The sequence below is a fragment of the Diabrotica undecimpunctata genome, chromosome 2 (genome assembly GCF_040954645.1).
Source record: "Diabrotica undecimpunctata isolate CICGRU chromosome 2, icDiaUnde3, whole genome shotgun sequence".
NCBI lineage: Eukaryota > Metazoa > Arthropoda > Insecta > Coleoptera > Chrysomelidae > Diabrotica > Diabrotica undecimpunctata.
Genome location: NC_092804.1, coordinates 88281765 through 88858480, shown reverse-complemented (window position 1 = coordinate 88858480; position 576716 = coordinate 88281765). Strand labels below are relative to the sequence as shown.

General features: G+C 32.5%; 2 protein-coding genes across 5 annotated transcripts; one reads left to right on the top strand and one right to left on the bottom strand.

Annotated features, from left to right (window-relative positions):
* Positions 1-105697: 105697 nt before the first annotated feature.
* LOC140434722 (ketimine reductase mu-crystallin) lies at positions 105698-475180 on the bottom strand. 4 transcript variants are annotated; one of them, XM_072523191.1, is made up of 7 exons: positions 475029-475133; positions 462941-463057; positions 397146-397462; positions 343566-343739; positions 304716-304914; positions 105890-106096; positions 105698-105815 (listed from the first exon to the last, which is right to left on the bottom strand). In XM_072523191.1, the coding sequence occupies exons 3-7, from the start codon at positions 397452-397454 to the stop codon at positions 105742-105744; spliced, it is 963 nt and encodes a 320-aa protein (XP_072379292.1). In that variant the 5' UTR covers positions 397455-397462; positions 462941-463057; positions 475029-475133; the 3' UTR covers positions 105698-105741. The 4 variants fall into 4 exon arrangements, with proteins under 4 accessions (XP_072379292.1, XP_072379290.1, XP_072379291.1 ...); XM_072523189.1 differs by lacking the exon at positions 462941-463057 and having other exon boundaries at positions 475029-475180; XM_072523190.1 differs by lacking the exon at positions 462941-463057 and having other exon boundaries at positions 475025-475178.
* On the top strand, positions 417901-420332 carry LOC140433773 (zinc finger MYM-type protein 1-like). Its single transcript, XM_072521750.1, has 2 exons — positions 417901-418075; positions 418126-420332. The coding sequence occupies exons 1-2, from the start codon at positions 417901-417903 to the stop codon at positions 420330-420332; spliced, it is 2382 nt and encodes a 793-aa protein (XP_072377851.1).
* Positions 475181-576716: the final 101536 nt, after the last annotated feature.

Genomic DNA, 576716 nt, shown 5'->3' with positions numbered 1-576716 from the left:
GATAGAAATAATCATAATTGGGAATATTAAGTGGGGTTATAATATTATATTGTTTGAAATGTGTATTTTATTAAATTAGAGTGTTAGTTACTAATTTGAATGTTTATTCTGATCTGAAAAGCCTAAATGTAAACAAAATTATTAATAGAAAAGAATGGAATTCTCTGGATCTCCGGAGATGGCCATGTTTGCGAAATGGTTTGTTCCAGAAAATTCAGACATGTATTAAATAGAACTAAATAGAACATGATATCTTACGAGATGGTTCTGGAATATCCGAAAGATATAAATACCCGTGATTTGGATTTAAGATGGCAGTTTTTAGAAGTTTTTAGTCAGAAGTCAAGCAGTTTATTATAAAAGTTAGTAGAAGATAGACACAATTAATTAGTGAAGTCAATTGTTCACAGTTTTAGTAAGTCAGTCAAGCAGTTTAATAAGAAATATGAAAGTTAGTTGGAGATAGTCCAATTGTTTAATATAGTGAGTTAAATGAAGATTAAAAATTATGCATATATTTAATGCACATTTATAATTATACACAAATAATTATTGAAGATTATAAAAGTATATTAGAAGAATATTGGATGGACATTGGAAGGAATTAAAATTATATTATGATTGGAGATTAGTATAAATCAACTTATAATAATTGGATATTGGTATATTGAAAAGAAGAATAAATATAAATGGTGTTTGCTTGGTGGTGTATAAATGCTGGTGAAGAAAAATATATCTTAAATTGGTAGAAGCTGATAATTGGAAAAAGAAATTTCACAAAAACAAGGATAACCGAAGTACGAAGACATTCAGTGGTGATTAGAATATATATAGTGGAAAACAGTTCATTTAGGCATTCAGTGAAAGAAAGGTACAAAATTTTGTTAATATAATTTAGTTAGTGTTATAACAATTTCAATTTGAAGATAGTTTGTTTAAATTTTACATTGTCTATAGAATTTAATTAGTTTTATAAGAATATTAATTTAAAGATAGTTTATTTTAAATTTACATTGGCTAGGTTAGATATATATGTGTGTTTCATAATAGTTATAATAAAGATAATTAAAAAAGTACTTACAAGCTAATTCTTTGAGAACCGCGATAAAAACCCTATATATTATATTATTAAAAATACTCATTGCTCATCATTCAAACAAACAACACATCATAACAATATATATATATATATATATATATATATATTATATATATATATATATATATTATATATATATATATATATATTATATATATACACATCCCGCTATCCGTTAGAACTCTTTTCACGTTGCAGTAATTTAGCATCACCAAGAATTGCTGTATTTCTATTTATAAATTGTGTATGTTCGTTTAGGCACCTTTGTAGGCTTGGCACTGTTGTCGGTTTTTTAATATTCCGATTTTTTTTATATATTTAATTTTACATCAACCTACGTTTTAACATCGAGCGATAAAATCACTGTATTTGGCATCATTTTAGAGCCAGTAGATGTTGCCGGTATTAATCATTAATAATATTTTAGATACCTAAATATCGATCGGTTGTTTGGGTCAAGTTCGAATAACGATATTGAAAACTACCTGCTCACAAGTTGCAGTCTCACCAGGTTTTTTTCTCGTTTAGATGTTATATTTATTTAACCTAGATATTTTTGCCCAGAGAATCGTGTAGGGAATATTTTACATAAATTTTAATTTACAACCTGTTTAGTCGAAGCTATCGATGAATAGTTTGAGATAAATATTTATGGTTTTATGGGATTAAGGCCTTTATTATTGGTTGTTATTGTGATAATGTTTGAAATTTTGATTTCCATTCGGAAATCGTTCTCACAACAACATTTTTTCTGTACAAAATGTGTATACACATGTTTACATAATTAGTACAATAAACAAAGCTATTGTAAAATAATAGTGGAAATCAAACGTTAAATATTAGTTAATAAAAATGTAATTTTCATCTCAATAACGACCAATTATTGTGGCTTAATCACATAAAAAAATACTAATTGACTTTGACCATGCCATAAGAAAGTAGTTCACGGAACCTCGCTAAATAATTTAAAAAAATCTTATACAGAAATTTAAATTCTAAATAGAATGAGGGTAGCTGACGAAAAATTAGTAATGACGTACAGTTGATTTTGCTTTGGTTTTTAAACAATCTTAAAAGGCAAAAAAAATAATTTTAGCTTATAAAACGTTTTAGTAACCATTCTAAAGAAAAAATAATTCAAATAATAGTTGTAGACCATAAAAGTTTTTTATGTATATAAATACCAAATTAAATACATCAATAATTGATATAATTCCAAAAAAACCGTAAACACTATGATATTATGTTTGTAGTAATTTATAAATACATGGTTAATAACTTTGTTTTTGCCTAACGACAAGCAATATGGCAATTGATGATTTATTAAAGTGTGCTAAATATCAAGCAGATCAAAAAATATTTTACTATTATTCATTTGTTTATGAGAGAAAGCGATTATTAAACAACTGTAACTTGTCCAAACAGTATGACATCTACAAGTATTTGTAACTTTCACATCGATTCTTTTCGCTTTTAGTTTAAGGTATTTAAAAAACTTTAACATATTATTAAATTTTATTAAAAACCAGTTTTAATAGGGGACTTTTTAGTTTTAAGACCCACTTCACTTTTTTTCAGCTACTTGACAAGTGAGGATTATCTATTCGCTTATTTCTTAATATGGGCTATGAGCAATTATCTAGTCAAAGTCAACACTATATAGAAGTTACCCATACTTTTTTAGTAGTCATTCAGACGTTCATCTTAAATGTCCCCATATGGAACATAAGTCCGAGAAAAGTCTTAAATTCTGTTTGTGTTGTTTCTTTCAAACGCAATCCTCGATTTTTTTGAACGACTTTGTGCAAATATTTCGTCAGAGTCAATCAGAGTCACTTCCACCATTCATTTAATCTACATCGTCCTCGCCAGATGCTTCTAACAATGATTGTAATTCAGCAGTGGTCAATCTACGTTTATATTCACATTTAGCTTTTTTAGATGTTGAAGGCATATTATTTACATCCATCTTTTTATAAATACTTATAAATATTTATAACATACGGTCTTATGGGAACAAGAGTTGCAGTAAAAGATTTTTCTAAATATAGAATGTAAACCATATTTCCAATATATTTGTGAAAAAGAACCAGTTTATAATATTCCGGACGACGTAATAAAACCTTATTTTAGACTATTGGTCGATGAATTGAAATCATTGTTCAAGAAACGAATTATTCATGTGCAGATGTTTTACTATAAAAACATGTAAAACCAAAATCTCGATTAAAAAAATTGCAACCAGTTACTCACGATGAAACTTAACCCCATTATTGATTTTACAAGTAATAAAATGGGTCGACAAAAGACCAGTTTTAATCCTTACAACATTTAAACATAATAGTTATATCTTGGTTTAATCAGATGAAAAGAAAAATTATACACAAGTACTAAAACCACAAACTATTCTCGATTATAACTTGGTGAAAAAGAGTGTTGATTTTAGTGATTAAGTGGCTTCTTACCAAAGCCCAATACGCAAAATTCTGAAGTGGTACCGGAAAGTGGCAGTGGAATTAATATTTAATACCGCATTTAATACTGCAGTAGTAAATGCTTAGTTGCTAAATAATAGAAAACGTAAAAAAGCGACAACCTATCCTTGAGTTCAGACTGGAGTTCGCGAAGGCATTTGCAAATAAAGAAATGTTGTAACCCTCACGAACAGTTACACCCAAAAATACCATCTCAGACAAAGCGATGTAGATAATACAAAGAGAAGAAAGTGTACAAGATGTAACAAAATTTTAAGAAGAAGCATGACTAGTAGAAAGGACGATAGAAAAGTTAAAAAAGTTAAAACATACTCTGAAGAATGTGATGGCAAAACTGGAATATGTCTAGTGTGCTTCAATGGAGCACATTAAAAAACAATTTTACTTATACAGGAACTATTATTAAGTAAAAACGTATTATACCTGAAGTGGCCTTATAGTATTGGAAGTCGTAAGTTGATAGTTTTAGTAGAACATTTTAATTGTTAATTACCTCCGTAAAAGTGAGTTATAGTATTTATAAAAAGATGGATGTAAATAATATGCCTTCGACATCTAAAAAAGCTAAATGTGAATATAAACGTAGATTGACCACTGCTGAATTACAATCATTGTTAGAAGCATCTGGCGAGGACGATGTAGATTAAATGAATGGTGGAAGTGACTCTGATTGACTCTGACGAAATATTTGCACAAAGTCGTTCAGAAAAATCGAGGATTGCGTTTTGGAAAGAAACAACACAAACAGAATTTAAGACTTTTCTCGGACTTATGTTCCATATGGGGACAATTAAGATGAACCGTCTGAATGACTACTAAAAAAGTATGGGTAACTTCTATAATAGTGTTGACTTGACTAGATAATTGCTCATAGCCCATATTAAGAAATAAGCGAATAGATAATCCTCACTTGTCAAAGAAGCTGAAAAAACGTGAAGTGGTCTAAAAACTAAAAAGTCCCCTATTAAAACTGGTTTTTAATAAAAAATTTAATAATATGTTAAAGTTTTTTTAATATACCCTAAAACTAAAAGCGAAAAGAATCGATTGCAAGTTACAAAATACTTGTAGAGTCATACTGTTTGGACAAGTACAGTTGTTTAAATAATCGCTTTCTCTCATAAACAAATTGAATAAATTGTAAAATATTTTTTGATCTGCTTGATATTTAGCACACTTTAATAACTCATCAATTGCCATAATTGCTTGTCGTTAGGCCAAAAACAAAGTTATTAACATTATTTATAAATTACTACAAACATAATATCATAGAGTTTACGGTTTTTTGGAATTATATCAATTATTTATGTATTTAAATTTGGTATTTCTCTACATAAAAAACTTTTTATGGTCTACAACTATTATTTGAATTATTTTTTCTTTAGAATGTATACAAAACGTTTTATAAGCAAAAAATTATTTTTTTTGCCTTTTAAGATTGTTTAAAAAACCAAAGCAAAATCAACTGTACGTCATTACGAATTTTTCGTCAGCTACCCCTCATACTATTTAGAATTTAAATTTCTGTATAAGATTTTTTTAAATTATTTAGCGAGGTTCCTTTAGCGAGGTTCCGTGAACTACTTTCTTATGGCATGGTCAAAGTCAAATATTATTTTTTTATGTGATTAAGCCACAATTATTGGTCGTTATTGAGATGAAAATTACATTTTTAATTAACTAATATTTAACGTTTTGATTTCCACTATTATTTTACAATAGCTTTGTTTATTGTACTAATTATGTAAACATGTGTATACACATTTTGTACAGAAAAACGTTGTTTGAGAACGATTTCCGGAATGGAAATCAAAATTTCAAACATTATCACAATCACAACCAATAATAAAGGCCTTAATCCCATAAAACCATAATATTTATCTCAAACTATTCATCGATAGCTTCGACTAAACAGGTTGTAAATTAAAATTTATGTAAAATATTCCCCTACACGATTCTCTGGGCAAAAATATCTAGGTCAAATAAATATAACATCTAAACGAAGAAAAAAACCTGTTGAGACTGCAACTTGTGAGCAGGTAGTTTCAATGTCGTTATTCGAACTTGACCCAAACAACCGATCGATATTTAGGTATCTAAAATATTATTTTAAGGATTAATACCGGCAACATCTACTGGCTCTAAAATGATGCCAAATACAGTGATTTTACCGCTCGATGTTAAAACGTAGGTTTGATGTAAAAATTAAATATATAAAAAAAATCGGAATATTAAAAAACCGACAACAGTGCCAAGCCTAAAAAGGTGCCTAAACGAACATACACAATTTATAAATAGAAAATGATAGCAATTCTTGGTGATGCTAAATTACTGCAACGTGAAAAGAGTTCTAAAGGATAGCGGGATGTATATATATATATATATATATATATATATATATATATATATATTAATAAGATCCCCAAATTTTAGATAAAATTAAAATTAGAAAGACCATTAAAAAATTCGAGAACACCCTGTATATAGAAATAGTTTAGTTGTACATGAGTGGTTTCCGAATAAGTGAATAAGTGATTTGGACAGTTTTCTCCAATAAAAAAGACAATACGGTTTGGACATAAGCAGTTAGATTTCGTACACAACTATTTGAAGTTTGCGGTTATAATAGATTAGAAAGTAATAAGTAAGGATTATTGGTTAATGAGTTTTCTCCTTTATAAAAGTTAAAAAAAGAAGTCAAGGTCGTTTGAAGGAAAGTATTTTAACGTCAGGTAATTTTTGGAAAAACAAAAAAATTTTCATGGACTAAGAATCCGATGATGCGTTGGATGACAGGAGAACTGTCAAAATAACTGTCAAACTAGAACGCGAATTGACAGATGCTCCTAAAAAATTTATTAATTTTTGGTGGTTTTCTGATATTATAGAAACGATATTCTAATTTAGAATTTATAAGAAGTAGTGTTTAGTGTTTTGTGTGGAAAATTAAGCAGCCATTGTGGTAAGCAGAGACGAATGCCAGTAGAAATAGAGGCAGTACTGTGTAAGTACACACAGATATATTTTCGTTGTGTCTGAGAGGAAGCAGTTTGTTTATCTTCGAGTTTGGAGTTTGTGGTAAAGACATCACGACATTTTCACATACTGTTTGTCTTTTTCTTTTATTATCAAAAGAAACAGTAGGCGGAATAGCAAGCAGGGAAATTGATAGGATACGGGAAGTAAATTGCGATCTGGTCAGGGCACAATCCAAGCAAAGGAACCAATAATTCTTTATAAAATTTTTATGTTAAGAGATATGATTTAGAAATATGTGTAGTTAAATTTTATTGATTATTAAGGGATGTGTGATTTGATGGATGATTGATTATATTTTTTTTTATTCTATTTATAGTGTATGGTGTAAGATTTATCCTCAACGGAATTTTCAATTAATTGGATATATTTTAAAATAAAGAATAATTGTTATAATATCAGAATTGATTGTCTAGTATTTCTTTTTTTCTTTTTGTTGATCTTTCTTAAATGGAACTAGCAGAAGATACTTTGAAGCCACGTTTTAATTAAAAAAAAAAATATATATAAAAATTATTTTCAGCCCTGAGATATTTTTTTTGCTTTTGATTTGTTTGATAAAGATAAATTTATTACATTTCATTCTATATAAGTAGATTTACAATTATAAGCAAATCACAACAATTGGCCCCCAGAACGTGAGGGCTGATAAAAAAGTGTTACTAGTTACATTTGGAAAGAGATACAATTTGAAAAATAAAAACAACAGGTAGTTATAGTTTTTTTGGTCAAGTGAATAATAATTTGGTACATTTTTTTATGACATTTAAAATTTTTATCTAAATTACATTTTCTAACAATTTATTTAATTTTTTTTTGATTGACGTTTGATAACATTTGAAAATTTTTGACAAATATTTATATTTGGGTGAACGGAGGATTTGCCGTATTTGCAACAAATCGAGGAAATTTAAAGTTGGCATTTGGCGGGGACAATATTTCAAGAGATAAACAAATGGCTGCAACGAGAAGCAAAAGTAAAGAAAACAAAAAACAAGAAGAACATTTAGAACAAGAAGACATTTTCGAAACAACAATTATGGAGAGAGAGAGTCAGGAATTATCAGGATTAGAGAAAATATTACAACTGATGCAAATACAATCACAAAAAATGGATAGAAATCAACAAGAAACCTCAAAGAAAATAGAGGAATCACAACAACAAATGAAACAAACAATGGAAGAAACAAAACAAACAATAAATAAAAATCAACAGGAAACAAAACAAGCCATAGAGGAGAACAACAAAAAATGGAGGAACGCATAGAAAAATATAAAAAGGAAATAAAAGGATGTTTGACAATGATGAAGAACGAGATGGGACGGCAAGAAATGAGAATTAAAGATCAAATGAAAGAACAAGAAACAAAAATTCAAAATACAATGAAGGAGATAAAGAACGATCATAAAAAGGAGCTAGAGAAATTGGAAATCAAATTTGAAAATGCGTTACAAGAAGACAAGCGAGAAATAGAAGAAAAAGTTAAGCAGAACGAAAGACAAATTGCGGAATTCAAGACGCAACAAAATTTTGGAGAAAGAAGGGAAATGCTTATCCATAGTACAGATGATGTGAAAATAAGGTTTGGCGGGGACGTAAAAAAATTACACCCAGTAATTTTCATAAATAATTTAAAGAAGAAAGTGCGGTACATCGGTAACTTCGAAACAGCCAAAGAAACGATAAGGAACCATCTTAAAGATGAGGCGAGTTTATGGTTTGACAGTAAAGAAGAGGAATTTACCAATTGGGAAAACTTTGAGAAAAGATTTTTGAACTATTTCTGGGGCAAAATACAGCAATTGGAGATCAACAAAGAACTGCAGAACGGAAAATATAATGAAAAGTTGGGAGTATCAGAAAAAGTCTATGCTTTACAGATCTACAACAACGCCAAACATTTAGAGTACAATTATTCTTCGGAACAATTGGTAGAATTGATTGCCAGACAGTTTGAGGAAACATTAGAAGACCACATTACTTTGCAAAATTACAAAGACATTGATAGTCTTTGTCAATTTTTACAAATAAGAGAATCACATTTACGAGACAGAAAAACTAGAAGACCACAAGAAATACAGGAAAACAGAGATAGGAGACAAAATTATCGTCAAGACCGACCTAAAAGAGAATTTATTCCGAGAAGAGAATACGAAAATAGAGAAAACAGGAGAGAGAGATACGAATCCAGGAACCAGCAAGGAAACCGAGACAGATACAGAGAAAACCACAATAGAAATACATACACAGACTATAAAGAAAATAACAATTACAGGAGGACAAATGAACAAGGATATAGGGACAACAGATACGACTCCGAAAGGCCAGGAGGAGTGAGAAGAAAGGTAAATAACACACAAATAGAAGAATACGGGGAAGAGAGACAATGCGAGGACAGAAGAAGTACAGAAAGACAACAGGAGGATTTTCGCGAAGGCGCTCACTAAAAACAAAGAAAAACACCGGAATTTATTTGTCACCCAAAGGAATTTATAAAACTCGCAAGACATAAGGACAAAGAAAATGGATCAAATTTAAAATATATAAACGGGTTTATAAATGAGACACCCATAAAAATTTTGATAGATTCGGGTTCTGAAATTTCCCTGGTAAATAGAAAGTTGATAGAAGAAGTTAATTTGACAAATTTAATTTATAAAATACCTAGGGTAAATTTAGTGGGCGCGAATAAACGAACGTTAGCAACGATAAATGAAGGGATACGAATTAGGATACGATTGGGAAAGAAATTTTTTTCACTACAATGTGTGATAATGCCAAATATGTCGCATGATATGATAGTAGGAGTAGACGAATTATCGGAAAAGCATATAGTGTTGGATTTTAATAATAAAACCATGAAAATCGAGAATGAACTGATAGAATTGGAAGAAAAATTGGATAAGGACAAGGACAATGAAACAAAGAATATAGATGAAACGGATGAAAAAAGAATAGTAGAAATGAATTTGGCAACGAAACAAGGACAACGAAACATAAGAAGATGCAAGCAGAGAAGTATAAAAGAAGTTAATGCCTGGCATTCCTTAAAAGAGACGAGTCCAGAAGAAGAAGAAAAGGAAAAGATACAAGAATTTAAAGAATGGCATTCCTCATATGAGACGAGCCCAGAAAAGGAAAGGATAGAAGAAATTAAAGAATGGATTTCCTCAAAAGAGAAAAGTTTAGAAGAAGAAAAAGAGAAGAGAAAGGAAGAAAAGGAAAGAAAGTTAAAAGAAGACAGTCATACATGGGATGTATGGAATCCAGGGAGCATAAACGAAAAGCGAGATGATAAGTTAGAAACAACTGTATTTGAAGAAGAAGTGTATGCAAACGAGGACACCGAATACGCGGTAAATATATGTAAACAAGATAAGGAGAACGAAGGAGAACTAATTTGCGGAGAAGGACAAGAAAAGGAGATGCGTTTGATGTTAAAAAACTACGAAAATTTAATAAACGAAGAAAATAGAGTGGCCAGAAATTACGAGCATACATTTGAGGTAAAAAATTTGGGAAGTTTTCGTTCAAAAACATACCCCATCCCGTATAAATATCGACAAGACGTGAAAAGAGAAATCGAGAAAATGTTGAAAGATCAGATTATAGAGAGATGTGATTCACCCTATGTCAATCCAATAGTGATAGTGAAGAAAAGCAGTGGAGATTTAAGGCTATGTTTAGATGCGAGAAACATTAACCAGCATACAATATCCCAATATGAATCACCATTAAATATTGAGGCTATTTTTGGAAGAATAACTGGGTCACATATTTTTTCCAAAATTGATTTAAAACATAGTTTTTGGTTGATTCCATTAGCAGAAAAATGCCGAAATTATACAGCTTTTTCAATTGATGGGATAGTATATCGTTTCAAGGTAGTTCCTTTTGGATTGCAAAGTGCATGCGCAGCACTGGTGAGAGCTCTGCACACCATTCTCAACCGTCATGAAGATTTTATTGTCCACTATATAGACGATTTATTGATTTTTTTCTCCGGATACGCAAAGTCATTTGAAACACGTTAAATTGGTGCTGGAAAAATTGGATCAGGCTGGTTTGAAACTAAACATAGAAAAATGCCAATTTTTCCAAAAGGAAGTAGTGTATTTGGGGTTTAAACTGGACACGAGCGGAATTACTTTAGCGGAAGACCGAGTAAATTTAATAAATGATTATCCAAGACCGAAAAATTTGAAAACTTTGAGAGGTTTTCTCGGAATGGTGAATTACTTTAAAAAACTAATCCCAGATATAAGCGAGAAACAAATACCGCTAATTAAATTACTAAAAAAAGGAGTTAGATGGAATTGGAAGGAAGAACAAGAAAAAGCTTTCTTAAGATTAAAAGAAGAGTTCTCAAAAGAAATCAAGGTGTATCATCCTATTTACCACCAACCATTTATTCTGAGAACCGATGCTTCAATTCAAAAATTTGCTGGGGTTTTATCACAAATACAGAATGAACAGGAAGTTCCTATATGTTTTATTTCTCGAGTAACGAAAACGCATGAAAGAAAATATAGCGTTACTGAACTCGAATTCGCGAGTGTATTATTTTGTGTTGAGAAGCTACGATTCTACCTATTAGGAGCGAAATTTACAATCGAGACGGATCATGCCGCTTTAGTCCACATCATGAAGAATCGATTAGTAAATAACAGAATACATCGAGGAATTTTGTTACTACAAGAGTACGATTTTTAATTCAAGTACATCAGAGGAAAGGACAATATCATAGCCGATGCTTTAACCCGGGATGAAGAAACAGGAAAAAACGATACGATTGAATTGCATGTAGGTTTAAACCGATTGGCACAAGAAGACGGTATTTTCTCGCTTAATGAAATAACAAGGAATCAAGAAGGTTTGGAGGAAAAGGATAAAAGAAGAGCAGAAAGAAAAGACGATATTTTCTTTAAAAGAATTGAAGGAAAAGAATTATATTTGGTGACACCAACACTGGCCGAGAAACTGATGGAAAACCTACATGTAAATAACGGACATATTGGAGCCCGGAAAGTATGATTAGTTTTCCGTGAAAATTATATTTGTCGACAAGATTATTGTATAGCTAAGAAGATGACCCAAAAGTGCAGTAAATGTCAAAGATATAAAAGTAAGAATTACAAAAATGAAAATGTCGCCAAAAACATCGTATCCCGAAACAAATTGGACATCGTAGCAATCGATATGTTGAGTGATTTAATCATAACAAATCAACGAAATAAAAACATCCTGGTAATGGTAGATGTATTTTCAAAATATGTGAAATTGTATAGTTGTCGCACGACAAAAGGAGTCGAAATATTGAGAAAAATTGACGATTTCATAGATTCCGTAGGAACGCCAAGGAGGATTGTATTGGACAACGCGACGTATTTTGGAAACGATCGTTTAAAAGGACAGCTGAGGGAAAGAGGAATAGAGACAAATTTTGTCAGCATTCGTCACCCTCAGAGCAATCCGTCGGAAAGATTTATCCAAGAGGTAACAAAATTTCTTCGTATTGCTACAGATGGACAACATAATCGATGGGACAGAAAAATAACAGAAATAGAAAAATATTTAAATACGATCCCGAGCACGGTGACAAAAGAAACCCCGGAATATGTCATGAAAGGAATAATGCCAGAGAGGCCGTGGGAAGATACAAACATCCGAGAATATCAACAAGTTTTGGAATTGGTGCGAAGAAGACTGCAAAGAAGTAATGAGAAATACGTCCAAAGACAGGACCGTAACAGAAAAAGAAGGCCTGTCACTTTTCAGGTTGGCGAAAAGGTGCTGGTGAGAGCTCTCAGAGTATCCAACATCACCAACAATGTTTGTGCTAAGCTAATGCCGGTGTTTGAGGGTCCATATATCGTAAATAATGAAAACGGTGTAAATAGTTATGTCCTGAGACATATGGATTCTGAAAGAATCAGAGGAATTTTCAATATTCACGATGTATACAAATATCATGAATAGAAAACGAAAAGGTTTTTCTTTTAAGTAGAAATAAAATTTTTGATTTAAGGAATTTGGGTAATCTCATTAGTTTGAAATTAAGTGTTGACGCGAGAAAATTTGTTGCATATGCGGAAAATTTTCATCTTTTCACCAGGCGGGGAGTTAATAAGATCCCCAAATTTTAGATAAAATTAAAATTAGAAAGACCATTAAAAAATTCGAGAACACCCTGTATATAGAAATAGTTTAGTTGTACATGAGTGGTTTCCGAATAAGTGAATAAGTGATTTGGACAGTTTTCTCCAATAAAAAAGACAACACGGTTTGGACATAAGCAGTTAGATTTCGTACACAACTATTTGAAATTTGCGGTTATAATAGATTAGAAAGTAATAAGTAAGGATTATTGGTTAATGAGTTTTCTCCTTTATAAAAGTTAAAAAAAGAATTCAAGGTCGTTTGAAGGAAAGTATTTTAACGTCAGGTAATTTTTGGAAAAACAAAAAAATTTTCATGGACTAAGAATCCGATGATGCGTTGGATGACAGGAGAACTGTCAAAATAACTGTCAAACTAGAACGCGAATTGAGAGATGCTCTTAAAAAATTTATTAATTTTTGGTGGTTTTCTGATATTATAGAAAAGATATTCTAATTTAGAATTTATAAGAAGTAGTGTTTAGTGTTTTGTGTGGAAAATTAAGCAGCCATTGTGGTAAGCAGAGACGAATGCCAGTAGAAATAGAGGCAGTACTGTGTTAGTACACACAGATATATTTTCGTTGTGTCTGAGAGGAAGCAGTTTGTTTATCTTCGAGTTTGGAGTTTGTGGTAAAGACATCACGACATTTTCACATACTGTTTGTCTTTTTCTTTTATTATCAAAAGAAACAGTAGGCGGAATAGCAAGCAGGGAAATTGATAGGATCCGGAAAGTAAATTGCGATCTGGTCAGGGCACAATCCAAGCAAAGGAACCAATAATTCTTTATAAAATTTTTATGTTAAGAGATATTTGATTTAGAAATATGTGTAGTTAAATTTTATTGATTATTAAGGGATGTGTGATTTGATGGATGATTGATTATATTTTTTTTTATTCTATTTATAGTGTATGGTGTAAGATTTATCCTCAACGGAATTTTCAATTAATTGGATATATTTTAAAATAACGAATAATTGTTATAATATCAGAATTGATTGTCTAGTATTTCTTTTTTCTTTTTGTTGATCTTTCTTAAATGGAACTAGCAGAAGATACTTTGAAGCCACGTTTTAATTAAAAAAAAAATATATATAAAAATTATTTTCAGCCCTGAGATATTTTTTTTGCTTTTGATTTGTTTGATAAAGATAAATTTATTACATTTCATTCTATATAAGTAGATTTACAATTATAAGCAAATCACAACAATATATATATATATATATATATATATATATATATATATATATATATATATATATATATATATATTGTGACGATTGGGGTTTATAAAAAATTAATTTGTAAGTTATATACTAGATAATTTTAGATATAACAAGTATTTGGTTATTTTAAGAAGTTAAATACTAGAGAATTTAATAAAATATATTTATGTGAGGGCATTTTTAATAAATTAGCATATAATAATTGTAAAAAGTTGTATTTTAATATTGTAAATATATATAAGTGAGCCATGTGCATAGGCAACCAAAAATACTCTCGAAGTGATTGACAGATAGAAATTAATCATAATTGGGAATATTAAGTGGGGTTATAATATTATATTGTTTGAAATGTGTATTTTATTAAATTAGAGTGTTAGTTACTAATTTGAATGTTTATTCTGATCTGAAAAGCCTAAATGTAAACAAAATTATTAATAGAAAAGAATGGAATTCTCTGGATCTCCCGAGATGGCCATGTTTGCGAAATGGTTTGTTCCAGAAAATTCAGACATGTATTAAATAGAACTAAATAGAACATGATATCTTACGAGATGGTTCTGGAATATCCGAAAGATATAAATACCCGTGATTTGGATTCAAGATGGCAGTTTTTAGAAGTTTTTAGTCAGAAGTCAAGCAGTTTATTATAAAAGTTAGTAGAAGATAGACACAATTAATTAGTGAAGTCAATTGTTCACAGTTTTAGTAAGTCAGTCAAGCAGTTTAATAAGAAATATGAAAGTTAGTTGGAGATAGTCCAATTGTTTAATATAGTGAGTTAAATGAAGATTAAAAATTATGCATATATTTAATGCACATTTATAATTATACACAAATAATTATTGAAGATTATAAAAGTATATTAGAAGAATATTGGATGGACATTGGAAGGAATTAAAATTATATTATGATTGGAGATTAGTATAAATCAACTTATAATAATTGGATATTGGTATATTGAAAAGAAGAATAAATATAAATGGTGTTTGCTTGGTGGTGTATAAATGCTGGTGAAGAAAAATATATCTTAAATTGGTAGAAGCTGATAATTGGAAAAAGAAATTTCACAAAAACAAGGATAACCGAAGTACGAAGACATTCAGTGGTGATTAGAATATATATAGTGGAAAACAGTTCATTTAGACATTCAGTGAAAGAAAGGTACAAAATTTTGTTAATATAATTTAGTTAGTGTTATAACAATTTCAATTTGAAGATAGTTTGTTTAAATTTTACATTGTCTATAGAATTTAATTAGTTTTATAAGAATATTAATTTAAAGATAGTTTATTTTAAATTTACATTGGCTAGGTTAGATATATATGTGTGTTTCATAATAGTTATAATAAAGATAATTTAAAAAAGTACTTACAAGCTAATTCTTTGAGAACCGCGATAAAAACCCTATATATTATATTATTAAAAATACTCATTGCTCATCATTCAAACAAACAACACATCATAACAATTTGGCACCCAACGCGGTGGCTCTCTATTTAAAAGAATTAGTTTGGGAAGATAAGTGCTCTCATATAATTAAATTAATTATCAGTAAAAAAAAAATTATAGATTTTATTTTTAATTATATTTGAACAAGTAAAGTCTCAAAATGTCTCAAGGAAAGAAAGGTACAAGAAGCAAAAAGAATGAAGAAGATGTGGAAGTAGAAACACAACCTATACAAGAGGAGAGTTTAGTTCAAGTTCCACAAGATACTGCAGAAATGAATCCAGAAAGAGAGGAAAATGTCAATATGGCAGCTTTGATGTCATTAATGATGCAGATGAACAAGACAATGGAAGAGAATATGAAAAAAAATAGAACACAAAATGGAACAGAATTCACAAGAAGTCAAAGAAGACATGAAAAAAATGGAACAGAAATTGGAAGAGAATTATAGAAAATTAGAAAAGAAAATAGAAGATAATAATAATAAAATTGTAAAACAAATGGAAAAACAAATGGATAAAAAACTTGAAGCTGCAGAGTAAAAAGTTGCAAATGAAATAAAAAGTATACGGAATGACTACAAGAAAAGGATAGACAATGAGAGGACAGAAGTAAAGAGGATTATTCAAGATAATAAAATAGATATAGAACAGAAAATAGAGTTACAGAAATGTAACTTAGAAGTAAAAATTAACGAAGACAGGAGAAACACAGAAGAAAAATTAGACGATATACAACAAAATATCCAAATAAATAGTAATCAAATAAGAAATGTGGAACAGAGAATAGATGATATTTCACAAATGAGAGACATAGGGAGACCTTACTTAAATTTAACAAATGAGACTGGGATTAAATTCTCTGGTAATATAAAAAATTTGCATCCTAGAGTATACATAAATAGTTTAAAACATAAATTAAGATTTGTGAATAATATTAATGATATTAAAGATTATATTAGAGTGACATTAAATGACAATGCAGCAACTTGGTTTGCTAGTATTGAGAATGATTTAGATAACTTTCAAACATTTGAAAATAAATTTTTAAATTATTATTGGGGTGAATTAGAGCAAGCAAAGTTTAGAGAAATTCTATATTTTGGAAAGTATAATCACAATTTAAAATCAAATATGGTAGATTATGCATTAAAACTGATAACAGTTGCAAAATATTTAGAACCACCACTTAGAGAGGATGAAACAGTCTTAAATGTATCTAGACATTTTGATGCTGATATTGTCCAAACAGTAACTGTACAAAATATTCAAACAATAGATAGTTTTATTAATTTTATTCAAAGAATACAAAGAGGCAATATGACAAGTAATAATAACAACAGAAAAAACAATAATAACTTTCAATATAATAAAAATGATAATCAACAATACAGACAATCATATAATAATTATAGATATGGTAATAATTTACAAAATTTTAATAATAATAACAGTAATTATAATAGACGACATTTTAATAACAGTACTAATAATAATAGACAAGATTTTAATAATCGAAGAAATACAGAGCGACCTAACTATAACAGACAGGTAAATTGTGTACAAAGGAATAGGAGCAGCGAAGACAGGGAACGAAATAGTACAAGGCAAGAAAATGTGAGTAGAAGTCATAGTAGGGAAAGACATAGGACATCAGATCCAAGTGGTCAGATACAATCTGACAATTCTAATAATCAAAATTTTGTGCAGTAAACTTTCTGAATTACAAGTTAGGCCATTGCTATTATGAAAAACCTTCTGAATTTATTTCTTTAGATGAAGAGAAAATTATTGAATCTATTAATTTAATTTATATAAATGCTTTGGCCAAAAATAAAATGATTAAAATTATGATAGATACTGGTTCAGAAAGTACATTAGTCTCGGAGAATTTTATTTTTAATACATTAAAACTATCAGATATAATAAAGATTCCAAAAATTAAAATTATTGGTGCAAATAATAAGAAGTTGGGTGAAATTGATAAACTAGCCAATTTTAAAATTAATATTCTTAATAAAGAAATTAATATGCAAGGATTTATTGTCAAGGATTTATGTGTTGATATATTAATGGGAAATGATGAATTTTAAAAGAAGAAAGTAAAGATAGATTTTGAAGAAAGAATGGTAACTTTGGAAGGGCAAATAATTAAATTTATGCAGAAAGATGAGGTAGAAGAAGGAATAAGAGTTGATAGGATATTATTAAAAGAAAATAATGATGTTTATGAAGAAGAAATGTATTTTGATGATAGGGAAATGTCCCAAAAGAATGTAAAGAATAATTATTGTAGTGAATATTTAAGGAATGGAAATTTTAAGCAGATGGATGCCTACGAGGCGGAGTGCGTAAAATTGGAAGCAAGGAATAATGAGTACATATTGAAGAATAATGTGATTTGTAAAGAAGAAGATATGATGAAAGTTTTAAATTGCCCTGAAGAATATAAATCAATAGTCATTTCCATATTGCAGCAACACAAGGGACTTGTCAATAAAGAAAATAGAATTGCACAATTATATCCATAGTATAAAAGTTAAAGAAGAAAAAGATTTTAAAACAAAATCATACCCAATACCATATAAATACAGAGAAGAAGTAAACAAAACAATTAATAATATGTTAGAAGATGGGATCATTGAGAAGGCAGACACACGTTTTATTAACCCCGTAGTAGTAGTACGAAAAAGATCAGGTGAAATCAGGTTATGTTTGGATGCAAGGAATATTAACAAGATTACTGAAAAGCAATTTGAAGCACCAATGAGTATAGATGGAATATTAGGAAGAATTACAGGAATGTCATTTTTCACTAAAATCGATTTACAGCATAGTTTCTGGTTAATACCTCTAGAAAGAAAAAGTAGACAGTATACAGGATTTCAGATAGATGGAGTAGTATATCAATTCAAAGTAGTACCATTTGGACTTCAATCATCTTGCAGTGCTCTATGTAGATGTCTTCATGATATTTTGGATCAATATGAACATTTTGTAATTCACTACATTGATGATATATTAATTTTTTCTAAAACGGCTGAAGATCATGAGAAACACCTAAAAATTATAATAAATAGATTAGACAAAGTTGGACTAAAAATAAATCAAGAAAAATGTACATTTTTTCAAAAAGAAGTCATATATCTAGGTTATAAACTTAACACTAAGGGAATCGAAATGGATCCAGAACGGACACAAGTCATTCAGGAATATAAAACACCACACAATTTAAAAACTTTAAGAGGATTCATTGGAATAATTAATTATTATAAAAGGATGATACCAGATCTAAGTATAAAAGAAATTCCATTACTTGAACTACTGAGAAAAGGTGTAAAATGGAGATGGGATCAGAGAAGAGAACTAGCATTCCAAGAGATTAAAAACATTTTTCTGTCAAATTTGAAAATATACTATCCTGACTACACACAGCCATTCATATTAAGAACAGATGCATCAATAGAGAGATTATCAGGGGTATTATTACAAATACATGATGGGGTCGAATACCCAATACAATTCATTTCAAGAATTACAAAGCCACATGAAAAGGGTTACTCAGTTTCAGAATTAGAACTAGCAAGTATAATACACTGTGTCACAAAATTAAGATTTTATTTGTTGGGTAATGAATTTACAATAGAAACAGATCACCAAGCTTTAACGTCTATATTAAATAACAAATATGGAAACAGTAGAATACATCGGTGGAGTCTAATACTTAGTGAATACTGCTTTGAAATCAAATACATTTCTGGAAAATCCAATATAGTGGCAGATGCTTTATCAAGGTTAGAAAATACATCACAAAAAGGGCAGCGAACAATAAAAATTGGATTAAATCAATTAGTAGAAAGTACAGGATTATATTCTAAAGAAGAAATTATAAGAGATCAGATCAATTTGAGTGAAAAACAAAAAGTCCTTAGGAAAGATGGGGTATATTATAAAATAATAAATGGCATAGAAGTATATGTAATAACTAGAACTTTAGCAAAAAAAAATATTGAAAAATTTACATAACAATTATATGCATATTGGTTCAAGAAAGCTATGGATGCTATTTAGGGACAATTATTTTGCAAAGAATGACATAAGTATAGCAAAAGAAATTACTACCCAATGCCCAATATGTCAACTAAACAAAGAAAAGAATTTCAAAAACCAGAACACATATAAATCTAATGTTGTATATGAAAAACTAAATACAGTTTCCATGGATTTTATTTCAAATTTAGTTCTCAGTCCAACAGGAAAAAAGCATATACTAGTGATAGTTGATTTATATACAAAATTTATTAAACTATATCCCTGCTCTAGAACAAATGTTAAAACATTAAAATTATATATTAATCAATTTTTCGAAGAAATAGGACCATTTAGAAATTGCATAATAGATAATGCTACATATTTTAACAACCAAAAATTTCGGACATTTTGTGAGAAAAAGGGAATCAACATTCATTTTACAAGTATCAGACATCCTCAGGCAAATCCTGCAGAAAGATATATTAAAGAAGTTATAAAATATTTAAGGATACTGTGCCAAAATCAACACGAAACTTGGCAGCAACATATACCACAAGTAGAGTATTTTTTAATTAATACACATAATTTGAATACAGAGGAAGTACCAGAATATTTAATGTTTGGCCATATAGGAAACAGAAAGTGGATTAGTGAATATAATCAGGATATGTTAGAACAAGTAATGCAGAAAGTGAATAACCGAATTAGGAGGAAAGCTGAAAAATATATCAGAAGACAAAATCGAAATATAAAAAAACCAATCACATTTCAAAAAGGAGACCTAGTGTTAATTCGTTCACTTAGAAAAAGTAATGTTAAAGAAAACCGTTGTAAGAAATTACAACCAATGTTTGAAGGTCCATATACAATCGAAAATCAGAATGGACTAAATAGTTATGTGTTAATAGATGCAGAGAACAGACTAAGAGGCATATTTCATATCAACGACATTTTTCAATATCATGAAGAGATTGAATAATGATTTCTATACCTTTATCACAAATATAATAACACTAATAACTTACTGATATATCCATTTTATTCAATAGACTTGATTTGTTAAATGGTAGATGGTAGATTTCATTATTTTGAATCAATTTGACATCATACTTGTTGAATTTTGTATATATGGAAATTAATTTGTACCCTAAAAATCATAATTTGGGGTTAGACACAAAATTGATACTATAATTGCTATAAAAATGTCTTTCTAATATAATAAAGTGAAAAAAAAAAAAACTTACCAATTTATATTGATGAAAGTTATTTTGAATGGAAATAATTCCTAGATTTTGTCTATAAACAAACAGAACACCATATCGATTATATTTTTAATTAAGGTTATATTTTATTCTCTGATATCGCATCCATTGCTTCATTTGACATGACAGTTTGACCATAGAATAGCCGAACTGTGATCCGTTGTTCTCTGTTTTGACATAGACAGCGAACAGGGATGTATTTAACACATTTTAAATAAAAAAAATTTTGATTTATTAAATTTAATAAGGTATGAGAAAATTAATATTTAAAAAAATAATAAGTAAATTATTTATTTTAAATATTATTTTTGGGGTATTGTGACGATTGGGGTTTATAAAAAATTAATTTGTAAGTTATATACTAGATAATTTTAGATATAACAAGTATTTGGTTATTTTAAGAAGTTAAATACTAGAGAATTTAATAAAATATATTTATGTGAGGGCATTTTTAATAAATTAGCATATAATAATTGTAAAAAGTTGTATTTTAATATTGTAAATATATATAAGTGAGCCATGTGCATAGGCAACCAAAAATACTCTCGAAGTGATTGACAGATAGAAATAATCATAATTGGGAATATTAAGTGGGGTTATAATATTATATTGTTTGAAATGTGTATTTTATTAAATTAGAGTGTTAGTTACTAATTTGAATGTTTATTCTGATCTGAAAAGCCTAAATGTAAACAAAATTATTAATAGAAAAGAATGGAATTCTCTGGATCTCCGGAGATGGCCATGTTTGCGAAATGGTTTGTTCCAGAAAATTCAGACATGTATTAAATAGAACTAAATAGAACATGATATCTTACGAGATGGTTCTGGAATATCCGAAAGATATAAATACCCGTGATTTGGATTTAAGATGGCAGTTTTTAGAAGTTTTTAGTCAGAAGTCAAGCAGTTTATTATAAAAGTTAGTAGAAGATAGACACAATTAATTAGTGAAGTCAATTGTTCACAGTTTTAGTAAGTCAGTCAAGCAGTTTAATAAGAAATATGAAAGTTAGTTGGAGATAGTCCAATTGTTTAATATAGTGAGTTAAATGAAGATTAAAAATTATGCATATATTTAATGCACATTTATAATTATACACAAATAATTATTGAAGATTATAAAAGTATATTAGAAGAATATTGGATGGACATTGGAAGGAATTAAAATTATATTATGATTGGAGATTAGTATAAATCAACTTATAATAATTGGATATTGGTATATTGAAAAGAAGAATAAATATAAATGGTGTTTGCTTGGTGGTGTATAAATGCTGGTGAAGAAAAATATATCTTAAATTGGTAGAAGCTGATAATTGGAAAAAGAAATTTCACAAAAACAAGGATAACCGAAGTACGAAGACATTCAGTGGTGATTAGAATATATATAGTGGAAAACAGTTCATTTAGGCATTCAGTGAAAGAAAGGTACAAAATTTTGTTAATATAATTTAGTTAGTGTTATAACAATTTCAATTTGAAGATAGTTTGTTTAAATTTTACATTGTCTATAGAATTTAATTAGTTTTATAAGAATATTAATTTAAAGATAGTTTATTTTAAATTTACATTGGCTAGGTTAGATATATATGTGTGTTTCATAATAGTTATAATAAAGATAATTTAAAAAAGTACTTACAAGCTAATTCTTTGAGAACCGCGATAAAAACCCTATATATTATATTATTAAAAATACTCATTGCTCATCATTCAAACAAACAACACATCATAACAATATATATATATATATATATATATATATATATATATATATATATATATATATATATATATATATATACACATCCCGCTATCCGTTAGAACTCTTTTCACGTTGCAGTAATTTAGCATCACCAAGAATTGCTGTCATTTTCTATTTATAAATTGTGTATGTTCGTTTAGGGCACCTTTGTAGGCTTGGCACTGTTGTCGGTTTTTTAATATTCCGATTTTTTTTATATATTTAATTTTTACATCAAACCTACGTTTTAACATCGAGCGATAAAATCACTGTATTTGGCATCATTTTAGAGCCAGTAGATGTTGCCGGTATTAATCATTAAAATAATATTTTAGATACCTAAATATCGATCGGTTGTTTGGGTCAAGTTCGAATAACGATATTGAAACTACCTGCTCACAAGTTGCAGTCTCAACAGGTTTTTTTCTTCGTTTAGATGTTATATTTATTTAACCTAGATATTTTTGCCCAGAGAATCGTGTAGGGGAATATTTTACATAAATTTTAATTTACAACCTGTTTAGTCGAAGCTATCGATGAATAGTTTGAGATAAATATTATGGTTTTATGGGATTAAGGCCTTTATTATTGGTTGTTATTGTGATAATGTTTGAAATTTTGATTTCCATTCCGGAAATCGTTCTCAAACAACATTTTTCTGTACAAAATGTGTATACACATGTTTACATAATTAGTACAATAAACAAAGCTATTGTAAAATAATAGTGGAAATCAAAACGTTAAATATTAGTTAATTAAAAATGTAATTTTCATCTCAATAACGACCAATTATTGTGGCTTAATCACATAAAAAAATAATATTTGACTTTGACCATGCCATAAGAAAGTAGTTCACGGAACCTCGCTAAATAATTTAAAAAAATCTTATACAGAAATTTAAATTCTAAATAGTATGAGGGGTAGCTGACGAAAAATTCGTAATGACGTACAGTTGATTTTGCTTTGGTTTTTTAAACAATCTTAAAAGGCAAAAAAAATAATTTTTTGCTTATAAAACGTTTTGTATACATTCTAAAGAAAAAATAATTCAAATAATAGTTGTAGACCATAAAAAGTTTTTTATGTAGAGAAATACCAAATTTAAATACATAAATAATTGATATAATTCCAAAAAACCGTAAACTCTATGATATTATGTTTGTAGTAATTTATAAATAATGTTAATAACTTTGTTTTTGGCCTAACGACAAGCAATTATGGCAATTGATGAGTTATTAAAGTGTGCTAAATATCAAGCAGATCAAAAAATATTTTACAATTTATTCAATTTGTTTATGAGAGAAAGCGATTATTTAAACAACTGTACTTGTCCAAACAGTATGACTCTACAAGTATTTTGTAACTTGCAATCGATTCTTTTCGCTTTTAGTTTTAGGGTATATTAAAAAAACTTTAACATATTATTAAATTTTTTATTAAAAACCAGTTTTAATAGGGGACTTTTTAGTTTTTAGACCACTTCACGTTTTTTCAGCTTCTTTGACAAGTGAGGATTATCTATTCGCTTATTTCTTAATATGGGCTATGAGCAATTATCTAGTCAAGTCAACACTATTATAGAAGTTACCCATACTTTTTTAGTAGTCATTCAGACGGTTCATCTTAATTGTCCCCATATGGAACATAAGTCCGAGAAAAGTCTTAAATTCTGTTTGTGTTGTTTCTTTCCAAAACGCAATCCTCGATTTTTTTGAACGACTTTGTGCAAATATTTCGTCAGAGTCAATCAGAGTCACTTCCACCATTCATTTAATCTACATCGTCCTCGCCAGATGCTTCTAACAATGATTGTAATTCAGCAGTGGTCAATCTACGTTTATATTCACATTTAGCTTTTTTAGATGTTGAAGGCATATTATTTACATCCATCTTTTTATAAATACTATAACTCACTTTTACGGAGGTAATTAACAATTAAAATGTTCTACTAAAACTATCAACTTACGACTTCCAATACTATAAGGCCACTTGAGGTATAATACGTTTTTACTCAATAATAGTTCCTGTATAAGTAAAATTGTTTTTTAATGTGCTCCATTGAAGCACACTAGACATATTCCAGTTTTGCCATCACATTCTTCAGAGTATGTTTTAACTTTTTTAACTTTTCTATCGTCCTTTCTACTAGTCATGCTTCTTCTTAAAATTTTGTTACATCTTGTACACTTTCTTCTCTTTGTATTATCTACATCGCTTTGTCTGAGATGGTATTTTTGGGTGTAACTGTTCGTGAGGGTTACAACATTTCTTTATTTGCAAATGCCTTCGCGAACTCCAGTCTGAACTCAAGGATAGGTTGTCGCTTTTTTACGTTTTCTATTATTTAGCAACTAAGCATTTACTACTGCAGTATTAAATGCGGTATTAAATATTAATTCCACTGCCACTTTCCGGTACCACTTCAGAATTTTGCGTATTGGGCTTTGGTAAGAAGCCACTTAATCACTAAAATCAACACTCTTTTTCACCAAGTTATAATCGAGAATAGTTTGTGGTTTTAGTACTTGTGTATAATTTTTCTTTTCATCTGATTAAACCAAGATATAACTATTATGTTTAAATGTTGTAAGGATTAAAACTGGTCTTTTGTCGACCCATTTTATTACTTGTAAAATCAATAATGGGGTTAAGTTTCATCGTGAGTAACTGGTTGCAATTTTTTTAATCGAGATTTTGGTTTTACATGTTTTTATAGTAAAACATCTGCACATGAATAATTCGTTTCTTGAACAATGATTTCAATTCATCGACCAATAGTCTAAAATAAGGTTTTATTACGTCGTCCGGAATATTATAAACTGGTTCTTTTTCACAAATATATTGGAAATATGGTTTACATTCTATATTTAGAAAAATCTTTTACTGCAACTCTTGTTCCCATAAGACCGTATGTTATAAATAAATATATTCCTATAAGAATTATCTTGAAAGATGAAAAAAATACAATAAAAAAGTGCAATATTAAGTGTTATTTAAAAAATAATAAGTCATTCACGGGCGTACAGTTAAAAACAAAAGTTTTCAGTGTTCTATTGCTTGATTATTATTATCTGGTATTCTGAAAATGTTGACATTTTTTCCTGGTCTGATCTCCCTCAACTAACGTCATCTTTCTTAATTGGTGGGTTGTATTGATCAGGTCTCTTTAAGTGTTTTGTTGCTATCCATAGTGAATGATCTTCTTTAGACAATGTACTAATGTAGTGTTCAAATGTGGCATTGCGTACATCATGTAGCGCTCATCTTAATTGTCTGATTATCTACCTCTTGCTCTTTATTTTTCGACTATTAGTTGTATAATATAATTCGGAGTGTTATTTGTCTTTTCTTGATTTGGAATTGTTAATCGTGTAGCTCCATATGAAATAGTAGGAGATGAAAACGGCAGCATATTCATCCATAAAAAAAAGAAAACGCGATAAAGATATCTGAAACAACTGTTTTATGTTATAAGAGATGAAATAGTCCGAAATTACCAAAACAGGTGAACAGGGCACTATAAAGAGGAAGTAAAATTAGCTATGAAACAGTTTGAATGAGAAAAAGAAGTAAGCTTAGACCAAATACCAGCAGGAATTATTCAACTGAAAGAAAAAATTAAATCGATAACAATATTCACTCCATTTACAGAAAAGGCGGTGACCCGCAATTATTTTAAGAACTTCTTTAATAGCCTCCAGTCAACAATTTCCTAACCATGTTTAAAAAACGTACGGAATGCACTGTATATACTAACCCAAGTCGTCAACATACTTGTTGTTGCAGTTATGTATTACGATCAACTTAAAGGTTATGCACGACTCCCCTTGTATAGGTACACAGGCAAGCACATGCGGGAGAAAAAAGATTTGTCATACCGTTACATTATGTCAAATTTTAACGTTGAATATTTTATGGTCCCCTTTGGGTTATAAAACGAATGATCGACTTTTTCTCGCACAGATCCCTGCTATGTAACTTTACAAAGCGAGTTTGCTGGGTATTAAAGAACCGTCTATGGCATCATATAATTTTACGCTAATATTTCACGTTCTGCGACGCATTCCACGTTTGACACATTGTCTTTTTTAGTTTTCTGTCATTCTATTTGTTAAATCCTATCTCATTCTCGTCACAGCGTCAAGGAGCAGTAAATGTGTGTACTGAACGGGAGGCATATGTCTAACAGTGAACGTTGGAGATTTTTCGAGTTTATCATATCTTCTTCTTTGAGTGCTTCTGCTATCGGAGATTGGATATCATTAGGGCGATTCTAATTTTATTTACTGCTGTTCTGAATAATTCGTTAGTGGTACAGCCAAACCACTCTCTTAAATTTCTCATCCAGGACATTCTTCTACGGCCTGGATTTCTGCGTCCTTGGATTTTTTCATGCATTATATTTTGTAGGAATGTGTACTTTTGTCCTCTCATCAGACTATTCAAGTTTTCTCTTTTTTATATTCAGTATAACTTCTGGATCGTTATTTATTCTGCGTATTACCTCTTCATTTGTAATTTTATCCACCCAACTTATTTTTAGTATACGGCGGTAGCACCACATCTCAAAGCTTTCAAGATTTTTAACATTCTTCTGTTTAAGAGTTAATGCCTCAACAACCGTAAAGCAAAGTACTGAATACATACTAAGTAGTTAACTAAAAGTGGACGTATGCAAAGAGATGTATGACGTAATCGTATGGTATTCGCTAATAATCCTGTCACGTAATATGCCACACACTTCTGTGCGTTAATTCGTTTACGCAACTAAGCCTCTTTTGACATAACATATATAGGAGCAAAGATATATACCTATAGTCCTTTTAGTGTTGATGTATTTGATTTGTACGTCGTAGTATTCTATTAGTTAAATGGTACCATTTGAGGTACTTTACGTCACGATTGGACTAATAGGATCGAAGATACATAACTAAGGCCCTTTTGCCAAGCTACTCTATTTAATTTTTATATCTCATTGTATTATATTAGTTAAATTCTATCATTTAAGGTACGAAACGTCATGATTGGACTAATAGGACCGCAGATACATAACTAAGGCCCTTTTGACAAGCTGATGTATTTTATTTTTCTATCTTATTGTATTCGATTGGTTAAATCCTATCATTTGAGGTACTGTACGTCACGATTGGGCCACTAAAAACAAAGATACGTAACTAAGGCCCTTTTGACGTGATGCTGTATTTGATTTCTATGTCATTGTATTCTATTGGTTAAGTGCTATCATTTGAGGTATCGTACGTCACGATTGGACTAATAGGACCGAAGATATATAACTAAGGCCATTTTGACATGCTACTCCATTAAGTTTTTATACCTCATTGTATTTTATTTGTCAAATCCTTTCATTTGAGGTACTGCACGTCATGATTGGACTAATAGAACTAAAGATACACAACTAAGGCTCTTTTGACATTGTTCTGCATTTGATTTTTCTATCCCATTGTATTATTTATGTTAAATCCTATCATTAGAGGTACTATACGTCACGATTGGACTAATAGGACCGAAGATACGTGGCTACGGCCCTTTGGACATGTTGCTGTATTTAATTTTTTTATTTCATTGTTTTTAATTGGTTAAATCCTGTCATTTGAGATACTGTACGTCACGATTGGACTTATAGAAACGAAGATATATAATTAAGGCCTTTTTGACATGCTGCTATATTTGATTTTTCTGTCTTATTGTATTTTATTGGTTAAATCCTATCATTTGAGGTGCTGTACGTCGCGACTGGACGAATTGGAGCGAAGATACAATAGGTAGTTGCAATATATCATAACCCGTTACTTTTAACCAAACATGATGCCAGAATGATTTGTAGATGAAAAAAATATATATATATATTCTTAAATTTACTATTTCGTCGTGGGTAATATTATATTCAACAACGATGCCAAATTTCTGATGCTAAAATGATTGATAATGAAAGTGGGATATACATTTTCATGTATATAATGGCAGCGAGTAAACGGTAAAACCCTGAACTAAATATATATAATATTTTCACTGTACCATCATTTTATACTCAAACATTTTCTGGAATAAACTTATATAACTCAGTAAGGGATAAAAAGAGAAAGCGGATATTTTAAAATACCAACACGGTATCAAGACTCTAATCAATGAGATGGTTAAAATTCTTGTAACAAGTACGGGAAAACAGTTATTAAGGTCTTGTAAAGTAGCGTCGATATACAGATGCTACTTTGCAAGACGATGCTAAATTGATGGTAAAAGCATAATGTATCGATGCGAAAATGATAGTAGGATGTATATATATATATATATATATATATATATATATATATATATATATATATATATATATATATATATATATATATATATATATATATATATATATATATATATTATATATATATATATACATTTCATTCTATATAAGTAGATTTACAATTATTATAAGCAAATCACAACAATATATATATATATATATATATATATATATATATATATATATATATATATATATATATATATATATATATATATATATATATATATATCTTATATCACAATAGTTTGTGCAGTACATTTTATTATCCCTTTTGTGTATGGTATGGTTTTCAGGCCAAAAGGTATATCTACCTAGGCCAAATCCTGACACTTGACAAAGAGAACCAAAGTGCGGAAATTACTAGAAGAGCAAGACTAGCATGGGCAGGATTTGGAAAACTTAGTTGGATGCTTAAGAACCGCAAAATACCCCAATACTTGAGGAGCAAAGTGTTCAACCAATGCATCCTTCCTATCATAACATATGGAATGCAAACCTAAACCCTAACCAAGGCAAACATGAATAAACTAGCCACAACAGAAAGAACAATGGAAAGAGCAATGTTAGGTATACGACTGTCAGATAAAAAGAGGAGCGACTGGGTAAGATCAAAAACAAAAGTCGAGAACATAGCAACAAAAATTGCCAAACTTAAATGGAGCTTCGCGGGCCAGACTGCTAGACAAAAAGTCCAACGTTGGAATACTACAATACAACATTGGAGACCTTACGAAAGTAAACGACCAAGAGAAAGACAACAGATGAGATGGGTTGATGATATTAAAAGAATAGCTGGAATAAATTGGAAATATGTTGCTTAGGATAGAGACCGATGGAAGGAGTTGGGAGAGGCCTATGTCCAAACGTGGACGACACAAGGCTAAGAAGAAGAAGAAGATGCTTTTTAGCAAGTTGGTACTTGCTCTTACTTCTAAATTGACAGATCAGCTGTTTAACTGCCTGTACTGAACTTTCTTCTTCATTTTGCAAATATATATATATGAAAACTAATAAAACTCTGGTATACCGTTGATTAAAATATTGGATACCCTATACTATTGAATCAACGGAAATACTAAGATCACACGGGGAGAATATTATCAAGAATCGAGTAGTAGAGACGGCAAGAGAAGGTTACCCAATAGGAAGACGATCAGTAGGAAGACCACGAAAACCATGGAACGGCAACTTACTGGAGGCACATTGAAAAACAGACAGAGTCATGTCTATATAAAAAGAAGAAGAAGAAGAAAAAGATACACAGGGTAAACATTAAAATAGCTGCAAGAAAGAGAAAATGAATCAGTCATATTAATGTAGAATAGCAGAGGACAGAGTATTTGTCATAGCCTTGGATAAGTGCCCAATTGAAAAAAGAACACAGGTCGTTCAAAAAAGACGGAACTCTAGAAAGGAAATAGAATAGATTTAAAAAAATAAAAGCATAAACATGTCTTTTTCTGAAAATACGCGAATAGAACCTTGAATTAAAATGTAACCTTTGATATCTGTGATAAACCCATAACCTGAACAATGGCGTCGAAGTATAAAGTTGAAATTTTTTACACTTATTTTAACTGTTTATTTTTTTATTATTTATATATGAGTTGCGAACCATATTACAAACTTATTTATTTTCCACAAAGAGGCTCTTTAATACCTTAAATTATAACTATACAAATCTGATTCGAAATATCGTCAAAAAGTAATACACGGCATGTAAAATTTAAATTTTGAATAAAAAGTAAAACATTAGGCATTACTTATGGGGTTCAAAGTACGAGCCTTTACAAAAAGTTGAGTACTAAGAAGACCACCACAATCGGGCATATCCAGGGTAGTGATTAATTAATTAATCGGCTAATTCTTCAGTCATCCCTTTAATATGATTTTTGTCAAATTGGTCCTTTAATTTAAATTGCTAGTTGAAGCTAAATATTGCCAGCTTCAATAGGGTCGGTTAGTTTTTCTTCTACTTTTACTTTTATTGTGTTGTTTTGGTATATATTTTCGATTGTTTTGATTATTAAAAGAAATTGACATTAATTTGATAGTTTCCATTTTATTAGTACTGATGGTATATAACTAGCATCTGTTGGTACTATATATCAATTTGAACATGTGGAAGTGAGAGCACTCTCTTGTTAGTAATTTCAGTGTAAATTATGACGAAACGAGAAATAACCCATAATATTCTCCCCGTGTGATCTTAGTATTTCCGTTGATTCAATAGTATAGGGTATCCAATATTTTAATCAACGGTATGCCAGAGTTTTATTAGTTTTCATATATATATACATATTTGCAAAATGAAGAAGAAAGTTGAGTACAGGCAGTTAAACAGCTGATCGGTCAATTTAGAAGTAAGAGCAAGTACCAACTTGCTGAAAAGCATCTTCTTCTTCTTAGCCTTGTGTCGTCCACGTTTGGACATAGGCCTCTCCCAACTCCTTCCATCGGTCTCTATCCTGAGCAACATATTTCCAATTTGTTCCGGCTATTCTTTTAATATCATCAACCCATCTCATCTGTGGTCTTCCTCTTGGTCGTTTACTTTCCCAAGGTCTCCAATGTTGTATTGTAGTATTCCAACGTTGGTCTTTTTGTCTAGCAGTCTGGCCCGCGAAGCTCCATTTAAGTTTGGCAATTTAAATCCAGAAGTGTAATTCGAATCTCTAAAATCAGGATATATAAAATAGTGATCAAACCAGTGCTAATGTGTGGATACATGACGAGAACGTATTAATTAGACCAGGATTGCTGGAAAAGCCATCAGAGGTATTTTCCGACTTACAGAGGTCCGAGTACTAACCAATACCGAACAGAACTAATTCCAAGGTCAAACACATATATAAAGATCGTACAAGAAACTCAACGTCGTACAAGAAACTAAATCTCAATGCTAAAGTTGCGCTGGCTTTATCCAAAGACTCTATAATAACTGCATTGCCAAGTTAAATTGGGAGGATGCCCCAAGAGAAAAAATGCCCTTAGGACTTCCACAAATGAAGGGGGAGGTAACATACGGTCAGATTTAAGAATAACGGGACTATCTATCGACCCATCATATTTATCAACACCTGCTATCCTACCTACAATCAATACTTATCTGTTGTGGACTATCAAATCAATTACATGTAATCAAACGAACTAGGCTTTAATAATTATCCTAGGGAAGGCACTTCAGAAATATTGACATAAATTTTATAAACGGAATTTACGTGGCTTTATTTTCAATAGGAATGAGGAGAAAAAAAAACAAGAAAAGGCAATAGAATCTTGTTGCGTTCTGACTATACGATGACGATGATCTTTATATAAGGTATAGGGAGAAAGAGAGAATAATGTTTATGTTCAATTTAGAATCGCTGATTTTCTCCCTTTTGAATTGGGTATGTATATGTATTACCATAGAAAATAAAAGCAAGAAAACTACAATTATGAAACGAAAAGAGTACGAAATGAAAAGATTATATAAATTCCTTATATTTACACAGACTGCTTTACAAAAGGCGAACGAATGAGCATAAAAACACAGCTGTTTTAAAAACTTAATATTATTAGACGAATTTAGGATTAATTTCACTCAAAATATGATATGCTAAAATATGATACAACAGGAAAAAAGGCAATGACTTTTACAGCTGATAGCATATGAATATTGTCTCGTACTGTTATATAGCAGTTTGTTGTCACATTTTAACCTGTTTATTTCCTTATTATCCATATATGAGTTGTAAACCGATATTACAAGCTCATTTACTTTTCACAAAGAGACTATATATTAAGTACAGTTATTACTAAACAAATCTGACTCGAAATATCGTCTAAAAGTAACAGTATGTAAAATTTAAATTTTTATTGAAAAGTAAAAGATTAGTCATTTTATGAAGTTCATCGTGGAAGCCTTCACGAAATTTAAAGTAACAATAAGACCACCGCAATCGAGCGTACTCTGGGTAATGAATAATTGTTAAATCGGTTAATTCTTCAATCACCCGTTCAATATGATTTTTGTCAAATCGGTCCTTTTTAGGACCAACTATTCTAATTATTTCTATAAATATTAAGGACATATCTACAGATAAAGACACTCTATTGTACTTAAGCTTATCAGACATATGCGCTTAACACAAATGTGACGTATTTCTACTGTAGGAAGCAAATAGAGGGCTAAACCTAGGGTATTTGGTATTAAGCTGATCGCTGAAAATAACGAAATAAACATAATAAATGCCGGCAAAGAAAAACATAAAATGAGAGAGAACAAACAAGTCAGCTGAGGAAACCTTTCAACGATGTTGAGTTTGGATCCACTATCCATGTATACTATGAACAATATTACGGCTCCTGACTGAGGATCTAAGCACAAAACTAATTATAAAATTTGGACAAAAAAATACAACAATGGCTAATATACAAAGTGTGTAGACAAGCAAAGCAAAGACAAAGTTGTGGCCTTGCTTAAATCTGACAAAAACCCCAACGACCACAAAAGCTATCGGCCAATATATCTATTTATTTTTTCAGCTATACAAAATACTTCTGCATATGATTCTTAATATAAACCGATATTAGAAGAAAAACTTAAATTTAAAGATAAAAGTGGCTATATATGACAGGATAGATCATGTTCGTTACACACACTAAATCTTGCCCAACACAACGAAGACGGATATGAAAAATATCAGACATGAGGAGTGGCATTTATCAATTTTAATTTTGCTTACGACACCTTAAATTAAAGCACATTTCTCCAAAATCTATGTGATATCTCCTTAGGTAATAAACTCACTTGTATTATCCGCGTATGCCTACACAACAGAAGATTTTCCGTACCACTCAATGATAAGAATAGAAGATGAAGATGGAGAACGTAGTAGAACGATCTCCTTTGGGGTACCGTAATGGCACCTACACTGTATAACATTTACACAACCCATACCAGTAAATACTAGGACTTTTATTATGTAGACGATACATCTATTGTTGCACAACCAAAAAATTTTGTTGCTGAAGTGGAGAAAAATCTAAATCATATCTTATACACAATAAAAATAGATTATAAATTAATTTTAAGCCAAGCCCTGGAAAAAGTCAGGCGGGCTCCTTCAATGTCCCTAACAGAGACGCTTTCACAAATTTGCACATATACCTGAACCAATAGTGTCATGAAATCCTTAAACACACTTTGTAATTCACAGAACTTTGTTTAAAACTAAATGGCAAACTAGAACCAGAAATGGGAAGCACATCCTTCCACTCTTAAAACGTAGACGCTTGAACTTTATGCTTCTGCTGCCGAATATACCTTGCTTGTATGGGTGACATCAATACATACTTAACACGTAGATTTAGCTATAAATTAGTCAGCCAAATTCAGCGGATATTAAGACTCACATCCATACATAAGCTCTACAATATCGTAGTTATCAATCCACCTAATATCCGAAGATAAGTAGCTAGAGAACAAAAGAAACAAAGTCTAGATTCGTAACATCCACTCCACGAATAACAACCCATTTTATGACTAGAATCGAGGAAAAACTAGCTAGACCAACACATCTGCAAGACATACAAAAAAAATAAGCTGCTTCTCGCCATCTGAACCCTCGAAAGGAACTTCCTTATGGTATATCTTCCTTAAATCTGCAATGAGGACTCTTGCCTGCAATCGCGCTTTTCTGAATTGACAAGGTTTATTTATTTGAACTGAACATGTAAAGTACAGTCAGTAAGCTATTACTTATATTGATCATTGCAAATCTGACACTAACTACACTTATATTGACTACATATTACCCATAAATAGGAGATTAAACATTCAGAAATATGTAATATGGGTGAAGTGGTATAATTGTTGTTAGATAAATTAAGCATTCTTTCTTTCTTTTTTTTGTGCACTACTATCCATTTTTACACAAAAATATTTATTTTAGCACTTAAATATTTATTATGAGATAACCTTCTATCCAGAATTATATGTAGTACACAGATAAAACAAGAAATAAAATAATAAAAAATCTGTATAAAAGATATCATAAAACAATGGATAAAATAAAAGAAGTTCTTATCTATCGAATTCTTAAATAAAACTTATGAAGACATACTCACGTTAACAAAATACATTAGGAAATTTCCGCATGTGAAAAAAATCCAATTTGGTAACAAAATCCTTTTGTATCTATAAAGCTATTTTTAGAAAAGCACGTACCTACCAAAAACAGGTAGTTAATAGTATTCATATCTGTTACACAATGTAATGCGTTTGAATGATAACAAAAATAAGGAGTCCATATAAACCGTTCAGACTATACGCGAGAAGTATACAGCTTAATGGCAGAGTTGCCGAACTATCAGAGCTTACTTAAACCGATATACCTATGGTTCCAATATACAATGAAAAAGATCTGAACGACCCCTATAAGATATACACGTGAACTAAGCAATATACATTCATGATACAGGGGTACTTAAGGGCTCCACAAAATTTTTAAAAATTATGAAACTATACATGTTGACGAATCGACAGAGCCAATATTATGGAATGGTCAAGTGAGCTCCGTATATCGGTGTCGACTTGACCACGGAGCTCACTTGAACCTGAATTTTAACATGGGCGGAGTCCACTTTATGCCGTAGATATATATATATATATATATATATATATATATATATATATATATATATATATATATATATATATATATATATATATACACCTACTATCATTTTCGCATCGATACATTATGCTTTTACCATCACTTTAGCATCGTCTTGCAAATTAGCATCTGTATATCGACGCTACTTTACAAGACCTTATAACTTTTTTCCAGTACTTGTTACAAAAATTTTAACCATCTCATTGATTATAGTGTTGATACCGTGTTGATATTTTAAAATATCCGCTTTCTCTTTTTATCCCTTACTGAGTTATACAAGTTTATTCCAGAAAATGTTTGAGTATAAAATGATGGTACAGTGAAAATATTATATATATTTAGTTCAGGGTTTTATCGTTTACTCGCTGCCATTATATACATGAAAATGTATATCCCACTTTCATTATCAATCATTTTAGCATCAGAAATTTGGCATCGCTGTTGAATATAATATTACCCACAACAAAATAGTAAATTTAAGAATATATATATATTTTTTTAATCCACAAATCATTCTGGCATCATGTTTGGTTAAAAGTAACGGGTTATGATATATTGCAATTACCTATTGTATCTTCGCTCCAATTGGTCCAGTCGCGACGTACAGCCCATCAAATGATAGGATTTAACCAATAAAATACAATAAGACAGAAAAATCAAATATAGCAGCATGTCAAAAAGGCCTTAATTATATATCTTCGTTTCTATAAGTCCAATCGTAACGTACAGTATCTCAAATGACAGGATTTAACGAATTGAAAAAAAAAATAAATACAGCCATGTCAAAAGGGCCGTAGTCACGTATCTTCGGTCCTATTAGTCCAATCGTGACGTATAGTACCTCTTATGATAGGATTTAATATAAAGAATACAATGGGATAGAAAAATCAAATGCAGAACAATGTCAAAAGGGCCTTAGTTGTGCATCTTTAGTTCTATTAGTCCAATCATGACGTGCAGTACCTCAAATGAAAGTATTTAACAAATAAAATACAATGAAGTATAAAAATTAAATGGAGTAGCATGTCAAAATGGCCTTAGTTATGTATCTTCGGTACTATTAGTCCAATCGTGACGTACGATACCTCAAATGATAGAATTTAACTAATAGAATATAATGAGATAGAAATCAAATACAGCAAAATGTTAAAAGGGCCTTAGTTACGTATCTTCGTTTTTAGTAGCCCAATCGTGACGTACAGTACCTCAAATGATAGGATTTAACCAATCGAATACAATAAGATAGAAAAATAAAATACATCAGCTTGTCAAAAGAGCCTTAGTTATGTATCTGCGGTCCCATTAGTCCAATCGTGACGTTTCGTACCTCAAATGATAGAATTAAACGAATAGAATACAATGAGATACAAAAATTAAATAGAGTAGCCTGGCAAAAGGACCTTAGTTATGTATCTTCGATCCTATTAGTCCAATTGTGACGTACAGTACCTCAAATGGTAACATTTAACCAATAGAATACTACGACGTAGAAATCAAATACATCAATCAAGTCAAAAGAACCTTAGGTATATATCTTTGCTCCTATATATGTTATGTCAAAAGAGCCTTAGTTGCGTATCTCCGGTGCTATAGGTCTAATCATCACATATGGATGAATTCCTAAAATGATAGGATTTAACGGAGATAATAATATAGAGTGTAAACCATATTTCCAATGCTTTATGAAATAGAACCAGTTTATAATATTCCGGACGACGTAATAACACCTTATTTTAGAATATTGGTCAATGAATTGAAATCATTGTTCAAGAAACGAATTATTCATGTGCAGATGTTTTACTATAAAAACATGTAAAACCAAAATCTCGATAAAAAAAGTTGCAACCAGTTACTCTCGATGAAACTTAACCCCATTATTGATTTTACGAGTGATAAAATGGGTTGACAAAAGACCAGTTTTAATCCTTGCAACATTTAAACATAATAGTTGTATCTTGGTTTAATTAAATGAAGAGAAAAATTATGCACAAGTACTAAAACCACAAACTATTCTCGATTATAACTTGGTGAAAAAGAGTGTTGATTTTAGTGATCAAGTGGCTTCTTACCAAAGCCTGCAAAATGCTGAAGTGGTACCGGAAAGTGGCAATGGAATTAATATTTAATACCGCAGTAGTCAATGCTTAGTTGGTAAATAATAAAAAACGTAAAAAAAAGCGACAACCTATCCTTGAGTTCAGACTGGAGTTCGCGAAGGCATTTACAAATAAAGAAATGTTGTAACCCTCACGACCAGATACACCTAAAAATACCATTTAAGGCAAAGCGATGTAGATAATACAAAGAGAAGAAAGTGTACAAAATGTTACAAAATGTTAAGAAGAAACCTGACTAGTAGAAAGGCCGATAGAAAAGTTAAAAAAATTAAAACATACTCTGAAGAATGTGATTGCAAAACTGAAATATATCTAGTGTGCTTCAATGAAGCACATTAAAAAACAATTTTACTTATACAGGAACTATTATTGAGTAAAAACGTATTGTGCCTCAAGTGGCCTTATAGTATTGGAAGTCGTAAATTGATAGTTTCCAGTAGAACGTTTTTATAGTTAATTACCTCCGTAAAAGTGAGTTATAGTATTTATAAAGAAATGGATGTAAATAATATGCCTTCGACATCTAAACAAGCTAGATGTGAAGATAAACGTAGATTGACCACTGCTGAATTACAATCATTGTTAGAAGCATCTGGCGAGGACGATGTAGATTAAATGAATTGTGGAAGTGACTCTGACGAAATACTTGCACAAAGTCGTTCAGAAAAATCGAGGATTGCGTTTTGGAAAGAGACAACACAAACAGAATTTAAGACTCTTCTCGGGCTTATGTTCCATATGGGAACAATTAAGATGAACCGTCTGCATGACTACTGAAAAAGTCTGGGTAACTTCTATAATAGTGTTGACTTGACTACACAATTGTTTATAGCCCATATGAAGAAATAACCGAATCCTCACTTGTCAAAGAAACTAAAAAAACGTTAAGTGGTCTAAAAACTAAAAAGTAAAAAAATTTAATAATATGTTAAAAGTTTTTTTAATATACCCTAAAACTGAAAGCACAAAGAATCGATTGCAAGTTACAAAATACTTGTAGAGTCATACGAGTTTGGACAAGTACAGTTGTTTAAATAATCGCTTTCTGTGATAAACAAATTGAATAAATTGTAAAATATTTTTTGATCTGCTTGATATTTAGCATACTTTAATAACTCATCAATTGCCATGATTTCAAGTAGCTATATTACCTGTCGTTAGTCAAAAAACAAAGTTATTAACATTTGTAAATTACTATAAACATAATATCTTAGAGTTTATGGTTTTTTGGAATTATCTCAATTATTTATGTATTTAAATTTGGTATTTCTCTACATAGAAAACTTTTTATGGTCTACAACTTTTATTTAAATTATTTTTCTTTAGAATGTATACAAAACGTTTTATAAGCAAAAATTTTTTTGCCATATATGATTGTTTAAAAAAACAAAGCAAAATCAACTGTACGTCTTTACGAATTTTTCGTCGGCTACCCCTCATACTATTTAGAATTTAAATTTCTGTATAAGATTTTTTTAAACTAGTTAGCGAGGTTCGTGAACTACTTTCTTATGGCATGGTCAAAGTCAAATATTATTTTTTTATGTGATTAAGCCACAATTATTAGTCGATATTGAGATGAAAATTACATTTTTAATTAACTAATATTTAACGATACGATTTCCAATATTTAACCTTGTTTATTGTACAAATTATGTAAAAATGTGTATACACATTTTGTACAAAAAACGTTTTTTGAGAACGATTTCCTGAATGGAAATCAGAATGTTAAACAATAAATAATTAAAAATGTGATTCTAATCCCAATCACAACCAATATTTTTGACCTAATCCCATAAAAACCTAATATTTATCTTAAACTATTCACTGATAGCTTCTATTAAACAGCTTGGAAATTCAAATATGTAAAATATTCCCCTACACAACTCTCTGGGAAAAAATATCTAAATTGAATAACAACTGAACATTGATATAAAAAAACTTGTTGGTTGACCCCAGCCGGCCGGCAGGTAGTTTCAATGTCTTCATTTGAACTTGACCCAAAGCGATCGATATTTTTATGTTTTCAAATATTATTTAAGTATTAACACTGGCAACATCTATTGGCTTTAAAATGATACCAAATACAGTAATTTTACCTCCCAATGTTAAAATGATGGTTTGATGTAAAAAATTTAATTTATAAAAAAATCGGGTTATTGAAAAATCGACAACGGTGCCAAGCCTACAAAGGTGCACGAAACGAACATACACGACTTATAAATAGAAAATTATAGCATTTCTTGGTGATGCTAAATTACTGCAACGTGAAAAGAGCTTAAAACGATAGCGGGATGTATATACATATATGTATATATATATATATATATATATATATATATATATATATATATATATATATAGTAAACTCTTAAATATTGGGGAAATCTGCAGATTTCCCCAATATTTAAGAGTTTACTATTTAACTAATCTGCAAAGATTAAATTTCTTTTCTATATATATATATATATATATATATATATATATATATATATATATATATATATATATATATATATATATATATATGTATATATATATATATATATTATATACATATATATTTATATATATATATATATATATATATATATATATATATATATATATATATATATATATATATATATATATATATATATCTACGGCATAAAGTGAACTCCGCCCATGTTAAAATTCATTTTCAAAAGAGCTCCGTGGTCAAGTGGACACCGATATACGGAGCTCACTTGACTATTCCATAATATTGACTCTGTCGATTCGTTAACATGTATAGTTTCATAATTTTGAAAAATTTTGTGGAGCTCATAAGTAGCCCTGTATCATGAATGTATATCGCTTAGTTCACGTGTATATAGTATAGGGGTCGTTCAGATCTTTTTCACTGTATATTGGAACCATTAGTATATCCGGTCTAAGTAAGCTCCGATAGTTTGGCAACTAGGCGATTAAGCCGTATATTTCCAGCTTATGTTCTAAACGGTTCATACGGACTCTTTATTTTTGTTATCATTCATACGCATTACAGTATGTAATAGATATGTATACTATCAAATACCTGTTTTTGGTAGGTACGTGCTTTTCTAAAAATAGGTTTATGGATACAAAAGGATTTCATTACCAAATTGGATGTATTTTTTCATATGCGGAAATTTTCTAATGTATTTTGTTAACGTCAGTATGTCTTTATACGTTTCGTTTAAGAATCCGATTAATAAGAACTTTTATTTTATCCATTGTTTTACGATATCTTGTATACAGCTTCTTTATTATTTTATTTCTGGTTTTGTCTGTTTACTATATATAATTCTAGATAGTTTACCTTAGAATAAATATTTAAGTGCTAAGATAGATATTTTTGTGTAAAAATTGGTAGTAATGCGCAAAAAAGGGAAGAATGCTTAATTTATCTAACAAGAATATACCACTTCACCAATATTACATACTTCTGAATGTTTTATTTTCTATTTAGGGGTAAGATGTAATCAATATAAGTGGAGTTAGTGTCATTTGCAATGATTTTTAAAAGCAATATCTTACTGACTGTACTTTATATGTTCAGTTCAAATAATTAAACCTTGTCACTTCAGAAAAGAGAGATTTGAAGGGTAAAGTCATCTAAGAAGGTCTGATGAATCTTGTACCACCCCACATTCACACAGGTTAACCGGTGTTTGCAGGCAAGAGCCGTCCTGGAAGATTTTAGGAAGATAGCTACCATAAGGAAATTCCTCTCGAGGGTTCAGATGGCGAGGAGCAACTTATTCTTTTGCGGATGTTGCGAATCTAGACTTGGTTTCTTCCGTTCTCTAGCTACTTATCTTTGGATATTAGGTGGATTGATAGCTACGATATTCTAGAGCTTATGTATGGATGTAAGTCTTAATATCCGCTGAAATTGGCTGACTAATTTATAGCAAAATCTACGTATTAAGTATGTGTTGCTGTCATCCATACTGGCAAGGTATATTCGGCAGCAAAAGCGTAGAGTGCAAGCGTCTACGTGTACGTCTACGTTTTAAGGGTTGAAGGATGTGCTTCCCATTTTTAGCTGAAAAGTTTGCGAAGAATATTATTTTTCTGGTTTTCTGGTCTTGGTAGTTTGCCATTTAGTTTTAAACAAAGTTCTGTGAATGACAAGGTGTGATACAAATTATCTTCAAGCTATTTATAGCAAGTCCAGAGTTTAAGTATTTCATGACACTATTGGATGTTCAGATTTGTGAAAGCGTCTCTGTTAGGGACATTGAAGGAGCACACCTGACTCTTTCCGCGGTTTGGCTTAAAATTGATTCATAGTCTATTTTTATTGTACTTTGATAAAATAAAGGCAGGTATCAAGCACAGTTTTATTAATTAAATCTTGCCCAAGTACTTTAGCTCCCTAGAGCATCTTCAGAGGCATCTAAAATAAGCCAAGAAACGTTTTTTTTAATGAAGAAGTTGATTAACCTTGATAAAAACTCGAAGTTAATGGATGATAAAAGTTTTTTGTGATTAAGACTTACTTTGTCAATTTTGGGGTATCCAAAAATAATTGCAGAATGTCATAAACACAAAATTAAACATAAAGTTGAACATAACACTACACTAGACAACAAACAGTTTAAAATTATTTAAAGATACATTCTGGTCGACAACAGAAGAGAGAATGGCTCCCGGTATTAACGGAAATGTTAAGGTGACATGTGACATATGACAGCTTGGATGAGCAGTCACAATCATGTAGATCTGATCTAGGCATTTCAAAATTCTATGTAACTACGCATTGACCAAAGGTCCAACTGACACTACTACAGGAAATTAACTGATGAAATATGACATATAGAATATTTTAACTAGATTAATCTAGTTAATTTTCTATAGTAGTGTCAGTTGGACCTTTGGCCAATGCTTAGTTACATAGAATTTTAAAATGTGCAGATTACATTTACATCTGTGCCTGCCCATCCAAGGTGTCATATGTCACATGTCACCTTAACATTTCCGTTAATACCGGGAGCCATTCTCTCTTCTGTTGTCGACCAGAATGTATCTTTAAATAATTTTAAACTGTTTGTCCTTGTCTAGTGTAGTGTTATGTTCAACTTTATGTTCAATTTTATGTTTATGACATTCTGCAATTATTGTTGGATAGCCCAAAATTGACGAAGTAAGTCTAAAACGTTAATCACAAAAAACTTTTATTATCCAATAACTTCGAGTCTTTATCGAGGTTAATCAATTTCTTTCTTAAAAAAAAACGTTTCTTGGCTTATTTCAGATACCTCTGAAGATGCTCTAGGGAGCAAAGGTACTTGGGCAAGATTTAATTAATAAAACTGTGCTCGATATCTGCCTTTATTTTATCAAAGTTCATTTATTCGAGCATTCAACCTTGCATCTATTTTTTTATTGTGTTTAAGATATGACTTAGATTTTTTTCCACTTCAGCAACAAAAGTTTTTGGTTGTGCAACAGGAGATGTATCGTCTACGTAATAAAAGTCCTAGTATTTACTGGTATGGGTTGTGTAAATGTTCTATTATCGGTAAAATTATATTAAGGATTATGTGCAGAAGTATTTTATATAGCTGACAAAATAAATATATTGACCGATAGCTTTTGTGGTCGTTGGAGTTTTTGCCAGGTTTAAGCAAGGTAACAACTTTGTTTTTGTTTTGCTTGTCTGCAGACTTTGGATATCAGCAACTGTTGTGTTTTTGGTACAAATTTTATAATAAGCTTTGTGCTTAGATCCTCAATTAGGAACCATAATATTGTTCATTATATACGTAGATAGTGGATCCAAGCTCAACATAGTTGAAAGGTTCCCTCAGCTGACTGGTTTTGTCTTCTCTCATTTAAGTTTTTCTTTACTTTCTTTGCCGGCAGAGGTAGCACTTTTACATTTATTATGTGATTTTCAGGGATCAGCTTAATACCAAATACCCTAAGTTTGGTCCTCTATATGTTTCCTGCACTAGAAATACGTCACATTTGTACTAAGCGCACATGTCTGATAAAGTTAAGTAAAGTAAAGTGTCTTTATCTCTAGATATCCCCTTAATATTTATAGACATAATTAGAATAGTTGGTCCTAAAAAGGACCGATTTGACAAAAATCATATTGAACGGGTGATTAGCCGATTAATTAATTATTCATTACCCAGTGTACGTCCGATTGCGGTGGTCTTATTAGTACTTAAATTTTCGTAAAAGCTTCTCTTTTGCACCCCATAAGAAATGGCTAATCTTTAACTTTTTATTAAAAATTTAAATTTTACATACTGTTACTTTTCGACGATATTTCGAATCAGATATGTATAGTAATCACCGTACTTAATATAGTCTCTTTGTGAAAAGTAAGTGAGTTTAACATATCGGTGACAACTCATATATGGATAATAAGGACATAAACGGGTAAAATAAGTGTACAAAATTTCAAATGAATATATCGGCGCTATTGTTCAGGAGATGGGTTTATCCCAGAGATCAAAGGTTACATGTATATTAAAGGTTTTGTTTACGTATTTTCATTACTAAAACAGTATATTTAAAATAAAAGCCTTAAGGTATTTTTAGATTCTATGGAAATTAGAATTAAGGGAAATCAGCAAATTAAAAAATACAGCCATAATTCTGAATGACCAACTTGAGACAAACAGTTGTCCCCTCTTCAACTTATTCAGTTACAGGCTATAACATGTAAACGCATACCTGTTTTATTGTCAGATAAAATAAATTTCCATCAAGTAACGGTCGAATCCATCACTTACTTAAAGAGTAGGAAAAGACATGCTTATGCTTTAGAGTACGGGTAATTTATTACAAAGTACCCTTTGATTTTGGCAATTAGTTTCTCACTTTCTCAGCGATGGGTCTCTCTTTCCTCATCAATAATGTTCTCGCTCGATACTGCTCGATACATCTTATTCTACGATATTTAGATTTCACTATATGCTCTACATTTCTTGGCAATACTTCTGATGGCTTTTCTAGTAATACTGATCTTATTATTACCTTAGTTTTACTTACATTGTTTTGTCAGCGTTCTCGTCATATATGCAGTTAATAGCATTGGTTTAAGCACTATTGTATATATCCTGATTTTAGGGATTCGTATTAGACTTCTGGATTTAAAAGTGTTATGATGGTTATATATACATCAGTTAGTTACCTGAATATTCCATCGTATTTCCTATGTGACAACGTTATCTACGATACCCAAAATGCTGCAATCTTTCAAAATTATATGGGTTTATTGTTACGTTATGCTCTACTCTACATCCTTTCTTTTGTATGTTAAAGAAAATTTATTTGGTTTTCTGATTACTGACTATTAGACCGTTTTTTTGCTGCTTGTAGCATTATTCTATAGCATTCTAATATTTAATCTATGGATTAAACCGGATAGCAAATAGATATTCTTCACATTCTCAGAGAAATTATTCTAACATACAAACTCCTATTAAATTTCCAAAACCTTCCTTGAATATTATATTCACTTATGAGGGGAAGAAGCAATATCAGTACTATAATAAGGCGTAAAGTCCTGGACTGGCTAATCGTTGGATAATAGGAAGCATGAGTGTAGCAGTTTTAATGTTTTCCTGACTGTTACCTGGGATCGGGGAGCAGAGATATCAGTACCAAGTTAATGCATATAGGAATTGTTGCTTGAACTTTATTATTATTAAATAGCACTATATTTCCTAGTAAAATCGTCATGACTTTATAGTAAGACAAATTTTCGAACGTTGGTTATGGAAACGTTAAGGACATACCACCGAGTTCCCTATGTCGATATCCCGCAAAATCTTTGTAATAATGATAACCGAACCAAAAAAACGGAGATTAAAATAGGCGCAAAAAACTGTGTTATAAAACAGTCGAATAAATACTGATTCTCGATTTAAATATTCAAAAAATTAATGAACAGCTTACTAAAATAGAAATAACGCATATTTAAGATGCAATCCATTAATGGACCAAGGTACAAAGCACTCCTAGCATATTCTAATGATATTGATCTAATAAGAAACTCTCTCTCCCGTCCGCAAACGACATCTTTAACAAAGCGAAGAGAGTACGAAAATTGTTTCACTTAAAATCAACAAAATGAAAACCAAATACAAGCGAATCAAGAGAAGAGAGCAATTCAATACATCTAGATAAAATAATAAAGTCAACCACTACAATTTCAAAAGTATGGAATACTTTAAATATCTTAGATCAATAATCACGGTTAATAATAATGTCACTAAAGAAACACGGAGCATAATTCTTCTAAAAATTTTTAACCTCATTATTATATCACTACAAATCCGTATAGAATAAGAACATATACTGAATAAAGAAAGCTCTTATAACGATATTGTTCAGGAAAATAAATTGCTTAAGGTAGATCGGACACATGAATAGACGCCAAGATGTCAAACTTGTAAAACTGGTATGGAAGAAACTTAGCACAGAAGAATGCCACTCGGGTGTCTCAGTATACAATGGAGAGAAAACATCCAATCATATCTTAGAAAATTAACATTTCATTGAAGATTCGTGGAAAATCGATCAACTTGGAAAAAAGTTGTAGTTAGCGAAGACCCACCCAGTGTTGTAGCGCTACGTAATGATGACAATAAAGAAAAAAGAGAAACAGTGACAAAAAGCAACAAAAATGGACTAATGGAGCACAGCTACTTCAAAATCTTGATAAGAAATACAATAGATGATTGATGGATTCGAGAAACTTGAGACTTGAGAAAGGCACTCTGCCGAAACAGCTGTAGCGATAAGATACAATTAATTTGGTGTAAGTTTTGAAAACAAAGTTTTTAGTATTTTGTTGTTAAATAAAATGGAATTAACATACGACATTATATACGCTATAATAACTAGACATCTTGTATGATACGGACATATAAGGAGAAAGTTTCATGAAACAATAAACTACCCAATATTCGTTATGAGTGAAATCGATATGAATAAAGAAAATGAGGAAAACTATGGCAAAAGGTAAAAAAGTAGTGATAAAAAAATAAGAGAGGTACCTTGTGGACAACATGTGCTTAATTAGGAACGAATTGAGATAAATAATCGGAAGACGACAAAGAATATTTTAAATTGATAAATCTATAGAATTTTTAACAATGCATATTTATAGGTCATTTTCAGAGCCAACGTGCTAATTGTATGTAAAATGAAACCTTTTAAGGTTTTTAATGTTTGTTTGAAAGATGAAACCGTATGACACATAACCGTGAAATTGATATACCAACCTATAAATCTCTTTTAAAAGAATACTGACACCTACACATTATCACAATACTACATATCATAATACTATGAAGTTTGTTATTTTAATCTAAGAGATAGGCTTTATAATTTACAAGAGATTTAATTTAATGTATTTAAAATTTTACAGGATCCGGTATCGTAATAAGAAACAAAATTTCACTACAAGGCATGGGAGCGTATTAAATTTGACTTTAGATATTCTTTTAGATTTTTTAGATATAATATTTCTTCAACACTGAAGTTAATCCAATCTCTGATATTTCTCTGCCAGATTTTGTCTTTCTTCTCAAGACTTTTCTTCCCTCTACTCTTCCTTGCATGATGACGCGTAGAAGAGAGTATTTATCGTTTCGAACTATGTGGCCCAGATACGATGTCCAGATAGACAATTCGTCTTAACGCTTCTTCGTTTGAGACTTTTATAGTCCAAGGAATTTTAAGAATACGCATATATAGCCACATTTCGAATGCCTTTAATTTTTTAACAGATTTGGCTTTCAGGGTCCAAGCTTCTACCCCATATAGCAGTTGCGACCATACATAACATTCGACGAATTTAATCTTATAACCATACTCAATTTCTTATTTGTAAACATTTACTTTTATCTGTTTAGTTTAGTCCTATCTTTTTGCTTTATTTGTTAATGATTTCTATAAGAATTTGTAAATCGTTTATATTTTCTGTCATAATTGGGGTTTAGTCTGCAAATTGTATGTTATTAATGATGCTCACTCCATGCCTTACTTCTTTCCCATAGTGTCTCCTAAAATATTAGTTGAGAGTACACATTAAATAATTGTGGTGACAACACATATCTCTGGCTGACTCCTTTTTGAATTTCTGCTTGATTTGTTGCTCACTATCTTTCACCCGCATGACCGCTGTTTGATTTTAGTAGATTTTTTATTAAATTAATATCTTGGTATCTAGGTGTATGTGTTTTAATGCATGTATGGGCTTACCAGGTTGAACTATGTCAAATACTTTTGAAAATCTATATTAGATATGAATACGTTTTCATTATAATCTCTGCATTTTTTTAATAGTACCACCATTGCGCATAATTCGTCTTTTGTTCCCAATCCACCTCTAAATCCAAACTATGTGTTGTCCAATTGTTCTTTACATTTTTTATTGACAGACGATTTAATTTTGTTATTAATCGGATGACATCTATAACTTTTATTAAATTTTGATAATCGTTACAAATCAAGTCTTTTAGTGACATATTATTCTTTTAATTTTTTACTATTCTTTAAAACACATCAAATTGATCATCCTTTTTACTTTCGTATACGATCATACTTATCCAAATTAAATTTTCAATTTCCAAAAACTTATGATACCTCCTCAATCCACAACCCTGCGCCATGGACAATATCTATTCAGGCTATCGACATCAGTCTAATAAACCTAAGAAAATCAGAGATATCATCAACCGTTATTAAACAAAAGTTTAATACACTATTAAACAGATATGGCAATACCTACAACGTATACACCGATGCGTTAAAAAATGAAGACAGAGTTGGGGCAACAATCTATTCGGAAGACACCTCAGTTAGTTTCAAATTGTCGTCAATTACAACCATCTTTTCGGCTGAATTATTCGCAATTCTAAAAGCACTATCGTTAATACAAAACAAAAACCAAGAAAGATATATAATAATCACAGATTCTCTAAATTCATTATTCTCACTGACTCAATTGTACTGTGACAACCCCCTTCTACTTCTTATTAAAAAAGAACTTCAAAACATTTTAAATAAGAACATCCAAGTTCGTTTTTTATGGGTGCCTTCTCATGTCAGAATTGAAGGTAACGAAGTTGTAGATAAACTAGCTAAAAACGCACCAACTAACCTGATGTCCGAAGAAAGTAACATATTGGTACAAAACGATTTAAAACCATACTTAAAACAAAAAATAATTCAAAAATGGCAACAAACTTGGAACAACACTCCCTAAAGGCTATACGAAGTCAACAAACATCCACATCTTTGGAAACCAAAAATAAAAGACAGAAGAGAGCATGTGATACTTACCCGTCTTCGTATCTTCCATACACGACTTACTCATGACTATTTACTACAGCGCAAAAATAAACCAGTTTGTGAAGTGTGCAACAGTGCTCTAACGGTAAAACATTTTTTAATACAGTGTCCTAAATATAACAGTGAACGACTCAAATATAGCATACCCAACTGCCCTAGACGAAAATACAGATACCCAAAGAATAATTTCTTATCTTAAAGACTGTCAACTTCTTCATAAGATTTAAAACATACATTGTAATACACATACATATTATTATTATTAATTGTAAACTAATGTATATACACTATTTGTATCAACTGTAACATTAATCTAAATATGCTAGTGCCTCTGTGTGGTAGATGCGTTAAAAAAAAAGGTATTTATATTAGATTATAGATTATATTAGATTTATATTGGATTAGATATTCAGTTTTGTGAAAGCGCCTGTCTTAGACAAATTGAAGGAGCGCTCCTAAGATTTTTCGGGGTTTGGCTTAAAATTAATTTGTAGTTTATTTTTATTATATTTAAGGCATCATTTAGATTTTTATTCACTTCAGCAACAAAAGTTTTGGTTGTGCAATGTATTGTCTACATGAAAGTCCTAGTATCTACTGGTACCGGTTAATCAGTTGTGTAAATGTAATAGAGTGTAGGTGCCATTACGCTACCCCAAGCGAGACCATTCATCTGCGTTCTTCATCTTACCATTGAATGATACGAAAAATCTTCTGTTCTGTAGATATACATATCTCCGGTTTTGGAGAAATGTCCTCTAATTTAATATGTGGTAAGTGGCATTTAGATTGACAAATACCACCCCTGATACCCGATATCTTTCGTACCCGTTGTTGCTTTTTGCAAAAACGGGTACGGTATTACGTACGTTAATAAGTATTACGAATAAAAATAAATAAGCAAGAAGAATATAAGTGAACTATATTTAAACCAAGTGACAGAAAAAAGAATATTATATATACATTTACTTCTAAATTAAAAATTAAATTTTGATATGCCTGACAACGAAAGATACAAAAACACAATTATTTAAAGTTGAAAATAATAGCTTGTACAAGCGACAAAGCATTTAAAACTATAAGACTGAACATATTATATGTAATTGTAATAGATAGTTACCGAGAATCAAGTTACCCTAAGGTACCGAAATATTTCTTCTTTTAGTATCTGTCATAAGTGTATCCATGTGTTTATGTGTATCTAAAATATAGTATATATTATATTGAATTCCCTACATTTAAAAATCGAAATATTGAAATTAGACAGTGAAAAATTGGAATTTTAAGAATGATTTATAAATTGTTATAATTTAAATTTTACTACTTCATGAAACAAATATTTTATACGTCATAAACTATAGCAATCGAAAGATCGGAACTTACATTTATATAATAAATATTTCAGTGCCAACGCATTTAAAAAAAATACTAATAAATAAAAATGAACTCTTGCCTTTTCCAAGTTTATAATAGACACTACTTAAGTTTAAAAATAATTAAAGCAAGTAATATAAATTACCACCGTAAAATATTTAACTACATTAACCAAGTATTTGTGAAATTTCTCGATGACTAAATTGATTGATATTTAAATAAATTTGAAGTTCCAAAACGTACCTGCTGTAAAATTTGAAAGTCTACGACTAATCAAATTATTGGCAACATCGCAAGAGTTTAGTTGTGTACGCGAAAGAATATATACGGATCCCAAAAGTGTTTTAACCTATTACAGAGTTCACTTAATCCTACGAGTTGCTCGGAGTCTACATAAAGCGCTATGCAGATAATAATATACACGGTGTATATTCTACTGAAGTTAGTATAATACCGTTTTAGAACGGAGCGTACACTAACCGCTAGATGTATATATATATATATATATATATATATATATATATATATATATATATATATATATATATATATATATATATATATATATATATATATATAGATCTAGCGGTTAATGTGGGCTCCGTACTAAAACGGTATTATACGAACTCTAGGAGAATATACACCGAGTATATTATTATCTAAGTAGCGCTTTATGTAGACTCCTACCAACGCATAGGATTAAGTAGGCTCCGTAATACGTTAAAACATTTTTGAGATCCGTATACACCTCTTTGGGTATAAAACTAAGCTCCTGCAATGTTGCCAATAATTTTATTAGTCGAACCATAGCGGGTGCTATGGTTCCAATGGGGTAAAGTACAACCTACATATTTGTTGCCAAAATACTTTGGTGCTGTCTCGATTACCGTTTACTGGTATATGAATTTTGTTACGAATTTATCTTGTGTGCTGAACTTTATTAAATCTTTTACCGCGAATTGAAAAGCATGTTTTAACCTTTATTTGTAACATTTATCGTTATTTGTCTTATATGTATACAAAATCGTCCTAATATTTGCGTTATACATTGATATTTATGTGGCAATTAGCTGTAAAGCCATTAGTCCTTCCTGTCGTATCATATTTTCTTGATTTTTTTTTTTTGTAGACAAGCGGTTTAGTTTGTGTAATATAATATCCCCAATTCGTTTCATAATATTTAGTTTTCAAAACAGTTGTTCGCTAATTCGTTCACCTTTTTTAAAGCACTTTGGGTTATGACTATTGGATTTTACTATTTAAATAGAGTTTGGAATGGAATCTTCCTGTTTGAAATCAATGTACATTTGAAAATAAGTCGACAGTTTTCCTTGAAGTCTTACTTGACTTGTAGATTATTCCTTGTTAAATTAATTAGTTTATCAGATAAGCCTAGTTCTGCCATGGTATTTCATAGTTTTATTCCTATGATTATATCAGTGTTTGTTTAAAATTTATAAATAACTAGTTTAATGTTAGTTTTTGTATTCCCAACATTTCTCATTAACTGTCTAATAGTGAATAATTGATCAACGATTTATTAAGTTTTTCTAATTCCACACTAATATTATCGCTATAGTTTATGCAGTACATTTTATTACATATTCCTTTTGTGTATGGGTATGCTTTTCAGCAAGTTGGTACTTGCTCTTACTTCTAAATTGACGGATCAGCCGTTTAACTGCCTGTACTGAACTTTCTTCTTCATTTTGCAAATATATATAAAAATTAATAAAAACCACTCTGACATACCGCTGATTGAAATGTTGGATACCCTGGCCTATACTATTTAATCAACGAAAATACTAACATCACACGGGGAAAATATTATGGGTTATTTCTGGTTTCGTCATAATTTACACTGAAATTACTAACAAGAGAGTGCTCTCACTTCCACATGTTGAAATTGATATATAGTACCAACAGATGCTAGTCATATTATACCATCAGTACTAATAAAATAGAAACTATCAGATTAATGTCAATTTCATTTAATCAAACGTACTAACCTTAGACATGGTCATTTAAGGAAACACACCTCAAAGATATTGACAATAAATTAAAAATATCTTAAGCGTGATAAAAGTACCAGAGCAGCAAAGCTCACAGCATGAGGATATTGCCTCGTACTCTTATATTATAGCAATTTGTTTTCACAATTTTACAGTTTTTTGAAAAATGAACTCCGATTCGAATATTAAAACGTCAAACAAAATGTAAAAACCTATTCATATTTTGAGATATAAAATCTTCAATTTAGATATTAAACATTCTTAATAAATGTATAATCTAATATTTAAGCCTGTTTATATTTTACAGACTTGGAAAACACTGAACAGACAAATATTTATTCTTTAATGTACTAGGTTCTAAAAGAAGTGTACTCAAAACGAATAAATATTATCTACCAAGTGTTTTATTCCAGTTTCATATGAAAGCACCAGATATTAGATATTATAAATTTCATAGGTACAAATTTGAAATAAAAACCAAATGATAGAGCATATAGTGAAATATAAATATCTTAGAATAGCTGTGTCGAGCGAGGATAAGATTATTGATGAGAAAAAAAAGACCTATCGCTGAGGAAGTGAGAAAGTAATTAGCAAACGCAAAGAGCACTTTAAATACATTAAATGAAATATGCATTATAATCTATTATGATACACATATATTCGTACCGCAGAAACAAGACAATTAATAAACACGTTAAGAGAATCTTAATAATAACCAAAAGTTAACTTTTAATACACAGAAGAAATAATGATAAACAGAAGATATATAAATTAAAAAACTTTATCCAATTATTGTACGCAATAGAGATACCTCTAGAAAAACTCAAAACGATCGAAAATATATACCAAAACAACACAATAAAAGTAAAAGTAGACGAAGAACTAACCGACCCTATTGAAACTGACAATGGGATAAGACAGGGATATTCCCTGAGTCCTTTGTTGTTCAACCTGATTATGGATGAAATAATAAAAAAGTAAGAACTAAAAAAGGATACCAAATGGAAAAAAATAAATTAAAATAATCTGCAATACTACTCTTTCAAAGTGAAGATGATTTACAACGTATCCTGCACCAATTTCGTATAAAATTTAACATGTTAATTTCCCCAAAAGAGACAAAATGCATGGTTACAACAGCAAATTTACTTAAGACGTTAATTGGAGCTGGAAGGTCAGATAATAGAACAAGTGATGGAGTTTAAATATCTAGTGATGGAGTTTAAATATCATCACATTATCTAGCTACGGAAAGCTCGAAACGGAAGTGGAAGATCCAGTGAATAGAGCAAACAGAGCCCCAGGCTGCCTAAATGAAACAATACGAAGAAATAAAAATATCGGGAAAGAAACGAAGGGCAGAATTTATAAAACAGTCATCAGACCAATAATGACATAGGCGGCAGAAACAAGACCTGACACAGAGAGGACAAAAAGGGTGTTAGAAACAGCAGAGATGAAAACACTTAGAAAAATTTATGGTAAGACACTATGGGACAGAGCTAGAAGTACAGATATACGACGTAGATGCAAGGTGGAGAACATAAAGAACTGGTTAAGAAATAGAAGAGTAGAATGGAACAATCATATAAGCCGAATGACAACAAATAGAGTAGTAAAGACGGCAAGGGACGGTTAACCCATAGGAAAATGATCAGTAGGAAGACCACGAAAACGATGGAACGGCAACTTACTGGAGGCCTCCTTGAAAAACAACCAGAGTCATGTCTATATAAAAAGAAGAAGAAGAAGAAGATACACAGGATAATCATTAAAATAGCTGCACGAAAGATCAAATAAATCAGTCATATTAATGTAGAATAGCAGAGGACAGAGTATTTGTCATAGCTTTGGACAAGTGACCAATTGAAAAAAAAAACACAGGTCGTTAAAAAAAGATGGAACTCTAAAAAGAAAATAGAATAGATTTAAAAAAAAAATAAAAGCATAAACATGTCTTTTCCTACTTTTTTAATATTGAAAATACGTAAATGGAACATTGAATTAAAATGTTACCTTTGATATCTGTGATAAACCTATCACCTGAACAGTGGCGCCGATGTATGTAGTTGAAATTGTTTACACTTATTTTAACTGTTTATTTTTTTATTATCTATAGATGAGTTGCGACCGATATAATAAACTTATTTATTTTCCACAAAGAGGCCCTTTAATACCTAAAATTATTACTATACAAATCTGATTCGAAATATCGTCAAAAAGTAATACACAGCATGTAAAATTTAAATTTTTAATAAAAAGTAAAAGATTAGGCATTACTTCTGTCATTCAAAGAACGAGCCTTTACGAAGATTGAAGTACTAATAAGGCCACCGCAATTGGGCATACCCCGGGTAATGATTAACTAATTATTCGGCTAATTCTTCAGTCACCCCTTTAATATGATTTTGTCAAATTGGTCCTTTTAAGGACCACTATTCTAATAACATATGTCTATAACTGTTAAGGGTATTTCTAAAGATCAAGAAACTTTACTTTACTTAAACTTATCAGACATATGAGCTAAACACGAATCTGACTTATTTCTAGTGCAGGAAACACATATAGGGCCTAACCTAGGGTATTTGGTATACAGCTGATCGTTAAAACCACATTATAGATATAGACATGCTATTTCTGTCGAAAAAGAAGCGAAGAATAACTCTAAGAAAAGAGTTATTCTTATATTGTAGAGTAAGAAAGGACAAAACTAGTCAGCTGAGAGAACCTTTTAACGATGTTGAGCTGGAATCCACCATCTACATATTTAATGAAAAATAATACAACTACCGACATTGAGGATCTGAGCACAAAGCTTATTACGAAATCTGGACCAAAAACACTACAATGGCTTATCCGGATGATGAACAACTGTATTCAAATTATGGAGATACCCAAAGTCTAGAGACAAGCCAAAGTACTTAACTTGCATAAACATGGCAAAAACTCCAACGACCACAAAAACTATCGGCCAATATCTTTATTTTGTCAGCTATTCAAAATACTTTTGCACAAGATCGTTAATATGATATCACCGATATTAGAAGAAAAACTTAAATTAAAAGGCAAAAGTGGCTATAGATATGGAAGATTATGTACATCACAAATACTAAATCAAAGACCAGTACGAAAAATGTCGGGTATCAGGGGTGGTATTTTTTACTCTAAATGCCGCTTACGACACCTTAAATTACAGAATATTTCTCCAAAAACTATATGATATCCCCTTACATAACAAACTCACTTATATTGTCTCCGTATACCTACACAAGAGAATATTTTTTGTATCACACAATGGTAAGAATAACAGTTGAAGAACAGTCTCGCTTGGGGTAGCATAATGGCATCTACACTGTATAACATTTACACAAACGAACGATCCATACTGGTAGATACTAGGACTTCTATTAAATAGACGATACACGTATTATATATAAAAATAAACCATGAATTAATTTTCAGCCAAAACCCCTGAAAAACTCGTTTGTGCTCCTTCAATTTCCCTAACATAGTAGCTTTCACAAAACTAAACATCCAATAATGTCATGAATTTGTTCAACGGTAGACTTCCTATAAATTCCTTGAAAATAGTTTGTATCGCACGGGGTCAGTCACAGATCATTGTTTAAAACTAAAAGGTAAATTAATGACCAGAAATAATATACTTCCCAAGTTTGTCAGGTTAAAATGATGCGCACGTCCTTCCGCCCTTAAAACATAGACGCTTGCACTATATGCTTCTGCTGCCGAATATACCTTGTTAGACAAATTAACCATTCTTTCTTTATGTGCACACTACTACCTATTTTAACACAAAAATATCCACTGAAGCACTTAACCATATTTATTTTGAGATAACCTTCTATCGAGATATCATATTTAGTACACAAATAAGACCAGAACTAAAATAATAAAAAAACTTTATACAAGATATTGCAGAAGATTGGATAAAATAAAAGTAGTTTTTATTAATCGGATGCTTACATAAAACGTACAAAAACATACTCACGTAAACAAAATATATTACAAAATTTCTGTAATTAAAAAAAAAACATCGAGTTCAGCATTGAACTAATAAAATTATATTAAATAAAAAAAACAATATTATTTTTAAAAATGCAGAAAAAATAAAATTTTCTATGCAAGCGAACATTCCATTAAATAATAAGCCCAAATCCTTTTGTATCTATATACCTGTTTTTTAAAGAACCAGTTACCTTTTAGTTATGAGACAAACACCAGTAGGAAGAAGGTCAAAGGGAAGACCCAAACTTAAATACATGGAACAAGTGGAGCAAGATCTTAAAACGCTTAAGATTACCAACTGGAAAAACAAAGCAAGGAACAGAACAGAATGGCGGAAAATCCTAGAACAAGCCAGGACCCAGAAAGGGTTGTCGAGCTACTGATGATGATGATGAGTTACCTTTTAGTACGTAGTTATACCAGGTAATACGATATCCTTTGTTACACAGTGTAATGCGTACGACATTATACTGTCTGCAAACAGTAGATAAAAATAAGGAGCCCATATACACCGTTCAGGGTATATGTTGAAAATATACGGTATAATCGCACAGTTGCCAAACTCTCAGAGCTTACTTAAACCGATAAACGTATGGTTAAAATATACAATGAAGAATATCTGAACGACCCCTATAATATATACACGTGAACTAAACGATATACATTTATGATACAGGGGTATTTACGGGCTCCAAAAATTTTTTACAAATTATTAAACCCTACATGTTGATGGATTGACAGAACTAATATTATGGAATGGTCAAGTGAGCTCCGTATATCGGTATCCACTTGACCACGGAGCTCAATTGAACCTGAATTTTAACATGGGCAGAGACCACTTTATGCCGTAGTTATATATATATATATATATATATATATATATATATATATATATATATATATATATATATATATATTTATATATATATATATATATATATATATATATATATATATATATATATATATATATATTGTTATGATGTTTTATTTGTGAATGATGAGCAATGAGTATTTTTAATAATAATAATATATATATATATATATATATATATATATATATATATATATATATATATATATATATATATATATATATATATATAGGGTTTTTATCGCGGTTCTCAAAGAATTAGTTTGTAAGCACTTTTTGGAATTATCTTTATTGTATCTATTATGAAACACACATATCTAACATAACCAACACAAAATTTAAACTTCTAAATTATTAATTCTTATGAAACTAATTAAATTATATAGACAATGTAAAATTTAAACAAACTATCTTTAAAATTGAAATAATTATGACACTAACTAAATTATATTAACAAAATTTTGTACCTTTCAGTCACTGAATGCCTAAATGAACTGTTTTCCACTATATAGATTTTAATCACCACTCAATGTCTTCGTTCTCAGCCTCGGTTATTCTTGTTTTTGTGAAATTCCTTTTTCCTATTATCATCTTCCACCAATTTAAAATATTTTTCTTCTTGATAGCATTTATATTTATTCTTCTTTTCAATATACCAATATCCAATCACCAAATATATTATATAATTTTAATTTTCAATTAATACTTCTTCCATTATTTAATCACCATTTATACATAACATAATTTTTATTCTTCAATAATATTTTCTTTATACTGTTTCCTAATCTTCATTTAACTCACTATATTGAACATCTGTACCTTCTGACTGACTATCTTGAAACTTACTGAACAACTAACTGTAACTAACTTTCTTACTAACTCTAACTAACTTTCTTACTAACTGGACTCGCATCTTGAATCCAAATCACCGAGTATTTATACCCTTTCAATGTTCCAGAACCATCTGGCAAGAAATCATATTCGATTTGCTCTATTTCCTACATATCTGAATTTTCTGGAATAGTCCATTTCGCAAACAGGCCATCTTCTGTGATCTAGAGAATTCTTTACTTTTCTATCGAGAATTTTATCGACATTTAGGCTTTTCAGATCAGAATAAAAACTTAAATCAGTAACTATATGCAATCTAAACATTTTAAACTAACACATAATCCTATTTTACATTCTCAATTATTATTTTTCTGTCTGTCACTTAAATGTATAGTTGGTTGCCTATGCACATGGCTCACTTAAATATATTTACAATATTATAATTATTAAAATAAAACTTTTTACACTTATTATATGCTAATTTCTTAAGAATACTCTCATATAAATAATTTTTATAAAATTCTCTAGTATATAACTTATTAAAATAACCAAATACTTTTAATATCTAATATTATCTAGTATATAACTTATAAATTATTTTCTTTAAACACCATCTTTCTTTCTCCTATGTCAATATCATTTCAATACCCCAAAATTAATTTTAAAATAAATAATTCATTTATTATTTTTTTAAATATTAATTTTCTTATTCACATACCTTAGTAAATATAATAAATTAAATAATTCAATTTTTTTAATTAAAATGTGTTCTATTAAATACATCCCTGTTGTCTGTCTATGTCAAACTGTAATGTCAAATAGAGCAATGGAGGCATAATGGAGGCTATATCAGAAAATAAAAATATAACCTAATCGTCTATTATTGTGGTCTGTTTATTTATATCTAGGTAAATATCTCCGTTCAAAAATCTTTCATTAATATGAATGGTAAGTTTTACACTTTTCATTCTATTTTTAGAAAAACAATTACAGAATCAATTTTGTATCCCTCAAATTATGATTTTTAGGGCACAAACAATTTCCATTTGGATGATGTCCAATTGATTCACAACAATGAAATCTACCATCTATCTATGAAATGGATCTATCAGTAAGCTGTTAGTGTTGTTATTATTAGTGTTAAAAGTATAGAAAACATTATTCATTCTCTTCATAATATTTAAAAATGTCATTGATATGAAACATGCCTCTTAGTCTATTCTCTGCATCTATCAACACATAACTATTTAGTCCATTCTGATTTTCAATTCTGTATGGACCTTCAAACATTGGTTGTAATTTCTTACAACGGTTTTCTCCAGCATTACTCTTTCTAAGTGAACGAATTAACACTTGGTCTCCTTTTTGAAATGTGATTGGTTTTTTTATTTTTTGATTTTGTCTTCTGATATATTTTTCAGCTTTCCTCCTAATTCGGTTATTTACTTTCTGCATTATTTGTTCTAACATATCCTGATTATATTCACTAATCCATTTTCTGTTTCCTATATGGCCAAACATTAAATATTCTGGTACTTCCTCTGTATTTGTTTCATGTTAATCTTGACATACTATCCTTAAATATTTTATAACTTCTTTAATATATCTTTCTGCAGGATTTGCCTGAGGATGTCTGATACTTGTAAAATGAATTTTGATTCCCTTTTTCTCACAAAATGCCCGAAATTTTTGGTTGTTAAAATATGTAGCATTATCTATTATGCAATTTCTAAATGGTCCTATTTCTTCGAAAAATTGATTAATATATAATTTCAATGTTTTAACATTTTTTCTTGAGCAGGAAAATAGTTTAATAAATTTTGTATATAAATCAACTATCACTAGTATATGCTTTTTTCCTGTTGGACTTGGAACTAAATTTGAGATGAAATCCATGGGAACTGTATTTAGTTTTTCATATACAACATTAGATTTATATGTGTTCTGGTTTTTGAAATTCTTTTCTTTATTTATTTGACATATTTGGCATTGGGTAGTAATTTCTTTTGCTATACTTATGTCATTCTTTGCAAAATAATTGTCTCTAAATAGCATCCATAGGTTTCTTGAACCAATATGCATGTAATTGTTATGTAAATTTTTCAATATTTTCCTTGCCAAAGTTCTACTTATTACATATACTTCTATGCCATTTATTATTTTATAATAAACCCCATCTTTCCTAAGGACTTTTTGTTTTTCACTCAAATTGATCTGATCTCTTACAATTTCTTGTTTAGAATATAATCCAGTACTTTCTACTAACTGATTTAATCCAATTTTTATTGTTCGCTGCCCTTTTTGTGATGTATTTTCTAACCTTGATAAAGCATCTGCCACTATATTGGATTTTCCAGAAATGTATTTGATTTCAAAGCAGTATTCACTAAGTATTAGACTCCACCGATGTATTCTACTGTTTCCATATTTGTTATTTAATATAGATGTTAAAGCTTGGTTATCTGTTTCTATAGTAAATTCATTACCCAACAAATAAAATCTTAATTTTGTGACACAGTGTATGATACTTGCTAGTTCTAATTCTGAAACTGAGTAACCCTTTTCATGTGGCTTTGTAATTCTTGAAATGAATTGTATTGGGTATTCGACCCCATCATGTATTTGTAATAATACCCCTGAAAATCTCTCTATTGATGCATCTGTTCTTAATATGAATGGCTTTGTGTAGTCAGGGTGATATATTTTTAAATTTGACAGAAAAATGTTTTTGATTTCTTGGAATGCTAGTTCTCTTCTCTGATCCCATCTCCATCTTACACCTTTCCTCAGCAGTTCAAGTAATGGAATTTCTTTTGTACTTAGATCTGTTATCATCCTTTTATAATAATTAATTATTCCAATGAATCCTCTTAAAGTTCTTAAATTGTGTGGTGTTTTATATTCCTGAATGACCTGTGTCCGTTCTTGTTCCATTTCGATTCCATTGAAAAAATGTACATTTTTCTTGATTTATTTTTAGTCCAACTTTGTCTAATCTGTTGATTATAATTTTTGGGTGTTTCTCATGATCTTCAGCCGTTTTAGAAAAAATTAATATCCCATCAATGTAGTGAATTACAAAATGTTCATATTGATCCAAAATATCATGAAGACATCTACATAGAGCACTGCAAAATGATTGAAGTCCAAATGGTACTACTTTGAATTGATATACTACTCCATCTATCTGAAATCCCGTATATTGTCTACTTTTTCTTTCTAGAGGTATTAACCAAAAACTATGCTGTAAATCGATTTTAGTGAAAAATGACATTCCTGTAATTCTTCCTAGTATTCCATCTATACTCATTGGTGCTTCAAATTGCTTTTCAGTAATCTTGTTAATATTGCTTGCATCCAAACATAACCTGATTTCACCTGATCTTTTACGTACTACTACTATAGGGTTTATAAAACGTGTATCTGCCTTCTCAATGATTCCATCTTCTAACATATTAATAATCGTTCTGTTTACTTCTTCTCTGTATTTATATGGTATTGGGTATGATTTTGTTTTAAAATCTTTTTCTTCTTTAACTTTTATACTATGGATATAATTTTGTGCAATTCTATTTTCTTTATTGACAAGTCCCTTGTGTTGCTGCAATATGGAAACGACTATTGATTTATATTTTTCAGGGAAATAACTTTCATCACATCTTCTTTACAAATAAAATTATTCTTCATTATGTACTCATTATTCCTTGCTTCCAATTTTACGCACTCCACCTCGTAGGCATCCATCTGCTTAAAATTTCCATTCCTTAAATATTCACTACAATTATTCTTTACATTCTTTTGAGACATATCCCTATCATCAAAATACATTTCTTCTTCATAAACATCATTACTTTCTTTTAACAATATCCTATCAACTCTTATACATTCTTCCACCTCATCTTTCTGCATAAATTTAATTATTTGCCCTTCCAAAGTTACTATTTTTTCTTCAAAATCTATCTTTACTTTGTTCTTTTCCAATTCATCATTTCCCATTAATATATCAACACATAAATCCTTGACAACAAATCCTTGCATATTAATTTCTTTATTAAGAATATTAATTTTAAAATTGGCTAGTTTATTAATTTCACCTAACTTCTTATTATTTGCACCAACAATTTTAATTTTTGGAATCTTTATTATATCTGATAGTTTTAGTGTAGTAAAAATAAAATTCTCCGAGACTAAAGTACTTTCTGAACCAGTATCTATCATAATTTTAATCATTTTATTTTTGGCCAAAGCATTTATATAAATTAAATTAATAGATTCAATAATTTTATCTTCATCTAAAGAAATAAATTCAGAAGGTTTTTCATAATAGCAATGGCCCAACTTGTAATTCAGAATGTTTACTGAACAAAATTTTGATTGTTAGAATTGTCAGATTTTGTCTGACCACTTGTATCTAATGTCCTATTTCTTTCATTACTATAACTTCTCATATTTTCTTGCCTTGTACTAATTCGTTCACTATCTTCACAGCTTCTATTCTTTCGTACATAATTAACCTGTCTGTTGTAATTAGGTCGTTCTGTATTTCTTCTATTGGTAAAATCTTGTCTATTATTATTAGTATTATTATTAAAATTTTGTCTATTATAACTAGTATTGTTATTAGGATTCTGTCTATTTTGATTATTGTTATTATTGTTAAAATTTTGTAAATTATCACCATATCTAGTATTATTGTATGATTGTCTATATTGTTGATAATTATTCTTATTATATTGAAAGTTATAATTGTTTTTTCTGTTATTATTATTTATCCTAATATCATTGTTATCATTATTACTTGCCATATTACCTCTTTGTATTCTTTGAATAAAATTAATTAAACTCTCTATTATTTGAATATTTTGTACAGTTACTGTTTGCACAACATCAGCATCAAAATGTCTAGATACATTTAAGACTGTTTCATCCTCTCTAAGTGGTGGTTCTAAATATTTTGCAACTGTTATCAGTTTTAATGCATAATCTACCATATTTGATCTTAAATTGTGATTATACTTTTCAAAATATAGAATTTCTCTAAATTTGGCTTGCACTAATTCACCCCAATAATAATTTAAAAATTCATTTTCAAATGTTTGAAAATTATCTAAATCATTTTCAATACTAGCAAACCAAGTTGCTGCATTGTCATTTAATGTCATTCTAATATAATCTTTAATATCATTAATATTATTCACTAATCTTAATTTATGTTTTAAACTATTTATGTATACTCTAGGATGCATATTTTTTATATGACCAGAGAATTTAATCCCAGTCTCATTTGTTAAATTTAAGTAAGGTCTCCCTATGTCTCTCATTTGTGAAATATCATCTATTCTCTGTTCCACATTTCTAATTTGATTACTATTTATTTGGATATTTTGTTGTATATCGTCTAATTTTTCTTCTGTGTTTCTCCTGTCTTCGTTAATTTTTACTTCTAAGTTACATTTCTGCAACTCTATTTTCTGTTCTATATCTATCTTATTATCTTGGATAATCCTATTTACTTCTGTCCTCTCATTTTCTATCCTTTTTTTGTAGTCATGCCGTATATTTTTTTTGCTACTGTTACGATAAATATCCTGGCCTAAAAATAACTGTAAAATATATGATGACTGATTCTAATATGTTTTAGATTATACGAGACCTTTCGACCATAAACCCCAAGTAATAAAAAACTGGTTCCATTCGAATCTTCCGGAATTAGGCCTGTCCATTCGAGGCGAAACCAGGTCAATTGAGGTCAACATCCATGCAGTTCTAGAGCAGCTGTTTTCGTATAAATATGAGGGAACTTTTATTTTGAAAGCAGTTAATAAAGAAGATTCGCGCTCGCGATATTGTTGTTACGCTCGCCTAAATAAATTATGTGTATTATTCGTTTAAATAAATTGATATAAATTATTGTGCCTTTTAATGAATTAAGATAAGAACAAGACATTATAAATTAAATAGACATTGAAATAAAATCACAACAAATGGTGTCAGAACTGGGATCGAACATAAATTAGACTTATAATAATAATACAAGTGAATATTTATAAATTGTGAAAATGACGACGATTTATGAGCTGACAGTGACTAATTTAAGAAGACATCTCGAAGACAGAGAATTAGCTTCTAGCGGAAAAAAGGCTGAGTTAGTCCAACGACTAAAGAACGCTTTGCTAGAAGAAGGACTAGATCCAGAGACTTATATATTTGAAGATGCTGTCCTCTTGTCGATTTCGAAAGTTTCTGGTGATGTAGCCAAAGTTTCTGGTGACATCGCATCATTAGAGAACAAAGTTTCTGGTGACATCGCATCATTAGAGAACAAAGTTTCTGGTGACATCGCATCATTGGAGAACAAAGTTTCTAACGAGATTTCTTCTTTGGAAAGCAAAGTTTCTGCTAACATCTCTTTGGAAATCTCTAAAGTCACTTCTGAGATGTCTGCCCTCGACGATAGAATGTCGTCGTTAAAAAACCAAGTTGCTGCCGATATGTTGGCCTTCGAAGAAAAGATATGGAAAGAGATGGAAAAGAAGCTGGAGGAAACAGGGACAGCAGAGAGAGGAAACAATCCGATTACAGTGGAGATAAAAGAAGACGAGACGAAATGTAAGTTGGAGACACGGCCGAAATTTGAAGGAAATGGAGGTTCTATTCATGTTAAAGTTCCAACTTTCGACGGAAAATCATCATGGAACAACTACATGAAACAGTTCGAATCAGCCGCAAGAGCGAATGGATGGTCTGAAAAAGAAAAGGCTGTAAATCTGACTATAGCTCTTCGAGGAGATGCCTTAGATGTGCTTCAGACCATAGCCGTAGAGGAGACCGATGATTTCGAACAACTGAAGAAGAGGTTAAATATGCGATATGGCCACGAACATTTGGAACATGTATATCAGTCGCAGCTTAAAAATCGTAGACAGAAGAAAGATGAGGCTCTTCAAGAATATGAGGTAGATATTGCCAGATTAGTACGATATGCTTATCCAACAGCTCCCGAAGACATGATGGAAAAATTGGTTGTTCAAACGTTTATTGATGGTCTTCGTGATCATGAAATGCAGAGAACACTACGATTAGCTCGTCACAAGACGCTGGTTGATGTTTTATCCGCCGCCCTCGAATACGAGTCAGCTACGCAGGCCTCTGGCGGTTACAGTAAAGTTAGGACTGTAAAAGAGGAAGGAGATGAAGATAAACTTGACCAGCTCTTTAATTTGATGAAAAGCATGACATGCAAGAAAAAGAAGACCATAAAATCAAGAAACTCACCATCAGGAAAACCAGAACGAGTCAACCTTGGGGGGGCAGCTTCGACCCGGAACTCTTCCAAAGACCCTCTTATACTAATAGCTTCTTTGAAATGTCGTGAAGATAGTGTATATGTAGATGGAGACATAAATGGTAAAAAGCATACGTTGTTGGTGGATACCGGAGCGACCAGAACCATTATACGCCCAACAGTTATAAACAGCCGAAAGAAACTGTTACCAACGAGGTTGCGACTTCGGACCGCTACAGGTGAAAATGCCAACATTCATGGAGAAAACCAGGTACAATTGGGAATTGGGGCAGAAAAGTTTGTCCATACTGTTATAGTTGCTGACATCGAAGAGGATGTTATATTAGGAATGGACGTAATGAATATGCATGGATTCCAATTGGATTTTAAGAATAAGGTAATCAAAGTTGGCAACGAGGAGGTATTTCTCCATCCACATAATGACAACACTGTGCAAGCAGCCATTAAAGAAGATACAGTCGTGCCTGCGAGAAGCGAAACGATCATAGTAGCGCGGCTACAGGGAATTGTGGACGAAGGGAGACCTGTTATGATGGAGCCTTGGAACCACGACGATGAGGTTAGCCGTGGAATCATAATTGGAAAGGAATTGGTGACTTCGGCTAAAGAAATTCCTGTGAGACTTATCAATGTTAACGACTACCCAGTGACCATAAAAAAAGAGACAAAAGTAGGAACTTGTGTACCTGTGACATCCATAATCCGTCAGGCGACAACATCTGATAATTCCAACGACAAATTCGACCAAATGGTTGCAGTTGCAGGACAGTCTCTAAATCAGATGGAGAAAAGGAAATTAAGGGAATTTCTTCGGCAGTATCGTGATATTTTCGTACCGAAAGGAGGAAAGACGGGAAGAACTACCGTTGTTAAGCATAAAATTGATACTGGTAATGCTAAGCCAATTCGTCAAACAGCTCGACGATTACCACAGGCGAAGAGAGAGGAAGCTGAAACGATTGTTCAGGAAATGAAGAAAGACGGGGTGATAGAACCCTCTACGAGCCCATGGGTCTCTCCGGTGGTCCTGGTTAAGAAGAAAGACGGAACGACGAGGTTCTGTGTGGATTACCGTTTGCTGAACAACGTTACCAAGAAAGATAGTTATCCTCTGCCTCGGATCGATGACACATTGGATACATTGGCTGGAAGTAAATTGTTTTCTACTTTGGATTTAAAGTCTGGATACTGGCAGGTAGAAATGGACCCAGTAGATAAAGAAAAGACAGCCTTCACCACAGGATCTGGATTGTGGCAATTCAACGTTATGCCATTTGGACTCTGTAATGCTCCTGCGACATTTGAGAGGCTTATGGAAAATGTGTTGAGAGGGTTATCTTGGAAAACATGCCTGGTTTATTTGGATGACATAATCGTCTTGGGAGAGACATTCGCAGATCATTTGAGGAATTTAGAAAACGTTTTTAATCGACTTAAAGCTGCTCAATTGATGCTAAACCCCAAGAAGTGCCAGCTATTTCAAGGTAGAGTCAATTATCTGGGTCATATAGTCAGTAAAGAAGGAGTGGCCGTGGATAAGGGAAAAATCGATTCCATTAAGGAATGGCCAAAACCAACTGACAAACATCAAGTGAGAAATTTTCTTGGACTATGTACTTACTACCGGAGGTTTATTAAGAAGTTTGCAGATATCGCTAAGCCATTAATGCGACTTACAGAGGAAGCAAGAGAATACCGCTGGGATATAGACTGCCAAAATGCCTTTGAAACGTTGAAAAAGCATTTAATAACAGCACCAATTTTAGGGTATCCACTGCCAGAAGGAGAGTTCATCTTAGATACGGATGCAAGTAATGTGGGAATTGGAGGAGTGCTGTCTCAGATTCAAGGAGGACAGGAACGAGTTCTCGGATATTTTAGTAAAGTTCTCTCAAAACCTGAACGGAATTATTGCGTCACGAGAAGAGAACTTCTGGCAGTAGTGAAATCAGTAGAGCACTTCTATCAATACCTCTATGGCAGAAAGTTTCTAATCCGAACCGACCATGCCGCCCTTAAGTGGTTAATGCAGTTTAAGAATCCAGAGGGTCAGATAGCCAGGTGGATCGAACGACTCCAAGAATACGATTTTAAGATTGAGCACCGAGCCGAAGTTAGCCATAGAAACGCTGATTCTTTGTCCAGAAGGCCATGCCCAGCAGAGTGTTCCCACTGCAACAAAACGGAATCCAAGGAAGCAGCAGTGCTAAGAACGACGATTGTCAACGACGACTGGACGCCTACTAAGATAAGGGAAGAACAAGAGAGAGATCCAGTTATACAGAAAATCCGAAAATGGAAAGAGGAAAACCGTCGACCACCTTGGCAGGAAATATCAAACCTATGCTCAGTAGTTAAGACGTATTGGGCCCAGTGGGACTCATTTATCATCGAAGATGGCTTGCTCAAACGAGTCCTGGAAAATGATGACGGTTCGGAGAAGAGAAGACAGTTGGTGATCCCAAAGAGCAGAATAGCCGAAGTACTTCGTCAGTTACACGACAGTCCATCGGGAGGGCATTTTGGTGTAAGGAAAACCCTTCAGCGAATTCGGGAACGGTTTTATTGGATGAACAGTTCCGACGACGTAAAAGACTGGTGTAAGAAATGTACTATTTGTGCTACGAGTAACGGGCCTCACCGAAAAAGGAGAGCTCCTATGAGACAATATAATGTTGGAAGCCCGTTTGAAAGAATAGCTTTGGACATTGCAGGGCCATTTCCAGAAAGTGAAAATGGGGGCAAGTACATGTTGGTAGTAATGGATTACTTCACTAAGTGGGTCGAGATTTACGCACTTCCAGACCAGAAGGCCGCCACCGTTGCAGATAAGTTGATCCAAGAATATATCAGCCGATTTGGAGTGCCTTTGGAGATCCATAGTGACCAAGGCAGGAACTTCGAAAGTGATCTATTCCAAGGAATATGTGATAGACTAGGCATGAAGAAAACAAGAACTACCGCGTATCATCCGCAATCGGATGGTATGGTAGAACGAATGAATAGGACAGTTGGCAAGTATTTGACAAAGATGGTGTCCGATCATCAGCGAGACTGGGACCAATACCTTCCGTTCTTCACAATGGCCTACAGATCTGCTGTTAACGAATCAACAGGCCAGACACCAGCCAAAGTCCTATTCGGACGCGAAATGCGACTACCTTGTGATCTCGAGTTTGGATGTCGACCTGGAGAAGATGTAGCAGGTGAAGATTATGTGATCGAATTACGAAGAAGAATGGACGATGTACATGAGTTAGTCCGTTCCCAACTTCAGATCGCTAGCGACCGAATGAAGAAACGGTACGATACACAAGCCGAAAAGGGTTGCTTTAAGAAGAACGACAAGGTCTGGCTCTATAATCCCAAGAAGCGAAAAGGTTGTTCTCCCAAATTGCAGCAGTTTTGGGAAGGCCCATACCTAATTATGGAGAAGATCAACGATGTCATCTACCGAATAAGCAAGATTCCGAGGGGAAAGCCGATGATAGTACACCATAACCGGTTGGCGTCTTTCGAAGGTGACCACGACGTAGATGAAGAAGTGGAAGTAAACCAAGTCCACGATGTGTCTGACCTCACGTTTGAGGAATTCATGGGTGCCTATGGAGGTACCGGTAAAGCGAGACATGGTGTTACCACTGAAGAAAAGCAAGATCTACTCGCGCTCCCCGATGACTACTCGCTGGCCCTTACCATCCCGGCCAGTATCAAAGACGCACCAGGGTTGGCATCCGTCTTTCGAAGGAAGTTTGGTCGAGTTGCAGAACTTCAATGCCAAGTGCCAGCTCCCGGTAAAACCTTGAAACTCCAAGATGCATCACGTTACCTTTTCTACCTGGTAACAAAAGACACTGCCCGTGACCAACCTACCTACCGAGATGTATGGGAAGCCTTACTACAATTGAGAGAGCACGTACTAGAGTCCGACGTGCAAAAGTTAGCCATGCCAAAGTTGGAGTGCCGCTAATTAGATTGGAGGGTTATCCGAAATATGGTGGAGGAGATCTTTAAAGACACCGAAGTCCAGGTGTTAGTCTGTTGCAATCCGCATAGTTACTGGTGCGGAGAGAAAACCGTCCCTTGTCATTTTTATACAACTGGAAGTTGTAAAAGAGGGTCCAGTTGCCGATACCAGCATACCGTTCCAGTTCTAGTCCCGACAAGGTTCCAGGAGGAACCATCTTTTAAGAGGGGGGCAATGTTACGATAAATATCCTGGCCTAAAAATAACTGTAAAATATATGATGACTGATTCTAATATGTTTTAGATTATACGAGACCTTTCGACCATAAACCCCAAGTAATAAAAAACTGGTTCCATTCGAATCTTCCGGAATTAGGCCTGTCCATTCGAGGCGAAACCAGGTCAATTGAGGTCAACATCCATGCAGTTCTAGAGCAGCTGTTTTCGTATAAATATGAGGGAACTTTTATTTTGAAAGCAGTTAATAAAGAAGATTCGCGCTCGCGATATTGTTGTTACGCTCGCCTAAATAAATTATGTGTATTATCGTTTAAATAAATTGATATAAATTATTGTGCCTTTTAATGAATTAAGATAAGAACAAGACATTATAAATTAAATAGACATTGAAATAAAATCACAACACTACTTTTTTCTCTGCAGCTTCAAGTTTTTTATCCATTTGTTTTTCTATTTGTTTTACAATTTTATTATTATTATCTTCTATTTTCTTTTCCAATTTTCTATAATTCTCTTCCAATTTCTGTTCCATTTTTTTCATGTCTTCTTTGACTTCTTTTGAATTCTCTTCCATTTTTTTCATATTCTCTTCCATTTTCTGTTCCATTTGTTTCATGTCTTCTTTGACTTCTTTTGAAATCTCTTCCATTTTTTTCGAATTCTCTTCCATTTTTTTCGTATTCTCTTCCATTGTCTTGTTCATCTGCATCATTAATGATATCAAAGTTACATCATATTGACATTTTCCTCTCTTTCTGGATTCATTTCTGCAGTATCTTGTGGAGCTTGAACTAAAATCTCCTCTTGTACAGGTTGTGTTTCTACTTCAACATCTTCTTCATTCTTTTTACTTCTTGTACCTTTCTTTCCTTGAGACATTTTGAGACTTTACTTGTTCAAATATAATTAAAAATAAAATCTATAATTTTTTCTTTCTAATGATAATTAATTTAATTATATGAGAGCACTTATCTTTCCAAACTAATTCTTTTAAATAGAGAGAAACCGCGGTGGGCGCCAAATTGTTATGATGTATTATTTGTGAATGATGAGCAATGAGTATTTTTAATAATAATATATATATATATATATATATATATATATATATATATATATATATATATATATATATATATATATATATATATATATATATATATATATATATATATATATCTACGGCATAAAGTGGACTCCGCCCATGTTAAAATTCAGGTTCAAGTGAGCTCCGTGGTCAAGTCGACACCGATATACGGAGCTCACTTGACCATTCCATAATATTGGCTCTGTCGATTCGTCAACATGTATAGTTTCATAATTTTTAAAAATTTTGTGGAGCCCTTAAGTACCCCTGTATCATGAATGTATATTGCTTAGTTCACGTGTATATCTTATAGGGGTCGTTCAGATCTTTTTCATTGTATATTGGAACCATAGGTATATCGGTTTAAGTAAGCTCTGATAGTTCGGCAACTCTGCCATTAAGCTGTATACTTCTCGCGTATAGTCTGAACGGTTTATATGGACTCCTTATTTTTGTTATCATTCAAACGCATTACATTGTGTAACAGATATGAATACTATTAACTACCTGTTTTTGGTAGGTACGTGCTTTTCTAAAAATAGCTTTATAGATACAAAAGGATTTTGTTACCAAATTGGATTTTTTTCACATGCGGAAATTTCCTAATGTATTTTGTTAACGTGAGTATGTCTTCATAAGTTTTATTTAAGAATTCGATAGATAAGAACTTCTTTTATTTTATCCATTGTTTTATGATATCTTTTATACAGATTTTTTATTATTTTATTTCTTGTTTTATCTGTGTACTACAGATAGTAGTGCACAAAAAAAAGAAGAATGCTTAATTTATCTAACAACAATTATACCACTTCACCCATATTACATATTTACACCCATATTACATACTGAATGTTTTATCTCATATTTAGGGGTAATATGTAGTCAATATAAGTGTAGTTAGTGTCAAATTTGCAATGATCAATATAAGTAATAGCTTACTGACTGTACTTTACATTTTAGTTCAAATAAATAAACCTTGTCCCTTCAGAAAAGAGCGATTGGAATGGCAAAGTCAACTAAGAAAGTGTAATGAATCTTGTATCACCCCAGATTCACACAGGTTAACCGGTGTTTGAAGGCAAGAGTCCTCATTGCAGATTTAAGGAAGATAACTACCATAAGGAAGTTCCTTTCGAGAGTTCAGATGGCGAGAAGCAGCTTATTTTTTTTTGTATGTCTTGCAGATATGTTGGTCTAGCTAGTTATTCCTCGATTCTAGTCATAAAATGGGTTGTTATTCGTGGAGTGGATGTTACGAATCTAGACTTTGTTTCTTTTGTTCTCTAGCTACTTATCTTCGGATATTATGTGGATTGATAACTACGATATTGTAGAGCTTATGTATGGATGTGAGTCTTAATATCCGCTGAATTTGGCTGACTAATTTATAGCTAAATCTACGTGTTAAGTATGTATTGATATCACCCATACAAGCAAGGTATATTCGGCAGCAGAAGCATAGAGTTCAAGCGTCTACGTTTTAAGAGTGGAAGGATGTGCTTCCCATTTTTAGCTGACAAGTTCGCGAAGAATATTATTTTTCTGGTTCTAGTTTTCCATTTAGTTTTAAACAAAGTTCTGTGAATTACAAAGTGTGTTTAAGGATTTCATGACACTATTGGTTCAGGTATATGTTCAAATTTGTGAAAGCGTCTCTGTTAGGGACATTGAAGGAGCCCGCCTGACTTTTTCCAGGGTTTGGCTTAAAATTAATTTATAATCTATTTTTATTGTGTTTAAGATATGATATTTAGATTTTTCTCCACTTCAGCAACAAAATTTTTTGGTTGTGCAACAATAGATGTATCGTCTACAAAATAAAAGTCCTAGTATTTACTGGTATGGGTTGTGTAAATATTATACAGTGTAGGTGCCATTACGGTACCCCAAAGGAGACCGTTCTACTACGTTCTCTATCTTCATCTTCTATTCTTATCATTGAGTGATACGGAAAATCTTCTGTTGTGTAGGCATACGCGGATAATACAAGTGAGTTTATTACCTAAGGGGATATCACATAGATTTTGGAGAAATGTGCTTTAATTTAAGGTGTCGTAAGCAGAATTTAGATTGACAAATACCACTCCTCATGTCTGATATTTTTCATATGCGTCTTTGCTGTGTTGGGCAAGATTTAGTATGTGTAACGAACATGATCTATCCTGTCATATATAGCCACTTTTATCTTTCAATTGAAGTTTTTCTTCTAATATCGGTTTATATTAGGATCATATGCAGAAGTATTTTGTATAGCTGAAAAAATAAATAGATATATTGGCCGATAGCTTTTGTGGTCGTTGGGGTTTTTGTCAGGTTTAAGCAAGGCCACAACTTTGTCTTTGCTTTGCTTGTCTACACACTTTGTATATTAGCCATTGTTGTATTTTTTTGTCCAAATTTTATAATTAGTTTTGTGCTTAGATCCTCAGTCAGGAGCCGTAATATTGTTCATAATATACGTGGATAGTGGATCCAAATTCAACATCGTTGAAAGGTTTCCTCAGCTGACTTGTTTGTCCTCTCTCATTTTATGTTTTTCTTTGCCGGCATTTATTATGTTTATTTCGTTATTTTCAGCGATCAGCTTAATACCAAATACCCTAGGTTTAGCCCTCTATTTGCTTCCTGCAGTAGAAATACGTCACATTTGTGTTAAGCACATATGTCTCATAAGCTTAAGTAAAGTAGAGTGTCTTTATCTGTAGATATGTCCTTAATATTTATAGACATAATTAGAATAGTTGGTCCTAAAAAGGACCGAATTGATAAAAATCATATTGAACGGGTGATTGAAGAATTAACCGATTTAACAATTATTCATTACCCAGAGTACGCTCGATTGCGGTGGTCTTATTGTTACTTCAAATTTTGTGAAGGCTTCCACGATGAACTTCATAAAATGACTAATCTTTTACTTTTCAATAAAAATTTAAATTTTACATACTGTTTCTTTTAGACGATATTTCGAGTCAGATTTGTTTAGTAATAACTGTACTTAATATATAGTATCTTTGTGAAATGAGCTTGTAATATCGGTTTACAACACATATATGGATAATAAGAAAATAAACAGGTTAAAATGTGACAACAAACTGCTATATAACAGTACGAGACAATATTCATAAGCTATCAGCTGTAAAAGTCATTGCCTTTTTTCCTGTCGTATCATATTTTAGCATATCATATTTAGAGTGAAATTGATCCTAAATTCGTCTAATAATATTAAGTTTTTAAAACAGCTGTGTTTTTATGCTCATTCGTTCACCTTTTGTAAAGCAGTCTGTGTAAATATAAGGGATTTATATATTTTCATTTCGTACTCTTTTCGTTTCATAATTATAGTTTTCTTGCATTTATTTTCTATGGTAATACATATACATACCCAATTCAAAAGGGTAAAAATCAGCGAGTTCTAAATTGAACATAAACATTATTCTCTCTTTCTCCCTATACCTTATATAAAGATCATCGTCATCGTATAGTCCGAACGCAACAAGATTCTATTGCCTTTTCTTGTTTTTTTTTCTCCTCATTCCTATTGAAAATAAAGCCACGTAAATTTCGTTTATAAAAGTTATGTCAATATTTCTGAAGTGCCTTTCCTAGGATAATTATTTAAGCCTAGTTCGTTTGATTACATGCAATTGATTTGATAGTCCACAACAGATAAGTATTGATTGTAGGAAGGATAGCAGGTGTTGATAAATATGATGGGTCGATAGATAGTCCCGTTATTCCTAAATCTAACCGTATGTTACCTCCCCCTTCATTTGTGGAAGTTCTAAGGGCATTTTTTCTCTTGGGGCATCCTCCCAATTTAACTTGGCAATGCAGTAATTATAGAGTCTTTGGATAAAGCCAGCGCAACTTTAGCATTGAGATTTAGTTTCTTTTACGACGTTGCTATCTTTATATATGTGTTTGACCTTGTAAGTCGGAAAATACCTCTGCTGGCTTTTCCAGCAATCCTGGTCTAAGTAATACGTTCTCGTCACGTATCCACACATTAGCACTGGTTTGATCACTATTTTATATAAAATATCCTGATTTTAGAGATTCGAATTACACTTCTGGATTTAAATTGCCAAACTTAAATGGAGCTTCGCGGGGTCAGACTGCTAGACAAAAAGACCAACGTTGGAATACTACAATACAACATTGGAGACCTTACGAAAGTAAACGACCAAGAGGAAGACCACAGATGAGATGGGTTGATGATATTAAAAGAATAGCTGGAACAAATTGGAAATATGTTGCTCAGGATAGAGACCGATGGAAGGAGTTAAGAGAGGCCTATGTCCAAACGTGAACGACACAAGGCTAAGAAGAAGAAGAAGATGCTTTTTAGCAAGTTGGTACTTGCTCTTATTTCTAAATTGACAGATCAGCTGTTTAACTGCCTGTACTGAACTTTCTTCTTTATTTTGCAAATATATATATGAAAACTAATAAAACTCTGGCATGCCGTTGATTAAAATATTGGATACCCTATACTATTGAATCAACGGAAATACTAAGATCACACTCCAAATTGTTATATAGTACCAACAGATGCTAGTTATATACCATCAGTAATAATAAAATGGAAACTATCAAATTAATGTCAATTTCTTTGAATAATCAAAACAATCGAAAATATATCCAAAACAACACAATAAAAGTAAAAGTAGAAGAAGAACTAACCGACCCTATTGAAGCTGGCAATATTTAGCTTCAACTAGCAATTTAAATTAAAGGACCAATTTGACAAAAATCATATTAAAGGGGTGACTGAAGAATTAGCCGATTAATTAATTAATCATTACCCTGGATATGCCCGATTGTGGTGGTCTTCTTAGTACTTAAATTTTCGTAAAGGCTCGTTCTTTCAACCCCATAAGTAATGCCTAATGTTTTACTTTTTATTCAAAATTTAAATTTTACATGCCGTGTATTACTTTTTGACGATATTTCGAATTAGATTTGTATAGTAATAATTTAAGGTATTAAAGAGCCTCTTTGTGGAAAATAAATAAGTTTGTGATATGGTTCGCAACTCATAGGTATATAGATAATAAAAAAATAAACAGTTAAAATAAGTGTAAAAAATTTCAACTTTATACTTCGACGCCATTGTTCAGGTTATGGGTTTATCACAGATATCAAAGGTTACATTTTAATTCAAGGTTCTATTTGCGTATTTTCAATATTAAAAGAGTAGGAAAAGACATGTTTATGCTTTTATTATTTTTTTAAATCTATTCTATTTCCTTTCTAGAGTTCCGTCTTTTTTGAACGACCTGTGTTCTTTTTTCAATTGGGCACTTGTCCAAGGCTATGACAAATACTCTCTCCTCTGCTATTCTACATTAATATGACTGATTCATTATTTTCTCTAAACACTCTGTCCTCTGCTATTCTACAATAATATGACTGATTCATTTTCTCTTTCTTGCAGCTATTTTAATGTTTATCCTGTGTATCTTTTTCTTCTTCTTCTTCTTCTTTTTATATAGACATGACTCTGTCTGTTTTTCAATGTGCCTCCAGTAAGTTGCCGTTCCATGGTTTTCGTGGTCTTCCTACTGATCGTCTTCCTATTGGGTAACCTTTTCTTGCCGTCTCTAATACTCTATTTGTTGTCATTCGACTTATATGATCGTTTCATTCTACTCTTCTATTTCTTAACCAGTTCTTGATGTTCTCCACCTTGCATCTACGTCGTATATCTGTACTTCTAGCTCTGTCCCATGGTGTCTTACCATCAATTTTTCTAAGTGTTTTATCTCTGCTGCTTCTATGTGTTCTATGACCTGTGTCAGGTCTTGTTTCTGCTGCGTATGTCATTATTGGTCTGATAACTGTTTTGTAAATTCTGCCTTTGGTTTCTTTCCCGATATTTTTATTTCTTCATATTTTTCATTTAGGCAGCCCGCGTCTCTGTTTGCTCTATTCAGTGGATCTTCCACATCAGTTTCGAGCTTTCCGTAGCTAGATAATATGATACCTAGATATTTAAACTCCATCACTTGTTCTATTAGCTGACTTTTCAGCTCCAATTAAGATCTTAGTAAACTTGCTGTTATAACCATGCATGTTGTCTCTTTTGGAGAAATTAACATGTTAAATTTTCTGGCGATTATATGAAATTGGTGTAGCATACGTTGTAAATCATCTTCACTTTGAAAGAATAGTATTGCGTCGTCTGCATAGCAGATTATTTTAATTTGTTTTTCTCCCATTTGGTATCCTCTTTTATTTCTTACTTTTTTATTATTTCATCCATAATTTGGTTGAACAATAGCGGACTCAGGGAATCTCCCTGTCTTATCTCATTGCCAGCTTCAATAGGGTCGGTTAGTTCTTCTTCTTCTTTTACTTTTATTGTGTTGTTTTGGTATATATTTTCGATTGTTTTGATTATTCAATAAAATTGACATTAATTTGATAGTTTCTATTTTATTAGTACTGATGGTATATAACTAGCATATGTTGGTACTATATATCAATTTGAACATGTGGAAGTGAGAGCACTCTCTTGTTAGTAATTTCAGTATAAATTATTACGAAACCAGAAATAACCCATAATATTCTCCCCGTGTGATCTTAGTATTTCCGTTGATTCAATAGTATAGGATATCCAATATTTTAATCAACGGTAAGCCAGAGTTTTATTAGTTTTCATATATATATTTGCAAAATGAAGAAGAAAGTTCAGTACAGGCAGTTAAACAGCTGCTCTGTCAATTTAGAAGTAAGAGCAAGTACCAACTTGCTGAAAAGCATCTTCTTCTACTTAGCCTTGTGTCGTCCACGTTTGGACATAGGCCTCTCCCAACTCCTTCCATCGGTCTCTATCCTGAGCAACATATTTCCAATTTGTTCCGGCTATTCTTTTAATATCATCAACCCATCTCATCTGTGGTCTTCCTCTTGGTCGTTTACTTTCGTAAGGTCTCCAATGCTGTAGATAGACTGTCAGATAAAAAGAGGAGCAGTCGCTCCTCTTTTTATCTGACAGTCGTATACCTAACATTGCTCTTTCCATTGTTCTTTCTGTTGTGGCTAGTTTATTCATGTTTGCCTTGGTTAGGGTCTAGGTTTGCATTCCATATGTCATGATAGGAAGGATGTATTGGTTGAGCACTTTGCTCCTCAAGTATTGGGGTATTTTGCGGTTCTTAAGCATCCAACTAAGTTTTCCAAATCCTGCCCATGCTAGTCTTGCTCTTCTAGTAATTTCCGCACTTTGGTTCTCTTTGTCAAGTCTCAGGATTTGGCCTAGGTAGATTTACCTTTTGGCCTGAAAAGCATACCAAACACAAAAGGGATAATAAAATGTACTGCACAAACTATTGCGATATAAGATATATATATATATATATATATATATAAGCTATATATCTGTTAATTATTAGGATATACAGTATTTTTTCTAATACACCTGGAACGATTGAGTGAATAGGTGAACTATCAAATAGGAGGCTATTAGTGTAGAATTAGAAAAACTAATAAATCGTTGATCAATTATTTACTATTAGGCAGTTAATGAGAATTGTTGGGAATACAAAAAAAACATTAAACTAGTTATTTATAGATTTTAAACAAACACATGATATAATCATAAGAATAAAACTATGAAATACCATTGCAGAACTAGGCTTACCTAAGAAACTAATTAATTTAACAAGGAGTAATCTCCAAGTAAAGACTTCAAGGAAAACTGTCGACTTATTTTCAAATGTACTGCAAAGTGCTTTAAAAAATTTAAACGAATTAGCGTAACATCTGTTTTGAAAACTAAATATTATGAGACGAATTGGGGATATTATATTACACAAACTAAACCGCTTGCCTACAAAAAATATCAGGAAAATATGATACGACGAAAACGACTAATGACTTTACAGCTAATTGCCACATAAGTATCAATGTAACTATAGCTCACAAAATGGGTTCAATTACATTACAATTTTTAAACTTTTCGTGATAAAATGAAGTGATTGATTGTTGTTTTGAAAAGGTAAGTTGTTTTTTATTTTTGTATTCCTATCATCTGATATTGTAATATCAACAACATTTTTCATAATATATTCTGAAATGCGCTTTCTATTACTGATAACCCACAAAAGTTTTTTTAACTTCTCGTTAATATAATTATGTAGGAATTTAGATTTTTATCTTGTTCTTACTATAGTGCTAAAGCACAAATGAATTTATAGTCTACCGTATTTTTTCCTAGTGGTTATAGTTTTTAATTGTAGTATAGCTTATGTGTTTATAATAACTAGCACATAGAAAATAATAAAATTTTGTAGCCTGTGCTTTATGTTTATTATCCTTTATTGTATTGGAACATCTAGAAGTATAGTAATACATTTTAATTGTTGAACAAAAGAGAAAATAAAATCACTTTTTGTGGTGTGCCACTTAACCATACACAAAATCGTACACAAATAGTCAAATGGTAGTAAAAGTTTCCGATATAGGCCGCCAGACGGCAAAGGCATCGCCGTGCTCGATGTCTATACTATGAAATGTTTTTCATATAGTCTTCGGATCAGATTTTTTCAAAACATTAAATTACTCCTTTTTGTCTTTCTTTATTTAGGCTAACCGCTACTGTTTTTTTCTTCAGCGTTTCTTCTTAATCTACATTAATGTTATATTTACAATTCTTTCTGGAACGAGCTATAATTTTTCTCAAATAACCATTTTGTGTGGTTTAGTCGCCTTACGGTTTAGCGTGCTTTGGCTCTTTAAAGTCCCTTTTAATATTAATATCGTTTGAGAAATTTTTCCCAGATGACTAAATAAATTTCTTTAACATACAAGAGAGAGGACGTAGAGTAGGGCATAACGTAACTTAGATGTTGAATGAAAACTGCAAATTGCTGCTTAGATTGATAAATACCACTCCTCATACCTAATATCTTTTGTACCCATCTTTGCTGTGTTGGGCAAGATTTAGTATTGGTGACGTACATGATCTTTCCTGTCTATAGCAACTTTTGTCTTTTAATTTGAGTTTTTCTTCTGTTTTACCTCTTGAGCAGTATTTTGTAAAGCTGACAAAATAAATATATTGACCGATAGCTTTTGTGGTAGTTGGAGTTTTTGCCAGGTTTAAGCAAGGCAACAACTTTGTCTTTGCTTTGTTTGTCTGAAGACTTTGGATATCAGTAACTGTTGTATTTTTGGTCCAAATTTTATAATAAGCTTTGTGCTCAGATCTTCAGTCAGTGCCGTACTATTCTTCATTATATACGTAGATAGTGGATCCAAGCTCAACATCGTTAAACGGTTCCTTCAGCTGACTGGTTTTGTCCTCTCTCATTTTAAGTTTTTCTTTGCTTCTTTGCCGGCAGAGATAGCACTTTTACATTTATTATGTGATTTTCAGCGATCAGCTTAATACCAAATACACTATTTTTTGCCCTCTATGTATTTTCTGCACTAGAAATACGTCACATTTGTGCTAAGCGCATATGTCTGATAAGGTTAAGTAAAGTAAAGTGTCTTTATCTCTAGATATGCCCTTAATATTTATAGACATTATTAGAATAATTGATCCTAAAAAGGACCGATTTGACAAAAATCATATTGACCGGGTGATTCTGATTAGCCGATTAATTAATTATTCATTACCCAGGGTACAACTGATTACGGTGGTCTTATTTGTACTCAAATTTTCGTAAAGGCTTTTCTTTTGAACCCCATAAGAAATGGCTAATTAACTTTTTATTAAAAATAGTTTTACACACTGTTACTTTTAGACGATATTTCGAATCAGATTTGTATAGTAATAAGTATAGTTAATATGGAGTCTCTTTGTGAAAAGTAAATGAGTTTGTAATATCGGTCACAACTCATATGAATGATAAGGACATAAACGGTTAAAATAAGTGCACAGAATTTTAACTAAATATATCGGCGCCATTGTTTAGGAGATGGATTTATCCCAGAGATTAAAGGTTAAATGTATATTCCAGGTTCTATCTACGTATTTTCATTACTTAAAAAGTATATTTAAAATAAAGGCCTTAAGATATATTTAGATTCTATGGAAATTAGAATCTATGGAAATTAGCAAATTAAAAAATACATACATAATTATTCTGAATGACAAAATTGAGACAAACAGTTGCCCCAAGTATTGTTTATATTGTAAAGGTTATCGTCATAGTATAGTCAGAACGCAACAAGGTTCTATTGGATTTTCTGCTTTTTGTCTCCTCATTCCTATTGAAAACTTAGCCACGTAAATAACGTTTTAAAAATATATATCAATATTTCTGTAGTGCCTTTCCTAAGATAACTTTTTTTAAGCCTACTTCGTTTGACTACATGTAATGGATTTGATAGTTTCCAACAGATAAGTATTGATTGTAGCTTGGATAGCAGTTGGTTGTACAGGCATGTGTTGATAAATATGATGGGGCGGTAGGTAGTCCCATTATTCCTAAATCTGACCATATGTTACCTCCCCTGTTGATTCGTGGACGTCCTAAGGGCATTTTTTCTCTCGGGGCATTCTCCCAGTTTAACTTGGCAATGCAGTTATTAGAAAGCCTTTGGATGTAGCCAGCGTAACTTTGGCGTTGAGATTTAGTCTCTTGTATGACGTTGCTATCTTTATATATCTGTTAGACCTTGGCATTAGTTCCGGTTCGGTATTGGTTAGTATTCGGACCTTTGTAAGTTGGAAAATAGATCTGATGGCTTTTCTATTAATCCTGATCTAATTAATACCTAAGTTTTACTTACATTGTTTTGTCAGCGTTCTCGTCACATTTTCAGTAAATAGCATTGGTTTAATCACTGTTTTATATATTCTGATTTTAGGGATTTGTATTAGACTTCTTTGTATTAGAGCTTACATCAACAAAGAATTAGATTCAGACTAAGACTAAATGGCAAGGGCAGCGTTCTTAAAATTCAAGCAATTGTTCTGTGACAAAAATCTTAATACTGCGCTGAGACTGAGGTTTGTTGAATGTTACGTCTGGTCTCAACTATTGTACGGAGTAGAAATATGGACAGTAAAAGCGCAAATAGTTAGGAAGCTTCAAGCCTTTGAATTTTAGATATACCTGGAACACATACTAAGGAATATAAAGTCTTCTGCAGGCCATCATGCAGGGTAGAGTCGATGGCAAAAAGGGAATAGGTAGAAAGAGGAAGTCATGGCTGCGAAATATTCGTGACTGGACAAACATGACTGTAGACGAATTATTCCACGTTGCAAAAGACAGAGATACTTTTAGAAATGTGGTCGCCAACCTCCGTTAATGGGGACGGCATAGGAAGAAAAATAATTATACGCTAAACAAAAAAAACAGAGATGAAGATAGGCGCCAAGAAACTCTGTGTTATAAAACAGTTGAATAAAATACAGATTCTCGATTCAAATATTCAAAAATTTAATGAACAGCTTACTAAAATAGAAATAACGTCTATTTAAAATGCAATTCATTAATGGCTCAAGGTACAAAGCAGTCCTAGCATCTGCTAATGATATTGATCTTATAAGAAACTCTCTCCGCAAACGACATCTTTAACAAAGTGAAGAGAGCACGAAAAATGTTTTACTTAAAATCAACAAAATAAAAACCAAATACAAGCGAATCAACAGAAGAAAGCAATTCAATACAGAGCATAATTCACTTAAGACCTATTTTAATACATGAATGCGAATCATGGACAATGACTAAAACAAATAAGGAAGAACTCAGAATATTTGAAAGAAAAATAATAAGAAAACTTTTTTAACCTCATTATCATATTGCTACAAATCCGTATAGAATAAGAACACATACTAAATAAAGAAAGCTCTTATAAATATATTGTTTAGGAAAATAAATCGCTTAAGGTAGATCAGACACATGCATAGACGCCAAGATGTCAAACTTGGTTAAAAAACGTAAACTAATTTTTGAAACCAAATTCAGTATTTTGCTTTAATCTGTGCCTTCTAATAATTGCAAGTAAAAACAGACGTTGATAAAACTGTTTGTTATTAGAGACATGGGGAATCTAAAAATTGCATTCCACAACATATCTCCTCAACTAAGCAAAAATCCTTAACGAATTGGTTTCTAGTACTCGTACAGAGTATATCGGAATACAAGGAAAAAGACAGTTAAGCAAGAAGAAAAGTGCAAGCATTTACGTTTTAAGGGTGAAAGGATGTGCGCCCCATTTTTAGCTGACAAGCTTGCGGAGCATACTATTTCTGGTCCTTAGTTTGCCTTTTAGTTTTAAACAAGATTCTGTGATTGACAACGTGCGATATAAACTATCTACAAGGTATTTATAGGAAATTCAGAGTTCAAGGATTTCATCACACTATTGGATGTTCAGTTTTGTGAAAGCGCCTGTGTTGGGAAAATTGAAGGAGCGTTCCTAAGATTTTCGGGGTTTGGCTTAAAATTAAATCGTAGTTCATTTTTATTATATTTAAGGCATCTACTAGATTTTTTTCCACTCCAGCAACAAAAGTTTTTGGTTGTGCAATGTATGGTCTACATGAAAATCCTAGTATCTACTGGTATCTGTTGATCATTTGTGTAAATGTAATACAGTGTAGGTGCCATTACGCTACCCCAAGCGAGACCGTTTGTCTGCGTTCTCCATATTACCATTGAATGATACGAAAAATCTTCTGTTCTGTAGATATACGCGGATAAAACGATGTTTACAGTTTGTCATACAGTTTTTGGAGAAATATCCTCTAATTTAATGTGTCGTAGGCGGCATTTAGATTGACAAATACCACCCCTGATACCTGATATCTTTCGTACCCGTTGTTGCTTTTTGCAACAACGGGTACGTTATTACGTACGTTATAAGTATTACGAATAAAAATAAATAAGCAAGAAGAATATAAGTGAACCATATTTAAAATAAGTGACAGAAAAAAGAATATTATATATACATTTACTTCTAAATTAAAAATAAAATACTCGTATGCCTGATAACGAAAGATACAAAATTTACAAGCGACAAAGTATTTTTTAAAACAACCGAACATTCTGTCACTCCAGTGAATAAGTGGTTAAGTCAATTTTGCATAGTTTTCAGGAGATGAGTTACAAGTTTTGACAACATGTCATAAATCGATTTTATACGATAGAATGCTAAAACATTTACAAAAAAATTAGATAGAATACAAATGTATTATTGGTCTCATTCTGTAACTACTAAGTGATTAGGATACTGAGATATGAGACTTAACCATTTATTCACCGTCGACTTACCCAGTTATTCACATCAATATATTAATAAAAATAAGCCAATCTGTGTATTTTATTTCTTGGTTTAATGACTTAAAACATAAAAAAAGGATATCTCTTTATTTTAAATTTAACAAAAACAGTTTAACAGTTTAAAAAACATTTATTATGAATTATTTGGTGTATCTTCGTCAGGATCCAATTCTTCCAGGTCAGGATCATTGGCGACATCGTTTTTCGTTTTCAGGTTTTGTTAAAATGAATGGAATGAAGGATCTATTAAAGGCAATAAAGACAATAAGTCTTTTTTCTTTTCTGCTGCTATCGGTACTGATTCGTTGTTAATATTGGGTAAACTAAATAATATAGTTGGACGTCCTCTACGAGCAAAATTTATTGTTTTGAAATGATCTTCTTCTTTTAATGAGCACTTAAATGAAATTTGGCCGCCGCTTTGAGCATATTGAAGCCATTGGACAGGTTTCCACAGAAACCGTTCGCCATCATTATCAATTTTTTTAATAATGTAAGGGCCATGTTTCTTCACAAGCGAATTAAAATCGAAGAAATTCTCTTTCAACATCATAACAATTTCAAAAGGATTTTTTTGTTTAGCAATTCTGATTAACTGTGCCCAGTCGTTAAGATGATTTATTTTTAAATTAGTTTTTTTCTTGGCCCTTTCAATAACGGAGTAGTCAGTATCACACTCCATATGGGTATGACCACTAACCAAAAATTTGTGGTTGATCTTCAGGTTTGCCTTTTGATTCACAAAATTAAGAAACATTAATGCAACGACGTTATTTTTATTTTGGCCGCCACACGTATCGGAATAAAATGTTACTTCTGTTTTTTCAGAAGACAAGTGTATTAAAAAATGATTAAGGCATGAGGCGATTTCATTAGCTCCCCTGCCAGATATGGTTTCATCCCACAAGTAGCAAGTTGCTTTGTCTGTTACCATGTCATGCACCGTGAGGTTAAAGCTCCACAGCTGCCTCTTGTAGAAAGAAACTGAGGTTGTAAGGTAAGGGGTAGGCAGGCACTGTTGCAAGTCAAATGCATAAACTCCTTTGGATTGATTTTCTTTAGCAATTGCCTTGTCTCGACTTTTCTGCTCATAAGCAAATTGAGCCATGTTATGATGTTCGTCTCTTTCGGCTATTAATTGGGTTTTATATTCTCCTGAGGATAATTTAATTTGTACATTAAAATTGTCACATTTGTGACATGTATCTTGCTTTGGTTTTTTTAAAGCTAAACCTAAATCACGAAAGATTTTAGTGTAAATAGTTAGGCAAACAGAAGATGCTCGTCCTTCCTTATACAAATCAAACATTTTTGAAATAGTCAAATTGGATGGTAAAAATTTCTTATTAGTTCGATTTCGACAATAGTGGCTCTCGTAATTGGGGAATGACAAAATATGGGACTTGACATCCTGCAAATCTTTTAAGCTGCATTTACTTTGAGGCGAGGCTAAACCTCGTTGGTCTTTTTGTATTATACCACTTGCAGAATTGGTCTTTTTTTCTATTACTAATTGGACAAAACCTTTTGTTTCGCCCAATATTTTTTGATAACAATCTCGGCATACTTTTACTTTTTGTTTATCAATTATTAAATGGTACGAGCAACTGCATGACCTGTCTTTTTGGATTAATATTATTTTTTTAGTCTTTTTATCATTTATTTCTATTAAAGAACCAACGTAACTGGCCCTCTTGTTTCTACTTCCTAAATTCCAATAGTTTTCGAAGCAAATTTTTTTATCATTTTCTGTTATCCTGTCATTGCATTTCATTCTACATGATTTTAAAGTACCCATTGTTCGTTCAGAAATTATTTTTCCTTTTTCGGTTATATATGATTTTCCTAAATTTCTCAATTTTTTGCATTCGGCTCTCTGACGTCTGGATCTCCCTCTTTTAATATCTTTTTTATTATTATTAGTTCTTACCTCAACAACTTCAGTGTTACATGAATTACTTCCATTGTTGTCTTCTTGGCACATATTTGTTTTTTTCGTCCGCTTAGTGTTGGAGTTTCGTTCATCTGACGAGCTTGAATATCCAGGCTGTGGTAAATAAATCGGATCAGCAATGCTATCATCTGAACTGAAATCTTCCAGCACGTCAACTGCAACGATATTACTAGCTGATGATGTATTTGCGACATCCACATCTGAAACAAAGAACTGTTCTAGAAAGGTTTTGCACAAATCTAAGTAAGTACCTTACCTTTCATTAAATCGCTATCATTATTGTCCTTTAGTTTGTTTGAATCAAAAGCAGGCAGCACAATCTTTTTTGACAAAGCTTTTTCTTTTAATTCTCTCAAAAATATTGACCGGGAATGCATATTTTAAACAGAATGCAGAAATAGTACGAAGAAATAATGTTATTATAGTAAATTCATTTAACAGAAAAGTAGCGGTCAACAAATGCATGCACATAACACGCGAAACCCGATGTTTATATAATTGTACAGAGTTGTATTAAGATTCTAGCAGCCTATACCATCTGAATTTGAAATGAATTAATTTATAATTTTTAAGATTACTGTTAAAATAATAGTAATCAATGATTAATCTTTCAAAGAAGTATACTTAAATAATATTTTTGTAAACTGTCATTCACACATCATTAGTTAATTGTGGTATTAATCAAAAGGCAAAAAATGAGACAGTTGTTTTTATACATTTTACGCTTTAAGACCAATATTTGGAAATAAGTAATAATATTATCATTAATGATATAGAAAGAGACCTCTTCTTGTGTAAAAGTTTGGGAAAATACTTATGCATAATTATAGGGTAGATAGACTTATACATTTAACATTACATTAACATTAATAAATAAAATTTATTAAGTCGACGTTTCGATATCGATTTAACATTTATTTGTGTCAGCAGAAACGAATGTATATTTAGAAGAATTGTGACATCACTATTTTTGACTTTGATGCCGGTTATGTCGAAGATGGTTCGAAATATCAAAATGCCGCTTTCAGATTTTGATTTAGGAGAAAAAACTATATATGAATCCATCGATAGATCGTCCCCAAAGTATTGCATAGGCGACAACGCACAAACGAACATACTTTGCGGATGTAAAACGAAACTTTTTCTTTGAAAATGATGAAAAAAACTTTTTACTATTACATATAAGTAATAACGAATTACGAAAAATAAGTACTGGAAAAGTACATAGGTACAATGAGTAAAATGGGTTACAGTTTTTCATTTTTAAAATATTCCATTTTGTTTATGTAATTTCGAATTATTTCGTATCTTTTATTTATCATTGCTACTCATTTCCACATCAAAAGCTAGATCCACTTTCAACCGGATGGGGGCCTTCTTCAAGAGCCACAACCTCTCTCTTGGTATAAAAGTAAGAATGCTGCGATGCTACGTCTTCTCTGTTCTTTTTATGGTGTTGAATCGTGGACCTTGAACGAAGATATGTGCAGAAAATTGGAAGCATTTGAGATGTGGCTATATCGGAGAATGCTTAAAATCCCGTGGACTTACCGAGTCACCAATGAGGAGGTCCTCAGAAGAATGAAGAAGAACCAAGAGGTACTGACCACCATCAAATCTCGAAAGTTACAGTACTTTGGACACATTATGCGAAATGAATCCAGATATACCCTTCTACAAGCCATCCTGCTAGGAAAAATATTTGGACAACGGGTTCCAGGAAGAAGAACGTCCTGGTTGAAGAACCTTAGAACCTGGTTCAACTTAACATCTATGCAGCTTTTCCGCGCTGTGGGAGATAAGGTGAAGATTGCCATGATGATCGCCAACATTCGTCACCGATAGGCACATCAAGAAGAAGAGAACTAACTCATTTCCACACCACCATAGAGGTAGAGTGATAATGGTGCGTTTTTTTTATGTGGTTTCCCCGGTAGGCCTAATCCACAAATACTTAATCTTAGTACAAAATATTATTCTGAGAAACTTGATGTACTATCATCGTCAGGGTTTATTATAATTGAATCTACTCTGGCTTCTACTAAATTATCTAACTCCCACATTTTTGGTTCCACCTTTTGGGTAACATGCTGTACACAATTTTTCCATTTTTGCGGAGTTATGGTGGATAGAGCTTCATCAAATAAATTTTTCATGTCGGCAAACTTAAAGGTTGTATTTTTAGCTGCTACATAATTTTTTATATCTGCCCATATCAGTTCTATGGGATTCAACTCACAGTGATATGGTGGCAATCTTAAAACAATTTTATTTTGACTTTTCGCCATTTCGTCGATGATGTATTTATCATACTGTTTTTTATGTTGATTCACAAGTGCTAAAAGTTACTTGAGAAGTGAGTCGTACATATATAATGATCAACATATCACCTTACTACAATGATAGTGTCAAAAGGAAAAGATGAAGACAGACAGTACCCTGGATGTAAGCGGAAAACTTCTTATTGGCGATATCTATATTATTGTTTTTTAACAAAACAAACTCTTTGCTGGGCCTGAGGATGAGGCCTCGTGTGAGGCCCTATTGTAAGCCTCGAAACCGATCGCTTCTGTAAAACTTTGAAAGTAAATATTAGATTGTGAGTATTGACCTTTTTAATATATTTGTTCAATTATGGACTCACACTTGCAACCCTTTTATCATCATAATAATTATTGTAATAGAGTCAGAATAATATTAAATTTACTTACTTCAGTTGAGAGAAAACAGCAAACACCTTAAAAATGTTCACAGTTCTAAGTTTATTTAAATAACACTATAATTATAAACCAACACTATAAATATACCAACACACATATATAGAGCTATTAAAAGTACAAATTATATTTATATAATTCAACAGACATAAATATGATTCGTAAGGATTACTGAATCCATATCTGTTAAAACTGCAAATTATGCGTCTTTGTTTAGAGGTGTAGATTGTCGTTACTTGTTAGTTTCTACTTGTTACTTTTGATACGTTTTTGTACATAATCAGTTACAGTATAAGTGATTTTGTAACAAGTAGATACCTCTTCAGCATCTCTAGATACTTGGAATGAATATATCACGCGTCCCTAGTTTGTATATTCTACTTTTCTGTTAGGCGAATATAGTATAGTCACAGAGTAAAAATAAAATGAATGTAAATTTTTAATTTATCCTCGATAATAATATCGTTATATGCGCGTGTACTTCCCCGAATAGTGTTAATTAATAATTCAATAAATGTACATACAACGCTATCTAACGACTAGTGTATAACTACGTTGTAGCTCATCCAAAGGTATCTGCTTTGGATCGTAAATTAGCCAGAAAATGTCGTGATGTAATAACTTATATTATAGTTAACCAGTTGTGCACACTGGTCCAAAAAAGGTCAACTCGACTTAACCTGTTAAGCACAGAAAACGATTATTGGTCATAACTGGGCAGGTTAATTTAACCATTTATTTCCTACGACATTATTTTATATGTTATTAGGTAAGTCGAGTTAATCTAAATAGTACATAAATTTTAAAGATGGCCAAAAATACACATACGTATAACTTTGGCTAGAGTCAGCTTACAACTTAACTACTTGTTCACAACATCGGAGTTCACATTCTTTCCTCATTTGTGCACTTAACCCATTTTGGCAAAAATTCGACTTAACCACTTATTCACTGGAGTGACAGAATATATAATAATTGTAATAGATATGTTGGCTATAATCAAATTACCATAAAGTCACCGAAATATTTTATCTGAGTAATGACTCACTACTGATTGCTACGTTACGTTATACGATACATTTATAGTTAAAAGCGAAATTAGGTGTTATGCCTCCTTATTATTTTAGTATCTGTTACAAGTTACATACTAAAGTATTATGGTAAGATATTGAATTCCCTACATTTAAAAATTGAAATATTGAAATTAGACAGTAAAAAATTATAATTTTAAGATTGATTTACAAATTATTATAATTTAAATTTTACTACTTTATGAAACAAATATTGTACATCATAAAACGTAGCAATCGAAACATTGGAACGTACATTTATATAATAAATTTTTCAGTGTCAATGCATTAAAAAAATACTAATACATAAAAATTGCCTTTTCCAAGCTTATAACAGACACTAACTTAAGTTTAAAAATAATTAAAGCAAGTAATATAAATTACCACCATAAAATATTTAACTACATTAACCAAGTATTTGTGAAATTTCGGGATGACTAAATTGATTGATATTTAAATAAATTTCAAGTTCCAAAACGTACCTGCTGTAAAATTTAAAAATCTACGACTAATCAAATTATTGGCAACATCGGAGGAGTTTAGTTGTGTACGGGGAAGAATACATACGGATCTCAAAAGTGTTTTACCCTATTACGGAGTTCATTTAATCCTACGTGATGGTCGGAGTCTACATAAAGCGCTACCCAGATAATAATATACACGGTGTATATTCTCCTGGAGTTAGTATAATACCGTTTTAGTACGGGGCCCACATTAACCGCTAGATCTATATATATATATATACATATATATATATATCTACGGCATAAAGTGAACTCCGCCCATGTTAAAATTCAGGTTCAAAAGAGCTCCGTGGTCAAGTGGACACCGATATACGGAGCTCACTTGACTATTCCATAATATTGACTCTGTCGATTCGTTAACATGTATAGTTTCATAATTTTTAAAAATTTTGTGGAGCTCATAAGTAGCCCTGTATCATGAATGTATATCGCTTAGTTCACGTGTATATATTATAGGGGTCGTTCAGATCTTTTTCACTGTATATTGGAACCATAAGTATATCGGTCTAAGTAAGCTCCGATAGTTTGGCAACTAGGCGATTAAGCCGTATATTTCCAGCGTATGTTCTAAACGGTTCATACGGACTCTTTATTTTTGTTATCATTCATACGCATTACAGTATGTAATAGATATGTATACTATCAAATACCTGTTTTTGGTAGGTACGTGCTTTTCTAAAAACAGCTTTATGGATACAAAAGGATTTCATTTCCAAATTGGATGTATTTTTTCAAATGCGGAAATTTCCTAATGTATTTTGTTAACGTCAGTATGTCTTTATACGTTTAGTTTAAGAATCCGATTAATAAGAACTTCTTTTATTTCATATACTGTTTTACGATATCTTGTTTCTTTATTATTATATTTCTGGTTTTGTCTGTGTACTATATATAATTCTAGATAGTTTATCTTAGAATAGCTATTTAAGTGCTAAATAGATATTTTTGTTTAAAAATTGGTAGTAATGCGCAAAAAAGGGAAGAATGCTTAATTTATCTAACAAGAATATACCACTTCACCAATATTACATACTTCTGAATGTTTTATCTTCTATTTAGGGGTAATATGTAATGAATATAAGTGGAGTTAGTGTCAAATTTGCAATGATTTTTAATAGCAATAGCTTACTGACTGTACTTTATATGTTCAGTTCAAATAATTAAACCTTGTCACTTCAGAAAAGAGCGATTTGAAGGGCAAAGTCATCTAAGAAGTCATCTACTATTATTTGGTGTTTCCATTACAACTGAACGAACATCTTCACTGAGCCAACGAAGGGGATTTGTTCACTGAGTTTTACTTACATTGTTTTGTCAGCGTTCTCTTCATATATGCAGTCAATAGCATTAGTTTAAGCACTATTGTATATATCCTGATTTTGGGGATTCGTATTAAACTTTTGGATTTAAAAGTGTTATGAGGGTTATATATACATCAGTTAGTTACCTGAATATTCCATTTTATTTCTTATGTGACAACGTTATCTACGATACCCAAAATGCTGCAATCTTTCAAAATTATATGGGTTTATTGTTACGTTATGCTCTACTCTACATCCTTTCTTTTGTATGTTAAAGAACATTTATTTGGTTTTCTAATTACTGACTATTAGACCTTTTTTTTGCTGCTTGTAGCATTATTCTATAGCATTCTAATATTTAATCTATGGATTAAACCGGATAGCAAATAGATATTCTTCACTTTCTCAGAGAAATGAGAAATAATATTCTAACATACAAACTCCCATTAAATTTCCAAAACCTTCCTTGAATATTATATTCACTTATGAGGGGAAGAAGCAATATCAGTACTATAATAAGGCGTAAAGTGCTGAACTGGCTAATCGTTGGATTATAGGAAGCATAAGTGTAGCAGTTTTAATGTTTTCCTGACTGCTACCTGGGATCGGAGAGCAGAGATATCAGTACCAAGTTAATGCATATAGGAATTGTTACTTACATCACTTATGAGGGGAAGAAGCAATATCAGTACTATAATAAGGCGTAAAGTCCTGAACTGGCTAATCGTTGGATTATAGGAAGCATAAGTGTAGCAGTTTTAATGTTTTCCTGACTGCTACCTGGGATCGGAGAGCAGAGATATCAGTACCAAGTTAATGCATATAGGAATTGTTGCTTGAACTTTATTATTATTAAATAGCACTATATTTTCTAGTAAAATCGTCACGACTTTACAGTAAGAAAAATTTTTGAACGTTGGTTATGTAAACGTTAATGACATACCACCGAGTTCCCTATGTCGATATCCCGCAAAATCTTTGTAATAATGATAACCGAACCAAAAAACAGAGATTAAAATAGGCGCCAAGAAACTGTGTTATAAAACAGTCGAATAAATACTGATTCTCGATTTAAATATTCAAAAAATTAATGAACAGCTTACTAAAATAGAAATAACGCATATCTAAGATGCAATCCATTAATGGATCAAGGTACAAAGCACTCCTAGCATACGCTAATGATATTGATCTCATAAGAAACTCTCTCCCGTCCGCAAACGATATCTTTAACAAAGCGAAGAGAGTACGAAAATTGTTTTACTTAAAATTAACAAAATGAAAACCAAATGCAAGCGGATCAAGAGAAGAGAGCAATTCAATACATCTAGATAAAATAATAAAGTCAACAACTACAATTTCGAAAGTATGGAATACTTTAAATATCTTAGATCAATAATCACCGTTAATAATATTGTCATTAAAGAAATACAGAGCATAATCCTTCTAAAATGTTTTAACCTCATTATTATATCACTACAAATCCGTATAAAATAAGAACATACTGAATAAAGAAAGCTCTTATAACGATATTGTTCAGGAAAATAAATTGCTTAAGGTAGATCGGACACATGCATAGACGCCAAGATGTCAAACTTGTAAAACTGATATGGAAGAAACTTAGCACAGAAGAATGCCACTTGGGTGTCTCAGTATACAATGGAGAGAAAACATCCAATCATATCTTAGAAAATTAACATTTCATTGAAGATTCGTGGAAAATCGATCAACTTGGAAAAAAGTTGTAGTTAGCGAAGACCCACCCAGTGTTGTAGCGCTACGTAATGATGACAATAAAGAAAAAAGAGCAACAGTGACAAAAAGCAACAAAAATGGACTAATGGAGCACAGCTGCTTCAAAATCTTGATAAGAAATACAAAAGATGATTGATGGATTCGAGAAACTTGAGACTTGAGAAAGGCACTCTGCCGAAACAGCTGTAGTGATAAGATACAATTAATTTGGTATAAGTTTTGAAAACAAAGTTTTTAGTATTTTGTTGTTAAATAAAATGGAATTAACATACGACATTATATACGCTATAATAACTAGATAACTTGTATGATACGGACATATAATAAGAAAGTTTCATGAAACAATAAAATACCCAATATTCGTTATGAGTGAAATCGATATGAATAAAGAAAATGAGGAAAACTATGGCAAAAGGTAAAAAAAAGTAGTGATAAAAAATGAGAGAGGTACCTTGTGGACAACATGTGCTTAATTAGGAACGAATTGAGATAAATAATCGGAAGACAACAAAGAACATTTTAAATTGATAAATCTATACTATTTTTAACAATGCACATTTATAGGTCATTTTCAGAGCCAACGTGTTAATTGTATGTAAAACGAAACTTTTTAAGGTTTTTAATGTTTGTTTGAAAGATGAAACCGTATGACACATAACCGTGAAATTGATATACCAACCTATAAATCTCTTTTAAAAGAATACTGACACCTACACATTATCACAATACTACATATCATAATACTATGAAGTTTGTTATTTTAATCTAAGGGATAGGCTTTATATTTTACGAGAGATTTAATTTAATGTATTTAAAATTTTACAGGATCCGGTATCGTAATAAGAAACAAAATTTCACTACAAGGCGTGGAAGCGTGTTAAATTTGACTTTAGATATTCTTTTAAGAATAATTTTAAGAATACTCCAGATTTGGCTTTCAGGGTTCCAGCTTCTACCCCATATAGCAGTTGCGACCATACATATCATTCGACGATCTCAATCTAATAACCCTACTCAATTTCTTATTTGTAAACATTGACTATTATCTGTTTAGTTTAGTCCTATCTTTTTGCTTTATCTGTTAATGATTTCTATAAGAATTTGTAAATCGTCAATATTTTCTGTCATAATTGGGGTTTAGTCTGCAAATTTTATGTTATTAATGATGCTCACTCCATTCCTTACTTCTTTCCCATAGTGTCTACTAAAATATTAGTTGAGAGTACACATTAAATAATTGTGGTGACAACACACACCTCTGGCTGACTCCTTTTTGAATTTCTGCTTGATTTGTCTCACTATCTTTCACCCGCATGACCGCTGTTTGATTTTAGTAGATTTTTTATTAAATTAATATCTTGGTATCTAGGTGTATGTGTTTTAATGCATGTATGGGCTTACCAGGTTGAACTATGTCAAACACTTTTGAAAATCTATATTAGATATGAATACGTTTTCATTATAATCTCTGCATTTTTGTAATAGTACCACCATTGCGCACAATTCATCTTTTGTTCCCAATCCACCTCTAAATCCAAACTATGTGTTGTCCAATTGTTCTTCACATTTTTTATTGACAGACGATTTAATTTTGTTATTAATCGGATGACATCTATAACTTTTATTAAATTTTGATAATCGTTACAAATCAAGTCTTTTAGTGACATATTATTCTTTTAATTTTTACTTCTCATTTAATGTCTATATTTTGTTAGTTATTTTTAGAGTAAATATATGATGACTAAAAACGAATTGATCCAGAGTAGTGAATCGATGCCAAGAGCCGCTATTCTATGAAACCGCCGGTCTTCACGACGCCATCTTGTGGCGCTAGTTCCGTGACGCTCACCTCAGCATTTTACTGTAGAGAGAAAAAAGTAATACAATGTCAGTATAGAAGCTTCGCTTCAAAAATATGCCATAAGCAAAGATATAAAAGTATTCTTGTCATTATATTATATTGCATACTGTATTATTAACAACATTTTTCATAATACATTCTGATATACGCTTTCTATCTGTAACGAACAGAAGTTTTTATTAACTTTTCGGTAATATAATTATGTAGGTATTTAGATTTTTAACTTCTTACCATAATACTATAGTACAAAAGTAGTTATACTCTACTGTATTTTTTTCATGGGGGTTCTATTTTTTACCTGTGTGATGGATTCTTATATTTCAGTTCGTACGATTTGCGTTAATTAATTTAATTATATTTCTGGAGTTACAAGGTTATACTCAGTTTCTGTTGTTTCGTTTATTTATCTGAGATATGTTATTCATTCTTCTCTAGGGATGTACTTAATCTCAATCAATTCTTTGATTTGGTTTTTGCCCTCTTTCACATCTGTTTCAAACCCTCCGGCAAACTTTTAGGTCTTCATTTTATCATCATCATCATCATCATCTTGGTGCTACAGCCCTTAGATGGCCTCGACCTTCTCAAGCTTTCTACGCCATTCTATTCTGTCCCTCGCTTGCATTTTCCAGTTGCCGACTCCGATCTGTCCATCCACCTCAGCTTTGGTCTACCCCGTCTTTTCATTCCCAGGTCTTCATTTTATATAAGCATTTTTTTTCTTAACATTTTACTTTTACCTCTTTTAATAAAGTGTGTTTATTTTTCTTTCTTAAAAAGCCTCTTTTATTTTTGTTTTTATGTTGGTATTATAATTTTTCAAATTAATTCGACATTATTCCCACTTGATTCTTTTGTTTCAGTTATTGCTCTAGCCTAATTTGACATTTTTTCCCTTCAAATCATCAAATTTTCATGGTTTGTTTATATTTTGTTATAGTAAAATTCATATTTTCCACTAAGCCTAACATATGCAGCAGCAGTGTCATCAAACCGAAATAATCCAGTTGTGCATAACGTTTTTGCTGATCGATTTACAAATAAATTTTAACAAACACATCAAATTGATCATCCTTTTTACTTTCGTATACGATCATACTTATCCAAATTAAATTTTCAATTTCCAAAAACTTATGATACCTCCTCAATCCATAACTCTGCGTAATGGACAATATCTATTCAGGCTATCGACATCAGTCTAACAAACCTAAGAAAATCAGAGATATCATCAACCGTCATTAAACAAAAGTTTCATACACTATTAAACATATATGGCAATACCTACAACGTATACACCGATGCGTTAAAAAATGAAGACAGAGTTGGGGCAGCAACTTATTCGGAAGACACCTCAGTTAGTTTCAAATTGTGGTCAATTACAACCATCTTTTCGGCTGAATTATTCGCAATTCTAAAAGCACTATCGTTAATACAAAACAAAAACCAAGAAAGATGTATAATAATCACAGATTCTCTAAATTCATTATCCTCACTGACTCAATTGTACTGTGACAACCCACTTCTACTTCTTATTAAAAAAGAACTTAAAAACATTTCAAATAAGAACATCCAAGTTCATTTTTTATGGGTGCCTTCTCATGTCAGAATTGAAGGTAACGAAGTTGTAGATAAACTAGCTAAAAACGCACCAACTAACCTGATGTCCGAAGAATGTAAGATATTGGTACAAAACGATTTAAAACCATACTTAAAACAAAAAATAATTCAAAAATGGCAACAAACTTGGAACAACACTCCATAAAGGCTATACGAAGTCAACAAACATTCACATCTTTGGAAACCAAAAATAAAAGACAGAAGAGAGCATGTGATACTTACCCGTCTTCGTATCTTCCATACACGACTTACTCATGACTATTTACTACAGCGCAAAAATAAACCAGTTTGTGAAGTGTGCAACCGTGTTCTAACGGTAAAACATTTTTTATACAGTGTCCAAAATATAACAGTGAACGACTCAAATATAGCATACCCAACTGCCCTAGACGAAAATACAGATACCCAAAGAATAATTTCTTATCTTAAAGACTGTCAACTTCTTCATAAGATTTAAAACATACATTGTAATACACATACATATTATTATTATTAATTGTAAACTAATGTATATACACTATTTGTATCAACTGTAACATTAATCTAAATACGCTAATGCCCCTGCGTGGTAGATGCGTTAAAAAAAAAGGTATTTATATTAGATTATAGATTATATTAGATTTATATTGGATTAGATATTCAGTTTTGTGAAAGCGCCTGTCTTGGAAAAATTGAAGAAGCGCTCCTAAGATTTTTCGGGGTTTGGCTTAAAATTAATTCGTAGTTTATTTTTATTATATTTAAGGCATCATTTAGATTTTTATTCACTTCAGCAACAAAAGTTTTGGTTGTGCAATGTATCGTCTACATGAAAGTAATACAGTGTAGGTGCCATTACGCTACCTTAAGCGAGACCATTCATCTGCGTTCTTCATCTTACCATTGAATGATACGAAAAATCTTCTGTTCTGTAGATATACATATCTCCGGTTTTGGAGAAATGTCCTCTAATTTAATATGTCGTAAGTGGCATTTAGATTGACAAATACCACCCCTGATACCCGATATCTTTCGTACCCGTTGTTGCTTTTTGCAAAAACTGGTACGTTATTACGTACGTTAATAAGTATTACGAATACAAATAAATAAGCAGAATATAAATGATCTATATTTAAACCAAGTGAGAGAAAAAAGAATATTATGTATAAATTTACTTCTAAATTAAAAATTAAATTTTGATATGACTGACAACGAAAGATACAAAAACACAACTAGTTAAAGTTGAAAATAATCCTAGCTTGTACAAGCAACAAAACAAAGCATTTAAAACAATAAGACCGAACATATTATATGTAATTGTAATAGACATGTTGCCGAGAATCAAGTTAACCTAAGGTACCGAAATATTTCTTCTTTTAGTATCTGCCATAAGTGTATCCATGTGTTTATGTGTATCTAAAATATAGTATATAGGATATTGAATTCCCTACATTTAAAAATCGAAATATTGAAATTAGACAGTAAAAAATTGGAATTTTAAGAATGATTTATAAATTATTATAATTTAAATTTTACTACTTCATGAAACAAATATTTTATACGTCATAAACTGTAGCAATCGAAACATCGGAACGTACGTTTATATAATAAATATTTCAGTGCCAACGCATTTAAAAAAAATACTTATAAATAAAAATGAACTCTTGCCTTTTCCAAGTTTATAATATACACTACTTAAGTTTAAAAATAATTTAAGCAAGTAATATAAATTACCACCATAAAATATTTAACTACATTAACCAAGTATTTGTGAAATTTCTCGATGAGTAAATTGATTGATATTAGAATAAATTTGAAGTTCCAAAACGTACCTGCTGTAAAATTTGAAAGTCTACGACTAATCAAATTATTGGCAACATCGCAAGAGTTTAGTTGTGTACGAGAAAAAATATATACGGATCCCAAAAGTGTTTTAACCTATTACAGAGTTCTTAATCCTACGTGTTGCTCGGAGTCTACATAAAGCGCTACGCAGATAATAATATACACGGTGTATATTCTACTGGAGTTAGTATATTACCGTTTTAGAACGGAGCTTACATTAACCGCTAGATGCATATATATATATATATATATATATATATATATATATATTTGTTTACATTATATATAATATAAACAAATACCTTTATTAGTAATTATTTCGGAGTTTTCTTCCACCATACTAATTTTTTACTTATACGATTTTAATTATATAAACAAGATGTTTGTATATAAACAAACCTCTAACTCTAACCTAAATTTTTAACGCTTTTGCCGTTCAGTTGGGTTTAGTTGTATCTCTTTCTAACCAAAACCTCCAATTTATCAAGCGATGTGCCTCTCTCTAAAACAACACGTCTAAAGGTGTTGAGTAGAAGCGAGGCCACAGCTACAAATAGGTTAAGTTGATACAAAAAGACAACTGACACCTTAAAATGGAAGACACAGTACGACACGTGTCGTCTTTTGACGACTATTGAACCCGCGTGGGATCGGATCCCATCCTCGTCGCCAAATTAGTGTGATGTGGAGGAAGAATATAAATGATTAAACATAGTTTTATAGCTTTATACAACTTGTATTTTTAACTAACAGGGAAATAATAATATAATAATAATGATTAAGAAAGAAAGAGTCCCACCAGAGCTCAATCTGAGTGAATTTTCCCCTTAGAGGGAGTGTGAGCCATATGGCTAAATCTGGATAATAATAATAATAATAATGGGTCTAACCTGTGGGAGTTTTTTGTCAGTTCTTCTATCAGATGCGGCCCCCTGCGAATGGAGGATGGTCTCTGGGTATTCTTAGAACCGATACCCAGAGTGTGGCAGGGATACCTGCCGTGGAACAAAAACTGACACCTGGCAGTAGGTATAAAATGTATACCCATGAAAATGGAGTTAAATAGTTTGTGTTTAAGGTCGCTGCCTGGGAATCGCCAGGGCACGTCTGGAGCCGGCGCTGGACGTGACAACATGCGGGACGTTGGTGGCAGGGTGCTGAGGAGGCGGGCCCCTGTCATACAATCAGCTACAGCCCAACAACAACAAGAACGACCACAAGCGAGCCAAACAATACCAAGAGCTCCACTCGCTGAAGGTGCTGCGCTGGAACATCAGCCGGCGCTCACCCAAGCGGGACGACCGAGGCAGCGTATGAAATGGACTGCGTCCATAAATGAATATATTTTGCGCTTCTATTACCAGGTGACAAACCTCGGTCAAGAAACGATCGGGTATCGAAAAAATCTTTATGCCGAATTTTGCAGGGAGTACCCAGATATTCAAGTATCTGAACAACGAGTTGCTGATCAATACCGTGTAATTATAAGAAACAATCATCTCAGAGAGTAGACGCAAAACCATCAGAAGCGAAGAAGCGAAGTTGAACGGGAGATTAATCATCAAGAGGTAAATGTGAATCAAGTCCCTAATGAAATACATGAGCAGATTCCTGAGCTTGTCATACAAGAAACTCAACCTGATAATACACTACAGGACAACAACGAGTTACGCGATACTCTGGTAAGCGAAATGGCACGTGCTGTACAAGAGTTTAATGGAACAAATCCACTTAGCAGACCACCGCTAGCAATAAGAAACTTTTCTAAAAAACTAGGTGCTCTGTTACAAATTATGAATACCGAAGTCCTACCCAATTACGTCGTAGAAGCCCATACGCTGGAATATTTGCACATGCTTATTTACTGTGCTGCCACAGCAACAGCTAGTGTAATGGGAATTAAGATCAGAACACGACGGGGTGCCAATGCCGGAAGGACAGATAACAGAGTTGCACCCTGGGAGAAACGACTTCTAAACAAGATTGAATTATTGCGTAGGGACATTGGTCAAATGACAGAATATATACGAGGAACAACAAGTAGAAAACCCATTAAAAAATCTGATCAATTAATGCTAAGTACTGCAAGACACTCGCAATATGATCCAGAAAACAACAGCCAAACAGTGCCTGGATACATTAAAACAAAAACTCTCCATTTATTCAGGACGACTAAGGAGGTACAAAGTTAGTAACAGCCGGAAATGTGACAATGCGCTTTTTGAGCATGCCGAGAAGGCGTTCTATCGGAAACTCAATTCCACTACCGAAAGTGCCAATAAATCATACCCAAACCAAGAAGAAATTCAGGAGTTTTGGGGAAATCAACTTTCCACACCAGCTGCTCTTAACACCAATGCTGGATGGATAGAAGATACGACGCACAGCTGTCAATATTACCGTACAACTATCTACGAACCCTTCACCACAGAAGAAGTCTCTAATATCATCAAAGAGCTTCATAACTGGAAATCTCCTTCCAGAGTTCAAAAGAGTTCCAGAGTTCAAAACTTCTGGCTTAAGAAGTTCTGGAGTGCTCATGAGTGCTTATCAATACTAATTAATCGTGTTCTTTCTAATCCGCAGGAAATACCATCATTCCTAACTCAGGGAACAACTTATTTAATACCGAAGGATCAAAATAATACCCAAGATCCAGCCAAGTACCGGCCAATTACGTGTCTTCCAACTCTGTATAAATTGGTCACATCCTGTGTAGCCCAGCGTATCTACCAACACTGCGCTCTAAACAATATCATAGAACCTCAACAGAAATGATGCGCTAAGGGTTCCATGGGTTGCAAAGAACAACTTATCGACTCAGTCATTTCTAACCAGGCTTACACCAAAAAAAGGAATCTATTCACTGTCTTTATTGACTATAAAAAAGCCTTTGACTGAGTGCCGCATGAATGGCTAGTAGATATATTAAGAATATATAAAGTCGATGATAATATAGTGACCTTTTTAAGACATATAATGACAGATTGAAAGACTAAAATTCACCTCCAAATACCTGGTGAAAGCAATATCGAAACGGAAAATATCGCAATTAACCGCGGCCTATTCCAAGGAGACTCGCTGAGTCCATTGTGGTTCTATCTAGCGATGAACCCACTATACCAGCTACTCCACTGTCCAGGTTTTAGCATTAAAAACAACAATACTGTAGTGGCGAAGCTTAATCATCTGTTGTATATGGATGATTTGAAACTAATGGCTTCTACTCGAAATCACTTAGATCAAATGCTAAAAACTGTAGAAACTTTTTTAAATGATATCAGTATGCACTTTGAGTTAGACAAATGTCGTGTACTAAATATAGTCAAGGGTAAGGTTTAGCCCGGAGGATTCGATATGCAAAATGGCCAAAACATCGAGGCTATGGGCGAAAATGGCATGTATAAATATCTAGGAGTAAAGCAAGCGCGGAAAATTGACCATAAACAAATGAAAATCGAATTAACATCAGAGTTCATACGAAGAGTAAAACAGCTACTCCGCTCACATCTTAATAGTAAAAATTTGTTTAAGGCATTAAACACCTACGCATTTTCCGCACTTAGCTACTCATTTGGGATTACTTAGTGGACTAAAACGGATATAGAAACTCTTCAACGAAAAGTACGAACACACCTCACAAAGGCACCAAAACATCATCCTCGAAGTGCAGCAGAAAGAACGACATTACCGCGGTATTTAGGAGGACAAGGACTTATTGATATAAGCGAGCAATTAGAAAAACAGATTACTAATTTACGAACTTATTTTCAGGTGCAGCTGCAGACATCTACTCTTCATCGCGCGATTTGTGCAGTAGACGACACAATACCAAACCCAAGAAACTATCCAACATCTTACCGGGGGCTGCCAGTCATTTGCTGCAACTGAATATAAGGAACGGCATGACTCAGTAGGGAGGATTCTCCATCAAGAGATAGGTTTTAAACTGGGACTGTTACAAACAAACCATCTCCCATATTATCAATACGTTCCTGAGAGTATGCTTCAGGATGACAACTACAAGCTATACTGGGATCGCACTCTGCTCACAGACCAAACTGTAGCACATAATAGACCAGATCTCGTTCTAGTTAATAAACTAACAAGACAAACAACGCTAATCGATGTGGCGATACCTAACAACAATTATCTACTTGTTAAATACAACGAAAAGATCGCCAAGTACGGAGATCTGGAAATACAAATAAGGAGACAATGTAGAATGGAAAGTACCCAGACGATACCTATTATTCTTTCTCCCACTGGAGTCATTCCGAAGAACCTCCTAGAAAACATAAAAAGCTGGGTCTAAATGAACATCTATATAAGATCATGCAGAAAGCTGTACTACTTTCGACGTCCAGATGCGTGCGAAAATTTTTGGGATATACACCGACGTACCAAGTCACCTAGGACTAGATAACATGGAAAGAGTCCCACCAGAGCTCAATCCTTTTGATACCGTAGGTATCTAGGATGAGTGAATTTTCCCCTTAGAGGGAGTGTGAGCCGTATGGCTAAGTCTGGGATAATATTAATAATATTCCCAAAAACCTTCTAGAGAACATAAAACAGCTGGGTCTTAATGAACATCACTATAAGGTCATGCAGAAAGCCGTACTCCTCGCTACGTCCAGATGTGTACGAAAATTTTTGGGATATACTCAACATACCAAGTCACCTCGACACGGAACGAGTCCCACCAGAGCTCAATCCTTTTGATACTGTAGGTATCTGGGATGATTGAATTTTCCCCTTAGAGGGAGTGAGCCGTAAGGCTAAATCTGGAATGATTAAATATAGTTTTATAGCTTTATACAACTTGTATTTTTAACTAACAGAGAAATAATAATAAACCTTTCTACATTCACAATTGACATTCCATGTGTTCCTTGACTTTCGTCTTCTTTTCTATATACCTATTATAATAAACTACAAACATGTCGCAGGGTTTACTTGCAAGATTTTTGTGTAAAGATTAAAGAAACTTTAAAAAATTGAAGTATAATGTAATCTTCTTTTTCCCTAATTCTTAAACCTTCTGTTCAAAATTGTTCAAAATTCTGTTTCTTGAAGAATCTTAAAACTGGGTAGGTACCTAAGATCCAGTTGGTTCAACGAAGAAAACTATTGAATTTGGAAGAAAGGATATTTTTCTTCTGATCAAATTCTTGACTTTTCTTGAACAACTGCTAGAACCGTTAAACTTAATACATAAGTTTCTTTGATTCAAGTAAACACCCTATTGAAATATTGTAGTTGTATATGTAATTATCAAATCTCAATTCTAGTAGATAAAATACTAGATAGTGATGTTAAAACCGCTAAAGTAATATTTAATGGTTATTTTAATAGACAAGGCGAAAAGCTCGGATTGGTTCAGAATAATATTTCAATGAGATTTTTGTTACATAATCACTTTCATGGGATACCCCAAAATACGGTTCAATAGGTTGCCCAGGCGAAAAGTTGTTCAAAACATTTTTTTTAACAAATTGTAACAATAAACTTTTTCGGCCCGGAATTTTTTTTTAATTTTTTAGATCCATCTAAATAAAATAAATCTCTTACTGTTTTTCTGTAATCTTGATGATTTTCGGGTTATAAATAATTTAGTAACATAACGAAAATACAAGTAAAAAAATTATTTTTAAATTCACCAAGAACCTAAATTTAAGCTAAAACCTTGTTCTATGATTTTCCGATAAGTATTTTGACCCCATATTATTATAAAACATTCTTTTTAATCGTTAATAAAACGCATATGACAGGATGGATGCTGGGGCTATGCCGTATACAAGAAAGAGAGAAACAAGATCTAGGGCACCCATTTTTGCCGGTTTAAATTTTTATTGTACAAATAAGCGCCCGCCCTGCCATATGCGCTTTATATTAAATTAAAAAACAATTATTTGATAGTTATTTATGCATTAAGGGTGCTATTACGCCCAAAGCGTAACATAATCTAGCCAGAGGGCTTCTGGTCCGAGAGATGGATGTACATACAAGGTTTTATTTTTCACTTGACATAATATAAAAATAAAACCATTTTACTTTTTATTTTAGTGCACCTACAAAAAATATATACCTATTTTGTGTGTAAAGATACATATATTTTGTGTGTATTTATGCATTTGGTGCATAAAGAACTGTTAAACTATTTTTTTAATCGATAATGAAGCGCGTATGGCATGTGCGGTCATGTAGAATGTGGATTTAAACCAGCAAAAATGTGTGCCCTAGATCTTGTTTCTCTCCCTTAGCGCACGCCGCAGCCCGAGCGCCCGTCCTGTCATAAACATATAATGTTTTATAATAAAATAGACCCAAAATACTTATCGAAAAATGATAGAACAAGGTTTGAACTTGAATTTAGATCCTTGATGAACTCAAAAATAATATTTTTTACATGTTTTTGAGCCTTGAAAATCTTAATATTGCCTTTTTCTCAGTTTTAAATTATTTATAACTCGAAAATTATCAAGTTTACATAAACACTACACAAGACCTATTTTATTTAGAATGATCCAAAAATTAAAAAAACATTATCAGGTCCGAAAAAATTGATTGTTACAATTTACCAAAAAAAAATTGTTAAAAATTTGAACAACTTTTCGCCTGGGTGACCTCTTGAACCGTATTATTGCTTATTTCATGAAAGTGATTATGCAAAAAACATCTCATGTGAACATTTTTCCGAACGAACCCAAGCTTTTCGCATTGTCTATAAATATATGGAAGCTAATAAAAATCTAAATTAAACAAAAAAAAAGTAAGAAAATCCATAGTATAACTATTTTAAATAAATTTTTATATTAAGTGAAATTAAAAATTTTTCTTCAAATCGAAGATGTTTCCGTGATCCGCCTATTAAAGTTGTCACTTTTGTTGCTACACCCATTTTTTCCAACAACAATAATTATAACCACTAATTACCTTAGTACGTGATTTCGTAGGGTAGGTAAGAACATATCTATAGGCTAATAACGAAAATATTATCCTAAACTATAAATAATATTCTAACCTTAGTCTAATTTAACATAATATTCTAATTTTTAAATTGACGAATTTGTACGTTTTATCTGAGTGTTTTGATTTAATTCATATAAATTGAATATTGAGGTAGGTGCAAAAACTTGCCTCACTAAGTTTACAAAAAAATTAATACAAATAGGTACCCATAACATTTATTCATAAATCATACAAAGACTTATTTCAAAAGCTTTTCTGTTTTTTAATGTATAAATCATAAACTAAGCGACTCATTGCGCAATCTTCGATGGCCATACCTAAAACACCAACCTTTTGAATTATAAATATCTCTATAAAACAAAAAAATTATAATTCAGAAATAAAAGTTTACCTAAGCTTTGAAACACTGTTATGCGATTTATATCTTCAGTGGTTATTTGATTCATAATAACTTTTCCAACTTCGCCTTTAAATTCAATCAGTTTAGCCAATCCAGATAGTTCACTATTTACACCCTCCCAGTGGTCAATGTAGACGTCAGCATGATAATATAATTTCTCTTCTAACTCACTGTGATGTGTTCTTCCTAGGCCAACAGCTAAAACAAAATTGATGATTTCGTTAATATTGTGACTCCTTTGTGTAAATTACTAAGATTACGATAAGTCAGATTTTTGTCATTTATTTACAAGTGAGTGATAAGTGTAATAAAAATTAAAAAAGGCAATTCCGCTTGAGAAGGGGGGGGACAAAGTGGACGATTTTTAAAATATTAATAACATTTTAGTGCAAGATATTAATAACAGTAGCAGAGAGGACGAACGCCAGTCTGTCCAGACGGCGATAGGTATCATTCCAAAGAAAAACTCAAAACATTAATATCGATAAGTCATTTTTGTATTCTGATAATATTTATGTATTTATTGAAAAAGTAAACGACGCAAATATAGGCCGTTTGCATCCCATGGCAGCGGGACCTACTTTACAGTGTAAATGGCTGTTGTGACTTATAGTCTTGTGGCGTTCTTTTTAGAGGCTCTCGCCATGTATATAATTCCTAATGTATAAAATATTAATACAATATAGGTATATATTCGTATAAATAAAATCATATAAACGTAGATTAGACATGCCGGTTCTGTGCGGGATAGGAAAATCAATGAGTGCGAGAGAGAACGTGTGACGTAGGTGACGTTACAGTTTACGATCATGCAAATTATTTTTATATTTAACTTTATTTTTAACTACATATTATCCACTATCTATAAGACGATTTTAATCCAAATGTGGGATTTGATCCGTCGTCTCATAGCTTTAAACGTATAATGGCTCCACGAGCGACAAATTGTCGCTAGTAGTAGCAGTAAAATTACGGCGGCAGTAAAGCAGTAAAATCATTTCTCCATGAGCGACAGTTTACAGCGCACATATCGCCTCGTTTTGGTCTTGTAGTGGCTCCATGAGCGTTAATATGAAGCAACTACAATCAGTGGTATCTTGTCCGTTTATATAATGTCCGTGTATATAGCAGATAAAATAAATAAATAAATAAGTAAAATAAATTGACACCGATAATACAATAATATAGTATGGATAATCTATTATTTCAACAAAAAGTTGCTTTAATATTGGCATTGTGCTGTCGACGTAGGGTTAAAAAACAACGGAAATGGTGGATTCACCCTGTTCTAGTGACTAGACAGACAGATGGAAAATTATTTCTTTTACACAACAAATTAAAAGAATATCCTGACAAGTTTTTTTAATATTACAGGATGTCAGTGTCTTCTTTTAATTTTTTATTATGTGAAATAGAAGATGTCATACGAAAACAGGATACATCAATGCGTGATAGCCTAAGCCCAGAAGAAAAATTAGCAATTACCTACCTTAAAGTAAGATTTCAAATTATATATTTTATAATCCTATACATGTATCTACCTAAAAATAAAAAAGACAAAATATTTAACTTTCATTAGAATAAAAAGGAGCCGCCACCACTTCTTATCAAGTAGATCGACGGCTCTCATATGTCGATTATATTCATTTATCATATTGGGTTGATGTAATGAATCTTCCTTGTCCAATATCTAACTTGCTTTTTTATGTTACAATAATTTAAAAAATTCTAATGCGACATAAAATCTGCTTTGTTGCATTCTTTTATTTATGAATCACGCCAAACTATCGAAAACGAAACATTATACCGGGTGGATAAAATCAACGTATAGCAAAAAAAAGTATTTCATTATTCAAAAATACATCTATTTACTAGTAAAATTTAATTATATACAGATACAAGTTTAGATATTAGAGTTTTTAATTGTTGTAAGATATTTTCGTTTGGACAGGGCACTCCAAATAGATTCGTGCTAAATTCTCCAGCCATAACAACTTTTCTTGTAAATTCATTAAATTTATAGTAAGTATTTTGACGGAAAAAGTAAATATGGCCATTAATTCATCGAAGTGCTAGAGAAATATCTTCAGGTATTCCAGGACATATGTCTTTTATCTGTCCTCTCTGTAACTTGCTAGTAAAATCATTAGAAAATTCTATATATGACATATTATTATAAAATGTATAGGAACGTCCAGCATTTGATTGAAAAATAGCATTGATGTGAGCCTTATTGGGTATATTCAGTGGAAAATTATCAATAGAATACTAGGGAATGATGCTGAGAAATATTTGTTTGGAGATACAACTGTAACCAAATCACCATTTGTTGTTTGAAAAATGTGTTGTAAAGTGTATTGACGTAATTCTGTAGGAATATAATCAGCAAGAAGTTCAGGTTGAGATGGAATAATCATTTCTTTCAAGTCTAGTTTCCATATAAACTTATCATGAGCAATATATAATCGGTAATTTGAAAATTCTGGAGCAGTGGCTAGAAACATAAAATCGGGAACAATGTCACACAAATTTTTGAGGATCGGCTGCTTTCGAGTTGTAGGTCTTGACGTTGTTGAGCTAGCTGTTGTTGGTGTATGCCTTGGTCCGATCGGTTGCTTACGCGTTGTAGGTCTTGTAGTTGCTGGTGTTGTAAGCCTTGGGATTGTGGCATATTTATTTTATTTTTAGCCCCATATAGAAATTGTACTGCATTTATATCATCATCATGTAGAACCGTAATCTTATTCTGATAGACATTATACTATACATCATAGCATTTGGAGTATCACTATGACCAATGCCGAGAGCATGTCCAATTTCATGAGCCAATACCGTAAGAAAACTGGTACGGCCTTCGGGTATATTAGAATCATTTCCAAAATGCCAGGACTGGTCGATATCTAAATGGATTTCTTTACATGTACCGGTGGGATCAGGAAAATATGAATGTCCTAAAATACCATGCCCTACTTTACTCGGACACTTATCATTACCCATACAATTTGATCTAAAATACTGAGTTTTTCTAGCCATAGCTATGGTAATATCAGGAGGATCTAGAGTAGGATTTGTAACCATTGTCAATGTTAAGTCTAAAACATTTTGCCACATCTGAAAAGCCATTTCTGCATCTTTTTGTGCATCAACCGTTGTTTTTGAGGAAATAACTATCGCAGGTGATGTTTCTGCCATAGAGAACTTACTCTTAATTCGTTATCACTGTGTTGACAACGCGGACGGTGCATAAATTCTATTGTTGCATTATTAAGCAATCTATCTACTGGCAAATTATACCTTTCTTGGAAGGTAATTAACAAAGTAGAGAAATCTGTAGTATTATCGATAGTAGATGTATATTGTACCCCCAAAATGAGGAGGAGAGACACCTGGCAGTCTAGACAACATCCGGTTTGATATCCAGTGTGCAAAATATAAGGAGGTTAATGAACTGTACATCTGCTTGACAATATCCGGTTTAAAAATAACTCAAGGTTAATGACCAATATCTAAAAATAGCTGAAAGTCAGTGACCTGACCATCTGGTGTGTCTAGACAATATCCGGTCTAAAAATAACTCAAGGTTAATTACCAATATCTAAAAATAGCTGAAGGTCAGTGACCTGACCATCTGGTGTGTCTAGACAATATCCGGTCTAAAAATAACTCAAGGTTAATGACCAATATCTTAAAATAAATGGAGGTCAGCGACCTGGGCATCTGGTGTGTCTAGACAATATCCGATCTAAAAATAACTCAAGGGTAATGACCAATATCTAAAAATAGCTGAAGGTCAGTGACCTAGCCATCTTGCGTGTCTAGACAGTATCCTGTCTAAAAATAACTCAAGGTTAATGACCAATATCTAAAAATAGCTGAAGGTCAGCGACCTGGGCATCTGGTGTGTCTAGACAATATCCGGTCTAAAAATAGCATTCGATTACCATCGTCTAAAATAACATGGAGGGGTTAATATTCACATAACATATTTAAGGCAAATTGGTGGGGGCTCCTCAGTAGTTAGTATGTGCAATAAATCGTTTTCGCGCTCGGATAACTTGTCGCGACATATGAAAACATGTAAATACAGAAATGTGAATGGTCATAATGACCATAATGGGGATTATTATATTCCCAAAAAAAGATTAAGACCGCTTAATTTGGAAGTAATAGATGGCACTGTTTCAAAATTGACACATGCGTTTAAAAACAGAATTGCATCTTATCGTTTTAATAGTGATAAGAAACTGGATTATTATAGATTTTTAGAAGATGTTAAACCCAAACTTTTAAGCATCTTGAGTGAATATCTACATCAGCACAATACGATTAAAGTAAATTTTGAAATATTTGCTATTTATCTAAAACCTGACACCAATCTATCAGATATCAAGTCCATGAACACACGCAATAAAATTATATCTATCAGCACTGAACTGGATGAAGCATTTGCTGATTTTAAGGAAGCACTGATGACACAAGCCTCAGAATTTCAAGAGAAAGATTCAAATTGGGTATTACAGGAAATAATGTTTTTAGATGTTAACATCAACAAATTTAGTAGTATTTCTGCATCAACGTATATTCGTCTCCCAACACCTTTAGCAAGAAAACACGCTATTTTAAATATAGAAAACAAAGATAATAAGTGTTTTGCGTGGAGTGTTATTGCAGCTGTTTTTCCTGCCTCTGGTAACCCAACCAAACCAGAATCGTATCCACCATACGATACTTTGTTGAATTTTGAAGGTATTGACTTTCCGATGAAACTAAAAGACATTAAAAAGTTTGAGACTCTTAATAATATTTCAGTAAATGTTTATGGGCTAGAATCTAATTTTGTAACTAATAAACGGCAATATTAAATAGTTGGGCCACTGTATTTTACAAGTAATCGCCATGCCACTCATGTGAACCTTTTGCTTATCACAAATGATACACAAAGTCATTATTGTCTGATTTTAGACATGTCGAGACTTGTAAGAAGTCAAAAAACAAAAAACCATCGCAAACGATACTTATGTGATGGATGTCTACAATTCTTTGTTAGCGAAGAAAACCTAAATAATCACCAAAAGAGCGACTGTTCACATATTTACACAAAACTTCCCACAACACAACCTAAAATTAATAAGCTTGGTGAAATAGGACCAGAAAATATACTGAAATTTATCAATTTTCAAAAAATGTTACCAGTGCCATTTGTTATATATGCGGACTTTGAAAGTTTGCTAAAGCCCATAGACTGCACCGAACCTTTTAGTGGAAATTCATATTTTGTTAAAACAGCTGAACACCAAGCATATTCATTTGCATTTTATCTTAAATGCAGCTATGACGATTCACTCTCAAGACTAATAAATTATGAAGGAAAGGATGCCCCAAAGGTGTTTATCCAGAAATTGGATGATTTAGTACATGAACTATATAACAATCACCTTAAACATATTAAACCAATGTCACCGTTAACAAAAGAAGAAATTAAAGAACATGAAAGCGCTACCGAGTGTTACTTGTGTGGGAAGCCATTTAATCCTTTTAATCATAAGGTAAGAGATCATCATCATTTAACTTCAAAATATCTTGGACCCGCTCATAATTCATGTAATATAAATTACAAACTCTCAAATACAATACCTGTGTTTTTTCACAATATGAGTAATTATGATTGTCATCTTTTTGTTAAAGAGCTTTCAACAACTGGTGAACAAGTGTCAGTAATTGCACAGACCAAAGAAAAATATATCACAATTTCTAAAAAAATACTCGTAGAAGAGTCGAAAAGGGGTCCACATAAATACATAACTCTGAGATTTGTTGATTCATTTAGATTTTTGGCAAAATCTCTGGATATTCTGAGCACAACTTTAGACTCGGAGCAGTGTAAAGAAATTAAAAAGTATTTCCCAGATACTAAACACTTTGAACTTGTGAGACACAAGGGTGTGTTTCCTTATTCATATATGGATGGATTTGACAGACTTAAAGAAAAAACACTACCACCTAAAGAAAATTTCTACAATAATCTAACTAACAAACACATTTCTGATGAAGATTATGCGAGAGCAATTGATGTATGGAACACACTTGATTGTAAATCTATGAGTGACTATGCTATGTTGTACCTAATATCAGATGTCTTATTATTGGCTGATGTCTTTCAAAATTTTAGGAAAGTATGTCACAAAGAATACAATTTGGATCCTTGTCACTACATAACTGCTCCTGCATTAAGTTGGGATGCTATGTTAAGATACACCAAAATTGAACTAGAGCTTCTTACCGATGTCGACATGGTACACTTTTTAAAGAAAGGAGTAAGAGGAGGAGTGGCACAATGTAGCAAAAGAGAAGCCGTGGCAAATAATCGATATCTACCCAATTATGATCCACAACAACCCGAGTCTTACATCATATATCTAGATGCTGCAAATTTATATGGTGCGGCCATGTGTCAATATCTTCCATATGGAAATTTTAAATGGGTAACAGATGCTGAAAATTTTAACTGTTTTTCGGTGGAGGATGATGCGAATAAAGGCTATATGTTGATATATATGCGGACGATATGCCATTCTGCCCCGAAAGCATGGTACCACCAGGAAGCAAATATCCTAAACTTATACCAAATCTCAACAATAAAACTAAATACATTATCCATTATCGCAATCTTAAACAGTATCTTAAGTATGGTCTGGTACTAAAAAGGATTCATCGTATACTAGAGTTTTCGCAATCACCATGGCTAAAAAAATATATTGACCTAAATACATCACTTAGAAACAAAGCCAAAAACGAGTTTGAGCGGGATCTCTTTAAATTGCTGAATAATGCGATATTCGGGAAACTTTGGAGAATGTTGAAAAAAGGAAGGATATCCGCCTCTGTACTCGCTGGGAAACAAAAACAAATTCGTTGGGACACTTATCTCGAAACCAGAATTCAAGTCTTGTTCTGTGTTTAATGAAAATTTGGTTGCGGTTCATTTGGGTAAAACCAAAATAGTTTACGATAAGCCTCTCTATGTTGGATTTACAATTTTAGATTTATCAAAAACAGTGATATATGATTTTTATTATGGATATATAAAAAAGAAGTATGGGGAAACTGCAAACTTGTTATACACAGACACAGACTCCCTGATTATGGAAATATATACCTCTAATTTCTATAAGGACATGAAAAGAAATATAGAACATTTCGACACCTCCAACTATCCAACTGATAATATTCACGGGATACCGAAAACACCTTCAATACTAGGAAAAATGAAAGATGAATTTGCATCTACACCCATTAAAAGTTTTTATGGTACAGGTGCTAAAGCTTATTGCATAGAAGCAAATAAAATAATACAAAAAGCAAAAGGCATTTCAAAACACGTAACCAAAACACAGTTGCAAATGAGTGATTATGTACTATTAGTAAAAAAAGATGGTGTAATCTTTAGAAAAATGTATGTATTTGTTTCTAATTTACATACCATATATACGGAACTTAGAAATAAAGTGGCACTATCTTCGAAGGATGACAAACGCTATGTAATAAACGGTGACGTAAAAACTCTTGCGTGGGGGCATTTTTTAATTAAATCACATAATGGTACTATAGATGATCTTATTATTTTTGGGAATGAGCTGCTACACACCCCGGAATTAGCCGATTTAGAAAAGATCCCCCTTGAAGAATTTTTTCAGGTTGATTCTTTTCAATATGATTCATACTTGTAAATTGTGTAAAATAATTGTATATTTATTTGTAATAATAAAACGCATCTATATAAACAAATTTTTTTATTTAAAACCTTAAACAATTCTATTAATACCGTAATTATTGAAAAAGTCGAACATAAAGCTATATAATAAAATATTGGAGATATGACTGTGTCCTTCTTAGGTCTTTCATTATAAAGTTCCAACCATTTGGAGTCACTGCTTCTACCACTCATATGTCTAAAACGCAATTTATATTTAGTGCTGTTTAATGGTATTTCAGCTTGTAAAGTTGGTAAAAAATCGTTTCCTGGATATGATTTCATTCTTGACCATGTCTGAGGCCATGTTTCATTTAGTGTGCCATTACTCTCAAAGCATACAAAAACTTCCCTGACATTGATGGGTTGTTGGATTAAAAGCAGATTTCTTACAATTGCTTGTAAAACAATAAAGTCTAATAATATCATCTTAATAATCTCTATACAGATTTTGAGCATCTATTTATAGTAAATCTAACAAAGGGAGTGGGGAGTCCCATTTATGTGGTGGGGATTCCATTAATCCATCACGATAACCTACTCTTCGATGAGATAATCCCATAGGTTTAGTCTCACTACAAAATTTACAAAATTCAAACACCAATTTCCACCCTTTAAATATTAAGTTTATTGGAATAAGTCTAGTTCCAGACATTTTACGACAAATAAGACAAATAAGACAAGTTTTTTAGTTTGAGTGGAGGACTTTCAGCTAATAAAGTTTACTAGACCTGACGCGGAACAGTCTAGTGTTACTATACCGTTAGGAATGGGGGGGAGTGCATCTCAACACATCTGCATCCGGTGTCAATGAGAGTAGAGAGAATATAAGAGTACTGAAAGCTCATTATTGTAAACAGTATGCACTCAAGAAGGTTACGTGAACGAGTTGAGCAGTTTTATACAGATATAAAAAGAATAAAACGCGATATTTTATTTTACAAAAAATCAAGGAATGTTAAAGAGTTACAGAAAAGTATTAACCAATTAAAAAGTGAATATCAAAATAAACTTTGTATGTTTAAAAACTTTTCACGACTTAGTATAAGTGATGTGCTTGCGTAGTGGAAGAGTTTATTCACCGGAAGAAGAAAATAGACTATTTTTTGTTTCTAAAGTCGAGGAGCAAAAGTGGATAGACTTGGTGTTTAAAAACATTAACCGTTTTAACAATAATGGAATGTTGTCAGAAAAGAATTGTAATGAATCAACACCCACAAAAACCGTTGTACATGTTTACAAAAACAGAGTTGGAAAACTTTACCATACCGTACATTAGAAAATATGTGTCACCATATGAAATTCTTCGGTCCTGGGATAAATTACCCGTCGAAGTGGTTCAGGATTTTAAAGTACAGATTAGAATTCCGTGTTTTATACACTTCAATCGCCCCGAATGGAGAACAGAGCTAGAAGGATTCGCCCCTGCTCAATCCAGTTGTCGTTTAAGTTGTCGTTTATGTAGGTTTGCATTGGAAAATTTAGATAACAACTATATTGTTTGAATGTAGTAATTATTAATAAAGTATTATTTTTTAATAAGGTATTTTTATTGCTTAAATAAAACATTATGTAAGAAAAAAAAATTTTATTGCATAATAAAATTATTGTATAAGTAAAATACATTAGATAAAGCACATACACTATTATTATTTAAATGGTATGGACATTTTGGCTCCATTATCTCCAAGGCTGGTTGTTCATCAAACTCTATAACTGGTACTAAACTATACTTTCTTATATATTGAGCCTTTTCTCTTCCTTTGACATAAACGATATCGACATTACTTGTCAAGTATCGAATAATATCATGAACTTGATGTACCGGGGTAAATCCGTTATTCCAGTTAAGACCATGGTGATTATTCATTAACCAAACAGCTTGTTTATGAAACTCTGGATTCGGCAACCTCAATGGATATGGAGGTTTGAGAAAATAATGACTAATTTTTTCGCCATCATAAGTCGCCAACTCTTTCACGATAAATTTATTTTTCTCGGTGTTAAAACCTTGTACATCTATTATTAAGCACATGTTAAAGTCTGTCTTTGTATGGTATCTAACTTGCATTTATAAAACAATTTCAGTCATGCGCATGTGAGAGGTTCACATATAATGCTATAGCGGCCACCCATCTTCATACATAATGTACTTCTGACCTCATACGGAAAAGTCTCTCATTAGATGTAATTAAATCTTAATACCTATCTCATTATAAAAATATATTAAAAAGCCAACCTGTCCATCTAATAATATCAATATTTTTTATAATTGTTTTACTATTTTAGTTAAGGGATTATATGTAAATTCTTTCTCGTGTAATATCAGACAATAAGCGGAGATATTAGAGGTTGTTGGCTCATCTGTCTCAAATTCTATACGTAACACCACAGATCCTGATTGAATTACTTCTTTTTGTCGAGAGCAGTCAATATGTACCAGTGGTGCAATCATTTTAAAGTCATAAGGATTAAATATTGGTTGATTCAGCACCATATGATAATAACTTTCTTGGAAATTGCCAAACATTTCATAAAGTTTCGCAAATCTATTTGTTTTAAAATCTAATTGTAGATCATTATAGGGATATCTTTCAGAATTTAAAAATACTTTAATATTTTTTAAAGTGCAATGATCAAATTTACTCATATCTTTTGTTAATTTCGATTTTCTGTTATTTTGGAAAGCAACAATGATGTGACGAGGTGTTTCTATTTTCGTACTAGTGCGCACAGACCACGTATGGCGGGTAGAGTTGTTTAGAGCAGGATATTCAATCATTTGCCAAGAGCGAAATTTGATAGGTAATTCTTGATTTGTATGTGAAATCTTGTTAAGTCGTATCTGTTCTCGTATACTCGGTGTTATATGTGGAACCTCCCAATATAATTTACTAATATCAATTTTTGGTCGTTCGCTTTCATCTATGCTGACTACAGCATTAATATCATCATTTGATCTAATTAGTATTAATTCTTGTTTCATGTTCATAATAATTTTCCTGAAATCTTCAAAGAATCCTGATAGGAGTCTTAAAGGTATGCACACGTTAAAGTTTCCATTTGAATCCACCAACACACTGTTTTTGGGAACTTCATTATTGGTTTCCATTCTACTCATTTTTGGAAACCAACCAGCGTTTTCTAATTGCAAGCTTTGGTTTTCGTTAAGACTAAGATAGTTTTTAATACTGGATACTAATCCTACATCACGTACTGAGTCAACTACTACCCCATTTAGTTCGTAGCGTAGTTCGCGAAACATGAAAGCTATACTAATATTAATAAATTTTAATTTTTTTGGTATGTTATTATCATGCGTGAGTAAACGTCCTTCGATATAAAGATAACTATTTCCGGGGTATGTAAATGCATCTAGATCTTGAATAGGAATACGTATTTCATCGTTATAACCCAACTGTCCAGGAATGTATGGTTGATATGTGTGAAACTGATATTCTTCAATGGTGTTGTCATTAAAAGGTTGACCAGTAACATGAAGAATTTCCCTTATACCAGGACTTTAAATCCTAACGATTGTAAGAAGCGACGATTAGATGATGTTATTATTTTAGAAGGTAATCTCCTTATATATGTTTTTGGTATGTGAGAAAAAACTAGAACCATTATATACGTTTTCTAAGATGTAGATTAACCGTAACTTCTTCTCCTCCAAAGTCAATTAGTTTACCTGCACATTACCTGTAGTTAACACCACATTCGTTTTTATGAATATTTTTAGGTAACGTATCTCTCATGAATACACCTCTAAAATATGGTAATGTTTTACCATACTTTATTATATTTTTATTTGTTAAAGCGTGATGACGAAGGTTTAGTTTTTTGAGTAAGGTTTTAAATATAATCCATACCCTTTATACGGTCTTAAATACAATCCTTTGCCTTTCTGTTTCATGGCAAGATTATGGCGTTTTTGTTCTTCAAGACTCATTCGATTAGCTTTTGCATCTCCAATAGCGTTGTAAATTCCCGCCCCCATCCCCCCAACAGTCCCAAGCGCGCTTAATAAAGGTAAAAGTAGTGGTAAAAATCCTCCTTTTTTAGGTGTTTTAATCACTCGTTTTTTTTTATTTGTCTTTTTACGAAGGGAACCGCCTTTTTTGCGTTTAAGGCCCATTCCCAATTTACGTTTTCCTTTCATAGCTGTTGTAACAAACCAAGCGGCTGCTTTTTTTCCAAATGGGGTCTCTTTCGATTTTACAATATCCCAATCTTTGTTTTCTAAAATCTTATCCGCTTCGTGTCTGGTTAATAAATCAGTATTTTTAGAGTATTTAATATCGTGCTGTTTACAAGCTTCGTCTAGTTTATTGATTCCCTTATCCCCTTGCTTTAATCTTTGTTGTAAACGAGTTCCTGGTCCGCAATATGAATATCCTGGAAGATGTAGCTCTAGAGGAAGTTTGTTAATGAGTGAGTTTAATAACCCACAGCCTTTTCTTTTAGTAGTTTGTTTTATTTTCATACTCTGCCTCTTATATATATATATATATATATATATATATATATATATATATATATATATAGGTGTTAGGGCTATATATACCCGAAATTTTTAACTCATTTTTCACAATGAAAATTGAACCACAAAAACTCTCTCTTCCCATTACAAACCACGATGATATTACCAAAGAACTTCAAGTAAAACATAGTTATCTTTTTAATGGAGTCAAAAGGGTTTTAATTGTTGGACCAAGTGGTTGCGGCAAGACTAACGCACTATTGTCTTTAATTGAACATCCAAATGGTCTTAGATTTGAAAATATTTATTTATATTCCAAATCGTTGTATCAACCAAAGTATACGTACTTACGAAGCTTAATTGAACCTATAAAGGAAATTGGCTATGAAGAATATAATGACTCATCCAATGTACCACCTCCAGATGATATTAAAGAGAATTCGGTAGTTATTTTTGATGATATTCCATCCCGTGATCAACAAATTATACAGAATTATTATTGTTACGGAAGACACAAACACTTAGATTGCTTTTATTAATGTCAAACATATAGTGCAATTTCAAAACAATTAATTAGAGATAATTCTAATTTACTCGTAGTTTTTCAACAGGACTTTACAAATTTAAAACATATCTTTGATGACCACGTAAACATTGATATGACTTTCCCACAGTTTAAAGATTTATGCTCATTTTGCTGGAAAGACAGATATGGATTTATAGTCATTGATAAAGACTCTTCCAAATCAATGGGTCGATATCGCTGTGGGTTCGATAAGTATATAAGGCTGTAAAAACGGGGTTTAGAATACACAATGGATCCCAAAGTTACGCGAAAACTGCTTTTATCACGACAAGCTTTAAAGAAAAAGTATCGTAGTTTAAAACATGACATAGTTCAGTCTCAGTCTGCTTTAGAAAAAAATTATAAACCAATTACTCAACCACTTAATGAACTTTTGCATAAACTAGAAACCGCTCCATCTATTAAACAAGAACCAGAGTATTCGTTTCAAAAGCCATTGAAATTAGGCTCACCAAAAAGGTATAAAATGCGAAAATCTAATTATCGTTTAGCCTTTTCTTCCCCAAATACAAGTATACTCCCTGAGGGGTCAAAAACACCTACTAATTTTGGAGATGAATCTATTATTCCAACGGAAGAAGTATTCACACCACAACCAGAAGAAACTTTTGAGTCAGAAGAACAAACGAATACCACGGATGATAATATTAATCGATATTTTGAGGATACGCTTAGAGAATTTAATCAGATGATCACTAATCCAGATATAATGAATCAATTTTATGAGAATTATACTTCACCATTGCCAAAGAAATATATTAAAGCTAACATCGAAGACACAAAAGGTGATTTCGATCATGACTTAGGGGTTTATCATGACTTGGAAACTGAAAAATTTTCTATTGGAAATTCCTTAATTGATTTTGATGGAGCTGATTTAATTATTAATAATATAAGATAGAAGGGAACGCCAGGTCTTTATGAGTTACTATTTAAAGTAAACCCCCAATCGTTTAAAAAAACAGATGTTAATGAGTATATTGATATTTTACGTAGAACAAATGCAATTTATAGAAACCACAACCCAGAATTGCCTATAAAAAGTATTCCATCAAAAATAAAGGATAAATATAATTTTATTATTAAACCAGCTTTGGAAACGAGACCCCAACCATTTAGAAGTCGTTTAAGTTCACTCCCCGGAAATTTAGCAAAAGGCACTGTTACCCGAAACTTAGCTAAAAATTTAAAAACAAAGGGTGGTGCGCTTTTCAAAAAATATAGTGCCAAGCAATTAGAGTATAAATACTTCGATGATTTTAATGAGCTCATAGATAGATTGAGACTGCTAGTAGCTTCAAAAGCTGCGGGTAACGACGGACACGTGAATGAAATTATATCTATAATTGAAGAACTTCGAGAAGGTGGTATAATACAGTAATGCCTATAAATAGATTTGGAAGTCATTTTTTAAACAATTTTCAAACTCCTGATTCATCTTCCCATCCATTATATTTTGTGTGTGATCCTTCTTCTTTTTATAGTAAATGTGTATTAACTTTCAAAGGAACAAAAGCAACAAATCTGAACAAAGAATATTATATATTGGATAGTGGTTTATTTTCATATCAATTTACACTAAGTGGTACTATTGACAATGTGCAAATTAATGTTTCAAGTGGAGAAGTAATGATAACCTCGAAATCAGTAAATACAGAGTATAAATATGAGCAGCTACCAGGAGTAAAGATTTTTCAAGGTGATATAATTTCTTTTAAATTAGATAAAGATTCGAATTTTGTGGTATATATGACCCTTCGTTGTCCTTTAGAAAAATATGTCAAACATTAAATCACAAGTCGTACATGAACTGCATAAACCGGCAAAAAAAAATTTTAGACGGAGACATGTAATCATCAAAGGATTAAACGATCTGATTCAAGCAGATTTAGCTATAATGATTCCTTATGCCAAAGTTAATAATGGATACCAATATATTCTCATTGTAATTATTGCGTTTAGTAAATTTGTGTGGGCCGAACCTGTTAAAAGAAAAACAGGGACTGAAATTACTAAAGCCATGAAAAAAATTTTAAATCAAATGAAGAAGCCACCAAAAAACCTTCAAACAGATTTGGGTAAAGAGTTTTACAATTCTCAGTTTCATGAACTTATGAAGTCACATGGTATTAAACACTACAGCACATTCTCGAATTTAAAAGCCTCCTTTGCTGAGAGAGTAATCAGAACAATAAAATCGATGTTGTGGAGGCAGTTCAGCTTGCAGGGGACTCACAAATGGGTGAATAATCTTTCTGATATAGTAAAAAATACAATAATACCAAACATTCGACTACAGGTGCCATTCCTAGCAAAGTTAATGAAAAGAATGCCAAGAATATAACTGCATATAATTACCTTAAAATCATTGACCCCAGGAAACATAAATTTAAAGTTGGTGATCACGTCCGAATTTCGAGATATAGAAATTTGTTTACTAAGGGTTATTTGCCCAACTGGACAAATGAGATTTTTAAAATAAGAAAAGTCAAGCAGATAAATCCAGTGACTTACTTATTAGAAGATTCACGCAAAGAAGAAATTCAAGGAGCGTTTTACAGCGAAGAATTAAGGAAAACCCAGTACCCTGATGTCTACTTGGTGGAGAAGGTATTGAAAAAAAAAGGGCAATAAGGTGTTTGTGAAATGGTTAGGGATGGATTTTACACATAATTCATGGATTAATAAAAAATATGTATTATAGTATTAAAATAAAAACTGTTTTTTACAAAAAAATGTTTTATTTTTTTTTATATAATAGGCTAAATAATTAAACATGCACACAGTTTTGTTTACATCTAAATATTGGTTTATATTTTACATTCTTTTTTACTTATGTAAATACTCAATAACAAAAAGACAAAATGCATCAAACTGAGAAGCACATTTAGATATAAATTTGTATTTCTTGTTAGTTGACTCTTTTTGGTTTTTATGTCTTTACTAATCTGATACTTAGGAAATTTGTTTTCGATTTTCACGTCTGGTGTTGATTTATAATTTTTCTGGCACTTGGAAAATTTGGAGTAAATTGTTTGTGCAAAACTACAGTTTGGACTGAATTTGATGTGTTCTTTATAAACATCATCAGTAAATAACCAATTATAAATTTCTACATGACACCAAAAGCACCTTACAATATCTTCTTTTTGTAGATAATAAAATCCATATACTGCTAACTCAACCGAAGGAACCAATCCCCTCCAGTTTTTAAATGTGGATAACCTTCAATAAAAATTATTCAGTTTCTGACTTATCTTCTAGACACATAGTGACTATTAGTTTTTAAAAGATATTCTGCTACATATAACTTAAATAATTTATTTCTGTAGTGGAAGGGGAAAGTGTGGTAAATTAATATATTCAATTTTTTACATGTATTTATTTCTATGGCTTACGTCTAATACAGGATTAATAATTTTAGCAAGTTCTTTTATCCTTCGTTGAAATCTTACTCTGTCAGCAGCCACAAACTCCCAGTACCTCGCTCTGCACGAACAAGTTGCTTCAATGTAGTGAATACAAACATTTTCATTAAATTTGATCATTAAGTAGCTCTGGATATCTATGAATTAACTCTAGCGCCATACCATAAGTTGCTCTATGTATATTCTTTATTGGTTCCATTATTTTCAGCCCAGTTTCAATTGCATTATTTGAATAAATTCCCGTCTTTAGTATTTTAAAGGAACTGATAAAGTTTTCCTTTTTCAAAATTTCCAAATGGTAGTTAATTATTGGAAGTGTTATCCACAGCGATGCAATGGAGTTTGCACCCAAAATTATCTGTGACTCGCCATTGGTAACTTTCACAACTGACATGTGGGGTAGTTGCATGAACTCTAGTTGTATTTTACCATCGTGAATCAATTGTTGGGGATTCCCTGCCATAAAACTGTCAATTGCACATTTATGTGATAAAAAGTTCAACCACTCAGGTTCACTAAATAAAACCCGATCTTGTTTGTTACCACTGATAACAACTACCGGTTCAAAATTTAATTCATGTGCTAGACAAACAGAAACAAATTTTGAGTTCGATGGGTTCAGGTAAAACCGGCGTTCACCCAAAAATACGTTTCGAAATGTAGCACTCATTTTGAAATTATGATCCATGTGTGCAAGTCTCGGGTTCTTATACACGTTTTTCTACCCTCCCTACTCTGTCCACTATTACCACACTGCCAGATGTTCCTCCTCATTTTGCACACAATATATCATATATTCCCCCCACCCTATTACTAAATGTTATCTGGACTAACAGGTCATTGACCTCCTCCTCATTTTATAACGTATATATCAAACCGGATGTTCACTACCAGATGTCTAGGTCTTTAACCTTGAGTTATTTTTGGACCAAATATTGTCTAGACACACCAGATGCTCAGGTCGCTGACCTTCAGCTATTTTTAGATATTGTTCATTAACCTTGAGTTATTTTTAGACAGGATACTGTCTAGACTAACGGATATCCAGTTAATTGACCCTTGAGCTATTTTTAGATGTAAAGAGCAGATGGCACTAACCCCCCTCTTTATACTACTTGAAAATATATAAACTGGTGCATTTATAATCTTTGTGATAATATCAAAATGGTGCTAGAAAATGAAAACCAAGAAATGGTTGAAGCAGACGTAAATCTTTTGGATCCCATAGCGCCATATGAAGCTGAAGATAGTGACAATGTCTCCACTGATGGAAGTTTTGTTTTTTCGGTATCTACTGAGAATTTATCAGACATGGAAGACAGTGAAGTTTTAGATACGGATTCCGCGGAGGTAGAGAACAAACTGAACAATGTGAACAACGTGCGATTTCTGTCATATGAAACCGGTTACCCAGTATGTAAAACAGAATATTATTATGTGATTGACAACACAAGTCTTTGTCCTTCTTGTTTTTTTGAGACTGTAAGCGGAGTGCCATCATATGTCCCCACAGAACATTCAAGTGGAAAGGTCAGTGATTTGAGTGCACATATTTGTATGTGTTGCAATAAAAACTTGTATATTTACTGTTTATCCAAATATTGTATTGTTTGTAATAATATAAATCTACAACAATAAAAAGGTTTTAATTTCATTCCCTTTTAATTAATAAAAAAAATAATAACCCCCTTGTATTGAACAAATTTTAAACAAATAAGTTATACATTTTCGAATTTGTTATTTTTTTCCCTATTGATTGATATGCAACATTGTATTGTTTTAATGCAAGTTTTATGGATGGGGTTAACTACCCCCGGTAAAAATTATTACTTAAAATTTTTTTTTCAAGTTTTAACTAGACCTGTACTTGTACAATCATCATTTTGGCTTTACAACCCTGTGTGGGTCCTAGCCTCCCCAAGAATTTTTCTCCAGTCGTCCCTATCCATCGCCTTCCTCCGCCAAGCACGTATTTCCATATTTCTCATATCTTGGTCTATGTTATCTAGGAATCTTGTTCTGGGTCTTCCTCTTCTTCTTTGACCAATAGGTCTATCAAGGAGCGTTTTTCTAGCTGGGTCGGTTTGCTCCATCCGCATTACATGGCCTACCCACCTCAGACGTCCTATCTTTATGTGTGTTACGATATCTGGTTCCTGGTATATCCTATAGAGTTCGAAGTTGTATCGTCTTCTCCAGACACCATTTTCATTTACCGCTCCATAGATGCGCCCTAGTATTTTTCTTTCGAAACATCCTAACATGTTTTCATTGCTTTTTGTTAAAGTCCAGGTTTCTGAACCATATGTTAGGACTGGGCGTATTATTGTTTTGTAGAGTTTTACTTTTGTATTTCTTGATATAACTGTAGATTTAAAAAGGAGATTAAGCCCAAAATAGCATCTATTAGCCGTGCAAATTCTGCGGTTTATCTCTGCGGTAGTGTCATTTTCAGTATTGACGAGCGTTCCCAGGTATACAAATTCGTTAACTGCTTCGATGACGTCATTTTCTATAACAAGTGGCCGTAGTGTTTGTGGTTGCGTACCTATTTTCATGTATTTTGTTTTGTTGGTGTTTATTATTAAACCCATTTTTGTAGCCGCTTCCTTTAATGCTACTTTAATGTACTTGTACAATACGATTTCAAAATATCTTCTCTTAGTTTTCATAAATAAAGTGTAAAATAATTTATTTAGGAGCAAATAAAAAAAACAAATTAACCCCCTTGTATTAAATTTTAAACAAAAACGTTACACATTTTCGAATTTGTTATTTTTTTCCCTATTGATTGATATGCAACATTGTATTGTTTTGATGCAAGTTTTATGGATGGGGTTAACTACCCCCGGTAAAAATTATTACTTAAAATTTTTTTTTCAAGTTTTAACTAGACTTGTACTTGTACAATACGATTTCAAAATATCTTCTCTTAGTTTTCATAAATAAAGTGTAAAATAATTTATTTAGGTGCAAATAAAAAAACGAATTAACCCCCTTGTATTAAATTTTAAACAAAAACGTTACACTCTTTGATTTTGTTATTTTTTTTGCCTATTAATTGATGTGCAACATTGTATTGTTTTGACAAAAGTTTTATGGATAGGGGTGAACTACCCTGTTAAAAATTATTACTTAAAATTTTTTTTCCAAGTTTTAACTAGACCTATACTTGTACCTTATGATTTCAAAATATCTTCTCTTAACTTTCATCAATACAATGAGAAATAATTTTTAAATCAATTATTAATTTAGCTAAAAAAATTTTAGCCCGTTTATGGTGTTAAAATTCTATTTTTAATTTCATGTGTCTTTACCAAGCAGCACAGCATCGTTCATCAAATCTATTTTTAAATGCAGTCTTTGTTTGAATATCGGTTAAAAGACATAATTTTCGCGTCTGGCAAAGTTTAGTGATTGTTTAGTGTACTTATATAAATAATTTAATTTGTGTTTTTGTGTGTAATCGATTAACTATTGGAATATATATATATATGTAATTCTTAGGTAAGAGTTTTAGATATCATTAGAGTTTTATTAGGTCATTATTTGCAAAATTGTTTCCTATAAAATACAAAATAAAGTTAACAAAAATGTTGGCTTTATTTTGTAATTTGTCTGCTAGAAAACAAAGAAAAGAAGTCTGTTGAAAAAAAAACAAAAAAATATGTTTAAAATGTTATTTTATTAAAATTAGTTCATACAAGTTCTGTCTATATTTCAAAATAAAAGTAAAATTTTCATTTTAGAATATGTTTCTTTAACTAAATAAACCAATAAGCAGAATGTTATTAATTTACATAGTTAAACAAACAATTTACAATCAAATATAAAAATAAAACTGTATATTGTTCTTATCACTGCAATCCACACTATTCCTCCATAGGTTTACAAGTTAAGATCGATGTCAGAATTTGATTACATATGCCAATGTTTTTATTTACTCTGCCCAAACTTTTTTGCACTTTATCGCGTTTTTCTTGTAATCACTAATCTTCTTAAGTTGCACTTTGACTCTGGTTTTCTTCTAAATAACGAGCATTTTCAGTTACAAATGTTTGAATTAGTCTCTCATACTCTTCATCTATAGTTTTAGCGGTTTTCTCAGTATTATCATAATTTGTGGTAATATTTAGGTCGTCTTCTGTTTTTTCAGCTTGGAGTTGTTGTTCTTCCATGCTTTCAATAAAATCGTCACTTTGAATAAGATTTGACACATTACCTATTTGTTTTTCTTCTTCTGACGATACAGTATCGTATTTTGGGTCGATTATTCGGGTGGATGAAACCATAACTTGCTGCTCAAATTGCTTATAGTCCATGGGTCGGTGAAAACTAAAATCTCCTTCGGTAAAACTGGAATTTAGGTTAATCCCGTTAAATTTTCCCCGATTGTCACTGGTTAACTTCACTTCGGTACATTTTTTTCCACTTGGGGACTTTTTAAAATGTGAAATAATTTTTGCACTTGATTTCGAACATTCAGGTACTGAAAATTTTACTTTCACTTTTACACTTGACAGAACTTGTACGAACTAATTTTAATGAAACTAATAGCCACACTATTTCTCCATCGGTTTACAGGTTAAGATCGATGTCAAAATTTGATTACATACGCCAATGTTTTTATTTACTCTGTCCAAACTTTTTTGCGCAATGTCGCGTTTTTTCTCGTAATCACTAATTTTCTTAAGTAGCAATTGTCGTTGACTCTGATTTTCTTCCAAATAACGAGTATTTTCAGTTACAAATGTTTGTATTAGTCTCTCATACTCTTCATCTATAGTTTTAGCGGTTTTCTCAATATTATCATAATTTGTGGTAACATTTAGGTTGTCTTCTGTTTTTTCAGCTTGGAGTTGTTGTTCTTCCATACTTCCAATAAAATCCTCACTTTGAATAAGATTTGACACATTACCTATTTGTTTTTTTTGTTCTTCTTCTTGGTCTTCTTCATCTTTTGACGATACAGTATCGTATTTTGGGTCGATTATTGGGGTGGATGAAACCATAACTTGCTGCTCAAATTGCTTATATTCCATGGGTCGGTGACAATTTAGGTTAATCCCGTTAAATTTTCCCCGATTGTCACTGGTTAACTTCACTTCGGTAAATTTTTTTCCACTTGGGGACATTTTAAAATGGGAAATAATTTTTGCACTTGATTTCGAACATTCAGGTACTGGAAATTTGACTTTCATTTTGAAATATAGACAGAACTTGTACGAACTAATTTTAATAAAACTAATAGTTAACTGAGAAAGAGTGGAGATAATCAGTCCTATAAATCTTTAAAATCCCACCCGTTTCTTAGTACAACCCCGGGGGGGAACCAACCAATGGGATAGCTACACCACGCCCATATTGCGTTTCTCTTGGTTTGTAAGCTTTGTACCCCTCCATTGAAATAAAGCTTTGTTTTAAGAAACTGTGGGAATTGAATCCATATCTGTTTTTTGCAAAAACATTATCCATATGTCTTTTCTTCTCACAGTCTATGCGTTTTATGTTTCTGCATAGTCTCTTAATTTTTTACAAAAAATACCACCAACTGTGTTTGTTATTTTCTCACAGTATGTGTGGGGTTCAGTTAAAATTTTTAATTATGTCCCACGTCTTTTATGTTTTACGACAACTGTTTTCTAGCAATTTGCATCCAAGAAATGAATTCCCACACTATTCAATATCATGTGTTACTCTTTTTGTTTTATCTCATTTGTTATTAAGGAAAAACAGTTTTGCCTAGTTTCAGTATTTTTGACAATTATTTGAAAATATGTATTAATGGACACTTTATAAATATCTGAGTCATAGAGATTATTTTTTAAGCATACCCAAATAATTGAAAAATGCATGCAAGCGATTATAATAAAAATGTAGCTAAAAAATTGTATTGAATAATTTTTCAATAAGTTTGATTTAAAAGACAGAAACAACGTATGCGAACGTTGACCTTATTATACATGGTTATTTTAAACAATTTTGTCCTAAAAAATATTAATACATAAATTGATTGCTTAAAAGGTTTATTAAATCAAAATATATCTTAGGACGCCCCTGTCCCGTGCTTGCTATATCTGCATACATTCACCATGAATTTTTTATGCTCCGTAATAACAAGCCGTGGTTACGCCAAATGTCACTCAACATATGACTGGATATTGCATTTCATTTGCCGGCAATGTTTGTCTAAAAACAAACTTTTTAAGCAACATAAGGAGCTCTCTATACACTGGGAACGGGTAGATAGTTTTTGCATTTCCGTCTGAGTATGAGAATAATTATTTTTTCATATTTGGCGGGAATAACTACTTTATACAATTAACATGCCTTGTGACAATCCAGCTCACTAGAAAAGGAGTTTATTTAAAATTATTGTTTAGTAATCAATGTTTATCGATAATGTAGTTTGTAATTTATTTTTTATACTTAATTGTACAAATTAAAATAATTTTTTTGCGGCTATTTAATGTCCAATTCAGCCATCCAGAATAAAAGTTCATTTAAAATTATTGTTTAATAATCAATATCCTGCTGGTCATTTTTTGCACACGGGATATATATCAAACCGGATGTTCACTGCCAGGTGTCTAGGTCATAGATCTCCTCATTTTTTGCAGATATAAAACCGGATGTTGTCCAGACTGCCAGGTGTCTCTCCTCCTCATTTTGGAGGTACAATATACATCTACTATCGATATTTTGTTCATACTTTTTTAGGTATACAATAGCGTCTTTTTTAGAGAAATCGTTACAAAACACGCTTGTGAACGTTAGCATAAAAACTAATACGTCTATTCCCTTCAACATCTTCGTTGAGAATGATTTTAAAGAATATTAAGTAGCATGTATATTATCCTCTACTAATTATTTTATTATTTCTACTTTCTTTTTATAAATATTGTTGTTAAAAATTCAAGTACGGGATACAAATTATGTATACAAATATTATTACTAAAGAAAATATGTTTAATGTAGTTTGCTATCGAGTGATATCACCCGGAAACAGCAGTGCATACCTTTTAACATTTTATATATTTTCCGTGCGAGTATCATGCACTTATTTCCAGCGGCAATGACTAATAAACGCTGTAGATGTGTTTACTGAGAAAATTATAACACTATTTCGTGTGGGCGTCTCATGCATGCAAGCATGCTATTACGTCACAACGGCAATGACTATTTAACTAGCAGACGCACATGATAATTTTAGTTTAGTACTGATACTGTAGTACTGATAGATTAACGGAAAATAAGCTAGACAAACATGTCAATTTACTTTTAATTTAAAATAAATATTATCCGCGCTTAAATGATTATGATACTCCACCAGTTGATGATGACTGTAACGAAGAGATTAAATACCACTATTGTTGGATTAAAAATCTTTCGCGTCTGGTTAGTAGTCAATTAAATAATAATAATCACAAAAAATTTATTTGCGATAGATGTATGAATTATGTTCACAAGCAAAATAAATTAGTTGAGCATGAAAAATTGTGTTCTAAATTAAATAAATATAAAATTAACTTTCCTAAATATGATAATGTAAGCAAACTACTCCCTATGTCGTTTATGCAGATTTTGAATGTCAGTTGAAATATTTTAATGAAAATTGTGTTAATAAAACTTTAAAATATCAAAAACACGTTCCGTATAGCGCAGGTAACTATGTAAAATGTTCTTATGATGACAGTATTTCTTATTTCGATAGCTATCGAGGTGAAGATTGTATGGATTGGTTTGCGGAGCGTATGATGAACGTTTCAAAATTTGTTAATTCGAAAATAAAGAGAAAGTGCCTATGACTGAAAAACCAGATACATGTAAGGCAACATCATGTCATATTTGTAGTAAGTTTTTTAATGAAGGACATAATTGTTAGAGACCTAACTTTAGAAAGTTGTTTGTAGTGCCTATTATATTTCATAACCTCTCTGGATATGACTCACATTTTATGATTTCAAATTTATGAAAAAAAAAGGTCACTTGAGTGTACATCCCATCAACAAAGATAAATATATCTTCGTTACGCTGCATTCAGATGAAAATAACATTAAATTACGATTTATAGACTCTTTTCGATTTATGGGGACTTCTCTTGATGAATTAGCTTCAATTTGAGTAGATTCATAAAAGAAAATTTTACGGAAAATTTACAGCTTTGTCCTCAATTGAAAAATTTTACAATAAATTAAACGATGAAAATACAAGTGATGAGAAGTATGCTCATGCGCAATCAATTTGGCAGAATTTTAATATTAAAACTTTGGGGGAATATTCTGATATTTATTTAAAAACAGATATTCTGCTTCTTGCGGACGTTTTCGAACAATTTCAAAGAAAATGTTTTTTGACATACGAACTAGATCCTGCGTGGTACTATACTATGCCCGGATATACATGGGACTGTATGCTCAAGTATACCGGGTGTAGATTAGAACTACTAAAGGATCCAGACATGGTGATGTTTTACGAAAACGCCATAAGAGGTGGAATTTTGGTGTGTAGCAACCGGTGTACAGAAGCCAACAATAAATATATGTCTGAATACGATCCTAAAAAACCATCCAAGTACCTTATGTACCTAAATGTTAACAATTTGTGTGGTTTTGCCATGAAGCAACTTTTACCCTACAGCGGGTTCAAACGGGTTGATTATTTCACATCGTTTGATGTAACATCAATAGCCGATGACTCTGACGTAGGGTATATTCTTCAAGTTGATCTATCATATCCAGGATAAACACAAAGATTTTCCGTTTGCCGCCGAACGCAGTGTACCGCCCGGCAGATTAAAATTGCCGAAATTAATGACAACAATTACTAATAAAAAAGAATACACTGTTCACTATAAAAATTTAAAGCAAATGCTAACTAGGATTAAAATTAACGAAAATTCATAAAATTTTTTAATTTAAACAGGTAGCCTGGTTGAAGCCATATATCGAGCTAAAATCTTTTTAAGTTAATGAATAATGCTGTGTTTGCGAAGACGATGGAAAATATAAAAAAACACTGTATTTGCAGAATCGTGAAATCTTGGGGAGGTCACTATGGTGCCGCAAACTTGATTTCTTGTATTCGGTTCCCTAGTCGTACAATTTTGGAAGAAAATCTTATAGTTATCGAATTAAAAAAGCTTGAAATAACGCTTAGTAAACCTCTGTTTCTAGGCCAAGCAATTTTAGATTTATCGAAAACTATTATGTATGATTTTCATTACACTTATATGCTGCCGAAAATGGGAACAGATAAGTGTAAGCTAATGTACATGGATACCGACAGCTTTGTCTATGAATTATACTGTGATGATGCGTATGAAGAAGTGATAAAAGCTGCCTAAACATACCCGATTTGATGATTCCGATGTAGATACTAAAATTGATATTTTTAAAAATAATTATTCACTTTGTGCAAAAAACAACTTTACAACAAACAAATTAAAATATTAAAAGGAAAAATTGTTCATTACTATCCTTGTTTATGTAAATAATAATAATTGTGTACTAACATTTATATCGTTATGTTTTTTTTCCGTGGAATTTATGGCTTTGGCGAGAACCAATTAGCCAGACTATGTTAGATTGACCTATCGTTATGTTAAATTTTTAACTAACATTTAATTATAATTTTTCCCAAAACATGTATGTAATTAGATTTAATAATATATATATATATATATATATATATATATATATATAGTAAACTCTTAAATATTGGGGAAATCTGCAAGAAATACTCTAATGTGTATCAATTGTTTCGCCGAACGTTTTCGCCAAAGAGAATTAATTTGGCTTCTTCAGGGCTGAAAGAGAATAAATTATAATTAGCTACCATATATTATCTATTAAAACATTATTGATCTTACCGTAACTTAGAATTGTAGAGTTAGAATATTAAAAAACTTTGCTAGTAACATAGTGGTGTTTTTTGTTACTATGTGCAAAAAAAAGTTTTTTATAAGAATTGAAATGTATGGTAGCTTCGAACTTGACACGTAAAGGCTTACCCAAGGTTAATCGAAAAACCCAATGCAACTACATTTAAAAGGAGGTAATTCTTTGAAATGTCGGCAATAACTAAATTTTGATTTTAAATAGTTAAAAGTGAGGTTCTGTTTAAGCCAGAACGCAAGCGCTGACAACTTCAATTATAATGAAGTTGTCAGCGCTTGCGTTCTGGCTTAAACAGAACCTCACTTTTAACTATTTAAAATCAAAATTTAGTTATTGCCGACATTTCAAAGAATTACCTCCTTTTAAATGTAGTTGCATTGGGTTTTTCGATTAACCTTGGGTAAGCCTTTACGTGTCAAGTTCGAAGCTACCATACATTTCAATTCTTATAAAAAACTTTTTTTTGCACATAGTAACAAAAAACACCACTATGTTACTAGCAAAGTTTTTTAATATTCTAACTCTACAATTCTAAGTTACGGTAAGATCAATAATGTTTTAATAGATAATATATGGTAGCTAATTATAATTTATTCTCTTTCAGCCCTGAAGAAGCCAAATTAATTCTCTTTGGCGAAAACGTTCGGCGAAACAATTGATACACATTAGAGTATTTCTTGCAGATTTCCCCAATATTTAAGAGTTTACTATATATATATATATATATATATATATATATATATATATATATATATATATATATGTATATATATATATATATATATATATATATATATATATATGTATATATATATATATATATATATATATATATATAATAAACTCTCCTGTTTTAATTTATTTCCTTAGCATTAAGATACATGCAAAAAAAAGTTATAAGAAAAAAATGTTTTATTTCTTTGCAATAAAATTAAAAAAGCGAAGTTGGTTGAATGGTCCAAGACATTGCAATGTGAGAGATTCGAACCAATGGTCTATAGCTTATTTTCAAAATTTCAAAACAATGTTACAAAGCCCTAGATCACTCGACTAACTTAGCTTTGAAACGTTGTTCTAAAAATAACGATGATATCATTAATCGCGACTTGTTTTTAACACATTGTGATATGCATATTGATAATAAAAGAAACTTAATTTTTCAAATATTTTATTCAAAAATACTGTTATTTAAGTCACTAATTACATCTTTATTCACAGTCGCGTTCTAGTTCACCTACAAATCGGACGTGTCTATCGACAAAGCGAATCGAAATTAAACGGTATTCGTTTAAAAATTGTGTTTTATAATTGTTCAAATTTGGTGTAAAAATAAAATTAGATAGTGAGTTAAGAAAAATAAAATGGACCAGTTAGTCAGAGGGAAACCCCCAGACGACCCAGCACCCCCAGATATACGTCAAAAAAATATAGTTTTTGGTGAATGTGTAAGTATGGATATCTTCCCAGGTGCAGAGTTGACACCTCAAATGATATACAAACAACAACAATGAGCATCGATAACGCATCGAAAGAAAGAGAGGTGTTTTTGTACGCAAGTACTGATTTAGGCCCGTATCATATTTATGTTGAGAATAATTCGGTCGAATTTAAAGGTAAATTAAATGCACTTAAAATGGGAGATATAATTCTTTCTAACTTTCCGAAGATATACAATAATATTATTAGTATCGATTTTATAGGTCGAAATAGGATTAGAATCAAGTTAAAGGATTATAAATCAGCAAATTTTCGAATAAATAATAAAAACGAAAACATTTTTGTTAAAAATAACTTTGTATTGTATATCAAAAAATTCATTCTTCATAGACAAGGTATTATTAGAGATATAGAAAAAGGTTTTTCGGAGGCGTACATAAAAGATAAAATAAGACAATTTGATCAACATTGCACTTTTGAAGTATCTAATGTCAAAAGAATAAAACGTAAAGTAGAAAAAATTACGGATGAAGGTAAAATAGTAGAATATGTACCCACAAAGTCTTGCATTGTTATTTTCAAATCAAAAATCCTACCAAATTATATTTGTATTAATAAAGTTATCAAGGAAGTAGAGACGTATAACTAGAAAGTATTATTATGTTATAACTGCCTCCGTTTTGGTCACCTGGGAGGTCAGTGTCGAAGTAAACCAAGATGCAGAAAATATCAGGACTCCCATACTACACAGAATTGTAATAATTCAGATTACATACCACGCTGCTTTAACTGTCAAAGAAATCATCTTACTACTAATTTGTCTGCTTGTCCAGAATTTAAAAGACAAAAAATTGTAAAGAAAACCATGAGCTCTTGCAATATTAATGTCTTTGATGCAAATAAATAGGTCCCAAGAAGTACGTACACAAACATAGTCGCTCATAATACCTCTGTCATGGAACGTGGTCAAATATACTCGACAAATTATTCCCAACGGCTTCAATCTAGACCTACCCCTTCTAGTACAATACAGTATCATTCCTCTCAACATCAGTACTCACAGTCCCACAATGTACAACATAAATCCTATAATAACAATTTTACTAATTATATGTTTTCTTCTCCTACAACTTCAAACCCAAACAAAAGGCACAGACCAACCAGCCCTGATCCCATTGAAATTTCAAGAAAAGAAATACTTACACAACCAAACACCTCTTTTGTCTCAGTGGGAATTTTTAATAGTCAACATTATTTAAAAAACTCAGTTGGAGTAAAATTACAATCGGAGGAATTAAATGCAACAATACGTTTAGTTTTAGAAGTAGTTCTTAATATTATAAGTAATATAAAACAAACAAACAATTTCGATGTATCAAAATCTGAAATAGTGGAATTAATTAGTAAACACGTAAACCATACCTTGTCTTCAAATTCGCAGACACAAACGCAAATATAAATTTGCTGCAATGGAACTGTTGTTCAGCAGTAGCTAATAAAGTAAATCTAGAATATTTGCTGTATAAAAAAAATGGGTGTGGCAGTCCAGTGGGACTGCCGGTGGAAGTTACACTTCTATACACGCATTCGCCGTTACAAATTTATTTGTGAGTCAATCTGCACAATCATTACATATTATGTAATTCTATAGGTAAAGCATAGCAGAAAGAGAAACAGAATTAATAACAACTTACTAACAATAAAGGATTGAATCAATATTTTGATGAAAATGTATATTTTTATTTTCATATATGTATGAAAGGAGTTGAATGCAAAAATTTTTTTACACATACTCTGCAGTAAAATTCATTGTTTATTTTGTTATTAATATAATAATACAATACAAATTAAACTGCAATATTCATAAGTATTTAAAAATGACAATAATATACATAAAAAAAATACACTACAATACAGTGCAACATAATTCCATATAATAATACAATACAAATTACAATCGGTACAATCAATAATTACAAATTAAAATGCAATATCCATAAGTATTTAAAAATGACAATAATGTAATAATATTAATAAAAAAGTCCTCCCCGACTAGGAATCGAACCCCGGTCTCCCGCGTGACAGGCGGGGATACTGACTACTATACTACCGAGGACATAACAAAAATGTATTTCAAAATTGACAGTTCTGGATCATACAGTGATTTATTGAGATTATTATTCTGAAATACAAAAGACTAATATAATTATGAACATTTAATAAATAATGCAAAACATATCACATAAATAATAACATTAATAAATATTTTATTACATGTATAATATTATATGTATATATATCTTTATATAATATATATAATATTAAATTATAAAAGGAACATTTTTATATTCGAGAGAGGAAGAGAGAGAAAATATATCCTCTGTCTCTCTCTTACTCATTATCTTACATATGTAATGATTTCACAGATTCACTCCCATGCAAATTTCCAACGTGGAGCGCGCGTATAGAAGTATAACTTCAATAATATTTCCATAGCATTGCTCTCAGAAACGTGGTTTAAATCAAAATACTATTATAATTTTAAAGGTTACAATTGCTTTAGATCAGATCGGGCAGACGAATATGGTGAAACTGCCATTTTATTAAAATCAAACTTAAGATACGTAGAAATAAATCTTAAAAATAGATATCCTTTCACTCATAACTGTATTTCAGTTAAAATTTTCCGAGGTAAAAATCCCATCAATATTGAGTCAGTTTACATTGAACCAAAGAACAAGACATCTGAAAGTCAATGGTTGGAATTCTTTAAAGACGTACCTAAACCGTTTATTATTGGTGGGGATTTTAATTCCCACAGTATCGCATGGGGCTGTAAAATTAAAGACAGCTATGGTAAAAAACTTTTAGAATGTATTGATCATTGTAATTTGATATGTCTGAATGATGGATCGCCCACGTTAGCAACTAGTAAGAGTCCATCCGCTATTGACTTAACCTTTTGTACACAAGATATTTCAAAATTTTTTACTTGAAGAATCCTACAAGACCCTCATGGATCCAATCATCTTCCGATTATCATTAACATGGAAACAGATCATATAACTTCATTTCCAACTCAAAACTGTTACAAGATCTGGAATCTTAACAAGGTCGATTGGAAATTATACACATCTGTACTAAAAGCTGAAAATTATCCTGGAAACTATCAAACTCTAATAGCAAACATTAATAAAGCAGCCAATTTAGCAATACCAAAGTTTTTATCTAACGGAATACATAAGAGACGAATTTCGAACCAATGGTGGTGTTAAAGTTGCAAAACCGCCGCTGATAACCGAAAAATTGCATATGGAAAATATAAACAAGATCCTACAAGAAATAATTTAGTTTAATTTAAGAGACTTGATGCTGTCGCAAAAAAACTCTTCAAACAAAAGAATAAACAGAATTGGGTAGAATACTGCGAAAGTCTAAATTCAAAAACACAAATCAGTGAAGTATGGAAGAAAGTAAACGTTTTTAAAAACCGCAAACTGTCCAACAAGATTCCAATAGATCCAGAATCCAACTGGCTAGATGAGTTTCATAAGAAAATATCCCCACAGTGGGTAATAGTGGGTACCTTCACAACATTTTCCAGAATACAGCGAAACAGTGTCAAGAGATTCGGCTTAGAAGAACCATTTAAAATGTGGGAGTTAGAGCTCTTTAGCTCATTAGCTCTTAAAGTACGCCTAACAAAATGTTACGTATACAGTGTACTATACTATGGAGTGAAATCATGGGCGTTAAATCTAGACACAATGAGACGACTTAACGCCTTTGAAATGTGGACCTATAGAAGAATTATGAGGGTTTCCTGGGTAGATAGAGTTACGAACAATGAAGTACTGAGAAGAATAGGTAAAGAGAAGGAAGTTGAACTTACAATTAAAGAAATAAAGCTACAGTATCTCGGACATGTGATGCGGGGCGAGAAGTATGGCATCCTGCGACTCATAATGCAAGGAAAGATAGATGGCAGAAGAAGCATCGAAAGAAGACGAATTTCATGGCTCAAGAACCTGAGAGCATGGTTTGGATGCAGCTCAAAACAACTTTTTAGAGCTACTGCCTCAAAAATTAAAATAGCTATGATGATTGCCAACCTCCGTAGCGGAGATGGTACCTGAAGAAGAAGAAGAATAAAGGACTATCTATCGGAAAGAAGCGTATGCATTATCAAGTAGAATAAGATGAGAATGACTGCTGGAGTACCCCAAGAGTCGGTCCTAGGAATCATCTTATGGAATATCTTATACAATGGGGTACTAGAAGTAAATAGAACATAAGGAGTAAGGGCAATAGCAAACGCAGACGAGCTAGCCCTACTTATCGAAGACGACATGAATTGGGGCGTTATAAGTAAAATAAATAAAGCTATGACAAAAAACCGCGAAATGGATAGAGGAAAACGATTTAAAATTAGCAATAGAAAAGATTAAAAGCTATGGAAAAAACCGCGCAATGAATAGAGGAAAACGATTTAAAATTAGCTATAGAAAAGTATAAAATAATTATCTGGAGGGGACCGGGAACCTTAAAGACGTAAACTTTCAGAGGATCTGATCTAATACCGCAGAAAAAGGCAAAATATCTATTAATAATATTCGACGACAAAATGACATTCGGCCAGCATATATAAAAAGCAAGAGAGGACTTCTGCCTTGAAAGAGATCATATATATATATATATATATATATATATATATATATATATATATATATATATATATATATATATATATATATATATATATATAAATACTTTTGAATGTCAAGATTAAACTCTCCTAAAATTAAAATTACTTCAAATGTAGACAAACAATAAAATAAAAGAAACGTTAGAAGAATGATATTTCTTTGATGAATTATTAGTTAGTTGTTATTAAGGTGAATGTTAGCTATTTTGAATATTTATAAATTTTGTTCAATACATTACAATATAATGTTACTTAACTTTTCACTGTCTGTTTTATAATTTAAAGTGTTTTTATTTTTGTTTATGTCATACATCTCAAGCAATAATCTACTTTTGTAGTTGTCAGTCTGTGCCAAATAAATATTCCAAATAGCTAACACTCACCTTAATAACAAGTTGTTTTTATGTGTACATTTGAAGTAATTTTAATTTTTTTATCGTATTGCTATAGGGAACGTGCTTGGGAGAGTTTAATCTTGACATTCAAAAGTTTACATACTTCAAAGTTAGTTCTATTTGTGAAATCTTTTAATTTCTGTGAGGGTTTTTTTAAATCTATTTGTACATCATTTGTTTGTAATGTTCTAATTGTTTTACAGTTTACTCCTGATGAAGCTATAAAATAAATGGCGAAATATTGAGTCTTAGAAAAAACAAAGATTCTTATTATAGACCACTATACCTGATATTTCCTACAAATTTATAAATTATTTTTTGGTCGATATAATCACTTTTAATATATATATATATATATATATATATATATATATATATATATATATATATATATATATATATATCAATCAGAAGTCCTTATAAAAAACGAGAGTTGGACGTCCGAGTCCCTGTATATTAAAATTATGTTTCACTTTTCTATCAAAATGACGACCGTTCGTTCTACTAACAACTCCTAGTTCTACTAGTACGGCCTATTGATATACATTTAGTTTAGTTGTACGATTATCGGAAGTCCTTAGTGAATATTTGTTTACATTCTCAGACCAATCTGAACTCCAACAGTGTTGTCGAGTATTGTATTACGATCTGAGAGTACCTATTTATCTCCGGTTTAAGTTCTTTTTGAACAAGATAAAAATTTTACAATTATTGATTAATTGATTGAGTTCGTTGTAAAGTCTAAAAGAGTATTTATACAGACATCTAAATTTAAAAGGGTTACTTTTTATCTAAATAAATTTTTATAATTCATACTTGACATTTATGTGATCATATTTTTTTACCATTAAATATAAAAACCTTTTTATTACTACAATTGAGTCTTAATAATCCGACATGGGACCGAAGAAATAAAGGATTGCCGGAAATGTCTGGAATACGAAAATTTTTGACAATTTTCCAATTTTTGGCATTGTTTTGCTAGCAGTAGGCCACAAGACATTTAGGTACAGTGTTATATGAAAAATCTGTTAGGTTTATGTGGAAATGAAACGTGCATTTTTGTTAACAAAAATAAACAAAAAAATATATATACTATATTTCTATATGTTATGCTTTTGCGTTTTTACGTAAACAGTCTGTCATTGCTTGTTCTTGGATCTACGGGAAATGTCGGACTATCGAGCATGTCGGATTATAGAACGTCGAACTATAGAGGGCTAACTAGTATTTCCTGTATAAGATGTGAAAAATTTGGTTTTCTATAATCTTAAAAAAATTTAAAATCAAAGCACTGATGCCAGAAGAAAAAAATACAACTGTAGATTATGGAAGAAAAATTGTTCAAAGAGATATTAAGAAATTATAGGTACTACATTAAACGATAAAGAACAAAACAAAAGCATAAAAAAATGGAAACGTCTTAAAAATGAAATACTGACAGAGGTAGAGGAAAGTTGTGGTAAAATGAAGGTGAGAAATAATAATGTGAAAAAATTATATGGCGGACAGAGAAAGTAAGTATAAAAGTAAGAAACAAACACAAATGAAAAAATTGCTAAAACCCTGAATATTATGAAGTACCTATACAAAAAAAGCGAAACTAACTGAAAATAGCAATAAAAAACAAAACAAAAATCATGGGAGACTTTTAGTCTGAATATGTAGAGAATATTAAAAATTAATCTCTAGCTTAAACAAATAAAACAGAAAGGAAATATACGATGATAAACGTAAAAGAAAAAATTGGAAAAATAATAAGAGAAAAATAGAAAATAGTAGAACGATGGATAAAGTATTTCGACGAGCATACTAACATACACAGACACACCAGAATAAGAGGAGGAAGAAATTACAAAATAAGAAAAAATCATGGTACTCATAAAAGAATATTAAACAGAAGACTCAATAAAAAGAGTAAAATATCAAATTATCAGGTACCTAAAGATAACATCACTGCGGATGTGATAAAATACGCAGGAAGAAAAGGACATTTAGAAATTTTAGAATAGCTGAATTAATCTATGAAATAATGAAAAAGACAAAAGTACCAACAGGTAGGAAACAGCCATAATACCACCAATATTCTACTACTGCCCTGTTAAGTGTTCTAGCTGTAAGATAGGCAATGTGGATTCAAACAGAATCAAAGCACAGAAGACCTCATATACTCTATCAGAGAAGCGAGTGAGAAACTAGTTATCAAGAATAACGACAAACACATACGTTTCGTAGATCTGGAGAATGCATTTGACAGAATACGAAGAGAAGACATATGAAAAGAGGAGTAGACAAAAATTCAGCAAAAGTATTAAAATATATGTATTGTACAAAATTAATGCCAATATCGTAAAAACCTAAGGAATTTATTATAAGGCAAGAAGTCAAGCAGGGCTGTGTATTATTCTACTATTTTCACTAGTATTGAATGAGGAAATAAAAAATTGAATATCTAGACGAAAACAAACACAACTGACTGAACTAATGATTGCAGATGACATGGCATTATTGGCAAACATCAAGGAATATGAAAAGTGACACTACAAAACCAAAAACTCTGATTATTGCTAGTACGAAAAAAGCAAATAAAATAAGATTGGATGAGAAACAAATATCTGGGATCAATCATAGACGAAAACGCTTAATTGGATAGAGAAATAAATGAAAAAATGAGAAAGACTGGAAACAAATGCATGGGAAAGATAAGAAAGAAAGATCAAGAGTAAGAGGGATAGACGGAATCAGAAAAGAAGCTGCAACGAATGGAATGGCATGGGAGAAATTTGGAAATTTAATACACGATAGGAAACAATGGAGGCAAGGAAATAGATCTCAACTCCAGCCATCGTACATCAAACGTAAAAAGGCTTAGGATTAAGTAAGTATAAAACATAGTTTAGACCTTGGCAACAATACTACACTAGCCACTAGGTGACAGTTGAACAGTTTCTATTTTTTTTCAACATTAACCTAAATCTTTTTTCAATTTTGTCATTTAAAAAAGCTAACATGCATCTCGGCCCATATCTTCTTATAAATATTTGTTTTATTACATTTCACATTCATGATAAAAACTCTCTCTTTGCTGCCTTAATACATTAATAACTGTTTTCTTTTTTTATTTGTATTAAATATTAAAGTTCGCAGAAAAAAGACAAATTGCAAAAATAAACAATTTATTTATAAACATATGGTGCATTAAAAACTTAAATTTTTTCTCAAGTACTTACATATAGTCTAAATACATAATGCTTTATTTTATTTTTGAGAGTAAGTGTTGTGTATAAACAATTTAATTTTTAGCCAATTCTTATTGCTAAGTAGCTGTTAATGTTTTTCTTTGAGTTGTTCCACTTCTATCCTTTTGGGTGGTCTTTTTTTCTTTATATGATCCTTAAAAAATAAAAGGACAACCTGTTTTTGTTCCTCCGTCCATTTAATTAAAACTCTTTTTTGTTTTTGTTGCTTCGATTTATGTTCGCCTTCTTTAGGTACGTCAGCAGAAACTACCATTTCCATATTATCTTCGCGATCTTCTACATTTTCTGCTGCTAGGAGATCGTCCTTTAAATCTATCTTGATTTCATTTAAACTTTTACCTTTGTGCTCTGCTGCTAAACCTTGCTCCATTAATAAAAAAAGTTTTGTACTCTTTGAGGTTTGATAAACGTCATCAGGTAGTCTATAAGAACCCCTATGTGTTCCGGGAGTGTGTCCCATGAAACTTGACAATTGTTCTACATATTGATCAGTCATAGAAAAAATTTGTGACAATGTAGCCAAATGTTTTCTTAGTCTGATTGCCGATAGTGCATTACTATTTTTAGCTCCACACTCACTAGCAAATTGTTTTAAAACTTTATAGCCCACTATTGGTTCGATTGTTCCTGGATTACCAAACAGATAACAATTTTTAGAACCTACGAAATTATCACGAAACTTAAGCAATGTTTCTATTTGTTCTTGCACATCACAACTAAACAGTACTGGTACACCTTTACCCTTTAAAGTCAAATAGAATAAATTCATTATTTCGTAAACCGGCGACTTTAAGGAAAAATCCCGAACCAAGTAGATTTTTATTTTTAAATTATGATTTTTTGGCATATTTATCATACTAGTGACGTCATCCATCCAGGTGTGATGACGTAATTGATTCTCTATTAAGTAATATAAACATTGACATAATTATTTATACAGGGTGTCAAAAAAAAATTAATTAAATTAATCTACACAAAAAGAAGGGTGTATGTAATTTGTCTAATTCAAAATACATTTTACTGCTATTATAAAACAGAAAAAAAATGTTTATTTCAAAAATAAACATTGCTTTTCGCATAAATTAAATGTTCAAACTTCCAAGAGACAGGTGAGTGGCAGCTTGAACATTGAATTTAAGCGAAAAGCAATGTTTACTTCTCAAATATTAATTTTTTTCCGTTTTCTGATAGTAGTAAAACGTATTTGAATTAAATAAATTACGTACATTCTTCTTTTTATAGGGGATAGTGGTTTATTACAGAACCAGTTACTTTTTTTCAAGTTTCTGTCATTGGTTGAAGTACAGTGATACTGTAAATATTTATTTTATTAGAACTTACAAAACATCTGAAACATTACAACTTACATATTCAGCTGGAAATAACCTTCCGATCATATTGTATCTCAATAACTAAAAAATATTATACCTAACAGCATATTTGCAATAAACCAGTCACTTACCTTGTTGCCAGTTTTTTGGACGGCCGATTGTCGATGAAATGGGGAGAAGTATATTATGTTAACATAATGATATGTATATTTTAAAATGATAGTGGCGCAAGATATTTTATTGAACTAATAGTATACGTATAATACCATGAAAATTTCATTTTGGCGTCAATATCAGAGCCACCTAAAATTTATTTAACATGTTTGTGTATGTCAGGAAAGTCGAATTTTCTATGGATTACAATCGGACGTCCGTATACGGACGTCCGATTGTTGCTGGACGTCGAGTTGTCGGTATATTGGTAATGTATGGACTTCCAATTGTTAGACGGATGTATATATATATATATATATATATATATATATATATATATATATATATATATATATATATATATATATATTATATATATATTATATATGTATATATATATATATATATATATATATATATATATATATATATATATATTATATATATATATATATATATATATATATATATATATATTATATATATATATATAATAAAATATATATATATATATATAAAATATATATATATATATATATATATATATATATATATATTTTATATATATATATATATAATCTACGGCATAAAGTGGACTCCGCCCATGTTAAAATTAAGGTTCCAGTGAGCTCCGTGGTCAAGTGGACACCGATATACGAAGCTCACTTGACCATTCCCTAATATTGGCTCTGTCGATTCGTTAACATGCATAGTTTCATAACTTTTAAAAATTTTGTAGAGCCCATAAGTACCCCTGTGTCATGAATGTATATCGCTTAGTTCACGTGTATATATTATAGGGGTCGTTCAGATCTTTTTCACTGTATATTGGAACCATAAGTATATCGGTTTAAGTAAGCTCTGATAGTTTGGCAACTATGCGATTAAGCCGTATATTTTCAGCGTATATTCTAAACGGTTTATACGGACTCCTTTTTTTGTTATCATTCTGTTTTCGGTAGGTACGTGCTTTTCTAAAAATAGCTTTATAGATACAAAAGGATTTCATTACCAAGTTGGATGTTTTTTTCATATGCGTACATTTCCTAATGCATTGTGTTAATCTTAGTATGTCTTTATACGTTTTATTTAAGAATCCGATTAATATGAACTTGTTTTATTTCTTCCATCTATTGTTTAACGATATCTTGTAGCTTCTTTCTTATTTTATTTCTGGTTTTATTTGTGTACTACATATAATTCTGGATAGGTTATCTTAAAATAAATATTTAAATGCTAAAATAGATATTTTTGTGTAAAAATGGGTTGTAGTCCGCAAAAAAGGGAAGAATGCCTAATTTATCTAGCAAGAATATACCACTTTACCAATATTACATAGTTCTGAATGCTGAGGTAATTTAGGGGTAATATGTAATCAATATAAGTGAAGTTAGTGTCAAATTGGCAATGATCTTTATAAGCAATAGCTTACTGACTGTACTTTACATGTTTAGTTAAAAGGTCAGTCATACAGTTCAAGTGTTCATTTTGGAATATTCAACATCCCCATTAGAATAGTGAAGAGCATGAACGTTTTTCTCCAAGTACGCAGGAGTCTTCTTATCTTGATTACTCAATGTAGCAAACGGTTGTGGAGACGTAAATATATAATGACATCGTTTATGTCCAATTGCAATGATAAGCTCTTTAGGCACAAATCACCCATCTACGGTGAATCCCTGAATGTCTACGAACGCTATTCTCATGATGACTGCTTGTCTGCTACTAACTCTTCATTCAACTTATTTAATCTTTTTAAATTATATTTTTGACAACTTCAGTTAGAGGGAACTATTCGAGTAGACTGTCGTGAACAATTAAACAGTACGCTCGAGTGCCTGCTGGAAAACCTTCATCTGCTTCGATTTCCAACTTAACATCAACAGTTCCTGATCTAAATGAAGTATTATCCTGTTTGGAGAAGTCGAACGTAAACAAAGCATATTTGTTAAAAGCCTGATAATCCAATATGGGATGTTTTGTTGACAAATGGGCATAACTAGGAAATAATTCGGTATAGTTATAGTGAGCTATAGCATAGTCATTTTTATTAAAATCTAATTGCATTCTCTCGTAAGGCCAATATTCCCCATTAATAACCACTCGTATGCTTGACATTCTAATGTGATCGAGTAACGTTGAATTAGCGTGAATGTCATCGCGTTTGGAAGTGTGAAAAGCTACAATGACATAGCGTGGACGTTCAATAGCTGAAGTTGTTTTTACACTCCATATCTCACGTCGAGATCCTGCCGTAAGTGAAGGCAGTTCATTAAGCTCCCATTTACGGAAAGGTATAATTATCGGCCTATTATTCTTAATTGGAGTCATTAATTCAATTTTCACATCATCATTGGGAAAGACATGCTTGACCTTGAGTTCCATGCTAGTAACAGTTAGAGATACTGTTGTTGTTGTTGTTGTGGTATTAGGTTCTTTCACTAAAATACAGTCTCTATCATTACGTGCTCGAACAAATCAAAACACTTGACGGCCATAGGTTAGTTTATTGTAATCGTTGAAAATGCTGAAAATATGTTTTATCGGAATCAGTAAACTAAAGCTGTCCCCAGATAAATGTGGATTATTCGGATAGTTCCATCCTGCAGTACTGAGAAACTTGGAATCCTCAGGAGTATAACATAACAAACTGCGAATAGTGCTAACTACGCCTGGACCTCGAACTATTTCCATGTAGTGTGAACTTGGGATATATGTACATTTATCAAAGAAGAAGGCTCCAACATTCGGTGCAAGAGAAACAGTTCCATTACCCATTTTCTTTATACTTTTCTTAATTTCCAAAAGTGTTTCGTGTATTGCAAAAAATGCATCTGATTGATTTATTATAAACTCGACAACGTCGCTATTATTAAATGGCTTGATGTATGGTGTATATGTCCAAAATTCTTCTTTTCTAATAGTATTGTCTAACAGAGGTTTTTATAAAATGTCAAAAATAGGTGGTTGAAGTTCCTGAACCTGTCGTCGAATGTATTGACGTTTTGACATCCTTCAACTTTAATCCAATGGAAACAAGAAAAGCTTTATTGACAGCAGATACGTCAAGTCGCTTGTAGGATTTGCGTGAGACTAATGGATATTGATGTGTAGAGTTTTGTTTTATAATTAAACCCATCTATATAGTTTCCTTAAAATTCAAATGCAGCGTACTTTCCTCCCCTCTAAAGTTGACGGGTCTTAATTCTTGATCGACTACACTAACGGCAATTTTGGTAATTTCACGTATGCTGTTGCTTACTGGTATGTATATAGGATTATGGGGACGTTCGCTTATAGAAAAACCAGGATAACACTTATCGGAAAATATAGAATGGTGTGCGCAGATCTGTACTCGTAGAAGGCTCCTTCGGTAATGTTGCATTCAAAAAGTAGACTCGATACTTTTTTAATGTTGACAGGTTGATCTGAAGAATGTATTTTTCCTGGCGTCAACACTCTATTTGAGGAGAATCCCAGTAATTTTCCAAGACTATCGTCTTTATCGAAAGTAATGGTGTGATCCTGACAGAAAATTTCACATTTAAGCGTATTGTTGTTCGGTCTTAAAGTAAACTCCCGAACCGAATTGTATTTACGCATTAATTCATTTCGAATGTACGCTTCGATATCAGTAATTTCATAGCATTTAGATGGAATTTCAATATTACGCAGCTTTGTACGATCATTTTGCTAATAGAAAAAAAACTTTTCACCATCGATGTTTGGAATTGAATTAAATGTATGAAATCCCAACACTGCTACATAATACTGTCGAAACGGATCAAGCACAAGAGGCACTTGAGGAGTAAACGAAAACTCGTTTGTAGTACTCGTCAGGGTCAACAATCGAGACATGACTGATATATGGTAAAAGATGTAGTAAGTTTAATAACAAAATATGTTAAAAATTTCTTTATTTTTCTTATACTGCTACATGTTTTTTTTTGTTTTATTTTTCTCATAATATGACACTTCACAAAATACACATTTACTTTCCATATACATGCCACAAACATCACTCCAATTATGTTTATCCTAATTTTTATTGCAAGGTAAATACTCTTCTAGTGGGTGACGAATATCTTGAGATAGTTCATACAAAACACCGCTCGTTATATTTTCCACATACAAAATGTGAATGGACGTCTCAAGATATTCTAAGATGGTTGCATTGTAGAGAAACTTTAAGCACAAATGTCCACAGTTTATTTGGTTATAACTTTGATATTGATCGTTATTGTAGAAAATTCTTCCGCCGTTCAAATATGATACTAGTTCTCGCGGTGACGCGGTAAATTATCTCTCATAAACACACCACGAAAATTTGGAATTTTAAGTAGTTTAGCAAATTTAATCAAGTCCACATTAGTCAATGGTCTATTAGGTAGCTTCAGCGGTAGGTTTTTTGACTTCTTTAAATATAATCCAAAGCCACTTTTAGCATTTTTTCGAAGGTATAATCCTTTGCCTAGATGTTCCATAGCTTTATTGTGACGTTTATCCTCTTCTAGTTTCTTTTGAGCATTCTTTAAATCAATTACAGTCTTAGCGATTGCGCTCGCGCCTCCCGTCAAACTACCAAGAGCTGATAAACCAGCAAAGATGGGGATTAAAGGTAAAATACCACCAGATTTTGGTTCGAATGAAATGATTCGTGGATCTCGTACATTCTTTTTTCCACCTACATTCTTAACGGCTTTTCTAGCCACTGCAAGTGCAACTAAGGCTGATTTACGTAGATTTGGTGACTGAAGAGTACGTTTCAACGTTTTAATAATTGGTTGTTGTACATGTCGCTTAAATGAACCACCACCTTTACCACGTTTCATACCCATACCCAGTTTTCGTTTAGCTTTCATTGTTGTAGTAGTAAACCAGACAGTAGCTTTTTCACCCAAAGATGCGCCTTTTGCTTTAACTCGTTCCCACGCTTTGTTTTTCAACACCCAATCTGTTTTATGTCGATCTTTCAATGAATTACTTTGGGAATATGCGATATCGTGATCTCTCGCAGCTCGATCTAATGGATTTATCCCAGGATCTCCACGAACTAGACGTTTCTCTAATTTTGTTCCAGGTCCTAGATATTGGTAACCAGGAGCATGTAATTCAAACGGTAGACTATTGATCAGAGAATTCAAAACTCCTTCACCTTGAACGACCAACATTGAAATGAATTGTTTTTTACAAAAAATTCCTTTATATAACCAAGTGTATAAAATACATCTCAATCACAAGATGAATGCTGTTCAACAAGACAAGATACTAGCAGTGTAAAACTTGGATTTTGTCGATAACGTGACAAGAAGCAGTAAACATGGTGCATTGCTACCACATTCTTTTCGTGCTATCATAATATGTGGTCCAAGTGGATATGGAAAAACTAATGTTATGTTGGCATTACTTTTTGACTTGAATGGCGCTAAATTCAAAAATATTTACGTTTATTTAAAGTCGTTGTTTCAACCTAAGTATCAATTGTTGAAGGAAGTGTTGGAGTCTGTGAAAAAAGTAGGCTATTTTCCATTTAAAGACAATGATGATGTAATAAGTCCCAATAAAGCTAAACCAAATTCTATTTTCATTTTTGATGACGTGTCAACGGATCCACAACAAACAATACGTGAATATTACTGTATGGGCAGACATAAAGATATCGATGGTGCATACCTATGTCAATCATACAGTCGAGCAGGTAAACAACTTTTGCGTGATAATGCTAACCTTATTGTATTGTTTAAACAGGACGAGCTCAATTTAAAACACGTCTTTGACGATCACGTCTCACCTGGCATAACATTTGACCAATTTAAACAATTTTGTTCCGAATGTTGGAAAGACAAATACGGTACATTCGTCATTGTTAAGGATTTCGATATTTCTAACGGACGATATATCAGACAAAGAGGTAACTGCACGCAAGCGTAAAGATGCCGAATTAGCTCGGATCATTCGCAATGAGTATTTGGCGCTAAAGTTAGGTAGAACAGAACAAGATGAGTCACTAAATAAACTATTTAAGCCGATAGCTAAACCTCTAAAAGATATTGCGCAATATTCAAAAACGTTGCATCATGATATTAATAATAAGCTTAGACACGTCAAAAAGGAAGAAGAGGTAAAAAAAGAAGATAACGATGATGATGTATTTCCTGCTGCAGTATCAACCAGTCAAGTTAAAGAACATGAAATGTTTGATCCTAATAATGTTTCGAAAGAAGTTATTGATGAATATATTGAGCAATATCCTTCAATGAGCCATAAATATATAAAAGAGTTTTGGATGAAAGATAATAAAATCGATAAAAACTATGGACCTATTTACAATGATGAATTTGGTTGGATATTAGGTAAACGGCTAATAAACTTTAACATAAACAAAGGTAGTATACAAGTCATAAATGATGGTAGTGGGGAAGGAGGATGGGTGCCGGGAACTCCAGGACTATACCAACTAATTTTCTATGATAACCCTGAAGATTAAAATGATAAAGATTTAAAGCACTATAAAAGTTTATTAAAAATAGTACACAAGTTCATCTGGATTCCAAAGGTCGTCTTAAAGGTGCAACTGGGAAAAAATATCATCATATTATCAAACCGCTATTTAAACCTACCGATGCAACAACGAAGAAATCACCACCGAAAACTCAATCTACTGCATTAAAGAGACAACCTTTTGAAGGTCTTGTTTGTTTAGCAAAAGCGACTCGTTCATCATCGTGAACAACGTCTTCTCGTTATCTTCGCCATCCAGCTCCAAAGGGTCAGGGCTCGTCGATGATTCTCATTTGATCTACAATGATAATTCTATTAAATATTTGGGATGATCCAAACGAACTATACGACAGACTCAAATTGTTGATTGCTTCACAAGAAGCAGGAAACACATCCCACAATAACGAAATTATTGCCATTATCAACGTATTACGTGAAGCAGATATTATAATTAATGTTAGGTTAGATTATTGGGACATCATTTCCAATATGAGTGTTGACAAGTTTGGTCGTCATCATTATCGTTCTAATGAACAAGTTGTTAAAAAGCTACGTGATGGTTTAAAGCAATCCATTTTGGATTTACAAAACCAGATACATGCAGTCAATAAGGATATTAAACGAGATCCTCCTGTAGCATATATTCATCTTTACAATAAGAAATACATAGATGACCACATTGTTAATGTCAAAACTTTTGTAAGAAAAGAGTTTAATTTGATACGCAAAGAATATAATGCAAAAGATGCTCAACTTGAACAAAAAATCTCAAACTCAATTAGTAAAATTGAAAGCAGTTTTAATAAATCGATTTAATGAGATAGCTGATGAAAATAAATTGGTTGGTTTAAAAATATCTGATTTTTAAAAGACATACATGCTTTTAAAAATGATCTCGATATATTTAAACATGAAATGAAGAAGAGTATTAGCGATGCTGCCTACCAAACTACACAAAATATGATGAAAGCGCTGGAAATAGAAAAAAATATTAAAACAATGGATCTTAATTCGCATGATTTAGACAATTGTCTTAAGGTAATAGAAGAATACATCGAAAATAATAAAATCATATAAAAACTAGGAAACAATGACTTAAAGCGTTAGAAGATAAAAAGGTTTTAAAGAGTGAAGATGTCCGATGTAAAAAAGATGAAACGTAAAAAACATAATAAATTACGAAGCTAGTTACAGTTAAATATTCAAACAATAAATGACAATAGGATTCATGATATTGAGCAATGGCAGAAAAGTATTCGAGATGAATCAGATATGAGATCTTTATTAGATGGTAGAGTATCAGATCTGTCAAAGACTTTGTTCGAGCTGGATGAACGTTTATCTGCAGCAGTAAAAGAAATACAAGACTCGCTTGCTATATTAATACATATTTATACCCTTTAGTCCAAAGAGTTAAAGCGTTAGAAGGTAGACATGGTGTATTCCAAAAAGAAGATACAACTAGTTATCGAGCTTCATTAGCAAGTACGAAAAAATTATCTGGGACGACGTACATCATTAAAGGCTTAGACGATTTATGGCAGATGGACTTGGCTGAAATGCTTTCCTATGCCAATCAAAATAAACAAGACAAGCTGATTCTCGTTGTAATTGATTGTTTTTCAAAGTTTGTGTGGACTCGACTATTAAAGACGAAAAACGGAAAGGAAATTACTCGAACATTTTCGGATATTCTCGCTCACACTCAACAATGTCAGAAAAATTTACAAACAGACCAAGGCACGGAATTTTTCAATTCCAAGTTTTAAAATCTCATGAAAAAACATAGTTTTAATCACTATAATACCTTTAGTGTTAAAAAAGCAGCTATATGTGAACGGGTTATTCGTACATTGAAGGCAAAACTTTACAAGTATTTCAGTCTTAAATTACAAAAAAATACAACAACACGAAACACAGCAAAATTCGACTTAAACCTGTTGACGTTACGAAATCTAACGAAAAAGCAATTTAACGAAAATATTACACTAACTTGAAAATTGCTGGCCCAAGAAAATTGAAAGTTGGCAATGTGGTTCGCATTAGTAAAAATAAACACGTCTTCGATAAGGGATACAAGCCAAATTGGACAACAGAACTGTTTAAAATTACTGAAATTAAAATAACAAATCCTGTATCATACTTGATTGAAGATTTGACTGGAGCTCCTATCGGAGGAGCATTCTACGAAGAAGAGTTAGAGAAAACGGAAAATCCAAACATTTACTTGGTTGAAAAAGTACTTAGACGAAAACGCAACATGTACGTTAAATGGTTAGGATTTAAAAGCAAACATAACAGTTGGATTAATAGTTCAGACGTAGTTTAAGGATCTGCTTTTACATACGCAGCATAGACATACACTAAATGAGTGGGGAATGGTGGACTAAAAAGTATAAATTGCAAAAAGCCTGCAAGCTCACTCTCAGTTGTTCCTGTGATTTCATCAATATGAGTTCTTAAGATAATGGTTTTAGTTCATCAAGTGATATGGTAGTGATTGATGATTCATCAGAAAACGATTATGATGCGGAATTAGATAGGGTTCTAACCACATTTGGAGTTGCTGCCAAAAATGAACCATACTATTTATTAGAAGCTGCATTTTCAGTTGGATGTTTTAACGTGAAAGTTGGTCTGTCTCCAGCCCGATATTTCTCACCAGCCATTATTTTGTGTCAGCCTAATAAGAATGTAAGAATGAGTTTAAACACGTTCGAGTGGAATGATATAATCGAAGTTTTTAAGCAGAAGATTAGTGATTTCTTTAACAGCACCTCTCAAGATGATTACAATCCTAACGAGTTTGAGTGTGGAGACTATTGTAAAATTAAAGAAATAGTGTATGATGTAACCAAATTTATCGTTTTTGAAAAACATGGCGTAGAATACTATCTAGATGAAAGTGATGTCAACCAAATCCTAGATGTAAACAGCAATCTGGTGTCTCATCGTGTACCGTTATTGAATAACCTAATTTTTCATGAATATTGTAGAAATGTCATCGATTTGATAAAATCAAACTTTTGTAGCAGAAGTAGTTTATATGGACCACTTGAAGCTTTAACTGCGTTTTGTAGCATTTTCACAGATATTTTGTTAAGTCAGGCTTTAAGAGAATACTTACATTATTATAAAATTAAAGTTGTAAATGATTTTATGCAATAATAAATATTATTATATATCAAAATGTCTTTTATTTCTACTGATACGTTTTTCGACCGCTTTTTAACATGCTAAAAGGAAAACTCTTTACGTTAAAATTTGCACTCAAATACAGATAGCAGTGGGGGAGGTTATAAATTAAAAGTTTGTCATGACTACGTCTTTATTTCATAAAAAACGTACTTCCATGAATAGTGTTGAAGTAAAAGCTAAAAGTGAAATGATGTAAATAATACGTTGTATCATTTTGTAAATTTAAGAGTTTTAGTTGGAATAAGTTCAGTTCGATTATTTGAGCCTGGGGTTAAATTATGTTGTCAGAATAATGAAATATCGTTTGGTATATGTGATTGGTTACAATTGATGGATGAACTTAATCGTAAATACAATCTGTTCTTCCAAATGCCTCTACAATGTTATTGTGAAGATGAACCTCCAGAGTGTTGTGAATTTTTAACCGTTGAACCTCAAGCTACAGATCAACTAAAGTGGTTATTTGTTAAGAAATTGGGTGTTGCTTTACAGTTATTTGAAGATGTTAAGAATCTTATTGAAGAAAACCAGAAGTGAGTTTTACCGCGCATTCGGTTTCTCGAAGGAATTGAATTTTCGGATTACTATTATAATGCACTAAAAATAGCGACTTCATTCAAAAACGGTTTAAAGCCAACAGCCATTTTATATTCATTTTGTGAGGCTTCTTGCAATACTAGTATTTTAAGTTAACATTGAGAGAATATTTGTATTATTTTAATAAAGATGTATTTTTTTTTATTTTAGTTTGATGGCTTTGACCGAGCCAATTAGCCAGACAAATTTAAAGACAAACAATTTTTACAATCAGAGGAATAAACATACAATTATCCGTACAATTTTTGTATAAATATATATATATATATATATATATATATATATATATATATATATATATATGTATATATATATATATATATATATATATGTATATAAATATATATATATATATAAATATATATATATATATATATATATATATATATATATATATATATATATATATATATATATATGTATATAAATAAATATACTAATTAAAAAAAATATAAAAAAAAATTAAAGAATTAAAAAATAAAAAGGAAGATGTAAACCTTCGAAATTTTGAATCGGGTTTTGTCTTAGCGCAGGAAAATAAAAATTTAATTTATTAAAATGTGTACGTTAAATTGTACGGATGATTGTATGTTTATTCCTCTGATTGTAAAAGAATTCCTCTGATTGTAAAAATTGTTTGTCTTTAAATTTGTCTGGCTAATTGGCTCGGGCAAGGCCATCAAACTAAAATAAAAAAAATACATCTTTATTAAAATAATACAAATATTCTCTTAATGCTAAACTTAAAATACTAGTATTGCAAGAAGCCTCACAAAATGAATATAAAATGGCTGTTGGCTTTAAGCCGTTTTTGAATGAAGTCGCAATTTTTCGTGCATTATAATATTAATCCGAAAATTCAAGTCCTTCGAGAAACCGAATGCGCGGTAAAACTAACTTCTGGTTTTCTTCAATAAGATTCTTAACATCTTCAAATAACTGTAAATTAACGCCCAATTTCCTAACGTATAATCACTTTAGTTGATCTGTAGCTTGAGGTTCAACGGTTAAAAATTCACAACACTCTGGAGGTTCATCTTCACAATAACATTGTAGAGGCATTTGGAAGAACAGATTGTATTTACGATTAAGTTCATCCATGAATTGTAACCAATCACATATACCAAACGATATTTCATTATTCTGACAACATAATTTAACCCCAAGCTCAAATAATCGAAATGAACTTATTCCAACTAAAACTCTTAAATTTACAAAATGATACAACGTATTAATTAACATCATTTCACTTTTGGCTTTTACTTCAACACTGTTCATGGTAGTACGTTTTTCACGAACTAAAGACGTGGTCATGACAAACTTTTAATTTATATATTCTAACCTGCCCCACTGCTACCTGTATTTGAGTGAAAATTTTAACGTAAATAGTTTTCCTTTTAGTATGTTAAAAAGCGATCGAAAAACGTATCAGTAAAAATAAAAGACATTTTGATATATAATAATATTTATTATTGCATAAAATCATTTACAACTTTAATTTTATAATAATGTAAGTATTCTCTTAAAGCCTGACTTAACAAAATGTCTGTGAAAATGCTACAAAACGCAGTTAAAGCTTCAAGTGGTCCATATAAACTACTTCTGCTACAAAAGTTTGATTTTATCAAATCGATGTCCAGATTGCTGTTTACATCTAGGATTTGGTTGACATCACTTTCATCTAGATAGTATTCTACGCCATGTTTTTCAAAAACGATAAGTTTGGTTACATCATACACTATTTTTTTAATTTTACAATAGTCTCCACACTGAAACTCGTTAGGATTGTAATTATCTTGAGATGTGCTGTTAAAGAAATCACTAATCTTCTGCTTAAAATCTTCGATTATATCATTCCACTCGAACGTGTTTAAACTTATTTTTACATTCTTATTAGGCTGACACAAAATAATGGTTGGTGAGAAATATCGGGCTGGAGACAGACCAACTTTCACGTTAAAACATCCAACTAGAAATGCAGCTTCTAATAAATAGTATGGTTCATTTTTGGCAGCAACTTCAAATTTGGTTAGAACCCTATCTAATTCCGCATCATAATCATTTTCTGATGAATCATCAATCACTACCATATCACTTGATGAACTAAAACCATTATCTTAAGAACTCATATTGATGAAATGACAGAAACAACTGAGAGTGAGCTTGCAGGATTTTGCAATTTATAGTTTTAGTCGACCATTCCCCACTCATTTAGTGTATGTCTATGCTGCGTATGTAAAAGCAGATCCTCAAACTACGTCTGAACTATTAATCCAACTGTTATGTTTGCTATCAATTCCTAACCATTTAACGTACATCTTGTTGCGTTTTAGTCTAAGTACTTTTTCAACCAAGTAAATGTTTGGATTTTCCGTTTTCTGTAACTCTTCTTCGTAGAATGCTCCTCCGATAGGAGCTCCAGTCATATATTCAATCAAGTATGATACAGGATTTGTTATTTTAATTTCAGTAATTTTAAACAGTTCTGTTGTCTAATTCGGCTTGTATTCCTTATCGAAGACGTGTTTATTTTTACTAATGCGAACCACATCGCCAACTTTCAATTTTTTTGGGCCAGCAATTTTCAAGTTAGTGTAATATTTTCGTAAAATTTCTTTTTCGTTAGATTTAGTAACGTCAACAGGTTTAAGTCGAATTTTGCTGTGTTTCGTGTTCTTGTATTTTTTTGTAATTTAAGACAAGATACCGATCCATTTGTATGTACCATTAAAACTAAAATACTTGTAAAGTTTTGCCTTCAATGTACCAATAACCCGTTCACATATAGCTGCTTTTTTAACACTAAAGGTATTATAGTGATTAATACTATGTTTTTTCGTGAGATTTTAAAACTTGGAATTAAAAAATTCCATGCCTTGGTCTGTTTGTACATTTTTCGGGCATCGTTGAGTGTGTGCGAGAATATCCGAAAATGTTCGAGTAATTTCCTCTCCGGTTTTCGTCTTTAATAGTCGAGTCCACACAAACTTTGAAAAACAATCAATTACAACGAGAATCAGCTTGTATTGTTTATTTTGATTGGCATACGACCGCATTTCAGCCAAGTCCATCTGCCATAAATCGTCTAAGCCTTTAATGATTGTACATCGTCTCAGATAATTTTTTCGTGCTTGCTAATGAAGCTCGATAACTAGTTGTATCTTCTTTTTGGAATACACCATGTCTACCTTCTAACGCTTTAACTCTTTGGACTATAGGGTGTAAATATGTGTTAAATATAGCAAGTGAGTCTTGTATTTCTTTTACTGCTGCAGATAAACGTTCATTCAGCTCGAACAAAGTCTTTGACAGATCTGATACTCTACCATCTAATAAAGATCTCATATCTGATTCATCTCGAATACTTTTCTGCCATTGCTCAATATCATGAATTCTATTGTCATTTATTGTTTGCATAATTAACTGTAACTCGCTTCGTAATTTATTATGTTTTTTAAGTTTCATTTTTTTTTACATCGGACATCTTCACTCTTTAAAACCTTTTTATCTTCTAACGCTTTAAGTCATTGTTTCCTAGTTTTTATATGATTTTATTATTTTCGATGTATTCTTCTCTTACCTTAAGACGATTGTCTAAATCATGCGAATTAAGATCTATTGTTTTATTCTTTTTTTCTATTTCTAGCGCTTTCATCATATTTTGTGAAGTTTGGTAGGCAACATCGCTAATACTCTTCTTCATTTCATGTTTAAATATATCTAGATCATTTTTAAAAGCATGTATGTCTTTCGATAAATCAGATATTTTCAAACCAACCAATTTATTTTTATCAGCTATCTCATTAAATTGATTTATTAAAACTGCTTTCAATTTTACTAATTGAGTTTGAGATTTTTTGTTCAAATTGAGCATCTTTTACATTATATTCTTTGCGTATCAAATTAAACTCTTTTCTTACAAAAGTTTTGACATTAACAATGTGGTCATCTATGTATTTCTTATTGGAAAGATGTATACCTGCTACAGGAGGATCTCGTTTAATATCCTTATTGACTGCATGTATCTGGTTTTGTAAATCCAAAATGGATTGCTTTAAACCATCACGTAGCTTTTTAACAACTTGTTCATTAGAACGATAATGATGACGACCAAACTTGTCAACACTCATATTGAAAATGATGTCCCAATAATCTAACCTAACATTAATATATAATATCTGCTTCACGTAATACTTTGATAATGGCAATAATTTCGTTATTGTGGGATGTGTTTCCTGCTTCTTGGGAAGCAATCAACAATTTGAGTCTGTCGCATAGTTCGTTTGGATCATCTCAAATATTCAATAGGATTATCATTGTAAATCAAATGAGAATCATTGACGAGCCCTAACCCTTTGGAGCTGGATGGTGAAGATAACGAGGAGAGGTTGTTGACGATGATGAACGAGTCGTTTTTGCTAAACGAACAAGACCTTCGAAAGGTTGTCTCTTTAATGCAGTAGATTGAGTTTTCGGTGGTGATTTCTTCGTTGTTGCATCGGTAGGTTTAAATAGCGGTTTGATAATATGATGATATTTTTTCTCAATTGCACCTTTAAGACGCCCTTTGGAATCCAGATGAACTTCTGTACTGTTTAATAAACTTTTATAGTGCTTTAAATCTTTATCATTATAATCTTCAGGGTTATCAGAGAAAATTAGTTGGTATAGTCCTGGAGTTCCCGGCACCCATCCTCCTTCCCCACTACCATCATTAATGACTTGTATACTACCTTTGTTTATGTTAAAGTTTATTAGCCCCTTACCTAACATCCAACTAATTTCATCATTGTAAATAGGTCCATAGTTTTTATCAATTTTATTATCTTTCATCCAAAACTCTTTTATATGCTTATGGCTCATTGAAAGATATTGTTCAACATATTCGTCAATAACCTCTTTCGAAACATTATTAGGATTAAACATTTCATGTTCTTTAACTTGACTGGTTGATATTGCAGCAGGAAATACATCGTCATCGTTATTTTCTTGTTTTACCTCTTCTTCCGTTTTGATCTCTTCCTTTTTAACGTGTCTAAGCTTATTATTAATATCATGATGCAACGTTTTTGCACGATGCGTGCAGTTACCTTTTTGTCTGGCATATTGTTATACAATGCGTATGTTTCGATCATACCTACAATTTTATAAATTTGTCGAATCCTTTACGATATCGTCCGTTAGAAATATCGAAATCCTTAACAATGACGAATGTACCGTATTTTTCTTTCCAACATTCGGAACAAAATTGTTTAAATTGGTCAAATGTTATGCCAGGTGAGACGTGATCGTTAAAGACGTGTTTTAAATTGAGCTCATCCTGTTTAAACAATACAATAAGGTTAGCATTATCACGCAAAAGTTGTTTACCTGCTCGACTGTATGATTGACATAGGTATGCTCAATCGATATCTTTATGTCTGCCCATACAGTAATATTCACGTATTGTTTGTTGTGGATCCGTTGACACGTCATCAAAAAGGAAAATAGAATTTGGTTTAGCTTTACTGGGACTTATTACATCATCATTGTCTTTAAATGGAAAATAGCCTACTTCTTTCACAGACTCCAACACTTCCTTTAAAGATTGATACTTAGGTTGAAACAACGACTTTGAATAAACGTAAACATCTTTGAATTTAGCGCCATTCAAGTCAAACAGTAATGCCAACATAACATTAGTTTTTCCATATCCACTTGGACCAAATATTATGATAGCACGAAAAGAATGTGGTAGCAATGCACCATGTTTACTGCTTCTTGTCACGTTATCGACAAAATCCAAGTTTTCCACTGCTAGTGTCTTGTTTTGTTGAATAGCATTCATCTTGTGATTGAGATGTATTTTATACACTTGATTATATAAAGGAATTTTTTGTAAGAAACAATTGATTTCAATGTTGGTCGATCAAGGTGAAGGAGTTTTGAATTCTCTAGGACCTGGGACAAAATTACAGAAACGTCTAGTTCGTGGAGATGCTGGGATAAATCCATTAGATCGAGCTGCGAGATATCACGATATTGCATATTCCCAAAGTAATTCATTGAAAGATTGACATAAAGCAGATTCATCATCAGTTGGCGCTACAGCCCTTCGTGAGCCTTGGACTGCTTTAAAACATTCTTCCATCCTTCCCTATCGAGTGTCTGTCTTCTCCAGCCCCTCACTCCAATCTTCGTTAGATCTTCCTGTACATCGTCCAGATATCTGAGTTTAGGTCGCCCCCTTCTTCTTCTTCCGACCGGCCTGTTTAGCATAGTTATTTTAGTGGGATCACTCTCATCCATCCGCATAACGTAGCCCACCCACCTTAGGCGGTTTATTTTGATGGTCTTCACAATATCTGCATCACCAAAAAGTCTATAGAGTTCAAAGTTATATCGCCTTCTCCACAGACCCTGTTCGTTTACTCCGCCATATATGTTCCTTAATACTTTTTTTTTAAAGACTCGCAGTAACTCTTCATCTCGGGTCGTCATTGCCCATGTTTCCGATCCGTATGTGAGCACTGGGCGTATTATTGTTTTATAAAGTTTGCACTTTGTTGCTATTGAGATACTTCTCGCTCTTAGTTGAGGACCCAGGCCAAAATAACAGCGGTTAGCCACGCATATTCTTTTTTTTATCTCGTTGGATGTGTTATTTTTGTAGTCTATCAGTGATCCTAAGTAGCAGAATTCTTCCACCATTTCTATCGTTTCGTGTTGCACCTCTAAGTTATTTTGTTGAATTCTTGATATGGCCGGCATATATTTAGTTTTCTGGATGTTAATCAGAAGTCCGATGTTTTCTGCGGCATTTTTGATACATGTGAGAGCCCCCACTGCTTTATTTTGGATTCTTCCAATTATCATCAGCATCAGCGTATGCCATTATTTGTATACTACGGGTATATATCGTACCTTTTAAGTTTATTCCCGAATCTCTCATAACTTTTTCTAACGCTAGGTTGAACAGCGTGCATGATAGCGCATCTCCCTGGCGCAGTCCTCTGTTGGTTTTATATGTTTTTGAAACATCCCCTTGTACGCGCACTTTACATTCGACTTTCATCATTATCATTTTAATTAATTCTACCAATCCTTTTGGTATTCCTAATTCGATCATCGCCGAATATAATTGGGACCTGTCAATAGTATCGTACGCTGCCTTAAGATGTACGCTCCGTACGAAGATGTAATGGCAGTCTATGTCGTACTGCGTCTAATCTCTGTGCGGTAATATTTGTAAGTTTTTGTAGTATCTCCAACCCCTTTGTAAACGGAGTTTGTAAATGGACACATGTAAGTTTTTTTATTCTGTATTTGGCAACTATTTATTTAGTATATTTTTGGTGCATATATAGTATATATCTGTATTTTTGTAACTGTTTGTTAGAGACACAAATAAATGTTTAATTTATTGCTCCAACCATTTTGTTTATTTTAGTTTAGAAAAATCTCCTAACCTTTTTTGTGTGTTTACTTTTTAGGACGGAAGAGCCCTTTTCTTCTTTTCTCCAGCAAGTTTAGGATCCTTCAAAGCGGCGCCCTTATTCTAAATTGCTAGAAGCCTTTCCTTGTTGTTTTAATTGTCCAGTTGTCCAGGAGATTTACGTAAGTAACCCCTTTGTTTCATATTTTGGTAGCTACCCCAATCTGACACCCTTTTCGTTCACTTATCCACGACCCCAGCTCTCCAGCAACCCTCTGAGTGCCGTTCGCATATGTAACGATTGTTTTGCTTGTCCTATCTTCGCCCCCATAGTTTCTGTCCCCAATTTTCTACCCCTATGTTCGTACCCTGAGGTAGGCAAAATATATTCGTTACAAAGTATAGAAAACATTATTCAATCTCTTCATGATATTTGAACATATTATTGATATGAAATATGCCTCTAGGTTTTTTATCTGTATCTATCAACACATAACTATTTAGTCCATTCTGATTTTCGATTCTGTATGGACCTTCAAACATTGGTTGTAATTTCTTACAACGGTTTTCTCTAACATTACTCTTTCTAAGTGAACGAATTAACACTTTGTCTCCTTTTTGAAATGTGATTGGTCTTTTTATTTTTCGATTTTGTCTTCTGATATATTTTTCAGCTTTCCTCCTAATTCGGTTATTCACTTTCTGCATTACTTGTTCTAACATATCCTGATTATATTCACTAATCCATTTTCTGTTTCCTATATGGCCAAACATTAAATATTCTGGTACTTTCTCTGTATTTAAATTATGTGTATTATTTAAAAATATTCTACTTGTGGTATATGTTGCTGCCATGTCTCATGTTGATCCTGACATACTATCCTTAAATATTTTATAACTTCTTTAATATATCTTTCTGCAGGATTTGCCTGAGGCTGTCTGATACTTGTAAAATAAATGTTGATTCCCCTTTTCTCACAAAATGTCCGAAATTTTTGGTTGTTAAAATATGTAGCGTTATCTATTATGCAATTGCTAAATGGTCCTATTTCTTCGAAAAATTGATTAATATATAATTTCAATGTTTAAACATTTGTTCTGGAGCAGGGATATAGTTTAATAAATTTTGTATATAAATCAACTATCACTAGTACTTCAAAGTAGTCACTTTTTTCCTGTTGGACTGGGAACTAAATTTGAAATGAAATCCATGGAAACTGTATTTAGTTTTTCATATACAACATTAGATTTATATGTGTTCTGGTTTTTGAAATTCTTTTCTTTATTTATTTGACATATTTGGCATTGGGTAGTAATTTCTTTTGCTATACTTATGTCATTCTTTGCAAAATAATTGTCCCTAAATAGCATCCATAGTTTTCTTGAACCAATATGCATGTAATTGTTATGTAAATTTTTCAATATTTTCCTTGCCAAAGTTCTACTTATTACATATACTTCTATGCCATTTATTATTTTATCTTTCCTAAGGACTTTTTGTTTTTCACTCAAATTGATCTGATCTCTTATAATTTCTTGTTTAGAATATAATCCAGTGCTTTCTACTAACTGATTTAATCCAATTTTTATTGTTCGCTGCCCTTTGTGTGATGTATTTTCTAACCTTGACAAAACATCTGCCACTATGTTGGATTTTCCAGAAATGTATTTGATTTCAAAGCAGTATTCACTCAGTATTAGACTCCACCGATGTACTCTACTGTTTGCATATTTGTTATTTAATATAGATGTTAAAGCTTGGTGATCTGTTTCTATAGTAAATTCATTACCCAACAAATAAAATCTTAATTTTGTGACACAGTGTATGATACTTGCTAGTTCTAATTCTGAAACTGAGTAACCCTTTTCATGTGGCTTTGTAATTCTTGAAATGAATTGTATTGGGTATTCGACCCCATCATGTATTTGTAATAATACCCCTGAAAATCTCTTCATTGATGCATCATAGGTTCATAATATAAATGGCTTTGTGTAGTCAGGGTGGTATATTTTTAAATTTGACAGAAAAATGTTTTTGATTTCTTGGAATGCTAGTTCTCTTCTCTGATCCCATCTCCATTTTACACCTTTCCCCAGCAGTTCAAGTAGTGGAATTTCTTTTATACTTAGATCTGGTATCATCCTTTTATAATAATTAATTATTCGAATGAATCCTCTTAAAGTTCTTAAATTGTGTGGTGTTTTATATTCCTGAATGACTTGTGTCCGTTCTGGATCCATTTCGATTCCCCTAGTGTTAAGTTTTTAACCTAGATGTATTACTTCTTTTTAAAAAAAATGTACATTTTTCTTGATTTATTTTTAGTCCAACTTTGTCTAATCTGTTGATTATAATTTTTAGGTGTTTCTCATGGTCTTCAGCCGTTTTAGAAAAAATTAATTTATCATCAATGTAGTGAATTACAAAATGTTCATATTGATCCAAAATATCATGAAGACATCTACATAGAGCACTGCAAGATGATTGAAGTCCAAATGGTACTACTTTGAATTGATATACTACTCCACCTATCTACAATCCCGTATACTGTCTACTTTTTCTTTCTAGAGGTATTAACCAGAAACTATGCTGTAAATCGATTTTAGTGAAAAATGACATTCCTGTAATTCTTCCTAGTATTCCATCTATACTCATTGGTGCTTCAAATTGCTTTTCAGTAATCTTGTTAATAGTCCTTGCATCCAAACATAACCTGAATTCACCTGATCTTTTACGTACTACTACTATAGGGTTTATAAAACGTGTATCTGCCTTTTCAATGATTCCATCTTCTAACATATCCTTAATCGTTCTGTTTACTTCTTCTCTCTATTTATATGGTATTGGGTATGATTTTGTTTTAAAATCTTTTTCTTCTTTAACTTTTATACTATGGATATAATTTTGTGCAATTCTATTTTCTTTATTGACAAGTCCCTTGTGTTGCTGCAATATGGAAACGACTATTGATTTATATTCTTCAGGGCAATTTAAAACTTTTATCACATCTTCTTCTTTACAAATAAAATTATTCTTCATTATGTACTCATTATTCCTTTCTTCCAATTTTACGCACTCCACCTCGTAGGCATCCATCTGCTTAAAATTTCCATTCCCCAAATATTCACTACAATTATTCTTTACGTTCTTTTGGTACATTTCCCTATCATCAAAATTCATTTCTTCTTCATATACATCATTACTTTCTTTTAATAATATCTGATCGACACTTATTCCTTCTTCCAGCTCATCTTTCTGCATAAATTTAATTATTTGCCCTTCCAAAGTTAATATATTTTTTTTCAAAATCTATCTTTACTTTCTTCTTTTCCAATTCGTCATTTCCCATTAATATATCAACACATAAATCCTTGACAACAAATCCTTGCATATTAATTTCTTTATTAAGAATATTAATTTTAAAATTGGCTAGTTTATTAATTTCACACAACTTCTTATTATTTGCACCAACAATTTTAATTTTTGGAATCTTTATTAGATCTGATAGTTTTAATGTATTAAAAATAAAATTCTCCGAGACTAAAGTACTTTCTGAACCAGTATCTATCATAATTTTAATCATTTTATTTTTGGCCATAGCATTTATATAAATTAAATTAATAGATTCAATAATTTTATCTTCATCTAAAGAAATAAATTCAGAAGGTTTTTCATAATGGCAATGGCCCAACTTGTAATTCAGAAAGTTTACTGAACAAAATTTTGATTGTTAGAATTGTCAGATTGTGTCTGACCACTTATATCTAATGTCCTATGTCTTTCTCTACTATGACTTCTCATATTTTCTTGCCCTGTACTATTTCGTTCACTATCTTCACAGCTTCTATTCCTTCGTACATAATTTACCTGTCTGTTGTAGTTAGGTCGTTCTGTATTTCTTCTATTGTTAAAATCTTGTCTATTATTATTAGTATTGTTATTAAAATGTTGTCTATTATAACTAGTATTGTTATTAAAATTCTGTCTATTTTGATTATTGTTATTATTATTAAAATTTTGTAAATTATTACCATATCTAATATTATTGTATGATTGTCTATATTGTTGATAATTATTCTTATTATATTGTAAGTTATTATTGTTTTTTCTGTTATTATTATTATTCATCTTAATATCATTGTTATTATTATTACTTGTCATATTACCTATTTGTATTCTTTGAATAAAGTTAATAAAACTCTCTATTGTTTGAATATTTTGTACAGTTACTGTTTGCACAACATCAGCATCAAAATGTCTAGATACATTTAAGACTGTTTCATCCTCTCTAAGTGGCGGTTCTAAATATTTTGCAACCGTTATCAGTTTTAATGCATAATCTACCATATTTGATCTTAAATTGTGATTATACTTTCCAAAATATAGGACTTCCCTAAATTTAGCTTGCTCTAATTCACCCCAATAATAATTTAAAAATTTATTTTCAAATGTTTGAAAATTATCTAAATTATTTTCAATACTGGCAAACCAAGTTGCCGCATTGTCACTTAATGTCATTCTAATATAATCTTTAATATCATTAATATTATTCACTAATCTTAATTTATGTTTTAAACTATTTATGTATACTCTAGGATGTAGATTTTTTATATTACCAGAGAATTTAATCCCAGTCTCATTTGTTAAATTTAAGTAAGGTCTCCCTATGTCTCTCATTTGTGAAATATCATCTATTCTCTGTTTCACATTTCTTATTTGATTATTATTTATTTGGATATTTTGTTGCATATCGTCTAATTTTTCTTCTGTGTTTCTCCTGTCTTCGTTAATTTTTACTTCTAAGTTACATTTTTGCAACTCTATTTTCTGTTCTATATCTATCTTATTATCTTGAATAATCCTATTTACTTCTGTCCTCTCATTTTCTATCCTTTTCTTGTAGTCATGCCGTATATTTTTATTTCATTTGCTACTTTTTTCTCTGCAGCTTCAAGTTTTTTATCCATTTGTTTTTCTATTTGTTTTACAATTTTATTATTATTATCTTCTATTTTCTTTTCTAATTTTCTATAATTCTCCTCCAATTTCTTTTCCATTTTTTTCATGTCTTTTTTGACTTCTTTTGAATTCTCTTCCATTTTTTTCTTATTCTCTTCCATTTTTTTCGCATTCTCTTCCATTTTCTGTTCCATTTTTTTATGTCTTTTTTGACTTCTTTTGAATTCTCTTCCAATTCTGTTCCATTTTTTTCATGTTTTTTTTATTTCTTTTGAATTCTCTTCCATTGTCTTGTTCATCTGCATCATTAATGACATCAAAGCTGCCATATTGACATTTTCCTCTCTTTCTGGATTCATTTCTGCAGTATCTTGTGGAACTTGAACTAAACTCTCCTCTTGTATAGGTTGTGTTTCTACTTCCACATCTTCTTCATTCTTTTTGCTTCTTGTACCTTTCTTTTCTTGAGACATTTTGAGAGTTTCCTTGTTCAAATATAATTAAAAATAAAATCTGTAATTTTTTCTTTCTAATGAAAATTAATTTAATTATATGAGAGCACTTATCTTCCCAAACTAATTCTTTTAACTAGAGAGCCCCGCGGTGGGCGCCAAATTATGATTATGTTTTGTTTGTGAATGATGTTTTATGAGCAATGAGTGTTTTTTAATAATATATATATATATATATATATATATATATATATATATATATATATATATATATATATATATATATATATATATATATATATATATAATATAGGGTTTTTATCGCGGTTCTCAAAGAATTAGTTTGTAAGCACTTTTGAAATTATCTTTATTATATCAATTATGAAACACACATATATATCTAATATAGACAATGTAAATTTAACACAAACTATCTTTAAATTGAAATTTTTATAAAAATAATTAAATTATATAGACAATGTAAATTTTAAACAAACTATCTTTAAAATTGAAATTCTTATGACACTAATTAAATTATATTAACAAATTTAGTACCTTCTGTCTCTGAATGCCTAAATGAAACTGTTCTCCAAAATAAAGATTTTAATCACCACTCAAGGTCTTCGTTCTCAGCCTCGGTTATCTTTCTTTTGTAAACTTGCCTTGCCAAATACTCCACAATGTTTTAATTATCAGCTTCCACCATTTTAGAATATTTTTCTTCTTAATAGTATTTAAAAATGAGTAAAATATTGTTCTTTCCTCTTTTATATTTATTCTTCTTTCTAATAATCTTTTTTTTTTCTTCCAATCACCAATCACCATATATATATTAACTCCAATCCAACATACATTAACTCCAATAAATATATCTCCAATTACAATATACATAACATAATTTTTAATCTTCAATAATATTCTCTTTGTTCTGTTTCTTAATCTTCATTGAACTATATTGAACATCTGGACCTTCTGACTGACTATCTTGAAAATCTGACTAACTGACTGACTTTCTGTCCTTACTATCTTAAAATTACTGAAAAACTGACTTCACTATATTGAAAATATGACCGACTGACCTTATACTGACTTTACTATCTTGAAAATCTCCCCAACTGACCATCTTGAATCCAAATCACATCATATTTATATCATTTTTTTTGTTCACGAATGTTCCCGAAAAAATATATGTTCGAATATTTCCATTTCACAGACATAACCATGTTCGCGAAAACTCGAGTGCGAACAAAGGTTAAATTCTGTCTATTGACGTCTTTCTAGATAATTCTTTTTATGCTATCTAGAAGATTACTATTCTAACTAAAATTCTATCTAGAATTTTATGGAAATTTAGGCTTTTCAGATCAGAATACAAATTTATATATAAATTACACATTTTAAATTATTAAATGACACTATTTTAAATCCATAGTCAAATATACTTTAGTGTATACTTGGTTGCCTACAAAGATGGTGCACACAAATATATTTACAATATCATAATTATAAAAATAAACAAATACATTGCAACTTAAATACTTTTTAAACTTATTATAATGTTAAATCCTTAAGAATGCCCTCACATAAATATTTTTTATAACTAATATTATCTAGTATATAACTTATAAATTATTTTTTAAACACTATCTTTGTTTCTCCTATATTTAATATCATCTCAATATACATATATATATATATATATATATATATATATATATATATATATATATATATATATATATATATTAAAAGTGATTATTGCGACCAAAACATAATTTATAAATCTGTAGGAAATATCAGATATCGTTAAATAATAGATGGATGAAATAAAACAAGTTCATATTAATCGGATTCTTAAATAAAACGTATACATACTACTACTGTAGTTACATTGGGTTTTTCGATTAACCTTGGGTAAACCTTTGCGTGTTAAGTTCAAAGCTACCATACATTTCAAACCTTAAAAAAACTTTTTTTGCACATAGTAACAAAAAACACCACTATGTTACTAGCAAAGTTTTTTAATATTCTAACTCTACAATTCTAAGTTACGGCAAGATCAATAATGTTTTAATAGATAATATATGGTAGCTAATTATAATTTATTCTTTTTCAGCCCTGAAGAAGCCAAATTAATTCTCTTTGGCGAAAACGTTCGGCGAAACAATTGATACTCATTAGAGTCTTTCTTGCAGATTTCCCCAATATTTAAGAGTTTACTATATATATATATATATATATATATATATATATATATATATATATATATATATATATATATATATATATATGATCTTCTTCAAGGCCGAAGTCCTCTCTTGCTTTTTATGTATGCTGGTCGAATGTCATTTTGTAGTCGAATATTATTCCTAGATATTTTGCCTTTTTCTGCGGTATTAGATCAGATCCTCTGAAAGTTTACGTCTTTAAGGTTCCACGGTCCCCTCCAGATAATTATTTTATACTTTTCTATAGCTAATTTTAAATCGTTTTCCTCTTTTCATTTCGCGGTTTTTTCCATAGCTTTTAATCTTTTCTATTGCTAATTTTAAATCGTTTTCCTCTATCCATTTCGCGGTTTTTTTGTCAAAGCTTTATTTACTTTACTTATGACGCCCCAATTCATGTCGTCTTCGATAAGTAGGGCTAGCTCGTCTGCGTTTGCTATTGCCCTTACTCCTTATGTTCTATTTACTTCTAGTACCCCATTGTATAAGATATTCCATAAGATGAGTCCTAGGACCGACTCTTGGGGTACTCCAGCAGTCATTTTCATCTTATTCTACTTGATAATGCATACTCTTCTTTCCGATAGATAGTCCTTTATTCTTCTTCTTCTTCAGGTACCATCTCCGCTACGGAGGTTGGCAATCATCATAGCTATTTTAATTTTTGAGGCAGTAGCTCTAAAAAGTTGTTTTGAGCTGCATCTAAACCATGCTCTCAGGTTCTTGAGCCATGAAATTCGTCTTCTTTCCATGCTTCTTCTGCCATCTATCTTTCCTTGCATTATGAGTCGCAGGATGCCATACTTCTCGCCCCGCATCACATGTCCGAGATACTGTAGCTTTATTTCTTTAATTGTAAGTTCAACTTCCTTCTCTTTACCTATTCTTCTCAGTACTTCATTGTTCGTAACTCTATCTACCCAGGAAACCCTCATAATTCTTCTATAGGTCCAAATTTCAAAGGTCGTCTCATTGTGTCTAGATTCAACGTCCATGATTTCACTCCATAGTATAGTACACTGTATACGTAACATTTTGTTAGGTGTACTTTAAGAGCTAATGTTAAATTTTTGCTACATAGGACCTTTTTCATTTTTATAAAATTAGAACGTGCTTTTTAGATTCTGACTTTGATTTTTGCAGTGTAGTCATTATTTTCTGTTACAAGTGTTCCTAGGTAAGTGTACTTTTTTACTCTTTCGATCTTCTGGCCTTCTACTGTCAAGATTTCGTTAGTATTATGGTTGTTTTTACAAATTTTCTTTCTAGTCTTTTATTATGTCCTTTAATTATAAAGTCCTTTATTATGTTGACCTAATCCGAGGGCCCCAGTTCGGCAATCCTGTTGATAATAAAGCCCCAGTTAGTCGAATTAAAGGCATTTTTAATGTCTGTTTGACCTTTTTTAAATGTATAGAGTTGTATAGAGTTCTCTTACTTGCAATACGTCTTCTAGTCTCGTCTTAACAAGATTTTCGTAAAATTATTAAGGCAATCTAGGAGGCACACTGGCCTGTAAGAAGATGCTGAATCGGGGGGTTTCCTAGGCTTGAGAAGCAAGACCAGACTGGCTTCCTTTAGTTTTCTGTGTGTTATTAAAAAGATTTGGTGGAAGGTTGAGGTGTATTTTCGGTACTTAGTCAATTAAACTCATAATAGACGTATTATGAGTAAATTTACTACATTGTTTTAGTTATAATGTTTATACTTTCGACTATTCACCGGACGTATATAATAAACAATAACAACTATTTCTCGCGTGATTCATATTCACCTAGTTTAAGATTAACTCAATACCGATTCCTCAATCAATAATAATTATATATCGAATATATATACTTAATTATAGAAAACAAGACATGGCTCTTCAATGTCAGTGTAGTAGGTTCGTTGTACCTTTATGTAATAAACATTCATAATAAACACAATATGCAAAACTTTCATTATTAATGTTATATTGTAAGCCTTTTTGCGTTTAATACTTAATGGTTAAAACCTTAGTACACCTACCCTTTTTAGAAGAAAAATTTTAATTTTTCGACGATTGGGAGAGGCGTCTCCTTCCCCTTTACAGAAAAAATTAATCTTGCTTACATACTATCATTGTGTCCTTGTCCCTTCCCTTCGTGGGTTATAATAAGGCTGAAAGTTTTGTATATGGTCTTTATTATGAATGTTTATTACTTGAAGGTACAACGAACGGAGCTAACCCAAAGCAACCTACTACACTGACATTAAAGAGCCATCCTTTGTTTACTATAATTAAGTATTATATTCGAGACAAAATTATTATTGAGGAATCGTTATTGTGTTAATCATAAACTAGGTAAAGGTGAACCACGCGAGCAATAGTTGTTATTGTTTATTATATCTGTCCGGTGAATAGTCGAAAGTATAAACATTATAACTAAACCAATGTAGTAAATTCAAATACATCTACTATGAATTTAATTGACTAAGTATCGAAAACTCACCTTAACCTACCACCAAGCCTATTTAATACCACATAGCGACCCTCCAACTTAGGCTGATCTTCTGATCCGGAGAAGAAAAAATGAAGATAGTTATAACAAACTGGAAGTGGAGATGGCAAAAATGAACAATGGACAATCTCGGATGTATGGGAAGAAAAGACTGGCAAAATGACTTAGGGCTATTACTATGTAAGTAAAAATTTAATTTATTTTTATGAAAACCTCCTTTCGAATTGTTTTATTGAATATTTAATTTTTATCTTAATTACTATTTTAATGGGAATAAGCCACAATTGAAGGGTAAAATAAGTTTATTCACGTTTTAATTTCGACTTCGGAAATCATTCTCAAAATACAAATAATAATTAATTAAATAAATTTTGTTTTTTGTTACTTGGTAACAAATTCTTCTAATAATTTATTTTTATCTGATCCATTTATTTATATTGACCATTCAGACATACATTATACATTTTAAAGTATGCGACTTTAAAATGATATTGCCAATATTGCTGAGTTGCGTTCCTGGGAAGACTTTATTGTAAGATAATTCATTCGATTACATAAAATCAACTTAAACTTGAGAATATCCGTCAGAAAAAAATCATAACATGTAATTCGTCTTTAAAAAGACAACCAGATGCTATGATGACAGTAAAATTTTCCTGTTAGTGATTCCATAGTAAATTATGAGAAAACCCAGGAAAAAAGCCTCATAATACTATCCCAACATGATAAGTATTTGGTCTTTAGTTATTTGGTCTATTTAGTTTACTTTCAATAAACACCAAATTCTGATTTTATATGTATGTTATTTAAGAAACATAAATGATGTATCCTCAATATGTTACTGACTTAATAATACTGGTATCTTCTTTTTATTAACTTCCTCTTTTAATATGGTTAACCAGATCCTACTGCATTCTGCCGAGGAATTTGCGACAGAATTGGTCTCATTTAGCAAAATTAGAGCTGCTTCTTTGATTTTTCTCTTTTTACCATCTGTTTCTTTTAGAACTATAATTGAAATATTTCATTGAACCCTATGTTTATTGCCCCAATGCTTATTTACATATTTGAGATCCGTCAAATGTTCTATTTTTAATATAAGAATTATGTTCACTTATTCTAACATTTAATGGCCTTGATGTTTTACCTAAATAAAACTGATCGCATTTACAAGGTGTTATATAAATACAATTCTTTTTTTTTCTTGTTTATTGTTAGGTTTAGTTTTAGATAAAATAGATCTCAATGTGTTTGTTGTTTTGAATATTGTTGATATGTTGAATTTATTTTCTATCCTAAGTTTTTCTGATAATCCTTTTATGTATGGTATTGTTATTTTTCTCGTATTATTCCTTGTATATGTTTTAGGAAACGATAAGTAACGAAACGAAATGAAACGAATAGTATATGGATAATAAAATTAAGCGCATTGAAGAAAATTAAAAGAAAAATGAAATAAAATTTTTTTATAAAGAAGTAAAATACATTAAAACTGGGTACCAGGGAAGAACGATGAATGTAAAAGATAAGCAAGGAAACCTGATAGTGGATGAAGACCAAATATGTGAAAGGTGGAAAGAATATTTCGAAGAGATACTAAATGACGAAGTGACTACTGAAGAAAATTGTTATGGTCCTAGACCTCAAATACTAATAGAAGAAATACCAAAGCCCACAAGAGAAGAAATTGAAGAAATAAAAGATATGAAAAACCAAAAAAGTCCCGGGGAGAGCGGCATTGTGGCAGATAACATAAAATATGGAGGAGAGGTCTTAATAAACAAACTTGGTGAGCTAATACTAGAAGTATGGGATGCCGAAGAAATGCCTCAAGAATGGAATAAGTCAATTATAATTCCTATACACAAAAAGGGAGATAGAACTGAATGCGCAAACTATAGAGAAATGTCCTTATTAGAAGTAATGTCTAAAGTACTCGCCATACTAATTAAAACACGATTAGAAATATATATAGAGAAGAATCTAGGAGAATACCAGGGAGGATTTCGGAAAGGAAGATCAACAACCGATCAAATTTTTATGCTAAAGCAAATCCTGATCAATTGCTATGAATACAACATTTCAGCACAAGTACTTTTCATTGATTACAAAGCTGCCTACGATACAATAGACAGAAACAAGTTAATAGAAACACTAAAAGAATTCCAAGTGCCAGAAAAAATAATAAGATTGGTAAAAATGACAATTAGACAAACCATTTGTGCTGTGAGATGCAACGGTACAGTCTCAGAAGAATTCGAAGTGAAATTCGTAAGGATTAGTGGGATAAATAGGTCCGGAACTATTTTATACAAGGAGCACCAATGCTTAGCATACACTGATGATGTGGTTCTCATTGCAAGAAATGGAAAAGAACTATCAAATATAACAAAAAGACTGATTCGGGAAAGCTCTAAAATGGGACTGAAAGTTAATATTAATAAATCGAAGTACATGGAGATCTCGAGCAAAAAAGGAATAAGCACCAGGGGATCCTTTAAATTGGAGGTGGAGAATGGATCAGTTGTAGAATTCGAGAAGGTGGATGAATATATGTACTTAGGTACTCTTATTGATCAGACATGTAAGGAAGAAACTGAAATCAACCTGAGACTGACCAAGAGCAACAGGTGTGCTAGAGCCATGAGCAAAATAATTAAGGCCAAAGATATATCTCGTAATACAAAAATAAGAGTATACAAAACTATAATTAGACCCACAATGCTATACGCTGCCGAAACATGGACTATGAACAAAACCATACAGAACACATTGGAAGCATAGAAAAAAAAGATACTTCGCAGAATATTTGGTGGAAAAGTAGTAGAGGGAGAATGGAGAAGACGAACTAATGCAGAAGTGTATCATTTGTATGCTAACCTTACAATAACAAAAGTGGTGAAAAAACGTAGACTAGAATGGCTCGGACATCTAGAAAGAATGTAAGGTAATAGACTAGTCAAGAATATTGCTTGGAGAGTACCTGAGGGCAAAAAAAAGAGAGGAAGACCAAGAAAGAAATGGAGAGATGTAGTGATGGAAGATGTCAGAGAGATGGGAATCAGAGATTGGAAGCTGTTAGCTAAGAATAGTAAACGATGGAAATTATCCATTCAGCAATGGGCCTAAAAGGCCTGTTAACGCTGTACATACATACATATGTTGTAGGATCTTGTTCTAAGTTGTTCTGTACTATTATAAAACAGATGTTAACAAATGTTTTTCCTGCAAGAACGAATTTTTGTTAGAACAAGCAATTTTAGCTCTATCGTATAAGGATTTAATGATTTTTTTTAATATTGATATTGTGTCTGAGTCTCATACCCAGTAACGCTATTAGAGATTAAAACATCCAGGGAAGGTAGTGTGTCATTATATTCATTTTCCTGTGAGTTTTAAAATTTTTTTAGAAATAATATTGGTTTCACAATAATCTTCGATAAATATATCGGCTTATAATGGAGATAAACTAGAGCCCATTGCTAGACCAAAATTTTGTTTATAGAATTTATTATATAGTTGAAAATATGTGTTATCAGTACATGTTATCAATAACTCCATTATAGCTAATATATTTAGTTTTGTTTTAGTTGCCAAAGTATTATCACTCTCTAATTTTGTCTTGACTGTATTCAAAGTCTTATCTAATGGCACATTTGTAAATAAACTATTTATGTCAAAACTTACTAAAATACCATTTGAATCAAATTCGATATTTGATAATTTATTTAAAAAATGTGTATTTTTATAAATGTGTCATTTTTATTTGCAAATGGTTGTATAATATTTAATAAAAATTTTGAAAGTTCACTATAAGCAGAATTCATGGTACTACAAATAGGTCTAAGTGGTATATTCGTTATATGAACTTTCAGTAATCCATAAAAATGAGGGGTCTTGCTGATTTATAAACTTTACGTTGGCGTTGGCGCTGGCGCTGACGTTCCCGATACAACATGGTCAAATGGGAAACTTGTAGTCTATTTTAATGTCTATTTATAAACATCGTTCGCCGTTGGCGTTGGCGTTCGGTTCCGTTCAAGATGAACCAACTTTATCTTTTGCCGTTGGCCGTTGTAGCACAGAATACACCAACCCTTCTGTGGTTGTAGTCACGATCACAGAACATAAAAAAAATGTATCTTTGTCATCGCAGCCAACAGCGATACCGAAAAAGTGACAAGGTTTGTCAAACAATTCAAACTATTTTCAAACTATTAATCAAACAAATTTGTTTTTAGTTCGTCCCAAACCCTTCTTTCAGTGCGTCATAGTTGATCGAATTCTCTCTAACACATTAAGCTAGAAGTGATAGAAAAAAACGTGAGTCTGTGATTATTATACATAGAACTTAGAAAATTATTTATCGTAAGCTAGTTCTACTTACGGATGTATAATTGGTTGGAGATTAGAATACGCTAAATAGATATCCAATCAATGATGCGCATAAATATAATTTGATGCAGATTGTCTCGATCGTGACAGTACTTTCACAATGTCAACTGATAAAATGATAATTGTCATTCCAGGTTAGTATTTTCAGACATTTTACAGTGAAAATTTAATTTTGTATTTATTTATTGTATAATAAAAATATTTTCAATATGCCGTGATATATCGAGAAAGAACAAAGACTAATATTAAAATTAATAAATTATTTTTAAATTAGAAAAAGACAGGTTACGATCCTGTAACTGTCAAATTTAACTAAAATGTCATGCAGTAATTTTCGACATTCTTAAAATCCTATATGACGTCAAAATTAGTGACGCACTGAAAGAAGGGTTTGGGACAGACTGTATGTTTGTATTTCTACATGTTTATAAAGTGAAATAGTTTAGATAATTTAATTTATATTCCCTATAGAAATTCCATCAGAGCGATAGTGTACATTTATTTTTGGTTTTACCATTTGCAGTAATTATTCAAATACTGGAACCTGCATCCTGGTATATTTAAAACTGCTATGTATTCCAGTTTTTTATATTTGTATAATAATTAAAATTACCTCTTGTCTTTATGTTTTGGTTAATGGGTCTCCGTTTGTATTGACGTTGTCTTTTATTTCGAAGGCTCAGTGCTGCTCGAATACAAAGTATCGTGTATAAGTGCCACTGCACCTAACAAAGGCCGAGCATTTTCATTTTCCATTGTATTAATTTTTAAGCAAAAATTAATAATACCAAATCAAAAATGTAAGGTTAGAAATGATCTTTAACGCCAACGCCAACCGAAAGTTTATAAATGCAGTATATGATAGCCAGCGCCAAGGTCAACGGCGAACGCCAGCGCCAACGCCAACGTAAAGTTTATAAATCAGCCTTTACTGTAATGATGTGTAATTAATCTTCATTGATAATTTGTTAAACAATCTTTAAACTTAATAAAGTTCTATATACTCTGTTTTCCAAAGGCTTTGTTGGATCCCTTGTTAATTTTGTATAAGGTCTGTTTGTTATTGGTTAATTAATTTTATTTTCATATTGAATTTTATCTATTATCACAGTTGCATTCCCTTTGTCTGCTGGTAGGATGATTATGGAGTTGTCATTTTTACAAATTCTTATGGCCTTTAGTTCCTCTTTGCTTATTTTTTGTTCAATTTTAATAGACTCTTCCAATTCAAGCTTACATATTACTCTGTATTCTTCTTTTTCGTGGGTTGGAAAAAAATTCAGATATTTTCTCCATTGAGCTAATTGTCTAATTTTGGAATAGATGGATGAGTAACAGAAAAGTTTAGACCCTTTGATAGTAATCACTCTCCGTTGCATTTAAATGTCTATTTGATAGATTGACAACTGTCGCTAATATTTCATTATTTCTATTAAGGTTATTTAAAGCTTACACCACTAAAACTTATATGACACGCCTACTCACACGGATGAAGAAATTGAAAAATTTTATGACGACCTAGAAACAGCGTTACATGCCACACTAGCATATTACACAATAATTACACAGCTTCTTGGGAAGCAATCAACAATTTGAGTCTGCCGCATAGTTCATTTGGATCATCTAAATATACATACTCAATAAATTTCATTGTTGTAGTTTAAATGAGAAGCATCAACGAGCTCTAATCCTTTGGACGTAGATGTCGAAGATAATGATTTTTGAGGAGGAGGTGTTGTTAACGATAATGAATGAGTCATTTTTACTAAACGAGCAAGACCTTTGAAAGGAGTTCGGTCATGACAGGCATACTAGTTAGTGCGAATTTGTCAGCTCCAAACAAAAACAGTTATTTGGATAGTAGTTATTAAATAAAATTTTTTTATTTTCTCAATATTATAAGTGCATAAGAGTGCGTTCTCTTCCATCCTGTCAGTACTCTTTAAAACTATATAAAACGTTTTACATTAATTTATTGCATTTATAATAAGTCGGCTTGATATAAAAACTCTAAACAAGTTTATTCGTTATCTATAGTGACATGATAAAATTGTCTGTTCTAAAACAGGTCCGTATTTCAGGTCTAAATTAATTTTAAATTATAAAGAAAAGATGTTAAATACAACTGACGGGACTTCTGACTACAGAAGCTTCCAAAAGGAAAACAATGCTAAAACTTATTCTTTTGCTGTGATTACACAACAATTCCTTACCAAAGATCAAGCTATTGTATTCCCAGCCATTAAAAACCTAAAACTTCAAGATTACCTGAATCCACTAGGAATGTTGATCGAGCCCAAAAATATTCTATTTTCCTCACGGCTTTCTAACAACAGAGTGTGTATGTATCTTGCAAACAAAAACTTTGTTTAACATTTTATGAATACCTTATTATGGAGGGTCTAGAGACATTAATAACCAATAAGTCCGCAAACTAGTCACTTCAGCAGAAAGACTAATTTTATCAAACGTTTGTCCCACCATTCCGCATGATTTACTAACTCAAGAAATTAAAAAATTGGGCCTTAAAACCATGTCCCCCATGACAAATTTCTTAAGATAAGTGGCGGTTTGCCGGAATTCAGCCACGTTTATAGTTTTAGACGACAAATTTTTATCACACACCACAATTTTTATCATGATATCACCAACTACAGGATTTTTTTGTCACAAGATTACTTGGTATGTTTTTTATGTAAAAGGCAAGGCCATACTGCAGCAAATTGCAAAACAACCCAAGAATCAGTTTCTGAAAATTATAACCAAAACCCCCACTCTCAAACATCTTCGCAATCCACATCTCCCCAAGTATTTCCAACTAATCCCTCAAAAACTCCAACTGCACAACCAAACATCAATATAGATACAACCCAGTCTACACAAAATAGCTCAAAACGCAGTTTGAAAGAAATAGTCATACCTCCTCCAGCACAAGACGCTGATTCAGAAAATACAAGTCTAGACCCGTTTGTTAAACCAATGATGCTCCATCCAAAAAAACCAAAAAAAAAAGTAAGAAAAAGACGTTAACTCCAAAGAAGTAGCCAAGAAAAAGACAGTGGATGAGTAGCTACCTTTGTTAAAAAGTCAATTGAAACCACAGTAATTTCTCTCCCAACTAATCTAGAAGCAATTTGCATTAAACTCAACTCAAGTCCAAAAATAATTTAAAAATATCTCCTCTAAGTCCTTAGATTGACTTTAGAGTCACATTTAGAAACTTATTTAAAGACAAATTTGAATAGCTTAATAAATACTATATATTAATAAACATAGAGATTAATAGATAGAAAATAAGTAGATTAAGATTGATATATTTATATATTGACTATTGAAAATTTACTATACTGATTTGACTATTGACTATATATATTGAACATTTTTAAAATATGGCAGTTCCACAATTTGACGTTAAAAATTTATGCATTCTTCCACATTTTGACGGAAATCCAAATGAATTACATGAATTTATTAAAGTTTCTACAATACTTCTAAACCACTATTATGACAGACTTAATGAAGCTAATATACAAAACAAATTTTTGCTTCATGGTATTATCAGTAAATTAACAGGTAGAGCCAAGGAAGTTATATCTGTATATGGATGCGAAAGTTGGGATGAAATAAAAAACGCATTAATCCAAAATTTTGGAGACCAGAGAGACGAAAATTCGCTTACAAGAGATCTAGTAAATTTAAGACAAGGCTCAACAGAATCTATTATGCATTTTTATGAAAAGATCATGGGACTTTTAAACTGGATTAATAATTACCTAGAATTACATACCATAAATGCCGATATTAAAACGAGCAAACAAGAATTTTTCCGTCAACAAGCTCTTACAACATTCTTAGCAGGCCTACGAGAACCAATGGGCTCTGTTATCAGAGCAATGAGACCAGGAAATTTAGCCACGGCAATAAAATACGCACAGGAAGAAAATAATGTTCGATAAGTTCAAAAAAATCAAATAAGTCAACCTCCAACATCAGGAAAAAGCGAAAATTATCAAGAACGCCGACCTCAGACATAACAGATGCCTGTACCTATCCAGAAACCATTGTATCAACAGCCAAATTTTGCACCTCCGCGATGGCAGCAATCAATGAGACAATTCTATCCGCAGAATCAGTTTCAGCAACCACATCGGCAATAAAACTTCAATCAATTTAGACAAAATTCAAACCCTCCAGCATTCAGGACCCAGAACCAGTCAAATGTATGGGCACCCAAACCCGCACAGTCAAAACAGTCTAGACTGTTCTTTACGACTTTTAATCGATACAGGATCCACAAAGTTATTTCTTAATCCAGAAATAGCTTCTTCATATTTTCCAAGTTACATAAAATATGAACCCTTTGTCGTCACATCAATTTTTCAAAACTATTCCCAAAAATATTGTGCCGAAATTCCTTCATTTTCAGAATTTAATTCTGACAGCAAAATGAAATTTTACTTCTTTAAGTTTCTCAAAACTTTCGATGGTCTTATTGGCCTCGACAATCTAAAACTCTTCGAAGCCCAATTAAACTTCCCTAAATCGCTTTTAGTTACAAAAGATTCTACAATCCCCATTAAATATTACGAAACAAATAAAACTCAATTTTATTCCATTCATTTGAAAGCAAATTCTATTAGCCAAGTGAAAATTCCTGTCAAAGAAGAAAAAGGAACCATTTGGGTCGTGGCAAAGAAACCAGATTCATCCAGTAAAATAAAGTGGAGGATAGTAGTAGATTATAGAAAGGCCAACGAGAAGACAATTGACGGCCGATACAGAATTCCTCACATTAGCGATATTTTGGACAAATTGGAAAGATGTCAATATTTTACGACCCTCGACTTAGCAAGTGGATTTCACCAAATCGAGATGACTGAAGAAGACATTCTCAAAACAGCATTTAATGTGGAAAATAGACACTATTAATATTTAAGAATGCCATTTGGACTTAAGAATGCTTCGTCCACGTTCCAACGTAGGATGGACAACGCATTGAAGGGACTTCAAGAAAAAATATGCCTCATCTATATGGACGACGTAATAGTATATTCAACATCATTACAGAAACACATAGTAAATCTCACAAAAGTATTTCAACGACTAAGAGAAGCCCGACTAAAAATCCAAGTCGACAAATGCGAATTCTTAAAGAAGCAAGTTAATTTTCTAGGACACGTAGACACACAAGAAGGCATAAAACCGAATCCAGCGAAAATTGAAGCAATAGAAAAATATCCAATACCGAAAACAGCAAAAGAAATAAGAGGATTTCTTGGACTACTGGGATATTACAGGAAGTTTATTCGAGACTTCGCAAAAATCACAAAACGTCTAACAAATTGCTTGAAAAAAGATGCAAAGATCGAACATACACCCGAATTGGTAGAATGCTTTGAAACGTGCAGGAAATTATTAATGAATGAGCCATTATTGCAATATCCAGATTTTTCCGAACCGTTTAACCTCACAACAGATGAAAGCAACTTCGCTATCGGTGCAGTACTTTCCCAAGGACCAGTTGGCAGTGATAAACCAATTGCCTTTGCTTCCAGGACACTAAATGAAACCGAAACCAAGTACTCCACAATAGAAAAGGAAATGTTAGCAATGGTGTGGGCAACTAAGTATTTTCGACCTTGCCTATTTGGAAGAAAATTTAAAATACTTTCAGACCACCGTCTTTTGCAAAATCTATTCTCCCTTAAGGAACCCAACTCCAAACTAGTACGTTGGAGATTAAAATTAGAAGAATTTGACTACGAAGTAATTTACAAAAAAGGCAAAGCTAATACAAATGCGGACGCACTGTCTCGAATCGAAATACACACAAAGGAAACTAAGGACATCGATTCACAAATTAAAGAAGTCTTTGATGATTTAGTAAACATGGAAGACGATGGATGGTCAACGACTAGTAATCCAGATGCAGATCGAATAATCGACGAGATTGTAGAAGAAAAAGCAACAGATTTAATTCCAGAAAACATCCCAGAAGATACTGTTGAAAACGAAGATCAAAACATCCCAGAAGACACTGTCGAAAACAAAGATCAAAACATGGACGAAGACGGAAATGAAACAATACATACAGCACGACCTCCAGTAATTATACAAACCTTTCCGAATAGACGTTATCATATCCAGCTGTCGAAAGATCAGTTAAAAGCTGATACCATAAAAATTTTTAAGGAACACCTCAACCCGAAAAAGAAGTATGCAATTTTATTTGAAGCAGAAGAAGAAATTTTTGCAGAAATTTGCGAAAGTATCAGGAAAACTTTTAAACACAACGCATATGACTTAGTAAAGTGTAATCTTTTATTGGAAGATGTTAACCTAGAAGAACAACAAAAAGAAATTATAAAAAACTATCATGAAGGAAAAACGAACCATAGACGAATAGCTGAAACAGAAAGTCAAATAAGGAAACGATTTTACTGGCCTAATATGAAAAAGGACATAGAAAATATTATAAACTTTTGCGATATATGTCAAGAAAATAAATACGACAGACTTCCTCCCAAACCAAAATTTATGGTTACACCAACTCCCACTAAACCACTGGAAATAGTTCACATTGATTTATTCCAGGCTGATGGACAGAAGTTTCTAACCATAATAGACGCATTTTAGAAGTATGAACAAGCCTACCCAATAAATGGAGGAAATGCAATCAATGTACTCAACGCCCTATTGATTTTTATAACACATCATAGACTCCCAACAATAATAGTAGCCGATAATGGTACGGAATTTAAAAATGGAGTAATACAAGAATTTGTAGACTCTCATAAAATCTCAATCCACTATACAACACCAGAGAATCCGCAATCCAACGGGATGATTGAGAGATTTCATTCTACGTTAATCGAACATCTTCGAATCCTAAGAAACACCAAAGCAAAGCTCTCGATAAAAGAACAAATGCTATGCGCTATAATTGGGTACAATAATTCCATACATTCAGCAACGAAGTTAAGACCCATTGACATATTAAACGGACATATTGACGCAAAGGATCCCTGTGACGTTGACATACAGAAAGTAATACTGAACAATTACATCCAAAATCATATAGAGAGGTAACAAAGGAATTATACAAGGAAGTAAACCTGCAAATATAAGAGAATAAAAATAAAGTCATCGAAAATAGAAATAAATCGAGACAAGACCCTATTACGTATAAACCAGGCACAAAAATCTATACACGAAAAACAGTTACCAGAAATAAATTACTTCCGCGATATTCCGCAAAACATATAAAAAGAAATAACGAAGTGACTGTAAACACATCAAAAACTACAGTTCAGAAGAAAAACATAAAACACCAACCTAAATCAAAAAGTAATTCTGAACCTTCCCCACAGGATCACCCTGACGATGGGAGAGGAAGTGAAGATCAAGGACCTGAAAGACAACCAAGGAATAATTTCCCTCAACCTGGGACAAACAAAGATTCATACTAGTACACACGATTTTATATACTTTTTCAAACTACTACCAATAAAGGAAGAATTGGACAGAATTGAAACCCAGTACGTTGCAGTGACCACAGCAATTCAAAATGGACTTAGCCATCCGTATTTTAGCAGTTTACAAAATTTCGACCAAGCTCTTAGATATCAATTTAAATCAGCTCAAGAAAAATTCTCAACAATTTACCCCTATAGCAGAACAGGAAAAGGGCTAATTAATGAAATAGAAAGCATTATCAAAGCAATTTCTGGAAATCTAGATCAAGATGACGCAGAAAAATACAACAATGCTATAGAAACCTTACAGACAAATCAGGAAAATCTTATAAATCATCTTAATCGTCACATTAGCTTAAACAAGAGGATTATAGAAGAGTTCAACGAAACTATTACATTACTAACACAAAACCAAGAAATAATAGCAGAAGAAGTAAATAATATCAGCACGAATCTCAATACATTCATTTTTGACTTTAATCATTATTTGCAAGCTAGGAATGTTCTAGACCAATTAAATTTGACCCTTTAAATTATACTTCAGTTACTTAATGACCTAGCAGAAGCCATTACCTTTTCTCGTGTAAACACTCTCCATAACAGTGTGATCAAGGAAGACGAAATAAAATGGATCATCAATAAAATGCTAGAACACCATAAGGCAGACCAGCTTGTGTACATCGAAGACGAAGACATCCTAAAGTACTACGACATCATCAAAGTAGATGCCTATTATTTAAACCGTACTATTATATTTATCCTTCATTTTCCTGTCCTACATCCTGATTCCTTTACTTATTATCATTTATTTCCTATACCTACTGCAAATTCTACTACAATCATTCCTCCTGAACCATATCTCCTCATAAACGAAAAATCCTTTCAATATTTGGAAGAACCATGTGCCCGAATCGACACAAGATATCTTTGCCAAGAGGAAAGAATACTAGAAGCAACGAAAACTGATGACTGTATAAAACAAATCCCGCAGTTGAGCACCCAAGAAGCTTCTTGCCAATACACCCCCGTCCAAACTCGAGATGTCATCATACAAAGATTATATCAGATGCCCACTATATAGGAATATTCCCCGAATCAACCAAAATTACAACACGATGTTCTACAACAAAAATTTTGGGCCTAAAAGGAACTTATCTCATCATTCTGCCTCTATATATGTTACAGGTATACAACAAATAACAAAAAACCTAACTCTAGCGACGAAACTTCAGAAGAGGCCAACTCAACAGTTCTGTTCGTCCCTCACAAAAAGTTTCTCTTTTAGTTTAATACTTTATGGCATTCAAACACAACAGTTTCAATTCAACAAAAATGGTTTATACTAATTAGGAATACGCTGATATACATTTAGTTTATTGCAAAATGAGGTGTAACGCTCGAGCAGTAACGTAGATACGCTAAAATTTTCCCGATTAAAAGAAACAAGTTGAGGAAAATTCAGAAACAAGCGTTCGAAGACTATCCGCCATGTATCCCACAATTTTAAAATATTCCGCAGGAAATACCTTACACAACGAAAATTTATATCCTTTTCATTTTACAAAGGTACACGCACTGCTACAGGGAAATTTTACTGCTCGTGAAGAAGTCGCTATATCGTTACAAAATCGGAAAAATCAAAATAAAAATTTTTTTCACATACCTTTTGTTTTACAACGAAGCTACATTCACAAAAAAAAATTTTAATTAATATAATGGACATTATTATTCATACGTTGGTATCGTATGCCTCTAAATATTCGGCAAAGCCTATGGTTTCTGCATGACATCTGTCCGGCCAACGTCCAGGACTGTACGAGACTTTCTTGATAATAACTATGAAGACCACTCTATTGGAAGAGGCGGTCCAATTGAATTGTATTTGAATCCTTACGATTAATGTATTTGAGGATATATAAAAGCATTTGTTTATTCCGTTTCGATATAAAATCATGCATAACTCTAGCTTAGGATACAAGATGCTTGTAAAGATTTTAGAAATAACTTTGGAATTTTTGCAAAAACTCGGCGTTCTCTGAGCAAAATGGAAAATTTATATAGAGACTAATAGTCATCACATTGAATATTTTTTGTTACTATCTACCTTTGATACTTATGCTTTTGTGTTACTTGTAGTTTCGTTCCATCGAAATAAATACGTTGTTTTTAAAAACCTTTAAATAAAATTTTGTTTCAAATTGATTGTTTGCTTCTTTTCCCAAGATCTTTTACTAATTGTGTGTTCCATTTTTTGAAAAAAAGGTAATTTATAAAATTACTTAAGGTACCTTTTAATTTAACTTATGACGAAAAAACGAAAAATTTTCAAATCCTTTTCTAGAAAACGGTGTATCCTACAGACTCAAAAAGTAAGAGTAGGTACCTTTTAGTACTAGAATACCCGAAAATTTAATAATCTAGTATCGCTGCTATGTAGTAATAATAAATGGTAGATGTCTCAAATAAACATATATTTCAAAAGAACGTTTGAATAATAGAGGTTATGTCCTAAAATACATAATGTCTGCTCTGTCTTTGGAGCTATCGGTAGTTCTTGCCCTGATTTATTTTGTATAATAACCGGATTTGGTGCAACTACATCTAAAGGTTGAGACACATTCTCATTTTGCACAATTATATCTAAGGGTTATAGAGACTACTGTGAAAACAGCAAGGTACATTTGCTGTGATTGGTGGGTGGGCGTGTCTTAATTTAAAATTTGGCGGGTTTAATGTTTATTGAACTGAAAATGGGGTATTGGTAGGAAGAGGATAATATTCGTATTTTAGGATTAAGCAGACTTATTACAGTTTTATTTGAAATGTCTTTAATTTTCCTACATTGAAAATAACAAGGTACATTTGCTGTGATTGGTCGTTATCGACATATGATTTGTGAGGTTGTGTGTCTTATATTGGCGGTTTTATTTAACACCAAGCGCACATAAAATTTTTTTTGTTCTGTTTGGCGCTGGTTTTATTCCAACTCCAAGCTTACATAAATAATTTCAATTTAAAACTTTTTCATTTAAATTGTTTTAAGAATCTGTTCGTTAGAACACCATATTTAATTATCCAAGTCTTTGTTTTAGCAAGAAATTATGGATTCCTGTACTCCATCTACTTCAACAAGCTCTGAAATTCTCTCAGGGGCCTGCCACCTTTGCAGCAAAACATTTAAAAATGTAAAATTGCGAAATCGTCATATCAAAAGAATGTAGTTCATAACAATAACATATGTCATAACAATAGTTTGTCCGATATGTGAGCAAGAAACTCATTGTGAAAGTCATAAGAAGTTACGAAAACATCTCAAGGACCACCACCAGGTGAGTATTGAACTAATAACTTTAGAATTTTCTAGTAAACAAGAATATGAGACATGGAAAGATATGCAGAAAATTGAGACAAGTTATGCAATGAGTAGAGTGGTTAAGGGAAATGATTATAAGATATTATACTATGAGTGTAACAGAAGTAATATCAACGGTAATACTTTGTTACTTGTAATAATTAAAGCTTATACTTGTCTATCTTTAGGATATAAGCCCAACCATAAAATTAGGACAGAGAAATCTGGTGGATCAATTAAAATTAAAGGAATGTGCCCTTCCAGGCTGCTCTGTACACAGAGAGATCAGGGACAAGTTTCTGTCAGTTATTGGAAAACACATGCTGGACATAAAGAAGAATTAAGAACCATGCATCTCTCAAAAGCGCAAGAAAAAACGATTGTAGAGAAGTTAATGTCTGGGGTGTCACCCAGCAGAATTTTTGATGATTCAAGAAAATTGGAAACATCAAAACTAGAAAGAATTGCCCTATTAACAAGTCAAGATATCACAAATTTATCCAGAAAGTATAATATACACAAAAAACGGGATCAAAATGATAAGGTAGCAACAGCCTTAAAGGTTCAGGAATGGAACGCTAACAACAAGAATTATGATTTTTTATTCTAAATTATCTCTAAACTATAAATTTTAAATAGACTATAATTTTGGTGGTTTATTTTTATTAGGAGAACAACATGAAGTACTCAAAAAAGAAGATTTTGTCTTAGGATTTATGAATTCTGTAATGGAAGATAAATTACGAAAATTCTCTAGCATAATTTGTATGGATGGAACACATGGAACTAATAAGAAAGGGATGGACTTAACAATAGTTCTCATTAAAGATGACAAAAATGCGGGTTTTCCAGTTGCATTCTTATTATCAAACAGATTGGACCAACAGTTTCAAGAAGTTTTTTTAGGTATGTATTATATGAGTACCTAGTGACAATTTATGACTGGTAAGAATAATTTTCAAAACACTTTAGGTGCCCTCAAGAATAAGATGCAGACCGAGATTCAGACAGACCATTTCATGAGTGACGATGATCCTAAATATTATAATGCATGGGTGAAGATAATGGGAAATCGACCAAGGAGGCTGTTATGCACATGGCACGTTGTAAGAAGTTGGAACATTCAAGGGAAGAGGAAAATACAGGATCCAAATTTGAAAAAAGAAATGAAAAATGAAATGAAGAGAATTATTACCGAAACTAATGAAGCTCGATTTATAGACTTATGCAATATATATTCACGAAAATTACAAGAAGCAAATGAGCTTGATTTTTTAAATTATCTGACAGGTAAATAAATATATGAAATCATACATTTTAAGTCACCCTTCAGTATATTTTTTTGTAGGTATTACTTTCAGAATAAAGAGAGGATCAAAATGTGGGCCCATTGCTACAGAAGAAATTTAGGAATCAACACCAATATGGCGATCGAATCATTCAACAACTTATTAAAAACGAACCATCTAAGAAGAAATGCTGCAGTGAGAATTGAAAAATTATTGGACACAATCGAAGACTTGGTGGATATCAAAATGTGGAAGAGAATTATAGACATGGAAAGACCAAATGCTAACAACTATCAAGACAAGGTTATAGCGAAAGCGCACAAAATAGCAGAAATGATGAAAGAAAAAGTGGAAGTTAAGAAGAATGTGAAGGTGTATGGGCAATTTCAGGTAAAATCCTTTAGAGATCCTAATAAATTATATAATGTAAGTATAAGACAACTGTGTGAAAATAAGTGTAAGACATTGTTTTGTAGAGTGTGTAAAATTTGTATTCATCGATACCAGTGTGATTGTGCTGAATATGTAGTGATGAATACCCTGTGTAAGCATGTGCACTTGGTAAGAATGTATGAGGAGCGTGTGGGTACTAACTCTGTTTTAGACGATGCTGCAAGGTGTTTGGGAGAAAATTCAATTATCAAATCAAGTCATGAGGAGGAAATTAATGAATTTATCACACAGAAGCTGGAACAGAAAAATGTGATCCAGGAAAACACCATCCAACAACGTCTTAAAGACATACAACACTTGAAAAATGTCATGGACAGCTTAGTTGACTTAGATGATAAAAGTTATACACAATTAAAAGAAAAAATTATGAGAGATGTTGAAGAAGCAAAGCGTAAGGCAAAGGAACAATTTCAGGAAGCCTCTAAGGATATTACAAAGAAGCGAAAAATGGAAAAGCAGCAATATTTTCCTTCCAATAAAAAAAAGAAACTGATTAAAAATTAAATTTGTAAAATTCTTGTAGCTCACATATATTTTTTGTTTTTGTATCTGTATTGAATTTTTATTACAGCTTTATAGGCTTATTTACAAGAAAGGTAATTTAACATTATATGTTTACTTGGTTAGTGATAATAAAATTTCATAAAATATATGTATGCATGCTTAAGTTAGGTCTGAATTTTAAATCATGTTAAGTAATTATGTTATTTGTAGACTTTTATATTAGAGTTGTATTTTGAAATCGGGATGTACTGGGTCCTAGGCGGGGTTTAGAGGGGTTTTACCTTCGCCATTGCACCAATAAGGCCCCCCCTCAAAGAATAAATTTTAAACATAGCTATTTAGTGTTTTATTTGATTTTCAATATTTATTTCCAGTAAACATTTGCTTAATTTTGTTCAAAAAATTTTTCACCTCATGGTGAAATCTAACACAATTTAGTTCAACTTTCTAGAAAGAAAAGTAGATAAAAGTCAATTTGGATATATATAACGCAAGTTTTCGACAATAGCAATTTTTATTATAAAACAGCCAATGGAAAAATTTAAAGTAAAAAGGAAAGACTACATAATTTTTATTAAACTTGAGATGGCATATGCCTACAAAAAAAATCAAAACAATGATACCTACATATTTAATAAAAAAAACAGCACTAGGATATCATACAGCTTATTCCTAAAATATCTAGTACTAATATCCAAGTTACTATCAAAGGTGTGGGATGTGCATACTGGGATAACAATAATAAAAACAGTAAAATGTTTAACTCAATTCCATCATGAGTATATACACAGCTGAATTAATAGCGATAGTGGAAGCACTAAAATATTTATCTAATATAAATCATTCAAAGTTTATAATTTATAGTGACAACAAAACCGCTTTAAGTAAAATTAGTGCCATAATCCTAAATCAAAAGTAAATTATGTTGAATTATATATAATAAATAAAATTAAAGAACTTCAGCAACAAGGCAAAACTGTTAAGTTGGCATGAATTAAAAGCCAGTGTGGAATAACTGGAATGGAGATAGGGGGTACAGTGAAACAAGGGGCACAGTGAAACGTTTCAAATTTCGCGGGATTTAATCATCGAAATTGTAAACAACTTAGTGTGGCAACACTGACCTGTGTATAATGTTAGCTGATGTAAGAAATTCGTTTAGTTCAGTTGTTTAGTGATTTACAGTGGATGCTGTTGGATTTTGGGTGAGTAAAGTAAATATTTGAACGAATAATTTATTATCTGCAACTTTATTGTTTTTTAAAACTTAAATTCCTTTCTTGGGTATATAAAAGGAATAGGTATAAGGAATAAATCGCCATATTATTCTTGTTATTAAGTCTGATGGTTGTCGAATGGAAATGCACGTTAACACTGGATTTGTTTAGGGGCTGAGTGAAACAAATTTTATGGGGCACACTGAAACATGTTTCACTGTACCCCAATAAAATTTTCGATACTAAAAAATACATAAATAATTTAATAGCAACACGAATACCATTCATATGAAGCAAATTATTTTGTTTTGTAGAAAAAAAATGAGAAACCGTGTACGAAAAACTAATATTGGACAGTTCTCCGAGGAACAACTGGAGAGAGCTGTTAAACTTATTCTCGAAGAGGGAATTAGCTTAAGAACAGCAGCAGACGAATGTAATGTTAATTTTGTCACATTATTTAGGTGAGTTATAATTTATATTATAAATAGATATAATTACCTTAAATATGTTTTTCTTATGCAGGTATGTTAAAAAGAAAAAAGCTGCTAACGATGAAGGATCAAATGTGAAAATTCGTTTTACTCCTAAGTATAATTCCCGTTTGATATTTACTGCCGAACAAGAAACACTTTTATCAGAGTATTTATTGATCTGTTCCAAAATGTGCTATGGAAAATCAACACGTGATATACGTGAGTTGGCATACGAAATGGCCATGATAAATAATATAAATGTACCTCAAAGCTGGCATGCTAAATCAGCTGCTGGTTTGGACTGGTTGAGAGGTTTTTTAAAAAGAAATACAACCTTGTCGAAGATACAACCTGAAAAGTGTTCTATTTCTCGCTGTACATCATTTAATTGCCATACCGTTAATACTTTCTACGATAATCTTAAAGTAGCCTTACAACGTTCAACCCATTTCGCAGATGGTTCAAGAATATGGAATTTGGATGAAACTGCCACATCTACAGTAGTAAATAAATCTGTCAAAGTAATTGCAGAAAGGGAAGTAGAGGGGTATCCACTGTAGCGGCTAGGGAAAAAGGTACATTGGTGACAACCTGTTGTTATATAAGCGCATCTGGGAATACAATACCACCGGCTCTCGTTTTTCCCCGTGTAAAATTTAAAGATCATATGTTAATAAACGGCCCACCAGGATCTTTAGGATTGGCAACTAAAAGTGGGTGGATGACTACTGATATTTTCCCTCAGGTCATTAAGCATTTTATTAAATATACATTGTCTTCAAAGGAAAACCCAACGTTGCAATCCAAACGATGGTTATCCAAATAATGGATAACCATCACAGCCATATATGCATTGAAGTTAGAAATATAGCTAAAGAAAATGGTATAACAATAGTCACACTTCCACCCCATTGCAGTGGAAAATTGCAACCACTTGATGTTTCATGTTATGCTCCATTCAAAACATATTATGCTGCTGCCGTAGATTCTTGGCAAAAACAAAATCCAGAAAAGGTGTTCTCAATATATAACATTGCTGGTTGTGTAAATGAAGCACATCAAAAAGCCATGACTCCAACAACAATTATCAATGGCTTTAGGAAAACTGGAATTTTCCTTATAACCGCGATTTATTCACTGAAGCCGACTATATGGCCAGTTTTGTAACTGACAGACCAAATCCTGAACATTCAGACGAACTTAATCTAATCGATCCCCCAACACTCGCTGGTCCATCATCAAAATCAAATGAAGAGCCTTCACTAAATAAATCTCAAGATGTTTTGAAAAATACAAGTGAAATGAAAATAATTGATAATAAAACTTTTAGAAGTCCTGCGGAATTCAAAGGGTATCCAAAAGCCGGCCCTAGAAAAGCGATTGGGAAAAAAAGGAAATCGGGAAGAAGCATGATCGCAACGGATACTCCTGAAAAAAATCTAATTGAGGACGCGGCACGTAAAGATGCTGCCACAAATTCTAAAATCAACATTCCTAAAAAAAAAGAAGCAACAAAAAAATTATTTGTCCAAGAGTGTAGCGATGAAGAAGATCCACTTATAGAATGGTCTGATACTTCCTCAAGTGGAGGATCATTTGGCCCTGACGATGTAGAACAGGATAATGCTGTAGAATTATCTTTTACTCCAGTAGAGTTGCTAAAAGTAAATGAATTTGTATTGGTTGAATTTACAGATAAGAAAAAGTTTTATTATATTGGCCGAGTCACTAAAGAAAAAAATGACGAAAACGAAGTAGAAATTTCATTTTTAAGAAAAAGTGCTAAAGTGGCTAGAGCTTTTTCCTACCCCCAATGTCTTCAAACATTGCATACGTTAATATTAATGATGTTAAATTAATATTGCCTAATCCAGAAAACAAACAAGGTACCAAAAGAACACAGAGTTTTTTAATTTTGAAATATCATTCTCAAATTTAGATGTACGTTAATATATAGGTAGATATACCTATGAACCTTACTTGTAATCATATTTCATATTAAAGATTTTTAGTTTTAAGACTCATTTCACTTTGTTATTAGAAAATTCCTAATGTTTCACTGTGCCCGTTGCTTTGTTTCACACTACCCCATGAATGGGACACAGTGAAACAAAATACATGATTTTAAAAAATAATTATCAAAAATCAGGTTTTTACTTTTTTTTAGATTTCAAACCAGTAATATATGTTCAATACATGCAAATATACAATTCTACCAAAAAAATATTATAAATTGTACTACATAAGTTTTTAGTCTAAAAATAGTATTTTTCGTTTCAATGTGCCCCGCCTTACCCTAGTAGATGAATTGGCAAAAAACGCTGTGACACAAGGAGTATTAAATCATTATCTTTGTACGTCTAGAGATATAGAATAAGACACATTCAAAGAGCTTAAGAAAGAATGGAAAGAAAGATATATTGATGAGAATATAAATACAGGAAACCATTACAGAGCAATCAGAAACCATATTACGGATAAATCTTGGTTTGCTAAAATGGAGTGTACAAAGGACAAGACAATGACAAGAACTATATGCAGAATGAGATTTAACCACTGTCTTACACCATCATATATGTTTAAAATGAAGCTAGATGAAAGTCCACAACGTACTTGTGATCAGATGGGTAACCTATAACATAACATTTTGTACTGTTCTCTTATTTTATTTTCAATAAGGTTAATAATTTTTTAAATTCGCTGTATTCTTTGACTGATGTCCACCATCCCATTAATTTAAGTTATTTATTAACATTAGAAAACAATGAGTTTTTATATAGATTATTGTATAAACATGTTTTAGATATTATACTCAATTTGTAATTTGTTAGAAAAAAAAAATATAAAAAATAAAAAAAATATATATAAGAAACAAATAAAAAAAAGGAACTTGGACAGTCCACAGTAAAGTAGCTATTGAATTAACTAGATAGCTGCAAAACAGTTTACTGCGGAACTCTGAGGACCTCATCACTTATTTTATATATAAATAACTAAAAGCACCTAATAGAAAAAAAAAGACTATATATTAGAGCTCAATACTAGTAATAGATTTAGGATAAGATTGTATAGGAAACAATGACTAATTAAAAAATGAGTACAAATTGTAAGATTGGATTGGCGAATTGATTTAGTGTCCGCAGTCATTTAAACACAAACAAACAATACCCAACTTACATTTTAATAAACATGAAATCTGCCAAATTTTAAATTAATATACATCTACCGATAAATCACAGCAAATGTACCTTGTTATTTTCAATGTAGGGAAATTAAAGACATTTCAAATAAAACTGTAATAAGTCTGCTTAATCCTAAAATACGAATATTATCCTCTTCCTACCAATACCCCATTTTCAGTTCAATAAACATTAAACCCGCCAAATTTTAAATTAAGACACGCCCACCCACCAATCACAGCAAATGTACCTTGCTGTTTTCACAGTAGTCTGGGACTACTGGGTCTGGGTCTTACATTTTCCTGAATTTAACCTAAATCCGGCCGTCTAATCTACATAAGACTTCCTCCAGATTTTTTAAATGTTATATATATATATATATATATATATATATATATATATATATATATATATATATATAGTACATATATATATATATATATATATATATATATATATATATATATATATATATATATATATATATTATAAGTATATATTCTTTACAAAGCACGTGGTGTTCGTGTGTATTAAGGTATAAAAATTTTTTTTTACCTTAATACACACGAACACCACGTGCTTTGTATTCAACAGGTATACTAGCCACTCCTGGACATCTCCACTTAATGGTTTGTTCCAGTTTCACTTTTAATTATATATTCTTTAATATTTGGTTCCAATGTCTTTTTCAAACAATGTTTTAATCTACTAACTTACAAAAATAAATGCTATCCCCTAAAATCTCATCAATCTCACATTCCATCCAACCTTTTTTATTTAGGTTGCTATAATCTCTAGACCAGACTCTCTCCCCTACTTCAAAATGTGCATCTCTTTTTCCTTTATAATTCTGTTTTTGCTTATTTGCTTTTTCATTAACTTGCACACCATTTGGTGCTAATAAATCTAAACATGTTCTTATCTTTGACTTAAAAATAACATTTGAGGCAACCCTGTACCGAATTTCTGTAAGAGAAAAGATATCGACACAATAATGTATTTATTGAAACCTTTTTATTTTTTTCATCTAAATGTGGTTTCTTTAAACCAGATTTAACATATTTTACCGCATTTTTCACAAATCCATTCTATGCTGGGTAAAAAGGTGGTGAAGTCAAAAATTTTACACCATCATTAGTTAAAAAAGTACCAACATTTTCAGAAGTAAACTGACTTCCATTGTACGTTTCAACAATTCGCGGAAAACCAAATCGGGAAAAACATTCTCTAAAACGATTTATACTAGCTTCTTATACTACTTCTGTATTAGTAGAACACATTATGAAATCTTCAGGCCACTTTGAAAAAGTATCAATAATTATAAATATCATTCTCCTCTTAATAGGTCCAATAAAATCAGCATGAATTCTTTCATGAAAATAAGTCCATAAATGAGTTTTGATTAATTTAGCTTTGGTGGGCTCTGGTTTTAGATGTCCACAAACTTTACAACCATTTACTCTTTATTCTATATCAGAATCTAGATGAGGCCACTAGAAGTATGAACGTGCATTTGATTTCACTTTAATTATCTCTTCATAATTGCTATGAGGTTCCTCGAAAAATTGTTATCTGAGGCTAGTGGGAATGACTGCTCGATAACCCCACACAATAATACCCTTTTCTATTGAGAGTTCATTCTTTCTAACTTAGAAACGCTTTATGACCTAAGTAAGAAAATACTATCTTTAAAAAACTTACATTTTCCTGAATTTAACCTAAATCCGGCCGTCTAATATACATAAGACTTCCTCCAGATTTTTTAAATGTTCATCAAAATTCTTACCATATCATCTAAAAAATTTACGGTACCTGCACAACCAAACTTTTTCTGCAATAGCTTGAAATATTAAACAAGCAGGTTTTGTATGTGACGATAATATATTTTATCGTCTAGAGTACGCCTATGTGTTAAACAAAACATGTTTTTGTTCCGTCTCGAATAATATAAAAGTCGAAACTGAAAGACAGCTAACCATTCTGACGCGTTGAGTTGAGAATATCTGACCTTGGGGACAGGTGAGTTGAACGTGTCCCAAATCCTTCCGAACCCAGTCGATCTGGCGCGTTGAGCGAGATGGACAATCCTTCCTCTGGCTGCGTCAATCTGGTGCGTTGAACGATATTGGCGTATTCTTTCTATCTGGTGCGTTGAACTAGATAGACATCCTTATCCCTGTCCAAGTACTCGTTCTGCGTTGAGGTACGAGTACGACCTCAATTCCTCGATCGCCGTATCTTAGTTTACCATGTCGAATATCGTCACACCCATCTATCGACATAAATAAACAGTACGTCTTTGTATTCAAACGTTGTATTCAGTAGACACTTAACGATAATTACTTTTTCATTTGTATATGTAAATTCGAAATAAATGCCTATACGAACGAATCCTGTTTTCGCTGGCTGAATTATACTATCCGACCTCACATGTACCATAAGGTAAACGATTTACCTTAAAAAATTCAATTTAGTAAATTTCTGACCACACTGTAAAGCAATAAAGATATCATCTATTCTGGATAAGGGATAAAATCTATACTTGTTTACTGTTATTTTATAATTGCCACAATTACGAATATTGTCATTTCCTTTCATAACGGGTACTAACGGTGTTCCCCAATTTGAATTTGAAATTTTTTCTATAACCTTTTCAGCTTCTAATTTGTAATTACTATTTAAATGGGAATAAGCCACAATTAAAGGTTAAACTACGTTTATTGACGTTTCAATTTCCACTTCGGAATCGTTCTCAAAATACAAACATTAGTATTCTAATTTGTGAAGCTCATTTTTTACCTTCTCACGAAAAGCAAACGGAACTGGGTGAGGTTTGTGGAAAATAGGCTTAATATTTTCATCAATTTCTAAACAGACTTTTTCATCTTTATAGGAACCCAACTCTTTTTTAAAAACATTAGAAAATTTTGATCACAAATCAGATAACTTATTATGACAAATTGTTATATTATCTATTGTTACAATAAATAATGACTAATCTAACCTGTGAACATCTTTTTCTAACAAGTATTTTTTAGCAGGTAATACCCAAACGGGTCCCCTCTTATACCTGCGATTGGAACTCTCCAGAGAGGGGTCGAATAAATTCGTTGGCGACCGAAGATCAAAGAAGCTTCGAGATAAACAAAATGAGGTATAAAACCGGTCTTCTTTGCCGTTCAAGACAGTTCAAGGGTCAGCACAGGTTAACATCCATCCGCTTCGAAGGGATTCCAGAACTAAGGGCTGTTTGATATAAATAGCGGAATTTTCCTTGTGTGAGTTAGTCTGAATAATGTATCTAGTTTTGAAATGTAATGCGCGTATTGTCGGGATAAATAAATTGTAATAAATGTAAATAAATTAAATAATTATGGTGTGAAATAAATTAGTATAATATTGTACAAATAAAGACTTTAATAAACTTAGTGTTAGAATATTTTATAATAAATAAAGTTAATAAATTAGACTAATAAACTCAGTTCAAATGGTGTCAGAAGTGGAACTTTTAAATAAATAGTGAAAATGTCTACGATTTATGAGCTCACAGTTACGAATTTAAGAAGACATCTCGAGGACAGAGAATTAGCTTGTACCGAAAAAAGGGCTTAGTCCAACGACTAAACAACGCTTTGGAGGAAGAGGGTTTGGATCCAGAAGCATATATTTGAAGTCAAACATGCTGCTGTCATCTCGTCTATTTCGAAAGTTTCTTCTGATGTGGCCAAAGTTTCTGGTGATGTGGCCAAAATTTCTGGTGACATCGCATCATTAGGGAACAAAGTTTCTGACGATATTTCGAAAGTTTCTTCTGATGTAGCCAAAGTTTCTGGTGATGTGGCCAAAATTTCTGGTGACATCGCTTCTTTAGAAGACAAAGTTTCTAACGAGATTTCTTTTCTGGAAAGCAAAGTTTCTGCTAATATTTCTTTGCAGATCTCTAAAGTCACTTCTGAGACGTCTGCCCTCGACGATAGAATATCGTCGTTAAAAAACCAAGTTGCTTCCGATATGTTGGCCTTCGAAGAAAATATATGGAAAGAGATGGAAAGGAAGATGGAGGAAACAGGGACAGCAGAGAGAGGAAACAATCCAATTGCAGTAGAGACAAAAGAAGACGAGACGAAATAAGTAAGTTGGACACACGGCCGAAATTTGAAGAAAGTGGAGGTTCTGTTCATGTTAAAGTCCCAACTTTCGACGAAAAATCGTCATGGAACAACTACTCGCAGCTTAAAAATCGAAGACAAAAGAGAGATGAGGCTCTTCAAGAATATGAGGTAGATATTGCCAGATTAGTACGATATGCTATCCAACAGCTCCCTAAGACATGATGGAAAATTTGGCTTCTGTGACATCCATAATCCGTCAAACGACAACATCTGATAATTCCAACGACAAATTTGACCGAATGGACTCTGTAATGCTCCTGCGATATTTGAGAGGCTAATGGAAAATATGTTGAGAGGATTATCTTGGAAAACATGCCTGGTTTATCTAGATGACATAATCGTCTTGGGGGAGACACTTGAAGACCATCTGAAGAATTTAGAAAACGTTTTTAATCGACTTAAAGCTACCCAATTGATGTTGAACCCCAAGAAGTGCCAGCTATTTCAAGGTAAAGTCAATTATCTGGGTCATATAATCAGTAAAGAAGGAGTGGCCGTGGATAAAGGAAAAATCGATTCCATTAAGGAATGGCCAGAACCAACTGACAAACATTAAGTGAGAAGTTTTCTTGGACTATGTACTTACTAGCGGAGGTTTATTAAGAAGTTTTCAGATATCGCTAAGCCATTAACGCGACTTACAGAGGACGCAAGAGACTACCGCTGGGATACAGACTGCCAAAATGCCTTTGAGACCTTAAAAAACCGTTTAATCACAGCACCAATTTTAGGGTATCCACTGCCAGAAGAAGAGTTCATCTCAGATACATATGCAAGTAATGTGGGAATTGGAGGAGTGCTGTCTCAGATTCAAGGGAGGAGAGAAAAGAGAAGAGAACTTCTAGCAGTAGTGAAATCAGTAGAGCATTTCTATTAATACCTCTATGGAAGGAAGTTTTTAATCCGAACCGACCATCCCGCCCTTAAGTGGTTGATGGAGTTTAAAAATCCTGGGGGTCAGATAGCCAAATGGATCGAACGACTCCAAGAATACGATTTCAAGATTGAGCACCGGGCCGGAGTTAGCCACAGAAACGCTGATTCTCTTTCCAGAAGGCCATGCCCAGCAGAGTGTTCCCACTGCAACAAAACCAACAAAACGTAATCCAAGGAAGCAACAGTGCTAAGAACAACTATGGTCAACGACGATTGGACGCCTACAAAGATAAGGGAAGAAAAAGAAAGAGATCCAGTTATACAAAAAATTCGAAAATGGAAAGAGGAAAACCGTCGACCACCTTGGCAAGAAATATCAAACCTATGCTTAGTAGTTAAGACGTATTGGGCCCAATGGGACTCATTTATCATGGAAGATAGCTTCCTTAAACAAGTAATGAAAAATGATGACGGTTCAGAGAAGAGAAGACAGTTGGTGATCCCAAAGAGCAGAATAGCTGAAGTACTTCGTCAGTTACACGACAGTCCATTAGGAGGCCATTTCGGTGTAAAGAAAACCCTCCGAGAATTCGGGAACGGTTTTATTGGATGAACAGTTACGACGTTATTATATGCTAATTTCTTAAAATGCCCTCACATAAATATATTTTTATAAAAATTCTCTAGTATATAACTTATTTAAAATAATCAAATACTTTTTTATATCTAATATTATGTGGTAGATAACTTATAAATTATTTTCTATAAACCCCAATCGTATCAATACCCCAAAATAATATTTAAAATAAATCATTTACTTATTATTTCTTTAAATATTAATTTTCTCATACCTTATTAAATTTAATAAATCAATTTTTTTTTATTTAAAATGTGTTAAATACATCCCTGTTCGCTGTCTATGTCAAACTGTCATGTCAAATGGAAGTTTGTGTGTTGTGTGTTTACATTTTACAATGGATGTTAGGATACAAATCTAGGAATTATTTCCATTCAAAAGGCTTTCATCCATATACATTGGTAAGTTTTACACTTTTTATAAAGACATTTACACAATCAATTCTGTATCTAACCCCAAATTATGATTTTTAGGGTACCAAACAATTTTCATATGTACAAAATTCAACAAGTATGATGTCAAATTTATTCACAACAATGAAATCTACCATCTATTTAACAAATCAAGTCTATTGAATAAAATGGATATATCAGTGAATTGTTAGTGTTTTTATATTTGTGTTAAAGGTATAGAAAACATTATTCATTCTCTTCATGATATTGAAAAATGTCGTTGATATGAAACATGCCTCTTAGTCTGTTCTCTGCATCTATTAACACATAACTATTTAGTCCATTCTGATTTTCAATTGTATATGGACCTTCAAACATTGGTTGTAATTTCTTACAACGGTTTTCTTTAACATTACTTTTTCTAAGTGAACGAATTAACACTAGGTCTCCTTTTTGAAATGTGATTGGATTTTTTATATTTCGATTTTGTCTTCTGATATATTTTTCAGCTTTCCTCCTAATTCGGTTATTCACTTTCTGCATTACTTGTTCTAACATATCCTGATTATATTCACTAATCCACTTTCTGTTTCCTATATGGCCAAACATTAAATATTCTGGTACTTCCTCTGTATTCAAATTATGTGTATTATTTAAAAAATATTCTACTTGTGGTATATGTTGCTGCCAAGTTTCATGTTGATTTTGACACAGTATCCTTAAATATTTTATAACTTCTTTAATATATCTTTCTGCAGGATTTGCCTGAGGATGTCTGATACTTGTAAAATGAATGTTGATTCCCTTTTCCTCACAAAATGCCCGAAATTTTTGGTTGTTAAAATATGTAGCATTATCTATTATGCAATTTCTAAATGGTCCTATTTCTTCGAAAAATTGATTAATATATAATTTTAATGTTTTAACATTTGTTCTGGAGCAGGGGTATAGTTTAATAAATTTTGTATATAAATCAACTATCACTAGTATATGCTTTTTTCCTGTTGGACTGAGAACTAAATTTGAAATAAAATCCATGGAAACTGTATTTAGTTTTTCATATACAACATTAGATTTATATGTGTTCTGGTTTTTGAAATTCTTTTCTTTGTTTAGTTGACATATTGGGCATTGGGTAGTAATTTCTTTTGCTATACTTATGTCATTCTTTGCAAAATAATTGTCCCTAAATAGCATCCATAGCTTTCTTGAACCAATATGCATATAATTGTTATGTAAATTTTTCAATATTTTCTTTGCTAAAGTTCTAGTTATTACATATACTTCTATGCCATTTATTATTTTATAATAAACTCCGTCTTTCTTAAGGACTTTTTGTTTTTCACTCAAATTGATCTGATCTCTTATAATTTCTTCTTTAGAATATAATCCATTACTTTCTACTAATTGATTTAATCCAATTTTTATTGTTCGCTGCCCTTTTTGTGATGTATTTTCTAACCTTGATAAAGCATCTGCCACTATATTGGATTTTCCAGAAATGTATTTGATTTCAAATGAGTATTCACTCAATATTAGACTCCACCGATGTATTCTACTGTTTCCATATTTGTTATTTAATATAGATGTTAAAGCTTGATGATCTGTTTCTATTGTAAATTCATTACCCAACAAATAAAATCTTAATTTTGTGACACAGTGTATTATACTTGCTAGTTCTAATTCTGAAACTGAGTAACCCTTTTCATGTGGCTTTGTAATTCTTGAAATGAATTGTATTGGGTATTCGACCCCATCATGTATTTGTAATAATACCAATGATAATCTCTCTATTGATGCATCTGTTCTTAATATGAATGGCTGTGTGTAGTCAGGATAGTATATTTTCAAATTTGACAGAAAAATGTTTTTAATCTCTTGGAATGCTAGTTCTCTTCTCTGATCCCATCTCCATTTTACACCTTTTCTCAGTAGTTCAAGTAATGGAATTTCTTTTTTACTTAGATCTGGTATCATCCTTTTATAATAATTAATTATTCCAATGAATCCTCTTAAAGTTCTTAAATTGTGTGGTGTTTTATATTCCTGAATGACCTGTGTCCGTTCTGGATCCATTTCGATTCCCTTAGTATTAAGTTTATAACCTAGATAAATTACTTCTTTTTAAAAAAATGTACATTTTTCTTGATTTATTTTTAGTCCAACTTTGTCTAATTTGTTTATTATAATTTTTAGGTGTTTCTCATGATCTTCAGCTGTTTTAGAAAAAAATAATATATCATCAATGTAGTGAATTACAAAATGTTCATATTGATCCAAAATATCATGAAGACATCTACATAGAGCACTGCAAGATGATTGAAGTCCAAATGGTACTACTTTGAATTGATATACTACTCCATCTATCTGAAATCCTGTATACTGTCTACTTTTTCTTTCTAGAGGTATTAACCAAAAGCTATGCTGTAAATCAATTTTAGTGAAAAATGACATTCCTGTAATTCTTCCTAGTATTCCATCTATACTCATTGGTGCTTCAAATTGCTTTTCAGTGATCTTGTTAATATTCCTTGCATCCAAACATAACCTGATTTCACCTGATCTTTTACGCACTACTACTATAGGGTTGATAAAACGTGTATCTGCCTTCTCAATGATTCTATCTTCTAACATATTATTAATTGTTTTATTTACTTCTTCTCTGTATTTATATGGTATTGGGTATGATTTTGTTTTAAAATCTTTTTCTTCTTTAACTTTTATACTATGGATATAATTTTGTGCAATTCTATTTTCTTTATTGACAAGTCCCTTGTGTTGCTGCAATATGGAAACGACTATTGATTTATATTCTTCAGGGCAATTAACTTTTATCACATCTTCTTCTTTACAAATAAAATTATTCTTCATTATGTACTCATTATTCCTTTCTTCCAATTTTACGCACTCCACCTCGTAGGCATCCATCTGCTTAAAATTTCCATTCCTTAAATATTCACTACAATAATTATTCTTTACATTCTTTTGGGACATTTCCCTATCATCAAAATACATTTCTTCTTCATAAACATCATTATTTTCTTTTAATAATATCCTATCAACTCTTATTCCTTCTTCCACCTCATCTTTCTGCATAAATTTAATTATTTGCCCTTCCAAAGTTACCATTTTTTCTTCAAAATCTATCTTTACTTTCTTCTTTTCTAATTCATCATTTCCCATTAATATATCAACACATAAATCCTTGACAATAAATCCTTGCGTATTAATTTCTTTATTAAGAATATTAATTTTAAAATTGGCTAGTTTATCAATTTCACCCAACTTCTTATTATTTGCACCAACAATTTTAATTTTTGGAATCTTTATTATATCTGATAGTTTTAATGTATTAAAAATAAAATTCTCCGAGACTAACGTACTTTCTGAACCAGTATCTATCATAATTTTAATCATTTTATTTTTGGCCAAAGCATTTATATAAATTAAATTAATAGAGTCAATAATTTTGTCTTCATCTAGAGAAATAAATTCAGAAGGTTTTTCATAATAGCAATGGCCTAACTTGTAATTCAGAAAGTTTACTGCACAAAATTTTGATTATTAGAATTGTCAGATTGTATCTGACCACTTGGATCTGATGTCCTATGTCTTTCCCTACTATGACTTCTACTCACATTTTCTTGCCTTGTACTATTTCGTTCCCTGTCTTCGCAGCTCCTATTCCCTTGTACACAATTTACCTGTCTGTTATAGTTAGGTCGCTCTGTATTTCTTCGATTATTAAAATCTTGTCTATTATTATTAGTACTGTTATTAAAATGTTGTCTATTATAATTACTGTTATTATTATTAAAATTTTGTAAATTATTACCATATCTATAATTATTATATGATTGTCTATATTGTTGATTATCATTTTTATTATATTGAAAGTTATTATTGTTTTTTCTGTTGTTATTATTACTTGTCATATTGCCTCTTTGTATTCTTTGAATAAAATTAATAAAACTATCTATTGTTTGAATATTTTGTACAGTTACGGTTTGCACAACATCAGCATCAAAATGTCTAGATACATTTAAGACTGTTTCATCCTCTCTAAGCGGTGGTTCTACATATTTTGCAACTGTTATCAGTTTCAATGCATAATCTACCATATTTGATTTTAAATTTTGATTATACTTTCCAAAATATAGAATTTCTCTAAACTTAGCTTACTCTAGTTCACCCCAATAATAATTTAAAAATTTATTTTCAAATGTTTGAAAATTATCTAAATCATTTTCAATACTAGCAAACCAAGTTGCTGCATTGTCATTTAATGTCACTCTAATATAATCTTTAATATCATTAATATTATTCACGAATCTTAATTTATGTTTTAAACTATTTATGTATACTCTAGGATGCAAATTTTTTATATTGCCAGTGAATTTAATCCCAGTCTCATTTGTTACATTTAAGTAAGGTCTCCCTATGTCTCTCATTTGTGAAATATCATCTATTCTCTGTTCCACATTTCTTATTTGATTACTATTTATTTGGATATTTTGTTGTATATCGTCTAATTTTTCTTCTGCGTTTCTCCTGTCTTTGTTAATTTTTACTTCTAAGTTACATTTCTGCAACTCTATTTTCTGTTCTATATCTATCTTATTATCTTGAATAATCCTCTTTACTTCTGTCCTCTCATTGTCTATCCTTTTCTTGTAGTCATTCCGTATACTTTTTATTTCATTTGCTACTTTTTTCTCTGCAGCTTCAAGTTTTTTATCCATTTGTTTTTCCATTTGTTTTACAATTTTATTATTATTATCTTCTATTTTCTTTTCTAATTTTCTATAATTCTCTTCCAATTTCTGTTCCATTTTTTTCATGTCTTCTTTGACTTCTTGTGAATTCTGTTCCATTTTTTGTTCTATTTTTTTCATGTCTTCTTTGACTTCTTTTGAATTCGCTTCCAATTTTTTTATGTCTTCTTTGATTTCTTTTGAATTCTCTTCCATTGTCTTGTTCATCTGCATCATTAATGACATCAAAGCTGCCATATTGACATTTTCCTCTCTTTCTGGATTCATTTCTGCAGTATCTTGTGGAACTTGAACTAAACTCTCCTCTTGTATAGGTTGTGTTTCTACTTCCACATCTTCTTCGTTCTTTTTGCTTCTTGTACCTTTCTTTCCTTGAGACATTTTGAGACTTTACTTGTTCAAATAAAATTTAAAGTAAAATAGGGTTTTTATCGCGGTTCTCAAAGAATTAGTTTGTAAGTACTTTTTTAAATTATCTTTATTATAACTATTATGAAACACACATATATATCTAACCTAGCCAATGTAAATTTAAAATAAACTATCTTTAAATTGATACTCTTATAAAACTAATTAAATTCTATAGACAATGTAAAATTTAAACAAACTATCTTCAAAATTGAAATTGTTATGACATTAACTAAATTATATTAACAAAATTTTGTACCTTTCTTTCACTGAATGCCTAAATGAACTGTTTTCCACTATATAGATTCTAATCACCACTGAATGTCTTCGTACTTGGTTATCCTTGTTTTTGTGAAATTACTTTTTCCAATTATCAGCTTCTACCAATTTAAGATATATTTTTCTTCACCAGCATTTATAAACCACCAAGCAAACCAGCAAACAGCATTTATATTTATTCTTCTTTTCAATATACCAATATCCAATTATTATAAGTTGATTTATACTAATCTCCAATCATAATATAATTTTAATTTCTTCCAATATCCAACTAATATTCTTCTAACATACTTTTTTAATCTTCAATAATTATTTGTGTATAACTATAAATGTGCATAATTTTTAATCTTCATTTAACTCACTATATTAAACAATTGGACTATTTGTAACTGATTCACTGACTGTCTTGAAAATTCTGAACAATTTACTTCACTAACTAAATGAGTCTATCTTCTACTAACTTTCATAATAAACTGGCCATCTTGAATCCAAATCACGGGTATTTATATCTGTTCGGATGTTCCAGAACCATCTGGTAAGAAATCATGTTCTATTTAGTTCTATTTCTTCTATATGGATGTTCTCGAAAAAATATCTGTTCGATCCACCGAAATAATCATTATTCCAGAATGTTCCAACATAAACAAAGATCAAATTCTGCATTCTGGAGAATTCGTTAATGTTCTATTGATAATTTTGTTGATATTTAGGCTTTTCAGATCAGAATAAACATTTAAATCATTAAATATATATAAATTAAACATTTTAAACTAACATTATTATTATAACCCCACTTTAATTCCTAAAATGTCACTTGGAGAGTATGTATAGTGTGTTGCCTAGTCACATGGCTCACTTAAATATATCTACAAAATCATAACTACTAAAATACAACTTTTTACAATTATTATATGCTAATTTCTTAAAATGCCCTCACATAAATATATTTTTATAAAAATTCTCTAGTATATAACTTATTTAAAATAATCAAATACTTTTTTATATCTAATATTATGTAGTATATAACTTATAAATTATTTTCTATAAACCCCAATCGTATCAATATATATATATATATATATATATATATATATATATATATATATATATCTACGGCATAAAGTAAACTCCGCCCATGTTAAAATTAAGGTTCAAGTGAGCTCCGCGGTGAAGTGGGCACCGATATACGGAGCTCACTTGACCATTCCATAATATTAGCTGTGTCGATTCGTTAACATGTATAGTTTCATAATTTTTAAAAATTTTGTAGAGTCCATAGGTACCCCTGTATCATAAATGTATATCGCTTAGTTCACTTGTATATATTATAGGGGTCGTTCAGATCTTTTTCACTGTATATTGGAACCATAAGTTTATCGGTTTAAGTAAGCTCTGATAGTTTGGCAACTATGCGATTAAGCCGTGTATTTTCAGCGTATATTCTAAACGGTTCATACGGACTCCTTAGTCCTTATTTTTGTTATCTTTCATACACATTACAGTATGTAATAGATATGTCTACTACCAAATACCTGTTTTTGGTAGGTACGTGCTTTTCTAAAAATAGCTTTATAGATACAAAAGGATTTCGTTACCAAGTTGGATGTTTTTTTCATATGCGAAAATTTCCTAATGCATTTTGTTAACGTCAGTATGTCTTTATACGTTTTATTTAAAAATCCGATTAATATGAACTTGATTTATTTCATCCATCTATTGTTTTACGATATCTTGTAGCTTCTTTATTATTTTATTTCTGGTTTTGTTTGTATACTACATATAATTCTGGATAGGTTATCTTAAAATAAATATTTAAGTGCTAAAATAGATATTTTTGTGTAAAAATGGATAGTAGTCCGCAAAAAATGAAAGAATGCTTAATTTATCTAGCAAGAATATATCACTTTACCAATATTACATACTTCTGAATGGTAAGGTAGTTTAGGGGTAATATCTAATCAATATAAGTGGAGTTAGTGTCCAATTTGCAATGATTTTTATAAGCAATAGCTTACTGACTGAACTCTACATGTTCAGTTTAAATAATTAAACATTGTCCCTTCAAAAAAGAGCAATTTAAATGGCAAAGTCAACTAAGAAGGGTGAAGAATCTTTTACCACCACACATTCACACAAGTTAACCGGTGTTTGCAGGCAACAGTCCTCCCGAGGGTTCAGATGGCGAGGACTAGCTTTTTTTTTGGTATATCTTACACACGTGTTGATCTGGCAAGTTTTTTCTCGATTTTAGTCATAAAATGGGCTTGTATTCGTGGAGTACATGTTGCGAATCTAGATTTTGTTTCTTTCGTTCCTTAGCTACTTATCTTCGAATATTAGGTGTCTTGGTAGCTACGATATTGTAGAGCTTATGTATGGATGTGAGTCTTAATATCCGCTGAATTTGGATGACTAATTTATAGCTAAATTTACGAGTTAAGTATATGTTGGTGTCATTCATACTGGCAAGGTATATTCGGCAGCAGAAGCATAGAATGCAAGCGTTTACGTTTTAAGGGTGGAAGGATGTGCTTCTCATTTTTAGCTGACAAGTTTGCGGAGAATAATACTTCTGGTCCTCAGTGTGCCTTTTAGTTTTGATTAAAGTTCTGTGAATGACTAAGTGTAATACAAACTATCTTCAAGATATTTATAGCAAGTCCAGAGTATAAGGATTTTATGACACTATTGGATGTTCAAATTTGTGAAAACGTCTGTGTTGGGGACATTAAAGTAGCACACCTGAGTTTTTCCGGGGGTTGGCTTAAAAATGATTTATAATCTATTTTTATTGTGTTTAAAGCATGATTTAGATTTTTCTCCACTTCAGCAACAAAAGTTTTTGGTTGTGCAATAATAGATGTGTCGTATACATAATAAAAGTCCTAGTATTTACTGGTATGGGTTGATGGTTTGTGTACATTTTATACAGTGTAGGTGCCATTACGCTACCCCAAAGGAGACCGTTCTTCTGCGTCCTCCATCTGCTATTCTTACCATTGAGAAATACCAAAAATCTTCTGTTGTGTAGGCATACGCTAGTAAAACAAGTAAGTTTATTACCTAAGGAGATATCATATAAATTTTGAAAAAATGCCCTCTTATTTAAGGTGTCGTAAGCTGCAAATTGCTGCTTAGATTGACAAATACCACTCCTCATCCTCATAACTGATATCTTTCGTACCCATCTTTGATGTGTTGGGCAAGATTTAGTATTTGTGATGTACATGATCTTCCCTGTCTGTGGCAACTTTTGTCTTTTAATTTGAGTTTTTCTTCTGTTTTACCTCTTGAGGAGTATTTTGTAAAGCAAAATAAATATATTGACCAATAGCTTTTGTGGTCGTTGGAGTTTTTGCCAGGTTTAAGCAAGGCAACAACTTTGTCTTTGCTTTGTTTGTATGCAGACTTTGGATATCAGTAACTGTTGTATTTTTGGTCCAAATTTTATAATAAGCTTTGTGCTCAGATCTTCAGTCAGTGCCGTACTATTCTTTATTATATACGTAGATAGTGGATCCAAGCTCAACATCGTTAAAAGGTTCCTTCAGCTGACTGGTTTTGTCCTCTCTCATTTTAAGTTTTTCTTTGCTTCTTTGCCGGCAGAGATAGCACTTTCACATTTATTATGTGATTTTCAGCGATCAGCTTAATACCAAATACACTATTTTTTGCCCCCTATGTATTTTCTGCACTAAAAATACGTCACATTTGTGCTAAGCGCATATGTCTGATAAGGTTAAGTAAAGTAAAGTGTCTTTATCTCTAGATATGCCCTTAATATTTATAGACATATTTAGACTAATTAATCCTAAAAAGGACCGATTTGACAAAAATCATATTGAACGGGTGATTTTGATTAGCCGATTAATTAATTATTTATTACCCAGGGTACAACTGATTACGGTGGTCTTATTTGTACTCAAATTTTTGTAAAGGCTTCTCTTTTGAACCCCACAAGAAATGGCTAATTAACTTTTCATTAAAAATAATTTTACATACTCGACGATGTTTCGAATCAGATTTGTATAGTAATAACTATAGTTAATATGGAGTCTCTTTGTGAAAAGTAAATGAGTTTGTAATATCGGTTACAACTCATATATGGATGATAAGGACATAAACGGTTAAAATAAGTGCACAGAATTTTAACTAAATATATCGGCGCCATTGTTCAGGAGATGTATTTATCCCAGAGATTAAAGGTATCATGTATATTCCAGATTCTATTTACGTATTTGCATTACTAAAAAAGTATATTTAAAATAAAGGCCTTAAGATATCTTTAGATTCTATGGAAATTAGAATCTATGGAAATTAGCAAATTAAAAAATACAGACATAATTCTGAATGACCAAATTGAGACAAACAGTTGTCTCAAGTATTGTTTATATTGTAAAGGTCATCGTCATGGTATATCAGAACGCAACAAGGTTCTATTGGCTTTTCTGCTTTTTGTCTCCTCATTCCTATTGAAAACTTAGCCACGTAAATAACGTTTTAAAAATATATGTCAATATTTCTGAAGTGCCTTTCCTAAGATAACTTTTATTAAGCCTAGTTCGTTTGACTACATGTAATGGATTTGATAGTTCCCAACAGATAAGTATTGATTGATTGATTGTAGGTTGGATAGCAGTTGGTTGTACAGGCATGTGTTGATAAATATGATGGGTCGGTAGGTAGTCCCATTATTCCTAAATCTGACCATATGTTACCTCCCCTGTTGATTCGTGGACGTCCTAAGGGCATTTTTTCTCTCGGGGAATTCTCCCAGTTTAACTTGGCAATGCAGTTATTAAAAAGCCTTTGGATATCGCCAGCGTAACTTTGGCGTTGAGATTTAGTCTCTTGTATGACGTTGCTATCTTTATATATCTGTTAGACCTTGGCATTAGTTCCGGTTCGGTATTGGTTAGTATTCGGACCTTTGTAAGTTGGAAAATAATTCTGATAACTTTTCTAGTAATCCTGACCTAATTAATACCTAAGTTTGACTTACATTGTTTTGTCATCGTTCTCGTCACATTTTCAGTCAATAGCAGTGGTTTAATCACTTTTTTATATATCCTAATTTTAGGGATTTGTATTAGACTTCTGGATTTAAAGTGTTATGTGGGTTATATTTAGATTAGTTAGCTACCTGAATATTCCATTTTATTTCTTATGTGACACCGTTATCTACGATACCTAAAACGCTGCAATCTTTCAAAATTATATGGGTTTATTGTTACGTTATGCCCTACTCTACGTCCTCTCTCTTGTATGTTAAAGAAAATTAATTTAGTTTTCTCATTACTTACTATCAGACCGTTTTTTACTGCTAATAGCATTATTTTATAACATTCTAATATTTAATCTATGGATTAAATCCGGATAGTAAATAGATATTTTTCACTTTCTCGGAGAAATAATATTCTGCTACATTCTGCAACATACAAAATGCTATTAAATTGCTAAAACCTTTCTTGCATATTATATTTACTTATGAGGGACAGCAGCAATATCAGTACCATAATAAGGCGTATAGTCCTGGACTGGCTAATCGTTGGATAATTGAAAGCATGAGTGTAGCAGTTTTAATGTTTTCGGGACTGCTACCTGGTATCGGGGAGCAGAGATATCAGTACCAAGTTATTGCATATAGGAATTGTTAATTGAACTTTATTATTATTAAACAGCACTATATTTCCTAGTAAAATCCTCATGACTTTACAGTTAGACAAATTTTCGAACGTTTGTTATGGAAACATCATATACATACCACCGGATTCCCTAGATCGACATTCAGCAAAATCATTTTAATAATGATACGGGAGTAAAAATATAAATATTTGGGAGCTTATATCAACAAAGGATTAGATTAAGACTAAGAAATCAGGGTACGAATAGAAATGGCAAGGGCAGCGTTCTGAAAATTCAAGCAATTGTTCTGTGACAAAAATCAGAATACTGCGCTGAGACTGAGGTTTGTTGAATGTTACGTCTGGTCTCAACTATTGTACAGAGTAGAAATATGGAGGGTAAAAGCGCAAATAGTTAGGAAGCTTTAAGCCTTTGAATTTTGGATATACCGGAGAATGTTGAGAATTCCATGGACTGCCAGGGTCACCAATGAGGAAGTGCTGAGAAGGATGGGTCGAGACAAAAAATTGTTGAGAACAATAAAAGTACGCAGGACTGCATACCTGGGACACATACTAAGGAATATAAAGTCTTCTGCAGGCCATCATGCAGGGTAGAGTCGATGGCAAAAAGGGAATAGGTAGAAAGAGGAAGTCATGGCCGCGAAATACTCGTGACTGGACAAACATGACTGTAGACGAATTATTTCACGTTGCAAAAGACAGAGATACTTTTAGAAATGTGGTCGCCAACCTCCGTTAATGGGGACGGCATAGGAAGAAGAAGAATAATACGCTAAACAAAAAAAAATGAAGATAGGCGCCAAGAAACTCTGTGTTATAAAACAGTTGAATAAAAGACAGATTCTCGATTCAAATATTTAAAAATTTAATGAACAGCATACTAAAATAAAAATAACGTCTATTTAAAATGCAATTGATTAATGGCTCAAGGTACAAAGCAGTCCTAGCATCTGCTAATGATATTGATCTTATAAGAAACTCTCTCCCGTCCGCAAACGACATCTTTAACAAAGTGAAGAGAGCACGAAAAATGTTTCACTTAAAATCAACAAAATAAAAACCAAATACAAGCGAATCAACAGAAGAAAGCAATTATATACATCTAGATAAAATATTAAAGTCAACAACTAGAATTTCGAAAGTATGGAACACTTTAAATATCTTAGATTAATAATCACGGTTAATAATAATGTCACTAAAGAAATACAAAGCATAATTCACTTCAGACCTATTTTAAAACATGAATGTTTTTTAAAACAATAAGACCGAACATATTACATTATGTAATAATTGTAATAGATATGTTGGCTAGAATCAAATTACCATAAAGTCACCGAAATATTTTATCTGAGTAATGACTCACTACTGATTGCTACGTTACGTTATACGATACATTTATAGTTAAAGGCGAAATTATTAGGTGTTATGCCATGTATAATATATGTGTATCTATAAAGTATTATAGTAAGATATTGAATTTCCTACATTTAAAAATCGAAATATTTAAATTAGACAGTAAAAAATTATAATTTTAAGATTGATTTATAAATTATTATAATTTAAATTTTACTACTTTGTGAAACAAATATTGTACATCATTTATATATTAAATTTTTCAGTGTCAATGCATTAAAAAAATACTAATAAATAAAAATGGACACTTGCATTTTCCAAGCTTATAACAGACACTAACTTAAGTTTAAAAATAATTAAAGCAAGTAATATAAATTACCAACATAAAATATTTAACTACATTAACCAAGTATTTGTGAAATTTCGGGATGACTAAATTGATTGATATTTAAATAAATATCAAGTTCCAAAACGTACCTGCTGTAAAATTTAAAAATCTACGACTAATCATTGGCAACATCGGAGGAGTTTAGTTGTATACGCAAAGAAATGTATACGGATCCCAAAAGTGTTTCAACCTATTACGGAGTCCACTTAATCCGACGTGCTGGTCGGAGTCCACATACAGCGCTACCCAAATAATAATATACACGGTGTATATTCGTGTATATTAGTACGGGGCCCACATTAACCGCTAGATCTATATATATATATATATATATATATATATATATATATATATATATATATATATATATATATATATATATTGTGATGATGTTTTGTTTGTGAATTATGTTTTAATGAGCAATGAGTGTTTTTTAATAATATATATATATATATATACTGAAAAAGCGATAAACGCATGTCATCAACGCTGATCAAGTAGAATACAAAACTCAAATATTTGGGTGTGCAGCGGAAGATAGGACAAAGAAGTACTCTTTTTAGTAAACCAAGCTTTCGCAAATCTTTATTTGCATCATCGGGGTGCTACAATAAACAAAATTAGTACAAAATACAGAAAAAGAATTATTTTGCATCTTACACTAATTGAGGTTAGTTGTCGTGATGTTTATTAAATGAAATGAGCAACTCATTTGACCCCTACAAATGATGGCGAAAACTATCCAAAATTGTTTTTTAAAAAACGTTCTTTAACAAATACATATTTAAAACACTTTAAAACACATATACATGAACACTTATAAATCTCTGTTATACTCAACACACCCCAAACTACAGGTGCTATGAAAGTTAGCTCTGATTCTAACTCACTGACTAACAATATTCCTAATATACCTTTGGTATCACTTCCATTTATTAAGGACGTCTCTCCCAAATTGACCAGAATTTTTGCTCAATACCTATCAAATGTAAAAATTGCTTATAAAAGCGCTCTAGTTGTGGGATCTTTGTACAAATCATTGAAAGATAAAGTACCAAACTTAGATAAAAGTGATGTTGTCTACAAACTTAATTGTTTGGGCTGTGAAGGTTCTTATATAGGTCACACCTCCCAAAAAGTTTCTAGCCGCTTGACTCCTCACAAGAGTGACATTAGGTTACACCTTGATAGATGTTCTCTAGCCACACATGCTAACACAACAGGGCACTCTTTCGATTTTCCAAATGTAAAAATCCTATCCACGGAGAGCAATTATTTAAAAAGATTGTTTCTCGAGATGGCTTTCATTTTTCAAGAAAAAGAAACGATTAACAAAAAGACAGATACCAATAATTTAAGCAACTTATATTCATTATTGTTAACTTTGGATAAACACGAATCTACTAATACAGACAATTCATCATCAACAATATAAGTTTCATTATATATGAGATATACAATACCCCTCCTACTTCTTCTAAAATAAGTCTTTTTACCTTTTCTGTTTCAAGAAGTTCAGCATCTATCAGGTATACTATTACCTTTACATTGTTATCATTAAGATCTAACGTTCTATCGTTTTAAGTTGGCAGGAACGAATTCACAACCAATTCTTTTGTTTCTGATAAGAATGTTTATAACCTAAATTTTATATTATGACATGTTCTGTAATTATTTTAACATAATTTTATTAAGTGTTCATGTATATGTGTTTTAAAGTGTTTTAAATATGTATTTGTTAAAGAACGTTTTTTAGAAAACAATTTTGGATAGTTTTCGCCATCATTTGTAGGGGTCAAATGAGTTGCTCATTTCATTTAATAAACATCACGACAACTAACCTCAATTAGAGTTTTGTATATATATATATATATATATATATATATATATATATATATATATATATATATATATATATATATATATACATATAGGGTTTTTATCGCGGTTCTCAAAGAATTAGTTTCTAAGCACTTTCTGAAATTATCTTTATTATATCTATTATGAAACACACATATATATCTAACATAGACAATGTAAAAAAACAAACTATCTTTAAATTGAAATTCTTATGAAACTAATTAAATTATATAGACAATGTAAATTTAAAACAAACTATCTTTAAATTGAAATTCGTATGACACTAATTAAATTATATTAACAAAATTTTGTACCTTTCTGTCACTGAATGCCTAAATGAAACTGTTCTCCAAAAGATTTTAATCACCACTCAATGTCTTCGTTGTCAATCTCGATTATCCTTCTTTTGTAAACTTGCCTTGCCAAATACTCCACAATGTTTTAATTATCAGCTTCCACCATTTTAGAATATTTTTCTTCTTAATATTATTTAAAAATAAGTAAAATATTGTGCTTTCCTCTTTTCTATTTATTCTTCTTTCTAATAATCTTTTTTTTTTCTTCCAATCACCAATCACCATATATTAACTCCAATCCAACATACATTAACTCCAATAAATATATCTCCAATCACAATATACATAACATAATTTTTAATGTTCAATAATATTCTTTTTATTCTGTTTCTTAATCTTCATCTAATATACTGAATCACTGATAACTGTGAACTTACTATTTACTATCTTACTATATTGAACATCTCACCAACTGACTGACTATATTGAAAATCTGACTAACTGACCTTATACTGACTTTACTATCTTGAAAATCTCCCCAACTGACCATTTTGACACACACACACACGCAGTGATCAACCCTGCCCCTAGGAACATGTGTATACCAATGTAAGAATGGGATCCACATGTCCGAAGTTCAAACCGGTCACACCTCGCTAGTCGAAGTGGTACCTATCTGACCCCCAGGCTTTTCCACCACCCCTCCTCATCGTGTGACTTACGTGAGGAGGCTTATGATCTGAAATTTACTTAAGATGCCCTGGGTAATAGGACATCCTCGGTTTTTAGTGAATGTGGTTATGCCACCTAACTGTAGGGGTAGCCACATCTAGGCTTTTCTCCCTATTTACTTTACTGACTCAATTGATTTTACTCTAGCTTTACGTCGGGACTTGAGTCCCTAAAAAAAGAAAAAAGAGCGTGTGTTCCGACCATAGAGCCATCAGCCTGAGCTGATGTCTCTATGTCCGGAAAAGAGTGTGTGCTCGGTCACTCAGCCGCCGATTTGGCAAAATAAATTTTGTTCTCCTCGCCGGCTGAGCCCCCGAGAGGGGTCCGGCCACCAAGCCCATGCATGCCGCACATGACCTCAGTGCACGGATTTCGCGAGTAGATCTTTCATTTCGATCTGCCTTAAGGGCCTAGTCCGCGGAGCGGTATATAGAAGGCCTGGCGGGCCCCTTCTATATTTGCTATATAAGGTAAATTTACGTTAAACGGTTTAATGAAAAGTATGAATGTATCAATATGAATTTACGTTATTTAATCAGAAAACACTTTTTTTTGTGGACTTCCTTGTGGCGTCGGGACTATTAAATGCCTGGGCAACAATTCTTTCCTTTTTTCCTTAATCCTATTTGTGTGCGTGTATTGGGGTGTGCATTCCCAAGTGTATAATGCTCTCACACACCCCGGTGTATATTGGACTTATAATTACCTAAAAACCTAAAAACCTAAAAAAGAAAAGCGTACCCTCTCGCCAGAGTTTTTTTTTGGTGTGTTTTCTGATTGACTGCATTTCTTTGTTCGTTCTTCTTGCAACCATCTCATTCTTTATTTATTCGTTCGGGTTCTCCCTATATCGAGCTATCTGTTGTTTTGGTCTTCTGTGTACCGTCCTTGTGTTTTCATTGTAGTTAGTCAGCTCTCTTAACATTCTGCTGGGGTGGTTTCTTAGTCCGTTAAAAATTTCATATGCTCTCTCGTCTAGCGTGCGTAGGATTCTTGTTTGTCCTGAGTCTCTATATACATATCTCAAGGGTACGTACCTTGGTATCTTAAGGGCATCTCTGACTATTTGATTTTGAGTAGTCTGTATCTTTTTCCTGTTTGTTTTACAGGTGTGTCCCCACGCAGCGGATGCATATGTTAGGACTGGCAGGATAATACTATTCGCAACCCTGATTTTGGTTTTAAATCGTAGTTTACTTTTCCTTCCAATAAGTGTTGAGAGCTGACTTTTCAACGCTTTGGCTTTGCGTATTTGCTGATTGATGTGCTCAGTGAACGTTAGCTTCTTATCTAGATGTACCCCTAGATATTTAGCCTGGTTGGTCCAGTCTACTGGGGTGTTTTCGATTGTAATTTCGCGATTTGGTACACTTCTTCTGTGACTAAACATTACAGCCTGTGTTTTATCTGGATTTAGGGCTATTTTCCATTTTATGCACCATCTTTGGAATCTGTTTAGTGCTCTTTGCAGATGATTAGCTGCATGATCCGGGTTTCTCCAGCTAACAGCTATTGCTGTGTCGTCAGCGTAAAGACTCAACAGAGAGCCTGGCTCTTTTGGCGTGTCGGCCGTATAGATGGTGTACAGGTACGGCGACAGCACCGCTCCCTGAGGCACACCCGCCTCCAGGGTCCCGACTTCGGATAGGGTTGCCCCTATTCGAACTCTGAACCTTCTGTTGGCAAGATATGACGCAAGGAGGCATGTCATCGCCTCACTGTAACCAAATTCATTCATTTTATAGATGAGTCCATGGTGCCAGACTCTGTCGAAGGCTTTGCTGACGTCCAGAAAAGCTGTAGCTGTGTACATTTTTTCATTAAATCCTTTGGTGATGAATTCTGTAAGTCGTAGTACCTGTAATTCACAGGAGTGTTCGCTTCTGAACCCGAATTGAGCCTCTGGTATGGTTCCTAGCATTTGTGATTCTTCATTGAGTCTTTTTAGTATAACTCTTTCCGCTATCTTGCTTATAGATGATAATAAGCTGATAGGTCTGTAATTTTGCGGAAATGTGCCGTTTTTACCAGGTTTTGCAATCATTATTACGTGTGCCTCTTTCCACCTATCTGGGAAATATCGTAGTTTTAGCATGTTGTTTATTATGTTAGTGATATAAACAATAGCTTTTGTTGGTAGATTTTTCAGCGCCCTATTTGTGATGTTGTCGGGTCCTGGGGCTTTTTTGGCAATTGTCATTTTTATAAGTTCCTTTATTTCTTCGGGAGATGTATGTGTAATACCTATTCTGCCCTTTTTCCTTCTAAGTCTTCTCGCTGTTCTTTCTACCTCTTCTTCAAAGTCTATGTCATCGTCGGGGTCTTCGTTGTTTCTACACGTCCTTTCTAGTTCGTCCTTCATGACTTCGGCTTTGTCGATTTCCTTTGTCGATTTAGCTCATCGATATAGGAGTCCCAGCTGTCATTTCTATGATTTTTAAGTTGTTTTTTCACTTCCCTGTCTAGCTCATTTGCAATCCTTTTGTCTTCTACCATTCTTGTGCGGTAGGCTCTTCTTCTTTTCCGGTTTTTCTCTTTGATTAGGTTTTGAAGTTCTATACTTATATCCCTGAATCTTCCTTTTTGTCTTGTGATTGTTTCGGTTTTGGAGCTGGCATCGATAGCATTGTTTATTGCTTGTTCTAGTTTTATTACACTGTCTTCTAGATCTGTAATATTATTAATTGTTGGGATGTTACCCATGTTCTCGCTCACAATTCTTCTAAAGTTTGGCCAACTTGTTTTCTTTCTGTTGTGGGGCTGCAAATAGTTCAATTCTGTTGCGCCCAGGGTCAGGACGATTAGGTTATGTGTCGCATCGCCTTCATTTAGAGAGTGTATCTCGTATTGTTGACCCACGTTGTGTAGGATTGCAATGTCGAGATACGTAGGGAGTTCTCCGTGGAAACATCTCGTCGGTTCTGTTGGTCCGATGACATATGTGTTCGGTCTGTTCTCGAGATGGTTGCAGAGATATCTTCCGTTTCGGTTGGTCGTCCTGTCAAACCAATTGGGAGATCTAGCATTTAGGTCTCCAATAATTATTGTTGGCTCTTCTGAGTTCAGTATTAGGCTCAAATCTTCGTTGAAAATCGGATCATGTGGTCTAACGTAAGCTGACACTATTTTTAGTGTTTCGTTGTTGGCCTTAAGTCAAATAATTGTGGCTTCCATTGTCACCAGTCCGTCTGGTGTTGGGATGTGCTCGTGTTCGAGTCCCCTTTTGACTAATATAGCTGTTCCTCCTGACACTGCTCTATGATCCGTTCTATAGATATCGTAGCCTGGAAATTTTGTTTTTTTCCTTTCCACTAGTTTGGTTTCTTGAAGGGCTACGATATCGAGCTCTAATCTGTTTATTATTTCATCCAGAAGGTTGATCTTTTTGAATATTCCGCCGGAATTCCATGACCCAATGCGTAGATCTTCGTTTTGGTTTGCTAACATTTTCGGACGGCTTCTCCAAATGCAGTCATCATTTTTGTTGCTTTGTCCATCATGGACATCATTTCCATCATTTTGTTATTATACTCTGTATGGAAGTTTGCAATGAGGGTAGCTGCGCCCTGTACCGACACTTCTTGTGGTTGTGCTGGAGATTCTGAGGTGGTTTCAGCGGATTTTTTCGCTGCCTGTGCGTAGCTGACTCCTTTGTTGATTGAAGCGCTGTTTATGGGTCTTCCTACCGGTCTTGTTGGGGCAGGTGTTTTCTTTTTGGGGGCCTTAGAGCATCCTCTATAATTTGCTGTGTGCGCTTCACCACAGTTTGCACATTTGGGGTCGGTTTCCCGGCTTTTCTCACAGTCGTTACTGATGTGGTTTTCTCCGCATTTTACACATCTGGATCCGCAATGGCAAGCCTTTGAGCTGTGATAGAACCCTTGACAGTTATAACACTGTAGGGTGTCTTTTGTGATTTTGAATTCATCCTCCATATAGATGCGCATGTAGCATATATCAGATATTTTTTTAATTTTTGCAACGTCTTCCTCTTTGAGGGTGACGATGAAATGTGGCAGTACTTTTTTATCAGCTTTTTTGGAGATCATATTGATCACCCTTGTTGCTTCTATTCCTTTATTGTATAGTTCGTCTTTAATTGCTACTGTGCTAGTAGTAGCAGATAGCCCTTTTATAATGACTCTTTTTAGTTTATCGCTATCTATGGGATATGCGATGAATTCTACTTTTGGACTGTGTTCTTCTAGGATGTGTACCATTCCTAGGTAATCTTTTCCGGTTTTTGTGTTAATAACGATCGATCTGCCTGATCGTGCAAACTTATTGACTGATATTATGCCTTGGTTGGCTGCTCTCTGCAGGATTTTTTGGTGTTCTCCTACAGTTTTTAGGATTATCGCCGGTGGTTTCGGCTCTTTTACTATAGGCTCCTCGCTTGTTTGCGGTGAGTCTTTTGGTACTTCGTTTTCTTTTTCAACTTGGCTATTTTTGCTCAAGTTATTTTGGGCAGTTTTCTTTTTCTGGCTTCTTTCATGAGCCTCTTTCGCAGCCTTGTTAAATTCGATTTCTTTCCGCTGATTTATTATCTGCGTCTGCTTTTCGGCGACGCTTATTTTTGTTTTCACACTACTGTCTGATTTCTCAGTAGTGGTGCATGTCTTTTTTCCTTTTTTGTTTTGGACTTGTGTCCAACCTGCAGGTTCTTTGGTTGTTATGATTCTTTCCGGCTCTTTAGGCTTGCCTTTGCTACCGGATGGCTTTACGGGGGGAGGTGAACCGATTCCTATTTCCACTAGCTTTACCACGTCATTATCGAGGGAGGCCTTCCACGGGTCGATTTCCATTATTGACTCTTCTTTCTCCTTGGCTGCTGTTAATGCCATTATATGTTGTACAAGTTTTTGTATCTCCTTGTCCTTTTCTTTGTTTTCGTTTTTCAGCTCAGTCATCTGAGCGAGAAGGTCTTGGATTTGTTTATTTGCCTTTTCCTCGCGCATACGGCTTTCTTCTTTAAGGGATTTGATCTGTTCCGTCAGTACATTGACCGACCTTAAAAGCTCATTGGCCTTTTCCCTTTCCGCCATTTCTCTGGCCTTTTTCTTTACTTCTTCGTCTTCCGAAGAGTCTTCTTTGGGCCTTAGCCTTTTCATTTTCTTGCCGATTTCGGGCTCGGCTTCATTTTTGGAGACGTTGTCCACGGCGGGTTGTGTCTCTACTACAGTTGGGGGTGGGGCTTCGCGCGATTCTGCAGCTGGACTCGGCTCTTCGTCGATGGCGTCCATCGTATTGATATCGTCATCGGTGTCGATTTCGCTTTTTTCTTCCTCCGACTTGGGCAGATAGGAGTCATCGTCAGATATTACGATTTCTATGTCGTCGATCGCGGGATTAGTCAATTTAATAAATTTATTATATAGCTCGATCGAGCTGTCAACAGAGGGGTTTGATGATTCGGCTAAATCATTCCTTTCTTCTTCTTGTGTTGCCACCTGCGTGACAACACTTTCTGGGGGGGGGGGGGGGGAATATCACTCATATTGCCGTAAGGCAGTGAACAAATAGTTCATAAGATATAAGAAAATTCTACTTAGACGACTCTGTTTTTTTTCCACCGACTGACCGCTGTCAGTACGGCTTACTGGGTGCCGTCCCAGGTACCTCGCGGTAGTTCACTCCCTGTATTCACAGTGAGGGATCCTCTTCCTGTTTCTCACACCTCAGGAGCAGGGGCCGTTTCTGTCCGACCTTGTCAAATGTCAAGGCCTTACAGTGTCATCCCTGACGACACACTGAGGTGATCCCGAATTCTTCGCAAACGCGAAGCTATTATAGCCTCCGCGAGGAGCCTATAAAAACAGCTCCTCGACGGTTTAACTAGTAACAACCTCGCATCCGTTTTTCGCTAATATGTAGGATAAGTGCCTATGCCACACTCGGTGTCTTACCCACCGGGAGCTGAAAAGCTCCGTTGACAATAGGTCCGTCGCCCCCACCTAAGCACGCTTCTCTCTCACGTCCGTACTGTTCGTCTGCTCGAGTCGAACTTATTATTGACCATTTTGAATCCAAATCACTTCATATTTATATCATTTTTTCTGTTCACGAATGTTCCCGAAAATATGTATGTTCGAATATTTCCATTTCACAGACATAACCATGTTCGCGAAGACTCTAGTGCGAACAAAGGTTAAATTCTGTCTATTGACCTCTTTCTAGATAATTCTTTTTATGCTATCTAGAAAACTGCTATTATAACTAAAATTCTATCGAGAATTTTATGGAAATTTAGGCTTTTCAGATCAGAATACAAATTTATATATAAATTACACATTTTAAATTATTAAATGACACTATTTTAAATCCATAGTCAAATATACTTTAGTGTATACTTGGTTGCCTACAAAGATGGTGCACACTAATATAATTACAATATCACAATTTTTATGAATCGGAGGTAAGTACGCAAGATTATTTTAAATTCGTCAGAAAATGTTGTGGTCAATGAATTTTACCCACAAATATCTCCTAGCAAGGTATTTTGTAAATTGTCAATAGGCTTAATACACATACATAAAGCAGTCCATAGTAGCAAGCAACATACGTCTATTGACTTTCCAAAATAAAATAATTTTTTATATCCTTCCCTCTGTTGACAGGAGGTGTATGTGGCATACGACCTTTGACTACAGTTACTTTACCTGATGATAGGGTCGTGTTAGAAATGCGACCATTATTAACCAGCAAACATCTTTAGAATTTGATCATTGCCACGTACTTTTACAGTTTACCAGGTAGTCTTGTATTGTCTTTCGTTGTTAAACAGTTACTTACTATAAGTTATTCATTTTGAAATATTTCTGTTAATGTGTAGGAAGTGATAAAAGTAAAGAAAATAATGAGTTGCTTACGTGGAAAACGAATGGTTGCAGCAGTTTTAAATCAAGAAAACCCCGAAGGTAAGCAATTATACATAATTAATACTACATTTATGTGCAAAATACACTTAAGTAGGAGCCAAGAAGGCCCAAGTATTATTCCATAAATTCATTTTAGTTTTGCATAGTTCAATATTATAACTATGTTCCAATTAGTTACTTGGGACGATTAAATTGAATTTTCTGAGCTTTATAATGTTATTCTAAGCCCAAACTTAAAGGTATTTTAATTTACTTTATTTACAACAAATATTTTATATTTATGATCATTAAAGTCATGCTCTGTATTGTATGGAGTATTTTCTAATTATATTATTTTATTTATTATTTCTATTTATAGTCGCCGACAAAACAATTGCACAACCCGGGTATTCCTGACGAATTAAATGACCTAACGGAATATGCTGATATTATTCATAATGTCTATCGAAGCTCACACTCTCAAGGTACTTATAATATTATTTTGCTTGTTATAGAAACTTTTCCTATTGCTAATATTATAAATCTTGCATTTTACAGCTGTCTTTGAGAACATTACAGAAAACTTATATTCAGCGTCCGAGACTGATATCCAAAAGCATGATGAATCTAATGCTCAATATACCGAACCTAATAATATTGTTATAACACTCACAGATTCTAAAGGTGTGTCTCTTATTTTTACCTATAACAACTTGTTAATCTTTTAAACCACAGCCCGATTACTTTAATCTTGTTAAATAATATGTAATGTAACTTGTTACAGGCGATGATGGGAGCATTAATTCCGATTTACCAACAGAAAATTTGAGTAGGAAGCGCCAGCGATATCCGGAGAAGTGGAAACGAAATCCTCAAAAAAAGTTAAGGATGGCAGGCAGTGAGTACGAAACCAGAGCCGGAGCAAAGGTTCGTGCTAAAACCGTGCAAGAAGTTGACTGCAAATGTCACTACAAGTGCACTACTAATATTAACAGGAAAATAAGGGAACAATTGTTGGCCGACTACCTAACTTTGGAAACTGAAAGAGCTAGATAGTCGTTTATTGGTAAACAAGTGACAAGTGTTCCTGTAAAAAGAAGGTACATGGGTGATAGTAATCGACGCAAACGAACCGTAGAATATTCTATTAGTATTAATGGAACAAACCATAGAGTCTGTAAAAATTTTTTTTGGGAACATACGATATTTCTGAAAAAAAAGTTCGAACTTCAGTGGAAAAGTTGGCTCCTACAGGTGTTACAAAAATAGACCATAGAGGTAAAAAAGAACCCCCCAACAAAAAAAGCGATGAAGTGAGAAACTTAATTAGGGATCACATCAAATCTCTACCCGTTGTTGCTTCTCACTATTGTCGGAGCAGTAGTAAGAGAATGTACTTGCCATCTGGGCTGAGTGAAACTCGACTCTACTTAGATTATGTAGAATACTGTAGGGAGCGTAATGTAGTTCCAGAAAAAGCTAGTTTCTATAAATCTATTTTCACAAATGAATTTAATTATGGCTTCCATGTTCCCAAAAAAGATCAGTGCGATTTTTGTACTCAATACAAAAATAAGTCGACAGAAGAAAAAAAAACAGATGAAGAAAAATACAACTTGCACCTAATACGTAAAGAAGAGGCCAGAGAGCACAAGCAAAATGACAAAGCCAAAGCTAAGTTAGATTCAACATTTGAACATATGGATCTGGAAAAAATACTGTTAGCACCAAGTTTACAAGTAGGACAACTATATTATTTAAAAAAACTAAAGACCTACAATTTTACATTGTATAGTTTGGCTGTTGGGGAGGCTACTAATTATATGTGGCATGAAGGTTGTGGTTCAAAGGGTGCATCAGAAATCGCCACCTGCATATGGAACTTCTTGATGTCGTTGGGAGAAAAAAATGAAATAACTTCTATTCTGACACTGCATCAGGTCAGAATCGCAATTCTGTTATATCTGCAATGTTTTTGCGTGCTGTGGAACATATGCCCATTAATATCATTAATCAGAAATTTATGGAATCAGGGCACTCCGAGATGGAGTGTGATTCTGTACACTCTGCTATAGAAGCTCGAGGTAGAAAAGTAGATGTATTCACACCAGAAGGCTGGTACATGGTGGCTCGTACCGCTAAAACCAGAAAACCTTACTACAAGGTTGTTGAAATGGTGCATACCGATTTTCTTGACTTTAAGAAATTCTGTAATCAGTTTATAACAAACAAAACTATTTCTGAAAGCGGAGAAAGAGTTAAATGGCTAAATGTTAAGTGGTTTCAATATCGCAAAAGTGAACGTGCAACTATTTACTATAAATATCAAGTGAGTGAGGACCACTTCCAATCTCTGAACATACATCGACGACAACTTCGAAACCAATCCACGATAGATGTATCAAATTTATACGCAGCCAAACTCAAAATTGAGAAGAGCAAATCAAGAGATTTGTTAAAGATGTGTGAGAAAGGTAGTATTCCATCTGCCTACCACGACTTCTACAAAGGTTTAGAGTTTGATGAGGATGCTACTCGTAAAAGCAGTGACACAGAAAGTGATGTAGACTAGTAAAGTCTTTATTATTACATAACCTCAATTTAATTTTATTTCGTTGTTTTTCAGAATAGTATGTAATAAATTTAAAAGTTCAATTTTTGTTTTATTTTAAACAAATATTTCTGCTGTTAATATTATCTATAGGTATCACAAGCTTGCATAGTAAAGAATGACATTCATGTAAAAAACTATTCTAAACAAGTATTTTTTATTATGGATATTTATGATGTTTAAAAGTTTCAGTTTCAAAGTATTTTAGAGGCATGATTCTTTTAACACTTACACAAATGCAACTAATTTTCAGTGCTCAATGGACGTATGCCACGTAACTTAAAAACTATTTAACAGAAAATTTTAATAACTAACATACGTCTAAATAATCCTATAAAGTATGCTAGTCAAAAGTTGTAGCTCTTAGTCTTAAAAAATGACCAAGTTATAAACAAAAGAATTGAAATTTATTGGCTTAAAAATGTTTGAAAGCCGATTTCTCAGTTTGACGACATTGTGGTTTACGCCTGTTGACAACCAAGACGACGATATTATCTAGTATATAACTTATAAATTATTTTTAAACACTATCTTTGTTTCTCCTATATTTAATGTCAACTCAATATATATATATATATATATATATATATATATATATATATATATATATATATATATATATATATATATATATATATATATATATATATATATATATATATATATATATATATATATATACATACAGTGATGAGTGCCTTAAGAACCGGCAAAATAACGCAAAAGATAGACAACATAACACGTTGTGAAATAAAAAGAGATGAAAGTAGTAGAGGTGGGAAATTATCGATAGAAACCTCTAATTTACATTAAATTACGTTAAGACTATCGATAGTTTCCCACCTTTAGACGTTAGCTTATGAGCTAGTTGACCTCAGTGATAATATTACAAGTATGACGTCGAATATTTACATTTTTTAAATTTCGCATAAAGTAAAAACTGATTGAAGGCAATAAAGCAAATATAAGTAAACAGTTTAATTAATAGTAATTTGATAATTAATTGTGTGTTGACGAATACAGAATAACAAGCTATGATATTTCTGTATTGAGAAGAGTGTATGCGACGTCTCAAATCATAGTTTATTATTGACCAATACTTTTTTTGGATAAAAAAATACTCCTACTTAAACTGTTTTTACTTACATTACGTGATACGTATTACTATGACTGAAGTCAATCAGCTCATAAGCTAACGTCTAAAGGTGGGAAATTTTCGATAATTCTAATGTAATGTAAAGTAAATTATAGGTTAATATCGATAATTTCTCACCTCTACTACTTTCATCTGTTTTTATTTCACAACGTATTATGTTTTCTATCTTTTGCGTTATTTTGCCGGTTCTTAAGGCACTCATCCCTGTATATAAAATATATATATATATATATATATATATATATATATTATTGTGATATTTAAAGTCTTCGTGCGCCAAGCAATAATTAGCTAATTAATTTTTTTGATTAATTAAAATTATTTAAATGATATGATTATGACTCTATCACAATTTTTAATTCTTTTATCTCAGGGTTAAATTCGTGCTTCAATATCTATGCTATTACATGTGAAAGGTAAGGTCCAGAGAATACCGGAATAATAAAAAACACATATGATCTAACACTATATATTGAAATAAAAATAATGAAATAATAATTCACACTCAAAAGTTTTCAATAAACAAATCTCATATAAGGATTCTCAAAATTTTGTTCTCCGTACGTGAACAATCAAAATTAATGGTACAAACAATATTAATTGAAAACTCAAAATCCCAAACTATTCTAACTCTCCTAATCAAAATATTTATATCCTTTCTAAATTACGTGTAAAAATTGTGTTATCAATAAAAGAAAAAAACTGCAGAAAACAAAAATATCTCTCTCTGATGATGAGTGGTCCAAATCCTTGTTCCTTGTAGACTGTATTATCTCCTCTCAACCGCTCCCTATGTAATCAGCAATCTTACAACAGATTGTTGCAAGTATATCGTCCTTAATGATCTCCTTCAAAAGCAACAATCATTCAAATTATGATAGCCTTTCTCCTCTCGATAAACTGAATCTCTCGTTGGCCCGAGTGAAAAATGACTCTTGGAATATCTTCTCTTTACGATAAACTGAATCTCTCGTTGGCCTGAACAGTGACTCTTGGAATATAAGTAGGAAAATATGACTTACAATATTTTGCTGCTTCAGCTTCTGTCAGATACACTAACTCCACAAAAACTCACTAACATTCAACACTACTGCTTGCTACTTCTTGGGAACCACCAGAGAACAATCACTGTTCGTCTTACAGACTTGGAAAACCAACTGATTATCTTTTCTCTCTCCTCAATCTCGCTAAACTTTTTCCTACATACTTATCCCACCTTTTTCAATCTCCGCCAATCAAAACTCGTCACAATTCCCCCATTTTTTCATTTCGATAACAAACAAATTTTTACCTATAATTATAAAATTTCCTAAAACTTATTTACAAATAATATTTTCTATAATTCTTAAAAACTAACAAAAACCTCTTTCTAAAATCTCTTCTATTTGTCTCTAATCACTGCATTAATGTATTTTGGAAAACCCCGTTCAATTGTCTTTGGATTTCACTTAAAATTATGCGGGTCACTCAAGTATAACAAAGAAATAATTTATGCAAAGCTTACATTTTGTTTAGTACAGGTAATCCAAGAATTTAATAACTTTCCTTCTTCGAAATGTTTGTTGGATATTATCCTACTTATCTGAATTATTTTAATGTTTTTGAACTTTGAAATATTTTTAAACAAACCAATATTTTTCTCGATTTTACATATCATAACAATATATATATATATATATATATATATATATATATATATATATATATATATATATATATATATATATATATATATATATATATTTATATATGTATTGATACGATTAGGGTTTATAGAAAATAATTTATAAGTTATATACTACATAATATTAGATATTTGGTTGTTTTAAATAAGTTATATACTAGAGAATTTAATAAAAATTATTTATGTGAGGGTATTTTTAAGAAATTATCATATAATAATTGTAAACAGTTGTATTTTAATGTTGTAAATATGTTTAAGTGAGCCATGTGACTAGGCAACCAACTATACAGTAAGTAATTGACAGATAGAAATTAATCATAATACGAATATAAGTGGGGTTATAATAATATATTGTTTGAAATGTGTATTTTATTAAATTAGAGTGTTAGTTACTAATTTGAATGTTTATTCTGATCTGAAAAGCCTAAATGTCAACAAAATTATCAATGGAACATTAACGAATTCTCCAGAGTGCAGAGTGTGACCATTGTTTACGGTCGAACATTCTGGAATAATGATTATGTCGGTGGATGGAACAGATATTTTTTTCGAGAACATCTATATAGAAGTTAATAGAACGAATGGAACATGATCTCTTACCAGATGGTTCTGGAATATCCAAAAGGATATAAATACCCGTGATTTGGATTCAAGATGGCAGTTTTTAGTCAGAAGTCAGGCCAGTTCATTATGAAAGTTAGTAGCCACATTTAGTGAAGTAAATTGTTCAGAATTTTCAAGAAGTCAGTCAGAAAAGTTTAGGAAGAAATATGAAAGTTAGTTGGAGTCAGTGAATCAAGTACAAATAGTCAAATTGTTTAATATAGTGAGTTAAATGAAGATTAAAAATTATGCATATATTTAATGCACATTTATAATTATACACAAATAATTATTGAAGATTATAAAAGTATATTAGAAGAATATTGGATGGACATTGGAAGGAATTAAAATTATATTATGATTGGAGATTAGTATAAATCAACTTATAATAATTGGATATTGGTATATTGAAAAGAAGAATAAATATAAATGGTGTTTGCTGGTGGTGTATAAATGCTGGTGAAGAAAACTATATCTTAAATTGGTAGAAGCTGATAATTGGAAAAAGTAATTTCACAAAAAACAAGGATAACTGAAGTACGAAGACATTCAGTGGTGATTAGAATCTATATAGTGGAAAACAGTTCATTTAGGCATTCAGTGAAAGAAAGGTACAAAATTTTGTTAATATAATTTAGTTAGTGTTATAACAATTTCAATTTTGAAGATAGTTTGTTTAAATTTTACATTGTCTATAGAATTTAATTAGTTTTATAAGAATATCAATTTAAAGATAGTTTATTTTAAATTTACATTGGCTAGGTTAGATATATATGTGTGTTTCATAATAGTTATAATAAAGATAATTTAAAAAAGTACTTACAAACTAATTCTTTGAGAACCGCGATAAAAACCCTATATATTATTAAAATTACTCATTGCTCATCATTCAAACAAAAAACACATCATAACAGTATATATATATATATATATATATATATATATATATATATAAATATATATATATATATATATATATATATATATATATATATATATATATACATCTAGCGGTTAATGCAAGCTCCGTTCTAAAACGGTATTATACTAACTCCAGTAGAATATACACCGTGTATATTATTATCTGAGTAGCGCTTTATGTAGACTCCGAGCAACACGTAGGATTAAGTAAACTCTGTAATAGGTTAAAACACTTTTGGGATCCGTATGTATACCTTCGCGTACACAACTAAACTCTTGCGATGTTGCCAATAATTTGATTAGTCGTAGACTTTCAAATTTTACAGCGGGTACATTTTGGAACTTCAAATTTATTTAAATATCAATCAATTTAGTCATCGAGAAATTTCACAAATACTTGGTTAATGCAGTTAAATATTTAAGAGTGGTATTACTAGCTTTAATTATTTTTAAACTTAAGTAGTGCCTATTATAAACTTGGAAAAGGCAAGAGTTCATTTTTATTTATTAATTTTTTTTTAAATGCGTTGGCACTGAAATATTTATTATATAAATGAACGTTCCGGTGTTTCGATTGCTACAGTTTATGACGTATAAAATATTTGTTTTATGGAGTAGTAAAATTTAAATTATAACAATTTATAAATCATTCTTAAAATTCCAATTTTTTACCGTCTAATTTCAATATTTCGATTTTTAAATGTAGGGAATTCAATATCCTATATACTATATTTTAGATACACATAAACACATGGAGACACTTATGGCAGATATTAAAAGAAGAAATATTTGGGTTCCTTAGGGTATCTTGATTCTCGGCAACATATCTATTACAATTACATATAATATGTTCGGTCTTATTGTTTTAAATGCTTTGTCGCTTGTACAAGCTATTATTATTTTCAACTTTATATAATTGTGTTTTTGTATCTTTCGTTGTCAGGCATATCAAAATTTAATTTTTAATTTAGAAGTAAATGTATATATAATATTCTTTTTTCTGTCACTTAGTTTAAATATAGATCACTTAAATTCTTCTTGATTATTTATTTTTATTCGTAATACTTATTAACGTACGTAATAACGTACCCGTTTTTGCAAAAAGCAACAACGAGTACGAAAGATATCGGGTATCAGGGGTGGTATTTGTCAATCTAAATGCCACTTACGACATATTAAATAAGAGAACATTTCTCCAAAGCTGCATGACATCGCCTTGGATAAAAACATTACTTGTTTTATCCGCGTATATCTACAGAATAGAAGATTTTTCGTATCATTCAATGGTAAGATGAAGAACGCAGATGAATGGTCTCGCTTGGGGTAGCGTAATGGCACCTACACTGTATTACATTTACACAAATGATTAACCGATAACAGTAGATACTAGGACTTTCATGTAGACGATACATTGCACAACCAAAACTTTTGTTGCTGAAGTGAAAAAAAATCTAAATGATTGCCTTAAATATAATAAAATGAACTACGAATTAATTTTAAGCCAAACCCCGAAAAATCTTAGGAGCGCTCCTTCAATTTGTCTAAGACAGGCGCTTTCAGAAAACTGAATATCTAATCTAATAGTTCGACTAGAGCAGCCGAACAGTACGGACGTGAGAGAGAAGCGTGCTTAGGTGGGGGCGACTGACCTATTGTCAACGGAGCTTTTCAGCTCCCGGTGGGTAAGACACCGAGTGTGGCATAGGCACTTGTCCTACATATTAGCGAAAAGCGGATGCGAGGTTGTTACTAGTTAAACCGTCGAGGAGCTGTTTTTATAGGCTCCTCGCGGAGGCTATAATAGCTTCGCGTTTGCGAAGAATTCGGGATCACCTCAGTGTGTCGTCAGGGATGACACTGTAAGGCCTTGACATTTGACAAGGTCGGACAGAAACGGCCCCTGCTCCTGAGGTGTGAGAAACAGGAAGAGGATCCCTCACTGTGAATACAGGGAGTGAACTACCGCGAGGTACCTGGGACGGCACCCAGTAAGCCGTACTGACAGCGGTCAGTCGGTGGAAAAAAAACAGAGTCGTCTAAGTAGAATTTTCTTATATCTTATGAACTATTTGTTCACTGCCTTACGGCAATAAGAGTGATATTCCCCCCCCAGAAAGTGTTGTCACGCAGGTGACAACACAAGAAGAAGAAGAGAATGATTTAGCCGAATCATCAAACCCCTCTGTTGACAGCTCGATCGAGCTATATAATAAATTTATTAAATCGACTAATCCCGCGATCGACGACATAGAAATCGTAATATCTGACGATGACTCCTATCTGCCCGAGTCGGAGGAAGAAAAAAGCGAAATCGACACCGATGACGATATCAATACGATGGACGCCATCGACGAAGAGCCGAGCCCAGCTGCAGAATCGCGCGAAGCCCCACCCCCAACTGTAGTAGAGACACAACCCGCCGTGGACAACGTCTCCACAAATGAAGCCGAGCCCGAAATCGGCAAGAAAATGAAAAGGCTAAGGCCCAAAGAAGACTCTTCGGAAGACGAAGAAGTAAAGAAAAAGGCCAGAGAAATGGCGGAAAGGGAAAAGGCCAATGAGCTTTTAAGGTCGGTCAATGTACTGACGAAACAGATCAAATCCCTTAAAGAAGAAAGCCGTATCCGCGAGGAAAAGGCAAATAAACAAATCCAAGACCTTCTCGCTCAGATGACTGAGCTGAGAAACGAAAACAAAGAAAAGGACAAGGAGATACAAAAACTTGTACAACATATAATGGCATTAACAGCAGCCAAGGAGAAAGAAGAGTCAATAATGGAAATCGACCCGTGGAAAGCCTCCCTCGATAATGACGTTGTAAAGCTAGTGGAACTAGGAATCGGTTCACCTCCCCCCGTAAAGCCATCCGGTAGCAAAGGCAAGCCTAAAGAGCCGGAAAGAATTATAACAACCAAAGAACCTGCAGGTTGGACACAAGTCCAAAACAAAAAAGGAAAAAAGACAGGCACCACTACTGAGAAATCAGACAGTAGTGTGAAAACAAAAATAAGCGTCGCCGAAAAGCAGACGCAGATAATAAATCAGCGGAAAGAAATCGAATTTAACAAGGCTGCGAAAGAGGCTCATGAAAGAAGCCAGAAAAAGAAAACTGCCCAAAATAACTTGAGCAAAAATAGCCAAGTTGAAAAAGAAAACGACGTACCAAAAGACTCACCGCAAACAAGCGAGGAGCCTATAGTAAAAGAGCCGAAACCACCGGCGATAATCCTAAAAACTGTAGGAGAACACCAAAAAATCCTGCAGAGAGCAGCCAACCAAGGCATAATATCAGTCAATAAGTTTGCACGATCAGGCAGATCGATTGTTATTAACACAAAAACCAGAAAAGATTACCTAGGAATGGTACACATCCTAGAAGAACACAGTCCAAAAGTAGAATTCATCGCATATCCCATAGATAGCGATAAACTAAAAAGAGTCATTATAAAAGGGCTATCTGCTACTACTAGCACAGTAGCAATTAAAGACGAACTATACAATAAAGGAATAGAAGCAACAAGGGTGATCAATATGATCTCCAAAAAAGCTGATAAAAAAGTACTGCCACATTTTATCGTCACCCTCAAAGAGGAAGACGTTGCAAAAATTAAAAAAATATCTGATATATGCTACATGCGCATCTATGTGGAGCATGAATTCAAAATCACAAAAGACACCCTACAGTGTTATAACTGTCAAGGGTTCTATCACAGCTCAAAGGCTTGCCATTGCGGATCCAGATGTGTAAAATGCGGAGAAAACCACATCAGTAACGACTGTGAGAAAAGCCGGGAAACCGACCCCAAATGTGCAAACTGTGGTGAAGAGCACACAGCAAATTATAGAGGATGCTCTAAGGCCCCCAAAAAGAAAACACCTGCCCCAACAAGACCGGTAGGAAGACCCATAAACAGCGCTCCAATCAACAAAGGAGTCAGCTACGCACAAGCAGCGAAAAAATCCGCTGAAACCACCTCAGAATCTCCAGCACAACTACAAGAAGTGTCGGTACAGGACGCAGCTACCCTCATCGCAAACTTCCATACAGAGTATAATAACAAAATGATGGAAATGATGTCCATGATGGACAAAGCAACAAAAATGATGACTGCATTTGGAGAAGCCGTCCGAAAATGTTAGCAAACCAAAACGAAGATCTACGCATTGGGTCATGGAATTCCGGCGGAATATTCAAAAAGATCAACCTTCTGGATGAAATAATAAACAGATTAGAGCTCGATATCGTAGCCCTTCAAGAAACTAAACTAGTGGAAAGGAAAAAAACAAAATTTCCAGGCTACGATATCTATAGAACGGATCATAGAGCATTATCAGGAGGAACAGCTATATTAGTCAAAAGGGGACTCGAACGCGAGCACATCCCAACACCAGACGGACTGGTGACAATGGAAGCCACAATTATTCGACTTAAGGCCAACAACGAAACACTAAAAATAGTGTCAGCTTACGTTAGACCACATGATCCGATTTTCAACGAAGACTTGAGCCTAATACTGAACTCAGAAGAGCCAACTATAATTATTGGAGACCTAAATGCTAGATCTCCCAATTGGTTTGACAGGACGACCAACCGAAACGGAAGATATCTTTGCAACCATCTCGAGAACAGACCGAACACATATGTCATCGGACCAACAGAACCGACATGTTTCCACGGAGAACTCCCTACTTATCTCGACATTGCAATCCTACACAACGTGGGTCAACAATACGAGATACACTCTCTAAATGAAGGCGATGCGACACATAACCTAATCGTCCTGACCCTGGGCGCAACAGAATTGAACTATTTGCAGCCCCACAACAGAAAGAAAACAAGTTGGCGAAACTTTAGAAGAATTGTGAGCGAGAACATCGGTAACATCCCAACAATTAATAATATTACAGAACTAGAAGACAGTGTAATAAAACTAGAACAAGCAATAAACAATGCTATCGATGCCAGCTCCAAAACCGAAACAATCACAAGACAAAAAGGAAGATTCAGGGATATAAGTATAGAACTTCAAAACCTAATCAAAGAGAAAAACCGGAAAAGAAGAAGAGCCTACCGCACAAGAATGGTAGAAGACAAAAGGATTGCAAATAAGCTAGACAGGGAAGTGAAAAAACAACTTCAAAATCATAGAAATGAAAGCTGGGACTCCTATATCGATGAGCTAAATTCTAACAAATCCGCCTTCTGGAAGTTATCTAAAATCCTTCGAAAGGACAAGAAACCCATACCTCCCCTACACGGAGTAAACGGGATTGTCCATACGGAAATCGACAAAGCCGAAGTCATGAAGGACGAACTAGAAAGGGCGTGTAGAAACAACGAAGACCCCGACGATGACATAGACTTTGAAGAAGAGGTAGAAAGAACAGCGAGAAGACTTAGAAGGAAAAAGGGCAGAATAGGTATTACACATACATCTCCCGAAGAAATAAAGGAACTTATAAAAATGACAAATGCCAAAAAAGCCCCAGGACCCGACAACATCACAAATAGGGCGCTGAAAAATCTACCAACAAAAGCTATTGTTTATATCACTAACATAATAAACAACATGCTAAAACTACGATATTTCCCAGATAGGTGGAAAGAGGCACACGTAATAATGATTGCAAAACCTGGTAAAAACGGCACATTTCCGCAAAATTACAGACCTATCAGCTTATTATCATCTATAAGCAGCAAGATAGCGGAAAGAGTTATACTAAAAAGACTCAATGAAGAATCACAAATGCTAGGAACCATACCAGAGGCTCAATTCGGGTTCAGAAGCGAACACTCCTGTGAATTACAGGTACTACGACTTACAGAATTCATCACCAAAGGATTTAATGAAAAAATGTACACAGCTACAGCTTTTCTGGACGTCAGCAAAGCCTTCGACAGAGTCTGGCACCATAGACTCATCTATAAAATGAATGAATTTGGTTACAGTGAGGCGATGACATGCCTCCTTGCGTCATATCTTGCCAACAGAAGGTTCAGAGTTCGAATAGGGGCAACCCTATCCGAAGTCGGGACCCTGGAGGCGGGTGTGCCTCAGGGAGCGGTGCTGTCGCCGTACCTGTACACCATCTATACGGCCGACACGCCAAAAGAGCCAGGCTCTCTGTTGAGTCTTTACGCTGACGACACAGCAATAGCTGTTAGCTGGAGAAACCCGGATCATGCAGCTAATCATCTGCAAAGAGCACTAAACAGATTCCAAAGATGGTGCATAAAATGGAAAATAGCCCTAAATCCAGATAAAACACAGGCTGTAATGTTTAGTCACAGAAGAAGTGTACCAAATCGCGAAATTACAATCGAAAACACCCCAGTAGACTGGACCAACCAGACTAAATATCTAGGGGTACATCTAGATAAGAAGCTAACGTTCACTGAGCACATCAATCAGCAAATACGCAAAGCCAAAGCGTTGAAAAGTCAGCTCTCAACACTTATTGGAAGGAAAAGTAAACTACGATTTAAAACCAAAATCAGGGTTGCGAATAGTATTATCCTGCCAGTCCTAACATATGCATCCGCTGCGTGGGGACACACCTGTAAAACAAACAGGAAAAAGATACAGACTACTCAAAATCAAATAGTCAGAGATGCCCTTAAGATACCAAGGTACGTACCCTTGAGATATGTATATAGAGACTCAGGACAAACAAGAATCCTACGCACGCTAGACGAGAGAGCATATGAAATTTTTAACGGACTAAGAAACCACCCCAGCAGAATGTTAAGAGAGCTGACTAACTACAATGAAAACACAAGGACGGTACACAGAAGACCAAAACAACAGATAGCTCGATATAGGGAGAACCCGAACGAATAAATAAAGAATGAGATGGTTGCAAGAAGAACGAACAAAGAAATGCAGTCAATCAGAAAACACACCAAAAAAAAACTCTGGCGAGAGGGTACGCTTTTCTTTTTTAGGTTTTTAGGTTTTTAGGTAATTATAAGTCCAATATACACCGGGGTGTGTGAGAGCATTATACACTTGGGAATGCACACCCCAATACACGCACACAAATAGGGAAAGAATTGTTGCCCAGGCATTTTATAGTCCCGACGCCACAAGGAAGTCCACAAAAAAAAAAAAAAAATGTGTTTTCTGATTAAATAACGTAAATTCATATTGATACATTCATACTTTTCATTAAACCGTTTAACGTAAATTTACCTTATATAGCAAATATAGAATTCTATATACCGCTCCGCGGACTAGGCCCTTAAGGCAGATCGAAATGAAAGATCTACTCGCGAAATCCGAGCACTGAGGTCATGTGCGGCATGCATGGGCTTGGTGGCCGGACCCCTCTCGGGTACTCAGCCGGCGAGGAGAACAAAATTTATTTTGCCAAATCGGCGGCTGAGTGACCGAGCACACACTCTTTTCCGGACATAGAGTCATCAGCTCAGGCTGATGGCTCTATGGTCGGAACACACGCTCTTTTTTCTTTTTTAGGGACTCAAGTTCCGACGTAAAGCTAGAGTAAAATCAATTGAGTCAGTAAAGTAAATAGGGAGAAAAGCCTAGATGTGGCTACCCCTACAGTTAGGTGGCATAACCACATTCACTAAAAACCGAGGATGTCCTATTACCCAGGGCATCTTAAGTAAATTTCAGATCATAAGCCTCCTCACGTAAGTCACACGATGAGGAGGGGTGGTGGAAAAGCCTGGGGGTCAGATAGGTTTTGTTTTCTATTTTGTTTTCTTTAATCATCAGTCTGGCTATATAATAAAATAAACTGCTTTCATATTTAAGTTTTATTTCCACCGATTATATTAGATTACTACAAAGTACAAATTCAAATTCCCATCTCTTAACATTAACATTCTATCTATCATCTGTCAGTTCTCTTCTTCTTATTAGAAAGAGGACAGAAAGGAGGTTTTTAGCGATTCACAATACCCTCCCTCGTTAAAAACCTTTCAAGCATAGAAAATTCTTAAATGTAGAGAAACTCATTACAGGTAGGCCTTTTGTAAGCCCATCAGCTTGTTGCTCTTTAGAACTAACATACCTTAAATCTAAAATTCCCTTCTCTACACACTCAGTAACAAATCGATACTTTAAATCCATATGCTTCACTCTCTTGTTATTTCCCTGATTTTTCACAAGTGCTAAACACCCTTGGTTATCTTCAAAAATTGTTATTTGTTTTACTTCAATATTTAAATCAATTAATAATTTTCTCATAAATAAATTTTCTGTAACACAAGCACATAAAGCTACTAGTTCAGCTTCCGTTGTTGATAACGTTATACAGTTTTGTTTTCTTGTTACCCATGATACTACATTTCCAAATAACTTTATTACATAACCAGTAACTGATTTTCGATCAATTCGGTCACTTCCCCAATCAGAATCTACAAAACTTACTATTGGCTGTTCATTTTTCCTACAATATTCCAAACCCACATTTTCAGATCCCTTTAAATATCTCAATACCCTTTTTAAATGAATCCATATTTCATCTGATGCCTTGTCTTGGTATCTAGAGAAATAATTAAGAGCGAAACATATGTCAGGTCGACTACCTAACATAAGATACATTAAGCAACCTATTAATTGTCTCACAAGTTTATTTGAATTATTATTATCACTGCATGTCAAATTCAATTTTGGATCTATTGGTATAGAAGTAGGATTGCAAGAATCCATACCAAACTTTCTTAAGATCTGTTTAATATATCTTGTCTGACTAATATGTAAAATACCTTTATCTCTATCATAGTTTATTTCTAAACCAAGAAAATATTCAAGTTTACCCTTATCCTTCAATTCAAACTTTTCCATTAACTGCTTTACAATATAGTTTATAAAATCATTATCAGGACCACAAATTATTATATCATCTACATAAATTAAAAGATATGTTGCAAAATTATCATTACTTGTAATATATAAACAAAAATCATTCTCGGACCTTATAAATCCAATTTCAAGTAAATAAGTGTTAATTTCTATGTTCCAACATTTTGATGATTGTTTTAACCCATACAATGCTTTATTCAATCTATATACTTCATTTTTACATTCTACTCCCTCTGGCGAATATATATAGACTTCTTCTTCCAAAGTTCCATTCAAAAATGCTGACTTAATATCTAGTTGTCTGAAATAAAATGAAAATTGATTTCCAATAGCCAAGATCGTTCTAATGGTCGTCATTTTCGCTACTGGAGAATAAATTTCTTCATAATCTGTTCCCTTTTCTTGTGCAAATCCTCGAACTACTAATCGAGCCTTATATTTATCACATTTATTCTCTTCAAAAGGTTTAAAAGTATATACCCATTTCGTATCCAAAATATTCTTTCCAACGGGTTTTTTATCAACTATGTCCCAGGTACCATTTTTATTTATCGAATCAATCTCCCTTTCCATCGCCTTAACCCAGCAATCTTTATCATCCCTTTCTTTTACTTCTTCAAATGACTGTGGCACATCTTCAACCAAATTCATGGCACATAGAGCCATATAAGTCTCATAATCTTCTAACCATTTTGGTGGCTTTATATTTCTATTTCCTCTACCTTCTGCTCGACCTGTGCTCTGTTCTTCATTTCTTACTTCTTCATTAATATTAACTTGATCTATTTCATTTCTGCGGTTTATTTCCTGTTTTGCAATGTTGTCTACTCTATCCATACCTTCATCACGTTTACTCCTAACTTCTCTGCCTTCATCTAGTGTTGCCAATCCTTTAAAATAAAATTCATTTTCATTAAACCTTACATCCCTGGCAATAATAATTTTGTTTTTAGTTGTATTCCACAACCTATAACCTGTAGGTGCATAGCCCAACATTACACATTTTCCTGCCTTATCATCAAACTTACTCCTCAATTCGTCGGAAATGTGAGCATAACAAGTACTTCCAAAAACTTTTAAATTTCTAACATCTGGTTTTTTATTGTTCCATATTTCAGCTGGTGTAATGTCTCCATCCAGGCTTTCCGAAGGTGACCTATTTATCACATAACATGATGCCCTTATAGCTTCTCCCCAAAAAGACTTAGGAACCATTGAAGCATTCATAATGCATCTAGCTCTTTCCACCAAAGTACGGTTCATCCTCTCTGCCTTACCATTTTGTTGAGGTGTGTATGGTACTGTATAATCTAATAGAATGCCATTTTCTTTACAAAACTCTCTATATTCATTTGAAACATATTCACCCCCATTATCACATCTTAATTTAGAAACTTTTGAATTAAATTTTGCTTCTACAAACCTCAAATATTCCTTAAATTTACTGAAAACCTCACTTTTATTTTTAATTAAAAAAAGCATAGTAAAATTTGAAAAACCATCTATAAAAGTGACAAAATACTTACAACCATCAATTGTTTGTGGACTGATTGGCCCCCACACGTCAGAATGTATTATTTCTAAAATTCTATTACTTTTTGTCCTGGTTGAGAAAGGTAACCTTGAAAACTTTCCCTGTATACATGGTTCACAAAAATTCACTCCGCCAATATGTATGTCTTTGTTTATTCCATCAACTAAATTCTTTTTAATTAATTTTTCTAGTGATTTAAAATTTAAATGTGAAAACCTTTCATGCCATCTAATAAATTCTTTATTTTGGTCATTTTGGACAGAGTAACATTTTTGTTGAACTACTTCAAAATTTATTTTGTATAAACCATCTCTTTTACCTAATCCTATTAAACAACCGTTCTTAATTAATTTTACAATACCATTTTCAAAAATTACAGTAATCTGAGACATTTCCAATCGTTTTACAGAAAGTAAATTTTTTCGTAACTGTGGTACATAAAAAGCATTTTCAATTTTACATTCTACTTGTCGACCACATACATTGCTAAAAACATTAATATTTCCAATACCAACTGCAGGTAAATAGTTACCATTTTTTGCTAATGCTATATCTATAGGTTTATCCAAAATTACCAAATCTGTAAATATACTTTTATCATTTAGTAAGTGATCAGTACATCCTGAATCAATCACAAATTCTAAGTTATTCACTGTTTCACTATTAACTACATTTTTACCTATTTCAGTTATAAAACATACCTTAGACACTTCATCAGTTATATCATCAATCTCATGTGACCTATCCTGCTGTTGGGTGAAGTTGCTTCTATGCACTCCTCTGTTGTGTTGTAAGTTTCTCGTACCTCTATAACTGTTACCTCTATTTGATCCATTTCCTCTAAAATCATCCTGAAAACCTCTTTGACTCCGAAAATTTGATCTGTAATTGTTACCTCTATTTGACCCATTTCCTCTAAAATCATCCTGAAAACCTCTTTGATAACTTGTGGATAGTCTTGCTCGACATTCTCTTTTATAATGGCCTCTTTTTCCACACCTATAACAAGATGTGTCAACATTGAAAGCAACTTGTTCAGCACCAACTACTCGACTTGCTCTTGCACCCAGGCACCTCTTTTCTTCTTCACTCAATAACCTTTTCTTTACCTCTTCATATGATAGTACACCAGACTCTAAATTTTCGATAACTGTTACCACTGTTTCATAGGATTTTGGCAAAGTTAACAGCAAATTACATATTATATCTTGATCTTCAATTTTTACCCCAGTGGTTCTTAACTGTCTAAGGATTTCCTCAAATTCACCAATAAATCGTTCCAATGACTCACCTTCTTTCAATTTCATGGACAGCAACTTTCTTTTTAGGAACAGTTGTCCTGGTAGACCCTTTTTCTCATATTTTTCTTCTAAACTTTTCCACATATGGTACGCCTGTTCTTTGTCCCGCAATATCTCTAATTGTGCATCGGAAACACATTGAACAATTATTGATTTGGCTTTATTGTTCATTTTTTGGAATTTTTTCATCTCGTTCTCGCTTAAACCTGTTGTGATTGTTTCGCCTTTTACACACTCTAATACTTCATTTTCTGCCAATATTATTTCCATCCGAAACTTCCATGATAAGTAATTCTCACCTGTTAGGGCCTCAATATTATACATTTTTCTTTGTTCCATCGTGTACATGTGTATATAACCTATATTCGCTTTTTGATACCTTATTATTATTTTTCATCCGTGAACTGCGCCCATAACCTTTTGTTTTCTTTAATCATCAGTCTGGCTATATAATAAAATAAACTGCTTTCATATTTAAGTTTTATTTCCACCGATTATATTAGATTACTACAAAGTACAAATTCAAATTCCCATCTCTTAACATTAACATTCTATCTATCATCTGTCAGTTCTCTTCTTCTTATTAGAAAGAGGACAGAAAGGAGGTTTTTAGCGATTCACAATAATAGGTACCACTTCGACTAGCGAGGTGTGACCGGTTTGATCTTCCGACCATGTGGATCCCATTCTTACATTGGTATACACATGTTCCTAGGGGCAGGGTTGACACTGCGCGTGTGTGTGTGTGTGTGTGTGTGTGTGTGTGTGTGTGTGTGTGTGTGTATCTAATCTAATATAAATCTGATATAATTTATAGTCTAATATAAATACCTTTTTTTAAACGCATCTACCACGCAGAGGCATTAGCGTATTTAGATTAATGTTACAGTTGATACAAATAGTGTATATACATTAGTTCACAATTAATAATAATAATATGTATGTGTATTACAATGTATGTTTTAAATCTTATGAAGAAGTTTACAGTCGTTAAAGAAAATTATTCTTTTTGTATCTGTATTTTCTTCTAGGGCAGTTGGGTATGCTATATTTCGTTTACTGTTATATTTAAGACACTGTATTAAAAAATGTTTTAACGTTAGAACACGGTTGCACACTTCACAAACTTTTGTTTAATGACGGTTGACGATATCTCTGATTTCTTAGGTTTGTTTGATGTCGATAGCCGGAACAGATATTGTCCATGGCGCAGGGTTGTGGATTGAGGAGGTATCATAAGTTTTTGAAAATTGAAAATTTAATTTGGATAAGTATGATCGTATACGAAAGTAAAAAGGATGATCAATTTGATGTGTTTGTTAAAACTTATTTGTAAATCGATCAGCAAAAACGTTATGCACAACTGGATTATTTCGGTTTGATGACACTGCTGCTGTTTATGTTAGGCTTAGTGGAAAATATGAATTTTACTATAACGAAATATAAACAAACCGTGAAAATTTGATGATTTGAAGAAAGAAAATGTCAAATTAGGCTAGAGCAATAATTGAAACAAAAGAATCAATTGGGAATAATGTCAGTCATCATATATTTACTCTAAAAATAACTAACAAAAGATAGACATTAAATGAGAAGTAAAAATTAAAAGAATAATATGTCACTAAAAGACTTGATTTGTAACGATTATCAAAATTTAATTAAAGTCACAAATGTCATCCGATTAATAACAACATTAAATCGTCTGTCAATAATAAATGTGAAGAACAATTGGACAACACATAGTTTGGATTTAGAAGTGGATTGGGAACAAAAGAGGAATTGTGCGCAATGGAGGTACTATTACAAAAATGCAGGGATTATAATGAAAACATATTCATATCTAATATAGATTTTCAAAAGTATTTGACATAGTTCAACCTGGTAAGCCCATACATGCATTAAAATACATACACCTAGATACCAAGATATTAATTTACTAAAAAATCTACTAAACTCAAACAGCGGTCATGCGGGTGAAAGATAGAGAAACAAATCAAGCAGAAATTCAAAAAGGAGTCAGCCAGAGATGTGTGTTGTCAACTAATAGGTATTTTAGGAGACACTATGGGAAAGAAGTAAGGAATGGAGTGAGCATCATTAATAACATAAAATTTGCAGACTAAACCCCAATTATGACAGAAAATATAGAGGATTTACAAATTCTTATAGAAATCATTAACAGATAAAGCAAAAAGATAGGACTAAACTAAACAGATAAAAGTCAATGTTTACAAATAAGAAATTGAGTGTGGTTATTAGATTGAGATCGTCGAATGTTATGTATGGTCGCAACTGCTATATGGGGTAGAAGCTTGGACCCTGACAGCCAAATCTGTAAAAAAATTAAAGGCATTCGAAATGTGGCTATATAGGCGTATTCTTAAAATTCCTTGGACTGTAAAAGTCTCAAACGAAGAAGCGTTAAGACGAATTGTCTATCTGGACATCGTATCTGGGCTACAGTTCGAAACGATAAATATTCTCTTCTACGCGTCATCATGCAAGGAAGAGTAGAAGGAAGAAAAGTCTTGGGAAGAAAGACAAAATCTGGCAGAGAAATATCAGAGATTGGACTAACTTCAGTGTTGAAGAAATAATATATCTAAAAAATCTAAAAGAATATCTAATATATCTATACCGGATCCTGTAAAATTTTAAATACATTAAATTAAATCTCTCGTAAATTATAAAGCCTATTCTTAGATTAAAATAACAAATTTCTTAGTATTATGATATGTAGTATTGTGATAATGTGTAGGTGTCAGTATTCTTTTAAAAGAGATTTATAGGTTGGTATATAAATTTCACGGTTATGTGTCATACGGTTTCATCTTTCATACAAACATTAAAAACCTTAAAAAGTTTCTTTTTACATACAATTAGCACGTTGGCTCTGGAAATGAGCTATAAATATGCATTGTTAAAAATGGTATACATTTATATAGATTATTATATCGTCGGTATACTGCGAAACCAGGTAAATGTCGGAATACCGAAATCGAGAAAAAACGTTTTTAAAGTTTAGTTTTTTATTGTGAATTAAGCAGTCAGCTTGTTTTTGATATTAGGTATTCTAGTGAAAGATGCATATATCTGAAATGATATTCTATCATTAGTTTGAAAAAGTTGAGACACCTATCTGACTAATCCTAAATTTAAGTTGGAAATGCTATCACTTAACTGGTTTTACCTGTAAATCTAGATAAATCAATTACTCTTCAAATAACATATTTAACACAAATATAATAAACCAAGTATAATATTTTTCAGTTTTGTGATCGATAGGTATATGAGGCTTTTACTAGGTAATAGCAATGTTTTAAGGTATTAGTCGATATTCATGACATTTAACTGGTTTTCCCTGAAAATTTTATTAACAGCTGTGTGTAGTTATACCTAGTTATTATTTATATGAATGATAGGCAGTTTTATAGAAAAAAACAAATTTATTTCGAATATAATAATAACAATATTATTATTATGAGGCTTCCTCGTCCGATTCGTCACTAAAATCAGGCTCTGGCAAGATGTCTGTTACATCATTTCCCGTTTTTAAATTACGATACCACCCGTGATATTTCTCCGGTATCACATAGGTGTACCAAATCTCTCTTTTTTGCTATGCTAATTGGCAAATGTGCATCATAAAGTCGCTTAAGTTCTTCAAGATTGCTTGTATTAGCTGATAACTTGGCGTGCTTTTTTCTTGTTGACTGCCGTGCAGTATCAGTATGGAAATAATTGAAGCTTGTTGACATGTCATAATTAAAATAGTCTCTTTTAAAACATTCTCTTTGTTTCTCCTTTCATGAATCTCATTCTTTTTATCTTCAACCACATTATTTTTTCGCCGTTTTGGTCTTTTGTCCGGTTTTTAATTAAAGTGTGTGACAAATTTTTTAAATCGTAAAAGTCATAGTATTTAAATTCTTTACATTTGTATGGTTCTATACACACTTTTTATCATCAACCTTGATATTTTTAGTTCCTCTTGCATTTTGAAAAACAGACAAGTAATCTGGCATCCCACAGATAGATCTGTTTTTTAGCGGTTTCAATACTACTATGGATAGAGTCAACTTCCATATAGGAATGTCCAGACTCTAAAAATTTGTCTTCAATAATATTTAAATGATCTATGTTTTGAACAGCCCTTAATAGCAAGGCTGCAATATTCTAATTACGATTCTCTCCCTCGCAGGTATCAGAAAATAAACTTATTTCACTTACTTACATATTCTGGAACACATTTTGATAAGTAGTGGAGTATAATGTTTCCTATTTCAGAACTTTCTCGTCTACCGTTGATTTCTGACCAGGCAAAACAGTAAGCTGCATTTGGTAATGCGGCTTCATATACACACAAATTGTAGACATATAATTTTCGAGAATAATATAGTTGTCCAGTCAATCCACTTGGAATCTGTAGTACGGCCTGTAGATCGAAAGTAATTGAAACAAAATCACATTGTTCATTAGATTTTTTCCTATCATTTTGTTTTTTAAGATTACGTACTTCTTTTCTTTTCTGATGTTCTCTATAACTGTCTTCTAAATCCGATTTGTCAGTTGGATTACCCCTATTATATTTATTACAAACTAAACATTGATCTTTTCTAGCAACAAAAAAGCTTAAATTATAGTCGTTAGAAAATATTCAGTCATTTATAAAAAGTACATTTTTCTTATACTTAAATTTTTGTCCAAATATCTATGCTTTGAACTTTGGCGAATATAATGTGGGCCCATGGTTGGAAAAGACTCACGACATAGTCTTTGTCTGTAATCTTCGCTGAAATAACTGGCATATATGTAAAAGCACTCTAAACAATTAACTGGTTTTGTCAATTTTGCTGGTCGATGTTCTCTTTTTTATCTTATAAGGCAAACCCTCAGCACGTCTCCTTTTTGCGACATTTATTACCCAATCTTTGGGGTTAGCTTTTCTCCAACGTTTTAGTGGACGTAGGTCTTTTCATACTTTGTCAAGAAGTAGATTTAATATCCAACTAGCTATTTCAGTTGACACTAAATTGTTCGTGGGTTCACCTACTTTAGTGTTTTTTTTCTCATCATTTAGGCTATCAAAGACAGCTGTGTGTAAATCATATAGACTTCCTAGAAAGAGCGATCCCTCTTCACTTGGCTGATATGTGGGGTCTACATCTGAAAAGTCACTATCAAAAATGGATTCCATTATTGAGACTATATTGTTATCAGAATCATCAAGAATTGAACTGCTGTCTTCAGTTATTCTATCTGTGTTTGTGTTATAAGATCATTTATGGGTTTAGCTTAATAACCATTTCTAAATTTTAACTCAACCCGTTTTCAGGTAAAATGAAGTAAGTGTACTTAAAGGTTTTTACTAGTCGATATGAAAGAGAAATTTTAATAAATCATACACGTAAAATGTATTAAAGACACTTATCACCTTTTTACTGAATATGGTATGCAGTAGTAGAAATATTATTGTTGTCCGGCATAATAATATATGTGGGCTTACTTTGTTTTACATACAACAAAACTTTAATTTTATGGAAGTAAGTAGCGATATATTGTTTTATTTGAAAATGAAAAGTTGATTAGGTGTAACTTATTTGTTTATTACACAAATTATCTGCTGAATGGTAAGTCGTATCATTTATTGGGTTTTACCTGTATGTAGAGCGGAAAAAGCTGAGAATTTTGGTATACTTAACTCAATATTTGAGTGCCTTTCTCAAGTCTCAAGTTTCTCGAATACGTCAATCATCTATTGTATTTCTTATCATGATTTTGAAGCAGCTGTGCTCCATTAGTCCATTTTTGTTGCTATTTGTCACTGTTTCCCTTTTTTCTTTATTGTCATTAGTACTTACGTAGCGCTACAATACTGGGTGAGTCTTCGCTAACTACAACTTTTTTCCAAGTTGATAGATTTTCCACGAATCTTCAATGAAATGTTAATTTTCTAAGATATGATTGGATGTTTTCTCTCTATTGTATACTGAGACACCCAAGTGGCATTCTTCTGTGCTAAGTTTCTTCCATACCAGTTTTACAAGTTTGACATCTTGGCGGCTATGCATGTGTCCGATCTACCTTAAGCGATTTATTTTCCTGAATAATATCGTTATAAGAGCTTTCTTTATTCAGTATATGTTCTTATTCTTTACGGATTTGTAGTGATATAATAATGAGGTTAAAAAATTTTAGAAGAATTATGCTCTGTATTTCTTTAGTGACATTATTATTAACCGTGATTATTGATCTAAGATATTTAAAGTATTCCATACTTTCAAAATTGTAGTTGTTGACTTTATTATTTTATCTAGATGTATTGAATTGCTCTCTTCTCTTGATTCGCTTGTATTTGGTTTTCATTTTGTTGATTTTAAGTGAAACAGTTTTGGTACTCTCCTCACTTTGTTAAAGATGTCGTTTGCGGATGGGAGAGAGTTTCTTATGAGATCAATGTCATTAGCATATGCTAGGAGTGCTTTGTACATTGGTCCATTAATGGATTGCATCTTAAATATGCGTTATTTCTATTTTAGTAAGCTGTTCATTAATTTTTTTGAATATTTAAATCGAGAATCTGTATTTATTCGACTGTTTTATAATACAGTTTCTTGGCGCCTATTTTAATCTCTGTTTTTTTGACATAGGGAGTTCGGTGCTATGTCCTTAACGTTTTCATAACCAACGTTCGAAAATTTGTCTTACTGTAAAGTGATGACGATTTTACTAGAAAATATAGTGTTATTTAATAATAATAAAGTTCAAGCTACAATTCGTATATGCATTAACTTGGTACTGATATCTCTACTCCCCGATCCCAGGTAGCAGTCAGGAAAACATTAAAACTGCTACACTCATGCTTCCTATTATCCAACGATTAGCCGGTCCAGGACTATATGCCTTATTATAGTACTGATATTGCTTCTGCCCCTTATAAGTGAATTTAATATTCAAGGAAGGTTTTGGAAATTTAAGAGGATTTTGTATGTTAGAATATTATTTCTCTGAGAAAGTGAAGAATATCTATTTTCTACCCGGTTTAATCCATAAATTAAATATTAGAATGCTATAGAATAATGCTACAAGCAGCAAAAGAACGGTCTAATAGTCAGTAATCAGAAAACCAAATAAATGTTCTTTAACATACAAAAGAAAGGATGTAAAGTAGGGCATAACGTAACACTAAACCCATATAATTTTGAAAGATTGCAGCATTTTGGGTATCGTAGATAACGTTGTCACATAAGAAATAAAATGGAATATTCAGGTAACTAACTTATGTATATATAACCCTCATAACACTTTTAAATCCAGAAGTCTAATACGAATCCCTAAAATAAGGATATATAAAATAGTGATTAAACCAATGCTATTGACTGGATACATGACGAGAACGCTGACAAAACAATGTAAGTAAAAATCAGGTATTAATTAGATCAGTATTACCAGAAAACCCATTAGAAGTATTGCCAAGAAATGTAGAGCATATAGTGAAATCTAAATATCGTAGAATAAGATATTCAGACAGTATCGAGCGAAAACATTATTGATGAGGAAAGAGAGATCCATCGCTGAGAAAGTGAGAAACTAATTGCCAAAAGCAAAGGGTACTTTGTAATAAAGTACCCGTACTCTAAAGCATAAGCATGTCTTTTCCTACTCTTTAAGTAAGTGATGGATTCGACTGTCACTTGATGGAAATTTATTTTATCTGACAATAAAACAGGTATGGGTTTACATGTTATAGCCTGTAACTGAATAAGTTGAAGAGGGGACAACTGTTTGTCTCAAGTTGGTGATTTAGAATTATGGCTGTATTTTTTAATTTGCTGATTTCCCTAAATTCTAATTTGCATAGAATCTAAAAATACCTTAAGGCTTTTATTTTAAATATACTTTTTTAATAATGAAAATACGTAAACAGAACCTTTAATATACCTGTAACCTTTGATTTCTGGGATAAACCCATCTTCTGAGCAATACCGTCGATATATTTATTTGAAATTTTGTACACTTATTTTACCCGTTTATGTCCATTATCCATATATGAGTTGTCACCGATATGATAAACTCACTTACTTTTCACAAAGAGACTCTATATTAAGTACGGTGATTACTATACATATCTGATTCGAAATATCGTCGAAAAGTAACAGTATGTAAAATTTAAATTTTTAATGAAAAGTTAAAGATTAGCTATTTATTATGGAGTTCAAAAGAGAAGCCTTTACGAAAATTTAAGTACTAATAAGACCACCGCAATCTGACGTACCCTGGGTAATGAACAAAAAATTAATCAGCTAATCACCCGTTCAATATGATTTTTGTCAAATCGGCCCTTTTTAGGACCAACTATTCTAATTATGTCTATAAATATTAAGGGTGCTTAGCACAAATGTGACGTATTTCTAGTGCAGGAAACATATAGAGGGGCAAACCTAGGGTATTTGGTATTAATATGATTCCTGAAAAACACATAATAAATGTAAAAGTGCTATCTCTGCTGGCAAATAACTAAAGAAAAACTTAAATGAGAGAGGACAAAACCAGTCAGCTGAGGGAACCTTTCAACTATGTTGAGCTTGGATCCACTATCTACCTATATAATGAACAATATTACGGTTACTGACTGAAGATCTGAGCACAAAGTTTATAAAATTTGTACCAAAAACACAACAATTACTGATATTCAAAGTCTGCAGACAAGCAAAGCAAAGACAAAGTTGTTACCTTGCTTAAACCTGCAAAAACTCCAACGACCACAAAAGCTATCGGTCAATATATTTATTTTGTCAGCTATATAAAATACTTCTGCACATAATCCTTAATATAATTTTACCGATAAATTTTTTGTGATTAACGTTTTAGACTTACTTCGTCAATTTTGGGCTATCCAACAATAATTGCAGAATGTCTTAAGTGAAGAATATCAATTTGCTATCCGGATTTAATCCATAAATTAAATAATGGGATGCTATAAAATAATGATATTAGCGAAAAAAAAACGGTCTAATAGTCAGTAATAAAGCATATAAATGTTCTTTAACATACAAAAGAGATGACGTAGAGAAGGGCATAACGTAACAATAAACCCATATAATTTTAAAGGATTGAAACGTTTTAGATATCGTAGATAACTTTGTAACATAAGAAATAAAAGGGACTATTCAGGTAGCTAACTGATGTATACATAACTCTTATAATACTTTTAAATTCAGAAGTCTAATACGACTCTCTTAAATCAGGATATATAAAACAGTGATTAAACCAGTGCTAATGTGTGGATATGTGACGAGAACTGTGAAACTCAGGTATTAATTAGATCAGGATTGCTAGAAAAGCCATCAGAAGTATTTTCCGACTTACAAAGGTCCGCGTACTAACCATTAACGAACGGAAATAATGCCAAGGTCAAACACGTATATAAAGACAGCAACGTCTTACAAGAAGCTAAATCTCAATGCTAAAGTTGCGCTGGCTATATCCAAAGGCTTTATAATAACTGCATTGCCAAGTTAAATTGGGAGGATGCCCCAAGAGAAAAAATGTCGTTAGGACTTCCACAAATAAAGGGGGAAGGTAACATGAGGTCAGATTTAGGAATCATGAGACTATCTACCGACCCATCATATTTATCAACACATGCCTGTTCAACTACCTGCTATCCTACCTATAGTCAATACTCATCTGTTGGGAACTATCAAATCAATTACATGTAATCAAACAAACCAGAATAAAAAAAGTTATCCCAGGAAAGGCACTTCAGAAATATTGACATAAATTTTTAAAACGTTATTTACGTGGCTTATTAAAATTTAAATTTTTAATGAAAAGTAAAAGATTAGCCATTTGTTATGGGGTTCAAAGAAGAACCTTTACGATGTTAATTTTTTGAGATATGATTGGATGTTTTCTCTTCATTGCATACTGAGACGCCCAACTGGCATTCTTCTGTGCTAACTTCCTTCCATACCAGTTTTACAAGTTTGACATCTTGGCGTCTATGCATGTGTCCGATCTACCTTAAGCAATTTATTTTCCTAAACAATATCGTTATAAGAGCTTTCTTTATTCAGTATGTGTTCTTCTTCTATACGGATTTGTAGCAATATGATGTAGCAAAATTATGATCTGTATTTCTTTAGTGGCATTATTATTAACCGTGATTATTTATCTAAAATATTTAAAGTGTTCCATATTAATGAAATTGTAGTTGTTAACTTTAATATTTTATCAAGATTTATTAAATTGGTCTCTTCTGTTGATTCGCTTGTATTTGGTTTTCATTTCGTTGATTTTAAGTAAAACGTTTTTCGTGCTCTCTTCACTTTATTGAAGATTTTTGCGGACGGGAGAGTTTCTTATGAGATCTATATCATTAGCACATGCTAGGAGTGCTTTGTACGTTGGCCCGTTATTAGATTACATCTTAAATAGGTCTCATTTCTATTTTAGTAAGATGTTCATTAATTTTTTGACTATTTGAATCGAGAATTTATATTTTATTCGACTGTTTTATAACTCAGTGTTTCTTGGTGCATATTTTCATCTTTGGTTTTTTGTTTCCCGTATCATGAGTATAAGGATTTTGCTGGATATCCACATAGGGAACCCGGTGGTATGTACATGATATTTCCATAACCAACAATCGAAAATTTGTATTATTGTAAAGTCATGATGATTTTACTAGGAAATATAGTGTTATTTAATAATGTGTTTAATTAAACACATATACCAAAACGCAATAGCCAGTGTTAGAGTGGGTGATCGTCAAACCCAGAAATTCCCGATACAACGTGGAGTACGCCAGAGGGACACCATATCACCGAAACTGTTCACTACGCTTTTGGAATATATATGTAAAAGAGCAAAACTGACCGACAAGGGCATAAACATAAACGGAGAAAAGCTTAGCCATCTAAGGTTTGCAGATGATATTGTACTAATAGCTGATAGGATAGATGAGGCCAAAGAGCTTTTAAATCAGCTCTACCTTTCCTCGCTAGAAGGGGGATTGAAAATAAATATATCTAAAACCCAGATGATGACAAATCTTGTAGTCAGCGAAGATATATGCGTAGGAACAAGATCCATAGACCAGGTAATGGCCTATAAATACCTAGGTCATGAGATTCGCATAGGAAAAGATAACCAAACCGTTGAGCTTCTCCGTCATATAAGACTGACTTGGGCAGCCTTCGGCAAGCTGAACCATATTTTTAAATCGTCTGATATACCAATATGCCTTAAAAGAAAAACGTTTAATCAGTGTGTTTTGCCAGTGTTAACTTACGGTGCGGAAACGTTGACCATGACAAGGAGAACAGTTCAAAAGATCCGTGTGTGTCAAAGGGCGATGGAGCGTGCTATGTTGGGCGTTTCACTACGAGACAAGATCCCAAATCGCCAGCTACGACAAAGAACCGGAGTGGCTGATGCAGTAGAGAGAGTAGCAACACTGAAATGGAACTGGGCAGGTCACGTGGCTCGAATGACAGATAATAGATGGACAAGCAGATACTGGAATGGAGACCAAGAGATGATGACTACCGAAGCAGAGGTCGTCCACCAACACGTTGGACTGACGATCTAAAATGTTGTCATAGGAATTGGATGCAAGAGGCACAAGATCGAAATAGATGGAAAATTATGAGGGAGATCTATGTCCAGCAGTGGATAAGCGAAGATTAAATGATGTTAATAATAATAAAGTTCAAGCAACAATTCCTATATGCATTAACTTGGTAATGATATTTCTGCTCCCCGATACCTGGTGCAGTCCCGAAAGCAATAAAATTGCTAGACTCATGCTTCCTATTATCCAAAAACTAGCCAGTCCAGGACTATACGCTTTATTTTGGTACTGATATTGCTGCCCCTCATAAGTGAACAGAATATGCAAGAAAGGTTTTGGCAATTTATTAATTTTGTGTGTTAGAATAATATTTCTTCGAGAAAGTGAAGAATATCTATTTGCTATCTGGATTTAATCCATAAATTAAATATTAGAATGCTATAAAATAATGCTATTAGCAGCAAAAAACGGTCTAATAGTCACTAATAAAAAAATCAAATAAATGTTCTTTAACATACAAAAGAGAGGATGTAGAGTGGGGCATAACGTAACGCCATACGATAAAGCCATATCATTTTGAAAGATTGCAGCGTTTTAGATGTCGTAGATAACATTGTCACATAACAAATAAAAGGAAATATTCAGGTAGCTAATTGATGTATATATAACCCTTATAACACTTTTAAATCCAGAAGTCTAATACGAATCTCTAAAAGCAGGATATATAAAACAGTGATTAAACCAGTGCTAATGTGTGGATATGTGACAAGAATGTATTAATTAGATCAGGAATCAGGATTGCTAGAAAAGCCATCAGAGGTATTTTCCGACTTACAAAGGTCCGAGTACTAACCAATACGAACGGAACTAATGCCAATGTCAAACACATATATAAAGATAGCAATGTCATACAAGAAACTCAATCTCAACTCCAACGTTCAGCTAGCTATATCCAAAGGCTCTCTCAATAACTGCATTACCAAGTTAAATTGGGAGAATGCCACGAGACGATGTCTACAAATGAAGGGTGGAGGTAACATATGATCGGATTTAGGAATAATGAGACTACCTACCGACCCATCATATTTATCAACTCTTGCTATTCTACCTACAATAAATACTTCTCTGTTGGAAGCTATCAAATCAATTACTTGTAATCAAACGAACTAGGCTTAAAAAAATTATCCCAGGAAAGGCACCTCAGAAATATTGACAAATTTTTAAAACGTCATTTACGTGGCTGAGTTTACAATAGAAATGAGGAGACAAAAAGAAGAAAAGGCAATAGAATCTTGCTGTGTTTTGACTATGCGATGACATGACGATGATCTTTATATAACATAGAGGGAGATAGAGAGAAGAATGTCTATGTTTAATCTAGAAACCGCTGGTTTTCTCCCTTTCGAATTGGGTATGTATATGTATTACCATAGATAATAAAAGCAAGAGGACTATAATTATGAAACTTTATCTAAAAAGTAAAATCAATAAACAAATTATATATACAAAAGGATTATATAAGCAAATCCCTAATATTTACACAGACTGCTTTACAAAAAGTGAACGGATGAGCATAAAAACACAACTGTTTTAAAAACATAATATTATTAGACGAATTGTGGATATATTTCACGCAAACTAAACCGGTTTAGTTAACATACTACAAAATAAATCAGAAGACTATGCTAAAATATGATACGGCAAAAAAAAGGCAATAACTTTTACAGCTGATTGTCGTATACATATCAATATAACGCAATTATGACGATTTGTCTACAGCATATGAATATTGTCTCGTAATTTTATATGGACGGCGTAATTCATCACTTGACCAAGTGCCAAAATATGATTTTGAGATATTTGATTTTAAAGTTTTCACTCTATTAAAATTCACTATATGTTACAATTGTCGTAATTTTTTGTTTTCGAATACAGTTTTTCATGTTTCTTATAAGTGCGAAATAGTAACTTGTCCAATATTAAATAAAAACAAAAAAAAAGTCTTTTGGTCGACTTACGATTTTCGCCACATTGTGTAATTGTGTTATACATCAGTAGACCAAGCGACATGGAGGTCGTTTGGTCTAGTGATGAGTAACTAAAATATCACTTTTAGTGAATTATTGGTAGGCCACAAGCTATTATTTCTTTTTGGGTATGACAAAAATAGTCGTTGTTTTTGAATATTTTATATTACTTAAGAAATTAATCAAAAATATAAAATCTTTTAATGTCGTCTTCTATTGTATTGTTTCTGAAAAGAGAGCAATACAAAGGTTTTGCATCATTTGGTATTAGGTGCGTTAAAGATTGTCGTTAAGCTTGGGCACAAAAAGTGGCTTGCCTGTGGGCCAAAGAGGAATCAAGTGGTTACTTACGGATTGCATTGCAATAGGCCGTCCTTTTTAAAAATCCTTGTAAAGATTTACTTCAACTTCACTAGTGTTAAGTTTTCATAAAAATAATGAGTGGTATATCCTTTCTTATTTAAATTTCTCTTGTTTTAAACCAGCCTTACTGTTTTCTATGTCTGACTTACGGTTTGTAATCATAGTTTCTAACTTCTTTGTTCCAACAAATTCTTCTTTTTTCATTCTGTGAACTACTAGTGGTTTCTTTTTACGAAATTTTTTTATCACGTTTATTTAATCATCAACGATATATAAACGTTGTTGAAATTTTAGGGCATTTTCAAAATCTCCAAAATCACTACCATTGGGTAAAAGCTATGACTAGGAAGAAAATAGCGTAATGTAATTTTTTCAATGGTAGGATGAGTTTCCAAAATCGTTTTCAGAATCAAAACTATTTTGATTTTGCGGTTTTGGCCGCCACAAGAGTCTGACCAAAAAATTACATGTCTCGCAGAAGTAACATTTTCTTCAATATGTTTCTTAAGACAAATGCCTACGTCCTGGGCTCCCCGACCAGCTTCACCTTCTATCCAAATATAACAATGACCTTTGTTATCCTTGGCGCTATGGATACCAAGATTGTAAATACATAATTGACGCTTATAATATACAATATTTATTAGAATTCTCGGAAGGGGAAGAGTTTTTCTTTAAATCAAAATAAAAGGTTTCCACTTCTGGTTGATAGTTGCTTATCTTCTAAGTGCACATTTTTTCTTTTTTTAACTTGCTTAATTGTTCGTTATCTGCGCAACTTTTAATTTCTAATTCGAAACAATCACATCTACTACAAGTAACTTTTTTCAACTTTTTTCTTTGGAGATTAAATCGTGTTAAAACATTTTTTTGTAAAACGAAAATTTAACAAGGTCATTGTCTGCTTCTTTAATATACAATTCATACATTTTACCTAGTGTTATGTCTTTTGTTAGGTATTCTCTTTCTGTGTTAGCTCTTCTGTAATGTGACTATTATAGAAAAATTTAAACAATAACTGCCTCACTACTGCCTCAACAAGTTGCCAACGTCACCATTGTTAACAACGTTTATGTACATATGTTGCCAAACATTCGATTTACAATCATTAAAACGCTCGCAAGAGGCGCTTGGTCTACTGATGTAAAACTAATACACAAAAATTAATCGCTTGCTCTAGTTATGCAAAATTCAAAATCCAAAATAAAAAGAAAGGCACTTAATCTTTTTAAATATATCTGGTTATCCATTACTAACAGGTTAATGGGATTTATTACGTAGATAGTTTATGCTTTTTTCCACCTTCTTCTTTAAGTTCCATCTTCTATCGAAGGTTGGAAATCACCATGGCTATACGGACTCTGTTGACTGCCGCTCTAAAAGGTTCTGCACTACTGCTTTCAAACCATTCCCTTAGGTTTTTAAGCCAGGATATTTTTCGTCTATAACTATTCTAATTATGTGTATAAATATTAAGAGTATATCTAGAGATAAAGACACTCCACTTTACATATGCTCTTAACAAAATGCAGGAAGCACATAGATGGCCATTCCTATGGTATTTGGTATTAAGCTGATCGCTGAAAATTACATATTAAATGCAGGCAAAGAAGCAAAGAAAAACTTGAATAAATAATGAAAGAAAACAAAACCAGTCAGCTGAGAGAACCTTTCAACGATGTTGAGCTTGGATCCGCTATCCACGTATATAATGAACAATATTACGGCCCCTGGCTGAGGATCTGAGCACAAAACTAACTCTAAAATTTGAACCAAAAATACAACAACGGCTAATATCCAAAGTCTTTAGACAAGCAAAGCAAAGACAAAGTTGTTGCCTTGCTTAAACCTGGCAAACACTCCAACGACCACAAAAGCTATCGGCCAATATATCTATTTATTTTGTCAACTATACAAAATACTTCTGCACATGATCCTTAATATAAATCGATAATAGAAGAAAAACTCAAATTAAAAAAAAAGTGGCTATATATGACAGGTTAAATCATATAGGTCACAAATACTAAATCTTGCCCAACACAGCAAAGAGAAGTACGAAAAATATCAGGTATGAGGAGTGGTATTTGTTAATCTTAATGCCACTTACGACACCTTAAATTATAGGGTATTTCTCCAAAATCTATGTAATATCCCCTGAGGTAATAAACTCGTATTATCCGCGTATGCCTACACAACAGAAAATTTTTCGTATCACTCAATGGTAAGAATAGCAGATGGAGAACGTAGAATAACTGTCTCTTTGGGGTCCTGTAATGGCACCTACTCTGTATAACATTTACACAACTCATACCAGTAAATACTAGGACTTTTATTATGTAGACGATACATTATCTATTGTTGCACAGCCAAAAACTTTTGTTGGTGAAGTGGAGAAAAATCTAAATCATACCTTAAATATAACAAAAATAGATTATAACTCAATTTTAAGCCAAACCCCGAAAAAAGTCAGGTGTGCTCCTTCAATGTCCCTAACAGAGACACTTTCACAAATCTGAATATATACCTGAACCAATAGTGTCATGAAATCCTTAAACTCTGGACTCGCTATAAATAGCTTGAAGATAGTTTCTATCACACTTTGTCATTCACAGTACTTTTTTTAAAATCAAATGCCAAACTAGAACCAGAAAATAATATTCTCTGCAAACTTGTCAGCTAAAAATGTGAAGCACATCCTTCCACCCTTAAAACTTAGACGCTTGAACTCTATGCTTCTGCTGCCTAATATACCTTGACAGTATAAGTGACACCAACACATACTTAACACGTAGATTTAGTTATAAATTAGTCAGCCAAATTCAGCAAATATTAAGACTCACATCCATACATAAGCTCTACAATATCGTAGCTATCAATCCACCTAATATCCGAAGATAAGTAGCTAGAGAGCAAAAGAAACAAAGTCCAGATTCGTAACATCCACTCCACGAATATCAGCCCATTTTATGACTAAAATCAAGGAAAAAATGGCTATATCAACAATTCTGCAAGATATACAAACAAAAATAAGCTGCTCCTTGCCATCTGATCCCTCGAAAGGAACTTCCTTATGGTAGTTATCTTTCTTAAATCTGCCAGGAGGACTCTGGCCTGCAAACACCGGTTAACTTGTGTGCATGTGGGGTGGTACAAGACTTATTACACTTTCTTAGTAAACTTTACCATTCGAATCGCTCTTTTCTGAAGGGACAAGGTTTATTTATGTGAACTGAACATGTAAAGTACAGTCAGTAAGCTATTACTTATAAAGATCATTGCAAATTTGACACTAACTCCACTTATATTGATTACATATTACCCCTAAATAGGAGATAAAACATTCAGAAATATGTAATATTGGTGAAGTTGTATAATTCGTGTTAGATAAATTAATCAGTCTTCCCTTTTTTGTGCACTACTACCCATTTTAACAAAAAATATCTATTTTAGCACAAAAATATTTATTTTGAGATAACCTTCTATCCAAAATTATATGTAGTACACAGATAAAAAAAATAAAATAATAAAATAGAAGAAATAAAATAATAAAAAGCTGTATATAAGATATCATGAAACAATGGATGAAATAAAAGAAGTTCTTATTAACCGGATTCTTAAATAAAACCTATAAAGACATACTCACGTTAACAAAATATATTAGATAATTTTCGCATATGAAAAAACACATCCAACTTGGTAATGAAATCCTTTTGTATCTATAAATCTATTTTTAGAAAAGCACGTACCTACCAAAAACAGGTATTTGGTAGTACACATATCTGTTACATACTGTAATGCGTATGAATGATAACAAAAGTAAGGAGTCCATATGAACCGTTTAGAATATCCGCTGGAAATAAACGGCTTAATCCCATAGTTGCCAAACTATCAGAGCTTACTTAAACCTATATACTTATGGTTCCAATATACACGGAAAAAGATCTGAACGACCCCTATAATATATACACGTGAACTAAGCGATATACATTCATGATACAGCGGTACTTAGGGGCTCCACAAAATTTTTAAAAATTATGAAACTATACATGTTGACGAATCGACAGAGCCAATATTATGGAATGGTCAAGTGAGCTCCGTATATCGGTGGCCACTTGACCATGGAGCTCACTTGAACCTGAATTTTAACATGGGCGGAGTCCACTTTATGCCGTAGATATATATATATATATATATATATATATATATATATATATATATATATATATATATATATATATTATTTATATATAACACTCATCCCAAACAGTGAACACCCTAACACACGTTACCACTGAACTTTTTAATGCCCACCAGATAAAATTTCATTGAACAACACTGGTTTCGTTTAAAACATGGCTGATTATTTTTGTTGTCTTTAAATGTTTTATGAACAAGTATACTTTTTCTAATGTCAATTTGCCAAGCGTCGGCTTTTGAGATTCTTTGATGCCAATGCCGACCATTGGCGTGGAAATTAAGAAAAGGGATCAGTTCATCAAACGCATATTTTAAGAAAAATTATATAATTTTTAATAATTTTTACATAATTATATTCAGGAAAATTTCTCAATTTTTGGGCAGAAATTGTTTAAACAATTTTTTAAACAAATTTAAAATATCACCTTTTGTGCTCCAAGAAATATTTTTTAGGTTTTTGGGTGTCTCTAAATAAGATCTATGTCATTTTTCTGAAAAGTTAATAGTTTTGGAGATATAGGCGATTTAAAATCCGAAAAATGCGATACCGAATATGCATTTTCGAGGCTTGAAAAATATGTAAATGAGTATTTTTGAGATTCGTCTGAGAGAATCTCAAGAATCGTCAGAGTCTTCTGAAGTCGAATCGTTCCCAGGTTGGATAACTATTGGTGCTATTGCCGGTAAAACAGGATATTCGTTTTCTATTTTTAAAACATGAGCTTCGCAATTTTTCCACACATCGCTATTAATGCCACTAATTACTTCTCGAATATTCTCAATGGCCACTGCGCTTAATGTTGGTGACTGATTATATGTTCGCAATCGTTTTTTACGGTACCCCAAACCATTTCAATTGGATTAAAAATGCAATAGTATGGGGGTAATCGCAAAAGAGTATGGCCGTGCCTGCTGCAAATGGTGTCAATAACGTATTCGTTTTTAAAATTTCGACTTTTGATCATTCTAATTAATTCTTTCTTTACTGGAATCTTTTTAGGAACAGTGATGTTTTTAAGTTGCATAAATTTTAAAATTTCGTCCTTTTTCGTGTTATTATTAGGTATTTTATTTAATATGCGGGAATGATACGACGCATTATCCATAACAATCACTGAATTCGGTGGAATATTGGGCAAGATTTGTTCAACAAACCACTTTTCAAATAAATCGGCTGTCATATCTTCGTGATAATCGGCAGAAGACTTTGTTATATTTTTGGCCGACAATAGCAATGCATTAGATACAAAACCATCTTTGCTTCCGGCATGAAGAATAATAACACGTTTTCCTCGTGAACACGGTGTATTTAACGCACACTTGTTTGTGTTGTCAACCCAGCCGTACTTGACAACATCATGCGTATCGAACCATTTTAGGGTGTCACATAGCCAGACAAACAGGTGTTCATTACAATTTATCGCTTTGCGCTTCGCTGTTGCCATAATGCATGAGTTTAAAATTACTGAATGTAACTTTAATATAACATATTAATATATCTGCAATTTTTCATGTTTCCAGGTAAGGTATAAAATCAATGAAATTTGGAAAAAAATAATACAATTCTTGTAACCGTTTTTGAGAACTTGGATTCTTAAAAGTTGTCTGATTTCTTAAAAGTCGATCATTATATCTATAAGAGTATTACCGCTAAATTCACCAACATGGCAACGTCAAGATAGATCGAAGGTCCAAATTCTCTCCAGATTACAATGTTGCCGATATTCGAAAATTACTTAGAGCATAAGTAATATATACAACGTTCACGGTTGCTTTAATTCATTAGTGAAGAGTCCAAGGAAATATTAGTACCTAGTTAATTAATTTATAGATATATTTTTTGAGAATATGTTCATATCATTTTTTAAGAGTGTCGTTCGTTGACTAGCAATTGAATAATAACGAATACAGAATAGAGAATATTTTTTAAATATAACCTTAGGAATTTTAGGAAATATGTCTGACAACCTTGATTTGAAAGGCGGTCTCTTTAATACCAGAATGAGGCATGTTTATGTTGGAAAATTATTAGTGGATGTACTATACATATACTCGTAACTGCTCATGCTCGTTCTTCTTTCTTTGCTCCACTGTATGTTAGAAAATATTGGTTATAGTCTCTTTGGCCTTTACCTTTCTTCTTGGTTTCTTAGATTGCACAAATGTCTGTTTTTATTTATCAGTTCTTCTATTATCTCTTGGTCTTTGTTGTTGAAAAAAGTAATGTTCCATGTTGCTAATCTGACTGTGGGCTTATTTTTCCTTCTCGTTTTCCTTTTCTTTGCGTGGTTCGTCATCTTAGGTTCCGTCTGGTTCCAAGGCTTTATACCGGTTCTTTAAGTCTTGTTTTCTTTTACAATGGGTAAGAGGCTAACCTGGCCCATCAACCGTCCTCTTTTATCCGGGCTTGGGACCGGCTATGGGCATGAACGCGGCTTCCGAGCTACTCAATCCACCCAGTCCTCGCGCTCGTAACTCCCAGGCAGAGTTTTTCCAAATATGACTATATTAAATTATATTATGATTATACAGGGTGTTTCAAAAAGGTATGTCATAAATTAAATCACGCATTCCGGGGACAAAATAAATTGATTGAATCCAACTTACCTTAGTACAAAAGTGTACATAAAAAAAGTTACAGCCCTTTGAAGTTACAAAATAAAAGTTGCAAAATTGTTTTTTGCATTATCTCCCAAAATACTTGACATTTTGTAATAAAAAAATTGACACGGTAATTTCTTGTTCAGAAAGCATTTTTCATACAAAAGAAACAACAAAATCTAAGCGCACAGAAAAATTTTAAGGGGGATGTGCAGTTCTAAATCCGCCCAAAACTTTTGAGTACGTTCAAATCAAATAAATTTTGTGGCATCATTAGTTTAACATAATATTTTTAAAACTTTTTTGCTTCTTATCACTTTTTCGAAAATTTAATACTCTCATCATCATCGTTATCTATTTGATAATTATTATACATTTCGTGATTTTGGAATACATTCTATTAGTATAAAGCGCACATATTTGCTTTTTGTTTTCCGCCACGTGCCCATGTTCCGTTTTCTTTTCTAATCGGTGGAATCTGTTGCGTTGGTCTATTTGATCTTTTTGTATAAAGAGTAGTCAGTGGGTTGGTCATTGGTCAGATCGTTTATTTATTGGTTTACTGATTCTTTTTTAATTTAATATATTTTCCTTTTTACCTTTTGGGTTAGGTTATTTAATACATTTTTATTTTCTGCAGTTCTGTTTTTTTAGAATATTTTGCTGGTTTTTCTTTTTCTTTGCGCCTGTTCTCGAATTTCTTTAGGATAATTTTTACCTTTGGTTTTTCTTATAATTTGTTTGGTATTGTATATGTTTAGTTTCTCTCCTTCTTCATCAAGTTGTTCGTTAGTTTTGATTGGTACATTTAGCTCAATTGTCACTTAACTCCTGTCTAAAGATAGCCGAGTCCGTTCTGTTATTGGTTAAAAACTGTATTTTACTTTATCTTTGATAATTCGCGTTTCTAACAGGTGGCAACCCTAATTTGTGACCATTTTTTCTCGGGCAACCTTATATCATCATATTAAAAAAAAATTAGATTTAATTTGATATAAAAATGTAGCATGCAGAAAATTCCTATCTTATATTCAAATAATAACATTTTCTAGTACGCTCCTACTTGGTATAAAACATTTCCGAGTCTTTGTGTTTATTTTATAAATTCCGGTTACCGTTGGAAGTTAAAATAGTTCATATATTGCGTCTTAGTTCTACAATTCCAATATCAAACTGAAAGTGATTCAAGGTTATTTTACGACAATTTTCAGCGTCTAACCAGAACTTTAGCTTGTTTCGTAGTATGGACCGATTAAGGTGAGACGCGAGGGGGAAGTGCCGGTACATGAGAGATCGAACGAAGTTCAAATGGTAGATTGAAAATTTTGGTCAACGGTGACGGTCGTGGTTATGTAGTGACCAGAAGCCGGCAAAAATTTGTTGAAAATAGTGGAATTTTACTCTATGTAATATGTCAAATTTGGAAGAATAATCACTATTTCTATGTATCTAAGAGATTTGTGTCGTATACAACAAATTTGAAAAATAACATGTTCCATTGTTGAGTTTTAAGAAGCCGTTTCCAGGGTGTGTCCAATGTGTCAGTTTCAACCTCAGACTTGAATGTCCTAAGCAGCCGTCTCAGAGCATCTTTCCCAGTCTATAGATACAGTTTTTTGCGTGGTAGTGAATCTCCAGTTCCAACCTCAGAAATGTTAAATAAAGAAATTTATTGAAAATCAGGGTAACTTTTTTTGTGTTAAATTTTAAAGTAACGATAGACATTTTTTTTATAATAATTGATTTGATAAGGACTTGTAAAGAATTTGTAATAATTAAAAATATATGTCTTAGGCCGTGGTTAGCTGTCATTTTAATTGCTCTGTTTTAAAATTTTTATGTTGGCATATGACAGCTAGCTTTATTATTTTTCACATTAATTTGTTTTGGTTTTTTAAAAAAGGTTAGCCTCTCTATGAATAATTTCATTTTAAAGATATTTCTTTATTTGTAATAAATTATTTTTGCCACAGGTTATAGCTCAGTAACATTTGTAAGTTTTGTAGCAATTCCCACTTGTAAACAGATAGGACATAGTGAGTGTTTCTCTTTGTTATTTTGTATTTACTTTTGTAACTATTGATATAAAAATTTTTGTGCCATCTATATTTTGTAACTGTTTGTGTTGAGACAACAATAAATGTTTAATTTATTTCTCTAAACCATTTTGTTTATTTCCAATTTTAGAAAAGTCTCCTAACCCCCTTTGTGTTTCTTTTTTAGGGAGGAAGAGCCCTTTTCCTTCATCCAGCAAGACAAGGATTCTTCGAAGCGGCGTCCTTATTTTAAAAAGCTGGAGGTCCTTCTTGTTGTTGTTTTGTTACCCATTTGTCTAGGAGATTCGTGTAAGTACCCCTTTGTTTCATTTATTTGTAGCTGCCCCAATCAAATCTCATTGTGCCATTCACTTATCTACGGCCCAGCTCTCCAAATAAACCCTGAGTGTGTAACGAAAATATTTTGCCTACCAGATAGGGTATAATTATAGGGATTTGGAAATTGGGACAGAAGTTACTGGAGTGGAGATAGGGCAAGCAAAATAAACGATACTGTGCGAACGGCACTCAGAGCTTATTTGGAGAGCTGGGTCGTGGATAAGTGAATGGCAAGGGGTCGGATTGGGGCAACTACAAAATGAAACAAAAAGGGGGTACTTACATAAATCTCCTGGACAAATGGGCAAATAAAAACAACAAGAAAGACCTCTAGCTATTTGAAATGGGACGAGCTTCAAGAAAACTTCCTGCTGGAGGAAAGAAAGGTTCTTCCTTCCTAAAAAAAACACAAAAGGAGGTTAGAAGACTTTTCTAAAATAAATAATAATCAAATTGGTTGGAGAAATAAATTAAATATTTATTGTTGTCTCACTACAAACAGTTACAGATATTACATGGTACGAAATACAATATTAATAGCTACAAAGATTTATACGAAAAATAACAAAGAAAAATTACATGCTATCCATTTACAAACTCGGGAGATGCTACAAAACTTACAAAAAAATACTGGGCTATAAACTGTGGCAAAAAAAATTATTACAAATAAAGATATCTTTTTAGACAAACTATCTATAGAGGTTTACCTTCTTTTAGAAACAAAACGAACCAATGTTAAAAATAATAAAGCCAGCTGTCGTATGTCAACATAAAATCTTACAAAGGAGAACAAATAAAATGACAGCAGTGGCCACACCCTAAAATTTACAATATTAATTATTAAAACTTTTAAATTGTATGAAAGCAATTATTACTTTAAAAAAATGTTTATCTTTACTTTAAAATTTGATTTCAAAAAAGTTACCTGGATTTAACTGTATAACTTTACTGAGGTTGGGAACTGAAATTTAAACTCCCTGCCACACGAACAAATTCATCTCCACTGGAAAAGTATTCTGACTATTTGAGGTTGAAATTGGGACACTGCATATCTTGGAAACGGCTTCTTAATAAAATGAACCATGGAACATGTAGAGATTTATTGGGAACGCCGTAATTCAAATATCTCACGATGAGAGACGGCTTATAATTAAAAAAACAGAGATTACCCCTATCAGAGTACACACATTACGTCTCCCCTTTCAAATCTAACCTGTTCTCGCAACCCGAACAACCCAAATTTCTCGTTAAACATATCACAAAACGACCTTGAGTCGAGCTACTTTTAAATTCGTAGAAATAACACGTATTATATTGATAATTTTAACGTCCTAGTTAAAATCATATTTTGGAATTTTTCTTCTTTTACCTTACAATGTAAACAGAATTGGAGAGTATTTAATACTTGGCCCAGGGACGTCTTAGAAAACTATTATACTTGCATAATAAATAAATTTTAAATAATTTTAAGTTTAAATAATTTTAACATGCTACAAGTGCCGTTCGCATAAGTATCGTATATTTTGCTTGCCCTATTTCCACCCCAATAATTTCTGTCCCAAGATTTCAACCCCCATAGTAATACCCTATGTGGTAGGCAAAAAATATTCTTTACAAATTTGGCGCCCCCAACGTGGCGCAGGTTTTAGATTCTGAATACTCCTACAAGTAATCTTATAAAAGTAAGATAGATCCCTTTCTCCCTAAGCCATATCTTTTGTTCAATTTTTCCCTAGTTTTTCTTTCATTTATATGAAACCCCTCTTTCGAATAGTGCCCCAGTGTCTCACAAACAGTGTTTGTTTATGTATTGTATATGTATTATTGTTTTTTGATTTAATGTATTGTAGAAATGTTTGTATATATACTATGATTTATGTGTATTGAAAATGAAAGCAAATATTTTGAGATTGAATATTTAAATATGAATTTTAAATGATGTTTTAATATTGAAATGATTTTTAAAAGTTATTAACAGTAACAATTAATACAGTTATTTGCATTTATTTTTAATTGATTTGACAGGCTTTACAGAAAAATCAGTTTTTGTAATTTTGTTTGTTTAGTCATTTTGAGTAAATGTGTGTATTGTTCGAGTTACTTTTGTTTGAGCTGTGTAGTTGTATTTTGCCCTTCGTCCCAGCTGTATAGTTGTGTTTTCCCCTAAGCCCTTTGTTCCCTACTAACCATCTTGGACGGTGTTTTTTATGCCACGGGTTAGTTGGAGATTGTGTTCCCCTATGTCCCATTTTGTTTTCTAATCAACTATTTTTGACGGTGTATTATATGCCATGGCTTAGTTGGAGTTTGTGAACGAGAAGTAGTCATTGTGAGTCGTTGAGAAGATGCGACCAAGTTTAGTCTCAGTAGTAGACTGTTGTTTGTTGTGTGTCCTTTCTTGTATCTGAATGATCACAAGTGTAATATTTGTGATCAGGAGATGCTGTTTTAGTTTTGTCTAGGAGCAGTATCATTTAGTTTTCGGAACAAGAGTTGGTTATTTTGTGTTATTTTGTGTAGCTCACTCAAAAGGTCAAGTTTTTAATATTATTATTGTTTGTCTTCCCTTGTAAGTACAGTTTATGCTGTTTGTTGTTTCCATTAGTTCCACAAGTAAATTATGAAATATTTATATGTTCGTGCTCAATCAATGAATGCACAATCAACAAAGGCTGATTTTGCTAAAATAGATTCAGAACAATATTGAGACAAGGTCTACACATTTAGACACCAGATCAGAAAATTTCCCTAGGATTGATGTTGAAGAGGAAGTATTAAAGTTTGTCGTAGAGTGTAAAGATGATTTGTTGATGTTGAAAAGTGATGTGTTAGAGAAAGAAGAAATATCCGATGAATTAGCCATACCATCCACTAGTAGCCCAGTCTCAGCCCATGTAGTTCCTAATTGTACAGTCCCAGCCCCAATAATACATGTTTCAACTCTGTTATTATTTATGATTTGCATATTAAAGTCAATGGTGAAAGTAAAGCCCTCCCCACATTTTTAGAAAAAATTAGAGATTCTGCCAGGTTTAGGAATATTTCCGAAGACATTCTGTTTCGCCCAGCCATTGAGTTATTTGAAGGTAATGCTGCTATTTGGTATAGAAATGTCAGAGATAACATTAGTAGTTGGAATAAGTTGGTAGCCCTACTCAAATCTGCTTTTTTTTCACCCAGATTATAATGATAATCTCTTAGATGAAATTAAAAGCAGTGTTACGGAAAATTAAAACATGAGTGCAGTTGCGGTTGAAGTGGGTGCAGTTCTCCAAACCCTTTCGTAAAAATTGACAGCAGATGCGCAAAAGAGAAGAAGACCATGAAGTTAGAATAGTTAGATATAGACTTTATTTTTGAGAGTAGAAGTACATTATGTTGTAATGAGTTGTAATAAGTTTGTTTCAGTGAAAATAAAGGAATAGTAAAGTAGTGTATCAATTTCATGCAAGCGAGTATCAAACAAGCGATTTACCCCAACATTTTTTGGTCCAACGAGATAAATAGTGAGAAAAACCAGTGCAAGCGATTAGAAACACGTGTAAATTAACCTCAACAAAGGTGAGTTTTTCCTTATAATTTCCATTTAATTTACCGTTACCATACATTTCCTATATTTCGAATTGAGTTTTATTTGAGTTGAACTAGTACTAAGATGAATTCCGAAATTAACAGATTAATAAGGGAAAGGGGCATATTAAAAGTTCAACTGTCTAGGCAGAGTAAGTTTTTCGAGAATATTTCGGCGAATTTAGACGATAGAACCGCCAAAGAATTAGAAGTAAGGTTAGACAAAGCCGAAGGTTTATACGCAGAATTTAATATTAAGCAAGAAGCAATAGAATTAACTGAGACGGCAGAATCTGGATTACAAGAGCACGAGGACGAGAGGGAATGCTTTGAAAAATTATACTTTGCACTAATAAGTAATATGAAGTCAAAACTGGATAAATTTTATACTAGCAATAGTGCAGTCTCTTAAGGTTATAATTTATGCGATACATGATACGATCATGTTTGAGTGATGAAGCATTAGGGCTTATAGAATCATTTTCAGTTTCCGAGAATAATTATATAATAGCCTGAGATTTGTTAAAAGATAGGTACGATCAATCGAGTTTATTAATCCATCTTCTTCTTTTTCTTCAAGTGCCCTGTCCGTTGCGAACGTTGGCTATTAACATGGCAATTCTGATCTTGTTTGCGGCGCTTCTGAATAGTTCGACCGATGTGAGCCCGAACCACTTCCTCAGATTTTGGAGCCACGAGTGTCTTCTCCTGCCTGGCCCTCGCTTACTATCTATTTTTCCTTAGACAATCAATTGCAGTAGACGGTACTTATCGTGTCTCAATATGTGGCCTAGATATTCAAGCTTTCTTTGTTTAATTGTATTCACGATTTCTTTCTCCTTTCCGATTCTTTGGATTACCTCTATGTTGGTGACATGTTCGGTCGAGGATATACGAAGAATGCGTCGGTACACCCACATTTCGAATGCTTCTAGTTTTCTCGTGAGCATCTCCGTCAGCGTCCAGGCCTCCACACCATACAGTAAGATCGGAAAAATGTAGCATTTAACTAGACGTAGTTTTAGGGAAGAGACAAATCCCTGCTTATGAGGAGCCTTTTCATATTGCTAAATGCTGCTCTAGCTCGTTCTATTCTCGCCTTAATTTCTGTGGCCTGTTCCCATTTTGCATTTACGTTGGTGCCAAGGTACACATAAGATTCTACATGGTCAATTAGTATGTTACTTATTCGTAACTGTCGAGCAGGCTGTTGCTTCCTGCTTATCAGCATCCACTTTGTCTTCTTGAAGTTGAGGCTCAGGCCGTATCCGTATATTAATCCTTAGTCATATAAAAGAATTATGATAGCTTCACTAAGAATTTGCGAGCATTGCAAGTTTTAGGAGAGAATGTAAACATGTGGGATAGGTTATTGATTTATTTGTTTACTAACAAGTTAGATAAATATACTCGTCGAGAATGGGAACTATTTAGAATTGAGGGCGATTTGCCCACAATGATTGATTTTAATAAATTATTAAAACAAAGATGTGAATTATTAGAGAAGCTTGAAGTTTCAAATGTAGTTCATGATAATACAAAAGAAAAAGTTCAATTTAAAGGTTTTAATAACAAATTCAATAACAATAAAAGGAATGCATTTGTAAGTACTTATCAAGCGGGATCAGGTACGGTAACTTGTTATTTTTGTAACGGAAAACATACGATTTTTCGATGTGAAAAGTTTTTAAACTTATCCCCAGCTATGCGGTTACCTGAGATTCGTAAATTAAATCCATGTAAGAATTGTTTGAGACCCGAACATGACATTATGAGTTGTAGGCATTCAGGTTGTAAAGCTTGCGGAGGTCGACATAACACTCTTCTACATGTCGATAGTTCTAGAGATACTAGGGCAACTAGCGATAATACAAGGGAAAATAATAATCATAAACAATCTAGCGATAATTGTAAAACTATTAACAATGACAATCGAACATTACAAAGTACATGTGAAAATCATAACAATACACAAGTAGAAAGTAGTCATACTTGTTTTAGCGTGAAAATTATGACATCACAAGTGCTTCTATCAACAGCCTTGATCAATATTAAGGACAGCCTTAAGGCAATGTACATGAGTGTAGGGCTTTGTTAGACAATTGATCACAAAGCAACTTTGTAACAAGGAGATTTTGTGAAAAATTAAATATAAGTATGGAGTTGGTTAATTTTAAAATAATAGGAGTAGGGCAAGCGATACCCAAGTTAAATAATCGAGTGAAGCTAAATATATCTTCTTGTATAAGCGATTTTAATTCAGTTATTGATTGTTTAGTGTTAGAAAATATTACCAACAAGCTATCTACCTCATTTAATAAAAATATTTTAAAAATACCAAAGGATATTAAATTGGCTGACCATACTTACAATCGAGCGAGAGAAATTGATCTGTTATTAGGATCATCTGTATTCTAGGAAATATTACAATTGGACAGGATTCAATTAGAAGGTAGCAAAGTTGTTCTACAAGAGACAAAATTAGGATGGATCTTGGGCGGCATGATAAGCTCAACGTCTAGCCAGGTAAAAAAGCATGCTAGCAATTTTTCTAGCAAGTTGAGCCAGGAGCAGGCTATTGATAAAATATTGTTGAAATTCTGGGAGATAGAAGATGCTCATTCTAGTGTAAAAACGATTCTTTCAGAAGAAGAGCAATATTGCGCAACTTATTTCAAAAATACATTCAAGCGATCAGCGGACAATAAATTCATTATATCGATTCCATTTAAGGAAAATTTAACAGATCTAGGTGATTCACGTAAGAGTGCTTTACAAAGATATTTTTCACAAGAAAGTAGGCTCTTAAAAAATCCTGAGCTAAAACGCGATTATGATATGTTTATGCAAGAGTACTTATAATCGGGACATATGAGTGCGATTGATGAAGAAGGAGAGCAACAATTAGCTTACTATATGCCTCATCATGAAGTTGTTCGCGAAACAAGTAAAACTACACGTGTTCAAGTAGTATTTGATGCTTCAATGAAATCGGAATCTGGTCTGTCTCTTAATGAGGTACAATGTGTGGGACCGACCTTGCAAGATGATCTTTTTTCAATAGTTCTCCGGTTTCGAAAGTATCAATTTGTTATGACTGCAGATATATCGAAGATGTATCGAATGATTCACGTATCTCCTGAACAACGTAAACTACAGAGAATATTTTGGAGACAAAACGCAGCCGATGACTTAAAATGTTATAACTGAACACAGTGACGTACGGTACGGCTTCAGCTCCTTATTTAGCTGTACGCTGTCTAACACAATTAGCAAGTGAACATGAAAAAAGTAATCCTAAAGCGAGTGAATCGATAAAAAGGTCTTTCTATATCGATGATTATCTAGAAGAAGCAGATAGTGAGCATGAATTACTGACTTTACAAGCACAAGTGACATCCATTTTAGCGAGTGCAGGATTTCAACTCAGAAAATGGTTATATAACAAAAGACGATTATTGACAAAATTCCAAGTAGATACGAGCTTGCAATCAAGTATCTTAAATATAAACAATGGAGAGACGAACAAGACATTAGGGATATTATAGGACTCTGAATCTGATTCCATAAAATATTCCTTGCCAGTATTTAAAACTTACCAAGCTATCACGAAACGCGTTATATTGTCGTCTATTTCACAGATTTTTGACCCTCTTTTGACAAATTAAGTTTGATAAGTGCTATTTTTATTCGGATTCACAGATAGGTAAAAGGTCCAGCTAGTAAGTGGAAATTATTTGTAGCAAATCGTGTAAATGAAATTCAACGACTAACAGATGTGAGTGATTGGTATGTAGCGACTGATCAAAATCCCGCGGATCTCGTCTCTAAGAGTATACGCGTTGATGAGATACTTATGTCAAATTTGTGGTGGAATGGTCCTAGTTGGCTAACCACAAATGATCTAAAAGAATTTATATCTAGTAAAATCCTAAATTTTAAAGGCTTACCAGAGCAAAAGGCTACTGCTCATCACTCAATATTAATTGGTAATTTTAATTTGTTACCTGTTTTCCAAATGTGAATAAACTTATTCGAGTTACAACGAATATTGCGACATTTATATTCAATTATCAATTAAGGCTAAAGGTAAAAGATTTATGCGATAAGGAAAAAAGAGTGGGCTTATTTACTAGTAATGAATTAAGAGACGCACTCGACATATTAGTAACCTTGGCACAAAAGAAGTCTTTTCCTGAAGACTTTGAAAGATTAAGTAAAGGTTTAAGATTGAAACGCAATAGTACCTTATTATCTTTGAACCCATTTTTAGAGAATGGTATTATCCGAGTGGGTGGCCGGTTGCAGAAGTCAACCTACGAATACGATAAAAAATATCCAATAATTTTGTCACCTAAACATCTACTAACACGTTTAATTTTAAAATCTGAGCATCAACGATTGATGCATTGTGGGCCAACTATGTTGTTGGCTTCGATTGGAGAAAGGTTTTGGCCAATATCTGAACGTAATATTTGCAAGGGAATTGTCAGGAACTGTATCTCATGCATTAGAGCAAAACCTATACCTGGTAATTACATTATGGGAGAATTACCAGCTACACGAGTAACACAATATTTACCTTTCATTAATATAGGAACGGATTTCGCTGGTCCGTTTTTGTTAAAAGATCGATTGACTAGAGGTTCTAAATTAATAAAAAGCTATGTATGTATATTTGTATGTTTGTCGACAAAGGCTGTGTACCTAGAGGTTACATCTGATCTAACCACTGCTTGTTTTCTAGCTGCTTTTAGACGATTTGTAAACAGACGTGGAAAACCAAGTAAGGTTTATTCAGATAATGAAAAAACATATGTAGGTGCAAAAAAGAAACTACAAAGTCTTAATAACTTTCTCAAAAATCAAGCGATATCGGAAGAATTCAATAGTTACTTCACCGAGCAAGGAATAGATTGGCATTTCATACCTTCCAGAGCGCCAAATTTCGGAGGGATCTGGGAAGCCGGGGTTAAGAGTTTTAAATTTCATTTTAAGAGGGTTGTGGGAGAAGCACATTTAAATCTAGAAGAATTTCACACAGTACTGGTTCAAGTCGAATCAATTCTTAATTCACGTCCTTTATGCCCTATAAAATCCTCTCCTGATCAGTTAAATCCTTTGTTAAATCCAGCATTTTTGGAGAAGATGGAGAAGAGAACCATCCAACCAGGAGATATTGTCCTAGTGATAAATGAACAGACTCCAACCCTAAGTTGGCCAATGACTAAGGTCGAACAAGTTCATCTAGGAACTGATGGAGTAGTGCGAGTGGTAACAGTCCGCATAAATAATAAAATGTTTAAACGACCCGTATCAAAACTTTGTATATTACCGACTGAAGCACAGGACACAGTTGAAAGTGTTAACACGTTTCAAGGCGGCTGGTATGTTACGGAAAATTAAAACATGAGTGCAGTTGCGGTTGAAATGAGTGCAGTTGTCCAAACCCTTTCGTAAAAATTGACAGCAGATGCGAAAGATAGAAGAAGACCATGAAGTTAGATATAGACTTTATTTTTGAGAGTAGAAGTACATTTTGTTGTAATGAGTTGTAATAAGTTTGTTTCATTGAAAATAAAGTAATAGTTAAGTAGTGTATCAATTTCATGCAAGCAAGTATCAAACAAGTGATTTACCCCAACAAGCAGGAAGCAAAAAAGGAATGAATCAATAACCATCTATTCTGCAGTAATGGACAACCTTTTTAAACGTTTATAAACGTACCCAAGTAAAGCTCAAAAGGTGAAGATAATGAGGAAAAATATTTTAGTGGATTACATTCCACTGATAGCCCTACAAGATTTTGCTACAGTAGAAATGTTAGTAGCTACTATAAAACGTTTGGAGCAAAATGTCCTGCCCTTGTTGCAGACTACTAAGGGTCTTGCTGGTGGAGTAGGTAACAGATATGACAGAGAAAATAATTCTTCTAGGAGATCCAATCCTAAATATAGGTATAAAAATGATAGATCCAGTCCACCAGAAAGTACTGAGGTAAGAAATCAGTCTTTTTCATCCCCACCTCTATTAATGCAGTCTCCCCCTTATCAAGCTCCCAGAAACCCGAAAAAGATTATTTGTTTCAATTGTGATAGGCCCGGTCATATCTCCCGTGACTGTAGGAACAAGCAAGTATTGTTCTCGTTGTGATTATAAAGGTGTGTCCATATATTCTTGTCCCAGGTGTTTAAAAAACTAGGTGGTGTGCAGCCAGTCGGCCGTTATACATTGAATAGATCTAAGACCGACAGACATTACAGGTCTTCGTTGAACCCAATTTTTGAAAAGAAAGATTTTGATAGTCGTCCTCATGTTAGTACATATTTCCCTTTTCTCCAGAAACTTTGTAGTTCTTTTAGACAGTGGTTGCTCTACATCCGTTGTAGGTGCCGCTGAAGTTGAATTTTTGTATTCTCAAAAAATTAAATATAATACCACATCTACCAAGCATGTCTGCTTAGCAGATGGTTCGAATAAATCAGTTGTTGGTACCATTGATCTTTTAATAGAGGCTGATGGTGCTTGTCATATGTTGAAATTTTTTGTTGACTTGTTGTCTACCACTGAAAGAAATATGGCAAAGTCAGCAGTAGAATCTTTTGAAGAAGTCTCTAGTTCTAAATATATTGGAAAAACCCACAAAATAGAAATGGTTATTGATACAGGTGATGCCAAACCATTTAAGAAAAGACAATATCCTTTGTCTCCATATATGAATAAAATACTTGATAGTAAAATGAAATGTTAAGATTGGGAGTAATCAAACCAGCACAATCCCCATGGTCAAGTCCAGTATTGTTAGTTAAAAAGAAGTCAGGAGAATATAGGTTTTGTTTTGATGGTCGTTCATTGAACGAGGTTACAGTTCATGATAGTCATCCCTTGCCCCAGATAGATAGAATCTCTTCATTGCTTAGAGGAGCTAAATGCATTAGCTCTATTGATTTGAGAAAAGCATTTTGGAAAATCTCTCTTTATCCTGACTCAAGGAAAAAGACAGCCTTCATTTTTCTGGTAGAGGCTCTGTTCAATTCACTTCTGTTCCCTTTGGTTTGTGCAATAGTGCACAGATTCAACAAAGACTTCTTGATGCTACTTTTGGACCTGAATTCAAGCCCTACATATTTTGTTACTTGGATGACATTATAGTATGTTGTCACCTCGGGGGAACAAATAAGGGTATAACCACCTTCTGTTATCCCCGGGTGCTCTGTAGAGGGCTTCAAATATACTGTCGAGAGCTCCTCTACTTAAGTCCATTTTCGGGTTATGGACTTGGAAAATATTTATCTTCGGTGTCTTGCCTTGAAAAGGGCAAGATATTTCTTACATGACAATTTCTTCGTCGAAATAAAACACCAAATTAAGTTGAAACAATTCTCAGCCACAGAGTATGGTAAATAAATGCAGGAAGCAGAGCACTAAGCTCTCGGAGAGCCCGTGAGGGACTGCCCTGGCTGACCTGAAAATCGCCAATATTTATATGCGCTGTTCGAGCGATAAATAGGGATTTCCAGGTCAAGAGCCAATGGGAAAATTCGAGGCGGGGCGATGCGCATCGAAATGCGTACTAGTCCACAGACTATCACATTCGATGACAATGTACCCCAACATTTGAGAAACACATTGAGTTGTTAAAGATAATTAAAGAGAAGCTTAAGGTAGCAAACTCGACCATCAACATTGATAAGTATGATTTTTTAAGTCGGAGTTAAAGTATCTTGGTTATGTAGTTAGAAATAATTCTTTGAAGCCAGATCCAGAAAAAATCCTTGCTATGGTCAATTATCCAAGACCAACTAATTCTACTGAAATTAAAGATTTATCGGTATGTATTCTTGGTACCGTCGTTTTATTAAAAATTTCTTCAGTTTAGCCTCTCCTATAAATGATCTTCTCAAAGGTCATCGCAAAAAGAAATAACCTGTAGTTTGGACAAGTGAAGCTGAACAATCTTTTTTGAAAATTAAAGAACTAATTTCTGCCCCTATTTTAACCCAGCCCAATTTTGATCTTACCTTTGTTGTGCAATGTGATGCATCTGAGACCGGTCTTGGTGGTATTTTGACACAAACTATAGATGGTGAAGAAAAGGTTATAGCGTATGTTAGTAGATCTCTTTCCAGAGCTGAAAGAAATTACTAAGTTACAGAGAGAGAATGCCGCTGTGATCTTCGCTATCGAGAAATTTCGAGGTTACATCGAGGAAGTTTTCGGTTCATACTGACCACCATTCACTTCTCTGGTTGAAAAAATTGTCCAATCCTACTGGTAAATTAGCCAGATGGGCCATGCACCTAAGACAGCATACTTTTGATTTAATTCATAGAAAAGGAAAATTCCATTTAGTCCCTTATGCTCTATCTCGAGTTCACACCAATGATCCAGCAGAACCTACCCAAGAGATTAGTTATTTAGAGGTCGAAGGTTCCCCCCTTGATTTTCCACAGTGGAAGGTGGAGAATGATTTTGTTTATAAGTTTATTCCTACCACCAATTCTTTTAAGACTAATGATGTAGAGCGGAAAATTCTTGTGCCTAAACCACAAAGGTTTGAAGTTATGCAATCTTGTCATGAGCCACCTACGTGTGATCATTTTGGATTTTATAAAACTTTGTCCCGTATTCAGGAAAGATATTATTGGCCTAAGATGCGTTGTGTCTTAAGTTTGTCAAGTCATGTAAAGTTTGTGGTGCTCAAAAGACACCAAATTATGCTCCATTGGTTAAAAGGGGTAAGCCGAGAGAGGCCAAGTTTCCTTGGCAGATAGTTGCAATAGATCTTATATTTCTCTTTGTTCGTTCAAAGAAAGGTTATACGTAATTATTAGTAGTTGCTGATTGGTTTAGTAAATATACCTTAGTCCATCCTTTCAGAAAGGCCACGGCTAAGAATATTGTTGAGTTTTTGGAAAATTATGTTTTCCTAATGTTTGGTGTTCCCCAATATGTGATTTGTGATAATGCCTCAAATCTGAACAATCCTCTCTTAATTTAGCTCTATAATAGGTATAATGTTCAGAAAGTATGGTTCAGCCCAGTATATGCACCACAGTGTAATTTTGTGGAGAGGAACAATAGAACCATTGGTACAGCAATACGTACATATGTGAAAGACCACGTAGATTGGGACAAGAACTTAGCAGACAAGCTATTAACACAGCAAAGCATGAAGTGACTGGATATACTCCAGCTTTCCTTAAATATGGCCGTCATGTTCCCTTAAGTGGAAACTACTATGGTGTTGATCACAAGGATCAACAAAATCAAGATCTTGAGATAATTCCAGGTGGCTGTAACATGTATGCTTCAGAAGTTAAAGGTTTAGATGAATTTTTGAAAAGGTTAAGGCTAATCTTCGAAAAGGATATGAACGTAACGCTAGAAGTTACAACTTACGTAGAAGAGAAGTCCAATTTCAAGTGGGTGATAGAGTTTGGAAAAGAAATAAGGTTTTGTCTTGTGCTGTCAACAAGTTTATATCCAAACTCGCACCAAAGTATATTGAAGCAACCATCAAGGAAAAATTGTTACCAGTGGTATATCGTTTGTCAGATTTAAATGGTTCAGATCTTGGTCAGTGGCATGTTAAAGATTTAAAGCCTTTTGTGTCAGATGAGGACAATATGTCATCCTTAAGTAATTAGTACATTCTATCCCATGTCTTTGTTTTATAGTTTGTATGTTGATTTGATTTCATCCCTTTGAAATATAGTTTCACTTTTGATAATTTTAGTACAGGTAACCTATTTTGATTGGAGACACATGTGAGAATCACATTTTGTTGTAAGTAGGTATATATATTTAGGGTCTATATCCTAATTTTTGTTTGTAGAACCGTTGCCGAATTCCCTGTCTCGCTAGGCGTATAGTGGAGATTAGCAGACGCCTACCTGCTGAGTGTAGAGCATTTTTTTTGTTTTATGTACCGCATTCAGTTTAGGCAACGAGGTGACATGGCTATGCCTGTCCGACAAATCACTTGTGTTACTGTTGTGAATTTCAGCGAGGTTTACTGCAGGGCATAAGTTTAGCTTCTCCTAAGGCATAGAAACTCATGTCACCTACAGTTCATTTTAGAGTCAAAAATTTCAGTCTACTCGACATTAAAGAGTCTGGCGATCGATGGCACGCTAGCCCATTCCTTATAACTAATGTTGTTTTTAAGAAGTCTCAACTCATTTAAGAGGTCATCTTTTAATTTTGTTTTTTTTTTGTTTTGTCTTTATCAAACACTGGATAAAATTATCCGAGTTTTTTCTTTTAAGAAGGAGCAATGTAGCATGCAGAAAATTTCTATCTTATATTCAAATAATAAAATTTTCTAGTACGCTCCTACTTAGTATAAAATATTGCCGAGTCTTTGTGTTTATTTTCTAAATTCCGGTTACCGCTGGAAGTTAAAATACTTCATATATTGCGTCTTAGTTCTACAATTCCAAAATCAACCTGGAAGTGATTAAAGGATATTTTACGATAATTTTCAGCGTCTAACCAGAATTTTAGCTTGTCCCGTGGTATGGACGGGTTAAGGTGAGACGCTACGGGGAAGTGCCGGTACATGAGAGATCGATCGAAGGTCGAATGGTAGGTTGAAAATTTTGGTCAACGGTGACGGTCGTGGTTATGTAGTGACTCAAAGCCGACAAAAATTTGTTGAAAATAGTAGAATTTTACTCTATGTAATATGTCAAATTTGGAAGAGTAATCACTATTTCTATGTATCTAAGAGATTTGTGTCGTATACAACAAATTTGAAAAATAACATGTTCCATTGTTGTTTTAAGAAGCCGTTTTCAGGGTATGTCCATTGTGCCAGTTTCAACCTCAGACTTCAATGTCCTAAGCAGCCGTCTCAGAGCATCTTTCCCAGTCTATAGATACAGTTTTATGCGTGGTAGTGAATCTCCAGTTCCAACCTCAGAAATGTTAAATAAAGAAATTTATTGAAAATCAGGGTAACTTTTTTTGTGTTAAATTTTAAAGTAACGATAGACATTTTTTTTATAATAATTGATTTGATAAGGACTTGTAAAGAATTTGTAATAATTAAAAATATATGTCTTAGGGCGTGGTTAGTTGTCATTTTAATTGCTCTGTTTTAAAATTTTTATGTTGGCATATGACAGCTAGCTTTATTATTTTTGACATTAATTTTTTTTTGTTTTTTAAAGAAGGTTAACCTCTCTATGAATAATTTAATTTTAAAGATATTTCTTTATTTGTAATAAATTATTTCTGTCACAGGTTATAGCCCAGTAATATTTGTAAGTTTTGTAGCAATTCCCACTTGTAAACAGATAGGACATAGTAAGTGTTTCTCTTTGTTATTTTGTATTTACTTTTGTAACTATTATTATAGTATTTTTTGTGCCGTCTATTTTTGTAACTGTTTATGTTGAGACAACAATAAATGTTTAATTTATTTCTCTAAACCATTTTGTTTATTTTCTATTTTAGAAAAGTCTCCTAACCCCCTTTTTGTTTTTTTTTAGGAAGGAAGAGCCCTTTTCCCTCATCCAGCAAGACAAGGATTTTTCGAAGCGGCGTGCTTATTTTAAATAGCTAGAGGTCCTTATTGTTGTTGTTTTGTTACCCATTTGTCTAGGGGATTCGTGTAAGTACCCCTTTGTTTCATTTATTTGTAGCTGCACCAATCCAATCCCATTGTGCCCCATTCACTTATCTAAGACCCAACTCTCCAAATAAACCCTGAGTGCCGTTCGCATAAGTATCGTATATTTTGCTTGCCCTATTTTCACCTCCAATAATTTCTGTCTTAAGATTTCAAGCCCCATAGTAATACCTTATGTGGTAGGCAGAAAATATTCGTTACAAAAAACAGGTATATACGTAATGAGCAGCGTATTTTATTTAAAAATAAATGAATAAAATAAAATATTTGTCAAAACCTAATTACTATCAATTGAATTAAAAATATTTGTGGCCTGTTTTTAAATACCAACCTACTATTATTGTATTCTTCTAATTTTAAATTTATGTAAAAATGTGAGTTTGATGAACTACCTGATGAACATAGTGATCCTGCAGTGGTATCTTGTATTATTCGCTATAACTTTATAAGACAAAGTTACCGCATGAACTATTAAAAAATAGTGTTTCCCTAGTCTATTGACTTGAGAGATGTAGACCGGACAGTGTATCAGCATTTCCTAGCTTTCTACCTTCTCTAAAATATACTTTATAATCATAAATCGATAATTTTATCGCCCAGTATTTTACCCTTGTTGCGGCTAAGGGAGGCAATGATTTTGACGGAGATAAAGTAGACTACAATGGCTGATGATCATTGTACAAAGTAAAACAAGTTTTTTTATATTGTTACGAAAGTTCAACATTTATCCCATATACAAAAAGGCCCTTAACAAAAAAAAAGTAGTTCGAGAACATTCAAGATGACATCGAAAATTCATGAAATGTCTTGTGAAGTTTAAAACCCCAGAATATATATATATATATATATATATATATATATATATATATATATATATATATATATATATATATATATATATATATATACGAGTATATATATATATCCAGTATTTCTTATATATATATATATATATATATATATATATATATATATATATATATATATATATACATGGGGCCTGCGTAGCGCAAGCGGTAGGATGCTTGCCTCGCAAGCCGGTGGTCTGGGGTTCGAATCCCACCGCCGGCAAGAACATCTAGACATTTTAAAAATGTCTATAGGCCCCAGGTCGACTCAGCCTGAATAAAAATGAGTACCTTGGGTAAAACCAGGGGTAATAATAGACGGTTGAAGCGTAGCACTGGCCATGTTACCTTCCTTGTATACCGTAGGCCCTAGATATAGCAGACTACCCTGCTATACTCCCAAAGCCGCGACAGCGGTATAAAACGGGAGACTATTATTATATATATATATATACATATATATATATAATAATAAAAAAAAAAAAAAAAAAAAAATATATATATATATATATATATATATATATATATATATATATATATATATTATATATATATATTATATATATATATACTATTATATATATATACTATTATATATATATATATACTATTATTATATATATATATATATATATATATATATATATATATATATATATATATATATATATATATATATATATACTATCGAGTTAGAATCTAAATTCGATGAAATATACACAGATGTTTGTGACAGTTTAGAACAGTAGTATTTTGAGTTTGGAAGTTTATAGTTCTCAGTCTGTAAAAGTATTGTAAACAAATTGGTGTTCATGAAACTTTTTTAATGCAAAAACTGTCATATCATATCAGTTGGTTATGATTACGGTCACGGGCAGAGGGCACGGTTCGTAGACAGCGTGACGGGGCTCTAGGCACAATGGATGGGGACTCGTTGTCAGTTGTCACTACTTGGCAGGGCATCGGCATCATTTTTAGAACATGGGAATTTTTTTAATGGTCTGAGGGAATTTTGATACTGTTGATTCTTGCAGATATTTGTTAAAAAGTATGTTTAAATAAGTGTATTGAACACAATGAAATATTATTACTTGGCGCAGTCTAATGGAAATTAAACGAAAATCGTGGAAGCCAGGTTACCAAATCCATTATTATTTGAAGAGAATGTGGCCGAAAATTTTAAACGATTTAAGCAAAGTTTTGAAATATATCTGATCGCATCACAAAAAAGTGGTAAAAGTGATGAAGTTAAGGTAGCACTTCTACTCAATTTAATTGGAGAAGAAGGCATTGAGATTTATAGCAGTTTGGAATTAACAGAGGTCCAACAAGTAAAGCTAGCAGATGTATTGGAAGCATTTGAGTCTTATGCCACCCCTAAAAAAACGTGGTTTATGAAAGATATTTGTTTTATAAGCCCATTCAAGAAGAAAGAGAGCCTTTTGACCAGTTTTTAACAGATTTAAAAAATAAAGTAAGAAATTGTGAGTTTGGAGTGCAAGCATTTTCAATGGTAAGAGATAGAATAGTATTAGGCACCAATAGTAAGGATGAACAACAAAGCATGTTAACAATTAATTTAGATCTGACTAAAGCTACTGAAATATGTAAAATGCATGAAGTATTCCAAGCTCAAATAAAAGAAGTTCAGAACAGCTTAGAGAAGGTGAAAATTGAATCAATTGGAAGTAAAGTCAAGCAGGGGAATAATTTAGTCCAAACAGTCAGGGGTGCAAGTTCTTCTAGAGGTGAATTTAACTGCAGAAAGTGTCCATGGACCAAGGAGGTGTCCAGCATATGGAAAAAAGTGTAGATAGTGTGGTAAATATGGGCATTTTGATAAAGTGTGTTATCATGGTAGGTTAGTAAGGAAGGTACAAGTGGAAGAAAGTGAAAATAATGAAGTAGATGATTTCATGATTTCATTAATCACTGTTAATGAAATTAAGAATAAAAATAATAAAGACTGGATGGAAAATTTAATAATTAATAAGGTTGATATACCTTTTAAAATAAATACCGGGTCCAGGTTAACATTTTAGCCAAGGTTTTTGTTGAAAAAGTTTGCAAAATTGATGAATTAAAAGAAACTAAGGTCATACTTGAGACATATGGTGGTTTTAAGATCATTCCTTTGGATATAATAAAACTTGTCTGTAAATATAAAAATATTGATCATTTATTAGATTTTGTTGTTGTAAAGGAAAGATCAACACCTATCTGGGGTTTATGTTCTACCATAGAGCTTAATTTAACTAATAAAATTGATAACATAACACTGCATTCTAAAGAAAAATTTGTAGAAATGAATAAGAATGTTTTTTCAGGTTTAGGTAAATTTCAGAAAAAATGTAGTTTAAAGCTTAAAGAACATGCAGTGCCAGTGGCTAGGCCACCTCGTAGAGTCCCACTTACGATCAAGCTTAAACTTAATAATCAACTAAGTGATCTTGAAAAGCGAGAAATCATACCAAAGGTTGATGGTCCTACGCAGTGGCTTAGTAACCTGGTCATTGTTGAGAAAACTGATAAATCATTACGTATCTGCCTAGATCCTCGTGACCTGAACAAGGCATTGGAAAGGGAATTTTGTATAATACCTACTGTTGATGAGATTCATTCAATGGTACAGGGTAAGTCATTTTTTACAGTTTTAGATTTTAAGGAGGGTTTTTACCAAGTAGAACTGGATGAGCAATCTAGTAATTTATGTGCTTTCGGCACCATATTTGGCACATATAAATTTTTCCGCCTGCCATTCGGCCTTAACATAGCACATGAATACTTCCAGAAATTAAATTCTGAAAATTTTGCAGATCTTCCAGGTTGTATAGTCTACTTCGATGATCTATTAATTTGTGGCGAGTCAATAGAATAGCATAATAATACGCTAAATAAGGTGTTAGATAGAGCTAGAGAACTAAATGTGAAATTTAACAAAAACAAAATACAATATTGAGTTGAAAGTGTTAGATATTTGGGTCATATATTTGATAAAGATCGGATAAGAGCTGACAACAAAAAAGTAGAAGCGATAAGAAGATTAAAGGATCCGGAAAATAAAAAGGAATTACAACAAATTTTGAGAATGGTAAATTATTTAAAAGCATTCATTCCAAACTTGTCAGAGATTTTCACGCCCTTAAGAGAACTCTTAAAAGAAAGGAATGCATGGGTATGGACATATAGACATTTTGATGCACTAAATAAAATAAAAGAAGTAATTATGTCAAGAAGTGTGCTTGCCAATTTCAATTAGAAGTTACCAACCGTGATAAAGACTGACAGTAGTAGTAATGGCTTGGGGTGCTGTCTCTTACAGACCGGTAGCATTTGCATCTAGGGCGCTAACGACAGCAGAGTCAAATATGAGTCAAATTGAAAATGAGTTCTTGGCAATCCTATATGCATGCAATAAATTTCACAATTTTATCTACGGAAGAAGCCTTTGGAGACATTAATGCATAAAGGCATTGCGGGCATAATGTCGCCGAGATTAGAAAGGATTAGGGTAAGATTATCTAAATATGACATAGAGGTAAAATTTAAGCCAGGCAAGTTCATGCATGTGGCAGATTTATTATCGAGGAATTTTATAAAAGATGAAGTGAATGATGATAAATTTATTACAGAAATAGTTCACACTATTGACATGACTGATGAGAGGAGAAAGCAATTTAGGACTGAAGTGGATGCTGATGAGGATCTGAAACTAGTAAAGAAATATATGTATACAAGGGTGGCCCAAAAACTTGTCACGGGTCAGCGATTCAAATTAGGTATTAAGACAGGGTTAAAGTTGTAACGAGTCCGTTACCTCAATAATTCTTTATTCACTTAAAATAAAATTTTTAAATCCATATCCTCTTAATAATTTTCTTGTTGGTTAAAAACACTTGGGTTTAAAAGTAGGTGGCCAGGGATGGCTTAGAAGTTTTTTGAGAATATTAAAGTTTTTTTGGGGAAGAAGAAGTGGCAGAAAGTTTTGGTTTGTTTTTTTTTGAGTGTCCCGTTTGGTTTGTAGCTACTCTGAGCCGGTAAGTGTATCCAATTATCAATAAAAAAATATAAAAACCATAAGCCATTTTGATTTCTAACTATTGTTAATTTTCCTTTGATTTTTCTCCCATCATTTCATTAAGAAACATTCTGGATTTAAACATATGTATTTTTAATTTTACTTACCGGCCTTAAAAACATATAATTATTTATCTTTAAAACTATCTGTTATCTATTAAGAGTATCTATAAAAATATTCTGTCTCATTTCATTCTTTTATATTCTAAAATATATTCATAGCATGCTTTTCGTTAAAATTATCTATCTCATCAATCCATTTTACTTAAAATATTGTCAAACCATATAAAGGTCACATTATTTACAAAACCATTAAGGTTTTTTTGCTTTTATACTTCATGCTTCATAGGTAACTTTTTATAAAACCTTTCAAGGTTCATAAACCTTGTGTTTTTCCCTACTTTTTATCAAGCAGAAGTCAAGGGGAAGAATTCGTTTATTTTGTTTTTTGGGATATTTTTTTTTAAAGAAGAAGGGTTATTCCCTAGTTGGAGTTACACCTGGTTCCAGGGTTGATTCTCCTGTGTCTTAACTGTTCCCCCAGAGGTCCAGATCTTACATTTTTATTCCCGGACAACTTTCAGAAACCAGTCAGAAGTAACTCCCTCATTTAGAGTTTGGAACATTGTAAATCTGTATTAAGTTTAATCATTAATTTTAATTTTTTTATAATATTTTTTTTTAACTTTAAATCATACTAGTTTTATCTAATAATAAAAAACTAAAATACTAACCAACTTCTTAAGTAGGTTGAGGTTTTAAATCCTCCCTTTCAACTCTGTTGTACGGTTTTATGTGTACACACTTAATCAGAGAGTTATTTATTGGTATTTTATTATTATATATTAAAACCTTTGGACATCTATCCAGTCAGAATAGTGTCCTTATTACTTTTTAGGACATTTAATTGAAAGCCGAAGTATAGAGTTACATCTCTAGTAGGCAAGTAAGTTACCTTTTTAGGTAGAGTCATTAAATTTGTTCTTATATTTTATTATTTGTAAATTCAGATTCAGAGAATCAAGGATCAATTGTGTATAACCAGGGATTTTTTTTTGTATATAAGTAACTAGGTGCATAGTTGGTGGTGGGTAAAAAATTAGACTGTATGTATTTGGATATTTATTAAATTTGTGGTGAAACTAAATATTTCAATCAATACCTGTTTCCCTTTTTATTTCAGCAAACAGCTTTAAAAGATACCTTCAAATACCTTTAAAATATACCTTCGAAAGTATATGTTAATACTTTCCTGGCGCCCAATCACATTTTAGAGCAACTTCTATAATCACTTTTATTTACATTATTCATATATATATTTTTTATTATCTTGTCATTTATTTTCTCATTTTACTGTCTCTGTGGGGCATGCAAATTGGCCGAATCCTCTTTTGAGTGTCAAGCAGCCACTCTCCGGCACCTTCTGCTAGCCAGTCTTTAATTTATTTGTTTTTTGTCACATTGGCACTCTATTGTAATTTGTTAAATTAGTACATTACACATTTTGTTACATTTGCGTCCAACATCCCCATAGCCCACATTTTTTGTTACATAGTCCCAAAAATATTGAGAGAGAGCATGCTAAGATTATTGCATTCGAGTCATTTTGGCATTCAGAAAACCCTACAGAGATCAAGGCACATATTACATTGGCCACAAATGAACAAAAGTATAGAAGACTGGGTAAGAAATTGTAGTAAGTGTGAGATATTTAAAAGTCACAATGCTAAAGAACCACTATTACTTAGAGAGTTGCCTCAAGCACCTTTTGAACAGGTAGCAAGTGATATATTAGATTATGGTGGACAGTCATATCTAATTCTGATAAATTATTTTTCTAAATGGCTCGATATAGTGAAAATCAATTCAAAAACTTCTCAGGTGGTCATCAAGGAATTAAAGAAAATTTTTTTAACACACGGAATGCCCTACGAAGTCATATCAGATAACATGCCTTATAATTCGTGGCATTGTCAGCAATTTGCTAAAGACTGGGATTTTTTGTTTGTAAAGTCCAGTCTCCGCTATCCATGGTCTAATGGGTAGGCAGAATGAGCCGTTCAAATTACAAAAAACATGCTTAGAAAGTGTGACGACTTAGATATGGCACTCCTGAAGTATCGTAATACTCCAATAAATGGAACAGATAAAACACCGGCCCAATTAGTGACTAACAGGGTTCTTAGATCGAAGCTACCATCAAATATAAAGCACAAAGACTTAAATCTAAAGGAAGAGTGGGAGAAACTAGAGGCAAAAAGAAACGAATATAAAAATTATTATGATAGAAACACCAAGGTAAGAAGTGAAATAGTGCCAGGAGAGAATGTAGGTGTCAGAGAGGGTAGAGAATGGAAACCAGGTAAAATTCTGGAAAGAGTAGATGAGGCACCCAGATCTTATTTAGTGCAGAAAGAAAATAGGGAAGTGGGCAGGTCAGTAACAGTTTAAAACACTAGTATTTTGAGTTTGGAAGTTTATAGTCCTCAGTCTGTGAAAGTATTGTAAACAAATTGGTGTTCATGAAACTTTTTTAATGCCAAAACTGTCATATCAGTAGGTTATGATTACGGTTACGAGGCTCTAGGCACAATGGATGGGGACTCGTTGTCAGTTGTCACTACTTGGCACGGACATCAATATTAGAACATGGGAATTTTGATATTGTTGATTCTTGCAGACATTTGTTAAAAAGTATGTTTAAATAAATGTATTGAACAGAATGAAATATTATTATTAAAATAATGCTTAAAGCTTTTTTCTCTGACTATAATAGTTAACCTCAGTTTTGGATAACGTTACTGATATAAACATAACTGGTTGTTCCGTCCCATCAGGTAACCGATGACCTAACATAACACCCAGTCCATAATGGGATACATCGGATGATACTACAATGGGTAATTTGGGATTAAAAGGTTTAAGAACATTTGAATCAGTAAAAAAACGTTAACTATTTGCAAATGTGTCTTTTGCTTTTTTTGTCCATACCCAGTCTTTGATTTTCGCTGATAATTCATATAATGGTTTCATTTTTTCCGAAAATTGTGGAATGAATTTTGAATAATAATGTAGTAGACCAAGATATGATTACAACTGTTTCTTAATATTTTGTTCTAAAGTTATTTTGTAACATCTAAAAGAAATTACTATTTTAATGGAAATAGGCCATAATTGAAGTTTAAAATAAGTTGATTGACGTTTCAATTTTCAATTCGGAAATCGTTCTCGAAATACAAACATTAATAAATTTAACAAATTTTGTTTTTTTTTTGTTACTTGGTGAATTGTAATTTTTATTTATTAACTGGTTTTGATGCATTTAATATTGCACACATTTTTTATTACAGGGTTCAATTCCTTTTTCTAATATAACATAGGCAAAGAAGAGAAAACCACTAAAAAAGACTGAAAATAAATATAAAACCATCAAGAATAAAATCAAATATGAAATCAGAAAGGCTAAGGAGGAATGGATGAACAAAGAATGCCAGGAATTGGAAGAACTCAGCAACAAACATGACACCTCAAACTTACAGGAATACTCACTGAAGAGAACAAAATAAAAGAAGTATGGGAACAATATATAATCCATATGTTCCATGACGAGAGGGAAAATGAACAAGATATAGGTGAAGAAGAACAATACCTACAAATTTTACCCTCAGAAGTAAAGAATGCCCTACAGAATGCAAAACAAGGAAAAGCACCGGGTCCTGATCAAATTCCAGTTGAACTGTTAAAAGCCTTAGATGACGGTAATATAAAGATAAAATATATATATATATATATATATATATATATATATATATATATATATATATATATATATATATATATAGACCAGGAAATGTTAATAAGTTTACCGATATTTGAAACTGTTCAATGAACTTGTCTAACTATACGCTCTTGAATCGCACCAATTTACATTGTTACGGGGGCAAATTTTATAAGACTAACTTACTTTTTCACTTATTTACATAGGCGAATCATACACAATAAAAAAAAACGGGTATGGCAGTCCGGTGGGACTGCCGGTGGAAGTTACACTTCTATACACGCATTCGCCGTTACAAATTTATTTGGGAGTCAATCTGCACAATCATTACATATGTAATGCTATAGGTAAGACATAGTAGAAAGAGAAACAGAATTAATAACAACTTACTAACAATTAATAAACAACTTTTGACCTGTTATAGTATAGTAAATGAAGGATTGAATCAATATTTTGATGAAAATGTATATTTTTATTTTCCTATATGTATGAAAGGAGTTGAATGCAAAAATTTTTTTACACATACTCTGCAGTAAAATTCATTGTTTATTGTGTTATTAATATAATAATACAATACAAATTAAAATTCAATATTCATAAGTATTTAAAAATGACAATAATATACATAACTTTTCTACTTACGCGTATATGTTTAATTTACCATGTAATAATATTAATAAAAAAGTCCTCCCCGACTGGGAATCGAACCCCGGTCTCCCTCGTGACAGGCGGGGATACTGACTACTATACTACTGAGGACATGACATAAACGTATTTCAAAATTGACAGTTCTGGATCATACAGTGATTTATTGAGATTATTATTTTGAAAACCCAAAAAGACTAATATAATTATGAACATTTAATAAATAATACAAAACATATCACATAAATAATAATATTAATAAATATTTTATTATATATACAGTGTAGGTAAAAGTTTATGGTCGGTATGGTAGAATTTAACAGGATATCTAACACAGATATAAAATCATATTTTCAGCGAATAGACAAAGAAAACAAATATATTTCCCCTTGGTCTCCCATACCCATTTTTTAGACACGCCCATTAATGAACGTCTTGCGAATTTCCGATCCAGCTTAGCTTATACGCGACAGGGTTGTCTTATTACATATTTGAATTAAAACATTGAATTGATTTAAAATATTGGCGATCAGTGGTGCGGTTATATTGCCATTCAAAACTTAATGATGATGATGAAACATTAATTGACACAAATACTGGTCCTAAATTTCTAAAATCCATGAAAAATTTACAGATTCGCATTTTTATTTGACGAAATTGTAACCCAATTTTGAATAATATAAGATAATTTTGGCAACATCGCCATTCGTCGAGAAGAGAGTAGCCACCTGTCGACAGCTATGTATTTCTTTTTGGAGGTAACTTTGTAAGTGTGAAGATAAAAAATAATTATGCCGACTGTTTATACAACAGAAGAACGGGTACAAATAATAAAATGGTACTTTGGGGGCAATTCAGTACAAGACACTATCAATTTATTTATTATGGCTTTTGAAAATAGGCCAATATCTATAGAAAAAACTGTATTAGCCATTATTCATCAATTTGAAAAGTTTGGCTGTACTAATGACAGGTGTATAAAATGTTGCCCATCAGATCAACCTCGCGAAAACAAAATTTCTCAAGAACGAGAAATTAGAGAAATTCAAGTTTGTGCATTGGCTGAAGCGACGCCGTGTTCAAGTAAACAAATTGCCGATGAAGTTGATTTGAATGCAAAAACAGTGAGGAATATTTTGAAAAGAAACAACTACCATTGTTATAAGTGCAGACAACTCAAGAAATATTTCCTGATGATAAATTTAAACGGATGCAATTTTGTGAAATTATGATGGAAATGCAATGCAAATAATAATTTTATAAAAAATATTTTGTTTACAGATGAGTCCTTCTTCACAATTCACAAGAAACATAATCCACCCGTTGTACGTTATTGGTCTCAGGAGAATAAGCATTTGAGTGTGTCTGTGCGTACGCAGTATCCACAAAAGTTGAATGTTTGGACTGGAATTTTGGGAGACCATATTATTGGTCCTTTTTTCATTGAAGGCAATTTAAACGCAGTCAAATATCTCCAATTACTGCAAAATCAAATTATTCCTGCACTTCAACGTCTTCAAATTAACTTCAACGAAATTTGGTTTCAACAAGACGGCTGTCCTGCACATAATGCAAAAGTCGTTAAAGACTATAGTAGAAACCCTCAATTCAGAAGAGTGATATCATAGTTTAAACGCGGAATATCCTCAAATTTAAATGTACACAGCGGCCCTCGAAAACTGCCTGTTTTCTCGATTGCAATTTGCGTTTGCTCATAAGAAATTACAGAATATATAAAGTAGTATATTTATTTGTGCTTCTCTATAGTAGACTTGACCAGAAGTTGTTATACAGAGTAGCCAAATCTTGTTCACAAGTAGTAATTATGGTCATACAAAACCTGTATTCTTCCACGCAGCGATTATTACGGTCATAAAAATACCAAAAAACATGATTTTTTCAATAGTAAAAATTAAGCACAAAATTGTAATAAAATAAATTTTATTTATATGTTCCGTTTCGTTACGTATTTAAATTTATAAAATAAAAATCGATATTTTAAAACATTATTTTTCAATCGTTTGGCAATGTTGGAATTAGCGAGGGAACTCGGTTTTACAATTCGGATCCAGACATGCAGTAAAACTAGTTCTTATTATTTTTTGCCCAAGAAATGAACGAAGAAAACATTGGTGTTTCTATGGGTAAATAGTACATGTGTTTTTGTGAGTATATTTTATGTGATAAGTTTGTAAACTTATTGTTGTCAATACTGTTTTATCAATACTGTATTGTAGTATTGATAAAACGTGTTATAGATAATAAGAGTGTTATAGTTTGTCGTTTTATAGTAAATATTTAGTTATATTCTTTGAAATTATTGTATATATAGTATATATCCAGATTATTGAAATACAATGGACGAAAAACCGAGTTGTTCCAAGAGAAGACAGCAAAATTCTGATGTGGATTCCAAGAATGAAAAGCCGCAAAAGAGACGAAAAATGTTAACGTCCGAAGAGAAGGTAATGATACGAAACGTTTATAAAGGAATTGTCGGCAGAAAAATGGCATTAAACGTTAGCCAAGCGGTGACATTTGTAGCAGTTTAACAAAAGTATCCGTTAGCTGTATTTATCGTGTACTTAAAAATACATCGGAAAATAAAAAGCAAGAAAAAGGTAAAACTAGAGGTAGGAAAAGCATTGTTTTGGATGACGAGACAAGGAATATTATACGTCGAAAAATTCATTCATTTTATTTTCGGAGTGAAATTCCAACACTGAAAAAAATTTCTCAAGAGCTCGAAAATGATGACTCTTTGCCCAAGATATCTCGTAGGGTCTTAATCAGGACCATGCACGAAATGAACTTTCGATACGTAAAACGCAACAGAAAAAGTATGCTATTAGAAAAAAATGAAATTATTCTGTGGAGAAGAAAATATTTAGAAGAAATACGAAAAATTCGCAGCACTGGATGCAAAATATATTATTTGGATGAAACCTGGATTAACGAAGGTCATACAGTTGGAAAAGTTTGGCAAGATTTAAATGTAAAAAGTAAACGCGAAGCATTTATAGAAGGCTGGTCTACAGGATTAAAGGCTCCATCAGGAAAGGGACGGCGTTTAATCATCACCCATATAGGAAGTGATACAGGGTTCCTTGATGATGGTTTGCTTTAATTTGAGTCGAAAAAACAGGTGACTATCATGAAGAAATGACTTCTGAAGTATTTGAGCGCTGGTTTAAGAGAATCTTACCAAAATTGGAATCTGGGTCTGTGGTTGTTATGGACAATGCGCCATATCATAGCAGCAGACTAGAACAATTACCGACGACGGCATGGCGGAAAGGGAGAATTCAAGAATGGCTTACAGAAAAGGGGATTGCATACGAAGAATCAATGCTCAAAATTCAACTACTTGACATTGCACGGTTAAGGAAAATTGAATATCTTAAATATGCTGTAGATGAAACTGCAAAAGATTATGGTGTCAAAGTTCTGCGTCTACCACCTTATCATTGCGAACTTAATCCCATTGAACTTATCTGGGAGCAAGTGAAAGGAGAAGTAGCACGCAATAACAAAACGTTCAAATTAAACAAAATTAAGAAACTTTTGATTCAAGCAATCCTCCATGTAACTCCAGAGAAATGGGCTAAATGTATAGGCCACATAATTAAAGAAGAACATCGTATGTGGGAACTTGACACTCATATCAAAGTTTTACTAGAGCCAATTATAATTACACCAGGTGGTGAAGATAATGACAGCGATAGCAGCACTGCATCTTCAGGTTTAGACAGCGAATAATATTTTCTAATAGTTTAATAAGAACATCAGCATAAAAAAACCAAAAACAAAAAAAAAACGAGAAGAACATAGTAAGTGTGTATAGTGTTTGTGTTTAAATACATCAAACATTATTTTTATTTTGTTTTTATAGAATTTTATTTTGTTTTATAGGATTTTATTTTGTTTTGTTTTATACTGTTTAAATGTTTTGTTCATTTTATTTAATAAGACAATATGGCTCTTGGCTAAACGTCAAAAAGACGTTTTAGCGTAACTTCTGCGACAGCCGGTTGGTATCAGTAAACTTTCTGCAAAATTACTTCTTTTTTATAGCTTTTTGTTTGTGGCATTCTCTATTTTTAGGGGAATGTAGGGAATGAGCCACAAAATATTTATTCATATGTTTATTTATTGACGTTTCGATCTCTATATCCAGAGACCATTTTCAATTATACAAATGATAGTACTATTTATTTTCTATGGCTTTTCGCTTGTCGTTCTGTATTTTTAGAAATAATGTTGGGAATAAGCCACAATATATTTATTCAAAGGTTTAATTTACGGACGTTTCGATCTCTATAAAGAGACCGTTTTCAAACATACAAATGACAGATATATTTATTTTTCTATAGCTGCTTGTTTGTGGCATTCTGTATTTTTAGGAAGAAGGTTGGACATAAGCCACAATATATCTATATACATGTTTAATACATTGACGTTTCGATCTCTATTCCGTTTTTAAAGATAGAAAAAAAAAAGAAAATAAACAATACTTATAAGATTATAAAAATATATAATAATAAACAAATAAAAAAAATATTACTATCATTTATATCTTTGAAAGCGGTCTTTGGATATAGAGATCGAAACGTCAGTAAAAACTTGTAAATAAATATATTGTGGCCTATTTCGAACATTAATATTTGAAAAATAAAATATAATTAACGTTAAAATAAAAGTAAGTGTACGTCACTGGATTTCCAAACGGCTTTCCGCATTTCTGGGTCTTTAAACGATGACTCACTCTCTCAAATAGTGAAATTATACTTTATTTATCGTTAATTTTTACTGAATGTGTCATTAGTACAGACGGTACAATAAAATGGCCCCCTCGGTCACCTGAGTTAGCTCCTCTAGATTTTTATTTTTGGGGGATGCTAAAAACAAAATTGTACAGGCATGAGTTCGAGCGAGCCACCAACTTGGAGGAACTAAAGGAAAAGATAATCCAACTTAGCCAAAACATATCGGCAGATGAACTCAACGCCGTGAGGAATGCTTTGTATAATAGATTTGGTTACTGTTTGTTACAACTTGGTGGTCTGTTTGAACATTTAATTACCTAAGAATTTGGTTTAGAATTTCTAATTGTTTGGAGTTATTTTTAATTTAAACAGTAGTGTTGGAATTATTTTTTATTTGATTTCATTTTTGTAGAACTAATTTTATACTAATTTTATCTTTTTTTGTTTCATTTTTATAGAACTAATTCTTATTTTCACACTTAATACCTCCAAAAAATCTAAACGAAAATAGTTTCTAAGATATTATTTGGAAATTACCAAATAATGTCTTATTTTTAATTAAAAGACGTAAATTTTTCGTCCAGTTTAAATTTAATACAATACACCTGCTCCCTCATAATGCTTTACTAATACTGACCTACTGACTGTGTGTTTATTTATTATGCTTTATGAAAGAACAACTTGCTACTGTGATTACGCATGACATATTATCACTAGTCCTGTTCTGTAGAGATGAGCGTTGAATCACCGAACTGTTTTATTTAACCGTTTATTTGTCGTTAACGAATCTACGTTTTCTCATTGGGAAGCCAACTAGTTCTGAAGCTGAAATTGTTATGTTATGTGAACCTACCTTAATATTTGTAAACCTACCTTAACATGAGTGACAGGTGAACGAGATGGACAGCGGACAGGAGGGGCAAAAGATGGCTCGTTAGATATAATCATGTATTAAGTTTAGTTGGTCTTTAATAAAAGATATTAAAAATAAACTGGTCGTCAATATTATTAAAAGCCCACAGAGACAACGTAACATGGTGTCAGAAGTAAAAATTCAGGTCAGATTATAGCAACGAGTATTATAATAGTCATACAAAAGTCGAAACATGGTCTAACAGCACGTGGTGGTCTGGTTGGTTTTAAAAGAAATTTAATTAAAAACGGTCAAAAAATAAAGTTTACCCATGTCGGAACAAGATTCTATAGAGCAGAATCAACCTGTCGTTGTAAAAATAAAAAGTAACGTAATAGGAAATGAAATCCAACCATTGTCAATGCAAGGAAATTTGGCACACAACTGGGGAGAGTGGAGCATAAATTTCAAAATATTTTTGAGGGCCACAGGTTTAGAGGAAGAAAACGATGCGAGAAAAGTAGCTTCATTATTGCACTATATTGGTACAGATGCAAGAAATATTTACAAGTCATTTGAGGTTAACATGGATACTGTAACATTTCAAGAAGTTGTAGGAAAATTTGAAAAATACTGTAACCCGAAGAAAAATTTAACAGTAGAAAGACATTATTTTCTTACTAGAGTACAGAAAGATGGTGAAACCATTGAAAATTTCATGACTAGTCTAAAGAATTTGAGTTTAACATGTGAATGAGGAATTTTAAAAGAAAGTTTGGTGTGTGACATGTTCATTATTGGTTTAAATCCTAAATACCATTCAATTAAGCAAAAACTGTTGCAAGAAGTAGATCTGAAGACAGAAAAGGTATTACAAACTGCTCAAAATATAATTACAACTCAAATGCAAGCACAACAGTTAAATAAAAATTCAGAAGCAGTGGTATACAAAGTAGAGAAGAATAAAGATGGTCCAGGTCCGAATTTTTACCAAAATATTAGTTACAAGAGTCACAATTCAAATTATTCAAGGTATAGAAATGAAGTCCCAGGTCCAAGTTGGAGAAATGATAGTCAAAGGTACAACATAGATGGTACGAACACAAACAGTCAAAGTCAGGTAACGAGTCAGAATTTTAAATCAAGATATAATGGATATGCAAATCAGAGTAAGAATAGTAAAAATGATCAAGTGGTAAGAAAAGTTTGTCAAAGATGTGGTGAAAACCATAGAAATAAATGTCCAGCATTAGTAGCTATTTGTCATTATTGTAAAAAACAAGGTCATTATGCAAAATGTTGTCAAACTAAAAGAGTAAATAAAATAGATTTAAGAGAAAGTACAGTACAATCATCTAATAATAGAAATGATCCATGTTTTGTTATTAAAACTATTAGCCAGAATAGTATTAATCAGAATTGGTCAATTGTAGTCAGAATCAATAAAATAAATATAGTATGTTATTTAGATACAGGTGCACAAGCTAATGTGATGTCAATAAAAATTTTTAATGAGGTTAATGTAGAAAACTTAGAACTGGTACCTACATGTATAAATTTAAAGTCTTTTTCAAATGATGTCATACCTATAGTAGGAAAAGTAAATTTGTTATGTGAAATTGAGAATAGGTTAGAAAGTATTGAGTTCATTATTGTGAATTTGGAGTGTCAAACAATTTTGGGTCTAGATACTTGTCATAAATTAAAATTAATTAAAAGAGTTGGTCTAGTAAGTCATGAGTCTATAATAGAGAAAAATAAACAAGTTTTTACTGATCTAGGTTGTCTACCTAATGTATGTCACTTAGAAATTGATAAAAATATTAAACCTATATTAGAACCGCCAAGAAGAATACCTTTTTCTTTACATGATAAATTAAAAGAAGAATTAAACAGAATGTTGTCTACGGGAGTAATAGAAAAAGTCAATGAAGCAAGTGAATGGGTAAATTCAATAGTCTTAGTCGAAAAAAGTAATAAAAGTTTGAGAGTTTGTCTGGATCCCCGTAATTTAAACAAAGCTATAAAAAGATGTCATTATCCTATACCAACATTTAATGAGATTAGGTCAAAATTAGCAAAAGCAAAATATTTTTCAACACTAGATGCACAGACAGGGTTTTGGATGATACCATTATATTTAGAGAGTTCTAAGCTATGCACATTTAATAAACCCTTTGGAAGGTTTAGATTTACAAGATTACCTTACGGTATAAGCTGCGCTCCTGAAATTTTTCATAAAGTAATGAATGAAATAGTTGGAGACATAGAAGGAGTTTGTTTATATATAGATGATATTTTAATTTATAGTGAAACTTTGGAAGGTCACAATAAAATACTAGAACTAGTACTAGAAAGGGCAAAACAATTCAATTTAAAATTCAATATGGACAAATGCAAATTTCTATTATCAGATATAAAATATTTGGGTCATATTTTTAGTGCAGAAGGCATATGTTCAGATTCTAGTAAAGTAAGTGCAATTTGTCAAATGTCTATTCCTAACAGTGTAGCTGATATTAGAAGATTTTTGGGAATGATTAATTATTTAGGTGAGTACATAGATAATTTAGCAGAGCGTACAAAAAATTTAAGATTGTTATTGAAAAAAAATATTAGTTTTCATTGGACAGAAGAGCATGGAAGAGAATTTGACTCGCTTAAAGAAATGGTTAGTCAAACGCCAGTACTAGCATATTTTGATAACAATTTACCTTTAACATTATCAGTTGATAGTTCACAATTTGCAGTTGGTGCAGTGATTTTACAAAACAAAAAACCTATAGCATATGCATCTAAATCTTTGTCACAGGCTCAGTCAAATTATGCACAAATAGAGAAAGAGTTATATGCAATCCAGTTCGGATGTACTAGATTTAAACAATACATTTATGGTAGAAAAGTTCAAGTTGAAACAGATCATAAACCATTAGTCAGTCTTTTTAAAAAACCATTATCTGAGGTTCCAGCACGTTTGCAAAGGATGATGCTAAACTTACAGCTTTATGATTTAGAAGTTAGCTATACTCCAGGAAAATTTCTTTTCATCGCAGATACATTAAGTAGGGCACCAGTAGAAGGTCCAGATAATACTAATAGTGGAGATGAAGAGTTACATATACATGGAAGTTTATTAGTTAACAATTTAGCTGTGTCTTCAAAAAAATTAATGGAAATACAGGCAGCAACCAAAACTGATAGAGTTTTACAGTCAATAATAAAATATTATAATGAAGGTTGGCCAAGTTCGAAAAATAAATTGGAAACGGAGGTTAAACCGTATTACAATTTCAATCATGAAATACATGTTGTGGATGGATTAGTCTTTAGAGGAAATCAAATAATAATTCCTGAGTCATTGCGTCAAGTTATATTAGAAATAATTCATGAAGGTCATTTAGGATATGAAAAATGTATTCGACAAGCACGTACAGTAGTTTTTTGGCCAGGCATGACAGTAGTTATAAAGAATAAAGTTGAACAGTGTCCAGTATGTATTAAATATCATAGATCAAATAGTCCAGAACAACTATTACCACATGAAATACCAACTTTGCCTTGGCAGAAAATTGGTGTTGATTTTTTTTATTATAGTAAAGTAACATACATATTATTAGTAGATTATTATTCTAAATACTTTGAAATAGCGCCTTTAAATAATACTTCAGCAAAAGAGGTAATTAGTACAATGAAGTCTATATTTGCGAGACATGGAATACCATAGATCTTAATGTCTGATAATGGTCCCCCATTCTCATCAAAAGAGTTTCAGTCATTTTTAGTAGATTGGGACATTACTTATCAAAGTTCTAGTCCTTATTATCCAAAAAGTAATGGTTTGGTAGAGAGGACAGTTCAAACTGTAAAGAATATTTTTAGTAAGTGTATAGAGTCAGGCTCTGATCCATATCAGGGAATGTTGCAATACAGAAATACAACGTTAGAATGTGGTTATTCTCCAGCTCAGTTATTAATGTCACGTAATTTAAGAATGAAATTAGGTGTTAGTGAAAAAATACTCATACCAAAAACAATTGCTAGGGACGAATATAACAAATTTATTAAGGAAAAAGAAAGGAAAGTAAAAGAATATCATGATAGGTCAGCTAGAAACTTACGAAATCTGTTTGTTGGAGAAAATGTATTTTATAAAAAGGTTCCATCATCACCGTGGTTACCAGCTACTGTGATAGAAATAGGTCCTTTTCCAAGATCATATGTCGTCAGAACACCTGAAGGTGTACATTATCGTAGAAACAGACAACACATATTAAAGCCTGCCAGTACAATTAGTAGACAAAATAGTGAGGTGATAGTTAAGCATGAAAATAGTACAGCAGCTAGTTCCAATTTGTATGAGGCTCCAAATATGAACAACGATACATCAATTTTAAATCAAAGTTATGACAATTTAAATGTTAGCTTAAATAGGTCACATAGACTAAATATAAGTAATCAATTTTGTACCAGGAGTGGTCGAATTGTAAATAGACCAAAAAGGTTTTCATTTTCAGAAGAGTAATGCGGCAGTGTAGTGTTGCGGGTAGATTTAGGTTGTTGGGATAGTTTAGTTTTTTTTGTAAAAAAAGGGGCATGTTATGTTATGTGAACCTACCTTAATATTTGTAAACCTACCTTAACATGAGTGACAGGTGAAGGAGATGGACAGCGGACAGGAGGGGCAAAAGATGGCTCGTTAGATATAATCATGTATTAAGTTTAGTTGGTCTTTAATAAAAGATATTAAAAATAAACTGGTCGTCAATATTATTAAAAGCCCACAGAGACAACGTAACAGAAATCTGTATTGATAATTCGTTAAAGGATTTATTTATTGTAAATATTCAATTAAGAAGTCTTTTTCTTAGTTAAAATCATTTACCTAGTACAAGCGTAATAATTGTAATTTCAAAAAATGCACATTTGTAGAAGATGCAGCTTTTATGCTCGACTTTCTGAATTTTTCAATGATCATGATTATTTTTAATTTGAAATATTAACACATGGGAGCCCCCGATTCACGTTTTATATAATTCAGCAAACTAAATTTTTATTTGGAGTTGGTGTTTTGTCTAACGTATTCTGTGAGTACTAAATATTTACTTTATTAACTAATCGTGTGTTTAACATGTCTGCGCGTAAAGATGTTAGTATTTTATGGCATCGCTTTGAGAAAGACATTAACAGTGAGAAGGCTGTATGCAAATTTTACAAAGAAAAACTTAGTTATAAATCAACTACAACAAATTTGAAAAGCTGTTGAAAGTTTTTCAGTATATTTTTCGTTGATTCAAGAAAGCATGTTTGGTTATGTACTCGCTTAAATATTTTAATTAGTTTTTCAACTTGTTACTTGTTTATGAAAAGCAGTTCAGTTTCATTAACGATAAAAACGTCAACGACTCACCTCTACTGTTTGTCGCATTAGAGAACTACGAACATAGTTTGTAGTTCAACGTCTATATTTTAGAGCTCGACGTTGCCAAATAATTTTGTAAGAGGGTTTTGTATTGTTTGATATTTCAATTTATTATTTTTATTGCTAATAAGGCACAATGTGACTTTAAAATAAGCTTATTTTGATGTTTAGATTTCCAATTCGGAAATCGTACTTAAAATACGACACATTAATAAATTTTATTTACGTAAAACGATTTCCGAAGTGGAAATCAAACTGTTAAATTAAATTTATTGTAAAGAAAAACTGTGGCAAATTTAAAATAAAAAACAGTAAGCTGCCATTTAAATCAATTCGCCCAAATTTGATTAACTTAGAATGTTGTTAAAATGCTAAAAAGACAACAGGTCAAATAAAACCAATAAGTTTGGCAATGTTGAACTTCTCCTCTTTTCTTAGTTCCACTAATGCTATTTCGAGGATATAATGGACTGACCTAATATACCTCTCTCTTTTTAAATAGGTGTTTCTCACTCCATCTCACGTAAGATACATACCGACCATAAACTTTTACCTACACTGTATAATATTATATGTATATATATATATATTTTTATATAATATATTTAATATTAAATTATTTATACAAAAGGAACATTTTTATATTCGAGAGAGGAAGAGAGAGAAAATATATCTTCTGTCTCTCTCTTACGCATTATCTTACATATGTAATGATTTCACAGATTCACTCCCATACAAATTTCCAACGTGGGGCGCTCGTATAGAAGTATAACTTCAAAATGTAAGAATTTCCTTCTGAGATTTCGCATGGTTGCCGTTAGCTCTTAGTTCAATTTGTAGATTAGTCACATTTAATTGAACATTGTCGGACTATATAAAACATCTCACCTAAATATCAGAAGTTTTCAAATACTAATAACTAATACTACTACTTACATAGAATATAAAAATTATTAAGTTGACAGTGTGAATTATCAAATACACATGAATGTATATACATATATACAACAGATACATACATTTCTAATCCTATGTAGGTATAATAGTCTCTTAACTTATTTGGTAAACTGATGACCCTACCTGATCTTGTACATTTTGCTTCCCTATTGATAACACTTTGACACTCACTAGACGTGTCATTAGATTTACAAAAGTATTTTCATTATTGTATACATCATTACTACTAGCCATACAAGTATTCTCATCACTAGATGAATCACCCCTACTATGTTTACAGTTTACTCTTAGATTCTCATTGTCAGGCGAATTTATAACTGTTCGATTTTTTGTATTTTTTAGAAAGGAAGAATTTCTCCTATAAAGTCTTCTATTTTGATCACACACCAAGTATGAACGTGCAGTGTTAGTGTTTGAAATAATTTTTTCTGGTGTTCAACACCCATCCTTCTTTAATTTAAATAATTATATCTTAGTTTTCACTAAAATCTGAGTTGTGCTGAGCCGATTATTATTATAATAGTTTTTTGATTTCAACTTTCTTTCGATTTTTTTCTCATACTCATTAGTGATTTTGGGTTCTAACAATCTATTTGACATAATGTAAACCTGTTCTTAGTAACCTGCTTTGTAACAACTCTAAAGGTGAAGCACTAAGACTACATAGTGTTGTAACTCTATATTTTACTAAATGAACAAAGATTTCGTCTTCGTAGTTACATTTTTTAAATATTTGTTTACATACATATGTACTGTCTTTTTAGTCAATTCATTCGATTTTGGGTACCTGGGATGTGTAAAAACACACTGTCTACTGTACTGATTACAAAATTCTTTAAATTTATAGCTGTTGTAGGGATTATTATCAGATATGAATTTTGTAAAGATTCCAAAATTGGAAAATATTACCTTTAATTGCTTTAAAATTTCATCTATACACTTACTTTGTATTTCTTTCAATTCAAACTAGTTGCTGTAGTAATCAACTAACACTAAGTACCTAATATTTTGAGGCATATTCTAATATATTAGACCCCACTATCTCAAATGGATATTTAAGTACCTCGTGTGGTATTAGTGGTTCTTTTACTTTATTTCTGCTAAATTTTTCACATATCTATAACGATACGACTAGCCCACTCAAATGTTTCCAATGATTTTAATAATAATATTACTTTTGACCAATTTATGTTGTTGACTATGTTGTTTACTAAACTTCTACGTCTACTATAAAACTTGAGATTTATATTTTACCACTTTTAAATTTAAGTTTGTTGCAATACTACCTAATTGTTCATTTTACATTTGTCTGCAAAACATGTACATGAGCAAAGTTTTCAATATACCTAATATTAGATTTGTCTAATTAATCTACATTAAAAAACATTTTTTTAAACATTTCAAAAGATACTAGGTATAGTGCTATCAGACCCTGTATCTACTTTAAAACTCATTACCTTATTTTCTATCCCTAACTTCAACATGATTTGGACTTTCTACTATTTGGTTGACTTTCTCCTCTACTTAGAGGTGATTTTGTTTTGTGACCTGTCACATTATAAGTAAAACACTTTCACGACATAACTGGACTGTTATTGGATTTATGTTATTGAATTACTATGAAATGCAAGACATCTCTGGCATTGACTTTTTCTCATTTGGTGTTAACTTAACTGACTATGACTTTCTGGCTGGTTATTTCTGAATTTATTACCAGAGAAGCTTGATGTTGACTCTGGATACTTGGTAATTTAACTTTTATAAATAAAGACTTTATTTATTACTTCAGAACTTATAGTTTGTGCCTAGCTTTCTATAAAAGTTTCCTTCTAATCGCCTTTGATCTTAATCCACAGACAAACTTGTCCTTAAATGCCTTTGTCAAGAATGTACCAAATTTAGCATATTTTGATAATTTCTTTAGTTTGTTCATAAAAGAAGTTAATCTTCTGAACTATCTTGTGAAAATTTATATCTCTTTGCGATAACTAGTCTTTTTGGACTATAAGATGATTTTTTAATATTTTCTACAATTCAGCATAAGTCTTTGCACTGGGTATTTCAGGTGACAATAAATCTTTTATTGCCCCATTTGCTTCTCAACCGATTAAAGTAAAAAATGAGGGCACTTTTTTATTTTCCTCGATTGCATTGCACACGAATACCTATTCCATTCTCTTAAAATAATTACTAATGTCGTCTTCCTTGGGCTTAAAATCTTCGATTGAATCAGTTAACGCCATTTTGTTTCACTTGTTTTGAGCACATAGATAGTTGCACACACAGACTAGTTTTCTTTTCTGACAAAAAAACCTACTCTTTGTGATTATGGTTTTTTTTATCCCATTCTCGTCTCTAAAATTATATATATTTAGGGATTCTACAGTAATCACTGCCTTCCCTCGCTCAACCATCTCTCTCTGTTGTCCCATTCTCCATCGTTTAGGCCTCTTTTACTCATGGCGTCCTCTACTTCGTCCCTCCAGGATTTTCGGGGTCGTTCTCCTCCTTCCTATGGGGCTCCATTCGGTTATTCTCTTTATCTATCTGCTGTCGCTAGTTCTTCTTACATGTCCATACCACTTTAGTCTTTTTTGTTCTATATATGTTAGTATGTCTGTTTCTATTGATGTTCTTTGCTTTATTTCGTCATTACTTCTCCTATCCATTCTTGTTACTCTGCAGCATCTTCGCAGGCATTTCACCTGTGTTGCTACTATCTTACTGCTGTTTTTCTTGTTTATGATCAAATTTTCAGCCCCATATGTCATAATACTTCGCAATAATGTTTTATAAATCTCTGTTTTTGTCTTCATATTTAGGTCTCTATCCTACCATACTGAGTTAAGTTGTCGGATTGCTGTTTTTGTTTGTCCTAATCTTTGTGTAATTTCTTCCTCTGTTGCCTTTTTCGTGATTATAAACCCCTTGTATTTGAATTTATCCTTTCCTTTGATTGTTACGTTGTCATCAATCTGTAGATCTTCTATGTCTTCTTCACTTGTAGATAGGTACTCTGTTTTTGCGAGATTAATATCTAGGCCAGCCTTGGTATATTCTTCTTGTAGTTTCTTCATCATGTAGCTGAGGTCGTCTTGGTCTTGTGCAATCATTACTTGATCGTCTGCAAAACTTAACGTATATAGGTATTCGTATATTTTGAATAGGGTTGGAGATGTGGAACAACCCTGCAGGAGCCCTTTTTGTTTTGATAAAGTCTCATAAGATTCTTGTTCCCATTTTAATGGACACTTTATTTTCTTTATACAGAGCTTTTGTAGCTTTTATGAGTTCCGTCTGTATTTCTAATTTCTACATTGCCTCCCATAGTTCTGACCTTGGTATAGAGTCATATGTCTTTCTCAGGTCCACAAATGCCAAGTGTATATCTCTATTTTTTGCTTTTTTCTTTTCCAACAGTTGTTCCAGTGTGTATATGTGGCCTATGCATGATCTTCCTGCCCATGAAGCCTGCCTGATCCTCCCCGATTTTGCCTTTTATCGCTTGCTCTATCTTTTCTTGCAGTATATTCTCATATAATCTTCCTATTGATGATATTACGCTTATTCCTCTGTAGTTTTCGCATCGTTTTCTATCTCCTTTCTTAAATATAGATGTCATATATGCCTCCGTCCATTTCTTTGGGAGTTGTTCTCCATTTATGGCTTTCTGAAATATCCATTGTATCATCCAGTGTAATTTTTTTGGTCCGTATTTTATAAGCTCAGATAAGATGCCTTCAGGTCCCGGTGCTTTCTTATTTTTGATTGCTTTTATGGTCTCCATTCTCTTATTCCCGTCTCCAAAATTGATCTGCATTATTGTTATGTATTAATAAGACTTTTGCAATTTACCACTTATCCAAATATGACTATTACAACAAAAGGGGATCTATGATCCTCAAGACAACTGACAACACTACCCTGTCTCTAGTTCCGTTCATGTGACATGGCTATAGTGACAGGGTACTTATTATGCATACACAATAATTACCATTGTGAGACATCTATTAATAATTATGCTTTTAGATTAAAGACTTTTATTATAAATACCTTTATTACTTTTTTTCTTCATGACCATAACTATCAGCTCTTATGATCTAATCAGAACTATTATGTACATTCATTTTGTTATATTAGACTTATTTTCTATTCTGCAACTTTACACAAGGCATATTTAATATTTTATAAAAACACTACATGCTTACCATTTATATGTGCTCCTGACTTCACCCAATCATCCATAATTATAGGATCGGGAGCATTTGTAACAGTTATTATGACGTCAGCTCCTCGTACACACTCTTCATTACTGATTACATGGGTAAATATGTTCGTATTATGTTTCACATTGAGCTCAGTGACCAACTGACTTGCTTTTTGGGACGTTCTGTTCCAAATTCTTATCTGTAAATTGAAAATAGTAATAAAAAACTGATGAATTGTTGCACATGCATTTCTACATTGGTAAGAAAAGAAAAAATAAAAAAGAGTGTAACTGTATTTTGGCTGATCCGTTTTGAGTTCATCATTAGGTCTTCAATAAGGTTACTTAACCACTAAAAAACATATTACAGTTTTTATAGCTTATAAATTATGCCAATATTAGATTAATATTAAACGTATTTGAATGTTATGAATAGAATATGGTCGGCCATTGGTAACCACACTATTGGCTTGTTTATGCAAAAAGGGTGTTAATAGGGAATATACTTTTCGCACATCAATGATGAGAATATATTTTTTGATGATGATCAGTATGACAGATGAAAAAAAAAGACGACACAATGCAAGGTGTCCTAAATAAAGCTACTTCTCAAGGACCAAACCATCTTAACTTATGCTCTCTCATTTTGGCAACAATTGGTGACTTTCTCTGATCAGACTTCCTCTAATATACTTATTCCTAATTTTATCCTTTTTTAACACTACACTCATCCATATAAGCATTCTCATTCCCGCTGCATGCATTCGTTTTTTATCTTTCATTTTCTTTCTTTTTAACTGGCAAACATTCAGTCCCGTACATCATAGCTAGTCTTATGGCTGTTCTATAGAATTTTCTGTTTAGGTTCATTGAAATTTTCTTGTCACACAAGTCCTGTCACTCAGTTCCTTCCACTTTATCCATCCAACCCTAATTCTACTGCATGTATCTTCATCAAATCCCCTATTACTCTGTAACACCGATCCTAGACACTTAAAACTATTACTTTTTACAATAATTTTACAATCCAAATATATCATTATATTTGAACTAACTTCAGCTTTAAATGAACATTCCAAATACTCTGTTTTTATCCTACTAAGTTTTAAACCTTTTTTCTCAAGAGCTTGCCTCCACTGTTCCAGTTTTTGTTCTAAGTCGCTTTCACTATTTCCTACTAACACTACATCATCCGTATACATTAAGCATCACGGAATATTATCCTGTAGTTTCGCTGTTATTTGATCCAGAACTAATGAGAATAAATAAGGACAAAGTACCGAGCATTGGTGCAATCCTACTTTTACATGGAATTTATCAGTCTCTCCTACACCTGTCCTAACACTATTTATGACTTCCTCATACATGTCTCTCACAATCTTTACATATTCACTGGGGACTCCTTTCTTATTGAGTGACCACTACAGAATCTCCCGAGGAACTTCATCATATGCCTTCTAAAGATCAATAAATACCATATGAAAGTTTGTTTCTTTATTCTTGTATTTTTTCCATCAACTGCCTTATAATGAAAATTGCGACTGTTGTTGATCTGCCTTACATAAAGCCAAACTGATTATCGGATATTTCGGTTTCTTCACGTATCCGTCCAATCCGTAAATTCATGTTTCAATGTTGAAACATGAATTTAATTTCTAGGATTCCTGTATTTTGGCAAAAGAAAAGAACCATTCAAAACGTGTTTTCTTGGAAATGTGTTCCATAAAATCTAGTACATCTTGCATCAATAAAAAGTCAGACATAGATAAACTGACCAACATTTATTGTTACTTACGGGAAAAACATCCAAAATAAAATTAATATCTACCTGTACCCACACAAATTACACTTATATGCATAACATGTTGCATACCATTAAGACAGGTTTAAAAATTAAAATCACCTAAGATGGGCCTCTAGTATTTCTTAAAAAGAAATAAAATATTAAGTACACCTAATTACTTTTTAATCATAGGATTTTTTCTTTTTGTTCTCTATGTGTCAGAGTTAAAACACACCAGTAAAAGATGAAATTTTAAAGAATTTTAAAATGTATTTTGTCCACTATTTTATATTTTATATGTGTGTTAATAATGTTGACTGTCTATGCTTTTATAAAAAATCTCAACGACTAGTAAGTTGCACTGAAGATTTGTGATATTTTATAAATATTTACATTTTTTTTCTTATTACAGTGTCTTGAAAATAATAAAACGATTAAGAATAAAACCATTCCGAAAGCTAGACAAAAAGTCATAAGAGTGTTTCATTAACATCCCGGCCAATTTTCTGACTGCAACATATATATATATATATATATATATATATATATATATATATATATATATATATATATATATATATAGATATATATATATATATATATATATATATATATATATAGATATATATATATATATATATATATATATATATATATATATTTATATATATATATATACATATATATATATATATATATATATATATATATATATATATATATATATACATATATATTTCTAAAGTATTCAACTAGTGAATTCAGAGGTTTAATCGGTCATTCAGGTTGGCAAATAAAAAAAGAAGTCAACTACTTCATAAGTTTATTGAAGACGTTTCGCTTTATATTTCTAAAGCTTCATCAGTTCTCTAAAATATAACAAATGACATTGAGTTTATAAGAAATACAGATATAGTTCATAACTTACAACTCAATATGTAGTATGTTATCGATGTTATCATATCTACTGTACACTTTACTCCTTATTTAAAACTAACTTAACCAAAAAAGAAAAAACAAAAAACAAAAACAAAAAACACACAAACTTTGCAGAAAATAATGTTCATATTCGTAGACATGAATATTTAAAAAAATTTTAAACGAACATTTGGCTTCATTTAGATGGTTCTCCACTGAAGACCAACAAAAATCTGATTTATTGCATCTAAGCAAACTACTTGACGCGATACCGAAAATTTTTTGTAAGGGCCATGTGTCACCAAATTCCAAGGTTTGAGACAATTATGAACTTCTACAGGGGACATTGCATAATTAGTTGGACAGGTGGAATTTATATGGCGGAAATATTTGATATATTATTTTTTAATTTATGTTTTAATGAAACTTGGAAATAGGGGATAATTTTGTTATTATTTTGAACAAAAAATACGCCAACTTTTAACTGAAGAATAATTGGTATCATTTATTTCGTAAGATGAGAGAGTGGTAAACCTGGCTCAAATTGTCGATGTCGGTTCTTTTGTTTATTGCCGATGAGTTCTTGAGGATCTCACACATTTCAATAAAGGAGCGTTTCTGATGGTTGTTTTGTTTCGCCAGTATTTTGGTATTTGTGAAATCAATGTGATGTTTAGTGGAAATGATATATATATATATATATATATATATATATATATATATATATATATATATATATATATATATATATATATGTATATATATATGTATATATATATATATATATATATATATATATATATATATATGTATATATATATATATATATAAATATATATATTGTTATGATATGCAAAATCGAGAAAAATATTGGGTTGATTAAAATATTTCAAAGTTCAAAAACAGTAAAATAATTCAGATAAGTAGGATAATAACCAACAAACATTTCGAAGAAGGAAAGTTATTAAATTCTTGGATTACCTGTACTAAACAAAATGTAAGCTATACATAAATTATTTCTTTGTTATACTTGAGTGACCCGCATAATTTTAAGTGAAATTCAAAGACAATTGAACCGGGTTTTCCAAATACATTAATGCAGTGATTAAAGACAATAGAAGAGATTTTAGAAAGAGGTTTTTGTTAGTTTTTAAGAATTATAGAAAAATATTATTTGTAAATAAGTTTTAGGAAATTTTATAATTATAGGTAAAAATTTGTTTGTTATCGAAATGAAAAAATGGGGGAATTGTGACGAGTTTTGATTGGCGGAGATTGAAAAAGGTGGGATAGGTATGTAGGAATGAAAGTTTAGCTAGATTTAGGAGAGAGAAAAGATAATCAGTTGGTTTTCCAAGTCTGTAAGACGAACAGTGATTGTTCTCTGGCGGTTCCCGAGAAGTAGCAAGCAGTAGTGTTGAATGTTAGTGAGTTTTTGTGGAGTTAGTGTATCTGACAGAAGCTGAAGCAGCAAAATATTATAAGTCATATTTTTCTACTTATATTCCAAGAGTCACTGTTCAGGCCAACGAGAGATTCAGTTTATCGTAAAGAGAAGATATTCCAAGAGTCATTTTTCACTCGGGCCAACGAGAGATTCAGTTTATCGAGAGGAGAAAGGCTATCATAATTTGAATGATTTGTGCTTTTGAAGGAGATCATTAAGGACGATATACTTGCAACAATCTATTGTAAGATTGCTGATTACATAGGGAGCGGTTGAGAGCAGATAATATAGTCTACAAGGAACAAGGATTTGGACCACTCATCATCAGAGAGAGATACTTTTGTTTTCTGCAGTTTTTTTCTTTTATTGATAACACAATTTTTACACTTAATTTAGAAAGGATATAAATATTTTGATTAGGAGAGTTAGAATAGTTTGGGATTTTGAGATTTCAATTAATATTGTTTGTACCATTAATTTTGATTGTTCACGTACGTAGAACAAAATTTTGAGAATCATTATATGAGATTTGTTTATTGAAAACTTTTGAGTGTGAATTATTTCATTATTTTTATTTCAATATATAGTGTTAGATCATATGTGTTTTTTATTATTCCGGTATTCTTTGGACCTTACCTTTCACATGTAATAGCATAGATATTGAAGCACGAATTTAACCCTGAGATAAAAGAATTAAAAATTGTGATAGAGTCATAATCATATCATTTAAATAATTTTAATTAATCAAAAAATTAATTAGCTAATTATTGCTTGGCGCACCAAGACTTTAAATACCACAATAACTGGCTTCCAAAACGTGGGGCTTGAAAATATCGCAGCTTTACATTTGAAGGAAGGGAAAGAGATCTGGAATAAGTACAGGTGATCCAGAGATAAAAACATATAACATTGAGGGAATTTGAATTTGAAAGTATTTTGACAATTTTTCCAGGGAATATAAATTTGATTTATTGATTGATCGTAGTTAGTGGATATTTACTGCTATTGAATTATTTGATTTTATTTTCTTTACCAATCGTACATTTGATATTTATTTTGAATTATTTGAATTTTACTGATTGCATATTTGATATTTGTCGTAAAAATTTAATACATTACATTTGGGGAGAAATATTGTCGTGTTCTGAAACATATAGAGTGTTGTAAAATTTCACATTTGGCGGGGACAAAAACAGTAACGAAAAGAAACAACATGTCGACCACAAGGAGTCAAAGCAAAATGCAAGAAAGGAAGGAGGATAACAGAGAAGAGGAAACAATTGTTGAAGAAGGATCGGATAATGAAGGAAATGTTACAATGGTTGAGAAAAAAAAAAAAAAATCAGGAATAGAGAAAATATTACAACTAATGCAAATACAGACACAAACAATAGAGAAAAACCAAAATGAAACATCAAAGAAAATGGATAAAATGGATAAAAATCAACTGGAAACAAAACAAACAATGAGCAATATAGAGCAGCGTCTGGAAAACTATGAACAGGAAATTAAAGAATGTGTTGAGGGGATAAAGAAAGAACTGATACAACAAATAGAAGAGATTAATGAAATTAAAAATAATATGAAAGAACAAGAAATGAGAATTAAAGATAATTTGGAGGAATTAGAAATAAAATTTGAAAATGCGCTACAAGAAGACAGGAAGGAAGTAGAAAGAAGATTAAAGCAAAATGAAAAACAAATGGCAGAAATTGAACTAAGAGGGGTAGAGAGAAAAGAAGTTATCATCCATGGAACAAGCGAGGCGAAAATACAATTTGGCGGGGATATTCGGAAAACACACCCAGTACCGTTTGTCAAAAATTTGAAAACCAAATTACAACATATTAGATATTTTGACGATTGCAAAGAAACAATTAGAAACCATTTGAAAGAAGGAGCAGCGTTATGGTATGAAAGCAAGGAAGATGAGTTTGAAAATTGGACAGATTTTGAAAATAAATTTCTCAACTATTTCTGGGGGAAAAATAAACAGAGAGAAATCAACCAAGAGCTACAGAATGGAAAATATCACGAAAAAATGGGAATATCTGAAGAAAGATATGCTTTGCAGATATATAACAATTCAAAATATCTAGAATACAAATATTCTACCGAACAGCTGGTAGAAATGATCAGCAGACATTTTGAGGAAACGTTGGAAGATCACGTGATTTTGAGAAACTATCAAGATATTGATAGTCTGTGCCAATTCCTTCAATTAAAAGAAGCGAAAAGAAAAGAAATGAGAAATAGAAGACAACATGACCAATATAATGGACCGGAAAGAAGCTATTCATCAAATTATGACCAGAGAAACCGACATCCCAGATCAACAAACGAATATAGGCCGAGAAATTACAATAATTACAATAGACAACAAAATTACGATAACCGGAATGATACACAAAATAGAACAAATGAAAATCACAACAGGAATAGAGATGCACAAAATCCTCCGAATAGGAATACGAACGAACAAAGGGACGATAGAAATAATCAGAGATTCCAACGACAAAACAGAAGAGAGATGAATCATGTGGCAATAGAAAAGGAGGAAGAAGAAGTATTCAATGAATCCAGACAGGATTTTCAATAAGGCATCCACTAAACAAAAGTAAAAAACTCTCCGGTATATTTTGTCACCCGAGAGAGTTTATACAGTTGGCGGGAAACGAAAAACAAAATTCTAATTCCAATCTAATATTTTTAGATGCATTTATAAAACATAAAGCGATTAAAATTCTGATTGATTCTGGATCGGAAATTTCGTTAATCAATAAAAAACTAGTAAAAGAATTAAATATGGACAGATTTGTGTATAAGATTCCGAGGGTTTCTTTAGTGGGTGCAAATAATAAAAAATTGACGACAGTAAACGAAGGTTTAGGAGTACGGATCAGAGTGGGAGACCAATTCTATATTATGCAATGTGTGGTGATCGAAGATCTAAATCATGATATGATAGCGGGAATTGATGAATTGAGTGAAAAACATATCACCATCAATTTTTCGGAAAATCAACTGGAAATCAGAGCAGAACCAGACAACATAGAAGAAGAAAAGGAAACAGATAGGAGAAAATTTTCTGAAAGGATAAATGGACAAGAAAAACATAAAGAAATCAATATGACGGTAGAGGATAAATCGAAAGCTCAAGAAAAAAATCAATCCGAAGAGGAAAAGAGAATAAAAAAAAAGAAGAAGAGTTCGAAAAGAAAGCAGGAAAAAAAGGAAGTTATAAGCAGAAAAATGGAAGGAGCCGAAACATGGTGCTCGGAATACCAGATAGAAATTAAAGATAAAGAAAAAATAGAAGAAGAAATAACGGAAGAGGACAGAGAAGAAATGGCAATTATGGACGAGAATCCAGAATTTTGTGAAGAAGTAATACGGACAGTGAACACATGTGAACAAACTGAGGATGAAAGAAAAATAATATGTGGAGAAAACATAGAGAAGGAAATAGAGAAGATTTTAGAAAATTATGGAGATCTTATTAATGAAGAAAGCCGAGTGGCTAAAAATTATGAACATTCTTTTAAAGTTAAAAACTTAGAAAATTTTAAATCGAAAACATATCCAATCCCGTATAAATACAGGCAAAGCGTCGGACAGGAAATTGAAAATATGATCAAAGACAAGGTGATCGAAAGATGTGACTCTCCATATATCAACCCGATAGTATGCGTAAAAAAATCAAATGGTGATTTGCGATTATGTTTAGATGCAAGAAACATTAATTCGCACACAATCGCGCAATACGAAGCGCCTTTGAACATAGAAGCCATTTTTGGACGAATCACAGGATCACACATTTTCTCCAAAATCGATTTGAAACACAGTTTTTGGTTAATACCTTTGGCGGAAAAGTGTCGAAATTATACCGCTTTTTCTATCGACGGAGTGGTGTACCGATTTAGGGTAGTACCATTTGGACTACAAAGTGCATGCGCTGCTTTGGTTCGCGCATTACACACAATTTTAAATAGGCATGGAGAATTTGTTGTACATTACATAGATGATTTATTAATTTTCTCACCGGATATAACAAGCCATCTACGACATATTCATACTGTTCTCGAAGAACTTGATCAAGCCGGATTAAAATTAAATATTCAAAAGTGTCAGTTTTTCCAAAAAGAGGTATTGTATTTAGGATTCAAATTAGACACAAAAGGGATTAGTCTTGCAGAAGATAGAATCGAAGTCATAAACAACTACCCTAGGCCAACCAATTTAAAAACTTTGCGGGGATTTTTAGGAATGGTAAACTATTTCAAAAAGCTGATACCAGACCTCAGTACAAAAGAAATACCGCTAATAGCATTACTTAAGAAAAATGTCAGATGGAAATGGGGAACTGAACAAGAAATCGCTTTCAAAAATTTAAAAGGAGCGTTTTCCACAGCTGTAAGAGTGCACCACCCAAGATATGAGCAACCTTTCATTCTCAGGACCGATGCTTCCATAAAAAAATTTGCAGGGGTGTTATCACAGATACAAGACGATATAGAGGTGCCAATATGTTTTATTTCCCGTGTAACCAAAACGTATGAGAGAAAATACAGCGTTACTGAATTAGAGTTTGCCAGTGTGTTATTTTGTGTAAACAAATTACGTTTTTACCTACTTGGGGCAAGATTCACCATTGAAACGGACCATGCAGCGTTGGTACACATAATGAAAAATAGATTGGTAAATAATAGAATTCATAGGGGCATTCTTTTACTCCAAGAATATGATTTTGAATTTAAATATATCAAAGGAACGGACAATATTTTGGCTGATGCGTTGACGAGAGATGAACAATTCCGCAAAGAGGATCACAAAACTCTCCACGTAGGCATGAACATAATGAGAGAAGAAGCAGGCTTATTTTCTTTGGCCAAAATCAGGGAAAATCAGGAAGAATTGAATGAAAGAGAAAAGCAAAGGGCTGAACAAGAAAATAACCTATATTTTAAGAGGGTCGATGGTAAAGAACTCTATGTAATCACGGAGCAAATGGTAAAAGAAGTTTTTTTAAAGTTACACTGTGACAACGGACATATTGGAAGTAGAAAGGTGTGGCTTATGTTCAGGGAGAACTACATTTGTCGACAGGACTATACAATAGCCAAAGAGGTGACTCGAAATTGTGTGACATGCCAAAAGTGTAAAAGTAGGAACTTTAAAAATGAAAACGTCACAAAAAACGTCGTAGCTCGGAAGAAACTGGATATTTTTGCTATTGATATGTTGAGCGATTTGATACCAACAACTCAAAGGAATAAACACATATTAGTTATGGTGGATCTTTTCTCAAAATATGTTAAATTATACGCATGCAGAACCACTAAAGGAATTGAAATACTTAGGAAGATAGACAATTTTATAGAAACGGTGGGAAGACCAGACAATATTTTATTGGACAATGCGACATATTTTAGGAACGAACGTTTTAAAAGGGAATTAAGAGAGAGGGGCATCGATACAAAATTTATAAGCATCCGTCATCCACAGAGCAACCCATCGGAGCGTTTTATACAAGAAGTCACAAAATTTCTACGAATTGCCGCGGAAGAACATCATCGACATTGGGACAGAAAAGTGTTTGAGATCGAGACCTATTTGAATTGTGCTCCAAATACGGTTACCAAAGAGACGCCTTTATATATAATGAAAGGAACAATGCCTACAAGACCGTGGGAAGACACCGCCCCCAGACAATACGAAGAAGTGATCGAGTTGGTTCAAAGAAGATTGAGACGAAGTGTAGAGAAATATCTCCAAAGACAAGAGAGAACCCGAAGAAGAAGGCCGATCAAATTCCAGAAAGGAGATAAAGTCTTAGTAAAGGCACTGAGGGTGTCGAATTTACAAAATGGTATTTGTGCAAAATTGATGCCGATATTTGAAGGTCCATATAGGGTCAATACGGAAAATGGGGAAAATAGTTATGAATTAGCGCACATAGAGACAGGAAATATACGGGGTATTTTTAACATTCACGACATCTATCAATATTATGAATAGATTTTAATAACATAGTGAAATAATTTGATCCTGGAAAACTTTTGTCATTTTAAAATTTAACAAAGAGTTTTCGGCAGATCAAATGGCGGGGATTTGTTATGATATGCAAAATCGAGAAAAATATTGGGTTGATTAAAATATTTCAAAGTTCATAAACAGTAAAATAATTCAGATAAGTAGGATAATAACCAACAAACATTTCGAAGAAGGAAAGTTATTAAATTCTTGGATTACCTGTACTAAACAAAATGTAAGCTATACATAAATTATTTCTTTGTTATACTTGAGTGACCCGCATAATTTTAAGTGAAATCCAAAGACAATTGAATCGGGTTTTCCAAATACATTAATGCAGTGATTAAAGACAATAGAAGAGATTTTAGAAAGAGGTTTTTGTTAGTTTTTAAGAATTATAGAAAAATATTATTTGTAAATAAGTTTTAGGAAATTTTATAATTATAGGTAAAAATTTGTTTGTTATCGAAATGAAAAAATGGGGGAATTGTGACGAGTTTTGATTGGCGGAGATTGAAAAAGGTTGGATAGGTATGTAGGAATGAAAGTTTAGCTAGATTTAGGAGAGAGAAAAGATAATCAGTTGGTTTTCCAAGTCTGTAAGACGAACAGTGATTGTTCTCTGGCGGTTCCCGAGAAGTAGCAAGCAGTAGTGTTGAATGTTAGTGAGTTTTTGTGGAGTTAGTGTATCTGACAGAAGCTGAAGCAGCAAAATATTGTAAGTCATATTTTTCTACTTATATTCCAAGAGTCACTGTTCAGGCCAACGAGAGATTCAGTTTATCGTAAAGAGAAGATATTCCAAGAGTCATTTTTCACTCGGGCCAACGAGAGATTCAGTTTATCGAGAGGAGAAAAGCTATCATAATTTGAATGATTTGTGCTTTTGAAGGAGATCATTAAGGACGATATACTTGCAACAATCTATTGTAAGATTGCTGATTACATAGGGAGCGGTTAAGAGCAGATAATATAGTCTACAAGGAACAAGGATTTGGACCACTCATCATCAGAGAGAGATACTTTTGTTTTCTGCAGTTTTTTTTCTTTTATTGATAACACAATTTTTACACTTAATTTAGAAAGGATATAAATATTTTGATTAGGAGAGTTAAAATAGTTTGGGATTTTGAGATTTCAATTAATATTGTTTGTACCATTAATTTTGATTGTTCACGTACGTAGAACAAAATTTTGAGAATCATTATATGAGATTTGTTTATTGAAAACTTTTGAGTGTGAATTATTTCATTATTTTTATTTCAATATATAGTGTTAGATCATATGTGTTTTTTATTATTCCGGTATTCTTTGGACCTTACCTTTCACATGTAATAGCATAGATATTGAAGCACGAATTTAACCCTGAGATAAAAGAATTAAAAATTGTGATAGAGTCATAATCATATCATTTAAATAATTTTAATTAATCAAAAAATTAATTAGCTAATTATTGCTTGGCGCACCAAGACTTTAAATACCACAATAATATATATATATATATATATATATATATATATATATATATATATATATATATATATATATATTATATTAAAAATTTTGTAGAGTCCATAAGTACCCCTGTATCATAAATGTATATCGCTTAGTTCACTTGTATATATTATAGGGGTCGTTCAGGTCTATGCGGTCATGCGGAAATTTCCTAATGCATTTTGTTAACGTCAGTATGTCTTTATACGTTTTATTTAGGAATCCGATTAATATGAACTTGATTTATTTCATCCATCTATTGTTTTACGATATCTTGTAGCTTCTTTATTATTTTATTTCTGGTTTTGTTTGTATACTACATATAATTCTGGATAGGTTATCTTAAAATAAATATTTAAGTGCTAAAATAGATATTTTTGTGTAAAAATGGATAGTAGTCCGCAAAAAATGAAAGAATGCTTAATTTATCTAGCCAGAATATATCACTTTACCAATATTACATACTTCTGAATGGTAAGGTAATTTAGGGGTAATATCTAATCAATATAAGTGGAGTTAGTGTCCAATTTGCAATGATTTTTATAAGCAATAGCTTACTGACTGTACTCTACATGTTCAGTTTAAATAATTAAACCTTGTCCCTTCAGAAAAGAGCAATTTAAATGGCAAAGTCAACTAAGAAGGTGTGAAGAATCTTTTACCACCCCACATTCACACAAGTTAACCGGTGTTTGCAGGCAAGAGTCCTCCCGAGGCTTCAGATGGCGAGGATTAGCTTTTTTTTTTGGTATATCTTACAAACGTGTTTATCTGGCCAGTTTTTTCTCGATTTTAGTCATAAAATGGGTTTGTATTCGTGGAGTACATGTTGCGAATCTAGATTTTGTTTCTTTCGTTCCTTAGCTACTTATCTTCGAATATTAGGTGTCTTGGTAGCTACGATATTGTAGAGCTTATGTATGGATGTGAGTCTTAATATCCGCTGAATTTGGATGACTAATTTATAGCTAAATCTACGAGTTAAGTATGTGTTGGTGTCATTTATACTGGCAAGGTATATTCGGCAGCAGAAGTATAGAATGCAAGCGTTTACGTTTTAAGAGTGGAAGGATGTGCTTCTCATTTTTAGCTGACAAGTTTGCGGAGAATAATACTTCTGGTCCTCAGTGTGCCTTTTAGTTTTAAACAAAGTTCTGTGAATGACAAAGTGTAATACAAACTATCTTCAAGATATTTATAGCAAGTCTAGAGTATAAGGATTTCATGACACTATTGAATGTTCAGATTTGTGAAAACGTCTGTGTTGGGGACATTAAAGTAGCACATCTGAGTTTTTCCAGGGTTTGGCTTAAAAACGATTTATAGTAGTCTATTTTTATTGTGTTTAAAGCATGATTTAGATTTTTTTCCACTTCAGCAACAAAAGTTGATGGTTTGTGTACATTTTATACAGTGTAGGTGCCATTACGCTACCCCAAAGGGGACCGTTCTTCTGCGTTCTCCATCTGCTATTCTTACCATTGAGAAATACCAAAAATCTTCTGTTGTGTAGGCATACGCTAGTAAAACAAGTAAGTTTATTACCTAAGGAGATATCATATAGATTTTGAAAAAATGCCCTCTTATTTAAGGTGTCGTAAGCTGCAAATTGCTGCTTAGATTGACAAATACCACTCCTCATAACTGATATCTTTCGTACCCATCTTTGCTGTGTTGGGCAAGATTTAGTATTTGTAACGTACATGATCTTCCCTGTCTGTAGCAACTTTTGTCTTTTAATTTGAGTTTTTCTTCTGTTTTACCTCTTGAGGAGTATTTTGTAAAGCAAAATAAATATATTGACCAATAGCTTTTGTGGTCGTTGGAGTTTTTTGCCATTTTTAAGCAAGGCAACAACTTTGTCTTTGCTTTGTTTGTCTGCAGACTTTGGATATCAGTAACTGTTGTATTTTTGGTCAAAATTTTATAATAAGCTTTGTGCTCAGATCTTCAGTCAGTGCCGTACTATTCTTTATTATATACGTAGATAGTGGATCCAAGCTCAACATCGTTAAAAGGTTCCTTCAGCTGACTGGTTTTGTCCCCTCTCATTTTAAGTTTTTCTTTGCTTCTTTGCCGGCAGAGACAGCACTTTCACATTTATTATGTGATTTTCAGCGATCAGCTTAATACCAAATACACTATTTTTTGCCCTCTATGTATTTTCTGCACTAGAAATACGTCACATTTGTACTAAGCGCATATGTCTGATAAGGTTAAGTAAAGTAAAGTGTCTTTATCTCTAGATATGCCCTTAATATTTATAGACATAATTAGAATAATTGATCCTAAAAAGGACCGATTTGACAAAAATCATATTGAACGGGTGATTCTGATTAGCCGATTAATTAATTATTTATTACCCAGGGTACAACTGATTACGGTGGTCTTATTTGTACTCAAATTTTCGTAAAGGCTTCTCTTTTAAACCCCATAAGAAATGGCTAATTAACTTTTCATTAAAAATAATTTTACATACTCGACGATATTTCAAATCAGATTTGTATAGTAATAACTATGGTTAATATGGAGTCTCTTTGTGAAAAGTAAATGAGTTTGTAATATCGGTTACAACTCATATATGAATGATAAGGACATAAACGGTTAAATAAGTGCACAGAATTTTAACTAAATATATCGGCGCCATTGTTCAGGAGATGGATTTATCCCAGAGATGTATATTCCAGGTTCTATTTATGTATTTGAATTACCAAAAAAGTATATTTAAAATAAAGGCCTTAGGGTATCTTTAGATTCTATGGAAATTAGAATCTATGGAAATTAGCAAATTAAAAAATACAGACATAATTCTGAATGACCAAATTGAGACAAACAGTTGTCTCAAGTATTGTTTATATTGTAAAGGTCATCGTCATAGTATAGTCAGAACGCAACAAGGTTCTATTGGCTTTTCTGCTTTTTGTCTCCTCATTCCTATTGAAAACTTAGCCACGTAAATAACGTTTTAAAAATATATGTTAATATTTCTGAAGTGCCTTTCCTAAGATAACTTTTATTAAGCCTAGTTCGTTTGACTACATGTAATGGATTTGATAGTTCCCAACAGATAAGTATTGATTGATTGATTGTAGATTGGATAGCAGTTGGTTGTACAGGCATGTGTTGATAAATATGATGGGTCGGTAGGTTGTCCCATTATTCCTAAATCTGACCATATGTTACTTCCCCTGTTGATTCGTGGACGTCCTAAGGGCATTTTTTCTCTCGGGGAATTCTCCCAGTTTAACTTGGCAATGCAGTTATTAGAAAGCCTTTGGATATAGCCAGCGTAACTTTGGCGTTGAGATTTAGTCTCTTGTATAACGTTGCTATCTTTATATATCTGTTAGACCTTGGCATTAGTTCCGGTTCGGTATTGGTTAGTATTCGGACCTTTGTAAGTTGGAAAATAATTCTGATAACTTTTCTAGTAATCCTGATCTAATTAATACCTAAGTTTTACTTATATTGTTTTGTCAGCGTTCTCGTCACATTTTCAATCAATAGCACTTAGAAAGCAACTTACAAAGGTCCGAATACTAACCAATACCGAACCGGAACTAATGCCAAGGTCTAACAGATATATAAAGATAGCAACGTCATACAAGAGACTAAATCTCAACGCCAAAATTACGCTGGCTATATCCAAAGGCTTTCTAATAACTGCATTGCCAAGTTAAACTGGGAGAATTCCCCGAGAGAAAAAATGCCCTTAGGACGTCCACCAATCAACAGGGGAGGTAACATATGGTCAGATTTAGGAATAATAGGACTACCTACCGACCCATCATATTTATCAACACATGCCTGTACAACCAACTGCTATCCAACCTACAAACAATCAATCAATACTTATCTGTTGGGAACTATCAAATCAATTACATGTAGTCAAACGAACTAGGCTTAATAAAAGTTATCTTAGGAAAGGCACTTCAGAAATATTGACATATATTTTTTAAACGTTATTTACGTGGCTAAGTTTTCAATAGGAATGAGGAGACAAAAAGCAGAAAAGCCAATAGAACCTTGTTGCGTTCTGACAATACTATGACGATGACCTTTACAATAGCACTGGTTTAATCACTTTTTTATATATCCTGATGTTAGGGATTCGTATTAGACTTCTGGATTTAAAAGTGTTATGTGGGTTATATGTACATTAGTTAGCTACCTGAATATTCCATTTTATTTCTTATGTGACAGCGTTATCTACGATACCTAAAACGCTGCAATCTTTCAAAAGTATATGGGTTTATTGTTACGTTATGCCCTACTCTACGTCCTCTCTCTTGTATGTTATAGAAAATTTATTTAGTTTTCTCATTACTTACTATCAGACCGTTTTTAACTGCTAATAGCATTATTTTATAGCATTCTAATATTTAATCTATGGATTAAATCCGGATAGTAAATAGATATTTTTCACTTTCTCGGAGAAATAGTATTCTAACATACAAAATGCTATTAAATTGCTAAAACCTTTCTTGCATATTATATTTACTTATGAGGGACAGCAGCAATATCAGAACCATAATAAGGCGTATAGTCCTGGACTGGCTAATCGTTGGATAATTGGAAGCATGAGTGTAGCAGTTTTAATGTTTTCGGGACTGCTACCTGGTATCGGAGAGCAGAGATATCAGTACCAAGTTAGTGAACTTTATTATTATTAAACAGTACTACATTTCCTAGTAAAATCGTCATGACTTTACAGTAAGAAAAATTTTCGAACGTTGGTTATGGAAACATCATGTATATACCACCGGATTCCCTAGATCAACATTCAGCAAAATCCTTTTAATAATGATACGGGAGTAAAAATATAAATATCTGGGAGCTTACATCAACAAAGAATTAGATTAAGAAATCAGGGTACGAATAGAAAAGGCAAGGGCAGCGTTCTTAAAATTCAAGCAATTGTTCTGTGACAGACAAACATCTGAATACTGCGCTGAGACTAAGGTTTGTTGAATGTTACGTCTGGTCTCAACTATTGTACAGAGTAGAAATATGGACGGTAAAAGCGCCAATAGTTAGGAAGCTTCAAGCCTTGGAATTTTGGATATACCGGAGAATGTTGAGAATTTCATGGACTGCCAGGGTCACCAAGGAGAAAGTGCTGAGAAGGATGGGTCGAGACAAAAAATTGTTGAGAATAATAAAAGTACGCAGAACTGCATACCTGGGACACATACTAAGAAATATAAAGTCTTCTGCAGGCCATCATGTAGGGTAGAGTCGATGGCAAAAAGGGAATAGGTAGAAAGAGGAAGTCATGGCCGCGAAATATTTGGGACTGGACAAACATGACTGTAGACGAATTATTTCACGTTGCAAAAGACAGAGATACTTTTAGAAATGTGGTCGCCAACCTCCGTTTATGGGGACGGCATAGGAAGAAGAAGAATGATACGCTAAACAAAAAAAAACAGAGATGAAGATAGGCGACAAGAAACTCTGTGTTATAAAACAGTTGAATAAAATACAGATTCTCGATTCAAATATTCAAAAATTTAGTGAACAGCATACTAAAATAGAAATAACGTCTATTTAAAATGCAATTCATTAATGGCTCAAGGTACAAAGCAGTCCTAGCATCTGCTAATGATATTGAGCTTATAAGAAACTCTCTCCCGTCCGCAAACGACATCTTCAACAAAGTGAAGAGAACACGAAAAATGTTTCACTTAAAATCAACAAAATAAAAACTATATTAAAGTCAACATAACAAACATAACAGGATAAAATATTAAAGTCAACAACTAGAATTTCGAAAGTATGGAACACTTTAAATATCTTAGATTAATAATCACGGTTAATAATAATGTCACTAAAGAAATACAAAGCATAATTCACTTCAGACCTATTTTAAAACATGAATGTTTTTTAAAACAATAAGACCGAACATATTATATTATGTAATAATTGTAATAGATATGTTGGCTAGAATCAAATTACCATAAAGTCACCGAAATATTTTATCTGAGTAATGACTCACTACTGATTGCTACGTTACGTTATACGATACATTTATAGTTAAAGGCGAAATTATTAGGTGTTATGCCATGTATAATATATGTGTATCTATAAAGTATTATAGTAAGATATTGAATTTCCTACATTTAAAATCGAAATATTTAAATTAGACAGTAAAAAATTATAATTTTAAGATTGATTTATAAATTATTATAATTTAAATTTTACTACTTTGTGAAACAAATATTGTACATCAAAAAACGTAGCAATCGAAACATCGGAACGTACATTTATATATTAAATTTTTCAGTGTCAATGCATTAAAAAAATACTAATAAATAAAAATGAACACTTGCATTTTCCAAGCTTATAACAGCCACTAACTTAAGTTTAAAAATAATTAAAGCAAGTAATATAAATTACCAACATAAAATATTTAACTACATTAACCAAGTATTTGTGAAATTTCGGGATGACTAAATTGATTGATATTTAAATAAATTTCAAGTTCCAAAACGCACCTGCTATAAAATTTAAAAATCTACGACTAATCAAATTATTGGCAACATCGGAGGAGTTTAGTTGTGTACGCAAAGAAATGTATACGGATCCCAAAAGTGTTTCAACCTATTACGGAGTCCACTTAATCCGACGTGTTGGTCGGAGTCCACATACAGCGCTACCCAGATAATAATATACACGGTGTATATTCGCCTGGAGTTAGTATAATAACGTTTTAGTACGGGGCCCACATTAACCGCTAGATCTATATATATATATATATATATATATATATATATATATATATATATATATATATATATATATATATATATATATATATATATATATAAATGTAGCCATAAGCTCCCCTACTATTGAGACTCAGCAGATTCCGATGTCCAAAGTTATAAAAAGGAAGAAATCAATATTTTGATTATTATTGTAATTATTGTTTCAATAGTCAGTTTTAAATCATCAAATGTAGTAGTTTGTAGAATATTCAAAATTGTAACTTAATTTTCAAAATAAAGATTTTTTTTGGGGAATCAACGTAGAAGAAACATTTCTGGCGCTGCGAACAGGATATTTTATACAGAAACTTAGTCGTTTCCTGGTCTACAATAGTTCGATGAATTTCTGAAGAACCTGGTAAAAAAAAATGTATTGGAAATCAAACACGATCATCCTTGCCAAAATTTTTCTTTCTTTACCATTGTTTATGAGCCTTTGTTATTTTTATTGAATTTTTAAACATTTATATTGAATTTATTTATATTATTTGAAACATTTTTACTTCTACGAATTTTTATATATATTTGCATTTATATTTTACACGTTTGCATATATTTTATGAGTACATTGAATGATATTTCCCAAAATAGTATCAAAAATTTAAGTTTACTATTCGATAATTTGAATTTGAAAATAAAAAAAAATCTACAAACCTCTAAATCCAAGCCTGCATCTAATTACATTCCAAAATGCCGATGACCAATAGCGATATTGCTAGCCATTGCTCAACTCTGCCCGAATTCTCTTCTGGAGACAATCTCTCCACCTTTATCAAAGCAGTAGATAATTTAATAGTTTGCTTAAATTCCGACATCGTATCTCGAATTAAAGGAGAACCTAGAAATTTCCTAAATTATTCTAATAAAACCAATTGGACAGAGATTCGTCCAGCTTTATTAACCAAATACGGAGACAGACGTTCCGAAGACATATTAGTAACACAATTATCCACCACCGTCCCAAAACATAGCAAGTCCTACGACACTTATCATCAAAGAATAACTACAAATCGAATGACTTACTCCAACACATCACCCTAAACGACAATCTTGCAACAGTAACTTTCAAAACCCCATACTTTAAAAACATTACCCTTAAAACCTTCTGTACTAAATTTAAAAAACATTAAACATTACCCTTAAAACTAAATTCCCTAGAGGAAGCCCGTCAAAAGTGTATTGCATACGATAACCACAAAAATCAGCAACAATACATGAATTTACTTAAGAGCCAACAAAACAAAAAGCTCCCAATGAAAAATAAACCCTATCAATCTTCAAATAATCAAAGATCCACAAACTTCCAACCCACACACTCAAACTTCCAACCCACGCACTCAAACTATGTGAGACCTTCGACTCACAACACACCTTTCCGTAACACAGAGCCTAACTTTATATTCACTCCACAACCGGACTATAATTTTCCTCAAAGACAAAATTTCGGTTCTTACGAACAAAATTAATCTTTCCAACGAAATTATCAAGGAAACAATGTCCCGAAAAACGCCCAACAAAGATTAAACAAATACAAAGCTCGTCGACTCCAACCAAATTTTGCCACTCCAGTGAGCGGTGTTCAAACTACCACAGCTGTTTATTATGCTACAGCTGGGGCTGTAGCATAATAAACTTTAGATTTTAAGTGTCCTCACAGAAAAAAATCTAATGGTGTGAGGTCCGGTGAACGAGCTGGCCATTCTATCGTACCTCCATCTACCACGATATTCCTCATCTAGGTAACGTTTTACTCCACCATAATGGTGTGCAGGAGCACCATCTTGTTGAAACGTTATTTTAAGGTTACCGAATTCATCTGGTTTATCCTTCAGAATTTCAAGTTAACGGTTGCATTTGCAATTGCATTTTGCAACATCTCCAGATACACTTCACCGGTTAAATTAGTATTGATAAAAACAGGCCCAACTATGTGCTTTCCCAAAATACCTGCACAAACATTAATTTTTTTTTGGAAATTGAGTATGTGTTTCACGAAAGACGTGAGGCTTTGTGCCACTCCAATACCTCACATTGTGTGTGTTAACATTTCCATTGAGAGAAAAAGTACTTTCGTCATTAAAACAAATTTTTTTTATGTAATAGGGCTGTTGGTTAATTTTATTGGACATATTTTCACATAATTCTAGTCTTCGGTAGGGGTCATCATCTAAAAGTTGGTGCACAATTTTAAATTTGTATGAATGAAATTTATTTTCAGCCAACACTCGGTGTACTGTAATTTGACTGATTCCATAGATATATGAAACTTGGGCTATAGAAGAAGTAGGATTCACTACCATTTCTGAAATTATGTCAATTATTTTGTCATCACCAATTGTTGGTCGACCAGATCGTTTGAGATCTTGAACACTACCTGTTTGTTTAAACTTCCGAAAAAGCTTCCTCAAATAAGTTCTCGATGTAGGGCGATCGGGGTACCTCTTATTAAAAAGACGTTCCGCTGCATGGAAATTTTTTCCACATTCATCAACAGAGCTGCTACTTTGTCGGCTACAGTACGTAACATTCTGCCTTTGTGAAAATTGAAACGTTTCGTTAAACAATAGTTAAACTAAATATTAACTAAGAACAACTAACTAAAAACAACTTTACTAAACTTGAATTGACTAAACTAAGAAGAAACAGAAACTAAATATTTAGGTATAAACGCGTTTGCAAACTAAAAATAACTAGAGAATCGACTAAACCACAAAAAAAAACAATCAGAATGTCCACTCTCAGATGCCGCCTTTGAAGTGTGTAAGCACGCGATCGCCATATTTTAAAAGGAAACACAGACTCGGATTGAGAAATTTGTTACAAGCTACGACAGAACCATAATTTAAATTTTTATTGATTAATAATTTAGTAAATTTGAAATAATTTAATCTACTATTTAACTAAAAGTACGACATAAAATATTTTATATTATATCTATGGTTTTCGTAAATCAATTAAACCGGGTTAATTTTTCTATGCACAACAGATAAAATCTCACAGAACAGCACTGGTTCCGTTTAAAACATGGCTGATTCCGTCTGCGCGAACGAGATGCGCGTACTTATCTTGACAAGCAGGGTGGTCATTCTGATTGTTTTATTATTCTGTGACTAAACTAAGCAGAAACAGAATCTAAATATTGAGCTATAAATGCTTTTGCAAACTAAAAAGAACTAGGTAATTAACAAACGTCAACTTTTTTGACAAATAACCAAAGGCAGACGTTAGAATTTTGATTAATTATATGCCAAACCAGAATTTTAGTATTTATTTAATTTATTCGTCAAAATAATCTTCAACCCAAACAAAATTAGTATGATTGAATAGGTATATTAAATAATCGTAGTGTCGCATTTAATTAATAGATATTCTAACGTTCGCCTTTGGTTAATTGTCAAAAAATTTGACGTTGACGTAAAAACGATTAGAGAATTGAAAAAATTCAACTTTTTGATAAGTAACCAGAGGCGGAGGTTTTAATATTGATTAATTAAATGCTAAACTACAATTTTAGTATTTATTTAATTTATTCATCAAAATGAGCATAAACTCAAATAAAATTAGTATGATTGAATAGGTATTTTCAATACCTTTCAAACGAGGTATCATTTGCCATAAGGTCCTATGTAAAATTATCTGACACAGTGGCGCTGTAACGTCATCTGTCACTATTACGTCACTTGTTATGACTAGTTAGAAAGCCTTCGTCTGTTTATTACCTCCTCCAAATTTTACCATTATAAGTGTAACCGTTCAAAAGATACGAGGAGGGAACAGACTTTTGACAAGCACTGTAATACTATCTGTCACAGTGGCGCAGTAACGTCATCTGTCACTATAACGTCACTTGCTAAGCTTCCTCAAATAAGCTCTCGATTCACCAATTATTAACATAGCTGCTACTTTGTCGGCTACATTACGTACCATTCTGCCTTTGTAAAAATTTAAACGTCGTTAAACAATATTTAAACTTAATATTAACTAAGAACAACTAACTAAAAACAACTCGACTAAACTAGGCAGAAACACAAACTAAATATTAAGCTATAAACGCTTTTGCAAACTAAAAACAACTAGAGAATTGACAAACGTCAAATTTTTTGACAAATAACCAAAGGCGGACGTTTGAATTTTTATTAATTAAATGTCAAACCAGAATTTTAATGTTTATGTTCTTTATTTATTCGTCAAAATTATCTTAAAATCATTCTTAAAATTAGAATGATTGAATAGGTATATTAAAATAATTGTAGTTTCGGATTTAATTAATAAATATTCCAACGTTCGCCTCTAGTTAATTGTCAAAAAATTTTATATTGATGTACAAACAATTAGAGAATTGAAAAATGTCAACTTTTTGACAAGTAACCAGTGGCAGAGGTTTTAATATTTAATAATTAAATACGAAACTACAATTTTAGTATGGTTGAATAGGTATTTTCAATACCTTTCAAACAAGGTATCACTTGCCATAAGGTCCCATTTAAAATCATCTGTCACAGTGGCGCTGTAACGTCATCTATCACTATTACGTCACCTGTTATGACTAGTTGAGAAGCCTACGTCTGTTTATTACCTCCTTCCAAATTTCACTATTATAACAATAACCGTTCAAAAGATACGAGGGGGGGAACGGACTTTTGACTAGCACTATATATATATATATATATATATATATATATATATATATATATATATATATATATATATATATATATATATCTACGGCATAAAGTGGACTCCGCCCATGTTAAAATTCAGATTCAAGTGAGCTCCGTGGTCAAGTGGCCACCAATATACGGAGCTCACTTGACCATTCCATAATATTGGCTCTGTCGATTCGTCAACATGTATAGTTTCACAATTTTTAAAAATTTTGTGGAGCCCCTAATTACCCCTGTATCATGAATGTATATCGCTTAGTTCACGTGTATATATTATAGAGGTCGTTCAGATCTTGTTCCGTGTATATTGGAACCATACGTATATCGGTTTAACTAAGCTCTGATAGTTTGGCAACTATGGGATTAAGCTGTTTATTTCCAGCGTATATTCTAAACGGTTCATATAGACTCCTTACTTTTGTTATCATTCATACGCATTACAGTATGTAACAGATATGTGTACTACCAAATACCTGTTTTTGGTAGGTACGTGCTTTTCTAAAAATAGATTTATAGATACAAAAGGATTTCATTACCAAGTTGGATGTGTTTTTTCATATGCGAAAATTTCCTAATGTATTTTGTTAACGTGAGTATGTCTTTATACGTTTTATTTAAGAATCCGGTTAATAAGAACTTCTTTTATTTCATCCATTGTTTCATGATATCTTATATACAGCTTTTTTATTATTTTATTTCTTCTATTTTAATATTTTATATTTTTCTGGATTCTATTTCTTATTATTCTATTTTTTAATTCTGGATAGAAGGTTATCTCAAAATAAATATTTAAGTGCTAAAATACGAGTAGATATTTTTTTGTTAAAATGGGTAGTAGTGCACAAAAAAGGGAAGAATGATTAATTTTTCTAACATGAATTATACCACTTCACCAATATTACATATTTCTGAATGTTTTATCTCGTATTTAGGGGCAATATGTAATCAATATAAGTGGAGTTAGTGTCAAATTTGCAATGATCTTTATAAGTAATAGCTTACTGACTGTACTTTACGTGTTCAGTTCACATAAATAAACCTTGTCCCTTCAAAAAGAGCGATTTGAACGGTAAAGTTAACTAAGAAAGTGTGATAAGTCTTGTACCACCTCACATGCACACAAGTTAACCGGTGTTTGCAGGCAAGAGTCCTCCTGGCAGATTTAAGGAAGATAACTACCATAAAGAAGTTCCGTTCGAGGGATCAGATGGCGAGGAGCAGCTTATTTTTGTTTGTATATCTTGCAGATGTGTTGATATAGCCCGTTTTTCCTTGATTCTAGTCATAAAATGGGCTGGTATTCGTGGAGTGGAGTTCACGAATCTGGACTTTGTTTTTTTTTGCTCTCTAGCTACTTATCTTCGGATATTAGGTGGATTGATAGCTACAATATTGTAGAGCTTAAGTATGGATGTGAGTCTTAATATTCCCTGAATTTGGCTGACTAATTTATAACTAAATATTTTATAAGTTATTTAAATAACTATTTATAAGCGGCATTTAGATTAACAAATACCACTCCTCATACCTGATATTTTTCGTACTTCTCTTCGCTGTGTTGGGCAAGATTTAGTATTTGTGACACATATGATCTAACCTGTCATATATAGCTACTTTTGTCTTTTAATTTGAGTTTTTCTTCTATTATCGGTTTATATTAAGGATCATGTACAGAAGTATTCTGTATAGCTGACAAAATAAATAGATATATTGGCCGATAGCTTTTGTGGTCGTTGGAGTTTTTGCCAGGTTTAAGCAAGGCAACAACTTTGTCTTTGCTTTGCTTGTCTAAAGACTTGGGATATTAGCCATTGTTGTATTTTTAGTTCAAATTTTATAGTTAGTTTTGTGCTCAGATCCTCAGCCAGGAGCCGTAATATTGTTCATTATATACGTGGATAGCGGATCCAAGCTCAACAACGTTGAAAGGTTCTCTTAGCTGGCTGGTTTTATTTTCTCTCATTATAAGTTTTTCTTTGCTTCTTTGCCTGCATTTAATATGTAATTTTCAGCGATTAGCTTATTACCAAATACCATAGGATTGGCCATCTATGTGCTTCCTGCATTTTGTTAAGCGCATATGTAAAGTGGAGTGTCTTTATCTCTAGATATACTCTTAATATTTTTACACATAATTAGAATAGTTGGTCCTAAAAAGGACCGATTTGACAAAAAATATATTGAACGGGTGATTTAAGAATTAACGATTACTTAATTATTCATTACCCAGGGTACGCCCGATTGCGGTGGTCTTATTAGTACTTCAATTTTCGTGAACGCTTCTACTTTAAACTTCATAAAAAATGACTAATCTTTCACTTTTCTGTTACTGTTATTTTAAGACGATATTTCAAGTCAGATTTGTATAGTAATAACTATAGTCAATATATAGTCTCTATAAGTAAATGAGTTTGTGGTATCGGTTACAACTCATATATATTGATAATGAGGAAATAAATAGGTTAAAATAGGTGGTGTAGAAAATTTTACCTACATATATCGGCACCATTATTCAGGAGATGGGTTTATCCCAGAGATCAAAGGTTACATACTTTTACAGGCGTATTCTAGGTTCTATTTATATATTTTTATTACTAAAAAAGTGTATTTATAATAAAGGCCTTAAGCTATCTGTAGATTCCATGAATATTAGAATCTATGGAAATTAGCAAATTAAAAAATACAGACATAATTCTGAATGACCAACTTGAGACAAACAGTTATCCCCTCCTCAACTTATTCAGTTACAAAATATGACGTGTAAACGCATACCTGTTTAATTGTTAGATAAAATGAATTTCCATCAAGTAACGGTCGAATCTATCACTTACTAAAAGAGTACGAAAAGACCTGCTTATGCTTTAGAGTATGGGTACTTTAGTACAAAGTACCCTTTGCTTTTGCCAATTGCTTTGTCACTTTCTCAGCGATGGGTCTCCCTTTTGTTCATCAATAATGTTCCCGCTCGATATAGTTATTCTAAGATATTCAGATTTCACTATATGCTCTACATTTGGTTTTATCTCCTATTAATTTACAACTACGACGAGATCTTTATAATATATCTGATGCATTGATATTAAAGTGGAGTAGAATACTTGGTAGATAATATTTATTTGTTTTGAGTATGCTTATTTTCTGACCTAGTACATAAAAAAATAAATACTTGTGTGCTCAGTGTTTTCTAAGTCTGTAAAACATAAACATGCTTCCATATTAGATTATACATTTATTAAGAATGTCCACTCTCTGAATTGAAGTTTTTATCTTAAAATATGACTATGTCCCACAATCTTTCACAAAAGTTATTCTTTTCAGAAATTTTCTGAATAAGGTTGAATAGGTTTTTATATTTTGTTTTACGTTTTAATCTTTAAATCGGAGTTCATTTTTTGAAAAACTATAAACATGTGACAACAAATTGCTATATGAATGGCGTTATGCATCACTAGACCCAGTCCCAATTTCTTAAATTGTGAATTATGGCGCTTTCTGGTGAAAAAGAGGAACAACAGGATAACATCAGATGTAGACCAAACAAAAGAAATTAGGACACGCATTGAAATAGCCCGTGCATTATTTTTTAAACTTAAAAAGTTTCTTTGTTTTCGGAATATAAAGTTAGAGCCTGAGAATGCTTCGATGTTACGTGTTCTCTACTTTTCTTTATAACTTGGATGCGTGAACAATAAAACAAGTCCATCTGAATAAGTTGGCCGCCTTTGAATTTTGGTGTTACAGAAGAATCCTACGAATATCATGGATTCAAAGAATGTCAAACGTGGAAGTATCTAAAATGATAGGAAATGGGGCGGAAATATTATTAACTATCAAAAGACGAAAACTTGAGTACTTAGGACATGTGATGAGAGGGCAAAAATACGCATTATTACAACTTATTATGCAAGGCAAAATCCGAGGAAAGCGAAATGTGGGAACACGAAGAATATTCTGGCTTAAAAACTTAGGGGAATGGTTTGAATGCAGTAGTGCAGAACTTTATAGAGCGGCAGTCAACAGAGTCCGTATAGCCATGATGATTTCCAACCTTCGATAGAAGATGGAACTTAAAGAAGAAGATAGAAAAAAGTATAAACTATCTACGTAATAAATCCCATTAACCTGTTAGTAACGGATAACCAGATATATTTAAAAAGATTAAGTACCTTTCTTTTTAATTTGGATTTTGAATTTTGCATAACTAGAGCAAGCGACTAATTTTTGTGTATTAGTTTTGGACCAAGCGCCTCTTGCGAGCGTTTTAATGATTGTAAATCGAATATTTGGCAACATATGTACATAAACGTGGTTAACAATGGTGACGTTGGCAACTTGTTGAGGCGTTTAGATTAAGAAGTAGTTTCAGTTATTGCTTAAATTTTTCTATAATAGTCACATTACAGAAGAGCTAACATAGAAAGAGAATACTTAATAAAATACATAACATTAAGTAAAATGTATGAATTATATATTGAAGAAGCAGACAATGACCTTGTTAAATTTTCGTTTTACAAAAAAATGTTTTTAACACGATTTTTAACACGAAAGAAAGCTAGACATGAAGATAAGCAACGATCAACCAGAAGTGGAAACCTTTTGTTTTGATTTAAAGAAAAACTCTTCCCCTTTCGAGAATTCTAATAAATATTGTATATTATAAGCGTCAATTATGTATTTACAACCTTGGTATCCATAGCGCCAAGGATAAAAAAGGTCATTGTTATATTTGGATAGAAGGTGAAGTTGGTCGGGGAGCCCAGGACGTAGGCATTTGTCTTAAGAAACACATTGAAGAAAATGTTACTTCTGCAAAACATGTAATTTTGTGGTCAGACTCTTGTGGCGGCCAAAACCGCAGCATTAAAATAGTTTTGATTCTGAAAATGATTTTGGAAACTCATCCTACCATTGAAAAAATTACATTACGCTATTTCTTTCCTAGTCATAGCTTTTACCCAATGGTAGTGATTTTGGAGATTTTGAAAATGCCCTAAAATTTCAACAATGTTTATATACCGTTGATGATTACCTAAACGTGATGAAAAAATTCCGTAAAAAGAACCCACTAGTAGTTCACAGAATGAAAAAAGAAGAATTCGTCAAGCTAAGAAGAAATACAAGCGAATCAACAGAAGAGACCAATTTAATAGATCTTGATAAAATATTAAAGTTAACAACTACAATTTCGTAAATATAGAACACTTTAAATATCTTAGATAAATAATCACGGTTAATAATAATGCCACTTAAGAAATACAGATCATAATTTAAACTTTTTACCTATTTTAATACATAGATGCGAATCATGGACAATGACTAAAACGGATAAGGAAGAACTACAAATATTTGAAAGGAAAATAATAGGAAAATTGTTTTAACCTCATTATCATATCGCTACAAATCCGTATAGAAGAAGAACACATACTGAATAAAGAAAGCTCTTATAACGATATTGTTTAGGAAAATAAATTGCTTAAGGTAGATTGTACACATGCATAGACGCCAAGATGTCAAACTTGTAAAACTGGTATGGAAGGAAGTTAGCACAGAAGAATACCACTTGGGCGTCTCAGTATGCAATGAAGAGAAAACATCCAATCATATCTCAAAAAATTAACATCGTGAAGGTTCTTCTCTGAACCCCATAACAAATGGCTAATCTTTTACTTTTCATTAAAAATTTAAATTTTAATAAGTCACGTAAATAACGTTTTTTAAGTGCCTTTCCTGAGATAACTTTTTTTAAGCCTGGTTTGTTTGATTACATGTAATTGATTTGATAGTCCCCAACAGATGAGTATTGACTATAGGTAGGATAGCAGGTAGTTGAACATTCATGTGTTGATAAATATGATGGGTCGGTAGATAGTCTCATTATTCCTAAATTTGACCTCATGTTACCTTCCCCCTTCATTTGTGGAAGTCCTAAAGGCATTTTTTCTCTTGGGGCATCCTCCCAATTTAACTTGGCAATGTAGTTATTATAGAGGCTTTGGATATAGCCAGCGCAACTTTAGCATTGAGATTTAGCTTCTTACACGACGTTGTTGTCTTTATATATGTGTTTGGCCTTGGCATTAGTTCCGTTCGGTATTGGTTAGTACACGGACCTTTGTAAGTCGGAAAATACTTCTGATGGCTTTTCTAGCAGTCCTGATCTAATTAAAACCTGAGTTTTACGTACATTGTTTTGTTAGCGTTCTGGCCACATATCCACACATTAGCACTGGTTTAATCACTGTTTTATATATCCTGATTTAAGAAAGTCGTATTAGACCTCTGAATTTAAAAGTATTATAAGAGTTATATATACATCAGTTAGCTACCTGAATATTCCCTTTTATTTCTTATGTTACAACGTTATCTAAAATGTTGCAATCCTTTAAAATTATATGGGTCTATTGTTACGTTATCCCCTACTCTACGTCATCTCTTTTGTATGTTAAAGAACATTTATATGCTTTATTACTGACCATTAGACCGTTTTTTTATGCTAATATCATTATTTTATAGCATTCTAATAATTTATGGATTAAATCCGGATAGCAAATTGATATTCTTCACTTTCTCGGAAAAATAATATTCTAACACACAAAATCCTATTAAATTGCCAAAACCTTCCTTGCATATTCTATTCACTCATGAGGGGCAGCAGCAATATCAGTACCATAATAAGGCGTATAGTACTGGACTGGCTAATCGTTGGATAATGGGAAGCATGAGTTTTAATGTTTTCGGGACTGCCATCTGTTAGCGGAGAGCAGAGATATCAGTACCAAGTTAATGCATATAGTAATTGTTGCTTGAACTTTATTATTATTAAAAAACACTGTATTTTCTAGTAAAATCATCATGACTTTACAGTAAGACAAATTTTCGAACGTTGGTTATGGAAACATCATGTACATACCACCAGGTTCCCTATGTCGATATCCAGCAAAATCGTTGTAATAAGGAGACGGCAAACAAAAATCCAGAGATAAAATATGCACCAAGAAAGTCTGTTTTATTCAACAGTCGAATAAACTACAGATTCTTGATTCAAATAGTCAAAAAATCAATAAACAGCTTAGTAAAATAGAAATAACGCCTATTTAAGATGTAATCCATTAACGGGCCAAGGTACAAAGCACTCCTGGCATATGCTAATGATATGGATCTCATAAGAAACTCTCTCCGGTCCGCAAACATCTTTAACAAAGTGCACGAAAAATGTTTCACTTAAAATCAACGAAATGAAAACCGAATACAAGCGAATCAACAGAAGAGACCAATTTAATAAATTTAGAAAAAACATTTAAGTCAACAACTACAATCTCGAAAGTATGGAACACTTTAAATTTGCTGTGGCAAAAATCATCATACTTGGGTTACATTGATATTTATGTGGCAAACAGCTGTAAAAGTCATTGCCTTTTTCCTGTCGTATCATATTTTAGCATATCATATTTTGAGTGAAATTGATCCTAAATGCGTCTAATAATATTAAGTTTGTAAAACAGCTGTCCTTTTATGCTTATTCGTTCACCTTTTGTAAAACAGTCTGTGTAAATATAAGGGATTTATATAATCTTTTCATTTCGTAATCTTTTCGTTTTATAATTATAGTTGTCTTGCTTTTATTTTCTATGGTAATACATATACATACCCAATTCAAAAGAGAGAAAACCAGCGAGTTCTAAATTAAACATAAACATTATTCTCTCTTTCTCCCTATATGTTATATAAAGATCATCGTTATCGTATAGTCAGAACGGAACAAGATTCTATTGCCTTTTCTTCCTTTTGTCTTCTCTTTCCTAATACAGCCAGGTAAATAACGTTTTTAAAATTTATGTCAATATTTCTGAAGTGCCTTTCCTTGGATAATTTTTTTTAAGCCTAGTTCGTTTGTTTACATGTAATTGATTTGATATTCCACAACAGATAAGTATTGATTGTAGGTAGGATAGCAGGTGTTGATAAATATAATGGGTCAGTAGATAGTCTCATTATTCCTAAATCTGACCATATATTACCTCCTCCTTCATTTGTGGAAGTCTTAAAGGCATTTTTTCTCTTGGGGCATCCTCCCAATTTAACTTGGCAATGCAGTTATTATAGAGTCTTTGGATAAAGCCAGCGCAACTTTAGCACTGAGATTTAGTTTCTTGTACGACGTTGCTATCTTTATATATGTGTTTGACCTTGGAATTAGCTCTGTTCGGTATTGGTTAGTACTCGGACCTCTGTAAGTCGGAAAATACCTCTGATGGCTTTTCTAGCAATCCTTGTCTAATTAATACGTTCTCGTCACGTATCCACACATTAGCACTGGTTTGATCACTATTTTATATATCCTAATTTTAGAGATTCGAATTAGACTTCTGGATTTAAAAGAGGGTTATATATACATAAACATCAGTTAGCTACCTAAATATTTCCTTTTATTTTTTATGTAACAACATTACCTACGGCATCTAAGACGCTGCAATCTTTCAAAATTATATGGCTTTATTGTTCCGTTATGCCCTACTCTCGATCATCTCTTTTGTATGTTAAAGAACATTTATTTGATTTTCTCATTAGTGACTATTAGACCATCAGTCAGACTATCAGTCAGACTATCAGTCAGTCCCACGGATTCTGAGTGGGCAAAATTCTGACATATTTTAGAAAACCATCTAACAGATATATATCTCTAAAAATTGCAACTTTCAATGCAAGAACCCTGCTATCAGAAGAAAAATTTATAGAAATGGAATCTGAACTTGATAAAATCAATTGGGACATTGTTGGAGTCGCTGAGGTCAGGTTCAACATGCCCTCAAAAATATGAAAAATAATAGAGCTCCGGGGGAAGATGGTGTAGTCATTGAGACAATTAAACTAGGAGGTCCACTTTTGATGTCCCGAATCCAAAAACTTTTTAATCTATGTCTGCATAGTGAAAACATTCCAAGTAAATGGAAAAATTCGGTTACAGTCCTCCTCCACAAAAAAAAGGAAAAATCAGATCTCGAAAACTATAGGCCAATTAGTTTGCTTAACTACCTATACAAGCTCTTCACTAGAATACTGACAAACAGATTAGAAGCAAAACTCGATTTCTAGCAATCAGAAGAACAGGCAGGATTTTGAGCGGGACACGGAACAAATGACTATTTGCAATGCCTTAAAACTCTAGTTGAAAAGTCTATCGAATATAACAGACCCCTTGCTCTTATCTTTGTCGACTTCCACAAAGCATTTGACACAGTCGAAACAGTTGCTATCTTAAAAGCACTATCAGAATGCAGAATTGATCACAGGTATGCAAATATTATTCGAAATATATACGAAAATGCGACAACAACCGTTAACCTCCATTGCACTGAGAAGATAAAAATTTGCAGAGGGGTGCGGCAGGGAGATACCTTGTCGCCAAAACTATTTATAACAGTTATGGAGTACGCATTTAAAAGGCTAGAGTGGGAATCAAAGGGTATTAGAATCGATGGAAAGATATTTAATCATCTCAGATATGCCGATGATATTGTTCTCATAACAGACAACTTAGGAGAAGCCAGAGTTATGCTACAACAACTACAGCAAGTAACCCAAAAAGTCGGTTTAAAAATAAACTATGGAAAAACAAAAATGATGACTAATCTCGTCCCCAATGAGCTAATAGAAATCGAAAAGTCGCCCATAGAACTTGTGGAAAAATATGTGTATTTGGGTCACGAAATAAGGTTAACGCGAGATAACCAAACATGCGAGCTACTCAGAAGAATAAGTCTGGGTTGGGCTGCATTCGGAAAAATGAGAGACGTATTTAAAACAAATATACCGATCCATTTAAAAAGAAAAGCTTTTAACCAGTGCGTTCTACCAGTCCTCACATACGGAGCAGAAATCTTAACTCTCACAAAAACATCAGCCGAAAAATTGAGAAGGACACAACGAAAGATGGAGAGATCAATGCTTGGAATAAACTTAAGCAATAGAATAAGAAACGAGTAAGTTCGTAGACGAACCGGAGTGGAAGACATTATCGAACATATTACAAAAAAAAATGGAGATGGGCTGGACATGTTGCAAGAATGAAAGACAACAGTTGGACAAAAAAATTGCTTGAGTGGAGACCACGGGCTGACAAGCGAAGCCGAGGAAGACCCCCAAAGCGATGGACCGACGACCTCAAAAGAATCGTGACCAATTGGATAGCAGATGCGCAGAACAGAAGCAGATGGAAAAGTCTAGAGGAGGCCTATGTTCAACAATGGACAACTCAGGGCTGATTGATGATGATGATGATGACATGACTATTAGACCGCTTTTTTTGCTGCTACTAGCATTATTTTAGAGCATTCTATTATTTAATTTATGGATTAAATCCGGATAGCAAATAGATATTCTTCACTTTCTTGGAGAAATAATATTCTAACACACAAAATCCTATTAAATTGTCAAAACCTTCCTTGCATATTCTATTCACTTATGAGGAGCAGCAGCAATATCAGTACCATAATAAGGCGTATAGTTCTGGACTAATTGTTGGATAATGAGAAGCATGAGTATAGCAGTTTTAATGTTTTCGGGACTGCTACCTGGTATCGGGGAGCAGAATTATCATTACCGAGTTAATGCATATAGGAATTGTTGCTTGAACTTTATTATTATTAAACAACACTATATTTCCTAGTAAAATAATCATAAATTTACAGTAAGAAAAATTTTTGAACGTTGGTTACGAAAACATCATGTACATACCACCGGCTTCACTATGTCCATATCCAGCAAAATCCTTGTAATAATGATACTGGAAACCAAAGATGAAAATATGCTCCAAGAAACTCTGTGTTATAAAACAGTCGAATAAAATACAGATTCTCGATTCCAATAGTCAAAAAATTAATGAACAGCTTACGAAAATAGAAATAACGCCTATTTAAGATGTAATCCATTAACGGCCCAACGGACAAAGCACTCCTAGCATATGCTAATGATATAGAACTCATAACTCTATTGAGAAACTCTTCCGTCCACAAACTTCAATAAAGTGAAGAGAGCACAAAAAATGTTTGACTTAAAATCAACGAAATGAAAACCAAATACAAGCGAATCAACAGAAAACCAATCAACCAATTCAATAAATTTAGAAAAAACATTAAAGTCAACAACTACAATTTCGAAAGTATGGAACACTTTAAATATCTTAGATCACTAATCACGGTTAATAATAATGCCACTAAAGAAATACAGAGCATAATTCAAACTTCAGACCTATTTTAATACTATACTAATACTAATTTAATATAATAATTTCTCACTAATGTTTGTATTTTGAGAACGATTTCCGAAGTGGAAATTGAAACGTCAATAAACTAACTTTAAGCTTTAATTGTGGCTTATTCCCATTTAAATAGTAATTACTTTAAAATGCCACAAGAAAATAGCTTCAGAACTCATTATCATATTGCTACAAATCCGTATAGAATAAGAAAACATACTGAATAAAGAAAGCTCGCATAACGATATTGTTCACGAAAATAAATCCCTTAAGGTATATCGGACACGTGCATAGACGCCAAGATGTCAAACTTGTAGAACTGGTGTGGAAGGAAGTTAGCACAGAAGAATGCCACTTGGGCATGTCAGTATACAATGGAGAGAAAACATCCAATCATATCTCAAAAAATGAACATTTCATTTGATTGCAGATTCGTGGAAAATCGATCAACTCGGAGATAAGTTGTAATCAGCGAAGACCTACCCAGTGTTGTAGCGCTACGTATTGATAATGATAAAAAGAAAGGAGAAACAGTGACAAAAAGCAACAAAAATGGACTATGGAGCAAAGCTGCTTCAAAATCTTTGATTGGGAGGATTTAAATGAAACTATAAGAAATACAATGGATGATTGATGGATTCGAGAAACTTGAGACTTGAGAAAGGCAATCTCCGAAACAGCTGTAGTGATAAGATAGAAATAATTTTGTAGAAGTTTTGCTGTTTTATTGTTAAACAAAATGGAATTAACATACGACATTATATACGCTAAAATATCTAGACAACTTATATGATACGGACATATAAGGAGAAAGTTTAATGATACAATAATCTACCCAATATTTGTTATGAGTAAAAACGATATGAATAAACAAAATAAAGAAAACCATGGCAAAAGGCAAAAAGAGTAATGATTTAAAAATGAGAGAGGTATCCTGTGGATAACATGTGCTTAATTAGGAACGAATGGAGATGAAGATCAGAAGACGACAAAAAACGTTTTAAATTAATAAATGTATACAATTTTTAACAATGTATATTTATAGGTCATTATTAGGGCCAACGTGCTAATTTTATGTAAAATAACACTTTTCAAGTTGGATCGGTTACAACACGGTGGAATCAGTTACACCCAAAGTTAAAAACTATCGATGTTTATATGAAAGATGAAACCTTATGGCACATGACCGTGCAATCTTGACACCTACACATTATCACATAATTGTGAACGGTATATTGTACCTAATTACTAAGAAGTTTGTTATTTTATTCTAAGAATAAGTTTAATAATTTACGGGAGATTTAATGTATTTAAAATTTTACAGGATCCAGTATCTTAATAAGAAGTCAAATTTCACTACAACTCCATTAAAACGTGTTAAATTTTACTTTGAATATTCTTTTTGTGAATATAATAAGTAAAAATACAGTAAGTTTCATCTTCTTATTGTGCCGTATTCTAATTAAGGTTAGCGATTACTTCTTTAAACGCTTCCCATAAATTATTATAGTTTAAATTTAACTACTTTATGAAACAAATATTGCACGTCATAAATTGCAGGAATTGAAAAATTACAAAGATCTCCTGTTTACAGAGTTTCTTTTAATTTTATGTAGTTTATTATAATCCTACCGAAGGGCTTCTACTTTCTTAAACTGTTACACGACTACTCTACTCGATGTTAGTACATTTAGAGACTAAATGTTTAAAAGTGCATATACATTTTAACAAAAAATAATAATAAATAAAACGAAAACTAGCCATTTCCAAGTTTATAATAAATACTTTTTTAAGTTTGAAAATAATTAAAGCAAGTAATATAAATAACCACCATAAAATATTTAACTACATTAACCAAGTACCTATTCGTGAAATTTCTCGATGACTAAATTGATTGATATTTAAATAAATTTGAAGTTCCAAAACGTACCTGCTGTAAAATTTAAAAATCTACGACTAATCAAATTATTGGCAACATCGGAGGAGTTTAGTTGTATACGCAAAGAAATGTAGACGGATCCCAAAAGTGTTTTAACCTATTACGGAGTCCACTTAATCCGACGTGTTGGTCGGAGTCCACATAAAGCGCTACCCAGATAATAATATACACGATGTATATTCGCCTGGAGTTAGTATAATACCGTTTTAGTACGGAGCCCCCATTAACCGCTAGATCTATATATATATATATATATATATATATATATATATATATATATATATATATATATATATATATATATATATATATATATATATATATATATATATATCATGAATGTGTTGCTTGTGTGAGTCCATTTCAAAAGGTGAAAGAAATAATAAGTTAGACTTACTCACAATCAATTTAATTTAACTAATCGGACGACCGGTTTCGCTTTCTACAATATGCAAAGCATCTTCAGGTCACGATACAAAGTTAAAATGCTGAAAACAATAATCCCTTATTAGGGTGTTGTCTAATAAAGATAAAAACATAGGTAGGTGATACAAATTATATAAATTACAGTAATTATGCCAATATTACATGTCTGTGGTTTTATAAATGAATAAAATTAATAATAATAAAATGTTTAAGCAGACAAGGTAAGACCCACAAATTGGTAACATCGTCTATTAAACTGTAATGAATCAATAAATAAATGAACAACTAAATAAACATTACTTACATGCCGGTACTCTATTAATTGATGGTTGAAAGAACATGGTTCAAACTATCTTGGATTGTTGATTGGAGAACTCAGGTTAACTATTGTAATTGTTTAACAGTAAACTGGGAAGTTCTTGAGGAGACAGATTTTATCCAATGAAGTAGAGATAAGTGGAATGTATTGTTTGTTTTATGAAAGTAATGTTCTATACCATTAATTTCTTTAATTTCTTTACTTTCTTTAACTTCTTAACTAAAGAAATTAATGGTATAGAACATTACTTTCATAAAACAAACAATACATTCCACTTATCTCTACTTCATTGGATAAAATCTGTCTCCTCAAGAACTTCCCAGTTTACTGTTAAACAATTACAATAGTTAACCTGAGTTCTCCAATCAACAATCCAAGATAGTTTGAACCATGTTCTTTCAACCATCAATTAATAGAGTACCGGCATGTAAGTAATGTTTATTTAGTTGTTCATTTATTTATTGATTCATTACAGTTTAATAGACGATGTTACCAATTTGTGGGTCTTACCTTGTCTGCTTAAACATTTTATTATTATTAATTTTATTCATTTATAAAACCACAGACATGTAATATTGGCATAATTACTGTAATTTATATAATTTGTATCACCTACCTATGTTTTTATCTTTATTAGACAACACCCTAATAAGGGATTATTGTTTTCAGCATTTTAACTTTGTATCGTGACCTGAAGATGCTTTGCATATTGTAGAAAGCGAAACCGGTCGTCCGATTAGTTAAATTAAATTGATTGTGAGTAAGTCTAACTTATTATTTCTTTCACCTTTTATATATATATATATATTCTACAATTAATTTTTTGTCAAATTGGGTGAATCGCTTATTATTTCAATAAAATGGTGCCTGAATCTCTACAAATTCAAAAATTTGTGAGTAGGTGATTAAAACTTATTGTAGCAATAAAACAATTCCTGAAGTAGTGGATGAAACTAATATTCTTAAAACTACAGTGTGGAAAATAAACTTCAATCCCTTGACATTCTTAAATGTTCTTGGACCTTGTCACGCACGTCCTCAATTCTGTCAACTAGGTATTGGATATAGCTACCGTTGAATTCTTTTTGGGGTTCAGGTATTCCAAACAAGAATACAAAAGATTAAACTTCCGATATCAATCAATAATATAACATTTGATTTACTTAAAAACTTAGGTTCTTAGGATAGTTTAGCCTCTCTCTTTCGTTGAAAGTCGTGAATTAAAACAATGTCGTATTGTAATGAAGTTGAACGTATTGCACTTCATATACTTACTACATACATACACTTAATGTAAAACCGTAAAATAAAAATCACTTGTCGTCTGTGACTTTAAGAAATGATCCTGCCGCTCCTTCGATTTACTGAGTAACCTATTAAATGATATGTACCTACAACAAAATCAAACGAACGGTTCGGGGATCAGCGTACTTTCTCAGGTAGAGACTGAAAAGTGATTTTCGTATATTTAAATTTTTTTCTCTTAATTTAAACATTTTATTTTTGCAAAATAATTTCCCATCAGTTTGCTCCTGCTGATCTTTGAATTTCTTTAACGGAAAACTTAAGAATAGAGAAATAGCATACTGAAACCCAATTATTTTTTTTTATTCTGTGTATCAGTCAATTAACTAAAATCATACCAAACGACTTGATTACATTTGCTTTATAACTAATTTAGCAAACTCGGTTGTGAAAAATCAGCCCTTTGTTTCCGATCTATAGCTCAAAGCTAGTCAAAAACATTAGAAAAAACTATTTTTATATTAATCATTAGTAATAAATATAATAATTTATTTCATACCTCTTTAAACTTAAAGAAATAATTAAAGCATTCAGCATGTGCCCAACCCTGTTGACCAGCTCCTAATATGGCCAATATATTACAAGGTTTATTTCTATTTTCGTATATGTGTTTAGTTGCAACGGCAGAAGCTGCTGCTGTTCTCCATTTCGTAATTTCAAATCCACCTATCACCTAAAACATAACATATGGATACTCCTTTTGACTAGGCACTTTATTTTTTATTGAATAAAGTTAAATGAAGTGGCAAAATATTGAAATAAAATAATTTTGCTTTTAATATTCACATGTAATTTTAGATCATCGTATCATCGCCTTAAAGGATCAAACAATTTATTGAACAACTAACAACTTAGATAGTAAACTTTTGATAGTTCAATGCTTTTTAATTATTTTTTGGAATATCTGGAATATGTTGATAGTAAATCGAATTAGTCGTATTAGACTAACAACTTAGATAGTAAACTTTTGATAGTCCTATGCTTTCTAATTATTTTTTGGAATCTCTGGAAAATGTTGATAGTAAATCGAATTAGTCGTATTAAAGGTCAAATTCACGAACTACACTGACTTGAATATTAAAATTTTATTAAAGCAATTTTAAAGAGTAAATTAAAAAAAATATTTTATGCTATATTTCGCTACAAGAACTTTGCTTTATTAAATATTAGATTAATATTGTTACTTGACGAGTTTTTCCATGAACACAATAATTGGACATTGTGAAGGTAATGACTCTCGGGGGAACCTGTAACCTCTAGAGAGCGCGTCCCCAGATGGCGGATAGGGAAATGCCCGACCCGGTTTAACGGTGGGTAGGAGGGAAATAAAATACCTCCCGTGGACCAACAGGTAATTCACCGAATGATTGCCGGTTTAAGCAATCCCCCACTTATGACCAACTTCTGCGGGCGGATGAGTTAATAAGTGAAAGGGCACTCTTTTGTCCAAGGGTTGGAAAACTGGTCGTAAAGGCGGATGAATCGAAAAATATGTCAACGGCGTAAGGATGCAGAAGGCATTAAAGACTGCATTAAAGACTCATAGACCATGCCATTCATAACTTTACACCTAGTAAAGTCATGAATGGCAAATGACAAGTAGAGTAAACAAACGTACTGATTATGGAGCACGGAATCCAAGATCTGGCAGGGGAGGAATAACTGTAGATCACAGGGCCTCCCAGGTCGTAAACCAGAGAAATCCCTGTGCACTTAAGACATTGAAAATAGCAACCTGGAATGTTAGAAGTCTATACGCAAGTGGTAAATTAGCGAACGTACTGCTTGAAACGGAAAACCTCTAAATTGATGTTTTAGGTATAAGTGACATACAGTAGCCAGGTTCAGGAAAACAAATTACAAATAATGAAACCATGTATTATTCAGGTAACAACGAGGTCAATCATCGCTATGGTGTTGCTATCTTAGTTGCAAAAAGGTCAATTACTCGGTGAGAAGTTTTACTCCTTATTCTGATAGGATCTTATCAATACAACTTTAGTCTAAAAAAGGTATAGTAAATTTTATTCAAGTTTATGCTCCTAAGCCAGATAAAGATGACAACGATATCGAAACTATTTTACCATGATTTGGAACAAGTCTTAAAATCAATGAAGAAACATCACACTACAATAGTAATGGGCGACTTCAATGCCAAAGTTGGCCAGAGAAGAGTGGGGGGGGGGAAGGATATGTGGGGGAATATGGTCTAGGAAATAGAAATGAACATGGTGACCGTTTAATACAATTTTGCCAGCCGGACGAATAATCCGAAATCAAGTTGACTTTGTCCTCATTAGACAAAGATTTCGTAATTCTATACTGTCTGTCAAAACTTACTCTGGAGCAGACATCGGTTCAGACCGTAACCCCATAGTAGTCACATTACGAACAAAATTGAAACTGATTAAAAACCCACACAAAGTAGAATTGATATTAAGATATTAAGGGAACTACAAACAAAGGAACAAACTGTAAAAACTCTTACTGAAAATCTACGTAATGCCCAAGAACTGAATAAAAGTAGTTATAACATTGATCAGAAATGGGAAAATATAAAAGTAGCAAGTATTAAAACAGCAAATGAAAACTTAAAACCAAAGAAAAGAAAACATAAAGACTGGATGACTGAAGAAATACTACGATTATTGAATGAAAGAAAATCATTCAAAACAAAAAATCCAATTAAATATAATGAAACTGATCGATTAAATAAAAAGAGAATAAAAGAAGCTAAGGAGAGAATGTTACATGAGCAGTGCCAAGAACTAGAAGAAATTGAGAAAAAATATGACTTTTTTAACATGCATAAAAGAATTAAATAATTAACAGGAATGAGAAAAACACTTCAAACTAGGCAACTAAGAGATGGAAGTGGTGCACTTATAACAGATATAAACCAAAAGAAGCAGAGATGGGCACAATATATAGCACAAATTTTTTAAGGAAAAAAGAGAGAACAGAAGCACCAACAGAATTTAAGGATGACACTGAGCCTGACAATATACGAGAAGAAATTTAATATGCAATGTAACAACCTAAAGGTGGTAAATCTCCCGGGCCTAATAAAGTTCCTATCGAATTACTCAAAATTATGAATACTGAATCTATTGATCTTCTGTTAGATCTATTCAATACCATATATAGAACAGGTATAATGCCTAAAGAATAGCTCCAATCAACATTCATACTGCTACCCAAAAAAGCCAATGCAAAGGAGTGCAATGAACATCGCACCATAGCCTTAATGAGTCATATCTTGAAATTGTTTTTAAAAGTAATTCACAATAGAATACATAAGAAATTAGATGAAGGCATAAGTAATACACAAATGGGATTTAGGAAAGGACTGGGAACACGAGGTGCACTGTTTGCAGTAAGGGTTCTTTCGCAGAGATGCTTAGATATAAATCAGGAAGTATATGCCTATTTCATTGATTTTGAGAAGGCATTTGACAGAGTGCAGCATAATCGGCTTAAAGAAATTTCATTAAATAAAAACATAGACAGTAGAGACATTAGAATCATATGTAACCTCTATTGGAACCAAACAGCAAAAGTGAAAGTTGAAAATGAACTGACCGAGGATATCCAGATTCGCCGTGGGGTCCACCAAGGGTGTATTTTATCACCCTTGTTATTCAATTTATACAGCGAAGCCATCTCAGAATTAGCGCTTGCTGAGGTCAGTGAGGGTCTCATTATGGACTAAAAATAAATTTGAAGAAAAGCAAGTTCATGGTATTTACAACAGCACAAAACACAAAGTTAAGCTAGTACTAGATAATACAGAAATTGAACAAATATCTTCGTACAAATACCTTGGAGCATGGATCACAGAAGATACTGATCAGACAAAAGAAATAAGATGCCGGATTGAAATTGCACGGTCAACTTTTAATAGAATGAGAAATTTTTTTTGTAATCGCGATATCAATATATCGCTCAGAATAAGAATGCTTCGATGGTATATTTTCTCTACCCTTTTGTATGTGCTTAAAGCTTGGACACTTAAAAAATCCAACATTCCAAACTTAGAAGCATTAGAAATGTGGTGTTACCGATGTATTTTGAAAATATCATGGATGGATCGCAAAACAAACGAACAAGTTCTCGAACAACTAGGAAAACAACGCGAAGTTGTTTTAAATTCCATAAAAATCAGGAAATTGGAATACTTGGGGCACATCATGAGAGGTGAAAAATACGAACTACTAAAGAATATAATGCAGGGAAAAATCAAAGGCAGAAGAAGCGTAGGAAGACGTAAAATCTAGTGGCTACGTAATCTCCGTGAATGGTTTGGATGCAGTTCAATTGAACTATTCAGGCGCGTAACCAACAAAATTATAATTGCCAGAATGATTTCCAATCTCCGATAGGAGCGGAACTTGAAGAAGAAGAAGAAGGTAACGAGTTTATATCCTTAAAGTTTCACGACCTTGAAAAAAAATGTACTACATGTAATTACAAAATATTAAAACTAAATAGATTAACTATTTTCAAGGGATTTTAAACTGTGAATCTATAGAAAAGTTTGGAAAAAAAATTAATTTTTGTGAATGCATCTTTAATTTAACTTGTCAGATATTGATAACTCTAGAACTCGATCTACCAAACCTTCATTTGATAGAGAACTAGTGTTACAGACTCATGCTTCCTTTGGAAATGCACTTTATATAACATTAGTATTTACACAATAGGACAAACATTAAGAATGTTTTAAATGAGAAAGTGTATTACATAGGTTGCTGGATACAAATATGAGAGCTTTTACCTGTAATATAGAAATTTCATAAATACTAACGGTTTAAAAGTATTGAATACAAACGATTTATTAAAGAAAGAGAAGTACAAATAGCAAAATAAAATCAGTACCTATAAATGACATAAAAACAAAATCCCTACTACTAATTAATACGAGTCTTTCAAATGTCTATGTGCGCTCTTGTCCATCCTAGTCACTATTACGAAGATCCTGAATTTAGAGGTGTGGAAATGTAGCAACCATGTGTATCTAAGGCTACCAAAAGAACTATGCGAAACCTTCTGGTTTACAAAAACAGGGCACTACTAACTTATGATTGATTGCTTTTATACTAAAAGCGGGACAAATTTTTAACAGATTCGAAGAGCACTGTATAAATTTATAAGGGCTTCTGCAAACAAATATGTTGCTTTGTGACCATCTAAATTCGCTATGTCCTTAAGCGGGTGCTTCATGTTTCTGGACGTCTTCTTTGGATATTACGATTACGTCTCACGCGCTCTAAATACTCAGCACGGCTGTCATTTACATATTATTATTACACTGTTGGCAATGTTAGCAAATTATTTTCAAAGGAGGAATTAATACTGAATTACAATTATTTTTAAATAGTTTTATATGTTCGAATAAATTTATTCAAACATACTTCCGCCAAGGGGCCAAAAGCTAAACATATCAAAGAGAATAGAAAAGAAAGCAATTTGCATCAGTAGATGTATAGCGTTCCTTCTAGAGCGGAAGTGACGTCACACGTCGATTGTCAAGCGTACGTATCCTCATGTATCAAGGCCACGCCCCCCTCGTGACGTAGGAACGTGCCTCGTGTCTCGAGGCCACGCCCCTTGGCCAATGGTGACATAGGAACGTGTCTCGTGTCTCTAGGCCACGCCCATCGGCCAATGGTGGCATAGGAACGTCCCCCCATGTCTTACTGACCAATGGTGAACGTCCTCGTGACGTCGGAACGTGTCGTCGACCAATGGCAGCATAGCAGCATCAGTGGTGGGAATACCAGGCCAATGGTGGCATAGGAACGTCCCCCTATGTCTTGCTGACCAATGGTGGACGTTCTCGTAACGTCGGAACGTATCATTGACCAATGGCAGCATAGCAGCGTCAGTGGTGGAAATAGCAGGCCAATGATGGCACAGGAACGTCCCCCCATGTCTTGCTGACCAATGGTGGACGTCCTCGTGACGTCGGAACGTATCGTCGACCAATGGCAGCATAGCAGCGTCAGTGGTGGGAATAGCAGGCCAATGATGGCATAGGAACGTCCCCCCATGTCTTGCTGAGCAATGGTGGACGTCCTCGTGACGTCGGAACGTGTCGTCTTCAATGGCAGCATAGCAGCGTCAGTGGTGGGAATAGCAACACCCCCAGCGACCAATGACAGCTTAGAATTTGAATAAACAACATAGAAATGGCGGTATAGCGATCAGGGACTAATGGTGACATAGTAACGCCCTCCTCGTGACGTTAGAACGTTTTCCTCGACCAATGATGCCACAGAAACGTGTCCTCGACCAATGGTGGGCATCCTCGTGACGTTGGAGGCCAATGATGTGCATCAACGTCCAATGAGAAAGACGTGCATCGACTAATGGTGGAGTGGTACCACAATATTAACGAAAAGACGCCCCCAGTCCCCCATTCCCCCCGAAAAGATGCCCCCAGTCCCCCATTCCCCCCGAAAAGACGCCCCAGTCCCCCATTTCCCCCGAAAAGACGCCCCCCAATAATAACGAAGCTACACGTCAACGTAACCAATGAGAACGATGTTCAATCGCTGGTCGGTGACTGCGTTCTATGAATTGACAAAGAGAAGAAGACGAATGACAGACAAAGAGAGCAATTTTTCCTCGTATTTTTTTTTAATTAAAACCTACGACCATTAGCGTAAAACTTCTAAATTTTTTCAATTTATATTTTACGAGTTACCTCGTATATATTTTATCGATTAGCATAATAACAAAAATTCGTTATAAAATAGATCTTGCTACTGAGAATAATGACATCATCGGATACGCCGGCTATTAAAAATTTCTCACGCCATCACGATATAGCCGGAAGCACGTGCACATTCCAATTCTATTATTTAATGTGAGATAAAATATATTCGCATGGATGCAGGAAACATGTGCACATACCTTTCTATTTTATAATTAAGCCCGGCATGTGATGCATAAATGAATAGTCTTACGAAATATTGCGCAACATAGTGTTAGCGTGGGAGAGGCAGTTAAGAAGCAGGTAAGAAGATATAATTAAAAGTTTTCATGTTCACAGCTTTATTTCGTGAAACGTAGTCATTACAACATGAACAGTGTGGAAGTAATAGCCAAAAGTGAAATGATGCTGCTTAATACTTTGTATAATTTTGAGCATTTAAAAGTATTAGTTGGATTAAGTTCAGCTCGATCATTTGAGCCAGGTGTTAAATGAAGCAGCGAGAATAATGAGATATCGTTCGGTATATGTGATTGGATCCAATTCATCGATGAACTTAATCGTAAATATAATCAGTTTTTCCTGATGCCTCTACAATGCTAGAGATTTTTAGATTACTATTGTAATGCGTTAAAAATTGCTACTTCATTCAAAAATGATTTACAACCAATAGACATTTTATATTCATTTTGTGAGGCTTCTTGCGATACTAGTATTATAAGTTTAGCATTAAGGGAATATTTGTATTATTATAAGGAAGATACAGTTAGTGAATTAAATAACAGTATTTTTAAATAGAGGATTAAAACATTTATTTCTATTTATTATACCATGGTATTGGGGGTGATTAAGAATATTATTTATATTGGCTTTTGGAGTTAAAGACATTTATTTCATCAATGACTTCCATATGGTGTAGATTAGAAGAGTTGTACGAAAAAATACAAAAGTTAAAAGCCGATATACAGTGGTACGAAGATAGAACTGCAATTGAAAAACGATTTGCAGAGTTTAATTTGTCAGAAAGAAAGTTACCAAAAACAACACGATACCCGTTAAAAAGAATTCAACCGACAAGATGCCTCCACTAACAACCTCATTCATCATCCTCACAGCTATTGTTAACAATGTACTTTATACAAACGTTCCAAACAACGTTAAGAACCAGGCAATATGTTTTAATGATGAAAAAACTGATTGTAATCAAACTAAATGGACTCTAATGGATCATGAAGTGGCGAATTATGGACAGCTTCCAGTATTTTTCAAAGCGATACCAAAATCAGGAGGAGCATTCTACAAGATCAAGCTAATATCCCCAAATAACACCGAAAGTGATTCAAAATGGTACAAAACTAATAATGATGACATCGATCAATATGGTTTATCGATTATACTCTTAAGTATTATATTCGTAATAAATGCCTTTATAGCGATTAATATCATTAAAAAATTTCTTGTAAATCGTAAATGCGAATCATCTTGCATTAAAATAAATATGTAAAACTGTTAAAATAAAACTAAAATAAAACTTTTAATCTTTTGTTTAAAAAAATCCAATTTATATAGGTAATATTTTGTTACACAACCATTGACGGAGGTGATCCACATTTATCGAGGAGCAGGAAAATAGTCCAGTAGCGTGGCAGGGATATTCATGTGGAGCAAAGCCTCCAGTGGAGTATGGAGAATCATCAAACTTGCAAACATCAATAATTATGGGAAAGACGTCAAGCATATAACATTTGTATCTTAAAAATTCTGCTTGTTGTTCTCCGCGAACGTAGATGTAGTCAGCTGCATACAACAACTTAGATTCCAGTATTTTATTGATTTTTGAATATTTAACATCCCCATTAGAATATCGAAGACCATGCACGTTTTTCTCCAAGTACACAGCAGTCTTCTTATCTTGATTACTTAATGTAGCAAACGGTTGTGGAGGTTTAAATATATAATGACAATGTTTAAAGCCAATTTCAATGCTGAGTTCTTTGGGAACAAACCACCCATCTACGGTGAATCCTTGAATGTCAACTAATGCGATCCTCATGATGGCTGATAGTATACTGAATTGGATATGATTGAATAAGTCAAGTTAAATGATATTTTTGATAACTTCAGTTAGAGGAAAGTATTCGAGTAGACTGTCGTGGACAATTAAACAGTACGCTCGAGTGCCTGCAGGAAAACCTTCATCTGCTTCGATTTTCAACTTAATATCAACGGTACCCGATCTAAATGACGTATCATCCTGTTTGGAGCAATCGAAAGTAAACAAAGCATATTTTTTTAAAGCATTATAATCCAAGATTGGATGTTTTGTTGACGAATAAGTATAACTGGGAAAGAATTCGGTATAGTTGTAGTGAGCTATAGCATAATCATTTTTCGCAAAATCCAATTGCATTCTCTCGTTAGGCCAATATTCACCGTTAATAACCACTCGTACGCTGGACACCTTAATGTTATCGAATAACGTTGGATCGGCGTGAATGTCATCTCGTTTAGAAGTTTGAAAAGCTACAATGACATAGCGTGGACGTTCAACAGCTGAAGTTGTCTTTACACTCCATATCTCACGTCGATATCCAGCCGTAAGTGAAGGTAGTTCATTAAGTTCTCATTTACGGAAAGGTATAGTTATCGGTGTATTATTCTTAATCGAAGTCATTAGGTCAATTTTCACATCATCATTCGGAAAGACATGTTTGACCTTCAGTTCCATGCTGGTAACAGTTAAAGACACTGTTGTTGTTGTTGTGGCATTAGGTTCTTCCACTAAAATACAGTCTCTATCATTACGTGCTCGAACCAATCGAAACACTTGACGACCTTAGGTTAATTTATTGCAATCGTTGAAAATGTTAAAAATATGTTTTATCGGAATCAGTAAACTAAAGTTGTCTCCCGATAAATGTGGATTATTGGGATAGTTCCATCCTGCAGTACTGGGAAACTTTGAATCTTCAGGAGTCAAAAGAAACAGTTCCATTACCCACTTTCTTTATACTTCCTTTAATTTCCAAAAGTGTTTCGTGTATGGCAAAAAATGCATCTGATTGATTTATGATAAACTCGACAACGTCGCTATTATTAAATGACTTGATGTAAGGTGTATATGTACGAAATTCTTCTTTTCTAATAGTATCGTCGAACTGAGGTTTCTGGTAAAGATCTAAAATAGGTGGTTGAGGTTCCTGAACCTGTCGTCGAATGTATTGACGTTTTGACATCTTTTAGCTGTAATCCAATGGAAACAAGAAAGGCTTTATTGACAGCAGACATGTCACGTCGCTTGTAAGATTTGCGTGAGTCTAATGGATATTGATGTGTAGAGCTTTGTTTTATAATTAAACCCATCTATATCGTTTCCTTAAAATCCAAATGAAGTGTACTTTTCTCTCCTCTAAAGTTGACTGGTCTTAAATCTTGATCGAGTACGCTAACGGTAATGTTGGCAATTTCACGGATGCTATTGCTTACTGGTATATATATATATATATATATATATATATATATATATATATATATATATATATATATATATATATATATATATATATAGGATTATGAGGACGTTTGTCAATAGAGAAACCAGGATCAACACTTATCGGAAAATGTAGAACGGTGTGCGCAGGTCTGTCCTCGTAAAAGGCTCCTTCGGTAATGTTGCATTCAAACAATAGGCTCGATACTTTTTTAATGTTTACAGGTTGGTCCGAAGAATGCATTTTTCCTGGCACCAATATTCTGTTTGATGAGAAACCCAATATTTTGCCGAGACTGTCATCTTTCTCGAAAGTAACAGCATGATCTTGACTAATGATGATGATGATAGTGTGTTTGGCATGGAAACTAGTCCTTTTGCCACAGATTTTAAAATGATTTATGTTATGTTTATCAATTAAAAACTTGATTGTACTAAATTTATATTATATATCTGGATGCATATAAGTGATTACATATGAGTTCGTATATAGATTTCTGATTCAATGACAGTAGGTGGGTTATGTTTACTGGACTTTGCACATTAATTTTAACTAGGTTTTCATAAAACGTAGATGAGAGTGCTTTATTTTTTATACATCCAAACAGGATGTGATTAACATCACACTGGGAAATATTATCGCATAAACACTTTCCTGATTCTATAATGTTTAATCTAGCCAGGTGAGCAGGAAGAGCACCGTGACTAGTTTTTAATCTTGTAATAGTAGCTGCTGATCGTTTAGATATATTATAATGAAATATGTGTGGTAATTCTGTTAGGGATGGTAACGTAAGATGGATCTTGTAATAATGATTATTTGAAGTATTCGCCAGAATTTTCCATCTGTCTTGCCAGTTAAAATTTATTTTTTTAGTATAAAAATTGATTAGGTCTGATACTGTGTAAATATGTTCTTGTATACCTGAATAAGTAGAATCCTTAGCGAGCTCGTCTACTATTTCATTACCTTTTATCCCGGAGTGACTTTTTGCCCAAATAAATGTTATATCTTTGTTTCTCATTTTTTGTTTAAGGTCACATATCAGCTCACATGTTTTATGGTTTAACTCAGTATTATTAAGTCCACTAAGAATTGACTTAGAGTCTGAGATGATCACAGCATCTTGCAAATTTGCGTGCTCTAGCCAATCCAGAGCTTTCCTAATAGCTACCGCTTCTGCAGTGTAAATAGAGCAATGCGGAGGAAGCTTTATTTTAAGTGATTTGTTTTTGGAAGGAATATACACTGCAGACCCTACTTTCTCATCGTTCAGTTTAGAGCCATCTGTGTAAATTATAGTTTTATTAGTATATTCACTCAATATGGAGTTCAACATCTTGTTATTTATTTGATGTGAATCTGAATATTTCGGAAATATAATATTTAATTTTTTGAAGATTGTATTAAATTCTAATTTATAAGATGGTTTAATATAATTTTTTGAAAGTGTAACCGGTAAATCATTGGTTTCCAGAAAAGCATCTGCTAATGGTGGTGAATTTTTTATTCTCCAATAATTGTTTACTAGATTTTGTATGGATAATTCATACAGCATACTTAGTAGGCCACTTGTTCTAGCCCTTAATTTTAATACATATTTTGTTGCTAATAAATTTCTACGATTTTCTAATGGCATTTCATTACTTTCAGCAAGTAACAGGGGGCATGGTGTTGATTTCATAGCACCCAAAGTTAATCTCAAACTTTAAAACTGAATACGATCTATTTTTAGTAAATGTGTTTTGCTTGCTGATCCGTATAACACACATCCGTAATCCAAAATTGATCGCACGTAGGTCCTGTAAAACATTAATGCAACTTTGGAATTAGCACCCCATTTCCTGCAAGTAACACATTTAAGGAGATTAATGCCTTTCTCACATCTTTTTTTTACATATTGGACATGTTTAGACCATAGTAATTTGGGGTCTAGGATTATACCAAGATATTTATACTCAGTGACAACGTTTATATCATATCCTGACAGGTGTAGACTATCAGGCGTACGTAACCTATGTCTTGTAAATATCATAATGGCAGATTTTTCTGGGGATATAGTAAGTTCGTGGTCTTTAGTCCAATTATCTACTAGTTTCATGATGTGTTCCAGGACCTCCACACAATCGTCATATGAATCACGGACGGAGTAAATACATATATCATCGGCGTACTGTATACATTTTATGGAATCAACAAAAATGTCGTGTATACTTGCCGAAAATATGTTGAAGAGAATTGGGCTTAATACAGACCCCTGTGGTAATCCTGTATGAGTTATTCGTGGACCATATAACTGATTACTATGGTCTCTGATATATAAAGTTCGGTTGCTAAAAAGATTAACTATATTAGCGGATAAATTTGTGGACAACCCCAGTTTGCATAACTTTGAATGCATTACTGTTAAATTAACACAGTGGTAAGCGCCTTTAAGGTCTAGAAAGAAACATGCTAAATATTTATTTTTTGAAAAATTTAGTTGGATATCTGTTGTTAAGTGACTTATTGCATCTAGTGTTCCCAGACCAGATCGAAATCCATATTGAGTGCTTGGCAAAATATTATAGTGTTCGACTGTCCAGTTAAGACGATTTTTGATAATTCTTTCGAAAGTTTTTGTTATACAAGACAATAGAGAAATGGGTCGATAAGACGATGAGAGAGTTTTGTCTTTGTTGGGTTTGATAAAAAGACATAATTGTTTCTTTCATTTTGTCAATGTAATTTCCTTTCAAAAGCCAATCATTAAATATTTTTAATAAATGATTTTTTGCCTTATCGGGAAGGTGGTTAATTATGGAATAAGTGATATAATCTTTCCCGGGCGCAGTAGATTTTGATATTTTAATAGCTGCATCCAGTTCTTGGATGTTTATTGGATTTTCTAGTAATTTAAATTTACTGGAATTGCATATTGATACGTGTTTTAATTGGTCTTGAACGTATGGTGGAGCGAACTAGTCAAGTAACTCTTCTATTAGCTCTGTTGAAATTGGTTGTGTCTTTGAATGATAATTTTTGTTAGCCATTTTATTAACAAATTTCCATATTTTGTTGAGCGGTGTATTTTTATTGATAGTATTTACAAAGTTGATCCAGGTTTTTTTTTGTTTTTTCATAAAAGCAACTTTACATTTGGCTTGGATGTGTTTATATTTTAGATAATTTTCAAGATTTGAGACAATATATACTCTCGAAAAGCTTTTTTTCGACACGATATTAAATTTTTACATTCGTCGTCCCACCATACGGGAAGACCGGATTTTGGTTGAAATGATTTTTGAGTAATCATAGCAAAGTCTGCAGCTTCGCTAATTGTTTTTATTAAGTTATTAAACATTTCCAAAGATGTAACATCTATAAAATGAGTGTCTAGAAGGCATTTTTCTAAGTAATTTTCAAATATAGACCAGTTCGCTGAAGACTCTTTCCATTTTGTGGAGGTATGGATTATTCTTGGGTAATATTTCAAATCTAGGGTGATTTGGATAGGGATGTGGATTGTACCTAGTGAATCATTTAGATGATTCCAGGTAGTAAAGCCTGTTAAATGAGGAGATACTAATGTTAAGTCTATCATTGAAGGACGTTCGTTTGGTCTGGATATTTTGGTTGGTCTTCCGTCATTGAGTGAAATTAGATTAGTATTGTCTAAAGCGTCAGCTAAAATATTACCTTGTGCACTATCCTGTATGGAACCCCACCTATAGTAATGACTATTAAAGTCGCCCCCAATTAAAACTCTGCCTTTAATTTGTCCAAATAAATTTTCCCAATCTTTGGAGGAGACATATATTTTAGGAGGTTTGTAAACACATAGTATTGATAATTTTACTTGTTCTAGAAAAATACCGCAAACCTCTATATTTGGATTATAATTTGTTTTGAATTTTATATCTGAAAAGGAAATGTTATTTGCAACTAAAACAGCAACGCCTCTAACATTATTAAAACCTTTAATATATAAATTTTTATTTTGTGACAACCAAGTTTCGTTCAGAAGAATGACATCAATTGTATGACTTTCTAGAAAATTAAACAAATTAGTCTTTTGTTTTATAATAGATTGGCAGTTCCACTGAAGAATATTAAGTGTTCTGTGATTCCCCATCACTATCGTTGTCTGATAAACAAGAAAGTATATTTCTGATTTCATTTTGAGTGACTCTTTGGAATTCAACTGAGACTAGTTTGGTGTTAATTTGTTTAATTATTCTTTCTAAAGCAAATGGAATTTCTTGGGCTATTGGGGATAAGCTGGGCATTGTTTCGTTAGAGTCGTATGATCGTTTGTTTTACAGTGAAGACAATATTGTGAGTTACTACAACGGGAGTTATCTTCGTGTTCTTTGCCCCAATTTTTGCATAAGCTGAAAGTGGACTTACACTGTCTGAGAGTATGACCAAATTTAAAACAATTTAAACACTGTACTACAGGGTATATGTATTGTTCAACTTGAAACCTTACCAAATCTAACGTAATATATTGAGGAATAATATTTCCTTCAAATGTTAAAACTACCATTTGCCTAGGTACAAAAATACTTTCATTATCTGAATCAATCAGATAATTTCATATGTCTTACCTCGGTTATTTTTTGGTCGGAAATAATATTATTCATCATATAATTTTCGTCCAAAAAAGTATCAACTTGTCTAATTATTCCTTTTTTGTGATTAAAAAAAGTCGGAATATAAGCAATAAATTTGTTAGAAATAATTATGTCGTGATTGACTAAACTATTTGCACAAGTGTAAGAATTAAAAATTACTTTCACTTTATTTCTACCGACGAGTTTAATATCGACAACATCTTTCTTAAAAAAGTTATTAATGAATAAATAATGACCTACTCGGACTGGTGATAAACGTTTAATATTTGGGTCGATGGACGCGACAAAAACAAAAAACGGGCCTTTACCAGAAGATTTATATCTATTATTTAAATCAAAACGGGCACTTACTGCCTCCATATTTTCACCTTTATCAGGGGGTGGCTTTTCGCCACCCGAAGAATCATCCATTTTTAAATATAAAGAACAATCCTACCTTGTTTTATTATTCCTTACTATTTAAAAAACTAAACTTTAACTGCTTAGAAATTGAAAACTAATTAGCACTTAATTGATGTGGACACTATCGATGTCAGCACACAACTGGATCTTGACTAAAGATTTCACACTTGAGCGTATTGTTGTTGGGTCTTAAGATGAACTCATTATCTCGAATCGAATTATATTTATCGATTAATGCGTTATGAATATACGTTTCGATATCGGTAATTTCATAAGATCCAGATCGAATATCGATGCTACACAACTTTTTTCGATAATTTTTCTCGTAGTAGTAAAACTTTTCGCTATCGATGTTTGGAATCGAATTAAATGTATGAAATCCCAACACTGCTACATAATACTGTCGGTTAGGGTCAACCACAAGAGGTACTTGAGGAGTAAACGAAAACTCATTGGAAGTACTTGTCGAGATCAACAATCGAGACATGACTGATACATTTGAATAGGTGTATGAATTTGCAGGGTAAATAATCTTCTAGTGCACGACGAATATCTTGAGGTAGTTCATACCAAACAACGCTCGTTATATTTTTCATAAAAATGCAAATGGCACTTCTCAATATATCGTTAGATGGTTCCATTGTAAAAAAACTTTAAACAAAGATGTCCACAGTTAATTTGGATATAATTTTGATATTGGTCGTTATTGTAGAAAATTCTTCCACCGTTCAAGTAGGATACTAGTTCTCGCGGTGGTTTCAAGCAACCATATGAATCAAAGTACTCTATATCGTTGTTTATCTTTCTGTAAGCTACCCAATGTGTACCGGGGTTTGTGGAAATGTCGAGATTAATAATAGCACATTCATGTTTACGAGGGCTACGTGGTAAATTATCTCGCATGAACACGCCGCGGAAATTTGAAATTTTAAGTAGTTTAACAAATCTGTAATTTAGTTCCAGGTCCTAGATATTGGTAACCAGGAGCATGCAATTCAAACGGTAGACTATTGATCAGAGAATTCAACACTCCTTCACCTTGAACGACCAACATTGAAATGAATCGCTTTTTGCAAAATGTCTTTATATAACCATGTATACAAAATACATCTCAATCACAAGATGAAGGTCATTCAACAAGACAAGTCACTAGCAGTGGAAAACTTGGATTTTGTCGACAAGGTGACAAGAACCAGCAAACATGGTGCATTGCTACCACATTCATTCCGTGCTATCATATGTGGTCAAAGCGGATGTGGAAAATCTAATGTTATGTTGGCATTATTTTTTGACCTGAATGGTGCTAAATTCAAAAATGTTTACGTTTATTCAAAGTCGTTGTTTCAACCCAAGTATCAATTTTTGAAGGAAGTGTTGGAGTCTGTGAAAGAAGTAGGTTATTTTCCATTTAAAGATAATGATGATGATATAAGCCCAAGTAAAGCTAAACCAAACTCAGTATTCATATTTGTAACAATACGTGAATATTACTGTATGGGTAGACATAAAGACATTGATTGTGCATACCTATGTCAATCATACAGTCGAGCAGGCAAACAACTTTTACGCGATAATGCGAATCTTATTGTATTGTTTAAGCAAGATAAGCTCAATTTGAAACACGTCTTTGATGACCACGTATCACCTGATATGACATTTGAGCAATTTAAACAATTTTGTTCCGAATGTTGGAAGGACAAATACGGTACATTCGTCATTGTTAAGGATTTCGATATTTCTAACGGACGATATCGTAAAGGTTTCGACAAGTTTATAAAACTGTAGGTATGATCTAAAAACACGCATTGTATAACAATATGTCAGACAAAGAGGTAGCTGCGCGCAAGCGTAAAGTTGCCGAACTAGCTCGTGTCATTCGCAAAAAGTATTTGGCATTAAAGTTAGGTAAAACAGAACAAGATGAGTCGCTAAATAAACTCTTTAAGCCCATAGCTAAACCTCTAACAGATATTGCGCAATCGTCAAAAACGTTGCATCATGCTATTAATAACAAGCTTAGACACGTTAAAAAAGAAGAGGTGAAAACGGAGGAAGAGATAAAAAAAGAAGCCGGCGATGACGATGTATTTTTCGATGCAGTATCAATCGATCAAGTTAACGAACATGAAATGTTTGATCCTAATAATGTTTAGAAAGAGGCTATTGATGAATATATCGAGCAATACCCTCCAATGAGCCATAAGTATATAAAAGAATTTTGGATGAAAGATAATAAAATTGATAAAAACTACGGACCTATTTACAATGATGAAATTGGTTGGATGTTGGGTAAACGACGAATAAACTTTAACAAAAACAAAGGTAGTATACAAGTCATCAGTGATGGTAGTGGGGAAGGAGGATGGGTGCCGGGAACGCCAGGTCTATACCAACTAATTTTCTATGATAACCCTGAAGATTATAATGATAAAGATTTAAAGCACTATAAAAGTTTATTAAATAGTACAGAAGTTCATCTGGATTCCAAAGGTCGTCTTAAAGGTGCAACTGGGAAAAAATATCATTATATTATCAAACCGCTATTTAAACCTACCGATGAAACAACAAAGAAATCGCCACCGAAAACTCGATCTACTGCATTAAAGAGACAACCTTTCGAAGGTCTTGTTCGTTTAGCAAAAACGACTCGTTCGTCATCGATAACAACGTCTCCTCGAACATCGTTATCTTCACCATCTAGCTCCAAAGGGTCAAGGCTCGTCGATAATTCTCATTTGATCTACAACGATAATCCTATTGAATATATATATTGGAATGATCCAAACGAACTATGCGACAGACTCAAATTGCTGATTGCTTCCCAAGAAGCAGGAAACACATCCCACAATAACGAAATTGTTGCCATTATCAACGAATTACTTGAAGCAGATATTATATATTAATGTTTGGATTATTGGAACATCATTTCCAACATGAGTGTTGACAAGTTTGGTCGTCATCATTATCGTTCTAATGAACAAGTTTTTAAAAAGCTACGTGAAGGCTTAAAGCAATCCATTTTGGATTTACAAAACCAGATACATGAAGTACATAAAGACATTACACGAGATCCTCCTGTAGCAGGTATTCATCTTTCCAATAAGAAATATGTAGATGACAGCATTGTTCGTGCAAAAACTTTTCTAAGAAAAGAGATTAATTTGATACAAAAAAATAGAATTCAAAAACATACTTAACTCGAACAAAAAATCTCAAACTCCATTAGTAAAATAGAAGTTAATTTAAGTAAAAAAGTTAACGAGTTGTCTGATGAGAATAAAATGACTGCTTCGAAAATATCTGATTTATCAAAACAAATGCATGAATTTAAAAATGATCTTGATATATTTAAACAAGAAATGACGAAGAATATTACAGATGCTACCAACCAAAATGCACAAATTATGATGAAAACGTTGGAAATAGAAAAAAAGATTAAAACATCGGATCTTAATTCACATGATTTAGATGAGCGTCTTAATGTAATGGAAGATTACCTCTTACATAATAAAGCTAAAGGAACAACGAATTAGCGTTTGTTCAAAGAATAGCATCGTTGGAAGCTAGACATGGCATTTACCGAGGAGAAGATACAACTAGTTAACGGAGCTGCACAAGCCTGCACGAAAAAATTATCCTCGTCGACGAACAATCATTAAAGGACTAGACGATTTGTGGCAAATGGACCTTGCTAAGATGAGACCTAATGCCAGTCAAAATAAATCTTACAAGCTCATTCTTGTTGTAATTGATTGTTTTTCAAAGTTTGTGTGGACTCGACCATTAAAGACGAAAACAGGGGAGGAAATTACTCGAACATTTTCGGATATTCTCGCTCATACTCGACGATGTCCGAAAAATTTACAAACAGACCAAGGCACAGAATTTTTCAATTCCAAGTTTCAAAATCTTATGAAAAAGCATAGTATTAATCACTATAATACCTTTAGTGTTAAAAAAGCAGCCATATATGAACGAGTTATTCGAACATTAAAGGAAAAACTTTACAAGTATTTCAGTCTTAATGGAACTTACAAATGGATTGATATCTTGCCTCAAATTACTAAAGAGTACAATAACATGAAACACAGCAAAATTCGACTTAGACCTATTGATGTTAATAAATCTAACGAAAAGGAAATTTTACGAAAATATTATACTCACTTGAAAATTGCTGGCCCAAGAAAATTGAAAGTTGGTGACGTGGTTCGCATTAGTAAAAATAAACACATTTTCGATAAGGGATATAAACCGAATTGGACAACAGAACTGTTTAAAATTACTGAAATTAAAATAACGAATCCCATAACATACTTGATTGAAGATATGACTGGAGCGCCTATCAAAGGAGCATTCTACGAAGAAGAATTACAGAAAACAAAAAATAAAGACATATATTTAGTAGAGAAAGTACTGCGCAGACGTGGAAATAAGATATATGTTCAATGGTTGGGATTCGATAGTAGCCATAATAGTTGGATTAACGTTAAAGATATCATTCAGGATCTACTTTTACATACACCGCGTAGATATACACTAAATGAGTGGGGGGTGACAAAAAGTATAAATTTCATAAATGCTGCAAGCTCACCCCCAGTTGTTCCTGCCAGTTCATCAATATGAGTTCTCAAGATAGTGGTTATAGTTCATCAGACGATATGGTGGTAGCTGCTGATTCATCATCAGATGATATCGATTATGATGCTGAATTAGATAGAGTTTTGGCGAGATTCGAAGAAGCAGCCAACAATGAACCATATTATTTACTAGAAGCATCCTTTCCGCTTGACAACTGTATAATCAAAGTTGGCCTTTCTCCAGCTCGTCATTTCTCACCAGCCATTATTTTGTGTCAGCACAACAAGAATGCAAGAATTAGTTTAAGCACGTTCGAGTGGGATCATATAATCGGAGTTTTTAAGCAGAAGATTAGCGATTTCTTTAACAGCACCTCTCAAGATGATTACAATCCTATCGAGTTTCAGTGTGGAGACTATTGTAAAATTAAACAAATAGTGTATGATTCAACCAAGTTCCTTGTTATTGAAAAGCATGGTCTGGAATACTATCTAGATGAAAGTGATGTCAACCAAATCCTAGAAGTAAACGGCAGTCTGGTGTGTCATCGTGTATCGTAATTGGATAATTTAAACTTTCATGCTTATTATAGAAATGTTATCGATTTGATAAAATCAAACTTTTGCAGCAGAAGCTGTTTATATGGACCACTTGAAGCTTTAACTTCGTTTTGCGAAATTTCCACAGACACTTTGTTAAGTCATGCTTTAAGAGAATATTTATATTATTATAAAATTAAAGTTGTAAATGATTTTATGTAATAATCAAAATAAATGCTATTTATGCAAACATGTCTTTTTTTATTTTCACGTTGAATGTCTCACAACGCTGTAAAAGATAAGCTGAGACTTAAAATTACAGGAAAACAATGTAAATTTTTTAAAGTTTTTATTTTCTACTTATGATTACAAATTGATTTTTAACAAAATTACAATTATCGATCTACATATTCATTTAAAAATAGCCGGTCCATTTTCCTGTGGAGATTGATAAAGCTATAAAAAAAATTGGTTATGTTTTCATTTATTAATTTTTGTTTTTACTCAATCATTGTGGTTTCATAATGACCCCAAGGTAAAGTGTCATGAGAATTTTGTTGCAAGTAACGTTTATCGTCATACGGACTTAATGCAATTTTTTCTTGTGTTATTGTAAAAAGATCATGGGCGTAGGAACGAAACGTTGATTGGGAAACACTTTTAGTTGTAAATTCGTTTAAACACTTAACATAATCATCGAAAGTAATGTCATTTTTTACCGTTGAATATTTTACACCCTTAGATTTTTTTGTGACGCCTAAATTATTTGCAAGTCTTTCAATATTTGCATCATCCATACTATTCTTGTATTTATCCCACAATACATTTCGATCCTCATCCGTCGTATTAATCTTAAACGAATACATTTTAGATCTAAGTCCGACAAAATGACTCATAATGCGACCGTTTGCCTCATCTTTCATCATTCCGAGAACTTTTTTGTTGACTTGAGGTATTCCATAAATATTATTCTCAGAATAGTGTGATGTATCGAATTTAGATAAATTTGCTTTAATAACATCTCTGTAAACGTTATCACATTTTAATTCATAGATAAAACTGTCAGTGTCCCCATACATTAGCTTACAAATTTTCAACTCCCATATATGGCAGCATAAAGTTATAATGAAAATCGTACATACACACTTTGGATATATCTAAAATTGACATGCCGATGTACAATGGTTTGTTGAAAATGAGCTCTGTTTTTTTAAGTTCGATTTTGCGATTTGTTAAATTTTCATTAATTTTTCATAAATTCAAATACCTGGGGTTTATAATCACGAAAAAGGCAACAACAGAGAAAGAAATTACACAAAGATTAGGACAAACAAGAACAGCAATCCGACAACTTAACTCAGTATGGTGGGATAGACACCTAAATATGAAGACAAAAACGCAGATTTATAAAACATTAGTGCGAAGTATTATGACATATGGGGCCGAAAATTGGATTATAAACAAGAAAAACAGCAGTAAGATAATAGCAACAGAGATGGAATGCCTGCGAAGATGCTGCAGAGTAACAAGAATGGATAGGAGAACTAATGACGAAATAAAACAAAGAACATCAATAGAAACAGACATACTAACATATATAGAACAAAAAAGACTAAAGTGGTATGGACAGAGCTAGCGACAGCAGATGGATAAAGAGAATAACCGAATGGAGCCCCATAGGAAGGAGGAAAAGAGGACGACCCCGAAAATCCTGGAGGAACGAAGTAGACGACGCCATGAGTAAGAGAGGACTAAACGATGGAGAATGAAACAACAGAGAGAGATGGAAACGGTTGAGCGAGGGAAGGCAGTGAATACTGTAGAATCCCTAAATATATATATATATATATATATATATATATATATATATATATATATATATATATATATATATATATATGTATATATATATATATATATATATATATATATATATATATATGTATATATATATATATATATATATATATATATAAATTTATTAAACACAGTTCTATTATGAAATCGTGGACTAGCAATCAAATTTTTGGCTCCATATCTTCCATCCCATTTTGATACAAGTTTTACAATGCGATGTTTCCTAATGTTTTCCATCGTTTTACCAAATATGGCGTTGTTGGCTATCTCCATCATCAGGAATAGACAAGACATCAATATTGGTATCGACCCACTCGAAACCCCCATATGGTAAGAATTGAGACATTGCCCAACCATACAAATTGTTGACATCTAAATATAGCAAATATTTACTAGGCTTTGATGGATCATAATTATGCATGTATTTTTTATTCGCCTCAGAATACCGATTACTTACTTGACTTATACCACCTCGAATAGCTTTCACAATAAACATGATTTTATCGATATCATTCAGTAGTTGAAGTTTACATCCAGTATATTTAAGCATTGCATCCCAAGAAAATCCAGGCATGGTATAGTACCATGCAGGATCAAGACCGTATGTACTTCGACATTTTTGTCGAAAATTTTCAAAAATGCAAGTCAGTAACATAATATCAGTTTTCATGTACAACATACTATATTCCAAAATATTTTTAATACCGAAAGACTGCCAAACATTCTGAGCATGATGATACATATTTTTGGAGATGTGTTCACTCGATAATGAGCTGTAAAATTTATCAATTGATGGTAGTTGCGTTTCATTCAATTTATTGAAAGAATCAATAATTCTTTTTTCTTTTCTTGTCAATAATTTCATTTGTTCGGGAGTGGTATTTGGAAATTCGCTAGCTAAATATCTTAAATCCTCAGGTTGCAATGTGGCAGCCAACTTGTCCAATGATGAATTTAAAAATCTCAATGAATCAACGAACCTCAACCTAATACTGAATTCAGAATCGTTTATTGTAAATGAAATATACTTTACCTTATTTATTGGTAGTAAGCTGATACTACCATTTTTCGCTAGATCTCTAATCATCATATGCGAATCGTAACCGCTAAGATTATGAAAAAAAATTGGGACAACGAAAAGTTTTTTGAAATTTAAGTTACACACTTGGTGTGCGAATCCTCGAAAATCTCCGGTAAAATGGTCATGATCACGAACAATTACATCCTTATCTAAAAACGTTTTTTCGCAAATGTGACAATTAGATGCATTAAAACTGGGTGTGACATTCATAGGTACAATATCTTAAATTTTTCCTTGCACAAATGCCGCCAACAACGTCATTTCCTTGGCAAACCACTCCATGCAATCTTCAAATGCGTAACTTCGGTAAAACGACAGAGATTCATCGTAAGAACATTTTACGTAATAACCTGCACTAAAGGCTTTATGCTGCTGATACTTAATTGTTTTGCATTTTAATGGGCTGTTTTAAACTTTGTGCAACATTGACTCAAAATCGGCATAGACTACAAAAGGAGTTGTTTGTTTATAAATATGATTTTTAAATTCAACATTCTGATATGAGGGAAAAGAAACTTTACATTCATTAATTTTCTCACAGTATTTTGCATGATCATTTAATCTGTCAAAACTACTAAAATAATTCAAACACCTATCACATAAAAATTTTTTATTACGGTTCTTACTTAACTGTCTGGACATAAGTCGAGACATATCTTCAATCATGCAATAATGATACTTAATTTCTACAGATTCATCGTGAGCCATAGGTGCTTCGTAGTCATTCAATTTTGGAAAATATTTATCCTGCACAATCAATAAATTTACATGTTTAGTTAATTTGGTTTTGCATAGCCTTACCGGTGTTGTTACGTAAAATATTCTCTCTTTAGCAACATTCATTTCTAACCCGTAAACGTTTACAGAAATGTTATTTAACTTTTCAAATTTTGAAATACCCTTTGTAGTCATAGGTGTCTCTAGCCCATCGATATTTAAGACAGTCGCATAATGTGGATATGAAGATGTACGATCTGAACTGCATTTAGCTGGATAAATCGCTGAAACTATGCTCCAAAAAAAGCATGCTTCATCATCGTTTTTGATATTAATACATGCATGCTTCTTTTGGATTGGTTCTGGTAGTCTAATGAACGACGAAGCTCCATTTCCCACTTCATATTTATTTATATTGACTTCTAAAGAAACTATTTTTTTCAAAGCCCACCCTGATCCCGTTTCTTCAAATTCCGATAGCTTGGACATTAATTTATCGACTATGTTTGTGTGAAATCATAAAACCAAGTTCGTTCCTACGTCTATGGCTTCATTCTTGGTATTAAAATATTTAAATTGGTTAATATCACCTCCTTGATTTGATTTTCTAATAAATTCTCCACATAATGTCATATTACATTTTATCATATTTAATTTTTTTAAAATGTTTTTAATTCGAATTCTAAATAACTTAAAACAATCCCCGAAAAATTGCATTAAATCTTTGTGCCCTAGATTAATAATTAAACCTGTTCGGATTCTACTCTTGAATGCGGAATTTACATCTTCCTATTTAACCCGACGATGTTTAGTAATTCCACCACCCACGCGAAGGCCGAAATTTTGAATTTCCGATTTAATTGTCTTTAAATGTCCCGCGTTTGTCTGTAGTTGCCGTAATTTAGCTAATTCCAAGTCCCCATACCGAATCGCTTTAGTAAACAAAGACAAATGCCTTTTAATGTGATTTAACCAAATATTCGCTTTTCGTGGTGTATAATTTCGAAACAAAACATCACGCGCTTTAATTAAATGTTGTACAATGTCACTACTAAGATCACCAATGTTACTCATGATTAAGTAAAAAGCAATAAATCAATAAATGAAAAACTCACCAATATTTTTTTTTTCCTCTAATTTTATATTATTTCAAACGAGGCGGCTGGCTGCACCTTTCCAGTGGCAACGTTTCCTCGGAACACCAAGCTGTACTTTCCCTCGGGTAGGCTGTTCAGCTTTCTAATTGTCTTGATTTTCTTCTCTGTAAGCAGAGAGGATGCATTAATCTTTTTTAGGTCCATCTGCAACAATATGTATTTTCTTAATTTAACAGTGAAATATCTTTGACTAGCAATATTATTTTACAAAAATTCTATCTAGTATAATATGTATATATTTTTTAATTTAACAATGAAATATTTTTAACTAGCAATACTATTTTGCAAAACTTTCATAGAAACAAAAAATTACAAATACCGCACTATTTACAAACATTTTTTTTAGAATAGAAATTATAACCAAGTAATTTCAATAAAATGTTTAAATCAGAAAAATTATTAAGAATTGGAAATTAGTAAAGATAATGATGAATTCTAAATGATATAAAAAAGGTTAAGTATTATAAAACTTACTTTTGTATATATAATTGCCGGCACTTCACAAACACAGAACTTCTTCGAACGGTACTTTGTATAATTAGTGACGCTGCATAAAACACACAACTTGTCTGAAGGATGATCAGAATTGAACTGATGATATGTAGAGCATCTGCTCTCTATCTAACTGCCTCTCCCACGCTAACACTATGTTGCGCAATATTTCGTAAGACTATTCATTTATGCATCACATGCCGGGCTTAATTATAAAATAGAAAGGTATGTGCACATGTTTCCTGCATCCATGCGAATATATTTTATCTCACATTAAATAATAGAATTGGAATTGCACGTGCTTCCGGCTATATCGTGATGGCGTGAGAAATTTTTAATAGCCGGCGTATCCGATGATGTCATTATTCTCAGTAGCAAGATCTATTTTATAACGAATTTTTGTTATTATGCTAATCGATAAAATATATACGAGGTAACTCGTAAAATATAAATTGAAAAAATTTAGAAGTTTTACGCCAATGGTCGTAGGTTTTAATTAAAAAAAAATACGAGGAAAAATTGCTCTCTTTGTCTGTCATTCGTCTTCTTCTCTTTGTCAATTCATAGAACGCAGTCACCGACCAGCGATTGAACATCGTTCTCATTGGTTACGTTGACGTGTAGCTTCGTTATTATTGGGGGGGCGTCTTTTCGGGGGAAATGGGGGACTGGGGGCGTCTTTTCGGGAGGAATAGGGGACTGGGGGCGTCTTTTCGTTAATATTGTGGTACGACTCCACCATTAGTCGATGCACGTCTTTTTCATTGGACGTTGATGCACACCATTGGCCTCCAACGTCACGAGGATGCCCACCATTGGTCGAGGACACGTTTCTGTGGCATCATTGGTCGAGGAAAACGTTGTAACGTCACGAGGAGGGCGTTACTATGTCACCGTTAGTCCCTGATCGCTATACCGCCATTTCTATATTGTTTATTCAAATTCTAAGCTGTCATTGGTCGCTGGGGGTGTTGCTATTCCTACCACTGACGCTGCTATGCTACCATTGGAAGACGACACGTTCCGACGTCACGAGGACGTCCACCATTGCTCAGCAAGACATGGGGGGAGGTTCCTATGCCATCATTGGCCTGCTATTCCCACCACTGACGCTGTTATGCTGCCATTGGTCGACGATACGTTCCGACGTCATGAGGACGTCCACCATTGGTCAACAAGACATGGGGGGACGTTCCTATGCCATCATTGGCCTGGTATTCCCACCACTGACGCTGCTATGCTGCCATTGGTCGACGACACGTTCCGACGTCACGAGGACGTCCACCGTTGCTCAGCAAGACATGGGGGGACGTTCCTATGCCACCATTGGCCGAGGGGCGTAGCCTAGAGACAAGAGACACGTTCCTATGTCACCATTGGCCGAGGGGCGTGGCCTCGAGACACGAGGCACGTTCCTACGTCACGAAGGGGGCGTGGCTTTGATACATGAGGATACGTACGCTTGACGATCGACGTGTGACGTCACTTCCGCTCCAGAAGGAACGCTATACATCTACTTGCATCAGGTGGGATTAGGAAGTTTACTCACTTGCGTGATGGATCTACGACAAGTTGTGTTTTTTTCTGAATTCGTAGAGTCCTAACCAAACCCTCATTGCTCGCTATTAGCTCTACGAGTACGACTCTTGCTAGATCACACTTTAGTGGAGGTAGGTGGGCGTCTATTATGAGTACTACATCATTCACTTGTATTGCACTTTGGGTGACAGTACACTATTGGGATCGAGAATGTAGCATTTGGAAGTATGAGACACTCCACTTCTTCCAGAACAATAATTGCATTTGAGACTATTTCTGGTAGAAGGACAGTCTGTTTTCTGAGATTTTCTGGGCATTCTGAGATCCTAAATAGTAGTCTAGAGTTAAGAATCGCCTCAATTTAGCATAGTATTGTATTGAAGGATTAGTAAGTGACCGCTTTGTTTTCGATTACCTGACGAAGATGAAACTTAGCTAACTTAATGACTCTTTCATGTATTCCTATACTTGCAGAATTAAGAGGGGTAGCAAACTTAAAAGTAATTTGGTTCTGAGCTGCAAAGTCATTAATGGATGCAGTGTGGTCTTCAGTCATAAAAAATTATAGTGTTCATGGAGTTCGTTTTTTGCCCTATAAAAATTAGTCGCATTGTCGGACCAGATATATGATAAAACTGACCTTCTTGTTATAAATCTTTTTAGTGCCAAAATGTAGGCCTAACTAGTGAGGTCAGGTACTAGATCAAGATGACAATACTTAGTGGTGGTGTAAACGAAAAATGCTATATAGACTTTATAGATAGGAGATCTATGTAGATGAGATGATTTCAACGTAAAATGTCTATCATAGTCCACCGAGAGAAATTGAAAAGGTATTGTGCCTGAAACAGGGTTATACTAAACATAGACATAATCTGGATGACCGGTTTTGCTTTAAGCCTGCAACTTACCACGTAGTGGTGAATCACTTGTTTTACTTGAATTAAACCAGACAGAGGCCAAAATTTCATTCTAAAATAAGACATACAGACTATGAGCCACTGTAGAGTAGGGAGACGTGGGTTTAATACATCATGAAAGTCACATCAGAGTCACATTTGAGCGTTTTTATACATTATGCCGTTTTTTAACTCAACAACCAATCATCAAAACACTATAGCATTTATTATTTACTTTCTGATCTGATGGAGATTAGTATCAAAATGGCATTTTGAAATTAAAGGAGAAAAATCAGGATCTGTATGCTAGCCCAAAAGGTGTATATTCGAGTCCCATTGTAGGCCCGGATTTTTCTCGTCCAGTTTTCTCATGCAATTTGATATCACTATAATAGTTATATCAATCTTCTTCTCTCAGAAGGACCCATTCAAATTATGTATTAAAGTACGAAACATTTCATTTTAAAACAATTCTCAGGATCTGTCAATGTTCGTCAAGAAACAACTAGACGTTTCCAGAAAAAAAATGATAATTAAATAAATAAATAAAAAAATAAATCGTTATCGTGTTATAAAGCGCTTTAAACAAAAAATAATTTCGACGGCTCCTAGATCGTCTTTTTAAAATTAGCGATTTTATGTTGGGTAGGCTCAAGAAATATGCAGTTAAGAATTTGAAATTTTTAACTATTGTCTTTATACTAAAAATTGTTTATGCATCAATTTTACCCAATTTAAGCTAGCTATTTAATAAGAACGACTTTTTGGAAAGTACTGTATAGTAATATAAATTTAATCGACTCAAAACCACTGCTCTAATTCTTAACTGACGGCGTTTTATCCCGAAACGTGTGTTTAATGTGGCTGATAATCTGTATCGCAATTTCTGAAATTTTAGATTATTAACCTTATTTATGTGAGAAAACGAACTATGACAGATTAATTATGGCGGGAAAAATAATAATTGACCAATGTCTTCAAGAATTAATGATTAATAGTTTGGTGATTACTGTTCATGAATCCGGAATTGATTTTGAGTTCAATATTACAAACCCCTGAATGTTGATAAAATTAGCCGCTAAATAAAATCGGATATGTGGAAATTACTTTTTATCGATGTTTCGGCCATTCCTTTGTCAAAGTACTGATCAAAATGAAAATGACAATTAATTTCATATTTGATATATGTGACAGTTCGTCTATTTTTGAGATTTTTGATAATACTATGAAATTTACGCTCAACTGAAATCAATGGGAGTGTTTATCCAACGTAAAGCGATGCTTTAATAGCGGTAGCTGTAGCAGTACCTTTAACAGTTTTTAACATTTATCAACATTTATCGAATCTGATAGTCAAATGAACACGGCTAAACTAATTATAAAATTTCATGGCTACTTCTTATTTTTATTCTAGTTCCAAGCCTATTACCGATCGTTGGGTATAATGTTGGCTACCATATTCGCTATTGTAAATTTATTAACAGCAGCTTTAAATAATGATGTAGTCAATTTTCCGTATCTTTGCCTTAGATTTTTCAGCCATGTTGTTCTTCTACCATGATCACGGTTTCCTTGGATCTTTTCCTTATAAATGATCACCTGCAAAAGTTCATATTTTTCAGGATGTCTCATAATGTGACCAAGTATTCCAGCTTGCATCTCTTTATTAAATTGACCGATTGTATTGTTCAGCTATCTAAAGAGCTCCTCATTTCTAATTCCGTCGACCCTGCTTATTCTTAGTAGTCGTTTATCTCAAAGGCTTCCTAGCGGGTAACATAGCCTCACTTAAAGTCCATGCTTTTACTTCATACAGGAGCACTGAAAAGATATAGCAATATGTCATACAAACCCAAAGATGAATGTAAAGTCCTGACAGGACTATGACATGTAACAGGCGGCACAAGGTCTCAGGGCATAGATAGAGGTTAAGCACTTTAGATTAGGTTAGATCTTTTTTTCGAATTTTGATGTTGAATGGTTGCCTCGTGTTCGAAGACATTGCTGGATTTATTGTACAAAATGCAAGTAAGGGCCTTACTAACATTTTCTTTGTGATTTTATTCCTTTACATATTTCCTAATCTTTTATATAGTCAAACCACATCTAAACGTTTTGGTATATTTAAATTTAGTTAACGTTCGCCTTTATGGAGGACGAAATTTCTCCTGACCGGCTACCAAATCCGGACCCTAATATAAGTAAAAATCTGTCTCAAAACATTGCAATAGAAAAAGTAAACATTAAATAAAAAAGTTTATATTCTGAAGCAGATTTGGGACCCTTTGAGGTCTTTGTTCAGGGTAAAAATAGTAATGTGGGTAACTATCATATCCTAACTATTGCTAGGAGTATTTTTAATGTAAAACTAAAATAGATTGCTAAGTTTGATAGACAGGGAAAAAATAGAGTTGGAGTAGTATTCAAGGACAGACAATCTGCCAATTCTTTTGTCCTTAGGAAGGACTGGGAAGAATTAGGTTATGACATTTTCATTCCCACTCATCTTATTTCTTGTAAAGGTATTGTCAGGGGAGTTTTTAAATCTTTGTCAAAAGAGAAAATTAAAATGTCAACTTCTACAAATCTACCCTTTTGTAAAGTTATCTATGTTAGAAGAATGAATAGAAGGGTTATGCAAGATAATTCAGAAACCATTTTCATCCTTACAGGTACTATCTGTTTAACTTTTTCAGGAAGGAATATCCCCAAAGAAACTGAAATTTGTGGTCTGCCTATGAGAGTGATACCCTTTGTTAGTCCAGTTCTCCAATACCATAACTGTATTTTATATGGGCATTCTCTTTCTCAATGCAAGGGAAAACACAGATGTGCTACATGTGGTGCAAATCATGATTCTCCCTCGTTTGTAGGGTGCATTAGGTTTTGTATGTTCGGTAAAACACCTGATCACAACTCTAGACATCCTGAATGTAAAGAAAGAAAAAGACAAAAGAGTATTAAGGAACTCATGTCGTTTGCCAACTTATCCTATTATAAAGCCAACCAAAATATTCCAAGGGAAATATCTAGCCCAAAGTTAAACATTAAGGATTTTCCTAATCTTGTAAATAATCTATCGTCTGCAAATAGTATTTCAGTTCAATAGAGGAGATCAGTTGCTACATCCCTGTCTTCAAATTCTGTTTCCTACAGTCAGATTACAAAATCCACTCCATCAAAAAGGAAAAGACTATTAAATGTAGGCTTTGATCAAAGTTCTCATTCTAAAGTATTGAACAATCCTAATGGGAGATCCCCCAAAGAATCTCCTAGTCACTTTACCAATAACTCTCAGACCCAAAGAGATTTAAATCAGGCTATATTAATGCTAAATCAAAATCACAGGCATTTGGTTATGACATTTATTGGTGAATAATTGATTAATAAAAATTATAGTTTTCCTGAGGATCATGTTGGATTAAATGTAGAAATTGGTAACCATAACAACAAAAGTGTTTCACATAATGCTAATAAGTACTAGTCAGGAGCAAGGAAAGATGGAGGTATCTGGATCTGAGGACTCAGAATACTGATACCCCTCTCATCTTGACCTGGAACCTCTCAAACTATTATACAATGGAATATAAGATCTTATAACACCAATGTTGATAACTTAAAATCCTTATTAAAGACTATAACCCTGATATTGTCCTCATTAGTGAGTCTTGGCTATCTAACCAACACATAATTAGATGCAGAGGGTACCACATTATCAGAAAGGATCGAGGTGATGAATATGGGGGCTTAGTTACCCTTATCAAATACAATATAGATTTTCGGGATATTCATATTGTTAAGATAATAAATATCATGGCCTGTAAATATTTTATGACTAATTCTGTGAGGTTGGCCGTGGAATCATAATTGGAAAGGAATTAGTGACTTCGGCTAAGGAAATTCCTGTGAGACTTATCAATGTCAACGACTACCCAGTGACCATAAAGAAAGAGACAAAAGTAGGAACTTGTGTACCTGTGACATCCATAATCCGTCAGGCGACAACATCTGATAATTCCAACGACAAATTCGACCAAATGGTTGCAGTTGCAGGACAGATAGAACCTTCTACGAGCCCATGAGTCTCTCCGGTGGTCCTGGTTAAGAAGAAAGACGGAACGACGAGGTTCTGTGTGGATTACCGTTTGCTGAACAACGTTACCAAGAAAGATAGTTATCCTCTGCCTCGGATCGATGACACATTGGACACATTGGCTGGAAGTAAATTGTTTTCTACTTTGGATTTGAAGTCTAGATACTGGCAGGTGGAAATGGACCCAGTAGATAAAGAAAAGACAGCCTTCACCACAGGATCTGGATTGTGGCAATTCAACGTTATGCCATTTGGACTCTGTAATGTTCCTGCGACATTTGAGAGGCTTATGGAAAATGTGTTGAGAGGGTTATCCTGGAAAACATGCCTGGTTTATTTAGATGACATAATCGTCTTGGGGGAGACATTCGAAGAACATTTGAAGAATTTAGAAAACGTTTTTAATCGACTTAAAGCTGCCCAATTGATGCTAAACCCCAAGAAGTGCCAGCTATTTCAAGGTTAAGTCAATTATTTGGGTCATATAGTCAGTAAAGAAGGAGTGGCCGTGGATAAGGGAAAAATCGATTCCATTAAGGAATGGCCAAAACCAACTGACAAACACCAAGTGAGAAGTTTTCTTGGACTATGTACTTACTACCGAAGGTTTATTAAGAAGTTTGCAGATATCGCTAAGCCATTAACGCGACTTACGGAGGAAGCAAGAGATTACCGCTGGGATACAGACTGCCAAAATGCCTTTGAGACCTTGAAAAAGCATTTAATAACAGCACCAATTTCAGGGTATCCACTGCCAGAAGGAGAGTTCATCTTAGATACAGATGCAAGTAATGTGGGAATGGAGGAGTGCTGCCTCAGATTCAAGGAGGACAGGAACGAGTCCTCGGATATTTTAGTAAAGTTCTTTCAAAACCTGAGCGGAATTATTGTGTCACGAGAAGAGAACTTCTAGCAGTAGTGAAATCAGTAGAGCACTTTTATCAATACCTTTACGGAAGAAAGATTTTAATCCGAACCGACCATGCCGCCCTTAAGTGGTTGATGAAGTTTAAGAATCCAGAGGGTCAGATAGCCAGATGGATCGAACGACTCCAAGAATACGATTTCAAGATTGAGCACCGGGCCGGAGTTAGCCACAGAAACGCTGATTCTCTTTCCAGAAGGCAATGCCCAGCAGAGTGTTCCCACTGCAACAAAACGGAATCCAAGGAAGCAGCAGTGCTAAGAACAACGATGGTCAACGATGACTGGACGCCTACTAAGATCAGAGAAGAACAAGAAAGGGATCCAGTTATACAGAAAATTCGAAAATGGAAAGAGGAAAACCGTCGACCACCTTGGCAAGAAATATCAAACCTATGCTCAGTAGTTAAGACGTATTGGGCCCAGTGGGACTTATTTATCATGGAAGATGGCTTGTTCAAACGAGTCCTGGAAAATGATGACGGTTCAGAGAAGAGAAGACAGTTGGTGATCCCAAAGAGCAGAACAGCCGAAGTACTTCGTCAGTTACATGACAGTCCATCAGGAGGGCATTTTGGTGTAAAGAAAACCCTTCAGAGAATTCGAGAACGGTTTTATTGGATGGACAGTTCCGACGACGTAAAAGACTGGTGTAAGAAATGTACTATTTGTGCTACGAGTAACGGGCCTTACCGAAAAAGGAGAGCTCCTATGAGAGAATATAATGTTGGAAGCCCGTTTGAAAGAATAGCTTTGGACATTGCAGGGCCATTTCCAGAAAGTGAAAATGGGGGCAAGTACATGTTGGTAGTAATGGATTACTTCACTAAGTGGGTCGAGATTTACGCAGTTCCAGACCAGAAGGCCGCCACCGTTGCAGATAAGTTGATCCAAGAATATATCTGCTATATGCAGATATAGATCCAAGAACGAATGAATAGGACAGTTGGCAAGTATTTGACAAAGATGGTGTCCGATCATCAGCGAGACTGGGACCAATACCTTCCGTTCTTCACAATGGCCTACAGATCTGCTGTTAACGAATCAACAGGCCAGACACCAGCCAGAGTCCTATTCGGACGCGAAATGCGACTACCTTGTGATCTAGAGTTTGGGTGTCGACCTGGAGAAGATGTAGCAGGTGAAGATTATGTGATCGAATTACGAAAAAGAATGGACGATGTACATGAGTTGGTCCGTTCCCACCTTCAGATCGCTAGCGACGGAATAAAGAAACGGTACGATACACAAGCCGAAAAGTGTTGCTTTAAGAAGAACGACAAAGTCTGGCTCTATAATCCCAAGAAGCAAAAAGGTTGTTCTCCCAAATTGCAGCAGTTTTGGAAAGGCCCATACTTAATTATGAAGAAGATCAACGATGTCATCTACCGAATAAGCAAGATTCCGAGGGGAAAGCCGATGATAGTACACCATAACCGGCTGGCGTCTTTCGAAGGTGACCACGACGTAGATAAAGAAGTTGAAGTAAACCAAGTCCAAGATGTGTCTGACCTAACGTTTTAGGAATTCATGGGTGCCTATGGAGGTACCGGTAAAGCAATACATGGTGTTACCACTAAAGAAAAGCAAGATCTACTCGCACTCCCTGATGACTACTCGCTGGCCCTTACCATCCCGGCCAGTATCAAAGACGCACCAGGGTTGGCATCCGTCTTTCGAAGGAAGTTTGGTCGAGTTGCAGAACTTCAATGCCAAGTGCCAGCTCCCGGTAAAACCTTGAAACTCTAAGATGCATCACGTTACCTTTTCTACCTGGTAACAAAAGACACTGCCCGTGACCAACCTACCTACCAAGATGTATGGGAAGCCTTACTTCAATTGAGAGAGCACGTACTAGAGTTCGACGTGCAAAAGTTAGCCATGCCAAAGTTGGAGTGCCGCCAATTAGATTGGAGGGTTATCCGAAATATGGTGGAGGAGATCTTTAAAGACACCGAAGTCCAGGTGTTAGTCTGTTGAAATCCGCATAGTTACTTGTGCGGAGAGAAAACCGTCCCTTGTCATTTTTATACAACTGGAAGTTGTGAAAGAGGGTCCAGTTGCCGATACCAGCATACCGTTCCAGTTCCAGTCCCGACAAGGTTCCAGGAGGAACCTTCTTTTAAGAGGGGGGCAATGTTACGATAATAAATATCATGGCCTGTAAATATATTATGACTAATTCTGTTTTTGTTGTAGTCATTTCGGCGTTTGTTTACCAGAAGCCTCTAGACCCGAATTATGATGAGTCATCCATCTCGAGGGTTCCAAGCAGTTGAAAAACTAGTTTTAGCCGTTGACCGTCTAGTTTATTCGATGGCGTTCCCGTTATTCTTGTCAACACCACCAACAATGTTCGAGTAAATTCATGTCTGCTATAGTGAATTCCGAAACTAAAGGAGTTTTATATAAAAAGAGAAATTTTGTTGGGAAGAGAACAGTTAATTTTGAAGATTCGCGCCGCGTGTAAATTGTATCGTTCGTATAGATAAATTATGTATTATTAGTGGTTTAATAAATTGATATAAATTATAGTGTGTTTTAATAAATTAAAATAAGAACAATAAATTAGAATTAAATAAAGACATAACAGTTAAATAAAATCATAACAATATTAACAATCCTGGTTTTAATTCAGATGTTCAATTTCAACTCACCTTTTTACCTAAGTATAATTTAAATATATTTAATATGTATTGTCCTTTGGATAATCTCATTTCCAAAACATGCTGGTCTTCCTTAGTCAACTCGATCAACAAACCTCTACTTATCATGGGTGATTTAAATTATAATCAAAGAGCATGGGGAAGCTCAAGAGATAGTTTTAATGGCAAGAATATTTTGCAAACTGCAGAAGATCTTCAGTTAATTTTTCTTAATGATGGTTTTTCAACAATATTGGTTTGTCCTGGTGGCAGCAAATCAGTAGTTGACTTATCATTGGCTTCGATAGATGTGGCACCTAAAATTAGTGGATAAACTACCATTCCAGATACAGGATCTAGTGATCATTTTTCCATTCTATGCCATGTCGGCATCCCAACACAGGACTCTCATCAGGTTTCTAAAAGAAGAAAGTTCCAAAAGGGTGATTGGTTTTCTTTCCATTAAAAACTAGAGTCTATTTTCTCATCGTTTCCAATTGAGGACTATGTAAATTTTATCAAATATATAATCATCAATGGCAGACACATCAATTCCTTGGTCCTCCTATCATAACAACAAATATCACATTCCATGGCGGGATGATTCATGTGCTCATATAATACAAAAGAGAGTTTCAGCTATTAATACATTTAAAAATTCTCCTAGTGTTGAAAGCCATATAGAGGCTAAAAAATTCATAGCGAAAGCTAGAAAATTTCTAAAATTAAAGCGAAAAATTTGCTTTAGATCCTTTTGTAGCAAACTAAATAGAAATACTCCCCTTAAAGATATTTGGAATAAAATTAACAAGGTTTCTGGTAGTGAATTGTCTCTTTTATCTCAATTGCCGCCTGAGGAGGTAGCCCAAGAAATTTTAACATCTCTCTAACCTATTTCTGAATTACTTTTCAGTCCTCTGCCGTATTCTAAAAATCCCATATCATTTGATGAATATCACAATACTCTTCTTTCTAAAACTGGTTCTGCTGTGGGTCCTGATCAGGTTTCATGTACTATGTTAAAAAATTTACCGCACTCTGGATCATTACTCTTAATTCAATTCATTAATGAACGTATCCGGAAGGGACACGTTCCTATCTCGTGGAAACAAACGGTCATATTACCTATTGTTAAACATGGAAAGGATAAAACTGACCCACTTAATTATAGGCCAATTGCTCTTTCATCGTGCGTAGGTAAAATGCTGGAAACATTAATTAAAAACAGAATTGAGTGGTTCTTAGAACATATTCATATTTTAAATTCATTGCAACTTGGTTTTAGAAGGGGCAGAGGCTGCATGGAATGTATTCATTACCATATTCTAAAATACTACAAGGATTTTCATTAAATCAATTTACAGTAGGACTTTTCCTAGATATTTCAGCAGCTTATGATAGTGTCAACATATCTCTTTTATACTCTAAACTAATTAAATATAACATTCCCATTCAACTAGTAAATGTCATTTATTCTATATTTAATGATCGTAGTATTTATGTAAAGGAAAAAACTGGTCAAATTCATGGTCCAAGAAAAACTAATCAGGGCTTACCTCAGGGCTCCCCTCTAAGTCCGATGTTATTTAATCTGTATTCTCTACCTTTATATGAGATTATTCCCAACGGTTGTAATCTGATACAGTATGCAGATGATTTGGTTATTTTAGTTAGTGGGGCTGATCTACTTAAACTAATGAATGACTTTGAACTTGTTAATGGAAAGGATGGATCACTGGTTATTAGAACACAACTTTAATCTATCTTACAATAAGTCCTCAGCAATTATATTTCAAAAAGGGAATCGTAAAGTTAATGCTCCGAACGTAAGAATTCGAGGTCATGCAATTAAATGGGTGGATTAAAGAGGAAATTATATGTGGATTTAATAGAATTAAAAGTAAGTCGTAGCTTGAATGTAATGAGAGCTCTACGTGGAACATATTGGTGTAGTGATCCCAAAACTCTCCAGATAGTTCATTATGGTTTGATACAGTCTTTTAGATTATGGATATCAAATATTATCAGATTGTCCTAGGCGCTAATCAACAGCGCTAACAGGTTAGATAAATTACAATATAAGAGTATTCGTATCATAACAGGATGTATGAGATCTACCCCTATTCATGTATTGTTAGATTGTTAGGTGAAAGTGGTCAAATTCCTCTCAAGTACAGATGGGAATGGCTTAATTCTAAATTCCTATCAATGCAATCAAATCATAATTACTGGAATAAAAAAAGGATTTCCCTATTAGTTTCCATCATGAATAAATTCCAGCATACCCCAAATTTATTTTCTAGTGACTTATTTCCGTGCCACAATTTTGAATTAGAATATCAATTAACTTCTATCTCTATTATGAATGTGCAATCTAAGAAAGGTGATGTGATGAGCATGCATTAATTCAATTTCAAAGAATCTCACTTGACAATCCACTTCACACTATAATTTTTACAGATGGGTCAGTTGATAGTAAGGGCTCAGCAGGATTTGATGTTTTTGTCCTGACTTTGAATACTCATACTCTAGTAAACTCCCTACGCAGACTCATGTTTGCACTGCAGAGATTATTACAATTAATCATGCGGTTCAATTTGTCTTGGAGAAGGATATCAAGAGGGCCTTAATCTTGTCTGATTCTAAGAGTATCCAAAAGATAGGGAAAACATCTTACTCAATGGAAATTGAATATACCTCTATCATGACCAAAAGGAGCATTATATAAGCCAATCAACAGAACATCAGTATTATTCTGGCATGGATTCCAGGGCATTCAGATATTAAGGGCAATTGTGTTGGCAAACATAGGAAGATCACTAAAAATGCCAGTCAAAGTTAAATTGCATTATTCAAACTACTTATTTTATATTAAGAAGCTAATTTGGACTCGATGGGCACAAGAATGAAATTCAAACAGATCAAAAGGGTCGTTTTGTAGTAAAATAGTCAATAAATGGAACAAACCACTATGGTTTAGTCAATTACTTTATAAAGACAGAAGGCATATCACCATGGTAATTAGAATGAGAACAGGACATTGTTGCACTCCAATTCATTTATTCCGCATAGGTATTCGGGACAACCCATACTGTGAATGTGGTCAAATTGGATCTCTGAATCATATTATCCTAGAGTGTCCAATAAACGTTTCTCCAAATTTTGACTTCTACAAAGAATTGGTTAGAATAAAACTACAAACTCCTATAGAGATTTGCTCTCTCCTTGTTTGGCCCAAGAAGAAGAAGCTTCAACACAGTGTTCATTCAATATAAAATAATTTTAATTTAGTGTTATATGGGGGTATTCGATTGTCTAGAGCAAGTTGAGAATATTCCCCCTGAATTAGCTGGCAAATTATACCCTGGGATATTACCCAATAAAGGAAGACGTAGAAGAAGACGTTAGATTAGGTTATGATAACACTGTATTACTGAAAGTAATAATAATAAAGATGTACAACAGTCCGTATTAAACATTATTACAAAGATCAATACTAAGGTCGCGTTTAGTGCTATTTAGCATAAAAACGCTGCGTCGCTGCATCGCTTCACGTTTGCTGGACGATCCAATTATTATCTAATTTCATCTGTATTTTGATCTTTTCACTCCTCTTAATACTAGCAGTTGTCTCGCGCTCATGATTCTCATATAATATAATGTATTAATAGACAAGGTCAAATCTCCAAGGAACAAGAAAGTCATCTTCTAACCATCCATTTTTCAAATTTAAGGGAAATTTATAGAAAGGAAAATATTGTCTATCAAAGGAAATCATGACTATCATAAATTAAGGTATAATGTTGGAATAAGTAAATTTACTATTAATATTTAAACTATAAGGTTCAGAAACATTTTTTGTATTATGAGTAATATGTTGGATAGACTGTTTTAATTTTTAAGTTCAGGCGCACTGTGTGCGAATGTTGTTGTTGTTGTTAGATTTTAAGCCCAAGTTGACATGTTGTATGTTTTTCATTAAACTCGTTAATATAAATAAATAAAAACGTTTGTGATTTTATTTATATATTAAATTTAAAATCCTAATAGGTTATGGGTCCAGGACATTTCCACTGCGCTACAAAAGTGTTAAAGAATACAGAAATCGTTAAAAAAAATTTTCACGTGGCGCGTATGTTGTGTGGTATCTAGGTTAGGCGTCTTTGCTTCTGTTCTGTTGAATTAGTTTACTCGATGAAATGTCTGAACAAGAAAAAGTTGAAACAAGAACCATTAATAATGTTTTTGTTAGCCCTGGTGCCCCAAACATTGAAAAATTAGATGGAAGACGAAATTATGAAATCTGGCAGTTTCAAATGAAAATGTTTTTAATATATTATGGTCTATGGAACTGTAGATCTGGTCATCTGAGAAAAGCAAGTACATCTAAAGAAGGTTGGGATAACCTAAAAAAGGCGTATCAAAGTGCCGGTCTAACTAGACAAATGTTTCTAAAAAGAAAGTTATATCGTGCAAAGTTAGAAGATTTTTCTTTCATTAGTGATTATATTTCTGGACTACTTGATATTGTTCAGGAACTTGCAGAATTAAATGTAGTGATTGATGATAGTGAAGTTGGGACATTATGCTATGTGGACTTCCCGACACTGAAGAACAGATTGTGAATGGATACTGTGCAACACATATAACTATTAAAGTGAAGAAGTCATTACCTTGTTGAATGATATTACAGATCGTGAAAAGTTGAGGGGGAATGGTGAGGAAAAAGCTTTGTTTACAAAAAATAATTTAATCAAGAAGAAGCCTTCTTTTCAATCCACTACAGAATTCATCCCCACTTGTCACGGCTGCGGAGATAAAGACCATATCCGTCCTAAATGCCCCAAGATGAATTCCACAAATTGGAAGCCTAATTACAAACCACCAACTGGTAAGGACCAATCTAAGGAGAATCAAAATAAAACTAATAATCTTTTATTTACTGCTACCGCTATGTTTGTAAGTTCTTCAAATTCTAAAGATTTGTATCTTGATAGTTGTGCTAGTAAACATGTATCTAATAATGTAGATTGGATGGTAGACTTTGATCCAGACAAAAATTCTAAGTTTTGTACAGTTGATAAGGGTACCTTATTGGTCACAGGAGTTGGAAATATTCCAATTGATTTAGTTAATTCACACAATAATTCTATTAATTCAGGTACAATAACTAATGTTATGTATGCACCCAATGCGGCTGCAAATTTATTATCAGTTAGTCAAATAGCATCTAAAGGTCATATCATTCTGTTTAGTCAAAAAGGTTTTGATGTATATGACCAGGATAAAGTTAATATTAACGGGAATGTAACATTTACAGGATCTGAATTTGGAGGAATTTATAAATTGGACACTGTTTCTAATACAGAAACTTTTGATATTGAGAATTTTCCTAGTACATTTAAAGAAACTGTTAATAATTGTAACAATATGTAATAATGTTTCTTTATGGCATAAACGCTAAGGGCACTTGTGCACAAAGAGTCTGAATTTGTTAACTAGTATGGCTAGTGGTATTTATTAAAAAAACACTGAAATGCTTCCACTGTACTACATGTATAGAAGCAAAGCAGACCAGAAAAAGTTTTCCGAAAGGTCAAGCTAGACGTGCTACATCCAAGATAGAGTTAGTGCATGGTGACTTGGTAGGTCCCATCTCTGAAAAAAGCTGGAGAGAGGCAAGATTTGTTTTTATGTTAACTGATGATTATACTCGTAAAACTTTTGGATATATGCTCAAATCTAAGAGTGAAACCTTTTTGAAGTTTCAAGAATTTAAAAGACTTGTTGAAAATCAAACAGGGCTTAAAATACAATTTAGAGCTCTATTTAAGGATTCAGGAATAATACATGAAACTACAGTGCCATACACTCCTGAACAAAATGGTGTGCAGGAGCGTGCCAATCGTACGGTTGTGGAACAAGCTAGGGCTTTGATTACTGATTCTGGTTTGTCTAAAGCTTATTGGGCAGAAGCAGTGGCTAGTGCAATATATTTAAAAAATCGTAGCCCTACTACAGCTGTTAATGGGATTCTTCCTGAAGAATTATGGACTGGTTCCAAGGTCGATTTGAGCCACTTAAGAGTATTTGGATGTCAAGCTTATGCCCATATACCTAAGAATTTTAGAAGTAAATTTGATGTAAAATCTAAACCCATGATTATGGTAGGGTATTGTGAACATACTAAGGGTTATAGATTGGCTGATCCCAATTGTAGAGGAAAAATAGAAAAATGCAGAGATGTTGTATTTTTTGAACACATAATGTATGGAAAGAATTCAATTTCGACTCAACCTGACGTTATAATAATAATCCGAAACGTGGACCATGACCAAAGCAAACAAAGAAAAGCTCAGACGCTTTGAACAAAAAATACTTAGAAAAATTTTCGGACCCCGCCATGACATCACCACAAACCAGTATAAGATCAGAACCAATATCGAATTAAAAACACTCTACAATGACGCCGATATTGTCCAAGAAATTAAATCAAAGCAACTAAGATGGGCAGGCCACGTGCACAGACTGCATAACGATAGACTTGTAAAACTGGTATGGAAAGAGATTCCCACAGGCAAAAGACCACTCGGACGTCCCAGAATGCGATGGAGAGATAACATCCATGCAGATCTCTGGAAAATGAACATTCCATTTGACCCTAGGTTGATGGAAGACCGAACAAATTGGAAAAAGTTGTACAGTCAGCCAAGACTCACCCAGGGTTGTAGCGCTACGTGATGATGATGATGAGGTTATAATAGAATCAACTCCTTTTATTGAGGAATTAAATGGAAATATTGGTGATGAGTTTATAAATGATGAATCATTTACCATCACTCATGATTATTCAAATGATTCTGAAAATCAAGAATCAATTGATGCATACGTTACACCTTTCTCTGATTCAGATGTAGATTATACTGATGAATTGGAGGATAGGAAAAGGCCACTCAGGGAGAGACGTCCACCAGATTGGTTAACAGATTATGTTACCTATCAATTAGTTAGTTCTGATGAGGAACCTGTGACAGTAGAACAAGCTTTAAAGGGTAACAATCGTGAACAATGGTTTCAAGCCATGCAGTCTGAATATAATTCACTTATAGATAATGAGGTTTGGACTTTAGTAGATAATCCAAGTAATAAGAATATTATTTCGTCTAAATGGGTTTTCAAGTTGAAAACAGATGCACAAGGCAATACTCGATATAAGGCTAGATTAGTAGCTAGATTAGAGGTTTTTCTCAATCTTACGGAATAGACTATTTTGACACATTTTCCCCTGTGGCTAGAACCTCAACCCTAAGATTATTAGTTACTTTATCAGCTCAGTTAAATCTGTTTGTTGAACATCTTGATGTTCTAACTTTACAGTTTAAGGGAGAGTGTTGGGATAAGTAAATTTACTATTAATATTTAAACTGTAAGGTTCGAAACATTTTTTGTATTATAAGTAATAATATGTTGGATAGACCGTTTTAATATTTTTAAGTTCATGCGCACTGTGTGCAAATGTTGTTGTTGTTAGATTTTAAGCGCCATGTTGACATGTTGTATGTTTTTCATTAAACTCATTAATATAAATAAATAAAACGTTTGTAATTTCATTTATATATTAAATTTAAAATCCTAATATATAACATTCAGATATATTTGGTTCTGAATATTTTTCGTGGTTCGTTTTTTCTTTGCAAACATATTTGATATAGTTTTATATATGCTTTGTAGACAAACGTCCAGACAATTAGGGCACGACACATAATGAGAATTTTTAACGAAATATGCTGAATTTTGAGTATCAAATAAATTATACTCATAAGTATGCGATATTTGAGTATGCTACTCATACATAGGAGTATGAAATAGAATTTTGAAACAAAGATAATAAGAAAAGAAATACATATTATGTTCTGGAATATTTGAACGTAAAATTTCACAGATATAATCAAGTTATTTTCACGGCCGAAAACTCTGCGTTTAGGCCCTGACCCATTGAGAAGCCCGGGTGTGCTATTGATAAAAAACGCATTGACCGAAATACAAATGACAGATTGCTCTGATGAGCTAAAGTTTGACCAAAATGACCTGACTAGGTGTTTGGAATAAATAAAGAAATATTTATTTTCAATACTCTAATATTTGTATATTAGAATATTTTAGATTGCCTATGTGGGGAAATAATTTATATATTTAAAACAAACTCAGCTTATTTATCAAATAAATATGTTGTAAAAACTACTACTCTCTAAATTTGTCCTGCTTGGAGAACAAAGAACAATGTAACAAATGCATTGCAGAAAAGAAAACTGCATTACAAAAAGAAATTGGGAAATGTAACAGATTGCATTTATAATGAGATCAAAGCTTGCAAATAAAAGAAAAAGTAATTCATTGTTACTGTCCAAATCGTTCTGACTTATTTTTATGTGTAGGGTAGAGTGAGGTTAACTGAACAGGTAGGTTAACTGAAGACTTCAACGTACCTGCCATCTGTTAGAGAGAATCAGAGCCGTGCACATGTAGTTTAAAGCAAACTTTAACAGCCACTACTTGTGGCCTCTAAAGATTTCTATATAACCTACAGGGAATTGTCAGTGAAGTCAACATGGTTTTTATTGGATGCAAGTAAATTTTTCGCTCTGTGAAAATTCTTATTTTTAAGCAGATTAAAATATAATTTAGCCAGTTATTTTGTACACACTTTTTGAGGTAAGTATGAGCCATCTATTCCACTATTTGAAGTTAGTACATTTGGCGTTGTTCTTAGAATTATTATTATTTATAATTTTTATTACCTAGTGGGGTTAATTGAACACTCACCGTGTGAGGTTAGATGAACATACGTCCAGTTAACGTACTATAAAGCGGTATGCAGATAAACTGCTTTTTGAATTGGTTTATGGGTCACCTGCAATAATACATTTAATTGTAAATCATTCATGTGGGCATCACGTCTAAATGTATTGGTTCCAAGTCAACAATAAATAAATTGGCTCAGCAAAAATCATTTAAGCGCCTTGTCTTAATATTTTTACTGGTTTCTATTTATTATTACTTTATAATTTTTTTTGTTTTAGAAAATGCCAAGGAAAAGAATATAAACGACAAACAATAGGTCCTACAGTTCAGAAACATTAAAACAGGCTTGCAAAGAAGTCTTAGAAAATAGTCGTTCAGTAAGAAACGTAGCTATCCAGTTTGGTCTTCCGAGAATTACACTAAAACGTTATGTAGACAAGTGCCGCGACTATGATTTGGGGACGGTTAATTTTCGCCCAAGTAATGAACACCTAATGGTATTTTCTCAAGACGAAGAACTGCTTCTTAAAAAATATTTACAAGAAGCTTGCAACATTCATTATGGATTGTCAGCCAAACAAGGTCGAAGGTTGGCATATGAATTTGCTTTAGCTAACAACAAAACTATATAGGAGAGTTGGATTCGGGATGGAATGGCAGGAAGGGAGTGGATGTTTAATTTTAGAGCAAGACACAAATTATCATTAAGAACCCCTGAACAAACTAGCATTAGTAGGGCGACCAGCTTTAATACAGAAAATGTACAAGCATTTTTCAAAAATCTGAGAGAGCTTAAAAATAGATATAATTTACATGCCAATGATGGCTATAATCTAGATGAGATAGGTGCAACTACGGTGCAGAAACCACCAAAAGTATTGGCCGCAACAGGCAAAAGAAGCGTGGGGCAAATGACTTCTGCCGAAAGAGGGGTCCTTGTTACCTTGGTGGCAATTATTGGCACCACTTGAAGGTATGTGCCACCCTACTTTATATTTCCACGCGTGCATTTTAAGGATAACAAGCTTCACGGAGCCCCTACTGGAAGCAAAGGTGCCGCAACACCATCTGGGTGGATGAGAAGTGAACTCTTTTTGCCTGTTTTGCAACATTTTGCTCAACATGAAAGACTGTCAAAGGAACGCCCAAAACTAATGATTATAGACAATCATGAAAGTCACTTAAGCATAACGGCACTAGATTTTGCGAAGGAAAATGGCATAATCCTTTTAACGTTACCTCCTTAAAAAAATTTTATGGTGCCGCTTGTGACAGGTGAATGGTGAATAATTCGGGAAAGACTATCACCATTTATGATGTTGCAAATCTAGCAGGAGAAGCTTTCCTTCAAGCTTTCACACCAAAAAATATATGCAGTGGATTTAGAGCTACTGGCATAGAGCCGTTTAATGATCAAATATTTTCTGATGATGATTATTTGTCATCATATGTAACAGATAGGCCAAATCCAGAGAACGGACAACAGATTTCGTCCAACAGTGGTCAAATAGGAACATCAGAAGAAAACTCTCAAACATTACAAACTCAAATATCTCCAATAATTATTGAAAAAAATGTTCGTCTTCATCAAATTCAAGAACATCCAGTGGATCAGAAACGGAATCTCAACAGTCACAGTCGGGATTGGCATTAAAGAGGCCATTTTGTCAAACCCCAATGTCAACAATTATAACTCCCGAACAGATTCGCCCTCGCCCAAAAGCCAAGCAACGCAAATCCAGCGTTAGACGTAAAAAACGCAAATCTTTAATACTAACGGACACACCTGTCAAAGAAAATTTAGAAAAATAAGCTAGGATTCGAGAAGAAAAGGTCAACAAAAAAATAAAAATAAATCAAACTAATAGACAAGTTGGAAAAAACGTGTATTTAGAGAAAGCACATCTTCCAGTAACGAAAGCGTCAGTTACCAAGAAAGTTTCGATTCACCAGAAGATTTTGACGATGTAGAATCCAATCCACCCAAAGTTTCAAAAGGGGACTATGCTATTGCAAAAGTTTATGGCAAGACTAATGCAACCTGTAGGCATTATGTGGTTCACATTGATGACAATTTGTTAAGTGATGTGCTATGATGTTAGTTTTATGCAACGCCATAACCAAACACGATATTTCTTAGAAGGCGACCCCGGTTTTGTTCCTATTGATGATATTATTTACAAACTGCCTCTGCCAATAAAAAGTAGCAGTGCCAGGTTTGCTAACATGATTTCTTATAACATAGACTTTGATGAATTTGACTTTACTTTATATTGGTTCAATAAAGTGTTGTTAAGAAAATTTCCTATTTTCTTTACCCATTTTTTTTGGTTAGCCCACTTCTATGTTCCAGTTAACCTAGTAGGTAGGTTAACTGGTCAAAATTGCAGATTATTATGAAAATCATCCCCCTATTCCTATAGATATTTATTGAACTTCAAAAACCGTATTAAATGGTTAGTCAAATAACAACGAAACACAGGACAAATATTGGCTTATTTTGAACCAGACACTAAGTAAATATAATTTTTTTTTTCAAAAGATGTCCAGTTAACCTCACTCTATCCTATATACCAACTGTCAATAAAAATTGTTGAATATGTGTTTTTTTACTATGCGTAGTACGTAGTACTAAATAAAGGGTGGAAATCACTTATGGAATAAAATTATTTATATCCTTATTTGAAAAAATTATAAAAAAAGCTGGAGCACATCGAGCTTTTTAAATATATTGTGCAAGGTGAGGATGACTCGTACAAGCCTACCATATTCCAAAAGCTTTATTTTTAATGAAACACCCTGTATATTTGTATATATAGGGTGTTTCATTAAATTTCATTCTACAGGGTAGACGCTTGTTAAAATTATACAGTATGGAAACCGCTTATGGAATAAAATAATTGTTTGTGTCTTTATTTTAGAAAATTATAAAAATACTTCGACACGTCAACTTTAAAATTCAAATGTGCGCTTTTTAAACATAAATTGAAATGTACGGGGTGATTTACGTACGTCTAACAGGGTCCATCATCTTTATTTTTATTGGAACACCCTGTACAAAAATATAAAGAAAATATGAAATTTTTTAAATAATAAATATTCCTTCCAGGTTGATTTTAAGTTACTTTGGGTTATATTGTTGTACAGTTTTAATATTAAAATATCAAGGAAAATATGTAATTTTAAGTAAATAAATATTATGGAATTTCCAGACCGACTTTTAACTCTAAGCAATAGAATCTAGAGATTCTCATAGATCTAATGCTATGCTCTTTGAACGTATATTTCTGTAATCCATAATATCAAAACGAACATACCCGACGTCATTCTATAATTGTCGAAATTTTTGTATGGCGGTGTTGTCATGTTGATGATAAAAGACAATATCATATGAAAATAAGGATATATTTTCCACTCAAATATACTATAGATTTGCATTATTTTTACAAACAACTAAATTTGGCATCTATGTTTGAGATATTGGCGAAGAATAGCATTTTCAAACCATTTCTTGTTTGTTGAGCATCGAAAAAAGTATAATGGACTGTGGTGCGTGTGTTCATGACTTATATTTATTATTACATACTTATTAATATATTTATTATTACATTTAAAGCCATCTTAGGCACGAATTCGTCAAGGACGACTTCGGGATTTCTTTACCGCTGACGCATCGTTATATCCATCTGGGTATTAGGATTGCATCTACCTGCCTTTGTAGTTTTTATGAACTTTTTAGATTTTTTAAATGTTAAAAGTGGCAACAATGTCGAATGTACATAAAATTTGACTTCTTGCGTATTTCCGAATATTCCCAATATTCGAATATGTTGCTGTACAATTCAGTACTGCAATTATTATATGTGTGCTGGCAACACATTTTATTTTTATTGATGTCTGATGTCTGATGACTTACTTGTCACTTGTCGCTGATCTCTGTACACCTTACACTTGTACTTGTAATTTGTAAAACAATAAAACTTATTTCTTTTCTAATTAAATACATATAATAATAGTGTTATAATTATTAAACTGCGTAAACACGTTATGTGACCAGCTGCAGAAATTTAGAAAAGTGTTTTTAAGTTTGTGTTTTAAACAAAGTAAAATTTGTTCTGCTAAAAGTGTAGTTTGCAGAAAAAATTGTGTTTACAATTTTTGCACATGTTTCATTTAGCTATAGCTTCGTCCAGCAATCAATTTTTTATGGCTGATGTAAAACAATTTATTGGAGCCGGTTTTAATTCGTGGAAATTTCGATTGGAAAAACCATTGGAGCGACATGGTGTTCTTGATGTCATTTCTCAAGAAAAACCTGCTAGGACTGACGATAAGTATAAAGACTTTGTTAAAAGTCATTCGACTGCAAAGAATATTATTGTTCAGTTAGTTGAGGATAATGTTTTGGATAATTAAAACCCAAGAAACTTCGATGGGAATGATGGAAGCTCTTAAAGCTGTTTACAAAAAGACAGGACTTGAGTCTCGAGTACAAATCTAGAAAAAAGTTGCGCAACTTAGTACTTAAAGAAGACGGTAACTTGGGTGAGTTTTTGGTGGATTTTGATAAAACCTTGAGAGAATTAAATGATGGAGGAGGTAAAATAGATAGATAATATAGATAAAATAGATTGATAAAATAGATAGTGAAAAGATCACCACACTTTTATCTGCAATGCCTGACAGATTTAGTTCAGTTGTAACATCCATCGATATTTTATTACGTTCTGATCCCACCAAAGTAACTGTAGATTTTGTGAAAAATAATTTATATAAAAACAAAGGAAGTTACTAGTGTACCTGTTCCTTCGCATGCCTTTGTTGGTCAAGATAAATACAAAGGTAAGAGCAAACATACTTTTAAAGTTCGTTGTTACCATTGTCATGAAATGAGGCATGTTCGAAATGTCCAGAAAGATTGTCTAAAAATCGTAAATCGAGTAATGTTAAAAATAAAGAAATTGTATTTCTTCAAGAAGTATTGAATCCAGTGGAGGAGGAGATGTAGATGTATCTGCCAGGGACTACATGTTTTGCGCGGTTGTATTGGATGAGCAATCATTAAGGCTCGAATGTAACTCATGTGGATCTTCTACGAATACTGATTCTTGACCTGGTATATCTAGTATTTCCCCTTCACCTCGTCCAATCGGAGCCAGATGTCGATTAGACACTTTCCCGTCCATCTTTCAGTTAAAAAAAAGAGTATTCAGGATTTGCCTCTATTACCTCCACTTCCACTACGATAGGCTAGTACTTGTTTTTCCGATCGAACCTTTTCATCAAAACATGTCCAGATTCCGCTAGCCATGACAGTATTGTCTTCCCATTTGGAGATCGACGTGTGTGCACGAATATCCTTTCATGCGGCGTACAGTTAATTGCGGTAAACAACAGTGAACGAATGGAATGCAGCACGACATGTATGTATTGTTCCTAAGTCTCAATAGGTGCTTTATTGCACCGGCCAGTCTTTATGTGCACAGGCCAGTTGAATAGCTTTCCAGACAGTAGAATTCAACTTCTCCACTTGACTATTTCCTTAAGGATTATAAGCAGTAGTTTTACTTGTTGCGATTCCTCTGGAGTTGAGAAACTCTTTGACTTCAGCTGACAGAAATTGAGTCCCTCTATCCAAATGAATGTATGCAGGCATTTTAAACATCATGAATAAGTTATTTAAATTCTTGATTACTGTTTTGGTACTAATGTCACTGCATGGGAAAGTAAATGGGAATCTGGAATACTCATCTATTACCGTAAGAATATAACGATTATTGGTATTCGAAGGCACTGGTCCTTTAAAGTCAATACTAAGGCGTTCGAAGGGAGATGTGGCTTTTATTCTCATGTGGCCTCATTCTTGAAGTACCTCGGCTTGATTTTAGCACAGTCACGAGTCGTAGTCTTGACTTCTTTGGAAGATATTGTTTTGAAGTTATTTTCTATTTTCCCATTTAAATAGTAATTTCATTGAGAGAGAAAGGCAAATTCTTTGATTTTATCCAATGAAACATACGTGTTACGCCTGGATAACAAAGTGCAATGTGAAGTGCCTTTTTGATGCACCTGCCGCCGTGGTAGTAGCATAAGAGAGGATGCGCGATAAAGCATTCGCTGCTTGGATGTCTTTTCCTGGTCGATACACAATGTCATATTTATAAAGTGGCAATTCAAGTCGCCATCTTTGTATTTTCTCATTTTTAATCTTGCTGGTCTAGAATACTGACTCAAGGTAGCAGCAATTGAGTGTTCTAAAGCATCAGTTTCAATAACAAATAGCATATTTTCGTTGATAGCGTAAACAGATGATTTTGCAACCATAGATATCAGATTTTCAAAAGAAGATAAAGCATTTTCGTTCCAATCCGAATCCATTTTGAATAATGGGCAAACATACCTAATACCCTTCTGAAAGATGCAGTGTCATTCGGTGAAGGCATTTTTAATAAGGGTTGTAGTCTGCTACCATCGGCTTTATGACATGGTTTGATCCTATAATATAACCAAGTAAGTTTGTTACTGTTTGATTGAATTTGCTCTTCGTTTTGTTTAGTGTCAAGCCATATTTGTCTGTGGCCTTTAGAAATTTCTCAAGATTTTTGTCATGTTCTACCTTCGTCTTACCACAAACAGTTATGTCATCAAGGTTGGCATATATCCCTTCAAGGTTTTCTGTGCGCAGGAGCCAGTCGATAGTTATTTGAAAACTGGCTACACCATTGGTAACACCAAACGGAATTCGACAAAATTGGTACAGTTTCCCAGCGGTTTCAAAAGTTGTGTACATCTTTTCATGTGGAAGTATTGGAACCTGATGGTATGCACTTTGGAAATCTATTGCACGTAAGACAGTGACTTGTGATATATTGGATACCATTTCCTCGATATTTGGCAGTGGTTAGGCATCACGTTGAGTGAATCGATTAATTGTTTGAGAATAATCAATGACAAGCCGCTTCTTGTGAGTTTCGTTTCTGGTGATAAGCACTTGCGCTCTCCAAGGGGACTGACTTTCTTCAATAATGTCATCATTTAAAAGCTTCTTGACCTCATTTTTAATAAAAATCTGATCTCAGCACTATCCCTGCGCGATTTTACTGCGATAGGTTTACAATTTGAAGTCAGGTTACAAAATAAAGGAACTGCAGGTACTGAGGCTTCAACTACACTACATACCTTAAATACTTCTTTAGGTCCTCCAAATTCAAACTCTAGACTTGAGTGGTTAGATAGAACATTAGTACCAATTATAATATTAGCACAGAGATTTTTAACTATAAGTAAATTAATGTTGTCGTACGAGTGGTCACCAATTTTAATATTTTGTGTAGTCACATCTTCAGAGGTGTGTGATAATGAGGCCATAGAAACAGTCTGAGTACAAGGCTTCCGAGGGAGTTTGCACAGGTTAGCAAAGTCTTCATTAATAAAACTGACAGAGCTACCAGTATCTATAAGGGCGGCAGCACGAAGGCCTTTTATAGATGCAGGCACTATAGCTTTCTTCAATGAAGCAGGAGTAGCAGGAATAGTGCAGGATGTGCAGTTATCATAGCCTTCAAATACGTTGGCAGATGCACTAGTGCTCTTGGAGCGGCAAACCTTTGCAAAGTGTCGCTTTTATTACAGGATTTGCAGATGGGTTCCCGAGCAGGACAGTTCTTCCTTGAATGTATTGGCCCACCGCAGAAAAAACATTTGTGTCCTGACCTAGAAGAGTTGGTAGCAGCTGTCACAGTGATACATTCAAAATTTGTTGGAGAGTTCTGTGACTCAAATTGATAGTTACCAGGTAGCGCACTAAATATTCTAAGTTTCTTCTAAAGTTAGTGTTAAACTTTCTAACAATCTCGATCGTATCTTTGTGGATGTCATTAAAGCGATAAAAGCTTCACGGGTCGTATCATTTTTATTAGTATCAGCATCTACAGCAGTAAAATTGCAGTCTTTTGCTAACTGTTTTAAAGATTGCATGTAAAAATCGATGATTCATCTATCTGTTGTCGTATAGTGGTTAGTATGTGACGAGCATGAGTAATATTTTTTGGTTTGATGTTTATTTTGTCAAGAGTTTGAAGAGATTCGTTTTAAGTGTTACAATCGCTTATATATGTATATACTCGTGGCGAAATATGATTTATTAACTGTTGTAGCTTAGTACCATTAATATCTAGGGGTGGTACAGCAGCACCATCAGCAGAAATAGCGGGAGTGACAATATGGGGCAGCTAAAAAGTTAAGTTCTCTTAACAATTGGAGACAAATGATGCATAAAATCGAAAAAAAAACGAACACACTTCATCTGATCCCTTTTTAGCAACAAACTCTGGATATGTATAAAAATAAGAATTAGCGTTTGAAAACATATGGATGTTAAAAGAGTAAATCGAGAGCTGTCGGCGGTAATATACATCATTGGTGTAGATATTCGGCAAGTAAACATTTTTTTGGAAGTCCATAGCTATAGCTTCATAATTCTTTTCTATTCGTGCCCTTCTTTTGCTTTCCTTTTTTCTGTCATAAAATGCTTGAGACCTACGAAGATGGGGCTCTCTAAGTACTTTTAATTTGGTTATTTCAGTACGACCACTTTTCTGGTCTGTTTCAGCTGCTTTCATTTTTTTGCAGTAATTTCGTCACATGGTCTCCGATCTCAGATAACCGAAACTAATGTTATATTTTTGTCTAAAAATTTCTCTGTAACTTTGATAAGAAATTTTAACTTCCGGATATTTTTCTTTAAACAGAGAAAACATTTTCATTATATTTAAGGTTTCAGGCAAGTAGGTTTTACCTTTATTATCATGTAAGCTACAGTGAATACTTCTTGATTTAAATGACTGGATATGCTCTTGAGCACTATTAACACTACTCGGCTTCAGTTTGTTATAATTTATTCCGCCTCTTTTATCTTTAGGAGCCGTGCCAGACTGCTTTCTCTTTCTGTAGAATGATTTAAAATTCTTTATCCATTCATTTCATTTACTGCGTGTCAACACTTCAAGCGTTTGCATTTGCAGAATTCACCAAACTCATGTGACTGAAGCTTCATTTTTTTCATGACTTCGTATAACCTGCACATTTTCACTCTCTTTTTAGTGGATATGTTTCCACTATCTGCCATAATTGTTTTATATAAATTAGCACACCAAACAGAACTGCACAGGCACGTGGTTATAACGATGTATTTACTAAACTGACACGACAGTTTGCAAGACAAGGATGCTAATTACATTTTCTGGCGCTGCTAAGTGAATATTCAGTGTTTCAACCGTTTACGCGCGGATATGCACGGTTTTCTACCGATATAGGGTATTTAAAAACTATAATAACTCATGACACGCACTGTTTTATTCCTTATCTGAAATGTCCAAACATAGATATTAACAAAAATTACTAGATGGCGTACTTAATTCAATTTTAGTTAATTTGTGACATTCATGGTTTTCTCACGAGACCCTTCAATTTTAAAAAAATACCATTTTTATCATAAAATTTTAAGTTTCAATGTTTAAGTTCTACTTACAGCTTTCACTGCTCCTGAATTTTCATCAAACAACATAATATTTGCCAACACGCTAGGCATTGGCTTGGGAAGATCATTGTTTCCAGGAAAAAATGATACTAGTTTACATCCCAATGCCCCATATTTCGCATCATTTAAATATCCTGGCATCGTAACCAGCATGTTCGGTTTATTTATTATTTGAGTTTTAGTTCTGGCATTTTGTACAGTCTGTTTTTCGGAGTATTTCTTCATAGCTGTTTCCACTGCTTGAAATGTTTGATCCCAGGTTATTAACCTCAGTACCATATCTTCGCTTATGTAAATCATTTCTTAATCTAAAAATAACGACAGTTCAAATGTAAAAATAAGAAAATACTGATGATAAAATATCAAAATATAATTCACTTTAAATTAATAAAATGCTTTAGAAAGTGTATAAAACATATAATCTAACCCATAAGGAGCCAGAATAGTATATTCTCTATTAGAGCTAAAAGTGAAAATTTGCTTACTAGCAGCTAAATTTTATATAATTTAACTTTGATACTAAATATATCAAGTGATGATGTGATATATATATATATATATATATATATATATATATATATATATATATATATATATATATATACAGAAAAATAACCCAGTAATACTGAATTTATTACAACAATTTATATGAATACATGCCTCTCACGATAATTTAAGTAATTAATCAAAAAATTTATTTAAAAATCCTTTATAAAAGGTATATAATTAAAACACCCTATCGGGCTACATCACAGAACGTTTTTGAAATTAATGTTCCATCATCAGTGTTATACTTTTTCCATCGTCAATTTGCCAAGCGTCGGCTTTTGAGATTCTTTGATGCCAATGCCGACCATTGGCGTGGAAATGAAGAAAAGGGATCAGTTATCAAACGCATATTTCAAGAAAAATCATATAATTTTTAATAATTTTTACATAATTATATTCAGGAAAATGTCTCAATTTTTGGGCAGAAATTGTTTAAACAATTTTTTAAACAAATTCAAAATATTACCTTTTGTGCTCCAAAAAATATTTTTTAGGTTTTTGGGTGACTCTAAATAAGATCTATGTCATTTTTCTCAAAAGTTAATAGTTTTGGAGATATAGGCGATTTAAAATCCGAAAAATGCGATACCTAATATGCATTTTCGAGGCTTGAAAAATATGTAAATGAGTATTTTTGAGATTCAAGAGTATCTAAACTAAAGTATCAACATTGATTTTGGTGAGAAATCGGAGCAATATTTTCCGTAGCAGAAAAAGGTGATCTTTTGAATTTGAATTGTTTCCGGCAAAAATGTCCGGCACCCTTCAACCTTCGATTTGTTTAAACGGAGCATTTTTGAATAGGACTCTTCAAAGGACAGAATCAGTTTTTTTTTCAAATGGGAGCGGGCTCACAACATCGAATAAATAACAAATTAATTCTTTTAAATTAAAGCTTGTTAATTTTAGTGATTTATAAGAATATTGGACTTATTATTTAGTTTTTACATAAACCATAATATTTTTTTACAATTATCTGTAAATAATGGCTCATTCTGTCAGAACATTTTAAAAGATTGTCTATCCAGCAATTAAGATAGTCAAATAAAATTTAATTTTTAAACACGGTCTACTGTTAATGCACAAACAGGGTGAATCTTCAATATTTTGCTTCGAGTTAGAGATATCTGAAAAAGTTATTTGGAAAAGATGTTCCAAATATTATTATAACCCCACATACCAAAGTTTTATGTCAAAATTCGCACTTTTACTTTTTTCATTAATTGAAGAGCTTATTTCCAAAGTGTCTTAAATCCAAAATTTCGATTTTTTTAATTTTCTTTTTTTAAACTTTATAGATTTCTTCAAGTCTAGAATAAAGTTATATGTACCAAAACAACTTCTTATTTACCATTTAAAAGTGCATATGAAAATTGTAAAATTGTATAATTTGTATGTTAAATTTGTATGAAAATCTGTAATTTCATGGATTTCATTATATGGATTTAAGACACTTTGGAAATAAGCTCTTCAATTGTAGTCAGGATTCTAAAACGGACAGTTGGCTGTCCCGAGATGCATCTTTAGACAGCCAATTGTAGATTTAGGATCGAGATTACAAATAATACTGAAAAACTAAAATTGCGAATTTTGTCATGAAATTTGGTATGTGCAGTTACAATAAGTGGAACAACTTTTCCAAATAAGTTTTTCCGATTTCTCTAACGCGAAACAAAATATCGAAAATTTACCCTGTTTGTGGATTCGCAGTAAGCCGCGTTTAAAATTTAAATTTCAGATGACTATCTTAAAAAATGTGCACTATCAACATGTATGACTGTGCAAAATGTCAAATCTGTATGTATTTTAGTAGCTGATATATAGAGGTGTCTTCATCTTAAATGCGACACACTGTATAATAATGAATACTAGTGTTCAAGATGCATCGCGATAGCTGTAAAGAAATTAATTAGAAGGACTGAAAAGAATCGTCAGAGTCTTCTGAAGTCGAATCGTTCCCAGGTTGGATAACTATTGGTGCTATTGCCGGTAAAACAGGATATTCGTTTTCTATTTTTACAACATGAGCTTCGCAATTTTTCCACACATCGCTATTAATGCCACTAATTATTTCTCGAATATTCTCAATGGCCATTGCGCTTAATGTTGGTGACTGATTATATTTTCGCAATCGTTTTTTTACGGTACCCCAAACCATTTCAATTGGATTAAAAATGCAATAGTATGAGGGTAATCGCAAAAGAGTATGGCCGTGCCTGCTGCAAATGGTGTCAATAACGTATTAGTTTTTAAAATTCCGACTTTTGATCATTCTAATTAATTCTTTCTTTACTGGAATCTTTTTAGGAACAGTGATGTTTTTAAGTTGCATAAATTTTAAAATTTCGTCCTTTTTCGTGTTATTATTAGGTATTTTATTTAATATGCGGGAATGATCCGACGCATTATCAATAACAATCACTGAATTCGGCGGAATATATAATTATATTCAGGGAAATCTCTTAATTTTTCACGAATCAGTTCTAAAGTAGGCACTCTATTTTCTTTGTTAAAATTGTAAACTGTTCGCTGAATAACGTCTTTTGCAGCAGTGTCAATCCTACCCAATTTTTTATTTGGTCGCTTTCGTTTTAAGGAATGATCTGTAACTGTGCCTAATTTAATAATTGTATATATCGTCTTATACCCGATTTTTTTAATACATGAATTCTCGAAACAATTGCATTATTAATTGTAAACTGTTCGCTGAATAACGTCTTTTGCAGCAGTGTCAATCCTACCCAATTTTTTATTTGGTCGCTTTCGTTTTAAGGAATGATCTGTAACTGTGCCTAATTTAATAATTGTATATATCGTCTTATACCCGATTTTTTTAATACATGAATTCTCGAAACAATTGCATTATCAGCCATCCCAATATTTTCTTTTTTCAAACACTCATACATATTTAAAACTATTCTTTGGGATTGTACGTGCAAATCTTTATTTTTTAATTCTAATTATTTTAATTAATAATTAACATAATTGTCATTATTTATTGATAACACAGAAGTTGATGCATCTTAAAAAATGCCATCCTAGAAAAATATAATATTACTTATAACTTATATTACTTATACCTTATAATAAGCCTCCGCCTCTGCAAAAGGAAATATTTTAGGGTGTCACATAGCCAGACAAACAGGTGTTCATTAGAATTTACGGCTTTGCGTTTCGCTGTTGCCATAATGCATGAGTTTAAAATTAGTGAATATAACCTTAATACCATTATTAATATATCTGCAATTTTTCATGTTTCCAGGTAAGGTATAAAATCAATGAAATTTGGAAAAAAATAATACAATTCTTGAAACCGTTTTTGAGAACTTGGATTCTTAAAAGTTGTCTGATTTCTTAAAAGTCGATCATTATATCTATAAAAGTATTACCGCTAAATTCACCAACAGGGCAACGTCGAACGTTCAAATTCTCTCCAGACTACAATGTTGCCAATATTCGAAAATTACTTAGAATATAAGTAATATATACAAAGTTCACGGTTGCTTTAATTCATTAGTGAAGAGTCCATGGAAATATTAGTACCTAGTTAATTAATTTATATATATATTTTTTGAGAATATGTTCATATTATTTTTTAAGAGTGTCGTTCGTTGACTAGCAATTGAATAATAACGAATAGAGAATAGAGAATATTTTTTAAATATAACCTTAGGAATTTTAGGAAATATGTCTGACAACCTTGATTTGAAAGGCGGTCTCTTTGATACCAGAATGAGACATGTTTATGTTGGAAAATTATTAGTGGATGTACTATATCTGGATGTACATGTTTTGGCCACCAAATACTTGGGTAAAAACCCGTTAAATGTTAAATTGAAATTGAGTTACATTATTTGATCTTATATACTAGGATGTTTAAGTTACAACAGGAACTTAGTGTCCTTGTGGGTAATTAATCAAAATTTTAGAAAAATCACACACATGGAAAAATCATAAAAAATTAATGTTGGGTCTCTACAATATCTTCTGCACTAGAAATACATATGGGTGTACTTTTAACGAAATGATAAACATTGCCTTGTGATATCTCATCCCAGGCTACTTAAACCTCGTATTGACGTGCTGCTAGAGTCTGTGGAGGATAAGATAAACGGGCTAATCTTCTTTATCTTAATCTTATTATGTCCCAGGTAGGTTTAGTGGGAAATATTTAGTGGTAAAAAGGTAAAAGAAATAATAAATTAGACTTACTCACAATCAATTTAATTTAACTATCAGACGACCGGTTTCGCTTTCTACAATATGCAAAGCATCTTCAGGTCACGATACCAAGTTAATTAAATGCTGAAAATAATAAACCCATATTAGGGTGTTGTCTAATAAAGGTAAAACAAAGATAGGTGATATAAATTATATAAATTACAGTAATTATGCCAATATTACATGTCTGTGGTTTTTAAAAATGAATAAAATGTTTAAGCAGACAAGGTAAGACCCACAAATTGGTGAAATAGTCTATTAAACTGTAATGAATTAATAAATAAACAAATAAATAAAACATTACTTACATGCCGGTACTCTATTAATTGATGGTTGAAAGAACATGGTTCAAACTATCTTGTATTGTTGATTGGAGAACTCAAGTCAACTATTGTAATTGTTTAACAGTAAACGGGGAAGTTCTTGAGGAGACAGATTTTATCCAATGAAGTAGAGATAGGTAAATGTAATTGTTTGTTTGATGAAAGTAATGTTCTATACCATTAAGTTCTTTAAAGTTATTTATATTTATTCTGGAGATATATTTATGAAATGTGTGTTATTTATTGAGATTTTTATTTTTGTTTTGGAAGGTGACAGTTGTGAGACAATGAATAAGAATAGATGTACAAATTGTGTGGGTGAGCAATTAGATAACTTTGACTAAGCTGAGTTAGTTATCATATAAGTTAAATTAAATTAAATTGATTGTGAGTAAGTCTAATTTATTATTTCTTTTACCTTTTGAAATGGACTCACACAAGCAACACATTCATGATTTAGTGGTAATTTTGGCTATGTGTGGTCGCGCATTTTCTTGTTGGAAAAGTGGATTGGGGAGCGTCCGTATATAAGGCAAAACATGTGGATCCAGCACCTCCTCACATCGCAATAGGCCTGCCATGCTCTCCAAATCATTTTTTCTAGTACATAGTTTTTTGCTTGTACATATTTATGTAATTATTTTATTTTTGATGGAATCATCCACAACGAATTGGTACAAAAAGAATCAGTTTTAGTACTGTCGTAGTTAAAGTGATCGTATGGGTGTGTATCTGATGAAAAGCATAGAAATACATAGAATTTGTATAAGTCTAATTAGTAAATAAAACAAGATAACACTGAATTGATAACAGATTACACGGAATGTGGAGATCATACAGCTTTGTTAAAAAATGGTATGTCTGCTTTAAATAAAATATTATTTGTTTCGTACAAGCATATGTGCAACATATGTTTGGCCCTTTACATCGTAGTGCCTTAATTCGAAAGAAACGTATTTTCCATAGACACTACTTTCTTTTCTCTTATTCTTGTTGTTAATTCTTTTTATAATGCTGTACGTTTCAGAAACTCTGAAATCTTAAGAAGATTTTTAACTTTTCACTTTTTTATTTTTTACTAACATTTTGTGGTTTCCGTCAATATCATCTAATTTTTTATATGCCAAGCAATACAGAATTTCGAATTTGTAGAATTTTTCAAATTGATTTAGTGCTATTGACGCAAACTTAAATAAAGGCATCTCATAACACCGGCAGCGTGTTTTTTACCTATTAAGTTACATTTGCGTAGTTTAAATACCATTATTTGGATATATGAATGAATACCATTATTTTACTTACGCGTATGTTGATTTTTTTACTCTAACGGAGCATATTATTGAACTATTTCCTTACACACAAAGTGGCTCACTACTAGAAAAGCACATGCACGTCTTTTTTCTCCGTTCCTGACATCTCCTAGTACGAGTAAAATAATCCACGCTTACTCGTAAAATACCCAAACCAATAATCTCAAAAAACGATTGCTCGTCGATGCAAGCTCTTACTTGCCGTGGGGTGTATCTCCACGTAAAGTCAACCAGATGGCCATCCAGTATTTAAACCAATAGTACAGACCCTCTTCCCTAAATCTAGACAAAATATAGAGACCTCTTTATTCACAACCTAGCCTCAAATATAACCGACGAAGAGATGGGCTTATAGTTTGCCAAAACAAACCATCTTAACACCTTATCTACAAATATTAACTTAACAATAACCAAAACACACAAAATGACCAAAAACTCTCTACTTGATACGCAAATATATTCAAGGACACACAAACCCCTTACTAAGAAACTAACACCCAAACCGGTTCCACTACAAACAACCGAACCACCCCAAACTCAACCTTCTACGGAACAACCATCTTCGCAGCCATAACAGTCAAATCATACAAATACACGATCCACTACATTCCATTGGAGAAGTCAAATCAATCAGATTCCTTGAAAATCATAAACACACGTGAGCCACTACTAGGTTGTCTGACTTTAATTAAGGTACTAATATCGCAAGCAACATACCTAGAAACTATATACCCTCTCAACCATGCTAAGTTTGAGAAGAAGCTCAGTGACGCTTGGAGTTTGCAGATACCTCAAACTAAACTTCACTCCTTAACACAAGTTAAGCAAACCCAAATAAATTTTAAGACCATCCACTCCCAACTTTATGGTTATCCTTAAAAGAGTAGCTAAAACCCACTCCGAGAATGACATAAAATCTTCATGTGAAGACTTTATGTCATTCTCGGACTTTATAAGAACTGAACTTTACTGGGATGCTTAGACGTAGTTTATACCTTGATGGTCTCCATCTAAAAGCTAAAGCTAAACTTCCATTGAACTTTAACCACATTCCTCTGGTTTCCAAGTACTGTGGCTAGAGCTGTCATAACTGTTACACCATCCAGAAGTATTCCAAACGGCGTTTCAAATGCCCGGCTTGCGATTTAGACCACAGGTCTTTTACTTGTCCAACTACTTTACTTCGTGTCGTCAACTTTCATTAAGTACCCCTTCATCATACACACTCTCCAGAAATACAATATCCAAATCCTTTCCATCACCAACTTCGTTTTCAAAACCAACCTATTCTTTGCAGGGTACTTAACTATCCACTGTCCTCGTTAGCGGATATCTCATGGTAACGGTATTTTCATCAAATAGAAAATCTCATTCTCTAGTCACATAATTCCTACCCACATTATCCTTAATGATGAAAACTTCCTGGCAACAAACATACACCTTGATTACAACACTGCACTGACTAATCTCCTATTACAGACATCCTCTAACATCCCTATCACAAACTTTGCTTAAATATGTGTCCACCTTTAATGAAACCATCATGCTTGATACCCAGCACGTCTGATTTGGAGACTCGGTCTCAAACCGTGCAGGAAATTTTCTCACCCACCTACCCTTCCTCTACATAGTATACCAAACAGTGAACCGACGTTAGAATAACCTTGGTATGTCTATTATCGACCACATTATTTATGTGGGCTCACCTACAATGTAATAAGGGATTATAAAAACGCAGACAAGAACTTCTACAAAACATTTTCTGACAGTCTTCTGTTAGGTAACTAAATACCCCTTTTTTTCTCGCACCATACAAGGGGATACCTACAAATAAATTTATCTTTATCTCACTTTTTTCTGCTTTGAATATACCTAGCTATAGCAGATACACCTGTTACCTACAAACAACCTTTTTTTCTAATTCTCTTCGATTTTGCCTAAATATACCCAGAGGAGCTACACCGATATATACATGCATAGACAACAATAGGAAACAACTAATTACGCATATCTACCCCACACAACTTTTAATGTACTTTCCCCCCATTCTTGGTACTTAGCGACAAGAACTTCTTTAGTGCGAAAACTACAGAGAAAAACTAATCTGTCCTAATCTTGTTCCGGTAGGAACCAGCTTCCATATCGACAGGTAACTAGAGACACTAAGGGTGTAGACTTTTTTCTTTGTTTTTTCTTCCACTTCTTGTTCATTCTATATCATCAGTTTTCCGAACCCCTTTCCCATTTTCCTTCCGAAAAGGAATCAGACACTTCTCTAAATGTGTGCCGTTATTAGGTATACATCGTAGGACAAGCCCTAAGACCTTCTAAAAGATCAGACCCCTTCCAGACTGCGCGAGATGACCTCATGTTTCGTCCCCTAATGAACTCGTCCGGGGATATTCAGCGTCGAAGAGGGGGTGATTTTAGTTGGTAGGCGACCTGACAGGGGCGCACGATGGAGCCCGGATTTCGTGTGAACTATGTGCCCTTCTGATGTGGTCCTGCCTTCTGGTTAAGTCCAACAGTACTAGGGACACCTTCCCTAGTCAGTTTTGAACCTTTCCACTTCATTTAAAAAAAAATATCCAAATTGATATCTGTCACGGACGTTTAAGAACTAATAAATCAAGCAACTGTTGTTTTAGTACCCAATATCGAAATAAATTACTTTAGAGCACCACTCCTACCTCACATCATAACACCAAAATGGTGTTAAAATGGTGAAAAAATTCACCAAAAAAAAGTTCCCATGTCAAATAATCCCATGATCTCCTCATTAAAACATTATAACTGCATCTCGGTACAGATCAAACTGGAATTAACACTTCCGATTTGAATACTAAAACAAGGTTACATTCTTGCATCCACATTTAACATTATATACAACATTGACTTTCCGGATCTCAGGCTTTGGGAGGACCGACCCTGCTTTAGTGTTTAGATTGAATTACTTCTTATTCTTCTTAATGTTGTACCTATCTTCCTGTGATGTTGGCTACGACATTGACCCATCCTATACCATCACAGTAGCTCGAAATAGATCAGTTGACGTTAGACCAGTCCATTTGCTAAGATTTGGGCAGCCAGGATATACGTCTGCATTCAGGCCCTCAATTGCCCTCAATCTTATTCTTGTAACTATATGCGTCGCCTCAGTCCCGTCAGCGCTTTGTACAACACATCTCCATTACAAGTTCCACTTCCATCGATGTGCTCTAGAGGAGATGAAAGGCCTTTGACCGTATAAAAGAGCAGCCGCCGCAAGAGAAAGGCGATTTCCGTCGGAGTATTGATCTGAGAACAACTCCACTGGCCCTAGGGTATTGACTGAAGGCCAACTGCTTCTGCTAGAGTATTGGTCAAGTGGCAGTTCCGTGTCCGGTCTCGGAGTATTGATCCGAGACAGACATGCGTTCTTGTGATTCAGTAGTGACTGATAACCGTCCGCTTCTCGCCAGGCCAAGTGTTACATCATCTTCAGTGTTAGAAATGCGCAGATTTTTAAAAAACATTTTACCTGCAAGCAGATGCGTCAAACTGTGGACTTAATGTTGCATTAACACAGAAATATGACGGACAAGATAAAGTGATCGCATATGCCAGTCAAACTCTCACACTGGCTGAGACAAAATAGTCCAAAACCGAAAAGAATGCTTGTCGAATATATATGGAATAAAACAAATGAGACCATACATAGAAGGATACAATTTTAAGGTCATCTCAGACCACCAGTCCTTGAAATGGCTGAAGAACCTCAATAATCCCTCGGGGCGATTAGCAAAGTAGAATTTAGAACTACAACAGTACGACTTTGAGGTAATATACAGAAAAGGAGTCCTCAACAAGGTAGCAGATGCTTTATCCCAGAAACCACAAGAATTATTAGCATTATCACTAGAATCGTGCAAATGGTACGATAATTTATACAGAGAGGTCCTCCGAAACCCTGACAGATTTCCGGATTTACAAATATTAGACGGCAAACCTATTTTTGGAGTAGCCGAAATTTATTAGATCCAGAATTAAAAAAGCCATGGAAATTATGCGTACCAGGGTATAAAAGAAACGAACTTTTAGAGGAGAATCACGACACGACTACAGCAGGCCACTTAGGAATTGCGAAGACAATTTGCAGAATAGCACAATAATACTACTGGCGTAAAATGTTTAAACAAATTGCAGACTATGTTAGAGCCTGTAGAAAGTGTCTTCAGTATAAACCGTCAGGGATGCAACCAGCAGAAAAAATGCAGCAATCCATTGTAGAAAAACCTTGGCCTACTGCCTCAATCGATTTAGTGGGACCATTCCCAGGATCTACATCGAAGATAACGGTTCTCATTTCAGAAATAGCAATTTTAAAACATTCCTATAAAAACACACAATATGTTACGTTCCGAATTTAAAGTAGAAAGTCCCACCTTTATTTTCAAAAATTTAAACAATTCTAGACGTGTAAGATCGGTTGGCTATAATATATTATAAGCAAGGTGGCGAAAATAAAATTAGTAGTTTTCAAATAGAGGTAATGTCTGGCAACTTGTGCTGAAGTTATGGAAAAATGTCCTCTTTTTGTGAAAAAACTAATTTAGATCGTTTTTTCTAGAGTTATATTGGAAGAATTGGGATCACAAAATTTAAATGTTTGAATCTCAATATTATTCGGTGACCTCCGTGTGTTCAAGTTGTCAAGTGTTCGGGAAGACGACGGGAAGGAAGTGATTCTATGTTTGACCGTGGTACCGAAAAGTTCGAGCTAGTTTAAAAACAGCATTTTGTTTTTTTTTGGTGTTGTTTCATGTGGGATCTGGACTAGTACGAACTGTATGGATATTCAAGGGGTTTTGCTGCCTTCGTGGAAAGGTTTTTTTTTTGGAATATCCACAATTTTGCTAAAAAAAAGCGGATCTACAGTACACGTGTCAACCGGAGTTGCATTTAGATCAAGAAATTAGCCTTAATCACGAGTTTAAATAGCCGAATACGTTTCGGTCCAATTTGCGATATTTCAAACCCCTAATCTGGATAAGAAGGGTGAGTGTTGGAACATTTCGTTTTTAATTAATTAAAAAGTTGTAGTTATTTTTTTATCCCATCTCTAAAAAGCTACTCATATTTTCATAAGTTGTCATAGATTCAAGTTCAAAGACAAGATTTTTTTTGTATTGCTTCATTATCACTAAAAGGCGGATAAACAAAATGTTAAAATTAATATATTTATTTAAAAATAATTATTTTACACACGTATGGTAATTAGTGTTTTCTTGCTTCAGGGTTTTTCGTCTTTTTCTGTCTGGCTGTAATTTTCAACTTTTTAATATTGTCATACAAGTATATGTACATCGGCAATCGTATTTTTGGAGTTCCTTCTAAGTCGCAGTGGATTTTGCGAATGGTATTTTTGGATTGAAGACACACTGAACTTTAACTAGGATCCCACGCGGTAAAGTATATGTATGTGATTGAAAATTCGAGGTATGGCTCGATAATTAATTTTTGATGGAAGATTTAAGCACCGTCTAATTTGCTTATGGGATACAATAGTTTTTTTAAAGATTATTTGCGGTTTGTTTTTATTTTAATATTTACAAACACTGTACAGTTTTTAAAGATTATTTGCGGTTTGTTTTTATTTCAATATTTGCAAATACTTTACAGTTTTTAAAGATTATTTGCGGTTTATTTTATTAATTAAATATTTGCACATACCTATTATAATTTTGTAAACTGCGTCTAAGGGGGGGTTAAATATTTGAGATAGATTTATTTTTTTATATTATTTTCTGGTATGGTAAAGTTAAATAATATTGTAATATGTATTTGTCTTGGGAATCTAGTTAATAAAATTGACTAAATCCTGATCTCAGACAATTTCATTATTTTTTTTATTTATTCAGGTTGTACACTATACTTAATATTTTAGTAGTAAACCACCTATTGGTAAGTTGGTGGTTTATTGAATAGTAATGTAGGGAAGGCTGTGGGCCAATTTACCTGGCGCCCCTGATATAACTTCGAATTTTTTTTTGTTTTGTAGACCACACGACCATCCCCACTGTTTTGTCTAGCCGCGAGCCATTTCCAGACTGGCACCGTATAGTACTTTTCTTTCCGGGTGTACGTCTGATTTACTGATTTATATGTGGTACATTTTGTAACTTTTTTTATATAGATTTGGTTTTGTACGCCACAAATATAAATCACGTCCTTACACTACCTTACTCGCCACCATACAATGCAGTAGAAAGAACTAACAAGGTACTGAAAACAATGATACCTACATACGTGGAGAGTTTAGTTGTAAAGTCAGTAGTCTTTTCTGTCGTATCATATTTTCCTGATAATTTTTGTAGACAAGCGGTTTAGTTTATGTAATATAATATCCCCAATTGGTCTCATAATATTTAGGTTTCAAAAGAGCTGTTACCTACGCTAATTCGTTCACCTTTTTTAAAGCACTTTATCCTACACAACGTGGGTCAACAATACGAGATACAATCTCTAAATGAAGGCGATTCAACGCACAATCTAATCGTCCTGACCCTGGGTGCAATAGAACTAAACTATTTGCAGCCCCACCAAAAGAAGATTACAAACTGGTCAAACTTCAGAAGGGTTTTTAGCGAAAACATCGGTAACATCCCAACAATAAACAACATCACAGAACTAGAAGACAGTGTAACTAAATTAGAAACAACCATAAATAATGCTATCGATGCCAGCTCAAAAATCGAAAACACTACCAGACAAAAAGGAAGATTCGGAGATATTAGTCTCGAACTACAAAACCTAATAAAGGAAAAAAATAGAAAAAGAAGAAGAGCCTACCGTACTAGAACTCTAGAAGATAAAAGGATTGCAAATGAGCTAGACAGGGAAGTTAAAAGACAACTACGAGAACATAGAAGCGAAAACTGGGACAACTATATCCAAGAATTAGACCCAAACAAATCCGCCTTCTGGAAACTATCGAAAATACTCCGACAGGACAAGAAACCCATACCTCCCTTACACGGAGAAAACGGGATTGTTCATACGGAGAGAGATAAAGCTGAAGTCCTAAAGGACGAACTAGAAAGAGCATGCAGAAACAACGAAAATCCCAATGAAGACATAGACTTCGAAGAAGAGGTAGAAAGAACAGCTAGAAGATTAAAGAGAAGAAAGGGTAGAATAGGAATAACTCATACATCTCCTGATGAAATTAAAGAGCTAATTAAACTCTCTAATGCCAAAAAAGCCCCAGGACCTGACAACATCACAAACAGGGCACTCAAAAACCTACCCAACAAAGCTATTGTCTACATAACGAACATAGTAAACAACATGCTCAAATTAAGATATTTCCCAGGCAGATGGAAGGAGGCACATATAATTATGATCAAAAAACCAGGGAAAGATGGCACTTTTCCGCAAAATTATAGACCTATCAGCTTATTATCATCAATAAGCAAGATAGCGGAAAGAGTTATATTAAAAAGACTCAATGAAGAATCGGAAGCATTAGGCACCATACCAGAAGCTCAATTTGGATTCAGAAGCGAACATTCATGCGAACTACAAGTTCTACGTTTCACAGAATTCACAACTAAAGGATACAACGAAAAAACGGCAACAGCATTTCTGGACGTCAGTAAAGCATTTGACAGGGTCTGGCATGATGGACTCATCTATAAAATGAACACCATGGGATACAGCGAGGCGATGACATGCCTCCTTGGATCATACCTAGCCAACAGAAGGTTCAGAGTTCGGACAGGGGCAACCCTGTCCGAGGTCGGGACCCTGGAGGCAGGTGTGCCTCAGGGAGCTGTTTTGTCGCCTTACCTGTACACCATCTATACGGCCGACACGCCAAAAGAACCAGGATCCCTGTTAAGTCTTTACGCTGACGATACAGCAATAGCTGTTAGCTGGAGAAATCCAAACCATGCAGCTAATCATCTGCAGAGAGCACTCAACAGATTCGTAAGATGGTGCATCAAATGGAAAATAGCCATAAACCCAGATAAAACACAGGCTGTAATGTTTAGTCACAGAAAAAGTGTACCGAATCAAGAACTAACAATTGGAAACACCCCAGTACAATGGACAAATGAGGCCAAATACCTAGGAGTGTTACTCAACAAAAAGCTTACATTTACGCAGCACATAAATCAGCAAACGTATAGAGCCAAAGCGCTGAAAAGTCAGCTCTCATCGCTAATTGGCAGAAGAAGCAAGTTAAGGTTCAAAACCAAAATTAGGATGGCGAATAGCATTATCCTAGCAGTCCTCTCGTATGCCTCCGCTGCGTGGGGACACACCTGTAAAACTAACAGGAAGAAAATACAAACAGCGCAAAATCAACTAATAAGAGACGCACTGAATCTGCCAAGATACGTACCTCTGAGAAATTTATACAGAGACTCAGGACAAACAAGGATCCTACACACAATGGACAAAAAGGCATACGAACTTTTCAATGGACTAAATAACCACCCAAGTAGCATGTTGAGAGAGCTGACAAACTACAACGCAAACACCAGGACGGTACACAGAAGACCTAAACAGCAAATAGCCGGATATAGGGTCCCAAACTAATAAATGAAGAATGAGATGGTCGCAAAGGCGTCTAAACAAAAGGATGCAGTCATCAGAAAACAACCACCAAAAAAATCCTTCTCTTTTAGGACTCTGGCGAGAGGATACAGGTGCCAAGGCACTTAGATAAGGACACTATACACCGGGGTGTGTGGAGGCCGTATACACCCTGCAATGCACACCCCAACCCACCCACACAATTTAGCATGTAAGAAATAAAAGGGTAAGAATTGTGCCGGCATTTTAAAGTCCCAACGCCAAGGAAGACCCCACAAAAAAAAAAAAAAAAAAAAAAAAAAATCGGTTGTTTTCTCTTAAATTCAGTTAGTTTTTAATCAATTTTAATCATTAAACGTTTTAACGTAAAGTCACTTTAATTTCTCCATATAGAAGACCCTTCAGGCCTTCTATATACCGCTGATGCGGAATAGGCCCTTAAGGCGGATCGAGTGATACTGATCCTCTCGCGACACCCGAGCACTGAGGTCATGTGCGGCAAACATGGGCTCAGTGGCCGGACCCACATCGGACACCCAGCCGACGAGGAGAACAAAATTTATTTTTGCCAAATCGGCGGCTGAGTGATCGAGCACACACTCTTTCCGAACATGAAGTCGACAGCTCAGGCTGTCGACTCCATGGACGGAACACACGCTACTTTTTCTTTTTTGTTTTAGGGACCCAAGTCCCGAAGTGCAGTTAGAGTAAAATCTATAGAATCAGTAAAGTAATTAGGGAGAAAAGCCTAGATGTGGCTACCCCTACAGTTAGGTGGCATAACCACAATAATTAAAAACGGGAGTTGTCTCATTACCCAAGGCAACTCTAGTAACTTTCAAGATCATAAGCCTCCTCACGTATGTCACACGATGAGGAGGGGTGGTGGAAAAACCTGGGGGTCAGATAGGTACCACTTCGACTAGCGAAGTGTGACCGGTTTGATCTTCGGACATGTGGATCCCATGCTTAGTATGGTATACACATGTTCCTAGAGGTTGGGTTGATCGCTTAGCGTGATTGTGTGTGTGTGTGTGTGTGTTTAAAGCACTTTGTTCAGTTTTGTGTGAAATCATATTTTACTTATAGATTACTCCTTGTTAAATTAATTAATTTCTTAGGTAAGCCTTGTTCTGCCATAGTATTCTATAGTTTTATTCTTATGATTATATCATGTGTTTGTTTAAAATCTATAAATAACTAGTTTAATGTTTTTTCTGTATTCCCAACATTTCTCATTAACTGCCTAATAGTGAATAATTGATCAACGATTTATTAAGTTGTTCTAATTCCACACTAATGGTCTCCTATTTGATAGTTGACCTATTCACTCAATCGTTCCAGGTGTATTAGAAAAAATACTGTATATCCTAATTATTAATATATAGCTTATATATAGCTTTTACCGCTACAGTTTATGCAGTACATTTTATCATCACTTTTGTGTATGGGTATACTTTTCAGAAAGTTGGTACTTGCTCTTACTTCTAAATTGACAGATCAGCTGTTTAACCGCCTGTACTGAACTTTCTTCTCCATTTTGCAAATATATATAAAAATTAATAAAAATCACTCTGAAATACCGTTGATTGAAATATTGGATATCCTATAATATTCAATCAACGGAAATATGTACTAAGATCACGGGGAGAATACTATGGGTTATTTCTGGTTTCGTCATAATTGACACTGGAATTACTAACAGGAAAGTGCTCTCGCTTCCACATGTTGAAATTGATACATAGTACCAACAGATGCTAGTCATATACCATCAGTACTAATAAAATGGAAACTATTAAATTAATGTCAATTTCATTAAAACACACCTGAAAAATATTGACAGCAAATTAAAAATCGCTTATGCGTTAAAAAAATTAAAGAATTGTAAATAGAAATAGAGAAGACGTCCATAAAAGCAATAGAGTAGCAAAGCCCACAGCATGAGAATATTTCCTCGTACTTTTATATAGCAATTTGCTTTCACATATTTTGAGATACAAAATCTTAAATTTAGATATTAGACATTCTAATTAAATGTATAATCTAATATGTAAGTCTGTTTATGTTTTACATACTTGGAAAACACTGAACACCCAAATATTTATTATTTTATGTACTAGGTTCTAAAAAAAAGTGTACTCAAAACGAATAAAGATTATCTACCAAGTATTTTATTCCAGTTTAATATGAAAGCATCAGATATAAAATATTATAAAAATTTCATCATAGGGGCAAATTTGAGATAAAAACCTAATGATAGAATATTTAGTGAAATCTAAATATCTTAGAATAGCTGTATCGAGCGAGGATGAGGTTGTTGATGAGAAAAAAAAAATACCTATCGCTGGGGAAGTGAGAAAGCAATTGGCAAAAGCAAAGAGCACTTTAATTACAATAAATAAAATATACATTACAACCTATCATGATGCACATATATTCGTACCGCAGAAGCAAGACAATTAATAAACACGTTAAGAGAATCTTAATAATAACCAAAATTTAAGTTTCAATACATAGAAGAAATAAAAATATACAGAATATACACAAGATAAACAACATTAAAATAGCTGCAAGAAAGAGAAAATAATGAATCAATCATATTAATGTAGAATAGCAAAGGACAAAGTGTTTGTCATAGCATTGGACAAGTGCCCAATTGAAAAAAGAACACAGTCGTTCAAAAAAGACTGTACTCTAGAAAAAAGATAGACTAGATTATAAAAAATAAAGGCATAAACATGTATTTTCCTACTTTTTTAATATTAAAAATACGTAAATAAAACCTTGAATTAAAATGTGACCTTTGATATCTGTGATAAACTCATCACTTGAACAATGGCGCTGATGTATATAGTTCAAATTTTTTACACTTATTTTAACTGTTTATTTTCTTATTATCTATATATGAGTTGTGACCGTTATCACAAACTTATTTATTTTCCACAAAGAGGCTCTTCAATGCCTAAAATTATTACTACACAAATCTGATTCGAAATATCGTCAAAAAGTAATACACAGCATGTAAAATTTAAGTTTTTAATAAAAAGTAAAAGATTAGGCATTACTTATGGGGTTCAAAGAACGAGCCTTTACGAAGATTGAAGTACTAATAAGACTACCGCAATTGGGCATACCCCGGGTAATGATTACTTAATTAATCGGCTAATTCTTCAGTCACCCCTTTAATATGATTTTGTCAAATTGGTCCTTTTTAGGACCAACTATTCTATGTCTATAACTGTTAAGGGCATATCTAGAGATAAAGAAACTTAATTTTACTTAAACTTATCAGACATATGCGCTAAACACGAATCTGGCGTGTTTCTAGTGCAGAAGACACATATAGGGCCTAACCTAGGGTATTTGGTATTAAGCTGATTGCTGAAAACCATATTATAGATATAGACATGCTATCTTTGTCGAAAAAGAAGCAAAGAAAAACTTAAGGCAAAACCAGTCAGCTAAGAGAACCTTTCAACCATATTGAGCTTGGATCCACCATCTACATATTAAATGAAAAATAATGCAACTACCGACATTGAGGATCTGAGCACAAAATACATTCAAATTATGCAGATACCCAAAGTCTATAGACAAGTTAAAGTTGTTACCTTGCTTAAACCTGGCAAAAACTCCAACGACCACAAAAATTATCGGCGAATATATTTATTTTGTCAGCTATTCAAAATATTTTTACACAAGATCATTAATATTATTTCATCGATATTAGAAAAAAAACTTAAATTAAAAGACGAAAGTGGCTGTAGATAGTAAAGATGATGTACATCACAAATATAAAATCTTACCCAACACAGCAAAGATGGGTACGAAAAATATCGGGTATTATCTGCGTATGCCTACACAACAGAATATTTTTCATATCACTCAATGGCATTGTAAGAATAGCAGATGACGAACGGTCTCGCTTGGGGTAACATAAAGACACCTACACTGTATAACATCTACACAAACGATCAACCCATACCACTAGATACTAGGACTTCTATTATATAGATGATACACCTATTATTGCACAATAAAAATAAACTATGAATCAATTTTCAGCCAAAACCCCTGAAAAACTCCATGTGTGCCCCGTCAATTTCCCTAACATAGACGTTTCACAAAACTGAACATCCAGTAATGTCATGAAATCGTTGAACTATAGACTTCCTATAAATTCCTTGAAAATAGTTTGTATCGCACGTGGTCATTCACAGATCATTGTTTAAAACTAAAAGGTAAATTGAGGACCACAATTAGTATTCTTCGCAATCTTTTTAGCTAAAAATGAGGCTCACGTCCTTCTGCCCTACAAATTAACCATTCTTTCTTGTTGTAGACACTACTACCCATTTTAACACAAAAATATCTATTATAGTACTTAACTTAGTATATTAGCACTTAACTATATGTATTTTGATAACCTTCTATCGAGATATCATATGTACTACACAAATAAGACCAGAACTAAAATAATAAAAAAACTTTATACAAGATATCACAGAACATTGGATGAAACAAAAGCAGTTTTTATTAATCGGATGCTTACATAAAACGTACAAAGACACATTTACGTAAACAAAATATATTACACAATTTCTGTAATTAAGAAAACATCGACTTCGGCATTGAACTAATAAAATTATATTAAATAAAAAAATAACGTTTTTAAAAATACAGAGAAAATAAAATTTTCTATTCAAGTGACCATTCCATTAAATAATAAGCCCAAGTTCTTTTGTATCTGCATACCTGTTTTTTAAAGAACCAGTTCTGTTCTATTAGTAATCGGATATCCTCTGTTACACAGTGTAATGCTTATGACATTACACTGTCTACAAAGTGTAGATAAAAATAAGGAGCCCATATAAACCGTTTAGAGTATATGTTGAAAATATACGGTATAATCGCACAGTTGCTAAACTCTCAGAGCTTACTTAAACCGATAAACTTATGGTTCAAATATACAATGAAGAAGATCTGAACGACCCCTATAATATATACACATGAACTAAACGATATACATTTATTATATAGGGGTACTTATAAGCTCCAAAAATTTTTTATAAATTATTAAACTCTACATGTTGACGAATTGACAGAACGAATATTATGGAATGGTCAAGTGAGCTCCGTATATTGGTGTCCACTTGACCACTGAGCTCACTTGAACCTTAATTTTAACATGGGCGGAGTCCACTTTATGCCGTAGATATATATATATATATATATATATATATATATATATATATATATATATATATATATATATATATATATATATATATATCTTTATATATAGGCTCTTGCCGAAAGATTTTTTGCCGGTAGTCATAAATGATATTGAACGCTCCGCAAATACATTGAACGGTGCCTGAACGATAGAAATTTAGAGAGGACTGACCGGTGAGAATTTGGTAGGTACGGGGCGTGAGACGACGGGGGCAGGTAAACCGGCGCTAAATCGAGAGTGACCCAACTTATTTTATCACTGAACGGTGGTTATATATGAGTCGCAGTCTAGTGCTGTCTGTCTAGTGCCAGTCTTGTTTGTCGGCCGGCCGGTGCATATGTGGATTTGTGTATTGTTTTCTTTATTTTGTTGCTATCGTACAAGTACAAATCCAGTAAACTGTTGTATTTGTCGAAATTTTTGTGGTGTTTGTGTAAGTATCTACAGTGTCGTTACGTATATATAGATAATATAATAATTATTATTTGGATATTGCTTAATATTAATGTTTTAGTGAAAGAAGTATGAAACGAACTTTACAGCAGTCGCTTTTGGGATTTTTTCCAAAGAAGGGGAAAACTAATGATAAACCGAATCCTCAAAACGATAAAATCCTAACTACGCCGAGTATGGATATTAGTACAGATGGGGATGCTCCAACTCCCTCCACCTCAGATAGAAACAGAGAACCAAGCAATGGTAAGTTACTTTAATTTTAATCTCTCACCATTTTAAAGCATTTTTTTTAGCTGGTCTGGATTCTGGTATGGACTACGATTTTGGTAAATATTTATCAAATAATCCAAAAAATGACGAAGAAAAATTAACAGTTTTAAAAGAAACTTGGACCCCTCCAGAGACTTTTAAGTTCCCCGTCTGTGGTAAAAGAAAACTTTGTTTTCAACGTCATTGGACCCAAAAGAATCCATGGTTAGTATATTCAAATATGTTACAAGGATCATTATGCAAAATGTGCGTTTTATTTGGACAGACCGAAGGTGGTCGCGGTGATCAAAAACTTGGAAGTTTTGTCACAAAACCATTTAATAACTGGAAAAAAGCTCTGGAAAAAATTGAACATCATCGAAATACAAATTATCATAAATATGCTGTTGAACGGGCAAGAAATTTTGTAAGTGTTATGGAAGGTCAAACTCGTGATATTACAGAGTCGTTTAATGAAGAAAATAAAAAAATTGCCCAAGAAAATAGAGAGAGGCTATGTGCCATAGTGGACACAATCTTATTTTGCGGACGGCAGGAATTGCCTTTGAGAGGAAATCAAGACTCTGGTGAAATCGGTATTATAGATCCTCTACATAATGACGGTAATTTTCGTGCACTACTTCGTTTTCGTGCGCAAGCTGGTGATGAAGTACTTAAAAATCACCTTATTTCTCAAAGCAATCATTCTCGGGCTATGTACACATCGTCCGTCATTCAAAATGAAATTATTGATTTGTGTGGAAATGCTGTTCAGGAGCAAATAATAAATAGAGTGAAACAATCAGGTTTCTTTGCTGTACTTGCTGACGAAACTCAAGACATTTCGCGTCACCAACAACTCTCACTTTGCCTTCGGTATGTAGACTGCTCTTCTGGAAAGGCACTTATTCGAGAGGATTTCATTGAATTTATACACGTTGATGAAGTAACAGGATTAGCTCTAGCTACGACAATCATCGATAAACTTAAGTCGTTTGGATTAGATTTGGAGAATTTAGTTGGCCAGGGCTATGATGGTGCGGCTGTGATGAGCGGACGATTTAAAGGAGTAAGAACAATAATCATGGACAAATATCCTCGAGCACTATTCGTACACTGTGTGGCGCACACATTAAACTTAGTTTTGGGTCATTCATGCGAGATCCCTGCAATACGAAACTGCATCGGAACTATTAAAAGTATAATTAACTTCTTTCGGCAATCTGCACTCCGGGATGGACTTTTAAAAAGAACTGCGGACGAGATTGAAGCACCTCATTCAACGCTTATCTCGCTTTGTGAGACACGCTGGACAGAAAAACATACAGCCGTCGAAAGATTTGCTGAGATGTTTCCTGTAGTAAATTCCGTGCTTCAAGAACTTCAAGAATCTGGAAGGGAAATTGCAACCCAAGCTTACCAGTTACAAGTCGCAATGGAAAACAGTCAATTTATAGTTTCACTAACTATTTTAAGGAAGGTTTTGTCCTATACGTCAAGCTTAAACCGAACCCTACAAAAAGTCAATGTAGATTTAACCGACTCTTGCAGTTACGTAAAAACAATAAAAACCACTTTACAGAACCTTCGTAACGAACGTGAATTCTCAAATCTTTTTGAGGAAGCAAAAAAATTAATTTCAGCAGATATAACTGTTCCAAGAGTAAGTAGGAGACAATTGAACCGCAATAATATACCAGGGGACACTGCTGAAGTTTACTATCGGCGAAATATATTTTATCCATTTATACAACATGTAGTGACCGAGCTTGATGCTCGCTTTAAACCTCACGAAGAAGCAATTTCAGGAATTCAGTTGCTTCTACCAGATCGCACCCAAAATACTGAGAGAGCAAAGAAATGTATAGCAGGAATCGGAGAAATATTTCTCAGGGAAGTTGAAATAAAACATTTAGTAAGTGAGTATGAGCTTTGGCACAACCACTGGTGCAATCAAGAACAGCCGTCTACTGCACTAGAAGCTATGGACCGATGTGATGAAATTTTTTTTCCAACGGTTAGGAAACTTCTTCAAATTTTAGCAACACTTCCAATATCTACTGCCACACCTGAACGTACTTTTTCATCACTTAAACGGTTAAAAACTTATCTTAGAAATAGAATGGGAGACGAGAGGCTTACAGGATTAGCTCTCATGAGTATTCATCGGAATGTGACAATAGGTCTAAATTCCTCAGAAATTGTAAATAAGTTAGCTGAAAGAAGGAAGAGAATGAGTTTAATTTTGTAAAACGGTATTTTAAGTTTTAATAAAATTTTTAGAAATTTGTTTTTATTACTTTTTTCAAAGGTATTTCAAAACCAAGCCCCGGTTTTACTTAATTTGGAAATTAGGATCCCCCCCCCCATTAAAAAAACTATAAATACGTCCCTGCATAGAGGTATCAATCCGCCAATGAACAAGAAGGATTGCTTATAAAGAGGAAGAAGAATAAGAAGATAAAATATAACTTTGATATGCCGATATTTATTGGGATACCCTATATATATTTTAAAATAGTTTTAAAATGCAGCTTTTATCAACTTACAAACTAATTTAAAATTTTTTAAATTTTTTTACTCTTTGACTGTAATCTGCCGTTCCGTTAGTGGTGATTCACCCTGTATACAAGGAAACATTTTTATCTATGTATGTAAACTCGGTTCGCTAATCCCAGTCCGAACTGTCTGGTGAATTTAGTAATTATTTTTTTGCGAAGTTAGTTACTTTTTGACAGACCAAAAGTGGCTGGAAATTACTATACAACCAAGCACCCGTACTCATAGCCAATATTAATAGTAAACAAACTAAATAGTAAATAAAATAGAACTTTGCGAATTACCGACAATCAATATTTATTTATCTGCACCATATAATAAATAGTTATGTTAAATTATAACAACTAAATATATATTTTTTAAATATATACTACCCAAAATTTGATGGGTTTAGTATACACTTCGACTATTTAGAACAATTCTTCTTTTTTTAAAGAAAGAAGTCTGTAATAGCAGGATACTTGAGCTATTAATACTGAGAAGTAGGAATTGTTGTGTTGTAGGTTTCCGACAATGAATCTGTCAAAATATGCCCGAACTAAGCGAATGGAGTTTAATTGTTCTTATTACTTACATAAAAATGAAATTAAAGCTGTACTACTGACAATACTTAACAGTTTTTTACTTTAAAATTGTCTAATAGGGTGTTTATTTACATAAATTTTCACTATTTAAATAAATTCAATAATTGACTTCACTTAATAAAAATTGATATTTAACTAATATTTTATTTATTTATTTATCAAGTTTATATCTTAGATTAAAGAAGTTTATATATATAAAATAATTTTTGATGAAATAGTTTAATAAAATTTTTAAATTAATTTGATTCATAGAATTCTTATTATTTTTCTCTTCCACATTATTAGGAACCTTGAACTGTTGGAAGTTGAATTAAATCTGCACCTGTGACTGGCTAACCAGTTCTAACTTAAACACTTATATGATATGTAGTGATTGACCTCATTTGTTTGTTCTTTTTCTCCGAGCCATTCCCTGAAGGAAAGATAGTGTTCTTAAACATCTTTTTCTTTCATTGAATGGTTCATACAGACAAGGTTTTCACCTACTTTTTCATATATTTTTTAAACTTACCGCCCTATTGCATTAGCGGTTGGTAACTCGCCTTGTTGTGTGTCATGTTTTGACTTTAAGGACAATCTTTTCACGTGATAGCTATGCGGATCTGAAATATGCTCCCATTTGCCGAGTGTCTGCTGTAAGCATTGGAAGCTTTTGTGGTAACTTTATTACACATTTTATAATATTACTATAATAAACTCTTAATCTTTTCAATAATGTTACCTAAAGTAAAAATAAAATAAATTAATATCATGCTGCTGGAAGTGCGATCTTACGATCTTGTTAGTTCTCGGCAAATACTTATTTTTTACATAGGTTTTTTACATACTTTTTTAAATTACATGTACTGTAACCACATGGCCTTTTGCTGTGCTATGTTTGAATCAAATTGTAAACTGTATGTAGTTTTAATTGATTGTTTATACAATCTAAGTATTTAATGTCTAGTATCTTAAGCTTCTTTACATTTTACACCATTGACTGCTACATGTCTTTTTATATTAACACATTTATATTGACTTTTCAATGGATGTTTGGTTTTTTATAATGTGCTTTTTAGATGAACTGATGATGCTTTCTGATTAGAGAGCGAAACGTCTTCAAATAAATAGATGAAGTAGCCAACTTCTTTGTCTTTTTTCTTCACCTTTTAACCGAAAAACTCACCAATCTTCGAGAGTGATCCATATATATATATATATATATATATATACATATATATACATCTAGCGGTTAATGTAAGCTCCGTTCTAAAACGGTATTATACTAACTCCAGTAGAATATACACCGTGTATTTTATTATCTGAGTAGCGCTTTATGTAGACTCCGACCAACACGTAGGATTAAGTGGACTCCACAAAAGGATAAACCATTTTTGGGATCCGTATTTACGATATTGCATATACTTCTAAACCCCTGCGATGTTGCCAATAATTGTATTAGTAGTAGATTTTCAAATTTTACAGCAGGTACATTCTGGAACTTGAAATTTATTTCAATATCCATCAATTTAATCATGGAAGAATTTGAGGACTATTTGACTAATTTATGTAGTTAAATATAAATTGTTAACCAACATATACCTTTATTTTACTTTTTAGTTTTAATAAGCAAGGCGGTAATTTATATTACTTGCTTTATATATTTCCAAACATAAGAAAGTGTGTATTATAAACATTTAGTACATAAATGTACGTATATCAAATAGAGTAATCGTGTAACAGTTTCTGAAATTAGAAGCCCCTTCGGTAAGATTATAAAGTTTGTTACCACAAAAAATCTACTAGCATGCACAGAGATGAGAGAGACCTACACAGAAGAAGATCTATTTTTAGCGAATGACAGGGCCATCTATGTAGCCAACCATTGGAAATACAAAATTTAAAGCTGTTGGTGTTCCGGACACGGAAAGTAAAGTAAGTATAAAAAGAGGTAAAAGTAAAATGAAAAGAAAAATAAAACACTTATATAATATGTAGACCTGAAAGTGCGCCGGAGGGTTTGAAATAAGAATTTACCTAAGGAATGAAATGAGAATTTACCTAATATAAAACAGATCTGAAAGAGAACAAAAAACAGATCAAAGAATTAATACAGATTAAGTACATCCTTAAATACTACTACTACTACTACTACTTGTCGGTTTATAACGTTCTCCGCCGTTTTCCGACTTCCAATCGCCACTTAGACCGGTTGTTCCATAGATCTTCTTCTATGGCCCTCTCTCTCAGTTCTTTATTTATTCCTTCGCTCCAACTTTTCCTCGGTCTACCTCGTTTTCTCTTTCCTTCTGGTTGCCACCTTAGTATTTCTTTTGGCATTCGTTGTTCGTCCATTCTTTGTAAGTGTCCGAACCAGATAAGTTGTTTTGTTGTTAGGTCATCTGTGATTGTTCGTTTGATTCCCATTATTTCTCTAATGCGTTCGTTGGTAATCCTTTCTCTTCTAGATCTTCCTGCGGCTCTTCTCCAAAAATCCATTTCCGTCGCTTTCAGCGTTGACAGTGTTCTTTCTTTCAGTGGCCATACCTCACAGCTGTATAAAGTGATACTTTTTACTATAGTCTCATATATCCTCTTTTTATTTTCTTTGCTGAATCCTTAAGTTCATCTTTAAGTAACATATCTCAAATCCGCCTGCAGTTTTGTTGGGTAGATCGAGTAGCTCGACAGAACTGTTGCCGGTCCCAAGCCCAAATAAAGGAGGAGGGGGTCTACAGCCCGTTTAGCACTCTACTGATAGACTTTAAAACCATACAGCTCATATAAACAGAATTATGCCTCGGGACAGGAATGATTTCATTACGACGACTAACGGGAGAAAGAGGACAACGAATTTGTGGTAAACGAGAAATACACTTCGCATCGGTGCTTTGAACGTAAAGTCTCTACAAGAGAGCAGAAAATTACAAACGGGCTTGTAGAAAAAAAATATAGACATGTGTGCGCTAAAAGATACAAAGAAAAACGGAAAAGGGTCAAATTATTATAGATGACCATCTCATGATTTACAGTGGTGTTGCCAAAGAAACCAGAGCCAAAGAAGGAGTCGCTCTATTAGTACACAAAAATTTTTTACACCAAGTATAAAAATAGTAAGTGTAAAAATTAAACTGGATGTCAAACCTCTGAATGTGATAGCAATTCATGCACCAGAGAACAACAAAGATACCACCACAAGGGAAAACTTCTACGAACACCTTCAGACTGTAATAAACGAGACCACAAATGATAAATATATAATCATTATGGGTGATTTTAACGGCCGTGTTGGCAATGATTTAGTTCCAGGGATAAAACAGCGATATAACGAAAATATCAGAAATGAAAACGGAAACCTTCTAACGGACCTCTGCAGCAAAAACCAGATACGTAATAATAATAAATTTTTCCCTCACAAAGAACAATACAAATACATTTTTGAAAACAGTAGAGGACAAAGATCTATTATAGACTATATTCTGTTGAATAGAGAGCACTAACATCAGCAGAAATAGAAAGCGATCACAAATTGGTATTGTGCCGAATGAAAACACGTATATGTGATAACAAAACACCGAAATACACCACAAAGATAAAAGTCGAAAGCTTACAGGATGACTCAACAAGATAACTATTCCAGAAAAGAAGAACCGAAAAAAACAGAAAAACATATATCACAGAAAGTGATGGAGTCGAAGAAAGCTGGGCAAAAGTTAAGTCTAATATCTTAGCCTCGGCCAAGAAAGTTCTTGGTAAAAGAAATATAAATAAAGTGAAGGAAAAATGTAAAGAAAACAAAAAAGCTTACCTGAAATAAATGTCAACCAAAACACAAGAGGCATAACATAATTAAAAGACAATTAGAAACGAAACACATGCACTTATAAGAAAAATAAAAAATGGTCACCGGGAACGTTTTTCGAAAGAAATGGAACATAATTTTTCTCGTCTGCAAAAGGAAATATAGCGCTTCATCAGACGTCAAAGAACGGAGGTAAAGTAACTAATAGAACTAAAATACATAGAAAATGATACGTGGATTGACTACCTAAAGAAGCTATATACAGGAGAAAAACAAACGACTCTAGAACCGGAAACATCAGAAATTACAACATACATATAAAGAACTTAATATAAATGTACAGGAAGTTCGGAAAATACTTGAAAACCTGAGGAACAGAAAAGCAGCAGGTAAAGACGGGATACCAAACGAATACTGAAATATTGTGGAGCAGCAATGACAGAAAAATTAACAACATTAATTAATAAAATTACAAAACACAATAAAATGCCGGAGGAATGGAGAAGGAGCGAACTAACTCTACTATTTAAAAAAGGAGATAAAAACAGACAAAAAGCTACAGAGGTATAAACTTGTTAAATACTACGCTAAAACTTACAACTAAAATTTTACAAGTGCTAATTAATCACAATATAAGTTTAGCAGATGAACAACCGGGTTTTTTTAGTGGTAGATCATGTACAGATGCAAAATTCGTGATAAAGCAAATTACTGAGAAATCACTGAAGTATAATAGACCAGCATTCCTGTGTCTGATTGACCTAAAGAAAGCGTTTTACAGAGTAAGACTGGAAGATGTAATCCATCTTCTGTATAATAGAGAAGCTCCCCTAAATATTATAAAAACTATCGAAAACATCGACCAAAACAACAAAATTGAAGTCAGAATATAGGGACAACTTACAGAATCTATAGAAATAGGCAGCAGAATAAGACAAGGGGATTCGTTGAGATTGAGCCCCATGATCTTCAATTTGATCATGGATCAAATCATCAAAAGCGTTAACAAACGAAGAGGATACAGAATGGGAAACAAAGAAATTAAAATACTCCGTTACGCAGATGACGCAATATTAATAGCCCAAGATGAAGATAGTTTGCAAAGACTGGTCCACAAATTTAACATGAGAGCAAAAGAATTTAATATGACAATCTCATCTCAGAAAACTAAAACAATAGTAGTCAGCAAAGGACCACAGATGTAAAATAGAAATTGATGGCATTAGCAGAAACAAGACCCGACACAGCCACAACGCAAAGAATAATGGACGCGGCAGAGATGAGAGTACTGAGAAGAATTACAGGAAATACTCTGAGAAATCGAAAAGAAAATGTAAGGTATAGTGTATAAATGAATGGATACAAAATAGACAAAAAGAATGGAATAACCACATAGGTAATGAAAATAAAATACCTGGCATTATGAATTTATTATGACAATTTCATCTCAGAAAACTAAAACAATAGTAGTCAGCAAAGAACCAACTAGATGTAAAATAGAAATTGATGGCATCAGTATTGAACAAATAATGGAAATAAAATACCTGGGAATTACACTGTCTAGCTACGGAGACCTGGACAAAGAAGTGAGAGATCAAGTACTAAAAGCAAATGGACTGGCAGGATGCCTTAATAACATTATATGGCTAAACAGACACATTAACACTGAGATGATATCAATTTATAAAGCCAGTGTAAGACATATAATGACATATGCCTCAAAAACAAGACTCGACACAGCCACAACGCAAAGAATAATGGAAAAGGCAGAGATGAGAGTACTGAGAACAATTATAGGAAATACGCTGAGAAATCAAAAGAGAAGTGAAGACATTAGAAGAAAATGTAACGTAAAGTGTATAAATGAATTGACACAAAATAGAAAAAAAGAATGGAATAATCACACAAGCAGAATGAAGGAGACCCATGACGTCAAAATTGCAAGAGATAAGTCACGAATCGGCAGAATAAGTATCGGACGATCGCGCAAAAGATGAAGTGATAACCTTCCATAGAGGTATTATTCCGCCAATGAACAAGTAAAATTGCTTATAAAGAGAAATAATAACAAGAAAAAAAGTAACATCTCTCAGATAAATAAGCGGAACAACAGAAACTGAGTATAAACGTGAAATTCCAGAATTAACATTAAATAAATTACCGCAAATCGTACGAACTGAAATAAGTGTTATTTTCTGCACATACATATATATAATATAATAAGAACTATATTTAAACCAAGTGACAGAAAAAAAATTATATATACATTTACTTCTAAATGATTAAGGTCTATAAAATTATTATTACAGTTAAAGCTTATACAAGCGACAAAATTTTTAAAACAATTAGACCGAACATAATATCATAACTGTAAAACATAATATATACGGAAACAATAAAGAAATAGATATGTTTAGTGGTTATGAAACAGCTTGTCGTCTGCCATGAATTTTATTACAGAATCAAGTTACCATTAGACACCAGAATATTTTGTCTCAGTAATGACTTACTACGATAAAAAGAAATAGAATACTTTTATAATACACAACGTTATAAAGGTAAAACTATAAAAAGATATACATATAATATAATAATGATATATATGATGATTCATAAACGCATGTTAATAACAATTTGTAATAAAGACATAAAGATACCCACTAGAAAGTTTATAATTTCAAAACGACAGTAAAATAACGTTCAATTCAAAGGTTCAAATCGCGACATAATATGAAATAATTCAACAGCAAGTAAAACTACTTTTTCTTTACCTATTTCTTTGTCGTCTTCTGAATCTTCATTTCCATTCGTTCCTATCTAAGCACATGTTATCCACAAGGTACTTCTTCATTTTTTATTCACTACTCTTTTTGCTATGACTTTCGTCATTTTATTTATTCATATCGTTCTCACTCATAACACATATTGGGTAGTTTATGGTTTCATTAAACTTTTTCTGTTTATATCCGTATCATATAAGTTTTCTAGTTATTATAGCGTATATAGTGTATGTTAATTCCATTGTATTTCTTATATTTTCAATATTAATTCTCTCCAATCAAGATTTTCGAGCAGCTCTGAACCATTGGCCCATTTTTGTTGCTTTTGTCACTGTTTCTCCTTTCTTTTAACTACAACTTTTCTCCACGTTGATCGGTCTTCTACATATCTGCAATCAAATGAAATATTAACTTTTTGAGATATCCGAATATTATTATAAGAGCTTTCTTCACGCAGTATCTGTTCTTAATCTATACGGATTTGTAGCATTATACTAATAAGGCCTTATTTGTTTTATTCATTCTTCATAATTTACATCAATATATTAAAATAGGTCTGAAGTTTGTATTATGCTCGTTATTCCTTCAGTGACGGTATTATTAACTGTGATTATTGATCCAATAATATTTAAAAGTGTTCCATACTTTCGAAATTGCAGTTGTAGACTTTTTTGTTTTATCTAGATTTATTTAATTGGTGTCTTCTGTGTATTTGCTTGTATTTGGTTTTCACTTCGTTGATGTTTTAGTTTCTTATGAAGTCGATATCATCAGCATTATGTTAGGAGCTGCTTTGTACATTGGACCGTTAACGGATTACATGTTAAATGGACGTTATATCTATTTTGGTAAGCTGTTCGTTAATTTTTTAACTATTTGAATCGAGAATTTGTATTTTATTAGATCTCTGGTTTATTTATTTTATATGTCTGATGTTTTGTTTCCTGTATCGTTACTACAAGGATTTTGCTGGATACCGACATAGGGAACCTGGTGGTACGTACATGATGTTTTGATTACCAACAGTAGAAAATTTGTCCTGCTGTAAAATCATGATTATTTTACTAGAAAATATAATGTTGTTTAATAATAATAAAGTTGTTTCACTTTGCTTTCTCCATCGAGGTCGCAGTGAGATTGCTACCATTATACCTTCTGGTATTTAATATTTTGCCGATCAAGCAACACTTCCTATAGTCATTAACTTGGTACTGATATCTCTACTCCCCGATTTCAGCAAGCAGTCACCAAACTATTAAAACTGCTACATTCATGCCTCCTATTCAGTGGCGGCTCGTGGCTTGAGAGACAAGTTCGGCAAGGTATTTTTTGTCTCCTCAGATAGGTATACCGTCTAATTAAGACTTAAGTAAATCATCATAGGAGATTTTTTGTTTTCTTGTTTTTTGTTTTTTTTTTCCTATAAATTTAGAACCTAAACATGTTTATAAATTAACTCAAGTCTACGTTGTTTGGAAGTAGCAAAATGGGTTATAACGTCATCGTAAAATTTATTAGAGTTATGGAGAGATTTTAAAATGTTTTTCTATTGACATTTGAGACAAGCTTGACATTCTCTCTTGTTTCATGGTATTTCGACAATAAGTTTTGATTCTTTTGAGGCAAGAGAAATCTCGTTCATTTGAGGCAGACGTTGGTGGTAATGAGAGAATTAATGATAATAATTTATTAATTTCGGTAACAGTTTGTTGTAATGAATTGAAGTATATAAAATTATACATATCTTGTAACTTATCCCATCTTCCGAAAATATTTGGATCAGCATATAAAACTTTTAATTCATTTTCTAATTTTATTTGATTAAAGAATGATGGATAATTTTTAATTAACCTGTCTAATAAATATCTTGGAAATTCTTTGGCGTAACTTTTAAATTTTGAATCGTCAAAGAGGTCAAAAATTTGCAAATCTTCAAAATTCGAAAAACCAATATCTATTTGCATAATAATAGTATCCAAAATTTCAAAATATACTCGTTTTTCGATATCTGTTTCTGTGTCATGCCTTTGTCTTTTTTTTGAAGGTTCGAAAATATCAAGCGAGTCCAAAACTTCTCTGCGTATATACTGGAAATTACTATCATTACGAAAATCTCTGAGATTTTGCACCAGTCTTGTTATTCTATTTTTGGAATGAATAATGTCAGTTAACTGATTTTGAACAACATTGAATATCAAATCGGTTTGGGTAAACACTTTTTTAAAAACATTTAAAAGTATGTTAAAAGAATAATCATTTAATAAAGTTTTCAAACCGATTGCTTCACGGATCGAGATATCATCACTTTGAAAATCGTCGCATTCAATAATAAAATCAAAAACTTCCAAAAGCTCCAAAAATTTAACTTTTAATACACAGAAGAAATAATTATATGCAGAAGAAACACAAATTAAAAAACGTTATCCACTTATTGTACGCAAGAGAGATACCTCTAGGAAAAATCAAAACGACCGAAAATATATACCAAAATAACACAATAAAAGTAAAAGTAGAAGAAGAACCAACCGACCCTAATAAAGCTGATAATGGGATAAGACAGGGATATTTCCTGAGTCCTCTATTGTTCAACCAGATTATGGATGAAATAATAAAAAAGTAAGAACTAAAAAAAGATACCAAATGTAAGAAAAACAAATTAAAATAATCTGCTGTGCAAACGACGCAATACTACTCTTTCAAAATGAAGATGATTTACAACGTATGCTGCACCAATTTCATATAACTGCCAGAAAATTTAACATGTTAATTTCCCTAAAAGAGACAAAATTCATGGTTACAACAGCAAATTTACTAAGATGTTAATTGGAGCTGAAAGGTCAGATAATAGAACAAGTGATGGAGTTTAAATATCTAGCCATCACATTATTTAGCTACGGAAAGCTCGAAACTGAAGTGGAAGATCCAGTGAATAGAGCAAACAGAGCCGCAGGCTGCCTAAATGAAACAATATGAAGCAATAAAACTATCGGGAAAGAAACGAAAGGAAGAATTTACAAAACAGTCATCAGACCAATGACATACGCGACAGAAACAAGACCTGACACAGAGAGGACAAAAAGGATATTAGAAACATCAGAGATGAAAACACTTAGAAAAATTGATGGTAAGACACTATGGGACAGAGCTAGAAGTACAGATATACGACGTAGATGCAAGGTGGAGAACATCAAGAACTGGTTAATAAATAGAAGAGTAGAATGGAACGATCATATAAGCCGAATGACAACAAATAGAGTAGTAAAGACGGCAAGAGACGGTTAACCCGTAGGAAGACGATCAGTAGGAAGATCACGAAAACGATGGAACGGCAACTTACTGGAGACACATTGAAAAATGACAGTCATGTCTATATAAAAAGAAGAATAAGAAGACACAGGATAAACATTAAAATTGCTGCAAGAAAGATAAAATAAATCAGTCATATTAATGTAGAATAGCAGAGGACAGAGTGTTTAGAGAAAATAATGAATCAGTCATATTAATGTAGAATAGTAGAGGACAGAGTATTTGTCATAGCTTTGGACAAGTGCCCAATTAAAAAAAGAGCACAGGTCGTTCAAAAAAGATGGAACTCTAAAAAGAAAATAGAATAGATTTAAAAAAATAAAAGCATAAACATGTCTTTTCCTACTTTTTTAATATTGAAAATACGTAAATAGAACATTGAGTTAAAATGTAATCTTTGATAATCTGTGATAAACCCATCACCTGAACAGTGGCGCCGATATATGTAGTTGAAATTGTTTACACTTATTTTAACTGTTTATTTTGTTATTATCTAGATATGAGTTGCGACCGATATCACAAACTTATTTAATTTTCATAAAGAGGCTCTTTAATACCTAAAATTATTACTATACAAATCTGATTCGAAATATCGTCAAAAAGTAATACACGGCATGTAAAATTTAAATTTTTAATAAAAAGTAAAAGATTAGGCATTACTTATGGGATTCAACGAACGAGCTTTAAGGAAGATTGAAGTACTAATAAGATCACCGCAATCGGACATACCCCGGGTAATGATGAATTAATTAATCGGCTAATTCTTCAGTCACCCCTTTAATATGATTTTGTCAAATTGGTCCTTTTTAGGACCAACTATTCTAATAACATATGTCTATACCTGTTAAGGGTATATCGAGAGATCAAGAAACTTTACTTTACTTAAACTTATCAGACATATGAGCTAAACACGAATGTAACTTACTTCTAGTGCAGGAAACATATATAGGGCCTAACCTAGGGTATTTGGTATATAGCTGATCGCTGAAAATCACATCATAGATATAGACATGCTATTTCTGTCGGAAAATAAGCAAAGAATAACTTAAAGTAAGAAAAGACAAAACTAGTCAGCCGAGAGAACCTTTTAACGATGTTGAGCTTGGATCCACCATCTACATATTTAATGAAAAATAATACAACTACCGACATTGAGGATTTGAGCACAAAGCTTATTACGAAACCTGGACCAAAAACACTCTACAATGGCTTATCCGGATGATGAACAACTGTATTTAAATTATGGAGATACCCAAAATTTAGAGACAAGCCAAAGTTGTTACCTTGCTTAAACCTGGCAAAAAAAGACCGGGTACGAAAAATATACGATAAATGCCGCTTACGACACCTTAATTTACAGAATATTTCTCCAAAAACTATATGATATCCCCTTAGATAACAAGCTCACTTACATTGTCTGCGTATGCCAACATAAGAGAATATTTTTTGTATCACTCACTGGTAAGAATAGCAGATGAAGAACGGGGTAGCATAAAGGCACCTACACTGTATAACATTTACACAAACAAACGATCCATACCGGTAGATACTAGGACTTCTATTATATAGACGAGACACAATAAAAATAAACTATGAATCAATTTTCAGCCAAAACCCCTGAAAAACTCGTGGGTGTTCCTTCAATTTCCTCAACATAGACGTTTTCACAAAACTGTACATCCAATCTTGTCATAAAATCATTGAACTGTAGACTTCCTATAAATTCCTTGAAAATAGTTTGTATCACACCGGGTCAGTCACAGATTATTGTTTAAAACTAAAAGGTAAATTGAGGACCAGAAATAATATTCTTTGCAAGCTTGTCAGCTAAAAGTGAGGCGCACGTCCTTCCGCCCTTAAAACATAGACGCTTGTACTATATGCTTCTGCTGCCGAATATACCTTGTTAGACAAATTAACCATTCTTTCTTTTTGTGCACACTACTACCCATTTTAATACAAAAATATCTATTGTAGCACTTAACCATATTTATTTTGAGATAGCCTTCTATCGAGATATCATATGTAGTACACAAATAAGACCAGAACTAAAATATTAAAAAAGCTTTATACAATATATCGCAGAAGATTGGATAAAATAAAAGTAGTTTTTATTAATCAGATGCTTACATAAAATGTACAAAGACATACTCACGTAAACAAAATATATTACGAAATTTCTGTAATTAAAAAAAACATCAAGTTCGGCATTGAACTAATAAAATTATATTAAATAAAAAAACAACATGTTTAAAAATACAGAAAAAATAAAATTTTCTATGCAAGCGAACATTCCATTAAATAATAAGCTCAAAATCCTTTTGTATCTACATACCTGTTTTTTAAAGAACCAGTTACATTTTAGTACTTAGTTATACCAGGTAATATGATATCCTCTGTTACACAGTGGCATTACACTGTCTACAAACAGTAGATAAAAATAAGGAGCCCATATAAACCGTTCCGGGTATATGTTGAAAATATACGGTATAATCGCACAGTTGCTAAACTCTCAGAGCTTACTTAAACCAATAAACGTATGGTTCAAATATACAATGAAGAAGATCTGAACGACCCCTATAATATATACACGTGAACTAAGCGATATACATTTATGATACAGGGGTATTTACGGGCTCCAAAAAATTTTTATAAATTATTAAACTCTACATGTTGATGAATCGACTGAACCAATATTACGGAATTGTCAAGTGAGCTCCGTATATCGGTATCCACTTGACCACGGAGCTCAATTGAACCTGAATTTTAACATGGGCGGAGTTCACTTTATGCCGTAGATATATATATATATATATATATATATATATATATATATATATATATATATATATATACATCTGGCGGTTAATGTAAGCTCCGTTCTAAAACGGTATTATACTAACTCCAGTAGAATATACACCGTGTATTTTATTATCTGAGTAGCGCTTTATGTAGACTCCGACCAACACGTAGGATTAAGTGGAGTCCACAAAAGGATAAACCATTTTTGGGATCCGTATCTACGATATTGCATATACTTCTAAACTCCTGCGATGTTGCCAATAATTGTATTAGTAGTAGATTTTCAAATTTTACAGCAGGTACATTCTGGAACTTGAAATTTATTTCAATATTCATCAATTTAATCATGGAGGAATTTGAGGACTATTTGGCTAATTTATGTAGTTAAATATAAATTGTTAACCGACATATACCTTTATTTTACTTCTTAGTTTTAATAAGCAAGGCGGTAATTTATATTACTTGCTTTATATATTTTCAAACATAAGAAAGTGTGTATTATAAACTTGGAAAAGCGAAAATTTCCGTTTTTATTAATTAGTATTTTTTATTAAAATGCATTGACATTAAAACATTTAGTACATAAATGTACGTATATCAAATGGAGTAATCGTGTAACAGTTTCTGAAATTAGAAGCCCCTTCGGTAAGATTATAAAGTTTGTTACCACAAAAAATCTACTAGTATGCACAGAGATGAGAGAGACCTACACAGAAGAAGATCTATTTTTAGCGACTGACAGGGCCATCTATGTAGCCAACCATTGGAAATACAAAATTTAAAGCTGTTGGTGTTCCGGACACGGAAAGTAAAGTAAGTATAAAAAGAGGTAAAAGTAAAATGAAAAGAAAAATAAAACACTTATATAATATGTAGACCTGAAAGTGCGCCGGAGGGTTTGAAATAAGAATTTACCTAAGGAATGAAATAAGAATTTACCTAATATAAAACAGATCTGAAAGAGAATAAAAAACAGATCAAAGAATTAATACAGATTAAGTACATCGTTAAGTAACATATCTCAAATCCGCCTGCAGTTTTGTTGGGTAGATCGAGTAGCTCGACAGAACTGTTGCCGTTCCCAAGCCCAAATAAAGGAGGAGGGGGTCTACAGCCCGTTTAGCACTCTACTGATAGACTTTAAAACCATACAGCTCATAGAAACAGAATTATGCCTCGGGACAGGAATGATTTCATTACGACGACTAACGGGAGAAAGAGGACAACGAATTTGTGGTAAGCGAGAAATACACTTCGCATCGGTGCTTTGAACGTAAAGTCTCTACAAGAGAGCAGAAAATTACAAAAGAGCTTGTAGAAAAAAAATATAGACATGTGTGCGCTAAAAGATACAAAGAAAAAAGGAAAAGGGTCAAATTATTATAGATGACCATCTCATGATTTACAGTGGTGTTGCCAAAGAAACTAGAGCCAAAGAAGGAGTCGCTCTGTTAGTACACAAAAATTTTTTACACCAAGTATAAAAATAGTAAGTGTAAAAATTAAACTGGATGTCAAACCTCTGAATGTGATAGCAATTCATGCACCAGAGAACAACAAAGATACCACCACAAGGGAAAACTTCTACGAACACCTTCAGACTGTAATAAACGAGACCCCAAATGATAAATATAAAATCATTATGGGTGATTTTAACGCCCGTGTTGGCAATGATTTAGTTCCAGGGATAAAACAGCGATATAACGAAAATATCAGAAATGAAAACGGAAACCTTCTAACGGACCTCTGCAGCAAAAACCAGATACGTAATAATAATACATTTTTCCCTCACAAAGAACAATACAAATACATTTTTGCAAACAGTAGAGGACAAAGATCTATTATAGACTATATTCTGTTGAATAGAGAGCACTAACATCAGCAGAAATAGAAAGCGATCACAAATTGGTATTGTGCCGAATGAAAACACATATATGTGATAACAAAACACCGAAATACACCACAAAGATAAAAGTCGAAAGCTTACAGGATGACTCCACAAGATACCTATTCCAGAAAAGAAGAACCGAAAAAAACAGAAAAACATATATCACAGAAAGTGATGGAGTCGAAGAAAGCTGGGCAAAAGTTAAGTCTAATATCTTAGCCTCGGCCAAGAAAGTTCTTGGTAAAAGAAATATAAATAAAGTGAAGGAAAAATGTAAAGAAAACAAAAAAGCTTACCTGAAATACATGTCAACCAAAACACAAGAGGCATAACATAATTACAAGACACATGCACTTATAAGAAAAATAAAAAATGGTCACTGGGAACGTTTTTCGAAAGATATGGAACATAATTTTTCTCGTCTGCAAAAGGAAATATAGCGCTTCATCAGACGTCAAAGAACGGAGGTAAAGTAACTAATAGAACTAAAATACATAGAAAATGATACGTGGATTGACTACCTAAAAAAGCTATATACAGGAGAAAAACAAACGACGCTAGAACCGGAAACATCAGAAATTACAACATATAAAGAACTTAATATAAATGTACAGGAAGTTCGGAAAATACTTGAAAACCTGAGGAACAGAAAAGCAGCAGGTAAAGACGGGATACCAAACGAATACTGAAATATTGTGGAGCAGCAATGACAAATGAATAAAAAATTAACAACATTAATTAATAAAATTATAAAACACAATAAAATGCCGGAAGAATGGAGAAGAAACGAACTAACTCTACTATTTAAAAAAGGAGATAAAAACAGACAAAAAACTGCAGAGGTATAAACTTGTTAAATACTACGCTAAAACTTGCAACTAAAATTTTACAAGTGCTAATTAATCACAATATAAGTTTAGCAGATGAACAACCGGGTTTTTTTAGTGGTAGATCGTGTACAGATGCAAAATTCGTGATAAAGCAAATTACTGAGAAATCACTGAAGTATAATAGACCAGCATTCCTGTGTCTGATTAACCTAAAGAAAGCGTTTTACAGAGTAAGACTGAAAGATGTAATCCATCTTCTGTATAATAGAGAAGCTCCCCTAAATATTATAAAAACTATCGAAAACATCGACCAAAACAACAAAATTGAAGTCAGAATAGAGGGACAACTTACAGAATCTATAGAAATAGGCAGCAGAATAAGACAAGGGGATTCGTTGAGATTTAGCCCCATGCTCTTCAATTTGATCATGGATCAAATCATCAAAAGTGTTAACAAACGAAGAGGATACAGAATGGGAAACAAAGAAATTAAAATACTCCGTTACGCAGATGACGCAATATTAATAGCCCAAGATGAAGATAGTTTGCAAAGACTGGTCCACAAATTTAACATAAGAGCAAAAGAATTTAATATGACAATCTCATCTCAGAAAACTAAAACAATAGTAGTCAGCAAAGGACCACAGATGTAAAAGAGAAATTGATGGCATTAGCAGAAACAAGACCCGACACAGCCTCAACGCAAAGAATAATGGACGCGGCAGAGATGAGAGTACTGAGACGAATTACAGGAAATACTCTGAGAAATCGAAAAGAAAATGTAACGTATAGTGTATAAATGAATGGATACAAAATAGAAAAAAAGAATGGAATAACCACATAGGTAATGGAAATAAAATACCTGGCATTATGAATTTATTATGACAATTTCATCTCAGAAAACTAAAACAATAGTAGTCAGCAAAGAACCAACTAGATGTAAAATAGAAATTGATGGCATCAGTATTGCACAAATAATGGAAATAAAATACCTGGGAATTACACTGTCTAGCTACGGAGACCTGGACAAAGAAGTGAGAGATCAAGTACTAAAAGCAAATAGACTATATGCCTATATAGACTATATATATAATAGAATATAATGACATATGCCTCAGAAACAAGACCCGACACAGCCACAATGCAAAGAATAATGGAAAAGGCAGAGATGAGAGTACTGAGAACAATTATAGGAAATACGCTGAGAAATCAAAAGAGAAGTGAAGACATTAGAAGAAAATGTAACGTAAAGTGTATAAATGAATTGACACAAAATAGAAAAAAAGAATGGAATAATCACATAAGCAGAATGGAGGAGACCCGTGACGTCAAAATTGCAAGAGGTAAGTCACGAATCGGCAGAAGAAGTATCGGACGATCGCGCAAAAGATGAAGTGATAACCTTCCATAGAGGTATTATTCCGCCAATAAACAAGTAAAATTGCTTATAAAGAGAAATAATAACAAGAAAAAAAAGTAACATCTCTCAGATAAATAAGCGGAACAACAGAAACTGAGTATAAACGTGAAATTCCAGAATTAACATTAAATAAATTACCGCAAATCGTACGAACTGAAATAAGTGTTATTTTCTGCACATACATATATTATATATAATATAATAAGAACTATATTTAAACCAAGTGACAGAAAAAAAATTATATATACATTTACTTCTAAATGATTAACGTCTATAAAATTATTATTACAGTTAAAGCTTATACAAGCGACAAAATTTTTAAAACAATTAGACCGAACATAATATCATAACTGTAAAACATAATATATACGGAAACAATAAAGAAATAGATATGTTTAGTGGTTATGAAACCGCTTGTCGTCTGCCATGAATTTTATTACAGAATCAAGTTACCATAAGACACCGAAATATTTTGTCTGAGTAATGACTTACTACGATAAAAAGAAATAGAATACTTTTATAATACACAACTTTATAAAGGTGAAACTATAAAAAGATATACATATAATATAATAATGATATATATAATGATTCATAAACGCATGTTAATAACAATTGGTAATAAAGACATAAAGATACCCACTAGAAAGTTTATAATTTCAAAACGACAGTAAAATAACGTTCAATTCAAAGGTTCAAATCGCGACATAATATGAAATAATTCAACAGCAAGTAAAAGTACTTTTTCTTTACCTATTTCTTTGTCGTCTTCTGAATCTTCATTTCCATTCGTTCCTATCTAAGCACATGTTATTCACAAGGTACTTCTTCATTTTTTATTCACTACTTTTTTTGCTATGGCTTTCGTCATTTTATTTATTCATATCGTTCTCACTCATAACACATATTGGGTAGTTTATTGTTTCATTAAACTTTTTCTGTTTATATCCGTATCATATAAGTTTTCTAGTTATTATAGCGTATATAGTGTATGTTAATTCCATTGTATTTCTTATATTTTCAATATTAATTCTTTCCAATCAAGATTTTCGAGCAGCTCTGAACCATTGGCCCATTTTTGTTGCTTTTGTCACTGTTTCTCCTTTCTTTTAACTACCACTTTTCTCCACGTTGATCGGTCTTCTACATATCTGCAATCAAATGAAATATTAACTTTTTGTGATATCCGAATATCATTATAAGAGCTTTCTTCATTCAGTATCTGTTCTTAATCTATACGGATTTGTAGCGTTATACTAATAAGGCCTTATTTGTTTTATTCATTCTTCCTAATTTGCATCAATATATTAAAATAGGTCTGAAGTTTGTATTATGCTCTTTATTCCTTCAGTGACGGTATTATTAACTGTGATTATTGATCCAATAATATTTAAGTGTTCCATACTTTCGAAATTGCAGTTGTAGACTTTTTTGTTTTATCTAGATTTATTTAATTGGTGTCTTCTGTGTATTTGCTTGTATTTGGTTTTCACTTCGTTGATGTTTTAGTTTCTTATGAAATCGATATCATCAGCATTATGTTAAGAGCTGCTTTGTACATTGGACCGTTAACGGATTACATGTTAAATGGACGTTATATCTATTTTGGTAAGCTGTTCGTTAATTTTTTAACTATTTGAATCGAATTTGAATATTTGTATTTTATTAGATCTCTGGTTTATTTATTTTATATGTCTGATGTTTTGTTTCCTGTATCGTTACTACAAGGATTTTGCTGGATACCGACATAGGGAACCTGGTGGTACGTACATGATGTTTTGATTACCAGTAGATACAGGTAGAAACATTAGAACAGTAGAAAACAGTAGAAAATTTGTCCTGCTGTAAAATCATGATTATTTTACTAGAAAATATAATGTTGTTTAATAATAATAAAGTTGTTTCACTTTGCTTTCTCCATCGAGGTCGCAGTGAGACTGCTATCATTATACCTTCTGGTATTTAATATTTTGCCGATCAAGCAACACTTCCTATAGTCATTAACTTGGTACTGATATCTCTACTCCCCGATTTCAGCAAGCAGTCACCAAACTATTAAAACTGCTACATTCATGCCTCCTATTCAGTGGCGGCTCGTGGCTTGAGAGACAAGGTCGGCAAGGTATTTTTTGTCTCCTCAGGTAGGTATACCGTCTAATAAAGACTTAAGTAAATCATCACAGGAGATTTTTTGTTTTCTTGTTTTTTGTTTTTTTTTTCCTATAAATTTAGAACCTAAACATGTTTATAAATTAACTCAAGTCTACGTTGTTTGGAAGTAACAAAATGGGTTATAACGTCATCGTAAAATTTATTAGAGTTTTGGAGAGATTTTAAAAGTTTTTTTTCTATTGACATTTGAGACAAGCTTGACATTCTCTCTTGTTTCATGGTATTTCGACAATAAGTTTTTATTCTTTTGAGGCAAGAGAAATCTCGTTCATTTGAGGCAGACGTTGGTGGTAATGAGAGAATTAATGACAATAATTTATTAATTTCGGTAACAGTTTGTTGTAATGAATTGCAGTATATAAAATTATATATATCTTGTAACTTATCCCATCTTCCGAAAATATTTGGATCAGCATATAAAACTTTTAATTCATTTTCTAATTTTATTTTATTAAAGAATGATGGATAATTTTTAATTAACCTGTCTAATAAATATCTTGGAAATTCTTTGGCGTAACTTTTAAATTTTGAATCGTCAAAGAGGTCAAAAATTTGCAAATCTTCAAAATTCGAAAAACGAGTATCTATTTGCATAATAATAGTATCCAAAATTTCAAAATATACTCGTTTTTAGATATCTGTTTCTGTGTCATGCCTTTGTCTTTTTTTGGGGGTTCGGAAATATCAAGCGGGTCCAAAACTTCACTGCGTATATACTGGAAATTACTATCATTACGAAAATCTCTGAGATTTTGCACTAGTCTTGTTATTCTATTTTTGGAATGAATAATGTCAGTTAACTGATTTTGAACAACATTGAATATCAAATCGGTTTGGGTAAACACTTTCTTAAAAATATTTAAAAGTATGTTAAAAGAATAATCATTTAATAAAGTTTTCAAACCGATTGCTTCACAGATCGAGATATCATCACTTTGAAAATCGTCGCATTCAATAATAAAATCAAAAACTTCCAAAAGCTCCAAAAATTTAACTTTTAATACACAGAAGAAATAATTATATGCAGAAGAAACAAAAATTAAAAAACGTTATCCACTTATTGTACGCAAGAGAGATACCTCTAGGAAAAATCAAAACGACCGAAAATATATACCAAAATAACACAATAAAAGTAAAAGTAGAAGAAGAACCAACCGACCCTAATAAAGCTGATAATGGGATAAGACAGGAATTTTTCCTGAGTCCTCTATTGTTCAACCTGATTATGGATGAAATAATAAAAAAGTAGGAACTAAAAAAAGATACCAAATGGAAGAAAAACAAATTAAAATAATCTGCTGTGCAAACGACGCAATACTACTCTTTCAAAATGAAGATGATTTACAACGTATGCTGCACCAATTTCATATAACTGCCAGAAAATGTAACATGTTAATTTCCCCAAAAGAGACAAAATTCATGGTTACAACAGCAAATTTACTAAGATGTTAATTGGAGCTGAAAGGTCAGATAATAGAACAAGTGATGGAGTTTAAATATCTAGCCATCACATTATCTAGCTAAGGAAAGCTCGAAACTACAGTGGAAGATCCAGTGAATAGAGCAAACAGAGCCGCAGGCTGCCTAAATGAAACAATATGAAGCAATAAAACTATCGGGAAAGAAACGAAAGGCAGAATTTACAAAACAGTCATCAGACCAATGACATACGCGGCAGAAACAAGACCTGACACAGAGAGGACAAAAAGGATATTAGAAATATCAGAGATGAAAACACTTAGAAAAATTGATGGTAAGACACTATGGGACAGAGCTAGAAGTACAGATATACGACGTAGATGCAAGGTGGAGAACATCAAGAACTGGTTAAGAAATAGAAGAGTAGAATGGAACGATCATATAAGCCGAATGACAACAAATAGAGTAGTAAAGACGGCAAGAGACGGTTAACCCGTAGGAAGACGATCAGTAGAAAGATCACGAAAACGATGGAACGGCAACTTACTGGAGGCACATTGCAAAATGACAGTCATGTCTATATAAAAAGAAGAAGAAGAAGAAGAAGACACAGGATAAACATTAAAATTGCTGCAAGAAAGATAAAATAAATCAGTCATATTAATGTAGAATAGCAGAGGACAGAGTGTTTAGAGAAAATAATGAATCAGTCATATTAATGTAGAATAGTAGAGGACAAAGTATTTGTCATAGCTTTGGACAAGTGCTCAATTAAAAAAAGAACACAGGTCGTCCAAAAAAGATCTTCTTCTTCTTTAGATGCAAATCCACTAATGGATGTTAGCGATCACATTTTCCATTAATTCTCTATTTCTTGCAATATGTATCTGAGATTGTATGTCGTTAATCCCTGTCCATTGCCTTATGTTTCGGAGCCAGGACATTTTCTTGAGTCCCATTCCTCTCTTGCCTTCAATTTTACCCTCGATTATAAGTTGGAGGAACTAGTATTTTTCATTTCGCATGATGTGACCTAGATACGCTGTTTTCCTTTTCTTGATGGTTTCGAAAAGTTGGCGTTCTTGGTTTATTCTTTTAAGGACATCTATATTTGTGATTTTCGCTGTCCATGGTATTTTTAGGATACGGCGATAGAGCCACATTTCGAAAGCTTCTAATCTGTTTATATCCCTCGTTTTGAGTGTCCAGCCCTCTACGCCATATAGCAGCACTGACCACACGTAGCACTTAGTAAACCTTAGTCTCAGTTGAAGATCGAACTCTGAACAAGTCAGTACCTTCTTGAATTTTACGAAAGCTTGTCGAGCTTGCTCAATGCGACATTTTACTTCCCTGTCCGATGCCCAGTCTTCAAAAAGCCAAGCTTGTCGAGCTTGCTCAATGCGACATTTTACTTCCCTGTCCGATGCCCAGTCTTCAAAAAGCCACGATCCCAGGTATTTAAATTTACTCACTCTTTCAATGGACTTAGTATTCAGTGTTATGGTGGAGTTTTCAAGTGCATCCAAGTTTCTGGAGATGATCATAAATTTGGTTTTTTTGGTATTAATCTCTAATCCCATTCGCTTACTGTGTTCTCCGATTATAGTGACAAGTTGTTGAAGATCGACTATGTTGTCACAAATTAAGACACCATCATCAGCATATCGTATGTTGTTGATCAGTACTCCATTCACTTTGATTCCCATCTTTGCATCCTCCAGAGACTCTTGAAATATGGCTTCCGAATAAATGTTAAATAAAAGAGGGGAAAGCACACATCCCTGTCGAACGCCCCTTCTTATATGTATGGGTTTGGATATAGAATTGTCTATTTTTAACTGTGCCGTTTGATGCCAGTACAAGTTTTCAATGCATCTTATGTCTTTTTGGTCTATATCAACTTTCTTGAGGATCTGCATTAACTTGTGGTGTTGGACACGATCAAACGCTTTTTGGTAATCTAAAAAGCATAGGAACACATCCTTCTTCTGATCGTAACAATTTTGGACCAGCACCTGTGTTGCTACTATTGCTTCTCGTGTTCCTAAACCTTGCCTAAACCCGAACTGGGAGTCACTGATGTCCCATTCACATTTTTTGTATACTCTTTGATGTAGTATTTTTAAGAATATCTTTAGAGTGTGAGAGTTCCAAAAAAGATGTAACTCTAAAAAGAAAATAGAATAGATTTAAAAAAATAAAAGCATAAACATGTCTTTTCCTACTTTTTTAATATTGAAAATGCGTAAATAGAACATTGAATTAAAATGTAATCTTTGATAATCTGTGATAAACCCATCACCTGAACAGTGGCGCCGATATATGTAGTTGAAATTGTTTACACTTATTTTAACTGTTTATTTTGTTATTTTCTAGATATGAGTTGCGACCGATATCACAAACTTATTTAGTTTTCATAAAGAGGCTCTTTAATACCTAAAATTATTACTATACAAATCTGATTCGAAATATCGTCAAAAAGTAATACACGGCATGTTAAATTTAAATTTTTAATAAAAAGTAAAAGATTAGGCATTACTTATGGGATTCAAAGAACGAGCGTTAAGGAAGATTGAAGTACTAATAAGATCACCGCAATCGGGCATACCCCGGGTAATGATGAATTAATTAATCGGCTAATTCTTCAGTCACCCCTTTAATATGATTTTGTCAAATTGGTCCTTTTTAGGACCAAATATTCTAATAACATATGTCTATAACTGTTAAGGGTATATCTAGAGATCAAGAAACTTTACTTTACTTAAACTTATCAGACATATGAGCTTAACACGAATATAACTTACTTCTAGTGCAGGAAACACATATAGGGCCTAACCTAGGGTATTTGGTATATAGCTGATTGCTGAAAACCACATCATAGATATAGACATGCTATTTCTGTCGGAAAAGAAGCAAAGAATAACTTAAAGTAAGAAAGGACAAAACCAGTCAGCCAAAAGAACCTTTTAACGATGTTAAGCTTGGTCCACCATCTACATATTTAATGAAAAATAATACAACTACCGACATTGAGAATTCGACCACAAAGCTTATTACGAAACCTGGACCAAAAACACTCTACAATGGCTTATCCGGATGATGAACAACTGTATTCAAATTATGGAGATACCCAAAATTTAGAGACAAGCCAAAGTTGTTACCTTGCTTAAACCTGGCAAAAAAAGACCGGGTACGAAAAATATCCGGTATCAGGGGTGGTATTTTTCAATCTAAATGCCGCTTACGACACCTTAAATTACAGAATATTTCTCCAAAAACTATATGATATCCCCTTAGATAACAAGCTCACTTACATTGTCTGCGTATGCCAACATAAGAGAATATTTTTTGTATCACTCACTGGTAAGAATAGCAGATGAAGATCGGTCTCGCTTGGGGTAGCATAAAGGCACCTACACTGTATAACATTTACACAAACAAACGATCCATACCGGTAGATACTAGGACTTCTATTATATAGACGAGACACCTAATATTGCACAATAAAAATAAACTATGAATCAATTTTCAGCCAAAACCCCTGAAAAACTCGTGGGTGTTCCTTCAATTTCCTCAACATAGACGTTTTCACAAAACTGAACATCCAATCTTGTCATAAAATCATTGAACTGTAGACTTCCTATAAATTCCTTGAAAATAGTTTGTATCACACCGGGTCAGTCACAGATTATTGTTTAAAACTAAAAGGTAAATTGAGGATCAGAAATAATATTCTTCGCAAGTTTGTCAGCTAAAAATGAGGCGCACGTCCTTCCGCCCTTAAAACATAGACGCTTGTACTATATGCTTCTGCTGCCAAATATACCTTGTTAGACAAATTAACCATTCTTTCTTTTTGTGCACACTACTACCCATTTTAACACAAAAATATCTATTGTAGCACTTAACCATATTTATTTTGAGATAGCCTTTTATCGAGATATCATACGTAGTACACAAATAAGACCAGAACTAAAATATTAAGAAAGCTTTATACAATATATCGCACAAGATTGGATAAAATAAAAGTAGTTTTTATTAATCAGATGCTTACATAAAATGTACAAAGACATACTCACGTAAACAAAATATATTACGAAATTTCTGTAATTAAAAAAAACAACAAGTTCGGCATTGAACTAATAAAATTATATTAAATAAAAAAACAACATCTTTAAAAATACAGAAAGAATAAAATTTTCTATGCAAGCGAACATTCCATTCAATAATAAGCTCAAATTCCTTTTGTATCTACATACCTGTTTTTTAAAGAACCAGTTACATTTTAGTACTTAGTTATACCAGGTAATATGATATCCTCTGTTACACAGTGTAATGCGTATGACATTCCACTGTCTACAAACAGTAGATAAAAATAAGGAGCCCATATAAACCGTTCAGGGTATATGTTGAAAATATACGGTATAATCGCACAGTTGCCAAACTCTCAGAGCTTACTTAAACCGATAAACGTATGGTTCAAATATACAATGAAGAAGATCTACACGACCCCTATAATATATACACGTGAACTAAGCGATATACATTTATGATACAGGGGTATTTACGGGCTCCAAAAAATTTTTATAAATTATTAAACTCTACATGTTGATGAATCGACTGAACCAATATTACGGAATTGTCAAGTGAGCTCCGTATATCGGTATCCACTTGACCACGGAGCTCAATTGAACCTGAATTTTAACATGGGCGGAGTTCACTTAATGCCGTAGATATATATATATATATATATATATATATATATATATATATATATATATATATATATATATATATATATATATATATATATATATATATATATATATTGTTATGATATGTAAAATCGAGAAAAATATTGGTTTGTTTAAAAATATTTCAAAATTCAATAACATTAAAATAATTCAGATAAGTAGGATAATATCCAACAAACATTTCGAAGAAGGAGAGTTATTAATTTCTTGAATTACCTGTACCAAACAAAAAGTAAGCTGTGATGCAGTGATTAGGGACAAATAGAAGAGATTTTAGATAGAGGTTTTTGTTAGTTTTTAAGAATTATAGAAAATATTATTTGTAAATAAGTTTTAGGAAATTTTATAATTATAGGTAAAAATTTGTTTGTTATCGAAATGAAAAAATGGGGGAATTGTGACGAGTTTTGATTGGCGGAGATTGAAAAAGGTGGGATAAGTATGTAGGAAAAAGTTTAGCGAGATTGAGGAGAGAGAAAAGAGAAGGAGTTGATTTTCCAATTCTGTAAGACAAACAGGGATTGTTCTTTGGTGGTTCCCAAGAAGTAGCAAGCAGTAGTGTTGAATGTTAGTGAGTTTTTTGTGGAGTTAGTGTATCTGACAGAAGCTGAAGCAGCAAAATATTGTAAGTCATATTTTCCTACTTATATTCCAAGAGTCACTGTTCAGGCCAACGAGAGATTCAGTTTATCGTAAAGAGAAGATATTCCAAGAGTCAATTTTTCACTCGGGCCAACGAGAGATTCAGTTTATCGAGAGGAGAAAGGCTGTCATAATTTGAATGATTGTTGCTTTTGAAGGAGATCATTAAGGACGATATACTTGCAACAATCTGTTGTAAGATTGCTGATTACATAGGGAGCGGTTGAGAGGAGATAATACAGTCTACAAGGAACAAGGATTTGGACCACTCATCATCAGAGAGAGATATTTTTGTTTTCTGCAGTTTTTTTTTTCTTTTATTGATAACACAATTTTTACACGTAATTTAGAAAGGATATAAATATTTTGATTAGGAGAGTTAGAATAGTTTGGGATTTTGAGTTTTCAATGAATATTGTTTGTACCATTAATTTTGATTGTTCACGTACGGAGAACAAAATTTTGAGAATCCTTATATGAGATTTGTTTATTGAAAACTTTTGAGTGTGAATTATTTCATTATTTTTATTTCAATATATAGTGTTAGATCATATGTGTTTTTTATTATTCCGGTATTCTCTGGACCTTACCTTTCACATGTAATAGCATAGATATTGAAGCACGAATTTAACCCTGAGATAAAAGAATTAAAAATTGTGATAGAGTCATAATCATATCATTTAAATAATTTTAATTAATCAAAAAAATTAATTAACTAATTATTGCTTGGCGCACCAAGACTTTAAATATCACAATAATATATATATATATATATATATATATATATATATATATATATATATATATATATATATATATATATATGTATATATATATATATATATATTTATATATATATAAATATATATATATATATATATATATATATTTATATATATATATATATATATATATATATATATATATATATATATATATTTATATATATATAAATATATATATATATATATATATATATTTATATATATATATATATATATATAAATATATATATATATATATATACATCCCGCTATCCTTTAGAACTCTTTTCACGTTGCAGTAATTTAGCATCACCAAGAATTGCTATCATTTTCTATTTATAAATTGTGTATGTTCGTTTAGGGCACCTTTGTAGGCTTGGCACTGTGATTTTTTTTATATATTTAATTTTTACATCAAACCTACGTTTTAACATCGAGCGGTAAAATCACTGTATTTGGCATCATTTTAGAGCCAGTAGATGTTGCCGGTATTAATCCTTAAAATAATATTTTAGATACCTAAATATCGATCGGTTGTTTGGGTCAAGTTCGAATAACGACATTGAAACTACCTCAACAGGTTTTTTTCTTCGTTTAGATGTTATATTTATTTAACCTAGATATTTTTGCCCAGAGAATCGTGTAGGGGAATATTTTACATAAATTTTAATTTACAACCTGTTTAGTCGAAGCTATCGATGAATAGTTTGAGATAAATATTATGGTTTTATGGGATTAAGGCCTTTATTATTGGTTGTGATTGTGATAATGTTTGAAATTTTGATTTCCATTTCGGAAATCGTTCTCAAACAACGTTTTTCTGTACAAAATGTGTATACACATGTTTACATAATTAGTACAATAAACAAAGCTATTGTAAAATAATAGTGGAAATCAAAACGTTAAATATTAGTTAATTAAAAATGTAATTTTCATCTCAATAACGACCAATAATTGTGTGTATAAATATATATATATATATATACATCCCGCTATCCTTTAGAACTCTTTTCACGTTGCAGTAATTTAGCATCACCAAGAATTGCTATCATTTTCTATTTATAAATTGTGTATGTTCGTTTAGGGCACCTTTGTAGGCTTGGCACTGTGATTTTTTTTATATATTTAATTTTTACATCAAACCTACGTTTTAACATCGAGCGGTAAAATCACTGTATTTGGCATCATTTTAGAGCCAGTAGATGTTGCCGGTATTAATCCTTAAAATAATATTTTAGATACCTAAATATCGATCGGTTGTTTGGGTCAAGTTCGAATAACGACATTGAAACTACCTGCTCACAAGTTGCAGTCTCAACAGGTTTTTTTCTTCGTTTAGATGTTATATTTATTTAACCTAGATATTTTTGCCCAGAGAATCGTGTAGGGGAATATTTTACATAAATTTTAATTTACAACCTGTTTAGTCGAAGCTATCGATGAATAGTTTGAGATAAATATTATGGTTTTATGGGATTAAGGCCTTTATTATTGGTTGTGATTGTGATAATGTTTGAAATTTTGATTTCCATTTCGGAAATCGTTCTCAAACAACGTTTTTCTGTACAAAATGTGTATACACATGTTTACATAATTAGTACAATAAACAAAGCTATTGTAAAATAATAGTGGAAATCAAAACGTTAAATATTAGTTAATTAAAAATGTAATTTTCATCTCAATAACGACCAATAATTGTGGCTTAATCACATAAAAAAGTAATATTTGACTTTGACCATGCCATAAGAAAGTAGTTCACGGAACCTCGCTAAATAATTTAAAAAATCTTATACAGAAATTTAAATTCTAAATAGTATGAGGGGTAGCTGACGAAAAATTCGTAAAGACGTACAGTTGATATTGCTTTGTTTTTTTAAACAATCTTAAAAGGGAAAAAAAAAATTTTTTGCTAATAAAACGTTTTGTATACATTCTAAAGAAAAATAATTCAAATAATAGTTGTAGACCATAAAAAGTTTTTTATGTAGAGAAATACCAAATTTAAATACATAAATAATTGATATAATTCCAAAAAACCGTAAACTCTATGATATTATGTTTGTAGTAATTTATAAATAATGTTAATAACTTTGTTTTTGGCCTAACGACAGGCAATTATGGCAATTGATGAGTTATTAAAGTGTGCTAAATATCAAGCAGATCAAAAAATATTATACAATTTATTCAATTTGTTTATGACAGAAAGCGATTATTTAAACAACTGTACTTGTCCAAACAGTATGACTCTACAAGTATTTTGTAACTTGCAATCGATTCTTTTCGCTTTTAGTTTTAGGGTATATTAAAAAACTTTAACATATTATTAAATTTTTTATTAAAAACCAGTTTGAATAGGGGACTTTTTAGTTTTTAGACCACTTCACGTTTTTTCAGTTTCTTTGACAAGTGAGGATTATCTATTCGCTTATTTCTTAATATGGGCTATGAGCAATTATCTAGTCAAGTCAACACTATTATAGAAGTTACCCATACTTTTTTAGTAGTCATTCAGACGGTTCATCTTAATTGTCCCCATATGGAACATAAGTCCGAGAAAAGTCTTAAATTCTGTTTGTGTTGTTTCTTTCCAAAACGCAATCCTCGATTTTTCTGAACGACTTTGTGCAAATATTTCGTCAGAGTCAATCAGAGTCACTTCCACCATTCATTTAATCTACATAGTCCTCGCCAGATGCTTCTAACAATGATTGTAATTCAGCAGTGGTCAATCTACGTTTATATTCACATTTAGCTTTTTTAGATGTCGAAGGCATATTATTTACATCCATCTTTTTATAAATACTATAACTCACTTTTACGGAGGTAATTAACAATTAAAATGTTCTACTAAAACTATCAACTTACGACTTCCAATACTATAAGGCCACTTGAGGTATAATACGTTTTTACTCAATAATAGTTCCTGTATAAGTAAAATTGTTTTTTAATGTGCTCCATTGAAGCACACTAGACATATTCCAGTTTTGCCATCACATTCTTCAGAGTATGTTTTAACTTTTTTAACTTTTCTATCGTCCTTTCTACTAGTCATGCTTCTTCTTAAAATTTTGTTACATCTTGTACACTTTCTTCTCTTTGTATTATCTACATCGCTTTGCCTGAGATGGTATTTTTGGGTGTAACTGTTCGTGAGGGTTACAACATTTCTTTATTTGCAAATGCCTTCGCGAACTCCAGTCTGAACTCAAGGATAGGTTGTAGCTTTTTTACGTTTTCTATTATTTAGCAACTAAGCATTTACTACTGCGGTATTAAATGCGGTATTAAATATTAATTCCACTGCCACTTTCCGGTACCACTTCAGAATTTTGCGTATTGGGCTTTGGTAAGAAGCCACTTAATCACTAAAATCAACACTCTTTTTCACCAAGTTATAATCGAGAATAGTTTGTGGTTTTAGTACTTGTGTATAATTTTTCTTTTCATCTGATTAAACCAAGATATAACTATTATGTTTAAATGTTGTAAGGATTAAAACTGGTCTTTTGTCGACCCATTTTATTACTTGTAAAATCAATAATGGGGTTAAGTTTCATCGTGAGTAACTGGTTGCAATTTTTTTAATCGAGATTTTGGTTTTACATGTTTTTATAGTAAAACATCTGCACATGAATAATTCGTTTCTTGAACAATGATTTCAATTCATCGACCAATAGTCTAAAATAAGGTTTTATTACGTCGTCCGGAATATTATAAACTGGTTCTTTTTCACAAATATATTGGAAATATGGTTTACATTCTATATTTAGAAAAATCTTTTACTGCAACTCTTGTTCCCATAAGACCGTATGTTATAAATAAATATATTCCTATAAGAATTATCTTGAAAGATGAAAAAAATACAATAAAAAAGTGCAATACTAAGTGTTATTTAAAAAATAATAAGTCATTCACGGGCGTACAGTTAAAAACAAAAGTTTTCAGTGTTCTATTGCTTGATTATTATTATCTGGTATTCTGAAAATGTTGACATTTTTTCCTGGTCTGATCTCCCTCAACTAACGTCATCTTTCTTAATTGGTGGGTTGTATTGATCAGGTCTCTTTAAGTGTTTTGTTGCTATCCATAGTGAATGATCTTCTTTAGACAATGTACTAATGTAGTGTTCAAATGTGGCATTGCGTACATCATGTAGCGCTCATCTTAATTGTTTGATTATCTACCTCTTGCTCTTTATTTTTCGACTATTAGTTGTATAATATAATTCGCAGTGTTATTTGTCTTTTCTTGATTTGGAATTGTTAATCGTGTAGCTCCATATGAAATAGTAGGAGATGAAAACGGCAGCATATTCATCCATAAAAAAAAGGAAACGCGATAAAGATATCTGAAACAACTGTTTTATGTTATAAGAGATGAAATAGTCCGAAATTACCAAAACAGGTGAACAGGGCACTATAAAGAGAAAGTAAAATTAGCTATGAAACAGTTTGAATGAGAAAAAGAAGTAAGCTTAGACCAAATACCAGCAGGAATTATTCAACTGAAGAAAAAAATTAAATCGATAACAAAATTCACTCCATTTACAGAAAAGGCGGTGACCCGCAATTATTTTAAGAACTTCTTTAATAGCCTCCAGTCAACAATTTCCTAACCATGTTTAAAAAACGTACGGAATGCACTGTATATCCTAACCCAAGTCGTCAACATACTTGTTGTTGCAGTTATGTATTACGATCAACTTAAAGGTTATGCACGACTCCCCTTGTATAGGTACACAGGCAAGCACATGCGGGAAAAAAAAGATTTGTCATACCGTTACATTATGTCAAATTTTAACGTTGAATATTTTATGGTCCCCTTTGGGTTATAAAACGAAAGATCGACTTTTTCTCGCACAGATCCCTGCTATGTAACTTTACAAAGCGAGTTTGCTGGGTATTAAAGAACCGTCTATGGCATCATATAATTTTACGCTAATATTTCACGTTCTGCGACGCATTCCACGTTTGACACATTGTCTTTTTTAGTTTTCTGTCATTCTATTTGTTAAATCCTATCTCATTCTCGTCACAGCGTCAAGGAGCAGTAAATGTGTGTACTGAACGGGAGGCATATGTCTAACAGTGAACGTTGGAGATTTTTCGAGTTTATCATATCTTCTTCTTTGAGTGCCTCTGCTATCGGAGATTGGATATCATTAGGGCGATTCTAATTTTATTTACTGCTGTTTTGAATAATTCGTTAGTGGTACAGCCAAACCACTCTCTTAAATTTCTCATCCAGGACATTCTTCTACGGCCTGGATTTCTGCGTCCTTGGATTTTTCCATGCATTATATTTTGTAGGAATGTGTACTTTTGTCCTCTCATCAGGTGGCCAAACTATTCAAGTTTTCTCTTTTTTATATTCAGTATAACTTCTGGATCGTTATTTATTCTGCGTATTACCTCTTCATTTGTAATTTTATCCACCCAACTTATTTTTAGTATACGGCGGTAGCACCACATCTCAAAGCTTTCAAGATTTTTAACATTCTTCTGTTTAATAGTTAATGCCTCAACAACCGTAAAGCAAAGTACTGAATACATACTAAGTAGTTAACTAAAAGTGGACGTATGCAAAGAGATGTATGACGTAATCGTATGGTATTCGCTAATAATCCTGTCACGTAATATGCCACACACTTCTGTGCGTTAATTCGTTTACGCAACTAAGCCTCTTTTGACATAACATATATAGGAGCAAAGATATATACCTATAGTCCTTTTAGTGTTGATGTATTTGATTTGTACGTCGTAGTATTCTATTAGTTAAATGGTACCATTTGAGGTACTTTACGTCACGATTGGACTAATAGGATCGAAGATACATAACTAAGGCCCTTTTGCCAAGCTGCTCTATTTAATTTTTATATCTCATTGTATTATATTAGTTAAATTCTATCATTTAAGGTACGAAACGTCATGATTGGACTAATAGGACCGCAGATACATAACTAAGGCCCTTTTGACAAGCTGATGTATTTTATTTTTCTATCTTATTGTATTCGATTGGTTAAATCTGTTAGAATATCCAACATAAAAAGTGGATGTTGTTCTATATGAAGTGACATTGTTGACAGTGCAATGAGTAATGTCATAAATAGGTCATAAACTACTGTCAGTCAAGTTTTGTATTGTTCCGTATGTAAGAAGGAATAAAGTATAATTGTTGATGGCCAGACGTTTATTGGTGCATATTTCCTAAAGTACATATTTCCTTGTCTCTTGATGTCTTCAAACTAGAAGGAGGACTTCACCTAACTTAAATTATAACAGGTTTTGGGCCCAGTCCACGTGTGAACTGTGAACAGGTTAGGTTCGTACTTCATTCAGTTTAGTTTGTTGTTATTGTCGGTGAATAAAATATGACGACCAGCAATAACGATTATAAAATTCAAGTTGACAAACTCGAGGGTCCTGAAGACTGGGCAAAGTGGAAATGGCACGTTTTGATGTTATTACGTTCGTATGCACTTGAAGACATTGTAAACGGTATGTGTAAGTGTCCTGAGGTTAGTGAAGATTCAACTTCAGCGGAAATACAGAAGCATCAGCAATGGTTGAAAGACGATGCGAAAGCGGCAAGTTTGTTAGCAGGTACGCTAGGAAAAACCGTTGCCGAGCTCGTGTTGACGTGTACTCACGCTAGCGAAATATGGGACAAATTGCGTGCGAGATTTGAACGTAGCAGTACGCAACGGTTAAACATGTTAATTGAAGCCTTTTTTAGAGTCCAACGTGATAAAAAAGAAGATATTAGTACACATGTTGCGAAGTTGCAGAAACTGTTTGTAGATTTAAATGATGAACTTCAGAAGCATGATGAAAATGTTTTATCCGAAAGAATGTTAAATGGTCGGATCTTATCAACTTTGGGTAAGGACTTTGATAATTTCAAAGATTTGTGGGACACGATACCATCAAAGAATCAAACTTTAAATTTACTGATTGAGAAATTGTGTACCATTGAATTACGTGACCAAAGTACTGTAGAATCTTTTGCATTTGTTGCACGCAATAGCCCGACAGAAAAATACAATCAGAACCAAAATATGAAGTCAAAGAAAAATGTACATCGTGCAAAAGAAAAATTTCCATGTCACAAATGCAAGAATCTAGGCCATTGGGTGAAAGAGTGTCCGTTGAAAAAATCAGCTGAGAATTTAGGTAAGAAGAAAAGTAATGATGCTGCTTTTTTGTCTGTTGTTTTAAGTGCCTCATCTAACAATTGTATTGAAGCTGGAAAATGGTATTGTGACAGTGGAGCAACAAATCATATCACTACAGATAAGCAATATTTCTCATCTTATACAGAATTTGCTGAACCAGAAAGTATATCACTGGGTAAGAAGGATGTATGTATGTTAGCCCATGGACAAGGAACAGTGAAAATTCAAACGCATCTGAATAATAAATGGAAAGGTGCTGACTTGAAGAATGTTTTTTATGTTCCTGACGCAAGTGCTCATTTGTTTTCTGTGAAAGCTGCTGCACAAAGGGGTTTTATTACAGTACTTGATGAAAAAGGTGTAAATATATATGATAAAAACACTTGTGAATCTGTAATGACTGGGTACTTCAGTAATGGCCTGTATGCACTTGATATACGTGTTATGAAACCGACAAATCCCGTTCAAGTAAACTTAGCAGATTCAACAGATATGTTGCAAATGTACCATGAAAGATTTGGTCATCAGCATAAGCAACACATAAAGAAGGTATTGAAGAAAATGAATATAGACATTGATGGGTGCAAAGAAAGCTTTTGCGATGGATGTGCAATTGGAAAAATGCATAGATTGCCATTCAAATCTAGGATCAATCGACCACAAGTCACTGGTGAGCAGATCCATGCAGATGTGAATGGGCCCATGTCTATAGAATCACTGGGAAAAGCACGTTATTACGTATGTTTTAAAGATGACTTTAGTAAGTTTCGGAAAGTTTTCTTTATGAAACACAAAAGTGAGGTATGTACTTTCTTAGAACAATTTTTAAATGAAGCTAGTACAAATGGCCATGTAGTAAAGCAACTGAGATGCGATGGAGGGAGAGAGTTTGACAATAGAAAGGTATCTGAACTTCTTGCGAAGAGAGGTATAGAGCATTGTATCACTCCACCCTATACACCTCAGCAAAATGGTGTTGCTGAAAAGGAAAACCGCACCATTGTAGAGTGCGCACGTTCCATGTTAAACACATGTAAGTTGTCCAAACAATTGTGGGCAGAAGCATGCAATACTGCAGTGTACATTCTGAATCGTACAGGAAAGTCATCAATTGAAAATAAAAGTCCCTATGAATTGTGGTATGGAAAGCCAATTGGAAGCTTGAAACATTTAAGAATATTTGGCACTGAATGTTATGTTCACGTTAACAAGAATCTTCGCAGTAAATTTGATGACAAGGCGATACATGGTTATTTAGTTGGTTATGTGAATGACAGGGATGGTTTTAGGATATGGATTCCATCTGAAAGAAGAATCGTATCGAGCCACGACGTACGATTTAAACCTGAGGTTATATGCAATTTGCGAATTGTTGAAGCCAAATCAGTGAACCAACATCAGTCAGAATGTTTTAGTGTAAATGAAAACTCCGAAGAAGTAAAAAGTGGTATCGGTGAAATTGTGGAATCTGAGAATATAAAAAGTGTAGAAGAAAGTTCGAGTGAAAATCAAGAAGTGAATAGAGAAGAAAGAAATAGTGATAGTGTTCAAGAATCTAAGCGTTACCCTACACGTGTTAGAAATAAACCAAAATTGTATAATGATTTTTTGTTAGATAAAGATCTGGAAAATGTACCTGATCTTGCCATGTTTACTATGTCAAATGAATTTGAGCCCACAAGTCTTTCTGAGGCACTGTCAAGTAGTTACAGCCATGAATGGAAATTAGCCATTCAGAATGAATTGACAGCTCTCAGAATGAATAATACTTGGGAATTGGTTGATAAACCTGCAAATACAAATATTGTTCAGAATAAATGGGTGTTTAAAATAAAGAAAAATGAAAAGGGTGAAATAGTAAGGTACAAGGCAAGATTGGTGGCAAAGGGTTTTACACAGAAATATGGGGTTGACTATTCAGAAACGTATTCTCCAGTCATTCGTTTTAGTAATTTTAGGCTTTTGTTAGCGATGGCTGTTGAATTAAATCTAGATACAGTTCATTTAGATGTGGAGACTGCATTCCTGAATGGTGAGATTGATGAAACCATATATATGGCTCAACCTGAAGGTTTTGATGAACCAGACTTGGAAAATAAAGTCTGTCTGCTCAGGAAAGCTATATATGGTCTCAAACAGTCATCGAGACTGTGGTATAAAAAGGCATACCAAATTTTGTTAACGTTGAATTTTAAACAATGTGAAATTGAACCATGTATTTTTGTTAAAAATAATGAGAATTCAATCCTTATTGTAGCACTCTATGTAGATGATTTTTTTGTTTTTTACAATAATCATGATGAGGTTAAAGTTTTGAAAAACGAATTAGATAAAAACTTGCATATTAAGGATTTGGGTCCAATTACAGATTGTTTGGGTATGAAGATAGAGAGAAGTAAGTCAGAGTTTGAATTGAAATTAAGTCAAGAACAGTATATTGATAAAATATTTAAACGATTTGAAATGACGAATTGTAGCATTGTAAATACTCCTTTAGAACCGAATGTTAAACTTTCTAATGAAGGAATTTTGTATGAATGTCCTTATCAAGAATTGATTGGTTCGATGATGTATTTAGCAGTTTGTTCAAGGCCTGACATAGCTTTCTCTGTCACTTATCTTAGCCAGTTTAATAAGACTCATACGAAAGAACATTGGTTAGCAGCCAAACGTGTTTTGAGATACCTAAAAGGTACAAGAACTGTAGGAATCAATTACAGAAAGTCAAATGTTAGTTTAAGTGGCTTTGTTGACTCAGATTGGGCCAATAACAGTTCAGATAGAAAGTCATTTTATGGATTTATTTTTTCGTTGGCTGGTGGTCCTATCTCATGGGAATGTCAAAAGCAAAGAACTTTGGCTTTAAGTTCAACTGAAGCTGAATATATTGGCATAACTGAGGCAGCAAAAGAATCGTTATACTTAACATATTTATGTAAAGAAATATTTGAAAACAATGTTAATTGTAAGTTTTTGTTTGAAGGTTTTCCGATGGTTATATTTAATGATAATCAAAGTGCCATAAAGTTATCGGAAAATCAAGTATACCATAAGAGAACGAAACATATTCATGTCAAGTATCATTTTATTCGTGAAAAAATAGCTAACAATGATATTCAATTAAAATATATGTCGACGAATGAAATGGTGGCTGATATGTTGACCAAGTCGTTAAATTCAAAGAAATTGCAGTTAATCTGTAAGAATTTGAATTTAAAATAATGTTTATTTTGTTAAGGTCTAGTATTTAGCTTATCTACTTTTCATGTTGAGGGAGAGTGTTAGAATATCCAACATAAAAAGTGGATGTTGTTCTATATGAAGTGACATTGTTGACAGTGCAATGAGTAATGTCATAAATAGGTCATAAACTACTGTCAGTCAAGTTTTGTATTGTTCCGTATGTAAGAAGGAATAAAGTATAATTGTTGATGGCCAGACGTTTATTGGTGCATATTTCCTAAAGTACATATTTCCTTGTCTCTTGATGTCTTCAAACTAGAAGGAGGACTTCACCTAACTTAAATTATAACAAAATCCTATCATTTGAGGTACTGTACGTCACGATTGGGCCACTAAAAACAAAGATACGTAACTAAGGCCCTTTTGACGTGATGCTGTATTTGATTTCTATGTCATTGTATTCTATTGGTTAAGTGCTATCATTTGAGTTATCGTACGTCACGATTGGACTAATAGGACCGAAGATACATAACTAAGGCCATTTTGACATGCTACTCCATTAAATTTTTATACCTCATTGTATTTTATTTGTCAAATCCTTTCATTTTAGGTACTGCACGTCATGATTGGACTAATAGAACTAAAGATACACAACTAAGGCCCTTTTGACATTGTTCTGCATTTGATTTTTCTATCCCATTGTATTATTTATGTTAAATCCTATCATTAGAGGTACTATACGTCACGATTGGACTAATGGGACCGAAGATACGTGACTACGGCTCTTTGGACATGTTGCTGTATTTAATTTTTTTATTTCATTGTTTTTAATTGGTTAAATCCTGTCATTTGAGATACTGTACGTCACGATTGGACTTATAGAAACGAAGATATATAATTAAGGCCTTTTTGACATGCTGCTATATTTGATTTTTCTGTCTTATTGTATTTTATTGGTTAAATCCTATCAATTGAGGTGCTGTACGTCGCGACTGGACGAATTGGAGCGAAGATACAATAGGTAGTTGCAATATATCATAACCCGTTACTTTTAACCAAACATGATGCCAGAATGATTTGTAGATGAAAATATATATATATATATATATATATATATATATATATATATATATATATATTTATTCTTAAATTTACTATTTCGTCGTGGGTAATATTATATTCAACAACGATGCCAAATTTCTGATGCTAAAATGATTGATAATGAAAGTGGGATATACATTTTCATGTATATAATGGCAGCGAGTAAACGGTAAAACCCTGAACTAAATATATATAATATTTTCACTGTACCATCATTTTAGACTCAAACATTTTCTGGAATAAACTTATATAACTCAGTAAGGGATAAAAAGAGAAAGCGGATATTTTAAAATACCAACACGGTATCAAGACTCTAATCAATGAGATGGTTAAAATTCTTGTAACAAGTACGGGAAAACAGTTATTAAGGTCTTGTAAAGTAGCGTCGATATACAGATGCTACTTTGCAAGACGATGCTAAATTGATGGTAAAAGCATAATGTATCGATGCGAAAATGATAGTAGGATGTATATATATATATATATATATATATATATATATATATATATATATATATATATATATATATATATATATATATATATATATATATATATATATATATATATGGTTTCAGTTGTTTTCCGGGTTTGACTCCGCGTTAAATATTTTTGGTTTTTAGAAAAACCATTGTTTTGACGACGTTTCGGCAAGGTCACACTTGCCATTGTCAAGTCAGATTCTGCTTCGTCTTGATGTTACAGGCGAACTGATTTCTCGGTCGCTGCACGCTGAGTTTAAATATCTTGTTGCGCTTCTTGTCATTGGTCCTGTGCGCAGAGTGGGCGTGGTCTTCTTCGCTATTTTAATTTTTACGTTTTTCTGCAGAATTGTTTTCCACGTATTTGGGAGTCTTTGGGCATCATCTCTGGTGTTTAAATTTTTCGGATGTTTTTCGAACGAGAAAAGAAAGCCTTGAAGAATATACAACAAAACAAAGACATTATCGTTCTTCCAGCTGACAAGGGTAACGCTACTGTCATAATGAACATTGAAGACTACGACACAAAAATAAAAAACATTCTAAACGATAGTGCATATCAAAAAATCGCAACAGACCCAACAACGTATCTGGAGAAAACAACGAAAGCCAAAATACAAGCGTCAAACATCAAGAAAGAACAACAGTTCCAGCTTATTCCACGAGAAAAGTCGTCAAGATGTCCAAAACTGTACGGTTTACCTAAAGTACATAAGGCAGAGCTACCATTACGACCAATAGTCAGCTCTATTGGATCACCGTTACAATCACTGGCAAAATTTCTGGCTGACCAGCTACAACCATATGCGGAGGAAGCGGATTCTTACGTCAAGAACGCAAGCCACTTTATCGACCGTATCAAGGACGTTATTCTGGAACCTGAACACTTATTAGTGAGCTTTGATGTAATCTCATTATTCACCAATGTCCCAGTAGAAGAAACATTAGAAATTATACATAGAAAATATCCAATACCACAGGATACACTAAACTTAACGAGGCATTGCTTAAACAACACCTACTTCATCTACAAGGACCAGAGGTACAAACAAGTCGAAGGAGCACCGATGGGTTCACCACTGTCCCCCGTAATAGCCAACCTTTTTATGCAAGATATGGAATCAAAAGCAATAGAAACAGCAGAGCATAAACCCAAACTGTGGCTTAGGTATGTTGACGACACATTTATTATCTGGACGCACGGAGAAGAGAAACTTAATAAATTTCTACAACACATTAACAATATCCATCCAAAAATACAGTTTACCATGGAACGGGAGAATAACCAACAACTTCCATTCCTAGATGTGTTAGTTATTAAGAAAGAAGATGGAAGCATAGGACATACAGTATACCGAAAACCAACCCATACTGACAGGTACTTACACGCAGACTCACACCATCATCCTACACAATTAAATTCGGTAATAAAAACCTTAATAACAAGATCTGAGAAACTGGCAGATGAAGACCATAAGAATGAAGAAATGCACAAAGTCAAAACAAGTCTAAGAAAAAATGGTTTCTCCATGTTCATGATTGAAAAAGCACATAAATCCCGAAACAACAGCAAAGATCCAGAAAAAGAAGAAAAACCAGTCGGTAAAACTATCCTGCCCTATATAAAGGGTACGACAGACAAAATCAGCAGAGTTCTAAGAAAAAACAAAATAGAAACTATTTTTAACACCGACAGAAAAATAGCAACCATATTACCATCAGCAAAAACAAAAGTTGCATTAGAAAATCAAGGCGTATACAGGATCCCGTGTGAAGACTGCGATAAATCGTACATCGGACAAACAAATCGAAGGATACAGGTTAGACGCGAAGAACATCGAAACGCCATCGAAAGAAAAGAAAAAACTTCATCCCTAGCACAACATGTCATAAACACAGGACATAAAATAGACTTAAATGGAACAACAATGCTAGCCAACATCGAAAATAAGGCCAAACGTGTAATCAGAGAAGCCATAGAGATCGAAAAACATCCGAAAAATTTAAACACCAGAGATGATGCCCAAAGACTCCCAAATACGTGGAAAACAATTCTGCAGAAAAACGTAAAAATTAAAATAGCGAAGAAGACCACGCCCACTCTGCGCACAGGACCAATGACAAGAAGCGCAACAAGATATTTAAACTCAGCGTGCAGCGACCGAGAAATCAGTTCGCCTGTAACATCAAGACGAAGCAGAATCTGACTTGACAATGGCAAGTGTGACCTTGCCGAAACGTCGTCAAAACAATGGTTTTTCTAAAAACCAAAAATATTTAACGCGGAGTCAAACCCGGAAAACAACTGAAACCACATATAGCTCCCGCGGAAATTTCAAATTCAATATATATATATATATATATATATATATATATATATATATATATATATATATATGTATATTGTAACGAAATATTTTGCATACCGCATAGGATATAATTATAGGGGTTTGAAAATTGGGGACAGAAATTGTTGGGGAGATAGGGCAAGCAAAATAATCGATACTTGTGCGAACAGCTCTCAGGGTTTATTTGGAGAGCTGGGGATGAGTAAATGGCAAGGGGTCGGATTGGGGCAACTACAAAAATGAAACAAAGGGGTACTAACGTGAATCTCTTGGGACAAACAAAACAAAAAGAAACAGGAAATGCCTCTAGCAATTTAAAAAGGACGCCGCTTCAAGGTGCCAAATTATAACCATTACAACAGCTAGTTGTAACTATTGAAATAATTATTAAACATAAAAAATATATCTTTTTAAATGAAACTAAAAGAAAGGGATTAGAGAGTTAGTCAAGATAAACAAACAAAAATGGTTTACAAAAAATGAAACATTTATTGTGTCTCACCACAAACAGTTACAGAAATAAATGGCACAAATTACTAGATTAATAGTAACAGAGTACAAAAATAACAGAGAAACTTACATGTCATCCGTTTACAAAATCTAGGAGTTGGAGATATTACATAAACTTACAAAAAAATTGTTATTGCAATAGAGGTTAACCTTGTTTATAACAAAACAAATGATTATCGAAAATAATAAAGCGAGCTGTCTTATGTTACCATTAAATTTAAAACAACAATTAAAATGACAGCTAACCATGCCCTAAGATTTACAATGGTAAATATTACATTTTTTTAATTTTAATGAAGGCAATTAATATTTTAGAAAAAAAATGTCTTTACTTTAAAATTTGAAACAAAAAGTTACCTGGATTTTTCACTAAAACACTTTGAATTTTCTGTAACTGGACGTCACTGGTGGTTTTGGTGTAGAACTGGGCTTCGCTCTCTGTGTAACGAACACACTAACAAATTCATCTCCTACCTAGGAAAAGAACCATTCAAAACGTGTTTTCTTGGAAATGTGTTCCATAAAATCAAGTACATCTTGCATCAATAAAAAGTCAGACCTAGATAAACTGAGCAACATTTATTGTTACTTACTGGAAAAACATCCAAAATAAAATTAATATCTACCTGTACCCGTACCCACACAAATTACAGTTATATGCATAACATGTTGCATACCATTAAGACAGGTTTAAAAATTAAAATCACCTAAGATGGGCCTCTAGTATTTCTTAAAAAGAAACATGATATTAAATACACCTAATTACTTTTTAATCATAGGAGTTTTTCTTTTTGTTCTCTATGTGCCAGAGTTAAAACACACTAGTAAAAGATGACAACAAAATTTTTACTACTTGTACCTAAATTTTAAAGAATTTTAAATGTATTTTGTCCACTATTTTATATTTTATGTGTGTTGTTATTAATGTTGAGTGTCTATGCTTTTGTAAATAATCTCAACGACTAGTAAGTTGCACTGAAGATTTGTGATATTTTTTATAAATATTTACACTTTTTTCTTATTATAGAGTCTTGAAAAAGGAACAAAACGATTCCGAAAGCTAGACGAAAAGTCATAAGAGTGTTTCATTAACATCCCGGCCAATTTTCTGACTGCAACTCTAATAAACTGTGTTGTTTGTATATATATATATATATATATATATATATATATATATATATATATATATATATATATATATATATATTAAAGAAGATGTGAAGATTATTATTATTATAAAAATTAATATTAAACTCACCAGTCTTCCGGGTTGAACCGCGTCGATATCCATTTTGCCGAGCTTTCGACATCCTCTCTGATGTCTTCTTCAGGGCTTCCTGAAACAAAATATCGCCCTCTCCATCTTCGAATCAAAATCCCACTGTCGGAAATGTTCGCGTCAATCCCCACCCTAACCCCCACCTAGGCCACGTCACCATCGACGGTATAAATGAACCGTCCCCTGGTCCCAGTCGTAGTAGTGAACTAGTGAGTGAACTAGAAGTGACTAGTGAGTGTAGTAGTGTCTGGGGGCTCGGGAGACTGAGACCTCGGAAGCCCTGAAGAATACATCAGAGAGGATGTCGAAAGCTCGGCAAAATGGATATCGACGCGGTTCAACCCGGAAGACTGGTGAGTTTAATATTAATTTTTATAATAATATTAATCTTAGCTCTAAGTTTAATTGTACTAACCGCGGAAATCTTTCCGAACATATATATATATATATATATATATATATATATATATATATATATATATATATATATATATATATATATATATATATATATATAAATCGGTAAGATAGTTTCGAAACAAAATTTTTCTATCAGATGTCGCTATTGCGTCCATAACGAAGTCATGTTATTGTTACTTCTAATAAGACAGAGAATTTTATTTTTCACGTTGAGAACGGCTATGAATAACTATTCTGATGAGCTTTATTAAAGCGAAATACGTATCAATAGGTACATAGACGCTTTGAACGTGAAATAAAATATTTTCTGTCTTTTTCATATATATATATATATATTGAGATAATTGGTGTTTAAAGAAAATAATTTATAAATTGTATACTAGATAATATTAGATATTAAAAGTATTTGGTTATTTTAATAAGTTATATACTAGAGAATATTTTAAAAAATTATTTATGTGAGGGCATTTTTAAGAAATTAGCATGTAATAAGTGTAAAAAAAGTTTTATTTTAGTAATTATAATTTTGTAAATTTATTTAAGTGGGCCATGTGATTAGGCAACCAGATATACATACTCTCCAAGTGACATTTTAAATAATAATTAGGAATATAAAGTGGGGTTATAATAATATGTTGTTTAAAATGTGTAGTTTATTAAATTAGAGTGTTAGTTACTAATTTAAGTGTATATTCTGATCTGAAAAGCCTAAATGTCAACAAAATTCTCGATAGAAAAGTAAGGAATTCTCTAGATCACCGGAGATGGCCTTGTTTGCGAAATGGATTGTTCCAGAAAATTCAGACATGAATTTAATAGAACAAATGGAATATGATTTCTTGCTAGATGATTCTGAAACATGGAAAAAGATATAAATACCCGGTGATTTGGATTCAAGGCATCAGTTATGAGTTACAGTTACTATGAGGCCAGTTTAGTATGAAAGTTAATTAGAGTTAGCATGAAATAGAAGTCAGATCAATTATAGTCAGACAGAAGGTCCAATTGTTCAATATAGTGAGTTAAATGAAGATTAAGAAACAGTATAAAGAAAATATTATTGAAGATTAAAAATTATGTAATGTATAAATGGTGATTGGATAATGCAAGAAGTATTAATTGAAAATTAAAATTATATAATATATTTGGTGATTGGATATTGGTATACTGAAAAGAAGAATAAATATAAATGCTGTTTGCTGGTTTGCTTGGTGGTTTATAAATGCTTAAGAAGAAATATATTTTAAATTGGTGGAAGCTGATAATTGGAAAAAGAAATTTCACAAAAACAAGGATAACCGAAGCACGAAGACATTGAGTGGTGATTAGAATCTATATAGTGGAAAACAGTTCATTTAGGCATTCAGTGACAGAAAGGTACAAAATTTTGTTAATATAATTTAGTTAGTGTCATAACAATTTCAATTTTGAAGATAGTTTGTTTAAATTTTACATTGTCTATAGAATTTAATTAGTTTCATAAGAATTTCAATTTAAAGATAGTTTATTTTAAATTTACATTGGCTAGGTTAGATATACATGTGTGTTTCATAATAGATATAATAAAGATAATTTAAAAAAGTACTTACAAACTCATTCTTTGAGAACCGCGATAAAAACCCTATATTATTAAAAACACTCATTGCTCATCATTCACAAACAATACATCATAACAATTTGGCGCCCACCGCGGGGCTCTCTATTTAAAAGAATTAGTTTGGGAAGATAAGTGCTCTCATATAATTAAATTAATTTTCATTAGAAAGAAAAAATTATAGATTTTATTTTTAATTATATTTGAACAAGTAAAGTCTGGACGGACAGGGTCAGAAATGAGGAAGTACTCAGAAGAGCGGGCTTACAGGATAGGGAACTTTTTAATTATGTAAAAAGTAAGAAGACTGCATACTTGGGGCACATTATACGAGGAGAACGATACACTTTTCAGCAACTGATACTCGAAGGGAAAATAGAGGGTAGGAGAGGTCTCGGACGTAAAAAAATGTCATGGCTGCGCAATATTCAACAATGGACAGGAATCCACAGCTATGAAATGCTTCGCAATGCTGCTAAAAACAGAATTATTTAATCCTGACTATTTAACATCTCACCTGACAAGACGATGTACGGTGGACGCCTACGCAGAAATGCATGGCACCTTAAGAAGAAGAAGAAGTAAAGTCTCAAAATGTCTTAAGGAAAGAAAGGTACAAGAAGCAAAAAGAATGAAGAAGATGTGGAAGTAGAAACACAACCTATACAAGAGGAGAGTTTAGTTCAAGTTCCACAAGATACTGCATAAATCAATACAGAAAGAGAGGAAAATGTCAATATGGCAACTTTGATGTCATTAATGATGCAGATGATGAAGATAATGGAAGATAATTCAAAACAAATCAAAGAAGACATGAAAAAAATGGAAGAGAATTCAAAAGAAATCAAAGAAGACATGAAAAAAATGGAACAGAAATTGGAAGAGAATTATAGAAAATTAGAAAAGAAAATAGAAGATAATAATAATAAAATTGTAAAACAAATAAAAAAACAAATGGATAAAAAACTTGAAACTGCAGAGAAAAAAGTAGCAAATGAAATAAAAAATATACGGAATGACTACAAGAAAAGGATAGACAATGAGAGGACAGAAGTAAAGAGGATTATTCATGATAATAAGATAGATATAGAACAGAAAATAGAGTTGCAGAAATGTAACTTAGAAGTAAAAATTAACGAAGACAGGAGAAACACAGAGAGAAAAATTAGACGATATACAACAAAATATCCAAATAAATAGTAATCAAATAAGAAATGTGGAACAGAGAATAGATGATATTTCAGAAATGAGAGACATAGGGAGACCTTACTTAAATTTAACAAATGAGACTGGGATTACATTCTCTGGTAATATAAAAAATTTGCATCCTAGAGTATACATAAATAGTTTAAAACATAAATTAAGATTAGTGAATAATATTAATGATATTAAAGATTATATTAGAATGACATTAAATGACAATGCAGCAACTTGGTTTGCTAGTATTGAAAATGATTTAGATAATTTTCAAACATTTGAAAATAAATTTTTAAATTATTATTGGGGTGAACTAGAGCAAGCCAAGTTTAGAGAAATCCTATATTTTGGAAAGTATAATCACAATTTAAAATCGAATATGGTAGATTATGCATTGAAACTGATAACAGTTGCAAAATATTTAGAACCACCACTTAGAGAGGACGAAACAGTCTTAAATGTATCTAGACATTTTGATGCTGATGTTGTGCAAACAGTAACTGTACAAAATATTCAAACAATAGAGAGTTTTATTAATTTTATTCAAAGAATACAAAGAGGTAATATGGCAAGTAATAAAGATAACAATGATATTAGGATGAATAATAATAACAGAAAAAACAATAATAACTTTCAATATAATAAGAATAATTATCAACAATATAGACAATCATACAATAATACTAGATATGGTGACAATTTACAAAATTTTAACAATAATAACAATAATGAAAATAGACAAAATCCTAATAACAATACTAGTTATAATAGACAAAATTTTAATAACAATACTAATTATAATAGACAAGATTTTTACAATAGAAGAAATACAGAACGACCTAATTACAACAGACAGGTAAATTGTGTACGAAGGAATAGAAGCTGCGAAGACAGGGAACGAAATAGTACAAGGCAAGAAAATGTGAGTAGAAGTCATAGTAGGGAAAGACATAGGACATCAGATCCAAGTGGTCAGATACAATCTGACAATTCTAATAATCAAAATTTTGTTCAGTAAACTTTCTGAATTACAAGTTAGGCCATTGCTATTATGAAAAACCTTCTGAATTTATTTCTCTAGATGAAGATAAAATTATTGAATCTATTAATTTAATTTATATAAATGCTTTGGCCAAAAATAAAATGATTAAGATTATGATAGATACTGGTTCAGAAAGTACTTTAGTCTCGGAGAATTTTAGTTTTAATACATTAAAACTATCAGATATAATAAAGATTCCAAAAATTAAAATTGTTGGTGCAAATAATAAGAAATTGGGTGAAATTGATAAACTAGCCAATTTTAAAATTAATATTCTTAATAAAGAAATTAATATGCAAGGATTTATTGTCAAGGATTTATGTGTTGATATATTAATGGGAAATGATGAATTGGAAAAGAAGAAAGTAAAGATAGATTTTGAAAAAAAAATGGTAACTTTGGAAGGGCAAATAATTAAATTTATGCAGAAAGATGAGGTGGAAGAAGAAATAAGAGTTGATAGGATATTATTAAAAGGAAATAATGATATTTATGAAGAAGAAATATATTTTGATGATAGGGAAATGTCCCAAAAGAATGTAAAGAATAATTGTAGTGAATATTTAAGGAATGGAAATTTTAAGCAGATGGATGCCTACGAGGTGGAGTGCGTAAAATTGGAAGCAAGTAATAATGAGTACATAATGAAGAATAATTTTATTTGTAAAGAAGAAGATATGATAAAAGTTTTAAATTGCCCTGAAGAATATAAATCAATAGTCGTTTCCATATTGCAGCAACACAAGGGACTTATCAATAAAGAAAATAGAATTGCACAAAATTATATCCATAGTATAAAAGTTAAAGAAGAAAAAGATTTTAAAACAAAATCATACCCAATACCATATAAATACAGAGAAGAAGTAAACAGAACGATTAATAATATGTTAGAAGATGGAATCATTGAGAAGGCAGATACACGTTTCATAAACCCTATAGTAGTAGTACGTAAAAGATCAGGTGAAATCAGGTTATGTTTGGATGCAAGGAATATTAACAAGATTACTGAAAAGCAATTTGAAGCACCAATGAGTATAGATGGAATACTAGGAAGAATTACAGGAATGTCATTTTTCACTAAAATCGATTTACAACATAGTTTCTGGTTGATACCTCTAGAAAGAAAAAGTAGACAGTATACGGGATTTCAGATAGATGGAGTAGTATATCAATTCAAAGTAGTACCATTTGGACTTCAATCATCTTGCAGTGCTCTATGTAGATGTCTTCATGATATTCTGGATCAATATGAACATTTTGTAATTCACTACATTGATGATATATTAATTTTTTCTAAAACGGCTGAAGATCATGAGAAACACCTAAAAATTATAATCAACAGATTAGACAAAGTTGGACTAAAAATAAATCAAGAAAAATGTACATTTTTTCAAAAAGAAGTAATATATCTAGGTTATAAACTTAACACTAAGGGAATCGAAATGGATCCAGAACGCACACAAGTCATTCAGGAATATAAAACACCACACAATTTAAGAACTTTAAGAGGATTCATTGGAATAAGTAATTATTATAAAAGGATGATACCAGATCTAAGAATAACAGTAATAATAACAACACTAACAGCTTACTGATATATCCATTTTATTCAATAGACTTGATTTGTTAAATAGATGGTAGATTTCATTATTGTGAATCAATTTGACATCATACTTGTTGTCTTGTACATATGGAAATTATTTTGTACCCTAAAAATCATAATTTGGGGTTAGATACAAAATTGATTCTATAAATGTCTTTCTAATATAATAAAGTGTAAAACTTACCAATTCATATAGATGAAAGCCTGTTGAATGGAAATAATTCCTAGATTTTGTCTATAAATAAACATAACACAATAATAGATGATTAGATTATATGTTTATTTTCTCATATAGCCTCCATTGCTCTATATGACATGACAGTTTGACATAGACAGCGAACAGGGATGTTTATAATAGAACACATTTTAAATAAAAAAAAAATTGAATTATTAATTTATTAGGGTATGTGGATAAGAAAATTAATATTTAAAAAAATAATAAGTAAATTATTTATTTTAAATATTATTTTGAGGTATTGAGATGATTGTTGTTTAAAGAAAATAATTTATAAATTATATACTAGATAATATTAGATATTAACAGTATTTGGTTATTTTAATAAGTTATATACTAGAGAATATTTTAAAAAATTATTTATGTGAGGGCATTTTTAAGAAATTAGCATGTAATAAGTGTAAAAAAAGTTTTATTTTAGTAATTATAATGTTGTAAATATATTTAAGTGAGCCATGTGATTAGGCAACCAGATATACATACTCTCCAAGTGACATTTTAAATAATAATTAGGAATATAAAGTGGGGTTATAATAATATGTTGTTTAAAATGTGTAGTTTATTAAATTAGAGTGTTAGTTACTAATTTAAGTGTATATTCTGATCTGAAAAGCCTAAATGTCAACAAAATTCTCTATAGAAAAGTAAGGAATTCTCTAGATCACCGGAGATGGCCTTGTTTGCGAAATGGATTGTTCCAGAACATGTATTTAATAGAACAAATGGAATATGATTTCTTGCTAGATGATTCTGGAACATGGAAAAAGATATAAATACCCGGTGATTTGGATTCAAGGCATCAGTTATGAGTTACAGTTACTATAAGGCCAGTTTAGTATGAAAGTTAATTAGAGTTAGCATGAAATAGAAGTCACATCAATTATAGTCAGACAGAAGGTCCAATTGTTCAATATAGTGAGTTAAATGAAGATTAAGAAACAGTATAAAGAAAATATTATTGAAGATTAAAAATTATGTAATGTATAAATGGTGATTGGATAATGCAAGAAGTATTAAATGAAAATTAAAATTATATAATATATTTGGTGATTGGATATTGGTATACTGAAAAGAAGAATAAATATAAACGCTGTTTGCTGGTTTGCTTGGTGGTTTATAAATGCTTAAGAAGAAATATATTTTAAATTGGTGGAAGCTGATAATTGGAAAACGAAATTTCACAAAAACAAGGATAACCGAAGCACGAAGACATTGAGTGGTGATTAGAATCTATATAGTGGAAAACAGTTCATTTAGGCATTCAGTGACAGAAAGGTACAACATTTTGTTAATATAATTTAGTTAGTGTCATAACAATTTCAATTTTGAAGATAGTTTGTTTAAATTTTACATTGTCTATAGAATTTAATTAGTTTCATAAGAATTTCAATTTAAAGATAGTTTATTTTAAATTTACATTGGCTAGGTTAGATATATATGTGTGTTTCATAATAGATATAATAAAGATAATTTAAAAACCCTATATTATTAAAAACACTCATTGCTCATCTTTCACAAACAATACATCATAACAATATATATATATATATATATATATATATATATATATATATATATATATATATATATATATATATATATATATATATATATATATATAAGAAAAAAGAAGTACTTGTAACTCGTTTGGAGCAAATATATAACTGTTTTGGATGGTTTGGAGTCAATAAAAGGGCTATTGGTTAACTATTTTTTTAATCTCGAGCTTTCAATTGTGTTACAATTGAAATTGTGTACAATTATTATCAAGAGCTAAAAAAGACAAAATATCTTACAAGGTTGAACTAGAAAGAAAAAACAATTTTTGTTAACTTACCAAATAACAATTAGTTTACTAAATAAAAATTGCTGCTAATAGTTATCAAAAATTGTTTTTTCTTTCTAGTTCAACCTTGTAAGATATTTTGTCTTTTTTAGCTCTTGATAATAATTGTAAGCACAATTGAAAGCTCGAGATTAATAATAAAAAATAGTTAATCACTAGCATTTTTATTGACTCCAACCCATCCAAAACAGTTATATATTTGCTCCAAACGAGTTACAAGTACTTCTTTTTTCTTTTATATATATATATATATATATATATATATATATATATATATATATATATATATATATATGTATATATATTGTTATGTTTCTTCTTTCCCAACCAAAGAAAAATAAATAAAAAGATCCATCGGAATAGTAATTTAAGATAAGATTTAGTGTAGATAAGAATAGAAATTTGTTTGGCAAACGACCTTTTTCCGTTTCAAACAAAATTATCAAAAAACCTTTGTTTAGAATTAGAAGACATTTTACCTGTAAGTTAATCTTTTCATTGTTTGTATAGTCGAGTATTAAATGACCATATTCTAATCTTTTGAAATATGTATAAATTGTGTATTGACAAAACCAATTTTAAAGTAAGCTATTTAGTGTTTCTCTGAAACCGAAATTAGGCTTTTCCAAAATCATGGTAAACACAATTTGAGCTTTTGATTGGACGGTCGTTTTTAAATGGAAATTTGTGAGCCGATCCTGAGACCGGAGAATTTAGTTATAATTTGGTCATCGAAAGAAACAGTCGTTTGTCTCAAGATAGAGTGTGGTTCGTGAGTTTGGATACCGACATTTGTAAAAAGAAGTAAATAGTTTTGCAGAAGGAGATAACAAGTAGATTAAAAGAGGTCCTTGTATCTACCGTGGGCATTTTATAAAGTATATGTGAAAGTATTCTTACGGCATCAAGTTGACAAAAGGAGGTCCTGGTGTCATAAATAAGTAGCTGAGTTTGGAGAAGTGAATCAGGTGTTTTTTGTGTAGTCTGCAGGAGGTTTGCAGAGACGTTAAGAAGGAGCCGAGGTGCCAAAGAGGAGAGATCACATCGTTGAGGAGACTGGACTTTTCTGGGTATGTTCCAACATACAACTCAAGAAGAAAACAAGCTGTAAGTGTTTGTACAATTGAATTTTATATCTGTGAAGGATCGGTTTGACATCATGGTCATTAGCATTCAAATTTAAGAACTGAGGTTTTGTTAGGCTACTCAAAAGTTTAAAGTTTTGTTGTTTCTTGTTTCAAGTAAAGAAAATTTTAAGTAAAATTGGTTTTCACGTATAATAAATGTATGTAGCTTTATAATCTTATTATTATAAAAATTTGATTTATTTTCTTGTATGCTGATTGATAAGATAACGACAGAATTTAATAATTGTTTTATTCGTTCATATAAAATAAAGAAACGTAAATCTTTGTAATATAATATATTTGTATTCTTATTCTTTTTTCTCTATCCCGATAAAAGACAACTAGAAAATCTTTTGAATCCATCGAACACAGGTAATATAAGGATTATTTTACTTTTGATAACAAATAAGTTATAATTTTTTTTTATTGACTCAATAAACTAAGATTAAAGTCTAATTAAAGATTAAAGATTACATATACACACGGTTTTTAAACACGGGTGATTACAAGATGATTTACGCAAACAGCATCTAGAATAGTTCATAAGCTTTATTTTTATTGGAGCACCCTGTATATTTTTATATTTTTAAAAGCTCCAATAACCTGAGCTTAATCAACTATATTACTTTAAGTGAATGCGTACTTGGTAGCTTGGGCCGACGACCTATTCATAGGTACCAGGTACTAGGTAAAAACAGTCCTCACTTTTCTTATAGTCTTAGTGCTTATTTTTACTTATTATATGTTTTAAAAAATATTATTAAAAATTAATAAATTAATACTGCCAGACTCATTTTGTTGGTGGTAACTGTTTTATACTTTATGGGTTTACAAGTCAAACAATCATATATACTAAGTAGACTTATTTTTTACAAAGTAGGTACATAAGGCCTCTGATTAAGTACAAAGCATCTACATTTAGTCAAGATCTCACATAAAGCTGCTATCTTTGGAATAGATTATTCTGTGTAAACTAAATTACAAACAAAACGACTTTTCCTCCGACCAAATACATCAAATATGAAACACCACAAACATACTTACGAGGCTTTCCTCTCTGAGCAGAGAGTTACACTTTAAAAATAGTCCGAAGCCAATATCCAAGCTCAAACCCTAAAACTTCATACCCATCTCTCGGCTATGTATTCGTGAGATGTCCTAAAAATGAACTTTTCTTTCTCTCAACCCAACTGCTAACCTCTGCCAACAACGAACTTCCTGACGAATAAATAATACCTTGGAGTTAAGTCCTCCTTTTTGCCGTTTTAGATAAATAGCTCACTTCGAACTTTTGCACATGGACAGAAAGGAGTCGGTTTTATGTAGTTTCACCTTATTTCACAGTTATACCTGTCCATAGGAAAGTAACAGCCTTAACTGCCTTAACGCGTTTACAAAACTTGGAGTCAGTAAATTAAAAAAAAAACATCTGAAAAGAACTATTACTTTATTTAAGTTCTCTCTTCTCTGGTCTTCACTGTCTTTAGCAAGATGCCAGACCAACAACTAGTGGTATACTATTTTAACAGCAGTGCCTACGTTTACTACCCATACGAGTATATACTCATAAACATGTCCTAAAGAGGCAAAAAACGTTTATCTGAATAGCAAAATTCTCTAAACATCCAACACCATTTAATACATCCAAGAGGACTAAAGACATTACATTGATCGTATATTTCCACCTCAACAGACTGTGCGTATAATACATACGTTAACTTTTACTTATTTATTAAATTACTATAATTACTATTACTATTACTATAATACAACTAAATATAGAATAAATGGATGTTGCTGATTGTCGTCTCTACTGTACTTTCCAATGTACGACGCCTATAAAATGTGTAGTGTAAAAAAGAAATTGTGCAGAGAAGTATTTAGTTGCAATATTTTGAGGTATTTTATATCGATTTAATATATGTATATAATGAACTGCTTAAAAATGATTTAAATAAAAAGCATTTGTAGGATACAAGCTAAAGAGTGAACACATTTTTACCACGTGATCGAAGGAAGAAAAAAAACAGTATACTGATATATTATTCAAATACAAATAATATAGTTTTTGGTTGATTTAAAATTATTTTATACTTACGTACATAGAAAGACGTTATTTTCAATATTACTGTATTATTATCTATCTCTTCAAAATAACTGCAGCATTAAGTTTTCAGCTAAATTTATGTATACATGAACTTTGAGCTTTGAATAATAAATAATCTTATTTGTTTTTATTCAAAATGTGTAAGCTCTATACAAACTAACAATTAATTTAAATTTCTTATCTTACAGTAGCGTATAAGATTTTTTTTATAACAAGGTCATTTTCCAATCATCCGAAATTGCTTTGTGGTAGGTAGTATATTGTCCGTAGTATAATTATGAAAATGTACTACCTCACTGTATATATATATATATATATATATATATATATATATATATATATATATATATATATCTATATATATATATATATATATATATGTATATATATATATATATATATATATATATATATATATATATATATATATATATATATATGATTATGAATATGTAGTAACTGTTCAATTATATTGTTCTTATTATTTGCAATCAATTTGAAGAAAAAACGATGGGGGTTGAAACACTTTTATTACGTATGTTCTGATTACGATCGTTAAAAAAGCCGGCTATACTGTTGCCGAGAGGGGGCATTTGGGCCTGTAGGACCCATCGCCGGCTCTGCGGACTTCTTCCTGTCCTCGGAATTAGACCGGGTGTTGACCATCTTTGCTTGTCACTGATAAAATGGTTTAATACTTCTACTGGTATAAAATAACGGTTACCGTGACAAGTATCTGTTATAGGTAACAGTTCCAAGGAGCAGTTACAAAATAACAGATCAAAAATAGAAAACAGAACAGGTAAAATAGTCTAAGTATTCCTCGGCTTACGGAAGGAATAACTCAGTAAACAAGAAAAATAAAATGGTATAAAAGTACAATGCAAAGAAAATGTTTCTAAGTGTTTCTTGACTTACGGAAGAAACAACTTAGAATGAAAAGTAAAATACACAAGATAAAAGAATAGAAAAGTGCAGAAATATTCCTAAGTGTTTCTTGTCTTACGGAAGAAACAACTTAGGACAGAAATACAGATAAATGAAATATGTAAATATGAAACAAGGTATGGAAATATTTCTAAGTGTTTCTTGACTTACGGAAGAAACAACTTAGAGTGAAAACAAACAAGAGAATCAAATATGGAAAAATAAGAATACAAATACTTATAAGTGTTTCTTGACTTACGGAAGAAACGACTTACAAATACGAAAATCAAATACAGAAAAGATGTGGAAATATTGCTAAGTGTTTCTTGACTTACGGAAGAAACAACTTAGCATAAAATAGAAAATGAAAGAGACAAATGTATTAAGTATTTTCTTAACTTAAGGAAGAAAATATCTTAGATAAAATATCGGAAATAATAATGCAACAATGATTATGAAAATATTTCTAAGTGTTCTTTTGACTTACCGGAAAAGAACGGCTTAAACGCACAATTAAAATAACAAGTCAAATATTCAGAGAAATATTTCTAAGAGTTCTTTGACTTACCGGAAAGAACTACTTAGACAAAGTACAAATCAGAATATAAGATAGAAAAAGCAAGATAAATATTTCTAAGTGTTCTTAACTTACGGAAGAACAACTTAGACACAAAATACAAGAAAAATAAACAATCAAAACAAATATAGATCAATATATTATTCTAACCTGAAAAGGTCTGAATATACAATAATGCTAAAATAAAATGGTATATAAAAAAATCAGAAATAAAACAATAACTTAGTAGGAACAATAATAGCACCGACTAGGTCTACAGTAGAAGAGGCAAGCTCGACTGACCGATGAGGGAAAATCTACCTGCTTTTATGTAAAACAAATCCTTTGTTTTACGTAGCGAAAGTGGAATTTCCCTGCATCGAATCAATTAGAAATTTGGATTTGGCCAACCTTGGAATTCTTAAGTATTTTAACCGATATCCAAATTCCTTGATGCGTCGAGGACATCCCCCCTCCTCTGAAAGACCTAACGGTGCTAAGAAAATTTATTAAAACAATAGAAAAATACAATTTAAGAATCAAAAAAAATACAATAATAAAATTTTTACCCTAAAAGAATATAATTTAAAAGACTTAAGATAAAAAAAAAACTAAGATATTGTACTTAAGATATTTGAACTTAATTGTATATGGTCCAGTAGGCCCAGGTGTGCCGGGTGGCTCGTCTGCTTCCGTCAGGGCTACTTTATTCACCCTGAGGAGGTCCTACGACGTCGTGAAGATATAAGGCTACTCAATTCACCTTGATATCTCCACGTGTCGTAATGGGACCTTATCCTTGTTCATCTTTGGCGGTCGGCTGCGCTGTGGTTCCTTCATCCCGTCCGTCCGGAGGGGTCAGGGTCCTATGGTCAGCATCGTCGACCATCGTGAACTCTTGGAGGAGATTCTCTTCAATCTCGCTCCTGGGTACGTCTTCGGAGGTTTGCTGCTCGCGTCTCCGAAGTCGTTTCTTTCTCTTGTGTGTCCGGTGACTTCACCGGATTTCCTCTCGGAGTGGTATGTCGACCGGACCGTCGAGGATGGAGTCGGTGTCGTCCTCCTCGTCGCCGTGCTCCATTGTCTCTATCAGTAGAAGGCATTCGGCGTCTGGCATGTCATCTGCTGTCAGGCTAGGTTCTTCCTCCTCGTCGACGTCCTCCATCGTCTCTAGTAATGGAACGCCGTAGTCTTCTTCTTCTTCTTCTTCGGGTGTGCCTGTACTGATGTCCGCTGTTTCGGTTTCTTCAGTGGTCGGCTGGCGTGAACGGTTGTCTAATATTTCATTGTCCTCTTGGGTTGACTGCTCTGCTTGTTGGGATGGGGTTTGATGGAATTCCAGCTGTTGTGGTTTGGCTTGCCTTTCTGCTGGGGTCGCCCAGTAGATGGTGGTTCGGCAGGCAGTACCAGCGTGTAGACATTTTCGGGGTATGTCTACATTGGCCTCTTCCTGCTCCAACCAAGGCATCCCTAACACAACGTCGTGGTTCAAATCCTCCATAACCATGCAGTTTACAGTCGTGTCCAGAGTGTCAATGTTTATATTGACTGCAGCAGTCCCTAGGGTGCGGGATGTGCTGCCCGTGCATGCCAGCTGAACCAGTCCTGGTCCTCGTTGCAGGTCCCGTCTCTGGATCAACCTCTGGTGAACGAAGTTCCCGGAGGCACCGGTGTCGACCAAAATCTTCACTTGCTGCCCGTTGATCCTTCCATATAGTTAGGGGAGGCCTGCTGTCGAGGGTTGTACCTGAATAGGATTCAGTTGGGGCACCATCTTCACAACAGGGTTCAGTTGGCGCCCCGATTGGCGTTTCCCTGGTTCTGTGGGGTTGGAGGTGATGGTTGGTCCATTGATGGCATCCTGTACTGTCCGCTGGGGTTCCTCCATTCGTCTATCGCCTCAGGGTGTCGTGGAGCGTTATCCTGACGTAGGGGACGGTACGGCTGTTGAGGTTGTTGCTGGGGTTTGTTCAGAGCGGTATTCCGGCGGGTGTCTGCTTCCATTCCCTGGGCGATCGTTAGGAGGTCTTCTTCTGTCTTCGGGATGTTCAGCCGTAGGCAGATCGAGATTTCTGGTCGCAGTTGATTCACAATTGTGATGCATCTCTGGTCTTCAGGGGTGTACGGGGCGAGACGTCTGAACAGGGCAGCTTTCCCATTGATGAAGTCTTCCGTTGGTTCGTCCTTCCGTTGGTGTTCGCCGTGGAGTTTGGATGTGAGGGCTGAAAGTAAAGCGGGATCGTTGTACTTCTTCAGGAGGCGGCCTCGGAACGTGTCGTATGGCAGGTCCGTATGTGAGAATTTCTGGGCCCATTTCTTCGCATCACCGTGGAGAGAATTGTCTATTAGGTAGTCAATCCATTGGTCCTCGTCGACATCGTATTTGGTGAGGAAGTTCTCTGCTTTGTTCAGAAAGTTGAGTGGATTCTCGATGTCTCGGCCTGAGAATTGGGGTGGTTTCATGTAAGTGATCCTGGGCTTCGGTGGCTCAGGTGTGTGTTGGGGCATCTGTGGTATTGTGCCTTGGGTAGTTGAAAGGGCCGTCATCGCTTGCATAAGTCCAGCTATGAAGTCAGCGGTTGAAGGCTGGCTTGAAGACGGTCCTGGGGTCGTGGATTCGGATTTTTGTTGGGCGCCATGTTGCCGAGAGGGGGCATTTGGGCCTGTAGGACCCATCGCCGGCTCTGCGGACTTCTTCCTGTCCTCGGAATTAGACCGGGTATTGACCATCTTTGCTTGTCACTGATAAAATGGTTTAATACTTCTACTGGTATAAAATAACGGTTACCGTGACAAGTATCTGTTATAGGTAACAGTTCCAAGGAGCAGTTACAAAATAACAGATCAAAAATAGAAAACAGAACAGGTAAAATAGTCTAAGTATTCCTCGACTTACGGAAGGAATAACTCAGTAAACAAGAAAAATAAAATGGTATAAAAGTACAATGCAAAGAAAATGTTTCTAAGTGTTTCTTGACTTACGGAAGAAACAACTTAGAATGAAAAGTAAAATACACAAGATAAAAGAATAGAAAAGTGCAGAAATATTCCTAAGTGTTTCTTGTCTTACGGAAGAAACAACTTAGGACAGAAATACAGATAAATGAAATATGTAAATATGAAACAAGGTATGGAAATATTTCTAAGTGTTTCTTGACTTACGGAAGAAACAACTTAGAGTGAAAACAAACAAGAGAATCAAATATGGAAAAATAAGAATACAAATACTTATAAGTGTTTCTTGACTTACGGAAGAAACGACTTACAAATACGAAAATCAAATACAGAAAAGATGTGGAAATATTGCTAAGTGTTTCTTGACTTACGGAAGAAACAACTTAGCATAAAATATAAAATGAAAGAGACAAATGTATTAAGTATTTTCTTAACTTAAGGAAGAAAATATTTTAGATAAAATATCGGAAATAATAATGCAACAATGATTATGAAAATATTTCTAAGTGTTCTTTTGACTTACCGGAAAAGAACGGCTTAAACGCACAATTAAAATATCAAGTCAAATATTCAGAGAAATATTTCTAAGAGTTCTTTGACTTACCGGAAAGAACTACTTAGACAAAGTACAAATCAGAATATAAGATAGAAAAAGCAAGATAAATATTTCTAAGTATTCTTAACTTACGGAAGAACAACTTAGACACAAAATACAAGAAAAATAAACAATCAAAACAAATATAGATCAATATATTATTCTAACCTGAAAAGGTCTGAATATACAATAATGCTAAAATAAAATGGTATATAAAAAAATCAGAAATAAAACAATAACTTAGTAGGAACAATAATAGCACCGACTAGGTCTACAGTAGAAGAGGCAAGCTTGACTGACCGATGAGAGAAAATCTACCTGCTTTTATGTAAAACAAATCCTTTGTTTTACGTAGCGAAAGTGGAATTTCCCTGCATCGAATCAATTAGAAATTTGGATTTGGCCAACCTTGGAATTCCCAAGTATTTTAACCGATATCCAAATTCCTTGATGCGTCGATGACAATACAATATATCGACCGACTTGGTCGAGTGTTAATGGCGAAGTGATTTTTTCGCGCCAAAGCCGTTTTCTGCCTTAGCCGGCAAAAAACACAAAGCGCTCTCGTTAGTGGCGCGTATGTTTAAATAGAGATAAAAATGAATATATCACCACTGTGATAAATAATCTTTAAAATAAATATAAATGCGAAACGGAACAGGCCGCCCGCCTTGAAAGGCTAAAAATAGTCTTTCAAAATAATACAACAACTTAACAATTTCAAAAATGAGCAAAATTGTTCAAGAGTCTAGCACTATTCACTGCATGGTAGAGGGCAGATGACAGATACTGCTCTCTTAATGATCCCTCTCGTCGTCTTTATGGACACCACCCTGGAAACTCCGTCTGGATCTGGATGCAGCTCGACTACATGTCCCAACTGCCAAATTAGAGGCGGCAAGTTCTTTTCCTTGATAAGAACTAGTGTGCCAATATTAATGCCTTTGGAAACTTGTTTCCATTTTTTCCGCTGCTGCAGCTCTCCTATGAACTCCTTAGACCACCTTGACCAAATGTGCTGCACCATTTTTTGAAGGCGCTGAAATTGGTTCAATCTATTTTCGTTTATGGACATTAAATCAGGTTCAGGAATGGCTGTCAAAGGCCTTCCGATCAGAAAATGAGCCGGAGTCAAAGGACAAAGGTCATTGGAGTCTGATGAAAGGGCAGATATAGGACGACTATTAAGGACAGATTCTACTTGCGTGAGTATTGTAGAGAATTCCTCATACGTGAGGTGAGCATTGCTGACGACGCGCTTTAAATGCGATTTTATTGACTTAACGCCGGCCTCCCAAAGGCCACTGAAGTGCGGCGATTGTGGAGGTATGAAGTGCCATTCAATACTTTCGAGTATTGAATGGTCTTGAATCTCACGCTTATTAGTCTTAATAAAATCATAAAACTCTTTTAGTTCACGATTAGCACCCTGAAAGTTAGTTCCATTATCAGAGTACATCTTAAGAGGTTTTCCTCTTCTGTTTACAAAGCGCCTAAAGGCTGCTATAAATGAATGAGTAGTTAAATCAGATACCAATTCTAAATGAACAGCACGAGTTGTGAAACATACGAATAAGGCTACATATGCTTTTAAAAGTTTGCATCCACTCCCCTTTCGATCCTTGACTAAAAAATAACCCGCGTAATCTACGCCTGTGATATAAAAACAACACCTTTAAAGCTTTTCGCCTTGGTCGACTTACTTTAATGCAACTTTAAACCAAGACCTCCTAAAGTCGCATTTAATGATTCAGCAATAGTTATCTCATGTCTAAAACAACGTAGATCTTTAATGGGTTCTAATTTGCTTGGAGCTGATCTTACCCCTTTACAGCGTGAGAAAGTGAATGCCGTTTATAAGGAGTTAGAATTCAGAAACACACAGGGTGAGAATGATTTGAAGATCAAGTACTTTAATGGGGTACCCAAAATCATTGTCAGTAAATCCAATAATTCAAAAAACGATCATTGAGCTTATATTTTCAGAATGTTGGCGGTATGTGCACTAAACTTCAGAATTTCAGACATGCTGTGAGTCTTTCTAGTTATGATGTTATTATTATTATTGAAACATGGCTTACACCTAGAATCTTAGATGCTGAATTGGGATTGAGTCACTTTAATGTGTATAGACATGACAGGGACCCCGAAACTAGTTCAAAGACTCGTGGTGGTGGTGTTCTTATTGCTGTCCATAAGATCCTTAATGCAATGTTGGTTAGGTCTATCGATTCCTCTGTGGAACACGTTTTTACACAGGTAATGTGTGACACAAAAAAGTTAGCCATTGGTGCAGTGTACTTTCCTCCACGTTCATCTGGGTCAGTATATGAGGAGCATTCCACCTGTATGTTGGACTTAGCGGATAGATTCAGTGATTGTGAATTCTGTATGTGTGGTGACTACAACCTACTGAAGCATCCTGGGATAATCTTAGTAATGGTGTTACAGTTGAGTGTCCGCATCACTCTCCAGCAAATATTATTTGTACTTGCTACAATTTTCAAAATATGTCACAAGTAAATGCGTTGCCTAACCTTAATAATAAATTTTTAGATCTAGTTTTCTGTACTCAGAGGGATGCAGTTGTGTCGATTTCAACTGATATTCTATTGAATACTTCGCAACATGATTCAGCATATACTATATTGTTACATGCAACCAATTTAAATTTGTTTCTTAAATATGATGTCTTCTATCATGATTTTAAAAAATGTAATTATCAAGTTTTAAATGAATATTTAGCTTCAATTCCTTGGAACAAGGTATTAGATGAATCAGATATAAATTGCTGCTTAGAAAATTTTTACCATATTTTATATGATGCCATCAATATGTTTGTTCCCATCAAACGGTTTAAATCATTAAGCTTTCCAGTTTGGTTTTCGCGAGAATTAATTGATCTCGTCACACAGAAAAAAATAGCTCACAGGAATTTTAAAGCTTCAGGCAACTCATATGAGGAATTTTCGGTGTTAAGGAAAAGATGTAAATCATTACAAGCATTATGTTTACAAGAACAATTTAGAGAATATGCAAGCAAATCTTTCAAGTAATCCCCACTCTTTTTGGAGGTATGTTAGTACTACACGTGGGTCTAGTGCTTATCTTAATGTAATGACTAATAAAGGTGGGGATGTAATAGCTCAGAATGGTGATGAAATAGTTAATCTTTTTGCCAGTTATTTTTCAGGTACATATAATGATAGTGAGTATAATGTACCTAAGTTTAAATTGGACTATAGTGTGGATTTTCAGATTCTGAAGTTTGGTCTGACTGATGTTTTCGAGGGGATTATGAGTTTAAAAACTACATATTCTTCAGGACCTGATGGTATACCTGCAGCACTTATTAAGAACTGTATTTTTTCCCTTTGTAAACCTTTACAACAAATTTTCAATTTATCATTGTCATCATCTGTATTTCCACAATATTGGAAAAATAGTTTTCTTACACCTATCTATAAATCTGGCAATCGCGAATGTGTTAACAATTATAGAGGTATAACTATTCAATCAGCATTCCCGAAACTTATTGATAAATTGGTATCGATAAATCTCACCTGGGCTTGCAGAAATATAATTATTGATGAACAACATGGATTTTCTAACGGGAAGTCAACAGTAACAAACCTTGTCAATTACCAACAATACTTGTTGGGTTCATTTGAGAATAAAATTCAGGTCGACAGCGGTTACACTGATTTCTCAAAGGCCTTTGACCAGGTTAATCATAATCTTTTGGTCCACAAACTTCATGCATTTGGCTTTGGTGACCCCGTTGTTAATTGGATTAAAAGTTTTCTGATTGGACGTACACAGCAAGTTCGGATTAACAATTATATTTCAAAAGAATTCCATTGTTATTCTGGTGTTACCACAAGGGTCTCATTGTGGTCCCTTGTTTTTTAACTTGTTCATTAACGATATTGGTAAGGCTATCAAAAACTCACACTTCCTGCTATTTGCTGATGATCTTAAGTTATTTTGTTGTATACATAATAAATCGGATAGATATCTCCTGCAAGATGATGTAAATAATATATTTTTATGGTCAAAACAAAATGGTTTAAGCTTAAATCCGACTAAATGTTCTTGTATTTCATTTGGTCGTATAAATAATCTAATAGCTAATAGATATGTTCTTAATGATGTACTCTTGGATTCAGTTACTGAGATAAGAGATTTGGGTGTATTATTGGATTGTGCATTGACATTTAGAAGCCATTTTCTTAAAATTAAGGAAACATGATTTCGTAATCTTGGTTTTATTTATCGTAACAGTCATGATCTCTCATCTATTGTATTCAAATTATTGTATTGCTCTCTGGTACGCTCAGGTCTTGAATACTGCTCTGTTGTTTGGTCCCCATTTCATCAAGTATACATTGATGGATTGGAGAGCGTTCAGAGGAAGTTTCTAAGATCTTTAGCTTTTAAAGCACATATTAATATAAAAAATACTGAAAATTATTTCATATTTCAATCATTTTCAATGTAGCTCACAAGAGATCGAATCCTTTAATTTTACGTACCTAGGTATTTCGATATTATTTAATCTAAGTAATTCCTCCTTGAAATGCTGCCACTGCGTAAAAATGATTTGGGGAACAGATTCATCCCAGCCTTGCTTTTCTTGCCAAAGAATTTGCATTATAATCTTGGCCGTAATTGTGCAAGCGCTAAGCAGCCCAAGAGGACCATAGATCTGAGCAATACCAGAAAGAATTATTCTCTTCGTTACCTTATTAGGATTAGGTAAATCAGCTACCTTATATGTTAGTGTGTCAGAATCATACATCCAATTTAGGCCAAGTTCCTTTACCTTTTCTTCTCCACCGAATGATTTTATATTTGATAGACACTTGGAACTTTGAATTTTATTAAGTACTACCGGATTATTCGATACCCACTTCCTCAACTCAAAACATCCGCTGTTTAAGATATTGTTGATATCCTTGCATACATTTGACAATGACTCCGCGCAATCTCCACCTGTCAGAAGATCATCAACATAGAAATCTCGCTTGATGATCTTGGAAGCAGTAGGGTGAAGATCTTTATTCTCGGATGCTAACTGAAATAAGCAACGAATGACCTGAAACGAAGCTGAAGCTGTTCCATATGTGACCGTATTTAGCTGATATGTGCTCAGAGTATCAGAAGGAGAAGAACGCCAGAACATTTGCTGAAGTGCTTGTTGTTCAGGATCCACGAGCACCTGACGATACATTTTTGTAATATCAGCAGACACAACAAATGCATGTTGTCGAAAACGCAATAAAATTAAGAATTAATCGTCCTGAATGGTGGGACCTGAAATTTGAATGTCATTTATTGATAGACCAGAAGAAGATGGAAAGGAACCGTAGAACACCACAGGAAGCTTTGTGGTAATACTGTCATCCTTTAAGACTCAGTGATGGGGAAGATAATACGAAAAGCTCTGTTGGACAAAGTGTTTTTCGCATATTAAGTTTTCCTCGGAAAGTACAGGTTCCGTGTACTCTTCGAGTTCCCAGAATTTTTGTAACTGAACATTGTAGCGTTATCACTGCTACATTGCCTGCTTTCTTTCTTATGTTAATATATTTCGTTAATTCTATTCTCCAATTTCCATATCTTCTGTCATACTTCATATTCTTCTATATCCTCCATTGTATCTCTTATTTTTTTATATATTTTCTCAGATATAGATTGTATCAGAATTATGTCGTTACTTAATTGATTCAGTATTCTCTTTTCATTTTTACTGGTATTTGGTATAAAAACCAGTTGGCGTCCAAATATATCTTCTTTATATATATATATATATATTTCAGTATCTACCTTTCCTATTTTCTTAATAATCATCATTTTTATCTTTTACTCAAGTTTCTAAAGAATGAATTTAATTTTCATCTCTATTTCTGTTACTTTGGAACGAGAGCTGCCATCTTTATTCTCTGTTTAGTTTAATGCTAGTGACATTAACTGTCTGTCAAAGACTCCTTTTTGTTGACATTTCCCCCTTCCCGTTCGATACAAAACTCGATATAATGACTTCTATTTCTAAAAATGTCGATTTTCTTCATGACTTCTTGTAAAAGTACAATAACCAATTGTTGTGTCGTCTCCTGAATTAGGAGGTAAGAGTATAATATATTTTATCGGTTTCCTGATTCTACCTGTTGTATAAAAATCTTTTATAATTTTTGCTTTGAAAATTCTAAGATCATTATTTATGATTATGGTATGTAAGTAGGTACATATTATTTTTGTGGATATTTCTTATGTTTTTTATTTTATATAAAAAACTAGCGATAAGAAATATATAGTTTCTTTAATATAGTATGTAAAAGTTTTACGAGTATTTCTATAGTTTTAAATATTAATTTTAAATCCTTGATAATATCTTTTGATTTTAATAATAATTAACTTTTGACAAACTACCATTTCTATATAGAAATGTTTCTAAATTCTAAATTATCTAGCTTTGCAATAAATATATCTTGTCATTTTTACCGAATCCGCTTTTTAATTAATATTAGAATATTTCAGTTGTAAAAAGTAATTACCATTTGCTTTAAAATATTATATATCCTTACTTTTACTTATTTGCTTTTAATAAATACAAAAATAAGAATTGTTTCTCGACTTGCTTGGGTGAATATTGATAAAATTTTGTTAAATTTGATTGGTCACCTATTCATCCCCCAAGCAAGGTCTCTCATTTTGGTTTCACCATTTTCTGAAGCAAGGTGTGTTTTTCTTCAGTTTAGTCAACCTCCGGGATACATTTCTCAGGTGCGGGTCAAATTATATTAACATCCAGAAGACCAACTGGCCTGAGAATGGCACTATCATTCCGATAGGAGAGTTGACTCAAGGGCAAGAAAATCCACAGCTAACAACATGGCTTGCTAACAACCATAGCAGAAAAGACCAGGATAAAACCTAGGATTTGGTGACAAGCATTTTTCCTTACTATAATGTAACACTGTAGCAAGAAGTCGAATAATTTTTATTTAAATTCAATATCATATTTAAAAATGTATTTTTCTGTCATTTTTTTTTTTAATATTTTAATAAACATGTGTTAATTTTACTGTGTATTGTTACTTCTTTTTACTTGTTTGCGTGTGTTGCTCCAGAGTAGGCCATATCCACGTCCTGAGTGAGCTAGCCAGGGAGTGTTTCGTATAACGTCTAATGTAGCAATTTTGCAATTGATACATTAGGGGTTATGACGTTAAAAATTGGTCCCAACGGGAAACGATTTGTCGCTCCAACGTTGTTAGTGATGTTAGTCAGGTTGTAGCAGCAAACTAAGGTTTGCGGTTACAAGTTGACAACAGCAGCTCAACGTTGGGATGTTACAAATTGAGCCTCGAAGGGTTACAAATTGGCACCCAATGAATATTCGTTGGCACGTCATAGATTGACGTCCAATGAATGTTCGTTGGAACGTTACAAATTGGCGCCCAACGTGGGGCACGAAGGTATAACCTTCGTAGACGTGATGTCAAATATCACGTTGGTGATAAAGTCTGGAAAAAAAATTTTGTCCTATCAAAAGCTGTCGATGATTTCTCCGCAAAACTAGCACCAAAATTTGTCCCTTGTATTGTCAATAAAGTTTTGTCTAAATTAGTCTACAATTTAAAGGATCTAGATGGAAATGATCTTGGAAATTTTCATGTCAGGGATATCAAATTAGATGTCACTGATTCTAGTGACGATGAAAATCAGTAATGCATATTAAAAATATGTCTTTTGAGTAAAACTTGCAGTTATACTATTATATCTTACTTTTAAGTGTAATTTAAACTTACATATATCTTGTATTGAATATATTTTAAATTATCTTCTTATCTCTTTTGTTAAGCTTATACATATTTTTATTACCTGCGTTAACAAATATCTTCGTTATTTATGGACTTTTCAATAAAATATTTAGTTATGAGAACCTTTGCTAGAAAATTTATCTACTACCTTTCACAAGTTTGACTGTTATTTACTTATCTTTATCTTCGTTTAATAACACATTATCTCTTACCTTTACAAGTTAGCTACTTGTATTACCTTTATGGTGTTATTAAAACTATTGCGGTAATAACTTATGTCTAATTTTCATACCTAGTGCAAGTGTCTTGTTTTTTCGTTGAATGGGTTCAAATATGAGATTTGTTCGGACAAGCACATAAAAATTGCCTAGGATGATTTATCTTCGCGGGACTTGAGGTCACTGCAGGAAAACTATTAACAAGGGCGTTAATATTTTCCATTTACCCATTAGGGGTGTTGCGTTAGGCATAATTCTTTATCTTTTGGAGTGAAAGTAATCTTATGCATATATCTTCTTTTATAGAAACCTCTGGTGTAAGATTATGAAGCTTTGAAGTTTTTGATTGCATTTGAATTGTCTTTAACATTTTAAATACATACGTCTATATTTATGCAGTTCTAGTTCTATTTCTTTTGTGTAGATCCCTGGATAGTGTTTAGTGTTATAGCAATTTTATATGATATTACCATAACTTATCTTATCTTTGCTTTGTATTTTCCTTTATCATAAGTAAGCCAAATTTTATGCAATATCTTTAATGTCTTTTGTGTAGAACTTTGACTTACTAGGTATTGTGAAGAATATACTTACCTTTATCTGACAATCAAAATTACTTGTGTTACTTAATTATCTTGATATTTACCTACCTTTAATTTTTGATACTATTTGATACAAAAATTACTTTATCTTATACTAGCTTAATATCAATTTGCTGTTTTATTGACTTGCCTTAGTCCATAAATATGCATATGCAATATGCCGAGAATTAATTCTCATTATCTTCTTATCTTTAATGAACAATGTAATTGTTTCCAGACCATACTGTCTATTGAAGTTTAGTTATAATAATTTTCTCTGATTTAGTTCACAATGATTGCCCTCATCAATGCATAACTACAATGAATTTTCTTTTTCTTGAGTGTTATATTTTAATGAAATTTTTTATTGCATTTACAAGGTAGATTTAACCTTATGCATACTACTATTTAGAAATCTGATGTAGGGTTGTGTTTCTTTGAAATGACAATGGAAAGTTTTGTTTTTTTATACTCTCTTGTATAACTTTGCTCTATACAATTTTTCTGTATAGATTACTTTATTATTCTAACAGGTGCATAACGTTTGGATTTAAATCAAAGTATATTTATGACTAATTTTTCTTCTTCAGTTCAACTGAGTATAATTTTGTGCAGTTTTCTTTTCATCTTGTGTAAATTTTATACTTAATAGATGTCTAGATTGATCTTACTAAATTTTTACTTATTTCTTTTATATTTTGATGTTTACCTTATCTTTCTTAACTGCTTATAATGTTCTACTCATACTATCTTATGCAACTAAAATCTAGATTAGTATTATGATAACTAATATTTGGATTTATATACCTACTACATTACTGATGATTATGATATCTTATCTTTTATAACTTAATGATTATATGCATATCTAGTGATATTGCTAATATCATAATTACCTTGGTTTAAAATTAGCTTCCCTTAAGAACTAACATTCTTGAAAGAATGTCTTTCTAACGATGTTTATCTACATGAGTGATAGATACATCGTCCCCATATTAGTTGTTTTTGTATGATATTTATGTAATTACATATATATGGGACCGAACTGTGGTGGAGATGTACATTTATACCACTGGATCTTCCTTTAATGCTAAGGTTGTCTTTAGGGTATGGCGTCGGGGGGGTTCATAGTACACAGGACTGTCGTCTCTGAGGAGCGCTTTCGAGGTTTAACCATGGATTATGGGCTACTGCGTTCATAACAACATGATTTCAATCGGCCCAGTGTATAATCGATGTACAGTACCAAAGATTGCGGATAACCCTTAACGTAGCTTTTCTCCCTCTTGGTCTACGACCAATTTTAGTGTAACGAATACTACAATTCGTTGGAATGGAATATTTCCCTGAGTGTTAACTCTAAAGCCCTGTTACATGCTGCTACAATGTATAGCACATAAATATTTGCCTCATAATTTTAGTGTGACGAATACTATAATTCGTTGGGATAAAATATTTCCCTGACTCGATACTCGATATAATGACTTCTATTTCTAAAAATGTCGATTTTCTTCATGACTTCTTGTAAAAGTACAATAACCAATTGTTGTGTCGTCTCCTGAATTAGGAGGTAAGAGTATAATATATTTTATCGGTTTCCTGATTCTACCTGTTGTATAAAAATCTTTTATAATTTTTGCTTTGAAAATTCTAAGATCATTATTTATGATTATGGTATGTAAGTAGGTACATATTATTTTTGTGGATATTTCTTATGTTTTTTATTTTATATAAAAAACTAGCGATAAGAAATATATAGTTTCTTTAATATACTATGTAAAAGTTTTACGAGTATTTCTATAGTTTTAAATATTAATTTTAAATTCTTGATAATATCTTTTGATTTTAATAATAATTAACTTTTGACAAACTACCATTTCTATATAGAAATGTTTCTAAATTCTAAATTATCTAGCTTTGCAATAAATATATCTTGTCATTTTTACCGAATCCGCTTTTTAATTAATATTAGAATATTTCAGTTGTAAAAAGTAATTACCATTTGCTTTAAAATATTATATATCCTTACTTTTACTTATTTGCTTTTGATAAATACAAAAATAAGAATTGTTTCTCGACTTGCTTGGGTGAATAATGATAAAATTTTGTTAAATTTGATTGGTCACCTATTCATCCCCCAAGCAAGGTCTCTCATTTTGGTTTCACCATTTTCTGAAGCAAGGTGTGTTTTTCTTCAGTTTAGTCAACCTCCGGGATACATTTCTCAGGTGCGGGTCAAATTATATTAACATCCAGAAAACCAACTGGCCTGAGAATGGCACTATCATTCCGATAGGAGAGTTGACTCAAGGGCAAGAAAATCCACAGCTAACAACATGGCTTGCTAACAACCATAGCAGAAAAGAGCAGGATAAAACCTAGGATTTGGTGACAAGCATTTTTCCTTACTATAATGTAACACTGTAGCAAGAAGTCGAATAATTTTTATTTAAATTCAATATCATATTTAAAAATGTATTTTTCTGTCATTTTTTTTTTTAATATTTTAATAAACATGTGTTAATTTTACTGTGTATTGTTACTTCTTTTTACTTGTTTGCGTGTGTTGCTCCAGAGTAGGCCATATCCACGTCCTGAGTGAGCTAGCCAGGGAGTGTTTCGTATAACGTCTAATGTAGCAATTTTGCAATTGATACATTAGGGGTTATGACGTTAAAAATTGGTCCCAACGGGAAACGATTTGTCGCTCCAACGTTGTTAGTGATGTTAGTCAGGTTGTAGCAGCAAACTAAGGTTTGCGGTTACAAGTTGACAACAGCAGCTCAACGTTGGGATGTTACAAATTGAGCCTCGAAGGGTTACAAATTGGCACCCAATGAATATTCGTTGGCACGTCATAGATTGACGTCCAATGAATGTTCGTTGGAACGTTACAACATTTAAGTCAGAACTTGAATCATTTCTACTGAAGTTGCAATATGAAACTGATTCCCTTTTGTCATTAAATTCACCGGAAACTATCCAACCGAACCTTGTTTTTTGCATGACTGGAGCAGAAGGACCTAAACTGAATTGTCCCACACACAAGATTTTCCAGAAAGTATCAACACTTATCAGAATGTCGATTTTTGAAGCAACATGAAAATCTGGATCTGCTAGTCTTAAATGACGTGGAATATCTAAGTTTCCAATGTCGAAACTATTATCGTAGATTCTATTGACTACGAGACATGAAAGAGATGTAGAAAACGAAGACTGCCTTGACTGAATCTTCGCTGTGCACTTAGATCGAATGTTTGAGACTGCATGACCTATCCCAACAATAGAGATATTTACCTCGGACCTTGATAGAGCTAGCTTATCAGCTAATTCTCTCGTTATGATATTTGATTGAGAGCCACAATCAAGAACAGCCCTACATTGATGAATCCTACCGGTTTTATCGAATATTTGAACGACAGCTGTAAACAAAATTGATTGAGCTACATTCGAGTGGGCTGAAAGGGACACTTGGTGTTCAGGTTCAGACTCCATCCGCTGATTAGTATCGGTAGTGTGAACGGATTGTTTATCTAAATGCAACAAACTATGGTGTTTTGCCTTACATTTTTACACGCTCCATATTTTCAGTTGGAGCTAAAATGGCCAGAATAAAGGCAATTTGTACAAAGTTTTGAATCCCTAGCGTGTTTGATTCGCTCTTGGGTCGAAGCCCCCAAGAATTTAGCGCAGTTATATATTTCATGATCTTCTCTGCAGAACTTACATGCTTTTCTATTGAACGAGAGAAAAGATTGCGGCTGCCTTGAGAATTTGGACTGCCTGTCCGATTTATACGTAACTTTCGATACTTCTAGCTTCTCTAGAAGATCAGCTTTGCCTTTAAAGAATGCGATCATATCTTCAAAGGTAGGAAGATCACTTCCGGATCTATATGATTCCCATTCCCTCGCAGTGAGGGCATCTAACTTGCTTGCTATCATGAATATTAACAGAGTGTCCCAAGAATGACAGGTTGCTGAAGAGATTCTAGCGAACGCAAGTTTTTCGAAACATTGTCAATTAGTTGATGAAGATGAGTAGAAGATTCTTTTGGAATGGGTTGCAAATCAAATAAGGCCTTTGTGTGATTGTAGATCAAAAGACGCGTGTTTGCAAACCTTTCTCATAGTAAGTTCCATGCTATATCATAATTCGCGGCCGAAATCTCTAATGAGCTGATAACCTTTGCAGCTTCTCCACCTAGAGATGCCCGAAGATAATGGAACTTCTGAATTGAATTGATCGAAGAATTTTTATGAATTAGACTCTCGTAGGTATCATGATACTCAAGCCACCCCCCGTATGACCCTTTGAAATGGGGTAACTCGATAGTTGGGAGCTTTATTTGAGAGTGAAGTGGACTGTATTGAATTTGCTCTAAGTTCGGCGAAAATGATTCTACGGGACGATTGTTGCATTCATGCTTATTTGAAATCGAATTTATTAATGCTTTTGCTTGTGATACAAGCAAATAATACAAATCTGAAAAGCTTTCCCTATAGTCTAATTCCTCAGAAACATTCTCCGAAATGTTTTCTATTTCGTATTGAATTTTTTCGAATTCATCTATAACAGGCTCTATATTTGCTAACCTGGTTTCTACCTCAATAACTAAATTGTCAGATTGTTTTCCAATCTGTTTATCAAGAAATTTTTCGAATATTGTCAATCGTGATTTGAGTATACCCCTTTTTTTGATTAAAGCTTTTTAATAATATTCTAAGTTTATTTTACGATGATAAAGATTTAAAAATGTTTACCAGTATACTAATTAAATCGCAATTATAAAAAGGGTTTTACCTGTCGTCATAAATAAGCAATAAAATTGTAAACCGGTCTTATTTGGATCTCTTGCAAAATGTTGAAAATTCTATTTTTTATCTAACTGGATCAGGTATATCTGAAATCAGGTATATGAAATGAATAAGTTGTTTGTTTCGAAGCAAAACAGGTTTTTGTACCTTTTAACGAAATATTTGAGTAATAAAATATTGGTTTTACCAAATAAACAGGTTTTATAATAGACCCTAGTTAAACGACATTATTTAACTCCACGCAAGTAGAAAGAATATATAAAATAGAGATGGGAATGGCTCACTTACTTTTCTATCCATGCACTAGATGAAAGACTACAGATGCTTTCCGCTACGGTGCTGGATGTGATGCTGGGTGGACTGCTAGCAGCTTGAATTATAGCTCTACAGGAACCGCCCGAAGGTTGTAATCGTTACTTGCAACTGTTACTTGTAACCACTTGACTCCGCCCTCACGAACCGAAGGGGACAACTTGCCGGCTAATTAACTGAATTTAGATTGAATCAAACTGCACAAATGTCTTTGATAATCACTGATATATACGACTCGAATGGACCATGAAGAAAAAACTATGGGGGTTGAAACTTAAAATAATCTTTAAAATAAATATAAATGCGAAACGGAACACAATTTATAAGGGACTAAAAGTAAAACTCTTTGAGCCTAATTAAACTTTTTCGGAAATTTTATTTCCTTTCTTAAGACAATCTAAAAATGAAAGTTTACATTTAGATAAAACTAATATAAATAAAAACAACATAATGCTCGTAGTTCATGATTAATACAATGACTTCAATAAATATGAAGAATTTAAATAAAATAAAAATTAAACAAATTACATTTTCAATTTGATGTTAATTTGATATTACTCAAATGTCGTTTTTATGATAAAATAGTTCGCTAGGTTGGGAAAGAAATTAACGAAACAATTCACGAAAAAATAATCAAAACAATAAAAATAATCAAAGCAAAATGATGAAAGGAGTAATTTGGCAGCACCGGTTCTGGCTATTTTCCCATGTTAAATCCCATAAGAAATCGCTAAGGTCCATTCTGGTCATTTTTTGATCTTTTCGTTGAGGAGACGCGAAGGCTCGTCCGATCGTGACGTGTGAGGTATCATCGGAAAAGGGAGGGGGTGACGAATACGTTAACACAAAAAACAAAGATGGCGGCATTGTCAAAACGGCACTAAGCCTGTAACGTCGAAATGGCTTGACGTACAACAATGTGCAAGGTATGGATGTAAAGAGAAGGGCTCAACAAATACGTAGACACAGAAAAAACAAAGATGGCGGCATTGCTAAAAGGACACTAAGCTTGTAGCGTCTAAACGGCTCAACGTATAACAATGTGTAAGGTATCGATGGAAAGGGGAGGGGCAAACGAATACGTTGAGATGAAAATAAAGATGACGTCATTGCCAAAAGGACACTAAGCTTGTAAAGCCTAAACAGCTCAACGTACAACAACGTGCAAGGTATCGATGGAATTGGGAGGTGGTAACGAATATGTTAAGACAAAAAAGCAAACGCAAAGACAATGCCAAAACGGCACTATATCGTTTCTGTGTTGTTATTAGTCAGATTACTACGTGTAACACGTTAAATAAAAGAGGATGGGGATATCCAATACTTTTACACAAAAATAAAGACAAGACATTGCCAAAAAGGCACTACACCATATCTTCGTTTGTATTGGTCCGATCTTCGCGAATGAGGGCTCGTTGGAAAGAGGAGAAGATATCAAAATATGTTATCATAAAAACAAAGACAAAGACATTGTCAAAATGGCACTATATCGGATCTTTGTTGCTATTGATCGAATTTTAGCATAATAGACGTTGAAGGAATGGTGAGTAGTCACTGAGGCTAACAGAGAAACAAACATGACAACATTGTGAAAACGACGCTAAATCATATCTTTGTTGCTATTGGAACTATTTAGAAGGGGATTCCACGTACATTACAGTTCATTGAAACAATCGACCAATGGTGGTATAGGAACATCCACAAGTAAACGCCTGAATGGTGACATGTCAACGCCCATTAATGACATGTAAACGCCCCAAACCGTGGTGTTACGTATTCTCGTATCACCAGGCCCTAACCAATACGTACCCTCATGCACCACACCCCAACATGTATCGACCACAGATGACATAGGAACGGTAAGTAAACGCCTAAATGGTAACATGTAAACGCCCCTCAACACAATGAGAATGAAGCCATGACCAAAGAGATTCCACCCCGAGGCGCGCAGTCGTGTGGGATAAAAGTCGACCTGATAGAGGTTACATGATTGAATAAAATTCAGTTTGTATCAAGCCTTCTAAGTAACCAGTATCGTTTGTTCTATTATCAAAATGCGCCTTTGATCCACTCGGACAGCATGATGTACCAAGAGTATTAGATTACGTATATACATTACCTCATCATCGAAAAAGAGGATACGCATGCAAACTTATAGAACATGTAAAGAAAAATAACCAATTCACAGCATTTTGCTCCAACAAAGAATCGGAACTGTTGTTTGGTAAATGTAAATGTGTTAATCATGGAATAATGAATTATACTGTAATTTTTAGATATCCATAATAAAATCGAAATAAACATATAAACAACATATCGTGCTTTATTTCTTCCACACTTATTTCAGTCTACCACACTGTACTCTGTAATAACGGAATAGGTAATAGAATATAGAAAAACGTGATATTCTCAAAGGACATACGATGGGTATATCGCATCAGAATGACTAGAAAATAATTCACAGGTAACCTATCGATGTTTAGCAATTTTAAACTTAGTACAACAACAGGTAACGTACCCTAACTGTAAACGAACTGTAACAGATATCTAACGCGATCGAACATATAACAGACGTATACCTGACACTATCTAACGCATATGAGATGTATAGCAGACGCGTTCTAACTCATATCAGACGTATAACAGTTGTATACTAGACTCAAGATAGGACAGAACAATCGCTAAAGAAAATCTGTCGGAAGAAAAAAACGAAATTTGTCAGAGTAAGAAATGAAAGAATCGTAAGAAATTATGTGCGTTAATCACAGAATAACGAAGGACATCCACTGGTATGGACACGTCTACAGAATGGGTGACAACAAAATAACAAAAAAGTATTATATTGGACACAACAGGAAAGACGGAAATGTAGGTCATCAACTACTATACATAAATATATAAATCTCATCTGAGCAGTCATTTCAAGTATCCTCCGAACAGTAACTACATAACTCACAAATACGATTATTGGTATGCGATAACGTTTTATTGCATAATATATTTTATCTAAAACAATTACTATTTTACAACGATATTCAGATATAATCCAATTATAACGAGGACTAAAAAGGAATTTACCATTCTTCCAGTATGTTCAAACAACTAATGTATATTACTCGATATAGATATGAGTTGGATGATCACAAACCGACAAGGACCTAAACGTTCTCTACAAGCCACATCTGAACGACCACTACTATACACAAATCTCCACTGAACGTACAATTCGACAAGAGTCTTCGCTGAACACTCACTAATACACACAAATCTCATCTGAACGTATAATTAGTCAAGAGTCTTATCTACATATTCACAACTATACATAAATCTCCAAGATGACTATTTTTCGATTTGATGCATATTATATTGCATCTACAACAATTACCATTTTACAATGATATTCAGATATAATCCAATTATGACGAAGACTAACCAACGAATGATTACCATCCATAAATTATGTTCAAACAAACTAACGTGCCGAAAGACCATTACAATATATCTTCGTTGTTATTTATCCGATTTTGACGTACAAGGCGTTAAATGAAAGGTGAAAGGAAAGCGTAAATATGTGCATACTATAGTTTATCCACGACAAGCAAGTAATTTATTGTTTTAAAGTGGATAATAAACATTGCCCTAGTTGACAGCGCACTTTGCAGGTCCCGTCTCACGATCAACTTATAGGTTTAAGTACAACTCCCTTCGTGAAGGTACACAAGCGTGAATCCGTGCAGGAAAATGTCGACCATCCTTTTTATACTCCGTAAAGGATCATCAAATATTCAACGTTAAAATATTTCAGGTGTATGAACAAAGAAAAATTAAATTAAATACATTTTTAGAGTATATATAATTATAGAGTATATATAGTTTTAGAGTATATCCTTTGGATGTGAAAATTGAAAGTAAATATATTATGTTATATAAAAGAAAAACTCAGCCATCGAGTAAAGACATGACTACCACAATACGCTACGGTAACTCTAAGACTGAAATGATGTACATAAAATGATAGAAAAACATGTATAAAATATCTGATATAGAACCATGTAAGACAGAAAGCATGGACAATAATGATGGAAAATGTATAAAATATCCGACATAGAAACACGTAAAAAATAAACGCTGTACATAAAATGATAGAAAATGTGTGAAATATCTGAAATATAAACACGTAAGGCAGAAAGCATGGACAATAATGATAGAAAATGTATAAAATATCTGACATAGAAACATGTAAGACAGAAAAGCTGTACATAAAATGATGGAAAATGAATAAAATATCTGACGTAGAAACACGTAAGAAAGAAATGCTGTACATAAAAATGTATGAAATACCTGACATAGAAACACATAAGGCAGAAAGCATGGACAATAATGAATGAAAATGTATAAAATATCTGACATAGAAACACGTAAGGCAGAAAGCATGGATAATAATGATAGAAAATGTATAAAATTACATGTTTTAAATAATACATAAATTAATAAACAATATGAAAAACTTGGAAAAAAAATAATGGATAACAGATGTGGTATAAAACCAAAATTTTAAAATATTTTTTGTATGTCTCTATTTTTTTAATCAACAATTACTTACTTTATTATTTGTGAAATGCACTGTTCCATTTTAAAAACGAGAAAATTAAACAATATATTTACAAATAATATTGCATGTTTTAAATAATGCAGAAATAAATTACATACATAATGACAAACTTAGAATGATGGTGTATAAAATCAAATACAAGCCCTCTAAAATATATAAAACAGTACTTACTTTTTTTTAAATTGTTTTACTTGTAGCACAAATTTTTTTTGTAACACAAAACGAACACGTTATTACAAAGGCGAACTGCAGACTGAGTATAACAGAATGGATTCCTTCATTAAATAGGCAGGCTGGTATGACGTAACTCGACTGGAAATTATCGAGAATTGCAAGCCGTAGCTTGTCTGTATACACGTGCACCGGATATTCTCGACTGTGAAAACGCCGAAGTGTGAGAAAATGTTAAAAAGGAACGCAGTGACATCCGGTAACGTTCTCGTTAGCAGTATTTCGCATCATATTACGTCCAGCCGTATATGTATACTTATATGACTAACAAGCTGATTCTTGAAAAAAATTGTTGCACGTGTTTCCGACGACCGTATGAGAAATGTTAAAAGGAAATGCACATCCGCTAGTTGGAATATTTATAAAGATTTATAAGTTTAATTATATAATATACGAAGTTACTCGCAAATTACTAGTAATATATAAATTGAAAAGTCAACGAATTTTTGCTATTACACTATTCGTTGTGGATAAAATATATACGAGGTTGATTAAAATTTACTCGTAAAATATAAATAGAGAAAATTTAAAAGTTCTTAGAAACACGTAAAAAAGAAATGTTGTACATAAAATGATAGAAAATGTGTGAAATATCTAAAATACAAACACGTAAGGCAGAAAGCATGGACAATAGTGATGTAAAATGTATAAAATATCGAATAAAAATTGAGAAGTACTGGAAAGGATGATAGAAAATGTATAAAATATCTAACATAGAAACACGTAAGAATGAAAGCATGGACAATAATGATGTAAAATGTAAAAAATATCTGATATAGGAACACGTAAGAAAGAAATGCTGTACATAAAATGATAGAAAATGTGTAAAATATTTGACATACAATCACGTAGGGCAGAATGCATGGACAATAATGATAGAAAATGTATAAAATATAACTGCTGTACATAAAATGATAAAAAAAATCTGACATAGAAACACGTAAGGCAGAAAGCATCAGCAATCATGATAAAAAAAAAATTTATAAAATATCTGACATAAAAACACGTAAGGCAGAAAGCATGGACAATATTGATGGAACATGTATAAAATATCTTACACAGAAACATGTAAGACAGAAAAGCTATACATAAAATGATAGAAAAATGTATAAAATATCTGACATAGAAACACGTAAGAATGAAAGCATGGACAATAATGATGTAAAATGTATAAAATATCTGACATACTAACACGTAAGAAAGAAAATGTCTAAAATATATGGCATAGAAACACGTAAGGCAGAAAGCATGGGTAATAATGAACGATTTACATGTAAAATTTGCTGAATAGAGAATAATTATATGTCGAAACCGGCAGAGTCTAACATATTATTCAAATGCCAACAATGTGCATAGATGTAAACAACAAAAAAATCTTTATTATCCCCATCACAAACATCGCTAACACTGAATATTACCAACAGGCAAAGGTCTACTCGGATGGTGTTACGATGAAAAAAAAAAGAAGTGTCTAAAAGTAAATCGACGTCGGCATATTGTAAGGTTACTCTAGAGTTCAAATACGACAAAAAAAATGGTTATTGCTGTAATACAGATGCTATTATATAAATAAAAGTAATGTTTAAAATATTTGTTTTTTTTTGTTTATAACTCAGTTGTTGAAATGACCTATTGTAAATACGAAGAAAATGTTCTAATAGAATACCTGCGGGAACACTTTACAACAATATTTTTAACAAAATATGGTGTGTACACAAATATTATTTAGCAAAAGAGTGAGAATTTTAAGCGTAATTGCGAGATTAAATAAACGAGAAAATTAAACATATTAACAAATAATATTGCTTGTTTTAAATAATGCTGAAATAAATTAACAATATGACAAACTTAGAATGATGGTGTAAAAAATCAAATTCGAGCCCTCTAAAATATATAAAATAGTACTCACTTTTTAATTTTTATTTGTAGCACAAACACCAAACGAACACGCTATCACAAAGGTTAACTGCACACTGCGAGTATAAAAATGTATTCGTTCATTAAATAGGCAGGCTGGTATGACGTAACTCGACTGGAAATTACCGAGAATTGCAAGATCAAGCTTGTTACACGTGCACCGGATATTATATTGCGAACTTCTCGATGTAGGAACGAAAATAGCGATTGGAATTCAATTACATCCGGTGACGTCAGATAGCAAACAACACATTTTTTTATAATATAATATTTCAAGGAATTATTATGATGTATGAAAACTTTTATTAGTAATTATACCGGGGGTAATTAAAAATTATGAAGTAAAACTAATTTTAGCGTTATTAATGAATATATAGTAACATACGAGATATATGACACTACTAATATTATTATATATGCTGTAATATACATGTTAATTTATTGATATGAAGAAGGCCTCTGACTAAGCATTAAATAAACAAACCGCCGAATCCATACATACGACACATCCAAGGAAAGTAGGATGATATTATGAATATGTTGAGATATAAAAATAGATATGGAGACTGCTAAAAGAGCGCTACTTACTATATTGATTCTTCATGAAAGTATAGCGACATATGTGACATTATATAATACAATGGACGGCAATAGACACACTATAAGGTAAATTTGTATTTATTGACCTAAAGAAGGCGTCTGACGCAGTAAAAAAAACAAAGAACCACTCGAATCCTAACATGTGACACATCAAATGAAAGAGGAAAATTTAACGAATATGTTAAGATAGAAAAACAAAACATAATGAATACTAAAAAAGGCACTATACACTATCTTTGATATTAATGACAGTATAGTGACATATGTGACATCATATGATACTATGTACGATAATAGAAATACTATAAAGTAAATTTGCATTTATTGACCTAAGGAAGGCGTCTGACGCAGTAAAAACAAACAGCCAGTCGAATCCTAACATGTGACACATCAAATCAAAGGGGAAGATTTAACGAATATACTAAGATAGAAAAACAAAACATATTGAATACTAAAAAGGCACTATACACTATCTTTGCTATTAATGAACTTATAGCAACATGCGTCGTACAATATGATGCTATGGACGATAATAGACACACTATAATATCAATTTACATTTATTGACCTAAAGAAGGCGTCTGACACACTTAAACAAACATCCAGTCGAAACCCAACATGTGATACACCAAATGAAAGGGGAAGAGCTAACAAATATATTGTGATAGATAAACAAAACATGACCACTGATAAAAGGGCACGATACACCATTTTTAATAATAATAAAATTATAGTGAAATACTTTATATAATAGGGTAGTACTGATGGTAATAGATTTATCCTATAAGACAAATTTTAATTTATTGACTCGAAGAAGACCTATGACTGAGTATAAAATAAAATGATAATTAAGCGTTGAAAAAGCGATGAAAAGCGATCACTTTTCATCGTTTTACATCGCTTTTTTAACATTTTTAAAAAAATTCTATTTATCAATGATTTTACATGTCTCTATATGGGATCAACAAGTACGTAAAACGATGAAAAGCGACAGTTTTTTCATTGCTTTTACCACGTCAGGCCCCCTTCAAATGTCAACGTAATTAAGTTTAGACAGAATTTCGATAGGTAATTTATTAGGTTAACTCGTGTCACGCGTCACGTCAAAACGTCACTTTTGCGTCCAAACGTCACGTTTTAACATCAAAATGTCACCCGCCACATATCAAGTATATACGTCACATTTTTACGTGAAGACGTCACGCGTCACGTCAAAACGTCACGCATCACGTCAAAAACGTCACGGTTTAAGGTCATCACGTCACACCTTACATATGGATAACATGTGAGTAAAGCGTCTTTTCGTCTCTTGAGTGTCGCTTCGCGGCACCACCTAACCTAATAAATTAACCATCGCTCAACCATCGCTAACTTTACTCAAGAGACGAAAAGACGCTTTACTCACATGGTATCCATATGTAAGGTGTGACGTGATGACCTTAAAACGTGACGTTTTTGACGTGATGCGTGACGTTTTGACGTGACGCGTGACGTCTTCACGTAAAAATGTGACGTATATACTTGATATGTGGCGGGTGACATTTTGATGTTAAAACGTGTCGTTTGGACGCAAAAGTGACGTTTTGACGTGACGCGTGACACGAGTTAACCTAATAAATTACCTATCGAAATTCTGTCTAAACTTAATTACGTTGACATTTGAAGGGGGCCTGACGTGGTAAAAGCAATGAAAAAACTGTCGCTTTTCATCGTTTTACGTACTTGTTGATCCCATATAGAGACATGTAAAATCATTGATAAATAGAATTCTTTTAAAAATGTTAAAAAAGCGATGTAAAACGATGAAAAGTGATCGCTTTTCATCGCTTTTTCAACGCTTAATTATCATTTTATTTTATACTCAGTCATAGGTCTTCTTCGAGTCAATAAATTAAAATTTGTCTTATAGGATAAATCTATTACCATCAGTACTACCCTATTATATAACGTATTTCACTATAATTTTATTATTATTAAAAATGGTGTATCGTGCCCTTTTATCAGTGGTCATGTTTTGTTTATCTATCACAATATATTTGTTAGCTCTTCCCCTTTCATTTGGTGTATCACATGTTGGGTTTCGACTGGATGTTTGTTTAAGTGTGTCAGACGCCTTCTTTAGGTCAATAAATGTAAATTGATATTATAGTGTGTCTATTATCGTCCATAGCATCATATTGTACGACGCATGTCGCTGTAAGTTCATTAATAGCAAAGATAGTGTATAGTGCCTTTTTAGTATTTAATATGTTTTGTTTTTCTATCTTAGTATATTCGTTAAATCTTCCCCTTTGATTTGATGTGTCACATGTTAGGATTCGACTGGCTGTTTGTTTTTACTGCGTCAGACGCCTTCCTTAGGTCAATAAATGCAAATTTATTTTATAGTATTTCTATTATCGTACATAGTATCATATGATGTCACATATGTCACTATACTGTCATTAATATCAAAGATAGTGTATAGTGCCTTTTTTAGTATTCATTATGTTTTGTTTTTCTATCTTAACATATTCGTTAAATTTTCCTCTTTCATTTGATGTGTCACATGTTAGGATTCGAGTGGTTCTTTGTTTTTTTTACTGCGTCAGACGCCTTCTTTAGGTCAATAAATACAAATTTACCTTATAGTGTGTCTATTGCCGTCCATTGTATTATATGATGTCACATATGTCGCTATACTTTCATGAAGAATCAATATAGTAAGTAGCGCTCTTTTAGCAGTCTCCATATCTATTTTTATATCTCAACATATTCATAATATCATCCTACTTTCCTTGGATGTGTCGTATGTATGGATTCGGCGGTTTGTTTATTTAATGCTTAGTCAGAGGCCTTCTTCATATCAATAAATTAACATGTATATTACAGCATATATAATAATATTAGTAGTGTCATATATCTCGTATGTTACTATATATTCATTAATAACGCTAAAATTAGTTTTACTTCATAATTTTTAATTACCCCCGGTATAATTACTAATAAAAGTTTTCATACATCATAATAATTCCTTGAAATATTATATTATAAAAAAATGTGTTGTTTGCTATCTGACGTCACCGGATGTAATTGAATTCCAATCGCTATTTTCGTTCCCACATCGAGAAGTTCGCAATATAATATCCGGTGCACGTGTAACAAGCTTGATCTTGCAATTCTCGGTAATTTCCAGTCGAGTTACGTCATACCAGCCTGCCTATTTAATGAACGAATACATTTTTATACTCGCAGTGTGCAGTTAACCTTTGTGATAGCGTGTTCGTTTGGTGTTTGTGCTACAAATAAAAATTAAAAAGTGAGTACTATTTTATATATTTTAGAGGGCTCGAATTTGATTTTTTACACCATCATTCTAAGTTTGTCATATTGTTAATTTATTTCAGCATTATTTAAAACATGCAATATTATTTGTCAATATGTTTAATTTTCTCGTATTACGTTTAAAATTCTCACTCTTTTGCTAAATAATATTTTTGTACACACCATATTTTGTTAAAAATATTGTTGTAAAGTGTTCCCGCAGGTATTCTATTAGAACATTTTCTTCGTATTTACAATAGGTCATTTCAACAACTGAGTTATAAACAAAAAAAAACAAATATTTTAAACATTACTTTTATTTATATAATAGCATCTGTATTACAGCAATAACCATTTTTTTTGTCGTATTTGAACTCTAGAGTAACCTTACAATATGCCGACGTCGATTTACTTTTAGACACTCCTTTTTTTTTTCATCGTAACACCATCCGAGTAGACCTTTGCCTGTTGGTAATATTCAGTGTTAGCGATGTTTGTGATGGGGATAATAAAGATTTTTTTGTTGTTTACATCTATGCACATTGTTGGCATTTGAATAATATGTTAGACTCTGCCGGTTTCGACATATAATTATTCTCTATTCAGCAAATTTTACATGTAAATCGTTCATTATTACCCATGCTTTCTGCCTTACGTGTTTCTATGCCATATATTTTAGACATTTTCTTTCTTACGTGTTAGTATGTCAGATATTTTATACATTTTACATCATTATTGTCCATGCTTTCATTCTTACGTGTTTCTATGTCAGATATTTTATACATTTTTCTATCATTTTATGTATAGCTTTTCTGTCTTACATGTTTCTGTGTAAGATATTTTATACATGTTCCATCAATATTGTCCATGCTTTCTGCCTTACGTGTTTTTATGTCAGATATTTTATAAATTTTTTTTTTATCATGATTGCTGATGCTTTCTGCCTTACGTGTTTCTATGTCAGATTTTTTTTATCATTTTATGTACAGCAGTTATATTTTATACATTTTCTATCATTATTGTCCATGCATTCTGCCCTACGTGATTGTATGTCAAATATTTTACACATTTTCTATCATTTTATGTACAGCATTTCTTTCTTACGTGTTCCTATATCAGATATTTTTTACATTTTACATCATTATTGTCCATGCTTTCATTCTTACGTGTTTCTATGTTAGATATTTTATACATTTTCTATCATCCTTTCCAGTACTTCTCAATTTTTATTCGATATTTTATACATTTTACATCACTATTGTCCATGCTTTCTGCCTTACGTGTTTGTATTTTAGATATTTCACACATTTTCTATCATTTTATGTACAACATTTCTTTTTTACGTGTTTCTAAGAACTTTTAAATTTTCTCTATTTATATTTTACGAGTAAATTTTAATCAACCTCGTATATATTTTATCCACAACGAATAGTGTAATAGCAAAAATTCGTTGACTTTTCAATTTATATATTACTAGTAATTTGCGAGTAACTTCGTATATTATATAATTAAACTTATAAATCTTTATAAATATTCCAACTAGCGGATGTGCATTTCCTTTTAACATTTCTCATACGGTCGTCGGAAACACGTGCAACAATTTTTTTCAAGAATCAGCTTGTTAGTCATATAAGTATACATATACGGCTGGACGTAATATGATGCGAAATACTGCTAACGAGAACGTTACCGGATGTCACTGCGTTCCTTTTTAACATTTTCTCACACTTCGGCCTTTTCACAGTCGAGAATATCCGGTGCACGTGTATACAGACAAGCTACGGATTGCAATTCTCGATAATTTCCAGTCGAGTTACGTCATACCAGCCTGCCTATTTAATGAACGAATCCATTCTGTTATACTCAGTATTTAAAACATGCAATATTATTTGTAAATATATTGTTTAATTTTCTCGATTTTAAAATGGAACAGTGCATTTCACAAATAATAAAGTAAGTAATTGTTGATTAAAAAAATAGAGACATACAAAAAATATTTTAAAATTTTGGTTTTATACCACATCTGTTATCCATTATTTTTTTTCCAAGTTTTTCATATTGTTTATTAATTTATGTATTATTTAAAACATGCAATTTTATACATTTTCTATCATTATTATCCATGCTTTCTGCCTTACGTGTTTCTATGTCAGATATTTTATACATTTTCATTCATTATTGTCCATGCTTTCTGCCTTATGTGTTTCTATGTCAGGTATTTCATACATTTTTATGTACAGCATTTCTTTCTTACGTGTTTCTACGTCAGATATTTTATTCATTTTCCATCATTTTATGTACAGCTTTTCTGTCTTACATGTTTCTATGTCAGATATTTTATACATTTTCTATCATTATTGTCCATGCTTTCTGCCTTACGTGTTTATATTTCAGATATTTCACACATTTTCTATCATTTTATGTACAGCGTTTATTTTTTACGTGTTTCTATGTCGGATATTTTATACATTTTCCATCATTATTGTCCATGCTTTCTGTCTTACATGGTTCTATATCAGATATTTTATACATGTTTTTCTATCATTTTATGTACATCATTTCAGTCTTAGAGTTACCGTAGCGTATTGTGGTAGTCATGTCTTTACTCGATGGCTGAGTTTTTCTTTTATATAACATAATATATTTACTTTCAATTTTCACATCCAAAGGATATACTCTAAAACTATATATACTCTATAATTATATATACTCTAAAAATGTATTTAATTTAATTTTTCTTTGTTAATACACCTGAAATATTTTAACGTTGAATATTTGATGATCCTTTACGGAGTATAAAAAGGATTGTCGACATTTTCCTGCACGGATTCACGCTTGTGTACCTTCACGAAGGGAGTTGTACTTAAACCTATAAGTTGATCGTGAGACGGGACCTGCAAAGTGCGCTGTCAACTAGGGCAATGTTTATTATCCACTTTAAAACAATAAATTACTTGCTTGTCGTGGATAAACTATAGTATGCACATATTTACGCTTTCCTTTCACCTTTCATTTAACGCCTTGTACGTCAAAATCGGATAAATAACAACGAAGATATATTGTAATGGTCTTTCGGCACGTTAGTTTGTTTGAACATAATTTATGGATGGTAATCATTCGTTGGTTAGTCTTCGTCATAATTGGATTATATCTGAATATCATTGTAAAATGGTAATTAAAAGTGAAACTGGAACAAACCATGAAGTGGAGATATCCAGGAGTGGCTAGTATACCTGTTGAATACAAAGCACGTGGTGTTCGTGTGTATTAAGGTATAAAAAAATTGCTTGTTAAAAGCTTAAATTTTTATTTTAAGAAGATCTTTTCGGAAATAAATCATTCCATCATCAGTTAACTAAAAGAGAGAGTAAAAATACCAATATTAAAAAACACAAGTTAAAATTTAAATATATAGAAATAACACGTTGGTTTTTTACTACTTACATAAAAAGTTGTTAAAAAACATTGTATGGCCACTTAAAAAAACATTACCTCTGATCTGTTCTGGAGTCTTGGGCTAACTGATATAAAGATGGTATGAAAAATCAGTTAGTACCCATCAATGTCAAGTGGAATGATGTAGTAGGAGCAAAAGTCATTGTGCTTAAGTTTGTGAATAGGCAGTTTTTAGTGAAGAGTTGTGTTTTGTGTGTAGTAAGCTCAATAGCAATTTTTGGTATTTTAAAAAGGTGGTAGAATGTAAAACAATGAGTGACTGTGATGTAAAATAAATTTGGTATACCAGGGTAAGGCCAAATTTAAGTTAGGTAGTTGAAATTAATAAATCAATTGGAAGCGGTAAAGAAAATGTTATTACCTAATTGTTTCCTTGTATGAAGTAGATATAGATGAAAGCTGGTTTGAAATTTGTGGAAGATAAGTCGAGGAAAAAGAAATAAAAGAAAGAGAAAGAAAAGGAAGTAGGAGATGAATGTAAAGATGTAAGCTGGGGATACTGAAACTGATTGTGATAAGAGATTGATAGATGTGTGTGAATATTTATAAGAGAACCTGTGTGATTAGGCTGATGGTAGTTATTGGAGAGGATGGGAAATGGGATATTGGAAAAGAGATGTTAGTGTATTAATGGTGACAAGAATAGAGTTAAGCATGGCGGATTATATAAGGTGATATAAAGCTATGGGAAAATAGAAAGAAATGTAGAAGTAAGTAAAACTGGATGTGTAGTTAACAGAAAGAAAGTTAGATCAGGAAAATAATTGTCGATGAAGTGGAACAAAGTCTCTATTGATGCTGGTGTGACGATTAACACAATTGGGACTGTTTTTCTTTTCCTTGACTATTTCCAAATCCTCAAAAAGGTCAAGTTTGAGATAATCTCTACCTGGGATGTTATGAAGAAGAGAAATATCATCTGGTACTAACTGATTTTTCATATATATATATATACCCGGTATTTAGGCGTTCCACGCCCTTCCGGTAGGGATCTATGGAGGAGTATCACCTAGCCGCAAGCCCTTATCTCTTGCCGTACTGCTCCACCATAGGCCGATCAGATACCAGCATATTCTAGACTAAGCCGCAGATTCATTTTAGAATTTTAAACTACTGCGTTAGCCTTTTTGTTTGTTATTCACCGAGCCGGGGATTTGAACTGGCATCTCTCGCATTGAAGCGAAGGAGAAGCCAGCCGCCCAGCCCGCTTGGCTATCCGATCGACACTGATTTTTCATACCATCTTTATATCAGTTAGCCCAAGACTCCAGAACAGATCAGAGGTAATGTAAGTCGAAAAAACTTCACCAGCTACAGGGGGTCATGTAAGATGCCCCCATCATCAGTTTTTAATAATCAATAAGTTAAGTCTATTGCATTTACCTTGATAAAACCATGAGGATTATATTTTAATACGGATGTCCTTCGAAAGTTTTTTTTTAAGTGGCCATACAATGTTTTTTAACAACTTTTTATGTAAGTAGGAAAAAACCAACGTGTTATTTCTATATATTTAAATTTTAACTTGTGTTTTTTAATATTGGTATTTTTACTCTCTCTTTTAGTTAACTGATGATGGAATGATTTATTTCCGAAAAGATCTTCTTAAAATAAAAATTTAAGCTTTTAACAAGCAATTTTTTTATACCTTAATACACACGAACACCACGTGCTTTGTAAAATGGTAATTGTTGTAGATGCAATATAATATGCATCAAATCGAAAAATAGTCATCTTGGAGATTTATGTATAGTTGTGAATATGTAGATAAGACTCTTGACTAATTATACGTTCAGATGAGATTTGTGTGTATTAGTGAGTGTTCAGCGAAGACTCTTGTCGAATTGTACGTTCAGTGGAGATTTGTGTATAGTAGTGGTCGTTCAGATGTGGCTTGTAGAGAACGTTTAGGTCCTTGTCGGTTTGTGATCATCCAACTTATATCTATATCGAGTAATATACATTAGTTGTTTGAACATACTGGAAGAATGGTAAATTCCTTTTTAGTCCTCGTTATAATTGGATTATATCTGAATATCGTTGTAAAATAGTAATTGTTGTAGATAAAATATATTATGCAATAAAACATTATCGCATACCAATAATCGTATTTGTGAGTTGTGTAGTTACTGTTCGGAGGATACTTGAAATGACTGCTCAGATGAGATTTATATATTTATGTATAGTAGTTGATGACCTACATTTCCGTCTTTCCTGTTGTGTCCAATATAATACTTTTTTGTTATTTTGTTGTCACCCATTCTGTGGACGTGTCCATACCAGTGGATGTCCTTCGTTATTCTGTGATTAACGCACATAATTTCTTACGATTCTTTCATTTCTTACTCTGACAAATTTCGTTTTTTTCTTCCGACAGATTTTCTTTAGCGATTGTTCTGTCCTATCTTGAGTCTAGTATACAACTGTTATACGTCTGATATGAGTTAGAACGCGTCTGCTATACATCTCATATGCGTTAGATAGTGTCAGGTATACGTCTGTTATATGTTCGATCGCGTTAGATATCTGTTACAGTTCGTTTACAGTTAGGGTACGTTACCTGTTGTTGTACTAAGTTTAAAATTGCTAAACATCGATAGGTTACCTGTGAATTATTTTCTAGTCATTCTGATGCGATATACCCATCGTATGTCCTTTGAGAATATCACGTTTTTCTATATTCTATTACCTATTCCGTTATTACAGAGTACAGTGTGGTAGACTGAAATAAGTGTGGAAGAAATAAAGCACGATATGTTGTTTATATGTTTATTTCGATTTTATTATGGATATCTAAAAATTACAGTATAATTCATTATTCCATGATTAACACATTTACATTTACCAAACAACAGTTCCGATTCTTTGTTGGAGCAAAATGCTGTGAATTGGTTATTTTTCTTTACATGTTCTATAAGTTTGCATGCGTATCCTCTTTTTCGATGATGAGGTAATGTATATACGTAATCTAATACTCTTGGTACATCATGCTGTCTGAGTGGATCAAAGGCGCATTTTGATAATAGAACAAACGATACTGGTTCTTCGCTGATATAAAAGATATAGCAGGTAACTTCTGTGTTTGTCATCCATTGATCAATAAGTATGTCATCTAAATTTAAGCGTTTTATTTTTCTGACTGCGTTCAGACCTCTGAACAACTTGATTTTATCCATCTTAATTCTTAGAAGGCTTGATACAAACTGAATTTTATTCAATCATGTAACCTCTATCAGGTCGACTTTTATCCCACACGACTGCGCGCCTCGGGGTGGAATCTCTTTGGTCATGACTTCATTCTCATTGTGTTGAGGGGCGTTTACATGTTACCATTTAGGCGTTTACTTACCGTTCCTATGTCATCTGTGGTCGATACATGTTGGGGTGTGGTGCATGAGGGTACGTATTGGTTAAGGCCTGGTGATACGAGAATACGTAACACCACGGTTTGGGGCGTTTACATGTCATTAATGGGCGTTGACATGTCACCATTCAGGCGTTTACTTGTGGATGTTCCTATACCACCATTGGTCGATTGTTTCGATGAACTGTAATGTACGTGGAATCCCCTTCTAAATAGGTCCAATAGCAACAAAGATATGATTTAGCGTCGTTTTCACAATGTTGTCATGTTTGTTTCTCCGTTAGCCTCAGTGACTACTCACCATTCCTTCAACGTCTATTATGCTAAAATTCGATCAATAGCAACAAAGATCCGATATAGTGCCATTTTGACAATGTCTTTGTCTTTGTTTTTATGATAACATATTTTGATATCTTCTCCTCTTTCCAACGAGCCCTCATTCGCGAAGATCGGACCAATACAAACGAAGATATGGTGTAGTGCCTTTTTGGCAATGTCTTGTCTTTGTTTTTGTGTAAAAGTATTGGATATCCCCATCCTCTTTTATTTAACGTGTTACACGTAGTAATCTGACTAATAACAACACAGAAACGATATAGTGCCGTTTTGGCATTGTCTTTGCGTTTGCTTTTTTGCCTTAACATATTCGTTACCACCTCCCAATTCCATCGATACCTTGCACGTTGTTGTACGTTGAGCTGTTTAGGCTTTACAAGCTTAGTGTCCTTTTGGCAATGACGTCATCTTTATTTTCATCTCAACGTATTCGTTTGCCCCTCCCCTTTCCATCGATACCTTACACATTGTTATACGTTGAGCCGTTTAGACGCTACAAGCTTAGTGTCCTTTTAGCAATGCCGCCATCTTTGTTTTTTCTGTGTCTACGTATTTGTTGAGCCCTTCTCTTTACATCCATACCTTGCACGTTGTTGTACGTCAAGCCATTTCGACGTTACAGGCTTAGTGCCGTTTTGACAATGCCGCCATCTTTGTTTTTTGTGTTAACGTATTCGTCACCCCCTCCCTTTTCCGATGATACCTCACACGTCACGATCGGACGAGCCTTCGCGTCTCCTCAACGAAAAAATTAAAAAATGACCAGAATGGACCTTAGCGATTTCTTATGGGATTTAACATGGGAAAATAGCCAGAACCGGTGCTGCCAAATTACTGAAAGGACATAAAAATCTCTAGATTAAAATAAGTAGAATAATGAATTAAAAATCAAATACGGCCAGACAAAAAAAGAAACTATCAAACCATTATTTATATTTTTATTATTATATTTCTCCTTTGCTACTTTTAAATTTTATGACTAATAAGACAAAATATTTATTAATATAATTAAATTTTTTATTTAAACATTTTCTTTTACGTAAATGAATTTCTCTTTCCAATACTTTTATTAAAAAAAAAACAAAAACTTCTTTTTATATACATATATATTTATATATACATTAATATAAATAGAAGGTGGAAACCTTCAGCGGAGAAAGAAAATACCATCCGCTCCACCCGTCAGCCAAAATCCAACTGTCAGAAATGATCGTGCTAACTCCCGCGCCAATCGGAGACATCCATCCGCCTGTGTGAATTCTTAAAAAAACACGTTTCAGGATTTCGGCAAGCCGATCCCAAGCTTGATGATTTACCTGTAAAAATCAACGGAATATTAGTTGATGAGCAACCAAAAATACATTTCAAACTGAACCTGGCGAGCGCAGGATGAAATATTATTTCGGGATGGATAAGTACTTAAGAACTTAAGTAGTAAAGTGATATTGAGTGAACGGACTGGCTTTTCTTTCTGGGATTTATTTTTATTTTCTAAAGTAATAAATACTGTGATACGTTACCACTGCCGTAAATAGTTAAAGGTTAAAGGGTTTTTGGTATGGGAGAAACTTTAAGTATTGATAAAGCTGATATTGTACATCAATATATCGCAAAGATAAGAATACGGCCGAGGCAAGAAGGCCCAGCCTGTCGTAATAGGTTACTAATGGGTAGAAATCTAGAGGTGGAGAGTGTATGTGTGTGTGTGTGTGTGTGTGTGTGTGTGTGTGTGTGTGTGTGTGTGTTTGTGTTTGTGTGTGTGTGTGTCTCCGTTCGGCTCGCGGAGATAAGAATACGGCCGAGGCAAGAAATCCCTGCCTGTCGTAAGAGGCGACTAATGGGTAGGAATCGAGAGGTGGAGAGAGGTCGCTTGAGGTGTCAGGTTTGTAGAAACGCACTGAGACGTTTAGGCGTCACGGTCACCGGTTTACATTCCTAGTATCCGAGACGAGACTGTCGGGGACCACTCTACTCTCATTCCAAGAGAACAGGCAAGGTTGAACGAGCTGGGCCCGTAAACACATCTTTTTGCTTTACACCACCAATCGTGGTGTCGGTGTCCCGGCACGTACACGCCTGGAAATTTAAGAGTGGTAAAGGAGAGATTCTCGGCGGCGACCTGTCTACATGCGACGTGGAAATTCCTCTGCCTGCATCACCTGTCCGCCTGTGGGAGGGGATACCGGATGGGTGAGGTAATCGCAACACAGGTACTACAGGATAGGTGGACTCCGACAAGGCGTACGCGTATGAGTATGCGTCTTGCCACCTTTATTTTGGTGTCGGACTCGTAGGATGTGTGTTTGTGTGGGCCCTGCTAAATTTTATTTGGAGGGCACAATGCACAGCATGTGTTTGTGTGTGTGTGTGTGTGTGTGTGTGTGTGTGTGTGTGTGTGTGTGTGTGTGTGTGTGTGTGTGTTTGTGTGTGTGTGTGTTTGTGTGTGTGTGTGTGTGTGTGTGTGTGTGTGTGTGTGTGTGTGTTATATTTTGCAAAATGGGTTTTCATCTGTTCTATAAAAGAACAAATTGTTATTAAAAATAAGGGGCATCCTTTGCCTAAAATGTCCCGGCTTATAAATGTTAATGCGGGGGGTAAGGGAAGTAATAGATCATTTTCAGATCATTGGTACAGCAAGTACTCATGATTTAACGGGAGTGAAATAAAAAACAAACTTTTCTGTTGGCCTTGCATTTTATTTTCGGCAAATAGGGGCAAACATCAAAATCAGTGGTGTGAATCTGGTTACGATAATTTAAATGAATTACTTAGGGCTTTACAGAAACATGATATTTCTAAAGATCATACATACAGCCAGATTAAATTAGATTTATTTGGAAAACAAAATATCTATGTATCATTAGATAAGGCCCAACGTGAAAATGCTATTAAACATAACGACATTGTAAAAAATAATCACGCAGTTTTACGTCGTTTAATTGATATTAATTGACATAATTTTTTATGTTGTCAGGAAGTATCATTTGGCGGACACGATGTATCGGAGCATTCGTTAAATCAAGTTGTGTGTGTGTGTGTGTGTCTGTGTGTGTGTGTGAGAGAGAGAGAGAGAGAGAGAGAGAGAGAGAGAGAGAGAGAGATGGCATTAGACAAAAAATCTTTTTGGAACAGAAAATTGTTATAAGGATGTTTAAATTTTTATTTTAGAATCGTTTATAAACTTGATTAGAATATTATATATAGATTTCTCAGAATAAGCTAACAGATTGCTGATGTTAACTGGTAGGCTAATATTGAGATCAATTAAACCTAAATATAGCCTTCGAGTCTGTTCCCTATGATTAGGACAATCGAAAAATAAGTGGTTCAAATCTCCGACAGATTTACCATCACAAGGACAGAAAGGAGTTTCATAGATTCCAATCCTATGCAGATGCTCTGGAAAAAGGCCTTGGTTAAGTTTTAACCGGGTTATTAACGAAGAATGTACTTTATTATAGTTAAAATTAAAATGGTGAATATTTTTTGGTAAGCATGGATGAATAGAAAAGTAATGGTTTCTTGAAGTCTTCTGAACCTCTTTATATTTTGACATCCATCTTTCCCTGCAATACTCCTGATAATAGAAAAAAGATCTTTAAAGTAGTAGAAATTTGTAATTTCGGATATCTCAGATGTATTTTTTGCCCTAATATCCACTAATTCGTTTCCAATTACTCCAGTGTGTCCTTTAACCCAGAGTAAAGTAACTGTTTTTTTTTGTGGATTTTAGTTCATGTAATAATTCTTTGATATCAAGTATAATGGAGTTTTGAAAACTATCCAATGGATGGCTACGAATAGCTTGTAATACTGCCTGAGAATCTGATACTATTACGATGTTCTCACAATAATTAGTGACACACCAAGTTAGTGCTTTCTGTATAGCAGCAGCCTCGGCTGTAAAAATAGAACAACATTCAGGAATTCGATATTTCTCAATATAGTTGCTGTTTGAAACAAAAAAAGCGAAACCAGTACTTTCAACAGGTTTTGATCCATCCGTATAAATTATTGTTAAATCTTCCCCTAATTTGCTTAGTATGAATTTGAATATCAGATTAGTTAAAATTGGCAAGTCTGAATAAGAGGGCATTATAATGGTTGGTTTGTCTATCAGAACTTCAAAGTCTTGTATGTAAAAAGGAAATTTTGGTAGCTGTAATATATAAGATTGAAATGAATTCGTATCGATAAAAGATTCTGCAAGAGGAGGAGAATTTTTTATTCTCCAGTAATAATTTGTTAAATTTTCTGTCAAAAGTAAACCTATTTTGTGAACCATAGTTGTATTAAACGATCTGTATGTTATTAGACGTTTGTTGGCTAACATTTGCCTACGTATCTGTAAAGGTGGTTCCTGGGCTTCTGCTAGAACTGCTTGGTTTGGTGAAGACATCATAGCTCCTAGACAAATTTTTATTGATTTAAATTGTATTCTGTCAAAAGTTAATAGATTTGTTTTGCATGTTGAACCGTAAAGAATACAACCGTAATCCAGAATGGATCGTATGTAGGATCTATAAAACATTAAAGAGATATTTTGATCTGCACCCCATCTTTTTTTAGAAACAAAACGCAGAAGGTTAATTCCACGCTCGCACTTTTGTTTTACGTACTTTATATGGCTGGACCAAAAGAGTAGTTTTTTATCTAGGATTATGCCTAGATGCTTATACTCTTCTGTTAAGGGGAAATTATAATCACCTATCTGGCATTTGCCTGTGACTTTATGTCTAAGTCTAGTGAAACATACAATCGAAGATTTTTCTTGTGATATACTAAAACCCATTTGTTTTACCCACTTATCTATGTTACTAAAGCTAAGTTTTAGATTCAACATACAATCTTCATAGGATTTATGGCTGATATATAAACATATATCGTCTGCATATTGAATTATTTTGCATTTTTCATCCATCAAACCATGCAGATCTGCAGTATAAACATTAAATAATAAGGGACTTAGAATTGAACCTTGTGGGAGACCGTTATATAATATTCTTGGACCGTGTAATACATTTCTATGATCCTGTAAGTATATTTTTCTATTCACATACAAATTTATTATATTTACAGATAATCTTTTATCAATACCACACCCCACCATTTTTGATTATAATATATCCAAATCAACCACGTCATATGCACCCTTTAAATCTAGAAACAAACATAGCATAAATTCGTTTTTCGAGAAACGGAGTTGAATATCCGTAACTATATGTATGAGAGCATCAATGGTACCTCGACCTCTAGGAAATCCATACTGTGAGTAGGAAAAAACTGAACTACTTTCAATAAAATGTTCTAATCTAAATTTTATAAGCCTTTCAAAGTATTTTGTCACACATGATTGTTTCAACCACCAACTATTAAAGATTTTGTAAGAGAACATCTTTGGCATTTGACGGCAATTTGTCCAATATCTTATAAGTAAAACAGTCTAAACCGGGGGCTGTATTTCTGCTTTTTTTAGTGCGAAATCTAGTTCTGAAGGAGTAAAAGGTTTTGACATGGAATCTATACTAGTATTAAAACGAAAAATTTCTTTAATCCTACCAACATTACCAGAGGCAGATGAAGGTGCAAGTTGGTCTAACATCTGTTTAATGATATTTTCAGAAAGTTGAGGTTTTTTGTTGTACTGATAGTTATTGGAAATTGATCTGACGGTTGACCATATTTTTGAGAGAGGTGTGCTTTTGTTTAGACTATTTAAAAAATTTATCCAACTACTTTTTTTCGTTGTTTTAAATAACCGTCTGGTTTGGGCTGATATATTTTTATAGTTTATGTAATTATTATGGTTACTTTGGGTTAGATACGCTTTCAAGGCTTCTGATCGTTTTTTTATTATGAATGTACATTCCTCATTGCAAAAATAAGGCCTTGGCATTGAAGGAGTAAAAGGTTTTTTTATGGGCACAGATTTGGAAGCAGCTAGACAGATAATCTGAAAGAGTAGGGCTGTCTTCTCATCGTTAGAAAGATTATTAGATGATAAAAATGTGAATAATTGTTTTTCTAAATCTGTCTGAAATAGCTTCCAGTCAGCGCGGCAATCGTTCCATTTTGTTGATGGATTAATTAGGAATGAAGAAGGGTTAATTTTAAGCTCTATTTTAATAGGAAAATGATCGGATCCCAATGTGTCGGGATATACTGACCAGTTTATACGATTTGTTAATGAGGCTGAGGTGATAGTCAAATCAACGGCAGAATGATTACCACTCGCGGCGATTCTAGTAGGTGTTCCGTCATTTAGAGAAACTAATTCGAAAAAATCCATGCTTTCGACTACTATTCTACAATTACGGTCATCCGGGATCGGACCCCACATGTAATGGTGGGCATTAAAATCACCACAAAAGACTGTTTTATTATAATCGAATTGTTCAAATAAATGTATCCAATCAGTCTTTTCTACTCTGATGTCAGATGGTTTATATATAGACACAAAAGATATATTAATTTTGTTAAGTAAGACAGCACACACTTCTATTCCGATATTAAAATTATAGTTAATGTTAATTATTTGATAATCAATGCCCTTTAGTATGAAAATGCCTACACCGCCATAGCCACTTTCACGGCATTTTGAAACAAAATTATACCCTTTTAATTTAAAATCCATTTGGTTTTTCAACCAAGTTTCGGATAAAATAATAATATCTACATGAGAATTATTAATATAATTTATGAGATTATCCCTATTACTTACTAACGATCTACAATTCCATTGTAAAATATTTAAGGAAGATTGAGTAGGTTGACTGTGCATTTGGAAATTAAGAGTACGAGTGAATTAGGGCCTGCGTAGCGCAAGCGGTAGGATGCTTGCCTCGCATGCCGGTGGTCCGGAGTTCGAATCCTACGGCCGGCAAGAACAACTAGATATTTTTAACAATGTCTATAGGCCCCAGGTCGACTCAGCCTGAATAAAATGAGTACCTTGGGTAAAACCAGGGGTAAAAATGGGCGGTTGAAGCGTAGCACTGGCCATGTTACCTTCCTTGTATACCGTAGGCCCTAGATATAGCAGACTATCCTGCTATACTCCCAAAGCCGCGAGCGGTATAAAACGGGAGACTATTATTATTATTAATACGAGTGAATGCTTTCACTGTCACTCATCGCTAAATTATCCGTTTCTGTGTTATTACCTGTTTCTTCTAAATGATTAGAAATAAGTTTTCTTAATTCATTTTCTAAATTGCATATAGGTTGAGATTGATTATTGGTATACATAAGTTGATGAATATGAGATGTGACAAGTAATATAAGTTTCTCTTTATAGTCAATAAATTCGTCCCTGTAGGGATTGGGTATTATAGGATTAGATGTAGGGGTAGGTCTTTTGCTAGAAGTTGAGACAGAGGTATGGGGTAAAATTGGTAGTTGCTTTACGTTTATTAGTTGTAGTTGTGTGATGACCGGTTTATTTAATGTGAAATTAGGGACATTGTTAGTCGAGGTAGGTAAACTTTGAAAATTGGAAGTGTTATTTAGAATAGAAAATCTATTATTAGTTATTATTTTTGCGTAACTTGGATTGTTATGTAATTGTTCTGCTTCTCTGAATGTTATATTTTCTGATGTCATTATTGCTTTGATTTGTCTTGGTACTAATTGAGTTGTGCTATCGTTGTTCGTTATTTTCCGTTGCATCCTTTGACCATTTACCACTTGTCTCTCGGATATTATCGCATCCTTTAAATAATTATCCGAAAAGAAAGTATCAACCATACTATGCCCTTTCTATGTGTATACATTTTTGGAATATAAGCTATAAGATCATTTTTATTTATTAAATCATGATCAATTATTTTATTTGCTATAGAATAAGTTTTAAAAATGACTTTTACCCTATTAATGCCAACTGTTTTTATTTCAAGTACATCATTTTTATTGGACGAATCATTTAATAAAAAATGTCCTACCTTAATTGGAAATAACCTACCGATAGTTTTATTTTTGTGTTCAATATATACAAAGAATGGGGCCATACGCTGAGTTTATACCGGTTTTCAAAATCAATTAAAGTATTTACAGACCTGTTATCATCCATATTAGTTTTTTCAGAAGTGTTTTCAGAATGTAATTCATTGGGCGGTCTATGACCTCCAATAGCGTCTTCTCCCATAATTATATTTTTTGGAATACCAAATTATAGACCTAATTTGCACTAAACAAATTCACAAAATAACACAATAGCAATCACTTTCAAACTCGCACCGAAAGCAATATCAAAAACAACCGTCTTCTACGGCTATCGACACGATACTGTTCTTCTTCTTCAAGTGCCATCTTCGTTCCGAAGGTTGGCGATCATCAGGGCTATACGTATTTTCGAAACTGCTGACCGAAACAATTCGTTGCTGCTACAGCTATACCATTCCCGTAGATTCTTTAGCCAGGAGTTTCGTCTTCTTCCTATGGACCTTTTTCCTGCTATTTTCCCTTGCATAATTATTCGAAGCAGTTCATATCTTTCGCCTCTTGTAATGTGTCCCAAGTATTGCAGTTTTCGTTTTTTGATCGTAAATATGACTTCCTTTTCTTTATTCATTCTTCTCAAGACCTCGACATTTGTGACTCTCTCGGTCCATGATATTCTCAGGATTCTGCGATACATCCACAGTTCAAATGCCTCTAATTTTTTGGTATCAATCTTTTTCAACGTCCATGACTCCATTCCGTAGAACAGCACAGAAAGTACGTAACATCTCATCAGGCGAAATTTCATTTCAAGGCTCAAATCTCTTCCGCAGAACATTCTCTTCATTTTAGTGAATATGGATCTGGCTTTTTCTATTCTTATTTTGATTTCTGCTGAGCTATCGTTGTCTTCATTTATAAAAGTGCCTAAATATTTGTATTTGCTAACTGGATCGATAATTTCATTGTGTAAATATAAATTTTGAACATTTTGTGTTGATTTCGATATTACCATAAATTTAGTTTTCTTTATGTTCAAAGATAGTCCATATTCTTCGCTGCAGTCTGCTATCTTATTCACCAATGTCTGTAGCTCTTCAAGTGTTTCTGCGATCAGAACGGTGTCGTCGGCAAATCTCAGATTGTTTAATCTAACACCATTTATTTTAATACCTACGGATTGCTCAGAGAGTGTTCTATTCATTACGTCTTCGGAATAGAGATTAAACAGGGTTGGTGACAGTATACACCCTTGTCTCACACCTCGCTTTATTTCAATTTCTTCAGTGGTATTATTCTCTACTCTCACTACTGCTTTCTGATTGTAGTACATATTTGCTATTAGTCGGATGTCTCGTTTATCTAAATTCTTTTCTGTCAGGAGTCTGATTAGGTGATCATACTGTTAAATCAAGGTAATTATAAAAATCTTTCAGAAATACGATTTAGAATTTTCTAATTAACTTTCTGATTCGAAGACATTTAGCGGTGTATCTAAAACAATCCAGAATGAATTAATAGAATCAATTAGTTACATTTTGAGTAACGATATTGAATCTGAGATTCAGGAAACCATTTGCTTTTCACTAGAAGTAGATGAAACTACCAATATATCATGTCATTCACAATTATCAATTATTGTTCGATACGCGTTACGTGGTAACATTTACGAGAGGTTTTTAGGTTTTACAGACGTGAGTAAAAGCCATAAGGCAGAATATATTTTTGGTGTTTTAAAGAACAGATTAAAATTTTTTGATATCAAAAATAAATTGGTAGGGTAAACTTATGACTGCGCTGCTGTGATGTCTGGTGAATTGAATGGTCTTCAGGCAAAGGCTTTCGCTTTCGTGAACAGCTTTTAGAAGTTTTTGATTTTATTATTAAATGCGACGATTTTGAAAATGATGATATATCGATCCGATAAGCAATCGGTTTGAAAACTTTAAAAAATGATTACTCTTTTAACATACTTTTAAATATTTTTAAGAAAGTGTTTACCCCAACCGATTTGATATTCAATGTTGTTCAAAATCAGTTAAGAGACATTATTCATTCCAAAAATAGAATAACAAAACTGGTGTAAAATCTCAGAGATTTTCATTGTGATAGTAATTTCCAGTATATACGCAGTGACGTTTTGGACTCGCTTGATATTTCCGAACCCCCCAAAAAAGGCAAAAGCATGAAACAGAAACAGATCTCGAGAAACGGGTATATTTTGAAATTTTGGATACTATTATTATGAAAATAGGTACTCGTTTTTTGAATTTTCAAGATTTGCAAATTTTTTACCTCTTTGATGATTGAAAATTTAAAAGTTACTCCGAAGAATGTCCATGATATTTATTAGAGAGGTTAATTAAAAATTATCCATCATTCTTTAATAAAATAAAATTAGAAAATGAACTAAAACTTTTATTTGCTGATCCAAATATTTTTGGAAGGTGGGATAAGTTACAACATATGTATAATTTTATATACCGCAATTCATTACAACAAACTGTTACCAAAATTAATAAATTTTTGTCATTAATTCTCTCATTGCCACCAACTTCTGCCTCAAATAAACGAGATTTTCTTGTCTCAAAAGAATCAAAACGTATTGTCGAAATACTATGAAATAAGGGAGTATGTCAAGCTTGTCTCAAATGTCAATTGAAAAAAACTTTTAAAGTCTCTCCAAAACTAATAAATTTTACAATGACGTTATAACCCATTTTTTGCAACACCCAAACAACGAAGACTAGAGTTAATCTATAAACATGTTTAGGTTCTAAATTTATAGAAAAAAACAAAAAAAAAACAAAAAATCTCCTATGATGATTGAAGTCTTTTTATTAGACGGTATACCTATCTGAGGAGACAAAAAGACGTTGCCAATCTTGTCTCTAAAGCCACGAGCCGCCACTGCATATATATATATATATATATATATATATATATATATATATATATATATATATATATAATATATATATATATAATATATATATATATATATATATATATATATATATATATATATAATATATATATTATATATATATATATATATATATATATTATATATATATATATATATTATATATATATATATATATATATATATATATATATAATATATATATATATATATAATATATATATATATATAATATATATATATATATATATATATAATATATATATATATATATATATATATATATATATATATATATATATGTGTGTGTTTGTGTGTGTGCGTGTGTGTGTGTTGGGGGGATATGACGCGTTTTCAAATATCTTTCAAATTCTGCATGCTCGCTCCGGAAAGGTTTTTGGAAACGGTAGTACCCACCAGATAACCCACCTTGCCAACAGATGAAGCATGTCTAAGTTAGTGTATAGCGATGCGTCGTGGAGGGAGCTTTGGTGTTGTGTACACTTTTGCAGGTAAACACCATAAAAATTTTATCTTAGTAATTTCAAAGTTTTGTAATTTGTCTTTTTTTTTAATTTTTTGTTGCTTTAGTGTATTCTACGTCGTTGCGCATTCTTTAAACTTAAGAACATGACTTATTTAGCCACATAGCCCTTCTTGTTTACTATTTGCATTTGTTTACTTAAAATGGCATTAAGTCGGGAATATGTAAATAAAACATTTCTAATTTTTCATATAGGATTTAATTTTTTTGTAGATATGCCTAGCTACAAGTGTAAGAACATGCGGGGCTGCTGGACTGAAGATAATCTTCGTGCTGCTTTTAAGGACGTTACAGACGGCTCTTCAGTTAGGGGTGCAGCTAAAAAATATGATATACCGGAAAAAACCCTACGATTCCGACTCAAAACAAAGAACAGCATTAAAGGTAAGCTGGTCTGGACGCAGAACAAAAATTGGTGCTTCATATCAAGAGATTGCAGACTGCAGGGTACGCGCCAACAAGGGATGCACTTTGCCGAATGGCTTTCAACCTGGCTGAACAAATAGACCGAGTTTCCTAAGGCCATTTCAATGTAAAGAAACGCAAAGCACGAAGTGGATGATTTAACGCATTTCTCAAACGGAAACCATCATTGGCGATTCAAATGGCTCAAGGAGTGTCTATGGCCCGTGCGGATGGCATGGAAAAGGAAGAAGTGAATGATTATTTCAATTTGTTAAAAAAGTCGTTAGAATCGTTAAACTTCTTGAACGAACCCGGAAATATTTACAATGAAGATAAGTCAGGTTTGCAATTGAACAACCCTCCGCAAAAAGTTATAGCGGCCAAGGGCAGCAAGCCAGTTCAAGTGCGGCAATCAAAAGAACAAGAACAAGGACAGTTGTTGTCTGTTGTAATGCAGAGGGAAGTTTTTTACCTACCTACGTAGTGTTCAAAGGTGTATACAAACAACAAGTGTGGCTCGATAATATGCCTAACGGTTCTAAAGTGGTGATGGGTGGAAAATCAGCCTACATAAATAAAGACCTCTTTAAAAACTGTCTGGAAAACCACTTTATTACAAGGAAGGCATCTGGTACATGTCTATTACTGCTCGACGGACACGAATCTCACACTAACTCGCCGGACATATTAGAGATAGCGCTGGAAAATGATGTCCACTTTCTTTGCCTTCCCAGTCACACGACTCATTACTTACAGCGTCTCGACCGATCGTTTTTTAAACCGTTGAAGGCCTATTACCGAAGTGCAGCTATCGAATGAAAAAATGCAAATCCTGGAAAGAAGATAGAACGCAGGCACTTCGGCCAACTTCTACAGAAAGCCTGGTCACAAGCTGCAACAATGTCTACGGGTTCAGCAGGCTTTTGGGCCTGTGTGGTGTTTCCATCCGCACCCTGATCTATTCCTGTTGACGCTTACCTACAAGAAACCTTGGAGTCCAACTCTATGGACAAGGACGATGAAAGTGTTAGCTCAGCCTTGGATCCTTAACCCAGCACATCTGGTTCACTCTCACTTAATACTCCAAAGAAGAAGCCTACTGACCCACATTCTCATAAAACCACAAAAGCAACTACTACGAAACTGCAAATTGTGTCACCAGTACCAAAACGTAATGCTGCTGCCGTAGCGAAAAAGAAAAAGAGCAAGCCATTATATTATGTGGGCGTAGTCATTAGCATCAATAATGATGGCGTGGAAGTTAACTTTATGAAGAAAAGAAAGGTTCAGTTCGTCTTTCCATTAGCTGAAGACATGGGCATTGTCAAAATATAACAAATTAAGAAAATTCTACCAAAACCTAATGTTCGTCGTGAACACTTCAATTTTGTTGTTAAATTCCCTAACACCATGTCAGTTGTGTAGGCAGTTTTATTTCACCTCATTTCATTAAAAGTTGTAAAGTTAATCGCTCTGAGTTTTTATTTTTGGTTTACATGTAATTTCCCATAAGTCATTTCACCAACACCTAGTGCGTCATATTATCCCCCCTTTTCCGTCGGGAATATGACGCAAATGTTGACTGTTTTTGATTTTTAAATTATAGTAATTCTTATTGTAGGATTTAGCTGGAATTTATGCTGTGAGTACCTGATAGTACTAGGTGTCATAAATACTAATCAACATGTTATTATCGGTAATACCGTTTGAGATCTGACAAAAACCCGAATTGTGCGTCATATCCTCTACGTTTACCTTATATATATATATATATATATATATATATATATATATATATATATATATATTTATATATATATATATATATATATATATATATATATATATATATATATATATATATTTATATATAATATTTCGGTGTCTTATGGTAACTTAATTTTAGCCAACATATCTATTACAATTACATATAATATGTTCTGCCTTATCGTTTTAAATACTTTGTCGCTTGTGCAAGCTATCATTATTTTCAATGTTAAATCATTGTTTTTTGTATTTTGCTTTGTCAGGCATATAATTTTTAATTTAGAAGTACATGTATGTATAATATTTTTTTCTGTCACTTGGTTTAAATATAATACACTTACATTCTTCTTGCTTATTTATTTTTATTTGTAATACCTATAAAGTATGTAATAACGTACCCGTTGTTGCAAAAATCAACAACGGGTACGGAAGATATCAGGTATTAGGGGTAGTATTTGTCAATCTAAATGCCGCTTACGACATATTAAATTAGAGAACATTTCTCCAAAAATTCTATGACATCCCCTTAGATAAAAACATCACTTGTTTTATCCACGATCTAGATTGAATTGCTCTCTTCTGTTGATTCGCTTGTATTTGTTTTTCATTTTGTTGGTTTTAAGTAAAAAATATTTTTCGTGTTCTCTTCACTTTGTTGAAGATGTCACAGACGGGAGAGAGTTTCTTATGAAATCAATATCATTACCATATGCTAGAAGTGCTTGGTACCTTGGACCATTAATGGATTGCATTTTAAATAGGCGATTTCTATTTTAGTAAGCTGTTCTTTAATTTTTTGAATATTTGAATTGAGAATTTGTATATTATTCGACTGTTTTATAACACAGTGTTTCTTGTGTTATAGAATATAGTGCTGTTGATATAGTGCTGTTTAATAATATTAAAGTTCAAGCAACAATTCATATATGCAATAACTTGGTACTGATATCTCTGCTCCCCGATACCCCTTATAAGTGAATAAAATATGAAAGGAAGGTTTTGGCAATTTAATAGGATTTTGTATGTTAGAATATTATTTCTCCGAGAAAGTGAAAAATATCTATTTGCTATACGGATTTAATCTATAGATTAAATATTAGAATGCTATAGAAGAATGCTATTAGCAGTAAATAATATGGCAGATAATATGCTGGAATTAGCAGTAGCATGTACTAACAGTGGCCATACCTAGTCCACTGTTAGTACATGCTTTTAGAAAAGAGAAAGCCAACTTATCCAATTCAAAAGCAGACAAAATCAATTCCAAATATGGATCGCAAGCCAATCCCTTATGTAAAGACTCTAAAGTAATAATTAGTGAAACTGTAAGCCAACAGCATAAAGTGCTGGTACTAGATATACAAGTAAAATATGAAATAAAACCAAAATATCGAGGAGAGTCACAAAAACAATTAATTGACGTTAACAAGCGACAAAGTAGTTCAATTTAGAACAGAAATAAAAAAAGAATGTGTTGGAATATGGAAAAAGGTCATAATGAAATTTGGAGAAATGTGTCAAAAATTATTAAAGAGGGTGTAATTAAAATACTTGAAAAAATCTCAGGAAATTGACTTAAAAATTGGTAAAGAGTTAAAAAATATAGATAGTCAGACGATGTTTAAGACAATATAAAAGACAAGAGAAGATTATATAAGGAGGGACAAGAAAAAATATCAGACCAAGATTATCAAAAGTATCAAATAGATAAAGAGGAAGCAAAAGTAGCGGTAGCACAATCTAAGGTAGCAGCGTATGAAAAGCTGTACAATGAACTGAGTACTAAGAAAAAAACATATACAAAATTGCTAAAAGTGGAGCAAAGAAAACCAAAGACTTTAATCAGATTAAATGTATACGAGATAAATACATTAAACTATTTATGCAAGAAAAGGATGTAAAAAATCGCTGGAAGGAGTTCTTTAACGACGAATTAAACGAAGAGTTTGAGAAAGCATCTATAGAGGCAACAGAGACAGTAATAGCAATGGTACCGAAAATGACGACCGCGGAAGTAATTCAAGAGCTACATAAGATGAAAAAAGAAAACGCATAGGTCCTGATGGCATCCCTGGATATATATGATCAGTATTAGGAAAATCAGGAACAAGTTGGCTAACAGGACTATTTAATAGAATTTTGAAAGTAAGGCGAATACCGGATGAATGGAGAAGTAGCATTTTAGTACCTGTATACAAAAACAAAGTAGATGTTAAACTATGTACAAACTATAGAGCCATAAAACTACTCTGTCACACCATAAAACTGTGGGAGAGAATAATTGATAGTAGGATACAGGAAGAAACAGAAATATTAGGAAATCAGTTTAAATTCATGCAAGGCTAATCAACAACGGATGCAATTTTTATCATAAGGCGAGTAATGGAAAACTAATGTTAGAACAAGTGAGGGTAACACTGATAAATTTCAATTGAGAATAGTATTGCATCAGGGGTCAGTGCTAATCCCTCATCTCTTCTAATTAGTGTTGGAAAAATTAACGAAAACATGTCAAGGAGATATCCCTTAGTGCCTGATGTATGCTAACGATGTGGTGTTAGTAAGAGATAAGGAGAGATAATTGAATTAATGATTGAGACAATGGAGATGGGCGCTTGAGCAAAAAGGTCTAAAAATTAGGCAAACAAAAACAGAGTATCTAAAGTGTGCATTTAAAAATCAACTTTAGCTTTACTTTAAATCAGGTTGTATTTATTTATGTAAGTTAATGAAACCAATAATAAAAAAAAGGAGCTGATTCCAAACCGACAATTTTTATTCAGAGATAAAAAGTATCCCATGATTAATTGAATATACAGAATTATCGATATAACTAAGTAAGAAACTTGTTGAGAAACACGTTTTAGAAAAAAAATTGTGCTAGTCTTTTTTAGCATAGCTTAGGCCTTTGCTAAAGTATAGCATGGGAGTTTAACCTACAAATAGTATACCTATTAGAGCCTAAACTAAATGAGTCCAAATTAATTCACGTCATGTTTATACATCTGAAAATCTAAAACATTCATTTTACAAAAAACGATGTCTAAATACCTTATGCATCTTCCACAATTACATGAGACCTGTACTTGAGACTTCTATAATATATGTTAAAAAAAAGGGAGGAACTAAGTTATCAGAAAATGTATCCGTAACTCCTATAGTCATTAACTTGGTACTGATATCTCTGCTCCCCGATTTCAGTAAGCAGTCACCAAACCATTAAAACTGCTACATCCATGTTTCCTATTATCCAACAATTAGCCAGTCCAGGACTATATGCATTATATTATTATTATTACTGATATTGCTGCTGCCCCTCATAAATAAATAGAATATGCAAGAAAATTTTTGGCAATTTAATACGGTTTTTGTGTGTTACAATATAATTTCTCCGAGAAAGTAGAGAATATCTATTCGTTATCCCAATTTAATCCATAGATTAAATATTAGAATACTATAGAATAATGCTATTACCAGCAAAAAAAAACGGTATAATAGTAACGATAAAACCAAATAAATATTTATTAACAGAAAAAAGAGATGATGTAGAATAGATCATATAACGTAACAATAGACCCATATAATTTTGAAAAATTGGGGCGTTTTAGATATCGCAGATAACGTTGTCACATAAGAGATAAAAGGAAAAATTCAGGTAGCAAACTAATATATGTATCACCTCATAACACTTTTAAATCCAGAAGTGTAATGCGAACTACTAAAATCAGGATATATAAAACAATGTAAGTAAAACTCAGGTATTAATTAGATCAGGATTGCTAGAAAAGCCCTCAGAAGTGTTTTACGACTGGGAACTAATGCTAAGGTCAAACAGGTCAAAAATTGCACCGTCGTACAAGAAACTAAATCTCAACGCTAAAGTTATTGTTTTGTACTTTGTATTGATTTGTGATCTTATTCAGAACAGAATTATATATATATATTTCTTTCTGCGACGCTCAATCGGCTCTTATTTTATTTTTTCATTGTTTGTGTTTTACTTACATACGTAGATTCTTATTTTTCTTACTGCGGGATGTATTTTTGGATTTAATTTTTTTGCTTAAAACGTAGCAATTGCCAGCTTGTATTCTGTTGTTATGATCTTTTGTAGTGTTTTTGTTAAAAGTGCTCTTAAATTCCAAATATTTAGACCGATGAAACATTTCAAAGTGATAGCCATATATTTTTTTATTATCGTTGATTTGGAGGACCCTTTTTTGCGCTTTTTTCTATTGAATGTATTAACGTTTTTTGCTTACTAATAATTATTTTCGCTACTATATCAAACTCATCGTCGAAGGTCCGTATAATATGAGGACCTTAATTATTAAACTGTGAGATTTTCTGTATTTGCTTTCCGGGAGATGCTCTCCAAAACGATGGCAAACACGATTGGAGACAGGGCATCTTCATATTTGAGGTCACTGGACATTTGAAAGTAAGTTGGCAGTTAATTTTCTTATGTATGCCTAGTTCTTCCATAGCATTTTAGTTACAATTTTATAATTATATCATATGTTTGTTGAAAATCTATAAATAAGTAGCTTAATGTTTTTTTTTATTCCCAACATTTTTCATTAAGTATATAATAGTGAATATTTGATCAACGATTCATTGAATTTTCCTAATTTCACATTAATCTTTCCTAATTTCACATTTGTGGTTGCTGGATGTCAAAGAAGACACCATTTTCCATAGCGGGTACTATGATTCCAATGGGGTAAAGTACAACCTACATATTTGTTGCCAAAATTACTTTGCTGCTGTATCGAGTACCGTTTACTGGTATATGAATTTTGTTACGAATTTATACTGTGTGCTGAACTTTATTAAATCTTTTACCGCGAATTGAAAAGCATGTTTTAACCTTTATTTCTAACATTTTCGTTAACGTTTAGTGAAACATTTTACGTTTAACTAAATAAGTGTTTTTGCGTTACATTGATATTTATGTGGCAATTAGCTGTAAAGTCATTAGTCTTTCCTGTCGTATCATATTTTCTTGATTTTTTTTGTAGACAAGCGGTTTAGTTTGTGTAATATAATATCCCCAATTCGTTTCATAATATATTGTTTTCAAAACAGCTGTTAGGCGAATTCGTTCACTGTTTTTAAAGCACTTTGATTTTTAATATTTTGACCACGCATATTTAGGTTTTCCAATATTTGGGATTTGTATAATCTTTATGTATATAATTATCTGTTTATTGATTTTACTTTTTAAATAGAGTTTGGAATGGAATCTTCCTGTTTGAAATCAATGTACATTTGAAAATAAGTCGACAGTTTTCTTTTCTGCCATGGTATTTCATAGTTTTATTCTTATGATTATATCAGTGTTTGTTTAAAATCTATAAATAACTAGTTTAATGTTTTTTTTTGTATTCCCAACATTACTCATTAACTGCCTAATAGTGAATAATTGATCAACGATTTATTAAGTTTTTCTAATTCCACACTAATATTCACCTACTTTATAGTTCACCTATTTACTCAATCGTTCCAGGTGTATTAGAAAAAATACTGTATATCCTAATTATTAATAGAGATATAGCTTATATATAGCTTATATCGCTATAGTTTGTGCAGTACATTTTATTATTCCTTTTGTGTATGGGTATACTTTTCAGCAAGTTGGTCCTGCTCTTACTTCTAAATTGACAGATCAGCTGTTTAACTGTCTGTACTGAACTTTCTTTCTCATTTTGCAAATATATATAAAAATTAATAAAAACCACTCTGGCATACCGTTGATTGAAATATTGGATACCCTATACTATTTAATCAACGGAAATACTAAGATCACACGGGGAGAATATTATGGGTTATTTCTGGTTTCGTCAAAATTTACACTGAAATTATCAACAAGAGAGTGCTCTCACTTCCACATGTTGAAATTGATATATAGTACCAACAGATGCTAGTCATATACCATCAGCACTAATAAAATGGAAACTATCAAATTAATGTCAATTTCATTTAATCAAACGTACTAACCTTAAAAATGATCATTTAAGGAAACACACCTGAAAAATATTGACAATAAATTAAAAATAACTTGAGCGTTATAAAAGTAACAGAGCAGCAAAGCTCACAGCATGAGAATAGTGCCTCGTACTTTTATATAGAAATTTGTTGACAGACAAATATTTATTTTTTTATATACTAGGTTCTAAAAAAAGTGTACTCAAAACGAATAAATATTATCTAACAAGTGTTTTATTCCAGTTTCATATGAAAGCACCAGATCTTAGATATTATAAATTTCGTCATAGGTGCAAATTTGAAATGAAAACCAAATGATAGAGCATATAGTGAAATATAAATATCTTAGCCCTCTATTGCCCGACTTTTTTGTAAACTTGTTTGTTTATAAAATGTTTTAATTTGTATATGTGCTCAAATATCCATTTACAACAACTAGTAATAGATTTTTTAAATTTCGTTTGAGGAGAGTTTTGGGAGTGTTTAGCAAACACTAACGAATTAAGTTATATACTTATTTATTATGCCATTCAAAAAAACAAATATTTGTAGATGTAAAACATAAAGCAACTTTACATTTATCGCACATTAAAAATTAATGTGCGATATTCCCTTCCCTTCCCTTTTTTTTCAGAAATTACTGGCCAGTGGAAGGTTTGGTCAAGCCTAACTTCCTTTGGTAGTACAATAGCAGTAGATCCTCTCCTCTGTTTTTTTACAATTTCGTTCTCAATTTCACTGAGCCTGGGACGTCCTTTGTTTTTGATCTGGTCATTGCGTGTACAGTACGCTACATAAGTGGGACTTAAACTGTAACAAAGGCAACTAGTTTTTCTTTTTAATTTCAAAGTAATCGAAATCACGACGATGCAACAACCAGCTGTTAACAACAGCTAAATCCAGAAGGTGAAAAAATATTTTTAGATACCACTTTTTAGATCTTATGTCTGTTCGGTAAAGAAAAATTAGTGAATCCATAAGATCGACACCTAAAATAAATTTATTATAAAATTGCACTGAATTTGGACAGCATACAATAATTCTTGATTTTTGTTTCTTATCCCACCTCTTGACTAACGAAGTAGGCTCAGAACCAACAAATGTACTAATCAAATGAACCGGTTTATTATCGTACCACTTTAACGCTGTTTGTCTTATGCCATCTACTGTAGCGTGCGTTTCTTCTACAGTACCTCTGCCCTGTTTCTTCATATTCTTGTCATCAGAAAAATGGCAATAAGGCAATCTGTTTGGAAGAACAGTTCCTAAACATTGCAGTCCACGTTTTTCCATTTCAATCTGCAACTGAATGCTATTGAACCAGTTGTCAAAATATACTTTATAGTATTTGTTTGGTTTGACTATCTCACACAATCTTATTACTACATTACCGGTATCTACATTAGGTAAATGAAGAGAATGTTTAACAGTTCCTGTATATAATTCCCAGTTATAAACAATACCATTGCTATCACACAAAACAAATGCCTTGTATCCCCCATTTTTTTGGTTTATTCTTCATATATTGTTTTAAAGAATGTGCCTCTTTGAATGGTATCATTTGTTCATCAATACACAATTTTTCACTCATTGGAATACTTTGAAAATTTTAAAATAGACCCTTGGTGAATGGTCTAATTTTGTATAACTTATCATTATTATTGACCATATTTTCGTTATTATTGAAATGCATTTTAGTTTTTATTTCTTCCCAGCGATTCCTAGATATAGTATCGACTATTTGAGCAACACGTGTTTCTTTCTGCCAAAATGATCTTGTCCTTGGCAAGCCATATATTGACATCAGTAGAACAGATCCAATAAATTGGTTTAATTCTGCTAGTGTCATATTCAATGGTTTATTTATATTTTTTTGCAGTGCATACAAATTACTTTGTTCTACTATGTTTTCCAGCATATTGGTAGATATCATCTTTTTAAAATAATGTAGAGGGGATTCCGGTTCTAATAATTTGCATGTTGGTAAATTACCTTTCCATTCTGGAATTAGAAATACTGTTCGGGAACCACCCTTCCACTGAATGTTTTTTACGATCATTTTTGACCTTTGGAGCACATTTTGTTCAGTGTGTTTTTCTGTTTATCGGTATCGCCCTCATCTTCATCTTGGTCTAAATCTAAATTGGTATCCTGGTCTAAATTTGCTTCGTACAAATCGTCTTCATTTTCCATTTTATTTGATCCTGGATCGATTGATATCTGAGTACCTGGAAAATTCATTATTATCACTTTCTTATTATCACTATCAAAGTCAAAGTCTTTGGATTCCTCGGATATTTACTGCTTTTCCCGTAGAACGTTTTTGTATCCATCTTAAAGAAATAATTTAAAATAATATGGTCCAGTGTGGATTCAAAGCAACATACCTGTTTTTTATCACAGTACTAAAACAACACAATAAAATAAACAAATGTCAACGGTAATCAATATCTAAATGCTGATATAATGCTACAGTATGTATTTTTATATAAATTGTACACAATTTATAACAATAAATCACGATCGAAAATACAAACTAATAAGGCAGTCATGTCCATTTGACATACTGTTAAACATTTCCATATAGGTTTCGTCATAGGTTCATAGAGTGTATTAAAATGTATAATCAAATGTTGCCTGACATTAACAGAGGGCATACTAGAGTCCGTGTGTGTCAAAGGGCGATGGAGCGTGCTATGTTGGGCGTTTCACTACGAGACAAGATCCCAAATCGCCAGCTACGACAAAGAACAGGAGTGGATGATGCAGTAGAGAGAGTAGCAACACTAAAATGGAACTGGGCAGGTCACGTGGCTCGAATGAAAGACAATAGATGGACAAAGCGGATACTGGAATGGAGACCAAGAGATGATGCCTACCGAAGTAGAGGTCGTCCACCAACACGTTGGACTGACGATCTAAAACGTTGTCATAGGAATTGGATGCAAGAGGCACAAGATCGAAATAGATGGAAAATTATGAGGGAGATCTATGTCCAGCAGTGGATAAGCGAAGATTGAATGATGATGATGATGATGATACTAGAGTCGGAAATTGTTTTAAAAAGTTTTCTGCTCCTTTGTTGCCTTGAGTACACACGGGGCTATAGAGGGTTAAAATAGCTGTATCGAGCGAGGATAAGGTTATTGACGAGGAAAAAAAGACCTATCGCTGAGGAAGTGAGAAAGTAATTGGCAAACGCAAGGAGCACTTTAATTACATTAAATGAAATATGCATTACAATCTATCATGACACACGTATCTTGATACACATGAAACAAGACAATTAATAAACACGTTAAGAGAATCTTAAGAAATAATAACCAAAATTTAATTTTTAATACACAAAAGAAATAATGATATACACAAGATACACAAATTAAAAAAACGTTATCCCCTTATTGTACGCAAGAGAGATACCTCTAGGAAAAATCAAAACGATCGAAAATATATACCAAAACAACACAATAAAAGTAAAAGTAGAAGAAGAACTAACCGACCCTATTGAAGGTGACAATGGGATAAGACAGGGATATTACCTAAGTCCTCTATTATTCAACCTGATTATGGATGAAATAATAAAAAATAAGAACTAAAAAAGGATACCAAATGGAAGAAAAACAAATTAAAATAATCTGCTGTGCAGACGACGCAATACTACTCTTTCAAAGTGAAAATGATTTACAACGTATGCTGCACCAATTTCATATAACCGCCAGAAAATTTAACATGTTAATTTCCCCAAAAGAGACAAAATGCATGGTTACAACAGCAAATTTACTTTAATTTAAATACAAAAGATGTTAATTGGAGCTGGAAGGTCATATAATAGAACAAGTGTTAGAGCTTAAATATCTAGACATCACATTATCTAGCTACGGAAAGCTCGAAACTAAAGTGGAAGACCCAGTGAATAGAGCAAACAGAGCCACAGGCTGCCTAAATGAAACAATATGAAGAAATAAAAATATCGGAAAAGAAACGAAAGGCAGAATTTACAAAACAGTCATCAGACCAATAATGACATACGCGACAGAAACAAGATCTGACGCAGAGAGGACAAAAAGGATATGAAACAGGAGAGATGAAAACTAGATGAAGACACTATGGGACAGAGCTAGAAGTACAGATATACGACGTAGATGCAAGGTGAAGAACATCAAGAACTGGTTAAGAAATAGAAGAGTAGAATGAAACGATCATATAAGCCGAATGACAACAAATAAAACAATAAAGACGGCAAGAGACGGTTAACGCATAGGAAGACGATCAGTAGGACGACCACGAAAACGATGGAAAGGCAAGTTACTGGAGGCACATTGAAAAACAGACAGAGTTATGTCTATATCAAAAGAAAAAGTAGAAGAAGAAGAAGATACACAGGATAAACATTAAAATAGTTGCAAGAAAGATAAAATAAATCAGTCATATTAATGTAGAATAGCAGAGAACAGAGTGTTTAGAGAAAATAATGAATGTCATATTAATGTAGAATAGCAGAGGACAGAGTATTTGTCATAGCTTTGGACAAGTGCCCAATTGAAAAAAGAACACAGGTCGTTCAAAAAAGACGGAACTCTAGAAAGAAAATAGAATAGATTTAAAAAAATAAAAGCATAAACATGTCTTTTTCTACTTTTTTAATATTGAAGATACGTAAATAGAACATTGAATTAAAATGTAACCTTTGATATCTGTGATAAACCCATCACCTGAACAATGGCGCCGATGTATGTAGTTAAGATTGTTTACACTTATTTTAACTGTTTATTTTTTTATTATCTATATATGAGTTGTGACAGATATCACAAACTTATTTATTTTCCAGAAAGAGGCTCTTTAGAACCTAAAATTATTACTATACAAATCTGATTCGACATATCTTCAAAAAGTAATACACGGCATGTAAAATTTAAATTTTTAATAAAAAGTAAAAGATTACGCATTACTTATGGGGTTTAAAAAACGAGCCTTTAGGAAGATTGAAGTACTAATAAGACCACCGCAATCGGGCATACCCCGGGTAATGATTAATTAATTAATCGGCTAATTCTTCAGTCACCCCTTTAATATGATTTTGTCAAATTGGTCCTTTTTAGGACCAACTATTCTAATAACATATGTCTATAACTGTTAAGAGTATATCTAAAAATCAAGAAACGTTACTTTACTTAAACTTATCAGACATATGAGCTAAACACGAATCTGACTAATTTCTAGTACAGAAAACACATATAGGGCCTAACCTAGGGTATTTGGTATATAGCTGATCGCTGAAAACCACAATATAGATATAGACATACTATTTCTATCGGAAAAAAAGCAAAGAATAACTCAAAGTAAGAAAGGACAAAACCAGTAAGCTGAGAGAACCTTTTAACGATTTTGAGCTTGGATCCACCATCTACATCGACATTGAGGATCTGAGCACAAAGCTTATTACGAAATCTGGACCAAAAACACTACAATGGTATATCCAGATGATGAACAACTGTATTCAAATTAGGAGATACCCAAAGTCTAAAGACAAGCCAATATCTTTATTTTGTCAGCTATTCAAAGTGATGTACATCACAAATACTAAATCAAAGATGGATACGAAAAATATCGGGTATCAGTGGTGGTGTTTTTCAATCTAAATGCCGCTTACGACACCTTAACTTACAGAATATTTTTTCAAAAACTATATGATATCCCCTTAGATAACAAACTCACTTATATTGTCTGCGTATGCCTATACAAAATAATATTTTTTGTATCACTCAATGGTAAGAATAGCACATGAAGAATGGGTACGCTTGGGGTAGCATAAAGGCACCTACACTGTATAACATTTACACAAACGAACGATCCATACCGGTAGATACTAGGACTTCTATTATATAGACGATACATCTAATATTGCACAATAAAAATAAACTATGAATCAATTTTCAGCCAAAACCCCTGAAAAGCTCGTGTGTGCTCCTTCAATTTCCCTAACATAGACGCTTTTACAAAACTGAACATCCAATAATGTCATGAAATTGTTGAACGTAGACTCCCTATAAATTCCTTGAAAATAGTTTGTATCGCACGGGGTCAGTCACAGATTATTGTTTAAAACTAAAAGGTAAATTGAGGACCAGAAATAATATTGTTCGCAAGCTTGTCAGCTAAAAATGAGGTGCACATCCTTTGCCCTTAAAACTTAGATGCTTGCACTATATGCATCTGCTGCCGAATATACCTTGTTAGACAAATTAACCATTCTTTATTTTTGTGCACACTACTACCAATTTTAACACAAAAATATCTATTGTAGCTCGTAACCAAATTTATTTTGAGATAACCTTTTATCGAGATATCATATGTAGGAAACAAATAAGGCCAGAACTAAAATAATAAAAAAGCTTTATACAAGATATCGCAGAAGATTGGATGAAATAAAATTAGTTTTTATTAATCGGATGCTTACATAAAACGTACAAAGACATACTCACGTAAACAAAATATGTTACGAAATTTCTGTAATTAATAAAATTATATTAAATAAAAGAACAACATCTTTAAAAATGCAGAAAAAATAAAATTTCCTATGCAAGCGAATATTCCATTAAATAATAAGCCCAAATCCTTTTGTATCTATATACCTGTTTTTAAAGAACCAGTTACCTTTTAGTACGTAGTTATACCAGGTAATAAGATATCCTCTGTTACTCAGTGTAATGCGTATTAGATTACACTGTCTACGAGCAGTAGATGAAAATAAGGAGCCCATATGAACCGTTCAGGGTATATGTTGAAACTATACGGTATAATCACACAGTTGCCAAACTCTCAGAGCTTACTTAAACCGATAAACGTATGGTTCAAATATACATTGAAGAAGATCTGTACGACCCCTATAATATATACACGTGAACTAACCGATATACATTTATGATACAGGGGTATTTAACGGTTCATACGGACTCCTTAGTCCTTATTTTTGATTATCATCAGTTATCATTAGAGTTATCATTCATACGAATTACAGTATGTAATAGATATGTCTACTACCAAATACCTGTTTTTGGTAGGTACGTGCTTTTCTAAAAATAGCTTTATAGATACAAAAGGATTTCGTTACCAAGTTGGATGTTTTTTTCATATGCGGAAATTTCCTAATGCATTTTGTTAACGTCAGTATGTCTTTATACGTTTTATTTAAGAATCCGATTAATATGAACTTGATTTATTTCATCCATCTATTGTTTTACGATATCTTGTAGCTTCTTTATTATTTTATTTCTGGTTTTGTTTGTATACTACATATAATTCTGGATAGGTTATCTTAAAATAAATATTTAAGTGCTAAAATAGATATTTTTGTGTAAAAATGGATAGTAGTCCGCAAAAAATGAAAGAATGCTTAATTTATCTAGCCAGAATATATCACTTTACCAATATTACATACTTCTGAATGGTAAGGTAATTTAGGGGTAATATGTAATCAATATAAGTGTCCAATTTGCAATGATTTTTATAAGCAATAGCTTACTGACTGTACTCTACATGTTCAGTTTAAATAATTAAACCTTGTCCCTTCATAAAAGAGCAATTTAAATGGCAAAGTCAACTAAGAACGTGTGAAGAATCTTTTACCACCCCACATTCACACAAGTTAACCGATGTTTGCAGGCAAGAGTCCTCCCGAGGCTTCAGATGGCGAGGATTAGCTTTTTTTTTTGTATATCTTACACACGTGTTGATCTGGCCAGTTTTTTCTCGATTTTAGTCATAAAATGGGCTTGTATTCGTGTAGTACATGTTGCGAATCTAGATTTTGTTTCTTTCGTTCCTTAGCTACGTATCTTCGAGTATTAGGTGTCTTGGTAGCTACGATATTGTAGAGCTTATGTATGGATGTGAGTCTTAATATCCGCTGAATTTGGATGACTAATTTATAGCTAAATCTACGAGTTAAGTATGTGTTGGTGTCATTCATACTGGCAAGGTATATTCGACAGCAGAAGCATAGAATGCAAGCGTTTACGTTTTAAGTGTGGAAGTATGTGCTTCTAATTTTTAGCTGACAAGTTTGCGGAGAATAATACTTCTGGTCCTCAGTGTGCCTTTTAGTTTTAAACAAACTTCTGTGAATGACTAAGTGTAATACAAACTACCTTCAAGATATTTATAGCAAGTCCAGAGTATAAGGATTTCATGACACTATTGGATGTTCAGATTTGTGAAAACGTCTGTGTTGGGGACATTAAAGTAGCACACCTGAGTTTTTCAGGGGTTTGGCTTAAAAACCATTTATAGTCTATTTTTATTGTGTTTAAAGCAGGATTTAGATTTATTTGTTGTGTTTAAAGCATGATTTTTATTTTTCTCCACTTCAGCAACAAAAGTTTTTGGTTGTGCAATAATAGATGTGTCATATACATAATAAAAGTCCTAGTATTTACTGGTATGGGTTGATGGTTTGTGTACATTTTATACAGTGTAGGTACCATTACGCTACCCCAAATGAGACCGTTCTTCTGCGTTCTCCATCTGCTATTCTTACCATTAAGAAATACCAAAAATCTTCTGTTGTGTAGGCATGCGCTAGTAAAACAAGTCAGTTTATTACCTAAGGAGATATCATATAGATTTTGAAAAAATGCCCTCTTATTTAAGGTGTCGTTAGCTGCAAATTGCTCCTTAGATTGACAAATACCACTCCTCATAACTGATATCTTTCGTACCCATCTTTGCTGTGTTGGGCAAGATTTAGTATTTGTAACGTACATGATCTTCCCTGTCTGTAGCAACTTTTGTCTTTTAATTTGAGTTTTTCTTCTGTTTTACCTCTTGAGGAGTATTTTGTAAAGCAAAATAAATATATTGACCAATAGCTTTTGTGGTCGTTAGAGTTTTTGCCAGGTTTAAGCAAGGCAACAACTTTGTCTTTGCTTTGTTTGTCTGCAGACTTTCGATATCAGTAACTGTTGTATTTTTGGTCCAAATTTTATAATAAGCTTTGTGGTCAGATCTTCAGTCAGTGCCGTACTATTCTTTATTATATACGTAGATAGTGAATCCACGCTCAACATCGTTAAAAGGTTCCTTCAGCTGACTGGTTTTGTCCTCTCTCATTTTAAGTTTTTCTTTGCTTCTTTGCCGGCAGAGATAGCACTTTCACATTTATTATGTGATTTTCAGCGATAAGCTTAAACCAAATACACTATTTTTTGCCCTCTATGTATTTTCTGCACTAGAAATACGTCACATTTGTGCTAAGCGCATATGTCTGATAAGGTTAAGTAAAGTAAAGTGTCTTTATCTCTAGATATGCCCTTAATATTTATAGACATAATTAGAATAATTGATCCTAAAAAGGACCGATTTGACAAAAATATTGAACGGGTGATTCTGATTAGCCGATTAATTAATTATTTATTACACAGGGTACAACTGATTACGGTGGTCTTATTTGTACTCAAATTTTCGTAAAGGCTTCTCTTTTGAACCCCATAAGAAATGGCTAATTAACTTTTCATTAAAAATAATTTTACATACTCGACGATATTTCGAATTAGATTTGTATAGTAATAACTATAGTTAATATGGAGTCTCTTTGTGAAAAGTAAATGAGTTTGTAATATCGGTTACAACTCATATATGAATGATAAGGACATAAACGGTTAAAATAAGTTCACAGAATTTTAACTAAATATATCGGCGCCATTGTTCAGGAGATGGATTTATCCCAGAGATTAAAGGTTACATGTATATTCCAGGTTCTATTTACGTATTTGCATTACAAAAAAAATATATTTAAAATAAAGGCCTTAAGATATCTTTAGATTCTATGGAAATTAGCAAATTAAAAAATACAGACATAATTCTGAATGACCAAATTGAGACAAACAGTTGCCTCAAGTATTGTTTATATTGTAAAGGTCATCGTCATAGTATGGTCAGAACGCAACAAGGTTCTATTGGCTTTTCCGCTTTTTGTCTCCTCATTCCTATTGAAAACTTAGCCACGTAAATACCGTTTTAAAAATATATGTCAATATTTCTGAAGTGCCTTTCCTAATATAACTTTTATTAAGCCTAGTTCGTTTGACTACATGTAATGGATTTGAGAGTTCCCAACAGATAAGTATTGATTGTAGGTTGGATAGCAGTTGGTTGTACAGGCATGTGTTGATAAATATGATGGGTCGGTAGGTAGTCCCATTATTCCTAAATCTGACCATATGTTACCTCCCCTGTTGATTCGTGGACGTCCTAAGGGCATTTTTTCTTTCGGGGAATTCTCCCAGTTTAACTTGGCAATGCAGTTATTAGAAAGCCTTTGGATATAGCCAGCGTAACTTTGGCATTGAGATTTAGTCTCTTGTATGACTTTGCTATCTTTATATATCTGTTAGACCTTGGCATTAGTTCCGGTTCGGTATTGGTTAGTATTCAGACTTTTGTAAGTTGGAAAATAATTCTGATAGCTTTTCTAGTAATCCTGATCTAATTAATACCTAAGTTTTACTTACATTGTTTTGTCAGCGTTCTCGTCACATTTTCAGTCAATAGCACTGGTTTAATCACTGTTCTATATATCCTGATTTTAGGGATTTGTATTAGACTTCTGGATTTAAAAGTGTTATGTATGTTATATTTCCATCAGTTAGCTACCTGAATATTCCATTTTATTTCTTATGTGACAGCGTTATCCACGATACCTAAAACGCTGCAATCTTTCAAAATTATATGGGTTTATTGTTACGTTATGCCCTACTCTACGTCCTCTCTCTTGTATGTTAAAGAAAATTTATTTAGTTTTCTCTAAACTAGATTTGTAGCAATATGATAATGAGGTTAAAAAAGTTTTCTTATTATTTTTCTTTCAAATATTCGAAGTTCTTCCTTATTTGTTTTAGTCATTGTCCATGATTCGCATTCATATATTAAAATAGCTCTTAAGTGAATTATGCTCTGTATTTCTTTAGTGACATTATTATTAACCGTGATTATTAATCTAAGATATTGTGTATATATATCTAAGTGTTCCATACTTTCGAAATTATAGTTGTTAACTTTAATATTTTATCTAGATGTATTGAATTGCTTTCTTCTGTTGATTCGCTTGTATTTCGTTTTTATTTTGTTGATTTTAAGTGAAACATTTTTGTGCTCTCTTCACTTTATTGAAGATGTCGTTTGCGGAAGGGAGAGAGTTTCTTATAAGATCAATATCATTAGCAGATGCTAGGACTGCTTTGTACCTTGAGCCATTAATGGATTGCATTTTAAATAGACGTTATTTCTATTTTAGTAAGCTGTTCATTAAATTTTTGAATATTTGAATCGAGAATCTGTATTTTATTCAACTGTTTTATAACACAGAGTTTATTGGCGCCTATCTTCATCTCTGTTTTTTTTTTTTTTGTTTAGCGTATCATTCTTTTTCTTTCTATGCCGTCCCCATTAACGGAGGTTGGCGACCACATTTCTAAAAGTATCTCTGTCTTTTGCAACGTGAAATAATTCGTCTACAGTCATGTTTGTCCAGCCACGAATATTTCGCAGCCATGACTTCCTCTTTCTACCTATTCCCTTTTTGCCATCGACTCTACCCTGCATGATGGCCTGCAGAAGACTTTATATTCCTTAGTATGTGTCCCAGGTATGTAGTTCTGCGTGTTTTTGTTGTTCTCAACAATTTTTTGTCTCGACCCATCCTTCTCAGCACTTCCTCATTGGTGACCCTGGCAGTCCATGGAATTCTCAACATTCTCCGGTATATCTAAAATTCAAAGGCCTGAAGCTTCCTAACTATTTGCGCTTTTACCGTCCATATTTCTACTCCGTACAATAGTTGAGAAAGTAGAATCCGGATACAAAATGAATTAACGGAAACAATAGATGTGAAAAAGGGACTACGCTAGGGAGACGCTCTATCATGCATCTTGTTCAACATCGTACTCGAGAAAATACTGAGGGACACAACAGTCAATACACGAGGAACAATCATTAATAAAAGCGTGCAAATACTAGCATTTGCAGATGATGTTGACATAATCGCAAGATCAAGAAGAGAAATGATAGAGGCATACAACCAAATAGAACGAGCTGCACAAAATAGTGGTCTTAAAATCAATCAGACCAAACAAAATATATGCAGGTAAGTAAAAACGCAGAAATAAGGCAGCCACAAAATATAACAATAGGAGAATACAACATAGAGGGGGTAAAAAACTTTATATACTTGGGATCCCTAGTCACGTCTGATAATAACGTTACGGAGGAAGTGAAGAGGCGAATATTTATTGCAAATAAATGTTACCATGGCTTAATTAGACACCTAAGATCAGATAACGTCGCAAGAAAGACAAAATGCCAAATATATAAAACCCTAATAAGACCGGTACTCAGATATGGCTCAGAAACCTGGACACTCACTAAAAGAGAGGAAACGTTATTAGCCGTCTTCGAAAGAAAAATCTTGCGACACATATATGTTACAAACGCATATACGTTATAAATATACGTTACAAACGCATTTAAAAAATAACAACATAATCCCTATGATGCAGTCCGGTTTTAGGTCCAGATATAGCTGTCTTTCTGCTTTATTAAATATTACAGATGATATTTTTAGATCCTATGACCAAAACAAAATATCAATTCTAATTCTTCTAGACTACTCAAAAGCTTTTGATACAATTAACCATAATTTGTTATTCTCTATTTTAAAATATATTGGTCTAGAAGCGAGAGCAGTTGATCTAATGAAATCCTATCTTTCTAATAGATGTCAAGCAGTAAAACTTAATCAAAATATTTCTTCATTTCTAGATCTTAATACTGGTGTGCCTCAAGGATCTATATTAGGTCCAATTTTATTCTCTATATACACATCTAATTTTCCTTCTGCGTTTTTGTCCTGTTCACAACATTATTATGCAGACGATACCCAACTCTATATGTCATTTTATCCAAATGAGTGTGATCAAGCGGTAAATGCAATAAATCATGACTTTCTTCAGCTGCAGATTTTTTCTCAAAATCATTGTTTAAAATTGAATACATCAAAAACTCAGGGTATCATTTTTGGGAGGAATCTCCATAGAAAAATATTTTTAGAGAATTATGCCAATCGAATTATCTTAGGAAATGACAATTTAATTTTTAGCAAAAAGATTAAAAGCCTTGGGGTTTGGTTCGACGAAGATTTAAGGTTTACATATCATGTAAGTATTTGTTTACAACGAGCTTACGCCGTTTTAAAATTACTGTATCAAAGCCGCAATTTATTAAGTAGGGCCACAAAGTCATTATTATGTAATGCTCTGGTATTATCAAAATTAAATTATTGTGACGTGCTTTACAATGCGTGTCTCACTGAATTTGATTCATGGAGAATACAGAAATTGCAAAATTCTTGTTTGCGTTTGATTTTTGGCATCAGGAAATTTCAAAGGATAAGTCATGTTTTCACTGTAGTTAAGTGGCTAAATATGAAAAATCGTCGGAAACTCCATGCTTTATGTTTTTACCATAAAATCATTCAAGAGAGAGTTCCACCATACCTGTACAATCGAATAACTTATAGGACGGACGTTCATAATCTTAATCTTAGACACAAGAATACCCTCACTTTACCTAAACATACAACATCCTTTTTTAAACGTTCATTTTTATATTCAATTGCTTGCAATATTAACAGTTTGTCCTACAATATTAAAAAGCTGTCTAGAGTCAAGTTCAAGAGATTAATTTATGAGCAGTTGTTAGCTGAACAGTAATTTAAAAATTTAAGAATTAAAAAAAAAGTAAATAGTTTATAATTTATAAATTTAATATGTACTTAATATTTTTATGTTTTATTGTAAATACAATTTCATTATTTAGATATAGTCTATCTATCCTATTTTCGGGGGGTTAGGTGGAAGAGCAGTTGTGTGCCGCTGTTGCACAGTGGTACACAAACTGAATCTCGCCCTACTGATATTATATTTCATTGTAAAGAAAATTTAATCTGTTGTTAATAAAGACATTTATTATTATTATTATTATATAAGGGCACAAAAGAAAACGGAATATGGCGAAGACGATACAACTCTGAACTATACAAAATATACCAGGATCCGGATATTATAACATTCATTAAAATAGGAGGGCTGCGTTGGATAGGACATGTAGAAAGAATGGAAGAAGGCGAAATACCAAACAAAAGATTCAAACAGTTGCCACTAGGAAAAATAACAAGAGGAAGACCGAAACTGAGATACTTAGAACAAATAGAAAATGATATAACCTTAAAAATAAAAAACTGGAGAAAAAAAGCACGAAACAGATCAGAATGGAGAACAATCCTGGAACAGGCCAAGACCCAAGACCCAAGACCCAAAAAGGGTTGTCGAGCCAGTGATGATGATGATGACAATAGTTGAGACCAGACGTAACATTCAACAAACAGGGAGTATCGATCTAGGGAATCCGGTGGTATGTACATGATGTTTCCATAACCAACGTTCGAAAATTTGTCTTACTGTAAAGTCGTGACGATTTTACTAGGAAATATAGTGCTGTTTAATAATAATAAAGTTCAAGCAACAATTCCTATATGAACTAACTTGGTACTGATATCTTTGCTCCCCGATACCAGGTAGCAGTCCCGAAAACATTAAAACTGCTACACTCATGCTTCCAATTATCCAACGATTAGCCAGCCCAGGACTATACGCCTTATTACTGTACTGATATTGCTGCTGTCCCTCATAAGTAAATATAATATGCAAGAAAGGTTTTGGCAATTTAATAGGATTTTGTATGTTAGAATATTATTTCTCCGAGAAAGTGAAAAATATCTATTTACTATCCGGATTTAAACCATAGATTAAATATTAGTATGCTATAAAATAATGCTAAAACGGTCTGATAGTAAGTAATGAGAAAACTAAATAAATTTTCTTTAACATACAAGAGAGAGGACGTAGAGTAGGGCATAACGTAACAATAAACCCATATAATTTTGAAAGATTGCAGCGCTTTAGGTATCGTAGATAACGCTGTCACATAAGAAATAAAATGGAATATTCAGGTAGCTAACTGATGTAAATATAACCCACATAACACTTTTAAATCCAGAAGTCTAATACAAATCCCTAAAATCAGGACATATAAAACAGTGATTAAACCAGTGCTATTGACTGAAAATGTGACGAGAACGATGACAAAACAATGTAATTAAAACTTAAGGTATTAATTAGATAAGGATTACTAGAAAAACCATCAGAATTATTTTCCAACTTACAAAGGTCCGAATACTAACCAATACCGAACCGGAACTAATTCCAAAGGTCTAACAGATATATAAAGATAGCAACGTCATACAAGAGACTAAATCTCAACGCCAAAGTTACGCTGGCTACATCCAAAGGCTTTCTAATAACTGCATTGCCAAGTTAAACTGGGAGAATGCCCCGAGAGAAAAAATGCTCTTAGGACGTCCACGAATCAACAGGGGAGGGAACATATGGTCAGATTTAGGAATAATGGGACTACATACCGACCCATCATATTTATCAACACATGCCTGAACAATCAACTGCTATCCAACCTACAATCAATACTTATCTGTTGGGAACTATCAAAGCCATTACATGTACTCAAACGAACTAGGCTTAAAAAAAGTTATCTTAGGAAAGGCACTTCAGAAATATTGACATATATTTTTAAAACGTTATTTACGTGGCTAAGTTTTCAATAGGAATGAGGAGACAAAAAGCAGAAAAGCCAATAGAACCTTGTTGCGTTCTGACTATACTATGACGATAACCTTTACAATATAAACAATACTTGAGACAACTGTTTGTCTCAATTTTGTCATTCAGAATTATGTCTGTATTTTTTAATTTGCTAATTTCCATAGATTCTAATTTCCATAGAATCTAAAGATATCTTAAGGCCTTTATTTTAAATATACTTTTTTAGTAATGAAAATACGTAAATAGAACCTCGAATATACATTTAACCTTTAATCTCTGGGATAAATCCATCTCCTGAACAATGGCGCCGATATATTTAGTTAAAATTCTGTGCACTTATTTTAACCGTTTATGTCCTTATCATTCATATATCAGTTGTGACCGATATTACAAACTCATTTACTTTTCACAAAGAGACTCCATATTAACTATACTTATTACTATACAAATCTGATTCGAAATATCGTCGAAAAGTAATAGTATGTAAAATTATTTTTAATGAAAAGTTAATTAGCCATTTCTTATGGGATTCAAAAGAGAAGCCTTTACGAAAATTTGAGTACAAATAAGACCACCGTAATCAGTTGTACCCTGGGTAATAAATAATTAATTAATCAGCTAATCAGAATCACCCGGTCAATTTGATTTTTATCAAATCGGTTCTTTTTAGGATCATAAATACCTAATAATGTCTATAAATATTAAGGGCATATCTAGAGATAAAGACACTTTACTTTACTTAACCTTATCAGACATATGCGCTTAGCACAAATGTGACGTATTTCTAGTGCAGAAAATACATAGAGGGCAAAACATAGTGTATTTGGTATTAAGCTGATCGCTGAAAATCACATAATAAATGTGAAAGTGCTATCTCTGCCGGCAAAGAAGCAAAGAAAAACTTAAAATGAGAGAGGACAAAACCAGTCAGCTGAAGAAACCTTTTAACGATGTTGAGCTTGGATCCACTATCTACGTATATAATGAAGAATAGTACGGCACTGACTGAAGATCTGAGCACAAAGCTTATTATAAAATTTGGACCAAAAATACAACAGTTACTGATATCAAAAGTCTGCAGACAAACAAAGCAAAGACAAAGTTATTGCCTGTCAAAAATTCCAACGACCACAAAAGCTATCGGTCAATATATTTATTTTGTCAGCTTTACAAAATACTTCTCAAGAGGTAAAACAGAAGAAAAACTCAAATTAAAAGACAAAAGTTGCTATAGACAGGGAAGATCATGTACGTCACAAATACTAAATCTTGCCCAACACAGCAAAGATGGGTACAAAAGATATCAGGTATGAGGAGTGGTATTTGTCAATCTAAGCAGCAATTTGCAGCTTACGACACCTTAAATAAGAGGGCATTTTTTCAAAATCTATATGATATCTCCTTAGGTAATAAACTTACTTGTTTTACTAGCGTATGCCCACACAACAGAAGATTTTTGGTATTTCGGTCTCCTTTAGGGTAGCGTAATGGCACCTACACTGTATAACATGTACACAAACCATCAACCCATACCAGTAAATACTAAAACTTTTATTATGTATACGACACATCTATTATTGCACAACCAAAAACTTTTGTTGCTGAAGTGAAGAAAAATCTAAATCATGCCTTAAACACAATAAAAATAGACTATAAATCATTTTTAAGCCAAACCCCGAAAAAACAGAGAAACTCTTAAAACGTAAAAGCTTGCATTCTATGCTTCTGCTGCCGAATATACCTTGCCAGTATGAATGACACCAACACATACTTAACACGTAGATTTAGCTATAAATTAGTCATCCAAATTCAGCGGATATTAAGACTCACATCCATACATAAGCTCTACAATATCGTAGCTACCAAGACACCTAATATCAGAAGATAAGTAGCTAAACAACAAAAGAAACAAAATCTATATTCGCAACATGTACTTCACGAATATAAGCCCATTTTATGACTAAAATCGAGAAAAAACTGGCCAGATGTGCAAGATATACCAAAAAAAAATAAGCTAATCCTCGCCATCTGAACCCTCGGGAGGACTCTTGCCTTTGCAAACACCGGTTAACTTGTGTGAATGTGGGGTGGTAAAAGATTCTTCTCACCTTCTTAGTTGACTTTTTCATTTAAATTGCTCGTTTCTGAAGGGACAAGGTTTAATTATTTAAACTGAACATGTAAAGTACAGTCAGTAAGCTATTACTTATAAAGATCATTGCAAATTTGACACTAACTCCACTTATATTGATTACATTTACCCCTAAATACGAGATTAAACATTCAGAAATATGTAATATTGGTGAAGTGGTATAATTCATGTTAGAAAAATTAATCATTCTTCCCTTTTTTGTGCACTACTACCCATTTTAACAAAAAAATATCTATTTTAGCACTTAAATATTTATTTTGACATAACCTTCTATCCAGAATTAAAAAATAGAATAATAAGAAATAGAATCCAGAAAAAAATAAAATAATAAAATAGAAGAAATAAAATAATAAAAAAGCTGTATATAGGATATCATAAAACAATGGATGAAATAAAAGAAGTTCTTATTAACCGGATTCTTAAATAAAACGTATAAAGACATACTCACGTTAACAAAATACATTAGGAAATTTTCGCATATGAAAAAACACATCCAACTTGGTAATTAAATCCTTTTGTATCTATAAATCTATTTTTAGAAAAGCACGTACCTACCAAAAACAGGTATTTAATGCGTATGAATGATAACAAAAGTAAGGAGTCTATATGAACCGTTTAGAATATACGCTGGAAATAAACGGCTTAATCCCATAGTTGCCAAACTATCATAGCTTATTTAAACCGATATACGTATGGTTCCAATATACACGGAACAAGATCTGAACGACCCCTATAATATATACACGTGAACTAAGCGATATACATTCATGATACAGGGGTACTTAAGGGCTCCACAAAATTTTTAAAAATTGTGAAACTATACATGTTGACGAATCGACAGAGCCAATATTATGGAATGATTACATATTACCCCTAAATTACCTTACCATTCAGAAGTATGTAATATTGGTAAATGAATCGATGCTATTCGAGTACTAGTGCGAGTAATGGCAAAAGATATATTATATTGCATGCCAGAAATACGGAAGGTTTTATACTCAATGCTAGTCTTATATTTTCTTCGACAAAAAAAAACTGATGATTACCACGGAAATATGGACGCCGATATTTTTGAACATTGGTTTGAGTAAAAATTATTAAAAAATCTGGAAAATCCGTCATTCATAGTCTTAGACAATGCTTCGTATCACACCAGAGAGGAGGAAAAGTTTCACACAAGCAGCTGGAAAAAAGAAGACTTAAGAAAGTGGCTGTCGGAGAAAAATATAGAACACGAACATCTAGTTTTAAAAGCTGAATTATTAAATAAGTGCAAAGAACACATTACTGAGAAAAAAATTGGCGTTGACCAAATGGCACTAAAATATGGTCATGAGGTCCTAAGACTACCACCATATCATTGCCAGTACAATCAAATTGAATTGGTGTGGGGCATCACTAAAAACTACTATGATAAACATGCATGTAAGACCACCGACGAAGCCAGCGTTTTACAACTCTGGCAAGATGCACTAAACCAAGGAACAATGGCGGAAATGTATTGAGCATACTGAAAAAAAAATTTTAGAGTCATATGATATAGAACAAGTTATTGATGAAGAAAGACCTTTAATTATTCGTAATGATGAAAATTCAGATGAATCGGATAGCGAGTCAGATAGTGATGATACCTGTCCATAAATTAAGACGTAGATAGAAAAATTAACACAAAAGGGTACCAACCACCAAAAAAAAACAAAAAAAAAATAAAACAAAAACCGCATGCAGGAGAGAGCCGAAGGTTCGCCGCACGACACTCTTGAATGCAAGCACCAAAAAAATTAGATTAGCAAGTAAGGTAGATTAAGGACATGACTGGACGAATGACTGGGTATTAGACGACGGATGAAAGGATTCGATGCTTGCTCGCTCTCGACTGCACTTGGTGCAGAAAAGGGAAAGCAAGTATCGGCACACACAACCATCATTAGATCGCCGAACATTTGCTTTGACCGGTAGTGATAAAGCCAAATGGGCTAACCTACCACCAAACTACCACTTAAATGTAAATACACGGAAATCTCCCATTGCCTGACGGGGGATACCGCGAAATAGTCGAGACCTGGCTACAAAGACGACCAGGGGGCGGAGGAAAGCCGGGGCTGGTTGTACCGCAGGAGGACAACCTACCTTGGTGGGTTTGGGAAGGTGTGTGTGGGAAGTAGGAATAAGTCTTTGTTTTATATAGATATATATTTTTAGAGATATATTTATAAAATATATAAAAATAAAAAAATAATACAAAATTTTGAATACCCAGTATTAACATTGGCAAATTTTTTTATGCTTAAATAAAAATATAGTTTAGTACACGCTGAAAAAGAATTTTTGTTTTTTCAGCATAAATATTAATCACAATATTAATTTTTGAAGTTGCATGTGTATTATGAAAAATTTTTCAAAAACTTTAAATATCTCAAAAACGGCTATTTTTTCGAGAATGGTATCCTAATAAAAATCGATCCAGAATTTTACGTAGATTCTAAAAAAAAATAACAAAAAGCACAGTTTCTATTTAAAATAAGAAACTTAATGGCGACTTCCGGTACAACCGGAAGTGCTAGAAGAATGCAAATATTTAAAAAATTAAGAATGCTTTGCATAACCCATTATTCCAAGTTTGCAGAAACCAGTGACGACCAGAACTTTGAAAACTTTTAACCAACATGTTGCGTGAATGACCCTGTATATTTCATACTCAATGTTTACCAATTTACATTATGATATTCAATTATTATAAAACATAATACAAAGTTATTTTATTAAAAAAATCCCTAATGTCGTATTATCAAATTAAGAAAACCGTACATTTTTAATTTGAGAACCGCTGACTTATAGCTGACTATATATATATATATATATATATATATATATATATATAGATCTAGCGGTTAATGAGGGATCCGTACAAAAACGGTATTATACTAACTCCAGGCGAATATACACCGTGTATATTATTATCTGGGTAGCGCTTTATGTGGACTCCGACCAACACGTCGGATTAAGTGGACTCCGTAATAGGTTAAAACACTTTTGGGATCCGTATACATTTCTTTGCGTACACAACTTAACCCCTCCGATGTTGCCAATAATTTGATTAGTCGTAGATTTTTAAATTTTACAGCAGGTACATTTTGGAACTTCAAATTTATTTAAATATCAATCAATTTAGTCATCGAGAAATTTCACAAATACGTACTTGGTTAATGTAGTTAAATATTTTATGGTGGTAATTTATATTACTTGCTTTAATTATAGATAAACTTAAATTAGTGTCTATTATAAACTTTGAAAAGGAAAGTGTCCATTTTTATGTACTAGTATTTTTTTTAATGCATTGGCACTGAAACATTTATTATATTATAAATGTACGTTCCGATGTTTCGATTGCTACAGTGTATGACTTACAAGATTTGTTTCATCAAGCAGTAAAATTTAAATTATAATAATTTATAAATCAATCTTAAAATTATAATTTTTTACTGTCTAATTTAAATATTTCGATTTTTTAATGTAGGGAATTCAATATACTACTATACTTTAGATACACATAAACACATGGATATACTTATGGTAGATACTAACAATCAGTAGTGAGTCATTACCCAGATATAATATTTCGGTGTCTTATGGTAACTAAATTTTAGCCAACATATCTATTACAATTACATATAATATGTTCGGCCTTATCGTTTTAAATACTTTGTCGCTTGTGCAAGCTATCATTGTTTTCAATGTTAAATCGTTGTTTTTTGTATCTTGCGTTGTCAGGCATATAATTTTTAATTTAGAAGTACATGTATGTATAATATTCTTTTTTCTGTCACTTGGTTTAAATATAGTACACTTACATTCTTCTTGCTAATTTATTTTTATTCGTAATACTTATAAAGTATGTAATAACGTACCCGTTGTTGCAAAAATCAACAACGGGTACGAAAGATATCAGGTATTAGGGGTAGTATTTGTCAATCTAAATGCCGCTTACGACATAATAAATTAGAGAACATTTCTCCAAAAATTCTATGACGTCCCCTTAGATAAAAACATCACTTGTTTTATTCACGATCTAGATTGAATTGCTGTATTTTGTTGATTCGCTTGTATTTATTTTTCATTTTGTTGGTTTTAAGTAAAACATTTTTCGTGTTCTCTTCACTTTTTTGAAGATGTCGCAGATGGGAGAGAGTTTCTTATGAGATCAATATCATTACCATATGCTAGAAGTGCTTGGTACCTTGAGCCATTAATGGATTGCATTTTAAATAGGCGATTTCTATTTTAGTAAGCTGTTCTTTAATTTTTTGAATATTTGAATTGGAAATCTGTATATTATTCGACTGTTTTATAACACAGTGTTTCTTGTGATATAGATTGTTCTGAAGCTATTTTCTTGTGGCATTTTAAATTAATTACTATTTAACTGGGAATAAGCCACAATTAAAGGTTAAAATACGTTTATTGACGTTTCAATTTCCACTTCGGAAATCGTTCTCAAAATACAAACCTCAAAATGTTTGTATTTTGAGAACGATTTCCGAAGTGGAAATTGAAACGTCAATAAACGTATTTTAACCTTTAATTGTGGCTTATTCCCAGTTAAATAGTAATTAATTGTGTTATAGAATATAGTGCTGTTTATATAAGGCTGTTTAGTAATAATAAAGTTCAAGCAACAATTCATATATGCAATAACTTGGTACTGATATCACTGCTCCCCGATACCAGGTAGCAGTCCCGAAAACATTAAAACTGCTACACTCATGCTTCCTATTATTCAACGATTAGCCAGTCCAGGACTATACTCCTTATTATGGTACTGATATTGCTGCTGTCCCTTTTAAGTGAATAAAATATGCAAGGAAGGTTTTGGCAATTTAAAAGGATTTTGTATGTTAGAATATTATTTCTCCGAGAAAGTGAAAAATATCTATTTGCTATACGGATTTAATCTATAGATGAAATATTAGAATGCTATAGAAGAATGCTATTGGCAGCAAATAATATGGCAGATAATATGCTGGCATTAGCAGTAGCATGTACTTACAGTGGCCATAACTAGTACACTGTTAGTACATGCTTTTAGAAAAGAGAAAGCCAGCTTATCCAATTCAAAAGCAGACAAAATCAATTCCAAATATGGATCGTAAGCCAATCCCTTATGTAAAGACTCTAAAGTAATAATTAGTGAAACTCTATCTTGTAAGCCAACAGCATAAAGTGCTGGTACTAGATATACAAGTAAAATATGAAATAAAACCAAAATATCGAGGAGAGTCACAAAAACAATTAATTGACGTTAACAAGCGACAAAGTAGTTTAATTTAGAACAGAAATAAAAAAAGAATGTGTTGGAATATGGAAAAAGGTCATAATGAAATTTGGAGAAATGTGTCAAAAATTATTAAAGAGAGTGTAACTAAAATACTTAAAAACATCTCAGGAAATTGACTTAAAAATTGGTAAATATAGATAGTCAGACAATGTTTAAGACAATATAAAAGACAAGAGAAGATTATATAAAGAGGGACAAGAAAAAATATCAGACTAAGATTATCAAAAGTATCAAATAGATAAAGAGGAAGCAAAAGTAGCGGTAGCACAATCTATGGTAGCAACGTATGAAAAGCTGTACAATGAACTGAGTACTAAGAAAAAAACATATACAAAATTGCTAAAAGTGGAGCAAAGAAAACCAAAGATTTTAATCAGATTAAATGTATACGAGATAAATACATTAAACTATTTATACAAGGAAAGGATGTAAAAAATCGCTGGAAGGAGTTCTTTAACGATCAATTAAAAGAAGAGTTTGAGAAAGCATCTATAGAGGCAACAGAGACAGTAATAGCAATGGTGCCGAAAATGACGACCGCGGAAGTAATTCAAGAGCTACATAAGATGAAAAAAGAAAAGGCATAGGTCCTGATGGCATCCCTGGATATATATGATCAGCATTAGGAAAATCAGGAACAAGTTGGCTAACAGGACTATTTAATAGAATTTTAAAAGTAAGGCGAATACCGGATGAATGGAGAAGTAGCATTTTAGTACCTGTATAGAAAAACAAAGTAGATGGTAAACTCTGTACAAACTATAGAGCCCTAAAACTACTCTGTCACACCATGAAACTATGGGAGAGAATAATTGATAGTAGGATACAGGAAGAAACAGAAATATTCAGTTTAAATTCATGCAAGGCAAATCAACAACGGATGCAATTTTTATCATAAGGCAAGTAATGGAAAACTAATGTTAGAACAAGTGAGGGTAAGACTGATAAATTTTATTTGAAAATAGTATTGCATCAGGGGTCAGTGCTAATCCCTTATCTCTTCTAATTAGTGTTGGAAAAATTAACGAAAACATGTCAAGGAGATATCCCTTGGTGCCTGATGTATGCTAACGATGTGGTGTTAGTAAGAGATAAGGAGAGATAATTGAATTAATGATTGAGATAATTGAATTAATGATTGAGACAATGGAGATGGGCGCTTGAGCAAAACGTCTAAAAATAAGGCTAACAAAAACAGAGTATTAAAGTGTGCATTTAAAAACCAACTTCAGCTTTACTTTAAATCAGGTTGTATTTATTTATATAAGTTAATGAAACCAATAATAAAAAAAGGAGCTGATTCCAAACCGATAATTTTTATTCAGAGATAAAAAGTATCCCATGATTAATTGAATATACAGAATTATCGATATAACTAAGTGAGAAACTTGTTGAGAAATACGTTTTAGAAAAAAAAAATTGTGCTAGTCTTTTTTGACATTGCTTAGGCCTTTACTAAAGTATAGCATGGGAGTTTAACCTACAAATAGTATACCTATTAGAGCCTAAACTAAATGAGTCCAAATTAATTCACGTTAAATTTATACATCTGAAAATCTAAAACATTCAATTTACAAAAAACGATGTCTAAATACCTTATGCATCTTCCACAATTACATGAGACCTGTACTTGAGCCTTCTATAGTATATTTAAAAAAAAGGGAGGAACTAAATTATCAGAAAATGTATCCGCAACTCCTATAGTCATTAACTTGGTACTGATATCTCTGCTCCCCGATTTCAGTAAGCAGTCACCAAACCATTAAAACTGCTACATCCATGTTTCCTATTATCCAACGATTAGCCAGTCCAGGACTATATGCATTATTATGGTAGGTACTGATATTGCTGCTGCTCCTCATAAATAAATAGAATATGCAAGGAAGTTTTTAGCAATTTAATACGGTTTTTGTGTGTTACACTATAATTTCTCCGAGAAAGTAAAGAATATCACTATTCGCTATCCGAATTTAATCCATAGATTAAATATTAGATTACTATAGAATAATGCTATTACCAGCAAAAAAAACGGTATCATAGTAACGATAAAACCAAATAAATATTTATTAACAGACAAAAGAGATGATGTAGAATAGAGCATATAACGTAACAATAGACCCATAAAATTTTGAAAAATTGGGGCGTTTTAGATATCGCAGAGAACGTTGTCACATAAGAGATAAAAGGGAAAATTCAGGTAGCAAACTAATATATGTATCACCTCATAACACTTTTAAATCCAGAAGTGTAATGCGAACTACTAAAATGAGGATATATAAAATAATGTAAGTAAAACTCAGGTATTACTGAGATCAGGATTGCTAGAAAAGCCCTCAGAAATGTTTTACGACCGGGAACTAATGCTAAGGTCAAACAGGTATATAAAAATTGCACCGTCGTACAAGAAATTAAATCTCAACGCTTAAGTTATTGTTTTGCACTTTGTCTTGATTTGTGATCTTATTCATAACATAATTATATATTTCTTTCTACGACGCTCAATCGGCTCTTATTTTATTTTTTCATTGTTTGTGTTTTACTTACGTACGTAGATTCTTATTTTTCTTACTGCGGGATGTATTTTTGGATTTAATTTTTTTGCTTAAAACGTAGCAATTGCCAGCTTGTATTCTGTTGTTATTCTCTTTTGTAGTGTTTTTGTTAAAAGTGCTTTTAAATTCCAAACATTTAGACCGATGAAACATTTCAAAGTGATAGCCATATATTTTTTTATTATCGTTGATTTGGAGGACCCTTTTTTGCGCTTTTTTCTATTTAATGTATTAATGTTTTTTGCTTACCAATAATTATTTTCGCTACTGTAATAAACTCATCGTCGAAGGTCCGTATAATATGAGGACCTTAATTATTAAACTGTGAGATTTTCTGTATTTGCTTTCCGGGAGATGCTCTCCAAAACGATGGTAAACGCGATTGGAGACAGGGCATCTTCCTGTTTGAGGTCACTGGACATTTGAAAGTAAGTTGGCAGTTACTTTTCTTATGTATGCCTAGTTCTTCCATAGCATTTAAGTTACAATCTTATAACTATATCATATGTTTGTTGAAAATCTATAAATAACTAGCTTAATGTTTTTTTTTTTATTCCCAACATTTTTCATTAAGTATATAATAGTGAATATTTAATCAACGGTTCATTGAATTTTCCTAATTTCACATTAATCTTTCCTAATTTCACATTTGTGGTTGCTGGATGTCAAAGAAGACACCATTTTCCATAGCGGGTACTATGATTCCAATGGGGTAAAGTACAACCTACATATTTGTTGCCAAAATTACTTTGCTGCTGTATCGAGTACCGTTTACTGGTATATGAATGTTGTTATGAATTTATACTGTGTGCTGAACTTTATTAAATCTTTTACCGCGAATTGAAAAGCATGTTTTAACCTTTATTTGTAACATTTTTCGTTACCGTTTAGTGAAACATTATACGTTTATCTAAATAAGTATTTTTGCTTTACATTGATATTTATGTGGCAATTAGCTATAAAGTCATTAGTCTTTCCTGTCGTGTCATATTTTCTAGATTTTTTTGTAGACAAGCGGTTTAGTTTGTGTAATATAATATCCCCAATTCGTTTCATAATATATTGGTTTCAAAACAGCTGTTAGGCGAGTTCATTCACTTTTTAAAGCACTTTGATTTTTAATATTTTGACCACGCATATTTAGGTTTTCCAATATTTGCGATTTGTATAATCTTTATGTATATAATTATCTGTTTATTGATTTTACTTTTTAAATAGAGTTTGGAATGGAATCTTCCTGTTTGAAATCAATGTACATTTGAAAATAAGTCGACAGTTTTCTTTTCTGTAATGGTATTTCATAGTTTTATTCTTATGATTATATCAGTGTTTGTTTAAAATCTATGTGTGTGTGTGTGTGTGTGTTTTGTTTTATGGCACTGGAACTAAGCCAATTAGCCAGAACAATTAAAATCTATAAATAACTAGTTTAATGTTTTTTTTTTGTATTCCCAACATTTCTCATTAACTGCCTAATAGTGAATAATTGATCAACGATTTATTAAGTTTTTCTAATTCCACACTAATATTCACCTACTTTATAGTTCACCTATTTACTCAATCGTTCCAGGTGTATTAGAAAAAATACTGGATATCCTAATTATTAATAGAAATATAGCTTATAGCGCTATAGTTTGTGCAGTACATTTTATTATTCCTTTTGTGTATGGGTATACTTTTCAGCAAGTTGGTACTTGCTCTTACTTCTAAATTGACAGATCAGCTGTTTAACTGCCTGTACTGAACTTTCTTTTTCATTTTGCAAATATATATAAAAATTCATAAAAATCACTTTGACATACCGATGATTGAAATATTGGATACCCTATACTATTTAATCAACGGAAATACTAAGATCACACGGAAAGAATATTATGGGATATTTCTGGTTTCGTCAAAATTTACACTGAAATTACTAACAAGAGAGTGCTCTCACATCCACATGTTGAAATTGATATATTATAGTACCAACAGATGCTAGTCATATACCATCAACACTGTAAAATGGAAACTATCAAATTAATGTCAATTTCATTTAATCAAACGTACTAACCTTAAAAATGATCATTTAAGGAAACACACCTCAAAAATATTTACAATAAATTAAAAATAGCTTAAGCGTTATAAAAGTAACAGAGCAGCAAAGCTCACAGCATGAGAATAATAGTGCCTCGTACTTTTATATAGAAATTTGTTGACAGACAAAAATTTTATTTTTTATATACTAGGTTTTAAAAAAAATGTACTCAAAACAAATAAATATTATCTAACAAGTGTTTTATTCCAGTTTCATATGAAAGTACCAGATCTTAGATATTATAAATTTCGTCATAGGTGCAAATTTGAATTGAAAACCAACTCATAGAGCATATAGTGAAATATAAATATCTTAGCCCTCTATTGCCCGACGTTTTTGTAAACTTATTTGTTTATAAAATGTTTTAATTTGTATATGTGCTCAAATATCCATTTACAACAACTAGTAATTTTTTTAGATTTTTTAAATTTCGTTTGGGAAGAGTTTTGGGAGTGTTTAGCAAAAACTAACGAAACAAGTTATATACTTATTTATTATGCCATTCAAAAAAACAAATATTTGTAGATGTAAATCATAAAGCAACTTTACATTAATTGCACATTACTTTAGAAGTATTACAGCATCCTGGTTTTTTGCATCTTCCCTTTTTTTCAGAAATTACTGGCCTTTGGTCAAGCCTAACTTCCTTTGGTAGTACAATAGCAGTAGATCCTCTCCTCTGTTTTTTTACAATTTCGTTCTCAATTTCACTGAGCCTGGGACGTCCTTTGTTTTTGATCTGGTCAGTTCTTACTAACAGTACGCTACATAAGTGGGACTTAAACTGTAACAAAGGCAACTGGTTTTTCTTTTTAATTTCAAAGTAATCGCAATCACGACGATGCAACAACCAGCTGTTAATAACAGCTAAATCCAGAAGGTGAAAAAATATTTTTAGATACCACTTTTTAGATCTTATGTCTGTTCGATAAAAAGCAATTAGTGAATCCATAAGATCGACACCTCCAATAAATGTATTATAAAATTGCACTGAATTTGGACAGCATACAATAATTCTTGATTTTGTTTCTTATCCCACCTCTTGACTAACGAAGTAGGCTCAGAACCAACAAATGTACTAAGCAAATGAACCGGTTTATTATCGTACCACTTTAATGCTGTTTGTCTTATGCCATCTACTGTAGCGTGCTTTTCTTCTACAGTACCTCTGCCCTGTTTCTTCATATTCTTGTCATCAGAAAAATGGCAACAAGGCAATATGTTTGGAAGAACAGTTCCCAAACATTGCAGTCCACGTTTTTCCATTTCAATCTGCAACTGAATGCTATTGAATCAGTTGTCAAAATATACTTTATAGTATTTGTTTGGTTTGACTATCTCACACATTCTTATTACTACATTACCGCTGGTGTCTACATTAGGTAAATGAAGAGGATGTTTAACAGTTCCTGTATATAATTCCCAGTTATAAACAATACTATTGCTATCACACAAAACAAATGCCTTGTATCCCCATTTTTTGGGTTTGTTCTTCATATATTTTTTTAAAGAATGTGCCTCTTTGAATGGTATCATTTGTTCATCAATACACAATTTTTCACTAATTGGAATACTTTGAAAATTTTAAAATAAACCGTTGATGAACGGTCTAATTTTGTATAACTTATCATTATTGTTGACCATATTTTCGTTATTATTGAAATGCATTTTAGTTTTTATTTCTTCCCAGCGATTCCTAGATATAGTATCGACTATTTGAGCAACACGTGTTTCCTTCTGCCAAAATGATCTTGTCCTTGGCATGCCATATATTGACATCAGTAGAACAGATCCAATAAATTGGTTTAATTCTGCTAGTGTCATATTCAATGGTTTATTTATATTCTTTTGCAGTGCATACAAATTACTTTGTTCTATTATGTTTTCCAGCATATTGGTAGATATCATATTTTTAAAATAATGTAGAGGGGATTCCGGTTCTAATAATTTGCATGTTGGTAAATTACCTTTCCATTCGGAATTGGAAATACTGTTCGGGAACCACTCTTCCACTGAATGTTTTTTACGATCATTTTTGACCTTTTGGGCACATTTTGTTCAGTCTGTTTTTCTGTTTTATCGGTATCGCCCTCATCTTCATCTTGGTCTAAATTTAAATTGGTATCCTGGTCTAAATTTGCTTCGTACAAATCGTCTTCATTTTCCATTTTATTTGATCCTGGATCGATTGATATCTGAGTACCTGGAAAATTCATTATCACTTTCTTATTATCACTATCAAAGTCAGAGTCTTTGTATTCCTCCGATATTTACTGCTTTTCCCGTAGAACGTTTTTGTATCCATCCTAAAGAAATAATTTAAAATAATATGGTCCAGCGTGGATTCAAAGCAACATACCTGTTTTTTATCACAGTACTGAAACAACACAATAAAATAAACAAATGTCAACGGTAATCAATATCTAAATGCTGATATAATGCCCCTGTATGTATTTTTATATAAATTGTACACAATTTATAACAATAAATCACGATCGAAAATACAAACTAATAAGGCAGTCATGTCCATTTGACATATTGTTAAACATTTCCATATAGGTTTCATCATAGGTTCACAAAGTGTATTAAAATGTATAACCAAATGTTGCCTGAAATTAACAGAGGGCATACTAGAGTCGGAAATTGTTTTAAAAAAGTTTTCTGCATCAAAAACTCTTTTGTTGCCTTGAGTACACACGGGGCTATAGAGTGTTAAAATAGCTGTATCGAGCGAGGATACGGTTATTGATGAGGAAAAAAAGACCTATCGCTGAGGAAGTGAGAAAGTAATTGGCAAACGCAAAGAGCACTTTAATTACATTAAATGAAATATGCATTACAATCTATTATGACACACATATCTTGATACACATATAACAAGACAATTAATAAACACGTTAAGAGAATATTAAGCAATAATAACCAAAATTTAATTTTTAATACACAAAAGAAATAATAATATACAGAAGATACACAAATTAAAAAAACGTTATACCCTTATTGTACGCAAGAGAGATACCTCTAGGAAAAATCAAAACGATCGAAAATATATACCAAAACAACACAATAAAAGTAAAAGTACAAGAAGAACTAACCGACCCTATTGAAGATGACAATGGAATAAAACAGGGATATTACCTGAGTCCTCTATTATTCTACCTGATTATGGATGAAATAATAAAAAATAAGAACTAAAAATAATCTGCTGTACAGATGACGCAATACTACTCTTTCAAAGTGAAAATGATTTACAACGTATGCTGCACCAATTTCATATAACCGCCAGAAAATTTAACATGTTAATTTCCCCAAAAGAGACAAAATGCATGGTTACAACAGCAAATTTACTAAGATGTTAATTGGAGCTGAAAGGTCATTATAATAGAACAAGTGTTAGGACTTAAATATCTAGGCATCACATTATCTAGCTACGGAAAGCTCGAAACTAAAGTGCAAGACCCAGTGAATAGAGCAAACAGAGCCACAGGCTGCCTAAATGAAACATTATGAGAAACTAAAAATATCGGAAAAGAAACGAAAAGCAGAATTTACAAAACAGTCATCAGACGAATAATGACATACGCGGCAGAAACAAGATCTGACACAGAGAGGACAAAAAGGATATGACACAGCAGAGATGAAAACACTTGGAAAAATTGATGGTAAGACACTATGGGATAGAGCTAGAAGTACAGATATACGACGTAGATGCAAGGTGAGGAACATCAAGAACTGGTTAAGAAATAGAAGAGTAGAATGAAACGATCGTATATGCCGAATGACAACAAATAAAACAATAAAGACGGCAAGAGACGGTTAACCCATAGGAAGACGATCAGTAGGACGACCACGAAAACGATGGAAAGGCAACTTACTGGAGGCACATTGAAAAACAGACAGAGTTATGTCTATATAAAAAGAAAAAGTAGAAGAAGAAGAAGATACACAGGATAAACATTAAAATAGTTGCAAGAAAGATAAAATAAATTAGTCATATTAATGTAGAATAGCAGAGGACAGAGTGTTTAGAGAAAATAATGAATGTCATATTAATGTAAAATAGCAGAGGAGTATTTGTCATAGCTTTGGACAAGTGCCCAATTGAAAAAAGAACACAGGTCGTTCAAAAAAGACGGAACTCTAGAAAGAAAATAGAATAGATTAAAAAAAATAAAAGCATAAACATGTATTTTTATACTTTTTTAATATTGAAGATACGTAAATAGAACATTAAATTAAAATGTAACCTTTGATATCTGTGATAAACCCATCACCTGAACAGTGGCGACGATGTATGTAGTTAAGATTGTTTACACTTATTTTAACTATTTATTTTTTTATTATCTATATATATATATATATATATATATATATATATATATATATATATATATATGAGTTGTGACAGATATCACAAACTTATTTATTTTCCACAAAGAGGCTCTTTAGAACCTAAAATTATTACTATACAAATCTGATTTGACATATCTTCAAAAAGTAATACACGGCATGTAAAATTTAAATTTTTAATAAAAAGTAAAAGATTACGCATTACTTATGGGGTTTAAAAAACGAGCCTTTAGGAAGATTGAAGTACTAATAAGTATAATACAAATACCGACATTGAGGATCTGAGCACAAAGCTTATTACGAAATCTGGACCAAAAACACTACAATGGCTTATCCAGATGATGAACAACTGTATTCAAATTAGGAGATACCCAAAGTCTAAAGACCAGCCAAAGTTGTTACCTTGCTTAAACCTGGCAAAAACTCCAACGACCACAAAAACTATCGGCCAATATCTTTATTTTGTCAGCTATTCAAAGTGATGTACATCACAAATACTAAATCAAAGATGGGTACGAAAAATATCGGGTATCAGTGGTGGTATTTTTCAATCTAAATGCCGCTTACGACACCTTAACTTACAGAATATTTTTTCAAAAACTATATGGTATCCCCTTAGATAACAAACTCACTTATATTGTCTGCGTATGCCTACACAAGAGAATATTTTTTGTATCACTCAATGGTAAGAATAGCAGATGAAGAACGGTCTCGCTTGGGGTAGCATAAAGACACCTACACTGTATAACATTTACACAAACGAACGATCCAAACCGGTAGATACTAGGACTTCTATTATATAGACGATACACCTATTATTGCACAATAAAAATAAACTATGAATCAATTTTCAGCCAAAACCCCTGAAAAGCTCGTGTGTGCTCCTTCAATTTCCCTAACATAGACGCTTTCACAAAACTGAACATCCAGTAATGTCATGAAATTGTTGAACGTAGACTCCCGTATAAATTCCTTGAAAATAGTTTGTATCGCACGGGGTCAGTCACAGATTATTCTTTAAAACTAAAAGGTAAATTGAGGACCAGAAATAATATTGTTCGCAAGCTTGTTAGCTAAAAATGAGGTGCACATCCTTCCGCCCTTAAAACATAGACGCTTGCACTATATGCATCTGCTGCCGAATATACCACTTTAGACAAATTAACTATTCTTTCTTTTTGTGCACACTACTACCAATTTTAATACAAAAATATCTATTGTAGCTCTTAACCATATTTATTTTGAGATAACCTTTTATCGAGATATCATATGTAGTACACAAATAAGACCAGAACTAAAATAGGTAATAAAAAAGCTTTATACAAGATATCGCAGAAGACTGGATAAAATAAAATTACTTTTTATTAATCGGATGCTTACATAAAACGTACATAGACATACTCACGTAAACAAAATATATTAGGAAATTTCTGTAATTAAAAAAAAAAACATCGAGTTCGGCATTGAACTAATAAAATTATATTAAATAAAAGAACAACATTTTTAAAAATGCAGAAAAATAAAATTTCCTATGCAAGCGAATATTCCGTTAAATAATAAGCCCAAATCCTTTTGTATATATATACCTGTTTTTAAAGAACCAGTTACCTTTTAGTACGTAGTTATACCAGGTAAAAAGATATCCTCTATTACTCAGTGTAATGCGTATTAGATTGCACTGTCTACGAACAGTAGATAAAAATAAGGAGCCCATATGAACCGTTCAGGGTATGTGTTGAAAATATACGGTATAATCACACAGTTGCCAAACTCTCAGAGCTTACTTAAACCGATAAACGTATGGTTCAAATATACATTGAAGAAGATCTGTACGACCCCTATAATATATACACGTGAACTAAACGATATACATTTATGATACAGGGGTATTTACGGGCTCCAAAAAATTTTTATAAATTATTAAACTATACATGTTGATGAATCGACAAAACCAATATTATGGAATGGTCAAGTGAGCTCCGTATATCGGTATCCACTTGACCACGGAGCTCAATTGAACCTGAATTTTAACATGGGCGGAGTCCACTTTATGCCGTAGATATATATATATATATATATATATATATATATATATATATATATATATATATATATATATATATATATATATATATATACATATATATATATAATATATATATATATATATATATATATATATATATATATATATATATATATAATATATATATATATTATATATATATATTATATATATATATATATATATATATATATCCTACTATCATTTTCGCATCGATACATTATGCTTTTACCATCAATTTAGCATCGTCTTGCAAAGTAGCATCTGTATATCGACGCTACTTTACAAGACCTTAATAACTGTTTCCCGTACTTTATACAAGAATTTTAACCATCTCATTGATTAGAGTTTTGATACCGTGTTGGTATTTTAAAATATCCGCTTTCTCTTTTTATCCCTTACTGAGTTATATAAGTTTATTCCAGAAAATGTTTGAGTCTAAAATGATGGTACAGTGAAAATATTATATATATTTAGTTCAGGGTTTTACCGTTTACTCGCTGCCATTATATACATGAAAATGTATATCCCACTTTCATTATCAATCATTTTAGCATCAGAAATTTGGCATCGCTGTTGAATATAATATTACCCACAACGAAATAGTAAATTTAAGAATATATATATATATATATATATATATATATATATATATATATATATATATATATTGTTATGATGTGTTTTTTGTTTGAATGATGAGCAATGAGTATTTTTTATAATATAGGGTTTTTATCGCGGTTCTCAAAGAATTAGCTTGTAAGTACTTTTTTAAATTATCTTTATTATAACTATTATGAAACACACATATATATCTAACTTAGCCAATGTAAATTTAAAATAAACTATCTTTAAATTGATATTCTTATAAAACTAATTAAATTCTATAGACAATGTAAAATTTAAACAAACTATCTTCAAAATTGAAATTGTTATGACACTAACTAAATTATATTAACAAAATTTTGTACCTTTCTTTCACTGAATGCCTAAATGAACTGTTTTCCACTATATAGATTCTAATCACCACTGAATGTCTTCGTACTTCAGTTATCCTTGTTTTTTTTTGAAATTACTTTTTCCAATTATCAGCTTCTACCAATTTAAGATATAGTTTTCTTCACCAGCATTTATACACCACCAACCAAACCAGCAAACAGCATTTATATTTATTCTTCTTTTCAATATACCAATATCCAATTATTATAAGTTGATTTATACTAATCTCCAACCATAATATAATTTAATTTCTTCCAATATACCTTTTTTTATCTTCAATAATTATTTGTGTATAATTATAAATGTGCATTAAATATATGCATAATTTTTAATCTTCATTTAACTCACTATATTAAACAATTGGACTATCTCCAACTAACTTTCATATTTCTTATTAAACTGCTTGACTGACTTACTAAAACTGTGAACAATTGACTTCACTAACTAATCTACTAACTTTCATAATAAACTGCTTGACTTCTGACTAAAAACTTCCATCTTGAATCCAAATCACGGGTATTTATATCTTTTGGATATTCTAGAACCATCTCGTAAGATATCATGTTCTATTTAATACATGTCTGAATTTTCTGGAACAAACCATTTCGCAAACATGGCCATCTCCGGTGATCCAGAGAATTCCATTATTTTCTATTAATAATTTTGTTGACATTTAGGCTTTTCAGATCAGAATAAACATTCAAATTAGTAACTAACACTCTAATTTAATAAAATACACATTTCAAACAATATAACCCCACTTATATTCGTAAAATTCTTAAAATGACACTTAGGAATGGAGGGTATAGTGTGTTGCCTAGTCACATGGCTCACTTAAAAATATCTACAAAATCATAACTACTAAAATACAACTTTTTACAATTATTATATGCTAATTTCTTAAAATGCCCTCACATAAATAATTTTTATAAAGTTCTCTAGTATATAACTTATTTAAAACAACCAAATATCTAATATTATGTAGTATATAACTTATAAATTATTTTCTATAAACCCTAATCGTATCAATACCCCAAAATAATATTTAAAATAAATAATTTACTTATTATTTTTAAAAATATCAATTTTCTCATACCTTATTAAATTTAATAAATCAATTTTTTTTTTAAATGTGTTAAATACATCCCTGTTCGCTGTCTATGTCAAAACAGAGAACAACGGAGCACAGTTCGGCTATTCTATGGTCAAACTGTCATGTCAAATGGAGCAATGGATGCGATATCAGAGAATAAAATATAACCTTAATTAAAAATATAATAGATATGGTGTTCTGTTTATTTATAGACAAAATCTAGGAATTATTTCCATTCAAAATAACTTCATCAATATAAATTGGTAAGTTTTTCCACTTTATTATATTAGAAAGACATTTTTATAGCAATTATAGTATCTAACCCCAAATTATGATTTTTAGGGTACCAAACAATTTCCATATGTACAAAATTCAACAAGTATGATGTCAAATTTATTCACAACAAAGAAATCTACCATCTATCTATGAAATGGATCTATCAGTAAGTTATTAGTGTTATCATATTTGTGTTAAAGGTATAGAAATCATTATTCAATCTCTTCATGATATTGAAAAATGTCGTTGATATGAAATATGCCTCTTAGTCTGTTCTCTGCATCTATTAACACATAACTATTTAGTCCATTCTGATTTTCAATTGTATATGGACCTTCAAACATTGGTTGTAATTTCTTACAACGGTTTTCTTTAACATTACTTTTTCTAAGTGAACGAATTAACACTAGGTCTCCTTTTTTAAATGTGATTGGTTTTTTTATATTTCGATTTTGTCTTCTGATATATTTTTCAGCTTTCCTCCTAATTCGGTTATTCACTTTCTGCATTACTTGTTCTAACATATCCTGATTATATTCACTAATCCACTTTCTGTTTCCTTATTTGTTATTTAATATAGACGTTAAAGCTTGGTGATCTGTTTCTATTGTAAATTCATTACCCAACAAATAAAATCTTAATTTTGTGACACAGTGTATTATACTTGCTAGTTCTAATTCTGAAACTGAGTAACCCTTTTCATGCGGCTTTGTAATTCTTGAAATGAATTGTATTGGGTATTCGACCCCATCATGTATTTGTAATAATACCCCTGATAATCTCTCTATTGATGCATCTGTTCTTAATATGAATGGCTGTGTGTAGTCAGGATAGTATATTTTCAAATTTGACAGAAAAATGTTTTTAATCTCTTGGAATGCTAGTTCTCTTCTCTGATCCCATCTCCATTTTACACCTTTTCTCAGTAGTTCAAGTAATGTAATTTCTTTTATACTTAGATCTGGTATCATCCTTTTATAATAATTAATTATTCCAATAAATCCTCTTAAAGTTCTTAAATTGTGTGGTGTTTTATATTCCTGAATGACTTGTGTCCGTTCTGGATCCATTTCGATTCCCTTAGTGTTAAGTTTATAACCTAGATATATGACTTCTTTTTGAAAAAATGTACATTTTTCTTGATTTATTTTTAGTCCAACTTTGTCTAATCTATTTATTATAATTTTTAGGTGTTTCTCATGATCTTCAGCCGTTTTAGAAAAAATTAATATATCATCAATGTAGTGAATTACAAAATGTTCATATTGATCCAAAATATCATGAAGACATCTACATAGAGCACTGCAAGATGATTGAAGTCCAAATGGTACTACTTTGAATTGATATACTACTCCATCTATCTGAAATCCTGTATACTGTCTACTTTTTCTTTCTAGAGGTATTAACCAGAAACTATGCTGTAAATCGATTTTAGTGAAAAATGACATTCCTGTAATTCTTCCTAATATTCCATCTATACTCATTGGTGCTTCAAATTGCTTTTCAGTAATCTTGTTAATATTCCTTGCATTCAAACATAACCTGATTTCACCTGATCTTTTTCGTACTACTACTATGGGGTTAATAAAACGTGTGTCTGCCTTCTCAATGATCCCATCTTCTAACATATTATTAATTGTTTTGTTTACTTCTTCTCTGTATTTATATGGTATTGGGTATGATTTTGTTTTAAAATCTTTTTCTTCTTTAACTTTTATACTATGGATATAATTTGTGCAATTCTATTTTCTTTATTGACAAGTCCCTTGTGTTGCTGCAATATGGAAATGACTATTGATTTATATTCTTCAGGGCAATTTAAAACTTTTATCATATCTTCTTCTTTACAAATAAAATTATTCTTCATTATGTACTCATTATTCCTTGCTTCCAATTTTACGCACTCCGCCTCGTAGGCATCCATCTGCTTAAAATTTCCATTCCTTAAATATTCACTACAATAATTATTCTTTACATTCTTTTGGGACATTTCCCTATCATCAAAATACATTTCTTCTTCATAAACATCATTATTTTCTTTTAATAATATCCTATCAACTCTTATTCCTTCTTCTACCTCATCTTTCTGCATAAATTTAATTATTTGCCCTTCCAAAGTTACCATTCTTTCTTCAAAATCTATCTTTACTTTCTTCTTTTCCAATTCATCATTTCCCATTAATATATCAACACATAAATCCTTGACAATAAATCCTTGCATATTAATTTCTTTATTAAGAATATTAATTTTAAAATTGGCTAGTTTATCAATTTCACCCAACTTCTTATTATTTGCACCAATAATTTTAATTTTTGGAATCTTTATTATATCTGATAGTTTTAATGTATTAAAAATAAAATTCTCCGAGACTAAAGTACTTTCTGAACCAGTATCTATCATAATCTTAATCATTTTATTTTTGGCCAAAGCATTTATATAAATTAAATTAATAGATTCAATAATTTTCTCTTCATCTAAAGAAATAAATTCAGAAGGTTTTTCATAATAGCAATGGCCTAACTTGTAATTCAGAAAGTTTACTGCACAAAATTTTGATTATTAGAATTGTCAGATTGTATCTGACCACTTGAATCTGATGTCCTATGTCCTTCCCTACTATGACTTCTACTCACATTTTCCTGCCTTGTAGTACTTCGTTCCCTGTCTTCGCAGCTTCTATTCCTTCGAACACAATTTACCTGTCTGTTATAGTTAGGTCGCTCTGTATTTCTTCTATTGTTAAAATCTTGTCTATTATTATTAGTACTGTTATTAAAATGTTGTTTATTATAATTACTGTTATTATTATTAAAATTTTGTAAATTATTACCATATCTATAATTATTATATGATTGTCTATATTGTTGATTATCATTTTTATTATATTGAAAGTTATTATTGTTTTTTCTGTTGTTATTATTACTTGTCATATTGCCTCTTTGTATTCTTTGAATAAAATTAATAAAACTATCTATTGTTTGAATATTTTGTACAGTTACGGTTTGCACAACATCAGCATCAAAATGTCTAGATACATTTAAGACTGTTTCATCCTCTCTAAGTGGTGGTTCTAAATATTTTGCAACTGTTATCAGTTTCAATGCATAATCTACCATATTTGATTTTAAATTTTGATTATACTTTCCAAAATATAGAATTTCTCTAAACTTGGCTTGCTCTAATTCACCCCAATAATAATTTAAAAATTTATTTTCAAATGTTTGAAAATTATCTAAGTCATTTTCAATACTAGCAAACCAAGTTGCTGCATTGTCATTTAATGTCACTCTAATATAATCTTTAATATCATTAATATTATTCACAAATCTTAATTTATGTTTTAAACTATTTATGTATACTCTAGGATGCAAATTTTTTATATTACCAGAGAATTTAATCCCAGTCTCATTTGTTAAATTTAAGTAAGGTCTCCCTATGTCTCTCATTTGTGAAATATCATCTATTCTCTGTTCCACATTTCTTATTTGATTACAATTTATTTGGATATTTTGTTGTATATCGTCTAATTTTTCTTCTGTGTTTCTCCTGTCTTCGTTAATTTTTACTTCTAAGTTACATTTCTGTAACTCTATTTTCTGTTCTATATCTATCTTATTATCTTGAATAATCCTCTTTACTTCTGTCCTCTCATTGTCTATCCGTTTCTTGTAGTCATTCCGTATACTTTTTATTTCATTTGCTACTTTTTTCTCTGCAGCTTCAAGTTTTTTATCCATTTGTTTTACAATTTTATTATTATTATCTTCTATTTTCTTTTCTAATTTTCTATAATTCTCTTCCAATTTCTGTTCCATTTTTTTCATGTCTTCTTTGACTTCTTTTGAATTCTCTTCCAATTTTTTTATGTCTTCTTTGATTTCTTTTGAATTCTCTTCCATTTTCTGTTCCATTTTTTTCATGTCTTCTTTGATTTCTTTTGAATTCTCTTCCATTGTCTTGTTCATCTGCATCATTAATGACATCAAAGCTGCCATATTGACATTTTCCTCTCTTTCTGGATTCATTTCTGCAGTATCTTGTGGAACTTGAACTAAACTCTCCTCTTGTATAGGTTGTGTTTCTACTTCCACATATTCTTCATTCTTTTTGCTTCTTGTACCTTTCTTTCCTTGAGACATTTTGAGACTTTACTTGTTCAAATATAATTAAAAATAAAATCTATAATTTTTCCTTTCTACTGATAATTAATTTAATTATATGAGAGCACTTATCTTCCCAAACTAATTCTTTTAAATAGAGAGCCACCGCGTTGGGTGCCAAATTGTTATGATGTATTTTTTTGTTTGAATGATGAGCAATGAGTATTTTTTATAATATAGGGTTTTTATCGCGGTTCTCAAAGAATTAGCTTGTAAGTACTTTTTTAAATTATCTTTATTATAACTATTATGAAACACACATATATATCTAACTTAGCCAATGTAAATATAAAATAAACTATCTTTAAATTGATATTCTTATAAAACTAATTAAATTCTATAGACAATGTAAAATTTAAACAAACTATCTTCAAAATTGAAATTGTTATGACACTAACTAAATTATATTAACAAAATTTTGTACCTTTCTTTCACTGAATGCCTAAATGAACTGTTTTCCACTATATAGATTCTAATCACCACTGAATGTCTTCGTACTTCAGTTATCCTTGTTTTTTTTTGAAATTACTTTTTTCAATTATCAGCTTCTACCAATTTAAAATATAGTTTTCTTCACCAGCATTTATACACCACCAACCAAACCAGCAAACAGCATTTATATTTATTCTTCTTTTCAATATACCAATATCCAATTATTATAAGTTGATTTATACTAATCTCCAACCATAATATAATTTAATTTCTTCCAATATACCTTTTTTTATCTTCAATAATTATTTGTGTATAATTATAAATGTGCATTAAATATATGCATAATTTTTAATCTTCATTTAACTCACTATATTAAACAATTGGACTATCTCCAACTAACTTTCATATTTCTTATTAAACTGCTTGACTGACTTACTAAAACTGTGAACAATTGACTTCACTAACTAATCTACTAACTTTCATAATAAACTGCTTGACTTCTGACTAAAAACTTCCATCTTGAATCCAAATCACGGGTATTTATATCTTTTGGATATTCTAGAACCATCTCGTAAGATATCATGTTCTATTTAATACATGTCTGAATTTTCTGGAACAAACCATTTCGCAAACATGGCCATCTCCGGTGATCCAGAGAATTCCATTATTTTCTATTAATAATTTTGTTGACATTTAGGCTTTTCAGATCAGAATAAACATTCAAATTAGTAACTAACACTCTAATTTAATAAAATACACATTTCAAACAATATAACCCCACTTATATTCGTAAAATTCTTAAAATGACACTTAGGAATGGAGGGTATAGTGTGTTGCCTAGTCACATGGCTCACTTAAAAATATCTACAAAATCATAACTACTAAAATACAACTTTTTACAATTATTATATGCTAATTTCTTAAAATGCCCTCACATAAATAATTTTTATAAAGTTCTCTAGTATATAACTTATTTAAAACAACCAAATATCTAATATTATGTAGTATATAACTTATAAATTATTTTCTATAAACCCTAATCGTATCAATATATATATATATATATATATATATATATATATATATATATATATATATATATATATATATATATATATCATAAGTGGCTCGACAATCCGTTGTGGATCTTGGCCTGCTCACAAAGAAGTCGTCACTCCTGTCGATTCCTGGCAACTTCCCTCCATCTTCTAACCCCTAGAATCTGTAGGTCTTCTTCCACATCATCAATCCATCTCATTCGTGGTCGTCCTCTGCTTCTTGTGCCCTCTGGTTTTGAAAATGTTAATCTCTTCGTGTATTCGTGATCTGACATCCTAGCAATGTGTCCAGCCCATCTAAGTCTCTGCACTTTAACGAATTTCACAATATCTGGATCGGTGTATAACTGATACAGTTCAAAGTTGTATCTTCGACGCCATAGCCCGAAATTTTCATTTACGGCCCCAAAAATCTTTCTATGAATTTTTCTCTCAAAAATACCAAGAAGTCTTTTATCATTTTGAGATAAGATCCACGTTTCAGCCCCATATATCAAAACTGGTCTTATTAAGGTCCTGTATATATTAAGCTTTAGTGCACGTTTTATATTTTTATTTTTTAAATGTCTCTGGAGGCCGTGAACAGTTCTGTTTGCTATTGCTATGCGTCTTTTTATTTCGTCGCTTGTCGTGTTTGTTGCGTTTACTAGCGATCCAAGATATGTAAATTCTTTGACTTGCTCAAAGGTATGGTTGTTAATTTGAATTCTTTGTTGGATATTTCGAGGGTTTTTAGAAACCAACATATATTTGGTTTTTTCCTCGTTTACCACAAGTCCTAATTCACTTGCTGCGTCCGCAAGCCTTGTAAAACACTGCACCATGTCTCTCATACTTCTGCCCACTATAACTATATCGTCAGCGAATGCGAGAATTTGCGTCGATCTATTAAAAATAGTTCCATTCATTCTAATATTTAATTGTCTGATTGCTTTTTCCAAGGCAATATTAAAGAGGAGACACGCCAACGCGTCCCCCTGTCTTTATTATGTCCATTATTAATGTCAAAGAACGTAGAGTTTTCTCCTTCAATTCTAACGCATGAGCTTACGTTTTGCATTGTTAGTTGGGACAACTTAACTAACTTAGGTGGGATCCCAAAGTCTATCATTGCAATATATATATTATTGTGATATTTAAAGTCTTGGTGCGCCTAGCAATAATTAGCTAATTAATTTTTTGATTAATTAAAATTATTTAAATGATATGATTATGACTCTATCACAATTTTTAATTCTTTTATCTCAGGGTTAAATTCGTGCTTCAATATCTATGCTATTACATGTGAAAGGTAAGGTCCAAAGAATACCGGAATAATAAAAAACACATATGATCTAACACTATATATTGAAATAAAAATAATGAAATAATTCACACTCAAAAGTTTTCAATAAACAAATCTCATATAATGATTCTCAAAATTTTGTTCTACGTACGTGAACAATCAAAATTAATGGTACAAACAATATTAATTGAAATCTCAAAATCCCAAACTATTCTAACTCTCCTAATCAAAATATTTATATCCTTTCTAAATTAAGTGTAAAATTGTGTTATCAATAAAAGAGAAAAAAAAACTGCAGAAAACAAAAATATCTCTCTCTGATGATGAGTGGTCCAAATCCTTGTTCCTTGTAGACTATATTATCTCCTCTCAACCGCTCCCTATGTAATCAGCAATCTTACAACAGATTGTTGCAAGTATATCGTCCTTAATGATCTCCTTCAAAAGCCCAAATCATTCAAATTATGATAGCCTTTCTCCTCTCGATAAACTGAATCTCTCGTTGGCCCGAGTGAAAAATGACTCTTGGAATATCTTCTCTTTACGATAAACTGAATCTCTCGTTGGCCTGAACAGTGACTCTTGGAATATAAGTAGAAAAATATGACTTACAATATTTTGCTGCTTCAGCTTCTGTCAGATACACTAACTCCACAAAAACTCACTAACATTCAACACTACTGCTTGCTACTTCTCGGGAACCGCCAGAGAACAATCACTGTTCGTCTTACAGACTTGGAAAACCAACTGATTATCTTTTTTCTCTCCTAAATCTAGCCAAACTCTCACTCCTACATACCTATCCCACCTTTTTCAATCTCCGCCAATCAAAACTCGTCACAATTCCCCCATTTTTTCATTTCGATAACAAACAAATTTTTACCTATAATTATAAATTTCCTAAAACTTATTTACAAATAATATTTTTCTATAATTCTTAAAAACTAACAAAAACCTCTTTCTAAAATCCCTTCTATTGTCTTTAATCACTGCATTAATGTATTTGGAAAACCCGGTTCAATTGTCTTTGGATTTCACTTCAAATTATGCGGGTCACTCAAGTATAACAAAGAAATAATTTATGTATAGCTTACATTTTGTTTAGTACAGGTAATCCAAGAATTTAATAACTTTTCTTCTTCGAAATGTTTGTTGGTTATTATCCTACTTATCTGAATTATTTTAATGTTTTTGAACTTTGAAATATTTTAATCAACCCAATATTTTTCTCGATTTTACATATCATAACAATATATATATATATATATATATATATATATATATATATATATATATATATATATATATATATATATATATATATATATATATATATATATATATATATTCATCCACAAATCATTCTGGCATCATGTTTGGTTAAAAGTAACGGGTTATGATATATTGCAACTACCTATTGTATCTTCGCTCTAATTGATCCAGTCGCGACCTACATTCCCTCAAATGATATGATTTAATCAATAAAATACAATAAGACAAAAAAATCAAATATAGCAAAATGTCAAAAAGGCCTTAATTATATATCTTCGTTTCTATAAGTCCAATCGTGACGTACAGTATCTCAAATGACAGGATTTAACCAATTGAAAACAATGAAATAAAAAAATTAAATACAGCAACATGTCCAAAGGGCCCTAGTCACGTATCTTTGGTCCTATTAGTTCAATCATGACGTATAGTAACTCTAATGATAGGATTTAACATAAAGAATACAATGGGATAGAAAAGTCAAATGCAGAACAATGTCAAAAGGGCCTTAGTTGTGTATCTTTAGTTCTATTAGTCCAATCATGACGTGCTGTACTTCAAATGAAAGGATTTAACAAATAAAATACAATGAGGTATAAAAATTAAATGGAGTAGCATGTCAAAATGGCCTTAGTTATGTATCTTCGGCCCTATTAGTCCAATCGTGACGTACGATA

Bases quoted from the DNA above. Each gene is read 5' to 3' on its own strand.
- LOC140434722 (XM_072523189.1), bottom strand. From the start codon at position 397,454: ATGATTTACATAAGCGAAGATATGGTACTGAGGTTAATAACCTGGGAT. The intron at 304,915-343,565 runs GTATGAAATAAA...TTCAATTTACAG, and splicing joins ATTTCTTTAAGTTTAAAGAG to ATAAGAATTTGGAACAGAAC. The intron at 105,816-105,889 runs GTAAACTTTTAT...TTGGTGTTTTAG, and splicing joins AACAGTGTTTCAAAGCTTAG to GTATGGCCATCGAAGATTGC.
- LOC140433773 (XM_072521750.1), top strand. From the start codon at position 417,901: ATGAAACGAACTTTACAGCAGTCGCTTTTGGGATTTTTTCCAAAGAAG. The intron at 418,076-418,125 runs GTAAGTTACTTT...CATTTTTTTTAG, and splicing joins AAACAGAGAACCAAGCAATG to CTGGTCTGGATTCTGGTATG.